The sequence below is a fragment of the Lynx canadensis genome, chromosome C1, assembly GCF_007474595.2.
Source record: "Lynx canadensis isolate LIC74 chromosome C1, mLynCan4.pri.v2, whole genome shotgun sequence".
NCBI classification, from domain to species: domain Eukaryota; kingdom Metazoa; phylum Chordata; class Mammalia; order Carnivora; family Felidae; genus Lynx; species Lynx canadensis.
The window spans coordinates 148,389,846-148,816,327 of record NC_044310.1 but is presented as its reverse complement, the minus strand read 5'-3'; the positions used below and the strand labels follow the sequence as shown (position 1 = coordinate 148,816,327).

General features: G+C 35.6%; 1 protein-coding gene, 1 non-coding gene and 2 pseudogenes across 27 annotated transcripts; 3 read left to right on the top strand and 1 right to left on the bottom strand.

Annotated features, from left to right (window-relative positions):
• Positions 1 to 25,831: 25,831 nt before the first annotated feature.
• Positions 25,832 to 25,942, top strand: LOC115522567. The gene has a single exon (XR_003971467.1). It is a non-coding gene; the product is annotated as a U6 spliceosomal RNA (small nuclear RNA).
• Positions 25,943 to 93,437: 67,495 nt separating this feature from the next.
• On the top strand, positions 93,438 to 415,699 carry BAZ2B (bromodomain adjacent to zinc finger domain 2B). Of its 26 annotated transcripts, XM_030328076.2 has the most exons (39): positions 93,460 to 93,672; positions 146,918 to 146,996; positions 180,371 to 180,413; positions 271,687 to 271,830; positions 293,210 to 293,398; positions 297,721 to 297,888; positions 299,448 to 299,641; positions 311,982 to 312,185; positions 312,718 to 313,116; positions 318,013 to 318,619; positions 320,216 to 320,509; positions 321,698 to 321,758; positions 322,545 to 322,653; positions 322,904 to 323,005; positions 334,598 to 334,808; positions 339,756 to 339,848; positions 339,964 to 340,025; positions 344,969 to 345,034; positions 346,936 to 347,001; positions 348,395 to 348,439; positions 348,683 to 348,715; positions 349,954 to 350,019; positions 360,103 to 360,243; positions 362,631 to 362,885; positions 363,625 to 363,839; positions 364,775 to 364,849; positions 365,654 to 365,897; positions 373,035 to 373,097; positions 374,100 to 374,244; positions 393,069 to 393,724; positions 394,002 to 394,275; positions 394,452 to 394,607; positions 394,984 to 395,144; positions 399,002 to 399,312; positions 399,698 to 399,833; positions 403,710 to 403,856; positions 409,158 to 409,423; positions 409,673 to 409,816; positions 413,305 to 415,699. In XM_030328076.2, exons 4-39 carry the CDS (start codon positions 271,689 to 271,691, stop codon positions 413,456 to 413,458), a joined length of 6,654 nt encoding a protein of 2,217 aa, XP_030183936.1. In that variant the 5' UTR covers positions 93,460 to 93,672; positions 146,918 to 146,996; positions 180,371 to 180,413; positions 271,687 to 271,688; the 3' UTR covers positions 413,459 to 415,699. The 26 variants fall into 26 exon arrangements, with proteins under 26 accessions (XP_032450305.1, XP_030183949.1, XP_030183943.1 ...); XM_032594414.1 differs by lacking the exon at positions 322,904 to 323,005 and having other exon boundaries at positions 93,438 to 93,672; XM_030328079.1 differs by lacking the exon at positions 146,918 to 146,996 and having other exon boundaries at positions 93,589 to 93,672; positions 297,727 to 297,888.
• LOC115522329 lies at positions 123,207 to 124,714 on the top strand (annotated as a pseudogene).
• LOC115522328 lies at positions 145,832 to 147,214 on the bottom strand (annotated as a pseudogene).
• Positions 415,700 to 426,482: the final 10,783 nt, after the last annotated feature.

Sequence of the window (426,482 nt, the reverse complement as noted above, 5' to 3'; positions counted from 1 at the left end):
ACTGGAAGTCAAAAGAAAGCTGGAGTAGCCATACTTATATCAGACAAACTAGACTTTAAATTAAAGGTTGTAACAAGAGATGAAGAACGGCATTATATAATAATTACAGGGTCTATCCATCAGGAAGAGCTAACAATTATAAATGTCTATGCGCCGAATACAGGAGCCCCCAAATATATAAAACAATTACTCATAAACATAAGGAACCTTATTGATAAGAATGTGGTAATTGCAGGGGACTTTAATACTCCACTTACAACAATGGATAGATCATCTACACACAGAATCAATATAGAAACAAGGGCCCTGAATGATACATTGGATCAGATGGACTTGACAGATTTATTTAGAACTCTGCATCCCAAAGCAACAGAATATACTTTCTTCTCGAGTGCACATGGAACATTCTCCAAGATAGATCACGTACTGGGTCACAAAACAGCCCTTCAAAAGTATACAAGAATTGAGATTATACCATGCATACTTTCAGACCACAATGCTATGAACCTTGAAATCAACCACAGGAAAAAGTCTGGAAAACCTCCAAAAGCATGGAGGTTAAAGAACACCCTACTAAAGAATGAATGGGTCAACCAGGCAATTAGAGAAGAAATTAAAAAATATATGGAAACAAATGAAAATGAAAATACAACAATCCAAACGCTTTGGGATGCAGCGAAGCCAGTCCTGAGAGGAAAATACATTGCAATCCAGGCCTATCTCAAGAAACAAGAAAAATCCCAAATACAAAATCCAACAGCACACCTAAAGGAAATAGAGGCAGAGCAGCAAAGACACCCCAAACCCAGCAGAAGAAGAGAAATAATAAATATCAGAGCAGAAATAAACATTATAGAATCTAAAAAAACTGTAGAGCAGATTAATGAAACCAAGAGTTGGTTTTTTGAAAAAATAAACAAAATTGATAAACCTCTAGCTAGGCTCTCAAAAAGAAAAGGGAGATGACCCAAACAGATAAAATCATGAATGAAAATGGAATTATTACAACCAATCCCTCAGAAATACAAGCAATTATCAGGGAATACTATGAAGAATTATATGCCAACAAACTGGACAACCTGGAAGAAATGGACAAATTCCTAAGCACCCACACACTTCCAAAACTCAAACAGGAAGAAATAGAAAGCTTGAACAGACCCATAACTAGCAAAGAAATTGAATCAGTTATCAAAAATCTCCCAACAAATAAGAGTCCAGGACCAGATGGCTTCACAGGAGAATGCTACCAGACGTTTAAAGCAGAGATAATACCTATCCTTTTCAAGCTATTCCAAAAAATAGAAAGGGAAGGAAAACTTCCACACTCATTGTATGAAGCCAGCATTACTTTGATTCCTAAACCAGACAGAGACCCAGCAAAAAAAGAGAACTACAGGCCAATATCCCTGATGAATATGGATGCAAAAATTCTCAGTAAGATACTAGCAAATTGAATTCAACAGCATATAAAAAGAATTACTCACCATGATCAAGTGGGATTCATTCCTGGGCTGCAGAGCTGTTTCAATATTCGCAGATCAATCAATGTGATGCATCACATTAATAAAAGAAAAAATAAGAACCATATGATCCTGTCAATCAAGGCAGAAAAAGCATTTGACAAAATTCAGCATCCTTAATATAAACCCTTGAGAAAGTCAGGATAGAAGGAACATACTTAAACATCATGAAAGCCATTTATGAAAAGCCCACAGCTAATATTATCCTCAATGGGGAAAAACTGAGAGCTTTCTCGCTGAGATCAGGAACACGACAGGGATGTCCACTCTCACCGCTGTTGTTTAACATAGTGTTGGAAGTTCTAGCATCAGCAATCAGACAACAAAAGGAAATCAAAGGCATCAAAATTGGCAAAGATGAAGTTAAGCTTTCACTTTTTGCAGATGACATGATATTATACATGGAAAATCTGATAGACTCCACCAGAAGTCTGCTAGAACTGATACATGAATTCAGCAAAGTTGCAGGATACAAAATCAATGTACAGAAATCAGTTACATTTTTTATTTTTATTTTTTTTAATTTTTTTTTTCAATGTTTATTTTTGGGACAGAGAGAGACAGAGCATGAACGGGGGAGGGGCAGAGAGAGAGGGAGACACAGAATCGGAAACAGGCTCCAGGCTCCGAGCCATCAGCCCAGAGCCTGACGCGGGGCTCGAACTCACGGACCGCGAGATCGTGACCTGGCTGAAGTCGGACGCTTAACCGACTGCGCCACCCAGGCGCCCCAGAAATCAGTTACATTTTTATACACTAATAATGAAGCAACAAAAAGACAAAGACAAAAAAAATCCCATTCACAATTGCACCAAGAAGCATAAAATACCTAGGAATAAACCTACCCAAAATGTAAAAGATCTGTATGCTGAAAACTATAGAAAGTTTATGAAGGAAATTGAAGAAGATATAAAGAAATGGAAAAACATTTCATGCTCATGGATTGGAAGAATAAATATTGTTAAAATGTCAGTACTACCCAAAACTATCTACACATTCAATGCAATCCCAATCAAAATTGCACCAGCATTCTTCTCGAAACTAGAACAAGCAATCCTAAAATTCATATGGAACCACAAAAAGCCCTGAATAGCCAAAGTAATTTTGAAGAAGAAGACCAAAGCAGGAGGCATCACAATCCCAGACTTTAGCCTCTACTACAAAGCTGTAATCATCAAGACAGCATGGTATTGGCACAAAAACAGACACATAGACCAATGGAATAGAATAGAAACCCCAGAACTAGACCCACAAAAGTATGGCCAACTAATCTTTGACAAAGCAGGAAAGAATATCCAATGGAAAAAAGACAGTCTCTTTAACAAATGGTGCTGGGAGAACTGGACAGCAAAAGGATGAAACTAGACCACTTTCTTAAACCATTCACAAAAACAAACTCAAAATGAATAAAGGACCTGAATGTGAGACAGGAAACCATCAAAACCCTAAAGGAGAAAGCAGGAAAAAACCTCTCTGACCTCAACCGCAGCAATTTCTTACTTGACACATCCCCAAAGGCAAGGGAATTAAAAGCAAAAATGAACTATTGGGACCTCATGAAGATAAAAAGCTTCTGCACTGCAAAGGAAACAATCAACAAAACTAAAAGGCAACCAACGGAATGGGAAAAGATGTTTGCAAATGACATATCGGACAAAGGGCTAGTATCCAAAATCTATAAAGAGCTCACCAAACTCCACACCCGAAAAACAAATAATCCAGTGAAGAAATGGGCAGAAAACATGAAGAGACACTTCTCTAAAGATGACATCCAGATGGCCAACAGGCACGTGAAAAGATGCTCAACGTCGCTTCTCATCAAGGAAATACAAATCAAAACCACACTCAGATATCACCTCACGCCAGTCAGAGTGGCCAAAATGAACAAATCAGGAGACTATAGATGCTGGAGAGGATGTGGAGAAATGGGAACCCTCTTGCACTGTTGGTGGGAATGCAAACTGGTGCAGCCACTCTGGAAAAAAGTGTGGATGTTCCTCAAAAAATTAAAAATAGACCCACCCTATGACCCAGCAATAGCACTGCTAGGAATTTACCCAAGGGATACAGGAGTGCTGATGCATAGGGGCACTTGTACCCCAATGTTTATAGCAGCACTCTCAACAATAGCCAAATTATGGAAAGAGCCTAAATGTCCATCAACTGATGAATGGATAAAGAAATTATGGTTTATATACACAATGGAATACTATGTGGCAATGAGAAAGAATGAAGTACGGCCTTTTGTAGCAACGTGGATGGAACTGGAGAGTGTGATGCTAAGTGAAATAAGTCATACAGGGAAAGTCAAATGCCATATGTTTTCACTGTTATGTGGATCCTGAGAAACTTAACAGAAGCCCATGGAGGAGGGGAAGAAAAAAAAAAGAGGTTAGAGAGGGAGAGAGCCAAAGCGTAAGAGACTCTTAAAAACTGAGAACAAACTGAGGGTTAATGGGGGGTGGGAGAGAGAGAAGGATGGGTGATGGGTATTGAGGAAGGCACCTTTTGGGATGAGCACTGGGTGTTGTATGGAAACCAATTTGACAATAAATTTCGTATTTAAAAAATAAAAATAGACACAATTTATCAAGATACATACAAAAATACATATTTGCATGGACCTATACGTGTTAAAGAAATTGAATCAATAGTTCATAACTTTCTGACAAAAATCATATGACTTCACTCATATGAGGACTTTAAGAGACAAACAGACAAACATAAGGGAAGGGAAACAAAAATAATATAAAAACAGGGAGGGGGACAAAACAGAAGAGACTCATAAATATGGAGAAGAAACTGAGGGTTACTGGAGGGGTTGTGGGAGGGGGGGTGGGCTAAATGGGTAAGGGGCACTAAGGAATCTACTCCTGAAATCATTGTTGCACTATATGCTAATTTGGATGTAAATTTTAAAAAATAAAAAATAAAATTAAAAAATAATAATTCATAACTTTCCAAAACAGCAAGCCCCAGGCTCACATGGGTTCACTAGTGAATTGTACCAAACATTTAAGGGAGAAATTACACCCAATTCTTTGCAACCTCAAAGGATAGAAGCAGAGGGAATACTTCGTAACTTCGGATCTGTGAAGCTAGCACTACCCAAAACCAAAGACATTATAAGAAAATAAAAACTTGACACCAGTATCTCTTATGAATATAAATGCCAAAGTCCTGAGTAAAATATTAACAAGTCAAATACACAAATGTGTAAAAAGAATTATACATAACAAGCAAGTGCAGTTTACCTCAGGTATGTAAGGCTGCTTCAGCATTAAAAAATCAGTTACTGTAATCTATTATATCAACAGGCTAAAAAATCACATGATCTTATCAGCAAATGTAAAAGAAACATTTGAGAAAATCCAACACCCATTCATGATAAAGACTCGGCAAACTAGGAATAGTGGGGAACATTCTCACCTTGGTAAAAAGTTTACAGTCTACAACTAATTTTTTTTTAAGTTTATTTTTAAGAGAGAGTGCACGTGCAGAGGGGAGAGGCAGAGAGGGCGGGGGGAGACACAGAATTGGAAGCAGGCACCAGTCTCTGAGCTGTCAGCACACAGCCCAATGCAGGGCTCAAACTTACTGTGAGATCATGACTTGAGCCATAGTCAGAGGCTTAACTGACTGAGCCATTCAGGCGCTCCTACAGCTAATGTTCTTAATGGTGAGAAATTTGAAGCTTTCCCACTACGTTTTGGTACACCGCAAAGATGTCTCATCTCACCACCCCTTCTCAACATTGTACTGGAACTCATGGCTAATGCAGTAAGGCATTAAAAGGTGTATAGATTGATTCACATTATATACATATATCAAATCACCGTGATGTACACTTTAAATATCTTACACTTTGGGGCACCTGGGTAGCTCAGTTGGTTAAGTGTTCAACTCTTAATATCAGCTCAGGTCTTGACCTCAGGGTCATGAATTCAAGCCTTATGTTGTGCCCTATGATGTTCATGAAGCCTACTAAAAGAAAAAAATCTTAAAATTTTATGCCAATTATACCTAAATAAGGCTGAAATTTGTTAAAAAAATTAAGAAAATGGAATATAGATTAGGAAAGAAGACATAAAACTGTCTTTATTTGCAGATGATATGGTTGTCTATGTAGAAAATATGAAAGAATAAAAAAGAACAAAAAAACTTATGGAACTGGGAGGAGTTAAGATGGCAGAAGAGTAGGAGGGCCCTAAGCTTGTCTCATCCCTTGAACACAGCCAAATATATGTCTAATCATTCTGAACACCCAAGAAATCAATCTGAGGACTGAAAGAGCAAAACTGCACATCTACAGGTAGAATCATGGATGGTAGGAGTTGTGGAGAGTTGATTTGGGGGAGATCAGAACTGCAGGTGCTGCAAGTGCTCTGGAGGGGAGGGAGCCCTGCTTCTGGAGACTACCATTAGGTATTATAAGCGGTGGAACACAAAATCTGAAGTTTTAGAAGTCCACCACCACTGGGGTTGTGCCAGTCTTAGGGGAAGGAGGGTGGAGGCCTAGGAGCAGACAGCACGGCCTAAGGGTCCCCTGGGTCACATGTGGAGACACAGTTCCCCTGCTTGGAGTACATTTGGGAGTGGCAGCGAGGGCTCTCTAGGGACAGAATAAAGTGTGGCACCAACGTGCTGCAGTGTTCCCAGACGTAGGAGTGGGGACACCAATTGAGGGCAGTGAGTCGTGCCGGTTTCTGCTCTGCTTTGCCATAACATCCAAGCTGCTGCATGGTTGTGCAACTGCTTTCCTGGCATGGGATGGCAAATGGCAAAAGTGCAGTGAGTGCACACCCCAGAGGATCAACACAGGGCTGTGCTGCACAAGTCCCTAAAATTTGGAGTGTAGAAACCCAGCCACACACCTGATCTAAAACAGGTTGGACAAAAACAGGGTGAAGGCATGAATCTGATAGAAGCCCAGGACATAAGAGGGGTTGTATGAGGGCTTTCTAAAGAGTGGTGAGTGTGAGCTTTCTGCTATAGGGATGAGAGAGTGGGGTAAAGTCGTTTTGCCCTTACCCATCAGCAATGACTGACCTGAGTGAGATAAACAGCGCTGCCACTGAGTGGAGGCCAGAGCAGCTTGCACCAAACCCCACCTCCCTGTGCCTGGCAGGTGCATCTCTAGAAGGGCAAACCAGCCCAAGAATCAGTACAACAGGCACTTCTTCACGCAGAAGACCAGCAGAAACCTCTTGCACTTACTCTTATTATCAGTAAGTCTATCTTATTCTTATTATCAGTAAGTCTACTGATAATAGAGTGCCACAAAGCTTCAGCTCTAGGGGAAATAGGATCTAGCTTCCTTTTTGTATTTACTTTTTAAATTTATGTATATATTTATTTTTTTAATTTATAAAAACGTATATATATATTTTTTTACTTTTATTTTTTGGATCTAGCTTCCTTCAACAAGCAGACCAAAGACACCCAGCATCTAGGTTTGTTTTTTTTTTTTCCCCTATATGGTAGAATGACAAGATGGAGGAATTTACCCCAAAAGAATAGGAAGTGAACTAATGGTAGCGACTTAATCAATACAGATATAAGATATTTGAACTAGAATTTTAAAAAGCAATTGCAAGAATACTAGCTGTGCTTGAAAAAAAGCATAGAAGACAGTAGAGAATCCCTTACTGCAGAGATAAAAGAATTAAAATCAGGAGTGCCTGTATGGCTCAGTCAGTTGAGTGTCTGATTCTTGATTTTGTCACAGGTTGTAATCAAGACGGTCATGGGATCGAACCCCACAATGGGCTCCATGCTGAGCATAGAGCCTGCTTAAAATTCTCTCTCTCTCTTCCCCTCTCCCCTGCTCATGCGCTCACTCTCTCTAAAATTAGAAAAAAAAATAGAACTAAAACCTAGTCAGAATGAAATTGCAAATGCTATAACCAATATGCAAACCTGAGTGGATGTCATAACAACAAGGATGAATGACATTGAGGAATGAATCAGCAATATAGAAGATAAAATTGTGGAAATTAATGAAGCTAAGAAAAGGGAAAGAAAGGTATTGGATCATGAAGGTAGATTTAGGGAATTCAGTGACTTCTTAAAGTGTAATAACATTCTTATCATAGGAGTCCCAGAAGATGAAGAGAGAGAAAAAGGGGCAGAAAGTTTACTTGAGCAAATTATAGTTGAAAACTCCCCCAATCTGGGGAAGGACACAGACACTGAAATCCATGAAGCACAGAAAATCCATTAAATTAAAAGCCTGCCATTGCCTAGACATAGTGAAATTCACAAAATAAATACACAAGGAAAGAATCTTAGAAGCAGCAAGAGAAAAGAAGTTCTTAACCTACAAGGGAAGATAGATCATGTTTGCAGGAGATCTGTCCACAAAAATTTGGCAGGTCAGAAGGAAATGGCAGGAGATATATATGTATGTATGTATATATATATATATATATATATATATATATATATATATATATATATATATATTCAATGTGCTGAATGGGAAAAATATGCAGCCAACAATACTTTATTCAGAAAAGTTGTCATTCAGAATGGAAGGAGAGATAAAGAGTTTCCCAGACAAACACAAACTAAAGGAGTTCATGACTACTAAACCAACCCTGCAAGAAATATTAAAGGGGACTCTTTGTGAAAAAAAAAAAAAAAGACCAAAAGCAACAAAGACTAGACAGGAACAGAGAACATCACCAGAAATCCAGCTTTACAGGTAATGCCATGGAACTAAATTCATATCTTTCAGTAATCACTCTGAATATAGATGGACTAAGTGCTCCAATCAAAAGACATAGGGTATCAGAATGGATTAAAAAAACAAGATCCATCTATATGGTGGCTACAAGAGACTCATTTTAGAACTAAAGACACCTGCAGATTGAAAGCTGAGGGCAGGGGCACCTGGGTGGCTCAGTCAGTTGAGCGTCTGACTTCAGCCCAGGTCATGATGTCACAGTTCGTGGATTTAAGCCCTATGTCGGGCTCTGTGCTGACAGCTCAGAGCCTGGAGTTTGCTTTGGATTCTGTGTTCCCCTTTCTCTCTCTGCCCCTTCCCTGCTTGCACTCTGTCTCTTTTGCTCTCAAAAATAAATAAACATAAAAAATTAATTAAAAAAATTTGAGGGGATCGAGAGCCATCATGCTAATAAACATCAAAAGACAGCTGGAGTAGCCATACTTTTTTAAAAATTTTTTTAATGTTTTTATTTATTTTTGAGAGAGAGAGAGGCAAAGCATGAGCAGGGGAGGGGCAGAAAGAAAGAGGGAGACACAGATTCTAAAGGAGGCTCCAGGGTCTGAGCTGTCAGCACAGAGCCCAATGCCAGACTTAAACTTGTGAACTGCGAGATCATGACCTGAGCTGAAGTCAGACACTTACCAGACTGAGCCACCCAGGCACCCCTGGAGTAGCCATACTTATATAAGACAAACTAGATTTTAAAGCAAAGACTGTAACAAGAGACGAAGAAGGATATTATATCATAATTAAGGGGTCTATCCATCAAGAAGATCTAACAATTGTAAATATTTATGTCCCCAAATTGGAAGCACCCAAATATATAAGTCAATTAATAACAAACATAAAGAAAGTCATTGACTTTAGCACCCCACTTACCACAATGGACAGATAACCTAAGAGGAAAAGCAACAAGGAAACAATGGTTTTGAATAATACCCTGGACCAGATGGACTTAACAGATATATTCAGAGCATTTCATCCTAAAGCAGCAGAATACACATTCTTTTTGAGTGCACATGGAACATTCTCCAGAATAGATTGCATACGGGATCGCAAATCAGCCCTCACAAGTTCAAAAATATTAAGACCATTCCATACATATTTTCAGAATACAATACTCTGAAACTTGAAGCAAACCACAAGAAGAAAATTTGTAAAGACCACAAATACATGGAGGCTAAAGAACATCCTATTTTAAAGAATGAATGAGCTAACCAGGAAATTAAAGAGGAAATTAAAAGTACATGGAAGCAAATGAAAATGCAAACACGGTAGTCCAAAACCTTTGGGCTACAGCAAAGGCAGTCCTAAGAGGGAAGTATATTATAATAGAGGCCTACCTCAAGAAGCAGGAAATGTCTCAAATATAAAACCTAATCTTACACCTAAAGGAGCTAGAAAAGGAACATCAAATAAAGCCTAAAACCAGCAGAAGAAGGGAAATAGTAGAGATTAGAGCAGAAATAAACAGTATAGAAACAAACAAACAAACAAAAAAGCCAGTAGAACCAAACAACAAAACTAAGAGCTGAGTCTTCAAAAGAATTAATAAAATTGATAAACCCCTAGCCAGACTCATCAAAAAGAAAAGAGGAAAGACCCAAATAAATAAAATCATGAATGAAAAAGGAGAGATCACAACCAATACCACAGAAATACAAAGAAGCACTTGTTATAAGCATTGTATGTAAGTGATGAATCACTGAATCCTACTGAAACCAGTATTGTACTCTATGTTAACTAACTAGAATTTAAATGAAAATTTGAAAAGGAAAAAAAAACCTCCTGGAACTAATAGGCAATTATAGTAAAGTTCCAGGATATAATGCTAATGTACAAAATATGTATAAGATCTGTATGAAGAAAACTTTAAAATTCTGGTAAACAAATCAAAGAAGAACTAAATAAATGGAGAGAAATTTCATGTTCACAGATAGAAATACTCAATATTATCAAGATGTCAGTACTTCCCAACTTGTTCTATACATTCAGTAAATCCCAGCAAGTCATTTCATAGATGCTGACAAACTGATTTTGAAGTTTATTCAGAAAATTAAGAATAGCCAACACAGTATTGGAGGAGAAGAAAAAAGTTGGCGAACTGATGGCTACCCAACATTTAGACTTACTATATAACTAAAGTAATCAGAGTAGTGTGATGTTGGCAAAAGAGTAGACATTGATGAATGGAATAGAATAGGGAGCCCAGAAATAGACCTTTGTATGTATATGTATATGTATGTAAATATTTACATGTGTGTATATGTTTGTATATACTTACATATATTTATACACATATACATTTATAGTCAACTTGAAAAAATTTTTAAGGTTTTTTAATGTTTGTTTATTTTCGAGAGAGAGAGAGAGAGACAGAATGCGAGTGGGTGAGGGGCAGAGAGAGAGAAGACACAGAATCTGAAGTAGGTGCCAGGCTCTGAGCTGTCAGCACAGAGCCCAATGCAAGGATCAAACTCCAGAACCTTAAAATCATGACCTGAGCCAAAGTCAAACAGACACTTAGCTGACTGAGCCACCCAGGTGCCTCTGTAGTCAACTGTTTTTTGACAAAGTAGCGAAGGCAACACGATGGACACAGTCACTGCAACAAATGGTGCTGGACCAACTGGATATCGACATGCCCCCCCCCCAAAAAAAAATGAAACTAAGTAGACTTTACACCCTTCATCAAAATTAGCTCAAAATGGATCATAGGCCTAGTATAAAATGCAAGACTATACAACTACACAAGCTAAAACAGGAGAAAACTTAGAGACCTTGGATATGGTTATGCCTTTTTTAAAAAAGATTTTAGTTTTCAGTATTCTCTACACCCATTGTGGGGCTCGAACTTAGCAACCCGGAGATCAAGTTGCATGCTCCCCCTGTTGAGCCCACCAGGAAGCCCTGGTTATGCCTTTTTATTTTTATTTTTTAATTTTTTTTTTTTTACATTTATTTATTTTTGAGAAACAGAGTGAGACAAAGCATGAGCGGGGGAGGGGCAGAGAGAGAAGGAGACACAGAATCTGAAGCAGGCTCCAGGGTCTGAGCAAGAGGTCAGCACAGAGCCTGATGTGGGGCTCGAACCCACACACTGTGAGATCATGACCTGAGCTGAAGTCGGACGCCCAACCAACTGAGCTACCCAGGCGCCCCTGGTTATACCTTTTTAAATAAAACACCAAGAACATGGTCCATGAAAGAAATCATTGTAAGCTGGACTTCATTAAAATAAAAAACCTCTGCTCTGTGAAAGACAGTCAAGATAGTGAGAAGTCAAGCCACAGAGTGAGAGAAAATATTTGCCAAAGACACATCTGATAAAAAACTGTTATCCAAGATATATAAAGAACACTTAAAACTCAGCAATAAGAAAATAACCTAATTTTAAAATGAACCAAGGGCCTTAACAGACACTTCACCACAGAAGATGTACAGATGGCAAATAAGCATATTAAAAGATGTTCCACATCATATGTCATCAGGGAACTGCAAATTAAAACAGGTACCACTGTGTACCTATTAGAATAGCCCAAATCCGGAACACTGACAATACCAAATGCTGATGAGGAAGTAGAACTCTCATATAATGCTGGTGAGGATATAAAATGGTATACCCACATTTGAAGATAGTTTCTTACAAATGAAAATGTTTTTTTACAAAATGAAACATACTCTCACCACAATATCCAGCAGTTGCATTACTTGGTATTTACCCAAAGGAGTTGAAAACTTTTGTCCCTTGAAAAACCTGAACATGAATGTTTAAAGCAGCTTTATTCTTGGAAGAAACTAAGATGTCCTTTAGTAGGTGAATGGGTAAATAAACTGTGGCACATCCAGGCGATTGAATATTATTCAGAGCTAAAAAATAAATGAGCTTCAAGTGATGAAAAGACATGGAAGAAACTTAAGTGCATATTGTTAAGTGAAAGCCACCATTCTGAAAAGGCTATGTCCAAGTATATGACATTTTGGAAAAGGCAATACTGGAGTCAACAAAAAGATTGATGGTTGCCAGGAGTAGGATTGGGAAGAGATGAATAGGCATACCACAGAGGATTTGTAGGAAGTGGAAATACTCTGTATAATGTTATAATGATAAATATAAGTTACTATGCTTTTGTCCAAACATAGAATTTACATAGCAAGAATGAAATCTAAGGTGGACTTTGAGTAATAGTGAGGGGTCAATGTAGGTTCATTCCTGGTTTAAAAAAAAAAAAAGTATATATATATGTATGTATTTGTGTGTGTGTATGTATACCCACACACACATATATATGTACATATATGTATGCCATTTTGGTATCTGAAGTTGATAATGGGGGAAGGCTATACATGTGTGGTGACAGGATACATATGAGAAATGTTTGTACTTCTCTCTCAGTTTAAATCCTGAAACCAACTTAAAACATAAGGTCTTTTTTTTTTTTAATTCAGGAATATATTAGAATAACCTTCATCAATCCTTAAAAAATTATTAGAGAAAAAATTGAAAAAAAAACATTCTATGTATCTGTAACTGAATGCATTTTCTTAGTATTTGCACTGTAAGATGTGTACATAAATTTTATTTTATAATGTGTCTTTTTCATGGTGGCTGATGACTATGACATTAATCACATTTAGATTTAATTTATAGAATATTTTTGGTTTTTCTTTTTTTTTAATACTTCATAATATTTTCTTTTGGATTACCATTGATTAGAAATGTTTTAATTCTGTAGATTTTACTAAAAACTAAGCATGGCTCTATTTAGCACATCAAAATGAAGTTTTGTAGTAATTTATTTTTATTTTTATTTTAGAGAGCTAGGGTGAACAAGTGGGGGTGAGGGGCAAAGGAAGGGAGAGAAAATCCTAAGCAGGCTTCACGATCAGCGCCGAGCCCGATGCAACCCCGATGCACTCGGCAGCGCCGAGCCCGATCCCACGACCATGGGATCATGACCTGAGCGAAAATCAAGTGTCAAACATTCAACCGACCGAGCCAGCCAGGCGCCCCTGTTGTATTTTTCTTTAATTAAACTTTGTTTGCCAGTTAAATTTGCCCAAACATTTTTCATGATTAAATCGTGTTTAACCATGAAATCTATGTAACACATAGAATATATATAGGTAATATAAATTCTACTTGAACATAGTTTTTCTAAGAAATATTAGACTGTAACACTTTATGAGATTGAGAAACTTTTCATCCTGTCCATTAGTGTTATGCATTGAAATAAACATGTTTCCCCACCCTTCGCCCCAAATTCATATGTTGAAACCCTAATCCCCAAAGTGATGATATTAGTGGTGGGAACTTTGGGAAATAAACAGGTTTAGTCTGTGTTATTATGGTGGGACCCTCATAATTGGATTAGTACCCTTGTAAGAAGAAGGAGAGAGCAATGTGAATACACAATGATAAGACAGCAGTCTATAAACCAGGAAGTGGAGCCTCACCAGTTACCTTCATCTTGGACTTCCCAGCCTCCAGAACTGAGAGAGAGATATGTTGTCTGTGATATTGTTATAGCAGCCCAGGTAACTAAATAAGATGTTATAAAATAAGTGGTAATAAGTACTAGTAATAGAAAATAAATAGTATAAAAAATTAGAAGTGGTATTTATAATTCGTAGAATTTACTCTTTTATAATTGCTTTGCAAATTGCATGCCTGATATTAGGAAAGTAGTATCTTTGAATTGCCAGACTTTATTATTTATTATTTTTTTTAAATTTTAATTCCAGTATATATAACATACAGTGTTACATTAGTTTCAGGTTACAGTAGAGTGATTTAACAATTCTATACGTTACTCAGTGCTCATAATAATAAATGTACTCTTAATCCCCTTCACCTATTTCACTCATCCCCGAACCCAGCTACCTTCTGGTAACCATCAGTTTGTTCTCTGTAGTTAAGAGCATTTTTTGCTTTGTTTTTGTTGTTGTTGTTGTTGCTCATTTGTTTTGTTCTTTCAAGTCCACATATGAGTGAAATCATATGGTATTTATCTTTCTCTAACTGACTTTATTTTGCATTATACTCTATAGCTCCGTCCATGTTGTTGCAAAATGATTAGTTGATTTAAATGATTAGTGTTTATGGTATAAATTGCCGTCTACAAATAAATTGTTGAGTTTAATAGCAAATAAGATAAAATAAAATTATTCAAATATTTATATTCTACATGTTTGAATAGCAACTCATTGAGTTAGTTATGGTATCTTTCTATAATTTAAAAGGAAGAAATTGACATTTAAAATTTTTATAGATTGAAGAAGTATTTTAAATAGACTTGAAATATTTTCTATTTAAAAAGTCTTTTAATTGTTAAAAAATTAAAAATGGGAAGTAATTAAAATGTGACCACTTTCACATTTTCTCTTGCTTCGGAAATATATAAGCTGTCAATACTATCTCTCATTGATAGTATAAATCACTAAACAAGTTATCCTAATAAAATTTTGAAAGTGTTTAAAACAGGAAATTGTTTTTTTTAAACTGTCTTTTAAAAAAGTCTTTTAAATAGAATTGAAGATACAGTTCATACTCTAAATTTCTTCTAAAAAGCCATTATTATGGATTGATTTTTTTTTTCAGGCAGACTATTGCTTCTTTTCCTTTCTTCTTGGGAGAACTGTACAGTATTTTCACTTTATTTCTTTATTTGTTTGTTTATTAAAGTAGAGTTAGGGGCACCTGGGTGGCTCAGTCGGTTGAGCGACCGACTTCAGCTCAGGTCATGATCTCACGGTTTGTGAGTTCGAGCCCCGCGTCGGGCTCTGTACTGACAGCTCGGAGCCTGGAGTCTGCTTCATTTTCTGTGTCTGCCTCTCTCTGACCCTCCTTCGTTCATGCTCTGTCTCTCTCTGTCTCAGAAATAAATAAACATTAAAAAAATTAAAAAAAAAATAGAGTTGGCATACAATGTTGCATTAGTTTCAGGTATACAACATAGTGATTTGGTAACTCTATACATTATTCAATGCTTACCACAAATGTAGCTACTGGCACTATATGATGCTATTATATAGTTAATACCATTAACTATATTCTCTTTCATCCCTGTGACTTAATTCATTCCATAACTGGAAGCATGTACCTTCCGCTCCTTGTTTTTAAATACAAAAGACAGGGGCGCCTGGGTGGCGCAGTCGGTTAAGCGTCCGACTTCAGCCAGGTCACGATCTCGCGGTCCGTGAGTTCGAGCCCCGCGTTGGGCTCTGGGCTGATGGCTCAGAGCCTGGAGCCTGTTTCCGACTCTGTGTCTCCCTCTCTCTCTGCCCCTCCCCCATTCATGCTCTGTCTCTCTCTGTCCCAAAAATAAATAAACGTTGAAAAAAAAAATTTTTTAAAAAATAAATACAAAAGACAGACTTTTCAAAAATATATGAATAAAACTTTCTATATGTCCTTCAAATTTTCATAGATGTTAAAATATGAGAAAGAAATACAGTATTAATGTCAAATTCTCAAGGCTTTTTAAAAGAACATTTATCTAAAAGGTGAATAGCCAACTCTTCTAGGATTGCTTATATTTGTGACTTATTTAAAATAAATTCATTATTTTGAGGCAGTTGGTAAGACAGAATTTGAAAACTTTATGCTCATATTCGGTGTGGTGTTGTAGTTTCATAATTTAGCATAGACGTTCAGTATGCTTTTCATTAATATTTTAAAAGTATCTTAGGGGCGCCTGGGTGGCGCAGTCGGTTAAGCGTCTGACTTCAGCCAGGCCACGATCTCACGGTCCGTGAGTTCGAGCCCCGCGTCAGGCTCTGGGCTGATGGCTCGGAGCCTGGAGCCTGTTTCCGATTCTGTGTCTCCCTCTCTCTGTCCCTCCCCCGTTCATGCTCTGTCTCTCTCTGTCCCAAAAATAAAAATACAAACGTTGAAAAAAAAAAATTAAAAAATAAAAGTATCTTAAAATAGTTTCCTGTTTTTTATTATTTTTTAGTTTCCTGTTTTAAACACTTTCAAAATTTTATTAGGATAACTTGATTCAGTTATTTATACTAGCAATGAGAAATAGTATTGACAGCTTATATATTTCAGAGTCAGAAAATGTGAAGGTGGTAACATTTTCATTACTTCCCATTTTTAATTTTTTAACAATTTCAAAGGATTCTTACATGTTTGACTTTTCTACCAGTAAGGCATTTGTATTGTAATGCCATATGAGTAAAAGTCCCAGGACTATGGACTCCTATAGTGGAGATAAGTAGCTAAGATCAATACATAGGTTGGAGGAATTCTAAATTCATACGATGCAATGCAATACAGGATGAATAAAATCCATTGGAGTATTTTTGGATGTGGTATTACAACTGGAACCCGCCATAGGGATAGGATTCAAATAGAAGTGAGGGGTGCCTGGGTGGATCAGTTGGTTAAGCATCCAACTCTTGATTCCAGCTCTGGTTATGATTCTACGGTTCCTGAGGTCAAGCACCGAGTTGCTTGAGATTCTGTCTCCCATCTCTGCCCTTCCCCAACTCACACTTTCTTCTCTCAAAATAAATAAATTTCAAAAAAATATGTAAGTGAGGGGGACCTGGGTGGCTCAGTAGGTTAAGCATCCGACTTCAGCTCAGGTCATGATCTCGCGGTTCAGGAGTTTGAGCCCCGCATTGGGCTCTGTGCTGACAGCTCAGAGCCTAGAGCCTGCTTTGGATTCTGTGTCTCCTCTCTCTGCCCCTTTCCTACTTGCTTTCTCTCTCTCTCTGTCTCTCTCAGAAATAAATAAACAAAAAATTTAAAAAATACATGTAAGTGAGAAGCTATATTTGGGGTGACTGAATAATCAAAGCACAGAGACAAAATATTAGATTTTCATCCACTGACATTTATTCTAAGTTCCATGAAGAATGAGAATTCAGGGTTTTGTTTCTAATCATGGCCTTTTAATAGTGATGTGCTTGGGCCAACTTAAATATTGATTCAATCTATAAGATCCAACAATGTCCTTTGGAATGGCATGCTCAGTTTAACAAGGGATACTTGTTCTTCAGTTGTGTGTCATTGTCCCTTCTGAGGCTACTGGGTATGTCTAACTCCATCCTGTATTCCTTGCTCTGTCACCACATGCTATTTCTAATATCTGAGATAACTAGAGACCATATTTGTAAACCATGGGCACTCAGTAAATGTTTTTGTTTTTTTTATTTTAGAGAGAGAGAGAGAGAGAGCTCAAGCAGGGGAGAAGGGAAGAGGGAGAGAGAAAGGAAGAATCTCAAGCAGGCTTCACACTCAGCACAGAGCCAGACTCATTTAAATGTTAAACAAAGGAGCAAACAAGGAAGTTTTGGGATTTTGTTTTTTGTAAGTTGCTTAAAATAGTTAAGTGGTAATTATATGATAGTAGTGTATATTCACTAAGTATGTTTTGGACAGGTAGAGTAAATATTGTTGCTGAGAAATCTTCAGTTTAAGACACTATTTAATTGTGTAAGACATGATTATACTCATTAGAAATATAAAAATTATTGTTAGTACTTTTGGATACTATTATAATATGGATAGAAAAACTTTATTGAAAAAATTTTTTAAAGTTTATTTTTGAGAACGAGAGAGACAGAGAGAGAGACAGACAGAGCATGAACAGTGGAAGGGCAGAGAGAGAGGAAGACACAATCTGAAGCAGGCTCCAGGCTCTGAGCTGTCAGCACAGAGCCCGACACAGGGTTAGAACCCAAGAACTATGTGATCATGACCTAAGCTGAAGTCGGATGCTCAACTGACTTAGCCACGCAGGCACTCCTGAATAGAATATTTTTGATTCCAAGAGCTATTAAGAAAGAAAACATTGATTCAGGGCAATATTAAAAGTCAACTCACGGGTGCCTGGTTGGCGCAGTCGGTTAAGCGTCCGACTTCAGCCAGGTCACGATCTCGCGGTCCGTGAGTTCGAGCCCCGCGTCGGGCTCTGGGCTGATGGCTCAGAGCCTGGAGCCTGTTTCCAATTCTGTGTCTCCCTCTCTCTCTGCCCCTCCCCCGTTCATGCTCTGTCTCTCTCTGTCCCAAAAATAAATAAACGTTGAAAAAAAAAAAATTAAAAAAAAAAAAAAGTCAACTCACTGTTATATGGGAATATGGTGCAAAGGACTAATTTTTTATTTATTTATTTATTTATTTATTTATTTATTTATTTATTTATTTATTTTTAAATGTTTGTTTATTTTTGAGAGAGGGAGAGACAGAGTGCAAGTAGGGGAGGAGCAGAGAGGGAGACACAGAATCTGGAGCAGGCTCCAGGCTCTGAGCTGTAAGCACAGAGCCCGATGTGGGGCTCAAACCCACAAACCGTGAGATCATGACCTGAGCTGAAGTCGGATGCTTAACTGACTGAGCCACGCAGGCGCCCAGACTAATTATTTTTATTACGTGAAGTAGCAGTAGCTCTTATTAAAATATTTATTTATTTATTTATTTATTTATTTACTTATTTATTTATTTATATTTCAGAGAGAGAATGCCCACATGAGCAGGGGAGGGGACAGAGGTGGAGAGAAAGAGAGAATCTTAAGCAGGCCTCACGCTCAGTGTGGAGCCTGACATGGGGCTTGATCCCAGCACCCTGGGATCATGACCCAAGCTGAAATCAAGAGTCAGACACTCAACTGATAGAGCCACCCAGGTCCCCATAAAATATTTTTATGTTAAAAAGAAAAAGACTTTATAATAGTATACCATGTATAGTATTTGATAAAAGGGCTAAATGTTCTTATATGTATGGTACAGCAATACCTATTAGTAAAATGATTTTACAAGAAAGAATGAAATCTTTCAATTTGTAACAACATGGATGGAGCTAGAGTGTATTATGCTAAGTGAAATAAGTCAGTCAGAGAAAGACAAATACCATATGATTTCCCTCATATGTGGAATTTAAGAAACAAAACAGATGAACATATGGGAAGGAAAAAAAGGAAAAAGAACGAGGGAAACAAACATAAAAGACTCTTAAAAATAGAGAACAAACTGAGAGTTGATGGAGGGGATGGTAGGGGATGGACTAGATGGGTGATGGCATTTAAGGAGGGCACTTGTTAGGATGAGCACTGGATGTTGTATGTAAGTGATGAATCCCTGAATTCTACTCCTGAAACCAATATTGCACTGAATGTTAACTAACTGGAATTTAACTAAAAATTTGAAAATAAAACAAGAAAGAAAAAAAAAGTAAAATCATTTTATATTGAGGGGAATAGTAGGTTTTTGGGAGATATACTTAGTTTCCTAAGATACCGCAATGAGTGTTCTGGCAATGGTGGTTAGTGGAGTAATGTGTACTAGCCAAACTGATAATTATTGGTAATTTGCATTCACTCTTTTTCATTTGAATATTTAAAAGGATTTTGGAAACACTAAACCTTTCACAACCTCTCATAATAGATATTATCAAATAATTACGTATTTCATATGAAAAAAAACAACAGTTGAGAGAAGCAAAGTTATTTACCTAAGATCACATATTGTTTAACTGATAGAACCTGAATAGTTTCAAATTCCCAGTAATCAGTTCTAACTCCTATGTAAAGTAAAATTAGTATAATAACACCTAAGTAATGCTATTGCAGCTCCAAGAATAAAAATAGTAAGTCACAGTAATTTAAAGAAACCTCTTTACTGGGGCACCTGGGTGGCTCAGTCAGTTAAGCATCTGACTTTTGGTTTCAGCTTAGGTCATGATCCATGGTTCCATGAGATCAAACCCTGCGTTGGGCCTATGCTGACAGCGTAGAGCCTGCTTGGGATTCTCTCTCTGCCTTTCTCTGCCACTCCCCCACTCATTCTTTGTCTTTCAAAATAAATAAATAAACTTAAAAAAAAATCTCTTTACTAAAATGAAATATCTTTTTACTAAAACTAATTCCAGGTTAATTTCTATTAAGTATAGGTAAACATTCTTTAAGATATAAGGAGACAGTAATTTCATTTGATATTTTTAATATCGTGTTCATTAGGTTTTTCATGTGGGCTGTATTCTGGTAAGCAAAGCTCAAGAAAAGCCAAAAGTAGTATGGACTGTGAATCAAATGCTCTCTTATGTAGACATTATGATAAACCTGTAATTTATTAAACCTGACTGTTTAAGGAAAAATAGTTTTCTAGTAGAAAAAGAACCTTAAAAGAATTTCCTTCTGTATGTAAGACTGTTGTTTTATTTTGCATTTAGTTAACAAGTTTTTCTTCTACAGTTGTCATTACTGATTAAATGCCACATAGTTTATGAATTATTTTAATGCCATGGTAGGAGTACAGTATCTATAGTAATTACCTTTATACTATATTGACCATTGAGTCAGGAAGATTAGTCAGTTGCAATATTGCTCTGGAGCAGTATTACCGTTGCAGTACTAGAGTAAACATACCTCAGACCATTAAGAGCCTGACAGTTCTTCATCCAGGAAAAACAAACAAAATATTCATAAAAATATTAAAAGATAGACTGGATAACTGAAGTAACCGCAAATGCATGAATCTCAATCTCCATACACATCCTCCAAAAACCAATAAAGAACAAATAAAACTATACATAATCCCATGTTTTAACATAACTAGAACAAAGAGAGTATTCAAACTTCAGATTATCTGTAAATAGAAAAATGAATATCAACTCATAATAAGCCATCATTCATGCCCCTGTGGAAGCCACCACAGCAAGGGTGGTCTGGGAAAAATTGCACAGAACAAGAAAGGAGCTAGTGACATGCTTACGATTGATTAAAATCACCTTCAGGAAAGGAAGTTCTTCCCTAAATGCTGAAGTTTTGAAAAAAAAAAAAAGCTTACTTATAAATCAGAGCACACTACAGGAAAGGGACTTACATGTTTGTAAAGGACACACAGAAGCAATTTTGGAAAGGCATATCTTTTGGGGAAGAAAGGTAAAAAATGATGGGAAATTGCCCTTTGGAAACTAAATAGTTAAAAGGAAAAAAAAGCAGGAGAGGAAAATTTAGGATCCTGCAAGACAGAAGAATATTTTTAAAAACAGAAGGGCAAATCCCTTCATGTTGCCCTGCCCCCCAGATCCAATCAGTAAAGAAATCATTCTTTACTAAAAGCAGAGGATATTTTATCCTATGTAAGATACAGGGATCTTATAAACTGCCCCAGTCAGTCCTGTTCACAGAAATGCAGAAGTGACAGCAACTTGAACTACATAAAACTAATTTCCAAAACGAAAGAGAAAATGAGGATAAAAAGTTCTGTTTCAGTTGATGAAAATGTCTATTACCCCTCACTCCCCCACCAAAAATAAACGGCATAAAGACAGACATAGTTCCATCGAATAGAACTGAAAGTACAAGAATAAACGTCTTTATGGGCAGCTTATTTTCACCAAGGATGCCAAGAAAACTCAATGGGGAAAGAAAACTATTTTCAACAAATGGTGCTGGGACAAATGGATATCAACATGTAAGGAGATAGAGAATAGATTTAGTGGTTGCCAGGGACTGAGGAAAGCAGAAATTGGGAGTTACAGATAATGGGTACAGGGTTATGTGATGAAAATGTTTTGGAAGTAGACAGTGGTGATGGTTGCATAAATGTCAATGGAGTATTTTATGTAATAGTTTGCTAGGATTGCCATCACAAATACCACAGACTGGGTGACTTAAACAATGCAGTTTATTTTTCACAGTTGTGGAGGCTAGAGGTCTGAGATGAAGGTGTCAGCATGGTCGATCTTATTCTGAGGCCTCTCCTTGGCTCATAGATGGCTGTGTTCTCACTGTGTCCTTACATGATCACCTTATGGTCTGTGTGTTGTCTGTGTCCAATCTCCTCTTCAGATGAGGACCATTCATAGTGAATTAGGGCCCATCCATATCTCCTCCTTCTACCTTAATTACTTCTTTAAAGGTCCTGTCTCCAAATATAGTCACATTCTGAAGTACTAGGTGAATTCAACATATGAATTTGGGATAGGAGGGTACACTTTATCGCATATTAGTGTAAAAAGGTAAATTTTATGATATGGGAATTATAGCTCAATTAAAAAAATATTATAAGAACCTCCTTTGCAAACCTCTTTTTAAATACAATTGAAAACCTAGTTGATAAAGGTAATTTCCAAGGTAAATATGGTTTTTTGAAACTGTTGGGGCACCTGGGTGGCTCAGTTGGTTAAGTGTCTGACTCTTGATTTCAGCTCAAGTCATGATCTCACACTTTGTGAGATCAAGCCCTGCACTGGGCTCTGCACTAACAGCGCAGAGCCTGCTTGGGACTGTCTCTCTCCCTCTCTCTCTGCTCCCCAACCCCATCCCAGTAAATAAATAAATATTAAAAAAAAAAACAACCTGACACATTTGAAATTTGAGATACTCTAGTTTCTGTAGAAGACATAGAGAAAGATAACAAAGACCTACTTTCTAAAAAAGCACCAGGCCCATATAGTTCCACAAGGATATTTTATGAAATATCTAAACACCAAATAGTCTTAGTGCTCTATAAATTATTCCAGACCATTGAAAGTGAATAATACCAATTCTTAAAGATAGTGCAAAAAAGAAATTAAAGACTGATATCAACTATAAATAGATAAAATATTACTTAACAAATTCCTGTGCATTAAGAAAATAATATACCATGACAGTGTGGGATTTATTCTGGGAACACAAGGTTGGCTAAATATTAGGAAACCCGTTAATAGAATATGCCATATTGTGTGTATATATTTATATTTTATTTATTTATTTATTTATTTATTTATTTATTTATTTATTTATTTATTTATTTTTGAGAGAGAGAGAACATGAGCCAGGAAGGGTAGAGAGAAAGGGGACAGACAGGCCCAAGCTGCCAGCATCAAGCCTGACGTGGGGCTCAAACTCACATGAAATCATGGCCTGAGCCAAAGTTGGATGCTCAACTCACTGAGCCACTCAGGTGCCCCTGCCATGTTGTACATAAGGAAACAAATCATATATAGACACTTAAATGACCTTCAGAAATAAACACCTAGTAAAAACACTCAACAAAGAGGAATCAATGAATATTTTCTTAACATCTTCTTAATGGGTAACACTAAGGGCATTTTCACTACTAACATTAGGAACAAGGCAAGGATATCCAGTAACACTATTAAACATTTTATTGGAGATATTAGGCAATGCAATTAAACCAGAGCAATCAGTAGAGTCGTAACAGTTAGAAAATAAGGCAACAATCTCTATTTGCAGTTAAGGTAGTATACCTAGGAAACCCTAGAGCAGGGATCAGTAAAGGAACCCAGTAACCAAATCTAGTCATATCATTTTGTTTGTGTATTGTGTGTAGCTACTTTTCCTTCCACTGGCCCGGTTGGAGAGTTGTGGTAAAAATGGTCTGGCCCAACAAAGCTGAAAACATTTTAACATCTTATAGAAAAAGATTGTGTACTACTGACCTAGAGAATCATTAAAACTAACTCAGACAAAATAATTCAGTAACCACTAAGCTATAAAATTACCATTCAGTATAATTCAATAGAACCTAAAATCCTTTACATATACAACCACTTATCAGTTAGCAGATATAATTTTAGGGAAAACCCCAATTTAACACCAACAAAGAAGATAAAATACTTAGGAATAAATATAACAAGAATTATACAAAAGCTATTTGAATAAATCTTTAATATACTTCTTAAATATACACAACTAGATTTGAACCAGTGAAAAGATAGTTCTCCTTAATTTATAATTTTAATATAATCTTAATGAAAATGCCATCATGCTTTTTTATAGAGCTAGAGGAGTTGATATGGAAGCCATCTATGTAAACATAGCTGGGAAATGTTTCAAGCAGTTAGCATCTATGGATCCTACCACTAATACATGAAGAGTTGACAAAGGAGGGTGGTTTTACCGTGTCAAAATACCTCCCCACAAGACACTTACTAATCACTGAAGGAAAAAAACTCCAACTTTACAGTGTTTTTACCGCATTTTTACCAGGTTGTCAACATTATTAGTAATGGGACAAATAGACATAATATATCCTGATAGTATGTACTGAGAAGAGCATAATATCACTTCTGTGGTATTACAAAATATGTAACACGTCCCACAATTCTATGATCAATTAATCCTTAACAATGGAGGAAAGAATATGCAACGGGAAAGAGATAGTCTCTTCAATAAATGGTGTTGGAAAAACTGGACAGCTACATGCAAAAGAATGAAAATGGACCACTTTCTCACACCATACACAAAAATAAACTCAAAATGGATTAAGGACCTAGATTTAAGACTTGAAGTCATAAAAATCTTGAAAGAGAACACAAGCAGTAATTTCTCTAACATCATCCATAGCAACATATTTCTAGATATGTCTCCTCAGGCAAGGGACACAAAAGCAAAACCAAACTGTTGGACTACATCAAAGTAAAAAGCTTCCGCACAGTGAAGGGAATAATCAACAAAACTAAGAGACAACCTACAGAATGGAAGAAGATATTTGCAAATGATATATCTGATAAAAGGTTAGTAGTAAATGAAATATCTGATAAAAGGTTGTATGCAAAATATATAAAGAATTGATACAACTCAACACCCAAAACACACAAAAAATCCAATTAGAAAATGGGCAGAAGACTTGAGACATTTCTCTTCTCTTCATGACAATCTGACAAACAGATTGTCAACAGACACATGAAAAGATGCTCAACATCACTCATCATCAGGGAAAAACAAAACTTCAATGAGATATCACTACCCATTTGTCAGAATGGCTAAAATTTACAGCATAGAAATAAGAGGTCTTGGAGAGGATGTGGAGAAAGGGGAACCCTCTTACACTGTTGGTGGGAATGCAAACTGGTGCAACCACTGTGGAAAACAGTATGAAGGTTTCTCAAAAAGTTAAAAATAGAACTACCCTATGATCCAGTAATTGTACTACTAGGTATTTACCCAGAGAATACAAAAATACTAATTCGAAGCACTCCAGTGTTTATAAAGGTGATGGGGACTGAGAAGTGCACTTGCTGTATTGGGGCACCTGGGTGGCTCAGTCAGTTGGGTGGCCACCTTCAGCTCAGGTCATGATCTCGCAGTTGGTAGGTTCAGGCTCCGCGTCGGGCTCTGTGCTGACAGCTCAGAGCCTGGAGCCTGCTTAGGATTCTGTGTCCCCTCCTCTCTCTCTGCCCCTGCCCCACTTGTGCTCTGTCTAGCTCTCTCAAAATAAAATGTTAAAAAAAAAGTGCACTTGTAAGGATGAGCACTGGGTGTTGTATGTAAGTGTTGAATCATTAAATTATACACAGGAAACTAATATTATACTGTATGTTAATTAACTGGAATTTAAATAAAAACTTTTAAAAAAGACATGAAGACACTTTTCTACAGAGAAGATGTACAGATGACCAACATGAAAAGATGTTCAACATCATTCCTCATCAGGGAAATGCAAATCAGAACTACAATGAGATATCACCTCACACCTGTTAGAATGGCTGACATCAACAAGAAATAAGTGCTGGTGAGAATATGGAGAAAAAAGCCTCTTGCACTGTTGATGGGAATGCAAACTGGTGCAGCCACTGTGGAAAACAGCATGGAGGTTTTTCAAAAAGTTAAAAATAGAGTGCTTTCTTCAGCAGTGCATGTACTATATAATTGGAATGATATAGAGCAGATTAGCATGGCACTCCTGCACAAGGATGACACTCAAATTTGTGAAGTTTTCCATGTTAAAGAAAAAAATTTAAAAATAGAACTACCCTACCTCTGTAAATCACACTACTGGGTATTTACCCAAAACATACAAAAATGCTAGTTCAGAGGGATACATGTACCCCTATGTTTATTGAAGCACTATTTACAATAGCCAAAATTTGGAAGCAGCCCAAGTGGCCATCAGTAGATGAATGGATAAAGAAGTGATATGTATATACAATGGAATATATTCAGCCATAATAAAGAATTAAATCTTGCCATTTGCAACTACATGAATGAAGGTAGAGATTCTTATGCTAAGTGGAATAAGTCAGCCAGAGAAAGACAAATGCCATATGGTTTCACTCATATGTAGAATTTAAGAAACAAAACAAAGAAGCAAAGGAAAAAGAGAAAGACAAACCAAAAAACAAACTCTTAACCATAGAGAACAAACTGATGGTTCCAAGATGTGTGGTGGGTGGGGGAATGAGGGAGCTAGGTGATACGGATTAAAGAATACATTTATGATGAGCACTATGTAATGTATAGAATCGTTGAATCACTAAATTGTACACCTGAGGCTTGTATAACACTGTATGTTAGCTATACTGCAATTAAAATAAAAAAAGAAAGAAACTCTGGGCAGCTGGAAATGCGGGAGCCTTTGCCATATTGTCATCTGATTAGACCAGCTTGGCAGCAGAAACAAACACATGTGGGCCATACAGCGACCTCCAAAGGGGGTCTTTCAGAGAGAAACCAAAACTGAATGACTCACCTGGAACACCTGATGAATGGTGAAACTGACCCAGCCAAACAAATGCAAAACCCTTCTCATCCAGACCATGGAAGTGGAAACCCTGGCCCATCCTGCTAGTAGCACTGAGTGGATATCACTCTCATTTTCAGTGGATCTGCTTTCTTCTGTGTATACGTGTGTGTGTTTTATTTTTAAAGAGAAAATAAAATGCAAATGAACTTATAAAAAAAAATGTAACCTGAATTTAAACATGAAAAAACTTCAGTTAAACGCAAACTGAGGGATAGTTCACCAAAAATGGCCTGTTGTTTTAAAAAAATGTCAAGGTCAAGAAAAACAAAGAATGAGGAACTTGCTTCAGATCAAAGTCTAAAGAGACATGACAGTTAAATACAGTGTATGACACTGGGCTGAGTCATTGGTCAAGATGGAAAAAATTACTTTTATTTTATTATTCTATTTTTGTCATAAAAGATAGTAGTGGAACAATTGGCAAAATGTGAAGGTCTGTAAATTGGATAGTGCTATATTAATGGTAAGTGCCTTATTTTGATTAATGTACTTTTTGAGGAACTACATTGAAATATTTATAAAGGGGAATGATGTCTGCAACTTGTTTTCAAATTCAGAAAAGTCTGTAGAGGGGAGAGAAAGACACTGATAAAGCACATGTTAAGTTTGGGGAATCTGAATGAAGAAGGGTTTACAGAAATTGTATTGTTTAAAAAATAAACTTCTAAGTTTTGGAATAATTTCAGAGTTACAGAAAAGTTTAAAAGATAGTACACACTTCGCCCAATTTTAGTTTTCATTTTAAATTACCATGGTACATTTTTGAAAACTAAGAAACCAATATTGGTTCATTACTATTAACTAAACCCCTAAATCTGACTTTATTCAGATTTCACTGTTTTCTATGAATTTTCCTCTAAACTTCAGACCTTAATCACATAATGTCCTTTTTTTTTTTTTAAGTGTATTTTGAGAGAGAGAGAGAGACAGAGCAAGCGTGTGCACAAGCAGAGGAAGGACAGAGAGAGGAGTTGGGGGGAGAGAGAGAGAATCCTAAGCAGGCTGCACACTGTCAGTGCAGAGCCCAATGCAGGGCTCAAACTCTCCAACCATGAGATCATGATCTGAGCCAAAATCGAGTCAGGCCCTTAACAGACTGAGCCACCCAGGTGCCCCTTAATGTCCCTTTTCTATTCAAAGATGCAGTCCAGTGTACCACATTGCATTTGTTTGTCATCTCTGTTCAATCTCCTTTGGTCTGTGACAGTTTCTCAGCCTTTTTAAAAAAAAAATTCATGACATTGACAGTTTTGAGGAAACTCAAATATCTTAGAAATATTTCTTAGAAGTAATCTTAGAAATATTTCTAAGAATATCCCCCAATTTTGTTTTCTGTATGTATTTCTCATGGTTAGACTGGGGTTATGGCTTCTTAGAATACTACAGAAGTGAAGTACCCTTTCTGTCACATCATATCAGGAGTAGATGCTATCAACATGGTATGTCTGGTGATGTAAACCTTGATATCTTAAGGTAGTATCTGCCAGGTTTCTCCTCTGTAAAGTTCCAATTTTTCCTACTCTGTTTGGGAGGGAGTCACTAAGTCCAGCCCGGTCTCAAAGGCTGGGGTGGGGTGCAGGTTAAGCCTCACCTCCTGGACAGGATTGTTTCTATGTTATATCATTTGGATTCCTTTATAATGGATATTTGACTCTTTTCTGTCTATTTATTATTTATATTTCTATGGACTCAGCTGTATTTATTTCATTCTTTGAGTTAAATCTAATACATTATTCTATCACCGAAATGGTTCCAGCTTTAACTACTGGAAATCCTGGTGATCTCCTATGGCCTTTTGATATATCCCCATCCTTTTGGTTTGTGAGCTTTGCCTTGCTTTTTGATATTTCCACATGCTTCTCTTTTATCTTGTATTTTCCTTGTCCCTGTCCTAAATGGGCTATTTCTCCAGAACCTTGTTCCCTTTATTGAAGAATAATATTTAGAAACCAAGATCTTGGTGCTGAGGGGTTTGTACTATTTTGTAACTTTATTATTATTATTATTTTAAATGTTTATTTAGTTTTAAGAGAGAGGGACAGAATGCAAGTGGGGAGGGGCAGAAGGAGAGGGAAACACAGAAACTGAAGCAGGCTCCAGGCTCTGAGCTGTCAGCACAGAGCCTGATGCAGGGCTCAAACCCATGAACCGTGAGATCATGACCTGAGCCGAAATCTGGCATTTAACTGACCAAGCCACCCAGGCACCCCTAACGTTATTATTAAATCTGAAGTCACTTCAACATAAAAAGTAAAAAAACCCAAAGAGTTAAAAGTTGTAAGAAACATACCCTATTTGTTATTCTTAAGTGCAATACCTTAGTTTATTATGTCAGTTACCAAATGTTACCATTTAAAATTGGTTGATGCTTATTCTTTCTAAATAAAAATTATAGCTTACTTGATATCTAGAAATTATTAATAAAATTATACAGCTGCAGTAGGACATTTTTGTACGTTTTATTTGCACTTCTTAAAATGTAAACACTTTCTCATATTTCTCACCTCTTATGAAAAGCATAAAGGTCTGTGATTAAATTCATGACACTATTTACATAACAAAACTAATAACTAAACAGTCTAGCTTAACATGCATACATAAAAGGGCATAGCAGGGGCATAAAGGAGGGAGATCTTGACATTACTCATAACTCTTTCAAGCAATAATACCTCCACCCTCAAATTCCACTTCAGTGAGTAAGAATGATGTAGACAGCTTGGCCTGTTTGACAGGAAATTCCATATAAAAATATAGGATTTCTTGTGGAAGTTTGAAAATATATCTCTTTGATCTGTGACATAAGAAGGTTACTACTCTACCGGATACTTCTGTTCTATATCTTGGAAAGCCGTTTTATTTTATTTATTTATTTTTAAAGTTTATTATTTCTTTCTAATAATGTCTACACCCAATGTGGGGCTTGAATTCATGACCTTGAGATCAAGAGTCTCATGCTCTTCCAACTGAGCCAATCAGGCACTCCCTTAGAAAGTCGTTTTAGAAAATATTTTATTTTGTTTTATTTTACTTTGTTTTATTTTTAAATGTTTATTTACTTTTGAGAGAAAGAGAGCGATAGAGAGAGAGGGAGAGAGAGCATCCCAAGCAGGCTCTGCACTGCCTCAAACCCACGAACCATGAGACCCTGACCTGAGCCAAAAATCAAGAGTCAGACGCTTAACTAACTGAGCCACCCAGGTGCCCCAAGAAAATAATTTATTGCTTCCAGAATGCAATTACAAGTAAAGAAAGTGCAAATGAGGATATAGGTATGCTTTAGCTCTTAGTGACACTAAGAACATATTAACAGTGTAAAAAAGACTGAATAAAGACAGCTACAATGTCTATTTACAATAGCATGGATGGAGCTAGAGAGTATTGTGTTAAGCAAAATAAGCCAGAGAAGGACGTGGAATTTAATAAACAAATGAGCAAAGCAAAAAAGAGAGAGAGAGGCAAACCAAAAAACAGACTCTTAACTATAGAGAACAAACTGATGGTTTACCAGAGGAAAGGTGTGGGGGTGGGGGGGTTAAATAGGTGATAGGGATTAAGGAGTGCACTTGTGATGAACTCTGGGTGTTATATGTGAGTGCTGAATCACTAAATTTTACACCTGAAATTAATATTACATTTATGTTATCTAACTTGAATTTAAATAAAATTTTTCTTAAAGTCAGCTACAATGTAACAAAGATATAATTTGTATGGTCTTATCACATTTTTGTATAAAATGTGTATACATGCATAGAAAATTTCTAGATCATTTTTAGCCTGCAGGTTGTTACCAATTGGTGTGTCATGAAGTTAGTTTAGTAAGTCACATTGTTTCAAGTTGAATAAAACAATAGAAAATGCCAGTACTAGTCACATAATATAATAACTATTACAGAAACTTTTATTACAGGTGTTTATGTGTGTGAGCAAGTGATTTGTGTATTGTAATGTAAAATACATTTCTTATTTTGAATCTAGGTCAAAAAAGGTATTTTTAAAAATACAGTTCTAGGATTGTAGACCAAAAACACTTCAAGAGTGGACCTCCAGGGAGTAGGAGATGGACTTTTGCAGGAGAGGGATTTCAGAAGAAAAGATCTGGAAACTAACTTACTTATTTTTTATATAAACAATACAGAAAAGGGTAAAACCATGTAAAGTGGTGATTTAATTTGCAGTTTCCAAACAAACTTAGTATTATTCTGCCCAATCTTCTCTACTGTGATGTATCTCTTCATATCTCTGTAGAAGCTTCTGGAGCCTAACATCTACCCCTTTCACCTTGCTACTTAAGCATTATTCCTTGGGGTTGGCTAAATGTGCTAATGGAAGTCCTATGTAATGTATAGGAGGATATGAACCATATTAATTTTCTAACATCCTTCTTCCCCCTAAAAATCCGAATTCTGAAATATTGTTGGTCCCAGTATTTCACATAAAAAGTTGTAGATTTTTTCATTGTTGTCTAGCTTCTGCTATTGTTGGTTAAATATTTTATCAATCTTAATTTTCATTCTTTTAGGTAATCTGTTTATTCATTATGGTAGATTTAAGATTATCTCTTTGTTCTTACTATCCTTACTGTTTTTATCATAGTGTGTCTGGGTAAGACTATTCTGTTTATGCATTATCAATCTGTGGATTTAAATATCTCCATAATTTTGGAAAATTTTCAGCTGTTATTTATTGAATATTGTGTTCTCTTATTCTCTTAAGTAATTTCTGGAATTATTCTTAGATACATGTTAGAGCCTTTAGAAGTATCTGTCCTGTCTTTTAAATGTATTTTCCTATTTTTGTATCTATGGCTTTCTCTATTGAGAATTCATTGTTAGCACTTTCGTAAACAGTGTTGTCTAATCAAAAACTATTTCCTTAACTTTTTCTTTACGAACACTTTTTCTTTGTTTATGCAGTGGTTAACTATATGTGCATCAGAAAAGATAAAGGGGGTGGTGTGTGCCTGGGTGGCTCAGTCGGTTGAACATCTAATGCTTGGTTTCAGCTCAGGTCTCACAGTTCATGAGTTTGAGCCCTGTGTTGGGCTCTGCTTTGGCAGTGTGCAACATGCTTGGGATCCTCTTTCTCCCTTCCCTGCCCCTTCTCTGTTTACTCACTCTCTCTAAAAATAAATAAATAAACTTTAAAAAAAGATACAAGGGGTAGAGGTACATTGCAGCGCAGTTTGACAGTTTCTTAGAACGTTAAACATGCTAACCATACAAACTAGCATTCTTATTCCTAGGTAATTACCCAAGAGAATGAAACTGTGCTCCCACAAAAAACTGCACATCAGTGTTTTTATCAGCTTTTTTCATACTTGGCAAAAACTGGAAACACAAATATCCTTCAACTTGTGAATGGAGAAACAAGATATGGTATGTCCATGCAATGGAATATTTCTCAGTAATGCAAAGGAATGAACTACTGATTGTTGCGATGACATGGATGAATTTCATATTTATTATGCTAAGAGAGAAAGAAGCCAGACTGCAAAGGCTACATGCTGTAGTAATTGCACTTATATGAAATTCTGGAAAAGGTAAAACTACTACGGACAGATCTATCAGCAGTGGTTGCCAGTGGCTGGGTAACAGAGGAGTTGACTACTGTGGTACTCACATTCTAATTTCAAGAACCAAAAAATGTCATCTTATATGACAAAAGGGACTTGCAGATGTAATTCAGTTAAAGATCTGGAGATGGGCAGTTATCCTGGGTTATCTGGATAAAACCTTAAATCTAATCACAAGAGTTTTTATAAGATGGAGGCAAGAGAAGGTGGCAATGGGACAACAAAGCAGAGATTGGAGTAATGTGGCCAGGAACCAAGGTATACGGGTAGTTTCCAGAAGCTGGATGAAGCAAGAAACAGATTCTTCCTTGAAGCCCTCAGAAGAAATTAGACCTGTCAACACCTTAGTTTTAGCCCAATAAAACTCATTTTAGGAGTGCCTCGCTGGCTCAGTTGGTAGAGCATTCAACTCTTGATTTCAAGGTTGGGAGTTCCAGCCCCATGTTGGGTGTAGAGATTATTTAAAAGTAAAATCTTAAAAAAACTCACGTCAAACTTCTTACATGCAGAAGTATAAACTTGTGTTTTTAAGGCACTAAATTGCCATATGTTAGCTATTGTAAATAATGCTATACTGAACATGATGGTACAGATAATCTCTTTGAGAGCCTCTTTTCATGTCCTTTAAATATATACCCAGAAATCAGATATGGTAGTTCTATCTTTAATTTTTTGAGGAACTTACATACTGATTTCTATAGTAGTTGTACCAATTTACATTCCCACCAACAGTGCACAAACATTTGCTTTTCTCCACTCAGTGATAGTCTAGCTAACGTTTATCAATTCTATTTATCTTTTCAAAAATGTAGGTTAGTTTCATTGATATTTTATATTATTTTTCTTGTCTCTCATTCATTTCTGCTCTGATATTTGTTATTTCCTTTCATCTGCTTATTTGGGACTTAGCTGATTTTTCTTTTTTAGTTCCTGAAGATGTTAAGTGAAGCTGTTTGTTTTGAGATCTTTCTTGTCTTTTTTCTTTCTTTTCCTTTCTTTTTCTTTTTTGAGATTTTTCCTGTTAATGTAGGCATTTACTCTGTAAATTTCCCTCTTATAACTGATTTTGCAGGGGCATCTGGCTGGCTCAGTCAGAAAATCGTGCAACTCTTGATCTTGTCATGAGTTTTAAGCCCGTTGTTGGGTGTAGAGAATACTAAAAATAAATTAAAACTTAAAAAAAATAAAGAACTGATTTTGCAGCATACCATAGGGTTTGATATATTGTGGTCCATTTTCATTTGTTTCAAGAGAGTTCTTGATTTCTCTCTGATTTAGTTTTTGACCCATTGGTTATTCATGAGCTTGTTGTTTAATCCCCACATATCTATGAATTTTCCAGCTTTACTCCTGTTATTGATTTCTATTCTCATAGCACTATGGTCAGAAAAGATGCTTGGTATGATTTCAGTCTTAAATTTGCTAAGAGTTGTTTTGTGGCCTATCATATGATCTATCCAGGAAAATGTTCCTTGTGCATTTGTGAAGAATGTGTATTCTACCACTGTTGGATGGAATTTTTTGTGCACATCTGTTCCATTTGGTCTAAAGTATGGTTCAAGTCCAATATTTCCTTGTTGATTTTCTATCTGAATGATCTATTCATTGTTGAACATGGGGTATTGAAGTCCACTGCTCTTACAATACAATGTCTGTTTTTCCATTCAAATCTGTTAGAGTTTACTTAATATATTTAGGTGCTCTACTGTTAATTGCATGTATATTTAAGATTGTTACAGCTTCTTGATGAATGGACTCCCTTATCATTACATAATGACCATCTTCACCTCTTGTTACCATTTTTGGCTATAAGTTTATTTTGTCTGATATAAGTACAGTTGATTCTTGAACAATGTGAGATTTAAGGGTACTGACCCCCAACAGAATTGAAAATCCACATGTAACGTTTGCCTCCCCGAAAAGTTAACTAATAGGCTACTGTTGACTAGAATACTGTTGACCAATCACATAAACACTCAATTAAGATAATTTTGTATGTTATATGTATTATATACCATATTCTTACAATAAACTAAAGAAAAGAAAATGGTAAGAAATCATAAGAGAAACATATTATATACTGTGTTTGTAAAAAAAAAAAAATCACGTATTAAGTGGACCTGCACAGTTTAAACCTGTGTTGTTCAAGGTCAGCTCTATAGTCACCCCTGCTGTCTTTTGGTTTCCACTTATGTGGATTTTTTTCCCATCCCTTCACTTTGTGCCTATAAATGTCCTTAAAGCTGGAGTGAGTAAGCAGCATATAATTGGGTGTGTGTGTGTGTTTTGTTTTTGTGTTTTTTTGTCCATCCAGCCACTCTATTCCTTTTGATTAGAGAATTCAGTCCTCTTATATTTAGAGTAATTATTGAAAGATGTGGACTTGTTAATGCCATCTTATAGTTTTCTGTTTTTTAGTTTTGTTATTCCTTTTTTCATTTCTCACTACCTATTTTTGTATTAATAATTTTCATTGGTAGTATGCTTTGATTTTCTTTTTATCATTTTGGATATCAACTATAAGTTTCTGCTTTGTGGTTACCATGAAGCTTATGTATCATTTTATAGTCTATTTTATGTTGATAACAACTTAACTTTGATCACATACAAAATCTCTTTTTACTCCCTCCCTTTTATATTTTTTATGTCATCATTTATATCTTTTTGTATTGTGTATCCCTTAACAACTTGAAGCTATGCCTGTAATCCCTTTAACAACTTGTTGAAGCTATACCTGTTTTAAATGCTTTTGTCCTTTAACCTTTATTCTAAAACTAAGAGGTTAATACATAACTATATTACAGTATTAGGGTATCTAAATTTGGCTGTATGCTTACCTTTACCAGTGTATTGTATATGTTCCTGTGGGGTTTTTTTTTTTTTAAGTTTATTTATTCTTTTTTAGAGGGAAGGAGGGAGGGAGGGAGGAGGAGGGGCAGAGAAAGAGTGAGAGGGAATCCTAAGCAGTGCAGAGCCCAACATGGGGCTTGAACTCACAAAACCATGAGATCATGACTTGAGCTGAAATCAGGAGTCAGATGATTAACCAATTGAGCCAGCTGGGCACTCTTGTTCCTGTGTTTGCTTGATACAAATTAGCATCCTTTTTTCTTCAGGTTGAAGACCCCCTTACAGCATTTCTTGTAAGGTAGGTTTACTGGTGATAAATTTGCTCAGCTTTTGTTTACTAGGGAAAGTATTTCACCTTCAATTCTAAAGGACAACTTTACTGTATAAAGTTTTTTTGGTTGGCAGTTTCTTTCCTATAGCACTTTCAATATGTCATCCTGTTTTCTTCTAGCCTACAAGGAATTTGAAAAATCCATTGATAGGTTTATGGGGATTCCTGTATAGGAGAGAAATTTTTTTCTCTTACTGCTTTAACACTTTTCTTTTTCTTCAGTTTTAGACAGCTTTATTATTATGTATCTTGGAGATGATTGTTTTGTATTCAAATTTTGAAGCCACCTATAAGCATCATGAACTTTAATATCTAGATAAAACCCCAGATTTGGGAATTCCTCATCCATTATTTCTTTAAATAAGCTGTTTGCCCCTTTATCCTTCTCTTCCTTTTCTAGCGCTCTACTGATACACACATTATTTTACTTTATAGTGTCCCATTAGTACCAGATGCTTTCTTCATTCTTTTTCATTATTTTTTTTTCTCCTTTGAATGGATAATCTCTCTAAATCTCTCTCCTGTTTGTTCAATTCTACTATTGAAGCTCTCTACTTGAATACTTTAAGTTTAGTCATTGTATTCTTCAGTTCCAAAGTTTTTGTTTCATTCTTTTTGTGTTTTCTCTTTGTTCAACTTCTCATTTTGTTCTTTTATTGTTCCTTTGATATTGTATAATTGTTTTTCTCTTGTAGCTCTCCAACCATCTGTAGAACAATTACTTTGAATTCTTTGTCAGGCAATTCCTGGAGGAATCTAACGTATTCCTTTGGGGAAGATAGATTTCCCTCATTCTTCAAGGTTCCTGTAGCCTTGCATAGGTATTTGTGCATTTGAAGAAGCCGTTTCTTTTCCCAGACTTTATGGACTGACTTTTTTAATTTTAGAAAGAGAGAGAGTGAGCTGGGGAGAGGGGCAGAGGGAAAGAGAAAGAGAGAATCTCCAGCAGATTCTATGCTCAGCCTAGATCCTGACATAGGGCTTGATTCCATGACCCTGGGATCATGACCTGAGTCAAAATCAAGAGTCAGACACTCAACTGACTGAGCCACCCAGGTGCCTTATATGGACTGACTTTGGTAAAGGAAGTCTTTCACCTTTGGGTGGGGACTTGCTGGATCATGTTGTCACCTTGCTTCTAGTGGTACAGGCTGCCAAGTGTGGGGGTATCTGCCAGTTCCAGGTCCAGCAAGGGCATGATGTCTCCTTGGTTCATTGTATTGACAACTGTGGTCCTTGGCAAGCAGTGGCAGCAAGGTCTATTGGAGTCCTGAGAAACCCTGATTTTGTTTATTTGAGTCCTCTTTTTGTTCTTCGGTGAGTTTGGCTAAAGGTTTATGAATTTTGGTGGTCCTTTCAAAGAACTAGCTCCTGGTTTCATTAATTGATTTAGTATTTAATTTATTTCTGCTGTATTCTTTATTATTTCCTTCCTTTTATTGGATTTGGGTTTTGTTTGTTCTTTTCCTGACTCCTTTAGGTATAAAGTTAGGTTTTTTTATTTGATATTTTTTTGCTCCTTGAGGTAAGGACTGTATTGCTATGAACTTCCCTCTTAGAACAGCTTTTTCTGCATCCCAAAGATTTTTGATCATTGAGTTTTCATTTTTATTTGTCTCCATGTATTTTTTGATTTCCTCTTTGATTTATTGGTTGATACATTCAAATATTTAGTAGCATGTTACTTAACCTCCACATGTTTGTATTCTTCTGGTTGATTTCCAGTTTCATAGCATTGTGGTCAGAAAAGATGCATTGTATAATTTCCTTTTGTTTTTATTTTTTTGAGACTTATTTTGTGATCTATTCTGGAGAATGTTCCATGTGCACTTGAAAAGAATGTATATTCTGCTCTATTATGATTGAATGTTCTGAGTATATCTGTTAGATCCATCTGGTTCAATGTGTTATTCAAAGCCACTCTTTCCCTCTTGATTTATTTGGATGATTTATCCATTGATAAAAGTAGGGTGTTAAAGTCCTCTACTATTATTGTATTACTATCAGTTATGTCCTTTATGTTTGTTCTTATTTGCTTTATGTATTTGGGTGCTTTCATATTGGGCGCATAAATATTTGTAACTATTATATCTTGTTAGATTATTCCTTTTATGATTATATAGTGTCCTTCATTGTCTCTTGTGACAATCTTTGTTTTAAAAATCTATTTTGTCTGATACTAGGTATTGCTACCACAGTTTTCTTCTCACTTCCATTTGCTTGATAAATGCTTTTACATCCATTCACTTTAAATCTGCATGTGTCTTTAGGTCTGAAATGAGTGTTGTGTAGGCAGTATATAGATAGGTCTTGTTTTTTTTTTTTTTTTTTTCGTTTTTTTTTTTTTCCACATTTATTTTATTTTTGGGACACAGAGAGACAGAGCATGAACGGGGGAGGGGCAGAGAGAGAGGGAGACACAGAATCGGAAACAGGCTCCAGGCTCTGAGCCATCAGCCCAGAGCCTGACGCGGGGCTCGAACTCACGGACCGCGAGATCGTGACCTGGCTGAAGTCGGACGCTTAACCGACTGCGCCACCCAGGCGCCCCTTGCTTTTTTTAATCCATTCTGTCACACTATGTATTTTGGCAAGAACATTTAGTCCATTTACATCCAAAATAATAATTTTTTAAATGTTTTTTTAATCTTTGTTTATTTTTGAGAGAGAGGGAGACAGAGTGTAAGTGGGGGAGGGGCAGGGAGAGAGGGAGACAAAATCCAAAGCAGGTTCCAGACTCTGAGCTGTCAACACAGAGTCCAATGTGAGGCTGGAACTCACAAACCATGAGATCATGACCTGAGCTGAAGTCAGACACTCAACCGGCACCCCCATCCAAAATAATTATTGATAAATATGTACTTAATGCTATTTTGTTAGTTATTTTATGGTTGTTTTCATTGTTCTTCTCTGTTCCTTTGTTCTCTTGCTGTCTCACAGTTTTCTGGCTTTCTTTAGTGATATACTTGGATTTCTTACTCTTTATTTTTTGCATATCTATTAATGGTGTTTAATTTGTGGTTACCACTAGGTTTATATGTAACATCTTATGCATATAGCAGTCTATGTTAAGGTGATGGTCACTTAAGTTTGAACCCCTTCTTTACTCCTTTCCCCGTCACATTTTAGGTACATGGTATCATACTTTACATACTTTTATTTTGTGAATCCTTTGACTGATTTTTATAAATATACTTAATTTTACTGCTTTTGTACTTCCTACTTTTTTTTATTCCTACTTATGGTCTTTCCTTTCCACTCAAGGAATCTCCTTTTTTTTTTTTTTTTTTTTTTAACGTTTATTTATTTTTGGGACAGAGAGAGACAGAGCATGAACGGGGGAGGGGCAGAGAGAGAGGGAGACACAGAATCAGAAACAGGCTCCAGGCTCTGAGCCATCAGCCCAGAGCCCGACGCGGGGCTCGAACTCCCGGACCGCGAGATCGTGACCTGGCTGAAGTCGGACGCTTAACCGACTGCGCCACCCAGGCGCCCCTCAAGGAGTCTCCTTTAACATTTCTTGTAGAGCTGATTTAGTGGTGATGTATTCCTTTAACTTTTGTCTGAGAAACTGCTTATCTCTCTTTCTATTTTGAATGATACCCTTACTGGGTAGAGTACTCTTGGTTGCGAAGTTTTTGCTTTCAGCATTTTTAATAATTGTGCCACTCCTTGTACTGCAGTTTTTGCTAAAACATCAGCCAGCATTCCCAACGGGTTTCTTTGGTATGAAATAGTTTTCTTTTCTCTTGCTGCTTTTAAAATTCTCTCTTTATCACTATCTCTTTATCATTACTTTCTGCCATTTTATTTAACTTTGTTTTTAAAGTATTTTTCTAAAGATTTTATTCTTTTTTTTTTTTAATGTTTATTTTTGAGAGAAAGAGTATAAGCAGTGGAGGGGTGGGGAGTGGGTAGAGGATCCAAAGTGGGCTCCGCCCTGGCAGCAGTAAGCCTGATGGGGAGTTTGAACTCATGAACCGTGAGATCATGACCTGAGCCAAAGCTGGATGTTCAATCGACTGAGCCACCCAGGCACCCCTTAAAGATTTTATTCTTAAGTAATCTGTGCACCCAATGTGAGGCTCAAACTCAACCCTGAGATCAAGACTTGTATGCCCCACAGACTGAGCCAGCCAGGTGTACTTACTTTCTGCCATTTTAATTACTGTGTATCTTGATGTTGTACCTCCTTGGGCTGACTTTGTTGGAGGCTGTCTGTGCCTCCTAGATCTGGAGATCTGTTTCCTTCCCCAGGTTCAGGAAGTATTCAGGTATTATTTCTTCAAATAAATTTTCTGCTCCCTTTCTCCCTCTTTTCCTTCTGAGATCCCTATAATACGAATGTTATTACACTTGATGGGGCCGCTGAATTCCTCTAGTCTATTTTCATTTTTTTTTTCCTCCTGTTAAACTTGATTGCTTTCAATTACTCTGTCCTCCAGGTTGCCAGTCTGTTCTTCTTTCTGTAGTCTACCATTTATTTCATTTAGTGTGAAATAAACTGACCTCTTCATCTCCGATTTTTAAAAATATTTTGTTTTTGAGCGTCTCATTGAGGTCCTCCACTCTTTACTCAAGTCAAGTGAGTGTCTTATTTTTAAAATTAAACTCCACATCCAACATGGGGCCTGAACTCAAGATCAAGAGTCACATACTGTACTGACTGAGCTAGCCAGGGCCCCCCAGTGGGTATCTTTATGACCATTACTTTAAATTCTCTATCAGGTGTATTAATTAATCTCCATTTCATTTTGCTCTCTTGCTGTGATTTTGTCCTGTTCTTTCATTTGGGATATATTCCTCGTCTCCTCATTTTGTCCAACTCTCTATATCTGTTTCTATGTGTTAGGAACATCAGCTACATCTCTTGCCTTTGAAAGTAGTGGATTTATGGAGAAGAGGTCCTATAGTGCCTTTCAGTGCAATGTCCCTGGTTCATGAGAACCTGCCACTTAAGGGGTGCCTCTTATGTGTGTTGTGTGTGCCTTACTGTTGTGGCTGAGTCACATTTTCCTTCAGTCCAGTCAGTCATCTGCAATGGCTCTCTTTTGCCTCTTGTGGGCAGTGTTTGGTTCCTGTGTTGTTAGTTGAGTTTCAGTTGAGTCAGACCAGATGTTTACCAGAGAACTTCAGTGCATTTTCCCTGTGTTAGAGAAGTTTTCTTTGGTGGGCGAGACCTGCAGTCAGACCAGGTGTCTGCCCCAGTGAACTGCTGGGGTTCACTGTGAACTGCTGGTGTTGTAGTTGTACTGTTATGAGTGGTTGTCTTCCCCTTTCCCTGGGGCAGGAGCGCTTTGGAGTGGTGTTGGCCCCTGTGGGCACTAGTTGCACACCACCAGGCTTGTGGCAGTGTTTTGAGTGGGCTCTGGCCAAGGGCAGTATTGCAGGGAGCAGATCTACAGGAGAACAGGTACAAGGCACTCAGTACCAGCACGTTCCACACTGGTCTACTGTGGGAGTGGACCTGCAGCCCATACCCACACTGCCCATACCCAGAAGAAGGGGTGGGGTGCAATGTTAGCAAGCTAATTGGAGAGGGTAGCACTGTGCTTTTTCCGACAGGAGTATTTAGACCAAGGGATGGGAAAGAGAATTGGCATGCCCCAGCTCTTTTTTTCTCTTAGAGAGGTCTCCCAATGATCCCTCCTCTTGTAGCACAGGTTCTGAGATTAGTAAATAAATCTTCCTCCCATATACCCCAGGCATTTTTCAAACTGCTGATTCTATGTTGTATCTCAGCAAGTCTGTTTATTGTGCTGTCTCTTAATAAGCTGCCCTCCCAGCTCTGCCAGAACTGAGTCCACTGATTTTTAAACTTTCAGATGTTAAGTCCCACTGATTGTTGGGACCCTCAGTTTTCAAAGCCAAATGTTATGGAGATTTATCTTCCCAATGCAGATTCTCTGTGCCTGGGATGCTCGGTGTGAGGGTCTGTTTCTTTTTCCTCTCTGCACCTACGGTGTTTCTCCATCAGACAATCCCACTGGTCCTTTGGCTCCTGACCACATCTTTGCCCTTCCTATGTTTTTTTATGTGGCCTCTTCTCTATATTTAGCTGTAGAGAATCTGTTCTGCCATTCTTTGGATCACTTTCTGGGTTATTTGCACTGATGTGGGTATTATCTAGTTGTATCCCTGGGTTGAGTTGAATTTAGGATCCCTCTACTCTACCATCGTCCTTGGAAGTCTCCCCTTTCTAGATTTTTTTAAGTAAATTATGACATATACTCTTATTTAAAAGAAGTTTAATTATTCATCCTTTCTATTTTACTTTTTTCATATATAAGCTGAAATAATTGTCTTCTTAATGCTAATTCCTAAATAGTGATGAAGTAATCTAGGCATTGAAAATATTTATTTAGGAGCACCTGGCTGCCTGAGTTGGTAGAGTATATGACTCTTGCTTGGGGTTGTGGGTTCAAGCCCCATGTTGGGTGTAGAAATTGCTTCAAAATAAAATCTTTAAAATATGAATGTTTATTTAAATTCTTACTTTTATGAAAGTTGTATTTTCATGTCACATTCTTTATAAATAGTTGACTTACAAAAGTCTTCTAATAGTAAATCACCTACATTTATAAATTAGAAAAGAGCCTAAACACAAATGTTTATGAACTCTATTCACGTTCACTCTGAAATAGAAACAAGCCAAAAATTCTTTAGTGGCTGAATGTGTAAACAAACTATGGTACTTCTTTTTATACCATGATATACTATACACTATCCCATATATTATATAGAACTATTCAACAATAGAAAGGAGAAGGGGGTGAGGGATGGGTTCAATAGCTGATGGGGATTAAAGAGTGTAGTTGTCATGATGAGCATTGGGTGATGTATGGAATTTTGGAATCACTTTGTTGTATACTTGAAAGTAATATAACCCTGTATGTTAACTGAAATTAAAATAAAACAATTTTAAATTAAAAAAAATAAAATAGGACTAAGAAATTCGTTAAAAAAAATCAGGGCACCTGGATGGCTCAGTCTGGAACCTCCAACTCCTCTTGGTTTTAGCTCAGATCATGATCTTACAGTTCTTAAGTTTGAGCCCCACAAACTCTCAAAATAAATAAATAAACTTTAAAAAAAAGAAAAAAAAAACAATTGAAAGGAATGAACTGAAATTTAAATGAAGGGAAAAAAATTGAGTGAATGTCAAAGGGAACCATGAAATAAAGACACCATTCTCAAGCGGTTACATTATGTATGATTACCTTTATAAACTGTTTTTGGAAAGATAAACTTATATTAATAGAAGATAGATCAGTGGTTGCCAGAGGCTAGGGATTGTGGGAATGTGTGACTACAAAGATACAGTAAAAGAGATTTTGAAGGTGGAAGGTGATAGAAGTGTTCTCTATCCTGATTGTGCTGATAGTAACATGAATGTGTACATGCATTAAAAATCATAGAAGTACCTACTTCTTCCAAAATTCAATTTAATATTAAATTTTTAAACAAATTGTAAAAAAGAATCTAGAATAGGACTTTTGAGTTGACCTTAGGTTGTACATGTGCTATGATACGAAGTGAAAGGAAAATTCTGAGGACTAGAATAAAAGAGCTAAGAAATGATATATACAACCCCCCCCCACACACACACACATATTGTATAGCAATTTGGCAGTTGGAATTAGTATTTCGTGTCTCATAAACTTGATTTCTATTTCGTAATAGAAATGGTATAAATAAACATTTTACTTCAAGATATGTGTTTGCTCTAATACACAGTGTTAAGTAAACTAGACGTTCTAAGAAAATGCTCCATTTTTTTTTTCTGATGGCTTCACATAGTTTCTGGCATAGCAATACATTCCCTAATTGTAATAGCATGGAATTAAATGATCTAATCATACCTTTCCTAGCTGTAAAGTTTTGTTCTAATTTTAGCCAGATAACTTTATTTGAGTTTTCATGTTTTAAGTATTCATTTTTTAATAGCTATGATGAACAAAACTTTAGGACCACTAGGTGGGGATGTAAACAGTACGGCATTTGTTATTTCTCTTGTTCTTAGAAGTAACTTCATAGGTACAGCCATAAGGGTGATTCCCTGAAAGAGAGAAGAAAACAAACAAATCCACAAAAGTACTTGTTTTTATATTTCTAAATGTTATGGTAATCAGGATTTGGGCAAAATTAAGCTTCTGAAATAAAAATAAAGTTTATCTGTGCTCAAATAGCATATTCTGAAACCACTTTCTTTGAATGACTCTTCATTGCCACAATATGTGATACTTGTTGTTTATGGGTTTATTTTGTCCTGATACATGTTTCATGATAGGTATGAAATCAGAAATAAAATTTAACAAGTAAGATGTATTTTAATTTGCTGTTTTTTTAAATTAAATTTATTTTACTTATTTTGAGAGAAAGACCATGCATGCATGGAAGTGGCGGAGAGAGAGAGAATCCCAAGCAGGCTCCACACTGTTAGCATCAAGCCCGATGTAGGTCTTGAACTCCTGAATCGTGAGATCATGACCTGAGCCAAAATCAAGAATCAGACCCCCCTGAGCCACCCAGGAACCTCATTTCCTCTGTCTTTTTTTTTTTAATCCTTTTTTTTGACACTATAAGAAAGAATGAATATCATTTATCTCTTTTTAAAGATATGTTTAAAATTATGTTAATTTCATGGCTTATTATTGATTTTTAGTCTTCTACATATAATTATCAAAAACATAGCTACATTAAGAATATCTTTAGAAAATTGCTCTATAACAAAATATTGTGTTGTGTTGCAAATGGTCTTTTAAAGAGTACTTATAAAAAAATAGGAAATGAAAAGGAATTTTTTTTTTTTGTCTCTGAAATGAGGAGAGCTGTATATATTCAAGAGTTAGATTGTCTTCTTATTTCTTGAGGATTTTCTTTTCTCATACTGCATGTTTTTATTACTTTTCAGGCAAATACACATGATTTCTGATAATTATGTGGGCTTTGGTATGTATACATTGTATCACTCTTAAAGATTCCCTTTCAGCACAGTACAGAACTTCTGTTCAATAAGGGCTGACACCTGTTTTCTTTCAGGAGTCCATCTTAGATTTTTGGTTGCTAGGTGCTTTTCATCAGTATTTTGACTCAACTAAAATTAAAAGACTTACCATATGTAGTATTATAATTAAAATTATTTATTCAACAAGGAAAATATGGCAATTTCTAGCATAATGGGGATGAATTATAGATTATTATATATCTGTGAAATTTTTAGGTAAAATCTAGCTCAGAAATGGAGGTGTGAGACTATGATATATTTAACATTTATATCAAATGTAGCAGTTTTTAAGGGAATAAACGTTCTTGTAAATGAATGACCATTTTTTTAAGATCGTGCTTAAAATATATATAACATACAATTTACCATTCTAGCCATTTAAAAAATTTGTAACGTACATAAGTTTTACCATTTTCTCATATACAATTCAGTGGTATTAATTACATTCATACTGTTGTGCAACCGTCTGCTAGTTTGCAAAACTTTTTTCATCACCACAAACAGAAACTCTGTAACCATTAAGCAATAACTCCCCAGCTACTGGTAACCTCTAAGCTACTTCCTGTCTTAAGAATTTGCCTTGAATAGCTTGATTTTAATATGATTTTATATTTTTAAATTTTTCCCTTAGTTGAAAAATATTTAATATGGTAAAGATCTATTATTGTCATTTGGAAGAACTAAAATATAACACTGAACAGTACTATGTACACATACACAGACACAGAAATAGCTGTAAATCATCACAAAGAAACAAGTTACTCATATGAGTAAGTTTACTAACCATCTTATTTATTCTTAGGATATCCTCAGTATTTTCAGGAAGAAGAGAGCTCACAACTCTTTATTTAATTCTTATGATGGGCTCTATATTAGAACAAAAGTCAGGGAATATACATACATACATATATAATTAAGATCCTCATTTTATTCACACCAAAGTGACAAACGAAGTAAAACAGTATGACATAGAAAATACATAGAGGTATATGAATTAGAAGGTAAAAAAAGTCTTTCGTTTTAGAGGTTCTATTTAACTGTTTCAAGTTCTATATAAGACGTATTAGTTCATAAATATCAACAGAAACAGCAAATAAGTGGTATAAAAATATTTTTACTAATCTTAAGAAACTGCTTCTCAGATAAAACTATTTTTAAAGAAAAGGTTTGCTTGCACTATAAGCCAAACATTGCCACTGGAGTTTTCTGAACAAGAGTAAATAGAGAATTTTAATGAGTGGTGTCAAATATTAACTGTCCACACCTAGAATTTTCTGAAGAGGACATTTAGTAGACATGATTCATGATTTAATAAAAGGCTTCAGATTTTGGTGTTGGTGAGTGGGAAGATACATGGTCAAAAGATAAATGGGCAGAATCCTTGTAGAAATTTCTGTACTAAAGTTAAGAGTTTAGTGGGTGATGGGCCTTGAGAAGGGCACCTGTTGGGATGAGCACTGGGTGTAGCGTGGAAACCAATTTGACAATAAATTTCATATTAAAAAATAAATAAAAATAAAATTAAGAGTTTGATTCATGTCATAAGTAGGTATATTTAACAACATTGATACATAGAGATAATTAAAGCCTTTCATTTAAGAAAGCTAAAAATTTTTTATATTCTCTAATAAGTCGATATGCTAGTAAATATAAAAATATAGTGGATAATAATTAAATACATTGAGGAAATTTGAGGAACCATTTTCTGTACATTTAGAGAAAACTGTACCTTAATTATCCCAGAAAAAATAATTACTTGATCTAATTTTTAATATCTCTTGAGATGGCCTTTCTTGGATTTCATAATTCTATAAGTGGAAGGGTTTTTCTTTTTAATGTTTTACTTAACGTTGCTAAGACATTCTTTACCTTGAACTTATTCCCTCATATCCTGAGTAAAAATAGAGAATAATTCACTAATGCACACAAAATTTTCCTATCCCTGAGTGAGGAACCAGAGGGATTTTAGAGTTATTTAGCTCATTCACCTTCCCTTCAATTACATTCTATTTTGCCATCTTTTTTTTTTTTTGAAGTTTATTTATTTAAGAAAGAGAAAGAGCATGAACGGGAGAGGGGCAGAGAGAGGGAGAGAGAGAATCCCAAGCAGGCTCGGTGCTGTCAGCATGGAGCCTGAGGCAGGGTTTGAACTCAGGAACTGTGAGATTGTGACCTGAACCAAAATCAGGAGTCCATGGTGTAACCAACTGAGCCACCCAAGTGCCCCCATTCTATCGTGCGTTCTTGCATTAAGGAGCCTTGAAACTAAAAATTGCATTTCCTGAATGTCTTGTTTCACAGGTTCTGGATGCACATCAAGTCCCTTCAGTAAAATGCATTCCTGCAAAATCTGGAAGGAAGAAGTTAAGTGAATGCTACTTTTCTCTTCCTCTTGGCTGTCACTACCAGGCAGCCAATTCAGGAAGATTTTTAGTGATTTTGTTCTGGAAGTCATTTTTAAAGAGTCTTTAGAGAACCTGTTCCTCCAGCCCTTCTTGCAGTTTTATATTCAGCTAATTCCCTGTGTTTAAGGTCTTTATTCATAGACAGTATGGGGCATCTAGCTGACTTTGTTGGTAGAACATCTGACTCCTTATCTCAAAATCATGAATTCAATCCCCATGTTGGATATAGAGCTTATTTAAAACAAAAAAGCAAGCAAAAGCAACAGTAACAAACAATAGAAGCATTGCCACTAAGTCAGGAAAAGATAAAGATGGTTAATATTGCTATGGAAGTTTTAGACAAGACAAAGAATTTTCAGTCATAAAAATTGGAAAGGAAGAGGTAAACCACTTCTCTTTGCAGATGGTATGACTCTATATCCAAAAATATCCAGAAGAAATGTGAAAACTAGTAAAAGCCATAAGAGAATTTAAATAGCAGGTTATAAGTTCAACATAAAAAAATTTACATCCTCACATAGACACAAAAGAAGATATAATGGAAGAGAAGACTTAATTTTCAATAACAAAACAAAAATAATGCAAAAAAATCTAGGCATAAATTTAATATAAAATGCCTAAAACCATATGAGTAAAAACATAAAAATTCCAAAAAGATCCCAAAGAAGACGTAAACTTAGCATTATGAAAAGGTCACTTCTTGGGGTGCTGGGTGGCTCATTTGGTTAAGTGTCCGAGTTTGGCCCAGGTCATGATCTCATGGTCTGTGGGTTTGAGCCCTGCGTCGGGCTCTGGGCTGACACCTCGGAGCTTGGAGCCTGTTTCTGAGTCTGTGACACACTCTCCTCCCTCTTTCTCTACCCCTCTCCCCTTGCCTCTGTCTCTCTGTCTCTCTCTCAAAAATAAATAAACATTAAAAACTTTTTTAAGGAATAAAAGAAAAATGATCCAGTTTAAAAATAGGCCAAAGTTTTGCACAGGCACATCACCAGAAAGATACATGAATAGGGAAATAAATAGTCACAAGAAAATTGTTCAACATCATTAGTCAACAGAGAAATGAAAATTTAAATCAAAACGAGACCCCTTTTATACTCATTAATATTGTTAAAATTTAAAAGGTGTCAGTACTAAACGTTGGTTAGGATTTGCAGCAAATTCTGGTGGACACATAAAATGGTTTAGCTTAGCCACATCTGAAAATGGTTTACGGTTTCTTTACCTTTTTTTTTTTTTTTTTTTTTTTTTTTTTTTTAGTTAACATACAGTGTAGTGTTGGCTTCAGGAGTAGAACCCAGTGATTCATCTCTTACATTTGACACCCAGTGCTTGTCCTGAAAGGTGCCCTGCTTAATGCCCATCAACTATTTAACCCACCTACCCACCCTCCCCATCAATCCACAGTTCTCTGTATTTAAGAATCTCTAATGGTTTGCTCCTGTCTGTTTTTATCTTATTTTTCATTCCCTTCCCTTAAGTTCATTTGTTCAGTTTCTCAAATTCCACATATGAGTGAAATCATATATCTTTCTCTGGTTGACTTATTTCACTTAGCATAATACCCTCCAGTTCCATTCACGTTGTTGCAAATGGCAAGATTTGATTTTTTTCATTGTTGAGTAGTACTCCATTGTGTGTGTGTGGGGTGTGTGTGTGTGTGTGTGTGTGTGTGTATACACACATACATCTTCTTAATCCATTCGTTAGTTGTTGGACATTTGGGCTCTTTCCATATTGATAGCACTGCTATAAACATTGGGATGCATGTGCCCCTTTGAATCAGCATTTTTTTTAATCCTTTGGATGAATACCTAGTAGTTCCAATTGTTGGGTCATAGGGTAATTCTATTTTTAATTTTTTGAGTAACCTTCATACTGTTTTACAAAGTGGCTGTACCAGTTTGCATTCCCACCAACAGTGCAATAGGGGTCCTGTTTCTCCACATCCTCGCCAACATCTGTTGTTTCCTGAGTTGTTAATTTTGGCCATTCTGACAGGTGTGAGGTGGTATCTCATTGTGATTTTGATTTGTATTTCCCTGATGATGAGCAATGTTGAGCACCATTTCATGTATCTGTTTGTCATCTGGATGTCTTCTTTGGAAAAATGTCTCTTCATATCTTTTGCCTATTTCTTCACTGGATTATTTGTTTTTTGGGTGTTGAGTTTGATAAGTTCTTTATAGATTTGGGATACTAACCCTTTATCCGATATGTCATTTGCGATATCTTCTCCCATTCTGTTGGCTGCCTTTTAGTTTTGTTGATTGTGTCTTTGTTGTGCGGAAGCTTTTTACTCTGATGAGCTTTTTACTCATTTTTGCTTTTATTTCCCCTTGCCTTCGGAGACATGTCAAGTAAGAAGTTATTGGAGCTGAGGTCAAAGAGGTTCTTGCCTGTTTTTTCCTCTAAGATTTTAATGGTTTCCTGTCTCACATTTAGGTCTTTCATCCATTTTGAGTTTATTTTTGTGTATGGTATAAGAAAATGGTACAGTTTCATTATTCTGCATGTTGCTGTCCAGTTTTCCCAGCACTGTTTGCTAAAGAGACTACGTTTTTTCCATTGGATACTCTTTCCTGCTTTGTCAAAGATTAGCTGGCCAAATGTTAACTAACTAGAAAATAAATTAAAAAAAAAAAGAAGAAAAGAAACAATAAACCATTTTCAGATGTAGCTAAGCTAAACCATTTTATGTGTGAGTCCATCTCTGGGTTTTTTATTCTATTCCGTTGGTCTGTGTGTCTGTTTTTGTGGCCAATACCATACTATCTTGATTATTATTGCAACTTTGTAGTACAGGCTAAAGTCTGGATTGTGATGCCTCCAACTTTGGTTGTCTTTTTCAACATTACTTTGTCTGTTCAGGGTCTTTTGTGGTTCCATACAAATTTTATTATAGTTTGTTCTAGTTGTGTGAAAAATGCTGGTTCTATTTTGATTGAAACCACATTGCATGTGTAGATTGCTATTGGTAGTACTGACATTTTACCAATATTTGTTCTTCCAATCCATGAGCATGGAATGTTTTCCCATTTCTTTGTGTCTTCTTCAATTTCTTTCATAAGCTTTCTATAATTTTCAGCATACAGATCTTTTACCTCTTTGGTTAGGTTTATTCTTAGGTATTTTATGGTTCTGGGTGCAATTGTAAATGGGATTGATTCCTTGATATCTCTTTCTGTTGCTTTGTTATTGATGTAAAGAAATGCAACCAATTTCTGTACATTGATTTTATATCCTGTGACTTTGCTGAATTCATGGATCATTTCTAGCAGTTTTTGTGGAGTCTTTCAGGTTTTCCATGTAGAGTATCATGTCATCTGCAAAGAGTGAAAGTTTGACTTCTTTGCCAGTTTGGATGCCTTTTATTTCATTTTGTTGTCTGATTGCTGAGACTAGGACTTCCAACGCTATGTTGAACAGCAGAGGTGAGAGTAGATATCCTTGTCCTGTTCCTGACATTAGGGGGAAAGCTCTCAGTTTTTCCCCATTGAGAATGATAATAGCTGTGGATCTTTCATGTATGGTTTTTATGATGTTAAGGTATGTTCCTTCTGTCCTGACTTTCTTAAGGGTTTTTGTCAAGAGAGGATGCTGTATTTTGTCAAATGCTCTTTCTGCGTCTATTGACAGGATCATATGGATCTTATCCTTTCCTCTATTAATGTGGTATATCACGTTGATTTATTTGCAAATATTGAACCACTCCTGGAGCCCAGGAATAAATCCCACTTGATCATGGTGAATAATTCCTTTAATGTTATGTTGAATTCACTTTGCTAGTATCTTATTGCAATGTTTGTATCCAGGTTCATCAGGGATATTGGCCTGAATTCTCCTTTTTAGTGGGGTTTTTGGTTTTGGAGTCAAGGTAATGCTGGTTTCATAGAATGAATGTGGAAGCTTTCCTTCTATTTCTGTTTTTTGAAGAAGTTTGAGAAGAATAGATATTATCTGTGCTTTAAATGTGTAGTGGAATTCCCCTGGGAAGCTGTCTGACTCCGGGCTCTTATTTCTTGGGAGATTTTTGATAGCCGATTCAGTTTCTTTGCTGGTTATGGTTCTGTTTACATTTTCTGTTTCTTCCTGTTTGAGCTTTGGTAGTGTGTGAGTGTATAGGAATTTGTCCATTTCTTCCAGATTTTCCAGTTTGTTGGCATATAATTTTTCATAGTATTCTTTAATAACTGAACTTCTGTGATGTTGGTTGTGATCTGTCCTCTTTCATTCGTGATTTTATCTATTTGGGTCCTCTTCTTTTTGAGAAGTCTAGCTAATAGGGGTTTATCAATTTTGTTTATTCTTTCAGCAAACCAGCTCTTAGTTTCATTGATCTGTTCTACGGGTTTTTTTGGATTCTGTGTTGTTTATTTCTGCTCTCATGTTTATTATTTCCTTTCTTCTGCTGGCTCTGAGCTCTATTTGCTGTTGCTTTTCTAGCTCCTTTAGGTATAAGTTAGATTGTGTATTTGGGGCCTTTCTTGCTTCTTGAGATAGGCCTGAATTACAGTGTATTTTCCTCTTAGGACTGCCTTTTCTGCATCCCAAAGGGTTTGGACTGTCATATATTCATTTTCATTTGCTTCTGTATATTTTATAATTTGTTCTTTAATTTCCTGGTTAACTCATTCATTCCTTAGTAGGATGTTCTTTAACCTCCATGTATATGGGAGCTTTTCAAAAGTTTTCTTGTGGTTGATTTCAAGTTTCATAGCAATGTGATCTGAAAATATGCATTGTATGATCTCAGTCTTTTTGCACCTGTTGAGGGCTGTTTTGTGACCCAGTATGTGATCTGTTTTGGAGAATTTTTCATATGCACTTGAGAAGAATGTGTATTCTGCTGCTTTAGGATGAAAAGTTCTGAATATGTCTCTGTTAAGTCCATCTGGTTCAATGTGTCATTCAGAGCCGTTGTTTCCTTACTGACTTTCTGCCTAGATGATCTGTCCATTGTTGTAAGTGAACAGTCTCCTACAATTACAGTAATATTATCAGTAAGTTTGCTTATGTTTGTGATTAATTGATTTATATTTTTGGGATCCTTCACGTTGGGAGCATAAATATTTACAATTCTTAGCTCTTCTTGATGGATAGACCCCTGAATTATGCCTTTCTTCATCTCTTATTACAGTCTTTGTTTTAAAATCTAGTTTGTCTGATACAAATATTGCTACTCCAGCTTTCTTTTGACGTCCATTATCATGATAGATGGTTCTCCATCCCCTCACTTTCAATCTGTAGGTGTCCCCAGGTCTAAAATGAGTCTCTTGTAGGCAGCATATAGATGTATCTTGTTCTTTTATCCATTCTGATACCCTGTGTTTTTTGATTGGGGCATTTAGTCCATTTACATTCAGAGTAATTATTGAAAGACACAAATTTAGTGCCATTGTATTATCTGTAGATTTCATGGTGTGGTGATGTCTATGGTCCTTTGTAGTCTTTGATGCTTTCCAGTCACAGAGTTCCCCTTACAATCTCTTGCAGGCTTGTTTAGTGGTTATAGACTCCTTTACTTTTTGTTTGTCTGGGAAAGTCTTTATCTCTCCTTCTATTTTGAATGACAGCCTTGCTGGATATAGGATTCTTGGTTGCATATTTTCCCCCATTCAGCACATTGAATCTTTCCTGCCATTCCCTTCTGGCCTGCCAAGTTTCAGTGGACAGGTCTGGTACTCACCTTATTTGTCTACCCTTGTAGATCAAGGACCATTTGTCCCTAGCTGCTTTCAGAATTCTCCCTTTATCTTTGTATTTTGCCAGTTTCACTATGATATGTCATGGTGTTGATCTGTTTTGTTGATTTTGAAGGGAGTTCTCTGTGCCTCTTGGACTTGAATGCCTGTTTCCTTCCCCAGATTAGGGAGGTTCTCAGCTATAATTTGTTCAAATAAACCTTCTGCCCTTTTCTCTTTTCTTCTTCTGGAACCCCTATGATACAGATATTTTTTTTCAATTCATGGAATCACTTAGTTCTTTAAATCTCCCCTCATGATCTAGTAATTTCCTTTCCTTCTTTATTTCAGCTTCATGATTTTCTGTAATTTTATCTTCTATTTCACCTATTCTCTCCTCTGCTTCTTCTATCCTCAGTGTCACTGTATCTAGCTTATTTTGCATCTTATAGCATTTTTAAATTTATTTTTATTAGTTCTTAGGTTTTGTTCTCTGCAGCAATATATTCTCTGCTGTCTTATATGCTTTTTCAAGCCAAGTGATAAGTCTTATGACTGTCACTATAAATTCTTTTTCACCTACATTGTTTATATGTGTTTTGAACAATTCTCTGGCTATGATTTCTTCTTGAACTTTCTTTTGGGGAGAATTCCTCTGTTTTGTCATATTGGCTAAGTTTCTGTCTTTTGCATGTTTTAAAAGCTTGTAATGTGTCCTGCACCTGAGAGTACTACTGTGTTAAAAAGGGGTCATACATTGGGGCACCTGGGTGGCTCAGTCCGTTGGGCATCTGACTTTGGCTCAGGTCATGATCTCATACTTTGTGGGTTCGAGCCCCACATCAGGCTCTGTGCTGACAGCTCAGAGCCTGGAGAATGCTTTGGATTCTGTGTCTCCCTCTCTCTCTGCCCACACTCCCTGCTTACACTCTCTCTCTCTCAAAAATAAAAATAAACATTAAAAAAAGGTGGGGGGCCATACACTGTCCAGGGCCTGGCACTTCAAGAAGTGTTTTTGGTATATGTTGTGTGCACTTTGTTGTTGCATTTTGGCTGCTCTATCCCACTGATCAGTCCCCTGCAGAGCCCCTCTTGCTTGTAGTGGTGGAGTGTTTGGACCTTCAGCCAGGTGTGCTTTGATTTGTTTGTTGAAGTAACCCTAGGGAAAAAAAGAAAGGTGGAGGAAGCCTGATACCATAAAAAGAGAAAAATGAAAGGGGAAAAAAGAAGGCCAAACAAAGACTAAAACTATGTCTTAATCCAGAGAAAGAGAAAGGAAAATAAAGAAGAATAAATAGAAAAGGTAGGAAAAGAATAGAATAAAAATTCCTAATCAGAAAAAAAGGGTGTGTGTGTGTGTGTGTGTGTGTGTGTGTGTATATATACATATATATATATATATATATATATATGTGCATGTGTATATGTATGTGTGTATATGCATATGTGTATGTATGTGTGTGTGTGTACACACACACACACACACACACGAATTGACCAAAAACAAGTCAGAAACTATGAGCCTGATTCCAAAAGAAAAAAAGAAGCGGGAAGAAAGAGCAATAAAATAAAAATAAAATAGATTAAAAAACAAAAAACAATTTTCTGTTGGTGCCTAGGACTGATGACTGTGATGCTCTGGAGGAGAGGCCAGCTGCATTGGGTCAGTCAGTCTTGTCCAGTAGATAAGCACTTGCCAGGCATGGAGGGGCAGGATTTGTATAAACATGTCCCGCCTCCACTGGTGGCTGCTGTGCTGCTCTCTAAAGTCCCTTCAAGTTGGTGTTGGAGAGAAAAATGGTGACACCCTAATCTCTTATTCCCGGACTGTGTATCTCAAACCACGCTGTTCAGGCAGCTCTCACAGAATAACGAGGTTAGTCAGCTTGCCCTGCTCCACAGTTCTCACACTCCTTCTAGGTCTTTGGCTGGTATTCAAAACCTCATGTCTTAAAGGACCCCACACTGTGTGGACCCTGTTCTGAAGTAGAACCACTCTGCCCTTCTGATAAAGGTCTTTGGCTGGCACCTACAGGGTCTTTTGTCCTTGGGAAGACAATAAACCCTCTTCCCAAATTACTCTCATAAGGGGACTATTCTTTCCCAGTGGGCCTCTAGATCGCTACACTGGGCTGTGCACTCTGGGGCCAGCTCCCTCCTCTCCAGGAGGGTGTGCCAAGGCTCAGGAGAACATTGTGCACTTCTGAACCTCTGAGTTTCAGCTCCTAAGGCTGTTTGCAAAAAAGAAACTGGCACTCTCTATTTTTCTTTCCCAGTCCATGGTGCAGAGAGGTTTTCCTCTTATGCTAACTTGATGCTGCACTTTTACAACCCCTCTTTCTCTACCTTTTGTCTCTGCACAGAAAGGTTTCTCTCCTCTCTGTGCATATGCCATTTTATCTCCCCCAATTCACATACATGCACCTCAATCCTGCCAAGCTGTCTCCCTCCAACTGTGGAGATCCTACAGCCATTTTGCAGATCGATTTCCTGGGTGTTTCAAGTGAAAACAATACAGCTGTGTTTGAGGGACAAGGAAAATCCCAGTCCCCCTACTTCTCTTCTATCTTAACTCTGTCCTCCTGGTTTATAGTTTTTTAAAAGTTAGCAACAAAATAAAAACAGATAAATTGGACTTCATCAATATTAAAACTTTTGTACTTCAAAGGCCAATATCAAGAAGGTAAAAAGACAGCCCACAGAATGGGGAAAATATTTTCAAATGAAATATCTAATAAGAAACTTGTATCTTGAATATGTGAAAGCCTCTTGCAACTCAATAATAAGACAAAAACCCAATTGAAAAATGGGCAAAGTATCTGAATAGACATTTATCTAAAGAAGGTGTACCCTTCCTACTTCAGCTCAGGTCATGATCTCATGGCTCGTGAGTCCAAGCCCCATGTCATGCTCTGTGCTGACAGCTCAGACCTTAGAGCCTGCTTCAGATTTTGTGTCTGTCTGTCTGTCTCTCTCTCTGCCCCTCCCCCACTCATGCTCTTTCTCTCCTTCAAAAATAAATAAACATTAAAAAAAATTTTTAAGAAGGTGTACTCAATGGCAAATAAGCACACAAAAAGATGATCAGTATCATTAGTCATTAAGGAAATACAAATCAAAACCATAGTGAGATACCATTCATATTTACTAGGTTGGCCTCTGAACAAAGGATTAAGAAAAAAGCATTGGTGAGTTTGTGAAGAAATTGGAACCTTTCATATATACATTGCTGGTGGGAATATAAAATGGTTCAGCAACTGTGGAAAACAGTTTGGCAGTTCCTGAAAAACTTAAACATAAAATTACCATATGACCTAGTAATTTCACTCCTAGGTACATACCCTAAAGAAGTTAAAACAGATACTCAAACAAATACTGTGCACAAATGTTTATTTTTATGTTATTTATTTTTTGAGAGAGAGGGTGCAAGTAAGCGAGGGTGGAGAGAGAGGAAAAGAGAGAGGATCCCACAAGGGGCAGACAGAGATAAGCAGGGCTCACCCAAAGCAGGGCTCATGTTCACCCAAAGTGGGGCATGAGCTCATCCGAAGTGGGGCTCGAGCTCACCACATGTGGGACTTGAACTCATGAACCATGAAATCATGACCTGAACCAAAGTCAGATGCTTAACCAACTGAGCCACCCAGGTGGCCTTGCACACAAATGTTTATAACAGCACTATTCATAGTAGCCAAAATGTAGAAATAACCTAAGTGTCCATCAGTGGATGAATGAATAAACCAGCTGGGGTATAGTCATATGATAGAATATTATTCAGTCACTTAGAAGAAATGAAGTAGTTCTCCTGCTCACACTCTGTAGCTCTCTCTTTCAAAGATAAATGAACATTAAAAAAAAAAAATGACATAGTGATACATGCTGCAATGTAGATGAGCCTCAATAACATTATGCTAAGTGAAAGAAGCCGAACACATAAGGCCATATATCTACTGTATGATTCCAATTATGTGGAATATCCAGAATGGATAAATCTAGAGACAGAAAGTACATTGGTTGGGGGGAAGAAACAGATTGGTGGTCACCAGTGGTTGGGAGAAGGAGAGAATATATAATAACTACTTGGTATGAGATTTTATTTTGGGGTGATGTAAATGTTTTCCAATTAAATAATGGGATGGTTGCATGATATTGTAAATGTACTGAGTACCACTGAATTATTCCCCTTAAAATAGATAATTTCATGTTCTGTGAATTCCCATAATAACACAAACATGTATAGAGATACCTCTATGGATACCTCGAATATACTTCGAATGGATAAAATTTACAAGCTTGACCATACCAAGTGTTGACATGGTTGTGGAGGAGTTGGAACACTCATTCTCTGCTGATGAGAATGTAAAATTGTAAAGCCACTTTTGAAAACAGTTTGACAGTTTTTTAAAGAGTTAAACATACACCTGCCAAATTATTCAACTATTCCACTTTAGGAATTTACCCAAGTGACAAGACCATATGTCCACATAAATTCTAGTACTGGAATGCTCCTATCAGCTTTATTTGTAATAGCCCCAAATTGGAAACATCTGAAATGTTAGTGGATAACCAAACTGTGATGTATTTATAAAATGGTATACTCCTCAGCAATACATAAGGATGAACTATCAACACACATATAACAATATGAATGCATCTTAAAATCATTTTGCTAAGTGTACAAATCTGGAGGTGGCGGGAAGGGAATGAATATATAAACTCTGGCCAAATCATTGGCTGACCACTAAGTTATGCCACAAAGGACGCATCATCTAGTAAGCCACATTACAAAATAATAATAATAGGAATGAAAAAAAACCTAGCAGCATTCAAGGAATATTATACAAAGGCTGTATCATCTCTGCCAGAAGACAGAAGCGGAAATAATACTGCCTAACTCATTCTGTGAGGCCAGCATTACCCAAATACCAAAACCAGACAGATAAGTTACAAGAGACGAAATTGCAGGTCAGTATCCCTGAGGAATATAGATGCAAAATACTACACAAAATATTAGCAAATTGAATCCAACAGTGTATAAAAAGAATTATTTAGCATGACTCTCGGATTTATTTCAGATATGTAAGGGTAGCATCAGTATTCAAAAATCAACTAATGTAATTGATCACATCAACAAGTGAAAGAAGAAAAATGATATGATTATATTGATAGAGGAAAAGAATTAGAGACAATCCAGCACCATTCATAATAACTTACCAACTGAAAATAGAAAGAAATCTCAACTTCAAAAAGAAAATGTATTAAAAAACAAACAACCTACAGCTAACATCATACTTCATGGTGAGAAACTACGCTTTCCCACTAACATCAGTAACAAGGCAAGTATGTCCATTCTCACTACTCCCATTCATCATCATACTGGACAGTCTAGCTAATGCAATAAGACAAGAAAAGGAAATTAAATGTATACAGATTGGGAAGGGAAAAATAAAACTGCTTTTGTTCTCAGATCTAAAGAATCAACCAAAAAACTTTTGGAACAAATAACCAATTATAGCAAGATTGTAGAGGAGCACCTGGATGGCTTAGTCAGTTAAGCATCCAACTCTGGATTTTGGCTCACGTCATGATCTCACAGTTGTGAGATCAAGCCCTGCACTCAGTGCAGAGCCAGCTTGGGACTCTCTCTCTCTCCCATTCTCTTCGCCCCTCCCCCATTTTCACTCTCTGTGTCTCAAAATAGATAAAGTATTAAAAAAAAGATTATAGAGTACAACCCTAATATACAAAAGCCAATTGCCTTCTTATACAAGCAATGGATACTTGAGCTTGAAATTGAAAACACAATACCTTTTACATTGCTACCAAAAAAACATGAAATATTTCGATACAAATATAACACAATATGTGAAAGATGTATGTGAAAAAAACCTATTAAACTCTGATGAAAAAAATTAAAGATGGAATTAAATTGAGAGCTTGTTTATGTACATGGATATGAAGACTCAATATTGTCAAGATGTCATTTCTTCCTAACTTGGTGTGTAGATTTAATGCAGTCCCAGTCAAAATACTACCCATTTTGAGGATATTGACAAACTGATTTTCAACCTTAAATGGAAATGCAAAGATTCAGAATAGTCAACACAATATTGAAGGAGAAAAAAGGCTAAAGGAATGATACTCCCTGATTTCAAGATTTTACTATAAGGCTGCAGTATTCCAGACAGTGCAGTATTGATGAAAGAAAAGATGAATTGAGGGGCACCTACCTGGCTCATTTGGTACAGCATGCAACTCTGGGTCTTGGGGTCAACTCTTGTTCTCAGGGCTGTGACTTCAAGCCCCACATGGGTATAGAGCTTACTTAAAAAAAAAAAAAAAAAGAATAGATAAATTGGCAAATGGAAGAGAATGAAGAACCTAGAAATAGTCCCACAAAAACTTATTTAACTGAGTTTTGAAAAAGGAGCAAAGAGAATTCAGTGGAGGATAATCTTTATAAAAGATACAGGACAGCTGGACATATACATGCGCAAAATTTAATCTAGACACAAACCTTATAACTTTCACAAAAATTAAGCCAAAATGAAAAAAAGAGCTCAAAATGGTTCATAAACCTACATGTAAAATTCAAAAGTGTAAAATTACAGGAAGATGACATAGGAAAAAATCTATGTAACCTTGAGTTTTCAATAAATTTTTAGGTACAACAACAAAAGCATAATCCATGAAACAAAAAATTGATAAATTAGACCATATTAAAATTTAAAAGACATTGAAATTTCATTGAAAATGAAAAATACATTGTTAAGAATATGAGAAGACAAGTCACAGACTGTGAAAAGATGTTTATAAAACACATATCTGATAAAGTACTGGTATTCAGAGTATACAAATAACTTACAAAAATTCAACAATAAGAAAACAACCCAATTAATAAATGGGAAAAATGCCTGAATAGAAACCTCATCAAAGAAGATATATATATATATATATATATATATATATATATATATGTGTGTGTGTGTGTGTGTGTGTGTGTGTGTGTGTGTGTGTGTGTAGGTGGCAAATAGGTATATGAAAAGCTGCTCAATATCATTTGATTAGGTGATTGTAAATCAAAACAATAAGATACCACTACACACCTGTTATAATGGTCAAAATCTACAACACAAAGCAAATGCTAACAGGTATGTGGAGCAAGAGGAGCTCTCATTCATTGCTGTTGGGAGTTCAAATGGTACAGCCACTTTGGAAGATAGTTTGGCAGCTTCTTACACAAAACTAAACATACTCTTAATGTATGATTCAGCAGTCATGCTCCTTTGAATTAGTTGAGATTAGTTGAAAATTTATGTCCACACAAAAATCTGCTTTCAGATGTGTATAGCATTAAAAAAAAATGTTTGAGAGAGAGAGAGCATGCAGTGGAGCAGCAGAGAAAGAGGGAGAGAAAGAATCCCAAATAGGCTCCACACTGAGAGAGGGCTCAAACTCATGAACTGTGAGATCATGACCTGAGCCGAAATCAAGAGTCAGATGCTTATCTGACTGAGCCACCCAGGTGCCTCTAGAATTTTTACTTATAATTGCCAAAACCTGGAAGTGACCAAGATGTCCTTTAATAGGTGAATGGACAAACTGTGATAAATTCATACAATGGAATGTTATTCAACACTAAAAGTAAATGAGCTGTCAAACCACTAAAAGACATGGAAGACACTTAAACACAAATTGTTAAGGGAAAAAAAAATCTGAAAAGACTACATACTATATAAGGACAATTATATATGACATTCTGGAAAAGGCAAAACTATAAAAAGATTAAACAAAAAATTAGTGGCTGCTAGGGTTTAGGGAAAGAAAGCAGGGATGAATAGGTGGAGCATATGAGATTTTTAGGGCAGTGAAATTATTTTGTTTGATACTCAAATGGTAGATATATGTCATTATACTTTGTCAAAAACCATAGAATGAATAACAGAAATTGTGAACACTAATGTACTCTATGGCATTAGATTAATGTATAAATCTGACTCATGAGTTTTAACAAATATACAATAGTAATTCAAAATATTGGGGTGCCTGGTTGGCTCAGTTGGTTTAGCATCTGACTTTACCTCAGGTCACAATCTCATGGTTTATGGGTTCAAGCCCCACATCAGGCTCTCTGCTGACAGCCCAAAGCCTGCTTAGGATTCTGTCTCTCTTTCTACCCCTCCCCTGCTGCTGGTGCTGTGTTTCTCTCTCTTAAAAATAAGTAAACACTGAAAAATTAAAAATAATAGATAAATTTATATGTATGTATATACGTATATCTAAATATAAATGTATATATACATATGTATATATAAAAATAAAAAATAGATAAATTTATGTATATATATATGTGTATATATATGTATATATGTATGTACACATATATATATATAATATGGGAAATTATAGAGGGATATGAGAGGGTATATGAGAACATGTGTACTTTATTTTTCTTTAAAACTGCTCCAAACATTAATTTTTTTCTATTTGAGCAAAGTTATCAATGATATCCACTGATGCAGAGACAGATTCTGCAGTTTAAATCCAGGCAAGTTACCAAAACAAAACGTGTCAGTAAATAGAGCAGAATCCAGAATTGACATATGCTCTCTAAAATGTTTTCAAAACTACTAGACATGCAAAGAAATAAGAAAGAATGACACATACCAGGAAATAAGTCCATAGAAATTAACTCTGATAGACCCAGATGTTAGGTTTTACAGACAATGATCTCAAAGCAACTCTTAGACATAGCTTTTTAATATTTTGAAAATTATGTTTAAAGAACTAATGGAAAACATAGTAGAAATAACTCAATAAAAAGGGAATCTAAATAGAGAAATACAATCTATAGAAAAAGAACCAAATAGAAATTCTAGCACTTAAATGTATTGTAACTGAAATTAAAAATTCTCTAGATGGGCTCGATAGCAGATAGAATCCGTGAACTTGAAAATCATTTGTAATTACCCTATGCATGGAATAGAGAAACAATGATTGAAGAAAACGAACAGAATCTCATATAACTATGGATGTGTGAAGTTCCCTATGTACATGTAATGGGCATCCTAAAAAAACAAGACAGGTGAGGGAGGCAGGAAAAATTAAAGAAATAACTAATGAAAATTTGATAAGAATATTAATCTGTAGGTTAGAGAAGCTCAACAAACTCTAACTGTGAAAAAGACATGGGGCCACACTTGGATATACTGAATGAAACTGTTTAAAGTCAAAGACAAAAAGAACTCTAGAAAGAAGCAAGAACAAAAACAACAACAAAAAACCCCAACAATATACAAGGGAGCAAGGATACTACTAATAGCTGATTTCTCTCATCAGGAACAATGGCATTGAAAAGACAATGTAATGACATATTCAAAGTCTTGGGGTTGAGTTTGGGTGGGGAACTGACAACAGTAGAATTCTATATGCAGTAAAATTATCTTTCAGAAATTAAAGTGACATAAAGACATTCCTAAGAAAACAAAATCTAAGATTTTGTTGCCAACCGACTGGCACTACAAACATTAAGAAAAGTTATTCAGGCTGAAAAGAAATAATACTTAACAGCAACTCAGATCCATATGAAGGAATGAAGAGCACTAGAAATGGTATATATGTGGGTAAACATAAAAGACTAATATTTTTCTTTGTTTTCTTAACGTATTGAAAAAACCTTCAGAAAAGTAGTTTAAAGCAGTAATTTTAGTATTTTGTTGTTGAGTGTGTAACATACATAACAGTAATGTAATTGACATTAATAGTACTGATGATGATGGAGGAAATGGAACATATAGAAGCAACTTGCTGTAATAGAATTAAGTCAGTATTTATCTGAAGTAGATTGTCATAAATTAAAGATTCATTCTGTAACCCCTAAAGCAATGACTAAAAAAACCTTAAACAAAATGTGATAATTTAATCAAAAGTGGAATTACACTATTACATTTAAAAACATACTTATTTAACATATAAGACCTCAGAGGAGTAATAGAAGACCAAGAATGACATTTAGAAAACAAATATAATGATGAAAAAAGTACAACTGTGTCAATAATTATAATAATTGTGAAGGGACTTCATTCAAAAGGCAGACATTCACATTTTTTTGTTCCTATGGAAGAGTATTTTTTCTTCCATTTACCCTTACAAATCCATTCTTCTTTTTGATCTACTTTGCTTTTTACCCTAGGATGCTGATTTTTACGCATTATATGGGTTAAAAAAACAAACCCTCTGGCACTTGATCAGTTTCCACCAATGAAGAGAGCCCTTCAAAAATATCAGAAGAAGGGTAGAGTATGTAGCCAAAGTATTTATCCCTGTGGCTCTCTCCCTATTAGACACCTTAGGCTATCTATGTCTGTATACTGAAGATGGATTTTTTCTACACTCTTCCCTTCTAATTACAGTATCTAACCTCCCTACTCAAACCTATGACTATAGGGACAGTAAAAGCTCTATTGCTATTAGCCCTGGGTTATTGTACTGTTCCTTGTGGTTTCTGTTCACTCTTACTTTTATGAGTAGTACCTTTGTACATTAAATTTCTTTGAATTATCCCAAATTGTGCCATCTATGTACTGAGAGAAGAATCTTGGCTGATATATAGAGCTATTTTAGGTACGATATTCATTCTCTTTCCTTCATATCAGCCATCTTCTCTTTTCCGGATTGTTCCATATTTATATTTTCCTTCATTCTAAAAAATATTTCAAACTATGTCTTTCACATCTTCAGATTTAGTCTGCCTGTAATGCATATTTTAATTATTTTTGTTATTTTTTATTAGGTAATTCCTTATATGGGCTAATTGCTTCTGAATCCATGTTGTCTCCCCCACCCCTACCCTTCCCTGTTGTCTCTTTATTTTGTCTTTGTTTCCTGTTGCATCTTCTTTGAGGTAACCAAGCAAATGAAACTAAATGTTTATGTTTTGTTCAGAGGAAACTATTTATAGAATGTATACATTTAACATGTCTTTTACTTTTGCTGCAGTGTTTTTTTTTCTTTTTTTTTTAAAGTGTCTTTTTCTTTTCTTTTCTTTTCTTTCTTTCTTTCTTTCTTTCTTTCTTTCTTTCTTTCTTTCTTTCTTTCTTTCTTTCTTTCTTTCTTTCTCTTTTTCTTCTTGCCTGCATACTCATATAAGGCTATCTAGCATTCTTTTCAACAGATAGCAATGAAGAAAGACCCCTAGGCATCCTCACTTAAAACAATTGCTGGAAAATAGCCCTTTAAGCATTGACTTTGAAGCCAAGATTCTACTTCATTTTGCAATACCTATTGATACTTATCTTCCATGGATGAGTTGGCCTATCTTGTGATTTTTTTCATTAATTATTTATATTTTTTATTTTATTTATATATTTTTAAGTTTTTATTTTAATTCATTAGTTAATATACAGTATATGTATTAGTTTCAGGTATATGATGTAATGATTCAACCACTCCATACATCACCCTGTGCTCGTCACAACAAATGCATTCCTTAATTGTCATCATGTAGTTAACTCATCCCCCACCCACCTCCTCTCTGGTAATCATCAATTTCTTCTCTATAGTTAAAGAGTCTCTTTCTTGGTGTGTGTCTCTCTCTTTTTCCTTTTGCTTGTTCTGTTTCTTAAATTCCACATATGATTGAAATCATACAGTATTTGTTGTTCTCTTACATTTCACTTAGCACTGTACTCTCTAGTTCCATCCATGTCATTGCAAATGGCAGGATTTCATTGTTTTTCATGGCTGTATAACATTCCATTATATAATAGAGTATTTATATATATATGGATATATATTATATATTTATATAAGCATAGACATGTTATATATATTATATATGAATATATTATATATATAAATATGGATACATATTTACATATATATGGATATATTGTATATACACATATGGATATATATAAACATCTTCTTTATCCATATGTATATTATAAACATATATCCATATATATGTTTGTATGTATATGTACACACACACACACACACATACACATCTTCTTTATCCATTAATTAATCAGCGGACATTTGGGCTACTTCCATAATTTGGCTATTGTAAATAACACTGCTATAAACTTAGGGGTGCACGTACCTCTTTTAATTAGTGTTTGTGAGGGGCCCTGATTGGCTCAGGCAGTAGAGTATATGACTCTTAATCTCAGGGTCATGAGTTTAAGCCCCACATTGTCATAGAAGTTACTTTAAAAAATTATGAATTAGTGTTTTTATATTCCTTGGGTAAATCCAGTGGTGCAATTGCTGGATCATAGGATAGTTCTATCTTTTACTTTTTGAGGAACCTCTATACTGTTTTCTAGTAGCTGCACCAGTTGGCATTCCCACCAGCAGTGCACAAGGAAAGGTTTCATTTTCTTCACATCCTCACCAACATCTGTTGTTTCTTTTATTTTTTATTTTAGACATTCTGACACATGTGAGGTGATATCTCATTGTAGTTTGGATTTGCATTTCCCTGATGATATGTAATGATGAGTATCTTTTCAATGTGTCTGTTGGCCATCTGTATGTCATCTTTGGAGAAATATCTCCTGCCCATATTTTATTTTATTTTATTTTATTTTATTTTATTTTATTTTATTTTTATTTTTTATTTTATTTTATTTTATTTTATTTTTTTCAATATATGAAGTTTATTGTCAAATTGGTTTCCATACAACACCCAGTGCTCATTCCAAAAGGTGCCCTCCTCAATACCCATCACCCACCCTCCCCTTCCTCCCACCCCCCATGAACCCTCTATTCTCAGTTTTTAAGAGTCTCTTATGCTTTCCCTGCCCATATTTTAATTGGTTTGTTTTTTGAGTGTTGAGTTGTATCAGTTCTTTGTATAATTTGGATACTAACCCTTTATCAGATATGTTATTTGCAATATTTTCTCCTATTCTATAGGTTGCCTTTTAGCTTTGTTGATTGTTCACTGTGCAGAAGCTATTTATTTATTTAGAGAGCGAGCAAATGGGAGACGGGCAGAGTGAGAGGGAGAGAGAGAGAATCCTAAGCAGACTCTGCACTGTCAACACAGGGGCTGGGCTGTGATACCATGCGGGGCTGGAATTCATGTATCATGAGATCATGACCTGAGTCAAAGTTGGCCATTATAACCAACTGAGACACCCAGGCACCCCAGAAGCTTTTTATTTTTCTGTAGTCCCAATAGTATATTTTTGCCTTTGTTTCCCTTGCTTCAGGAGACCTATCTAGAAAAATGTTGCCATGGTCAATGTGAGAAGTTACTGTCTGTGTTCTCTTCTAAGATTTTTATGGTTTCATGTCTCACATTTGGGTCTTTAATCCATTTTGAATTCATATTTGTGTATGGGATGAGAAAATAGTCTAGTTTCATTCATTTGCACATTGGCTGTCTAGTTTTCCCAGCATCGTTTATTGAAGAGATTTTTTCCCCATTAAATATTCTTTCTTGCTTTGTCTAAGATTAATTGACCATATAATTGTTGGTTTATTTCTGGGTTTTCTATTTCATTCTAGAATGTGATCTGTGTCTGTTTTTGTGCTAGTACCATACTGTTTTGATTACTACAGCTTTGTAATATAACTTGAAGTCCAGAATTGATACCTCAACTTTTTCTTTTTCATGGTTGCTTTGGCTACGTAGGCTATTTAGGCTATTTGGGTTTGGGTTTTCTGTCTAAACTGGTGTCAGACCTCACTTTACAATGCTTTGGATATATGTGCTATATTCAAGTACACGTTTCCACCCTTTTTCCACTCCCAGTATGCATAATTTCATATATTCCCACCCTGTGCCCTGCTTCTTTATATATTTTATTCTGACAGTTACAGACTCTGAAGATATTACAGAGAAAAGAAGCTAAGGTGAAACCTTTGGCATGCTTCTGATTCCGGCTGCCTCTGTGCAATTGGGAAATGTTATATATTACAACAGAGTGTGTGTTGAGTTCTTTTCCTACCTGTGGTAGTCTGTGCTATTCTTGTTCAAGGAATGTACTTCTGATTCCATTCCATTGCTATAACAGTGACAGTTCGACAAAGGTTTTGGCTTTTATTATTTAAAGTTCCTGTACTCTTTTTTGTAGGTTAACTCCCAAATTAAGTTGTTAATGCTCTTTTGTACTCTACCAACTCCCAAAGAATTTCAGATGTGGAAGAATTTGCTAGATATTATCGTTAGAATTTTCCATTTGAGGGGTGCCTGGGTGGCTCAGTCAGTTGAGTGTCTGACTTCAGCCCAGGTCATGATCTCACAGTTGTGAGTTTGAGCCCATATTGGGCTCTGCACTGGCGGTGCGAAGCCTGCTTGGGGTTCTCTCTCATTATCCTTTATCTCTGACCTTCCCCCCGCTCATGCTTTCTCTCTCAGAATAAATAAATAAACTTAAAAAAAAAAAAAGAATTTTCCATTTGGTCAAGATATGTCCCAGAGGTTAAGATAATATTCCTCCAGGGGTACCTGGGTGGCTCAGTCCACTGAGTATCTGACTTTGGCTCAGGTCATGATCTCACAGTTTGTGAGTTTGAGCCCCATGTTGGGCTCTGTGCTGACAGCTCAGAGCCTGGAGCCTGCTTCAGATTCTGTGTCTCCCTCTCTCTCTCCCCCTCTTCTGCTCATTCTCTGTCTCTCTCTCTCAAAAACAAATAAACATTAAAAACTTAAAAAAAAAAATACAATTCCCCCATGAAAAACCAAATGTAATAAAATATATGCAGGTCTTCTGATTACCAGTCAATTGCCCTTGCCATTATTTTGTGCTACATCTTTTACTGTTTGAGCTTATTTTTCAGTGAACCCCATTAGAAGGAATACTGATATAGTGGTCAATATATGTAAATTTTAATTACAGATGTAGCACTAATTAAGTGATTTTGGAAGTCACTGAATTTTATTTATAATTACAACATAGAGCATATAAGCTGGTTGATCCAGGTTTTCTTTAAGTTTTAAATTTCAATTCTAAATTGTTTTGATTTATAAGACAACAAGCAAAGACTACTTTATATTTTGGTGAGAGGTACTAGGTGACATGAAGCCTGTAAACTATGATTCTTTCCGATTTTTTATGTTTTTTAAAGGAATTACAGAATATCTATTTCAGCTGTACACAGCTGAGTTTATGTACACATTTGAACAAATTGAAAAATAGTCTAATAGAAATCTTATAGAAGTGACATTTAAAAAACTAATGTCAAATGTTTATCAGGTTTTTGTTGAAATTCTTATTGAATTTTTCATAAGGGGTTATTGTAGGAAGTTAGTTGAAAATGACATCTTGCATACTCAACATCATTAATCATGGGGAAATGCAAATCAAAACTACAATGAGATACCACTTTACACCCTTTATACCCACTAGATTTGGCTGTAATAAAAAAAAAAGACAGAGACCAGGAAGTGATGGTGAGGATACATTGCTAGTTGGAAAGTAAAATGTATAGACACTTGGGACAACAGTTTAGTAGTTGCTTAAAAAGTTAAACAGGGAGGGGCACCTGGGTGTCTCAGTTGGTTAAGTGTCCAACTTTGGCTAGGTCATGATCTCACCATTCCTAAGTTCGAACCCCGTATGGGGCTCTGTGCTGACAGCTCAGAGCCTGGAGCTTGTTTCAGATTCTGTGCCTCCCTCTCTCTCTCGACTTCCCCGCTCATGCTCTGTCTCTCTCTTTCTCAAAAATAAACATTAAAAAATTAAAAATAAAAGTTAAATATAGGTACCATATGACTTGTCAATTTTACTCTTAGTTAAATACATCCAAGAGAACTTAAAACATATGCTCATACAAAAACCTGTATGCAAATATTTATAGCAGTAATATTCAAAATAGCCAAAAGGTGGAAATACTCCAAATGTTTGTTAACAGACAAATGGAAAAATAAAATATGGTATATCCATACAATAAATATTACTCAGAAATAAAATGAAATGAAGTACTGATACATGGTACAGAACGGGTGAACCTGAAAAACATGATGCTATGTGAAAGAAACCAGTCACAAAAGACCAAATTTTTGTATGGTTCTTTTTCTATGTGATGTCCAGAATACACAAATCCATAGGGGGAGATCAGACAAGATCAGGTGTGTTCAGGGGGGTATGGCCATAGACACAAATCTATAGAGAAAGTCAGCTAGTGGTTTCCAGGAACTGGGGGAGATTTGGTAGTGACTGTTAATGGCTATGAGATGTCTTTTTAGGGTAATGAAAATCTGGAATTATATAGTAGTAGGGATTGCACAAATTAGCAAATATTCTAAAAAACACTAAATTGCACATTTTAAAGGGGTAAATTTTATGGTAAATGAATTATATCTCAATAATAAAAAACATCTTAAAAATGAAATCTTCCAAGCAACCCTGTCATACCTGATCACACAAGTATAACTGTGGAAATAGCAATAAATGAAAACCTACACTTCTGCCAAAAATTAAGATTGTCATTAGAGTAATTATGAGAATGTACAAGGTGTGTTCACTAAATCTAAAGGTAGAGCTAGAATGGGAAAAACAACTCACATACATCCTTTCATAAAATAAAAATAGTTGTAGTCATTGGGGAAAAATGTAAAACTTTTTCTCTCTACTATTAGTTCCCCTGCTTGCAGTGAGGTTTTTATTAACCAGAAGGCTATATTGGGGCGCCTGGGTGGCTCAGTCATTTGGGCTGCCGACTACAGCTCAGGTAATGATCTCGCAGCCTGTGAGTTCGAGCCCCACATTGGGCTCTGTCCTGAGTGCTCAGAGCCTGGAACCTGCCTCAGATTCTGTGTCTCCCTCTCTCTCTGCCCTTTCCCTGCTTGCTCTCTGTCTCTCTGTCTCTCTCTTTCTCAAAAATAATAAACAATAAAAAAATTTTTAAAAATCAGAAGGCTATACAACCATTCCATTACTGTTTTCTGAGATCGCCATTATAATGCACCAGCCCTTTCCCATTTTTTTTCCCATTATTTACAAAGTAGGTGACTGCTGGAATAAATGGATTGAATTTTTGGATATATGGTTCTCCACAGATATGAAGAAAGGTAGTACCCTGATAGCATTATGTGCTGGGGATTTAAATTACTATGGTTTTTAGCAGGAATGTTTTAATAATTAAAAATAAATAGGGATTTCTGTTCCTGAACAAGATGGAGTCACTGAACAAGATTTACCTCACAACCTGAAGTAAATGGAAAAAAGAAGGAATATATGAAACACGTGATTTTTGGGGGCAGCTGGCAGTTTCAGTCAGTAGAGCATGTGGCTCTTGATCTTGGGGTCATGAGTTTGAGCCCCATGTTGGGGATAGAGATTACTTAATAAAATAAATAAATAAAGTTGAAAAAGAAGAAAATTACTGGGCATGCAAAGACGCAAGAAAATATGATGAATAATAAGGAAATCAATTAATTGCAAATGATTCAGAATTAACACAGATGGTAGAAATTGATAAGGAGATCAAAGTTATTATAAGTATATTCCATTTGTAAAACAAAGGTAGAGGAAAGATAAGCATGAAAATAAATATTTTTTCCATAGAATAATGGAAGATATAGAAAAGACCCAAAATGAACGTCTAGTGCTGGTAAATAATACCTGAGATGAAAAACGCATTGGATGGAATTAACAGCAAAGTTTATGTTGCAGAAGAAAAGATTAATGAATATGATGATACAACATTAGGAACTATTAAAAATGACGGGGCGCCTGGGTGGCTCAGTCGGTTGGGGGGCCGACTTCGGCTCAGGTCATGATCTCGCGGTCCGTGAGTTTGAGCCCCGCGTGGGGCTCTGTGCTGACAGCTCAGAGCCTGGAGCCTGTTTCAGATTCTGTGTCTCCCTCTCTCTGACCCTCCCCCATTCATGCTCTGTCTCTCTCTGTCTCAAAAATAAATAAACGTTAAAAAAATTTTTTTAAAAAAAATGAATCATAAAGTAAAATTTTTAAAAAATTAATAGAACATCATTGAGCTTTAGAATAATTTCAGATAGCCTAATAGTATATTTGTAATTGGACTTCTCCAAAAAGAAAGATGCAGAAAAAAATATTTGAAGAAATAATGACTGAAAATTTTCTGAATTTGATGAAAGTTATAAACCTGGAGATTGAAAAAACTCAATAAAGCATAAAACCAGGAAATAAGAAAACTGCATCAGGGTAGGTCATCATGAAATTAATGAAAACAAGTAAAAAAGAGAAAATCTTGAAAGCAATTTGAGGGAAAGAGACACATGACCTACATAGCAACAAACAGAAGACTTTTAGGAGATTCATCATCAGAAATAATGTAAGCAAGAAGACCATAAATTGATATCTTTAAAATACTTAAACAAAAATAACTGTGAATTCTATAGTTTTTATTATAGAATAGTAGAGAATTCTATACCCAGCAAAAATCTTTCAAACATGGAAATGAAGTCTTTTCTAGAAATACAGACAGAAACTGAAAGATTAGTGATTTTTGATAAAGGTACAAAGTCAATTTAATGGATAAAGGCTATTCCTTTCAATAAATGGAATTGGAGAAATCGGATATCCATGTACCAGAAATGGGTTTTCATCTGCACTTTACATGATACCTAAAAACTAACTCAAAATAGAACATAGGCCTATATGTAAAACCTCAGCTATAAAGCTTCAAAAAAAAAAAAAAAATGAGAAGGTGAAATTCATCATGATTTTCCATGAAGTTTTCCAAAAGCTAGATCTATAAATGTAAAAATAGATAATTGTTTTTTATCAAGAAGAAAATCTTAGCTCTTCAAAATATACTCCTAAGGGAATGAAAAGACAGATCACACTCTGGGATGATACATTTGCAAATCTGATAAAAAGACTCGTATCCAGAATGCATGAAGAACTCTCAATATTCAGGAATTAGAAAATTTACAACCCAGTTTTAAAAAGGGCAAATGGGTGGCTCAGTTGATTAAGCATCCGAGTTTGGCTCAGGTCATGAACTCAGGAACTGTGAGTTCAAGTCCTGCATCAGGCTCTGTGCTGACAGCTCAGAGCCTGGAGCCTGCTCTGGATTCTGTGTCTATCTCTCTGCCCCTCCCCTGCTTGTGCTCTGTCTCTCTCTCTCTCTAAAATAAATAAACATTTAAAAAGGGGGGAGGGCAAATGATTTGAGCAGATACTTCATCAGAGAAGATACAAGAATGGTAAATAGGCATATGAAAAGATATCCAACGTTATTAGTTGGAGGGAAATTCAAATTAACACAGACACCGTATACTACCAGGCAACTATAAGAACGACCAGAATTGAAAAGACATACCATCCCTTTGTTTTGGCTTGAATGTAAAAGATCTGGAGCACTCACACACTGCTGGTGGGAATGTAAAATGATACAGTCATTTTGGAACTTCTTACAAAATTGAATATATACCTACCACATGATCCAGTCATCCCACTCCTTGGTATATATTCAAAAGAAGTGGTTAAAAAAATGGTAATGTACATCTGCATACAATTTTGTATATGAAACTTTATAGCAGCATTGTTTGTAATAGCCAAAAAGTGATTAACTGATGAACAGATAAATTGAACTTGGTATCCATAGAATGAATACAACTTAGCAGTAAAGGGAATGAATAGTTGATACATGCAACAAAATTGGTGAATATCAAAAGAATTATACTGAGTGGAAGAAGCCAGACAAAAAGTACATACCATATGATTTTATTTAGATAAAATTCTAGAAAGTGCAAACTAATCCATTGTGACTGAAAACAAAGCAGTGGTTGCCTGGGTTCCAGAGTTGGGTAAAATGAAATAATAGAAGGGAGGTATTATAAAGGAGCATAAGGACCTGGTATATACAGAAGGCAGAGTTTAAACGCAGGTGGTCTAACTCAAGGACATATGCTATTAGAATTAAAGGTAACTGAAATCTTTTTGAGGGTAATGGATATACTCACAACACTGATTATGTTGAAAGGTATAAACGTATAACAAAATGATCTAATTATAAGTATTAAATATGTACAACTTATTGTATGTACAAGAAGTCCTCACTTTGCATATCTCCAATATTTACAAATTTTTGCATATTTAATTAAATTATACCCACTCCTTAAAAATATGGTCCGAATTTAATTCATTACAGACTATTTCTTTTAAATAATTGCATGGATTACAAACTTTGCTCCTAACCCTTCAGCCCACAAATCACCATTTATTTAAATAACAGATGTGGGGTGCCTGTGTGGCTCAGTTGGTTAAGCATCTGACTTTGGCTCAGGTCATGATCTTGTGGTTCGTGAGTTTGAGCCCCACGTCAGGCTCTGTGCCGACAGCTGGGAACCTGGAGCCTAGAGCCTACTTCAGATTCTGTCTCCCACTCTCTCTTCCCCTCCCCTGCTTGCGCTCTCTGTCTCTCTCTCTCTCTCTCAAAAAAATAATAAGTGAAAATGAATAAATAACAGATGCATGTCATGATAGTGACTAGTCACACTACTTTTTTTTCAAAGTTTGTTGATGATTATTCACTGCATATATAATAGTTCATGGACAAACAGCAAAGCACATAGTTGTGTTGCCTCCCAGTGATCAACCCTCATTACAATTTATGAAAATGGATAACTAAAAGAGGGAATTAGCTGACTGATATAGTTAATTTTATGTGTCAACTTGATAGGGCCATGGAGTGCCCAGGTATTTAGTCAAACAGTATTCTGTGTGTATCTGTGAAGGTGTTTTTGGATGAAATTAACATTTGAACCAGTACACTGAGTAAAGCAGATTGAACAACGATGTGTGTGGCTCTCATCAAGTCACTTGAAAGCCTAAATAAAACTAAATGGCTGACCCTTGAGTAAGAGGATACTCCTCCTGCCTGTCTGATGCACTGTGACTTAAGTCTTTTCATGCCTTTGGCTCTTCTTGAGTCTTGATCCTGTCAGCTCTTGTAGAGAAACTTACAACAAAGATTCTCCTGGTACTTTGGACTTTGGTATCAGTGTGGAACTACACCATTGGCTCTCCTGGATCTCCAGCTTGCCTACTGTAGTTCACAGGACTACTCAACCTCTATTATTACAAGTCAATTCGTAATAATAAATCTCTTTCTATATATATAGTGTTCTGTTTCTCTGGAGATCCCTGACTAATACAGATTTTGGTACCAAGAACAGGTACCAAGTGGGCTGCTACTGTATCAAATACCTAAACATGTGGAAGTGACTTTGGAACTGGATAATGGGCAGAAGCTAGATGAGTTATGAAGTGCATGCTAGAGTATGAACATTAAAGACAATTCTGATGAGGGCTCAGAGAGAAAAAGAAGAGCTGAAGAGAAAGTTTTCATCTTCTTTGAGAATATATAAATAATCATAAATACAATGTTGGCAGAAAAATGGGCATTAAAGACCATTCTTGGTGAGGTCTCTGACAGAAATGAGGAACAGGTTATTAGGAACTGAAGGAAAGGCAGTCTCTGTTGTAAAGTGGCTGAAAGCTTAGCCAAATTATGTTCTTGTGTTTTGTGAAAGATAGAGTTTCTGAATAATGAAATTGCATATTTGGCAAAGAAGATTTCTAAACAAAGCATTATAGGTGTTGCTCTAGACTTTATTGCTTATGGTAAAATGTGAGAAGTGAGATAAATCCAAGACAGAATTGTTAAGCAAAAAGGAACCAGAATTTGAAGATTTGGTAAATTTTCAGGCCATCCATATTGCAAAAACTGAAAAGCTTGTTCTGAAGAGAATACTAAAGGTGTGGCTGAACAACCATTTGATAAAGAGATCCTGGGTGCAATTTGTGGATTCAATCAGCCATCTAAGCAGAAGCCAGGAATAGAGAGGAGATTGTACTAGGAGAGACTCTATCAATTTGAATTCAAGGGGACAGGGAAAGCAGGACAGAATTAAAGAAGGCTGTAGGACTTTTAGATTCTATAGGACAGGACCATAGACCTATTCAGCTGTAAATGTATGCTATTCTTAAAGAAAAATGAAGAATGACCCCAAAAGAGACTCAGAGTTTTTAAGGCTGCCACTCTCACTACAGGCCTAGGGAGCAAGGTTCTTTTCTACTTAATTTAAGATAGAAGGGCTCTCAAAGGGAGTCATAAGATTAGGGATTCCCTGCAGAGCTATCAGAGTGATTCTTGCCATTCCAGTGGACCTAAAGGGTAGAATATTGAGCCAAAGATGATTATTTTCAAACCTTAAGATCTAATGGAATTTGCCTTGTTAGATTTTGGACTTGCTTGTGACCTATCACCTCTCCTGTGTTTCCTGTTTATTTCTTTTGAAATGGGAGTGTTTATCATCTGCATGTCCCACCATTGTATTTTGAAACTTGTCTGGTATCACAGGTTTACAGCTGAAGAATTTTCTTTCATGATGAATTACCTTGAATCTCACCCATGTCTAATATACTTGATATTTAGATGAGACTTTGGACTTTAAAGTTGATGCTGGAATGAATAAAGACTTTTGGGGGTTGTTGGGATGAAACAAATATATTTTGTATATGGGAAGGGTATGAATATTGGAGTGCCAGAGGTGGAATATTACAGATTTGATGTTTGTATCCCACCAAATTTCTTATGTTGAAACCTTAACGTCCAATGCGACTTTTATTAGAGATGAGGCTTCTCAGTAATTAAGATTGAATGAGGTCATAAGGGTGGACCCTTACCCAATAGGATTAGTGTCCTTTTAAGAAGAGATACCAAAGGGGGTTCCTGAGTGGCTCAGTCGGTTGAGCATCTGGACTTCAGCTCAAGTCATGATCTCATGGTTTGTGGGTTCGAGCCCCACGTCAGGCTTTGTGCTGACAGCTCAAAGCCTGGAGCCTGCTTCAGATTCTATGTCTCCCTCTCTCTCTGCCCCTTCTCTGCTCATGCTCTGTCTCTCTCAAAAATAAATAAACTTAGAGAGAGAGAGAGAGAGATACCAGACATGGAGGAGAGGAGGCCTTATGAAAAAGAAAATACAAGAGATGCCTGGTTGCGTCAGTCAGTGCAGCATGTGACTCTTGATCTTGAGGTTGTGAGTTCAAGCCCCATGTTGGGTGTAGAGGCTACTAAAAAAATAAACTTAAATAAAAAAGAAACTAGAAAGCTTATTTTCTCTCTCTACGTTATATGAAGGCACAGAAGATAGCAGCTACCAATAAACCAAGAAAAGAGAATTCAGAATGAAGCCTACCTCATTAGCACCTTGACAAGGACTGAACTTTCCAACATACAAAACTGAGAAATAAATTTCTGTTGTTTAAGCCATCCAGACTGTGCTATTTTGTTATTGCTGAGCAGACTAATACTGACAAAGATGAAAGTGCAGCCAAAAACCCAAACTGTGATAGTGTTGTTAGTGAAATTCAAATCTATCTTAATTGGAGTTATAGATGAAATACCTGACCATGGGAATGTTGACACCACTGTCATTCAAAAGACTCTAGATCTTAAGTCAGAGGAATTTAGTGAAAGTGAAGTCATCAACATAAATGAGGAAAGTGGTTGTGACGAAAAGGATTAAGATGTCCCAGAAGAAGTCATCCAGTAAAATTTTTCCAAAATAACTCTTAGAGATATTTCATGACATTGAAAGCACCAGGATGAAATGTTAGAAGCTGATCCTGACTTAAAATGCAGTATGAAATACACCAAGGCATAGAAAAGCTGCTCATTCTCTACCTTAAGTTATAGAAGGAAGAGAAAGCAAATACTGTTCAAACTACTCTTAATAGTTTTTTTTTCAAAGAAGTAAGAAAATACTTTAATCTCAATGTGTTTAATGTTTAAAATTTTAATGCACTATATAATGTTGGTTTTAATATTTTTTTCATTTCCCTATAAATTTGTAGTTAGCAGTAAGAGAGTTTTCCATGTTTTGACAAAAGTTTGTAAAGGTTATGGAGCTTTCATAATTTTTTCCATTAATAAAAATCTTTACATGCTTCAGATTACACAGTCATTTTTACTCTCCTGCATTATTGTGCAAAGTGTAGATTGTATATCTCAATAAAACCACTAAAACTAGTAATAATTTAAATTTTTATTTTTAATTTAATTGTATTCAAAGGCATCAGAAGGAAATATGAATGTATAAATTCACCTAAAAGGTTTCATTGAATTAAATTCAAGAGCTTTCAAAAAAATCACAGCAATAAGATAAAAACCATATGATTATTTCAATAGATACAGAAAAAGCGTTTGACAAAATACAACAGCCATTAATGATAAAAACCATCAACAAAGTACATTTATAGGGAACTTATCAACATAATAAAGGTCATATATGAAAAACCCACAGGTAACATCATACTCAACGGTGAAAAACTGAGAGCTTTTCCCCTAAGATGGGGAATAAAACAAGCATGTCCACTCTCAATACTTTTATTCAACATAGTACTGGAAGTCGTAGCCACAGCAATTACACAAGAAAACAAAAGGCATCCAAATTGGTAAAGAAAAAGTAAGATTCTCACTATTTGCACATGGCATATTACTATATATAGAAAACCCTAAAGACTCCACCCAACAAATACTATAGCTGATTAATGAATTCAGTAAGGTCACAGGATACAAAATCAATGTACAGAAATCCATTGCATTTCTATATGCTAATAATGAAGGAGCACAAAGAGAAATTAAGAAAATCCCATTTACAACTGCACCAAAAATAATAAAATGGGAAAAACTTAACCAAGGATGTGAAAGACTTGAACTCTGAAAACTATAAAACACTGATGAAAGAAATTGAAGACAACACAAACAAATGGAAATAAATTCCATGCTCATGGACTGGAAGAACAAATATTGTTAAAATGTACGTACTCCCCAAAGCACTCTACAGATTTGATGCAGTCTCTATCAAAACACCAACAGCATTTTTCACAGAACCAGAACAAATTCCTAAAATGTGTTTAGATCCTGAATAACCAAAGATCCTGAAATAGCCAAAGTAATCTTGAAAAAGAAGAACAAAACTGAAGGTATCATAGTCCAGATTACAAGTTTTATTACAAAGCTATAGTAAACAAAACAGTATGGTACTGGCACAGAAATAGACACATAGATCAGTAGAACAGAATAGAGAGCCCATAAGTAAGCCCACAATTATGTGGTCAATTAATCTTCAACAAATGAGATGAGAAGATGCAGTGGGAAGAAGACAGTTTCTTCAACAAATAGTGTTGTGAAAACTGGGCAGTTAACATGCAAAAGAATAAAACTAGACCACTTTCTCACACCATACACAAAAATAAACTCAAAATGGATTAAGTACTTAAATGTAAGACCTGAAACTATAAAAATCCTAGAAGAGAGCACAGGCAGTAATTTCTCTGACATCAGCCATAGCAGCATATTTCTAGATATATCTCCTGAGGCAAAGGAGATAAAAGTAAAAATAAACTATTAGGACTACATCAAAATAAGAAGCTTCTGCCCAGTGAAGGAAATAATAAGACTAAAAGACAAGGTATGTAATGGAAGAAGATATTTGCAAATAACCTATTTGATAAAGGGTTAGATTCTAAAATATATAAAGAACTGACAACAATTCAGTACCCCCCAAAAAAAACCACCCAAATAATCCAATTAAAAATGGGCAGAAGACATGAAAAGACATTTCTTCAACAAAGACATACAGATGGCCAACAGACATATGAAAATATGCTCAACATCTCTAATCATCAGGAAAATGATCATCAAAACCACAATGGGATATCATGTCACACCCATCAGAATGGCTAAAATCCACAACACAAGAAACAATAGGTGTTGGTGAGGATGTGGAGAAAAAGAACCCTTGAGCACTATTGGAAGGAATGCAAATGGGTGCAGCCACTGTGGGAAAAGAGTATGGAGGTTCCTCAAAAAGTAAAAAATAGAACTACCATTCTATTTTCTACCATACCTGGGTGGCTCACTTGGTTAAGCATTTGATTCTTGATCTCACGTCTTGATCTCAGGGATGTGAGTTCAAACCCTGCACTGGGCTCTGTGCTGTGTGTGAAACCTACTTAAAAAAAAGAACTACCATGTAATCCAGTAATTCCACTACTAGATATTTATCCCCAAAATGTGAAAACACTAATTCAACAAGATATATGCAACCTTATGTTTATTGCATCATTATTTACAATAGCCAGAATATGGAAGTATCCCAAGTGTCCATCAGTAAATGAATGGGTAAAGAAGTGGTATATATATACAATGGAATATTACTCAGCGATAGAAAAGAACTACATCTTGCCATTTGCAACAATATGGATGGATCTATGGAATATAATGCTAAGCAAAATAAGTCAGAGAAAGACAAATACCATGTGGTTTCTCTCATATGTGGAATTTAAGAAACAAATGAACAAAGGAAAAAAATAAATGATAGACTCTTAACTTTAGAGAACAAACTGATGGTTATCAGAAGGGATGGGTGGATGGATGGGTGAAAGAGTTGATGGGGATTAAGAGTACACTTATCTTCATGATCCCTGAGTACTGTATAGAATTTTTGAATCACTATATTGTTCACTTGAAACTAATATAACACTGTATTTTAACTATACTAGAATTAAAATTTTTTAAAATAAAATTAAATTAAAATGTTAAGCATAAAAACAAAAGCTTTGAAAAGAAATAAAAATTAGCACAAACAATCCCAAATCAAAAATTTTTTAAAAGGAGTGCCTGGCTGGCTGGGTTGGTGGAGCATGTGACTCTTGATCTTGGGGTTGTAAGTTCAAGCCCATGTTAGAGATTACTTAAAAATAAAATCTAAAAGAGAATGTTAAAAAATTTTTTAAATATGTAAAAATATTTTTATGTGAAACACTGATCTTTTATTTTCTGAAATTTCATTATATTTTTATATGTTTTTTTAAAATATGTTAAAGCCTTTACCTTTGTTACTTGTGAATGAGTTTGATATATTTAACAAATCATTTAGTAAATTGAAGGTTAGCCTTAGTAAATTGATTTTTGGTAAGGTGGCCTGATATCTAGAAGATTCTCACCACTTGATTAAGACCTGTTTGATACTGGGAATTAAGTGATAAACTATATACACTCACAAACTAAGATATACACATATAGGTATAATATATATACGCATATCCAGCTGTAATTCTGAGAACCTGTATATCACTGAAGTGTGCACAAAGAAGGTCTATGCTATAGCCTTATGACAAGCTCTAAGTTGTTATAGGTAACGTTTCATTAAGGTGAAAGAAAACAGAAAAAAGTCATTAAGCAATGGATGAAAAACATATTACAGAAGAAGAGCAAATGTACATTATCCTCCAAATCAAGGAAAGAATATAACACTAAAACTTAAAAAGAAAATTCTATAAACATTTTCAATATCTGTTATAAGTTAGAAAGTATGATTTTGATAACAGTTGAGCAGAAAACCCAAAGTAGAATAGAAAAATGTTAAGATTGGGTAAAAAGGGAGTTAAGTAATATCAGGAAAGATTTTGAGGAAATTAAAATTTCTTTGATGGAATTTAAGTCTTTATTAGTGGCAATATGTACCCAAATGACCATGCAAACAAATCATTGATGTAATCTTGAAATTTCCCTGTAAGCAGAAGAAGAATATATGCAATGATATCCAACTTAGGTATGTTACAAAATAAGCAACTAGAAAATGAGCAAAAATCAAACATATTTATGAAGATTTTTAAATCTAAGAATTCCAGTTAAATAATTCAGCTAATCTAAGAAGAATCAACACAGAATCTTTCTTTTTAACTTTTTTTTAAATGTTTTACTTATTTTTGAGAGAGAGAGAGAGAGAGAGAGAGAGAGACTAGCAGGGGAGGGGTAGAGAGAGAGGGAGACACAGAATCCGAAGCAGGCTCTAGGCTCTGAGCTGTCAGCACAGAGCCCGACGCGGGGCTTGAACCCACAGACTGTGAGATCATGACCCAAGCTGAAGTCAGACGCTTAACTGACTGAGCTACCCAGGTACCCCTAACAGAGAACAATTCTTAAATCCACCTGACTGTATTTTTGAATTATAATAAGAATAGACACTCGGAAGAGTCATGTTACCTATAAGGAAATAAAATTTAATTTCCATTAATTGTTAAGCAATCTTAGAGCACCTGGCTGGCTCAGTCAGTAGAACATGCGACTCTTGATCTAGGGTTGTAAGTGTGAGCTCCATGTTGGGTGTAGAGATTACTTAACAGTAAAAGCATAAAAAAATTTTACATGTTTCAGGCTCAATTGAATGGACTCAATTACAGTAAAATTCTGTAAGAAATAGAAAATTTTAAGGGGAAAAGATTGATTTAAGAATTTTGTGTTCAACTGATTTGTGTCTCATTTCTAAAAGAAACATAAACATATTCCCGGATTCTTTAAGAGCTTAGAAAATACTTCCCAAACCCTGCGTTGTTGGGGGGTGGGGGGGGACTTTATAAAGACTTACTCCTTAACTGAAAGAAGTTTTTAAAAAATCTTTCTAACCACTTCAGTGAAACAGCTATGATGCTTTGTTGTAAACCCAATTGTCAATATGTAATCTTTAGTTGACTTTGAGATTTTATTTTTATTTGAGAGAGAATCCCAAGTAGGCTCACACTGTCAGCACAGAGCCTGATGCATGGCTAGATCCCATGAACTGTGATATCATGACCTGAGCTGGGATGCTCAACTGACTGAGCCACCCAGGCGCCCCTCCTATTTACTGTTCTTGAACAAACTAAGCATGCTCTCACTACAGGACCTTTGCAAATCTCGTTCCCTCTGCCTGGGAAGCTCTTCCCCTATATGTCTACATGCCTTATTCACTCACTTCTTTTTAGGTTTTTGCCCAAATATCTTATTAGTGGGGCCCTTTTTCACTATTCCTAGACCTACTTATACATCTTGCCTCTACTATTTTTTCTCCATAATACTTGTTATAGTCATATATAACAGGAATCTGCAAAGTATGGCCAGTGAGTTAAATCTTACCGTCTGTTTTTGTACGTAAGATTTTCTCAGGAGACAGCTATGCCTGCCTTTTTATACATTGTCTGTGGCTGTTTTTTTTAATTTTTATTTTTCACTGTAAGAGTTGGGAGATTGCAACAGAGATGCATGGCCCACAAAGCCTAAAACATTTACTGTTTGGCCCTTGATAGAGGAAGTTTTCTGACCCTGGTACATACTGTGTTTGCTTGTTTGTTTATTGCCTATCTCTCCTTACAAGAAAGTAAGCCCTATAAGGCAGGTTTACTTTTTTCATTGCTGCATCCCTAGCATCTATAATAATACTTGACATATAAATAGAATTTCAGTAAGAATTTCTCGAACAATTAAACAACTGAATGAAACAAAAGACCTGGTATGGTATAGTAATTAAAGGAGGTATGAAAAGATTTTAGTAGAGACAAAAATTCCTCTAGATATAAGCTTTGGTATTATGTGTCATACCATCTAAATATAACAAATATGCTTTCAATTAACTATGTTTTCAGTTAAGAGGCTTTGTGTAGGGGTCCTGGGTGGCTCAGTTGGTTAAGCATCCAACTTAGGCTCAGGTCATGATCTTCTGGTCTGTGAGTTTGAGCTCTGTGTTGGGTTCTGTGCTGCCAGTTCGGAGCCTGGAGCCTGCTTTGGATTCTGTGTCTCCCTCTGTCTCTGCCCCTCCCCTGCTCACACTCTGTCTCTCTCTCAAAAATAAATGAACATTAAAAATTGTTTTAAAAAGAGGCTTTTGTGTAAAGATGGTAGAAAGAAGCTACAGAATTTCATTCTTCTGATAGTTAATGATATGAGCTACAACAATTAAAAAAAAAGCGGAGGGCACCTGAGTGGCCCAGTCAGTTAAGTGTCCCACTCTTGATTTCGACTCAGGTCATTATCTCATGATTCATGAGGTTGGGCTCCACGCTGACAGTGCAGAGCCTGCTTGGAGTTCTCTCTCTCCCTCTCTGCTCTTGCGCCACTTGCTTTCTCACTCTCTATCAAAACAAATAAATAAACATTAAAAAAATGAAAGTAAGAACCAGAAGAAAACCCAAAACAAAACAAAATGTTCACTAGCAGTAACCAGAAATGAGAAACAGGATGGAATCTCATATCATACATTTCAAAAGATGACAGCAAGGGAAAGAAACAAAAGATTTGTTGAAGCACAGTGTGGTGCCCAACCTTACATCTACTCCCTAAAAGCTTCCCTTAATCTCAAGATTAATGATGATCTTGAAATTCATCACTGATACACTTATAATAGTAGAGAATAGATGTATAGTGTCTCAATATATTATTCTCTTTCTTAGTAAGCAGAAATATAAACAGCTGCTGGGAAGAGATGACTGAAAGGTGAAACGTGAAGGATAGGGTAATTTTGAGGCAGAAACAGAGGCTTCAAGACTCCTAAACTAAAGGAATAATCTGAATCCTAAGGGCTGTGTCCCTCAGAATAAAGATATGTTTCCTCCCCTCAGTAGTTAAGGTGAACTTCCAAGAAAATCTCAGTGAACTTGACTTAATTCCTCCAACAAAAGCTGCACATAAAAGCTGCAACAAAAGCTCTAGATGAGGAACACCTGACTGAGTCAGTCAGTAGGCCACTGACTCTATATTGGAGTTGTGAGTTTGAGCCCCACATTAGGTATAGAGATTACCTTAAAAAAAAAAAAAAGCTCCTTCTGAATTGTCTCCCTCTCCTTATAGTTTAACCATAATAAATACCTCAGTGTTCATAATTTTTTTCCCCTCTTTTAAAAGATCCAGCTTGGGGCGCCTGGGTGGCTCAGTCAGTTAAGTGTCCAATTTCCACTGAGGTCATTATCTCAGGATTCATGAGTTTGAGCCCATATTGGGGCTCTGTGCTGACAGCTCAGAGCCTGGAACCTGCTTCGGATTCTGTGTCTCCCTCTCTCTCTGCCCCTGCTCTCTCTCTCTCTCTCTCTTAAAAATAAACATTAATTTTTTTTTTAAATCCAGTTTATATTACCTTGTTTCTAGGTGATTTCTGTCATTTGTTTTGTATCTCAGGAGGATAATTTTTCTCTCTCTTTTGGATTGTCTTTCTTCAATAAAGAATGGAAGAAAGGTTATAAATATATAGGGGGAAAGAGTGAGATCATAAAAAGTAATTTGAATTCATTTGGGCTAGGGATATTTTAATATCTTTGACTCTTTTTAAAGAAAAAACAAATGACATTTTTTGTAAACTATTCTGGAAAAATAGTAAAAGCTTCCCAGAATAAACACAAAATATTACTTTCCAGTATTTTTGTCTCTAAAAGTGAAGACACTAAAGCTAAGAAAGTATTAATTCAGTGTTGCATTCCTCAGAGCAAAAAAGCAGTTATAAGCCACACATTTGCCAAGCTTATTAAACAAGCAACAAAATAATAAATATTATGTCTGGCAATAAGTCAGAATGAACTTTTGGCAATATTCCTTTAATGTGATACATTTGGACACTGTACTATCAATGATATACAGTATGAATGCACAGTTACTCTAACATGTACATGCTAATAGATACTTGGCTTTACAGTTGGATGAAACCTTTTATGTGAAGAGTATGAATGAGCTTTTTACCTATATGCAGTTCACTTATGAGAGTGAAATGCTTGACAACTTTTTTAAGGTCAGTGAAAATCCATGTTAAAGGGGAAGAAATTGAAAAAATTTGGATCACAATTAGATTTTGAGCCAAAAAAATGTCCTGGAAAAGGTGTGTTGGAATCTGTATTGATAGACTGAAAGCTGTAGGACAAGGAACAACATTACTATACTAGTTAAAGAGTTGACACTTGAATATTATTTCTCATATTGCATTATTCCCAGGGCACAATTGTCTGTAAACAATATGGACTGATCTGATTCAGTTTTTATTGTTTTTATTTTTTTTTATTTTTTCATAAAGTAAGTTCCATTCCCAGCATGGGGCTTGAAGTCACAATCAGGAGATCAAGAGTCACATGCTCTATTATAACTGAGCCAGCCAGGTGCCTGTTGATTCAGTTTTTAATAGGAGTGAAGGGGACACCTGGTTGGCTCAGTAGAGGATCCAGCTCCTCATCTCAGGGTTGTGAGTTCAAGCCCTATGCTGGGCATGGAGTCTATTTAAAGAAAAATAACAATAATAAGATAACTAACAAAATATAAGGGAAGTAGTGAAAATTATGCTTAGGATTGAATTTTGGTCCTAGAATACAACTTGGCAATGAGAAAGAATGAAATCATGCCATTTGCAGCAATGCAGATGGAAATGGATGTTATTATGCTAAGTGAAATACGTCAGTCAGAGAAAGACAGATGTCCTGTGTTTTCACTCATATGTGGATCTTGAGAAACTTAACAGAAGACCATGGGCAAAGGGAAGGTGAAAAAAAAAAAAGTTACAAACAGAGTGGGAGAGAGGCAAACCATTAGAGACTCTTACATACAGAGAACAAACTGAAGGTTGATGGGGGTGGGGGAGAGGGGAAAGTGGGTGATGGACATTGAGGAGGGCACTTGTTGGGATGAGCTCTTGGTGTTGTATGTAAGCCAATTTAACAATAAATTATATTAAAATAAATAAATAAATAAATAAATAAATAAATAAATAAATAAATAAATAAATAAAATAAGTTGTTAAGTTTCTTATTTACCAGATAAGGAGAATGGTATTATGTTTCCTCTTTGTTTTTTCTGCCTTGAAGCTCACAGGTTAATTGTGTACTTGAACAGTAACCATTAGTACAGGCCAATAACATTTTTTAACAATGTTTATTTATTTATTTTGAGAGAAAGAGTGCAGGATGAACAGGGGGAGGGGCAGAGAGAGAATCCCAAGCAGGCCCCATGCTGTCAACATGGAGCCCAACATGGGGGGGCTCCATCCGAAGAACCGTGAGATCATGACCTGAGCCAAAATCAAGAAACAGATGCTTAACTGACTGAACCACCCAGGCACCCAGACCAGTAACATTTTTAAGCTTCTTTTGTAAAAAATGAAATCTAATGTTGAAATCTTTGTATATATAGACACACACATACATTCAGATATATAGCAGTATATATTGCAACACAATTTCAAATTAGATTCCCAAAGGCACATTTGGTAGGAAATGTTGAATAAATTCTTGTTTCCTTTATTTACCAGTTTTCAAAATTATGAGTTGGTTCCTGGCATCCTTCAAAGATGAAAAATGAGATTTTTAAAAGAGTATCATTATAAATTTATATATTAAGATATTTATGTTTCATTCCATTGTAGTTGTTCAAATTGTCTCATCTTTGGCCAGTGGGAGTCACTTCTATTTGTCCTCTTTAAATTGTTTCTCTAGTCCTTTTAGCATGAAGCCAATAATCTGGATAGTTTCCATGCTTAATGGTGTAATAGGGTATTCTAGGCTTATCTGGGACATTTCCTATCCCGAACCTGGAATCAGCCTTGACATCAAGGAATTCTTTTCAGGGCAAATGGTGTTTAGAGACTATAATATGGGTACACAGGTGTGTGCTTGTTGCTTCTGCAATGGTCCCTGTTTTTAAGGCTTTTACAGTGAGCAAAACTAAGAAGTATATATTTTTAAATATAAAATATGTAATGAGTTCATTTATATATCCTAATTCAGGATCAGAGTTCAAATTCAGGATCAGAGAGTTCATGTAACTCATTCATTTTATATCTGTTTCTTTTTTGTCCCGTAGCAAAAATTAATTTTTAAAAACACTAACTTTGCTGTTTGCAAAACATCCATTTGCTTTATCTCAGACTGTGCATGCAACAATATTACAGTAACAACACCAGTTCATACCACAAAAATATGGTTAGTGATAGCAATTTAAGTTCCTGTTTTGTTGCTGCTTTAAAGTTATTTTTTAGTTTATATCCTATGAGGGATATGCTGTTAAATTACTGTTTGTGTGTGGTTTTTAAAAATTATTGTATGTAGGGGCACCTGGGTGGTTCAGTCAGTTAAGTGTGAGACTTCTCTCAGGTAATGATCTCATGGTGCGTGAGTTTGTGCCTGCACCAGGCTATCTGCTTCCAGCACAGCCCCTGCTTTGGATCCTCTGTTCCACTTTCTCTCTGCCCCTCCCCCACTTATTCTCATTCTGTCTCTGTGTCTCTCAAAAATAAATAAATAAACTTAAAAAAAGTATTGTATGTAAAGGCACTTGAAATATTCTCTGTATGGAACTCCATATGCAGTCAAGTTCGTTCATTTCATTAACTTTCATTTAATGGGAGTGTTTTTAAGTTTAATTTGTTTTTGTTTTCTAATTATGTAAATTACTTTATATGGTTCTAAAATCACATCTACAAAACAAGTCTTATGTGAAAACTTCCTACTATTCTGTATTTTCTACCTTGTTCCTTTTCTCCTTATAGGTGATCATGTTTTTAAAGTTTTGACTTTTTTCCTTTCATTTAAAAAATTAGGTAAATATATGTAAGAATGGTAGCATACCATTGATGTTTTTATCCACCTTGCTTTTTTTTTTTGTTTGTTTTACTTAATATATTCGGTAGGTGTGAAATACTTCATACTATATGCATTCCTTCCTTATTTATTTTTAAAAATTGCATAGGGGCACCTGTGTGGCTCAGTCTGTTAAGTGTCTGACTTCAGCTGAGGTCATGATCTCACAGCTTACGGGTTTGAGCCCCACCTTGGGCTCTGTGTTGACAGCTCAGAGCCTGGAGCCTGCTTCAGATTCTGTGTCTCCCTCTCTCTCTGCCCCTCCCCCGCTCATGCTCTGTCTCTCTTTCTCAAAAATAAACATTAAAAAATTTTTTTTTTAATTTAAAAAAATTGCGTAATACTCTGCATGTACCATAATTAACTCAACCATTTCCCTGTGATGAACATTTGGGTTATTTCCACACTTTAGCGGTAACAAACAGTGCTTCAGTGAATATCTTCTTATATCTATTTTTTATTTTTGTCAGTGTTGATCAGATTCTTGGAAATGGGTTTTGCTAGTCAGAAAAGAAATGCATATGTTACTTTGCTAGATACTGTCAAATTCTCTGTTGTTGGGGATTTTACATCCTTCACTCCAACAAGCATATTTTAGAGGGTCCTTTTCCCCACAAGTGCCTTTCTAACAAGTTGTGAAACTTGGATTTTTGCCAATTTGTTGGGTGCGAAATAGTATCTCGGTGATTCTTCTTCTTCTTTTTTTAATGTTTATTTTTGAGAGAGAGAGAGAGAGAGATGAGCGGGGAGGGGCAGAGTTTCTCTGCTGCTGACAGCAGAGAGCCTGATGCAGGGCTCAAACTTAGGAACCATGAGGTCATGACCTGAGCCAAGTCAGATGCTTAACTGACTGAGCTGCCCAGACGCTCCTATCTCAGTGATTCTTAATTTGTGTTTCTCTTATCAGCGAGGTTGAGGATATTTCTGTGTAAGGGGCATTTGCATTTATTTTTGTTAAAATATCTGTTCATATCTCTTGCCATTTTTCTATCAGGGTGTTGGTCTTTTATTCATTTTTAGATACTCTTTATATATAGGGTTATTCCATTATCTCATATAAGTTAAAATATTTTCTTAAGCTTCTCATTTGTCATTGTTCTTGTGGTATTTTTTCTTTTCTTTTTTTTTGCCATATAAAACCTCTTTCTTTAAGTGCCATATAAACCTTTTTAGTTTCATGTATTTTAATGTATTTTATGTATTGCCAGTATTTCACACTATTGCATTTAGTTTTAACCATTACTAGAGATGTTTTCCCTACCCTCCAATTATAGAAGGATTGACCCATAAATTCTCCTAGTACTGATGTGGTTCAAATTTTTATATTTAAGTATCTGTTCTTTTTAAAATTCATTTTTAGAACAGATCCTAATTCATCTCTTATGACTACCCAGATATCCCAATACCACTTATTAAGAAGTCCATTTCTTCCTCACTGCTTTGAGATTCAGCTTTTATCTATGTTAAATTTCCATATGCACCTGGGTCAATTTCTCAATTTTCTATTACGTTTCATTGGTCTTTTTCTCAGGTGCCAAGGCCAAATGTAAATTATAAAGGCCATATATATAGCATATTTTAGTATCCGATGTGGGACCTCCACACACACTTTCAATGCTCTTCTTTTTCAGGGCTTTTTTTTTCTTCCAACTGAATTTTATAATCAATTTTATAATACTGTTCTTAATTAGGAGTGTTTATCTGAAACACTGTCAGAGTTCTTTTAAAAAGGAAAGAAATACTTGGTTTCCACCCTCGACCTACTGAATCTCTTGATATTGTCCCTGGGTATGTACATTGAAAAAACAACAACAAAAAAACCTTTGCAATGGATTCTGATAATTCCATTAAAAATGGCCTTACAAATGACTCTACCATTTATCCGGTTTTTTAAGCCAGAAATCCCACTAGTCTTCCTTCAGTCCTTCCTCTCCCTTAACTCTGTGTGTTTTCAGTTGGTCACCAAATCCACATTTTACCTCAAAAATATCTGACTTTGAATCTCTAATGCCACTGTCTTTTAACGTCTTTCTCATGGACCGTTAAGCACTTCATACTACAGTCTATCATTTGCACTAGACAATGCACCTAGACAGTTGCTGCTCCCTAAAAACAAGGTTGATCATGTCACTCCTTTGCTCACCTTTGTTGGCACTCAGAATAAATTCAGCCGTCTTACCATGGTATGTATCAGGCCTTTCACTCTCAGATCCTACCCTCCTTTCCCTACTTCATCCCTGATACACCTCACACTGAAATTCCTGTTGCACTGGTATTCTCACTAGTGGATGGGCACCAGACTTAGTAGCTCTTTGTATTTAAACTTATGGTTTCTTTTACTTAGGATCTGCCCCTTCTCGAATAGCTGGTAAGCTGTCAGTTTTTGAGATGCAGTTCAAATGGCATCCCTTTGATAAAGCTCTTTTTGAGACTCACAGTCAGAATTAGTTGCCCCATCCTCTTTATTCTAACAAAACTTCATTATTTGTATCTTTATAATATGATTTATGTGAGTCGCTAATCTCCCAGGAATTTCACACTTTCAACATCAACCAGAATATGAGCTTTTCATGTTTTTCCAGCCTGTAGCAGAGCGCATAGCATATAGCGAGCACTCACATGTTTGTTCAATGAATGAAAACAAATAACTCTTCATTAGTTTGTACTGATTGAAACTGAAACAAGACATGACAGTGGCCAGCTTGTTCCACTATTGAGATCTCTCATTCGTTTGGCTTTTTGTAGTCAGCCTTTATAGACTTTGTTCTCTGTACATGTCAATTCCTTACTCTTTGAAGATCCACGTATTATACCCATAGTAATAAATTTGATACCTAACCATCTTTATCTCTATATCTACCTATTTAAGAAGTTTTATTTTGATCCTAAAAATAGATGCTACTTTACAGAAGAAAGTACAAAATTTACATCTAGTGGTGGCATATAGTGGTAGCATGGGTTAGGTATGTATCATAGATAGAATTTCAGAAATAGTTATCAGTAATATTAGAAAAGATGTGTTTTCAATTTATTTTAGAATTCTGAAGATGAAGTACTAATTTAGATGATGATCTTAGGCAAAGAACTAAGTGCTACTGGAGCCAAATTATTTTATAACTATAGTAATTATCTCCCCACCCCCCAACTCTGTGACTGTGTTGTAATCTCTGAAACAATCAAATGTGATAACATAAAAAAAGGAAGGAATCATTAAAAATAAGCACAACTTCATAGTAAGAGGGTATCAAATACTGGCATAATCCAGTTTTAAATTTCTAGTATGCTGTTTTTTAAAAAATCAGTTTTAAATGTATAAATTAGATAATATATTTGAACTCCCAAAAAGCACCAAATTATTTTAAATATATACTTAAATATATAAATTGAAGCTTTTTTTATTGAAATGTAGAAATTCATCTTATGAATTTTAGATGTTAATCTGAGTTTTTCGTTTATCCACTGTTTTGTTAATTATTGATTTACATTTAATTGCATTTCAACTCTGAGCATTGCAAAAATATTTTCCAAATTATATAATAAATATATATAGTTTTGATAATAAAATATAAAATACACAGTTTTAAAATATTTTGTAGGCAGTAAAACCAAGTTCTGTATTATCACTACTTTTATCCTTTTTTCTAACATTTTGACAACACTTAGTCTTATTTTGTGTAAGTTACTTCCATCATTCAACCAAGGAGAAGCTTTGTGTTGTATGTGATGGCAACTTGAGATTATATATACATAGTCTTAAAACTTTTTTTTTGGATTATGGTTTTAAAATCACCCAGAGGAATGATAGGAATTTTTAATATGAGTTTTGATTTTTATATAAGTTAATCATTTTTATTAGAGATGTATCAGTCTTTTCTGTTGATTAGATATATATTCAAAGTAATAAGTGAATTATATCAAATGTTTTTCCCACAGGTTTCTTCTCTAAAAGCAGGCAATATAAATTACATATCCGTATAAAACCTATTGTTTGGAAAACCAATGTGCCATTTTCAACCCACTATCATTTCAGAATATTACTGTAACCTAAAATTGAAACCTACTTTGCTGTATATTGTTTTTGAAGTATTTAAATATCCTTTGGTATCCAAATTACTCAAGTGTGCCATTTAACTTTAAGAGAAATGTTTAAGAGAATTCTGTATGAAAATTGAGGCAACTTAAATATAGCCCTTTTAAAAAAAATGTTTTCAAAATTGAATACTTTCTCTATAGTAAATCTAGTGATTAAACTGTCAGAAATGGATTGTTTTGAAATATCAATATTATAATTCTTTATATATAGAATTAGTGAGTTGCCTGGTTTCCTTCCACATGTTTTAAAATACTGTTTATTTGAGTAATGACCACTATTATTTAAAATTCATGAACTTTTTTGCATATTAATTTGGCTGGAATATCTAAATGCTAGCATTCATACTTGTATTTTAATCTATATTTTTCTTCTGGAACATTATTGGTAAATTTTGAGATTGTAGAACTCTTGACCCAGTCATACATGTACAGAGCTTGGCCTCTGAGTTAATTAAATATGAGTTAATAATATATTATAAGGAAATTATTGTCCTTATTACAGTTATTAGGTAGTTACTCAAATTATAGCTTCAAAGGAATGCAGAGCATGGAAAACTCAGGATTAAATTATGCATTTGAACCTTAGGCCAGCTTTTACTGTAGAGACAGTTTTCTGCTAAGAGAGAAATTGTATGTCATTGAAATTAAATGCTTTTCTGGGGATGGAAGGTTCCAGTTTTTAATGAAATTACTGAGTGTGGTGTAGTGAAATGATTAAAATCTGTATTCCGGGAATGTGGCAGGGAAAAAAAATCAATAAGTGCTAGCGCAGCTTTGCTGCTCAATGTGAATCCTGAGAACGAAATAAACTACTACAAAAATAATAATTAAAAACATATCAGCACATTAATTTATTTAGCATCAGTCTCCTGAGACATCATCTTCACTAATTTTTAGCATACATTTTACTGTGTAATGAGCAGCCTTTTTTTCAGATATCCCTATTAGACAGGCAGTATTTCTGCCCTTCCCCCAGTGCTCCTGCATTGCAATCATTGTACTTGCACTTATTATGTTACAAATGACCGAGGTAAGGCTGACATTCTCAGTGCATGCAAAAAGACCTAGTCTGCCAAGCTTTTTTTTCCCCCCTAATGAAGCAGCTTTGTGAAATCTCCCCATGTGTTAATACTAATGAAGATCCTCCAGCACAATTAAAATCACAGCCAGTGGCTGAAGAGGAAACATAAAACAATAGCATCTTTTAAGATACATTTATCCACAAATGTATGTACAAAATATACTTATATGGTCAAATTATTCTTCCGTAGCTTGCCTTTCACTTGCTCTTCATCCTGAAAATTAACTCATGAAATTTTTTATTATATGAACTTTGAGATTTTAATGTGTTGTGGGGAAAAAACACTACCTCAGTGGGAAAAAAAAAATTATATATCTTCCTGTGTAATAAAACATTAGCCAAAGTTAAGGCTTTTTAAGAATCATTTTTAGGAAGCTATGGGGTGGTGTATCCAGGAGGGAATAGGGTGTGCTTCACCTTTATTGGTTTCAGGATGTTGGAATTGGGGGGTGAGGGAGAAATGGAAGGGTAAACAGAAAGTTGGGAGGAGATTGGGGGGTAGACAAAAAGCATACCTCCTGTGTAGTTTAAAAATGGAGCAATGAGCTACCAGTCTTAACTTGATTCTTCAAAAAATGCTCAATTCCTACAATTAGTTCCCTCCCCCTCCACTTTTTTGACCTCAGAAATTGGAGGGAAAAACTACAATTGAGATTACCCTTTACAGTTTTAATTTATAACTTTAAAACGACTTACTGTTTTAACGTTTTATTTAAATTTATTTCAGTGCATCAACACTACAGCTAGTTTAATTTGCCCGTGTTTGGGCAATAGCGTTTTATCCCGGACCATCTTGCGTCCTGTTTTTTGAGTTCCAAACATCCATGAATTCTTGGCATATTAATTTAGTTGGTTTACAGACTTCTACCGAATTATGAGTTTACGAGAAAAAAAGTTTAGGTGAGAATGATTAATTTATGCTCCCTATTTTCCAGTTTACGTTTTTTAAAATTAGGTTTTCAATCCTATTTTCTGCCCTACTTTTGAAAGCAAAAAAAAAAAAATAGTTTCTTAACTTTTTTCCTGGGACAAGGAACGGTTGCAAACTCGAAGCTATAGTATTCTTGGAGAAAGAAGCAACCCCCCTCCCTCCCTTGGCTCCTTTAGGAGCTGATAGGTCATTTATTATTGGAACTGAAATGGTATAAACAATTCTCTCTCTTTTTTCCCTTGTTAACAGCAACTTTCATTGTTAGAGAGAGGAGAGAGAGAGAAGCCTTGTTGGTTGACGTCACTTGGTTCATGAAGCCTTCGCCTAGAAGTGAAGCTGCTGAACAAACCTTGAGAAGAATCATCTCCTGCTTCAATCTGCTGCTGGATAGGAACTAATCAGAGAGAGGCGGAAGGCGGAGAAGGAGGGAGTCAAGGGCTTTCCCGATCACAAATCTCACCTCCACTCCAACTCTCTTTATACTTTTCTTGCAAAAATAATAATCGAGATAAGGAGGTGGTAGGGTTTCCAAAAACAAAAATCGTAACCTTCAACCATCTGGGGAAGACAAAAATCCCACCCACCGCAACTCTCAGTTCGAAAGTAAAGGTGAGTTCAAAATGTTCGGGTGTGAGGGGTGCGGGTGAAGTCGAAAATTGCAAATGTTACCGAGCCGGCTGCAGCAGAACAGGAGAAACTACGCTCCTGCGAGCGGGGACTCCGGAGTTGCTGGTCTCGCGGCGCTCGCCCTGCCCGCCCTGCTCGCCCTCAGCGGCTGTTTACCCTCGCCGGTCTGTGTGTCTCTTTGTTGTGCTGGCTGGAAGGCTGGGGCGGTGCTCGGGGTCCCGAGCGGAGTTTGGGGGAGGAGGACGCGGTCCTGGGTGGGAGGTGGGGGGTGCGGTCTCCGGAGAATGTAAACTTTATTCCTGGCTGCCGGTGCGGGACTTCGGTGCAGCAGGGCCGCGGGCCGCCGCCGCCGCCGCGAGTCCGCTTCCTTTGTGCCGGCCGCCCAGCCTGGCCGCCGGGGCTGCGCGCCTCCTCCTCCTCTCGGCTTCCAGAGCTCGGGGGGCCGCCAACACTTTTGCTTCTCAAACGATAACCTCTGGCACTGTTGCGATCGCCGTTCCTACGAGCGAATATACGCTGCTCCCCCAATCCCTGTCGGGGTAGTTTCAAGATACCCCCCCCCCGACCCCAGTCCGCCTACTGCTGCCCCTTTTTGCCTCCGCCCCCTCTTCCCTTTAGGACTGATGAGCTGCGCCCCCCCCCACTCCCCAGTTCGGGCCTCTTTAGCTCTCTCTGGGTAGCTTTGGAGCTCCAGAGTTTTCAGAAAATGGGCTGAGGGCGCGGGGCGTGTTATGGGGGCAGGTGGGACTGGGAAAGGATCTGGATACTTGGGAAGATGTACGTCTGTACACAGAGGTTAGAGGAGCACAGCTTTTCCTACAGTAATGTCTGTCTCCTAGCAGTTCTCCCCGAGAACAGCCGCCAGCCCTCAACTCTTCCTCGCTCTTTTAATCTTCTTGTCGCTCCCCTCCCCCCTTTCTCTTTCGCGTCAACCCTCCCCTTAAAGTAGTTCCATGAACCCCAGAATTGGGACTTGGGAAAGGAAGGAAGTGTTTGCAGAGTAAGAGCTGGCCCTGCTATTTGGGAGATTTTTCTCTTCTTTTCTCTCCCTCTGTATTTATCTTTTGTGTGTTGCTTCCTTATAAAGAGAGAAGCAGCTGCAGTCCTTGGCCGAGTTGTTGAAATTTATCCCTTTGTGTATATTACAATATCCTCCATTTTTTCCCCTGCCCTCTAAACAACAAGCGTTTCGCCATCTTGGGCAATTTTTATTCCCAAGTCTCCCCTTTTTTATTTTTGAGAAAGGGAAAGAAGGCGTAGAAAGGCAAAAAAGTGTGTGTGGAAAAGACTCAAAGTTTAGGGAATGTTCAGGGGGCCCAGTGACGTCATGTAAACTTTATCGAGAGATTTTCCCAAGAGTCAATTTTTCGCTTAATTTTTTCCCTGCTTTAAAGGACCGTGTAACTTACTGGTTAGAGAAGTTGTGCTGCTTATTTTTGGGTTCTGCTCTCAAAATGAACCCTCAGCGTCTATACGTTTTGTTTTGGTAACAGGTGGAAAATGTGTAAAAAAAAAAAAAATGGTATAAACTTTTATAGTCACCTAGCTTTTGTCTACGTGTTGGTTTTTTTTTTTATTATTCTTTAAAGGTTTCAAATGTTATTTTTAATCAGCGTATTCCCTTTCTCATTTACTCCACTCTGCTGTGGATTTTTCTTTAATCAGCTTGGTTAACATTTTACGTATAATGACTTTAGATTACCTAGATCCCCTTTTGTAATTAAATTATTTTTTACATATTTCCTTGCATTTTGCAAAAACAACTATGAAAATACCTGGAGATACTGGATACTTTTAAAATTTAGTAGCAGATATTAAATCAAACGATTGGTAAAAATGTAGTTAGTATTTAAAAGACAAAATTTATTTTAAAATATATTTTATAACCTCAAGCTGTAAGCTCCTTGTCAGCCATTATGAAAAAATAAACAATAAAAATAGTGTTGTTTTAATTTGCTTGTCTAACGTAGTTTTTCACCTCACAGAAGTTCGGTGGGTCACATGACCAAACTTAATGATACACTGACTGGTATATAAATAAAAGCACTGTAAATTGAATGGGAAAGTGGAATTCTGTCTCCTGTAGTCATTTTCAGTCAGCATATTTACTTCTCTTCTAACAAGGACATGAAACTGTCTGTATTTAATTTGCATTCTCTTTGTCTTCTCGGTTGGGAAAAAACACTGACTACAATTAACTAAAAAAAAAAAAAAAAAAGGTAATAGAAACAATTCTGAAAAGGTTTGTCTAACACATAAGAACTTACATTGTATGTAGTAGTATGTTTTTATCTCTGTAGCAGTCTTCTTTGGTGGTGTTTGCTATGCTATTTATCTTGGAATTTGCTTTATGTAAAACGCTATATAGAAAGCCTAACTGAATTGAATGTCTGCCATTTATGTGAATTGTAGGTAGGTGAAAAATGTTTAAATAGTTAAAAGCACATAGAACAGATGGTTTTAAATTATACATGCAACAAAGGACTAGAAGATTTGGCAGATTATAAATGGCAAGCAACAGAGGATAAGTAGTTTAAGAAAATGGTAGTTAAGTACATTTGATGTCTCACACCTATTGTGAACACTGTACATATTGTCACTGTGCTGCATAATCAATAATTTAGACAACATTGAGGCACTTATAAGTTTCAGATAGAAAAAAGTAAAATTTTACAAGTGTTTGAAATGAATGGCTGTAATCAAAATTATTTTCAGCCTGTAATGGCAAACAAGAAGAGTCTTTTGGGAGGGGGGGAGTGATCAAATTGTATGCGTTTAAAAGAAAGTTATTTATCAGGACTTAATATTGTTTGTTGTCTTCATATAATGGTTTGGAGAAAAGTAGGAGTAGGTACATATTTTAAAATTCAGAGAATAGTATCTTTACTGGTTTTATATGTTAAGCTATTGCTGAACTGTAGTGGCATTTACTTTTTCAAACACTATTTAAAATATTTTTTAGAGTATTCAGTCTTGGAAACGCATTTGACATAATTTATTAAGTACTAATTGAATGAAGGATATATTTTGGTATCATTTTTTGAGTTTTGTACATGACATTATGATAATGATTTTTCTTGGTGAACAAGTTTACTCTCAATTTTTAAAATGAAATGATTTTTCTGTAGTTTTTGCCTTTCCAGAAGAATCTGAGTAATTACATTTAGCATTTTTCAAGATTTAAAATAAAAGTATTCAAGTTGGCAGAAATTTGTTTTTATTTTTATGTCATTTATTTTAAATGCGTTTAAGACTGTAATGGAAACCTTGGAATTTTAATTCTGTTGCCCTTTCTCTCATTTCTTTGTTTGCATGTTTATTATAGAACTGCAGTGTAAAGGAGCAGATGTTTTGCCAAACATCCTGATGTGTTGCTTTTTCTTATGGGAGTGCATAACTGTTCCTTCTGATGCATCAACTTGACAGCTGGTTGATTTCATGGAGCTGCTAAGAAGCCATTAGTGGTGTCATTGAATTGAAACAGAACAGTCACTCCCAGCTTGAACTGCAATTGTTAATGTCTTTGTTGCTACTTTTGTGTTACTATACAAGATGTAGGATATCACAGTTGCATGAAAGTTTCTGTTTTCTGTCTTACCTCCTTGAATTAGTGAAAGAATGTGTTAAACTTGAATACTTTTGGTTTAAAGATTTCTCAAAGAAAAAGATTTTAAGTTGTAGTTTCGGACCTACTCCTAGCTAGGACTACTAAAAGAAGTGATTTAGCACGAACTAAATAATGTGATTTTGATCCCTAGTTGAGATTATATCATCTTAATGATTTTTAATATACTTGATATCCTGAGGGATTAATTAAATTACCTAGTTAGGTATTTTAAGAGGTTTTTGATTATATAAAATTAAGTATTTCATACCACAAGGTTTTAAAAGATTGTACTTTATTTAATAAATACTGACTTGTTTGATTAAATATTTCTTTAAACTTTTGTTGCAGAAGGTAATCAGAAGAGAAAAGAATTGCTGAGGAAAAGGCAGTTTTATGTTTAATTTTCTGTATAAGAAGGTGAAGATAATAAATAATTGGTGATCATTTAATGATTTTAAAATGGGAATTATATTTTTATTGTACTAATAACTTTTATTGATAGTTTCAACTATCAGACTATGGTACTAAATGGTGTCAAATCATCCCATTGGTGCCTAAGTGTTTTCTACTTATTTTATTTATTTATTTATTTGTTTATTTATTTATTTAGTGGGAGAAGAGATAGAAAAGAGGAAGAATAAAGTGATTATTCTAAAAGAGAAAACATTTTTTGAAAAATTGTGTAAAAAATCTTTAGGATAATAAGTTTAAGGATATAATATACTTTATTCACTATGTCAGGAGATCTTTTGTAGTTCCAGTATTTATTCATTTTTAATTTTTAAATCTTTAAAACAGTTTTTCAAAGAGCATAAAATTCATAACATTTAAAATAGGATGCCTTTAAAAATATTAAAATGTGAAATTGATGATGCGAATATATGATTTGCTAAGTTAAATAGCATTAGAAGGATTTCCTATACAATATAAACAAATTGTAAGCACTTTTAGTACATGCTGAGTGATACCAGAATTATGATTTCCTGAAATTATAAGTTTATAGAAATGTTTTCCTTTTAAATAGATCACACATTACTAAGATTTCTTTCAGGTAATATGCTTTCTCAACTCTTTTTATGTAATAGCTTTACAATTCCTTAAAAAGAAAAGTATTCTGTTAACCTTAGCCTGTGATTCAGTTTTTAAGAAATACACTTACTCATAAGATGTTTGTGTCAAGGCAGATACTCATATAAACTGGATTAAGGTAAAGATATTAAATGTCAACTTTTTAAAAAAGGAATCTCAATGCTTAACTCATTTTTACAGGTAATGTAGTCTTAATTATAGTGTAGTGCAAATCAGCATTCCATTGTTTAAGCAGGAATTTTCCTACATTGGGTAGAGGGCAATTCTAAACAGAAGAATCATAAAAAATTTAAACTTTCATTCATGAGTTTTTCTGTTGACCATATTAGCTTTGAAGTTACGGGCAATGAGTATAATTTATAATTACATATGAAATTATAAAATATTGGCAATATCTTTGCTGAAAGAAAACCAAAACAATTTATATGACTTTTAAATCTATTTTGAATGTTATGTAAATTGTGGCAATTCATAATACAGTTTGAGGTGTAAAATATTTAATGGTCTTGATATTTGTAGATTAAACATTGAGTTTTTTAAATGAATAGGCTTTTATAAGAGTATGAGGTGAAAATAAAGTTTTTATCCCACATATCTAGAAATTTACTATATAAGATAGGGTGTTTTCTATCTTTTACATTAATGCTTTTAACATAGTTGTTTTTATAATCTATGAAATTTGACTTGTACTTTGGTTTTTGAATGTCTTTCATTCAAAAAAATGTTAGATATAACAATGAAAGTAATACAGATAAGAACCTTTACTAATTTTGTGTGTGCACATGTGTGCATATGTATGTAAGGAAAAAGGAGTATTTGTTTTGAAGATAATTATTGCATTGGTACTTCAGCTATGTGTAGACATAATTGTGTGTTTTTCCTCTGTTTTCTCCTCTTAACACTTTTCCACAAGCATGCACTCATTAATCAAAGACGGTGCACTCCTGCTGAGGGCAGAGAGGTTCATCAAATTGGCAGTCAGTTTGGTGTAAAGAACGGTGTACTGAAGCTCTTAACTCACTGGGACATAAATAAATCTAAGGTCTTTGTATGCAAACCCTGGAGGTTAATACTGTATAATTCAATGTCCTGTCTTTGTTTTTATGATTGATGTTTTTAAATGTTTCAAGCTTGATGCAAGTCTTCTAGTAGGTCAGGTCTGACATTCTGATTGGCTGAAGTAAGAAAGCATTAGGTTGTCAGAAGGACTTTGAGTATGCTGCAGAGATTTTGATTTTTTTTCCTACGAGATCATTGTCATATTGCCTGAGCTGTTATAGGAATGTACCAATGATTGACATCCCCTGCTGTGATAATGGACCCAGTGCATGAAATGCCAATAGTTTGGTCCTATTTGTTCGGAAGCTTACTGCTATTTGTATCCTTAACAGAGCTAACATGTAGAACAAGCAAAACTACTGGGATTTCTCTGTAGAAATAGTGCAGGGATTTGGCTTTAACATGAATTGGTTGCATATTCATAATTTAAGAACAGCTGGTTACAGCAAGCACATAGTCATTTGCAAGCTATTATAAACCATTCCACTCACACATGGAGCCTGTGCTTGGTGATTTTTTTTTTTTTTTTTATTGATCTACCTGCATTTAAAATCTGGTCACTGCTGCTACAGAAGCTCTTCATTTTAGCTATGTCTGCAACATAGAACAGCTTCAATTTTAAATATTTAATTTAAACTAAATGCTGAATAAAATGAAGAAGCTTTGAAAGAACCAAGTGTAAAAGGTCAATAATATATTACCCATCATATATCTCATCTTGGCCAGAAAGGAAACAAAGCTAGATTACACCACCATTGTAATTTTTGGAAAATATGTTTTATAATTTTTGTTCATAGATGAGTAACTGAATTATCTCTGATTTGAAAATGTTGTTAATTATATTTTGCTAGTTATATGTAGATTTAGGTAACAACACAAGCAATAGATTGTGCTTAATTAGCCTGTAAAACAATTTCACATAATACATAGAAAAGTGACAATACTTTTAGTTTATGAGTGGTGTAAGACAAGATAGGAAGATCAGCAAGACATTATGCTTTGATTAGAGTAATGCTAATCCTAAAACCAGGAAGTTACTTTAATCTTTTTTTAGAAGAAATCTAATGAGTCTTTTCTGCTTTTTGGCTCACTTCTGGAATATTAAGCACAGCTGCACTCCTACAGTATTTAAATGATATGTATAAACTAGTCCACCTGTAATAGTTTCCTGCAGGTTGTGCTGCCTGGTAGTGACTGAAAGGAGAGGGAAAACCTGTGAATCCCAAGTTTTCAATGAGAAGAGTGGGAGGAGAGGTGTTAAATGTGATTTCCGCTCTCCTTGTAGGAATCACAGGGAGCTCTGCCTTGATTTGTGTATGTTAAAATAAGTGGATACCTGAGTGATTTACAAGGATGGTGATTATATTGAGCCTTCTACACAACATAGTGTTATGTTCACATGTGCATGCATGTGTTTGTCCCCATGCTAGATGATGAAGTAGCTTTCAGCACTTCAAGGTTGAGTACCACTCCTAAGAGTGCATTTTACTCTTTCTTGGTTTCACAAATGGCTGGATGTGTTGGTAATATAACAGAATATATGGCCAAATTTAATCTAACAGATAGTAGGCTGTACTTTTTTCTAAATAATAAATTCAGAGGTTATTAAAGGACGATGTGTTATGTTTTAGTTTTGAGTTGCATCGGATAATAACTTTATATACGCAGTTAATTTGCCATCATTTGAGGTTACATTGATCATTTCATGAATTATTATACATCTTCTTTTTGTGTGTGTGCCTTTTGACTGCTGTCTGTTGTGTCTTTTGACTGTTGTCTGTTCAGTTATTTTCCTGTTTGGAATCTCATCACAGAATAAGCTGAGGAAATAAAAGGAAGTAAAATTCAAATAAGTTTTCTTTCCCTTCCTCTCCCACTTCTTGATAAATCAGAAGGAAAGAAGTTCTTACATTTTCACCAAAATGAATGTTTGGGATTTTATTTGTCTATGTTTTTTGGCTCTCATTGCAACAGATGATTATATTTAGATAAAAAGAAAGATGAGGAAATGGAGTGAATTTTTAAAATATTAACTCAACAAAACAGTAGAAAATGTAGCCATTCCTTGAAAAATGAGTTGACTCAGTAATGACAACCACAGGGGAGTCAGGTATTTGATACACTTTTATTGTTCTAGTACTAATAATAGGGGGAAAGAGGGGAGAACTACCTTCATTCATCAGGTTTATACTGAATGCTGTATTCAGTATTCTTAAAAAGCTATGGATGACAGTTTGTGAAAGCTTAGAATAGGGGTGACATGACTTCTGGTTGGAATCATTAGAAAAGATTCTTTGGTTAGGTAGCATTGAATTTGACCTAGAAAAATGAGTAAACTGAATATTTAGGGATTAGGAAGAAAGCATGCAATAAAAGAAGGGCATTATGAGCCCCACATAGAACAAATAAATTAAAGCTAGGTCTATTAGGTGTCTGGAGTAGTTGGGCAACCTTCTTGAGGTTATCCTGAAGAAAAGAAAATGTTTTGGAATCCTTTTCCTCCATTGCTTTCAAAAATGACTGCTCTGCTTTTTCTGGAGAAGATGGGTTAATCAGTTTCAAATCATCCCTTTCAATGATAAGCTTGTTGTTTGTGGAAACCAGTTTAAAATTGACAAAACTGTCCTTTCTGATCAGAGTTATTGAAGTATTGTGTTTCTTGTGAGACTAATCAGAACCATTCCTTTCTCCTTCATTCTTTTCCGCTGCTTTATTAAGTGGTTTTTGTTTTTGTTTTGAAACATAATGCATGATTATACTTGCTAAGAACATTGAGCAAGAGAGGGCATCTGTTTTTCTCTTTTCTCCATTTACTGGTGAAGAACTAGCTTTCCAAGGGGATTTGATGACTGACTCAAAAAACACTTTTACCTCTTGTAGTTACTGTGGATGAATAAAGAAGATGGAACTGTCTGAACTGCCAATAATAGGAATATCCATAAGGACAAAAAGAAATTTATAACCCCTACTTGTAATTACATCAGTACTGAATTACACTAATAGAAATACCATTAAAAATAGAGAGTATGATTGGGACGCCTGGGTGGCTCAGTTGGTTAAGTGTCTGGCTCTTGATTTTGGCTCAGGTCATGATCTCAAAGTCATGAGATCGAGCCCCAGGTCAGGCTGGGCATGGAGTCTGCTTAAGATTTTCTTCCTCTCCCTCTGCCCCTCCTCTGCTCGCATGCTTGTGCCTATAAGAGCTTGCTGTCTCAGAAAAAAAAAAAAAAATTAATGTATGAAAAGGAAAGATTCAAAAAACTTCACGAATGTAAAACCGCTTAATTTTCAGTGGTTAGACTTTTCCTAACTTCATTATTGCTGCACTAAGACCATGACATTTATTTCATTTTCCTTATTTACAATGTTGTGATGAATATTTACTTGCAGGAGACAGGTCAGAAGAAAACCTTAAAACTTTTACATAAGTATTTCTTGTACGATGATGTGTTTTGAGATAAATTAGAGGTGGAAATGAGTGGAAATAGAAGGCTGTCTAGTGACTGAGTTTAGAGAGAAGCCTCGCTTCACCATCTTTTTGTGGTTTCCATGATAACATGGTTATTGAAACATACTTCTGGACTTCCTTGGGAAAAGGATTACTATTGACATAAACCATTATGGCAACATATGAAGCAGCAAAGCCAATCTTGAGCATCTGAAAAAATCAGGGAGCAGCCCGTAAGTCACAGGATGATATGTTTCTCCTTTTATGGGTTAGTGTAGCATAGTGGAAGAAATAGGGTCTGCCAGGCAACAGTAACAGACAGAGGTTGTGGGTCAAAACTCTTTATTTTAAAAGAGAGGTTACTGCAGAGCTAAAGGAAGTGTTGTTAGGAGGTGGATAGTAACAATATCGAAGAGAGGAGACAGCTTTAAAGAAGCTTTTAAATGGGGTTAAGAGAAATGGAGCATTGTTATGCAATTGAGTCCTCTTGGAAAGTCTCAAGATTTTCTCCATTGTGGCCTACGTACTGTAGCATTAGATTCTTGTGCAATGTCATTAGTATTTTCAGCAGCTTATTGAGAAAATAACTCTTATCTATAATCATACCTTAGGGATTTGAAGTAGGAAGTTGAAGGGTAAGGGAAGGGCTGTGTAAACAATAAACATTCCGTCCAGGAAGAGAGCATATAATACTTTGGCCAGTTAGGTGAAAGCTTTCTTTTCCCTTTCCTTTCCAGAAAGATTGTTCATAGATGTACAGCCAAAATTCAAAAGAGAAGAATTGGCTTAAAGAATGTGTAAGTGCTTTTGTACCACGTGTGAAATGGGAGGATAGGACCAAAGCATGCTGGGGATCAGGGGAAGGAGAAAGCCAAATAGAATGTGACTAGAATTTTCCAGATTTGGGGGGTTTTTTGGGTGGTTGTTTGTTTTTTTTTTTTTTTAATTTTTTTTTCAACGTTTATTTATTTTTGGGACAGAGAGAGACAGAGCATGAACGGGCGAGGGGCAGAGAGAGAGGGAGACACAGAATCGGAAACAGGCTCCAGGCTCTGAGCCATCAGCCCAGAGCCCGACGCGGGGCTCGAACTCCCGGACCGCGAGATCGTGACCTGGCTGAAGTCGGACGCTTAACCGACTGCGCCACCCAGGCGCCCCTTGGGTGGTTGTTTTTAATGAAATGTTCTATTTTTTAATTTATTTTATTTTATTATTTTTTTGAGTGAAGAGTGAGCAAGCAGGGGAGGGGCAGAGAGAAGCGAGAGAGGATCCCAAGCAGGTTCCGTCCTCTGTGTGCAGAGCCCCATGTGGGGCTCAAACCCACGAACTGTGAGATCATGACCTGAGCCAAAATCAAGAGTTAGATGCTTTACCAGTTGAGCCACCCAGGCACTCCTGAAATGTTCTATTGACATAGTACCTTGAATTTGACCTTTTTCATCTTAATGAGGGACACTTTTTGTGAAATAGGTAATTTTTTTGCAATTTATTGCAAATATTTTATGCTTAGTAGGTAGTATTTGGTACGTTTCAGCTTCAGTCCAGAGGTACCAACTAAATTAATTACATGTACCCAGACAAAAATGCATGTTTATTTTTGTATTTGTTACCCTCAGGACTTCACAAGAGACCTAAAAGTAGTCCTGTAATTGCCCATGGAAACAAATAAAAATCACTTATTTTTTCATGTTTCACACTATTGTGATGTGCTAATAGTCTCATATTAGGCAGTAGTTATTAGCGAAATAAATTGATCATTAAATTGAAAACAAGAATTAGGCCAGCATCTATTTCTTAGTAACTAGAAACAATTCAAGGTGCTCAGAAATAAAATGCATATGCTCAAGGAGGTCATAATTAGAGTGAAAGGATGTACATAGAGTACAGTCTCATCTTTTGTGGTTTTAACCCATTGAAATTCAACTGTTTATGTTAGGAAAAATTGAGGATGGGAAAGGAAAAACAATTTCAATAACCATCATTCATTCAGTAAAGGTGTCTCCAGGCAGGATGCCAGAGTCAGGTACTCTCTGTTCCTGGGTAGCTCTCATAGTGTGGCATCTTACACTAAGTGTGGCTCTTATGTCTTAATAGAAAAAAAATTTTTTTTTTGGTGTATCATAGCTCCTAAATTCAGGCCAGCTATGTGTTTCTGGAACTCAACTAAATATCATAGCTCCTAAATTCAGGCCAGCTATGTGTTTCTGGACATCTGTTTGAATGCTGGCAAACTGGCTGTGTTGGACTTATTGAAGGATCATGTATCTGTCTCCAGTATGGTTAATGTCAAAGATAATGTTTACTATATTTTGATACAGCTTACTGACTAGGACCTACCCACACTCCCCAACCCCCAATAAGATGAGTCTTTAGTATATTGAAGGTAGCATGGTTCAAGATAGTTTATATACTTAAGTATTGCTATTGATACCCCAAAATGGAAAGAAAGAAAGGAAGAGAGAGAGAGAAAGAGAAAGAGAGAAAAGAAATAATTGGTCTAGAATTAAAAGGGTTCAAGGAGATAGTGACTCTTCAGTTGGGTTTTGAAGGAAGTGGTAGATATTTTAGAACAGCAACCTGAGTGAAGGAGAGGATGGAGGGAAACCTAACTAAAATTTGTTTGAAAATAGTGGGAGATAAAGTTACAAAGGGGAGTTTGGGTTAACTAATTGATTTTTTTTTTAAGTTTGTTTATTTTGAGAGAGAGCACGTGAACAACAAGGGGCAGAGAGAGAGAGAGAATCCTAAGCTGGCTCTACACTAACAGTGACATGTTTGTGAGATCATGATCAGAACCACAATCAAGAGCTGGACTCTCAACCGACTGAGCCACCCAGGCACCCTGTTAGCTAATAGATTTTTAAGCAGAGATATGATATGATTAAAAATTTAGAAAGATAGATTTGGAAGAAATCGGTTAAATGCACAGAAAGTAGAGACTATTAAAAGAATGACCAGTGACTTACTGCAGACATTCCAGTGTCAGGTGGTAGTGACTAAAAGAATAGAAATAGAATGGGCAGAAGGATAAATATGAGGTACATGATAATTTAAAGGAATGGAGTTGAACTAGTTTGGGGAAGTTGGAGATTGTATTACCTTCATGCAAATCTATTTCTTATTACCATAACAGTAATTTGATGTAGTTGAACTCTTATTTCCTCCATGCCAGATAGTGAAGGTAAGAACAAAAGAGATTGCCTGTAGCTGATCACTTGACAGTAGTTAGATATTGTTTCTAATATCATAACACTCTCATGATGAGTTTAGCTTAAGATAAAGTCTCATGTGTTTTTAAAAACCCTTCTACTTTCCTCCTGTTGTATCACATTATATGAAGATGAATACTCATATCCAGTTAGCCTAATATTTTTCATTTTTGTTTGTATTTATTGTTAAGTATGTGGTTTCTTTTTCTTTTTCTTTTTTTAATTTTTTTTAACGTTTATTTATTTATTTATTTATTTTTTTTTTAATTTTTTTTCAACGTTTATTATTTATTTTTGGGACAGAGAGAGACAGAGCATGAACAGGGAAGGGGCAGAGAGAGAGGGAGACACAGAATCGGAAACAGGCTCCAGGCTCTGAGCCATCAGCCCAGAGCCTGACGCGGGGCTCGAACTCCCGGACCGCGAGATCGTGACCTGGCTGAAGTCGGACGCTTAACCGACTGCGCTACCCAGGCGCCCCAACGTTTATTTATTTTTGAGACAGAGAGAGACAGAGCATGAACGGGGGGAGGGTCACAGAGAGAGGGAGACACAGAATCCGAAACAGGCTCCAGGCTCTAAGCGGTCAGCACAGAGCCCGACACGGGGCTCAAACCCACGGACCGTGAGATCATGACCTGAGCCAAAGTCGGACGCTTAACCGACGGAGCCACCCAGGCGCCCCAGTATGTGGTTTATTTTTCACATCTTTTTTTCAATGTGAAATTTATTGTCAAATTGGTTTCCATACAACACTCAGTGCTCATCCCAACAGGTCCCCTCCTCAATGCCCATCACCCACTTTCCCTTCCCTGCCACCCTCTCATAAGGGAAATACAAATCAAAACCACACTGAGATATCACCTCACGCCAGTCAGAGTGGCTAAAATGAACAAATCAAGAGAGTATAGATGTTGGAGAGGATGTGGAAAACGGGAACCATTTTGCACTATTGGTGGGAATGCAAACTGGTGCAGCCACTCTGGAAAACAGTGTGGAGGTTCCTCAAAAAATTAAAAATAGATCTACCCTATGACCCGGGAATAGCACTGCTAGGAATTTACCCAAGGGATACAGGAGTGCTGATGCTCTGTATGTGTTTAAACCACTGCTAAACATCAGTTTCTGAAAACTGGGAGGTAGGAAGCAGCAGGTTCTAAACATACTACAAACAAACCATAGTTTTTATGGATCCCTGAGGATAGACTTTCATGAATCCACGATTTTGCACATGATGTTCCCTGTATGCAATTTTTATTCCCTCTCTTTCTGCTTGGTAAAATCTGCTTCTTTTCTAAGACTCTTGTGAAGAGTTATGTTTTTGAAATCTTCTCAACCCTCTGCCTCCTCACATGGTTATCTGATTCTTCCCTTGTGCTACAGTGGAATGCTAATAATGGAGCACATGGTTGTGCATACAGATGGATTGATTCGCTACTTCCAACCTTTATAGATGATGCTTCAATGAACATTTTTATGCAGAGTACTTTTATTTGTGGCTGTGTGACATCATTTCATAAGATAAATTCCCAAAAATGCAATTACTGAATCAAAGGCTGGGAATGTTTTAAAGCTCTTAATATATGTATTGTGAACTTGGCTTTCAAAAGGATTGTATGGGTTTACAGTATCTCACTAATGGTATATGACTGTGCCTGTTTTACTAACACCTTCATTGGATTGGGTTATATTCATCATTATTAGCCATTGCCAGTCCTATTGCAAAAAAATTGTACCTTATTTAATCTGCATTTCTGTGACTGGTTACAATGAGCATTTTTTCAGTACTTTAACCTGTTTCTCTTTTGTGGTTTGTCTTTGACATTGCCTGTTACCGCCCAGAGGTCTTAATATATTTATTATAACCTATTTATAAGTTCCTAATATTAATGATATGCTTTTATTATATTTATTATAATTCTTTTGCTTTTTAATAGTTTTTACTTACAGAAATATGAAATACTGATTTATTACTTCTTCATATATTTTAAACATTCTTTCCATTTTAAACTTAAAAAATCCACTCCTCCCCAGAGGTTGTTTTTGTTTTTTGGTGTGTGTGTGTGTGTGTGTGTGTGTGTGTGTGTGTGTGTGTGTGTGTGTGTGTGTGTTTTAGTTTATAAATATATTTATGCCATCTCTACACCCAACAGGGGGCTCGAACTCACAACCTCAAGTGAAGAGCCCCATGCTCTTCCAACTGAACCAGCCAGGCACCTCTGGAGTTTTTATAGTAACTTCTCATATATTTATTTTGTTTTTTGACATATAATTCTTCTCATTCTTTTTTTTTTTTTAAGTAAATTCTGTGCCCAATGTGAGGCACGAATCCTGACCCCAAGATCAAGAGTTGTATGTTCTACTGACTGAGCCAGCCAGGCACCCTCTTCCCCATTCTTTTTGTAGTAAAACTACCCTTAATGCCCAAGGTAAGGGTCCAACTTTCCTTCAACACTTAGAGTATAAAAAAATCTCTATTATAAGGAACATTGAACTAGATAACTAAGGAGTAATAGAATTGCTTCTAAAAATATTATTAGATAATACTGAGTGTATTAAAAATTAATTTTCCTTGATAAGGTAGGGTTATAATCCTGGTACATAATTCTGTTACACTTATCAGATGTCTAAATTATGACTATTTGAGAATACAACTTGAACCTTTAAAAACCAAACAGATCTTCTATTATATTTGTGCTATATACTTATTTATGATAAAAGTGAATTGTACATGCAACTCTACAACTTGCCTGTTATTCCTTCTTACATTTTATTTTTTAAAAAAAATTTTTTTTCAACGTTTTTTATTTATTTTTGGGACAGAGAGAGACAGAGCATGAACGGGGGAGGGGCAGAGAGAGAGGGAGACACAGAATCGGAAACAGGCTCCAGGCTCTGAGCCATCAGCCCAGAGCCCGACGCGGGGCTCGAACTCACGGACCGCGAGATCGTGACCTGGCTGAAGTCGGACGCTTAACCGACTGCGCCACCCAGGCGCCCCCCTTCTTACATTTTAATTGTCCTTTGATTATTTTCTTTATACTCATTTTGTTGTTTGGTAACATTTTTTAAAAGTTGAGGGTCAATTGGCATATAATTATGTTTTAGATATATAAGGACTTTTCTTTTTCAAAATTAAAAGTGTAGTTTTCACTAATAACATTCTTAAAAGTTTTGAAAAATACAGAAAAAGTATTAAGATAAAAATTTCAAATGCCCAAAACTCTATTACTTGCATTTTTATTTTATTTTATATTGAAGTTTATTTAATGAAATGAAAGTCTTCATAAATGAAAAAACAGCAAGTGTGTTCCATGAACCTCACTTCTAAGAAAAAAATGAGGGGAGCAGACATGGAGTGAAATGTTTTTGTGGTAATGAGTAAGAACAAATCAAAAAAATCCTATTGAATTAGGCAAAAAGGACAGTGGTGACTTTGGCCATAATAGTTTTAGTCAAGCAGTTTGGACTAAAGCTAAAGAAATAGGAACATGGAGTTTAGATAGTTTTCTGTTTTTTTTTGTTTTTTGGGTTTTTTTTAAGGGAAAGGAAAAGAAATTGGGAAGTTTCTAAGAAGGAAATGTGGCTTGAAAATGACTTTTGTAATGATAAGAATGAAGGTCTAGGGGCAAGGGATATAATTCAGAAATTCTGTGAGAAGTGGGAAGACATGGGTTCCTTACCCATATGATACTGATTAACATTAACTAGAAGGAGGGGTCGCTCTGTAATTAGAGGGAATGAGAAGATGTGGGTATGTACAGCAGTGAGACTGGAGCTTTGACAGGAAGAAATTTCAGAGTTTAACTTACAAATATCAGAAATTCTTCAACTAGAAATGCCTTTTTGCTGTTTTTTTCATAAAACAAAGTTTTAATTTCTGATTTTTTAAAAAAATTTATTTGTGTGTGTATTTTTTTCTTTTCCAGAGTAGCTATTATACATGTAGTTTTTCATTCTGCTTTTTTTTTTTTTTACTTCATTAGTTCTTTTTTGGATTATATCATGAGCATTTTTTCTCATGTCATTAAATATTTTCAAACAGTATATAATAATTTATTCAACTACCCAAGTTTGGGGCATTTAGATTGTTTTTGATTAAAATATATACAATGAAATAATTTAACCTCAAACATCACTAAGCCTTTTTTCATAATCTGATATATTTCAGTAGGAAACGTTCCTGGAGATTGAATTTCTGGGTCAAAGTATAATGAATGATTTACATATATGCAATGGTATTCTGGTAAATATTAACAACCGGTTTGTGTGCCTGGTGGTGGGAGCCTTGATTTATAGTGTGTGCTCTTTTCTCTGGTGTAAGAACTCCTGACATGGCCTATTTCATTCCAACAACTTAATACCCCTGAGCAGAGTTGAGATGTGCAGGCATACAATTATTACACAGTATCTGTATCAAACTGATACAATAGGTGTAAATAACCTCAACAGCATAGAGATTAATAAAATGTGGTAAGATAATTAGGAAGTGATAAGTTTTGAGTGCTTATTACCTTATTTTTATTAAAAAAAAGTTTTTTTTCTTTTTTTTTTTTTTTTTTAAATTTTTTTTCAACGTTTTTTATTTATTTTTGGGACAGAGAGAGACAGAGCATGAACGGGGGAGGGGCAGAGAGAGAGGGAGACACAGAATCGGAAACAGGCTCCAGACTCTGAGCCATCAGCCCAGAGCCTGACGCGGGGCTCGAACTCCCGGACCGCGAGATCGTGACCTGGCTGAAGTCGGACGCTTAACCGACTGCGCCACCCAGGCGCCCCTTAAAAAAAAGTTTTTAATGTTTATTTATTTATTTTTTGAGAGAGACAGAGACAGAATGCGAGTGGGTTAGGGGCAGAGAGAGAGGGAGACACAGAGTCCGAAGCAGGCTCCAGGCTGAGCTGTCAGCACAGAGCCTGACACGGGGCTCAAACTCACGAGCTGTGAGATCATGACCTGAGCCGAAGTCGGACGCTCAAACAACTGAGCCACCCAGGCACCCCTACCTTATTTTCAAAACAATTTATTGAATGGTAAGTTTATATAATTTAATTTTTAATAATGGCTGTGTTTAACAACTGCAAAATTCCTGAAAATTTTAACAGTTGACTCTTGTGAACTTCTATGAGCAAGCCCTAGCTCATTCTGCTAGGTTAGTTTTTTCTTTCTCCTTTCTTCTCTTTTTCCTTTCCTTCTTCTTCCCTTCTTTTCTGAAATTTATTGTAGAATTTTCCCCCAAGATTGTTGTTTTCAGGACAGGAAGAAGTATAGGTATTTAGAAGAATGTTTCATTCCTTTTTATGTGTAGCTTCAAGGTTTGTTTTGCTTTACACCAGAATGTTTATTGTAGATGGAATCTATTTAAGTGAAAATAAGGTGTGAACTCCGAGCTTTATTTTTTTTTTCCCACAAGACTATTCAGTTTTCCCCAAACTATTGTGGAGTAATTCCTACTGGCTATTGATTGAATTACTCAACTTTCTCTTTTTTTTTCCTTCCTTCCTTCCATCCTTCCTCCCTTCCTTCTCTTCCTTCTGTTTCTTTCTTTCTTCCTTTTCTTTCTTTCTTTCTTTCTTTCTTTCTTTCTTTCTTTCTTTCTTTGTTTCTTTCTTTTTTGAGAGAGAGCGAGAGCATGCATGAGGGACAGGGGGAGAGGGAGAGCAAATCCATGCTGGGCATAGAGCCTGTCACAGGACTTGATCTCATAACTGTAAGTTCATAACTGGAGCCAAAATCAAGAGTCAGATGCTTAACTGACACAGCCACCTAGATGCCCCTGAATATCTCAGTTTTCCTATTGTTTCTAATAATTTTTCAGTTGATTCTCAAGGTTTTCCAGATACGTAATCATATCTTATGCAAATAGTTTTGCTGCCACACTTCTGATATTTATAACTTTATTTTTCTGTGTAAAGAATAAAATGAAGTTGACTAGTATCAGTGTTAACACTGAGCACACCCTTATTTTTTTTTTCTGAATTTTGAAATGCTTCAAATACCTCATCATTGTCTGTGATACTTTTGGTTTGTTACATATGTTCTTGAAAATCATGCTAAGCAAGTATTCATCTATTTTTATTTTATTAAGACTTTTAAAAAATTCAGGAAGGAAGTTGAAATTTATTTAAATGCATGGGCAACTTGGTAATTCTTGATGGCTTTCTCTGTTTACCTTAGCGTTTTTTAAGTTTGTTTTTCATTTTATAATTGGGGTAGATAGAGGTTTAGATGTTGATGGTTTTTAACATTTCGGATAAGCAACAAGATGAACTGGCAACAAGATATATAGTTTTCTCCTAGAGCTTTTTTGCTGAATCTCTTGAGATCTGTGTTGTGGGTATACCTGTGATCCTATGTTTGAGAGTCAACCTTTGATTTTAACAGTTCCCCTGCTTCAGGGAGAGCCTGGCATACCTGTGGATGGGGAATATCAGCACGGGGATAATGGCTACCCTGTAGTACTGTGGATTATGAGGTTTGTGTGGCGAGTTAGCACTTGTATCTGCTTAGTCAGATTTCATCATCACTTTAAAGCTGTTTCCTTTTCAAACCTAATCACAGGTTGAGGAAAATTAAAACAATGAGGCCAAAAGGTAGCCCTTGATGTCTTTCTGCAATGTGAACCTGAGTGTCAAACTCTGCGATTCCCACTTCTCTTACAGGCCTTCCATATCCCTAAACTTTGATTCTACAAGTTATGGGTTGGGACATTTCAGAATATTCTTATTTCCTAAAATCTCCACCTTTTATTCTTTGGGCATATGTGTATAGAGTCAGAGTCTTCTTATAGTGTTGGTATTTTCCCGTACTTCTTTGATGATGGCATTTTTTGTACTGGTTTTAGTCCTTTTGGGTAGATTTTTGGGAGGGATTATGTGAATGAATGCAATTTTATTCAGATTTTAAAACTTTATTTCACATATTCATGAAATGCTCCTCAGGAGAAAATGTACTATTTTATGCTCCTTGCACTGGACTTTGATAATTTTTTTTATTCTTTTTTTAAAAGTTTATTTTTTGTCAGGGGGGTTGCTGGGTGGCTCAGTCAGTTAAGTGTCTGACTTTGGCTTAGGTCATGATCTCGGGGTTCATCAGTTTGAGTTGTGTCGGGCTCTGTGCTGACAGCTCAGAGCCTGGAGCCTGCTTCGGATTCTGTGTCTCCCTCTCTCTCTGCCCCTCCCCTGCTTGTGCTCTCTCTCTGTCTCTCAAAAAATGAATAAATGTTAAAAAAAATTTAGAAGTTTATTTATTTATTTATTTTTACTAATCTCTATACTCAGTGTGGGGCTCAAACTCACAACCCTGAGAACAAGAGTTGTATGCTTTTCCCACTGAGCCAGCCAGGCGCCTTTTTTTTTCTTTTAATGCTTATTTATTTTTGAAAGAGAGAGAGAGACATTGAGATTTTGAGCAGGGGAAAACAGAGAGAGAGAGAGACATAGAATCTCAAGCAGGCTCCACGCTGGCCAGCACAGAGTCTGACACAGGTCTCCAACTCAAGAACCGCAAGATCAGTACTCGAGCTGAAACCAAGAGTTGGACGCTTAACCGACTGAGCTACCCAGGCACCTCCAGGCACCTATTTTTTATTGTATTCTTTTATCCAATATTTTTTATTTTGAGAGAGAGAGAGAATGTACATGAGCAGGGGAGAGGGGCAGAGTGAGAGAGAGAGAGAGAGAGAGAGAGAGTGTGTGTTGGAGAATCTTAAGCAGGATGCATGCTGAGAGTGGAGCCCAATGTGGGGCCTGATCCCATTACCCTGGGATCATGACCTGAGCTGAAATCAAGAGTTGGACACTCAACTGAATGAACCATCGAGGCTCCCCTTATTGTATTTTTAATGGGAATAATTTTAATTTGTGTATTCTTAATTTTTACAGATAATCATATGTTTCTGTTTACTAGGGAATCATATTTCTATTTGAATTGTTTAGAAGGAATGGTTTTGCTAAGATTTTTGAAGGATGATCATAATAATCTTAAAGATTTTTCTTGATTTCCCCAAAAGTCTGGTCCAGCCTCCTTGAGTTTATTTGGTAGCAATAGTAGTTGGACAATAAGTGTATAGACTTTACTAAGACATGCAAAAACAAACTCAAAGAGGCTGGTTAACATTCTTCCCTGCTCCTATGAAAATAATCAGCCATACCTCATAGTAAGACCAGTCTTTTGGGGGTAATCAAGAAAACTCTTTAAGATTATTATGATCATCCTTCAAAAAGGATACCTGGATACCTGAGAAACAGTATTTGGTTATCTATTTAATCAAAGTAGCAATAAAAATAAACATAGGAAGGGTGCCTGGGTGGTTCAGTCAGTTAATTATCTGGGTCTTGGTTTTGGCTCAGGTCACAATCTCACAGTTGATGGGTTTGGGCCCTGCATTGAGTTCTACACTGACAGTGCAGAGCCTGCTTGGGAGTCTACTTCTTTCCCTCTGTCTCTCCCCCCCCTCCCCCAAAAGAAATAAACTTTAAAAAAAGTTAAATAAACATAGAAGATAATACTTTTGCTGATTCATAAGTGAGGAGGAATCTTTATTTTTTTAATTTTTCTTTATATAATCAAGGACTTAATAAAGTCAAATAATGCACAGAAAATTATTCTGGTAAAACATAGCATTTCTGATGTAGAAGGTGTAAAATAGTCTTTCATATGAAGATGAAGATATTAATAATTACCCCAAGGAGGCAAGTCCATCAACATTGAATGTAATTTACTAAAATTTAAAATGTTTCATATCTGTTGTTCTGAGTTGGCTATTATCGATCAAAACCAATAAGGTTCACTTTCCAATTTAGATCCTTTATTTATTGTCTTTCATATTCTGAAATAAATGGACACTTTACTACAGGTCAGTGGTTCTCTTTAAGGGGATCTATGAGCTCAAAACTGTCTTCAAAGCATTCATCATTGCTGTCTTCAAATATATCAATAGATATTTAAAATTATTTCTCATTTTTAATTTCCAATATGGTAAATTTCAATAGCTATATTCAACATAAAATAAAAGTTCTTTGAAGTCTTCAATAAGTTCTAAGAGTAGAAAAGGACCAGGAGACCGAAAAACCCGAGAATCCCTCCTTTAGGATAAAACTTTTTTTTCTTTTTTTTGAGAAATAAATGCACATATCCATTTGTACTTCTCTGTCACTGTTACTCCTAATGTAGTCTCAACTACTCATTATTGACTGTACCTTTTAGTCAAACTAAGTGATTTCTGTTTCACAGTGAAAAGTTAGGGGTGAATAATTGAGAACTGTCTGCCGTGCGCCAGCATCTTAGCAGACTAGGCAGAGCTCATGAGCATGTGCAACACAACTTTTTACAGCCACACATTCATCCATTTTACACCTCAAAGTGGCAAAAATGAACAGTTTCATTAACATGACTCAAAACAATAGCTTATCAATATTAAAATAAGAAGCAAAAGTATGTAGGGGTGCCTGGGTGGCTCAGTCAGTTAAGCCTCCGACTTCGGCTCAGGTCGTGATCTCACGGTCTGTGAGTTCGAGCCCCGTGTTGGGCTTTGTGCTAACAGCTCAGAGCCTGGAGCCTGCTTTGGGTTCTGTGTCTACCTCTCTCTCTACCCTTCCCCTGCTCACACTCTGTGTGTCTCTCTCTCAAAAAGAAATAAACATTGAAAAAAATTGTTTTTAAAAGAAGCAAAAGTATATAAGCGTACAACTATGCTTAGTAATCGATGTTTCAGTATTTTACCTTAGAAATTATGTATCTAATAATCATCATTTAATCAACTCAAAAATTTTTTAAGTTATCTTGAAAGAGAGAGATTTTGAGCTGCGGAGGAGCAGAGAGAGGAGAGAGTGAGAATCCCTAAAAGGCTCTGCACCCATACAGAGCCCGACACGGGACTCAAATCCACTAACCATGAGATCATGACCTGAGCCAAAGTCAGACACTTAACCAACTGAGTCACCCGGGCATACATAATCAACTCAATTTAATACCACTCCAAGGTTTTTGATTACCTAAAGATCTTGAAAATTACCTTCATGGGAATGCAAACTGGTACAGCCACTCTGGAAAATAGTGTGGAGGTTCCTCAAAAATCTAAAAATAGAACTACCCTATGACCCAGCAATAACACTACTAGGAATTTACCCTAGGGATATAGGAGTGCTGATGCTTAGGGGCACATGTACCCCAATGTTTATAGCAGCACTTTCAACAATAGCCAAATTATGGAAAGAGCCTAAATGTCCATCAACTGATGAATGGATAAAGAAGTAGTGGTTTATATATACAATGGAATACTACTTGGCAATGAGAAAGAATGAAATCTGGCCATTTGTAGCAACATGGATGGAACTGGAGGGTATTATGCTAAGTGAAATAAGGCAGTCAGAGAAAGGCAGATATCATATGTTTTCACTCATATGTGGATCTTGAGAAACTTAACAGAAGACCATGAGGAGGGAAAGGAGGAAAAAAAAAGTTACAGAGAGGGAAGGAGGCAAACCATAAGAGACTCTTAAATACAGAGAACAAACTGAAGGTTGATGGGGGTTGGGGGAGAGGGGAAAGTGGGTGATGGCCGTTGAGGAGGGCACTTGTGGGATGAGCACTGGGTGTTGTATGGAAACCAATTTGACAAATTATATTAAAAAAAATTCCCTTCAAGCTGCCAAGCTACAAAGCATAGTTACTGTTGAAATAAAAATTTGCCAGAATAATGATTCAACTTAGTTGAACATAGGAGTTTATATTTTTCAAAATTATAAACATTGTATGGGATTAATGTTAGCTTGTTTGGTTAACACCATAACTTCTTTTAAAAACCAAATTTATTGGGGCGCCTGGGTGGCGCAGTCGGTTAAGCGTCCGACTTCAGCCAGGTCACGATCTCGCGGTCCATGAGTTCGAGCCCCGCGTCAGGCTCTGGGCTGATGGCTCGGAGCCTGGAGCCTGTTTCCGATTCTGTGTCTCCCTCTCTCTCTGCCCCTCCCCCGTTCATGCTCTGTCTCTCTCTGTCCCAAAAAAATAAATAAAAACGTTGGAAAAAAATTTTTTAAAAACCAAATTTATTAAATTAGTCTAATTTGCCAAATATTTGCCTTAATTATACAAACTGGGGTTCTTAAAACGTCCTGACTTTGTGGCACTTTGTGGTCCTGAGATTTGGGGTGCCTGGATGGCTCAGTTGGTTAAGTGCCGACTTTGGCTCTGGTCAAGATCTCACAGTTCGTGATTTCAAGCCCCACTGTATGCTGACAGTTTGGAGCCTGGAGCCTGTTACAGATTCTGTATATCCTTCTCTCTCTCTCTGCTCCTCACCTGCTTGTGCTCTGTTTCTCTCTCTCTCTCTCTCTGTCTTTCTCTCAAAAATACAATAAACATTAAAAAAATTTTTTTAAATAAATAAAAGATTACAAGTTTAATTTCTTTATTCTCTGGAAATTTTACAGACGGTAAAAGGCCTGAAAATGATTGGTGGTGGTAATGGTTACACAACATCGTGAATGTACCTAATTTTAAATTTGAAATGCTTAAATGTACATTTTAAAATGGTTATAATGGTAAATGTTATGTATATTTTACCACCCCCCCCCAAAAAAAAAAAAAGAAAGGCACTGATAATTTATTATGATGTCCTGGATAGGCCATCTGTAACCCTTTTTGCCTTTGCTAAAGTCTTCTACAATTTTTTCTCTTAGGAACATTCTTTTTTTTTTTTTTTTAGAATCTGATACTTTTTACAACTGCAAAAGTACACATCTGAATGATACAGAAGTTCCCAAATTTAAAGGGCATTGATGTACATGGTGAAAACAAACCTCTTGTCAACAGAATGCAATTTCTACTAACCCTAAAATTTGATGGCAGTTTTGAATCTGCCTATTTTCAAAAGTTATATATTTATGTATAGATTATACATAAAAAGCCTAGAATGACATGCAGCAAAATGTGAAAATGTGCTTATTGGTAGTGAGCTTATTTTGTGATTAACTACACCTTTTGACTTTTCCACAATGTGCACGTGTTACTTGAATAAAAATATAATTTTTATGTTTTCCATGCTTCCATATTTGACCTTCTTTGTTTCTTTTAATTTAATTTAATTTATTTTTTTAAATGTACATCCAAGTTAGTTAGCATATAGTACAACAATGATATCAGGGGTAGATTCCTTAATCCCCTGTACTCATTTAGCCCATCCCCCCTCCCAGAACCCCTCCAGTAACCCTGTTTGTTCTCCATATTTAAGAGTCTTTTATGTTTCATCCTCCTCCCAGTTTTTTTTAATTTTTTTTTTAATGTTTATTTATTTTTGAGACAGAGAGACAGAGCATGAACAGGGGAGGGGCAGAGAGAGAGGGAGACACAGAATCTGAAACAGGCTCCAGGCTCTGAGCTGTCAGCACAGAGCCTGACGCGGAGCTCGAACTCACTGACCGTGAGATCATGACCTGAGCCGAAGTCGGAGGCTTAACCGACCAAGCCACCCAGGCGCCCCTCCTCCTCCCAGTTTTTATATTATTTTTGCTTCCCTTCCCTTGTGTTCATCTATTCTGTGTCTTAAAATCCTCATATGAGTGAAGTCATATGATATTTGTCTTTCTCTGACTAATTTCACTTAGCATAGTACCCTCTAGTTCCATCCACGTAGTTGCAAATAACAAGATTTCATTCTTTTTGGTTGTCAAGTAATACTCCATTGTGCATATATATGTGTGTGTGTGTGTATGTGTGTGTGTGTGTGTGTGTGTGTGTGTGTATACCACATCTTCTTTATCCATTCATCCATTGATGGACATAAGGGTTCTTTCCATACTTTGGATATTGTTGATAATGCTGCTATAAACATTGGGGTGCATGTGTCCCTTTGAAACAGCACACCTGGAATCCCTTGGATAAATACCTAGTAGTGCAATTGCTGTGTTCATAGGGTAGTTCTATTTTTAATTTTTTGAGGAACCTCCATACTGTTTTCCAGAGTGGCTGCACCAGCTTGCATTCCCTCCAACAATGCACAAGAGATCCTCTTTCTTCGCATCTTCGCCAACATCTGTTGTTCCCTGAGTTGTTAATGTTAGCCTTTCTGACAGGTGTGAGGTGGTATCTCATTGTGGTTTTGACTTGTATTTCCCTGACGATGAGTGATGTTGACCATTTTTTCATGTGTCAGTTGGCCATCTGGTTTTCTTCTTTGGAGAAGTGCCTATTCATGTCTTTTACCCATTTCTTCACTGGATTATTTGTTTTTTGGGTGTCGAGTTTGATAATTCTTTATAGATTTTGTATACTAACCCTTTATCTGATATGTCATTTGCAAATATATTCTCCCATTCCATTGGTTGCCTTTTAGTTTTGCTGATTGTTTCCTTCACTGTGCATAAGCTTTTTATTTTGATGAGGTCCCAATAGTTCATTTTTGCTTTGTTTCCTTTGCCTCTGGAGATGTGTTGAGTAAGAAGTTGCTACGGCCAAGATCAAAGAGGTTTTGCCTGCTTTCTCCTCAAGGATTCTGATAGCTTCCTGTCTTACCTTGAAAGGGTCTTTCATCCATTTTGAGTTTATATTTGTGTATGGGGTAAGAAAGTGGTCCAGAATCATTTTTCTGCATGTCACTGTCCAGTTTTCCCAGCACCATTTGCTGAAGAGACTGTCTTTACTCCATTGGATATTCTTTCCTGCTTTGTCAAAGATTAGTTGGCCATACGTTTGTGGGTCCATTTCTGCATTCTCTATTCTGTTCCATTGATCTGAGTGTCTATTTTTGTTCAATAGGAACATTCTTAATAGAGAGGTAATATTTGGATGCATAGAACTAAACAGAGGTACATTCCAAATTGTCTGTAGATAAAGATGAAAACATTTGGCCAAAGTTTGTATGTTGACTCTGGAAAATAGTGGTGAAAATGTAGATTTTGGACATACTTTGTTTTCTGATGTTTACAGCTTAGCAGTTGATGTATATTATAAATGAACATTTACTTTTTATTATTTAGTTCTCTCATAGAGGTAGGGGCTTAAAGTTTTCTTCCCTTAGCAGTAAGAGCAAGCCCATTAGGTATGAATTTTGGCCAAACTGCATTACATCTTAATGCTTTACTTTGTCCTTTACTTATTAAAAGTATTTGCTGTAGGCAAGGAACTCACAGAGTTGGGGTGGGAGGAAATAAAAAAATGAATAATATCCTATTGATTATCAAATTTAGCAAAATACTCATGTTTAGTAGCATTATATGGCATGTTTGAAAACCTTACATATCATTATTCTGTATGTATCATTTTCCAACCTGCTTTTTCCACTAATCTTTGTATTTTAATTTCTGTGGCTCAGGAAACTGGGATTGATTTAGGTTGTTTTAACTCAGCATCTCTTTTGAGATAGCTATCAGGCTTCCAGCTGGGACAGCAGTTACCTCAAAGCTCTACTGGTGCTGGAGGACTGGATGCCAAGCTCACATTTTTATTGACAGTTCCTTGTTGGCTTTTGGCAGGCGGCCTCAGTTCTTTGCCACATGGTCATTTCCATAGTGCTCCTTCTGACATGGCTTTTTGCTTCCCCCAGAGTAATGAGAGAGAGACAGAGACAGAGACAGAAATATAGTCTCTTTGGAGTGAAAATGTTTTGAGAGAGGAAAAAGAAAAATTTGAACTTAAAGCAACTTAGAAAAGAAAAAACAGTTGAGAGGATTTAACTGATTCAGGATTTTAGATACTCACAAACTTAAGATGATCCCAGAAATATTTAGAAACTCTGCTAGAGAAATTCGTATTCCAGATAAATATGTATTTCATTATATGCATATATATGAAAGATTCATACCAGTATTAACAGGTTTGTTTTCATTCTTAAGTATAGTTGCTTTGCTTAAAAATAAAAGGTCATATTAGAATCAGCTATTTCAAAGAAAATCACAGTCTAAAATGGAGTCCTAGTTAAGATCACAAAATATGCTATCATATTTTAAAGCCTTCATGCTAGTAGTATGAGTTTTGTGCTAGAAAGTAAATCTGGACACTTGGTGAGTTTAGGGTTTTGTTTTTTTGGCCACCCATAGTGGGAGTGGGACCAGATTTTTTAGAGAAGTTAAATGAAAATGAAAATATTTTTCCGTGAAGATAATCAAGGAAAAAATACGGGACTGGCAGACTCCTCCTTTTCAGTTGCTTTTAGATTAAATGAACTGTGATTCCCTTCTTCCTTTTCATAGTTTAGATTATTTCTTAAAATTAAATTACTGTATATGCCATTCAGTACTTGACTCTCCCCATATAACTGTTAACTTAAAATATTTGCTTCTGCTTCTTTAGTCTACCTTTGTTACCATAGAAACAGAAGTGGACTAGGGAAATTGGCAAAGCAGCCATCAACTGAAATTAATGAGGAGTCTAATTCTTTACCTGTAGTTGTGTTTAATTTACAACTCCTGTTTTAAAGATATGCAGTGTAAGGTCAGTTGACTAGGAGGAAAAATAACCTGTAACTTAACTCTCATTTGCTTCAGACTTGTTCATTTGCCTAAAAAGCTATTGAGAAAGAGCCTTTCTAATAGCTTGGAAAAGAGCTTTTCATTCTTGTGAATGGTTAGACTACTATCTATTCTGTGCTGCTGTATCTTTAGATGTTTATAATGTGCTTTTCATTCATAGGTATTACAATAACACATGTTTTCTAGGGAATGAGATTTGATATTATGTGATATAAGCCTACTGTGGTCAATATATTTTCACACATACTATTTAAGTGAACCCTGAAAAATACAGATCTTAAATTCTGAGAAGGTATTGAAAATATTATTAGATGTAGTTAAGACTGTTACTTATGTCAAGAAATAAATGTTTTAAAATAAGCTTTTATTTTAATTTAATTTTTTAATGTTTACTTATTTTTGAGAGAGAGAGAGAGCATGAGAGGCAGAGGGGCAGAGAGAGGAGACACAGAATCTAAAGGAGGCTCCAGGCTCTGAGCTGTCAGCACAGAGCCCCACGTGGGGCTTAAACTCACGAGCTGTGAGATCATGACCTGAGCTGAAGTCTGATGCTTAACTGACTGAACCACATAGGTCCCCCTAAAATCAACTTTTAAAATGTAAAATGTTGGGGTGCCTGGGTGGCTCAGTTGAGCGTCTGACCCTTTTTTCTTTTAGAAGGTAAGCGATTTATTTATATTTTTTAAATGTTTATTAATTTTGAGAGAGAGAGAGAGAGCATGTGAGCGAGCAGTGGAGGGGCAGAGAGAATCCTAAGCAGGGATTAACTTAACTGATTGAGCCACCCAGGCACCCCGAGCAACTCAGCTCAGGTCATGATCTCATGGTTCGTGGGATGGAGCCCTGAGTTGGGCTCTATGCTGTGAGCTTGGGATTCTTTCTCTCTCCTTCTCTCTCTGTCCTTCCCCTGCTTGCACACTCACGCTGTTTCTCTCTCTCCCTCTCAGAAGAAATAAACATTTAAAAAAATAGTAAGACTTGAATGTCAGAATTACTCCTTGATCCATTGGCTACAGAATGGATATTATATTAGCAAGCATGACAGCAGCATGAGAGCTCTGTAGTAACCAGGTGCATGGTCAATGAGCAGTAATACTTTGAAAGGAATCTTTTTTTTGAGCAATAGTTCTCAACAGTGGGCTCAATTCAGTACACAATGTTTTAAACAGATGTGCTATCATCCAGGCTTTATTGTTTCATTTATAGAGCATAGGCAGAGTAGATGTAGCATAATTCTTAAGGGCCTAGGAGTTTGGGAATGGCAAATCAGTATTGGCTTCAACTTCAAGTCACCAGCTGTGTTAGTCCCTAACAAGAGTCAATCTGCCCTTTCAAGGTTTGAAGCCAGATATTGACTTCTCCTCTCTAGCTGTGAAAGTCCTAGATGACATCTTCCAATTGAAGGCTATTTGTCTACATTGAAAAAATATGTTGTTTAGCGTAGGCATCTTCTTTAATTCTCTTAGCTAGATCTTCTGGTAACTTGCTGCAGCTTCTGCGTCAGCACTTGCTGCTTCACCTGATGTTTTTATGTTATGAAGATGGCTTCTTTCCTTAAATCTCATGAGCCAACCTCTGCTAGCTTCCAGCATTTCTTCTGCGACCTCCTCTCCTCTCTCAGTCTTCATACAATTGAAGAGTTAGTGCCTTGCACTGGATTAGGCTCTGGCTTAAAGGGATTTTATGACTGGTTTGATCTTCTGTCCAAATCACTAAAACTTTCTCCATATCAGCAATAATGTGGTTTCACTTCTTATCATTCATATGTTCTTTAGAGTAGCAGTTTTAATTTCCTTCAAGAACTTTTCCTCTACATTTACAACTTGGCTGTTTGGCACAAGAGCCCTAATTTTCGGCCTGCCTCAGCTTTCAACATAACTTCATCATTAAGTGTAATCATTTTTGCTTTCAATTAAAGTAGGAGACATTCCTTTCCCTTTAACACTTAGACGCCATTGTAAGGTTATTAATGGTCTAATTTCTATATTGTTGTGTCTTGGGGAATAGGCCCAAGTTGAGAGAAGGAGACAGGAGATCTGTCCATCAGTGTCCATAAATGTCCAACAATTATAATCATAACATCAAAGATCACTGATCACAGATCACTATAACAAATATTATGATAATGAAAAAGTTTGAAATAGGGTATTTACAGTGGGGCGTGGGCTGGGATCTTCCATTTGGGTCATCCTTTGTGCCCACACTTGTGTATGGCCCCGATGTTGCCTCTGCTGTACTGAGTGCCTCATGATTTGGGCTCCCTAGCATTCCCAGCTTTTTTTTTTGGGGGGGGGGGGGCTCTGTGACCAGCCCAGCCCCTCTGCCTTGGCCTCTGCTGCAGCCATGCCTGGCCTTGTATGGGGCACTTTAGGCCCCCTCACCTGCAGATGGGCTGGATCAGCAGGGCCTCCTGAGCTCTCGAGGGCCCTGTGGCTGCAGCTGCCGCATGCTGCACAACCAGGAAGACAAAGCTTTTGTTGCATCCGTGGATGATGAAATTAAGGAGGAAAAAGATACAGAAGCATTAAGTCCCTCCCCAAGATGTCTGGAGGTTAGGAGCTGGAAGTGAATGGGACAGAAGTCAAATTAATGTGGAAAGTTGCTGAAGAAAAGATCACTGTCACTTTCAACATTAACAATAGCATCCTGCCAACATCTGATGGGGAGGAGGATCCTTCCCTGAGGGAGAAGGTTGAAGAACAGGAACCTGAATTGTCCACTCCTAATTTCATGGTTGAAGTTATAAAGAATGCTGGTAAGAAGGCCCTATTCCTGGACTGTCACTATCCAGAAGATGAGGTTGAGCAAGAAGAGGAGGACGACAGCGACATTTTCTCCATCAGTGAGGTGAGCTTTCAGTCCATTGGCGAATCTGCATGGAAGAACACAAATTACACACTCAACACCAATTCCTTGGGCTGGGCCTTATATAACTACCTGATGGATTTCGTGGCAGCCGGAGGGGTGGATAACACTTTTGCAGGTGAGTTGGTGGAGCTCAGCACTGCCTGGGGAGCACCAGGAATACATTGCTTTTCTCAAAGGTCTCAGAAGTTTTGCCAAGAGCCAGTAGAACAGACAAGATGTTGAACATCTTAGATTTATAGTAGGCTTTGGCCAGGAAACAAATCTACTCTGAAGTCAGACACACACGTATTCTGAGATAGTTTTCATCTCATTCATTATCGCTGAAAAAATTCGAACTTAAACAGTCTTGTAAATAATTACAGTAGAGGATGATAAATGCATCAGAAGAATTAGATTTAATGTAAAGAGGTAGCTCTGAAGAAGGTAACTGTGAGATGGGTAATATTTTAGGGAGAAAGTCACCATATTCTACTCTGAAGGCAAGGACTGCATTTTATCATCTAAAAGTTACATATTTATAACACATAGCCCTGGACCTTAAAATTGGTAATATAGTTGGGGTGCCTGGGTGGCTCAGTTGGTTGAGCATCTGACTTCGGCTCTGGTCATGTTCTCACAGTCTGTGGGTTCGAGCCCTGTGCCGGGGCTGTGCTGACAGCTCAGAGCCTGGAGCCCGCTTCGGATTCTGTGCTCTCTCTGCTCCTCTCCCACACATGTTCTGTCTGTCTGTCTGTCTGTCTCTCAAAAATGAATAAGCATTAAAAAAATACTGGTAATATAGTCATAGTCAATAAATATTAGTGATTAAACAAGGTGAAATCTTAGATTTTTGAAGAATTAATTGAAATATGTTCACGTGGGCAAAAGGAAAGCACAGTGCTAGCAAATAATATTGGAAGATCAGGCTAGCAAGTGATGAAGAATCTTGCAGGTGATGGGACATTATTAGTGAGGGTTTTTTTTTTTTCGTTAAGTTTTTAGAAAGGAGGAGAGGGACATGATTAGATTTAGTCAGGTTTAGGCTTTAGAAAAGGATCTCTACTGGCATTGTGGAAGATGTAATTGAGGGAAAAGAGAGAGGGAAGTTATCTTTTCTTAGTAATGAATTTCAACACGTAAAACCTTGTAGGATCAAAATTTAACTGAACATCTAAATTCAAGCTTTTACACATTAATTTATATTATTTAGTTTTAGAGTTTATATTATCCCAGTCTAAATATATTTTATGTTGAATAGTTTTAATTTTTCAATATATTTTTAGTTATCCTTATGATACGTTTTAATATTCAACATGACCAATTCATATATACTAGTGGTGTTTGGATACATATCAGGGAGAATAGTTAGTGAACTTGCTTAATTTTTTTTTTTTTTTTTTTAGTAGGAAATTTATAAGCCTGAAGTTGATGAACTTGTTCAACTGGAGATTAGTTAACACCTTTAAGGTAGCTTAATAATAAGCTTAGCAGCAATTTGCCAAAAAAAATTCTGAATTGTATGTAGAATTAGGTGATTTGATTACTTCCATTCAGCAGATTTGTATATAGTCCAGCACCTTCCACACACAAAAAAAACAAAACAAAATGAAGGCAGATATTTTCAAGGTTTAAGTAATACTTTTAGTCTTGATCTTTACAAATCCTTTTTTGCTGTAGCAGATGTAAACTTCTAATCATGCTATAATTACCACAAACTCTAGATCATCAATAAATTAACAATTGGCAGTGGGTTTTCAAGTTTAATATGATATTTTAATAATAAGGCTGTAATTGTGAAATAAGTATAATATCCTAAAAATAATAACCTGCATCTTTACCACACATAAAATCATTTATTAAATACATTTAAATTCTGAGTATTAAATCTGCTTTACTCATACTTAATTGAGAAGTTTGTGAGTGAACAACATAAGGGTGACTTTTGCTAAAAATACAGAATGAGTAGGCATGTAAGGGAAAAAGTCATTTATTTAGGCCAAGGTTTTGAAAAGACAATTATTTTTTTTTAAGTTTTTTTATTTTTTTAAGTAATCTCTATACCCTATGTGGGACTCAAACTCACAACTCCAAGATCAAGAGTCACATGCTCTTCAGACTGAGCCAGCCAGGTACCCTTAAAAAGATTAATCTTAAGTAAGCATTCAGGTAGCAAGCAGGTCACAAGTGGTAAGATTTCTGATAAGAGAGAGATGAGGAAAACTGAAAGAAGTCTTATTGCTTCCATTAAGCACAGGGACAAAGTCTAGTTCATTTAATGCGGACATCACTTGTACTACAGTTACAAAACTAATACATAGGAAATACCTAATTGATTTTTTTTAGATGATTCTGAGTATTAGGAAAAAAGACAGAGTCTTATTGAAGGAGGAAGGGAAAGTATGTTAACCATTTTATCTGGAATATTTCTAATATGGATACTTAAATTTTAAAAAATGATTTCTAATGATTTGCTGAATTTACAGTAACAGAAACTTCTTATCCAATGCAAGTTGGAGGTGATAGCTATTCATTTAATCAAAACAGTCAAAATGGGAAATTATTAAAAAAAAATATATATATATAATACATATATAATAAACATTTATTTTTTTGAAATTTTGTTTTAATGTTTATTAGTAAGAGACAGAGTGAGCACAAGTGGGGCAGCAGCAGAGAGAGAGGGAGACACAGAATTGAAGCCTGCTCCAGGCTCTGAGCTGTCGGCACAGAGCCCGATGTGGGGCTCGAACTCACGGACTGTGAGGCCATAACCTGAGCTGAAGTCGGATGCTTAACGGACTGAGCCACCCAGGTGCTCCGAAACATTTAGTTTTTTAATGTGAGCTGTTAATAACTCAAACTTTCACATTCATTTGTGATTTAAAAAAAATTTTTTTTTAATGTTTTTATTTATTTTTGAGACAGAGACAGAGCATGATCAGGGAAGGGGCAGAGAGAGAGAGAGAGAGACAGACAGACAGACAGACAGACAGACAGACAGAATACTAAGCAGGCTCCAGGCCCTGAGCTGTCAGCACAGAGCCTGACATGGAGCTCGAACTCATAGACCATGAGATCATGATCCTGCTGACTGAGCCACCCAGGCGCCCCATTTGTGATTTTTTTTTTTTTTTAAATCTGTCTGTTGGGTGGGAGGAGAGGGAGTAAATTTGTACTTTTTATTTAAGGATTGATTCCCTAAGTGGAAATCATTGTGTCTTTCCTGAACCCACACTTCCAAAATAAAAGTTTATTATCAGATTCTTTAAAGTAGAAAGAACCTAGATACTTTTTTTAAATTTTATTTTAGTTAACATAGAGTGCAATATTGGTTTCAGGGGTAGAATTCAGTGATTCATCACTTACATTTAACACCCAGTGCTCATCACAATACCCATTACCCATCTAGCCCATCTCCCACCCACCTACCTCACTCTATCAACCCTCAGTTTGTTCTCTTTTATTTTTTGTGGTTTGTTTCCCTCTCTCCTCTTTTTCTTCCCTCCTCCCATATGTCCATTTGTTTTGTTTCTCAAATTCCCCATAGGAGTGAAATCATATGGTCTTTGGCTTTCTCTGATTTATTTTACTTAACATAATGTTGTTATGAATGGCATGTCGTTATGAATGGCAAGATTTCATTCTTTATGATCACTGAGTAATATTCCATTGTATTTGTATACCATCTCTTTATTCATCAGTTGATGGATATTTGGGCTCTCTCCATAGTTCGGCTACTGTTGGTAATGCTGCTGTAAACATTGGGGTGCATGTACCCCTTTGTATCTGTATTTTTTGTGTTCTTTGGGTAAATACCTAAAAGTGCAATTGCTGGATTGTAGGGTAGGTCTATTTTTAGTTTTTTGAGGAAACTCCATACTGTTCCCTAGAGTGGCTGCACCAAGAACTTACATTCTTACAAAGCTTTCTGGGTGCACAGTCCCTATATACATTTATGATGTTTTCTGTCAGTATATATGCTTATCTTACCTTGTCTAATTAACAGTGACTTTAAGAAAACATATTTTTATCAAGTTTTTCAGAAGCATTCAATTTTCAGGGAAATAGCCTTTTTTTGCACTCATTTCATTGTTTTATGTTGTAATTAATGAAATAACATAAATACAGTATCAAATATTACTAGCCTAATACAATTCAGAACAAACAAGATTTCCTAGGTATGCAAATCAAATAGTGGGAGCAAAAATACGGCCAACTAGAAAGAGAAAGAAATAGTTGCCAGTAAGATTTTTGCTTTTGCAAAGCTTGTTTGTTCCATGTACCTAGTATTTATTACCCAATCCATCATCAAATCAAATAATCTTTGAGACGTATCTCAAAGAGATCTGCCCAGAGGTAGGTACACTTGCCTTTCTGCTCCCCCATAATCCCTCTTGTTTTCGTATAGTTGCTTCATATTACTCACATGTCTCCCTCTTGAATCATCATGTTTCCCCTTCTTGGATTATTACTACAACATACTAGGGAAAAAAGATACTTCTTTTCATTTCTTTCATTATTAACATAAATTCTCTGCTTGTCACTCAGCTCTCTTGAATTTGCTACCTATAATGCTCTCCTGCCATTCTTCCTTATTCTGGCCTTAGTCATGCTTTTGCTTCACATCAGCTCCACAAAACTGTTATTGCCAGTGTTCATGATGACTTCTGTGACTTCAGTCAGTTCTCAGTTCTCACTTTTTAACAAGACTTGTAGGATTTAACAAAGTTTGTCACTCTATCCTCCTTTAAATGTTCTTTTTCTTTTGCCTTCCACAATTTTCTTATTTGGTTTTTCCTCCTAGTTTTCTGTTTTCCCTTTCTTTGCTGGTTTCTCTTCATCTCTCCACCCATGCCCCAGGCCTCACTCCTTGCACAACTTCTGTTCTTTCACTGTAATCACTTTCTTGGTGAAATAATTCAATCCTTGGATTTAGATAGCATTGAAATGCTAATGACTCCCAAAGTTGCTTATTCCATTTTTTGAGGGGAGTTTTCCTATTGAAATATAATTGATGTATAATGTTATATTAGTTTAATGATACTTATGTATGATGTGAAATAATTACCCCGTTAAGTCTGGTTAACATCTATCACCGTACATAGTTACAAAATGTTTTTTCTTGTGATAAAAACTTTTAAGATATATTCCCCTAGCAACTTACAAATATGCAATATAATTTACTATCTATAGTCACCACGCTGTATTACATCTCATGACTTATTTATTTTGTAACTGCAAGTTTGCAACTTTTGACTTCCTTACCCATGTCACCTATTCCCCTCCTGCCACTGGCAACCATCAATCTGTTCTATCAGCTTGTGGGGTTATTTGTTTGTTTTTAAGATTCTACATGTAAGTGAGATGATACCATATTTGTCTTTCTCTGACTTATTTCACTTAGCATAATGCCCTTGAGGTCCATCCACTTTGTCGCAAATGGCAGTATTTCTGTTTTATGGTGGAGTAATATTTCATTGTACATACGAACATTTTCCTTGTCCATTTATCCATCGGTACATACTTTGGTTGCTTCTTGACTATTGTAAGTAATGCTGCTGTGAACATGGGGGTGCGTATATCTTTTTGAGTTAGTATTTTTTACTGTCTTCTAATGAATACCCAGAACTGGAATTGCTAGACCACATGGTAGCTCAATTTTTCATTCTTTGAGGAAGCTCCATACTGGTTTCCATAGTGGCTGCACCAATTTACTTTTTTTTTTTTTTTTGTAAAGTTTATTTATTTATTTTGAGAGAGACAGCACTCGAGCAGGGAAGGGGCAGAGAAAGAGGGAGAATGTTAAGCAGGCTCCCTGCTATCAGCACCAGTCCCACACAGGGCTCAAACTCACAAAACCCTGAGGTCATGACCTGAGCTGAAATCAAGAGCCAGACTGTAACAAGGCCACCCAGGCGCCTTGCACCAATTTAAATTGTTAACCAACAGTACACGAGGGTTCCATTTTCTGTTCATCCTTGTCAATACTTGTTATTTCTTGGATTTTTTGGATAATAGCCATTTTTTAAAATTTTGTTTTTTTTTTTTTTGAAGGAGAGAGAGACAAAGCATGAGTCGGGGAGGGGCAGGGAGAGAGGGAGACACAGAATCCGAAGCAAGCTCCAGGCTCTGAGTTGGAAGCACAGAGCCCGAGGACGCGGGGCTCTAACCCGTGAACTGTGAGATCATGACCTGAGCCGAAGTTGGAGGCTTAACAGACTGAGCCACCCAGGCGCTGCTCTTTTTTTTTTTTTTTTTAATGTTTGTTTATTTTTTAGAGAGAGAGAGACAGAGACAGAGACCCAGTGTGAGTGGGGGAGGGGCAGAGAGAGAGGGAAACACAGAATCCAAAGCAGGTGCCAGGCTCTGAGCTGTCAGCACAGAGCCTGACGTAGGTAGGGCTTGAATTCAGGGACCACGAGATCATGACCAGAGCCAAAGTCGGCCACTTAACCAACTGAGCCACCTGGATGCCCCTTGATAATGGCCATTCTAACAGATGTGTGGTGTACTTCATTTTGGTTTTGATTTGCATCATTCTGATGATCCTTGATGTTGAGACTCCTGTTGGCTATCTGCATATCTTTTTGAAAAAAATACTCAGATCCTCTGCCCATTTTTTAATTAGATTTTTTTTTTTTTTTTTTTTTTTTTTTTTTTTTTTTTGCTATTGAGTTGTAGTTCTTCCTATATTTTGGATGTTAACTTCTTACCAGATATATGATTTGTAAATATTTTCTCCCACGCAGTAGGTTGCCTTTTCATTTTTTTTAAAGTTTATTTATTTATTTTGAGAGAGAGTGTGGATGGGGGAGGGGCAGAGAGAGAGGGAGAGAGAGGGTCCCAAGCAGTCTCCGCTCTGTCAGCATGGACGAACTGCGAGATCACAGCCTGAGCTGAAACCAAGAGCCAAAGGCTCAACTGACTGAGCCACCCAGGTGCCCCCTCTTTTTTTTTTTTTAATGATGGTTTCCTTTTCTGTATAGAAGCTTATTAGTTTGATTTAGTTCTATGTGTTTACTTTTGCACCTGTTGCCTTTGATTTTGGTGTCAAATCTAAAAAATGATTGCTAAAGTCAATCTCAAGGAGCTTACCACCTTTGTTTTCTTCTAGCACTTTTGTGGTTTTAGGTCTTATGTTCAAGTCTTTAATCCATTTTGAGGTGATTTTTGTATATGTTGTAAGATAGTGATCCAATTACTTTCTTTTGCATGTAGCCATCCAGTTTTCCCCATACCATTTTTTGAAGAGATTGTCCTTTCCCCATTGTATATTCTTGCCTCCTTTGTCATAAATTAGTTGGCCATATATGCATGAATTTATTTCTGGGCTTTCTATTCTGTACCATTGATCTGTGTGTCTTGGTTTGTTTTTATGTCAATATTCTACTGTTTTGATTTCTATAGTTTTGTAATACAGTTTGAAACCAGGAAGTGTGATGCCTCCAGCTTTGTTCTTCTTTCTCAAGATTGTTTTGGCTATTTGGAGTCTTTTGTAGTTCCATATGTATTTTAGGATCTGTTTGTTCCATTTCTGTGAAAAATGCTGTGGGAATTTACATAGGGATTTCATTGAACTGCAGGTTGCTTTAAGTAGCATAGAACATTTTAACAATATTAATTCCTCCAATCCACAATTATGGAATATTTCTTCCATTTATTTGTGTCTTCTTCAGTGTCTTACAGTTTTTAGTGTACAGGTCTTTCACCTCTTTGGCTAAATTCCTTGGCTTTTTTTTTTTTCTCTTTTATGTAGTTGTAAATGGTATTCTTTTCTTAATTTCTTTTTGTGATAGTTTGTTATTTGTGAATAGAAATTCAACAGCTTTTGTATATTGACTTTGAATCCTGCAACTTTACTAAATTTATTTATTACTTCTAGTAGTTTTTTGGTGCAGTCTTTAGTGTTTTCTATTTATAATATCTTGTCATCAGCAAATAGAGACAGGTTTACTTTTCCATTTCCAATTTGGATGCCTATTATTTCTTTTTCTTGCCTAATTGCTCTGGCTAGAGTTTTCAAACTATGTTGAATAGAAGTGAGGAGAATGGGCATACTTGTCTCTCTTTTGCCTTGTTTCTGATCTTAGAGGAAAAAGTTTTAGCTTTCACCATTGAGAATGATGTTTGCTGTGGGATTGTCAGATATGGCCTTTATTATGTTGAGGTACATTCCCTTTATACCCATTTTGTTGAGATTTTTTAAATCAAAAATGGATGTTGAATTTTGTCAAATGCTTTTTCTATATCTATTAAGAGAATCATGATTTGTATCCTTCATTGTATTAATGTGGTGTATTATGTGATTGATATGTGAATATTGCAGCATCCATGTATCCCAGGGATACATCCCACTTGATCATGGTGTATGATCCTTTTAATATTTTGTTTATTTTGGTTTGTTATTTTTTTAAGTTTATTTGCTTATTTATTTTTATTAATTTTATTTATTTTTTTAAATTTACATCCAAATTAGTTAGCATATAGTGCAACAATGCTTTCAGGAGTAGATTCCTTAGTGCCCCTTACCCATTTAGCCCATCCCCCCCCTCCCACAACCCCTCCTGTAACCCTTTGTTTGTTCTCCATATTTATGAGTCTCTTCTGTTTTGTTACCCTCCCTGTTTTTATATTATTTTTGTTTCCTTTCCCTTATGTTCATCTGTTTTGTCTCTTAAAGTCCTCATATGAGTGAAGTCCTAGGATTTTTGTCTTTCTCTAACTAATTTCACTTAGCATAATACCCTTCAGTTCCATCCACGTAGTTGCAAATGGCAAGATTTCGTTCTTTTTGATTGCTAAGTAATACTCCCTTTGTGTGTGTGTGTGGGGGGGGGGTGTGTACACCACACCTTCTTATCCATTCATCCATTGATGGACATTTGGGCTCTTTCCATACTTCGGCTTTTGTTGATAGTGCTGCTATAAACATTGGGGTGCATATGCCCCTTCAAAACAACACACCTGTATCCCTTGGATAAATAGCTAGTAGTGCAATTGCTGGGTTGATTTTGGTTTGTTATTGTGTTGAGGATTTTTGCATCTCTGTTCGTCAGATATATTGGCCTATAATTTTCATTTCTTCTAGTGTCCTTGTTTGATTTTGTTATCAGGGTGATGCTGGCCTCATAAGATGAATTTGGGAGTGTTTCCTCCTCCTCTTCTATTTTTTTGGAAGAGTTTAAGAAGGTCATTTTCTTTTTTCTTAATGGAATAAATTTATAAACCTGGAGTTTTTTCCCCCCTAAACTGAAACTCTCATACCAACTGCTTTCTTGGCACTTATGCCTACATGTTTATGAGGCATCTCAAACTTAAGATTCTCAGTGTTAAAGTTGGAGGACTGACATTACCCAACTTTAATACATATAATAAACCTACAGTAATCAAGGCAGTATGGTATTGGCACAAGAATAGACAGATCAGTGGAACAGATTGGAAAACCCAGAAATAGATCTACATCAGCATAAGCAATTGATGTTTGACAAAGCAAGGCAATAATAAAATGATGCAAAGATAGTCTTTTCAGAAAATGGTGCTGTAATAACTGGACATCCACATGCAAAAATGAATCTAGACACTGACTTTACATCCTTTACAAAAATTAACCTAAAATGAATTACGTACCTAAAAAATTAGAAGGCAGAACTGGGGCACCTGAGTGGCTCAGTCAGTTAAGCATCTGACTCTTGATTTCTACTCAGGTCATGATCTCATAGGTTTGTGGGTTCATGCCCTACATCAGGTTCTGTATTGTCAGTGCAAAGCCTGCTTGGTATTCTTTCTCTCTTTCTCTCTTTCTCTCTTTCTTTCTCTCTCTCTCTCTCTCTCTCTCTCTCTCTTTTTCTCTGCCCCTCCTTGGTCTCTCTCTCAAAGAAATAAACTTATAAGAAAAAAGAAAAGAAATGAGTTTGAGTCCCATGTCGGCCTCTGCACTGATGGCACAGACCCTGCTTGGGATTTTCCTCTTCCCTCTCTCTCTCTCTCTGCCCATTCCTGGCTTGCTCTCTCTCTCTCTCAAAAATAAATAAATAAATAAATAAAAATAAAAACAAAAAACAAAACAAAATAAAAAACCTCAACAATAAGAAAACAACCTAATTTTATTTTATTTTTTTTCAAATGTTTATTTTTAATTTTTTTTTCAACGTTTATTTATTTTGGGGACAGAGAGAGACAGAGCATGAACGGGGGAGGGGCAGAGAGAGAGGGAGACACAGAATCGGAAACAGGCTCCAGGCTTTGAGCCATCAGCCCAGAGCCCGACGCGGGGCTCGAACTCCCGGACCGCGAGATCGTGACCTGGCTGAAGTCGGACGCTTAACCGACTGCGCCACCCAGGCGCCCCATCAAATGTTTATTTTTGAGAGAGAGAGTATGCTAGCAGGGCACAGAGAGAGGGAGACAGAGAATCCAAAGCAGGCTTTGTGCGATTAGCACAGAGCCTAATGCAGGGCTCAAACTCACAAATCATGATACTGTGACCTGAGCCAATGTCAGACACTTAACCAACTGAGCCACACAGGTGCCCCTAAACAACCTAATTTTAAAAGAGCCCAAAGATCTTGAAGCTCACCAAAGAAATCATGGTGGCAAATAAACACATTAAAATGCCTACATCATATGTCATCAGGGAAATGCAATCTGAATCAACAATGATATACTACTACACACCTACTAAATTGTCCAAAATCTAAACACAGACAACATCAAATTATGGAGAGAATTTGAAGCAACAGAAGCTCTCATTGATTGCTGGTGGGAATGCAAAATGGTATAGCCACTTTGGAATACAGTTTCACAGTTTCTTACAAAATTAACCATATTCTTACCATACATTTTAGCAATCACTCTCTTTGGCCTTTACCCAAATTTGTTGAAAACTTATGTCCACAAAAAAGCCTGAAGTTTTGTTCATGATTGCCAAAACCTGAAAGCAATGCAGATGTCCTTTAGCAGGTGAATGGATAAATAAACTGTGGTACATCCAGAAATGGACTGTTATTCAGTATTACAAAGAAGTGAGTTATCAAGCAATGGAAAGATATATATGGAACCTTAATTGCTTATTACTGAGTGAAAGAAGCCAATCTGAAGAGGCTGCAGACTGTATGATTCCAAATATATAACATTTTGGAAGAGGCAAAACTGGAGATAGTAAAAAGATCAGTGTTTGCTAGAGGTTAGAAGAATGGGAGGAATGAATTAGGTGCAGCACAAAAGGTTTTTAAGGCAGTGAAACTACTCTGTATGATGTTATATTGGTAGACACATGTCATTATATATTTGTCCAAACCCATACGATGTATATACCAAGAGCAATCCCTAATGTAAACTGGACTTTGCGTGTTCTTAGGTTGTAACAAATGTACCACTTTGACTGAGTATGTTGATAATAGGTATGCATGTTTGGGGCCAAGGAAATCTCTGTACCAACCCATGAGTTCTGCTGCGAACCTAAAACTGCTCTAAAAAATAAAATCTGTAAAAGCAACTAACCAATCAACGAACCCATACATATAACCAGAGTTTTTGCAGTGGCCTACAAGGCCCAACCTGATCTTCCTACAGGGCCTCATGTCACTTCTTACTACATATACTCTGTATAGTATACTCTGGGCCTAACTACATTAGCCCCCTTGGTACTTGTATAGGTAATAGGTAAAACATCTGCGTTTATGGAGCTTCTGGGTGGCTCAGTCAGTTAAGTGTCTGCCTCATGGTTTTGGCTCAGGTCACAATCTCACAGTTTTGTGAGTTCGAGCCCTGTGTCAGGCTCTGTGCTGACAGTGTAGAGCCTAGTTGGGGTTCTCTCTCTCTCCCTCTCTCTCTTCCCCTCCCCCACTTGCATTGTCTATTTCTCTCAAAATAAATAAATAAACTTAAAAAAAAAGAAAAACATTTGCATTTGCTATTCCTTCATATAACCATATGGGTTGTTCTCAGCTCTTTCAAACAATTGCTTCAAAGTATTCTTCCACATGATTCTTTTCTTTAACACCCTAACCCACATTGCAAACTCTCCACCCTGCATTCCCTATCCCTTTTTTGCTGTATTTTTTCCTTTGGCACTTAAGGCTTTCAGATATTTTTATTGTAGTTTTCTTTCCTGAAGAAACCAGAATTATTTTTGTTTTTCTTTCTACCAAAAAATAGCATCTAGACAGCATTTGGCATATGGTGTGCCCTGAATATGTTTTGTGTGTGTGTGTGGGGGGGGGGGGGAATACATGAATCTCATTGTACGATTACTATTGATTTACTCGTCTTTATTCCACTTGACTAAAGCTTCCTGAGAGGCCAGTGCTGCAATTTCTGTGTCTATTTCTTCAGTGTTTAGCACACATTGTTGTATTACATATGTTCAGTTATTAAAAGAATATACTTCTCACTTTACACAGGTATAATCATAACAGAATACACATTGGATTTTTTTCTTTATGTTATAGGTACATTTTTGGTTGTTATGTGTTCTGCATAATTATATACATTATTTTGTTAACTTTCAAAACTCGTATGAAATCATGCAGGCAAGTCATAAAATAGATAACACTGAAAAATTTTATTGGGTTGATACTCATTATTACAAGCATTTAAGTTTTCTAACTTGTATTTTTAAAGGCAAGGTCTCAGTGAATATCCTAGTAAATCTTTAATTCAGTGACCTAGAGATACATCATGTTATAAAAAAAGGCATGAAGTTTAATATTTACAAAAGAGCCAATATATCTCCATTTTGAAAAGATCCACTTTAAATAGTGTAAACTACTCTAGTGCATCTATATTTTTTTCTTGGCTACTTGTTTTATTTTAGAAAGGTATGTTTGTACTGGAAAAAGTTAAATCTGTGAAATGTATTCCCCTTCACCCTGCCAATTGCCATTTCCAGAATCACTCTTAAAAACTTTGCTGTGTGGGGTGGTGCCTGGGTGGCTCAGTTGGTTGAGCACCCAACTCTTGATTTTGACTCTGGTCATGGTCCCACAGTTGTGGGATTGAGCCCTGCAGCATGGAGCCTGTTTGGGATTCTCTCTCTCTCTCTCTCTCTCTCTCTCTCTCTCTCTCTCTCTCTCTCTCTCCCCCTCCCTCCCTCCCTCCCTCCCCCTCTGCGCTTATGTGCTTTCTTTCTCTGTCCTCCACTCCTGTGCTCTCTCTTTCTCTCTCTAAAAAAATAAAAACAAAAAAGTTTGCTGTGTATTCTTTCAGAACTTTTTGTATGCATGTGACTACATATATATATACAAGAACTAAAAAATCTAGCATATATATGTATTATTCTGTAGTTTATCTTTTTAATCTTGTGTCACAGAAATCTACTATATCAGTATATAGAATGTCTTCTTTATAAAGATCACACTATGCTGTATAATTAATTATTCCTCTATTGACAGACATTTAGTTTGTCTCTAATTATGAGAAATGGTGGTTATACAAAGTTACATACTTTCTTTTCTGCAGTACGGTGCATTATGATTCTTCAGAGAGGTAAGTGGTGTGCAGAATTTCCTGAACTTACTTCATCAATAGAACCTTTAGTTTCATGGAGCATGCAATTCTTTCAAAGAGCCTGTCATATCACTGATGCTCCATTAAATATATTTGGAGCTCTCGTCAATCTTCTCATTTTACTTATAATGAAATTGAGACTGAGTAAATGGAAAATTGGAACCATACCCTCAGTTTCTTGACTGTTGTTCCGTGTTGCTCCTGATGCTTTAAATTTAATCATCATTTAGTACTTTTTCCTGAATTCAAATAGGGAAGTTAAGCACTAGAATTTTTTGTAAGGGAAAAAATAGTTTTCATGTATTGATACTAGGAAAAGTTAACATTTGTATGTCCTTAGGTTTTTCTTTATATCAGCATGGGATATCTCAGTAGATAATTAGTGACAAGTGAAGACAGGTTAGATTTCGATCAGTTTGATACAGGTTTTCTTAAATAACTTAAAGTCCTCTGACATAAATGGACTAGTTCCTTTCTCATCTTTGAATAATTCTTTCAATTACTTGAAAAGTAAGAGTCACTTGAAAAGCAGTGTTAAGTTTGGTTGTGCCTAGCAAATTTCTTAGCTCTTTCTTTTGCCTTTCTCTTCCTCATTCAGGTTCCTAGTTTTATTTCTTGTAGTATATAAGAAGACTGTAGTCATAATGTTGGATATGTTTTATGATAGAGATACTGTTGAATCTTTTTGCCATAATTGGTCTGTCTTACTTTTCCTTTCCTTGAGTTGTCAGGTTCCTCTAATCTTAGGGTACATTCAGAGTATGTTTTCTTTTCCTTATGTAATAATGTTTGTTCGGATCAGTTCTTTCGTGCGGTGAAAACAATCATTGGAGGAGGAATTTATATTCCTCTTTCAGTAATTGTTTATAAAATTATTTGAATAATGAAAATAGATTTTTTTCTGATTATAAAGGTAATGAATACTCATATAGAAAGTTTAAGTAATACATGAAGAATTTATGTAAGGTAGTTAAGTCACTTAAAATCCTATCTGGAGGTAAGCACTTTAACACTATAATATTGAACTTTCTTCTCTATAAGAATACATAACACATTTATAAATATAAGGTCATACTCTGTTGGCTTGTAATTTTCTCTTTTACTCAAGAAAGTATGTTGTGGAGCACTTTGCTTCTTATCAATATAGAGAATATAAATCACTTCTTAATGACTACAAAGTCACTTTATGGATATACCCAAATTGCATTAATGCTCATTAATAGACATTTATTTATTTATTTATTAATATGAAATTTATTGTCAAATTGGTTTCCATACAATACCCAGTGCTCATCCCAACAGGTGCCCTCCTCAGTGCCCATCACCCATTTCCCCCTCCCTCCTATCCCCCATCAACCCTCAGTTTATTCTCACTTTTTAAGAGTCTCTTATGGTTTGCCTTCTTCCCTCTCTGTAACTTTTTTTTCCCCTCCTCCTCCCCCATGTTTCTCAGGATCCACATAAGAGTGAAAACATATGGTATCTGTCTTTCTCTGTATGACTTATTTCACTTAGCATAACACTCTCCAGTTCCATCCACATTGCTACAAAAGGCCATATGTCATTCTTTCTCATTGCCAAGTAGTATTCCATTGTATATATAAACCACATCTTCCTTATCCATTCATCAGTTGATGGACATTTAGGCTCTTTCCATAATTTGGCTATTGTTGAAAGTGCTGCTATAAACATTGGGGTACATGTGCCCCTGTGCATCAGTACTCCTGTATCCCTTGGATAAATTCCTAGCAGTGCTATTGCTGGGTCATAGGGTAGATCTATTTTTATTTTTTTGAGGAACCTCCATACTGTTTTCCAGAGTGGCTGCACCAGTTTGCATTCCCACCAACAGTGCGAGAGGGTTCCCATTTCTCCACATCCTCTCCAGCATCTATAGTCTCCTGATTTGTTTATTTTAGCCACTCTGACTGGAATGAAGTGATATCTCAGTGTGGTTTTGATTTGTATTTCCCTGATGAGGATGACGTTGAGCATCCTTTCATGTGCCTGTTGGCCATCTGGATGTCTTCTTTAGAGAAGTGTCTTCATTAATAGATATTTTGAATGGCTTCAAAATTTTCCAAATTATGAGGAGTTCCCTCTTAAACATTTTGTAGATTTGGCTTTATGCTCTTGTGGTTATTTTTATAGTGTAATTCCTAAAAGAGAAATGGCTGGATCAGAATTTTGGTTATTGTTACGAAACTACTTTCCAAACAATGGTAACAATTTATACTCTCTCTAAAATTGTATGAGAGCATACTTGCTGCTACACCTTCAAAAAAAAACAAAACAAAATACTTTTTGTGGGGGTGTCTGGGTGGCTTAGTCAGTTAAAGTGTCTGACTTTGGCTCAGGTCATGATCTCATGGGTTTGTGGGTTCAAGTTCCGCATTGGGCTCTGTGCTGACAGCTCAGAGCCTGGAGCCTGCTTCATATTCTGTGTCTCTCTCTCTTTCTGCCCCTCCCCAACTCATGCTCTGTCTCTCTCTCAAAAATAAATAAACATTAAAAAAAATTAAAAACCAAACAAAAAGCTTTTTTTTTTTTTTTTTACCCTTTGATGATCTGGTTGGTCCATAATGATGACTCAAGATTGTTCAAATTTGTATGTCTTTGATTATTAGTCAGATTTAATATATTTGCATGTAATGGACACTTTTTTTTTTATAAGTGAACTCTACACCCAATGTGGGGCTTGAACTCACGACTCAGAGATCAAGTGTCCCCTGCTGTACTGACTGAGCCAGCCAGGTGCCTCTTAAAATGGCCGCTTTTATTTTTTCTGTATATTATCTGTTAGCATCTTTTACTTATATTTGTATTATACTATTAGGACTTGGCATATATTTATTTCATCCTCACAAGAATTCTTTGAGGTAGGTTCTATATCTGTTCTGTTTCACACTTGAGGAAACTGAGATGTGGTTAAATAACTTGCCCAAGATGACAGAGCTAGTGTATGGTAAATGCAGGATTCAAATCCATATTTTCTGTACTCTCAGTAAGGTCAGCCAGATTTACTTGAGATTCTGAATATATTTCATGATTATAATTTAATTTATGAATTGGTAATAATTTGAAGCTATTTGTTTTTCAGGAATTTAGTAAGCTTCTAGATCTTAAAGGAAAAATATTTTGCTAATGTTTGTAAGTTTTGGTCCTAGCATTTTAGGCTGCCATTTGTAGATTTAGCTTAGTGTCCTCCTAACTTTATATGGTCTAAAAACAATTCCTATGAATGAAGGAAGATGTAGAGATTATTTTCCTAGATCTGGATGTATTTTTGAAGCTTTTGTATGTAAAATACATATTACATATCCATATTATAATATTTTTTTTCTTTTGAAATTTTGATACCTTAAGTATATACTGGTTCACTATAAGGGTTTCATAATCATCTTTTTATACTTTTTGTAGATTTGGATCTACTGTCCCAATTTCTATTCTGTTAACATGGTTTTGAGTCTTAGAATTTTAGAAGTGAAGGATCTTGAGTCTGCATTCCTCATTATACAGATTAGGAACCTTAGACATAGATTTGTAAATTAATTAGTGGCAAATGCTGTGGTTCAGCCCTAAACAGCAATTTTATTTATCTCATTTGGGGCTTTTGGGTCCTTGTTTCTTTTTGGCTGAAGACTTATTAAGCATTACCAAGTTAATTAATACTTCGTTCTATTTGTATTCTTTTTTAAAGTTTTTATTTATTTTGAGAGTGACAGAAACACCACAAGTTGGGGAGGAGCAGAGAGAGAGAGAGAGAGAGAGAGAGAGAGAGAGAGAGAGAGAATGAATTCCAAGCAGGCTCTGCACTGACAAGGAGCTTGATCCTACCATTTGTGAAATCATGACCTGAGCTGAAACCAAGAGTTGGACACAACCAACTGAGCCACCCAGGTGCCCCATATGTACCTTTATATTTTTTTTTTTTAATTTTAGAACATGAGTGGGGGAGAGGGGCAGAGGAAGAGAGAGAGAGAGAGAGAGAGAGAGAGAGAGAGAGAGAGAGAATTTTAGGCAGGCTCCACACTCAGCATAGAGCTGGATACGGGCTCGATCCCACAATCCTGGGATTATGACTTGAGCCAGAATCAAGAGTTGGACATTCAACCAACTGAGCCACCCAGGGACCCCTATTTACCTTTATATTCTTAACACATAACTTCGTGCCTAGAATATGAAAAGCACTTGGTAAAATGCCTATTGAATTGAGTTTTTTATTTTTGAGAGAAAGGTGAGGGGAAAAGGGAAGAGGGGCAGAGGGAGAGAGATTCTTAAACAGGTTCCATGCTCAGCGTGGAGTCTGATGCCAGGCTCAATCCCATGACTCCCGGATCATGACCTGGGCCAAAGTCAAGAGTCAGATGCTCAACCAACCTAGCCATGCAGGTGCCCCTGAATTAAATTTACTTATGTTTTTTTTGTTTGTTTCCATTTTTATTTTATTCTCTCTTCTCTTGAATAATTTAAATTTGTTTTCTACCGCATTTTCTTTAGGTTTTATTGTGATCACTCCTTTTATTTCATAGCTGATAGGTACTCATATACTGAACAAGAACATAGGTGTTCTTCCTGAGTCCAGTGTCCTTCTGGAATTCTATTCTGAATTAATAAATGCAGGTGAAAACTTAAATAGTATTGCATCAAATTATAAACATGTAGATTTTTAGAATCTGAACTAAGATGCTATTTAGTTCAAAGGTCTCATGTAACAGTATAGGATAGAAATGACAAAATGGCAGAAATGTGTAGATTTGTTAAGATTAATTTGGCAATAATTATATAGCTTTGTAGCTGAACGAAATTTCTCAGAAATTGGTTTAGGCAGGCTTCAAGAAGGAAGGCAGTTTATAATTTCTGGAAATATAATATAACCGTTCAGAACTTTCTCATGAAGATCAATGCTGGTGGTTCAGGAGCTTTATACAACGATAGTCTATGTAAAACATCATGAAGTCAGTATCAGAGGGGTTTTGGTAGTTTGCTTAGTCTCAAGTTTTAAGAATAGATAGGTAACTAACCCATATTCCAGTGATCATTCACTCATTGTTAGTTTTTTAACTTCATTGCCAAATCATGCATGCATACTATTAATTGAATTCTTAGGAATACACAAAAGACTGAAATGCTGACAGCTAATCATGGAAGTTGATTACCTGTGTGCAGATAGTCTTGAAGTAGAAACTAATAACCAATAGAAAACGTAGTCATTCTTTGCTTAGTTCTTTTGAATTCACTTTCTGAACTTGTTCTTTTTGTTTTAGAAGTGGTTCTGACTTATCAGTGATTTAGAATCACTGATTTAGTGACTCTAAATCACTTTGTCACTAAATTCAGAGTTGTAGGTAGTTAGCTGGTTCCTAGGCTCTATGAAAGATACTATGCTTATGAGTCTTGAGAAACAGGGGCACCTGGGTGGCTCCTTGGTTAAGCGTCTGACTCTTGATCTCGGCTCAGGTCATGATCTTGCAGTACATGAGTTTGAGCTTTTGTCAGTGTAAAGCCTGCTTGGGATTCTTTCCCTCTCTCTCTACCCCTCCCCTGCATGCACACATGTGTGCTCTCTCTCTCTCTCTTAAATAAACTTTGGGAAAAAAAAGACTCGTAAGAAACAGACATGAATGACTCTATGATTGATAGCAAAGACCATATAACATGATGGACGTTATAGAAATATAAACAATACACTATTTATATAGACACATAAATAATAACCATAAATATCCATAAATAGATATGCTAAGTATTGCAGGATGCCAGAGAAAGGGGTGGTTAATTTTGACTGGAGTAAATGGATGCATAGATGGATGTGTAGACTTAGACTATGTGGTCCGTGATAATAGTCCTGAGGAATCTTGAAATCCTGTTGAGTTGTAATAGTAGTTCCTAGAGTTTGGAAGGGTTGAGGGATAGAGATGCAGGAAAACTTGAAATTAATTGTTGCTAACCCACTCTATTACAGTATGTCTTTTACTCCCATCACTCCAGTGAAACTGTTCTTCTTGAGGAAGATCACTAACAATTGTTCATTGCTAAATTCTTTGTGGGAATTTTTCAATTCTCATGGATGATTTCTCTGTAGAAATTGACATATTGATATGTCATTACTTCTGTATTTTTGTTTATAAGTGAAAATGGCTTTTTTCCTTCTATATTTAAGAGTATCTTATGTTCTTTGTTTAAAAAAAAAAAATTGAGGTAATACAGAAATCTCACCATCCAGAGATAATTACTAAATGTGTTGGTGTAAATTATTACACTTATTCCTGTACCAGTATATACAAATATCCTACTGAGCATTTTATTTTGGGAACCTGTTTTTCATTCAACTATATGTCATGAATATTTCTGTATCATAATATATCAAACTATATCATTTTAATGGCAGCAGAATATTCTGTTTTGTGGATATACTCTAATTTGTTTAACCAACCTCTTATTTCAGGAAATGGAAGCTTCTAGTTTTTTACTATTACAGAAATTGTTGAGAAGTGTGTGTGTGTGTGTGTGTGTGTGTGTGAGTGAGTGTGACCATTTTCTTAGAAAATAGTTATTGGATTAAAGAGTATGTACATTAAATTTTATCAATTTTGGTAGATTATTCCTGTACAAAACTTGCACTAATTTGTATGAGAGTTCCCTTTTCCTGATACTTTTAATCCTTACCAATCTAATAAGGAAAAAGTTGTATCTTACTTAGATTTGTATATATTAGGTAAAGTATTAGAGGTAAATAATAGGGCTTTTTTTTGGTATGTATTTTCTCTGGAATTGTCCACACATATATTTTGTCTGCTTTTCTTTTTGGGTACGTGTCCTTTTTTTATTTATTCATAGGAATGAAACTTTTACCACATATGTTGAAAATATATTTTTAACAATTTGTTCTTTACTTTTTAACCTTGTGTGAATAATTTTGTATACATTTAACTATATACATTTTCCATGTGAAAAAATTTTATTTTGTAAGTGCTACGATCTCTTTCTTTTCCTGTGTGGTTTATAGCTTTGGTATTAGAATACAGGCCAACCTGCTAGAACAAAGAGACCAAAGCTGCAGTGGCTTAAATGAGATAAAACTTTATTTCTCTTCCATGTAACAGTTTAATAGGGAGTGGTCCAAGAATGGCTTTGACACTCCTACTGTGTGAATTCCATCTGTGAATCCAAGGGGATGGTATTAGTTGTCACTTTCTTCCAGCATCAGGAAGGGAGAAAGAAGTGGAAGGTAGACCTGTTTAAAGAATATAACTGGGAAGTTGCACATGTGACTTTGTTCATATGTGCTTGTTTATAACTTTGTCACAACATTGCAAGAGAGCATTGGGGAATGAAACTGCTAGCTGAGGGGGAGGTTCCCAGCTAAATCTGGGTTTTTGTATGATTCTATCCTCCAGCTAGAAATAAGAGAATGGACATTGAGGGATAATGAGCAGTGTTTGACACAGATGCCACCTCTAGAAGGAGGCCATTCTCTGTGCTAAGGTGATAAAAATATTCCTGCTGATATTTTAAAATGTATTTTTTGGTCTGATTTGGAAATCTAGAATTGTGAGTTATAGATCATTTAATTTTTCTCCCAGATTTTTAGCCCATTATCCCAATATTATTTATTGAATGCTTGTTCCTTTTTTCACTAATTTGAAATATCACTTTAAAAATACATATTAAGGGCATAGCACTGGGGTGGCTCAGTTGGTTGAATGTCTGACTCTTGATTTTGAGCCAGTTTATGATCTCATGGTTCGTGAGTTGAAGCCCCATATTGGGCTGTGTGCTGACAGTACAGAAAGTGCTTGGGATTCTCTGTCTCCCTCTCTCTCTGCTCCTTGCCCACTTGCTCGCTTTCTCATAAAGAAATGAGTATTTGTATTTTGTATTCTTTGAATTATGTCTTTCATTTTCTTCTGTTTTTAAACATCGCAAATAAGATTTCTTATTTCTCACCATTAAATGTCTAAATTTTGAATTCTTGGAGTGATGGCTCATGTTTATCAACATGGTCAACTGTAGCACCAGTCTTATAAACAGTAGCTTTTCCAGAGGTACTACCTTCACAATGAAGTGCCATGAGCTTTCCCAATTCAAACTTAGGCTTCTTTAGCATTTTTACTTCTCTAACAAGGACATCATGGAGGAGATAAACAGACTGACAAGCCTTTTCTTTCCTTTTTTTTAATGTTTATTTTGAGAGAGAGAGTGAGCCTGATTGTGAGTGGGGAGGGTCAGAGAGAGAGAGAGAATCCCAAGCAGGTTCTGTGCTGTCAGTGCAGAGCTGGACGCGGGGCTCGATCCCACAAACTGCGTGATTATGACCTGAGTCAAAACCTAGAATCAGATGCTCAACTGACTGAGCCACCATGGTGCTCCTGGCAAGCCTTTTCTATGTCTTTTCCAATTGTTAGGGTCAGGCGTAAGGCAGGGTAAAGATAGGAGTCAGAGGCTAAAAAGTTTTAGCAGTCAAAGGCTTTATTTGGGAACTAAGGTCTTGGGCGAGGTTTTGTGACTCAGGGAGAGAGAGAAGAGTCAGGGAAGTCGCCGCCAGGTGTGGTGGGGCGGGGTTTTTAAGCTGCAGCGGTTCAGGGTTTAGGTCCGGGTGGGCCTTTTTCCGCGTCAGGTCGTGCTGTCGCTCGGTGATTGGTTGACCTCCAATTCGTTCTGGCAGCTACTAGGGGCTTTTCATTGGGTTGAGCTGGCAAGATGGCCGTCCCCTCTACTGTGGTTCCAAGGACATCCTAACACCAATGCTGTCTGGAATCGAGTTATTGACCATTTTTTTCAATTCACCTGTCTGCACCTCTTAGGTCATGATTTCCATCATCTTCTTCCAAATTTGTTGGTGCTGAGCATAAAAAGTCTTGTGAATCTGACTGTTGCATTTTTTAGTAAAACCAACACAAAACAGACAAAATAACTTTTGGGAGTATTGACATCAAAACATAACCTTCAGTCATGTAATGCCATTTTTTGACCATGGAACACATTTTTTTATAGGTAAGATCCATGCCATGGAAATTAGGCAGTTTTTGCCCTGAACATCCTCAGTTCTAAATGTACCTTCATCATTCTGCAGGTAAGCAAGGCTTAATTCATAAACATGACACTCAAGGCCATCAGATGCAATTTTGGTTCCTTGAGCTTTTGTAATTAGTGTTTTTTCAATATTACTTTATTGAACATAGCTGGTGCTTTCACATCATACCAATCTTTCTTAGAAGATGGATCAACCACTTTTTTCTTGGCTCCTTTTTTGCTGCCTTTTGTAAGGTGCTTGTTCTTGCCAATTGCCATGGCACTGCTCACGGAGGCAGAAGGGTTTCTTTCATATTCTTATTTCTTCCTCAATACCTTAATTTTAATTGTTAGCTGTATAAGTTTTGGTATTTATTTTTTTTTAAGATTATTAACTTATTTTGAGAGAGAGCTAGAGAGTGCATGAGGGACAGAGAGAGAGAATTCCAAGCAGGGTCTGCACTGTCAGCACAGAGCCCAACAGGGGGCTTGAACCCACCAAATGTGAGATCGTGACCCGAGCCGAAACCAAGAGTTGGACGCTTAACCAACTGAGCCACCCAGGCACCCTAAGTTTCAATATTTCTTAGGACAGACCTCTCACCTTTGCTCACTTATTTCAGAATTCTTATGTTAGTTGCTTTTCTCAGGTATGTTTTGACCATTTTTGTCAAGTGACAGAAAATAATCCTGTGAGTTTTGACTAGAGTTGAACTAAATCCACAAATTTTGATTCATTCTATTTTTATTTCATTTTATAACTTACTTTACAGAGAGAAATTTTCCTGGGTGTAGAAAGCAGTCTTTCATTCTTGTTTCCTGGTATGTGTCTTCTTCATTAATCTTTTACCTACTGTGTTTATTTCATACCTTTTAATGACAAAATTTTTGCCTGGGGTTTTCTTCTAGATGAGTCGTCTTCATATAAGGGCAGATTTATAAAGAATTACTATTTGCTTAACAATATATAGGTAGATTCTTCTTGACTTCCTTCTCTGTTTATCTGTATACTGTTTTGTATCCTGAAGGCTTTGATACTATAGATTTATTCAGTCATTTAGTTCATCATTCAAAAACCTGAGAAGTTAGGGAGGGAACTGGTCTTTGTTTTTGTTGATTGTTATTTTGTTTTCTTTGTGACCATTGCATTCATATGTAGACTCCTACCTTTGGTAAAACTGCCTGCCCAGGTCCCAATTCTGTTTTTACTCCCATTTTATTTTCTTTTTAAAAAATATTTTATTTTAATTTTTTTAAGAAAATGTTTATTTTTTCATATATATTATTTTTATTTTAAGGAACTTTGTTGTTTTTTAAAATAAATTTATTTATTTATTTTGAGAAAGAAAGAAAGCATGAGTGGGGGGGGCAGAGAGAGATGGGGAGAGAGAGAATCCCAAGTAGGTTCCACACTGTCAGTGCAAAGCCTGATGCAGGACTCGAACCCACGAACTGTGAGATCAAGACCTGAGCCGAAGTCAGATGCTTAACCAACTGAGCCACAGGTGCCTTTTTTTTTTTTTTTTTTTTAATTCTCAAGTTAGTTAACATACAGTGTAGTCTTGGCTTCCAAAGTGGAACCTAGTGAGTCATCACTTACATATACACCTAGTGCTCATCCCCAGAAGTGCCCTCCTTAATGCCCATCACCCATTAAACACCCCCCCCATCAACTCTTAGTTTGTTCTCTGTATTTAAGAGTCTCTTCTCTTTTGCTTCCCTCTCTGTATTTATCTTGTTTTTCCTTCCCTTCCCCTATGTTCATCTGTTCAGTTTCTCAAATTCCACACGTAAGTGAAATCATGTGATCTCTGTCTTTCTCTGACTGACTTATTTCGCTAATTATTCCTCCAATTCCATTGTGCAAATGGCAAGAGTTAATTCTTTTTCCATCACTGGGTAGTATTCCATTGCATATATATGTATACACACACACACACACACACACACACACACACACCACATCTTCTCAATTGATTCATCAGTTGATGGACATTTGGGCTCTCTCCATAATTTGGCTATTGTTGATAGCACTGCTATAACTACTGGGGTGCATGTGCCCCTTGGAATCAGCATTTTTGTATCCTTAGGATAAATTCCTAGTAGTGCAATTGCTGGGTCATAGGGTAGCTCTACTTTTAATTTTTTGAGGAACCTCCATACTGTTTTCCAGGGTGCCTATGCCAGTTTGCATTCCCACCAACAGTGCCATAGGGTTTCCTTTTCTCCACATCCTCACCAGCATCTGTTGATCTGCAAGTTGTTAATTTTAGATATTCTGAGCAGTGTGAAGTGGTATCTCATTGTGATTTTAATTTGTATTTCCCTGATGGTGAGCAATATTGAGCATCTTTTCATGTATCTATTTGGCATCTGGGTGTCTATTACGGAAAAGTGTCTATTCATGTCTTCTGCCCATTTCTTCACTGAATTATTTGTTTTTTGGGTGCTGAGTTTGGTTAAGTTCCTTATAGATTGTGGATACTAACTCTTTATCTGACATGTCATTTGTAAATATGTTCTCCCATTCTGTCAGTTGCCTTTTAGTTTTGCTGATTGTTTCCTTCGCTGTGCAGAAGCTTTTTATCTGGATGCGGTCTCAATAGTTCATTTTTGCTTTTACTTCCCTTGTCTTTGGAGACATGTCAAGTAAGAAGTTGCTGTGGCCAAGGTCAAAGAGGTTGCTGCCTGTATTCTCCTGTAGGATTTTGATGGTTTCCTGTCTCACATTTAGGTCTTTCATCCATTTTTGAATTTATTTCTGTGTATGGTATAAGAGAGTGGTCCAGTTTCATTTTTCTACATGTCCAGTTCTCCCAGAACCATTTGCTAAAGAGACTCTCATTTTTCCATTGGATATTCTTTCCTGCTTTGTTGAAGATTAGTTAGCATGTATTTGCGGGTCCATTTCTGGGTTCTCTATTCTGTTTCATTGATCTATGCATCTTTTTTTTTGTGCCAGTACCATACTGTCTTGATGATTACAGCTTTTAATACAGGTTAAATTCTGGGATTGTGATGCCTCCAGCTTTGGTTTTCTTTTTCAACATTTCTTTGGCTATACAGGTCTTTTGTGGTTCCATACAAATTTTAGGATTGTTCTAGCTCTGTGAAGAATGCTGGTGTTATTTTGATAGGGATTGCATTGAATATGCAGATTGCTTTGGGTAGTATTGACATTTTAACAAAATTTTTCTTCCAATCCATGAACGTGGAATGTTTTTCCATTTCTTTGTGTCTTCTTTAATTTTTTAAATAAGCTTTCTATTGTTTTCAGCTTACAGATTTTTTTAGCTCTTCCTTTTTAAATTTTTTTTAATGTTTATTTATTTTTGAGAGAGAGAGAGACAGAGCATGAGCAGGGGAGGGGCATAGAGAGAGGGAGATACAGAATCCGAAGCAGGCTCCAGGCTCTGAGCTGTCAGCACAGAGCCCGACAGGGGTTGAACCCATGAACCATGAGATTGTGACTTGAGCGGAAGTCAGACGCTGTTTTATCTCCCCTCATTCACATACACGCACCTCAATCCCACCAAGCTGTCTCCCTCCAACTACGGAGATCCTACTGCCACTCCGCAGATTGATTTCCTGGGTGTTGCAAGTGATCTGACCTCAATACAGCTGTGCTTCAGGTATGAGGAAAATCCTAATCCCCCTACTTCTCCACCATCTTAACTCCCTGTTTGTTTAGAGCATGAGTGGGGGAGGGAGGGAGGGAGGGAGGGAGAGAGAGAGAGAGAGAGAGAGAGAGAGAATCCCAAGCAGTCTCCACACCTTCAGCCCAGAGCTTGACGCAGGATTCAATCCCATGAACCATGAGATCAATACCCAAAGTCAAGAGTCAACACTTAATTGACTGAGCCACCCAGGTTTTCCTAAAGATTTTATTTTTGAGTAATCTCTACATCCATCATGGGACTTGAACTCACAACCCTAAGATCAAGACTCTCATGCTTCTCAGACTGAGCTAGCCTGGAGCCACTTTACTCCAACTTTAGATTGCCTACATGATGAATATTTGAATATTTGAATATTTGCCTCACTGCCTAAGGCAACTTTGAATATTTGCCTCACTGCCTAAGAACATTTTATCTGATAAGACTGTGTATCCTTATATACTCCCAACTCCTTACCACCCCCCCACACCAATTGCAGCCTGCATTCCTATTATTGTATAGCTGTGAAAAAGCCCTAAGAAGATTGGTGTTTATCTTAACCTGTAGTGTTTCTCCTTATATATTACCAGTTTGAAATAGTCTCCCTCCAACCACATACCAAAATCAGAGCAAGCCTTGACCACTCTTTGGAATCTGAGTCAGAGGTGAATTTTGAGGAGTGTCTATGTTCATTCTCTTCTAGCTATGCTTTTGCAACAATGCTTTTGATCAAAGTTTTTGCAAGGGTAAGAATATCCCCGTGTAGTGAACCAGTCTTTTCCATGGCTCCCTTCAGTCTTCAGTCCTTGTTTCTAACACATTTGATCCTTTATTTTATTGGTTCTGGATTATAATTACAATGATTCAGGCTAAAAAAAACTTCTCAGTGAAGAGCTTATCTTGAAAGAATCAGAACTGATGTATATTATAACATTATATACTATTTGCTCTCCTGTTGGTTCTTTTTTATACCTGTCCCAAACAAAAAGCTTATATATATATTTTTAATTTTTTTATCTTTTTAAAATTTTAATTCCAGTATGGTTAACATACAGTGTTATATTAGTTTCAGATGTAAAATATAGTGATTCATGATTGCATATATCACCTAGTACTCATCACAACAAGTGCACTCCTTAATCCTCATCACCTATTTCACCCATTCCCCCTACTTGCCTCCTCTCTGGTGACCATCAGTTCAAAACAAAAAGCTTTTAAAATCACTGTCTGAAGGCTAAACGTACACTGACATAGGCCTGAGTAGACAGCATGCTCCTAGAAAAAATCTGGTACAACCACTGGCAATGGGTGTGGGCAAGACAAAGAAAGAATCATCACACCACTGAACAATAAGATCTACTGGGGATATTCAGCAATTTTGGTTGCTGGTTTATAAATGTAAAATATACACACTATCTTCTATAGATTAATTGCTCGGGCAAGAAAGCTGGTTTTTGCCCCATTTTATTAAAAATAAATCTGCCATGTGTGTAAAATAAATAAATAAATAAATAAATAAATAAATAAATAAATAAATAAATAAATAAATAAAATCACTGTCTGATTCAGTGGTTCTGGTATAGTAGAAATTTTGGAAGTAGGACATACTTGCTCATTGCAGAGCAGACAAAATAAAGTGCTGAGGTATCTATGGTTCTATGAAGTGTCTAGCAGATATTATAGAGATAATCTTGATGATTTAGATCAATTCACACAGTGCTGCTTTTGGTTCTGCATAGCCACTTTTGTATTTCTTTTCACTTGCTCCTGTGACATGACCAAGAGAAGTTCTTCTCATTCTTTAGGCTAGGGACATGTTAGTGTTTACATCCTCTAGTCTGCTACTTTGCTGTCTATGTAATTTTGGTAAATCATTTAATCTGTCTATAAACTTCAATTTTCCTTTCTGTGATGATACTTTCTCTGTGATTTATGGTTATGTTACAAGTATATATCTTACAGTGTAATATAGCTTAATGCATTGATCTGTTAAGAAATATGAAAAAATATATAAATTATCTTTATAAATTATAAAATTTCATAAAGATAGGCCAGATTTGAGCTAGTATACTCTAAAGCAATCATAGGACACAGTGTTGGATTTCTGTCAGAAGATTCTTTCCTACCTGCATCATTTCTGTAATAAGCAAAGGACATCAAGCCCTTCCATAAATATAAATTCTAATTTAACTTCTTGTAATATATATTGTATTGTTTATAGAATTATTAATAGTTATATAAGGCAAAAATCAATGATGGTAAATAATGTGAGAAAGCAACATTGTTTCAGCAGTCTAAATATGATATCTGCACAAGTATAGTAATATTGTAGAAGTGAGTTTTTGTCTGAATGTATAACTTCTGATATACTAAATCTCAGATTTTGTAGAGACTTAATATAGAAATGGATGGAAAAAAAGGATTCCAATTTGTATGTTCATAATCTGTGTTATCCATATATAATGCTTTCTTCTTATTGGTGTAAACTGAGGCTCATATAATAATAATAAATAAGATAAAAATGACAATTGAAAGGAAAGTTAAGATTAAAAAATATGAAAGATAAAACAAAAAGTCTACTGAAAAATTAAAACAATGAAGCCGGGGCACCTGGGTGGCTCAGTTGGTTGAGCATCCAACTCCTGATTTCAGCTCAGGTCATGATCTCACCATCATAAGATAGAGCCCTGAGTCTGGCTCTGTGCTGGGCATGCAGCCTGCTTAGAATTCTCTGTCTCCATCTCTGTCTCCCTCTCCCTTGCTTATGTGTGCACATGAGTGCTCTCTCTCTCTCTTGCAAACAAAACAAAACAAAACAAAAAACAATCCCAAAACAACAACAACAAAAACAGCAGCAAGGAAGTAAATCAGAAGTAAGAGAAAATAGTTTTAAAAGGATAGAATAAAAATAAAGCATTGGTAGAGTCTTGTAAGTATCACACACAGAAGTTGACATTTTATTCTTTCTGGTATTATTGAATTATGTTTGTCAATCACTGCACTGGCTGAGTCAACAGAAAACTCATTCTTTTTGACCCATTAAATGTTAGTCAGTGAGGACTGAATTCAGTGATGCACAAAAACCTGTTTTCAGCATTAATAATATTAATAAACATTGCTAGAGGTAATTTCCACAATTTCTGAATCTTAATTGAAATTACTGACCATATACAGAATGTCCTGATATAATTGACCCCATTATATTTATCCAGTTTCATGAAAGACACAGATCTGTCATTGTTTACAATTTGGGTGTGATAAACTGACAGTGCTTTGAAATTACATGTATTTTTGTATTTTTACATAATTACTTGCTAATAATTGCTTGTATTCTTTAGTGTTATCAATTAGAATTCCATATGTAGCTTCTATGTCTTAGGCACAATTTTTAACTGTTTATTTACATAAATTTCAAGCTGCAGTCAAGCTGCAAGAATAAGAATAGTGTAGAACATCCAGTATAGCTTTTATCCCTTTTTCAAAATTCACCGTTTGCTTTTTCATTCTGAACCATTTGAGAGTAAACTTTGTTTATTTTAACACAATTTAAAAATGGGGAGAGAAAAGAACATATGATAGACCTAGGTTTTATATTTCTTATGAACACAGTTGCCTAGAAAAAGTCCTATACATATAATATGTCCTTTAAAAAGATTTGGTAATTGTTTTATAATTATTAGCATCATCATTTTAATTAGTAAATAATGTAGTACAGGAATAATTTTTTTGTTTTTAGAGAAAGTGCACACATGTGGGTGTAAGTAGGGAAGGAGCAGAGGGAGAAAAAAGAGAGAGAGAGAGAGAGAGAGAGAGAGAGAGAGAGAGAGAGAATCTTAAGCAGGCTGAATGCTCAGCACATGGAGCCTGTCGCAGAGCTCAGTCTCACAACCCTGGGATCATGACCAGGGCAGAAATCAAGAGTTGGACGCTTAACTAACTGAGCCACCTGTGTGCGCCAGGAATAAATTTTATTCTGTGTGTGACTTGCTTTTCCTATGATGGTGTACTATTACTCTTGTTTACTTCCCACCTACCACCTTGCACCTTGCAGTTTGGAGTTTTAGTCCTCAACATTCTTAAATTGTTTTGATATTTTCTCTTGTGTCACGATAAAAATCAAAAGAAAAGTGATTTAATAAATTGCTGTACTTTAAAATAGAATTTATCCTAGGGTACTGGGCTGGCTCAGCCAGTAGAGCATGTGACTTTTGATCTTGGTGTTGTAAGTTCAAAACCCACATTGAGTGTAGAGTTACTTAAAAATAAAATCTTAAGAAACAAGCAAACAAAAAACTCATCCTGCTCTTAATGTTCCAGTCTTATCAAAATGCATATGAAATATAATAAACTCAAGGCGACTGGGTGGCTCAGTCGGTTGGGCTTCCGACTTCAGCTCAGGTCACCATCTCCTACTGCGTGAGTTCAAGCCCCCCTTTGGGAGCTCTGCTGTCAGCACAGAGCCCGCTTCAGGTCCTCTGTCCCACTCTATCTCTGCCCCTTCCCCCTCTCAAAAATAAAAAATAAGCATTTAAACAAAAAAAAAAAAGAAAGATAGTAAACTCAAAATAGTTGATAACTTACCTTTGAGCGTGGCCTATATTATATGGATACATAGGATTTTTTTGAATTATGCTCGCTCCTTTGTTGTGGTATTATCCCTTAGTAGAATCAGCCACATTGTCTCTAAATATAAGAAATCTAAACTAGATAATTATTATTATCATATTTATAAAAAGTAGTTTGTCTTCTGTTCCTACCACTGTACTGAAATAGTTCCTTTGTGCATCATGAGTTATATTCTCCTTTTTTTAAAATCCAGTAACCTTGTCTTAGTCCTCATCATCTCATTACCTGTAGTATTAGCAGTGAATCTTGGCCTCTTGAATCATAATTAGTCCATGAAGTGTGAAATTCCCATATATAAAAATATTTTTATTACATTTTAAAGAGCTGTCTGTTGGTCTTCTATCTTCAAGAGAATTTTAGATCCAAATGATTGGCTTACTGCCTGATATATTAGGGGAGAAGTATTAAAAGTAGAGCTCCTGAGGATAGTAAAGTCTCTAAATAATTTCCAGAATCTTAAGCTGAATGAGCTAGTTGGTCTGACCCACAATAGTTGCTTTGGCTGTGCAGTCTGTTGCAGAGCTTTTGAGACTGTGTCTGTGCTAGGGGCTAGATTCATTTCATTCATTTAACAAATAATTATTTATTGAACATCTCTATGGATTAGGTATTGGGAAAACAGTGATGCATAAAACATTTCCTGCTCTCAAAAAGTAGGAAGGGTTACTCAAAATACTTAAAAAACCAAGTGATAACTATAAAGCTTAGACTCCAAAAGTCAGAGAGATGAGGTACAGGTTCTAGTTGCTATTTAAGTGTAAGGCTATTACAAAAAGTGGAATTTTGTTTTTTAATAACTTCTAACCATTTTCAATAAAGCATAAAGTTACACAATAATTTTGGAGTCTAGAGTTTGAAGGACCTAAGCAGGTTTTTACAGATCTCCTTTAAACTGTGTTAGTTAATAAAGTCAAAGCATTTTCTATTCAGATATGTATATATTCAGAATCCTCTGCATTTTAATTACTATATCTTTGACAAGAGAAATGTCTTCTAGAATAGAGGTAACTGTAAAAGGTGCTAATAGAAACAAAATATTCTTTTGTGTAAGTTTATATTATGGTTTCATAGATTTTTGGGTTTTTTTTTTAAGATTTTATTTTTTAAAGAGTCTCTACACCCAACGTGGGGCTTAAACCTACAACTCTGAGATTAAGAATCACATGTTTTATCGACTCAGCCAGCCAGGCACCCCCAGAGATTTGTTTTTGATTATTTGATAACTGTCTCTTTATTTTGTAGGGCAGAGAAATTCAAGTAGAATGTTTCATAAATAGACATTATTAAATGTATTAAGGGAACATCTGTTTAAAATGGCACTGTTTCGGGGCGCCTGGGTGGCGCAGTCTGTTAAGCGTCCGACTTCAGCCAGGTCACGATCTCGCGGTCCGTGAGTTCGAGCCCCGCGTCAGGCTCTGGGCTGATGGCTCAGAGCCTGGAGCCTGTTTCTGATTCTGTGTCTCCCTCTCTCTTTGCCCCTCCCGCATTCATGCTCTGTCTCTCTCTGTCCCAAAAATAAATAAACGTTGAAAAAAAAACTTAAAAAAAAAAATAAAATAAAATAAAATGGCACTGTTTCGAATCTTTTCATAAATTGCTTCCATGTGATCCAATTACTGTATTTTTACTGGCAATTGTATCACTCATTTCTAATAAACTGAACTTAGTACATTTTCCACAATCAAGATTCCACATCTTTTCACTTTCTCAAGCCTCCAACCTCTCCATGGTCCCTTGCAATGTTTTTTTAAAACTTAAAAAACATTTTAAAACATTGCAGACATACAGACTATAAAATAATACAATGTACTATACCTATCACCTTACTTTAATAAATGTTAATCTGTTGCCACATATGTTTCAACTTATTATACATAAATAAAACCAGGTACACTTGAAACCTTATATGTAACTACCCAATCCCATTCTTTCTCTTCCTTTTCTTCATAGAAGAGAGATTTGTGTCAATCACTCCTAAGAAACTCCTAAGAAAGTGTATGGATTTGTACCATATATGTATATGATATGCAGTATTGTTTGGCATGTTTTAAAACCTTATTATATAGCATTATACTGTATGTATCATTTTCCAAACTTTTTATCACTAATCATTGTTTTTCAGATTTATCCGTGTTTATTCATGTACTGTAAGGTATTCATCTTCATTGCTGAACAGTATTTCTTTGTATGAATATAATGCAGTTAATTTATCTGTTCTCCTAATAGTTGATATATAGGGTGTTTATAGTTTTTCACTATAAGTGTTAAAAGGGATATTCTTCTGCCTGTCTTCTTAGGCATAGCTGTGGGAGTTATGAAGGGTATATATCTAGAATTGTATTTGTGCCTTGAAATGCTTATCTAATGACAAATTGCTCTCTGATAGTTGTACATTAACATTCCACAATCCCTAGGTCTGTGTTGTGATTTGGGAAAGCTCTGACCTCATGGCTGGCAGCAGACCACATCCACCTGTCCCTCAGGGTGTCCCCTTCACTGCTCCCAAGTGATCGCTGAGGAATGATGTCTGTACATCTGGAGAGTGGGTTCTGGGAGCCGCTGTCCCTGCCATACATCCTTGGCTTTTCTGGATAACATCATCATGCAGGGGACAGTTGCTATGACAAAATGCATGCCAGATTTCCATATCTTTTGATCCTTACTGAATTTGATATTATTAGACTTAAAATTTTTACCAATCTGACTGGTTATTAAGTGGTTCCTAATTGTTATTTTTATTTCTCCCATTGCCTGGTTAAATATCTTTTGTATGTTTATGAGTCATCTAAGTTTCCTCTTTTGTGGTTTGTTCCTATTCTTGGCCCATTTTTCAAACTTAGGCTGTCTGTTATTCTACAGTTATATGACTTGGCGATATCTTCTCTCAGTGCCTTGTCTTTGGTTAAAACGTTGTTGTATAGAAATTTAAAAATTGTTAGTTTTTCCTTTTATGATTATGCTTTTTTAATTTAAAAATCTTTCCCCATTGTTCCAGTGAGTAACCCAAAATTTAGTGACTTAAAACAATACTTATTTTATTATATTTTACGGTTTCTGTGTGTTAGGAATTCAGACAGAGTATAGCAGGGTTTCTTTGTGTCTGCTCCATATGCCTCGGATGGAGTCTAGGGGTGGCTTCCCAGCCGTAAGCTGGAATAATCTGGAGATACCTTTGCTCATGTCTTACGGTTGATGCTCATTTGTTGGCTGGGTTTTCAGCTTGGCTGCCAGCCAGAAATCCTATATTCTTAATTTTCTTTGTTGATTAGGAACTAAAGGACAATATTAAATAGAAGTGGTAACAACAAACATTTAGTTTTTTTCTTGACCCTATTGAGAATGCTTCTTCATTTTAATTATTATTTGTTACTACTAATAGTAAAGAAATTTTCTACTTTTTAACTAAGTTGGTGAAGAGTTTTTACTCAAAACTTATATTTGGATTTTATTGAATACTTTTTTTGCATTCTTGAGGAGATACTGTAATTTTCTCCTTATAATTCATTATATTGTGATTAACATTAATAGCTTTTCAGAAATAGAGCTATCCTTGTATTCTCTGAATAAAAACTGCTTAATCATGATTTATTAATAGTATTTTCATATTTTGCTATATTTGATTTACCAGTGTGTTTAGGATTTTGCAACTGAAATTGGTTTGGTTTTACTTTCAAAATTAAACTAGTTTCATAAAGTGAGTCTTTTCCTCTTTGTCTTTTCTCTTTTCCATAATAAATAAATAAATAAATAAATACTTAATCTAAAAGAAGACAAGTAAAGAAGGAAAAGGAAAAAAGTAGGATTGATAGAAAACAACTATCATGATGGTAGATTTAAATCCAGCCATATCAATAATTATATTTAATGTAAATGGTATAAATACTTCAATTAAGAGAGATCGGATAAAAATGTAAGAACCAACTATATGCTATTGAAGAAAAACTCATTTTAAATATAAAGACATAGGTAGATTAAAAGTGAAAGGGTATAAAAGGTATACTTGACAAATAATCAAAAGAAAGCTGGATTGATTATATTAATTTCAGGCTGAGTAGATATCAAAGCAAGATATATTATCAAGGACCACAGAAATTAATAATAAGGGATTGCTTTCATCAAGAGTTACCAAAACATAAAAAAAAATCCTAAAATCACAGGCACCTAAAAAGTAACAAAATAAAATGAACAACTTTATGTGAAATTTGAAACCTTATGTAAAACAGATAATTTTCTAAAAGAACTTAAAGTATCTATACTTCAAAATTCTTCAGGATTTTTAAAAACCCGAGTAAATGAATAATCAAGAAAGAAACAGTATCAACAATTAAAATTGTCCTCCCCTAAAATACGAAAAAATAAACAAGCTAATCTTTAAGGAATGATTGTATTTTGTATACAATTTCTCAGTTTTGAAGCTATTACTTCATTGTGTTTTGTTTTCTCTTGTTGCTGAGGAATAGTCTGTCGGTATTCCTTATGAGGTAATATATGTCTTTTTCTCTTTGACATCTTTTGTGATTTTCTGTTTATCCTACCTAATGTTCTGCAATTTCATCTTGATGTTTTGTCTAGATGTGGATATATATTTTTTTATCCTTCTTGGGACACAAACTATACTTTGAATGTGAGAAACGAATTCCTTCCTCAATTCTAAAAGATATTCAGTTGTTAACTCTTCAAATGTTGCCTCTTTATAACTCCATCCATTTTTTAGGACCTACCTATTAGTTACATGTTGGAGCTTCTCAGTATTGCCTACAGGTCTCTTAACTGTTTATTTATTTATATTTATATATATTTTTTTTATTTGAGAGAGAGACCGTGAGTGGGGGAGAGGGGCAGAGGGAGAGAGAGAGTATCCCAAGCAAGCTCCATGCTCAGGATGGAGCCCAATATGGGGCTCCATCTCACAACTCCGGGATTATGACCTGAACTGAAATCAAGAATTGATGGGGCTGATTGGGCCGCCCAGGTGCCCCTTAACTGTTTTTTTTTAAACTAAGTTTGTTGATACATAATTCACCTGTAAAATGCACCCTTTTAATAAATATACAATACAATTCAATGGTTTTTAATATATTTACAGAGTTGTGTACCATCACTACTATATAATTTTATGACATTTTTTTTTCACCTCATTAAGAAATCCCATATATAAACTAGAAGTCACTCTCTATTTCCCACTACCTGGAAACCAGCCTCTAGAGACCAGCAATTTAATGGTTTCCCACTGCCCTGGGCCCAAGAAACCAGTAATTTCCTATTCTGGAAATTTCATATAAAAATGGAAATTTACAGTATTTTGCCTTTGTGATTGACTTCTTTCACATAACAGTGTTTTTTAGGTTCATCCATGTTGTAGCATGTATCTGCACTTCCTTTTATTTTATTACTGAATGATCTTTCATTGTAGGGATTACCACATTTTGTTTGTTTATCAGTGATGGACATTTGAATAATTGTGAATATTAAACAATTATGAAAAATGCTGCTATGATCATTCATGCACAAAACCTACACAAACATGTAGATATTTGTGTGACATATATTTTCAATACTCTTGGGTACATAGGAAAGGAATTACTGTATGATATGGTAATTCTGTTTAACTTATTGAGGAACTATCACATATTTTCCAAAGTGGCTGCAACATGCAATCGCACCAGCAATATTTAGAGGCTTCAGTTTCTCTGTATCTTCACCGACACTTGTTATTTTCTGTCTTTTTCATTTTAGCCAATCTAGGGGTATGAAGTAGTATCTGATTGTGGTCTTGGTTTGCATTTCCCTGATGGCTAATGTTGTTGAGCATCTTTTTGTGTGTTTATGGTTCATTTGTATATCTTCTTTAGATACATTTCTATTAAAATTCTTTGTCCATTTTAAAATTGCATTATTTGTTTTTAACAAATTGAGTTTTAAGAGGTATATTTATATATATATATAATGCAATTTCTTTATTAGACAAATGCTTTGCAAGTATTTTCCTTCATTTCTCTGTCTCTTCACTTTCTTGACAGTGTCTTTTGAGGCACAAAAATTTCACCTTTAGATAAAGTTCAATTTATCTATTTTTCTTTAATTGCTTGTGCTTTTGACTTTGATTGCCTTCACTTTTGACATCATATGTAAGAAATCATTGCCTAATCCAAGGTCAAGAAGATTTACACCTATATTTTCTTCCAAGAGTTTTATAATTTTAGCTTTTTTTTTTTTTTTTTTGGATTTTTGATCCATTTTGAGTTAATTCTGTGCATGGTATGAGGTAAAGGTCCAACTTCACTCTTCTGCATTTGGATATCTGGTTGTCCTAGCACTTTTTTGTTTTAAAAGCACCTGTTGTATTTAGGCACTCTTGTCAGGTATCCATCAACCACACAAGTAAAGGTTTGCTTCTCGATTACCAATTTCATTTCATTGATATAGTATTCATTTCAATATCTAGTATTGGGGCACCTTGGTGGCTCAGTCAGTTAAGCATCCAACTTCGTGCTGACAGCTCAGAGCCTGGAGCCTGGTTGGGATTCTGTGTCCCTGCCTCTCTGCTCCTCCCCTGGTCGCTTTCTGTCTCTCTTTCTCTCAAAAATAAATAAACATTAAAAAAATAAATAAATATCTAGTATTAAGCCATTATCACACTGCTTTGATTGCTGTAGCTTTGTAGTAAGTCTTAAAAAAAAAATAAGTGTTAACTTTCCAGCTTTGTTCCTCTTTTTCAAGATTGTTTTGGCCATTTTGGGTCCCTTCCAAATTTCTGACAACAAGTTCTCCTTTCATGACTTACCTCTGTGAGGGCTTGTTAAAGATTTTTTATCTGAAATTATTTTCTTGAAGATTACCCAAAACATACTTTGGCCAAATTCAGTATTCCTCTCTCCTGTTATGTATTCCTCTTTTTTCCAGTTTTCTAGGAAGATCTTTTCCCTCTTCCTTTCCAATTAACAATCCTTTTCTGACCTTTTTTTCCCCTTACAATATTTCTTTTTCTTTTTTAGCTCATGAGTACACTTCATGTCCTAAGTACTCTGTTAATCTCTGGGAAAGAAAATTCTAATTAAACACAATCTTTATTCTCAAGTTGCTTATGATAAATACAATAAAAAAGAGGCACGTAAGTCCCTGCTAAATTCTCAGTCTTTCATAAAGGAGAAATCAACTTTTTGGTTTTGATTTTGATTTTGATAATATATTTTGGTTTAGTTTTGGCAAACTTGAAAGCAGTATTCAGTTTAAAAGAGAGTATTTATGTTAAAATAATTATAAGAGAAAAAAAAGCAAGCATTGTCTATGTAGAGAAATTAAATGTAAATGAATAGCAATAAAGGAAAAACAAGCTCTAAAAATTAATGTAAGAATGACTATAATGTGAATAAATTAAATATGCTTTACTTCTTTTTATTTTTTATTTTTTTATTTTTTATTTGAGAGAGCGAGAGCGAGAGAGTGAGCAAGCATGAGTGAGGAAGAGGGGCAGAGGGAGAGAGAATCCCAAGCAGACTGACACGGGGCTCAATATCACAACCCTGGGATCATGACCTGAGCCGAAATCAAGATTTGGATGCTCAACCAACTGAGCCACTCAGGTGGCCTGGTTTACTTCTTTTTTAATTAACTTTTCACTCATTTATTCATTTTCCCAAAGTAAATGTATTGAGCATTTTTTCCCAAAACAACAAATTCATCAATTCTCCAACACCCAGTGAGTCTCTGGCAATTTAATTCAATTCTGACACAGTGCAGATCCCACAGGTTAAGGGCTCACTCCCACAAGACTGCCGCCTGCTTCCAGTGCCAGCTGCAAATGGGGTCCCTAGGCTACCCACATTTCTGCCTGGCCAACTATAAATCATGGGTTCCCATGACCCCCTCCCTGAGGACTTAATCGAACTCAAGAAAGTGTTCTACTTACTGTCACAGTTTATAATAAAGGATACAGATGGACAGGCACAATAAGAAGTATATTATAGGGTGATGTCTAGAAAGGTCCTGAGCACAGGATCTTCTGTCTCCATGGAGTTAGTATATATGATGCTTTTGGCATATGGATCTGTTCACTAACTAGTAAGCTCCCTAACTCCTATCATTTAGGGGTTTTTATGAAGGTTACATAGGTATCGTTGATTGGCCCATTGTTGACGAATTCAATCTCAAGTCCCTCACCTGTCTTCGGAGGTAGTGGAGCTGGAAGTTCTAACCCTCTAATTGAATGGTTGGTTTTTCTCTGGTGACTGACCCCCATCCTGAAGTTATCTACCTACCTTCCCCATGAGTCCACTCACCAACGTATAGACGTAGTAAATTTAAATTCCAGAACTTTTTGGAGCTCTGTGTCAGGAACCAGAGATAGAGACTAAATATTTATTTATTTTTTTTTTTTTTTAACGTTTATTTATTTTTGGGACAGAGAGAGACAGAGCATGAACGGGGGAGGGGCAAAGAGAGAGGGAGACACAGAATCGGAAACAGGCTCCAGGCTCTGAGCCATCAGTCCAGAGCCCGACGCGGGGCTCGAACTCACGGACCGCGAGATCGTGACCTGGCTGAAGTCAGACGCTTAACCGACTGCGCCACCCAGGCGCCCCTAAATATTTATTTTTTATTATACTACAAGTATCTGTTATATATTAGATTATTTTTTATTGTACTACAAGTATCTGTTATATATTAGACATAACCATTACTTTTATGAAACTTGGAGTCTAGTGAAAGGAAACAGATTAATAAAAAGAAGATCCTAACAATAGGAATAAGTTAATTAGTGATAAAGATATGCACAGCATCTGATGGGGTGTTAAGATCACCACATTTATATACAGGGTGTAGGGAGTGCTGGAAGTTGGCACTGGGGTCAGAGGAGAGATGGCAGAAGTTAGGAGAAGTTGCTCTTTTCTAGACAAAAGGAGAGAAGACAGAGAAAGGGTAAAAAGTGTCTGGGGGCTAAAAATGACAGGAAAATGTCATTTAATGGGGATCACTTTTTCCTCAGGATGATATATTGGAGAGACTTTCAAATTGAGTATTACTCAGCTTTTTTATCTATTGCCCTCTTCTACAGTGAAATCATATTTAAATACTGGAATGAGGGGTGACTAGGTGGCTTAATTGGTTGAGCAACCAACTCTTGATTTCAGCTTGTGTCATGATCTCACGATCTGTGGGATTGAGCCCTGTGTCAGGCTCTGCACTGACAGCGTGGAGCCTGCTTGGGATTCTCTCTCTCCCTTTCTCTCTGCCCCTCCCTCTCTCTCTCTCTTAAAATAAAAACTTAAAAAAAACTCAAGTGTCCTTTAAAAAATTTTTTAAAAAGTAAAATACTGGAATCAAATTGTCCATATTCTAAAGTGAAATTGATTTCTAAGTAAGAACATTCTAAGTTTTTTTTTTCTTGTTTCAATGTTTATTTATTTTTGACAGAGCACAAGCTGTGGAGGTACAGAGAGAGGGGGGAACAGAGGATCCAAAGCAGGCTCTGTGCTGACAGCAGTGAGCCCGATGTGGGACTAGAACTCATGAACTGTGAGATCATGACCTGAAACAAAGTTGGATGCTCAACTGAGTCACACAGGTGACCCAGAACATTTTAAGTTTTAAAGTTTCAACTAAAGATCAGAATCTTTATTCTCTACATTCTGGTATTGTATATCAGAGGAAGTTAAAGCACAGATAAAATATACAACTTAGTTTAGTAGACGTGCATTGAAAACCTATGTATCAGACACTCCACAAGGCTTACTGTTGTATCATGGACCTTCTTTTTTTAAGATTTTATTTTATTTTATTTTTTAAAGTAATCACTACACCCAACACAAGGCTTGAACTTATTTACAACCTGGAGATCAAGAGCTGCATGCTCTCCTGACTGAGCCAGCCAGGCACCCCTGTCATGGAACATTTTTGTATCTTAATGAACTGACCTGCTTTCTTTGGATTAAGTTAAAGCACAAAAAAAGATAATCTCCCAGGTGAATTAATTGCTGAAAATGGTGAAATTTTAATTCATATACATTTTTGAAATACAGTGACTATAAAGCAATTAGAAAAGTGAAGTCATTTTTAACATATGGAGTCAAAAATATTTTTATCATGAGAAATGTAAGCATCTTTTTTATATATTTTTGTTTTAAAAAATTCTAAATCTACCAACTTAAAAAAATGCAAACATTTGCATCTTTTCATACTATTTCTGCTTAATATTAGGAAACTTGCTGATCAAGTGGGTAATTACAGAACTTCAGCATTAAACCTGTTTTCATGTAATGAAACTTCTTTACCTATTTTAAGTATATGATAAGAAAAGGAAGAACACAGTCTGCACATTTTGTAGTATGTTGGTTATTCTTTGGGTTGCTGTAAAAACAATCATTGTTTAATCTTGAATAGCTCACTTCTCAATATTTTTTAGAAACTGAAGGCAGCTGTTCCCTTTGAAATATTCCAATTTTTATGTTTGTTTAATTCATTAGCAGTTTGAGAATTAGAATCATTTTTTAAATTTAAAGCTTTATGCATTGTTTTGAGAACAAGGCTGGGTGACATTAATGCTGTGTATCATTGATAATATCACACATATAGATTGAAATTATAAGTCAGGACATAACTGGTTATGGAATAGATCACATACCTTAATTGTTGCTTGATAAATGCTGCCTGTGCATCACTGGATAGAACAGAGATCATGCCAAGTAATGTTAGGGGGTAGGTCACGAAAATCCTATAAGGAAAAAAATAGTAAATGGAATAATAAAATTCATTTACTATGGCAGTAGTGAATTAAAATTATATCTAATAGAACTTAGATATTGAAGTGGTGAAACTTATTAGGAGCGCTCATGTTCTTGCCCTCTTCCCCCAGCAAAGGCAGTATTATATTTGTTTCAAATTCCATCCATAAGAATCACATTCTTAAGAAACTCAGAAGTGTTCTTTTCACCATCCTTCTTACCATAAATTTAAGCTTGTGATTGCATTTGGTTAACTAGCTTGATGGTCAGTATCTTCCATTCCTAGAACTTTAAAGAAAAGTGTTGCCTATTCAGACCAGAGTAATCCAGACACTGGAATAAAATCTTTGGTCACTGAAAGAGTCAAACTAGCATTGCCTTTAAAGCTACAAATAAGAGCTATTAACTTTTTTTTTTTAAAGCTTTTAAGTCTGCATGGAGAACTCAGTGAGCATGCAAATATTATATGCTTTACTTTTTCAAGCTGTAATCTATTTATTTGTTAGTTTCTTTTGAAATGTTTCAAGCTGTCTTAATATCCATCTTTTTTTCTAATTATTTGACAATTGCCAGTTTTTGTTGAAATGTTAAAACAATATGCCTCTTTATGGATACCAACTGTTCATTAACTAGGCAATACATTTGGTATTGAGGAGGAAGAAAATACACAAGCAGTGCAAGGATTTGTGTTGATATTAGTAACTATTATACAGTAGTTCCATGTAATATGGAGATGTGTTTTCTGCCTCAAAGTAGGTTTTTTAAATGTTTATTTATTTGGGGCGCCTGGGTGGCGCAGTCGGTTGGGCGTCCGACTTCAGCCAGGTCACGATCTCGCGGTCCGGGAGTTCGAGCCCCGCGTCAGGCTCTGGGCTGATGGCTCAGAGCCTGGAGCCTGTTTCCGATTCTGTGTCTCCCTCTCTCTCTGCCCCTCCCCCGTTCATGCTCTGTCTCTCTCTGTCCCAAAAATAAATAAACGTTGAAAAAAAAAATTAAAAAAAAAAAAATAAATGCTTATTTATTTATTTTTGAGAAACAGAGAGCAAGTGAACAGGGGAGGGGCAGAGAGAGAGGGAGAGAGAATCCCAAGCAGGCTCCGTGCTGTCAGCACAGAGCCCGATGTGGGGCTCGAACCCTCGAGCTGTGAGATCATGACCTAGCTGAAATCAAGAGTCGGACACTTAACCAACTGAGCCATCCAGGTGCCCCTGTCCTAAAGTAGTTTTGATCTTCTGTCTTCATTTGCACACATTATAATTTATTTTATTTTTTCACTCCTAATCTGACAACTGGTAATAGATGAAAATCCTTTTTTTTTTTTTTTTCCAACGTTTTTTTATTTTTGGGACAGAGAGAGAGACAGAGCATGAATGGGGGAGGGGCAGAGAGAGAGGGAGACACAGAATCAGAAACAGGCTCCAGGCTCTGAGCCGTCAGCCCAGAGCCCGACGCGGGGCTCGAACTCACGGACCGCGAGATCGTGACCTGGCTGAAGTCGGTCGCTTAACCGACTGCGCCACCCAGGCGCCCCGAAAATCCTTAAAAATTCATTGTGAACAAAACTTTACAACAAAATGATAAGTAAGCCAATTAAGGAATAGGCAAAGGATTCGAACATTTCTCCAAGAAGATATACAAATGGCAATAAGCACGTGACAAAGTGCTCAACATCATTAGCCACCAGGAAATGCAAATTAAAGCTCTAATGAGATAATACTTCATATCTACTAAGATGACTATAAAAAATAATGGAAAATAACAAGGGTTGGCAAAGATGTGAAAAATGAAAATCTCATGTACTGCTTGTGGAAATGTAAAATGCTACAGCTGTTTTGGTAAACAGTTTGGCAGTTAATAAGTTAAATATAGTCACCATATCACCCCAAATTTCTGTTCCTAGGTATTTATCTAAGAAAACTGACACTTTTTGTACACACAAAAATTTGTATATGAATGTTCATAGCATTATTTATAAGAGCTTAAAGGTAGATACAACCTAAATTCCTATTAACCAATGAATGGATAAACAAAATGCACATACAATTGACTATTATTAATACGTATAAGAGAATGAAGTACCAATACATGCTATAGTATGGATGAGACTTGGAAACAGTATGATAAGTGAAAGAAGCCACACAGTAGAGGTCAGATATTATATGATTCCATTTATGTGAAAATGTCCAGAATAGACAAATTCATAGAGACAGAAAGTAGATTAGCGGTTGCCAGGGCCTGAGAAGGAGAGTGGGGAGGAGAATGGGCAATGACTGCTTAATTGGTATGGTGTTTCTCTGTGGGATGATGAAAATGTTCTGGAATTCAATAGTAGTTGTACAACATTGTGAATCTATTAACACCACTGAGTTATATACTTTAAAATGGTGAATTTTATGTTATGTGAATTTTATCTCAAGTTTAAAAATTAATTGTGATTTCTAACAATATATTTTGGGGAGGAATATCTGTAATAGGTAGAATACTGCTCTGGATATTCCATATCTTATCCTTGAATTACAGTTGTGTGTGACATACTTGAACCCTGTTTAGCTGCTGAAAGACTCTTAAGTACTATGCCACTGGCCAATCTGGGAGGAATGTTAAAGAAATCCTTGTTCAAAAATGATTAGTTATTGCTGGAATATTTTTGACAACTCAATAGAATGACTTTTCTTAGGTCTCAGTAACAAAAAGAGCTTTCTTCAAGAAAATGATTTAATTTTATGAGTACTGTGAATAATATAAATCAATAAAAGCTGCCTATGACAGTCATTTCTTCTTTGCATTTGGCTATCAGGAAACTGAAACCCCTATCTTTGGTTGCCCCTTCCCCCTACCATAACTAAGAGTACAGGGCTTTGTGGCATGCATTTTTGAAACTAACTTTATTTTTGGCCTAATGTTATTTTTCTCTCACTCAATTTCTTATTTTTATTTTGTTTATTATGTACGTAAGTGTATTATCTCAGATCTTATGTTTTAACAGGACAGAATATAAAAATAAGGAATAAAAAATCTTACAATTGGAGGGGAAAAAGCTTAAAATGCAAATGTGTTTGAATAACATATTAATTTACACTAATATGTCCTCGATGGTCTTTATAACTGTCGAATTCTTTTCATTTTAAGTTTTTATTTAAATTCCAGTTAACATGCAGTGTAACATTAGTTTCAGGTGTGCTAGATAGTGATTCAGCACTTCTGTACAACAGCCGGTGCTCATCACAGCCAGTGCACGCTTTCATCCCCATCACCTGTTACAACTATCTAATTCTTAACTTTTTTAAGGAGGCAAGGGAACATTGCAGAAAATAATTAATGAGCAGAGAGAGGGGAACTCTGGAAATGATGAAGATTTGTGTCAATGATTGATATGAGTATTACTTTCTGTTTTGCGTAGAGTGGTGAGTTACAGAAGAGGGTGCTGGAAGTCCAAAAGTGGAAATGGGTCAATACAGAGAAGGAAAAAGGGAAAGTACAATGGAGATGTTTTTAAAAATTGCTGGCTTTACTCTTTATCTAATGTTGATCCTATTTAAGCCCCACTGTGCATAATCAAATAAAAGCTGTGTATGGCATTATTTTTATACTGTGCAGCTGCATGTGTATAGCTTAGAAGGACATTGCTGTCACATCATAAAATGATCAACATTGCTTTGCATAATCTTTTTAGCATGACAGCCTCTATTATAAAATAATACTGTTTCTAAGGGATTTTTAATTTAATTATGTATATACTATATTCCCCTCTGATTTTCAATATAGTTTCCATATAATCCTTAGATTAGTTACATGTTGTATATTTATTATCTTTGCATTTCTAGCGGCAAAGGACAGATTTATGCATTTATTTGATGCTTAGTAATCATTGATTTTGCTTCTGTAATTTTCCCTATCATCATTCATTTTTTTTTCTCATCTTATCAGCATATATACATGCTGTACTGTTCCCTCATTTTAATACAAAAGCATTTCAAGATCCCACATCCCTCTTTAGCTATAGTACTATTTCTGTAGAGTCCTTTATAGCAAAACTCCTTCAAAGAGTTGTCCGTATATGCCACTTGCATGGCCTCGTCACACTTTCTTTGCTTTACTTGTTTTATTTATGCTTTTGTCTTCATCACTCGACTGACAGCAGTCTTGTCATGGGCACCAACGTATTTACCTCACTAAATCCCATGGTCATTTGTCAGCCCTCAGATTAAGTGTTGTCCAGCACCATTTGTCACAGTTCATTGTGTCGTCTCTCCTGAAACTTTTCACTTGCGTACTTAACTTTGCCAAAACCAAATTCTTGGTTTCTTAATACTGTCACTAACAACACCACCAAACCTATTCCTACCCTAGTGTCCTCCTCCTCAGTGTTTGGCAGCATTGTTCACCCAATTGATCTGACCAAAACCTTGGAGTCATCCTTGACTGTTATGATGCTTTTTTTCTTAGTCCATCAGCGACAAATATCCAACCACTTCTACCATTGACATGGCTACCATGACTGTCATCTCATTTCCACCTGAATTGCTACAGTTGTTCTCTAAATTGATCTCTATGTTTTGATTAATCTCTTCCTCTCCTATCTCCAAGATTATTCTGTATAGAGTAATTAGGGTGTCTTTGCTTGTTTTAATCAGATCACTCCCTTAGTGAAAGCATCCCATGTGGCTTTCAGCACACCTGGAATAATATTCAAACTATTGCTGTTGCTTTTCAGGCCCTCTGTGATCTGCGCCTCTCTTACCACTGACTTATAACTTACTGTGCACCAGCACTGTGCCTTCTTGTCATTTTTTTTAAATTTTTTTTTTAACATTTATTCATTTTTGAAAGACAGAGAGAGACAGAGTGCGAACGGGGAAGGGGCAGAGAGAGAGGGAGACACAGAATTTGAAGCAGGCTCCAGGCTCCAAGCAGTCAGCAAGGAGCCCGACGCGGGGCTTGGACTCACAGACCGCAAGATCATGACCTGAGCCGAAGTCGGCCTCCCAACCGACTGAGCCACCTAGGCGCCCCTCATTTTTTTAAAACACCTAAGCCTTTCCGCTTTAGGACCCTTGCACTTGATATTGTCTTTACCTGAAGTGTTTCTTCTTACTGCATTCTGGTGTCTGGGCAGTAATCTTCTCTGAGAGGCCCTCCTTGCCACCACTCCATCTCTTTACCCTCCATTGTAGTACTTGTCATTATGAGAAAGGATAAAATTTGTCTTTTTTGTTGTTTTGTAGGCCTTTACTATTTCTGCATAAGTTCTGTGAAGACAGAGATTTTGTATTTTTCACTGCCATATTTCCAGCACAGAGAAAACACTCAATAGTTAATGAACAAGTGAATTGCTTGATTTGATTAATGTTTTAATGTGTGTATTAGTGAAAGAAAAATTTTAAGATTGGTTTATGATTTATATAAGATTTCCACTTGTTAATTTTTTATTATTGTGGCAAAATATACATAACATTAAATTTAATGTTTTAACTACTTTTAAATATACAGTTCAATGGCCTTAAGTACATTTACATTGTTGTGCAATCATCACCACCATACATCATTCATCTTCCAAAATTAAAACTGTGTACCCATTAAACAATAACTTCCCATTTGCCCCTCCCCTAGCCCCTGGCAAATCACCATTCTACTTTCTGTTTTATGAATTTGACTATTCAGTGTACCTCTCATATATTGTCTTGTTGTGATTGGCTGTCTTAGTCCTGTTTGGATTACTATAACAAAGTACTATAGACTGGGTGGCTTAAAAACAATAGAAATTTGTTTCTCACAATTTTGGAGGCTGGGAAGTCCCAAGATCAAGGTGTGGACAGCTTCAGTATGTGGTTAGGGCCTGCTTCCTGGTTCATAGATGGCTGTCTTTTTCTATAATTTCACATGGTGGAAGGAACAAGGAAGTTCTATGGGTTCTCTTCTATAAGGGCACTAATTCCATTCAGGAGGGTTCTGCTCTCATGACCCAATCACCACCCCCCCCTCCCAAAATCCCTACCTTCAAATGCCACCACATTGGGGGTTAGATTTCAGCCAATGAATTAGGGGACAGGGGATGGACACAACCCTTAAAATAAGTCAATAAGCATTGCCTTATTTCATTTAGCATAGTATCTTTAAGATTCATTCAGACTGTGGCTGTTAAATGTTTGTAAGTTGCATTTTTTCATTAAGTACATGCAGTTAGATATATCAGTGCCTTATCCATGTCTTTCATCTGTGTATGTCTAAAAATTTTATAAGCACAATTAACTAAACTTCACAACCTTGGTGTAAAGTAGATAATTATGCTATGGCAAACTAAAGTTGTGAGATTGCCCAAGGTATATAATAAATATATGCCAAAATTCTAAATGAAGATGAAGGTTATGTAATGTATTGTTGAAAGCAGCAGACCAGATTTCTTGTTAATGATCAAATCATTCAAGGTTTCTAAGAAAAAATAGCAGTAATAATTAAACTCCCTTAACATTCATGGCAAAGTTTTAACAGAAATAGGAAAATATATGCTATCTGAAACCTAGTTTTTGTTATTAGTGATAGCATGTTTAGTTATTGGATCTAATTTTTTTTAAGTTTATTTATTTTGAGAGAGAGAGTATGGGGCGGTGGGGCGGGGGGGGTGTGCGGGCAGAGAGTGAGGGATGGAGAGAGAATCCTAAGCAGGCTTCGCATAGTCAGTGCAGAACCTGATGTGGGGCCCAAACTCACGAACCATGAAACCAGAACCTGAGCTGAAATTAAGTCAGATGCTTAACTGACTCAGCCACCTGGGCACCCCAAACTTATTTTTTTTAACTTGTTACATTGCTAACTGCCTCACCAGTCTTCATAGTCTGAATTGGATATTTGAAGGTTTGGATGGGAATAGTTTCATTTCAGTCTTTTAGCTATGGAACATGAAACCCTTAAAAAAAAAAAAGCTGTGAACTTAGGTGCTTGTCTTAATTATTGGCTTGTTTAAGTGAGATGTTTCTGTTTTGCTTTTTTTAAAGGCAATCTTGTAAGTGGCAAATTTTCGATTGGCATTTGTTGAGAGGACTAAGATGCACTCTGATTTTGATAAAAAGTAAAATCTCCCCGGGGCGCCTGGGTGGCTCAGTCGGTTGGGCCTCTGACTTCGGCTCATGTCATGATCTCACAGTCTCTGAGTTTGAGCCCCGCGTTGGGCTCTGTGCTGACAGCTCGGGGCCTGGAGCCTGCTTCAGATTCTGTGTCTCCCTCTCTCTCTGCCCCTCCCCTGCTCATGCTCTGTCACTCTCTGTCTCAAAAAATAAATAAAAAACATTAAAAAAAAGTAAAATTTCCCCATAATTATATTCAGATAACATGTTTTAATTTAGTTAATAGTAATTCCTAAAAGCTTTGTCTCTTTGTGTTGCTACAATTTGAGTTGAATTCCCTAAAGAATTTAGAGATATAAAAGTACAGCCAAAACAGCATATAATTTTTCTCAAATGAAGCTCTTCTCTATGTTACTTCCCCCAAGTGATTAGTTCATTTTTGGATATTATGTATATATTAACCTCAAGAATGTTTCAATACCGACTAGCAGTCTACCACTTTCTTCCTCTGCTGGGTGACCATTTATGGCTCTAAAGCAGAAACCTATGAACCAGTGAGTAAAGATTTTGAGAAGTGCTAATTAGTGTTGAAAGAGTGGGGTGGTAAAGTTGGGGAAACCATGCAGCTTACATACACTTACATTTTTAAAAGATTTCACCAAGTCTAACAGCCAGTTGTGCTTCATTTGCCTGGTTTTTATTATCAACAGAATTACGAAGTTACCATCTGAGCTGTAGGGAAACTTCATGTAATCGGGCTTATGTTAGTTGTTTAAAAATTTTGTGAGTTGACTGAATTAAAACTTTTCTAGAGAAGTTTCAATCATACATAACAATAAGGACAAACATTTCAAATAAAGTAATTCGTTTTGAGGGGGTGATAGGGTTTTGTGTGTGTCTGTGTGTGTGTGTGTGTGTGTGTGTTTTGCAGTAAGGAAGGTGAAATTATTGATGCATTTTAGTAACTTATGGAAATGTAAATTTGTTTTATAAGAAATGTGAAATCATTGACCATACAAGAAGTGCTTTTTAAATGACCTTTGTTTTATTTGGTTTTATCTCAAGTAGTAGTACTGACAATGAGTTGTTTATTTATTTTTTTTTTAATTTTTTTTTTCAACGTTTATTTATTTTTGGGACAGAGAGAGACAGCGCATGAACAGGGGAGGGGCAGAGAGAGAGGGAGACACAGAATTGGAAACAGGCTCCAGGCTCTGAGCCATCAGCCCAGAGCCCGACGCGGGGCTCGAACTCCCGGACTGCGAGATCGTGACCTGGCTGAAGTCGGACGCTTAACCAACTGCGCCACCCAGGCGCCCCAATGAGTTGTTTATTTGAAGAGAGTAGTGACTTGGAGAGGGTGACGAAAAGTTAGAATCCTGGTAATTCATTTTTAAGGCTTTAAAAGATTACATATGCTTTTTTGTTTTTGCTTTTGGTTTTGTTTAGCATTTAAGGAAGCTCTCTTAAGGGAAATCTCACTTCGGCTCTACGTTGTATATGACAAAGTGAGAGGTTTTAAACTGAAAAACTGTAATTTGCTTTATTCCTAGCCTTCATCACTTTCTAACTTTCTGAGTTTCTCTGGTGTAGATAGGGGCCTTCTGGTTCTTTCTAACAGCAGGGATTGAAATAATCAACAGCAGGTATTGAATTAGAGGTCTACTCAACCTACCAGAAAGCCTGATGAGATCTCCAAAGCCAAACAGTGCCAGCATATAGAACCTAAGCATTAATAATCTTGCTTTTATTGATCAAAAAATTATAAACATTCGGGGCATCTGGGTGTCTCAGTCGGTTAAGCATCTGACTTTGGATCAGGTCATGATTAATGCGGTTCATGAGTTTGAGCCCTGCATCAGGCTCTGTGTTGACAGCTCAGAACCTGGAGACTGCTTGGATTTCTGTGTCTCCCTCTCTCTCTGCTCCTCCCCCACTCATGCTCTGTCTCTCTTCCAAACTAATTAAAAAAATTACAAGTCAAAATAAAAACTGATGACTTTGAATTGGTGAACCTGTAGGACTCTTTCTTTCAGTTCTGTAAGTTGTGTGAACACTTTATTTCAGGGATTCTGTCAGTTTTAAGGATAGGAAGTTCCATCATTTTTACTAATTCCAGTGTATTTTAGCATGGATTAATGTGCAGTTGCAGAATAATTATAGCTACTGCCTTCATATTCTCTGTGAACAGCAAGGAAAGAAGCACATCAGGTATTTTACTGCATGCCCTGCTTAGACGCAGTTGAAACCGAGGACAGGAGGCATTCAGTGAGTACGATGCACCAAAAATACTGCTTGGGATTGGAATCCATATTTATTCACACTGCCTGTTTTCCTTTCTTTTTCTACCTTGGATTTAGAAATCAGGAAAACAACTTTTAGCCCGGATACCAGTGTTTGTACAAATCAGGAAATTATTTCTATCACTTTATTTGCATGTAAAGTAAAAGTAAATATCTAAATTGATCAGTGCCTGTCCAACTTGAGAAAGCTGCTTAACGAAGTTTATATTAATGTTATATAATGTCTATTTTTTTTAACTTTATTTTTTAATTTATTGTGAGAGAGACAGAGACAGGGTGGGCAGAGAGAGGGGGAGAGAGAGAATTCCAAGTAGGCTCCAAACTGTCAGCACAGAGCCTGATGAGGGGCTTGAACTCATGAACCGTGAGATCATGACCTGAGCCGAAACAAAGAGTCAAATGCTTAGTCGACTGAGCCACCCAGGTACCCCTAATGTCTTCTATTTCTATACTCACTTTAGACTAGACAGCAGGCTTTTTTTCATATATATTATATTACATGCTCAGTAAAAACTTTTTTTTTAAGTATGTTTATTTATTTTTGAGAGAGAGAGAGAGAGAGTGAGTATTTGAGTTGGGGAAGGGCAAGAGAGAGGAAGAGAGAGTATCCCAAGCAGGCTCTACATTGTCAGCTCAGAGCCCGATGCAGGGCTCGAACTCACAAACTGAGATTGTGACCTGAGCCAAAATCAAGAGTTGGACACTTAACTAACTGAGCCACTCAGGTGCCCCTACATGCTTAGTTAAAACTTTTGTCTTGCTATTAAGGCTTGCTCATTGTTTTTCTTAAAATAATAAATGAAAACAGTTGATAGCAAAAGAGGTTTGTAAGGATCAAGACTATCAAAGTTGTTAATAAAATAAATTTCTTTTTTTCCCTATCATCTGTTGAGGTTTTAGTTATAATAGTACATGTTCTACCCAGCTGAACAAAGTAAAGTAAATTGAAACTTTTAAATAGCAGGCAATATCAGTGCAATCTGAAAATGTTTAGAATACAGTTCTCCAAAACCCAAGACTGTTTCCTTGTATAAGCCCTATGATACATTAAGGATGGTAAAATAAATCTTTCTTTTTTCCCCCCACCAAACATAAACTTGAAAGTTACTCAAAGATAAAATAGTTCCCCTCCAAATTTGGAGCAATTTTTCTGAAATGAACATACCCTATACAACACAGTTGAGGGTTTTTTTTTTCCATTTCTTTTTATTTTTTTTTAATTTTTTTATGTGTATTTATTTTTGAGAGAGAGGGAGAGACAGAGCGTGAGCAGGGGAGGGGCAGAGAGAGAGGGAGACACAGAATCTGAAGCAGACTCCAGGCTCTGAGCTGTCAGCACAGAGCCCAAACTTATGAACCATGAGATCATGACCTGAGCCGAAGTCAGAAGCTCATCCGACTGAGCCACCCAGGCTCCCCTTTTTCCATTTCTAAAAACTAGAGAAAAACATTTTCAAAATTTAGAAGAATCACTTACAGTTCAGTCTTGATATGGTGCTCTAATATTGTAGCCGCTATCTACCAGTGGTTATTTAAATCTAAATTAAAAATAATTGAAATTAATTAAAATTTAAAAGTCAGTTGCTTAGTCATAGTAACAATATTACAAATGCTCAATAGTCACATTTGGCTGTGGCTAGGTATTGGACAGCACAGATACTGAACATTCCCATCATTGCAGAAAGTTCCATTGCACAGCACTGGATAAAGTATTCCATTGGTGGTGATGACATTTTTACCAGTTTCCTCAGTAGTTTCCTCGTATTTACAAGTATTTTGTCCTTACCTTCTAAAAAAAAGGTATTATTATCAAAGCCTGTGGATTTTTTTTTTTTTTTTTTTTACTTATCAAATAATTTCCCTAATTAAAAAAATAATGGTCAGGATTTGAAATAGCTAGATGGTGGTAGAAACATGTTTAGATTTTTAAAAAAGTTTTTGGTAAACCTTAAAAATACATGCCAAAAGATGTGTAGTTGTGAATCTTTAGAAAGAGAATGATAGAAGCAGGCTTTCCATGTGTGCAGTCTAAGACTGCCAAAACTGAAACGGCCTACAAGTAGCATATGACTTGTGAGATTATTTTTCTTCTCTTGTTTTTTCTTTTTCTTTCCTTTCCTTTTCTTTTCTTTTTGTTTTCTTTTCTTTTTTTCTTTTCTTTTTTTTTTTGAGAGAGAGCCCATGTGTGCACACAGGGGAGGGTCAGAGGGAGAAGGGAAGATGTGGGGCTCAGTCTCACAACCCTGAGATCATCATCTGAGCTGAAATCGAGAGTCAGATGCTGAACCAAGTGAGCCACTCAGGCTCCCCATGTTGAATTATTTTTCTTACATAAATTTTAGAAATAATTTTTTAGGGGCACCTGGGGGGCTCAGTCGGTTAAGCGTCCGACTTCAGCTCAGGTCGTGATCTCGCAGTCTGTGAGTTCGAGCCCCGCGTTGGGTCCTGTGCTGGCAATTCGGAGCCTGGAGCCTGCTTTGGATTCTGTGTCTCCCTCTCTCTCTGCCCCTCCCCCACTCATGCTCTGTCTCTCTCACTCTCAAAAATGAATAAATGTTAAAAAAAAATATTTTTTATTGTATAACCACACCTTGAAAAGAGCATAGAACACAGCAAAAACATTAAATATTTAATGACTATTGTTTAAGTGAATTTTAGAGTTAAGCAGCATATATTTCTATCTTCAGTTTGAGTGAAGGGAGAAAAAGTAGGTATTGTATCCATTTATTCCTTTGACTCTTTTCAATACGCTGGGTGGGGATAGGAATCCTTACTTTGTGTATGTTGAGACTTCTGTGGTGCTGTCAGGTGAAGGTTAAGACTTGAGTGTGTTAAAATCAATTATATAAAGAAAGACTGTGTTTTGGGGCAGAAGAAGAGGAAAAATAAAGACAGTTATATGCTAATTACTTGAAAAATGTTTATATAATTGTATATCTTGACTTATCCCACAGTTTAACACTGGCAGGTGTTTTCTGGGGGTAAATTTGGTTGAGATTTCTCTGCATATTTACTGGAATGGTGACTTGTGGAGAAAAAGCACATAACCAATATATTAGTTGACTTATGTTTTCATAAAATTTAATATTACTTTTTATATATGAATATGCATTGAATATATTTCCTAGTTTCAAGATGATTTTAAAGAACTACCTTTCCTTGTAAAAGCCACTTAGGGTTTTTATGAGAAGCTTTAAGGTTTGTCTGATTTTATCTGGTGTTATTTTAATTTCATGTATTTTTTTTTTTTTTGCATTTGCAAGTACCCAGTAAAACGTATATATTTTTTAAGACACTTTTTTTTAATGTTTATTTATTTTTGAGAGAGAGAGAGATAGAGATAGAGTACAAGTTGGGGAGGGACAGAAAGAGAGGGGAGACACAGAATTCAAAGTAGGCTCTAGCTCTGAGCTGTTAGCTCAGAGCCTGATGTGGAGCTTGAACCCACAAACCATGAGATTATGACCTGAGCTGAGGTTGGATGCTCAACAGACTGAGCCATCCAGGCGCCCTCACTAGTTCTTTATAGATAGTCTTAATTACCTTGTATTTTTTCCCCCAAGAAATAAAAAATAAAATGGAACATTTATCTTTTATTCAATCACAAATATTGTTTGAATATAACTTTAAAAAAACTTTAATACCTTTTTGAATTACAGAGTTTTATAGAAAGTATAATTGCTTCTTTCATAAGACTTTTTGTGTTGACACATTATCATCACAAGACTGGCTTGTTTTTGGTTTTGTTTGTTTGTTTAAAGTGGGGCTTGGACTCAGGACCCTGAGATTAAGAGTCAGTTGCTCTACTGACTGAGCCAGCCAGGCTCCCCATAAGACTGCTTTTTATATTGATTTAAGTTGAGAGCATAATGCTAGGAAGTAGCTCCTTGAAGGCAGGTCTTTGGATACAGAGGGTAATGTGTTTGTTGGCAGAATGGAATGGATGAAAGGTGTGAGATAAAAAAGGAACCAAGGGAAACTCAGTTCTGTGTGCTTGGACAAATCATGTATACTGTCTACCATCTATTTTCCATGAGTGTATAATAAAAAATATCTCTTTCCCACTACTTTGAAGGAATTGTTATGAGGATATGATGAAATATTATATGAAGGCCCGTTATGAATATTAGAACACCATAACATTGTGTTATTTTTTAACATGAAACATTTTAAAAGCTTGCCTGGGGAACCTGGGTGTCTCTGTCAATTAAGCGTCCAACTTTGGCTCAGGTCATGATGTCACATTTTGTGAGTTCAAGCCCCGTGTCAGGCTCTTTGCTGACAGCTCAGAGCCTGGAGCCTGGTTTGGATGCTGTGTCTCCTTCTCTCTCTGCCCCTCCCCTGCTCTTTCTCTCTCTCTGTCTCTCTCAAAAATAAATAAACATTAAAAAAAACTAAAAGCTTACCTGAAACCATGCCTTACTAACTGAGAAATTTCTAAAAGCTTTGATTTTACAGAGATAAGAACTCTAAGCTATCTACAGTTCAGGAAATAGTTTCACTTGTAACTTCCTTGGGATTTATAGTGTATAGTTCTTTCCCAATGATATTTTCAGTCTTTACTAGTTTTGTCACTCTTCATAAGGATGAGCATAAAGCTCTTTCTCCTATTAATTGATAATAAATTGATCACATTCTAGCCATAAAATGAACTGCTAATCTGATCATAGAGAAAAAGTTATCTATAAACAGTACCACTCTTTTGCTTGTAGTATATTTAACACACTGTGATTCTCTTCTTAGTAAATATTTGAAAACAAATAAAACTAACCCAAATGTCCTATAGGGTATTACTAATATGTTACATTATGGTAACCCTGGGGTGTTGCTGATTATAAACAGAACATAATTTACCATGCTATAATAAATAATGACCTATAAAAAAAACACAAGTGCTTCATGCTTTATTTGTGCCATGCCAATTGTACTTTCCCTGACAACTTTAGATTAATTTAAATATGACTTATGGCATCAAGGAAGACAAAAATACTAAACTAACATTTTAGTTTCTGAAATTACGTACTCAAATATGATTCAGCTGAATGCTATTTCTGTTTTCCTATTGCAGATTTCTCAACAGTGATGTCACAAGATTGACCACATTGATCACAGTAAGACTAAAACAATAATTAAGCTTTTAAGGATGTTTTGTTTTCTCCAGAATAACACTTGAGTTGGAAATTATTTATAATTTTAAATTATTATTCTTTCATTCAACAGCCAATTGAATGTTTACATTTTCAATGAACCACATCTCATGCTTGTAGTTATTTAAGAACTTTTAAAATATTGCTTTAAATGATTTAAAAACATTTAAAATGAAAACTACTTTTAATTTATACCTGAAATGTGCTCGCTTCGGCAGCACATATACTAATTTATACCTGAAATTATGTGCCTAATTATATTAATGTATTTCAGTGTGAATCATAATCTGAACATCATCTTTTAACATTTTTTTTACTAAAAAATAGCAGAACATTTAAGGTGACTCCACATTAGGAAAAAAATTACAAAAATAAAGTTACTTGAGACTGTAATCACAAGACTGTGAAAACAGCCTTGAAAGGATTCTTAGGCTTGCTTAAATTTTTCATTGATATTTGAATGATTTATAGAGAGTCTTCCAAATATGGAGAGTTGTTGAAAACAGATCTCATAAGTAACTGACACTTTTCCTCTTTAATTTTAAACTGTTAATTTCTACTATATATAAGGAAATATGTTTCTTAATGAAAAAACTTTATCCAAGGCCATGATCCACATTATTGTAAAATTCTAAATAGTAAAATCTGAATTACAGTAATGAGATTTTATAGTATTTTTGAAAAATTCTTTTAAATGACAGAGAAATAAATTTAGAGTAAATCATTTATACAGTCTGCTTCTTTAATCCTGTTCTAATTGTTTACTAATTATAGAAGCAATAATTATCAGAAATGTAAATTCATGTGTAATCTTTGTATTTATGTTTTAGCACTTATTTTGAAAACTGGTTTATTTTTTAAGGTTAACATTTTTCAGAGGCCAGGGAGAATTTTATTGTATTTTTAAAGACTTTATCATCATCGAGTATACAGATGTTCAGATGTTTATGGAATGTTCATTTATTTTCCTAGGGGATCAAGTTAGCTATCTCTGATTTGTAGCTCTTTCCTTGTTTGTTTTTTCTTAATCAGAACTTTATTATCCTAACTGAATAGTTTACAACAAGATATTAACATATTTCTGTAGTAACCTTCTGTTTATATCTAGTACTTTACAATCAAGGAGATTAACATTAGAATCAGATGAAAAAGGTTTTCAATTTGAAAATGCTGACTTTTACTGTACATTTTTAGGGTAATATTAAGAGAGTATGTAATTGCAGCTGTTCTAAATTCAAGAATTTCAGGAAAAGAGGTACTATCCAATATTATCAAATATTAAATAAGTTAAAGACTAAGAAGTATTCATTTGAGATGTTCATAAGTGACTAATAAGAGGAACCTTTACTTTGTAATAATATCAGGACTTTGAGGCCTTCTCCAGCCCCTTGAGTCAAGAAAAGAGGGTAGATTTCAACACTGATTCAGGCTTAGGGGACTATGGACAGAGTAGTTCAAGTATTGACCATGGGGTAGAAATAAAGTGAGGCCGGGGAAGGGCTGATATGTTCAAAGAAAATGGAGAGGATAAGGGACTAGTCAGAAGTAGATAAGCTGATGAAATCAGATGATAAAGTAATAGCTAAAAGAATAGAATATTGTGGTTAGGGAGGGGTATATTACAGATTGTTTCAGAGTTGAAGCTGTAATGAGTTTTTATATATTATATAGTATACATCTTTTATACTTTTTTCCCCAGAGAATTTCTGTTTTTCCCATGTTGTAATTCACAGAAATGTCCAAATCTAATCTCCCATCTTCCTGGCCATCATCAATTCCCTTGAAGCCTATACATCTCAGTTTAATCTTACTAAAACACTGCTCTCTTTCACTTCTCTGCTTGAAGATGTTCAGTGACTTCCCTTTTCCTACAAGATCAACTCTAGATATTCTAACTTGGTATTTAAGCTCCCTCCTCAATTTGGCTCTAGCATATTTCCCAGCCAAATATCCTATTATTCAAGAAGAAGAATCCTACACTCTACCCTGTGTGGACTCTACTCCATGTTGAATATTCATTTTGGTTCCATACTTCCTTTTCCCCAGAATATTCCTTTTGTTTTTTTTTTATTTTATTTTTAAGTAATCGCTACACCCAACGTGAGGCTTAAACTCACAACCCTGAGATCAGGAGTTGCATGCTCTACCAACTGAGCCAGCCAGGTGCCCCTCCCTAGAATATTCTTTTCCTTTCAGGCTTTTAATTTTTTCTGATGATTTCAAACTTCTCTTCTAATGCCCTGTCCACATGTAATCATGTGTTCGAGGCCTTCCCTAATCATCCTAATTGAAAGTGATTCTCTCTCCTTAGTAGTTTGGTAATGCTTAATTTTTTATTCCTATGTTACTGATGATATATATTCTCTTGTATTTTACATATTTTAATACATTTATTCCAGCTGTGCTCACTAAATGAGTATTCAGCAAATGTTTGCCAGTAATCAAAAATGCCTAAGAAAAGAGCTAAGTTAAATCGTATCTTTAGTTTTCCTATATTAAAATAGAAATAAGTATATTAATGCATGGATATCCAAAATTGAACCACAGGAAGCAGGGTAGATGGGAAAGAATGTAGATTTTAGAACTAGAAGGAGTTCAAGTACTGATGCAACTGTATACTAGGTATGTGACCTTCAGCAAATCAGCCTCCTTGTGCCTCAGTGTCTTCACCTCTAAAATGTGTTACATTTAAAAGGATTACTAAGCAAAATGTAAATATAATGTTCATTAACTTTCCTCCCTCTTAACTTTATATATGTCTTCTTGACATTTAGATAAAGGTGCATAAAATCAGCTGTAAAGATCAGGGATATACCCCAAACATCCGAATTTATCTTACATATTGTGGTCCTTTTTTTTTTTTTTTTTTTAACTTTTTAAAGCTTATTTATTTATTTTGAGAGAGACAGAGAGAGTGCGAGCAGGGGAGGGGCAGAGAGAGAGGGAAAGAGAGAGAATCCCAAACAGGCTTGGCACTGCCATCGCAGAGCCTGATACAGGGCTCGAACCCACGAAACCATGAGATCATGACCTGAGCCGAAACCCAAGAGTCAGATGCTCAACTGACTAAGCCACCCAGGTGCCCCAATATAGTGGTCCTTTTTATCTGTAAGTAAAAAAAAGCTTTTTAAATATTTATTTTAAGAGAGAGAGACATATTTAATTGACATATAAATTCCTGGGAGGAGGTTGATTAGATGTTTTGATATGATGTGGTTTTATTTTGGGAAACAGAGTCAGACCTTACAGGATACCAACATCTTAAAAGGCCAGAATGGATTTGAGAATGGTTCAGATTGTGTTACATTCCCCTTATACACAGTTGAGAAAACCAAGGTTCACAGAATTTGAAGGGAGATAATATACGAAATGGTAAAGAACATGAACTGAGGTCAGAAAAACCTTTGTTTAAGTTTGCGCTCTGATACTTATATAGCTGTTGTGATCTTGAGACAATTACACACTCTTCAGATCTAGTTTTTTCCTCTCTAAAGCAGAGATAATATTTATATCTCTAGGACTGTTGTGAATATTAAGTGACATAATGCTTAGGAAACATAGCACAGAGGCTGATACGTATTAGATTCTTTTGACCCCTCATCATAGACATCACCTGTGAAGTTACTTTACCAGAGTCACCTAGTGTGACATCTTGGCCTAAACTTGCTTTTGCTTTCTTCCACCATACTTCTTTAGTGTTCTGTTTTGTGATCACCATTACTTGATTGAAAAATATCTGTAAGCAGCATTTATAGGAAGTAAGATTAAATAACTCATATATTTTTTTCTTCTTGTATCTTTCCAAATTCTCCCTCTTCTTTGGGAGTATTTATGCAATTTCACTTACATGCAGTTTTGTTCATATGTACTTTCACTAATACAGTGGCTTTACTTTTCACTTCACATTTTACTACATATTTTAATCTGTTACAAAGCAACTTTTAAAATAATTGAAATGGCCTTTTCTGTTTTTTATTAATATTCCTGTTTTTCCCTTGGTAATTTTATTATAAATATTCCTTAAATTTTATAGAGACAAATATCTACTAATAGAAATGTTTCATTTAAAAATTAAAATTTAGAAGGAGTTATTACATAATTTTTAGTGTACACACTGTTAGAAATATTGGTGGTAGATAGCAAATTTAAAATGTCAGATACCTATGACAGATAAGATAAAATGAAATACAGCAGTGATTGTTAGTTGTTCCCTAATGTTGATTCCCCTCCCCCTTTGCACTAATGTTTTCCCCAGAATATCAATACCTGGAATAAAAATATCTCCCAATTTCCCTTGCATCTTACTCATGTGACTAAGTCTTGGCTAGAGATAAGTAAACATCAGTAATGTGTGCAACTTGCAAAAAATAGTCTTAAAGGAAGAGGTACATTCCCTCTTTCTCCCCCCTGTCCTCCTTGCTGGCTAAAATGTGGACATGATAACTGGAAGTGAGTGGAAACTACAAACTAAGAATAGGCAAAGCAAGGACACCTGGTTGGCTCAGTCAGTTAAGCGTCCTACATTTGCTTTTGGCTCAAGTCATGATCTCACAGTTCATGGGATTGAGCCCTGCGTCGGGCTCCGCACTGACAGTATGGAACCTGCTTGGGATGCTCTCTCTCTCCCTCTTCCTGCCCCTCCCCAATCTCTCTCTCTCTCTCTCAAAATAAATAACAAAAAAAGAAACAAACAAAGAATGGGCAAAGCAATAAGATAGAAAGTTTCTAATATGTTCAGTTGTCATTGTGTCTACACTAGCCTGTCTCCATCTGGGCTTCCTTGACATGACAGAGATATGCTTTTTTTTGTAAGCCACTGGTTTTGGATTTTCTGTCAGACATGGCCAAAACTAATCCTGACACACCAAAATAATTTGACAAAGTTCATGCCGTTTTTAAATGTCTTTGATTTGTTTATATTTTATTTATTTTTATTGAATTCTGCTGCCTTGTTAAAAAAATTTTTAATGTTTATTTATTTTTGAGAGAGAGAGATAGAGAAACATAAAGTGTTAGTGGGGGAGGGGCAGAGAGAGGGAGACCCAGAATCTGAAGCATGCTCCAGGCTCCAGGCTGTCAGCACAGAGTGGGTCGTGGGGCTCGAACCCACGAACCGTGTGATCATGACCTGAGCCAAAGTCAGACGTTTAACCAACTGAGCCACCCAAGCACCCCATTTTTGATAGCTTGATAGAAAATAGAATTATTCACTGTGTCTAGGAGACTAAAGAAACCTTTACAGAGAAGAGGATGACATAGGGCTAGATGTTTGAAGTATGAATTAGAAGAAAACACTAATTCCAAAAGATATATGCACCTGTGTTTAATGGAGCATTGTTTACAATAGCCAAGATACAGAAGCAACCTAAGTGTCTATCAATAGATGAACGGTAGAGAAAATTGTGGCATATGTGTGTGCATGCACGTGTACACACACACACACATACACACACACACACACACACACACCACACTCCACTGGGCTACTATGCACCCATAAAAAGGATGAGATTGTGCCATTTGTGACAACATGGATAGACCTAGAGGGTATTATGCTAAGGCTGAGAAAGACAAGTACCATATGATTGCACTTATATGTAGAAAATACTCTGGAAACAAAACAAAACAAATGAAAAAACAAAAAGTAGATCAGACCTATAAATACAGAGAACAAACTGGTGGTTGCAGGTGGGGGGTTGGGGGGGGAACGAGCAAATGAGGGAAGCATAGTGGGAGACCTAGGCTTTCAATCATGGAATGACTAAATCACAGGAATAAGAGGCACAGTTTAAGAGTATAGCCAGTGATGTTATAGTAGTGTCGTATGGTGACAGGTGGTAGCTACACTTTGGTGCATAATGTATACACTTGTTGAATCGTTATGTTGTACACCTTAAACTAATGTAATATTTTGTGTCAACTATACTCAAAATAAAAAAGTTTTTTTTAAGGAAGAGAATCCAGAAAGAGGAAATATGCATATATATTTGGAAAGGGCATATGTTCAGGGACACGCAAATATTTGGGTCCAATACTGTTGAAATGTAAAATTTGAGGAAGTAAATGAGCCTAAAGTTTAGATCTTGTAGGAATTTACTTACCAAGATGTTTGGTAAATGCTAGGTATCTAACAAAGATTTCTTTTAATATTAATCATTTTAGTATTATACATGGTTTTTCCAGGAAATATTTTAAGATGTTTTAAGTAATCTCTACACCCAACATGGGGCTCAAACTCACAACCCCAAGATCAAGAGTTTTATGCTCTACTGACTGAGTCAGCCAGGTACCCCTCCATTAAATATTTTAAAGATAAATATATTTTATGTAAGTGTTGAAGAAGGAAGACCAAAACTAATATTTCTTTATTCACTGCTTTTTAAGATGGTAAGTGCTTTCTATTTGAGCCTTTAACAATTTTAGAAGACCTGTTATTACGTTTTACAGATAACTAAACTATGACTCAGAAAGGGCAAGAGTCTTTCCCAGTGTGATTTATTAGTTAAGTCATTGTTTGCAAAGTACAGAAATCAACCATTTCTAGAGCAAGTCTGGTATGTATTAAGTGACTTTTATTTTTCTACTTTTTTAATACCAAAAGTAGATGTATGTTTGGATAAAAGACTCCTCCCCCGAGATGCATCTCCTGCAAACTTGTACCATTATACCATTAATGGAGCTAAAAGCATGCATGATGTTCCCCATGTGAGTGACTGCAGGTATAAATGACACCATGCTGCAGAGACCCAACTCAGCTTCTTTGAACAAGAGGAAGTGTGCAATGTTACACACTCACTTGGTTTAAAGATCAGTTCTCACCTGAAAATTCTAAATGAGCTACTGCTTAATTTGCCTAAAAAAAGAAAAAGGCAGTAATTTAACATAGTCTAGAAGTAATCATGGAAGCACGAGAGAATATAAAAGAGTTTTCTACTTTGGTTTGGTGGTTTTTTGCTATAATCAGTACTGAGTATAGAACCTAGACTAGGTGAATGTTTTCTGAATGGAAGTGACTTGAAATTTAATCTTGTTAGTACATCATTCTCTTCGCTCACACTTTCTAGAACACCAGTGAAAGACTTCCAAATGTTAGTCAAGGAGCAGATAAAATACAAATATAATCTTCAAAAATTTTTTAGATTTGAGAGAGGACTGTTGTTATAGACTGGATTATGGAATTATCAAATTTGATTCTTATTACTTTTCTATACATATACAAATAAAAAACTGTAGAAGAGAAAAGATTTTGATAAAAATGGAAAATTCTTATTGTATATAGCCTCAATAAGGCACCTAGTTAGCATGTCAGGGATGTTAAGAAAACAGTTTAACTCATACAAATATTCCTGATGCTGTCCTTATATGAATGCATTTTTCAAACGCATTTTAAATACATCAATAGGTGTATTTCCATCATAACATAAAGTAGTACAAGTAGTACTGCATGCAAAGCATGCCATCTATTTTGTGAATAGCACATCTAATATTTATAATTTTATTCTCTGATTTGCTTTCCTCTCAGGAAAAACTACTCAACTTTTGTTCATACCACTCATGGCTTTTGTCTCTTTATTGTCCTGATTACTGAATATTTCTGGGTGTCTTTTTTCTTCTTCACTCTAGTTGTTTCATAGTTTTAGTGTCAAACCTACAGAAAGGACATTTGAGAAAACTTACACATTTGGCACTGATCTCAAATGTCACGGTTCCCCTCAAATGTTACCTCCTCCTTAAAACCTCTGGATCCATTTGCAGTTGGAATTAATATCCCCATCATTTCTGCCTTTCTAGTATTTGTTAATTCTGTCACAGCATTGTTCTGCAGCACTACCTTGGACCTGAGTATGTAGATATATTTTCTGTGGAGAGAGAGAGAGTTTGCTACAATAATTTACAAATGTTAATATAAAAGAAATTAACACAAGCATTTTTTTTTAATCACCTGGGATGCTTACCTTATAACCAATTACTACCAGTAGTTTCAGGACTAGGACTGTCTTTAATTATGTCAGTCTAATGAGAAAAGAACAAAAATATATTTGACATGTGCAAGTGGTTTGTTTGTATCAAGTGAAGGCCAGATGACATCGGAGGGAACTAAATTAAAGCTTTGTAGCAGTTTGAGTAGAAAGAAATGGTGGGAATATTAAATCATTCAGGGAACACTAGATTATAAGATAGGCATGCCAAACTCAAATGTAACTAGAAAATAATGGGGAAGCAGCAGTCAGTACCATATTCCATCATGTTGAGTACAATGATTTTATTTTAGAAAAGACATCATATGATAACAGTTTTATAGTTCTTATGGGCACACTTTGTAAATTTGTTTTGGTACTATGTTGAATTAGATCTAGTAGCAAGAAGAGTTTATGCTTATTCATAGTTTTTGTTTTCTCTGTATTTCAGTAATATAAGATTTAGTTAATTTCAGTCTACCCGTGTGTTCAGAAAGCATTTTTTTCTCCCTTTGTAAGGGTCTATACATAACTTAAGCTTCAGAAACATTCTCATAAAGCTCTTACCTGCCTTATGAGTTGTATGTTTGGCTATTTCACCTGTTAGACTGTAAAGTCCTTACCATCTGGTAAAGGCATCGATTTTTATTCATTCTTGTAGTTCCCTTAGAGTCTGTTAGAATGCTTTGCTTCCAGTAGTGGCACAGCAAAAATGTATTCAGTAAACTGTCCTATGCTAGTGTGTCTCTTAGTGTGATCATTTCAGATTGAACTGGAATGGATAAATATATAGAAAACATACGGAGACCATGCACTTTGACAATTTGAAAGTCATACAAGTTAGTAAATTCTTCTTTTTAAATTAAATATCCCCTAGGATTTTGATCGCTTACCGTGTTGCATGAATTACTTTGATTTGACAAAGGATCTCTAGGGTAGTAGGGGGAGAATGAAAGATTACATGGCAGGTTAGAACTGAATGTGAAGATGTAACCAGCATGCTTCAGGGAATAAGATGATGCATCATTGCAAAAATGTAGTTTTATGTAGTTAGGGCAGCTTGAGAACATTGGTTTCCCAAGGAAGAGGAGACACAGGAGAATGGAATGGAAAGGGATATGGGAAAACCCTAAAGATGCCATCTTGCACTTTTGGGGTACTTCCTGAAGCCACAGTACCTAGGCAGTGTTCTCTTTAGCTTAGGTGGAATTAAAACTGGCATAAATTTTAAATCCTCTAGGGTAGTATAGTAAGTACATTTTCTACCTTTCTAATTCTCTTATAGATTTTTGCATCATGTTGCCACAACATAGAGTTTAGTCATCTTACTAACATCTTAAGCATCTTCCCATTTTCTACTTAAATTGAATTACTTATTCCTAAATTTTAGAGCCAAAGTTAGCTTTGTTCTGTCTATGGAAGTTTCCAACACACAATTGTTTTCTATTCAGAACATTCTTATGAGCAGAACATACAGTGATGATTTTTTCTGTGTGCCTTTTTCCATACATCATTTCCTTTGCTTGAAGTGTTGTTACCTCTCTTTATCCAATGCCAATTCATTCCAGGAGTGGTCTTCTAGTCTTTTATGACAACTCTGACCTTCACTGAGCTCCCTTTCCTCTCAACATTTTATCTTTATTTCCTGCCCACAGACTTCTCTTTTAAATTTTAGAACCCTGTTTCTAGTTCCTTGCTATCCCACAGGCACTAAATTTAACACTTCTAAACTTGAACACATTCTCTTCCAATTTCCCCAAAACCTTTTCCTTTTTATATACTCCCTGTATTGGTCAGTGACATCAACATCCACTCAGCCACCCAAGCCAGAAATATTAGTTATTCTTAACTACTTCTTCAAAAATTCCTTAAAAAATTTTTTTTTAATCTTTGTTTATTTTTGAGAGACAGAACATGAGCGGGGGGTGGGGGGCAGAGAGAGAGGGAGACACAGAATGTGAAGCAGGCTCCAGGTTCTGAGCTGTCAGCACAGAGCCTGACATGGGGCTCAAACTCATGAAACATGGGATCATGACCTGAGCCAAACTTGAACATTTAACCAACTGAGCCACCCAGACACCCCTTTCTTCAAAAATTCTTATCTTGTTTAATATCAAATCCTATTGATTGTCTACAGGCAGTATGATAATAAAAGCCAATGTTTATGGAATGTTTGCTGTGTTCCAGGTACTAATTTAAGAATTTAATATGTAATAACTCATTCAGTCTTCCTAACGACTTTATTTATTATTCCTATTTTATGTAAGAAAGACATCTATTAGCTAACAATAGTACATACCACCACCATGAAGCTGTCCATCCAATTTAAAACAATAGGAAAAAACATTGAATATGATTAAGAAATAGTAAGGGCCGCATGACATATTAAGTGACATCAGGGAGATAAAATTAGAATAAGTTCACACTGGCAAGCTCTAAAAGACAAAATACCTATTTTCTTCAACTAAAATATTAATGGCTTGGGGATGTGGTGGGAGCAGTTACAGATTAACAGAGTTTGAAAGACATATCAGCCAATTCTAATGTATAGATTATATTTGAGTCCAAATTCAAACAAATAATTTAAAAATATTACAAGACAAATGTGTATACTGATTCAATATTTAATATTAAGGAATTATTGTTAGATAGTAGTGTTGGGCTGTTTTTTAAGCAAAAAGCATAAGTCTATCCCTAAAGACATAAGCATCTTTGTCAGAGGCTTGAAAAAAAGTGCTTTAACCAATCACTTTTTTTTAACTTGGCCTCTGAAAAAGGGGGTAATAAAATATTTAGTTCAATACCATTTATTAGAAATAAAATATAATTTTGTGATTAAAAAATTATTTTAGAGAGAGAGAGAGAGAGTGCAAGTGGTGGAGAGGGGCAGAGGGAGAGAGAAAGAAAATCTTAAGCAGGTTCCACACTCAACACGGAACCTGACACAGAGCTCCATCTCATGACTGTGAGATCATGACCTGAGCTGAAATCAAGAGTCAGACACTTAACCAACTGAGTCACCCAGGTGCCCCAATAATTTTGTTATTTCACTAATGCACAGTTCTACAGAAATTTCACTATTTTATCATGCTTTCTCAATATTCAGTATTTGTTTTACAAAAATATAGGTGGTTGAAAAAAATAAAAATGAATATTTCTAGAACTTCTATAAAAATGATGATGATGATGATGATAGTCAACATCTGAGTGCTTAATTATGTACCATGTACCCTTTTATGAGTTTACTGTTTTAACTTCTTTTATCCTCCTAACTTCATGAGGTAGGTATTGTTATTATCCTCATTTAATAGTTGGGAAACTGAGCTGTAGAGAGGTTAAACAATTTGCCCAGAGTTACATTGTTTTTTGTTTTTTGTTTTTTTTTTTTTTTTTAATTTTTTTTTCAACGTTTATTTATTTTTGGGACAGAGAGAGACAGAGCATGAACGGGGGAGGGGCAGAGAGAGAGGGAGACACAGAATCGGAAACAGGCTCCAGGCTCTGAGCCATCAGCCCAGAGCCTGACGCGGGGCTCGAACTCACGGACCACGAGATCGTGACCTGGCTGAAGTCGGACGCTTAACCGACTGCGCCACCCAGGCGCCCCAGCCCAGAGTTACATTGTTATTAGGCAGTGAAGTTCAGAGTTAAAGCCAAGGCAGTTTGACATGGAGCCTGTGTCTTTACTGTGCTACATTGTTTCTCTTTTTGCCATGGTGCTCTTAATATTTATCTCCTTTATTTCATTTATTTGGGAATGTTTTAATTTCTCCTTCATTTTTAAAGTGTAGTTTTGCTAGATATAGAATCCTTGGTTGACAATTTTTTTTTAATTTTTAGTTTTTCTACCACTTCACATATATCATCTTACTGCCTCTGGCTTCTATACTTTCTGATGAGAAATTGGCTGTTAATTTTATTGAAGACTCCTTACAAATGACAAGGTGCTTCTGTCTTACTGCTTTCAAGATTCTATCTTGTCTTTGTCTTTCATCAGCTTGGCTGTGTGTCTCAGTGTGATTCTCTTTGTGTTTATCCTATTTGGAGTGCACTGAGCTTGTTAGATGTGTAGATTCATGTTTTCCCCCCCAAATTTGGGAAGTTTTCAAGCATATGTCTTCAAATATTTTTTCTGCCCTTTTTTCTCTTCTTCTTTTGAGACATCCATAATACATCTGTTCACTTCTCCATACTTTTTTTTTCTGTTCCTCAGACTAGATAATCTAAATTGACCTATCTTCAAGTCTGTTAGTTCCTTCTCATGTCTGCTCAGATTTGCTTTGAATCCCTCTAGTGACTTTAATTTCACTTCTTGTACTTTTTAGCTCCAGCATTTTTATTTAGTTCCTATTTATTTATTTATTTATTTATTTATTTATTTTAAAAATGTTATTTATTTTTGAGAGAGGGTGAATGGGAGAAGGCAGAAAGAGAAGGAAACGGAGAATCTCAAGCAGGCCCTGTTAGCACAGAGCCCCAAGTGGGGCTTGAACTCACAAACCGTGAGTTCATGACTTGAGCCGAAATCAAGAGTCCAGTGCTTAACCAACTGAGTCACCTGGGTTCCCCTACTTCCTCTTTATAATTTCTATGTCTTTATTGATATTTTGCTCATGTATTATTTTCCTGGTTTCTTCTTATTCTTTGTCCATGGTTTTCTTTAGCTCTTTGAGCATATTTAGGAGTATGTTGGGCTAGTTGACCTGCCCTGCAAGAAATGGTAAAAGGAATTCTTCAGGCTGAAATGAACAGACATAGACAGTAACTAAAAGCCATACAAAGCAGTATAAAACTCCAGTAAAGTTAACTACTGGGGTTCCTGGGTGGCTCAGTCGGTTAAGCATCAAACTTCAGCTCATGTCATCATCTTGTGGTTTGTGAGTTCAAGCCCTGCGTCGGGCTCTGTGCTGATAGCTCAGAGCCTGGAGTCTGCTTCAGATCCTGTGTCTCCCTCTCTATCTGCTCCTACCCCACTTGTGCTGTGTCTCTCAAAAATAAATAAATGTTAAAAAAATAAAAAGAAATAAAAGGTAACTACATAGGTAAATAGGTAGGGAACATAGTGCTTTGAAGGAAAAAAAAAAAAGGTCAGTGTAGCTAGAGTACAGAGAACAAGGATTATGGTTTGAGACTAACAACCAGAAGATAAAGGGCATTGTAGAATAAGATGAGGTGTTTTCCCCCTTTACCTTAAGAGCAAAAAGAAATAATTGAAGTGTAAATTAAAGCTGAATTGTCAACAACCCAATATTAATTGAGGCTTACAGAGGTTGAACAAGTCACCTAAGATCGTACAGTGATCAAGAGGTACAACAAGTAACATAATCTAGGATTGCCTTGATCCAATACTTTGACTACTGCATTTCTTATAAATACAAATGTAAGAAATATTTAAGAAATTTATAAGCTTGTGGGGCGCCTGGGTGGCTCAGTCGGTTGGGCGTCCGACTTTGGCCCAGGTCATGATCTCACGGTCCGTGGGTTTGAGCCCCGCGTTGGGCTCTCTGCTGACAGCTCAGAGCCTGGAGCCTGTTTCAGATTCTGTGTCTCCCTCTTTCTCTGACCCTCCCCTGTTCATGCTCTCTCTCTCTGTCTCAAAAATAAATAAATGTTTAAAAAAAATTTTTAAAAAGAAATGTATAAGCTTGAGATTTCTGTGACCTGAAATTGTTCTTGTTATTTCAATAGATGATAACAAAATGCTGACTATGTTTGGGGGATATGATTTTACTTGTTTCAAACGCAGTCATGGTTATATTATTTTTTTTTAGCTCTGCTTGTGACCTGTTGCTTTTCAGTAAATAGGTGAACCCATGATGCTCAACAGTGACCATTAGAACAAACATATATTTGATCTGTTGCTATGATTTCTTCTATTTTCATCTCCAGCCCACTAACAGAGAGTTAACAAAGGCTGATTGTGTGCCAGACAGATTCCAAGTTTCATTTTATCTTAGTCTTACTGATAATAAGTAACTGTTCCAAGTTGACATAATTAGTAATTGGTGTAACTGGGATTCAAATTCATACTTCTCTAAAGACGATGATGTTTCTACTATAATGTATTGCTTCAGAAAATATTCCCTATGAAAGAATTGTGAGCCATTTATTCAGTCAATCAATGTATCATGTGCTTCACATTCAGTCACTCATTTATTCATTTATTTAACAAACATTTATGGAATATTGACTTACATGCTTCCCCCATCTAGCTATTGTAGATACTATGTAGATACTATGTCAGACAAATTTCCTACTGTTTACTTTTATTAAGTTTACTTTTCGGTAAGAGAGCAGAAGTAAATTAATACATAAAATATTTTGGGGGCGCCTGGGTGGATCAGTGGGTTAAGCATTGGACTTTGGCTCAGGACATGATCTTGCAGTTTGGGAGTCTGAGACTCTCATTGGGCTCTCTGCTGTCAGCCCAGAGCCCACTCTGGATCCTTTGTCCCACCGCCCCCTCTGGGCCCCTCGCCCACTTGTGCTTACTCACACACATGCTCTCTCTCTCTCAAAAATGAATAAACATTAAAAAATATTTTTAATAATTGATAAGATCTCCTAAGGAGAGTGAAAGGTAAGAAAAATATGATAGCATATATGGGGGCAGGGTAGAATTGAGGGCAGTATACATATAAAAGTTGGAGAAGGCCTCTGTGAGGAGGCAACACTTGTATCGAGAAATGCATCACCAGAGGGAACCAGCTGTTCTGAGGAAATAGGAATCACAGTGCTGATGAGACTAGACCATTGCAAACTGTGGAGAAGGGGAAGGCATATGTCATCAAAACTAGTTAGAACTTCTTTCCAATGTGAAGAGAAGCCACTGGAAGTTTTTTTGGTTGGCAGTGGATTTTATTTTCCTTCATCTCATGTTTAATTTGAAAATGTTCCAAACTCAACTTTTCTCCTATTAGAGGCTTTTAAAGAGGAAGTCATGTATATATAGTACATTGGTGGCATTAAAGTAATAGTATAAATTCTTTGTGATTTTTATGAATTTATATTTTTGGAGGTATTCTGTTTTCTTATTCTTAAATTATATACTATTGCTATCATAGTTAAGAAGTTTCCATCATCTTAAAAGAAATTCATGGATATGCACTCTCAATAAACATTACATTGTGTCTTTTGAATTACTTAGTAAATTTATAAAGATGGGAAATATACTGATTGTATTCCCTTCTTTAGGAGTGTAAGATATAGTGAAGAAACAGACACACAAACCAGTCATTATGGATGTGATAGATGCCATGAGAGATGTATATATACCATGTTTTTTGAATATAGAAAGGATGGTGTAATCCCTGGGGGTGGGAAAGGCCTCATCAAAATTTTTCATTCTACAAAGTTTTCCCATCTTGCTTTTGAAGCATAATAGGGGCCAGGTATTACTATTTGAAAACAGATGCATATGCTGCAAAAAATCTTTAGGATTTCCAGCTATATAGCAAAATAAATAAGTGGTACCTGACTTCGTATATATGAGAAAGTTGAATTTCTTTTCACAGTAGAGCGTGTAAAAACATTATGATGCTCTTTGTTACTGCTGCCCTTTTCCTGTTCTATTCTCTCTCACCCTTTATCCTCCAGTTTTGTAAGTGTACTTGAGGTGGGAATGAGATGAAACGTTAAAAGTTTTGAAGGAAGGCTTCATATTCATAGCAAATTTTGGGAGTTGTTTTTGAGGGGGGAGGTGTTATTGTAAAAAGGGACCTTACTTTTTTTTGAGCTGGTGATAGCATTTGCTGATGGCCCTGTACTGGGAGCTTAGATCTTTCACCCACTCAAAATCCCAGGTAGATGTATAAGGTTTCCCACCATAATATTAAGCAGGCCCTCTTAGAAATAAACTGGCCAGAGTGCCATGGGATGAATGTCAGTACAATGGGAATGAGCAACATGTCTATAGTGAAAACTATGTGCTTTGTAAGTCTGTTGGTCAAGAATTAGAGGAAGGATTCTTAGAAAATTAAATTGTATGAAACCTAGGGAGATGCCTAAAGAGAAAGTACAAACTTAAAAACAAATGCAGAGTACCCGCATGCCAGGATATGAAGAGAAATGAAACCAGCACAGTGTGATTTAGAACATAAGTATACTGAGAGAATTGAAGGAACTGAAGGAGGCGGTGTTATTTCCTTCTTAGCAGTTAAATGTTCAATCAAAACAGACAGTGCGGTGTTGTACAGAGTGAATATAAAAAGAAAAGTTAAAAGAAAAATACAACAGAACTTCAAGAAAGGGTAGCCAGCCTTTATCTAATAAAAAATGACCTTTAAAATTAATTGCAACAGAATTAATTCCCCCTGAAACCAGTATCTTCTTATAGAAGATGATTTTTAACATAGAAAAAACTTCATAAGACTGAGGGAAGACGACAATAGGTAGCTTGAACACATATAATATACTTAGCTTGCTGAGCATGGGTGGGCTAATTGCTGAAGGCCCACTAATTTGATAGAAAAATGCATTTTAAGAAAACATAAGCAAAGAAATAGGAGAGGGATGAATAGCAACAAAATTCTGGGATCTGGAAAGTGGACAGATGAGTAGTAACCAATTTAGCAGAGTGTGAGAACTGAATAATCAGCTAACAATGAGGAGAGCTGGAAAAAGTGCAGTTTATACCTTTGGAAACCTTGAACACTCAGAAATGGTCAGTTCTAGGAATCTCTGGAAGGGGCAGCAGTAGTGGTGGGGTACAGTTATAGATACAAGTGAATCTTTAAATACAAAGACTGTATGAAAATACAAAATGTTTATTAAACATTCATTAGACATAAAAAAGTCCGTTTAACCAGTTATATTCCTCAGATCTCCTGTACTTAACACAGTTGGGTGCCTCCTTTACTCACTAGAAGATTGGAGGTTTATTGTTTATCCTCTGGGGTAGATAAAACTGAGGGTCTTTGGACTTAGGTAAATGAAACACCTTTGTGGGCAAGGGTATTGTAACAAAATTGAGTTTGAGTAAAGGCTTATTATATACTGAGTATTGTGATCTCCTAGTCACCTTTGCTAACTTGGGTCTTAAAAACCTAAAGATAAAAACATCAAAGAGATTCTCAAGTGAAATGGCTTAACCAAGTCACCCTATAGTGAAATCCGCAGTTGATAAGCCTCATACAGCTTGACAGAGTTTCCACTTAAGGTTTTAATGTTCCATTCTATGATTGGATAGGCAAGGGTCATCAGACATTTGAGGAAAGCCTGTGTTAGAAATGACAGAGACCTGGGGCGCCTGGGTGGCGCAGTCGGTTAAGCGTCCGACTTCAGCCAGGTCACCATCTCGCGGTCCGTGAGTTCGAGCCCCGCGTCAGGCTCTGGGCTGATGGCTCAGAGCCTGGAGCCTGTTTCCGATTCTGTGTCTCTCTCTCTCTCTGCCCCTCCCCCGTTCATGCTCTGTCTCTCTCTGTCCCAAAAAATAAATAAACGTTGAAAAAAAAAAATTTTTAAAAGAAATGACAGAGACCTAGGGGCGCCTGGGTGGCCCAGTCGGTTAAGCGTCCGACTTCAGCCAGGTCACGATCTCGCGGTCCGTGAGTTCGAGCCCCGCGTCAGGCTCTGGGCTGATGGCTCAGAGCCTGGAGCCTGTTTCCGATTCTGTGTCTCCCTCTCTCTCTGCCCCTCCCCAATTCATGCTCTGTCTCTCTCTGTCCCAAAAATAAATAAAAACGTTGAAAAAAAAATTAAAAAAAAAAAAAAAAAAAAAAGAAATGACAGAGACCTAAAAAAGATAAGTAGGAAAAAAATGAGATGAAACAGAAACTCTACAAGAGGAAGAAAAATTAAATAATTATTATAATGAATATTTTTAGAGAAGTAAGAGAAAACAATGTATCCATGTTGCAAGAGTTTGCTATAAAAAAATGAATGGGCAAAACCCAGAAAGCTCTCAAAAGTTAAAATATCAAATGAAAAGCTTACTTAGAAGGATTAGAGGATAACATTGAGGCCATCTCATAAAAAATAGATAAGAGGAAGTAGAAAACAGCAGAGAGATCATTGTAGGACCAAGACAGAAGGTATAAGAACTTTGGCATTTTTAAAATGTTCTTAACCCTGGTGTACTTTTCTCTTTTCTCCTTGGAAAAGAACTTGATTAAGTCCTGTTTGCCCTTAAAAAAAAAACAAAACAAAACAAAACAAAAAAAACCAAACTTTTCTTTTTATTGAAGTGAAATTCATATGACATAAAATTAACCCATTTACAAGTGGACAAATTAGGGGTGCCTGGGTGGCTCAATCGGTTAAACATCTGACATCGGCTCAGGTCATGATCTTGCAGTTCACGAGTTCGAGCCCCACATCGGTCTCTGCTGCAGTTCGGAGCCTGGAGCCTGCTTCAGATTCTGTCTCTCTCTCTTTCTCTGCCCCTTCTCTGCTTGTGCTCTCTCTCTCTTTCTCAAAAATAAAAAATAAAAAATAAAAAATAAATTAAAAAACATGAACAATTTAGTGCATTCACCATGTTGTATCCTGTCTATGAATTCACCTATTTTGAAGATGTAAGATAGAATAATACACATATGAAGCCTTTGGTTTCTGGCTCTGTTCACTTGCCTTGAAGGTTCATCTACCTTGTAGTAGATATCAGTTTTGATTGTTATTTGTATCTGAATAATATTTTATTGTATGTGTATAGCACAATTTTTCTGTCTGTTCATTGATGGAGTTTTGGGTTGTTATCACTTTTTTGAGTACTGTGAGTCATGCTGCTGTGAACACATGCATATACTTGCACTTGATTGCCTCTTTTCAGTTCTTTTGAGTATATATCTAGGAATGGAATTGCTGGGTTAGATGTTAATTCTTTGTTTAACTGTTAGAAAATCCACCAAATCGTTTCCCCCCAGCTTTCTTCCCAGCAATGTATGAGATTTCCAATTTCTTCATTTCCTTGTCAACATTTGTAATTTTTAGTATTTATTTATATAGTATTACAGCTATACTAGTAGGTGTGAAGTGGTTTTGATTTGCCTCATTGTGGTTTTGATTTGCATTTTACACATTGCTAATGATTTTGAGTGTCTTTTCAAGTGGTTATTGGCTATATATATATATATATATATATATATCTTCTTTGGACGTTTATTCAAATCCTTTGTCCATTTTTTAATTGGGTTGTTGTCTTTGTGTTGTTGTGTCTTTGTGAGTTGTAAGATTTCTTTATCTATTTTGGATATTAGACCGTTACAGTTATGTGATTTGCAAATATTTTCTCCTCTACTGTAGATTTTTTTCACCTTTTTAAAAAAATATTAATTTTTTTGGAGAGAGAGACACACAGAATCTGAAGCAGGTTCCAGGCTCTGAGCTGCCAATACAGAGTTGTCAATACAGGCTCGAACTTACAAACCATGAGATCGTGACCTGAGCTGAAGTCAGATGCCTGATCAGCTGAGCCACCCAGGTGCCCTATCTTTTCACGTTCTTTTTTTTTTTTTTTTTTAATTTTTTTTTTTTTCAACGTTTATTTATTTTTGGGACAGAGAGAGACAGAGCGTGAACGGGGGAGGGGCAGAGAGAGAGGGAGACACAGAATCGGAAACAGGCTCCAGGCTCTGAGCCATCAGCCCAGAGCCCGACGCGGGGCTCAAACTCACGGACCGCGAGATCGTGACCTGGCTGAAGTCGGACGCTTAACCGACTGCGCCACCCAGGCGCCCCTCTTTTCACGTTCTTAATAATATTTGATTTATCTCCCAGATTTTAATTCTTTAAAATCCAGTTTATCTATTTTTTTCTTTTTTGTTTGTGCTTTTGGTATCATATTTAAGAATCCACTGCCAGATCCAAGTTTGTGAAGATTTACCGCTATGTTTCTTCTAAGATTTTTTTTAATTATTTCACTTATGTTTAGGTCATTAGCCCATTTTTTATACAATTTTACTTTTAAATATCTCTACATCCAACAGCGGGGGCTCAAACTCAAAACCAAGAGTCACATGTTCTACCAACTGAGCCAGCCAGGGTCCCCAATCTATTTTGAATTAATTTTCATATATATTATGAGATAGGGGTCCAACCTAATTTTTTTGCGTATAGATATCCAGTTTTCCCAGCACCATTTGTTGAAGAGACTCTTCTTCCTCTCACTGAATGGTCTTGATGTTGTTGTCAAATATCAGTTGGCCGTAGATATTTGTATTTACTCAATATGTGTACTTTTAGTTTTATGCCATTGGGTCTATATGTTTGTCCTCACACCAGTGCCACACTGTTTGATTGCTGTAGCTTTGTAATAAGTTTGAAATTGGGAAATGTGAGTCCTTCAACTTTGTTCTTCTTTCATAATATTACTTTGGTTATTTGGGGTCACTTGCAATTCCACATAAATTTGAGGATTAGGGGCGCCTGGGTGGCACAGTCGGTTAAGCGTCCGACTTCAGCCAGGTCACGATCTCGCGGTCCGTGAGTTCGAGCCCCGCGTCGGGCTCTGGGCTGATGGCTCAGAGCCTGGAGCCTGTTTCCGATTCTGTGTCTCCCTCTCTCTCTGCCCCTCCCCCGTTCATGCTCTGTCTCTCTCTGTCCCAAAAATAAATAAACGTTGAAAAAAAAAAATTTGAGGATTAACTTTTCTATTTCTGTAAGAAAAAACAGGTTGTTGGAATACTGGTAGTAATTGCATTGAATCTGTACATCACTTTGGGTAGTGTTGCTATCCTAAAAATACTAAATCTTAAAATCAATTATCGGATGCCTTTCCATTTATTCAGGTCATCTTTCATTTTTTTTTAAGCCATGTTTTGTAGTTTTCAGTGTGGAAGTCTTTCACCTCCTTCGTTAAATTTATTCCTAGGCATTTTGTTCTTTTGGATGCTATTGTAAATGCTTTCTTAATTTCTTTTTTGGATTGTTCATTGTTGGTCTATAGAACCCAGCTGATTTTGTGTGTGTGTGTGTGTGTGTGTGTGTGTGTGTGTGTGTGCATGCACGCACGCATGTTTGTGTGTGTTCATCTTGTACTCTGTAAAATTTTGCTGAGTTTGTTTATTAGTGCGAGTAGTTTTTTTTTTCTTATCTTTGGGGTATTCTGTCTTTGGGAACATGTCATCTGCAAATAGTGACAGTTTTACCTTTCCAATTTGGGTGTCTTTTCCTTCCTCCCTTCCTCTCTTCCTCCCTTTCTTTCTTCCTTTCTTCTTCTTTTTTTTTTTTTCCTAATTATTCTGGCTAGAACTTCCAGTTGTGAAAGCAGTCACTCTTGTCTTCTTCCTGATCTTAGGGAGAAGGCTTTTGGTCTTTTATCATTTAGTTTGATATGAAAAACAGGATATGAAGTGGCCTCTGTGCTGACGCCCCCACCTAAAAGACATCTTTTTTTTTTAATATAAAATATGCCATGCTAACCATTTCTAATTGTAAATTCAGTAGTGTTAAATATATTCACATTGTTTGTGCAACCAGTTTCCAGAACTTTTTCATTTTGCAGAACTGAAACTCTGTACCCATTAAAGAAGTTTACATTTCCTCCTCCCTGCATTCCTTGGCAACCACCATTCTACTTGCTGTTTCCGTGTTTTGACTACTCAAAATACCTAATATAAGTGGGATTATACAATATTTTCGTTTTGCTGAATTATCACTTTATGCCCTTATGTATGGCATAAGAAAGTGGTCCAGTTTCATTCTTCTGCATGTTACTGTCCAGTTCACCCAGCACCATTTGCTAAAGAGACTGTCTTTTTTCCATTGGATATTCTTTCCTGCTTTGTCAAAGATTAGTTGGCACTTGTTTGTAGGTCCGCTTCTGGGTTCTCTGTTCTGTTCCATTGATCTAGGTGTCTGTTTTTGTGCCAGTACCATACTGTCTTGATGATTACAGCTTTGTAATATAGGTTAAAGCCCAAGATTGTGGTGCTTCCAGCTTTGGTTATCTTTTTCAACATTGCTTGGCTATTTGGGGTCTTTTGTGGTTCCATACAAATTTTATGACTATTTGTTCTAGCTTTGTGAAGAATGCTGATGATATTTTTGATAGGGATTGCATTGAATGTGTAGATTTCTTTGGATAGTGTAGACATTTTTACAATATTTGCTCTTCCAATCCATGAGCATGGTATGTTTCTCCATTTCTTTGTCTCTTCTTCAGTTTCTTTCATAAGCTTTCTATAGTTTTGAGCATACAGATCTTTTACCTCTTTGGTTAGGTTTATTCCTAGGTATTTTATGGTTCTTGGTGCAGTTGTAAATGAGATCAATTCCTTGATTTCTCTTTTTGCTGTTTCATTATTGATACAGAAATGCAACCAATTTCTGTACATTGATTTTATATCCTGCGACATTGCTGAATTCACATATCAGTTCTAGCAGTTATTTGGTGGAGTCTTTCAGGTTTTCCATGTAGAATATCATGTCTTCTGCAAAGAGTGAAAGTTTAACTTCTTCTTTGCCAGTTTGGATGCCTTTTATTTTGTTTTGTTGTCTGATTGCTGAGGCTAGGGCTTCCAGTACTATGTTGAATAATAGTTATGAGAGTGGCCATCCCTGTTGTGTTCCTGACCTTAGGGGGAAAGCTGTCAGTGTTTACCCCACTGAGGATGATATTAGCTGTGGGCCTTTCATGTATGACTTTTATGATGTTGAGGTATGTTCCTTCTATTCCTACTTTCCTGAGGGTTTTTTTTAAATTAAGAAATGATGCTATATTTTGTCAAGTGCTTTTTCTGCATCTATTGAAAGGATCATATGGTTCTTATCCTTTCTTTTATTAATGTGGTGTATCACATTGATTGATTTGCAAATATCAGGAGCCCAGGAATAAACCCCACTTGATCATGGTGAAGAATTCTTTTAATGTATTGTTGAATTCAGTTTGCTTGTATCTTGTTGAGAATTTTTGCATCTGTGTTCATCAAGGATATTGGCTTGTAGTTCTGCTTTTTAGTGGAGTCTATGTCTGGTTTTGGAGTCAAGGTAATGCTGGCTTTGTAGAATGAGTTTGGAAGCTTTCTTTCCATTTCTATTTTTTGCAACAGTTTGAGAATAATAGGTATTAACTCTGCTTTAAATGTCTGGTAGAATTGCCCTGGGAAGCCATCTGGCCCAGGACTCTTATTTGTTGAGAGATTTTTGATAACCAATTCAATTTCTTTCCTGGTTATGGTCCTGTTCAAATTTTCTGTTTCTTCCTGTTTGAGTTTTGGTAGTGTGTGAGTGTCTCATTGTTTTTAATCCATTTGCTTTGTCTTATTTTAAGCATTTTATTGTGGTTATTTTTGAATACTGAATATTGGACTTACTAGGCAAAATAAAGAAGGTTTATTTTTAGTCTTCATACCCTTCAAGTAAAATAAAGATGTATTTTTTAAAAAAAGATGTCATCTTGGAGATCAAAGTCTGTGAGTACATGGAAGTATTTTTCCAAAGAATAAAAATTTATCATACTCTAATATGTGCAGTACCTGCTAATTATATTATATCTTCAGTTGACTATAATGTTAAGTATTAAGAGTAATAAACTCTGGGGGCCCAACTGGCTCAGTTGGAGGAGCATGCAATTCTTGATCTTGGGGTCATGAATTGGAGCCCCACGTATGGTGAAGAGATTACTTAAATAAATGAAACTTAAAAAAAAGACTAAGAAGCTCTGATATGCTGTTTTAATTATTTTTAAAATTTATTTATTTTTTAATGTTTATTTATTTTTGAGAGAGACGGAGACAGAATGCGAGTGGGTTAGGGGCAGGGAGAGAGGGAGACGCAGAATCCAAGGTAGGCTCCAGGCTCCCAGCTGTCAGCACAGAGCCCGACACAGGGCTCAAACCCACCAGCCACGAAATCGTGACCTGAGCCAAAGTTGGATGCTCAACCAACTGAGCCACCCAGGTGCCCCTTTAATATTTATGATAAGCACACTTAATGGAAGAAATGAGGCAAGTTACTAGAAATTAAGTTCTCTCTTTTGTATGTTTGTTAAATTTAACTACTTTCTTGAAAAAATTAAAATTGTTGGTAAATTTTAAAATTTGTTTTGGAATACAAAGTATTTTAGAATTTGATATAAATTGTAATTTAATGTTTAGAGAAAAATTTGTCTCTTTTGTTTGTTTGACACCTTCTACTAGGAGTAAATTTTATAAATCCTCCATATATTTTGAGTCATGACATCATAATAAATATGAAGTTTTTATTGAAATTAAAATAATTGTTGTGCAAAAATAACTGAAAAAGGAATAAAAATTTTAAGTTGATTATGGCCTCTCTTGTTAAAGGAAACATTCTAAAAATATTTTCTCCTTTAACCAAATTTCATATCCATTACATCTTTCTGTTTATGCTTCAGGATTTATCTTCCTTTGAATTGATGTTAAGGAATGAATTTTTTGGTATGTGGGTTAGTCTGCATCAAAAGGCAGTTTTTAATTGTTCACACAAGTTCATTTTATCTCATTAAAAAAGTTATTACATGCTTAAACATGGAAACTGTATCTTCTTTTGCCTTTCCCTTAGTGCCTAGTAAAAGGTATTTAATGAATGTATTAGCTAATTATTAATTCAGGATCAAAACTGCAGGGTTCTGAATTTGCTTCTTCTGTCTTTGGTTTTGCGGTGGTTGTGTCTGGGGTTGTGGGGTTGTAACTGTTAGGTGGAAATAACCATTCTTATTATTTTTGTATGAAGTACTTTTATTTCATATGTAAAAAATGCTAAATCTTCAATCAGTTAGGATTAATACTATTACAAAAGATTGCTTGCCTCTACAACTTCAAGTTTGTTCAGAAATTAAGATGCATATTATATACAAAACTGAAAAGCATCTTAAAGTCATATTAAGTCTAGTGCTTTCATTTTGCAAAACCAAACCTTAGACTGGCTCTATGTTACACGGCTAGTTCATGGCAGAATCCAGCATCAGTGTCTAATTCCCAGCTCAATGTTCCTTTTCAATAATTAGATGACTTTATTTCTTTTTAATGTATTCTATTTTTTTCACATTATTTTAGAAAGAGGATCACATTTCAGAGTTATTTCTGTTAATAGTATCACCATTTTCCACATCATTGTATGAATCCTGGTATCATGTTGGATCGTTCTCCTTCCTCTGACTCTAAATCAAAACTTGAAAGTGACTGTGCTCTGGCTTCATTATGGCCTGTACCCTTTTGCCTTTTTTGTTTTCCTTGTGTTCCCACCACCACCCTATTCGGTCATGTTTAGATGTTTCTCTAGCTTTTCTGTCTCCAGTATCATGTCTCCTCTTCTCACTCAATGCAGGGAACATTGCCACATTAACACATGGGAAATCATGATTTCTTTGTCCCACCTTTATTTATGCTGTTCCTTTTTGGGGAAATTTCTTTTTCTAAGTCCGCATGTATAGTTAAATATTGCACATCCTTCAGTACCAAACCCAAATCTCATTTCCTTTTTGATATGAGTCACATCTACCTAAATAGAGTGCCACTTAAAATCTTGGGCCAGTTAGTGTCTGTAATCATTTGACATCTAGACTCATGGATCCTGTTATAGAGTGCTAGAGCAGCAAGAGACTTTGGGTATTACCTAGTCTAGTCACCTCACTTTAAGTTGGGTAAGTACTTTGTCTAGAGTTAAATGGTTAATAGAAGCACTTGGAGGGTTCAGAGCCAAGATATAAATAGACTTCAGTCTCCTAACCTGTAATCCAGAATTCCTTCCTGTGTATCACACTTCCTCTCACTCTAAAGTACCTTGTCTTCTTAGACGATTTTTTATGAGTTCATTTATAATTTCCCCTTCTTGAGCCCAAGAATCTTACTTGAAACTTTTTTGTACTCCCCTTAATGTTTTGCGTATAATAGGCCTTAACACAATCTTTGTTTTTGTAGAGAATTATATTCAGATAAAAGTAATATTGTAAATAAGGTTATTTCCATTTTTATACATGTTAATGACCAAGGATTATACTGCTTTTATTTAAAAGGGACGGAAGAAGAGTTTTGAATAGTTCTTGGAAGTTTGCATCTATTTCTAATACTTTACTAAACAAAAATAGTAAGAAATAGCAAGATATAACTGAAAAATTCTCTGGGTCTCTTTTAATTGTTACATAGATGGGTTTCACTTGTTACAGTGTGAAGAACACTGATTTAAGTACAAAACTAGAAATTTTATCAACATTTCTTCATTGCTTTAGTGTTTTCAGTTTCTAAGGAAATATTTTATGTGAAGCAATTTTATAGCAGATTGTATTAGGTGTAAATATGATGTAGTTTTGTTGTCTTAGTAAGCCATTACTGAACACTCCCTAGCACAGCCTTTTCAGGTTTTAAAGTTTTATGAATATATTTGATTTAGAACAGGTAAGTAAAGCAACAAAAATTAGAGCAAATATATACACTTTAAAATTCTCTTCAAGTCTGCATAAATAAAAATGGTACATTAGAGGGAAGCTTAAATACCTATCAGGTGAATAAAGCATGGGCTTCATGCTTACAGTTGGGGATATATGTATCATTTGCTTTAGATGTATTACAGAGGTGATGTCAAGGTGAAAGCAGGCTTGCAGAATAGTCGGAAATCATTGATATTCTGACTTAGAGGCTGTAAATGGCTCAGTGGCAGATGGAGTCTTTGTCAAGGAAGAAAAATGGCAGCTTTGGAGCATCATAGATGTTTTGCTAGCAGCTCAGCACACAGGCTGTGACCTTCTAGTGTTGAGGCGTCTTTCTTATGCTCTAATAAATTGTCCTCAGCTTTTATTCACCTAAAGTAGATAAACAGTACTTATCATATTTCAGTACAAATTGAGGTGTTTAATTATAGAGAGACATAAATATGTTTTATTATCTAGTTTTTAAAGAAGTAGCTTTTAAGGGAATGTGCATTTCTTGCTATCAAAAGTATTTCTCAGTTAACAAGAAGAAAAACAATAGCGATTAACAGGAAAAACAATTTTATAGGGTCATAGAATATTAAAGCTAGGAAGTATATTAAAAATCCTAGACAAACTGTCATTTTACAGATGAACAGACCAAGTCTCAGAGACTGTGATTTAACCAAGGTAACCAAATGAGTTCATTAAACACTAGGTAACCAAATGAGTTCAAAAACACTAGGTAACTGTTAGATTATTTCTTGTATACATATAAAATACCTTTAATTATGAAGGTGAAAGAAACTACTCTCTCTGAAGAAAACTTAGAATACCACAACATAGGGGCACCTGGGGGCTCAGCTGATTGACCGACTGACTGACTCTCAATTTCAGCTCAAGTCATGATCTCACAGTTTGTGACTTCAAGCCCTGCAATGGGCTCTGTGCTGACAGTGTGGAGCCTGCTTGGGTCTCTCTCCCTCTCCCTCTCTCTTTGCCCCTCCCAATGTTGTACCTTCTCTCTCAAAAATAAAATAAATAAACTGAAAAAAAAAATCACAACATATACCTATTTACTCATGACAGCTGTGTAAGAGTACATAATTTTAGAGACTTTTATTTACTATTCAATTGCACATGTTTTCATTGGAAAGAATTCAAGTTTTGTGATTTTTAAAAAAGATTTATTTTGAGGGAGATAGAGAGAGCGTGTGTGCGCAGGAGGGAGGAGAGGCAGAGGGAGAGGGAGAAGGAGAATCCCAAGCAGACTTCACCTTGACAGTGCAGAACCCAACCCTGGGCTCAGTCTCACTAACCATGAGATCATGACCTGAGCTGAAATCAAGAGTCGGACTCTTAACCGACAGAGCCACCCAGGCACCCCTATAGTTTTTTATGTTAGTCTGCATCACTAGAGAGAAGTATAGAAAAATTTTAATTGAATGGAGAGTTTATACTGGGTTATAAAGTTATATATGCATGAAATATCTTCTTAGTCCTTAATAAAAACACATTTAAACAATATTTTGTTTAAACCAGAACCTATTCAAATATATTTTTTGTGTTGACTTGAGTATTTTTAAAAGTCTGTTCTGTTAGAGATGTTGCATTTGATATTGAAAATATGAATATTATATTAAATATTAAATATTTAAGGTTTTTATAGATTTTTTATTGAGATATTTTGAAAAACTGTTGCATGTATCCATGAGAATTTCTTCTAGTTTTAGTGGAATATATATATCCATGAGAGTATCGTCATGTATAGTATGTTCAATTGGACAGCTGGCCTATATTAAAGTGTACATCATGACTAAAATTACAAGTGGAAGCATCACACACTTAAAACCTACCAAAGCATTTGACAATTGCTAATGTTATAGAAATGAATTACTGTATATTACAGCAGAAAAGGACCCTTTGCTTTAGAGGTCAAGGTTGCTACATTCAGTGCTTCCAGTTATAGTCTTTTGTAAGCCAGTATCTAAAGAAGCACAGTTAAAGAGAAATTTGACAACAATTATACAGAATGATGCCTGTGCATTTTCTAATGATAAAATTATACAACAACTTTACAGATGTGTTTGGTTAGTAGAAAATTATTAAAGGTTAGTGCTGAAAGCTGTGAGAATCTTGAATAAGTGTTTGGTTTTATTTGTAAGTTTTGTTTGGATAAAACTGCTCAGACCTTGTAGATAAAATGTGGACATGAAAAATATTAATTGTTAACATCATAAAGAAGAATACTATTCCTATTTTTTTCAATATATGAAGTTTATTGTCAAATTGGTTTCCATACAATACCCAGTGCTCATCCCAAAATGTGCCCTCCTCAATACCCATCACCCACCCTCCCCTCCCTCCCACCCCCCATCAACCCTCAGTTTGTTCTCAGTTTTGTTTTTTTCTTTTCAACGTTTATTTATTTTTGGGACAGAGAGAGACAGAGCATGAACGGGGGAGGGGCAGAGAGAGAGGGAGACACAGAATCGGAAACAGGCTCCAGGCTCTGAGCCATCAGCTCAGAGCCTGACGCGAGGCTCAAACTCACGGACCGCGAGATCGTGACCTGGCTGAAGTCGGATGCTTAACCGACTGCGCCACTCAGGCGCCCCATGTTCTCAGTTTTTAAGAGTCTCTTATGCTTTGGCTCTCTTCCACTAAAACCTCTTTTTTTTTTTTTTCCTCCCCTCCCCCATGGGTTTCTGTTAAGTTTCTCAGGATCCACATAAGAGTGAAACCATATGGTATCTGTCTTTCTCTGTATGGCTTATTTCACTTAGCATAACAGTCTCCAGTTCCATCCATGTTGCTACAAAGGGCCATATTTCATTCTTTCTCATTGCCACATAGTACTCCATTGTGTATATAAGCCACAATTTTTTAATCCATTCATCAGTTGATGGACATTTAGGCTCTTTCCATAATTTGGCTATTGTTGAGAGTGCTGCTATAAACATTGGGGTACAAGTGCCCCTATGCATCAGTACTCCTGTATCCCTTGGGTAAATTCCTAGCAGTGCTATTGCTGCGTCATAGGGTAGGTCTATTTTTAATTTTCCAGAGTGGCTGCACCAATTTGCATTCCCACCAACAGTGCAAGAGGGTTCCCGTTTCTCCACATCCTCTCCAGCATCTATAGTCTCCTGATTTGTTCATTTTGGCCACTCTGACTGGCGTGAGGTGATATATGAGTGTGGTTTTGATTTGTATTTCCCTGATGAGGAGTGACGTTGAGCATCTTTTCATGTGCCTGTTGGCCATCCGGATGTCTTCTTTAGAGAAGTGTCTATTCATGTTTTCTGCCCATTTCTTCACTGGGTTATTTGTTTTTCAGGTGTGGAGTTTGGTGACCTCTTTATAGATTTTGGATACTAGTCCTTTGTCCAATATGTCATTTGCAAACATCTTTTCCCATTCTGTTGGTTGCCTTTTAGTTTTGTTGGTTGTTTCCTTTGCTGTGCAGAAACTTTTTATCTTCATAAGGTCCCAGTAATTCATTTTTGCTTTTAATTCCTTTGCCTTTGGAGATGTGTCGAGTAAGAGATTGCTACGGCTGAGGTCAGAGAGGTCTTTTCCTGCTTTCTCCTCTAGGGTTTTGATGGTTTCCTGTCTCACATTCAGGTCCTTTATCCATTTTGAGTTTATTTTTGTGAATGGTGTGAGAAAGTGGTCTAGTTTCAATCTTCTGCATGTTGCTGTCCAGTTCTCCCAGCACCATTTGTTAAAGAGACTGTCTTTTTTCCATTGGATGTTCTTTCCTGCTTTGTCAAAGATGAGTTGGCCATACTTTTGTGGGTCTAGTTCTGGGGGTTTCTATTCTATTCCATTGGTCTATGTGTCTGTTTTTGTGCCAATACCATGCTGTCTTGATGATTATAGCTTTGTAGTAGAGGCTAAAGTCTGGGATTGTGATGCCTCCTGCTTTGATCTTCTTCTTCAAAATTACTTTGGCTATTCGGGGCCTTTTGTGGTTCCATATGAATTTTAGGATTGCTTGTTCTAGCTTTGAGAAGAATGCTGGTGCAATTTTGATTGGGATTGCATTGAATGTGTAGATAGCTTTGGGTAGTATTGACATTTTGACAATATTTATTCTTCCAATCCATGAGCACGGAATGTTTTTCCATTTCGTTATATATTCTTCAATTTCCTTCATTAGCTTTCTATAGTTTTCAGCATACAGATCTTTTACATCTTTGGTTAGATTTATTCCTAGGTATTTTATGCTTCTTGGTGCAATTGTGAATGGGACCAGTTTCTTTATTTGCCTTTCTGTTGCTTCATTATTAGTGTATAAGAATGCAGCTGATTTCTGTACATTGATTTTGTATCCTGCAACTTTGCTAAATTCATGTATCAGTTCTAGCAGACTTCTGGTGGAGTCTATTGGATTTTCCATGTATAATATCATGTCATCTGCAAAAAGCGAAAGCTTAACTTCATCTTTGTCAATTTTGATGCCTTTGATTTCCTTTTGTTGTCTGATTGCTGATGCTAGAACTCCAACACTATGTTAAACAACAGCAGTGAGAGTGGACATCCCTGTCGTGTTCCTGATCTCAGGGAAAAAGCTCTCAGTTTTTCCCCATTGAGGATGATGTTAGCTGTGGGCTTTTCATAAATGGCTTTTACAATCTTTAAGTATGTTCCGTCTATCCCGACTTTCTCGAGGGTTTTTATTAAGAAAGTTTGCTGAATTTTGTCAAAGGCCTTTTCTGCATCGATTGACAGGATCATATGGTTCTTATCTTTTCTTTTATTAATGTGATGGATCACATTGATTGATTTGCGAATGTTGAACCAGCCCTGCATCCCAGGAATGCATCCCACTTGATCATGGTGAATAATTCTTTTTATATGCTGTTGAATTTGATTTGCTAGTATCTTATTGAGAATTTTTGCATCCATATTTATCAGGGATATTGGCCTGTAGTTCTCTTTTTTTACTGGGTCTCTGTCTGGTTTAGGAATCAAAGTAATACTGGCTTCATACAATGAGTCTGGAAGTTTTCCTTCCCTTTCTATTTTTTGGAATAGCTTGAGAAGGATAGGTATTATCTCTGCTTTAAACGTCTGGTAGAACTCCCCTGGGAAGCCATCTGGTCCTGGACTCTTATTTGTTGGGAGATTTTTGATGACCGATTCAATTTCTTCACTGGTTATGGGTCTGTTCAAGCTTTCTATTTTCTCCTGATTGAGTTTTGGAAGCGTGTGGGTGTTTAGGAATTTGTCCATTTCTTCCAGGTTGTCCAGTTTGTTGGCATATAATTTTTCATAGTATTCCCTGATAATTGCTTGTATCTCTGAGGGATTGGTTGTAATAATTCCATTTTCATTCATGATTTTATCTATTTGGGTCATCTCCCTTTTCTTTTTGAGAAGCCTGGCTAGAGGTTTGTCAATTTTGTTTATTTTTTCAAAAAACCAACTCTTGGTTTCATTGATCTGCTCTACAGTTTTTTTAGATTCTATACTATTTCTGCTCTGATCTTCATTATTTCTCTTCTTCTGCTGGGTTTAGGCTGCCTTTGCTGTTCTGCTTCTATTTCCTTTAGGTGTGCTGTTGGATTTTGTATTTGGGATTTTTCTTGTTTCTTGAGATAGGCCTGGATTGCAATGTATTTTCCTCTCAGGACTGCCTTCGCTGCATCCCAAAGCATTTGGATTGTTGTATTTTCATTTTCATTTGTTTCCGTATATTTTTTAATTTCTTGTCTAATTGCCTGGTGACCCATTCATTCTTTAGTAGGGTGTTCTTTAACCTCCATGCTTTTGGAGGTTTTCCAGACTTTTTCCTGTGGTTGATTTCAAGCTTCATAGCATTGTGGTCTGAAAGTATGCATGGTATGATCTCAATTCTTGTATACTTATGAAGGGCTGTTTTGTGACCCAGTATGTGATCTATCTTGGAGAATGTTCCATGTGCACTCGAGAAGAAAGTATATTCTGTTGCGTTGGGATGCAGAGTTGTAAATAAATCTGTCAAGTCCATCTGATCCAATGTATCATTCAGGGCCTTGTTTCTATATTGACCGTGTGTCTAGATGATCTATCCATTTCTGTAAGTGGAGTGTTAAAGTCCCCTGCAATTACCACATTCTTATCAGTAAGGTTGCTTATATTTGTGAGTAATTGTTTTATATATTTGGGGGCTTCTGTATCTGATACATAGACATTTATAATTGTTAGCTCTTCCTGATGGATAGACCCTGTGATTATTATATAATGCCCTTCTTCATCTCTTGTTACAGCCTTTAATTTAAAGTCTAGTTTGTCTGATATAAGTATGGCTACTCCAACTTTCTTTTGACTTCCAGTGGCATGATAAATAGTTCTCCATCCCCTCATGCTCAATCTGAAGGTGTCCTCAGGTCTAAAATGAGTCTCTTGTAGACAACAAATAGATGGGTCTTGTTTTTTTATCCATTCTGATACCCTATGTCTTTTGGTTGGCGCATTTAGTCCATTTACATTCAGTGTTATTATAGAAAGATAGGGGTTCAGAGTCATTGTGATGTCTGTAGGTTTCATGCTTGTAGTGATGTCTCTGGTACTTTGTCTCACAGGATCCCCCTTAGGATCTCTTGTAGGGCTGGTTTAGTGGTGACGAATTCCTTCACTTTTTGTTTGTTTGGGAAGACCTTTATCTCTCCTTCTATTCTAAATGACAGATTTGCTGGATAAAGGATTCTCGGCTGCCTATTTTTTCTTTTCATCACATTGAAGATCTCCTGCCATTCCTTTCTGGCCTGCCAAGTTTCATTAGAGAGATCGGTCACGAGTCTTATCGGTCTCCCTTTATATGTTACAGCACGTTTATCTCTAGCTGGCTGCTTTCAGAATTTTCTCTTTATCCTTGTATTTTGCCAGTTTCACTATGATATGTCGTGCAGAAGATCGATTCAAGTTAAGTCTGACGGGAGTTCTCTGTGCCTCTTGGATTTCAATGCCTTTTTCCTTCCCCAGATCCAGGAAGTTCTCAGCTATTATTTCTTCAAGTACACCTTCAGCACCTTTCCCTCTCTCTTCCTCCTCTGGAATACCAATTATGCATATATTATTTCTCTTTAGTGCTTCACTTAGTTCTCTAATTTTCCCCTCATACTCTTGGATTTTTTTATCTCTTTCTCAGCTTCTTCTTTTTCCATAATTTTATCTTCTAGTTCACCTGTTCTCTCCTCTCCCTCTTCAATCCGAGCCGTAGTTGTCTCCATTTTATTTTGCAGCTCGTTGATAGCCTTTTTTAGCTCCTCCTGGCTGTTCCTCAGTCCCTTGATCTCTGTAGCAAGAGATTCTCTGCTGTCCTTTATACTGTTTTCAAGCCCAGCGATTAATTTTATGACTATTATTCTAAATTCACTTTCTGTTATATTGTTTAAATCATTTTTGATCAGTTCGTTAGCTGTTGTTATTTCCTGGACATTTTTCTGAGGGGAATTCTTCCATTTCGTCATTTTGGATAGTCCCTGGAGTGGTGCGGACTGCGGGGCACTTCCCCCGTGCCGTCTTGAATAACTTGCGTTGGTGGGCGGGGCTGCAGTCAGACCTGATGTCTGCCCCCAGCCCAATGCTGGGGCCACAGTCAGACTGGTCTGTGCCTTCTCGTCCCCTCTCCTAGGGGTGGGATTCACTGTGGTATGGTGTGTCCCGTCTGAGCTACTTGCACACTGCCAGGCTTGTGGTGCCGGGATTCTGGCGTATTAGCTGGGGTGGATCGGCAAGGTGCACAGGGGTGGGAGAGGCAGGCTCAGCTCGCTTTTCCTTCAGAGATACGCTTTGGGAGGGGCCCTGCGGCACCAGGAGGGAGTCATACCCGCCGGAGGGATGGATCCGCAGAAGCACAGCTTGGGTGTTTGCGGGGTGCAAGCAAGTTCGCTGGCAGGAACTGGTTCCCTTTGGGATTTTGACTGGGGATGGGCGAGGGAAATGGCACTGGCGAGCGCCTTTGTTCCCCGCCAAGCTGAGCTCTGTCATCCGGGGCTGAACAACTCTCCCTCCCGTTGTCCTCCAGCCCTCCCGTTCTCCGAGCAGAGCTGTTAGCTTATAACCTTCCAGATGTCGAGTCCCGCTTGCTGTCGGAACACACTCCGTCCGGCCCTTCAGCTTTTGCCAGCCAGACTTGGGGGCTCTGCTTGGCAGGCGGGCCGCCCCTCCGCCCCGGCTCCCTCCCTCCAGTCCGTGGAGCGCGCACCAACTCTGCGCCCTTCCTACCCTCTTCCGTGGGCCTCTCGTCTGTGCTTGGCTCCAGAGACTCCATTCTGCTAGTCTTCTGGCGGTTTTCTGGGTTATTTAGGCAGGTGTAGGTGGAAGCTAAGTGATCAGGAGCATGCGCGGTGAGCCCAGCGTCCTCCTAGGCCACCATCTTCCAATACTATTCCTATTAATGGATATGTTGATAGGTAGCTATTTTACCCATTATCTATTTTTAATTTAATTTAATTATTATTATTTTTAAATAATGTCTACACCCAACATAGGGCTTGAATTCACAACCCTGAGATCACAAGACATCTGTTCTACCAACTGAGGCAGCCAGATGCTCCCCCATTATTTTTTTTGTTATGAAGTAAATAACCTATGGGAGAGGTTAAATGATGATTAGTGAATTATTCAATAGTGAATTATTGAGTGCTTAGTACATGCAAGTGCTGAGGATAAGGCAGTGAGCAGAACAGACTCTGCACTCATGGGGCTTATAGTCTATGAGCAAAAGGGATAGTGGCTAATAAGTTGATATTTAATATGTGAGATGACAACCAACACTGAAGAGAGATGAAGCAAATAACGGGTAATGAGTGCAAGGGTTGTGGAATTAGTATTTCTTTCAGGGTGGTCAGTGAAGCCCTGTCTAATAAGATGACAGTTTAACAAGGATCATAAGAACATTTGGGGAGCAAGTCATGCATATATCTAAGTGAGGACTATTCCAAGGAAAGCAGTAAATGCAATGACATTAAGGGAGACTATGTCGGGCATATTTGAAGAACAATAAGGAAACCAGCATGACTGAAGTGGTGTGAGCCAATGGAGAATAATAAATGAAGTCATAGAAGTTTCACCTAAACCTACATTTGAGATTTAATTCTTTTTTTAAGGGAAGACTTAAAAAAATTATGTTCTAAGCTTAACCAAAGCCCACATTGTTGCTAAACCAGCAGTCCCCAAAGTAGTCTCAGTAGAGCATTGGTTGTATGGAGTGAGCATTGCATGAAAAACAGTTCCATGGTCAAATAAGTTTGGAAAACATAGGGTTAATGTTAAAGTTACAAAATTCATTTTAAAAGCTGTTTCTGTGCATCTTTTAATGTGCTAATAAGTTTTGTGAATCTAAGGAGTGCTTGGATGGCTCAGTCTTGAAGCTTCCAACTTTAGCTCAGGTCATGATCTCACGGCTTGTGGGTTTGAGTCCTACATCAGGCTCTATGCTGACAGATCAAAGCCTGGAGCCTGCTTCAGATTCTGTGTTTCCCTCTCTCTCTGCCTCTCCCCCAGTCATACTCTGTGTCTCTGTCTGTCTGTCTGTCTCTCTCTGTCTCAAAAATAAATAAACATAATTTTTTTAAATTATGTTTTGTGAATCTCCAACTCATTTGACCCTCCCTTCAAAGATCGTCTTATGGTACTAGTGTTTTTCATGCCACGGTAAATACTGTGTTATCTAATACTACAGGTTAACTATGAGTTAACTAAAAGTTAATAAAAGCATTTCTACAAATGCTGTTTCATAACTTCTCTGTTTACCTTAAGTCAACACCTCTCCCTGCCTGTTTTCATAACGAACACTATAGTTCTTTTTTTTTTCTTTAAATATTTCTCAAATCCATCCTTTCTTTTCTATTTACGATGCTTAAATCTTTAGGTAGGTTTGCATTATGCCTTACTTAGGATGTCACTATCGCCTCCCAACTGGTTGTTCTGCCTCTAGTCTTGCTGTGTCCAAATTCATCATCCTCTCAGTGACAATTTAATTGACATCACAAATCTAACTAGATTATTCACCTACTTAAAATAATTTACTAGCTTCCCATCAAACAGAATAAAATTCAATCTAATTTGCATGGCATATGAAATCTTCCATAATCTGTCTCCTGCTACATCCAAAATTTTGCCTAAATCTCCCATACTTAGTACTCTCTAACTTTAAGACCATGTATACTTCCTGAAGCATGCAGTGGACATACAGTTCTTTTGCCTTTGTTCAGTGCTATTATCTCTTCCTGATACAACCTTCTTTTGGTGAGTAGACTAATTTTTCCACTCTTAAAGGTTTAGAACAGCTGTAACAGGTTCCCCCAAGAACACGTACAAGTTCTTCCTAAGTCAGGTGCACTGATGTATAATTCTGACAAAGCACTTGTAAGAATAAAATAAAAATATATGTTGTATCCACTCTTTAGATCCTATACCTTGTATGTATCTTAAGTGTTTTGCTGTAATAGGATACCAAATAAATGTTGAAATTAAGTCTATTAAGTAGTTGAAAACCTTCTGATAGACAGATTTATCATTTTCTCCTTTTTCTAGTTTAAAATCTGTTTGGATTATAAAATTAAATGTAATATATAAAACTTTTAGAAGAAAACATAAGGGAAAATCTACGGGACCTAACTTGGTGAAGAGTTCTTATACATGACACAAAATCCACAAAATCCATAAAAGAAAAAAAAAATCAGTGGAGATCAGTAATTTGGACTTTATAAAACTTAAAACCTTTTGCTTTCCAAAACACAAGCTACATATTAGGAGAAAATATTTGAAAACCACAAATCTGACAAAGTACTTATATCTCAGATATATAAAAACTCTCAAACTCAACAGTAAAAATGCCAACAGTCCAGTTAGAAAATGGCTAAAAGAGACGAAGAAACATGTGACCAAAGAGAATGTACAGATATCAGGTGAGTACATGAAAAGATGTTGAACATCACAAGCCATCAGGGAAATGCACAAATGAGCTATCACTACTCACGCATCAGAACAGCCAAAATAAAACATAGTGACATACGTCAAATGCTGGCAAGGATGTGGAGAAAAATGGAACTTTTATACATTGCTGCTGGGAATGTAAAATGGTACAACCACTCTGGGAAAGAGTTTGACAGTTTATTTAAAAAAAAAAAAGAAAAAGAAACAGCTAAACATACCCTTACTACATGACCAAACCACCACCACACTCCTGAGCATATATCCCAGCAAAATGTACATATTTGTTCATTGCAGCTTTATTTGTAATAGCCAAAATTGGAAACAACCAAAATGTCTTGCAATAGGTGGATGGCTAGGGGCCCCTGGGTGGCTCAGTCGGTTAAGCGTCCGACTTCGGCTCAGGTCATGATCTCACAGCTTGTGAGTTCAAGCCCTGCGTCGAGCTCTGTGCTGACGGCTTGGAGCCTGGAGCCTCTTCAGATTCTGTGTCTTTCTGTCTCTCTGTGCCCTCCCCTGCTCACACTCTGTCTCTCTCTCTCTCAAAAAAAAATTAAAAAATTAAAAATAAATAAATAAAATAAATAAGTGAATGGCTAAAGACAGTATGGTATGTCCATTTTGTGCAGTACTACTCAGCAATAAAAAGGTTCCAATTATTGATACACATAACAATTGGATAGATCTTAAGGGCATTAGGTTGAGTGAAAAAAGCCAAACTGAAAAGGTCACTATGATTCCACCTATATAAAGACAAAATTATAGAGTTCAAGAACAAATTAGTGGTTATCAGGATTTGGGATGCTGAAGGAGAGGTTTGGGTGTGACTGTAAAAGAGTGTCATGAGAGAGATCTTTGTGATGATGGGATAGTTCCATATCTTGATTGCAGTGTTGGTTACATGAATCTACACATAGGATAAAATGACAGAACTATACATATACATTGTAGTTAGTTTACTGGTTTTGATATTGTGCTATAGTTATGTAAAGTTTTGCAACTTTCTATACATATATAGTTATTTCAAAATTAAAGGTTAGAAAACTATGTTTTTTTTCTTCTTCTACCTCTCCTCCCACCTCTGAGAAAAAAAGTTTGCCTGATACTCCCATGTTCATTGCACCATTACTTATAATATCCAAGACATGGAAATAGCCTAAGTGTCCATCAATGGATGAATGGGTAATTATATACAATGGAATATTAGCCACAAAAAGAAGGCAATCCTGCTATTTTTGACAACATGGATGGACCCTGAGAGCATTGTGCTAAGTGAAGTGAGACTGAGAAAAACCAATACCATGTGATCTCACTTACATGTGGAATCTAAAACAAAACAAACAAACAAAAAAAAAAAAACAAAGAAAACCCCAAAACACACACAAAAGGAACAAAAATTGGGACTCATAGATACAAAGCATAGATTGTTGGTTGCCAGAGGTGGGGGATGGGCAAAATGAGTGAAGGTGGTCAAAGGTACACACTTCCATTTGTAAAATAATAAGTCCTGGTAAAAACAAATAAAAACCTATTTCCCCTCCACACTAAACCTAAGAATTTATTCATGTTTTTTTTTTTTTTTAACTTTTTTCCCTTTTCATTGTCCTCCAGAGACTGGTTTCATTGATCATTCATAAAACAATTCATCTTCTCTTATTAAAGATATATATCTATGTTAAAATGTGTAGCTCTAGGTCATTTAATTCCTCTATACTATTTCATTATATAAACATTCTACAATCTTTTAATTTATTCATTTTCCAATATTTCATTATAAAAATAGTGCTGCAAATTACATTTTTGTATATGCCCCTTTATGCACATGTGTGAGTTTTCTGGGTTATATATGTAGAAGTGGAATTACTGTGATATAGACTATGTACAGCTTTGATTTTATAACATATTAATTTTTTCTAGCTGGTCATACCAGTTTACACCAGTAGTGCGTAAGAGATTTCCTGTTTTACATTCTTGCAAACTTTTGGGATTTCTTTACTTTTTCCCTTCCCACTCCCTCTATATAGAACCTGCTATGAAGTCCAACAGGTTTTACTTCTATAATATAAATTAAAAAAAAATTTTTTTTAGTGTTTATTTTTGAGAGAGAGAGAGAGAGAGAGAGAGCATGAGCAGGGGAGGAGCAGAAAGAGAGGGAGACACAGAATCCGAAGCAGGCTTCAGGCTCTGAGCTGCCAGCACAGAGCCTGACTTGGGACTCAAACTCACGAGCGGTCAAACTCACGAGCGTGAGATCATGACCTGAGCCAAAGTTGGACGCTTAACCAACAGCCACCCAGGTGACCCTATAATTTTTTTATTTCTTGCTCTACTTTGACTGCCTAATGGAAAAAAAATTGATTATTCTTGTCTTTCATACTCATCTTTGTATTTCTGATTCTACTCCCACAACCTCTTGCCTAACCTATTGCAACAGACTGAACATTTCAGTATCCCTATTGGAACTCTCTTCCTGTCCCAATCCATCCTACTTAACACTGCCAAATCAATATTTCTAATGCAGGTGGCTTACCATTGTTTGCAGCATTAAATTTAAGTACTTAATATAGTATTCAAGGTTGTCTCCAATAAGGTCATAAACTACCTTTTCAGCCATATCTCCCACTATTTTCTACATATGCCATATATACTAGCCATAGTAGATTACATTCATTCATTGATTGATTAATTCATTCAAACAGGTATTTAATGCTCTTACAGGACTATACAGGTATATTAACACTTGAGTTCTATGGGTGTTACTGTCATAAAATGAACAACTCATGATTCTTTTTTTTTAAGTTTCTTTATTTATTTTGAGAGAGAGTGTGTGTGCACCGACAAGAGAGGAACAGAAAAAGAGGGAGAGAGAGAGAGAATCCCAAGCAAGAGAGGGAGAGAGAGAGAATCCCAAGCAGGCTCTGTGCTGTCAGCACAGAACCCAACACAGAGCTTCATCTCACAAACCGTGAGATCATGACCTGAGGGGAAATCAAGAGTTGGGCATTTAACTGACCCAGCCACCCAGGCACCTTAGATTCTGGTTAGGGAGCGTACAAGCTGCCTCAAGCTGTTCTTCAAATATACCCAGACCTTTTCAGCTTCTGCTTCTCAGCATATGTCTTCTCTCCACTGAAGATGCCATTTTTTCAGGGCACCTAGGTGGCTCAGTCGGTTGAGTGACCGACTTTGGCTCAGGTCATGATCTCACAGTTCGTGAGTTCCAGCCCTGTGTCGGGCTCTGTGCTGACAGCTCAGAGCCTGGAGCCTGCTTCAGATTCTGTGTCTCCGTCTCTCTCTGCCCCTTCCCCGCTCATGCTCTCTCTCTGTCTCTCAAAAATGAATAAACGTTAAAAAAAATTTTTTTTAAATGATGCCATTTTTTTCTAGTTCCTCCAACACAGCCACCTTTGCCTTTCAAAATCCTACACACTTTTCAAAGTCTGCTTCAGATGTCACCTTTCATGAAGCCTTTTCTGAGGTCCTCAGTTAATTATGTTTCCATAGTTATATTGCTTTTATGGCACTTGTTATATCCCATATATTTGTCTTAACCCTTCCAAGGTGATCAGTAGAATACTTGGTCCATTCATCTATGTTGCCCTTGTAGCACTTCACATAATGTCTCGTATAATGGTAGGCATACTATTAACTAAAATAATTAAATTAAAGATCTCATATTAGTGGAAATCTAGCTGCGCCAATTAGAACAATTTGGGGAAAGATCAATTTGAGTAACAAAAAAATGCTTTATTATGTAATTCAATCTAGTGTTCTTAGTTTAAAACACCACAGAATAAAGTAAACAGGTTTCTCTATAGTATAGTGATCTTTAAGATTTTACTTTGATGAACAGCAAATTTTATTTGTGATCAGTATAACAGTTGTTTAGTTTGTTTTTAGGCTCTCAAGTAGTTTCTTTAAGTCAGAGTTTTTCAAACTGTACTCTGAAGAAACATATGAGGTAGTTCTGTTGAGATGCCTTGGCTACTGCTGGGTGCCTCCTTGGCCCCAAAGAGTAGGCCTTCGTTTATTTTTTACTCTGTGGGGCTTCCTCACAAGATTTTATTTAAGAAATAACTCTTCTGTTGAAAAATTTAAAATAATTGCTAAGGATATGTAAATACTGCTGTTTTACCATTTTAATATTTTCTAAGATCTTACATAAAAGATATTTTTCTTGCCCCCTTATTCTTTTATTACCACAAATGTCAAATCAGTAGTCAATAGGAGTATGAAACTTATTTTTTTATATTAAATATAATTTATTGTCTAATTAGTTTCCATATGAGTATGAAACTTCAAGTCATTAAGCAAATGCTAGGTAATGGACTTTGAGTATGACAAGTAAATTGTTCATCCTCTGAATGTTCTGCATTTTACTGTGGATTTTTGAGGAGTTGTCACTGCAATTGGTATACAAATTCTTAGGTAGGCTGAAGAATTTTCTAGACCATGGCTTCTTCACTTTTAAGGTACATAAGATTCTGATTCAGTAGGTTTGGGTGGGGGCTTGAGAATCTTCATTTCTAAGAAGCAGCTGGAATGTTGGTCGTCTGCGGACCACACTTTTAGTAGCAAGGAGCTAGATGACCTTCCAAATCCCATGACTACATTTTAGGATTGTATCCTTTGCCCCTTTGCCTGAGTGAAAGTAGGTTTTCAGCACTGCCATAAATATTTGTCTCAACTGGCTGTTTCCCTATGGTCGTCTTCATATTTTGTCATTTTAATAGAAATTTCTGGGTTTTTTAAGGAAATACTTTGTGTGTGGATTAATGATTGTTCTGTGATTATGTGTTACTTTGCTTAAAATCATCCTTCATGGTTTTTAAAATAGTCTGGAGAACTCTTCGACTATCAGTAGCAACTTTCAGACAGTTTAAATTATAAGGAATATTCAGTTTACTTTTACAACAGATATTGAAGGATATTGTTTGAGGTTAGATATTAAGGTACTACAAAAATAATAACAGAGAACTTAATTTTGTTTGACTAAGGCTGTTTTAATTGGTATAAGTATTGCTATTTTTAAAAGTTGTTATTATCATGAATTAGTAGCAATTATATGCCACAGCAGGTTAGTCTGTTCATTTTATTTGTAGCACACATGAATTGAAAAACCTAATTGTGTAAACAGTCAACCAATAGGACAGTCATTTAGTTAAATAGCTTATACTAAAAAAAAAAATAAATTAATTATGAGGGACATTAGTGCTTTTTTAAAAAAGATATATAATATCAAGTACTTTCATAGTCTTTTGGGCCTTTACAGAAATATGTAATAACTAAATCATAAATTAAAATAATAAATTTTTAAGAAAATTGTCAGAATTATTTACTTTTGATTAATGGAAATTGTTGATTAACTTTGTAGACCAGGACAGCAGAGCATTTTTGGGGAGAAAAATTATGATTTTAATCTAAAAGCATTAGAATAATTTGCATGTTGATAGTTATTCTATCAGCCCCACATTATTTCACTTAATAACTCTCTGTAGTAGAAATTGCTGGAGGATTTATATTATTACAAAAATGACTTCAAAATATATTCTTTTTTAAATTTCTTATTACATAAGCAAGCACTAATATTGCTCTAAAAATTGTTATGTGGAATTTTATGTCAAGTCTTGATAAAAGTTTTTTTCAGATCTGATCCAACTATTTTGTATAGAAATAAACCTCCTTTGTTTCTTCTGGTAGCATCCATTGATTTTTTTTTTTCGTAAGGTACATTAATAGTGCTGATAGAAGCAGAACAATTGGCATTTACATTAAAAATAAATGTGATGAATAAAAAGCATTACACTATGATATTATAGTCTTGATTTTGCTTTACCAAAGTTCCAAAATCTAAAGGACAAAAATACTGACAAGGTCAAGAAGAAAATGAAAGAAAGAACAAACGATGCAAAAAGAAAATGACACTGAGGTCTTGGTTTAATACATATGTATTCCAGGTTGATGGTTGATTTCATTAGCAAATCTCATTGTTATGCAATGTCTGTTCTTCTGCAGCAAAATGAATATTGTATTCTCACTGGCTCTGCGTGTATCTATTATGTGGCAATAAATGAAAAAATATATATTTGTAGCTTCCTTTGGTTTCTTCTTTCCAGTTTGCTTTTTAGGAAAAGAGAGAAAATTGGATTATATTCTTTCTTTTGTTGTTTAGTTGGTTTGAAAGCTTTTCGATTTATTTTAGACATATGTTTTCTACTTTTGTTCTTTGAGGTAAACAATTATAAGGCGGTTAATATTGTGACCATTTTAATTATCCTATAACTTTTTAAATGACTAGAATATAATCTTGATTGATTTAAGCTGCTAATTGACATGAGCTTCTTAAGCATATGCTTTCTAACATTTTTAAATGTTAGAAGTGCTTTTTATTATCACAAGAAAAATGTTAAGCAAGTGTACACATTATGCCAAATGTAAATACCGCTACCTTTTGCAATAGCGAAAATTGAACAATCTATTGAGATTATTTATATACTTAGATTGAATTTTCATAAAAGAGGAAATTCAGATATAACACATTTTAGTGGCTACACATTGAAAAAGTTCATTTAATAAGGGAGTAGGCTGCCTAACTCTTTGGGTTATGTATATGAGTTCAAATATGGACCAAACTATATTAGACACAGTTGTTATTTAATTTTGGTCATTTTTAGGTCTGACAATTTTATCAAATCTGTTTGATTTTTGGCAGTGTTCTCAAAAGTTGTTCTTACAACTAAAATTCCTTAGACCATCTTGAAAGTAGAAAAGCCTAAGGTTTGATTTAATATGGGTTGACTGTGTACACCATTTAGAAATTACCTATATAGTAAAAAATGGCCTCTGGCTTACCTGATGCAATCTTAATAAATATTTTGGTCATGTTGGACAAACATGAGCTGTAATAAATATGTACAGCAGTTTATTAATGCGTAAGTTAATTTGTACTTAAGGTGTTTGCATCTTATGATTCACAGTCAGTAATATAGAATAAGGAATTTCCAAATTTAGTAAGGGAGATTCCTAAAATAATTAGAGAATAATATAGAGCTAAATCAAGTAGAGAAAGAAGGTTTCATGGGACCAAATAGTCAGGCTGTGAGAGAGGAGAATGATGAAAGTGATAAGGTCTAAGCTGATAATGAGGTGGAAAAGCAATGGGAAACAGAACATAAATTTGGCATCTTGGGAAGACTGAGAAGCAACCAACTCAGTTGTAATGGAAGATGTGATTTGCCACATGTGAAAATCAGATTGTAACATTGTTAAATTTTAGTGGTATTCAGTCCAGATATGTGGTATTTTGAGATACTACCATTGCCAACTTTGTTTTTCTTGTATAATAAAATGAGAGATAGGAATTCTGTTTGTATTAATTTCACTACTGTCTTCCATTCCTCCCCCAACCAAGAATATTAAAAGCAAATGCTGTAAAAGCACTCAAAAATCATGCTCTAAAATGAATCTAAACTGGTGCAGACTGAATGACAAGTTAGGAATCTAGAAACCCTAAGTCAGATTTCTTTACCCTAGTTGGAAATACCAAACTAAGGAGCAATAAAAGTCATCATAGATTGGGCTCTCAGGCTGTTGGATTGAGCAGGACTATGGAAAGTCACTAACAAAGAAGAGAGGAACTATTCTAAGTAAAAAAAAAAAAAAGAGAAGTTCCCTTTTAAGTATCTAGATTTACCTAACTACCAGTGTCTTCCCTTGTCTGATGTGGAACCACAGTTAGAGCTTGCATGCCCTGTTTTTACTTGCTCATCCAGCAAAACAACCTGAATTTAGAAAATAAAGTATGAATTTGGAACATGAGAGTAGACTGTGAATTTAACAAGAGATCCTTGGGGATGGTTAGTGTTTGTTTAAAAAAAAAAGAAAACAGATTAGACAAATTACAGAAGCTTTCCTAGCAAGATGGCTTATTTTCTGGGTAACTTCTCATTGTGTTATGACCTCAGCTTGTGCTAAGGAAATGTTAAAAGAAACTTTCATATGAAGTTTGTTATTTAATTTCTGTAAAGATGCTGTGGGAAAAAATTTTGAATTGTCCAGTGTTACTTTATTAAAAAGTATAAAAGAAATTTCTCTGAATTCGGAGTGCTAGGAAAAGCCTTGGTGCTGGTTTGTAACACATCTTACAGAGAATTAAAATTTTGTAATTTGATCTCATTTCCCACTTTACTTCCATAGCTAGGTAGCTCAGAGCTGAACCACCCACATCTTAGAATTGTGTAAGGCAACTGTGATAGGTGTTTCTGTGTTTCAAGTTTACCTTGTGTTTCATCTTCCTTCCTCTTATTTTTCCCTTTATTCATGTTAATTTATATTTTGAAAGCATCTGTTCTACTACTCATATTTCTGTAAGTCACATTAAATTATTTTGGAATAAAATGGGATATAAATAACCAATAAAAGCTTATTTATTGCCAGCAGAAGACAAGCAAATAAAAGCAGGAACCTTTCTCCCTGGTGTCCCCTCCCCTGTCTCCTCTTTTCTTTCTGTATAAATTTCTTAAGTCATGGATGACTAATCTCCTGTGTGGTTTCTTAGACTTGCCAGGGGGGCAGGGGAATCCTTTCTGAAGCTTTTTGCCTGTACAGGGCTACCAGGTATAGCTCATTGTGCTAAGTGTGCCTACACAAGAGTGCCTGACTTGAGAGAAACAAGTAAGGCTGAAATACATCCTAGAGGAGGAAAGGGTGCCTTTTTCTCATATGTGAGCTCAGAGGGGTCTTTTTCTAGCTCACAGAGGACCACATATATTACCCTGGTTTTTGCCCCAGCCCTTTCAGCTGAATTGTAAATTCTTAATACCAAAACTTGCTGCTTGTTGGTAAAAGCCATCTTGAATGAAACAAAATTTCAAATTTATCTTCGTTACCTTTATATTTTTATTTCATTGTCCTCTAAATTTGACTTATTATAGAAAGCTAAGATAGTCGTGGATCTTTGAAATAACTGAACTGATAATTTTCTAATTTAAACTTTACTTTTGTTTTGGTATATGAATCACAGTCAAAGCTACATATTTAATTATGAATTATATATTAAATTTTCTATAAAGGGAATAAGTAAGGGCTTTGTTTTGTTTTTCAGGTAACTGTAGAATATTTGAATTATTTCATTTCACCAAGAAATTCAGCTGGACTTGTTAACTCCTTAGTCATAGTTTTCTGAAAATTTGCTGTCTATTTCATGTGTCATTGTAGTAAAGGTGGTGATTAGCGACTTGTGTTAATGTTTAATATTGAATACACACTCCTTTCCAATGACACATATTGTTTGTAAATGAGACCCATTCTGAGTTTCTGTACTCTCGGCACAATTTTCTATACTTGGGTGTTCTGTTATTAATTTATTTTGTTTTCTATTTCAGTACATAAGAATTTTATTTGCAAATAGAGTAAATATGATTTAAATAATATAATTTAATGCCGTGATATGATTATATTGTTGTAAAAGGGTCATTAAGAGCTTTTTGCCTTAAAATCAAAGCAGTCTATGTTCTAAGTAGTTAGGAAATAGATGCATGCATGGCCTTGGTATAAATAGAATTAAGATAAATGCAATTTTGTAGATTAAGAAAAAAATCGCCTAAATATTTTTAAAGTAGTGAATTAGTTTATCACGTTGACGGAGTATGTGTTTGTTTTATACCCTTAGGTAATTTAAACCAACCCTCGTTCACCTATACTAGAAATTTCAGACAGGGAAAAAAACCAGCAGTTTTGGGGGGAAAAAAACTAGGGACAAGAAAACTTAGTCTTCAAGCTAACAATATTTTTTTGAGATGCTCACAGATAAATATTTTCAGTTTTGTTTTCTTTTTGAAATATGAATTTTAAAGGATGCTGGGAATAGCTTCGAGTTGTGTAAACTTTTTGATTCAGATAATTGAGATAGTTTTTTTTCAAAGACTGCCACATAAATTATAAAGTAATATTTTTGTAGGAGCTTGTCCTGATAAAAATAGGTTTATGCTTTGACTAAAATTTAATTATAACTCAGAAACTTCTTTTATCTACTTTCTTGAAGCAGTTGAAATTTAAAGACTTTTCTTTATATTTAGCAGGTGTTTGAACAGTTATTCTTAGTTGTTGTTTTTTTTAATATACCTTGTTAGCATTGCCTTGTCTTTTACAATTTACTTGCCAGAAGTAATTTTCAAAACCTACTTAAACAGATTCATTTTCAAGCATTCCTTATTATAAACTGTGCCTGTGCATGTCAGGAATAAACCCTCCTTAGAAAAAGGAAGAAGGAACTCTTTATTGTCTGTTTTGACGTTAATAAAATTAAGAAAAGAGCGATTACTTGAGACATCCACCTTACCTGGCTTAGTTTTGTCACGTGAGCATTCACGTTTACTGGTGATCTAAGTGCTCCACCTGCCTTTCAGTTTGTTTACCAGGAAATCAAGATGTGTAAACTGCAGGAAGTACTATTTGACCCTCTCCGACAGTATCTCATTACAATAATTGCTAATCTCTGAATAAGACAGCCATGTTTTGTGAGTAACTGAGGGAGAGAGGTTGTGTTAGGTAGATTTTAGGTGTTTCAACAAATAGAGCATTGTAAATGCTTACTTGGATTATGTTTTCATGATAGCTTTTGATTAAAAGACATGTGGTGACCTTTGGGGTCAGCAAAGCTAGGACACAATAGTAGGTATTCTTTCATTCCTTTTAACTGAAAAATACCACGGCTTGTTGTTTTGGAGTGCTGTCACTGCTCTGAATCGAAAGGATAATGGCTACTTCCTGATTAAACCCACTCTCCACAGTAAGCTGTTAATGTTATACTGTATGTCTTTTTCTCTTGTAAATGCAGTAGTATTTGGTGTTTTCTTTACTTTTTAGCATTGTCTTTTCATAGATATATGTGTTATAAATATATCCTGAAGTTTAAGTTTACAATTAGAGTTGAAACTAGTGTTTTAAGTTTGGAGAATTGTTTTTTAAATGAAGAGTATTTCTGTGTGGTCTCATATACTCATTGTAGATTTTGGCTCAAGAAATTGGTTTTTTAAAAAGACATTGAAGTGATAAATTATATTCGACTGCCACTTTCTTGGCTCTCTAAGGAAAAATTTAAAAACAACTTATGTGGTAAATCAGGTTTTTTCAGGGAATATTTGGATAAATTAATTTTACTTTTGTTTACTAGATTTCATAAATCTGTTTACATTTGTCATAATTATTGTTGATAATTGTTTTAATTATTAAATTATTGTTTTTAGATTAGTTAAGAGATCCTTGTGATGTAAAAACAATATTAAGTACTCAGAATATAAGAAGGGAATAATGAGCTTCTTAGTTTTAATCCTAAAGCTGGCAGTCACTCCATCTGTGTTCTTGGGACAATCATCTAAACTGCTTACCTCAGTTTTCTTGTCTACTGCCCATATGAGTGTTTAGTAAAATGTGTATGTTTGTTTATTTCTTTGTGTCAGTACAAACTATAAAGAAAATTAGTTTTCACAAGTATTTTATAAAATGGAGAACTGACTCTGGAGATAGAGTAGGAAAACATTTAGGAGTCACAGTAGGCAGGGAAATAATAGAAAAATTATTTCTATTATAAAACTAGAAACATTTTTATTATAAAATAAGAGAAAATAAGGTTTAAAATAAACACCATAAAATTGGTCTTTTAATTTGGACTGAATTGTTAGTTTTGCTCAGTTCTTAATATAACATTACCAAAAGATTATATTTATTGTTGGATACATGACTAAAATGAGAAGTGAAAACCTTGGAGGTGATTTAGTAAAGAGTCACAAATGTACTTAAATCTTTTTCTCAAAAGTCTCATATCTGGAAATGAGATTATTCAGAGTAGAAGGAAGAATGTGCATATATATTAAAGGCCTATAAGCATAGTTTATCTAAATAGTAAGATATTTGATTAGAAAAAAAATTTTTTAATGTTAATTTATTTTCAAGAGAGAGAGAGACAGAGACAGAGCATGAGCAGGGGAGGGACAGAGAGAGAGGGAGACACGGAATTAGAAGCAGGCTCCAGGCTCCGAACTGTCAGCACAGAGCCCAATGCAGGACTCGAACCCATGAACCATGAGATCATGACCTGAGCTGACGGCAGCTGCTTAACTGACTGAGCCAACCAGGCACCCCAAGTTGTTTTATTTTTAAACTCTAGGGGCACCTGGGTGGCTCAGTTGGTTAAGCAGCCGACTTTGGCTCAGGTCATGATCTCGCGGTCTGTGAGTTCGAGCCCCGCGTCGGGCTCTGTGCTGACAGCTCAGAGCCTGGAGCCTGTTTCAGATTCTGTCTCCTTCTCTCTGACCCTCCCCCATTCATGCCCTGTCTCTCTCTGTCTCAAAAGTAAATAAACGTTAAAAAAAAATTTTTTTTTAAATAAATAAATAAACTCTAGTAGTAGGTATCCTGGCCATTTAAAAGAAAACATTATGAAATTATTAAACATTAAAGGCAATTATTGAATATAGTTTAGAACCTAACATCTAGAAATACTTAAAAATATTCTGGGATAATATAAATGTAATTCTACTTTTGTTGAGTTAATGTATTTTCTTTTCCAAAATGCTTATCAAAATTATTTTAGGCAACTCAATAATTTTTAATATATATTATTGGTGCTTTCTAGGAGATTCTAAAGATTATATTTAGTGAATATTTTAGCTTAGTCAAGTTATTGAAATAGGACTTATAATAGTTCCTCTATTTAATTTGTAATAACAAGTAATAGATTTCAATTATTGACTGCTTAATATGTACCAATCACTGAGCTAATTCTGTTGTAGGAGATAGAAACATTTACCTTTACTCTTTTAGAGTTCTTTTTGTCTGGGCCTGAAAATTAAATGGACTCAAAATAGATCAACAGGACAAAAGCATACACATGTATTTAATAAAAGTTTTGTGTGACATGGGAGACTGCATAAGAAATGATGACCCAAAGAAATGGCAAAACCTACTTGTTTTATATGAAGTTGAACAAAGAGAGGCAATTGTGGAAAAGTGACTAACCTATGTGCAGAGGCCAAAGGGAGAGAATAATTATTTTTAACAAAGTCTGTTTGTGTAGGATTAATTTAGTCTCAACTTTTTGTCCTTGATGATAAGAGTGCTACTTTCCTTCTGGTATAGGAAGGACATCTTTCATACAAGAATTTCAGTTTTTGCTTTTAAGAAAAAGAAGGAAGGTCATCTGCTTTCCTTAAATTTACTGTTTTTCAAGAGCCTTTAACTCAAAATGTCAATATGCTAGTGTTGCATGTTCTGAACTCCTTCACTATTACCTGTATTTTATATTCATGATAATCACTTGAGGTTTAGATACCATCATTACTCCTATTTGTACTGGTAAGGAAATAGTGGTAGGGAATTTAAATAATTTCAACAGTGTTCCTTAGCCAGTAAGGGCCAGATTCAGACCAAAGACAGTAACAGAATCCAGAATCCAGAACTCAGTCTTCGGTGTCATGCCTTTAAGCATTGTGTTTATATTTTGGAGATAATAAGGTGCTTACACCTTGATTTAGATAGTTTTTTTTTCCCATCAATTTATTAAATAATGCAGAGTACTTACTAAGTGTCAGGCACTATAAGGAAGTACTAGCAACAATAATGGAAAACAAAATAAAATTCTTTGTTTCAAGAAACAGTTTAGTTGAAGCGGCAGAAAATTAACAGGCTATTACATATTACAGTACAATGTGATAACATATAATACTATTCAGTGCAGGATGCAGGCAACACAAGAAGTATCTAATGTATTCTTTTTTTTTTTCTTAATATTTGTTTATTTTTGAGAGAGAGAGTGTGCGAGAGTTGGGGGAGGGGCAGAGAGCAAGGGATACAGAGGATCTTGCTGCGGGTCTCAAACTGACAAACTGTGAGATCATGACCTGAGCTGAAGTTGGATGCTTAACTGACTGAGCCATCCAGGCATCCCTCTAATGTATTCCTTTATTCACATATTTAATTTGCATTTGGTGTGCTGCTGTTCTAGGTACATGGGATATATCAGTAAATAAAACTTTCAAAGCTCTCTGTTCTTGTGGAACATATAGTGGGGTAGATAGAAACAATAAGCATGATAAATAAAGTGTATAGCATGTTTCAAGGTGACAAGTGTTATGGAAGATAGAAAAAGTAGAGCAGAATAAGGCTTTGGTGGTGATGGGTAGCAGAGGCTGAAGAGGGATTTACAGAGAAGGTGATATTTAGCCAAAAACCAAGGAATTGGTTAGCTATGTGGAAATCTTTAGGAAGAGCCTTCCAGGTAGAGGGCTTGAGGCAGAAATATATGTCAATTGTTCAGAGTAATGAACAGAAACCATTGTGATTAGAGCAGAGTGAGGGGAAGGAGAGTAGGTAATGGGTAGAAGGGTCATTTCATATAGGACTTTACAGACCACTACAACGACTTTGAGGAGCCATTGCAGGGCTATCAGTAAATCTGTTTTATATTTTTAAAGGATCACTCCAGTTGCTGTTTTGAGACTAGTGGCATTGACCACTAGTTAGAAGGCTAGTAGAATAATCTGACTGAAGTTGGTAGCAAATTCTGGATGTTTTTAAGGTACAAGCAAAAAGGTCTTTCAGTGGATTGGGTGTGGGATATGAGAAAAAGAAGACAAATGACTCTAAGGTTTTTGGCTGAGCAACTTAGAAGGATGGTGTTGCCATTGGCTGTGAGATGGGGAAGGTATTCAGATGGAACAAGTCTGGGATAGAGATGGGCATTCAGGACTTCGGTTTGGGATGTGATAGATTTTTAAGTGTCTGGAAGATATGCAAGTAGAGATTGTGGGAAGGCTTTCCAGAAGAGATACTATCTAAACTGAGGCTAAAGAATGAATTGGACTTACCTGGTCAAAGAGGTGCCTTATGATGAGATTTGAGAGCATTCTTCATACACTTAAATGAATCTTGGCATTTTCTACTTTATGTATTTACAAACTCCAGAGTAACATCTAAAAAGTTATAATGTTTGGGACGCCTGGGTGGCTCAGTCAGTTAAGTGTCTGACTTTGGTTAAGTGTCTGACTTTGGCTCAGGTCACTATCTCCCAGTTCAGGAGTTCGAGCCCCGCATCGGGCTCTGTGCTGTCAGCTCAGAGCCTGGAACCTGCTTTGGATTCTGTATCTCCCTTTCTCTCTGCCCCTCCCCCACTATCGCGCGCATGCTCTCTCTCTCTCCCAAAAATAAATAAACATTAAAAAAATTTAAAAAGTTATAATATTTTGGAAAGCAATAAAATTGTTTATTTCAAAGAACAATTTATTCTGGATAGTTAAATTTTCAAAGTATTTCAGTGGCTACTATATTAGTCAGTTGTACTGGGTGCTATTACATATGTTAATTCTCAGTATAGTGCCATAAAATAAATATTATCCCACTTTACACTTGGAGAAACTGAGTCTGAGGGAGATTGTAATTGCCTGAGGTCGTTGATATATTAAGTGATGGGTCTGGGTTCAAATCTAAATCTTTAGATTCTATTGCCTATGCTCATTTTAAAAAATTCTGATATATTAAACTTCAAACATTTGTTTAAGGTTTCATGGAGTTGTCTTTTTTTGTTACCCTGTATTGTAACATAGGGATACCCTTGGGACATAAGGCTTATAGATTCTCCATCATAGAATTAAAGCCATTTGTTGATGCTGTTTTGGGGGGTTTGTTTTGTTTTGTTTTTCTTTTTAATTTCTGCACGACTTTCATACAATTACCTACTACTGACACTCCCTCCACCCTCAGCCCTGTCCCCCTGTGTAGTGCTTAATACACGCTTAGAAAAATTACAGCTGCTATCATTATCATCTTTATCCCTCTTTCTAATATGCTGTGACCTTGAAATCACAATCCAAGTTTGTTGGAGTCATGTGTAAATTATAAAACCTCAGAGATTAAGGGCATGAGGACTTTTTAATTAATATAGAATGAGTTTAACTCATGTATTTTATCTGATGGAAACCTATTTTTGTTTCCTTCCCTTTATTGGCTGTTTTATGGGGAAGTGATTTGATAAATAGCTGTGTTTCTGACTGGAAAAGCAATATTCTCTGAGATGTCAGTGGATATTTTCACTGTAAAAGTGAATATAAGTCATTCTACTTCAGTAAAGAATAGAAACATACTTGTTCATTGGAACAGATTTACTTTTGAGGTACTGATGCTATACTTTAAAAGCTTAAACATTTGCCTTTAGATCAAAATATAATTTGTATAATTTATGATATGTTTTTAAAAGCACACTTAAGAGAAGGTCATTCAGACATTCTGTAGAAAAGAAATATTTTAACAAAAGCATTTTGCACATTTTTAAAAGTACCAATTAAAAACTCCACTGTGGATTAAAATAGTCTGTATGCCTAACAGGTTATTTTAAGCATATACTAAAGACATATGTAGGAAATTTACCTAGTCTTTATATTTCTGTTCTATAACTATATGACTTTATTCCAAGTGCACTGTTTCATATATATCTCAAATTTATATGCTATTTTTCAAAGGAACAAGAAAAAAAAAGATATTTATCCTTCCTATTTCTTTTTCTAAAGTCTACCTTCTTTTTCATTTTATACCCCAAAATACTTATGTATAATTTAAGACTGCTATAATTGTTTTTTAATTTTTTTCTCATTTATTTATTTTTTGAGAGGCAGAGAGAGAGAGAGAGAGAGAGAGAGAGAGAGAGAGAGAGACAGCACGAGTGGGGGAGGGAAAGAGAGAGGGAGACACAGAATCTGAAGCAGGCTCCAGGCTCTGTCAGTGCAGAGCCTGACATGGGGCTCAAAATCACAAACCATGAGATCATGACCTGAGCTGAAGTCGGCCACTTAACTGACTCAGCCACCCAGGTGCTCCAAGACTGCTGTAATCATTAAATGAGCTTTTTCAGTAAACAAAAATTTTGGTTGGCTGTTGCAACTTAATTATCTGTATAATCTCTTGTTTTAGTTAATTCTTTTCAGGATTAGAAGTATATATCCTAAACACATCTACTTAGGCATAAAAAATATTAGCATATATGTTAAATGTTTGTATATTCCTCACCTATTTTGTTTTATTTCTTATTTGTATAGTGTCTTTGGGGAAAAAGAAAAATGGTCAGTCAGAAAATTTTCTGGTGAAAGTATCCTATTGCCTGTTTTTAAAAATTGTACTGAACTAGGGGCGCCTGTGTGGCTCAGTCAGTTCAGCATCTGACTTCTGCCTCAGTCATAATCTCAGGTTTCATGGGTTTGAGCCCTGCATTGGGCTCTGTGTTGACAGCTCAGAGCCTGGAGCCTACTTCATATTCTGTGTCTCCCCCTCTCTCTGCCCCTCCCGCTCTTATTCTGTCTCTCTCTCTCTCTTTCTCTCTCAAAAATAAATAAAACATTAAAATAAATAATTACTACTGAACTAAATCTATTACATCCTTGATTAATTGTGGAGTGCCCAGCAAATGAGTATTCCAATCATATTTTTCTGAGACTGCTTTCTCTTAACATTTATTATTGAAATTTTTACTCTCTATATTTGTGCAAATGTAGTATTATTTTTTTGAAGATTAGAAGATGGCAGAGAACTACTGGTCCTAATTTGACAATTTGAGCTACTACTAATCTTGTTTGGTAAACAAAGTACAAACAGATATGAAATATTGGTCTTGATTTGATAATATGAGCATCTAATCTTGTTCTATAAACAAAGCATAATCAAATCTTAAATGTATAACAGTAATTTTAAAACACCAGTGATGCCAAAAAGAGGATAGGATTAATTGCTAAGTAAGTAATATAAACAAGTGAAATATGATTTGAGAACAAGAGAAAGGTCACTAAAATGACCAAGGAAGTCTGGAAAAAAGGAAAAGGGACCTGAACTTCAAGCATTGAAGAAAGACTTCAAACATTAATTTTATAACATATTTCCTGAGATATTTCACATACTGCAATTTACAATTTATCCATTTAGGGTGTATAATCCAATGATTTACGATATTCAGTAGTACTAAGTTTTTTAAGTTGTGGAAAAATATATAACATAAAAGTTGCCATTTTAAACATTTTTAAGCGTACAATTCATTGGCATTTACGTTTACAATGTTGTCTGACAGTCACTGCTTTATTTTCAAAACTTTTTCATTACCCAAATGGAAACTCTGTAACCATTAAGCACTAATTGATTCTCCATTTCCCCCTTTCCCCAACCCCTGGTAATCTTGAATCTACTTTCTGTCCCCATCAATTTGTCTATTCTAGATGTTTCCTGTAAGTCAAGTCATATGATATCTGTCCTTTTGTGTCAGGTTTCTTTCACTTAGTATAATGTGCCAAGATTCATCTGTGTTATATCATGTATCAGAACCTCATTACTCTTTAGGGCTCAGTAATATCCCATTATCTATCTATCTATCGCATATATGACATACGTATGTATGTATATATTTATGTATATATCACATTTATCCATTCATCTTTTGATGGATGTTTAAATGTACAAATATCTGTTCAGTACTCTGCTTTCAGTTATTTTCAGGGTATATATGTACCTTGGAATGAAATTGCTAGGTCATGTGGTAATTTGATGTTTAGCTTTTTGAGGAATCTGTTGTCTGCAGTGACTGCATCAAGCATTAATTTTTATTCTATCATACTATATAAAGAGGGGCATCTGGGTGGCTCAGTTGGTTGAGCCTCTGACTTCAGCCCAGGTCATGATCTCATGGTTTGTGGGTTCAAGCCCCACATCGGGCTTCCACTGACAGCATGGAGCCTACTTCAGACTCTCTGTCTCCCTCTCTCTACCCCTCCCTGCTCATGCTCTCTCTCTCTCAAAAATAAATAAACATTAAAAATAACCTTTTATTATGCTATAGAGTATGTAAAAGATTAGACTGAATACTGGCTTCAGCACATAACATATGCTTTTCTTAAAAGGAAAAGAAAAGAAATGTGTACATGTAAAAAGCCACCTCTTAAAGTGAATTTTAATAATTAAGCCTACTGGTAATGTAACTTCAGTGTAATTCTGCCCAAGGCTAAGATATTTTTTAGTTGCCTTTTCACACTATAAAGTAAAATCCCACTTAATTATATCTAACTGGAAAATACTCCCAATACATTCTTTTTAGTCATTTTATATTTATTTATTTCAGTTATATTAACATTTTATGCCTTTAAGTATTGAGAGAGACGACTGGTTTTTGAGATGACTTGTGAAAGTATAAATTCTAGAATTCAGTGTGAGTTAGTAGAACAGTGTTTACCTTTTTTAGATCAGTGAGGAGCCACTAAAGCCAAAAGACAGACTTATTTCACTGGCTTGATAAGGTCATATAACTGAGGAAATGAGAAGGGGTATTGGAATAGGGAAACTTTTTGACCTAATTGCAAACTTCCCTAGGAAGTATGTATAATAAAATAAGCACATAAACAATAATGAATTACTTGTGTATTCAATATGGTAATAGTAATAACAGATATAATTGGTCACCCTAATAAGAATATTGTTTAGGACTTTAGAGAAGTCATTTCTGGAAATAAAAGGAAGAGCAATCAGAAGGTTCCTTTAAATTTCTTATCAAAGGGTGTACATGAGACTATTTGATGAATAGGGAATTTGAAATAGCCAGCAATTTTGAGAAAATTGACACAGGAGAACTCACAGAATCTTCTTTTTTCCTTGTTCAAACCTCTGAGGAAAGTTGCCTTAGTAGTGATTTGAGCCTAGAGTCTTTCCACAATTAAATAGGAACTGAGAACGAGATTATAGAGTCTCTAAGTCATCAATAAAAGTTAAACTTAGAGATAGCTTTTGGGAAAAAAGTTTCCATTTGGTTAAAACCAAAAAGACAATACTTAAGTGAACACAGAATTGTGGTAGACTTAAATACTTTGAATAAACTAGTGAAAATTAAATAATTAGATAAAATATTTTAAGTGTTCTTATTGTGGCATTGTCAAAATGGTAAGAAAGTAAAGAATTTAAAATGATCAAAAACTAAGTGAAACAGAAAATTTAAAGAGGAGGATTAGAAGACGCTATTGTTAAACTTTCCATAGTATTCAAAGTAGTCCACAGATTCAGTACAATCGCTATCAAAATCTCAACAGCACTTTTTACAGAAATACAAAAAACAATTCTAAAATTAGTGTGGAACCGTAAAAGATCACAGATAGCTAAATCAATCTGTAGAAAGAAAAACAAAGATGGAAGCTTCGCACTTCCTGATTTTGAAATATATTATAAAGACATAGTAATCAAAACAGTATAGTACTGGATTGACAGACATATAGACCAATGAAATAAAATAGAGAGCCCAGAAATAAATCTATGCATATATAGTCAAGTAATCTTTGAAAAGAGTGCCAAGAATACACAGTAAGGAAAAACTAGTCTGTTCAATAAGTGGTAATGGAAAAACTGCATATCGACATGCAAAAGAATGAAATTGGACAACATACATGAAATATACTACACACAAAAATCAACTCAAAATAGATTAAAGACCTCAATGTAAGATGTGAAGGTGTGAAACTCCCTAAATAAAACTGAGTGGGAAAGCTTCGTGACATTGGTTTCAGCAATGATTTTCATGGATATGACATCAAAAGCATAGGCAACAAAAACAAAAATAAATGAGACTACATCAAGCTATGAATTTTCTGCACAGCAAAGGAAATAGTCAACAGAGTGGAAAAGCAATGTATGGAATGGGAGAAAATACTTGTAAACTATATATCTGAAAATAGGTTAGTCTTTGAAATATACAGTTGACCCTTGAACGACACAGGTTTGAACTGTGTGGGTCCATTTTCACATGGATTTTTTTTTCAATAAATACAGTACAACATTGTAAATGTATTTTTTCTTCCTGATGATTTTCTTCATAATATTTTCTGTAGTTTTTTTGTAAGACTACAATATATATAATACATATACCATACATATGGTATATGAATTACCATACTTCAGAATTACCAAGGTATTTTCTTCAATAATAGCTAATAGAAATGTACATCATTACTCTCTGAAAGCTGTTCTAAGTCTTTATTTAAGTAGGATCGGTTTGTTGTAATCTGTTTATTAATCATTCCTTAGACATGATATTGAAGGTGAACCTTGTGGACATCCGGTATCCAATGTGGCATATTACAACTCTGAGAATGCAGAGTTGGGATGGTGGGTCCATTTTTAGGTCCAGTTCTGCTTTCATCATGCTGCCTTCCTCTGTGCAGGGGTGAGGTGGAGCCTCAAATAGTGATAGATCATTGTAGGGGCTACCTGGTAACGGATTTCTGGCTCGGTGGAGGGCTTTACTCAGGTAGTCACATGTCCTCATAGAAACTTTTTTGGAGGTATAGCAGTCGTATTTTCCCTTCTGGCTCTCAGTATACCTACTGCATATGTAAGCCTTGGTTTCAACAATCTACTTATAGTAGCCCTTATAAGAGTTCTTTGGGAAGAGGCAGAAGACTCCTGGAAAGTACAGATCTTTGGTTCAGATTGCTCTGTCCTTGTTATGACAAGAGGATGACAGAGTTCTCACACCTGCCGTTATTACCAACCACCTTGAATGCTATGAGTTTGGAGTGATAGATGAAAGGAAATGTGTAGGCCATGCTGGCTAGCATTTTTCCACTTCAGGAATTGAAAATTGATAAGTAGCTTGTTTAGTTATTGACAAGTGTGTTTATGAAGACTTATTTTAAAGTTATTTCTATGTTAAAATTTTTATAGGAAATAGAGGGTTTTTTCTATATCTTAAGTTTCTTTTTCATTCTTTTAAACTGACAATTGGTGATAAATATTAAAGCGGAATTCCTCATCTATAAAATTAAAATAATACCAAAACTACCTACTTCAAGATTTGTTCTTAGGGTAAAATGAGAATATGTGTGCAGTGGTTTTATGTTTGGTTTGGCTTGGCTTTTCCAAATTACCAAGTTACATATAAATTTTAATGATTATCATGCACTTTGATTCAAAGCCTTTTATTAAGATCTTATATTCTAGATTATAAGGGTTTAAAGATGATAAACAATAGTCCATGCTTTCACAAGGATCTCACCATTTAGTAGGAAACATGATATCAAAACAAAATTGTTGCACAGTACAGTGTTATAAGTACTTTAATTAGTAAGTATATAAGAGCAACAAGAAAGGAGTACCTGTGACTTCTTCAGTGAATCAGACTGGCTTCCCAGACTAAGTAATTAATGAGATGAGACCTAGAATATGTATAGGAGTTTGGCAGGGATAAAGGAAGGACATGTGAGGAACAGTGAACATCATATACCAGATACATGGCATGGATGCAGGGGAGACGTGGGCATATTTGGGAATGGCAAGATGTTTGGCCACTGAGTGTATGAGAGGAGAGTGAGACCAGAGAGGAAGTCCGAAGCCTCATTAAGAAGAGCTTCTTGTGCCAAACAGAGGACCTGGGATTTTACCATACATATGATTCAGAGATACTGAAAGAGTTTTAAGTAGGGGAGTAGTAGGATCAGGTTTTTGTATTAAAATGATTACTATTTTTTTTGGTAGGATTACTGTGGCTGTGTAGAGAAGGATTGGGGAAGAGAGAAACAGATCTCTTAAAGAAGTCTGTAACAGTATTTTCAGTAAGAACTGATTTAGGATTGTACTAAAATGATAGTAGGAATAGAAAGAAGGTATTTAGGAAGCAGGATCAGCAGAAGAGAGTGAAAAGTTTATGTAGTTTAGAATCTCAGGCTTATTTTTCTTTATTAAATCCCTCTATTATAAAAATCTAGCTAGTCACATGACCATTGGAATGAAGTTGTACAACAAGTCTGGTAAGTACTTAGAAACTTAATAATGTTGGATAAACCTGTTCAGTTTCTAAACTGAGTTAATATAGACTTAGCAAGTTTATATATATGTACACACACACACACACACACACACACACACACACACAGATGAGAAATTGACTAAATGGTGAGCTCCTGAGAGAATTTGATACATGAAAGGTCATTCTAGGGACAATTCTACATTCAGTCTTAGATACAGACACTGAAATTGAAAATACTAACTTTAAAATTTCAGTAGAGAATGCATTATGTCAAATAGCATCTTATCAACATGAGACCCAAATAGTCTCTTTTTTTTTAATAACCAGCTTTATGGACATATAATTCACATACCATACAATTCATCTATCTAAAGTATACAGTTCAGCTTTTAGTGTATTCAGAGTTGTGCAACCATTATCACAATCAGCTAAAACATTTTTATCATCCCAAAAAGAAACTCAGTACTCTTTAACAGTAATTCCTCATTCTCCTCTAACCTTCCCACAGCCCAAGGCAACCACTAATCTACATTCTGTCTCTACATATTTGCCTTTTGCAGACATTTCGTATTAATGGAATCACGCATTATGTGGTCATTTGTGACTGGCTTCTTTCACTTTGCATGTTTTCAAGGTTCTTCCATGTTGTAGCATGTATCAATATTTCATTCCTTTTTATTGCTGAATAATATTTCATTGTGTGGGTCTGCTGCATTTTATTTATCTGTTTATCAGTTGATAGTCACTTGGATTATTTCCACATTCATACACAAGTTTTTATGTGGACATATGTTTTCATTTCTCTTGGGTATATACTTAGGAAAAGAGTTGCTGGGTCATATGGTAACTCTGTGTTAGCCTTTTGAGAACCCAAGTGTTCTTAACTTTTGAACATTTGAAGTGGAATATTTAGATAACCATTTAAAGCACAGTTTTGTAGTCCAAATAACTATATATGGTTCTATCATTAGATTGCATTTATTTTAGTAATCAGTGAGCTATTTCAAAAGAATACTTAATTTTATCATTTCAATGCTCACTTTTAGAGTGATTTTATTATTGAGTTGACACTTTGTTTTAACTCTGCAGAAAAAAGTCTCGTAGTTACATTCATTATATCACTATATTTAACTGTTCAGTAATATTTTCATGTATTTAGCACAGGTCATGTTGAGACATGTTTGAGATGTATACTTAAGGCCTTTTATTATGAAGGTAGGCAGTTATATTCTCTCTGAGCAGTATTTTGAAGGGTCTTGATTCTTCAAATACAAACTTGGAGTATTAATTAATATTTGGACCTGTTGGTACAGTAAGAAATGTAAGAATTATATGCAATACTGAAAATAATAAAAAAAAAATTAAGAGGAAAAGGGAAGATACCTATTTGAGAAGATATTAGTACATAATTTGACTGAATTTTGTAGTTAAGAAAATGGTGAAGGGAATTATTGTAACTACTTATGAATCTCTTGACATTATCTGTGTCATAAAAGAAAAATTTGATCCCTCAATTACTGAGAAAAGGGAGTTATAGTCTGAGCAAATTAATTTTTTTGAATAATGAAAGTTATAACATTCTTGGGAAATCCTTAGGTATTCTTAGGAAAAAGCAGTTTTACTCTTTGGTTATCTAAAAACTAGAGGCGTCTGGATGGCTCAGTTGATTAACCCTCTGACTTTTGATTTTGGCTGAGGTCATGATCTCACGGTCTGTGCTTCGAGCTCTGCATCAGGCTCTGCAGTGTCACAATTCTTGGCGTTCTCTCGCTCTCCCTCTGCCCCTCCCATGCTTTCTCCCTCTCTCTCTCAAAATAAATAAACAACAATAACAAAAAACTAAACTGAAAATGTTATTGTCACCAAAACCCGAAACTTTAAATTATACTATTATCCATAGGTAAAGTAATAATAACACTGTTTGAGGGCCATGTAGACAGGGGATACCCAATATATTTCAACATCTATTCAGGTTTACCTGTGAAAGAAATGTGCTTAGAAGTGAAAATGCTCTTGACGGTTTTCACATAGTTTTGTTCACATTTAATTTATGAAAGAAATAGTATTAAGTTTTAATCAACTTTTCCCCCACTCTTGTATATTTAGTTTGAAGAAAATAAAGATATTTTCTTCTGAATTTTGGCCAAACACAGAAGAACAAAAGACCTAGCAGGAAGTGTGCTAGGCACTCTCTTTACAATAAGTCTTTGAAGTAGGTGTAATTAATCCCATTTTACTGATTCAGAAACTAAGACTCAACAGACATAATGGCTATGTTTTGAATAATACAGTGAATTTATAACATAAATACAGAGCAGTAACAAGTCAATATAATTAGCAGCTTCCTGGGTAGAAGCTAAAGTGCTCTGTACTTCAAAGATGGGAAGTTGTGACCTAGGGTTAGTCAGAGACAGCTTTATGGATAAAGTGACTCTTGGGCCTATATTTGAAAGAGCACAGCATTTGGATTGTTGGAAAGGAAAAACAGATTATGTCTCAGTGGTATAAGTAGGATGAACAAGGATGAGAAAAGACAAGACTAAACGTGACATTTGTTAGGAGGTTTTCTGCCAGTGTCTTTTGGTTGCAAGTAACAATAACCCACTAAAACTCATTAGAAGAATGGGTATTTAGAAGGCAAGAGAGGAGCATCTGGGTGGCTCAGTTGGTTAAGCATCTGACTTTAGCTCAGGTCATGATCTCACGTTCATGAGTTCAAGCCCCGTGTTGGGCTCTGTGCTGACAGCTCAGAACCTGGAGCCTGCTTCAGATTCTGTGCCTCCTTCTCTGTCTGCCCCTCCCCCGCTCACAGTCTGTCTGTCTGTCTGTCTCTCTCTCTCAAAAATAAATAAACATTAAAAAAAAATTTAGAAGGCGAGAGAGAAGTCATAGGGAATACAAGAAAAACAAAAAGGCAGGTCTAAAGAAAAGAACCTGAGATTGGCAATATTTTCATTTTCTCTCTCACAGTACCACTTCGCTTCTCTGTATATCTGCTCTCCCAACATTTTTTCCAACCAACTTTTCTTTAGTTTGTATGTTCTTAGGGCTTCATGATTTCCCACTCAGCAACAACTTCTGTTTTTATTAGTTAAAATGTCCATATCAAAGATAATCTGATTAAATCGTAGAATCTTTTAGAGGCAGCTAACACATGTCATAGATTTCTGGCTAGCCATTGTCTCCTCCAGGTCATTTCTGGTTCAGACAGCTTTGACCATGGGAGTGGGGTCTCGAGGCCCACTGTTGAGGGTTAAGGATTATATCAGTAGCAAGAAGTCTTATTTGGTGAATTAAATGTTTTTATATGGGAGAAGCATGAGAAAAGCACAATGCGACATGGACCTTCCTACTTCCTGGATGGGAGTGAAGGCTAGAATTTTACTTTCATGAAAACTGTCATCATTTAAAAATTACTTCAAGGCAAAGATCTTTTTTTTTCTTCCTGGTAGGCTAGTCTACCAATGATGTCGCATCTCTTCAAATTCCTAGTCTCCTTTCAACCTCCTTACCCCTCCTAGCCCCTAGCTCTTCTTTCTGACTCTTCCTCGTTTCTGGTCCTAAAGATGAGGAAAGATTGGATAGAAATCTTCAGTTATTTCAGGGTTAAGAGAGAACAACAATAAGACGCACCTTAGTGCCCAACACAGGTTTAAGACTTAGACGTTATATGTGAGGAGGTGGATTTTAAAAAAAAATTTTCTCCTGTATTTTTAAAATACTTTCTGAATTTAGTAAAGTGAACATATACATTTCTGTTTACTACAAAAAATTCTTTAAACTTTGTAGTAATTTACAGGGGTGCCTGGGTGGCTTAGTCATTTAAGTATCTCAACTCTTGATTTGGGCTCAGGTCATGGTCTCACAGTGGTAGGATCCAGCTCTGAGTTGTTGGGCTCTGCACTGGGAATGGAGCCTGCTTAAGATTCTCTCTCTTTCTCCCTCTGCCCTGTCCTTGCTTGCACATGTGTATGCACACGCTCTCTTAAAAAAATAAAAAAATAAAAAAATTTGTAGCAATTTAGATTTGTGTTAAGTTGTGGCAAGAACAGGATGAAATGAAAAAAATTGAGAGAAAATTAAAAAATGAAAATTATTAGATGATGAACTTCTGTAAGGCAAAGACTGTAACTTATCTATATCACAAATGTAATCATTAAAGAATAATTAAAATTATGTAATGTCTTATGTATTATAAAACAATATAAATCTGTCCTTACATTCTAAGATGGGAATTTGTTTTCAGATGCATTTTAGTTTTTCATACTAGATGTTTTTATATATTTGACTAGGAGAAAATGTGTAACTTTTAATATAGACATCCCTAATCATTAACAAAGTAAAGAATGAATGTAATATCTTTCCAATGTATATAAAACTTATTTTCTACTTTGTTTTTGCTCATTTACATATATGTCTCCCCAAAAGGCCACTCAATTTCCTAAATGAATACTATTTTCCAATACCTGGTATCACCATGACTGTCACTTAGCTCAACTTCCTTAGCAAGGAAAAATCTGTTTAACTCAGTTTTGATCAAGTTTTCACCATTGCTCCAGTCTACTAAACTATGAACCCTTGAGATAGACTACTTAACCTACTTGACTTATTCATTATATCCCAAACACCTAGCATGCTTCATGGTTTAATAAATGTCTTCTGAAAGGTTGAACATATTATGTTTTCATACATGGTTAAACTTTGTATAATTGGTGTCCTTATAGCGTCTGAGTGAAAGAACTTTGATCTATCTTTAATTAGCTGAATATTCAAAATTAAGAATCTAACATTTACGTGCCATCCCAGGTGCCCAACTAATATAATGTCCCATATTTCTTTGTCATAGATTGGAAAGTTAGGAGTACAGGTCCCTGAGTTCTAGAGGAATTCTAAGAATTTTGTACAACTGCTCTTACTTTAGTGGACTGTGTGCAAAAAGCATGAATTCTGCTAGTGTAGCAGTATACACAATCATGTGTTTGTGTGTGTGTGCACACGTGTGTGTGTAAGAGTAGTAGTCCTAGTAGTAGTAGTAGTAATCATTCCAGTATAGCAGGTAGTATGGTTAGGTTTTTTTTTGTTTTTGTTTTTAATAATAGTGCCTACCTCAGAGGGTTGTTCGTATTTTTTTTTTTTTTTTTTTTTTAGTTTTTATTTAATTATGTTTGAGAATGAGAGAGAAAGGGAACAGGGGAGGGGCAGAGAGAAAGGGACAGAAAGAGAATACCAAGAAGGCTCCATACTGTCAGTGCACAGACCAATGCAGGGCTCGAACCCACAAACCATGAGCCAAAACCAAGAGTCATATGCTTAACGGACTGAGCCACCCAGGCATCCCGGGTTAGGAATTATAAAATCCTTCTGTGCTTCCCCATAAAAAATATACATTACTGGGAAACCAAGGAGATCAAAAAAGGATATCTTGTTTTTTATGACATTGACATGTTGATTTCATGACCTTCCAATAAATGAGTCACAGTTTTGAAATTTTTCTGTAACTGGGACTGAATATGATACTGAATTCTTTAGAATTCAGTATCATAGAAGTGACTTAAAATTTTAGGGTTCAAGGGTGCCTGAGTGGCTCAGTTGGTTAAGTGTCCAACCCGATTTCGGCTCAAGGTCATGATCTTGTGGGTCGTGGGTTCAAGTCCCACACTGGGCGCTGCTCTGACAGTTCTTTGTCACTTCTATGTCCTTTGTAAAAGGACAAAGCCTTGGGATACCAAGACTTTAGCTTTTTTTTCACCCTTGAAATACCTATAGAGAGAGTGTTGTCAGCATTAGTAGAGGGTCAAAGGGAAACCTATGCAAAGAAATTCTGTATCTACTCCTGTTTTCTGAAGCCACCCTTTTTTTCCTCCTATTAAATTCTAACTAAATGCATTGAGAACGTATAGTAAGTTTATGTATATGGTCTCTTCTGATAACAGTACCTGAACCTATAATATTGCAAATAGAGCAAAATTTGTGATTTGTGCTAGGGATATTTTGATGGAAATGTTAAGAAGAAACACAAGTTATAACAATAGAGTTATTTGAGATTACCTCCTAAATGAATAGTGCAAGCTTTTAAGTGAATAGTTTACAAATAGGTAACCTCCACCTTAAACAATCTACAAATGATTTTAATGATATTCCCATTATTTTGGTAATGGTAAATATACTCTGTGAAGCAGTCATGATAGCATGATAATAGTTTCAATTTCTTCATGAAGGTAACTGCTGTCCTAGATAACTTCTTACACATCAGCCTTCCTTAAAAAAAACTTTAATAGGGTAGTATCTGCCCTAAAGCTGCCAACTCATGCTTTAACAGTTTTAACAGCTCAAATTACTCAATATGAAGCAGGCTACCTCACTAAGCAAGAAAATTTCAATGTCTGAGAGAAGAGTATTATTTAGACCCGTGCTATACAATAGAACTTTTGTAATGATAATGTGATAGCTGTTGAACACTTGAATTTTGGCTAGTGTGACTTTTAAATTTTATTTAATTTTAATTAATTTAAATTTAATTATCTGCATGTTGTTGGTTAATAGCCACCCTATAGGACTGTGCAGATTTAGACATTGCTTTTGATACATTGGTCTTTGGTTCATCAAAATTGCTTGCTGTCTAGTTGAATGCTATCCTTAAACATTGGAATGAAATGTAATGAAAAGACTTGACTTTTTAAAAATGTAGTTGAAGATGTAACCACACAGAGAAGAACTATTTTTTAAATATTGTAATTTGGCTGTATATCCTTAGCGGACTACATGCTAAAGACCAAATTAATTGTGTTTTCAGTAACCATATTCTTGTGTTAGTGTTCATTTTGTTATTGAGGTTACTGTTTGTATATTGTGTCATAAATTACATGAATAATTCTCTGCTGCATACTGAAAGTGTCAAGAACTGATATTTGGTACAAGGACTGAGAATTTTTGGCAAGTGAAAAGAACTACAGAAGTAAAAATGGATATGGTATGATAAAAATCCTGTACTCTTAAGTTTAACTTTAAAGGTCATGTTGACATGACCTTTGTCTTTATTTATTTATTGTGTTTTTTTTAATGTTTATTTATTTTTGAGAGAGAGACAGAGTGCGAGCAGGGGAGGGGCAGAGAGAGAGGGAGACACGGAATCCAAAGCAGGCTCCAGGCTCTGAGCAGTCAGCACAGAGCCTGATGTGGGGCTTGAACCCATGGACCAGACTGCAAGATCATGACCTGAGCCGGAGTTAGATGCTTAACCAACTGAGCCACCCAGGTGCTCTTACATGACCTTTGTCTTTGAAGAATGAAATACAATTATTTTTAAATTTTATTTTTTTCTATATTCCAGGGGGCCTGTTACCTAACTTCTTATACTCACAAGTGCAGCACTCTCTGCTAAGCCTTGCACTTCCCTCATGAGGCTACATTCTACCTTCTCACTCCCCACAGTTATGAGTATATTCTTGACCCCTTATTATGTCTGGCTCCCTCCCCCTTTTTTAAAACCTTTTGACCTCCTTCACGGAGTTTTCCCACCCTCTACCTCCTGCCTCTGGCAATCACCAACTGTTCTCTGTGAGCTTGGTTTTCTTTTTTTTTTTCTTCCTAATTTTTTTAGATTCCACGTATAATAGAGATCAAACAGTATTTGTCTTTCTCTTTATGACTTACTGAACTTAGCATAATGCCCTTAAGATCAATTCATGTTGTTGCAAATGGCAAGATTTTACTTTTTAATGGTATGCACTATTTCTTTATCCATTCATCACCAATGAACAGTTAGATCATTTCCATATCTTTGCTATTGTAAATAATGCTGCATTGAACATAGTGGTGCACATCTTTTTGAGTTACTGGTTTTGTTTCCTTTGGATAAATACAAACATTTTTAGTGTTTTTGAGGAGCCCTTCATACTGTTTCACACCAATTTATATCCCCATCAACAGTGCACAAAGCATTCCCTTTCCTCCATATCCTCACCAACACTTGTTGTTTCTTGTCTTTTTGATAATAGCTGTTCTAACAGGTATGAGGTGATATGTCATTATGGTTTTGATTTACATTAACCTAATTATTAATAATGTTGAATGTCTTTTCATGTACTTGTTAGCCATCTGTATGTTTTTGGGGGGAAAATCCCTACTTAGATCTTTAGCCCAGTTTTTAATTGGATTGTTTTGGGTTTGTTTTGCTGTTGAATCATATGAATTCTTTATATATTTTGGATATTAGCCCCTTATCAGATATATGATTTACAGATATTTTCTCCCGTTCAGTACGTTGCCTTTTTACTTTATTGATGGTTTCCTTTGCTGTTAGAAAATATTTTAGTTTGATATAGTCCCACTTGTTTATTTTTTGTTGTTGTTGCTATTACTTTTGATGTTGGATTCAAAAAATCATTGCCAAGGCCTATGTCAAAGAGCTTACCTACGTTTTCTTCTCGGGCTTTTATGGATTCGGGTCTTAAGTTCAAGTTTTTAATCCATTCTGAATTATTTTTTTGTATGTAATTTTGTGTATGGTAAGATGTGGCCAGTTTCATTATTTTTGCATGTGGCTGTTATTTTCTTGACACCATTTATTGAAGAGACTGGCCTTTCCTATTGTATATTCTTGCCTCCTTTTTCATAAACTGATTAACCATGTATGTATGCGTGGGTGTGTTTCTGGGCTTTCTGTTCTGTTCGACTGATCTATATATCTGTTTTTATGCCAATCCCATACTGTTTTAATTGTTTTGGCTTTGTAATAGAGTTTGAAATAGGAGAGCATGATTCCTCTAGCATTGTTTTTCTTTTTCAAGATTGCTGTGGCTATTCAGGGTCTATTGTGGTTCCATGTAAATTTTAGGATTGTTTGTTCTATTTCTGTGAAAAGTACCATTGGAATTTTGATAGAAATTATGTTGAATCTATAGATTCTTTGGGTAGTATAGTTATTTTAACGATATGAATTCTTCCAATCCATGAGCACAGAATATTTTGCCATTTACTTGTGTCTTCAATTTTTTTTCATTAATGTCTTATGGTTTCCAGTATACTGTTTTTTCACCTTCTTGGTTAAATTTATTCCTAGGTATTTTTTCTTTTTGATGCAATTGTAAATGGGATTGTTTTCTTAATTTCTCTTTCTAATAATAATTATTATTGGAAACATAACAGATGGGGCACCTGGCTGGCTTAGCTGGTTGAGCATCTGACTCTTGATTTTGGCTTGGGTTATGGTCCCAGGGTTGTAGGTTGAGCCCCACATTGGCTCCGTGCAGAGCCTGCTTGGGATCCTCTCTCTCTCTCTCTCTCTCTCTCTCTCTCTCTCTCTCCCTCTCCCTCCCTCCCTCCCTCCCTCCCTTCCTCCCTCCCACCTCCTCCCTCCCTCTGTCCCTCTCCCCAACTCACAAGCTCATTCTCTCTCTCTCTCTCTCTGAAAAACAAAGAAAAGGAAAGGAAAGGAAAGGAAAGGAAAGAAAAAAGAAAAGAAAAGAAAAGAAAAGAAAAGAAAAGAAAAGAAAAGAAACAACAGATTTTTGTGTATTAATTTTTATATGCTGCAAGTTTACTGATAATAGTTTTTGATGGAGTCTTTAGAGTTTTCTATATGTAAAATCATGTCATCTGCAAAGACAAGTTTTACTTCTTCCTTCCAATTGTGTGCCTTGTATTTCTTTTTTCTTGCCTAATTGATCTGGTTAGGATTTTCAATATTATGCTAAATAAAAGTGGGGCAATTAGGCATTCTTGTCTTAATCTTAGAGGAAAAAGCTTTTAGTTTTTATCATTGAGTATGATGTTAGCTGTGGGCTTGTTATGTATGGCCTTTATTATATTGAGGTACATTCCCTCTATACCTGCTTTGTTGAGAGTTTTTATCATAAATGAATGTTGAGTTTTGTCAAATGCTTTTCCTGCATCTTTTGAGATGATCATATGATTATTTTCCTTCAGTTTTGTTAGTGTGGTATATTGCATTTACTGATTTGTAGATGTTGAACCAACCTTGTATCTCTAGAGTAAATCCCATTTGATCATGGTGTATGATCCTTTTAACATATTGTTGAATTTGGCTTGTTAATATTTGGTTGAGGATTTTACATCTCTGAACATCAGGGATATTGGCCTGCATTTTTTTTTCTTGTGGAATCAAAGTAATGGCCTCCTAAAATGAGTTTAGAAGAGTTTCCTCCTTTTGTACTTTGTGGAAGAGTTTGAGAAGGGTTGATATTAATTCTTCTTTGGATGTTTGGTAGAAATCACCAGTGAAGCTATCTGCTGCTGGACTTCTGTGTTAAAAAGTTTTTCAATACAGGTTAAATTTCCTTACTAGTAATTGGTCTTCTCAGGCTTTTTGTTTCATCATGATTCAGTTCTGGTAGCTTGTATGTTTCTAGGACTGTATCTGTTTCTTCTAGGCTGTCCAATTTATTGGCATATAATTGTTCATAGTAGTTTCTTATTATCCTCCATGTTTCTGTGGCGTAATTGTAACATCTGTTTCATTTCTGATTTTATTTGATGCTCTCCCTTTTTATCTTGGTGAGTCTAGCTAAAAGTTTGTCAATCTTGTTGATTTTGTCAAAGAACCAGCTCTGTTCATTGATCTTTTCTATTTTTAGTCTCTTTTTCTGCTTTAATCTTCTACTTCTACTAACATTGGGCTTTGTTTATTCTTGTTTTTCTGGTTACTTCAGGTTTAAATTTAGGTTGTTTATTTGAGACTTCTTGTTTCTTGAGTGTAGGCATTTATTGCTATGAAATACCCTCTTAGAATTGCTTTTGCTGCATTGCATAAATTTTGATATATTTTCCATTTTCATTTGTCTCAAGGGATTGTTTTTGTTTTCTCTTTCAGTTTTGACCCATTGGTTGTTCAGTAGCATGTTGTTTAGTCTCCATATACTTGTGAATTTTCCAGTTTTCTTCACATAAATCATTTCTAGTTTTATTTCATTGTGGTTAGAAAAGATGCTTGATATGATTTCAGTCCTTCTAAATGTATTAAGACTTGCTTTGTGGCCTAGAGTATGAATTCTGGAGGATGTTCCATGTGCGCTTAAAAACAACGTATATTCTGTTGCCTTTGGATGGAATGTTCTGTGTAAATCTATTAAGTCCGTCTGATCTAACATGTTGTTTAAAGCTGATGGTTTCCTTATTGATTTCTGTCTGGATGTTCTATCCATTGATATATTGGGTATTAAAGTCCTCTACAATTATTGTATTGCCATCTATTTATCCCTTTAGGTCTGTTAATATTTGCTTATTTACTGAGATGCTCCTATCTTGAGTGCATAATACAAATGTTATATCCTATTGTGGATTGAATTCTTTATTATTATGTAATGCCCTTCTTTGTCTCTTATTATAGTCCTTGCTTTAAAGTCAATTTTGATTGATAAAAGTCAATTTTGATTGATATAAGTATAGCTGTTTTAGCTTTCTTTAGGTTTATATTTGCATGCAATGTCTTTTTCCATCCCTTCACTTTTAGTTTATGTATTTTCTTACATCTAAAGTGAGGGTCTTGTAGGCAGCTACAAATTGGGTCTTGTTTTATTTATTCATTTAGTCATTATAATGAAATACAGTAACTTTAATGAATTATTTTCTTTGAATTGTAAAATCTAAAATGTGGCCACCTACTGTTTTTCTTTTGGGGTAACATTACAATAAGATAGAATTAATACTTTTTAGCTGTACTATCTTCACCCTCTAAGCAAGTTACTCTTAGGTTAATAAAGAAACATTTTTATAAATATGAAAGATCTTTTTTCTTTGTTTATAATGTTGGGAATATTACGTTATTTTAGTACCAATTAAACTCAAATCTGTCCCAGTGTTTCCAGGAGTACCTATGATTTCTATGCTAGAATTTTAAAATATTATTTTAATATTCCTTGTGATCATTTTGAGACAAATTTGATAGAGTGCTGGCTCTAATATCCAGGTAATACAATTTGATAGTTATAGCATTACTGTTTTTCTTGCCATATCTTTGTGGGTTTTATTTATTTACTTATTTTGAGAGAGAGACAGAGAGAGCAAGGGGAGAGGGGCAGAGAGAGGAGGAGACTGAATCCCAAGCAGGCTCCAACCTGTCAGTTCAGAGCCTGATGTGGGGCTTGAACCCACAAACTGTGAGATTATGACTTGAGCATAATGATGAAGAGTCAGAGGCTTAACCTAAGAAGCCATCCAGGCACTCCTCTTTATTTTCTTTTTGAATAGGACCCATCAATTTAGGTACATAAATAATGAATTTTCATTTATTCGACAAATATTTAATAAGCAAATATTTTGGGCAAAGTACCCCACTAAGGCTCTGTAGGAACTGTAAGATACTAGAAACCTGATTTCTGCTACCATAATCTTTTTTTTTTAAGTTCATTTATTTTGAGAGAGAGAGAGAAACAGGAGTGGAGGAAAGGCAGAGACAAAGGGAGAGAGAGAATCCCAAGCAAGCTTCACACTTTCAGTGTGAGATTATAACTGCATAAAAGTAACTGTAGTACATAATGTACTACTGTAATGAATTTGTAGCCACCTCCTACTGCTATCACAGCGAGCTAAAGTTTTGCGAGTATCTGGTTAAAACGCTGAGTGATGCTAATCATCTGTGTGAGCAGTTTGTCTCTCTAGTGAATTGCATATCGCAGTAAAAAGTGATCGCTCTTGGTTCTTGCATACTTTTCATATTGTTTAATGCAATACCATAAATCTTAAATCACATCTTGGGACCCATATGAAGTGGATGATGGAAGTGCTCCCAAGAAGCAAGAGAAAAGCCATGACATTACAAGAAAAAGTTGAATTGTGTGCTGTGTACTGCAGCTATAGTTGACTGCAATTTCAAAATAAATGAATCCAGCATAAGGACCATTGTAAAAAAAGAAAAGGAAATTCCTGAAGTGGTTACTGCAGCTACACCCACAGGCATGAAAACTTTGCACTTTTTGTGAAATACCTTTTTAATTTGTACCAAAAATGTAGCTTTTATGTAGGTGCAGGATTGCTATAAGAAAGGCTTACTATATACCTATAAACTCCAATACGATTTGAGAAAAAGCAAAATCATTTTGTATGGCAAAGTAAAAGGAGGGTGAAGGATATAAAGGTGGAAATTTTCATGCCAGCAAAGGATAGCGATAATTTTAGAAAGAGGTTTGACTTAAAACATGTCAAGATAACAGAAGTAGCTTCTGCCAACCAAGAAGCCTTAGACAGGTTCCCAGGTACCATTAAGAAAGATATTGAGGAGGAAAGATACCTGCCTGAACCAGGTTTTTTCTTTTTAAGTTTGTTTTTTGTTTGTCTGTTTGTTTGTTTGTTTATTTTGAGAGAGAGGGAGACTATACAAGTGCATGGGGGGGCAGAGAGAGAGGGAGAGAGGGAGTCCCAGGTAGGTTCTGCGCTGTCAGCACAGAGCCCAACTCAGGGCTCAGTCTCACCACAAACTGAGAGATCATGATCTGAGCTAAAGTCAAAAGTTGGTTGTGTAACCAACTGACCCACCCAGGCACCCCTGAACAAGTTTTTTAATGCAGATAAAAGTGCCCTATTCTGGGGGGAAAATGTCACAAAGGACATTTATTAGTAAGGAAGGCAAGCAAGCACCAGGATCCAAGGTAGGAAGGGATAGGCTAACTCTACTATTTTGTACAAATGCAGTTAGGTTTTAACATTGGGACTGCCTTTATTTGTAAAGCTGCTAACCTTTGGTTAAAGGAGAAAGGTAAATTCTAGCTGCCAGTCTTTTGGTTGTACAAGAAGGCCTGGAAAACAAGAACCGTTTTGCTGGATTGGTTCCAGTGATGCTTTTGTCCCTGAAGTCAGGAGGTGCCCTGCCTTTTAAAGTTCTTTTGATATTGGACGATTCTCCCTGGCTACCCAGAGCGCCATGAGTTCAACACTGACGGGTGTTGAAGTGACCTACTTGCCCACAAACACAATGTCTTTAATTCAGTTTCTAAATCAGAGGGATCATAAGAACCTGTAGGGCTCATTACACATGGTGCTCTATGGAAAGTTTTGCCAATGCTATGGAAGAGAACCTTGATAGAGAAAAACACCATGAAAGACTGGAAGGATTATACCATTGAAGATGCCATCATTATAGAAAATGCCTTGAAAGCCATCAAGCCTGAAACAAATTCCTGCTGGAGAAAATGTGTTGTGCTTGACTTCACAGGATTTACAACATAGCCAATCAAGGAAATCATGTAAAGATTGGTACAAGGGAGGGGCGCCTGGGTGGCGCAGTCGGTTAAGCGTCCGACTTCAGCCAGGTCACGATCTCATGGTCCGTGAGTTCGAGCCCCGCGTCGGGCTCTGAGCTGATGGCTCAGAGCCTGGAGCCTGTTTCCGACTCTGTGTCTCCCTCTCTCTCTGCCCCTCCCCCGTTCATGCTCTGTCTCTCTCTGTCCCAAAAATAAATAAACGTTGAAAAAAAAAAATTAAAAAAAAAAAAAAGATTGGTACAAGGGAGGTAAAGGGGTTTCAAGGTATGGATCTTGGAGAAATTCAAGAGCTAATAGACACCATACCAGACGCATTAATAGAAGATGACTTGGTAGAAATGAATGCTTCCAAACCGGTGCCACGTGATGAGGAAGAAGACATAGAAGAAGCAGTGCCAAAATGACATTAGATGATCTGACAGAAGTGTTCTAATTACTTAAGACTTGTTTTTTTTTTACTTCTTTTATAATATAGACTCTTCTGGGGAGACTGGGTGGCTCAGTCGGTTGGACATCTAACTCTTAATTTTGGCTCAGGTCACGATCTTACCATCTGTGGGGTCCAAGCCCTGTGTCAGGCTCTGAGCTGACAGCATGGAGTCTGCTTGGGTTTCTCTCTGTCTCCCTCTCTCTGTCCCACCTGTGTTCTTTCTGTCTTTTTTTCCTCTCTCAAAATAAATAAGTAAACTAAAAAAATGGACCCTTCAGAGATTATGGGCACTGAAACTAAAACAAATGGTAGAAAGATTGGTATTGTACGGAAGTGTTTCTAGAGAAATTGAAAGCAAAAGGGTCAGAAATTACAATGTACAGTATTTCTATAAAGTTACACCAGGTGGGCTTGCCTCTCCTGCCTCCCCTTCCACCTCCTCCACCTCTTCTACGTTTATCACCCATGAGACAACAAGAGCAAGTCCTCCCCTTCCTCCTCCTTCTCAGCCTACTCAATGTGAAGATGGTGAGGACGAAGACCTTGTGGAAGTGGTGATTTACTTCCACTTAATGAATAGTAAATAATCATCATGCTGTACAGTTAATAAGCTTATCTGTTGTGTATGTCTTGATGTGAAAATCTAATAACTGTATAGCAAGAACTGAATGTTTTTGTGTTATTACCATCATTACCCCCTAAGTTTTCATCATGTAGAACATTATGTGAAAGATTTGTATGGAAGTGGATAGCCTATACTTAACATAGGCATAAGGTGAATGATATTTACTATATAATCAGTGTATGGGGCACCTGGGTGGCTCAGTCGGTTAAGCATTCGACTTCAGCTCAGGTCATGAACTCACTGTTTGTGAGTTTGAGCCCCATGTCGGGCTCTGTGCTGACAGCTAAGACCCCGTAGCCTGCTTCAGATTCTGTGTCTCCCTCTTTCTCTGCCCCTCCCTGACTTGCGCTGTCTGTCTGTCTCTCAAATAAACATTAAAAAAATTTTTTTAAATATATAGAATCAGTGTATTCATTTTCTTACCATTTTGTAACCTTGCTTTCAAAGAATTTCATTACTATATAATATGCCTGTCTCTTATAATTGGAGAAACTGTGTATCAGCCTATCTTCACAGGTGTTTTTTTAAATGTAACAGTGTTTCTAAAATTGTATTACAAATGGAATTGCAATACTATGGAACCATTAAATTTTATAACAATTTACTCATTAGTGTATGGGCTTGGTTACTTGAAGCGATTGTATCCATTATACTAGGCTATCATAAAGCATTCATATTGCTACTTTTTCATTACCAATGCATGAATCATTATACTTATAAATAAACATGAATTTTTTTACATTGTCTTTACATTTTTGATATCTAGTGTTAATAAAACATGTAACATCTACATAGGGTTTTTTTTAAATAATATATGATTTTTTTATAACATTTTCTTTTCTCTAGTTTACTTTATTGCAAGAAGACAGTATATAATACATATATAAAATGTGTGTTAAACCACTGTATGTTATCAATAAGGCTTCTGCTTAACAGTAGGCTATTAATAGTTAAAATTTTCATGAATCAAAAATTATGCAGATTTTTGACTGCACTGGGGTGGGGGGTCAGTGCTCCAACTCCTGCATCATTCAAGGGCCGACTAATATACTTGCTTTCTAGCACATAGGGACATATTCAAGTTTTAGAAAGCATTAAACATCAGAAATGCACGTAATTGCTTACATTTGGAATGTTTGAAATCACCTTTTAAACCTGTCTATAAATATATTCTGTAAGCAATTTGGTTAGATTTATATATTTTAAGCTTGCTTATTGTTATCAATACCCAACTAAAGCAGAGGAAGACATGGTATTAATGTTGGTAGGACAAAGCTTATTTTTTGTGAGGGTGTTTTTAAAATTATTTTAAGGTTAATGTGGCCCTAAGACATATTACACAGATATAAATTGTATAAACTTAATAGTGGCCATGAATAGATTCCTACAAACTTGTGGGTTTTTATAGATCATTATAACAAGCTATGGAAAAGCTGTTTTTTGAAACCTTTTCACGCATACTGAGGAAGGACAATATTATAGGTGCAGTTTTTTTCCTGATCTTGTCTTCATTTATCATAAACCTCAGAAAGTGAAATCTGATCAAGCATACATATTAGAGCTCTAGAGGTTAGCATTGGGCTAGCCAAAGGACTGTTTAGTGTGAAAAATGTGAATTGCTTCATTTGTCTCTTACAGACTCTGTGACAAGGATTGTCAATATTAACTTAAAATTCCTCAAGGTATAGGGGCACCTGAGTAGCTCAGTTGGCTGAGCATCTGACTCTTGATTTCAGCTCAGGTTATAATCTCAAGGTCCTAAAATTGAACCCCACATCAGGCTCCATGCTAAGCGTGGAGCCTGTTTGGGATTCTCTCTCTCTTTCTCCCTCTGCCCTTTTCCCCCACTTGTACTCTCTCAAAAAACAAAAATTCCTCAAGCTGTATTTTTGAACTTCTCAGTCTTGCAGGAATTAATATGAAATAAGACTATAATCCTAACATTAGGTTTAGGTTAGATGAGTCACACCCATGCTAGTAAACTCCCAGGATGTTGGACAGATTCTATTGCTGTTTTGGACTTGTGTAGTATAAAATGTTGTATAAATTAGTTGACCATTCTCTAAGTCTTGTATTAAAAAGTATAACAAGATTACACATGATTAGTTTACATGTTTTATGTATATATTTTATGTATGAGTTGATCCAGGTTTTTTAAAATTTGTTTTTTACTGTTTATTTATTTTTGAGAGAGAGGCAGACAATGAGTGGGGTAAGGGCAGAAAGAGAGGGAGACACAGAATCTGAAGCAGGCTCCAGGCTCTGAGCTGTCAGCACAGAGCTCAATGTGGGGATCAAACTCAAGAACCACTAGATCACGACCTGAGCCAAAGTCAGAAACTTAACTGACTGAGCCACCCAGGTGCCCCAATCCAGATTTTTTTCATTAAAGATTCATAACCATAATTCAGTATTCACATGAAGAATCAAAGAAAGCATGGGTTTTGCTATATTCTGTTGGACCTTAGCATTAATAAAATTTTGTGATAAATTTAGGAAAAAATAACTAGCAATATAGTAAAATAGTAATCAGAAGCAAAATATATCTTTCCAAGAAGTCAAAGCTTTTGACACAGACTAAAATGAAGGAATAGGAAAGAAACAATACAATATAATTAGAAATTTCAGCTTTCAGGAAAACAGTGTTTTTCTGGTACTTTCCTAAGAGGGAATTCTTAAAACTTGAATTTGTTTGGCAAAAGTGGTATACTTAGTTGAAATATGGTCCATTTCTATCTAAATCCTGATTTTTCTTTGAATTTATCCAGTTTCGAGTTTGCTCAACCTCTTGAATCTAAAGTGTTATGTCTTTTATCAATAGTGGAAAGTTTTCAGGTATGATTTCTTCCAAGTAATTTTTCAACACCACATTTTCTTACCTCTCTTTCCATGACTCTGGTGACACAACTATTTAGACCTTTTGTTGCTATCCCACATGTCCCTGAAGTTTCATTATTTGTTTTTAATGGTTATTCTCTCTGTTGTTCAGATTGGATAATTTCTGTTGATCTGTCTTGAAGTTCATTAATTCTTTTCTCTATCAGCTGCATTCTAGTGCTGAGTCCATCCAGTGAGTTTTTAAATTTTGTTATTGCATTTTATAATTTTAAATTTTCCATTGGTTCTTTATATCTTCTACTTCATCATTTAGTCTGTTTTTCCATTTGTTTCAAGCATGTTCATTATAACTTGTTCAATGATCAGCAGCTCATTTATGCTATGTAATAGGCATCTAGAAATAAGAATTTGTCTATGGTTAAGTAAACTATTATAATAGTGAATACTATAGCTGACAGGAAATTGGTTTTATGACTTGATCTAGAATCTTGCATTTGGGTTAGTGAACAGTTAAGTAGTCTAAACCAATAACAGTAATATAGCGCTTTTCAGAATACATGTGGTTCTTTATGGAATAATTTTTTTTAGTATCCTTTGTAATTTTGGACTCTTGGTTAATGGTAACTGGAAATGTGGAGTTTGTGACTAATTTATCTCTTGAACCATGGTAGGGAAAATGGTTGTAGGTCCTCTTCCTAAAGTACCCTCAAGGACAAATTTTGCATCTATAAAATTACTTATTATATTCTTGATCAAGAATTTTTTCTATACCAGACTTAAATTTTAAGATTATACTTGACCCTTGAACAATAGAGGAGTTAGGACTTCCCACCCCCCCTATGCAGTTGAAAATCTGTGTATTAGTTTTTATTCCCCAGAAACTTAACTGCTTATAGCCTACTCTTGGCCAGAAGCCTTACCAATAACATGAATACTCATTTAACACATATTTTGTATATATATTATATACTCTATCCTTATAGTAAAGTAAGCTAGAGAAAGGAAAATGTTATCAAGAAAATCATAAGAAAGAGAAGATACATTTAAAGTACTGTTCTGTGGATCATCTGGGTGGCTCAGTTGGTTGGGTGTCCAACTTCAGCTCAGGTCATGATCTCAGGGTTCATGAATTCAAGCCCCGTATCAGGCTGTCTGCTGTCAGCTCACAGCCTGCTTCAGATTCTTTGTCCCTGCTTCTCACAGCCCCTCCCCCACTCATCTTCGTCTCTTCTCTCTCATTAAAAAAAATAATAATACTGTACAGTATCCAAAAAATCAAATATAAGGGAATGATTGTGTTTAATTTTTATGTAATAACTTTTAATGTACAGATTGGAAGAGATTAAAAAGATTAAAAGAAGTAGAAGTCACTCAAAATTCCACCATTCCAAGATAACTATTAACATTTTGGTGTATGCCCTTTCATTCTTTTAAATTTTATTTATACTTATATATCTGTACTTTTTAAAAGTTTATTTATTTTTGAGAGAGAGAACATGTGAGCAGGGGAGGGGCATAGAGAGAGGGAGAGAGACAATCTTAAGCAGGCTCTGTGCTGTCAGCATGAAGCCCAACATAGGACTCAATCACACAAACTGTGAGAGCATGACCTGAGCTGAAATCAAGAGTCATGCACTTCACCGACTAAACCACCAAGTACCCCTGTACTTTTTTTAAACAAAATTAGATCATACTTTATGTTATATATATTGCTCTTTTCACTTAGCATTATACCATGAATGTTTTCTTGTGTTAAATAGTATTAGAAAATAAGATTTTTAATGATTGTGTGGTATATACTTTACTAAATATTTCAGTTTACTTATCTCTTCATTTTATTTTGTTGCAGTATAGAAATTCTTTCCAGATTTTGATAGGTCATCAACCCTCTTAATTTTTTTTATGCTATTACATTTTCTTTTTCTGGGTTTTACAGATATTTAGGAGGGAAAAGAAAAAGGCTGAATCAGAGACTTTTTTAGATTCTCTCTTTTTTTTTTACTTTTTATTTCATTCTTTCCTTACTTTTAAGTGGTTTTTCTAATGTATTTTTTTAGCAATCTCTATGCCCAACATGATGTTTGAAATCACAACCCCACGATCAAAACTTACAGGCTGTTCTGACTGAGCCAGCCAGGTGCCTTTACATGCTTTCTCTAAACCAGTAGTTTTTAAGACTACAGTTTTCATTCTTTAGTCTTCTTATTTTGGACCTAAAACTTTTTTTTCATTTTTAAAATAAAATTTATTTTCTGTTACATTTATTTCTTAAAGTGTTAAAAAATATAGTGTCCACAACTTAACCTGTTCCTTATTAGTTCAGATCATAATGAAATGTCTTAAATACCAAGAGTGAGGTCAGACTTTTGTCTCTGACACTTAACACCTTTGTCAATGGCATGTTACTTAATTTTTCTATGCCTGTGTTTCCTCATCTGAAAATTATTGTTAATGATGACAATAATACATTTGGAGAGTACTCCAAAGAGAAAATACTTGTTAACATAGTGCCTAATGTAAATACTGGGCTCTCAAGAACTAATACGATGATGGTGGAGTTATAATAGGATTATAAGTGGTGATGATACTGTCAGTAATAGTAGAAATGTATTTAATACATTGTCTCAAGTTTTCCCACCCTGATGTTCAGTTTTAAGGTAACTTACTTGTTATGTAATATGACCACTTCATTACTATTATTATATTTTTTTGCTCTGTTTCTTTTTAGTGGTTTTTTTCAATCTTTTATTTGTGGTACTTTTGGTTGTTTATACAACTTTGAACCTATTCCTTTTGAACGGTGTGTTTTACAATATATCTGTTTCAATTTTATTTTGCCTACAATAAAATTAAGTGATTTCACTAAAATTGTTTTACTGAAAATTTGGTGAATGTATTTTTAATTCCTTTCCAGATTACTAAATATATAAACAAAAATTTAAAAGGGTAATAACAGGGTCAGCATTTAAATATCTTCCTCATCCTATTTTTTTTCACTTCAAACTAGTTTTTCACTTAACTAAGTTTTATTAGAGTTTAATGATAAGAACATCAAAGAAAACAGTGGTGACTATGAAAAACGTCTCTATAATTTCTCCTCATGTTTTATATTTAGCTCATTCAGCCAAAAAATACTGAGCATATACTATGTATGAGGCTAAAGGGATAGACGGAGGAACTTCGTGGAGCCTGTCAATGATTTTATACTTTATCTTAAATATAACTGCAATGTTATTGAATACTTTAAGCAAGGAAGTGCCACACTCTGTGAAGAATGGATTTTAGCAGGAATGATTAGGGTATTGGGACAAGTTTGTTTCTAGAGGAAAATTATTAGTGACATGGATCAGGGTGATACTGTGGAGATGGAAAAGCGTAAATTGATTTCAGATTATGGTGGAAGTAAACTTGAGAAGACAAGGCGATGGACTCCATTCGGGTGTCAGGAGGATAGATACATACATGCTCATCCCCCCGTATGGTACATAAATTCCATGCTTTGCATACAGGGTTTCTCTCATGACTTGGCCTCCAACCTTAATGATACTGTTGTCCAAATTTTTCCATCGATTTCTTTGCATTACCCCAGTCAGATTGCTGTCAACTTTTACTATAAAATTCTCTTTATCTCCTGGTTGATTTCTGTATTCTTTTTATAGTCTTTCTTTCTGCAGGGCCACAGACTCCCCTAATTAGATTTTGCTTAGCTTACATGTGTTGTTTTGGCAGCGGGATCCCAGCACTCAAGTCATACTAATGATGGGCCAGACTAGTGTGAGTGAAGTTATGAAGGGCAGGTAAAAAAAAAAAAAAAAAAAATGGAAGCCATAAATATAGACAATTTCATTGTAAATAGTCTTGGTTGAAAGTGAGAGTATAGGGGTGCCTGGGTGGCTCAGTTGGTTGGGCAACTGACTTCAGCTCAGGTCATGATCTCACAGTTCGTGGGTTCGAGCCCCACGTCGGGCTCTGTGCTGATAGCTCAGAGCCTGGAGCCTACTTCAGATTCTGTGTCTCCCCCTCTCTCTGACCCTTTCCTGCTCAAACTCTGTGTCCGTCTCTCAATGATAAATAATTGTTAAAAGAATTAAAAAAAAAAAGAAAGTAAGAGTATAAAATATGAGATGGCAAAATAGGGATGAGTGGTCAAAGGAGAGTTTTTGTTGTTTTTAAAGATGGAAGATAATGGAGAAGAATCTAGTAGAGGGGAGATATAGAAAAGAGAGGGAAAGATCAATTGAGCAAAGTTTTTGAAAACTGCAAAAAGGTGATGATAAGTTTAAGGGAATGAAGGAAGTCCACCTCCATTTTAACAGGAAGGAAGGAAAGGATTAGTCATTAAGTTTTAAAATTTCTAAGAGGAAGAAATTGTTTTATTACAGTGTTGTAAATCCATCACTTAGTTCCCCCTAACCTCCAATGGACAGGTTACTAAATATTAATGTCAGTTGAGCCAAGCATTCTATTCTACAATTACCTTATTTTGTTCTTATTCTTTTTGATTTCCTCTTTTAAGCAAATGAAGATAGAAAAGAGAGGACTGAGTATCCAGAGGGATATTGACAAGGAGATAGTAGGTAGATAATAAGCTATGTCACTTACAACTTCCCCAAATGGGTGAATGGAGTCAACCTGCCAGAATCAGGGTATTTGGGATGCTAAATTAGGCGGGTATTCTTCATAGGGGAATGAGATCTAATTTGAGGACAAATTGTGCAGTGGCTTGAAATTAGGATTTAAAGACCAAACAAGAATGACAGTGCCTCCTACCTCCGGTTGAGGACTCAGATTTTAAAGTCACAACAAATAGGATTGGACAGATGGCCATGTTGTGAAGAAGTGATATGAGACATATCCTTTAGACCAGTGATTTGCAAACATTTTTTAAGGCAATAGGATCCTTTTTTTCAAACAAAATCTCATGTGGAATCTCAGTATACAAAATAAATGAGAGGACTTTTGACAGAAGCCAGTAGCATATGGGCGAGAGCCATAACCTCTCCTTCCTCTTTGTGCCATATTCCAAGACACTTAAAAGATACCTAAGACTCTGCAGAACATTTTTAAATTCAAGTTATTTAAATCAAAAGAAGACAGAAACAGTTCACCTTTTTCTCTCACTGCCGCCCCCCCACCCACAGTCTCTGGTAATCACCAATCTGTTCTCTGTATCTATGAGCTTGATTTTCTTTTATTTTTAGTTCTAAACTTTTATTTTAGATTTATACACATGAGAAAGATCTTACAGCATTTGTTTTTCTCTTTGGGACTTACTTCATGTAGCATAATGCCCTCGAAGTGCATTCATATGATCACAAATAGCAAAATTTCATTCTATTCTATGGCTGAATAATATTCGATTATATGCATATACCACAGTTTCTTTATCCATACATCAATTGGAAGTTGTTTCTCCATCTTGGCTATTGCAAATAATGTTGCTATGAACATGGAGTTGCATATTATCTTTTTGAGTTAGTGTTTTTGTTTTCTTTTGATAAATACCCAGAAATATAATTACTGGATCATATGGACATTGTATTTTTAATTTTTTGAGGAACCTCCACACTGTTTTCCATAGTAACTGCACCAATTTATACTCCCACCAACTGTGCACAAGGGTTCCTTTTTCTCCATACTCTTGCCAATACTTGTTATTTCTTATCTTTCTGATAATAGCCATTTTTACATGTATGAGGTGTTATCTCATTGTGGTTTTAATTTGCATTACCCTGATGATAAATGATACTGAACATCTTTTCAGGTACTACCAGAGCCAGGTAATCAAGGGGTGTTCCCTGGGTGACAGCTAGAAAAACCAGGCACCAGACATAAAAACCAGGATACCAGATGCGTGTAAAGTCCCTCTGTAAGAGACACTAGCACCCTGGATTGTGACACATGGTGAACTCCAAGATAGCACCCACCCTCCAAGGTATCTGGAAGAGACTACAGCCCCTCAATGTATGTTTAATTAGCTGCTTGCCGCTCAAGTCAAATTCATGATGATTAGCTAATAGACCCCCTCACAGAAAGATCAGTCTGTGGGTCTGTTGCCTCTTGCTGTGACCTGGAGATGGTAGCTGGTTAAGAACCTTTCTCTGCTTGTAACAGTCCTGTGGACCCATGAGTGTAAGCCCCACTAGCCAGCAGAGCCGAGTGATGTACAGGTGCCCCTTGAAAGCAGTCATAAAAATTGGTGTTCTAGAGGGGGATATGATGATTACAGTCTGTGGGACCAGGAAGACAGTCTCCCCTGGCCTCCATAGCTAGGCAATCAAGAGGTGTTCCCTAGGCAGTGGCCCTCAAAATTGGGGCACTAATTGTATGTAAAAGCTTCCTTCTGAAAGGCACTGATGGTCTGGAGCACAGCAAAAAGGAAAGCGTGAAGATGACATCTTCTAGTCTCCATCCCAGGGGAGCGTTCCAGCAGGCTCCTGGATGTGTGTGTGAAATTAGATGCTGCTTCCTCTTGCCGATGCTTTAACTTAAGTAGGTGAGCCTTCTTCACATTAGGTCTGGGCACAATTGGCTGCCTCTGAGTTGGGTCCTGGGGTGGGTGAATCTGAGCATGAGTCCCTTAAAAACAGTTTCTCGGATCACTATAGTCTTGTAGGTCTTGGGGTGCAAACCTTGTTGTTTTTCAGAGTTCAGATGTTTACTATCTGAATATTCAGTCTATTCTATCCCTATGCTTTCAGTACTAAAGAATCGCATAGTTGGAATAAGAGGCAGCTGATCACGTTTGCATTTCTTAGCCAACATGTCTTGCCCTTCCCTATTAGCACCTGTTCAGGTTTATGCCTAGCAGCTGTCAGTGTTCATAAACTCAGATTACACAAAAGGGAAGTTTGATATGCCTGAATTTGAACAGTATTATCAGTAACAAGCGATCATTGGATCTTTCTGAAGTATAGAAAATCATCATTCAGGGAGGAAGTTGTTTGTAGTAATTCTGATTTTTGTCTATTCTCAGAATTGTTACTGGTAAATGTCACATTTTTTTTTAAGTTTATTTATTTTGAGAGAGAAAGAGAAGTGGGGAGGGGCAGAGAGAGGGGAAGAGAATCCCAAGCAGGCTCTGCACTATCACCATGGAGTCTGACTCGGGGCTTGATCTCACAACCATGAGATTGTGACTTGAGCTGAAATCAAGAGTCAGATATTTAACTGCCTCAGCCACCACCCTGGCACCCTAGTAAATATCATCTTAATAAAATATAGTAAATTCATGTTATCTAGGATGAGCAAATATTCTGATATCTGTTAATTACATATCCTACATTATCAGTTTTAAACAATTAGGACAAAATGTAAAATACAGACCAGAGTTTGGCACAAAACCTAGTTGAATATAATGTTTAAATCAGCTTGAATCATCTTATAACAATTACGTATAATTACTACTTCACAGAAAGTTTTAGTTAATTGAATTCCAAGTTATACAAATTTTGATACTGTAGATCAGGATTTCTCAGCCTGAGCACTGCTAACATTTTGGGCCAGCTAATTCTCTGCGGAGGGCTTGTCCTTTGCATTGTAGGAGTTGAGCAACATCCCTAGACTCGATCTCTGCGCTGTCAGTAGCATGCTCTCAGATGTGGCCATCAAAAGTGTCTCCAGACTTTGCCAAGTGTTTCCTAGTGGCCAAAGAGGGCATTATAAAGTCACTCCTGGTTGAGAGCTAGTGCTTTAGACTATGGGAAAGATATATAATGAATCAAATCTTTTATAATCTCTTCATCACCTTCTGCACGTTTTTCTTCCATTGTTCACATCAACAAATTTATTGTTTACTGTAGTATTTTATGTTAATTTTCAGTTGTAGTAATCTTTACCTTACCTTGGTTATTAACTTTGCAAATAAAGAATTCTGAAGTTGTACATTAAAAAGTATATTCATAAATGGCCTCGGGGCGCCTGGGTGGCGCAGTCGGTTAAGCGTCCGACTTCAGCCAGGTCACGATCTCGCGGTCCGGGAGTTCGAGCCCCGCGTCAGGCTCTGGGCTGATGGCTCAGAGCCTGGAGCCTGTTTCCGATTCTGTGCCTCCCTCTCTCTCTGCCCCTCCCCCGTTCATGCTCTGTCTCTGTCCCAAAAATAAATAAACGTTGAAAAAAAAAAATTAAAAAAAAAAAATAAATGGCCTTAAGCTAGAAGATGCACCTACTAATTGATATTCTTCCATAGCTGAGTGTGTGCGATGGCAGAGTCATATTATATAGCCCCTTCATTTTGATCTTACGGTGTTTGGGCTGTTTTTGGTCACAGAGAAGTTTGTTGGTAGTGGTTTGAACCTGAGATGAAGGTGGTATCCTTAACACATAGAGTCAGAATGAGAGGCTGTTATAGGATTGCCAGATCTGGATGCTCTGGCCCTAACAGAAATCTGAAAATATGTGCTTCTGGGACACCTTAACCATTTTTATTTTAATGAATATATTTTTCTTTTATTTAAATTATTATTTTTTTATTTAGAGAGAGAGCATGGGGAGGGGAGCAGAGGTTGAGAGAGAGAGAGAGAGAGAGAGAGAGAGAGAATCTTAAACAGGCTCCATGCTAAGCATGGAGCCCGAGGCAGGGCTCAATCCCAGGACCCTGGGATCATGACCCAAGCCGAAATCAAGAGTTGGACACTCAACCCACTGAGCCCCCAGGAGCCTCTGAATATATTTTTCTTAAATGATTTGAAGAGATGGGTTTCTGCCATTTTTGTGTAATATGCTTAAATAATGAATAACAATTTAGTGTAATCATAATTATATTTTTTCAACTGAAAATGAATGTATTCATTTTCACATATATTTGTGTTCCACTTTATTTTGAAAGTTTTAAGGCAAAACATTTCACCATTCATACTTATACAATTGCAAGACATTTATTTTAAATTCTTTTTTTTTTCTTTTTTTTTTTTTAATTTTTTTTTTTCAACGTTTATTTATTTTTGGGACAGAGAGAGACAGAGCATGAATGGGGGAGGGGCAGAGAGAGAGGGAGACACAGAACCGGAAACAGGCTCCAGGCTCTGAGCCGTCAGCACAGAGCCCGACGCGGGGCTCAAACTCACGGACCGCGAGATCATGATCCGGCTGAAGTCGGACGCTTAACCGACTGCGCCACCCAGGCGCCCCTTTTTTTAATTCTTAACACAAAATTTATCTGGCTAAAAAAATGTAATAACATGCTAAACATACATATAACCTTAAAATAGATATGACTCTGAAATATTTACTTGAAATGAATAATCTAAAATACCTTAAGGTTTCTTTTACTGCCGCATATACACATGGGTAATTATATACACAGATATTCACTTATTAAAAACAATAGCTAATAATTATTAAATGGTAGGTATTCAGCACTTTACATGCATTATCTCAGTTAATCCTAATTATATCGTCATCATATTACTCATGAGGGAATTGAAAGTTCACTGAAGTTACATAATTGGTACAAGGTCACAGCTGATAAGCTCCAGATACTGTTTTTGAACTCAAATAGTGTCTGTTATCAAATGTCTTGTTGACATAATGCTGTAATCCCAATGTAATCTGTGTCTTCATTTCTTCAGTGTTTAGATTTATATTCCTCAACCCCAACCCATATGTATTTTTTTGAGTGCCTACTATGTGCCAGACTGTTTTTTGTTTTTCTTTACTTTTCATTTAGAAATAATCTTAGACTTAAAAACAGTTAAAAAACAAATACAGAGCATTCATATATATTTTGTTACCCACATGTATATATTTTATCCACATATATATTTTCCCCCTAATTTTCATAATTTATATAACCATAGTACAGTTATCAAAATTATAAAAATCAGAAAATTAACACTGGTACAACACTATTAACTGAACTATAGACTTTGTAAGGATTTCACTAGCTTTTCCATTAATGTTCTTTTTCTGTTCCAAATTTCAGCCTAGGATCCAACATCACATTTAACTGTATCTGCTTTAAGTCTTTAACCTTTGGCTGTTCTTTAGTCTTTCCTTTACTTTCATGAGCTGGACACTTGGTGAACACTAGTCAGTTTTGGTTTGTCTGATGTTTTCTCATGATTCGACTGAGGTTATGTGTTGTCAGGAAGAATGCCACAGAGGTGGTATGTGCCTCCAAGGGCATCAGAGGGCACATGATATTTTATTACAAGTTGTATAGTTTCTCCACTGTGAAGTTAATTTTTTGCCATCTGTAATTAGTAAAAACTTTGGAGCAGATACTTGGAGACTATGCCAATATCTTGTTTCTCCTCAGACTTTCTCCTGCTTTCCCTGCTCTATCCTGCTTTTTCCAGATTTTCTACTGCTTTTAGTATCTCTCCGTACACATGTATTTTAAGGCTTCTTCTCTGAGTAGTTCTAAAGACCTGTAACTACCAGCTGTAGTTCCACTCTTTCTTATTGCCAGGTTTAAATTTTATTTTTAAACTATGTTATAATAAAGAACCTACTAGTATTTTATTACTACAGAATAAATTCTCAAAAATAGATTGTAAGATCCAAGTATATGTATATTTTTAATTTTAATAAATATTTCCAGGAAAAATGATCTCCAATAAGCAATATGTAGAGACTGCTTGTTTGACTTTCTGGATTTTACTTGCTTTAGTCCCAAATCAAGTTACAGCAACAGAAAGAAATACACCTAGAGCTTATAATTTATTATCCTAAAAAATTAACAACTATTATTTATTGAATTCTTTTATGCCAGATACTCAGCTAAAGTGCTTATCTATGTTATATCACCAAATTATATAGTACAAAAGCAAATTAAAAAAAAAACAACTTTCCATTTTTTTAAATGCATTTAGGCACAGTGAAGTTACCAGCTATAATTTTTTTAAATAGCCTTTTTCTATAAACTCTAGGTAAAGGATTCATATTTTTTGCATTTAGTAAAATGAGACTTGTTGGTGAAAATAATTTGTAGTGAAAGATGTCAGTAGGGGCCTCGGCTCAGACCAGACTCAAGTTTCAAAGTTTGTTGGTGACTGCTTGATGACCTAAAACCTACCCTGTAAGCATTAGTTTCATGTAACCATTGGTACCAGCTACGACTTTCCATGATGAATGCTGAAAAAAAGAAAGAGAAGTTATTTAAGAATATGAACATACTCATTATGGCATTATCATCTATAAGGTGATTAACAGCAATACCAGAATATGAACAGAAGGTTTTGAATTGTGTATGATTGGAAAACTTATTGAACTGGTTACTAATGATGCTATGTGTCAACCAGAGATGATAATCTTTACTATATGTATCCATCTTAAGAGAAAAATCATCTAGATACCATATGGATTAAATCAACATTTAAACATTAACTCTGCGTTATTTTAATTGGACAGTATTTATAAAACAAACTCTTTTTATTTGAATTGCCTGTAGAATTCCATACAGAAATCTTTTTTATGGTTAGATTATTTCCATAGTGAAAGTTTGTGGTGGATTGTAAATTCAGTTTTAAGTGAGCAGTGTCTTTATTTTGTTTCTTCCTGTAAATTGTGTACTTATTAAAGCAGTTGGGAAAATCATGATTTTCTTGCTTCCTTGTAGGATCACTGTATGCAGAGAGTATTAAAATAACCATTTTAATATTCTATATTTTTAAAAAAATATTGGGATACAATTGACATACAACATTTTATATTCGTTTCACATATACAACATAATGATTTGATAGTTTGTATGTATTGCAAATATTTGTATGTATTGCATAATATTTGTATGTATTACAAAAGTATCATCATGATAAGCATACTTAACATTCATCACCACACAGTTACAAATTTCTTTTGTGATGAGAACTTTTAAGATCTACTTTCTTAGCAACTTTCAAACAAAACAGTGTTACTAACAACAGTCATTATATCCTATGACTTATTTTAACTCCACCCATTTCTACTCTAAATTTTTAATATCAGCATTAACTGTTACAGTAAGACCAATGTAAGATTACACCTGAAATAGCTAAGCAAATAAATATAAATACATATAAGTGGCTCAGTTATTATGAATGGGTCATATTAAGGCCATTTTAATTGTAGTTCATACTTGACATGATTAAAAACTGTAAAATGGATTTATCTTTTTGGTGAGGGAGGAGTGCTTGCTCTGTTGGGGATTACCAAGTCAGATTCTTGGATGTTTAAGACTTTCAAGACTTGGGTTTGGAAGACAGGGTTACAACGCATTCAAATGTGGTGTTATTTTGGGGGCACTTGGGTGGCTCGGTTGGTTGAGCATCCGACTCTTGGTTTCATCTCAGGTCATGATCCCAGGGTTTCCGGATCAAGTCCCACATCAGGCTCCATGCTGAGTATGGAGCCTGCTTGGGATTCATTCTCTCTCTCTCTCTCTCTCTCTCTCTCTCTCTCTCTCTCTCTCTGCCCTTCTCACCCACTAGTGCATGCTCTTCCTCTCCCTCTAAAATAAAATTTAAAAAAACACACAAAAAGTAAATCTGGTGTTATTTTTCTTGATTCGTTAAGATAATATGGGTGTTGGGGCGCCTGGGTAGCTCAGTCGGTTAGGCGGCCGACTTCGGCTCATGTCGTGATTTCGGGGTCCGTGAGTTCGAGCCCCGCATCGGGCTCTGTGCTGACAGCTCAGAGCCTGGAGCCTGTTTCAGATTCTGTGTCTCCCTCTCTCTGACCCTCCCCCGTTCATGCTCTGTCTCTCCCTGTCTCAAAAATAAATAAAACGTTAAAAAAATTAAAAAAAAAAGATAATATGGGTGTTATGTTGTAAGTGAATAGACGATGAGGTGATTTAGGAAGAATAAGAAGTTAACATGTTAATTTTTCTAAGATTGTGGCAACACATTTGTATGAAGATATATGCAAACCACTGTTAATGTTTTTTTGCTATAAAGAAATTCTGCAAGTCTATTAAAAGAGGATTTGGTATATTAAACATTAAACTTACTTCATAAATTGGTGTTTTAAATTATACTTATTTTGTTTTTATTTATTCCATATTTTATCTTTCTGAAGAACATATATTTTGAAACTTTCATATTTTAAAAAATATGCCTAAATGTTTGAATTATTTAAATATGTTTAGTTCTTTGAATAATGCCACCATCAGATACTGAGAATTGATGTTTTTCTCCCTCTCATAGACATGGAGTCTGGAGAACGGTTACCATCCTCAACAGCCTCCTCTACTACACCTTCATCTTCAGTACCTTCTGTGGCTTCATCAGTTTCAAAAAGCGGCCTTTCCACGGGAGCTGCTTCCCTGAGCTCTACAATCAACCCATGTGGTGAATACCCTTTATTGACTCAGTTTTAGAATACCTTCCATTTATTAATTTGCATTCATAGTGTTTTACTGAACTCTGAGTAAAATGTTTTCATCATCTCTCTTGACCTGTTGAACAATAAGTAGGTTTCTGCTTTTCCTGGATTTTGCCAGCACACTTGAGGTGTCACACTGGATCTTTCATGCTTTACATGCTTATGAGAAGCTCTCTTCATCTTGTCTTAATTTGACCATTTCAATTAATAAATGAGTACATGCAAAATATTTTTAAGCAATAAACCCATGAAGAGGTGAAAGAAATACAAAGGAGTCCTTGGTGGTAAGATTAGGTACCAATGCCATGGACCTTTTGTTCTAAATTTGCTTCTGCTATTTGAAATATCTTTCACCAAACTCCCAACTACCCCAGTTCATGATGTGTACTAAAGGAGATCATCTACTCGATGGAAAATATTCTAAAAATTAACAGCATGACAAGTTTCTCTTAAACATGAACAAAGTTCAGACTGCTAAAAAGACAATAATAAAAATTTGATTTCAGAAGTGAAAATATCATAAATTTCGATTAATTTTATAGAAGGTGTTTTTAATTACTGCCCAAAATCATTCTTTGCCCAAACGCAGATTTGGTAGAATACCTTCTTTTTTTTTTTTTTTTTTTTTTTTTTTTAAAAAAAAAAAGGAAAATGCTAAAGGGTTTATTCATTCCTTTATCACTAGGAAGGTTTTAAAGTTAAATATTTTTTTTATCATATAGGTTATTTCATATGTTTATAAGCCAAAGAACTAAATGATATCTTTTTCAAAATTAGATTTATAATTTTGGATAAATATGGAATGTTTGCTAACAAAATACCTTAGTAAATTGTCAAATATATATTTATTCAATTATTTTGATTTATTTTAATCAATGGAATGATAAGAAGGATGTCATTTTGTCATTGATTTATCAGAACAATTTTCTAGAATTTTTGTAGGGATTACAAAATAAGTAAGATAAAATAGCCTTTTATTTAAAACTAATAAATGAGGGGCGCCTGGGTGGCTCAGTTGGTTGAGCGACCGACTTAGGCTTGGGTCATGATCTCGCAGTTTGTGAGTTCGAGCCCCGCGTCGCGCTCTGTGCTAACAGCTTGGAGCCTGGAGCCTACTTTGGATTGTGTGTTTCCCCCTCTCTCTACCCCTCCCCTGCTCATGCTCTGTGTCTCTCTATCTCTCAATAATAAATAAATGTTAAATTTTTTTAAATAAAAAAATAATAATAAATGAAATCCCTATCCTGCATCCTGTACAGTCTTGGTTGAGTCAGTTCACAACTTCATGCACACTACCCTTATATATAAAATGATGAATGCCTTTGACGATATGCTGTGTTCAAAAATAGTGATGCTGTGATTGGCATTTTATCTTAGTTTGTCTAAATGATTGTACACAGTTGTACTTTTGTAATTATTCTTTCCTGCACTTTATAATTCTTCTTATTTCCTTTGTTGTCGGCTCATTTCAGTGTATCTTCCAATCTGCTTGTCTTACTTTGTATTAGTCTTTATATAGTGTTTCTAGAGGTTTTTTTTTTTAATGTTTATTTTTGAGACAAGGATTGACAGAGTATGAACGGGGGAGGGTCAGAGAGAGAGGGAGACACAGAATCCGAAACAGGCTCCAGGCTCTGAGCTGCCAGCACAGAGCCCGACGCGGGGCTCGAACTCACAGACTGCGAGATCATGACCTGAGCCGAAGTCGGATGCTTAACCAACTGAGCCACCCAGGCGCCCCAGAGATTTTTTTTTTTTTTTTTAATGTTGAAGGTTTCAATTCTTGAGTACAGAGCTATGAGTTTTCTGGACACTTTGCTGTTACCAATTTCTTACTTAGTTTTCTGAATTAGTGACACTTAAATTGCTTATAACTTTGGACACTTACAACATGTTGGGCACTATTTTTTGTTAGTGGTGGTTGAGAGTTGCAAAAGGGGTGGGGTATGCTGAGTTGCAGAGTTACATCAGAAATTCCCTTATCTAGGAAAGAATTCACTTTTTACATTTATTTGCCAACTTGAAAGTGTCATAGACTTTTTATGTTGTGTTGCTTATGTTGAATGAAGGCATATTTTATTTCTATATTTATTCAGAAACATATTCATTATTAACACATTATACTTTCCGTATATACAGCATGAATTTGTTTCATTTTCTACGTCAGAAATTTTGTTGTCTAGAAAAAAAAATCATTTTTTATCATTTATTTACCAACTTGAAAGTTGTAGAATTTTTATGGTGAGTTGCTTATATTGAATGAAAGCATATTTTACTTCTATGTTTATTCAGACATATATTAGTTGTTAACATATCATACTTTCAGTATGTGCAGCATGAGTTTTTTCAGTTTCTAAGAAAATGCTTTTTTGTTTTTAGCTTTCACAGTGTTGTGGTTTATGTTTAAAGTAAAGCCTTATATTAACTTACAACCGATGGGTTGCATAAGAGAATGCTCAGTTGTCCTGCATAGCTCTATTTATCATATTTTCCTATCTTCCCTTATTTGATTCATTGTTTTTGGCCCATTCATTCTGATAATTCTCTTCATTTATAACAAGATCATAGAATATTAATGAATCTAGACTCTTTGTCTTAAACAACTTGAATCTCCTCAATTTATTTGATGTATAGCGACAACAAAACCATTTTCATTTTTAAAATGTCAAAACCTCACCAGTTCTTTAATGGATCCTTTGAGGACATTCTGTTGATTTAAACAGTTATTTTAATTGGCCTTTCTCCATCATCTTCATTAATGGTATGCCTGTAGGAATTCCTCTGAGTTACAAAGGATGTAATTCAAACCTGCTTTCAAACTTTGAATGATCAACTAATTTTTTTGAGTGAATACCTTGTTGGGGTTTGGGACTAAACCCACCTCCAAATTAGCCTGTCCCTATTGTGCATGCTGGCAGAAGACATGAGACTCCTGAGTCAGGCATTTTATTTCTTTCGCAGCAAATAGCATGAGTATTGTGTTGGCCTTGGCTCCCCATGCCTCCCAAGTCCTAAAGAGGCAACACAATGGCCCAGTTGAATCTTATAAATCTTATAAGTGTGTTTGTGTTGCAGCTGAGGAATACCAAACTTGGGGAATCCAATGCTTTCATATTAAATGAAGCAAACCTGCTCTGTCTTTTTTTTTTTTTTATTTTTTTTAACGTTTATTTATTTTTTTGAGACAGAGAGAGACAGAGCATGAACGGGGGAGGGTCAGAGAGAGGGAGACACAGAATCTGAAACAGGCTCCAGGCCCTGAGCTGTCAGCACAGAGCCCAACGCAGGGCTCGAACTCATGAACCTCAAGATCATGACCTGAGCCGAAGTCGGCTGCTTAACCGACTAAGCCACCCAGGCGCCCCAAACCTGCTCTGTCTTGAAGAAGATGCTGCTTCATCCTTCAGGGTTGCTCCCTGCAAATGCAATCCTGAGAAATGGTCTGCTTAAAGAGTGGTCAAGGCTTTGCATTCTTGGCATACCCAGCAATAATATGCAGAGACCTGGGAGGATTGCCTCTCACAACACACCTTCAATTTTATTACAGTAACTATAGAAAACAACATCGCAATAATGATTGATTAATCTAAGGGTATCTGCATATGGGTTTTTGTTGGTCATATCAGAAGAGTAATATTTCTTTTTCCTTTAAGTTATAATTTTTAATAAAAGAACTTACCTATTTCTAAAAAATAATTTGAGACAGCTTTCAATAAATGTATTGGCACAATAAGCAAACACAAAATACCTAAAATATCAAAGAATAGGCTCTAAAAGGTAAAAAGGTGTTAGCCAAACAAAGCCACTGATATTGGACCAAAAAACTTACCAAACTAGTCGCTAAGAATAAAAGGAATACATAATGTGTTACATGACTCATAACCACTGTTAGTAAGTATATCAGTTCTTCAGAAGAAAAATAAACCTTTTTTTCTAGCCCTGAGTGGTATGTGGAATATGTCACCAGAACTTTTGTATAAAAAGAACAAATAGTACCTACATACCAATTTCACAAATATTCAGATTATTCCACATATTGACTCTGAGTAAAAGCTAAGAGAATAGTTCCACAATTAAACTTTATCAAATTTGTTTGAGATTTGTGGTCATTGACCTAACACAAAGATAAAACTTTGAGAAATTTCAGTAATAGTTGCTGAATTTCAACCCATTTTTAAGGGTAGAACCTTTAAACAAAAGCTTATCAAAACGCTGAATACACAAAACAAATAAATGGTTTAAAAATTCTCTGGCTTAAGCCAGAGTATTACTTTTCCTTTAGAAATTAAAGACTGGTTTATATATGTGTCTTACTTGCAGGCCACCTCCCTCTACAGAAGTGTACCAAATCATAATATATCAAGGAAATTGCAAGTTGACCAATAAATACCTGAACTTAGTGTATATGTCAGTTATGACAGTGCTTAACTGTGAGTAGGAAAACATGGCAATTAAACATGCAAGCCCATAGAAAGGCAGTCCTGGAGTGGGTAATGCCATCACAGACTTGGGCTTCTAATTTTATATTCTGTCTTTCAGAGTATGGGGCTTTCATGCTCACATGTATATCCCATGGCTGTAAGAGAGCTGATTTCTGTACAGCATAATTTTCTAGGAAGGAAGAAGATGGGGTGAGGGTGCAGCAAAAGTTGCATACTAGCTTGCTTTGACCCCTGTTAGAGCTTTCCCAGAAACCCCATCCAGAGATTTCCACTTGTATCTCTTTCCTCTGAATCATAACCTCAGCTTCTGGAAGGTCAGGAAAACAAGTTTTTAGCTGAGGATACTGCTTTCCTGAAGAAAATAGAGGTTACTAGTAAGGGATAGGCAATATCTACCATGGTGAAATGGAAGCAAGAGGAACAGGAAGTCAAGCTAGGGAATAGGCTACTGTCAGATCATTTAGAACTTCATGTGCGATGCTTAGGAATTTAGGCAGAGTCATGATTAAAAGCAAAGATTTTGCAATTGAAATAACTTGAAATTGAATCTTGGCTTGTTCACTTATTAACTGTGTGAATTTGGGTAATTAACTTATGTTTTTATTTTTTTTAAGGAGAGAGAACATATGTGAGGGAGGAGAGAGGCAGAGAGAGGGAGAATGAGAATATCAAGCAGGCTCCATGCTCATCAGGGAGCCTGATGTGGGGCTTGATCCCATGATCCCGGAATCATAACCCAAGTTGAAAGCAAGAGGTAGACATTCATCTGACTGAGCCACCCAGGGGACCCATTTTACCCCTTTCAAGCTTTAGTTGCCTCATCTATAGAATCGATATAACATCACCCATTTTGCAGCCTTATAGGGATAAATGAGATAATGCCTGACATACAGTGGGTGCCTAGTAAATTATAACCATTATTTTTATTCATACTTCATCCGAGTAGAAGGGTTTTATCATCACATGGCTTTGAAAATGAAAGCTTTAGCAACATTTGAACATCAGTTTGCAGTGGGAATGAGACTAGAGGCAAAGAAGACCTTTAGCAGTTAGTTATATTTATCTGGGTGAGAAATTATATGGGCTCAAATTAAGGAGTTAGAGAAGAAGGGACATATAGGACATAATGACTATTCAAATTTGGCAAGGCAATGTTTAGAGAGAGAGAGAAGCCCGGACATGACTTGAGTAACTGGGTCAGGAGTGAGGTAATGAGAAATGTGGAGGAGGAATAAGTTTTAAAAGAGAAAAGGCTCAGTTATCTTTTTGCATGTTGCACTTAATAGAATATACATCCATATTCCTGTTGGTGGACATTTGAGTTGTTTCCAACTTTTGCTAATTACAATGCTAGGACCAATAAACAAGGATCCCAGTGCATATAAGCATACATTTCTGAAAATGTCTTCCAACTTTACCAGTAGTACTAATTTCTTTTCCCACCAACTGTGTATTAGAATCCTGAGGCTTGTCATCCATGCTAACACTTCCCATTGTCAGCCTTTTTGATTTTTGTCAGTGATGAATATGAAATGTCTCACTGAGATGCCTTTTTATGTTTTTAGCCTTTTGGATCTTCTTTCTTGAAGTGATTATTTAGGACTTTGGTACATTTTTCCATCAGATTGTGTATCTTTTTCCTATAGATTTAGGAGTATTTTATATTTTGGATGCTGGTCCTTTTGTTAGTTATATTTGTGGGACCTATCTTTACCCAGTCTGTGGTGTGTCTTTTTTTATTCCAAATTGTCTTTTGATTAATAGAACTTCCAATTTTAATGTAGTCAGATTTCTCAATATTTTTATTTATGGTTATCCTAGTTTAAGAACTCCTCTTTAACCTTCAAGGTTATACATACATTTTTAAGGATTTCATTTTCCTTTCCTTCAGTATTACTTTGAAGAGTCCTTGGTAATCAGATAGCAGACCAGTTGTGATAGACTGAATTGGCTTTTTGGTTTTGAAACGGTCACCGGTTGGGGTTGTTGGTTGATATTTCAGCCAGTTCAGCTCATGATAACACTAAAGCTGTTTTCAGCAGAAAGAGATTTAATATAGGGAATTGGGTACTTATGAAATTATTGAGGAGCTGGTTCCCTCGTCGTCATGCATGATTTCAGGACATTACTACTGAATTGGCCTGCTTAAGGGTCAATCAGGACACCACTGTTCCAGCTAATGTCTCCATGGATCATACCACCTCAGCTGCAATCCAGTGTTTGGGAACCACTGACATAACTGCCTCCAAGGTTGTTCTGTGTTGCCTCCTAGGTGTACACCCACATCAAGGATACACATTATGTGCTGCTAATGTGCCAGATTAACTCAGGTTTTAATTCTTTTCAAACATATCTGATTGGCAGAATCTAAACTATATCCATCCTGGCTGCAAGAGAGACTGGTAAATGTAGTTTTAAGCTGCCCAGCTTCTGCATCACAGGAAGGTACACTGAAAGGAGGTTAGAACTAATGTTAAATGAGCCAATTATCTATGCATGTCAGCTCATCTGGTGATAGGCCCTCTGCCATATCTCTCAACCTGTGAAGTGTAATAAACTCCTGATGTATATATAGATGAACTTGATACCAATTTCAGCAGTTTTTTTCTTCAGAACATCTAATGGCTCATGTGTACTTATTACAAATTTCTTTTGATATATTATTCCATATAACAATGTAAATTAAACCAAATAGAAAAAATGCTTCACTCAAAAGATATGGCTCTTAAGCATCACAGACAATAGCAAATACCTATTGCTTTTTAAAAAGATGTTTAAAAGACTTTTAAGGACTTCATTCCTTCTATACAGTATCATTAATTTTTCTGTATTTACTGGATCATGTCACTCAATATAAAAGCATGCTGTTAGTATCTCCCATCCTAAAAAAAAAAAAAAAAAACACATACCAAAAACCTTCCTTTCATCTCAACTATTCTTCTGGCCATTGCCCTATTTTCTGCCTTGCTTCACAGGCAAATTCCTCAAAAGACAAAGTTGCATATGCTTTCTCCTTTTTCTCATCTCTTATGTACACATCAACCCATACCTGTTACTTTTCTATTCTCATCTCAGCCTCTTGGCAGAGTTTACATAGTTGACCTCTTCCTCCTTCTTGAAAACCTGTTTTTGGGAAAAGTTTGTATCGAATTGGTATTATTTCTTGCTTAAATTTTTGGTAGAATCCACCAGTGGAAGTCATCTGGGCTTGGAAAATTTGTTGTTGTTTTAATTGTTGTTGGAAGATATTAAGCCATGAGTTCAACTTTTTACATATTGATAGAGAATATATTCAGCTTATCGTTTTTCGTTAGTGAGCCTTGGTTGTTGATGTCTTTCAAGGAATTTGTCCATTTCATCTAAATCATTGACTTTATGAGCACAAAGTTGTTCCAAATAGTAACTTATGCTTTGAATGTCCTCTTTCATTATCGATATTAATAATTTGTGCCTTTTTTTTCTTTGTGACTAGAGGTTTATCAATTTTATTAATCTTTTTGACAAACTAGCTTTTGGTTTCATTGGTTTTTCTCACTTTTGTGTTTTATTTATTTCTGTCCTTTATTATTTCCTGATTTTTTTTTCTTTTGTGTGTGTAATTTCTTTCTTTCTTTCTTTCTTTCTTTCTTTCTTTCTTTCTTTCTTTCTTTCTTGTAACTTCTTAAAAGGAAAGCTTAGGTCATTTATTCAAGACCTTTTTCTTTTTCTTATGTATGCATTTAATGTTATAAACTTCTTGGTTAACTACTGTTGTAACTATATCCCACATATTTTGATGTTTTCAGTATCATTCTAGTGAAAATATTTTGTTGCCTTTTGAATTTTTCTTTCACCAATGGGTTATTTGGAAGTCAGTAATTTGACATCTCAAGTTTTTTTAATTTTATTTTTTATTTTTTAAAATTTACACCCAAATTAGTTAGCATATAGTGCAACAATGATTTCAGGAGTAGATTCCTTAGTGCCCCTTACCCATTTAGCCCATTCCCCCCCCCCCCTCACAACCCCTCCTGTAACCCTGTTTGTTCTCCATATTTATGATTCTGTTCTGTTTTGTCCCCCTCCCTGTTTTTATATTATTTTTTGTTTCCCTTCCCTTATGTTCATCTATTTTGTCTCTTAAAGTCCTCATATGAGTGAAGTCATATGATTTTTGTCTTTCTCTGACTAATTTCACTTAGCATAATCCCCTCCAGTTCCATCCACGTAGTTGGAAATGGCAAGATTTCATTCTTTTTGATTGCTGACTCATACTCCATTGTATATATATATACCACATCTTTATCCATTCATCCATCGATGGATATTTGGGCTCTTTCCATACTTTGGCTATTGTTGATAGTGCTGCTGTAAACATGGGGGTGCATGTGTCCCTTTGAAACAGCACACCTGTATCCCGTGGATAAATGCCTAGTAGTGCGATTGCTGGGTCGTAGGGTAGTTCTGTTTTTAGTTTTTTAAGGAACCTCCATACTGTTTTCCAGAGTGGCTGCACCAGCTTGCATTCCCACCAACAATGCAAAAGAGATCCTCTTTCTCCGCATCCTCGCCAACATCTGTTGTTGCCTGAGTTGTTAATGTTAGCCATTCTGACAGGTGTGAGGTGGTATCTCATTGTGGTTTTGATTTGTATTTCCCTGATGATGAGTGATGTTGAGCATTTTTTCATGTGTCGGTTGGCCATCTGGATGTCTTCTTTGGAGAAGTGTCTATTCATTTCTTTTGCCCATTTCTTCACTGGATTATTTGTTTTGTGGGTGTTGAGTTTGAGAAGTTCTTTATAGATTTTGGATACTAACCCTTTATCTGACAGGTTGTTTGCAAATATCTTCTCCCATTTTGTCGGTTGCCTTTTAGTTTTGCTGATTGTTTCCTACGCTGTGCAGAAGCTTTTTATTTTGATGAGGTCCCAGTAGTTCATTTTTGCTTTTGTTTCCCTTGCCTCTGGAGACGTGTTGAGTAAGAAGTTGCTGCGGCCAAGATCAAAGAGGGTTTTGCCTGCTTTCTCCTCGAGGATTTTGATGGCTTCCTGTCTTACATTAAGGTCTTTTATCCATTTTGAGTTTATTTTTGTGTATGGTATAAGAAAGTGGTCCAGGTTCATTCTTCTGCATGTCACTGTCCAGTTTTCCCAGCACCACTTGCTGAAGAGACTGTCTTTATTCCATTGGATATTCTTTCCTGCTTTGTCAAAGATTAGTTGGCTATACGTTTGTGGGCCCATTTCTGGATTCTCTATTCTGTTCCATTGATCTGAGTGTCTGTACTTGTGCCAGTACCATACTGTCTTGATGATTACAATTTTGTAGTATAGCTTGAAGTCTGGGATTGTGATGCCTCCTGCTTTGGTTTTCTTTTTCAAGATTGCTTTGTCTATTCGGGGTCTTTTCTGGTTCCATACAAATTTAGGATTATTTGTTCTAGCTCTGTGAAGAATGCTGGTGTTATTTTGATAGGGATTGCATTGAATATGTAGATTGCTTTGAGTAGTATTGACATTTTAACAATATTTGTTTTTCCTATCCAGGAGCATGGAATCTTTTTCCATTTTTTTGTGTCTTCTTCAATTTCTTTCATAAGCTTTCTATAGTTTTCAGTGTATAGATTTTTCACGTCTTTGGTTAGATTTATTCCTAGGTATTTTATGGTTTTTTGTGCAACTGTAAATGGGATCGATTCCTTGATTTCTCTTTCTGTCACTTCATTTTTGGTGTATAGGAATGCAACTGATTTCTGTGCGTTGATTTTATATCCTGCAACTTTGCTGAATTCATGAATCAATTCTAGCAGTTTTTTGGTGGAATCTTTTGGGTTTTCCAACATCTCAATTCTTTATTGATGTCCATTTTAATGTCATTGTGGTCAAAAACATACTGATGATCTATCCTCTGTTTTTTGACTTTCCACTTTTTTTTTTTTTTTTTTTTTTTTTTTTTGGAGACTAACCCCTGCTGGTTTCTTCTGTGCCTGTGAAAACTGTTGGGTCAGCCAAGTACTTAGGCAGAGATGAGTCTCTTTCTCTCTGTGGTTTCCTTGCTTCTAAGATTACCCTCTACTTTCCAGCTGCTGTGCTAGCTTTGGACTCTGTACTCTGACACTTCAGGCTTTCTGCTGTCTAAGCTTATCATGGTGAGGGATTGTACTCAATAAAGAAATACATCAAACTCAGCTGATCTGCCGTGTGTAGCTCTGTCTTTCAGGAGTAGATTTCTCTGCATTCTCTGCTAGCTATTTTGCAGTGCCCTGGAATCCTTCCCTATTCATGTACAGTGTACTTGTAGCTAGGCATTTGGATAATTTAAGCTCTGAATTTGGGTCTCATTCTTTCTGTGGTTTGCTCATTGCCAGAATTTCCCCTTTAAATTTCCTGATGTTTTCTCAGCCCTGGATTCTGACCTCTGGCACCTTTAGTTGATAAGCCTGATGTGTTTTCTTCCGCTCTTTTCTGTAGTTATACCTGTGAGGTTTAGGCAGCATATCGGACCAGAAAGCCACAAAGTCATACTTCTTACCCCCTTCTCATTACGACTTTTCTAGATTAAACTCTCCCTTGGCTTTTCTTAGCTTTTGGTTGCTTTTCAGTACCTTTAATTTTGTTGTTGTTGTTTTAAATCCGATTTTTATAATTATTTTCTATGGATGGTTCATGTGGCCTCTTCACTACTACTACAGTATTGCCTGAAGTTGCCCCCCCCAGAACAAATCACTTAAAAAAAATTCGCCTAAGACTCCAGGAGTGGTGTGTTACCCAGTCTAGCCAATCCAAATATATTTCTCAGGCAGTAGTGATTGGCTAAGGAATAAGGGCCACATGATGTAAGTCAGAGTAATCAAAGACAAAGGGATTCCATTCTGGGATTGTTATTAGTGAGAAAGGATACCCTTTTGTCCCACAAACCTAGGAGGAAGGGCCCATTTGAGGAAGTAGAACCAAACGAAGAAAGAGAAATTAGGTACTGGTAAACTTTCAATCAATCTTCCTTATTTAAAGTGAACATTTTCCAAAGCTTTTACATTATGTGAGTTAATACATACACTTTTTTACTTTAGCCATTTTTGAGCTGGGTGTTTGGTACCTTTTGACCTAACACCTAACACCCTATACCCTCCATGATCAAATCTCTGACTACATCAAATTGATCCGGTACTGTTCTCACTCTGGTCCCATTATCTTTCAGCCTCCTAAGCCTTTCACTTCTTCAGATATAAAACATTCTTTCCCAAATCAGGATCTCAAACATGCTTCCCCTGTGTCTGGAAGATCTTCATGTGGCTGATTCTTTCTTATGGTTTGTCTCAGGTTAAATGTCCTAAGACACTAATTGAAGAATTCTCCTCTGTTCATAGTGTCTATGTAATTGTCCCACTATTATATATTTTTGCCCCTAATAATTTCCTCCATCATACTCTTCACAATCTAATTATACAGTTGGTGTTATTTTACTTACTTGTCCTTTTTCTGTGTTTAAAGGACAGGAACTATATCTGCTTTTTTTTAATCCACATTTATCCATTCAGGGATTGGCACAAAATATATGCTAAAGAAACAATTTTTGAAGAAAGGAAGGAGATGAACTTGCAGGACTTGGACATGAAAATTAGATGATAAATTAACTTTAATTAATACATTTTCTAGATGATGCTATATTTTGTTCGGTAATACCAAACGGCTATGCAGATTTTAGCTGGGGATGGGCATTATAAGCCACATGGTAAAGAATCTTAAAGTATCAGCTGACCTTGCTGAAAACAGAAGGAATAAATAAAACCCTGCAAGTTCAAACTTGTTATTTTGTTCGAACTTCTTATTTAGAAGATACCCAGGGCTTAAGTTTACATCACTAGTGAATCATCGAGGGAATGAGATAGACGTATTCTTGTGGGTTTAGGGATACAGCCAAAGTTTCATCCCAGTTTCTTTGAATATTTACATTATAGTATAAACTATCATTATTTTCCTTTTTAGATGATTTGTATATGTTGTAGGTATCTACAAATTTCATAAATAAAGGCCCTCAAACTTTCAAGTATCTAAACTTCCTCCAACTTAGTGGGTTTATTTAATGATGGATTTGATCACAAAGCACCCAATATTTTTGAAATATTATTTTACCTAACTTTTATGAGTAGAACTTTGTAGTTTTAACTTAGAATGTTAACAATAAATTACTAAAGTAAGGTAATATCTTAAAATCAATTAAGTACTCATAAAAATAAACCCAGTGCTATGGATTCAATTTTGTCTCTTCCCAGAAAACATACTGGAGTCCTAACTCCCAGTATCTCAGAATGTGACCTATTTGGAGATAGAGTCCTTACAGAAGATCAAGTTAAAATGAGGTTATTAGAGTTGGTTTTAAACCAGTATGACTGGTATCCTTATGAATGAGGGAAATTTGGACACAGAGACTTGCACAGAGAAGCCCATGTAAAGACCTACAAAGAACACCTAGGTTACCAAAAGCTAAGAGAGAACCATGGAACAGATCCTTCCTTAGAGCCTCTTTGATTTCTGACTGCTAGCCTCTGAAACTGTGTGATGATAAATTATAATCAGAGGCACTCAGTTTGTAGTACTTTGTTATGGCAACCCCAGCAAATTAATACACTTAGTATGTTTTTCAAAGCTGATTTAATAATTTTTGCTCATTGTAAGTATTTTTTATTTATTAAAACATAGGTAAAATAAGATTTTGGAATTCAATTATTTTTAGTTTTCTACTTCATTACTAAAATAAGTACAGTTGGATTTGAAGATAAAAGTATATATAAAATATTGTATAATTTTAGCATTTTAATCCGTGAACTCTAAATCCTTTCGTCGGATCTAACAAAAATGCTTATTACGAAAGAAGAACTGCTCCTATCTTTTAACAACAGTCATTTGCTAAACTGAATCAAAAGCTGTTTACCATGTTCAGTGTTAGAGAGTGGCAGCTTTTGTTCCCAAGGTTACCTAGGCTGTTAATGACTTGTTTTCTAATTTTCTAACACCACAACTATTTGAAAGGAAAAATAGTAATTTTACATAAAATCCAGGCAGATCACAACTTAAATCAAGTGATGGAATTAGTCTCTCTGGTACACATAGCAACATCTTGGGCCCCAGATATGTTGCACCAAGAAGGGCACATTGGTTACCCTACCCAATGATGCATAATCTCTTCAAATTGAGAGAAAGCATTAAAGAAACCACATTGAGAGATGTTCTACAAAATACTGAACCAGTACTTTTGAATGTATCAAGGTCCTGAAAGACAAGTCTGAGGAACTGTCACAAATCAGGGAAAATTAAGGAGGTACAGCAACTAAACCTTAAAAGATCTGAATAAATTTTTAATTTTAATTAATTAATCAAGGTTAATTTCCTGGTTTTGAAAATTATTTTTTGTCACGTAAGATGTTAACATAGGGGAGGTTGAGACTCTGCTGTTTTTGCAACTCTTGTGAGTCCTAAAATAATCTCAAAATAAATACTTAAAAATTAATACTTTATTTCCATGCCATGCATCATTTTAAATGTTAAAATATAAGGGTTAACTGGCTAAAAATGTTTTGAGACTGCAGGAATGAAATGAAGTTTATTTGGGGAAATGTTTTATCACCATTAACTATAGAATTCTTTCTGTTTGTTCTCTAATCAGAGATCAAGTTTATACAGTTTACACACTTTGAGTTCTAGAATATTTGAAGATTAATATATTTAAGGATTTTAATATGCGAGCCAATCATTTGAGCATTTCTTGAATTTACAGTGATTTTGATGATGTTCAAGTTGTTTTTACACTTAGTCATTACTAGTGTTAAAATACGCACATAACCTTTATTTCAATGTGCTGCCAGTTTTGATGATTATGCAGAAGTAAGCCTACCTGCATAGCAGAGGCTGATTTCGCAATGTTGTAAAATTATGCTTATAATTTTAAGTAAGTGGAGACAAGAGTTTGAAGACATGTTGCAACAAGTTTGGGAAGCATTGAAAGATTAAAGACATTTTTATTTCTAGTGCACAAAAGGCAACATTTGTGGATTTCTCTCACAGTAAGCAGTCTCCTTGATTTTTAAAAAGATTAAATGCTTTAGCATACTTTTTATAATTATTTTTAAACTATTTTTTTAATATTTATTTATTTTGGAGAGAGAGACAGACAGACAGACAGACCGAGTGTGAGCGGGGGAAGGGCAGAGAGAGGGAGACACAGAATCTGAAGCAGGTTCCAGACTCTGAGCTGTCAGCACAGAGCCCCACGTGGGACTCGAACTCATGAACCATGAGATCATAACCTGAGCCAAAGTTGAATGCTCAACCAACTGAACCGCCATGCAGGCACCCCTAATTATTTTGCTTCAATTGGCTATCTGGACTTTTCTAGTAGATAGGAGATTTTATTCAGTGGTAGTTTAGGTTCAAGGCATTAGTACAGTATTTATACTATTTTGTTCTCATGGGGGGAAAACCCTTATTGTGTTCTGGCATGAAATTCACCAACATTAATAAAGACACTTGCAGTTACCATGCCTTGTTAGTTACCATGGCTTGTTAGCAAGACACTGGCATTTGTGTAACTTCTTTAAGTTACTTATACATAGATTGGCTAGCAGAATTTAAAAAGCTCTGCTAAAAAATATTGAGCTTATTATAATGGAAGTCAGAACTTAGGTATTACAGATGTATATTAATTTTTATTATTCAAGATGTGTGCATTATTATCTACCACTTAAAATACAAACTAAAAGTTGCATTCATAATATTGAAACTATGTTTGAATATTAGTATCTGTTAAAAAGAATAATTGTAGTCTTCTAAAAGTATGTTCATCTTATGACATGATTTATCAGATTGCCAGTGTTTTCTCAGAGCAAAATTTAAGAATTTTAATCATAACAAGTGTTTATTTTGGAGGATCTTCTGACATCAGGTATATTAATGTAGAAAAAAAATACTTCTCCAAAAATGGAACATTCTAATATCCAAATAACTTTATTTTGTAGTCATGAGGTTAACAGAACCTGTTTGACTCATGTTGTATTTTGCTTCATGTAAGAAAATTATTGTGTTGTTTTTATTAATACAGAATATGCTTTGTTTTAAATGTAGTTATGACATTCATTGAGCCACCACCAGTCCCTGATAAAAAGTCACTTTATGAACAGGAGCTTGAAATTTCAATATAGCTAAAGGCTAAGGATATTGTTCTGGTGATGGAATCAAGGGTGTAATATAAACAGCACCCCCTGCTGTATAAGAAGATTAAAGCCATAACATAGAGTCATTAAATCAGCATATAATTTCCCAAAGAGCTTTGAGTAACTTTGTGAATGCTTTTTATAATTGGAGGATAGAAAAAGTGAGATATACAGTTGTTCCTTGAACAACACGGTTTGAACTGTGTGGGTTCCCTTATACAGACGTTTTTCCCCCAATAAATACCGTTTAGTATTATAAATGTACTTCTCTTCATTATGATTTTAACATTTGTAATATTAAAAGTTTTTTTTAATATTTATTTATTTTTGAGAGAGACAGAGACAGAATGCGAGTGGGTTAGGGGCAGAGAGGGAGGGAGACACAGAATCCAAAGCAGGCTTCAGGCTCCAAGCTGTCAGCACAGAGCCGGATGCAGGGCTCAAACCCACAGGCCGTGAGATCATGACCTGAGCTGAAGTCGGACACTCAACCGACTGAGCCACCCAGGTGCCCCTTAACATTTGTAATGTTTTAATTGTAAGAATATTGTATAGAATATAGATAACATACAAAATATGTGTTAATTTTGACTGTTATGTTGTCAGTAAGGCTTCCAGAAGGAGTCAAAAGGTATAGGTGGATTTTCACCTGCAGGGGGTGGGAGGAGGGGTGGCACCCCTTACTTCTATGTTGTGCAAGGATCAACTGTATTTTCAGTCATTCAAATAATTCCTGGTTGTTCTAGCCTTTTAAAAGAAGAAGGAAACAAAGAAAACGACCATTTTAGCTGTCTGTATGCAGGTATTAGGAAGCATTGCCCTTGCAACTGATAACAGTTTGTTTTATGCAATGTTTTAAAGACAGTAAAAATGATTAAGAGATGGCTTTTTTCTTTATAACTTTACATTCTAGAAATGTAGTATGGTAAAAGATTGCAAATAATCATGAAAGTACAAAAAAAACCCAAAACATGTCTGGGAAATTCAGGAATACTTCTTGGGCAATATGTTTTTGAAATAGTTAAGATAGATAAGATTATAAAAGGCAAAAAAAAAAAAAAAAAAAAAAAAAAAAAAAGTTACTTAGGTGGGGGATGTGAAATAAAAGAAATAACGTGACCAAAAATACAACATGGGAAACATTTGTTACTTAAGTACCAATTATGTTTCACACATGCCAGGTATTGGGGATACTGAGATAAATGAGATTCAGTTTTTGTACTCAAGGAGCTAAAATCCTAGTTTACCAATTATTTTCATAGAAGTGATAGTTAAAAACAGTGAAAACACATGAATAACTGAGAAAGAAAGAATACAGGGGAAAAAAAAGATAGCTGGACAAAATCTTTAAGAATGCTTACAATTAGAAAAGAGAATCCAGGGGCGCCTGGGTGGCGCAGTCGGTTAAGCGTCCGACTTCAGCCAGGTCACGATCTCACGGTCCGGGAGTTCGAGCCCCGCGTCGGGCTCTGGGCTGATGGCTCGGAGCCTGGAGCCTGTTTCCGATTCTGTGTCTCCCTCTCTCTCTGCCCCTCTCCCGTTCATGCTCTGTCTCTCTCTGTCCCAAAAATAAATAAACGTTGAAAAAAAAAATTAAAAAAAGAGAAGAGAATCCAATAAAGCAAACCAGAAATATTATTAAAAGATACAGTTAAGAAGATGATCAAGACCGTTCCATGACCTGGAGCTTAAGGGTGAACATGGATTTTGTGTGTGTGTGTGTGTGTGTGTGTGTGTGTGTGTGTGTGTTTTAAGTCCCCCTCCCCTCCCTCACTCCCCTAAATGTGGGTTTTAATAAGGAAGAGGCGCTCAGAAAGGCCAGATTTATACAGAGAGGTTAAAAATGAGACATGTCAAGATTAGACATCATCATCATCCTGATGATTAGGAAAATTTTAGTAACTTTATAGACAAAATGGAAGAGAGGCTTGAGGTTTGGCACAAATAGTAAAGATCCCAAGAAGTGGGGAGGGAACAGACATACAGGTAAGACTTTTATTTCAAGGTTAACTCAGGAGATATGGCGATGAGATTGAGAAGGAAGAATAGATAGGGTCGGTATGGTAGGAGATTGGGGGAGTCATGCTAAGAAGTAAGGAAATGGAAATGTGGAAACTGTGGGTAGAGTGCAACTTAAGAGTTTAAGATGTTTTGAGGTGGTAGAATTTTGAATGATCAAAACCAATATGTGACCTAAATGGAATCAAGGAGGAAGTGGTAATTTAAGAAAAAAAAAAGTCAGTGTTAAGTGTCCGACTTTGGCTCAGGTCATAATCTCACGGTTTGTGGGTTTGAGCCCCGCATTGGGCTCTATGCTGACAGATCAGAGTCTGGAGCCTGCTTTGGATTCTGTGTCTCCCTCTCTGTCTGCCCCTAATCCCTGTCTCTCTCTCAAAAATAAATAAACATTCAAAAAAAAAAAAAAAAAGTCAGGACCAGGGGTTGGTGAAGTAAGGCAAAAGAAAGCTAGGAAGTATACTTGTAAGTTTAAATGATTCATCAGAACTTCCTGTTCTGATTGAAGGTCTTTGAAATAAGTTCCATAGATGTACTTTTCATGAGTAGTGAATTAATTTGTTTAACAGATATTTACTGTATACTTTGTATGAAACACCATTTTTGGGTGTTTGGAATCTATTACTAGCTCCTATATATGAAAGTACCAGTTTAAATAATATTGAAATATTAATTAGCTTGTTTTAGACAACGTGGTGTAAAAAATAGTTCAATAGTATTTAAGTTATGTTCAACTATGAGTTTCTTGAGGTCAGGGATTATGTCTCATTCTTCTTTGTATGCCAAATACTAAACATAGCACCTGACACTTCATAGGTATGTTTATGAAATGCCTGAATTACAGAAACTTTTGAATAAAGAACAGAATAATTCTGGAAGATTTTTACATGGAATTAGTATCTATGTATTTTAAAAGGTGGTACAAAAACAATACTGAAATTATATATAATGTTAAGAGATTTTAATGAGAAAGCTATTTTTTATATCATTGACTTCTAGATTCTTGCTATAAAGGCAAAATACAGTAAAAAATATGAAATGCATTATGAAATCATTTCCCTTCTGTGTACAACTGTATCCATATATGGCAGAGGAAAGCTCTAATGTGTATTTTTGATAACGCATGGCATCACTATAATCATTATAATGTGGTCCTAGTGTTTTTTACTAAATACAAAAGTGATAGGCCAATAGGGAATAAACCCTAAAGATTCCATTGTCACCTGGGTGTTTTCTATGCTTTAATTATCTTCACCAAGAGTTTTACAAGAAAGAGTAAAAAAATAGAATAAGTTAGCTTCTTTGTAATGTTGCCGGGCATAAATGTAACTCTGTGTACAGGACTATGCTTTCTTTTTTCCATTTGAATCTATGGTGAGTGAAGCTCATATTTTGTTAAAATTCTAGATTCACTTCCTTCTAGATATCCACTCTTTTTAGAGTTAAAAAAAAGAACATTTTTGTTATCAAATTGTGTATGATTGGTTCTTAATTACTGCTGCAAGAGTGACAACTTCATTTAAGTATTGTTCATGTTTTCTGTTCACGAGACTCCAAGATTTAGCTCATTTACTTCTTCACAAAAATAAAATTGATCTTTTAGCTATGCATCTAGGAATGTTTACTACTAATTCATTAGCTGTTATGAAAGTATTTCGAGCAGTTTCTGACCCTTTATAATTTCAATCTGTTCTGAATTTTTATAATATTTGTGTAGTTTTGAGTTTACCCCACAGATTTTTTTTTCATATTAAATCATTGTTACATAAATAGAGTTGACAAATATAATTTAAGAATTATTATTTTATAAAATATAAATGAAAAGTGATTCTAAAATCCTCAAACTGGAATGGTTAGTTTAACTTGCTTATCAAGAAAACTGATGTAGAAGGAAAGGTAACTGATCATAGTATGTTTATAAATGAAACATTTGATTAAGGGCATCTGATTGATGAAGTTGAAATGATTGTTAAGAACCAGGGATTTTACCTGTGAAAATAAATAAATACTAGTTCTTGATGTTACAGTTCATTTTTTAGAGAAACTAGCTGGGTTTTTGAGAATTTGCAAAAAAAAAAAAAAAAAAAAATTTACACAATCTTTCTGGTGACCTGTTGCTACTCTTAGTGATTTTGAATGACCTTTTCTTATAGTATGCCCTATTTTTGTTTTGACTCAACTTTAGTGCTATTGTGGTCTAGAATTCTGATAACACAAAAGTACCAAGTTCACAAAATTTCTGTTTAGGCTGTGATGAACAGAAACAGAGATTGGCTGACTTAGAAAGGATACCCAAGTCTGTCCTTCCCTTTCCTCTCTCTTACAGTTTGTTTGTGGGCCTTCTTGCAAAGGCACTTTGAGGATCTTCCCGTGAGATCCAGTTACTGCGTTGTTATAATGGGAAATTCACCCTCAATTGGAACTTTTTACCTGATAAGCTGATATAAGATATAGTTGATGCAATTTATTTAAATCTTACTACTTCAGTTAAAAAGTGTTGTGTTATTTCAGTAAATAACACAGAGTTTATATTAATCTCTGAAGGTGGACTCTGACCTTTTTGATGACTTCCTCTTGGTTTTCAGGAATAAAAACAGCAGAGGAGATATTTCCTTGATAACTAAATGACAACAAAAGTTTATTTATTTTTTTAACTTACATAATTACATTTCTCAAATGTATTATGTTAAACCTAAATTGCAGTACACAGTTAGGTATGGTATAAGCAGGAGATAATAAGGAAGACTTATCCTTATTTTGACACAGAGCGTAATAATACCTTTTACACAATAAATTCTTAAAATAGCCTAGAGTGTGGGATTTGATATTCTGTTTTCATAGTATCAGGCCAAGGAAACTTAATTATTTCCTGGAAGTTAAAGGAAGGTTTCCAAGTATTAACAAATTTCCTGCTATGTCTCTTACAAAATATGAAAAATAAGTTATGGTTTTGATTGTGTAACATTTCAAACTGGAATCATGACACTCAGAACTAGATTCTCTTTAGAGTGGAAATTGAACAGTCACGCATTTGAATTGAACATGATCTTTCCATCACAAAGTTCAAAATGACTTTTGTATTGATAACCACCCTTAGATGCATTTAGAAATATCTTAGTAGGTTTATTTATTAAATCTTTACGTTGTCTTTTACATTGCTTTATTAGGCCAAAATATAATCTGTTTTTGGTATGCACACTCCTCACCTCAGAGGTATTGGACAGAGGCCATAGCTTCACTTCTAGTACATGGAACTGGGAATGCTTTGCCCACAGTGTATGAGAATCTGAGTAATGGTTGGTGACAAATCCTGGACTGACTTCATTGGTTTTCAACCTTACATTAATAGAACGTTTTTATTTTCATTCTTATGAGTGTAAAATTTTGCTAAGAATGTAATGCATTAACAGAAAGTTCACTTCAGCAGGTCAAACTATATAATTAGTGAAAATTATGTACCTGAAACATTATTTTTCAAATCTCAAATTCAAAGTAAATAAGGTTATACCACTCATTTTGATATTTAGAGTACTTCAGTATTTCTAGAAATATTCTATAGAGTGTGAAGAGCAAAAATACAAAAGAAAAAAGTGTAAAATAGAAATTTAATGGATAAGAAATTTTAATTATGAACGCTGAAATCAGATAAATCTCATCTGTTTTTATAGTACAACTTTAAGTGTGTTTTTTTCCCTCCCAGGACATTTATTCAGAGCAGCTGGGGATCAACCGTTTAACCTGTCCACAGTGTCGAGTGCCTTCCCAATGGTCAGCCACCCAGTCTTTGGTCTACATTCAGCCAGCTCAGGGCATTCAGAATTTGGTGGTTTGGGGACACTTGGTACACCCACAGCCTTAGCCGCACATCCCCAACTAGCATCTTTTCCAGGTAAACATCTGTTACAAACAGTGTTCAAGGAGAGGAGGAAAGCTTGAAAATGTTCAAGCGATAATTTGTTTATTAAATTGAACAAAAAGAGTAGTCTAATGCCTGGTATATTAAAACTCTTGTACAAGAATTGGCGCTGTCCTATTTACCATGTGCAAAAAACCCCACACGATTTGTGCTAGGTGGCAGTGCAATTATAGATATTCAAGAGTTTAGAGAAGGGGGCATCTGCCACAAAAGTGAATAATTAGGCCATGTTTTTCTCATGCCTTTTATTGAAATATAACATGCAGGGAGGTGTAAATATCTTAAGTGTAGAGCTTGATGAACTTTTCTCAGCTTTATTTGATGTTTAAAAAATTATTTAACTCAGAGTGGAAAGTACATTCCAGTTCTTACAATCAATATATCTATACTTTTGAGTTCTCACTTCCTAAGGAAGATGAACTTGGCTCTTAAATTTCTATATTTTTCCATATTTGATAAGAACAACTATAGATTTGCACCACTTGCATAGCAGCAAGACCAGAATTATTCCAATTCTATAGATGAGAATTCAGGAGCTCCGTAGGACATCAGTTAAAGCTTAAATTGGACAGACATGCTATGATTTGTCTCATTATGTTATTTTGAAAGTCTAAACTTTAATGTGTTTCTGGTGATTGATTTTACTTTAATAAATTTTAGTAAGGGACGCATGGTTTAGTGTTACATAAAATAGCTTAAAAATTAGAGCATAATTCTAGAGACAAATAGACCTGAATTTAAATGTGACTGCTACCTTGAACAAGTAATATGACCACTCTGCCTCAGTTTTCTCATCTCAAAAATGAGGATAAATAATAGTACCTGCCCCTTAGTGTTCTTGTAAAGATTAAGGATAAGCCATATCAGTACTGATTGCAAAGTTTAGCATATATAGTTAGTACATAATTGTAGTTATCATTATTATTTCCTCTTGCCCACTTTAATGGGTAATAAATTGTCAAGTGCTCCTTTAAAAGGAAACAAGTATCTCATTTTAACTATATACAGAATGGAAAGATGTTTAGATGTATATTTCAAGTACTGTTTTTTGAGTCATATTATTCCTTTAATTCAGTTGTTTGGGAGAGAGGAGCTGAAGGGGAGGGATAATGTGACTGCAAAGTTAAAATGAAGTCTTAAACTAAGTTTTAGCATTTGCTTTAAAAATACTGATAGGAATTTATTTTGGCCAGTTTCTAGCATGGTTGCTTAGCAAGATGATCAATTCAATAGATATTTGCTGAAATCTAGGATTTCTGAACAAAAATCAAAATAGATAGTAGGAATATAGTTACTAATTATCTTAAATTTTTTTAAATCATTTTATCATAGTTATCAGACCCAGATTTATCTGGTATGTAATTTGAGGAAATTCTTAGATGGTAACTTAAATTATCATACCATACATAGCTTTTGAGTATTACTAAGCCACGATATAATTATTATATTATTAAAATCAGATACTATCTGCACTGATAGTTACCAGTGATAATGAATAGTTTATCACAGTGATAAATGATAGTTATCGGTTGTAAAGAGTTACTCATCTGGATTTAAATACTGTTGATAACTTCCACTGTACAGAAAAAAAGTTAATAACTTCTCTAGCCTACCTGGACGATTCACTCATTCATTTATTGTACAAAGTTCTTTGAGCATCTGTCATGTTCTGTGTGTTGAGGAATACACTCACATTGTATGTGTTGTTTACAGTTTTTAGGAGGTAGGTAAACAATTACAAGCAGTCTTTAATGGTGAAAGTATTGTCTATATAAGCATACTGTTTTTGCCAAATGAACAGAGACTATGCCCAGACCCAGAGGACTCATTTTTCAAGTTGTAGATTTGGTATAATTTAAATTTAAATTCTCTATAATTGCCTTTATTTAAAAGAGTAATCATTTAAATGCCAAATTTTTGAAATCACCTTAAAATAATAAGACACACAAGGAAGAAATTACTAGAAATTTTAAATAAGGAATAATTTATTTCAGATGATTGAATCAATGATGCAAAATAATTTCATGGATATTAGTGTGATATTATTTCTTTTTTATATTGAAATAGCATTTCACAGTAATCTCTTTTAAAATATTTATAATTTTTGATAATTATATTTTTGTATCATCATGAATTCTGTGAAGCATCTGGCTGTATCAAGTACAAAAGATTTTACAAGTCTGCTATATTTTCTAGGTTCAATATCTAAAATATTAAACTCTTGCAGTTGAATATGATTAATATTGCCAATATGCTGTTACCTCATTTAAATACATTTGGAAACTCATCATGTGCTGGGTTATGTACTCCCTATTTTGTATATTTTATCTTATCAACAAGCTAGTTTGTGAGTGACTAAATTTGCTTTCTATTTTCTTAAATTTGGAAGATAAATAAGCTTGTCGCTTAACAAAAATTATATTATTTCTTATGAAATATTAGACATTTGCAAAGTTTAGTCAGAAGCTTTACCATCTTCATATTTTTGATTTATTGTATTTACTTGTTTGTTTGTTTGTTTGTTTTACCTGTAGTGTCAGTTTAAATATACCATATTCATTTTCCAATTTTTTTTTCTATTCCCCATTGTGTACATATTTTATAGTAATGCTCTAAAGTACAGTGTTATGGTTATGTTTTTTTCTGGGGTTATATCTAAAGTATTTGAATCTTATACTTTGATTACCTTACTGATTTGTTGGTTATTTATAAAGTCTATACATTCAGCTGGAATGCTTTAATTATAGACTCTATATTAAATAATATAAATACCTTTAGGAAACCTCAGTCCCTTTTTATTATCTATCTGGTACCTAGGTTTCAAACCTATAAATAATAATAGATTGCAACTGTGCTGATACAAGCTCCAAATACACAGTTTTTCTTCCCACCTACATACACTTCTTTCATCTAAACAATGGATAAATGATTAATGCCTTTGTATAGTTATTCTTGGTTCAGTTTCCGTCATTCAGGCACTGCTAAATATGCATTGGTGTCATTTCACTAGCAGCGCCTTCCTGCAGTGCGGAAGAATAGTTTTTGCAGTTTTCTGCTTATGCTGTCTCTTAGACCTTTTAGAATAGCAGCTACCATGAACATTTCACTTGGCAAAATCTGATGATGACGGTGAACATTGCATTACATTCTATTTTTAATGAAGAGATATTCCTGCAAAAGATTTAAAGATCACACACAATACCCTGACGAATATTGAATGTTTCTTATACTATATTATTGGGGTTTTTTTTCTATAATTTCCTTCTGGTAGTTACAATCAAAGAAAAATATAGCATATCTCTTTGATGATTAGCCTCAAAGGTAATAAATGATTTGTTACTCTGGCAGGTTAGCCAAGTGGAAAGATTATTTCTGAGATTTTAAATGGGGTAATACAAGACTTTCTTTTGGATTATTTTCAAATCTCTTCTTAATCTTCACCCTTTTTGGAAAATATATTCTATAAAATTTGGCTTCTCTCCTTTTCTAAAAGTTTAAACTAAGAGCCACTGTTTGAACATTTAAATTGCATTTGATGATTTTCTACCATTGAGTCATTTTACATTATTAAAACAATCATCGTTATCTGTAATTATGAGAGAAAATATAAACAAAATCCAAGTTTTCTTCATTAAATTTATGGAGAGGAATTTTATAAACCTTTCATATTTTAATATGACTTGTTTTAGAAATCTTTGAATGCTTTTCATTTCTTAGAAAAAAACCCACGCTGATTTTGATATCTTTATGTTTTTGTTTGAGTATAGAATATTTTCTTTCATAAATGCATTTGAGGTATACCGGTTTACAGTAGCAGTCTTTGTATTATTATTTATGATTTATCAGACCCAGATTTATTAGAATGTAACTTGAAGAAATTCTTAACATAGGTTGTAGATGGTAACTTAAATTCTAAGGTTTTAAAATAGATTAGTGTATTCTTAAATATTGTTTCTTTGCTAATTTTGAAAATTATGGTTTAAGTTATCAGAGTCAAATAGTTCTTTAATATTCCAAGTTTTCCATTTTATTTTTAAAACGATAGACTACCTTTATTCTTCATAAACTTGAACTCAAGGAGCTGCTAAGTAAAGATCCTTGGATATTTATTATCTTAATGAGAGGAATGATGAGTGTACAATATCTAATCAACTATCTTATAGTTAGATGATCAGAACTATGTGTGATTCAGCAATTTTGTTCCAAGATGAAACTTGAAAATTACAAGAATTGTTACATCAACTAGAAAGTTAATTCACGTACTTTTGTTTGTTTGTTTGGTGTTTGGTTTTGAGGTGCAGAATGGTGGCGAACAACAGATGTTCATACTCGTACAGGGGCGACCTTCTTTCCACCATTGCTGGGAATTCCACCGCTGTTTGCTCCTCCAGCCCAGAACCATGATTCTTCTTCCTTCCATTCAAGGACTTCAGGAAAAAGTAATAGAAATGGTCCTGAAAAAGGTATTTATATTAACTTAAGTGAGGTCCTACAAGTGCTCCATTTCAATACCTATTTTCAGTAGAGTTTAGATTTAATGACATTTATATAACATTGTACTAGACACCTTTTTCATACTGTCTTGCTTAATCTTACAATGATGACTCTTAGAGATTGGAAGTATTCTCATTTCTCATCCAAGTTTAAATAAATGATTCAAGGACCACTTACATGTAAATGTGGCATGGGCAGGACTTGAACCCAGGCCTTCTAACTCCCAGCTCCACTGCTTTTTCCTCTGTATCTCATTACCTCTTTTGTGTAACCCAAAATAAGATATTACTTCTTCTGTAATTCAGCATTAAATTCATCAAAATTAATATCCAAGTCCTCCTTTTTTCTTTTAACTGATTTTTAATATTGCTGTAGTTGATAACTGTTGCTAGAAGAGCATCTGCAAATTATAATAGCATTTTAGATGGTTTATTATTATCTTTTTTTACTTGAGTAAGAGTTGTCAGTGGGTTTGCTCTGAAAGGGGAAATATTTGCATTTAATTATATTTATTTTTTCTTTGTTTTTAATTTTTTTTAATTTACATCCAAATTAGCATATAGTGCAACAATGATTTCAGGAGTAGATTCCTTAGTGCCCCTTACCCATTTAGCCCATCTCCCCCTCCCACAACCCCTCCTGTAACCCTCAGTTTGTTCTCCATATTTATGAGTCTCTTCTGTTTTGTCCCCCTCCCTGTTTTTACATTATTTTTGTTTCCCTTCCCTTATGTTCATCTGTTTTGTCTCTTAACGTCCTCATATAAGTGAAGTCATAGGATTTTTGTCTTTCTCTGGCTGACTAATTTCACTTAGCATAATCCCCTCTAGTTCCATCCACGTAGTTGCAAATGGCAAGACTTCATTCTTAATTATATTTCTTTTTTTTTTTTTTTTTCAACGTTTATTTATTTTTGGGACACAGAGAGACAGAGCATGAACGGGGGAGGGGCAGAGAGAGAGAGGGAGACACAGAATCGGAAACGGGCTCCCGGCTCGGAGCCATCAGCCCAGAGCCCGACGCGGGGCTCGAACTCACGGACCGCGAGATCGTGACCTGGCTGAAGTCGGACGCTTAACCGACTGCGCCACCCAGGCGCCCCCTTATATTTCTAAACGTTATTTTAATTGAAGTGAAATTCAGATAAATATAAAGTTACCATTTTAAAGTGAATAATTCAGTGAAATTTAATGTATTCACAGTACTGAACAACCACTACCTCTATCTAGTTTCAAAACATTTTCATCACTCCAAAAGGAAACTCCATACCCCTTAAGCAGTTTCTCCTCATTCTTCCCTCCCCCAGACCCTGGCAACCACTAACTTGTGCTCTGTTTCTATGGATTTACCCATTGTGAATATTTCATACAGATGGAATCATCCAATATGTGACTTTTTGTGTCTGATTTCTTTCACTTAGCATAATGTTTTAGAGAGTCCTTCATATTGTAGCATACATCATTACTTCATTCCTTCTTATGACTGATTAATATTCTTTTGTATAAACATGTTTATTTTTATTTTCAAGGTGTAAATGGGTCAATAAATGGAAACACTACATCATCTGTATCTGGTATCAACACACCTGTACTATCCACTACTGCTTCAAGTTCTGTGGGACAAAGTAAAAGTATAAGCTCAGGTGGAGGAAATCGAAAATGTAATCAGGAACAAAACAAAAACCAGCCTTTGGATGCTAGAGCTGACAAAATAAAAGATAAGGTAAGTTACTCTTCCTTCTAGGACAAATATACAACAGATCATTCTAAAGGTCAAACCACCTGACTCCGTGGAATCATTTCTTATGAATTACCAACTCTTATTTTTACACATTTATTTTTATGGTGTGATGCTAATATTATGTCTCTTAAAAATTAAAACTCTCAGCACCAGTATAAATAATACAAATAGCAATAATAGCTAAGATTTATGGAGAACTTACTACATACCAGCTCTACTCTAATCATTTTGCATATCACACCTATTTTAATCCTGTCTATACCTCTAATGAGCTAGGTATTGCAATTACACTTGGGGAAACAGAGCCTCAAAATAGTTGGCTGGTAAGTGGCCAGGATTTGAAGTCAAGCAGGTTGACCCCAGAGCCTATGTTTTTAGGAAAACAAAAATAAGAAAACATTATGGGAAGTTTCAAATATATAGAATAGACAGAATAGCATAATAATCTTGTGCACCTATTATTCAGTTTCAGCAGTCATCCCCTCATGGCCAATTTTATTTCATTTTATCCCCAACTATGCAGGTTATCAATTTATGCCTTTCAGCTCTATAAATTCACCCTCTTCTCCTTTGCCAATTGGCACAGTGTTAGACTTTGTCAGCAGAGGATCTTGGAGAATCCCTGGAAGAGGAAAGGGCTTCTGTTTCTGTTTCTGGTGTTTTCTTCTTGCTCTTATGCCGTGGTTGCCAGTGGGTAGCTTTGTCACCAGCTGGCTGCTTCTCCATGGGCTCTGTTCAGGAGAGCTAGTAGTACACCCATTCTAGTGGGTTTCATGGGCATCCCAGCAGGGACCTTATTAGTAAGTTTTACCCAAACAGCAGTGGGTGGCTTTCTAGCTAATTTTACTGGCACCCTAGCTCGGAGGTTTCCAGCAACTTTTCCTGGCACTCCAGCTGGCATGTTTTCTATTTGCCAGCCTGACCTGTGATACCTCAGTTAGCTTTTCTGCCAGACAGTGGGCAACAGCCACCTCCTCTCCAACAAAGTCTGAAGTTCAGCCTTGGGTGAATGAGGTTGGAAGAGAGAGACTGTCTTCCAAGTTTACCTTTATTTTAGTACTGTACCTGTGCCCTACAGTAAGTGGCTACTCCATACATCTGCTATTTCAATATTCTTTTTTTTCCCCTGTTAGGGCTGCATTATTTAATGTTCGGATAAGTCAAATAAGCCAGTGCAATAGGGCATGAATATTAAAAAGGGGATATAGTGATGGAGAGGAAGACAGGTTTATCGTTATTTGCAGATGACAGTATCTATTATTATTGCTTTGCTATTTGATAGTTGCAATGCCTCTTTAATATAGTTTTGTGATTTAGGTCAATTTTTAAGGAGGTCTTCAGGCATTTGTTAAGAGGCACAGACATAGGGAGGTGAATATAGGCAACATTTAAACTTGGGCAGCTCTGAAAGTTATTTTTATGGGCTCACTGCAATAATCCTAACTGGGGGGAATTTTAGCCAGTGACTTACAGAGGCCATATTTATTTAAAGGGTGGGCTCCTAGGATACCAGGCAGTGATGTGGGTGGAAGAGGCCTTTCTCTACCTGCCTGTCCATGAGTTTCTTCCACCTCTAGAGCCTTTCAACAAGCTGGGACCCTAGTATTATATGCAAGGCAGTCAGCTGTAATTAACTGCACAACATTGGGCCCTCACAAGGCTGCCTTGCCAAATAACAGCAAACCACATTGTGGTAAACTCTCTCCTCTCGCCAACTCTGGTTATGTGGGACTAGAGCCCTTCCAGCAGTGGCCTGCCCACAGCCAGAAATGCATCAGCAGGCTGCACAACGAAGTGCCCTCACCAGGGGAGCCCTGGCCTGGGAAGAGAGTGATGTGCCGGCTCCCTGTGGTTTCTGTATCCTTGCTCTCCCTACACCCAGCCATGTAAGTCCCATTTTCTTCCTCCTTTCTTTCTTTTTCTTTCTTTCTTTCTTTCTTTCTTTCTTTCTTTCTTTCTTTCTTTCTTTTCTTTTCTTTTCTTTTCTTTTCCTTTCCTTTTCTTTTCTTTTCTTTTCTTTTCTTTTCTTGTAAATATTTATTTAATTTATTTTTTAAATTTATATCCAAGTTAGTTAGCATATAGTGCAACAATGATTTCAGGAATAGATTCCTTAATTCCCCTTAACCATTTAGCCCATCCCCCCCTCCCACAACCCCTCTAGTAACCCTCTGTTCTCCATATTTAAGAGTCTCATGTTTTTGTCCCCCTCCCTGTTTTTATATTATTTTTGCTTCCCTTCCCTTATGTTCATCTGTTTTGTCTCTTAAAGTCCTCATATGAGTGAAGTCATATGATTTTTGTCTTTCTCTGACTAATTTCACTTAGCATAATCCCCTCCAGTTCCATCCACGTAGTTGCAAATGGCAAGATTTCATTCTTTTTGATTGCTGAGTCATACTCCATTGTGTGTGTATGTGTGTATATATATATATATATATATATATATATATATATATATACACACACCACATCTTTATCCATTCATCCATCGATGGACATTTGGGCTCTTTCCATACTTTGGCGCTTGTTGATAGTGCTGCTGTAAACATGGGGGTGCATGTGTCCCTTTGAAACAGCACACCTGTATCCCGTGGATAAATGCCTAGTAGTGCGATTGCTGGGTTGTAAGGTAGTTCTATTTTTAGTTTTTTAAGGAACCTCCATACTGTTTTCCAGAGTGGCTGCACCAGCTTGCATTCCCACCAACAATGCAAAAGAGATCCTCTTTTCTCCACATCCTCGCCAACATCTGTTGTTGCCTGAGTTGTTAATGTTACCTATTCTGATGGGTGTGAGGTGGTATCTCATTGTGGTTTTGATTTGTATTTCCCTGATGATGAGTGATGTTGAGCATTTTTTCATGTGTCGGTTGGCCATCTGGATGTCTTCTTTGGAGAAGTGTCTATTCATTTCTTTTGCCCATTTCTTCACTGGATTATTTGTTTTGTGGGTGTTGAGTTTGAGAAGTTCTTTATAGATTTTGGATACTAACCCTTTATCTGACAGGTTGTTTGCAAATATCTTCTCCCATTTTGTCGGTTGCCTTTTAGTTTTGCTGATTGTTTCCTTTTGTTTTGTTTTGTTTTTAAATATAATTTATTGTCAAGTTAGCTAACATACAGTGTATACAGTGTGCTCTTGGCTTCAGGAGTAGATTCCCATGATTCATCGCTTACATACAACACCCAGTGCTCATCCCAACAAGTGTCATCCTCAATGCCCATCACCCATTTCCCCTCTCTTCCATCGCCCCCTCCCCATCAACCCCCAGTTTGTTCTCTGTATTTAAGAGTCTCTTATGGTTTGCCTTTGTCTCTATTTGAAACTGTTTTTCCCCTTCTCTTCTCCATGGGCTTCTGTTAAGTTTCTCAAATTCCGCATGAGTGAAAACACTGCTATTTTGTATTCTTTAGAGGTCTGTCTCTCTTAGCAGTTCATATTCTGTTACTAGTTAATAATTCTTTTTTTTTAAGTTTATTTATTTTGAGAGAGAGAGTGAGAGCACATATGTGAGCATGAGTGGGGAAGAGGCAGAGAGAGTGGGTAAGAGAGAATTTCCAAGCAGACTCCTCACTGTTAGTGCAAAGTGTGCTGAGGGGCTCAATCCCACAAACAGTGAGACCATGATCAGAGCTGAAATCAAGAGTTGGATGCTCAGTCCTGTAACTGAGCCACCTAGGCATCCCACTAGTTAATAATTCTATATAATAAAATTCCCCTGTTCAAATTGCTGATGTGTTTTCTGCCTTCTGACTAGACTTTATCTGCCATAGAAGTGATGTTATTAGGAGTAGGGTGGATATGCAGATTGCATATGGTAAATTTACTCCAATATTCTGGTTACTCAAAGCCTTTAGATTTCTTCTTCCATATCATACCAGGGAAGCTGTGACATTTCCACATTATTAAAGGTAGGCAACCACTGAGTCCAGGTTTCATGCATCCAAGCAAGTAAGCTGAGATAACTCGAGCTATACAAACTAACACATTATATCTGGAAGTTCTAGTAAGTGCACCCATATTAGTGAATTTGGTCTACTCTCATTTGTATTTCCTCTTCAGTGAGGCGTCTTGGTTTATTTTGAATTAAAGTCTTAGCATCAACTGCAAACATTTTGGAAACAAAGATAATAACTAGAGTGGTGTCATCTCTAAATTTTATAAAAACCACGTTCAAGGCCTGGTTTCTGGGGGAACAGAATCAACAGTTTGTGATTGTGCACACATCACTTTCTTCACCCATTCAGCTGTAATATCAAGGGGACTAGGAAGTTCTGACACCACAGCAAAATATAGGTGATATTGGTCCAACCTTAAATCTTCAGATTTCAACATGCCTCCCAGGTTCCAACTTTAATCTTAAAGAACTATTTTATAAAATTTTCTTTTGTCCTTTTTCAATACAGCGTCAAGCCCCGTATGTTTTCCAGGATCAATTGAACAAATAAAGATTTCTTTCCTTTTGCCCAGAATATTTCACAGAAATATTTCCTTTAGATCTTTTAGTTCTCTTTTCAACAGAAGATAAATGTTTTCCAGAATACAGTAAAACATATGAAGGTCTGGAGAAGGTCGTATGGTAAAGCCAAAAGTCTAATGGTACTCACCACAAAACTCAACAGAACTGTACTTAGGCCTCAAACAAACATTTTCTTTCCTCTTTAAGCCACCCCACTGAGCAATTGTGATAAAAGACTCTTGGTTGTTTCCTTCCAGGGACATAGGTTTCAGGGTCATATTCTCTACCTGTTGCTCTTTAACTGCTCTTCAATCTTCATCTTATGATTTGTTTCATGGGCATTCTCATTAGTATGAGCTCCAAGGAGCTATGTCCACACTGTTGCCCCTTCTCTGCATGCACTCCTTACTCCCATAGTGTTTTTTTTTAACATATAAAACTAGTATTTTTAATTGAAAAATATGTAATAAAGCTGTTTTCACCTTTTTGGAGAAATGTTCTTTTTTAAATTCAAGTATCATTAACATACAGTGTTATATTAGTTTCAGATGTACAATGTAATGATTTAACAGTTCTATACATTACTTAGTGCTCATCAGGATAAAGATACCCTTAATCGCCTTTATCTATTTCACCCAGCCCCCACCCACCTGCTTTCTGGCAACCACCAATTTGTTCTCTGTATTTAGGAGTCGATTTTTAAATTTCTCTCTTCTTTTCTTTGTTCATTTGTTTTGTTTCTTAAATTCCATATATGACTGAAATCATATGATATTTGTCTTTTTCTGACTGATTTCACTTAGCATGATACTCTCTAGCTCTACCCATGTTGTGGCAAGTAGCAAAATCTCATTCTTTTTTATGGCTGAATAATATCTACTGTAATATATACATCACATCTTCTTATCCATTCATATATTGATGAACACTTGAGTTGCTTCCGTATCTTGGCTATTGTAAATAATGCTGAATAAACATAGGGGTGCATATACCTTGTTGAATTAGCACTTTCATTTTCTTTGGATAATACCCAGTAGTGCACTTACTGAATCATATAGTAATTGTATTTTAACTTTTTGATGAATCTCCATGCTGTTTTCCAGAGTGGCTGTACCAATTTATATTCCCACCCATAATGCATGAGGTTTTTTTCTATATGGCCTTGCCAGCACATCTTATTTCTTTTATTTTTGATTTTAGCCATTTTGACTAGTGTAAAGTGATAATTTGTTGTGGATTTGATTTGCATTTCTCTGATGAGTGATGGGTGATGTTGAGTACCTTTTCATCTGTCTGTTGGCCGTCTGTATGTCTTCATTGGAGAAATGTCTATTCAGGTCCCCTACCCATTTTTAAATCAAATTATTTGGTTTTTTTTTTTTTTTTTTAGCATTGAGTTGTATTAAGTTTTTTATATATTTTGGCTATGAACCCCTTATCAGATGTACCATGAGTAACTATCTTCTCCCATTCAGCAGGTTGCCTTTTTTGTTTTGTTGATGGTTTCTTTCACTGTTGCAAAATCTTTTTACTTGATAAAGTCCTAGTAGTTTAATTTTGCTTTTGTTTCCCTTACCTGAGGAGACACAGATAGAAAAATGTTTCTATGGCTGATGTCTAAGAAACTACTGCCTGTGTTTTCTTCTAGAAGTTTTATGGTTTCATGTCTCATATTTAGATCTTTATCTTGAGTTTATTTTTGTGCATAGTACAAGAAAGTGGTCTTGTTTTATTCTTTTGCTTGTAAGTGTCCTATTTTCCCAGCACCATTTGTTGAAGAGATTATCTCTTACCCATTGTATTTTCTTGCCTCCTTTGTTGTAGATCAATTGACCATAAAAGTATGTTTATTTCAGGCTTTTTATTCTATTATGTTGTGCTATGTGTCTATTTTTTGCCTGTAGCACTCCGGTTCTGTTTAGTTTTTGTTGTTGTGTTGTTGTTTTGTTTTGTTTCATTTTGTTTTTTAGAGAGAGCGAGAGCATTAGCAAGGAGGGGCAGAGGAAGAGGGAGAGAGAGAATGTTAAGCAGGCTTCATGCCCAGCAGGAAGCCCAATATAAGGCCTCACAGCCATGAGATCATGACCTGAGCCAAAATCAAGTCAGATACTTAATTGATGGAGTCATCTGGGTGCCCCAGTACCACACTGTTTTGTTTACTACAGCTTTGTAGTATATCTTGAAATCTGGGATTGTGATACTCCAGCTTTGTTCTTCTTTTTCAAGATTAGTTTGGCTATTCAGAATCTCCTGTGGTTCCATACAAATTTAGTAGTATTTCTTCTAATTCTGTGAAAAATGTTGTTGATATTTCGATAGAGATTGCATTAAATCTGTAGACAGCTTTAGGTAATATGGACATTTTAATAATATCGGTTCTTCCAGTCCATGAGCATGGAATATATTTGTATTTGTTTGTGTCCTTTTCAGTTTCTTTCATCAATGTTTTGTAGTTTCCATATACAGGTCTTTCACCTCCTTGGTTTATTTTTAGGTATTTTATTATTTGGGTGCAATTGTAAGTGGAATTGTTTTCTTAATTTTTCTTCCTGCTACTTCATTATTAGTGTATAGAAACGCAACAGATTTCTGTAGATTAATTTTGTATCTTGCAACTTTACTGAGTTCATTAATCTGTTCTAGTAGTTTGTTGGTAGAGTCTTTAGGATTTTCTATATATAGTATCATGTCAACTGCAAATAAGGAAGAAGTTTTAACAATTTGGATGCCTTTTATGTATTTTTCCCCCCTTCGGTAATTGCTGTGGCCAGGACTTCTAGTACTATGTACCAGGACTTCCATTATAAAAGTGGTAAGGATGGACATCCTTGTCTTGGTCCTAATCTTAGAGGAAAAGCTCTCCATTTTTCATGATTAAATATGATGTTAGCTGTGGGGTTTTCATATATGGCCTTTATTATGTTGGGATATGTTCCCTGTAAACTTACTTTGTTGATAGTTTATCATGAATGAATGTTGTACTTTGTCAAATACTATTATGGATCTACTGAGATGATCAAATGTTTGCTATCTTTTCTCTTACTAATATGATGTATCACATTGATTTGTGAATATTGAACCACCCTTGCATTTCTGGAGTAAATCCCACTTGATTGTGGTGAGTGACTTTTTTTGGATTCAGTTTGCTAGTATTTTGTTGAGGATTTTTGTAATGTTCATCGGAGATATTGGCCTGTAGCTTTCTTTTTTTTTTTTTTTTTTTCCTTTTTGTAATGGCTTTATCTGGTTTTGGTATCAGGATAATGTTGGTCTCATAGAATGAACTTGGAAGCTTTCCTTCCTCTTCTATTTATTGGAAGAGTTTGCAAAAAGTAAGTATCTCTTCTTTAAGAGTTTGGTAGAATTCACCTGTGAAGCCATCTGGCGTTTGTTGGGAGCTTTTGATTATTGATTCAGTTTCATGACTAGTAATTGATCTCTTCAAATTTTCTATTTATTCTTGATTTAGTTTTGTAAGATTATATGTTTCTGGGAATTTATCCATTTCTTCTGGGTTGTCCAGTTTGTCGGCGTGTAATTTTTCAGAGTATTCTTTTATAATCCATTGTATTTCTGTGATACCAGTTATTATTTCTCATCTTTCATTTCTGATTTTATTTATTTGAGTCCTGTCTTAATTTCTTGATGAGTCTGGCTTAAAGGTTTATCAATTTTTTTTATCTTTTCAAAGAACCAGCTCCTGGTTCCTTTAGTCTCTTTTATTTATTTCTGCTCCAATCTCTCTCATTTATTTCTGCTCCAATCTTTATTATTTTTGTTCTTTTACTGGCTTTGACTTTGTTCTTTTTCTGTTTACTTTTGGTTGCAAGTTTAGATTGTTTATTTGAGATTTTCTTGTTCCTTTAGGTATACCTGTATTGCTATAAACTTCCTTCTTGAACAGCTTTTGCTGCATCCCAAAGATTTGGGACTGTTGTATTTTCATTTGCCTCCATATATTTTTTGATTTCCCCTCTGATTTCTTAGTTGATCTATTCATTGTTTTGTAGTGTGTTATCTAGACTTCATGTAGTTGTGTGCTTTCCAATTTTTTCTTTTGTTTGGTTTCTAGTTTCATACGTTGTGGTTGGAAAAGATGCATGATATGATTTTAGTCTTTTGGAATTTATAGAGGCTTCTTTTGTGGGCTAACATGATCTATCCTGGAGAATGTTCCACATATACTTAAAAGAATGTGTTCTCTGCTGTTTGGGGATGGAATGTACCTCTTAGAAATAGTGCTAAAATCTAGTAACATCTGTACTCTCCAGTGCTTCCACAGTATACAAGGCATTGAGCAAGACTTTAGCAGCATACGTATGAAATAGATTCTGTCCTTAGCTTTAGTAAGGAATCTACATCGACATTTCTAAGCAAAATCAGTGCTATTAAAGTATAAAAATATTTCCTGTAGCAAGTAGTAGAAACTTACAGGGGCACTTTTTTAATGATATAAAGTGTTGGATTCTGAGGTACCGTGGTGGTGTCTGTAGGCATCTATGTTGAAATGACACTAGAGAGAGGTTGGTTATCAAAGTGAGGGATACTAGAACTTAAAATTTCAGAAAAAGAGCGCTTCTGCCTCTGGGTAAGTCATTGTCTGGCATGAATTTGTGGTAGTAGGTTGTCAAGTAAAATGGGAATGAAGGACATTGGAACTAAGGAAGAAAATCTTATATATATTTTTTGCCCAGAGTTTTTCCTTTTTAAAAGCTTTTTAAACATTGCTTCGGTAACCTTTTTCATGCGTAGTTTGAAAAAATGTTCTTCAGCTAATTTCGATAATTCCTTCTGGGGGTTGCTATGTCAGTAGTGTTCATTGACAATCATTAAGTCCAATTCCCTCATATAGAATGTGTGATTATTTAGAATAAATGTAGATATTTCAAATTAAACAATATAAGTCACAGACTAAAATACATATACAGCCTGTTGGGGGAAAAAAATAAAACAATTCAAGTTTAAATAAGTTCCACTCCTGCTATTACAAGTCAGTAACAAGCTACTTTTTACATGCAGACAGTCTTCTTAAAAACATAAGTGAGTTTTTGTGGTTTTAAAATAATTTTATGTTATCACTCCTTCCAGTGTTTCCTATCCCCCTCAGACTAAAATCCTTGTCAAGTCTTTTAAGACCCCATATAATCTGACCCCTGCCAGTCCATTCAACCTTGTTTCCTGTGGCTCTTTCTCTCTCTGGCTCCCTGTGCTATAACTGATAGCTGACCTTTCCAAGTCTTTGAACATATCAAACTTATTTCATGGCTGTTGCCTTTGGTCTTTCCCCTGTGTTGAAAGGCTCTACTTTTATCTTCATGTGAGTGTCTCTCACTCTCCATTTAGGTCTCAGCTCAAAACGGTCTTACCTGATAACTGCATCTAAATCTTTATGCCCATCCTCACCCCCAGCACACACAATCAATCCAAGAATCCTATTTTAGTTGTGGTATACATCACTAAAAACACCTAATTATATTGTTTGTTGATTCTGTTCTCCCTGTTACCACTAGGGCAGAGTTGCCATCATACCCTTGTATCCCCAGAGACTAGAGCAACTATGTCTGGTACATAATAGCCTTGAATTTGTTTTGTTATTGAAAGAAAGAAGTATACAATGAAATGAAAGTTCAAGGAGAGGATTCCTAAAAGCTTTCCTAGCTTGGAATAGGGTGCGAATGGTGGTTAATAAGCTCTTTTTTGATCTCTTTTTGATAACCTAAGAAGATTCATTTTTAAAATGTTAAGTGACAGGAAAGAGACTTACTAAATTGTGTACTTAATTGTGTGTGACTACAAAAGACACACACACACACACACACACACGTAATAGAGATTAAGGAGATGAAATTGATAGTACTAAAACTTATTTTCTCTTTTCCTCTAATACCTCGACTTGTCTATTAACTTCTATATATGTTTTTAATATGGGGACTAAATTTGTTACATTATAGAGGCACAAACTCTTTGTATACTGTCAGTGTATGGTCTGCAACGACCACCTGCACCAGAATCACATTAAAGTGCTTGTTAATGTAGATCCCTGTGTCCTGTTTGGAATTGGGACTCCGGAATCTGCTGGTTGTTGCAAGTTCAGCAAGTAAATATTTTGCACATTAAAACTTTAGAACCCACACCTCTAGACCCACTCTTGAGGCATGTAGACTCCCTTTCTCGTGCCACCTTTAAATTAAAAACTATACAGATTACTTGGGTATTGGAGTAGGAGTTTATTTTTCTCTGGTAAATTACTGTATCTCACTTTTTCCTTTCCTTTCTTAGCCTCTAGTAAAACCCAAAGTGATAACTTCTGTTTAGACTCCATGATTTTCATAATCTTGCTATACATGCTTAGAAACCCCTAATAGATTTTGGTTACAATGAAGAAGATGTTTCTCTGCCAAATAAATGGTAGACTTAATTTTTCTATATTACTATTGTTTCCCTTTAGTCTCTACTTTGGTCTTTTTCATTCCGTGTTACCCACATTATTTCTCATCACTCTTGCTGTACTCTGAGGGAAAGAGAGAGTTCAAGGAATGATGGTAACCGGTATTTGGCTTATTGTAGTTCCAGAGGAAGCATTATGGTTGCTAATTTGGAGCAGTTAATACAGAGTATCATTGCATGCAGAATATCTCAACAGGAGTGACTCTCTTCACTCATATGCATTTTATTTTATTTAACTTAAATTTCAGAAAGCAAAAAGGAAAGAGTCCTAATTTGCAGTCTATAACTATCACTTCAACCTGGCTTCTTTTTGTGGAAGTGTATTATTGTCTTTCATTCCCCAAACTCATTAGTCATGACAGAGTATATTTCCGTTAAGACCATAACTTTTGTAATTCATTACTTTTGTAATTTATTGCTGATTTTTCTATATTTTTTCTTTATTTTATCAGCAAATCCTACTGAAATGTTCCTATGTAACTTTGAATTATACTCAATCTATTCCTGTACCTTGTTAATATTTCTTCTTTTCAGTCTTCCTGTTGGCAGACTTTTAACTTTTCCATTGTTATATAGTTGTTTAGTTATCATTCATGTCATGATTTTCCCTCCTTTTTATGCACTACCATTGTCTGTCCTTTAAACACAAAACTTTTTTAATGTGACCTAATGTCACTTTGTATCAATTTTGGATTTTCTTCTTCCTGTAGAGCCTTAAAGGTTCCAGAAATTAATGTCTTTATCATATTTTCTATCTTTTGTGAAGTGAAATACAAAAATTAAATTCCTTGCTAGAGCAGCCCCCTAAGTCTTTTGCTACCTATTTTATTTTCTCTACAGTACTTACTACTATATGGATTTTTTTTTGCTTTTATATTAGCCATTTATTTATTCTACCACCGCCAGCACTAGAATGTAAGTTTCTTGAAGGCAAGGGCTCTGTCTTAAACATCATTGTTGTCCAGCACCTGGAAGGGTATGTTTGGCATGTTATATGTAAATATTTGGCTACTGACTCACCATCTGCATAAAAAAGAAGACTAAAGCTAAATAGAGAACTTCAGTTTCTGTAACCCTTACAATAATTGGAATTACTATTTTGTAAATTTCTCTTTTTTAATCTGTCATACATTTTGAAGCATGGCCGTCATATGAATAGATCTATATATATGCTAGATGTTTCTAATATTCCGTACATGCAGAGCCTGTATTTTTTATTGGAGAATTCCTATCAGATAAGTTAATTGGATTCATTTATTGAATAATTGCCCTTACAACATGTGACTTTTTTCCTTTTTTCTAAAGTGATATTTTGAAATTGAAATACCACTTGAAAATTAAAAATCATACCTCTTAGTGAACTTTGAATTTTTTCCAAAAATGAAGTCTTGCTAAAAATTTGTCTTTATCCAGAAACCAAGGAAGAAAGCTATGGAAAGTTCTAGCAACAGTGATAGTGATTCGGGTACATCATCAGACACCTCAAGTGAAGGCATTAGTAGTAGTGATTCAGATGATCTAGAGGAAGATGAAGAAGAAGAAGATCAAAGTATTGAAGAAAGTGAAGATGATGATTCTGATTCAGAGAGCGAAGCACAGCATAAAAGTAACAACCAGGTATAAACAGTTTCATTGGCAGTATCCACACATTATGCATATTTAGGAATTAACTGCTTTATCTTGACTGTCAGAGTCCCTAAAGTTTAATCATTGCTGTTAGTTCTTATATTTGCACAAGAAAGAATAGGAGATGGAGAAACATTTTTAAAGGGACATTTGGTGTATTTTTTTAGTGAGCTTTATATATCTATCTAAAGTCACTAGAAAAACTTTTTAATTTTTTTTTTTAATGTTTATTTATTTTTGAGAGACAGAGAGAGACCGAGTGTGAGCGGGGGAGGGGCAGAGACAGAGAGAGAAAGACACAGAATCTGAAGAGGCTCCAGGCTCTGAGCTGTCAGCACAGAGCCCGAGGCGGGGCCCGAACTCACAAGCCGAGAGATCATGACCTGAGCCGAAGTTGGACGCTCAACCGACTGAGCCACCCAGGCACCCCAAAAAACTTTTTAAAGTACCCTTTTTCTCCAGCTGCTTGATGTTCTTTGTTTTAATAGATATTGAGAAGTTGCTTTTTTATTTTTATTTACAGGTGCTATTACATGGTATTTCAGACCCAAAAGCAGATGGACAGAAAGCAACTGAAAAAGCCCAGGAAAAAAGAATACAGCAGCCATTACCTCTTGTGTCTGAGTCCCAGACTCACCCATCATTCCAATCCCAGCAGAAGCAGCCTCAGGTTTTGTCACAGCAGCTTCCATATATTTTCCAAAGCTCTCAGGCAAAGGAGGAATCTGTGAACAAACACACAAGTGTAATACAGTCTACGGGATTGGTGTCCAATGTGAAACCTTTATCTTTGGTAAATCAAGCCAAAAAGGAAACTTACATGAAACTCATAGTTCCTTCTTCTCCTGATGTACTTAAAGCAGGGAATAAAAATACCTCTGAAGAATCTAGTCCTTTGACCAGTGAAATGCGATCCAAACGGGTGAGTTAAAAATTATTTATAAAATAATTTTATTATTAGAAAAAGAGTTTTTATATAGTCTTACAATATGCTAGTTTAAATGAAATTCTACTCTTATTTTCATACTTTATTAGTTACCAGGAATAGCATATGCACATCAGATTTCTCTGATTTTATATTTACATATACATCTGCTTAATGTATTTTTGGCACACAATCGTGTCATTTTTCCTGAGGTTTAATGACTTAGCAGAAAGGGGAGAAATACATTTGAATAAGATATACTCCAAATTACTTTTCTTTAAGATCAATGTCCTTTTTTTCTAATATCAATATATTCTTCTTTAAAGAAATGAACTTGAGTCATTTACCTCTGTAGTCTTATACTTTATCAACCACAAGCATAAAAATCCTTTATGAAGAATCATTTATTTTAATGTTATTTATTTTTAAGAGAGAGAGAGAATGATTTTATGAAGAATCATTTATTTTAATGTTTATTTATTTTTGAGAGAGAGAGAACGGTTGAATGCCCAAGTGGGGAGAGGCAAAGAGAGAGGAGGACAGAAGATCTCAAGCAGGCTCTGCACTGACTGCAGAGAGCATGATGCAGGGCTCAAACTCAGGAACTGTGAGATCATGACCTGAGCAAAGTCGGACACTCACCTGACTGAGTCTTTACTTGTTCTAAATAACAAGTAAAGAGCAGAAGGATTTTAAACCAAGATCATTCTTGTATCAAATCCCATTATTAAGATGAAATAATTTGGTGTTTCTGAAATGATAATGGTAGTTCATGGGAAATATTTCATGTGAATGGACATTCACATTAGACTCAACTATATGAAATATAAAATATTTTGAGTAATTTTTATTTATACAAATACCAGAACCAATAATCGGAGAATTTTTTCATCTTTATTTTCTTGCTATTGATTTTATATTTCTACATAGTCTACATTCATATGTCTAGTAGAATTCTAGTAATTAAATGACCAGTGCCTTTTATTCTAGAACCAATCCAGAGTAGAGAAAAAATATTATGTTTGAACAAAGTATCCTGTCTTTTGATTACAAAAATTATCATTAGACCTCTTAATCCCATTAGATAACTTGTAAAGCTCTTGCTGTTTACCAGCTGTTGTTTTAAGTGCTGAATATGCATTTACTCATTGGACACTAACATCTGTAAATGCTACTAATATTATAATGCCCATTTACAGATAATCAAATTGAGATTCATAAAAAATAACTCTCCCAAGATCACACTGCTAGTTAGTGACAGAGTTAAAATTCAAATCTAAGCAGTAGTACTAGAATCCTTGTTCTTAACCTCTGTGATAGCTGCCTTTCTCAAAAAAGTTACAGTGTCCCTGTCCATTAACTCTTACTGCACTGAGAAGAATTTAAGAACAGGGTCAAAGTAAAATTACGTGAACAAATCAGGCTTTGATGAGAATCTAAATGCATAGTTCTCAAGCCTAAGGATACATTAGAATTACTTGGAAAACCTTAAAAAAAGGAATAATACCTTAGAACAATTAAATCAGAATCTCTTAGTCTGTTGAGACCAAGGTATTGCACATATCAAAAGCTTTCAAATGTATAGCCAGATTTGAAAACCGCTGATCTAAACAGAATGACCAATGGTATAATATCATGCATATGATAATTTGTGATGCTCAATCAGAAGGAGGTATTATTTCTGGCATCACATTATTGCCTATGAGTAAATTAAGCAAACTAAAATTTATACTGTTTGGGTTATTTTAATTTTTAATTAATGTGTATCCTACTTTAAGATAAATTATAGAGCATATTAGGAGTTATTTGTATTTTGAAAGGTTTCTTAATTTTCAAAGAGTTTCTTAAATGTTTCTTATTTAAAGAATTTTATATGACTGCCTGTTAGAAAGTCACTTATTAAACATTTGCTTAATAAATGTGGCCAAGCCACACTTCCTACACATATGATCTTATGTGATGCTTACAAAATTGTGTGAGGTAAAGAAACTAAAGCTTAGAGAGATTAAATCCCTCGCTAACATTACATAACAATTAAAGAACAGAAGGATTTTAAACCAAGGTCATTCTTAAGGTCATTCTTAAACCAAGCCCCTGATTAAGATGAAACAATGTGGTGTTTCTGAACTGATAATTGTAGTTCATGGGAAATATTTTATGTGAATGGACATTCACATTAGACTCAACTCTAAATGACTTTGTGTACTTTTTCTTGGTACCTAGCATTGAGTTAAAGGGTATTTTATAAATATTTTTCTTACATCAGCTCTCTTTCTTTATATGACAGTCTAACATACAGAATTTTGGTTTATTCCTATGATAGTCTCAATTATTTCATGTTACCTGCCATGTATCTGCCTCCCCTACTAGTCTATGATTTTTTTTTTAGTATTATTTAATCATTGGCTCTTTCTATGCCCTTATAATATAGACATTTAATTCAAATCAATATACATTAATTGGATATAGATACCAGTAGTGAATATTCTTTATCAAGTTTTGCTTAGATTTTTTTTTTTTTTTTTTTTTTTTTTTTTTTTTTTTTTTTTTTTTTTGTGGACTGCAGACTCAGGTGAGGGCTGGAGGAGCAAAAACTTGGAGGAAGCACAGAGCTTCAAACCTGTCTTCCCATACTCTCGTCATCTAAGTGGCTGTCTTAAAGCAGCAAGACATTTGCTGTTGTGCAGTTCTCCATTTCCCCCCCGCCTCCCTTTTTATGTACCACCTCTAGTATCAAAAAGGACAACATGTTTGCTTTAAAAGAGTAGCTGATACTAGTCTTAGGGTGAAATACAGTGATCTTTGGGGTTTTTTTTGAAAACCTTCAGGTGTCAATACATGGAAAGTGATTCTTTAGAATTAAGTCAAAATGAATTTCAGAAAATTAAAATATAAAACTAAAGGACAAGGTGTTGTTTTCATGACTGTTTTGATCCTATGTATTTAGAAGGAAAATTTACTACCTATAAAAAAGAGTACAAAATGATTATGTGACATAATTTTGTTCTAAGAAATGAAAACATACTAAATTTTTCTGCTGAAATCTCAGTACATATTAAATACTTATATATAATATACAATATTTTTATATTGAAACTATTAAGTAAAATTAAGTATATTAATGCATTTTTACATAATGTATTTTATATAAGAATCTTGCCATGAAGTTATTTTTAAAAGGTAAATGCAATTATTTAGTATAACTTCCCATATTTAATCACTGAATAAATGCTAATTAAGCACGTTCTTTTTGTGAAGCATTGCCTTAGGTATGAATATTATGTGACAGTCTTTGTTTACAAAGAATTAACTTAATTTTCTAAACTAATACAGTGAGGGTATTAAATAAGATAAAGAAGTTTATGTAGGAATTGCATACTGCTTACTAGCACTGCTGCTGTAAAAGATTTAATACATTATTCTATATTGCATTCCATCTGCATTTATACTCTGAAATGCCCACCACAAATTTTTGCTGGCTAGAATGTTCAGTGCCCAGGTTCAATGCTGACAGTGCTACCGATTTTAATTCTAAGGCAACCATTTTCGTTACAGACTTTGACCTTCTGAAATTCAACACTACTTAAAATACTTTAATCATTCTACTTAAGTTTTTAATTTTTTTTAAATGTTTATTTAATTTTTGAGAGAGAGACAGATCAGGAGTGGGGGAGGAGCAGAGAGAGAGGGAGACACAGAATCTGAGGCAGGCTCCAGGTTCTGAGCTGTCAGCACAGAGTCTGACACGGGGCTCGAACCCACAAACCGTGAGATCATGACCTGAGCCGAAGTCGGACGTTTAACCGACTGAGCCACCCAGGTGCCCCTCTACTTAAGTACTATTTTAATTATACAAATTTAATGAAGTTCATGTGGTTTTATTCTTATCAAGATTCTGAGAGCCAAATAAGTTTTTATTTCTTATTTACAGATGTAAATTTTATAGCTTAATGGTTTACAAATCGTTTTTTTCCAAGTAAAGTGTACTTTTTCTAAACTGTTTTATTATACTCTTTCTAATGCTAATGTGCTAAAGGGACTCCAAGGTAGACTCCATACAATGTTGAGCCAGCAATCCCAGCAGCTTCATATCATGCATACTGCAGGTAGTATCCGGTAACAAATAAGAGGTAATGGGGTTCAAAGGATAGAAGTCATGAGTGCTTCTGGCTGGAACAAACATGGAAAGCTTTTTGGGCTGGATTTTGAAGGATGAGCAAGATTTTGTCAGCTTGCTATTTAGAAGAGGAGGACGTTTCACACACAGAAAAGGATTATAGCAAAATGCGGAGGTGGTGGAAGTATGACATGAACAGGGCATGGCAAATAGTACAGTTTGACTAGAAAGTTATAATTTGAAAAGTAACTTGAGGCTCAAAATTAAGTATTTAGGCCTTATAAAGTTGTCAGTGACAGAGGAGACACTAAAGCTTTTGACCAAGGCGCTAAAATAGTTTAAATTAAGATAAAAATGGCATGAGGATATATATGTTGGGAATTGTGTGGGAAGAAATGATGGTATGGCTTATGTATGAGCAATATTCTGATGAAAGAGTCCAAAAGACATAGGAATATGGCTGACTTGGAAGAAAGAAAAGTAAAAGATGTTTTCAGCATTTCAAATTTAGATTATTGAGACACAGGGGACCATAGTAATGAGAGAGGGGAAACCTATATTTTGAAGGGACAAAGACTAACTGAATTTTAAATATATATTATGTCTAGCCAAGTTTCAGCAACCAACTAGTCATCACTGCCACTAATTTTAAGCACTTGTATATCATGATTTAAATTTGTATATGAGTAGCCATTGTCAGATATGGAAGGCAAATACAAGTAATCTTTGTTTTTATGGTACATTGTTGTTTTGTTTTTTAACTTTTGTTTTCACAGGAACAATATAAACAGACATTCCCAGCACAGTTAAAGAAACAAGAGTCATCCAAGAGCTTGAAGAAGGTTATTGCAGCTTTGTCAAATCCGAAACCAACCTCTAGTTCACCAGCACATCCAAAACAGACGTCAGAAAACAACCACCCTAATCCATTCTTGACAAATGCACTTTTAGGTAATCACCAACCAAATGGAGTTATTCAAAGTGTCATTCAAGAAGCTCCTCTAGCACTTACTACCAAAACTAAAATGCAGAGTAAGATTAATGAAAACATCGCTACTCCAAGCAGCACCCCTTTTTCCTCACCTGTAAATTTGAGTACAGGTGGGAGAAGAACCCCTGGCAGTCAGACAACTGTAACCCCCTCCGCCTCTCCCATACTGCATAGTCAAGGGAAGGAAAGAGCAGTTAGCAATAATGTAAACCCAGTGAAAACACAGCATCACCCCCACCCTGCAAAATCTTTAGTGGAACAGTTCAGGGGAACAGATTCAGACATTCCCAGTAGTAAAGATTCTGAAGATTCAAATGAGGATGAAGACGAAGATGATGAGGAAGAAGATGAGGAAGATGATGAAGATGATGAATCTGATGACAGCCAATCAGGTTATTTTTTATTTTTAAATTTGAAGTATTTCTGTAAATGCTATCTGAACCAAAACATTTTAAGGAGGATTTTAGTTCACAGACTTATAATCATTGTCATTCACTGTGTTTCCCACAGCTATGTGCCTTTCTGTAATGAGCTGGTAAAACATAGGAGGAACTGAAATTGGAAATCCTAGTTAAATTCTCAGCTTTGTTATTCATTTAACATTAAACAAATAACTTTAAATGAATATAAATGATGCAGGAATTAAGAAATCACAAACTTGGCTTAATTTTTATTTAATTCATGACCACTCATTTGTCTTTTCTTTTTCATCTCTTCTGCTACCTGTTTAAGTGTTTCAGCAGGTATTTTCACTGAGGTACAATTGTAGTCACAGTCATTTAGAAAGTGCTAAAAACCTAAATCCCTGTGATTGTCCATTAGCAGCACAGAATTTGTATAATAACAAGTAGAGTACTCCTTGATTTTATTTTTTAATTCACTTTCTAGTATTTTTTAAAACATCTTTCTGTTTTTCTTCCCCTTAACTCTCCTCCTTGTTCCACAGAAGATTGGAAGCATAAAATATAAGATAGTTTAAATCTTAAATATAAAGATGAAATACATATTATAAAAAATATTTGGACTTATTACTGACCCTCCACAAGTCCAATGGTAAATTTTCTAGCTACCAATATAAATAGGAAAATATAGTCAGTTATACAACTTAAAGTATCTAAAGTCGCTCAGTGTAAGAACAGCTTTTCCTGACAATATTTTTTCCTGGGATTCCCATAAACACAACTTTACATGATAGAATATGACTACCATTATTAATAACTTTCAAAGACAGTTTTTGTAACAAATTTCAACATAGGCAGATTCCACAAAAGCTGTTATTCTGGGAACCTTTAAGATACATTCCAAGCATCAGGCCTGTGTTTAATCAAGTTTAATCCAGGAGTAGATTATACATATCTATAGGAAGAGATACTTTTATAGAACTACATTGCTAGAACAAACTTAAATTATTAAACCATTAAGTGATCACACATAATTATATCTGTAACCTGGTCTTTGGTGAAGCCTGATGAAATCGTGCACCTAAATAGAATAACTGCAGCCTGAAAAGTCAAAAATCTCTCAGAAAATGGTTTTCTTTTACCTCAAAGTCCAGATGAAAGAATGATGGTATTTCCAGACTTCTCTTCCTCATACTGAACCTAGTATACTTCTAAAGCTATTGGAATCTATTAATTTAAGTAATCAATTCTATTCCCTCTATACCTTAGTTTCTATATTAAATTAAAAGTGATTTTGAAGCCACTAAACAGAACTCATCATGTGAATAGTGCCATGTGAGAAGAACTGTTTTATGATTAAAGAGTTGAGTAAAGCTGATACTTTTAATGAATTTTGAGGATTTGTAGTCTGCATACATTGTACTCAAATAGATTGTTAGATAGTAATTTTTACATTAAGTCTTTAGGAAAGTTGCTCAGTTGAGTTCAATCACAGATTCTGATTCCTAAACTATCCCATTTAGATACAAACTGCAAATGTTGGTGATTATCTAGTTATAATATACAAATGCTTCTTTTACTTCCCAGAATCAGATAGTAATTCAGAATCAGATACAGAAGGATCAGAAGAAGATGATGATGATGATAAAGACCAAGATGAATCAGATAGTGATACTGAAGGAGAGAAAACGTCAATGAAACTGAATAAAACAACTTCCTCTGTCAAAAGCCCTTCCATCAGTCTCACTGCTCACCCAACACCTCGTAACCTCCACATAGCAAAAGCCCCAGGCTCTGCTCCTGCTGCCTTATGTTCTGAATCCCAGTCACCTGCTTTTCTTGGCACACCTTCTTCCACACTTACTTCAAGTCCACACTCTGGTACCTATACTTTATTTTTATTATTATAAAGTAGAAGTCAAACCATAGCAAGAACTCTTATTTATACAGTTTTCTGGGGATGATCTCATTGGAATCAAGCGTGACAGCTAGATTTGAGGTTGGCTAAGAAAGGTCCATGTGTATTTTCAAAGGATATGACCCATTACCATTTTTTTTTCTGTGTTTCCAATTTAAGAACACGATTGATGACAGTTCTTGATTTTGAATACTTTCCTGCTTTGGTATTCAGTTTATGCTTCTAGAATTTAGAATTTGATGGATAGTTGGACTTTTTTTGTACTTTATAAAAATGAGCTCACTTGGTTACTTAAGATACAATTGCATATCTGTCCAACATATAGCCAAATATCATTTGTATTAGTGAGTAGCATTATTATTTCATTAACATGCCACATCTTTTTTTTTTCTATTTGACCTTTTATAAACTTCCAGAGGTCTTCATTAAAAGTTTTTACATGAATTCCAAAAGGACTTTTTATTTCTATTTTGGTAGCTAAGGAAATATAGAGATACATAGTAAAATATCATGTTGTTTTATTTATTTCACTCTTTTCTTACAAATGTCTGGTTTTGCTTTCATTTGCCACAATCCAGTATGATAGTCTGCTAATTTAAGAGGCACGTATTTGCATTTGTGAAACTTAGTCATTGTCTATAAAGAATTTTACATGTAATCATAATCCTATTTGTCCCTTAGGTTTAAAGACCTGGTAGTAGTTTTGACTATGGATTTATACGAACATAGATGTATAGTATTTTTAAGTGTATGAGCCAGCTGTTGGAATTTTTCAGCATCTTAAAAAGTCATATTCTCAAAGAAAACAACTGTATCTGGTTTTCTGAAACCTCTGTCTTCTATTTTCCTCCTTCCTCTTTAGCTATTTCTTTAAATACAAAATGAGAGGAAAGCTACGTATTTTTGTCTTCCATTGTATTTTCTTTAGAAAGACCAGTTATTCTGTCATGCAGACCAAAGAAGGAAAAAAGGCCTCTACTTGATACAGTGTTTTATTGAAAATCATCTAAAAATAACCTACAAGTTGCAGAAAGACATTAAATGATTCAAGTCATTAAGATATATTATTTAAAGAAAATTTTCAAAACTATCAAAAAATTATCATCTGTACAAGCTAATCTGTTATGTTAACTGGCTGAATTTTCTTGAAGGCACTTCCAAAAGGCGAAGAGTAACAGATGAGCGCGAGCTGCGTATTCCTTTGGAATATGGGTATGCAAAGTAGGATTTCTCTCGTTGCCTTTCCTCCACATATGTGTGCATGTTTGATTTCTCACTCTCTGCTGTTAGTAAAAGAACTGAATAGACTGCATGGTATTCATTAGAGCAGAAGAGCCAGAGCAAAGGGCAAAGAAGTTAATATACTAGAAAACTGAAATTCATCCGAACTGCAGTGTTTAGGTATGGCGCATCTGGAATGGAATCACACAGTCAGGTGGGAATAGGACTGAAAAAGAAGCAAGCAAGAGAGAGTCATTGGCAAAGGGCTGGGACGCAGTTAAGAGTATGAGTGGTTTTTGTGAAGATGGGGGTTAAAGGACAGTAAAAGCCACTATGGCAAAACTGGGGGGACTTGCCCAGAGTTTGGCTAAAATGGTTTAGGTGGAACTGAGACTGTTTACGTTAGAAGTACATGATCCCCGAGGAGCAGAGAGCCAAGTTCACTTTACTCTTTCCACTTAAAGCTTTTCAGGTGTAAAACATCAGTACACATTGACACATTACTGAATTGGTCCGAAAATGCAAAGTAATACCAGTTAACGATTTCTAAGAAATTTAATGGAGTTTAATATTTGTAAATTGGGTCTGATTAATTTTTCATTGAAATACTTAGTTAATCAAAATAATGATAAATGTATCTGAGTCGTATGATTGGGGACTTATATTTGTTTTATTTGTATTTTTCCTGCTGTCTAAAAAGCATGTGTTCTTAATTTTTTTTAAAAAAAGCTTTCTTAAAATTAAATATGTTATAACCCTCATTTCTGTTATGTGTAGCTGGCAAAGAGAGACAAGAATAAGAAACTTTGGAGGGCGCCTTCAAGGAGAAGTAGCGTATTATGCTCCATGTGGAAAGAAACTTAGGCAATACCCTGAAGTAATAAAGGTACATACTTTTCACCAAATAACATACATTTGGTGCCTATTACGCATGTTTATGGGAAAGAAAAAGTGCTCTCCTTTCTCAGAAAATATTCTCTTGTATGAGACTAATGTACTTAACCTAAAGTGATCTTCTCTAAACCCATAGCCCCTTGCTAGAATATGCAAAACATTAGTGTCCTGAAGAAAGCTATACATCAAAGCTGGGTTGTAATTATTAAAACCTGAAGTGGAAAAATATGTGATTTTTTCAGTATCTCAGCAGAAATGGAATAATGGATATCTCAAGGGACAATTTCAGCTTCAGTGCAAAAATAAGAGTGGGTGACTTCTATGAAGCCAGAGATGGACCGCAGGTATCCACTTTTTAAAAAGTACAGTCTTTAAAACAAAACGTAGTACCATAACCTAAATGAAGTAAATTTCACTACACTCTGGAGCATTGACTTTTGTTAGTTAATTCATGCAGCTATACATATAACTTTGTGGTTAACACACACCAAGGCTTCAATCCACTATATTCCAGTAACAAGGAGCTTTGACATAACAGATTTCTTTTTCAAATTTTTTAAGTAAACTTTCTCCTGTTTATTAATTTTGTCAACAGTTTTATAATTTATACAGGTATAAAAGTATCTGCATGTTCACATGAAATATAGGAAAACATTAGTTCCCTGAAAGGTAAACTGACTGAAAGGTAAATTAATTTGAATAGGAAAAACATGCTGTTGGAAGTCAGTCCAGAAGGGAATAAAAATATGCCTTAGTTTTTTTGGAAGATCTTGTCCATCTGATTATGCCATGCTACATGATCCATTTTCACGGTGGGGGGGGGCAGAGGGAGGGAGGGAGGTTCCTTAATATTAGGGATGTAAAATTTCTGCTTTTTACAGAAATTTAATTTTTTAGTTAATTATATACATTTCTGAAAATATCACCATAACTCCCTTTTTGCTTATGAGTTAAGTATACAACCTTACCAATCAGCACAAAGAACCCACTGTAGAGACTTCATTTCCTATATGTTTCCTTTATTGTTTTGCTTTTGTTTCTTACTTGGATTCAGCTGCATATGGTTAACTGTTTGCTTTAACTTTATTGGCTCCATTGAAAGAGGTCCTAGTTAAGGAGTGAGGAGACCATTCTTGTTCACCCATGAAATAGTTCTGTGATTTCAAACAACATCAGAATAATGCCCCCTTTTCCTCAATTTCTTTGTCCGCAAAATAAAGGCAATAATAATTTTACTTCTGCCTCCTAGGATTATGGTGAGGTTAAATGAGATCATATGCATGAAAATGTTTCAAAAGGTTAAATTGCTCAGCCAACTGCAGTTGATATTTTCTTTCTTGATTGAATCTTTCTCCCTTTTGGCCCATTATAATGCACAGAAAGACATTTTTTTCTGGCAATAAATATTTTCTAGTGTGAGTGGGCAGTTTTTCCATCATATCTTACCCTCTAATTTTATAGTTAGAGAAATAAGAAAGGCCTTCCTAATTCTGCAGGAGATTTATTTTGAGAGCTCAAAGATTAAGGGAATTTTCCAGGATCATACAGTCTCAACCAGGCAGAGACATAACTAGAACTCAGGGTTTCTAAGTGTTCTTTTGCATTCAACCTATTACCTATTTTTTATTATTGTCCATGACTTTTTAAGGGATAAGTTATGTCCAAGTCCACTTGTTTCTTTGCTGGTAATTCTAAAATGCCAAAATAGATTTATTTGAGGTTTAGCTTCTTTACTGAAATATATTCTAGAATTTTTCTCTTTTTATTTTTTAAACTTAAAAAAATGTTTAACTTAAACTAAATCTGTCACCAAACAGATTTTCAGAATTTTGGAGTTATTTTACCCACTTCCATATATGCTGGATCAGTTTCTTGTCACAAAAAAATGTTAGAAGACAATAATTTATTTAAAAATTCGAATCATTCTTTAATCTTTTGGCTCATGTTATCAAATCTTTACTTGTCTTATTTCTGCCAAAGGTATCCTTATGTTTTTAAGTTAAATAGATTTTTGTTCTGAGAGAAAAGCTAATTACTGTTCAATACATAAAGGATTTTTAGTTTTGTATCAGTGATAATTAGACTTAATCTATAAAGCCTCATTAAGCAGAGTAAAATGTTCTTTGACATCCATTCACTTTTTATTAAGCATAATCAGTGTTTTCCAAATGCATATTGCTTTGTTGAGAGATCAATTCATGAAGGAAATATGATGAATTACTAAATCTAGAATATGTTAAGCTGCCAACATTTCAGCAGATTGCTCAGGGAAAATATTAGCAATTTTGAGAGCACTTCTGTCAGTTTAAAAAAAATTAGTAAGTTGGATTCGTTTTAAGATACTTTCAGAGAACAAAAATTAAAGGTAAGTAACCCAAAAAAGTTTAGTTAATTAATTAGTGATACATATAGTACATACAGTTGTAGAACCGTATACATTTCCATATATGATCAAAATGTATAAGATATAGGTAATTAGAAATGTGTATAATTATGTAAAATTTTCTATGAAAATGAACAAAGATTATATATTTTTGTTAGAGAAACTATGATCTGTAATAATTTGATATGCCTAAACTTTGTAGAAGATGTAAAATATAGTTTGTCCAAGCCACTGTTGCTATGCAGAGATGATCTGTATGTGTACAATATGTCTGCCTTTATACAAATTGTAGAAAGGGAATGATGACTGTATATATACTGAAAAACAAAACTGCATATTGGAAGGACTGAGAAGAAATGTGTCAAAATTTTAATGATAGATGTAATGATTGGTGATACAATGGATCATTTTTTTTCTTTTTACTTCTTACAAGTTTCACATTTTCTAAATTTGCTTGTATTACATACAACGTGAAAAGCAACTTTCTATTAAATAAATACATATGGTGCGCCTGGGTGACTCAGTCAGTTAAGTGTCCGACTTTTGGTTTTGGCTCAAGTCATGATCCCGTGGTTTGTGAGTTAGAACCCCACGTCAGGCTCTGTGCTGTTAGTGTGGACCCTGTTTGGGATTCTCTCTCTCTCTCTCTCTCTCTCTCTCTCTCTCTTTTTTCTTTCTCTTTCCTTTTTCTTTCTCTGCTCTTCCCATGCTCATGCTCTCTCTCAAAATAAATAAATAAACTTAAAAAAATAATAAATAAATACTTCAATCCCTTCTAATAAAGCTAAGCATTCAGTTTTCCAAAGGCATAGAAGTTGTACATAATGATTTCAGATATTACTGCTACAGTTTTCCAAGCCCCATTTATCTATTTTGGGTGTTTAATATTTGCAGATTCATTGCTATTCTTAGTCCCTTTCCTAAACATTTGCATTGGAAAAATAAACTTTCTCCATCATATTTTTCCTTTTCCTCTTAAACTTATCAAAAGTATCCAATATTAGTTCTGTAAGTTGTTACTTTGCTCAAGGCATTTCAAAAATTTCAACAGTGGTAATGCAAAGCTCTATATCTTTTTTACAAATGAAATTAATGGAGTTTCTACTAGATAATTCGAGTCTGCAGTAGAGAACCATGGTTTTTTTGTAGCAGTTATTTTTCAACTCAAGATTATTTCTGAACTTAAGAGAGAGTATGCATATATTTATTAACAGCAAGCATCTGAAAATATTGACTAACTTTGGATATAATACAGTGGGATGAGAGGTATGAGAACTTACATTTATTGAAATTTAAGTAAATTCATCATTAAAGGACAATCTAATGATTACTTTCAAAAATAAGAAAGCAGGGTGCCTGGGTGGCTCAGTCAGTTAAGCGTCCGACTTCAGCTCAGGTCATGATCTCACTGTTTGTGAGTTTGAGCCCCATGTTGGGCTCTATGCTGACATCTCAGAGCCTGGAGCCTACTTCGGATTCTGTGTCTCCCTTTCTCTCTCTGCTCCTCCCCCACTTGCACTCTGTCTCTCTCTCTTAAAAGTAAATAAATGTTAAAAAAATATTTTTTTAAAGTAAGAAAGAAAAGCCTTTAATTCAGAGTTGACACAAGAGATGGTGAGAAAAGACTCTATTCATTATCAGTGTTATTTATTTCAGTCTATAAATGTGGTAAATATTTATAGAATCAGCTACTTGTCAGTATCTATTGATACTTACATGTCAAACACTTCCTACAGGCTTCTATAAAAACTGTGATTTTAGGGGTAATAGGCTTCATGGAACAAAATGAACAATATTATAAGGCCATGGTTTACTAGCTGGCTGCCTTCTATGTTAGTCAGTGAAACCCTTTTGAAAAGAGTATAAGGTAAATAAATTTTTTATAGATTTCTGCTTCATCACATTATAAAGAACTTATTGAACCTAACATTTGTCATTGTTTTCATTTTATTTTGGTTTTGGGTGTCAGGATAATAAAAAGTAAGGATGAGCTAGGTATACGTTGGTAAATATAAAATAAGATTATTTTTATTTACCTAAATATTATATTTAGGTAAAAGAGTATTCATATTTTATTAGGAATATATGAAGGCTTCACAATAAATTATTAATGACATAGATTATTTGAAATATATGATAATCTACTTTGAAAAGTATTGTTGTGAACTGCAGAGAAGAAAACATTTAAGCATAAATATAATTATAAAATTTATTTTTCAACCAGTATGTTCACATGCATAGACTAATGAATGTTTACTGTATTCAGGCTGTAAAAAAAAGAAAAAGAAAAAGAACGATGCACAGAAGGAACAAGTTAAAAGTGACTTAGAAAATATTGCTTTTTCTATTTGAGATGTATATATTTTTAAAAGATATGTATATATTTTTTAATGGCATAAGACCATGAGAAAAGAAAGATATTTATTGTTCTTACTGAAAAGAACCATTTTTCTTAGTCATTTAATCAATAAATATTTGTGGCAAATACTTAACGTGCCAGGCATTTTTCCCCGAGGTAAATTTTCCTTAAAGGCATTTACCATAAAGAAAACGGTGAACACATTTCACTACAGAAGTGAACTTGAAGGCCTGGCTTTGAAAAAACAAAACAAAGCAAGTGTTTGTAGAGAAACTAAAAAGTACAAAAGAAATAAAAGTTATGATTACTGGCTTAAAGAGGTAAAACACTAAGTACAATGCTATCAAGTTAAAATCAGGGTTTTATTAGTAAGGAATTTAGGGACACTTCACAATAAAGCAGACAACATACAGTCTCTGGCAAAGATTATAATGCTGGTAATTATTTCATATAAGTAAAGAACAAAAGATTGGGAGTCAGCAACCAGGGTTCTAATTCAACTCTGCTGTTAACTGTCACACCTAATGCAACATAGCTGTGGGGCTATATGGACACTGAGAACATGAAAGATCAGTACCAGAAATCTAAAATACTGAAAATTTATGTCACTAATCTACCAGGTAGGATTTCTGATGGCTAGGCAAGGGCCTATACTAGGAGGCCAACCGTATGAATCCAAGTGTGGAGTTAAGGAAGTATTTGAAGGTCGTGACTCTTAGAGGGTAACCTACTGTGAGTAACTGGAAAGCAGGGCCAGCCTTGTGGAACAATTGTATCAAACCATATCTTTCTCACTGGTTTTTAATAGGTGATACCCATCTCCCAGGAGATAATCTTACTCTTTCACATCTTTGAAATGCTATTTAGTATATGATATTAATAAACCATATGATTACAGTGGATTAAGAATCCCTAATGCTGTAAAGTTCATGGTACATAAAGTTCTCACTACCTGCTTCTGGCACCATAAAGTAGCCAAATATAGACATAATGCTAAATTATGAAATAAGCATAAGGAAATTCAACAGAACTTTGATTTTTCTCATGATACTAGCTTTAGTGTTTTCTTAAAATAGGAAGTCCTGTCAAAAATATTTGATGCCTCACTTTGCCTGTGCTCTTAAGATTTTTTCTTAGACTCCAGTCAGGATAATTCAGCATCCTATGTTGCTTTGAAAAACTGAAACCTACTTTTCTAGGCCTTAGTATCCTCACCTGTGATGTGCAGTATATATACCATAGGTCTTTAAGATCAATTCCCTTTTAGGTATCACATTCTAAAAGCTTTTTTATAAACTAATTATTGGGAAGTAAAGTGTTCTGAAAGTACACTTACAAAGAAGAAGTAGTGAAAACATCAGTTTTGTTTACTTGAACTGTGGTTAAATTTACTGAAAACTAGCCTGAAATCAATTTGGTAAATGATCAATTCACTGAATGACTAACAAACCTAAAATTGACAGATCAAATATCTTACTCCAGCTTTAAAATCTTCACCTCAGCTGTTTTACTACCAGAGTCAAAGACTGGAATAGAGAAATAGGTCCCAATCCAGTAAAATAAGAGTAAAATTTATCCATTCACTTATATAACATCGAGCATTGGAGAAGTATTAGGCATCTCCAATATTAACATGGGAAATAGACTTTTAGTGGCCCAGCACTGCAAATCCATGCTGAAATTGCTGCAGCAAAGTCTTGGTGATATAAAAACTTAAAAAAACAAAAACAAAAACAAAAAATCAGTGACTTGGCAAATAGATTACTCGGTGAATTGACTTTTGGTGGACTGGTTTTCTTCTTTTACTTACATACTCTTTATCCCCTAAATAAGTCAGCCTACAAGTATGTAAAATCAAACAACATGGGAGCAACAAAACAAAAATAAAGATAAACTCTGATATAAAATTGAAGCAGGAATGAGACTTGAGAATACATTTCATTAAAACTTGAACATATTGCTGGTAAACCACAAATTGACATTAGCTGCCAGTAAAATGTAGGATCCTAGTTAATTACACAATTCAGTGTAAAGGAAAAAATGAGTAAATTGCTCATGAGATGTTCAATAATACTTTGGAGTATCATTTATGAAGAATAATGGAAATGTTGAAATACAAAATCATATGTAGATTCAATTTCATATAATTTTTGAATTTCTGAATATAGAAAACATTTTTAAATTATTCATTTAAAATAAATGTTTTTTTTAAAGCTCTATTTAGTTTTTAAGATGTAAAATACCTGAGAGTAATGATTTTATTTGCAGGTTTTCTCAAGTATTTTTTCATCCTGTATCTTCAGTTCAGGATGAAAACCTCACTATCATTTCCCTTTTCCATGTTACCTAGAGACCCCTCCCAACTTTAATCACCTCTCTGGTCTCCATTCAGACTTTTCTCTTTCATATACAGGTAGTCCTCCCTCCTGAAAGACCAATGTAATCACCTTTCTTTCCAACTCTAATTCTCAAGCCCTAATTCAGACCATCATTATTTTTTTTAAGTGGACAATTCCAACAACTTCTTGTCCCAACCTCTAAACTCTTTTTCAAATTTATTACAACTCAGCACAGTACATTAGAAGATTCTCATTTACCTTTAGAGACTGCTATGTCTTGTACAAAATAGGTGCCTCAACACAAGTTTATAAAACCTTACAGTCTTTTTAAAAAAATTTTTTTAATGTTTATTTATTTTTGAGAGAAAGAGTGAGACAGAGCATGAGCAGGGGAGGGCCAGAGAGACAGGGAGACACAGAATCGGAAGCAGGCTTCAGGCTCCGAGCTGTCAGCACAGAGCCCGACCACGAACTGTGAGATAATGACCTGAACCGAAGTCAGATGCTTAACCAACTGAGCCACCCAGGCACCCCAAAACCTTACAGTCTTATATTTTACTTTCATAGTGCATTGCAGACAATATGGTGTAGTATGCTTATTAATTATTTTGTTTAGTCTTCTGAAATAAAACATAAATCTTTTTTCTTCTTTGTAGTATTTATAGAAATGAAGGTGTTGCTGCTAAAGTTTGAAATTAGTAACTCTTGAAAGCAGAATGATAATGGTAAAATAAGCAATCTGTCACCATCCCCATCATGTTGATCATCTGTTTTCTTTGTATCCATTTTCTTTGTATCCATGTCTTAGTCAAGAAAGATTATTTTCAGGAGCCATTTACTATGTTAGTCTTAGAAATGAAGAAAAAATAATATGCTAACTCTCTTGATGCATAATTTTTTATTGACAAAAAAGCTTATAGCATATGAATCAAGTGATATAAATTCTGTTTCCTTTTTCTAAAGAAAGATTCATCGAGAAAAATACTTATTCTTTTTCCTTCTCACTTATTTTGACGACTCCATGAATTAAGGATGTATTTTAAGCTTCAGGTTTTCCTTACAGTCTATTTCTCATTTTCTGAAACCCAGGAGTCAGAAGACTGTATATGTAGCACAATATATGCAGTTCCCTTAACAAGTATTTACTTTATAAATGCCAAGGGCAAAAATGTAAATGAAAATGTCACTATATTTGGTAAATTCTGAACACCAACATAATCTATTCCTTTCTTGACGTAGGTATGTTTTCCTAGCTGAATAAAACATAACTGTAAAAATTGTAACTGAATAAAAAAATAAATTGATAAAACCCTTTAAATTTTGGCTTAAGTTGACTTTATGATTAATAAGATAGTTTAAAAACTGAATGTAGATTCCTTTACAGACTCTTTTATTAGTCTCTCTCTTCTCCAAGTGTCACAAATGTCACTTCTCTATTTTTCAATTTATGTGATGCATACTGCCTTGGTGCCTAAAAGCATAACAGAAAAATAAAAATCTAAACGAATCAAAAGCTTCCCATACTGGTAAACATAAAACTGTTTTGATGACTTTCTTCTCACTGGTTTGTGGCATTAAAATGCAGTTCGTAGAACTGTTGTTCCTATTGACTTCATTTGAAATCTGAGGAAAAATTTTTTACTTCCTTCAGAATTACTTTGTAAAATTAGGGGTGCCTGGGTGGCTCAGTTGGTTAAGCATCCAACTTCGGCTCATGTCATGACCTTGAGGTCCGTGAGTTCAAGCCCCACATCGGGCTCTGTGCTGACAGCTCAGAGCCTGGAGCCTGTTTTAGATTCTATGTGTCCCTCTCTCTCTGCCCCTCCCCCACTCACTTGCTGTCTCTCTCTCTCTCTCTCTCTCTCTCTCTCAAAAAACATTAAAAAAGATTTTTTAAAATTATTTTTCACATGAGAATTACTGCAAATAATTAGTATAGATATTATTTTTAACATACAAATATGGATTATATTCATTTGGGTTTTTTGACACAATTCTTCTGTGACATAATCTTGGTCATGCATGCTTTCGTGGCTGAATATTGTTGTCAGTCACTTATCAAATATAAAAACATCTTTGTAACATCAATCAATTACATGTAGAGGTTAAGAGCCCAGGTTTTAGAGTGAGATAGTCCTAGGTTCAAAATACAGTTCTATTCCTTGTTGCCTCTGTACCTCAGGAAATTATTTAACCTTACTGGGTGTGAATTCCCTCAGTTGTAATGTTGGAACAATAAAACCCACCATATTAGAAGTGTTGTGAACATTAATGTATTGAAAATGCCTGGAACAAAGCACAGTGCTTGCAATGTGGGATGTAACTCTCATCCAGGATGGTAGCAGGAGTAGTATTTGTATTTTTAATACCCATTGAATGAGATAATCAAGATTTCTTGCCCCAGATTAGGAATCATGGAATAAAAAGTAACTCAACCACTTTTTATTGTTTTTGGTTGCAGAACTGACTACAGTGGTTCAAGCTAAATTCCTAGTTTAACATTCTTTTAAGAAGAAAGCACATTTTGAAAATTTCCTTAACCTTCATATTAAAGGAATTATCTCTCTCTCTTTAAGTTTATTTATTTATTTTGAGAGAAAGAGAGAGAGAGCATGTGCAAGTGGGGGCAGAGCAGAGAGGGGGGAGAGAGAATCCTAAGCAGGGTCCACACTGTCAGTGCAGAGCCTGATGCAGAACTCTGAACCCACAAACTGTGAGATCATGACCTGAGCCAAAGTCAGAGCTTAACTGACTGAGCCACCCAAGCACCCCTAGAGAAATTATCTCTTAAAAAATTAAGTAACAGGGGCACCTGAATGGCTCAGTTGGTTAAGCGTTCAACTCTTGATTTTAGCTCAGGTCATGATCTTCAGCTGTGCTGACAGCATGGAGCCTGCTTGAGATTCTCTCATACTCTCCCTCTGCCCCTTCCACACACACACCCACACTCTCTCTCTCTCTGTCTCTCTCTCTCTCTCTTTCTCAAAATAAATATTTTTAAAGAAGAAGTAAGAAATAAAACTATTTTAAAAGGGTGCCATTCTTCTATCTGAACATATTACTTTAGACAATAAGAAGGTAATATAACAGTGTATTTGTTTTGATTGACATATTGAGGATAATAAAAACCAGATTCAGATTGTATCTATGCACTGAGCAGTACTATTCCTATAATGCATTAGCATTATGGTAGTTTATGTGTTTCTCTTGGTGACTTATAATGGGAAATCTCAAATATGTAATATATACGATGTACCCATCATCAGCTTTAGAAATCATATAGCCAGTATTGTTTTACATATGTCCCCATCTGCTTCTACTTTTCCATTTGCTGAAGCAAATCTTACACGTCTTGTTTTATCTGTAAAATATTCAATATGTATCTCTAGAAGATAAGGACTCTTGTGTTTTACAAGAGTACCATTATCACACTTTAAAATTATAATTTCTGCGGGGCGCCTGGGTGGCGCAGTCGGTTAAGCGTCCGACTTCAGCCAGGTCACGATCTCGCGGTCTGTGAGTTCGAGCCCCGCGTCGGGCTCTGGGCTGATGGCTCAGAGCCTGGAGCCTGTTTCCGATTCTGTGTCTCCCTCTCTCTCTGCCCCTCGCCCGTTCATGCTCTGTCTCTCTCTGTCCCAAAAATAAATAAACGTTGAAAAAAAAAAAATTAAAAAAAAAAAAAAAATAAATAAATAAATAAAATTATAATTTCTGGATACCATCAAATGTTAGGCATTGTTCACAGTTTCAGTTCTTTAATTATTCTAATTTTCTGAAGGTTTTATATTTGAATCAATATTTAGATAAAATGTATTTGATACATCTTTTAAGTCTCCTTTAATCTTAAAGTTTTTTTTCCTTCAAATTTATTTCTCAAAAAAACTGAGTAATTTGTAGAATTTCCTACAGACTGAATTTTGCTATGTAGTTTAACATACACTTCTTATCCTATTTTTCCTGTAAAGTTATAGTAATTAGGTCCAGAAACCTCATCACATTTAGGTTTGATTCATTTGGTAGAGGGCAGGATTAATTTATAGGTGATGGAGTGAACCCCCATTAGAAGGCTGATGTTTACCTAGTGGTCTCTCTTTCTGGTGATTGACAACCATTCAGGTTCAATGCTTAGATCCCTGAATTCATCAGGTATTACATTCCTTCTTGATTTATTATCTGTAATATTTCTTTTTTTTTATTTAATGTTTATTCATTTTTGAGAGACAGAGCATGACGGAGGTGGGGGGGGTGGGGCAGAAAGAGAGGGAGACACAGAATCTGAAGCAGGCTCCAGGCTCCTAACTGTCACACAGAGCCCAACTGGGGCTCGAGCCCATGGACCATGAGATCATGACCTGAGCTGAAGTCAGACACTTAAGGACGCTTAATCGACTGAGCCACCCAGGCACCCTGTAATATTTCTATAAAGAGAAACTTCCTTCAGTTATTTGGATAGCTTCATGCTTGGTTGAACTGATAATACAAGAAAACAATCCATAGGGGTGTCATCACACAACTAATATTTTCAAATATCTGTCAACTTTATGGTCATTATAGTTTGGAAATGTGATTGATATATCTCTATTTATGGGTTTATGGATACATATGTTTATAAATATATTTTTATAGATCTAGATCTCTATTTAAAGTTGAAGTCATTAAAGTAAGAAAACCAAAGATATGCCAAAGGCCATGAACAATTATAGATATAAATTTAATTAAAAATTAAAATTTCTAAGCTTTATACTAGCTTTATAAATTTCAGAATATCTGAATTTACATAGAATTTTCTGACATGTTGATCACTTGTGTTTATTTTTCTTTTAATATATTATTTCTGTAAAATGTTAATTAAAAGGGAATGCAGTGGTGTCTTTTGAAAGAAGAGGATGTCATTCCCCGTATCAGGGCAATGGAAGGCCGTAGAGGAAGACCACCAAATCCAGATAGACAGCGAGCAAGAGAGGAATCCAGGATGAGACGTCGGAAGGGTCGGCCTCCAAACGTGGGAAGTGCTGAGTTTCTAGACAACACAGATGCCAAATTGCTAAGAAAACTGCAAGCTCAAGGTAAGAGATAGAATGACACTGTAATGATCATACTAATATGTCTACGCATTTCTTATGTTTTTGAATATGAATGATACTGCTCTCACTTTCTGAAAAGTAGATATTTGTGTTAGAATAAAAATGAGAAAATAAGGAATCTCACTGGTAACTGGAGTTCTTTGATTAGGTAAGCTCCTTTCAAGAGCCATACTCATAAACACATCAGATCTTGTGTGTTTAGAATTACAAAGGTGGGGGATAAGCTTTCAAGGCTTGCACAGAAAGGGAATCACCCAGCACTTGGCACATGCCTTAAGGTGGTGCCAACCTTCTGGAAATTCTCATTTTAACAGCTCCCGATTCCTTGAGGTGGTACAAGGGAATAACTCCAAAATATGTGGATCTGTGGAGTAAATTTTCAGTCAGAGAACTCCAATTACTGGTAAGTAACCCCAGTCTTTTTAGTTTGGGTTCTTTGTAGTCTGGATATATCACATATATTTTCAAAATGGCCAACTAATAGATTTAAATCATAATTTATTTTAAGATCACCAGAAAGTATTACTTTTCAAGCACAAAGTGCTCATAATAACCTCAAATGTATTGTAACTGAAAGCTACACATAAATTATCAACATGAAGTTACCATGCTATGTCTGACACAGAAAGCTGACTAAAATAAAAGAGTTCTGTATGAGTTTGAGTAACTAGGTACAAATGTGAAGCCTCTTAAGGCTATCTGAATATACATCAAAAGAGATGTATTGGTGTCTTATATTCACAAGCATATATAAAAACATATAAATCAATATAAAATAAAGGCTTGATAATAAAAATTGACTTGAAAGACTAACAGGATTTTACTTCTTTGCATGGTTTTTCTTTTTCCGGAAGAAAATCTTGACTTATTTCTCTTTATTGTAAACACTATCATAATATTGACTTCTTTGGAGCTGTTTTGTTTTTATTATAAAATAAACACCCACAACAAAACTCAAAGAATAGAATGCTTTACAAATAAGACACTTGTTCTCACTCACTTTAAAATAAAAGACACTCATGAGCGGCATCATTATTAACAGTTTTTTATAAATCCATCCAGAAATGTGTACACACACTCCTACATACACACACACAGTCATGTGACACAATATATGTGTACATATACATATGTAATATATTGTATCATATATATCTTTTCATTTGTAAAATAGATGGGCTTATGTACATCCTATTCAACTTGCTTAATTTATCCACTTAATTTATTCCACCTAATTTATCTCGAGCATATTTCTATATCTGCACTTAAAAATCAACCTTAGGCTTTTACTAGCTGAATAGTAAAGTGATGCCACATATGGCTCTACCTTCAGTTAATCAGTCTCTTTTGATGACTATTTGAGCTGCTTCCCAATCATTGCTACCACAAATGGTCCTGCAATAAACACATATTACACATTTATTCATATCCTTCTATAGGTATTTCATAGTATAAAATTGTAGAGAGAGAATCTTTGAATCAAAGGGTATGTGCATTTTCAGTTTTGGAAGCTAGCAGGCAAATATTGTCTCCAAAAAGGTTGCGCTGATTCATAGTTCCACTGATGGCATGTAAATTAACTATCTGGCATGTAACTTAATGTCATATAAGTCTTTCTCTCTTGTATGTTAATGAATTTTTTTAGTTTGCTTGTTTATGTGTATATGTATGTATGTATGTATGTAATCTCTATACCCAATGTTGGCCTCAAACTCATGACACCAAGGTCAGGACTCACATGCTATTCTGACTGAGCCAGTCAGGAGCCCCAAGAGTGAAAATTTGTTATGTTATTTTATTTGGTTTCTGTTATGATTTTTATCTCCCCTAAATAGTTATTAGTGAAGGTTGATAAAAAGTTAATATATTAAGAGATACAGCTATAAATGATGGGTTTTTAAAATTAACATTGTCAATAAACCACTGACTCTTCTGATGAATGTATAATAGTGATGAGTGTGCATTATTTGCATAAAATAAGAAAGCTTGAAATTAGCGGATACCCAAAGCATGGGCTCTTCATGCATGTCTTGAATACCTACTACAAATACTATTAATACTTAGTATCTAAAATGGCAGCTTTATATATGGAAAATTAACTAAATTTTATTTTAACAAAATAAAAGGCAATTATTTAACTTTTACCCAAATGTTTTTTTCTCCCTTGAGATTTCAAATTGGTTTGTATTCTGTTACATAAGTCTCCCTTGTTGTATTATGTTGCATTTTGCAAATTCTGTTACCGTTCACAAGATTATGTATATGTTTTTTCCTCAACATGTATATAAATGTTAAATATTTAAAAGTAAATTATTAATATTTACCAGCATATATGGTAAAATATGCATATTTTTTTCTTGGGAAGAAAGGAATGAATCACTTTATCACTCCTTTTATTTCTGAAAGGCTTCTACATTAACAGGTTGAGGGGGTTATTTGAAGGTATTCTAGAAGTTTCTGTCATATTATCCTACTAGGCCTCACCTAGACTGAAATACTGGACTTAATTTGAAGTAAAGTTCAGAACAGCAAAATAAATGCAAATTTTGAATGTACACCCAAGCATTATGACATGAGAGTTCTCTAATTTCTCTAGAAAATAAAGATAAGAATCTGGCAGTTTTGATATGAAAAGGACTATTGACCTAATATATAAACCTGCCAAAACTATTAATACTTTAAATTTTCTAAGATATGAAATAGTACCTCTCCCTTTCATATGTCATAGAATCTGAGATGCCATAGTCATTGCAATGTACCATTATTTCAAGATGTACCACTACAAAAGAAAAGTACTGCCAATTGTCACACATATTCTGATTTTAGACTGTGTTTAAAAATTGCATCTTAGAACCAAAGAAAATGTGGTGTATCTAAAATATCCCTAATTCTGTGTGAAAATAAACTATTTCAAAAGTAAACTTTTATCTTTAAATTAAATGGATAGGTAATTTCTTAATCCATAAAAGATCTTTTTCAAATTAATATTTCAAAAGTTATTTATGAGTTATTGGAGGATTGGAGATATATTTTAGCATCATCTTCTATTAACCCTTCCAGTTTACTAGATAAAGTTAGACCCTTTACATCCCCTCCCCTTTTTTAAAGTCTTATTAATAGAAAATCAGCCATAGTAACCAATGTCACTTCTGCTGTTACAGGACAGAGGGTTAAGTTCTTATCTAAAATCTCAAGGCACTCAACTTTTCTTAAAGGTTTTTAGAACTAGGATCATATAGACTGTGAAGTCAGAAAGACTTGGGTTTATATCTTGGCTTTGTTATTTAACCTTTGTGAGCCTTAGTTATTTCTCTTGTAAACTGGGCATAATGTTGCCTATCTCATAAGATTGTTATGAAGATTAAATAAGTTTATGTAAATTTAATACAGCAGTTCAATAAATGGTGGAAAAAATTAGTAGAACTCAAGTAATTAATATTCATTATTCAATATAATATATAGATTTCTTAAAATTCATCTGCTACAAAGTTTAAAATAATGTCTAATGTAAGGTGGTATTTTATGAGTGATACTATGATACAGCACTATTTATTTATTTATTATTTATTTATTTAATTTTTTTTTTAACGTTTATTTATTTTTGAGACAGACAGAGACAGAGCATGAACGGGGGAGGGTCAGAGAGAGAGAGGGAGACACAGAATCTGAAACAGGCTCCAGGCTCTGAGCTGTCAGCACAGAGACCGACGCGGGCCCGAACTCACGAACCGCGAGATCATGACCTGAGCCGAAGTCGGATGCTCAACCGACTGAGCCACCCGGGCGCCCCATACAGCGCTCTTATAGTTAAAAATATGCTGACAAGGTTTGCCAGCAGAAGAAAGCATGACATGCTTTCCATGTCAGTTACCTATTGCCATAGTAATGTTGGAAAACAACCAACCACACAATTTCAGTGATTTATAACACTAAGCATTAATTGTTGCGCAGATCAAAGCAGCTGGAGGTAAGTTAGGCAGCTCTGCTGATCTTGGCTGGGTGTTTTCACACATGTGAAGTCATCTGACTCCATGTGTCCCAACCTTCAGCAGCCTCGCCCAATCATGTCTTTATAGTAAAGGGCAAGCAAGGCACAAGCGAAGAAATAGAAAGAGTACAAGTATATTTTCAACCTTCTTTGTGTATCACAACTGCTAACATCCTATTAGCTAGTGAAGATCACATGTCTGAACTCAGAATCAAGGGACAAGAAGATAAATATGTCACCTCTTGATGAGAGGAACTGCAAAGTCACATTGCAGATGACATGGAAGAGGGAAGAATGAATAGTTGGGGCCACTCATCATGTCAGTCTATCCCAGTTTCATGCATTTGTCCTTAAAAATTATGAGAACTAAGTTGTCTTTAAAACCCCTTGACATTCTGTACTCTTTATTTAGAAGATTTAGACCCTCTCCTTCATAAATGAAAATGTCACTGGATTCAGAAACTACCATTTATATAGCTGATTGTGATACTGAGTTTTGGAGGCTTTGCATTTGTTCTATTTTGAGTCCTTTTTCCTTTTCATGTATTTTGTTATTTTTAAGACCAAAGCTAAAGCACTATTTTTGCATACTAGCTACTACTTTCCTACGAAGTGGGGATTACACAAAATGTGAGAAAAAAAAAAAAAAAAACAAAAACCGATGTGCTCAGATTACCCTTTGTGAAGAGAATTAAAAGAAGTATCATTTTTGTGTAGTTCTGTGTGTGGGATCTTCTTTGGTGAAATAATTTAGCAGTTTCTAGGGGAAATAAACATGAAATTTGCTGCCACACCATTCTCTCAGTTGGTATCTAACCTTAGGCGATTTTCTTAAAAATTATGTCCTTTCATGATGATACCAGTTTCACACAGTCATTGTTTCAAGGTTAACAGTTATGTCAAATTGTTAATAATATTTCTTGAAATGTTGTGTTTTTCAGAAATAGCCAGACAAGCAGCGCAAATAAAGCTTTTGAGAAAACTTCAAAAGCAGGAACAGGCTCGGGTTGCCAAAGAAGCTAAAAAACAACAAGGTAGGTGATTTAAATGAAAACATAAACATCAAGAGTGAGTGTTGGGGAATTCTATAAGAAGTTTCTCCTCTTTGTTTCCTTGCTAATGATATCTGTGCTTCGGTTTTCACCACAGCAATAATGGCTGCTGAGGAGAAGAGAAAGCAAAAAGAACAAATAAAGATTATGAAACAACAGGTACGTTTATGCATTAGAACTGATTTTTAAAGCACAAGTGTTATATTGAGGCTTTATTGGCATATGTAGATATGTACATTATTTTCATCTTGATTTCTGAAATAACCACATTTCACATTATTATTATAGATCTTACTTACAAAGTTGTCATCTTGCATTAATTAAAATTCACCTCATTTTTGAACCAAGTCTCATACTTCCAAGTTTTTAAAGCTTACCAAATAGTAGATTTGTGTAAGTATTTTTAATATCCTGATAGACTTTGAATATAGGTTGACATCTGAACAGGTTTCAAACTTTTAAAATTAATTATCAATAAATGAAGGCTATTGCTTAAATGTTTAGATTTTAGTAAGAGAAGCTTCTTCTTCTGAAATACATAAAATATACATAGAAAGTTAAATTCAAGTTTATAGAATAAGGTTTGTCTCCACTGCTTCTGAATGCTTAAGTATTCTTACTGCAAAAAAAAAAACAAAAACAAAAACAAAACAAAACAAAAAAAACAGAACCAAGAATGCACTATTTCAACATATCCAACATTCTATCTTCTATCTATAATCTCTCTCCCCTATGTAGTTTTCAAAATTAAGTACAGGTAGGTGAAATGATTTTTAAATTTTTATAAGTGAATTAAGAATTCATGCAATGGCATGACAAGATATTGAGCATTTAAGATGTGAGGATGTGAGCTACTCTCCCATCTCCATGTATTCGTATAATCATTAAAGCAGAAAGGAAATGAGGGAACTACTATTCATTTAATATTTTGAACAGCAAGTAGTTTTTTCTGAGTATGAAATGAAGTAAATTGTGTTATTATATAAATGGCTGCTAAATAAATGGCTTGGGTTGGATGTGATGTGGGATTAGAGACAGTTGATGTGGAATGGGGAGTCAGAACTTAGTCTGTAGTCAGGCAGCCAAGAGTTGAATATGGGCTCTGCTGCATAATATTTTTGTCATCTTAGATGAATTATCCTCTTTGTCTCTATTTCCTCCATGGTAAAAGGAAATAACCTCATTATCTAATGATTAAACGAGATCTTGGAATGTAGTGTATATACCACAATGCCTGGCACAAACAGATGTTCACTTTTTAAGAGACAGATATTAAACACCAAACTATATGGTATACTCCTCACTGTAATTTAATGTGGTCAATTGTAAACTCAGATTCATTCCTTAGTTTGTTGATTGTGACTGCTAAAGGCACTGTATATATATTTATCAAAATAACGTAAATATTTATTATATATTCCATGTATATGTAAAAATAGTCTATATTTTATTTTAAGTGAAATACTAATTTTTTACAGCTTATCCTATTTCCTAATGCCTAGAGACGCACCAGATTTCATCAGCCTCTGAAGTTCAGTTTTGTGTTCCTAAGCTCTTAAAGTGGCTACACCTTAAGCCTACATAGTTTTTGCTGCTCATCAAAAAAGCATTGGGGTCCCAAGGTTCCAGCAACATGAATACAAATGAACTAACCTTAGATATTCATCAAGATATTTGTCTGAGGCTAGTCTTTTAATACCACTTGACTTATTCGTTGTTGCCAACAAAGTGAATCAAAGTCTAGCATGGGTTTACTCACATAGTCACAATGCCTATTTTAAAGTCAGCATAAGATCTAGGATTAAATGGTATCACATGCTTCTTATCGTCTGGATTCTTTATTCCACCTAGTAGGCCCCAATATATCAGCATATAGTCCTCAAGGCAATTTTCAAGAGACTTGCAGAAGCATTATTATGAAGCAGAAGGAGCAAAAGCATTGGAATCTAACCAGGTCTCTATATTTAGTATTTGATGTTAGGCAAAATATTTACCCTCCAACAATTTCAATTTTCTCTTAGGTTAAAAAAAAAAAAAAAGATAACCGCAACTCCTGTGTTTTTGTTTTTGTTTTTTTAAAATATTTTTACATTTATTTATTTTTGAAAGGCAGAGAGAGAGAGGGTGACAAATAATTCGAATCAGGATCCAGACTCTGAGTTGTCAGCCCAGAGCCCAATGTGGGGCTCGAACCCATGAACCGTGAGATCATGACCTGAGCGGAAGTCAGATGCTTAACTGACCAAGTCACCCAGGGGCCCCTGTTGTTTTTTGTTTGTTTTTGTGTTTTAAAAAAAATTTTTTTTTAACGTTTATTCATTTTTGAGACAGAGAGACAGAGCATGAATGGGGGAGGGTCAGAGAGAGGGAGACACAGAATCCGAAACAGGCTCCAGGCTCTGAGCTGTCAGCACAGAGCCTGATGCGGGGCTCAAACTCACGGATCGCGAGATCATGACCTGAGCCAAAGTCGGACGCCCAACCGACTGAGCCACCCAGGCGCCCCATGTGTTTTTTTTTTTAATGATCATTAAGATATTTTAAGTAAAGTGCCCAGTTCAGTGATTGGGTACTCAATATTATAAGGTGAACTTATATTATAATAATTTATAAACAAGGTTTATCTCTGCTAATGCTAATGACAGCACTACCAAATATATGTACATATATATGAATCACTTGGACAGCTAAGATAAAGCTCTGAGTTGAACTTAAGCCCAAGATTCCATACCTATCTCTGTGCCTAAGAAAATAATAAATCACTTTTGCTGACTTGAGAATATACCATTTTATAACCTTATGATTAACAAGAGCAGGAAAATTAAATCAAAAATGTGCTTTACTTAGGTCTCAAGTTCTAAACTAAATAAATATATCAAGTGTGGATCAAGTACAGCCTTCTCTAAGACTTGAATGAAATAAAAGATACTCTTGGGTTTTTATGTTTGGCAAGCTATAATTAATATTCAATACCAAGTAGGATCACCAAAAACAAAATTATGGAATGTGATCAGTCTTCTAAAATCAGAACAGTAATTTCAGAAATCTCCTTTTCCTGCAGTAGAGAGCCCTGCAGGGAATCAATAACATTAGTATGAGGAAAAAAAGGAGTAAGTTTAAAAACATGTTAAAGCAGCCATTCACAACTATGTGGATGGAACTAGAGGGTATTATGCTAAGCGAAATTAGTCAGAGAAAGACAAAAATCATATGACTTCACTCATTTGAGGGGTTTAAGAGACAAAACAGGTGAACATAAGGGAAGGGTGACAAAAATAATATAAAAACAGGGAAGGGGACAAAACAGAAGAGACTCATAAATATGGAGAACAAACTGAGGGTTACTGGAGGGGTTGTGGGAGGGGGGATGGGCTAAATGGGTAAGGTGCATTAAGGAATCTATTCCTGAAATCATTGTTGCACTATATGCTAACTAACTTGGACGTAAGTTAAATAAATAAATTAAATAAAAATTTAAAAAAAAAAGAAATTTAATAAAAAAACAACATGTTAGGGGCGCCTGGGTGGCGCAGTCGCTTAAGCGTCCGACTTCAGCCAGGTCACGATCTCGCGGTCCGTGAGTTCGAGCCCCACGTCAGGCTCTGGGCTGATGGCTCAGAGCCTGGAGCCTGTTTCCAATTCTGTGTCTCCCTCTCTCTCTGCCCCTCCCCCGTTCATGCTCTGTCTCTCTCTGTCCCAAAAATAAATAAACGTTGAAAAAAAAAAAATTAAAAAAAAAAATAAAAAAAAAAAACAACATGTTAAAGCATAGCTTCAAAAGGTACACTAGCATCCAGAGATTGGAGTAGGTATTGTAATAGAAAGCAGTGTAAAATGGGTTGGTTCTAGAAATCCTGGGAACGGTGCAATTTGCAAGCAGGACAATTGGGGTTGGTGGGTTTTTTTTTTGTTGTTGTTTTTTTGGGTTTTTTTAAACTACGTATTCTTATCAGGGCCAATTTGGGAATTTCAAAGGGATTTATGAACATGAAATTGTTAACAATGTGCTTATAGCTTATGGCATCATTTTAAATCAGCTGTAAAATTCTTATCAAAATTTACATGATCACTGAATTCTAAAACAATAACTAGAACATTAAATTTATACAATGTGAATACCTAGTATGTTGTGTGAATTATTCCTTACAATGTTAAATTGTAGTTGACCCATTTTATTTTTTTTTTTTTAATTTTTTTTTTCAACGTTTATTTATTTTTGGGACAGAGAGAGAGAGACAGAGCATGAACAGGGGAGGGCCAGAGAGAGAGGGAGACACAGAATCGGAAACAGGCTCCAGGCTCTGAGCCATCAGCCCAGAGCCTGACGCGGGACTCGAACTCACGGACCGCGAGATCGTGACCTGGCTGAAGTCGGACGCTTAACCGACTGCGCCACCCAGGCGCCCCTAGTTGACCCATTTTAAAATAATGTTAGATTACTTCTGAATTTAGCTTATTGTAATGTGATGTTATCATGTTATTCACTATGTGAAATAAGAAATTATGGTATGGAAAAAATTGTTAATCTATTACAATTGTATAGCACTATACACTTTTTTAAGAATTGTAATTGTGTCATGACATAGTGAGTAAAGGGTAAGCACTTCTCCCTGTTTTATACAAGAGTAGTTATATGTTCAAGATCATGTAATGAATGACAGTAACTCAGAACTAGCTTTAAGTTTTCTGATTCCTGATGTATTATTTTTTCTGATCATTCTGACCTATATTTATTTCAAAGTAGGTATTACTTATGCTTGCAAACAGGCTAAATGAGTTTAATTACCTTGGTTTACCTGGCTTCTATATACTTAGTTAGAATTTGTATTTTATAAATTGTTTTGAGAAATTTTGTAAAATCCTATTAAGACATGAACATATATATATATATATATATAATATATTTGTGATGCTAATATATATATATATATATATATATATATATATATATATATATATTTGTGATGCTAAGCTAAATCATTAAGTTTTAGATCCAGCATGGGCAACCTTTGGTAAATGTGTACTTACCTTAAATTAATTTCATTCCGCTTAAATGTGTTCATCTACATATTTATTGTCTTAAATTATAACTTTTTCTACAGGAAAAAATTAAAAGAATACAACAAATCAGAATGGAAAAAGAACTTCGAGCCCAGCAAATTCTAGAGGTAGAGCTCTTAAATTTGATATAATATATCTTAAAGTTTGCAAAAATAAAAATTTTACCCACATATTCTCTCACTCATACAAATTAATACATTCAGCAGAAATTCTCTTTAAAAGTAACGCAGAGTAAGATCTTATCTGAACCTTATTTAAGTAGCAAGCTAATCTAATCCTAATTAGTCTAATAAAAACCCAGAAAATAAGACAAAATAAAGAGGAAACCTCTGAGCAGACAATATAGTCGTCATAAAGTTCATGTGCTAAAACTCATATTCTTTACTTTTAGAAAACTCATTAGAACATATAGATATTTATTTTTAATTTAGAAATAAAACATTACAAAAGTAAAAGTAAATTTTTTTTTTTAATTTTTTTTTTTCAACGTTTATTTATTTTTGGGACAGAGAGAGACAGAGCATGAACGGGGGAGGGGCAGAAAGAGAGGGAGACACAGAATCGGAAACAGGCTCCAGGCTCTGAGCCATCAGCCCAGAGCCTGACGCGGGGCTCGAACTCCCGGACTGCGAGATCGTGACCTGGCTGAAGTCGGACGCTTAACCGACTGCGCCACCCAGGCGCCCCAGTAAAAGTAAATTTTAAATGTAGAAACAGTTTAACTAGCTTGATTTTCTGGTTTCTAATATATCCTTCCCCTGAAGCTACTGGAATAGGGCTAAAGACATATGTTGGCAACAGCAGAAGTAATAGCCAAAAGACAGCAAGGGAAAAATGCAGAAAAACTCCAACCCGCATATATAGGAATTAAAAAACCTAGCAACAGCATGTAATTTTTAGTTGAATAGCAAGCAATTTTCAACACCTTAATGGCCAAAATACATTACTCTATTGAACTGTGTAGTATAATAACTGATGTTCAGAACAATTGTCCTGAGTCATCAAGAAAAAGCTAAATTATGTTTAGTGGTACTATGTCTAAACAGGCATAGGTCTCAAAATTATTTTCATCCATAAGTGTAAAAATAAACTTTTAATGTTTAAAATTATTATAACCTCTCAGCTATTCAGAAAACTATTGCTATGTAAAACAATTCTGAGGACCCCAGATAATTGAGGTTTTCTGTTTGTTTTTTTCCATCCAGAAATATACAGATATTTCCTTACCGCCTTCAAATTAATTTTAAAACCTCCCAAACAGTAAATATGCTTATCTTAAAGTAAACTGATAATAACTACTGGATAGTTATAAAACTACAAGATAGTTAAAGACTTTAAGATTGTGAAGCTCAAATTTGATGGCACAATCTTAATAATCAAAATATGTTTCATGAAATATGTTTCCATCCTATTTAAAAAAAAAAAACCTTTAATTAACCACATTGCACAGCTAGGGAAAATGAGATTTAATGTGTCATTTAAATCATCTGAGGAACAGATTTATCTCAAATTTCAAGTGTTGAAGAAATTTCAAATAAAGTGGACAGACATGTGCATTTTTATGTTACTGATTTATTCATTAAGTAATTTTTTTATCAGTTAAAATCCACCCCATTTTCTAAACTTTCTACAGCAATCATGTTTTACTTTTAAAAACTATAAAAAAGACAATACATGCTACAAAATGGTTTTTTCTGTGTTTAAGTGTTAAGTTAAAATAACATCAATGCTTAGTTATTTCAGACTTTTAACAGAGTTTGAAGAGGAAAAGCTGACATACTTTTATACATTTTAAAACTTTTTGTATATCTTAATGCGAATTATACATTAAAAATGAGATTAGTATGTTAAATGTAATGTTAACTGGTGGGGGGTATGTAATTGTCTACATATATGTTACATATTGTTTTGTACCTGTGAGGCATGTAGCTCCATTTTTAAGTCTGAGATTATTTTCAAGTTGTAGTGGTGCTGTTGCATGACTTTGAGACCTGTTTTGCATGCACAGGCTAAAAAGAAAAAGAAGGAAGAAGCAGCAAATGCCAAATTATTGGAGGCCGAAAAACGAATAAAGGTTAGTTTAGATGAGAACCAGAGTTTTTATTTTTCAAAAATAAAAACTATACGCTATTACACCAGTATTAATTATACAAAAATAATAGCTCTCCTCAAAATAATTACCTTAAAATGTTTAGCACAGATACAATATGTGTATAATGTGTGCTTTTATTGTATGTATATTGTATGTATATGTTTTTTTATTTCCTTATACAGGTTTTATGTGATGCTTTGAGCTCTTAAGTAGCAAACATCAAATCAGAAATGCAAACTATTACATAATACCTGTATATAGTTTTGCTGAATCAGAATGATCTTCCCAAAGCTATTTTGTGTTGTTGATGTTTATGTTTTAAATTGTGTTCCAAATCTGATTCTCTACTTAGATTACAAGTTTATCTTGGTTAATATCCAGCAACTATTTTAACTATTAAAAAGTGAGAAGCCTACAGAAATAAAAATCTAATTTTAGCAACTGTTACTTACCAATAATAAAATTAGCCATTGTTAATTACTATAATGTTTTGGTTTTGATTTTCTGTTGTGAGGCATTAGAGAGTTGAACGCTGTCCCCCCCCCCCACAACCCTCCCCAAGACACACATACAAACATACACATTCCACCCCTCACCTTCCACTTTTTCTCATAATTGATTACTGAAAGGACTGCTGAGTGAAATGAGGCCCTACTGGTTCCAGGAGCAGACACAATTATATCTTATAAAGCCAGGGAACTATTTGTTACCTTTTCTACATGGACTCTGTTACTTTTTTCTTTAGAAAAAAGATATTAATATCATGTGGATTTTTACCTTTATAAGAATATTTAAATTGATGATATTCATAGAATTGTTTGCATTAAGCCTGACCCCCTTGGGGTAGTACCCTGCATTATAGCTGAGCATGAAAATCTGAAACTGATCTCTTAGTCTCTTGTTACTTTCATTCATAGATAGTGTATAGAAATGATATAGATGCTTTTAATTATAGAGTTTATTTGGGAATTTATGTTCCGAATGGACAGAGTTCTAATCAGCTGGATTTGAAAGTTGCACTACATAATGTATTAAAGTAATTTTAAAAGTCCACGTGCCAGTTGTATCTTATATGATCTGACCATCTAGCTAATCAGTTCAGTGAATGTGCTATTGAAATGTGCTATTAGGTTATTGTATTTTAAGTTTAAATGGCTACTGAATAATATCCTTGCTACTGTCATATAATCTTTCTGTATTATGTAGAACCATATGAAATTGCCACCATATAAGTAAAAAACGATTAAATATTTGCAATTTCATATGGTTTGACCTAAGGGAGGACTATAGAACCTCAGAAGAGAAACTTTTAATATTTGTACTGTGTTCTAAATCTTCCCTAAAAATTGCATATTAAAAGTTTCTTATTTTTAAGGAAAAAGAAATGAGAAGACAACAAGCCGTTCTTCTGAAGCATCAGGTCTGTATACATACAGTTATGCAATTGTCAAAATGTACATTTTATGATTTTTCTTAAATCTGATTTGGGGACAATCTTCAAAATAGTTTCTTAAAAATTTCCAATTTAATTCCTGCTTAAGTTTTTCCTTCATCTTACAGTTTATTGCCTTGCTTTGGTATTGGTGTCTTTTGGGGGGTTAAAAATTGGTTTCATGACTCTGTGATTTCTGTTTCATAATGTTGTGCCAACTCTTTCTACCAGGAGTTGGAGAGGCATAGACTAGATATGGTATGGGTATGTTTATTTTTGTACATCTAACACCGCATTGTGATTTGGTTGTGATATGGTTGTCATAGCAATGCATAAAGTGTAGCACTGGCTGCTGTCATATTACATACTGCTGCATGGCTTTACAGCACAGTGCATTGCATACATCTGCTTGTCTGTCTATAAAGAAGTATGATACATCTCCAGGATTTTTAATTGATTTGTGCAAGCCTTATATAAGGCTGCTGTCTAAAAATTTACATTACTGATGTCACAATGAAAGTTGGATTACTATACAATTAGATGTGATAATGACCCATATTCTCCCATCAATTCTAGATGCAAAACTGCCATTGAGTACAATGGGAATTTTGAGTTAGGTTGATGAGAGAATATGAAATATATTCTGGTTTGATAGACAAATTTTAGAAATAATTTTAGAAACATCCCTTTGGGGGGACCAAATACTTTTAAACAAAAAGAAATGATTAGATATATAACTATCTGATTTTTTATTTTAAAATAAAATGAGATTATCAAACAAAACTAGTGCTTACCTTGTTTTCATACTGTGCCTTTTAGATTCCATTTATTAGCCCATGGTGCAGCTTTTATGGTCTTACCTAGCGCATCAGGTGGCAGACATCAGTAACCAGGAATACCCCATTTCATTGGTGCTTGTATATGAACCACGACTAGTTTAACTAAATTGGTATAAAAGCTTTAAAAAACTCTCTCTAATTTGTCGGTGGCTTATTGAATTTGCAAAATGATAGCATACTTGAAATAAAAATAACTAATTCTAAAACCATGAAGCGAAAGTGATTATAAATTTCTGCCTGATCTAAAAATCTAAGAACAATACAACCTTTAGTTTAATTGGCCTCTAGTACATATTTGTGGCTTTTCTAATAGCAGATGTAAGGTAACTGACCTGTTCCAGCCAACCATTATGCTTTTTGTTCTGCCAGCTTTTGAAGGAGCATCACAACTGACCATAAGTAAATCTTGTATGCTTCTGTTTACACTGTCTCCATGTTCATTGCTTTACCTTTTTGCTTTTGATTGTTCTTGTATTTGCTTTCTAAACCTGAACTAAAACATGCACAGACTGGCCATTCTTGTCTTATATTTAGTATTTACTGTGACTTGTCTATAAATGCTAAACATGCTATACTGAGTTTTGTTTTGTTTTGTTTAGTTTTTTCATTTCAAAATCAAACCATTAACTAGAGTTATTTTCCTAATTTTATCTGGCCTAATAGGAACGGGAGAGAAGACGACAACATATGATGCTTATGAAAGCTATGGAAGCTCGTAAAAAAGCAGAAGTAAGTTCATGTTTCTAGAAAAATATTATCTAAGAAAAAAACCTATTTTTTCCTAAAGTAATGGTCTTTCTAAATGTGAGTTTTTCAGGACATAGGTTTGTCGCGATTTAATGGCTTTCATAAGCAAACCAAATGTTAAATAATAACTGTTAGAACATGAAAGAACGTAGGCAGGATTCCGATGTATGTGTTCATTTCCTCGGCTGAGATTTTAATTATCTTTTTTTAATGTAGTGACCGGCATTCGTTTGGATAAAAGTAGTTATTTAATACTGTAACTAGAGTTTCACAAAATTAATATTACAGCATGCCTAAACAAGTCCTAACGCAAACCCTAGTCAGATCAACCGTGGACTTCTGCTTTCAGAATTATTCTTTACTCTTCTATGTGTAAAATTGGACCTAAGTACTTTCCTTATTTTTTTATTTTTTTTTTAATTTTTTTTAACGTTTATTTATTTTTGAGACAGAGAGAGACAGAGCATGAATGGGGGAGGGTCAGAGAGAGAGGGAGACACAGAATCTGAAACAGGCTCCAGGCTCTGAGCAGTCAGGGGCTCGAACTCACATACCGCGAGATCGTGACCTGAGCCGAAGTCGGACGCTTAACAAACTGAGCCACCCAGGCGCCCCACTTTCCTTATTTTTTTAAAGTTTTATTTATTTAAGTAATCTCTACAACCATGGTGGGGCTCGAACTCATGACCCCAGGATCAAGAGTCACATGCTCCTCTGAACCAGCCAGGTGCCCCCAAGTACTTTCCTTAAAATAGACTTTTAACAGACAATTCAGAATAAGAAAAGTATTGAAATAAGTCAAGATGAGCTTATTTAGAACATAATAGAAATCAGTTAAAGGTTAAAATATATATTACAAAGGAATGCATTGTATATTAAAGTAGTTAAATAGAGGTATGGCCACTATATCCAGGGCTTTGGAGTATGAGAGACTCAGATTTCCCATGCCAACTCTGAACCAACTTGCTTTACCTCTTGAGGCTGTTCTTTAAAATTGAGATAATGACACCTACCTCCTAGGATTATAAGATTATCGAGTGAGATAAGCATTTAATAAATGACAATTAATGAAAATGACACTGTTTGATCTAGAAGTTGAGAGGCCTGTATTTCAGTATTTTGTCCTCAGCTCTGGCTTAAACTATCATTATAGATTTCTAATATAGAGAGGCAACATGCCAAGAATAATATACCAAGAATAATATATATTACTTTATAAATATAAAGTACTGATATAAAGCACAATAATGCAAGAAACCTGCCTTCCCTTGTTTTCATTCTTGGTTTCCTCAGTACTCTCTAATGTATTCTCTACAGAGCAGCCAGAGTGATCTTTTCAGAAAGGAAACCAGGTTACATCTTAACACTCTCCAGTGGCTTCTCATTGCCATTGCAATAAAGTCCAAATTCCTCACCATGACAAAGCAGTCCCACATGTTCTGACCTCTCATTCCAACTTTACCTCAGACAGTTTGTCTCTTAAGTACTGTATTTCAATCAGTTTTGTTTTTTATTATTTTAGACAAAGGGTTTTTACCATTGCTGTTCTTGCACCAAATATTCGAGTGGTTCTTATTTGCTGTTTATTTATTTATTTATTTTTAATTTACATTTATTTATTTTTGAGAAACAGAGTGAGACAAAGCATGAGTGGGGGAGGGGCAGAGAGAGAAGGAGGCACAGAATCTGAAGCAGGCTCCAGGCTCTGAGCAAGCGGTCGGCAAAGAGCCTGATGTGGGGCTCGAACCCACGAACTGTGAGATCATGACCTGAGCCTAAGTTCTCACGACCTGAGCCGAAGTCGGACGCTCAACTGACTGAGCCACCCAGGCCCTCCTCATTTGCTGTTTAGTTATAGATCAAATGTTAACATGTCAAAGAGGCCTTCCTAGAACACCTTATGTTGCCTTTTTTATACCCCATTTCTGGACCTCCGTTCCATCATCTTACGTATTTTGCACTTGTTTATGGTCTGTTTCATCCCAGGAGGGTAAGATCTGTGAGGACAGGAATCTTGTCTGTCTTGTCTGCCACTGTATATCTTTGTATGTGTTTGGAGCTTAGAAAATTATAGTTGAATGAATGAATGAATGAAATAAAAATGAAAGTAGCAGTTAAAGAAAACAAATTGATGATAAAAAAATCATTAAAGAATGAATACATTATTATGTTTTCTGTCAATATAATTCTCTTTATGTAATAACAGTAAAATCTTTTATTTTACTCTAGGTGATTTTCCTTCTTAAAGCTAAACATCCAAAGAACCATTATTTAAAATAGCAATAGAATAACATATATCACAAATAGTCCTTTATTGGAATATATGAGAGAATCCCATAGGTAAAACTGAGCTCCTAAAATGTTGTTATCCTGGGGCACGTGGGTGGCTCACTCAGTTAAGCCTCTGACTTTGGCTCAGGTCATGATCTTGCACTCTGAGTTTGAGCCCCACATCAGGCTCTGTGCTGACAGCTCAGAGCCTGGAGCCTGCTTCAGATTCTGTGTCTCCTCTCTCTGCCCCTCCACCTCTCATGCTCTGTCTCTGTCTCTCTCTCTCTCAAAAATAAATAAACATTAGAAAAATTTTTTAAAAATGTTGTTAGCCTCTGATAACTAGATAATTTTACCAGTTATTCTGATTTGTTCCTCTACTGAATGGTACCTATAGATCTGTGATCAACTAAATATTTTTTTTAATTTCTTTAACTATTATTTTGTGGACAGCATTAGATTAGATACTGCAGGAAAAACAAAATAAATATTAATGATTTTTTTTAGCATATCAGAAAGATAAAACTTTACAGTGTTAACAGTTAAGCATTAACTAGGCATATGTTTTTACTGGCAATCCAAATCTTCATCAAATCTTTATAAGAACTTGCCACCTCAGTGAATATTAACAAAATATTCCTATAGGCACTTGTCTATTTCCTTATTATTACTTAACATGCAAAAGATGTAACTTTAATGCCAATAATGGTCATATCTTGGCTTCATATTCTGTCTCCTATTACCTATATATTTTTTTCCATTTTTAACTATTAAAAGAACAAACTTTTTACAAAGTTAAAGTCATATGATACCTAGGCAGGGCCAACTAAAAATTCTCAACTGGAGGGCATCTTGATGGCTCTATCAGGTGAGCGTCCAACTCTTGATTTTAGCTCAGGTCACAATCTCACGGTCATGGGATCGAGCCTGCCTTGGGCTTTGTGCGAGCAAGGAGCCTGCTTAAGACTGTGTCTCTCTCTCTCTCTCTCTGCCCCTCTCCCCTGCTTATAATCTGTCTCTCTAAAATAAAAATATAAATAAGTAAGTAAATAAATATATAAATAAATAAATAAAATTTAAGGAAATATTAAAAAAAAATTCTGAACTGGCCAATATGTAACCCTTGATTCTAACATTTAATTATTACATTTAACATTTAATTATTGTGAAGAAATAAAAATACAGAGGATAAACAAAATTGCAAATGCTATGATTAATGTTTAAAGACTTGAGGTTAAAAAAATGAATTACTTTCACCTTGTTAGTTAAAAATCTATAACATCTGAAATTATTCCAAGAAATTCCCTATATCCATCAAAGTAAGAAGGTAACGCAAACATCACTTTTATGTTTCTCTGTGTACACTACAATGATCTTACTTTTAGATTTAGTATTAACTCAATAAATTTTTACTAAAGTAATCCCAATTTCTATAGATTTTCCTTAATATACATCTGCAATTAGTAAGAATATTCAGACTTCTGTAAATTATCTTACTTGTTATTACTCTCTTATTAATTTTAAAGGGTCATGAGCATATCATCATAGTTTATAAATATTTTTATAAGAAAATGTAAGAAAGAATAGTCTCATGAATGAAAAAGGTTTATTTCTTAGAATAATTCGAGTATCATATGAGACCCATCTGCTTTCATTATTACTAAGCACCAGAAAGAGGTTGATTTAAGCAATGTGACAAAGTAGCTCAAAATCTCCTGTTTCATTTATTAAAACTTCAAATTATACCAGTCACAAATTTATAAATATTTTACTCATATTAACTGAATAATCAACCATAGTAATTATTAGTGTCTTTTGTATGTCTCCCTCCAAGGATCAATAAACTACAAAAGGTTGTTAAACATACAGCTATCACAGAATGACTGTGTCAGCACTTTAAGAAACAAAACCATAAAATAGAAGAGAATAGTTCAGGTTTCAGAAGTTACCTAATAAACAATTTAAAAGCAGAAAACAATGTATAACCCCTCCCTACCCCCTTCCCACCCATGATTCAAGTCATGAGACTATTTTATAATCCTATATTTATATTAATCATGAGTTAGTGAAAAATGAAAATAAAAAGTAGAATTGTATATGCAGGTGGGTTTGTTTAAGCAAACCCATTTTTCAGTTGAAGACATTGTAAATATATGGTGTAAGTGTATATTGTACTTATACAATGTACTTATAATGCACTTTAATTTTAAAGTTAATTAGTCTAAAAACAAATGTGAAATGATTTTATGTTAACTGCACAATAAAATACTAAATGTCATATAACAAATTTAATTTTTGAGAAATTATTATCAACTTAATTTAGATATATTAAAATCTGATTATCTGACTCAAGAATTATTAACAATTTTGACTTTAACTTAGGAGACATTTGTATAACAGAAACTATTCTATACAGTAGATACATAATCTAAAGTAAGTACAGACTTTTATGTAATACTGTGGTGGATTTTGAGAAAATACAATAACTGGAAGGTTTTATTCTTTTTAAATATCATTATATTACACATATAAAGTAAAATTATTATTAAAGTATAAAATGTAAGAGTCTCTTCAGTCATATGATTCATAAGTTTTTCATTTGCTTAAACATAATTTTCATAATATTTTAAATGTAAAAATAGTCCCATTTAAAAAAAAATTACCCTGATTGTTCTACTCACATTCCATGTTACCATAAAACAATATTCTTTTTAATCTTTATACCTGTCTTCTATAAATGGCTTATATTATTAATCTTATTTATACTTGTATTCTTCCTGCACCCTGAGGTAAACCTGTGTCTCTTAAATTATATTTATATCTTTGAAACTTAAGTGCAAGTTGCTGTCAAAAGAAATGTATTCTCCCAATTATGCCCAGAACAAACACCTAAGAGACCCAGTAGCATCGTAAAATGCAAAAAACATAGGCATCTTTGCAACATGGTCTCTTAAAAATGTCCTATTTTGCAATCTGATAAGTTGTAAAAGTTTACAATAGCAGGTCATTCTACCACATTCTTGTTTGGTTTTTAAACTTCTATAATACTAAAATAGAATAAATTTATTTCATACATTTATTGTTGTGCTACAGATTTCTGTAAATACTGTCATTTATGCCTTGAGAGTCCATAAAGTAATCTTTTTATGTGAGTAAAAAACTGATTTTGAAATTTTCACCCTATGTATTTTGGGCTATTTAGGATAATCAAAATTTAATGTGTTTGCTATGAAAAGGTGTTTCAACTTTGAAATGAAATTTAAAGGACTTCTTAACTAAGATATCAGTAATATTTTGATACAGAAAATTCCATTACTATAAGATGAACAAATTAATATTTTATTATACATTATTTATATTCCAAGAATTCATTTACTTCAAGAATGTCTACGTCTAGGGGCACCTGGCTAGTCAGTTAAGCATCTGACTTCGGCTCAGGTCAAGATCTCACAGCTTGTGAGTTCAAGCCCCTCATCGAGTTCTGTGCCTGAGGCCTGCTTCAGATTCTGTGTCTCCCTCTCTCTCTGGCCCTCCCCTGCTCACACTCTGTCTCTCTCTCAAAAATAAATAGACATTAAAAAAAAAAAAAAGAATTTCTACATCTAGAAAACTAGAGGGGGTAGGAGGATGAAGGCCAAAAAAAATTAAGAGAAACCATACTAATGTTTATCGTCATTGACAGTCAATCTAAAATATAGTCAGGAGCTATATTTTTTAGTCATTTGTAGGCAATCTCAGTTATTTCCCTAAAGTCTAACCAATGTTAATGTAAAATACGTTTTACCATTCCTTTCATATTGTGATAGGTGTATTAAGTCTTCTCTGCTAGGTCAAATGGTTTGTTGTGAAATGTCCTTGCAAAATCAGAAAGTTCCATTGTGAAATCCTAGTATTTGACATAGCAACAAAACATAATATTATATCATGAAAAGGCTTAGGTGAAAAATTGGTAAATATTTCTCTTTCAAACAGTATATCAGTTCTAGAAGAGAGAATACTACACAAGTTTAAACATCTTTAAATTTGGCCTAAAATAGCACACCCCCTTTAAACTTTAGTTTCTGGAAAAAAGTATCAGATAATAAGAAATCTATTTAATTTTGATATGGGGAAGGTGTATTTGCAAGCACATCCAATCATAATGTATGCAATTAAAATGATTAAGAAATTAATAATTTTGTAGTAGATGTGGGAAATATGTCTTAGATATTTTGAAATTTGCAAATATAAGTAGAATATTATTAATTTGTATTAAAATCTGCTTTTGTGTATAATTGAAAATAGAAGACATCAATTATGTTTGTCCACAGAATGAAATATAAAAAGTAGAGGAAAAAATTGACTATCGAATATGTTTAATGACTAGTACAAATGTTAACATCATTATTTATATGGCATTTGTGGAATTAATCATTCAGCAAATTAATCAATGTTTAAATAATTTTTATTTGCTAAGGCACACTGAATATTTCTGTTAAAGACATATGACAACTATTGTAGATGGAAATAAGAACAATATTGAGACCAGTGGGAGAGGAAAGTTGAACTCATACAGGCTTGATCGGGAGAAAGATAAAATCATTAAAAACTTCATTGAAGTGTCTGGCAGATTGTACTCCTGGGAACTGAATAGGTCCATAAAGAAATAGGTGAATAAGTTTGTTCCTCTGACCTCTAGAAGCTTACACTAAAGCGGAAAAGATCAACTTTAGACAAGTAATTGTCACACAGTGCAATAAATGCTAAGTTATATGGGAGCCCCCCAAAAGAGAAATATTAAAATGCCTGAAGTAGTTATGAGGAGAATAAAAACCAGGATTTATTTCTGTGTTAAGGAAGAGAAGTTCTATATTACAGGCAGAGGAGATGGCGTATACAAAGGTACAGTGTTGTAACTCAAAATGACCTGTGGGGCAGAGAGGAGGAAGGTGCAAAGAGGGAGTTAGTTTTCACCATATGTATGCACCTACCTTGGCTTTGTTGCTTTTCTCCTTCTTCTCCTTCTCCTCCTCTTCTCTTTACTTCTCCCCCTCCTCCCTGTCCTCCTCCTTGTCCTTTTTCTTCATCATCATCATCCTCCCCCTCCTCCTCCTCCAAACAATGCCTCAATCTGGTTACATTATCTTCTCAACACAGGTGTATCACACAATGTAACCAGAGCATGGGAAATGAACGGGGAATCATGACATAGGAGACCAAAACTTGTGTGGGACTAGATCGTGACTGTCTTTATAAACCATTTTAAATATTAGTTGATTGTTGAGGGGACCCAGAAGCTCTAGTTCTTTGAAAGTTATCTTGTATCTGAACCACAGGATTTATATTAGTCTTATACAGTTCATTAAATAAATTAATGAGTAAATTCACCAAATTCATTGCATTTAGAAACTTCATCTTTCCTGAGAAGTATCCCTAATACTTCAAGATAAGAATGGATACCTGTCTTTAAGTAATAAAGGTCCTACAAATTTCTAAGATTTCTTGGAAAGCTCTGTTTTATCTTAAAAATTGATGTCATTTTACTCTCTATTCCATATTATAGCCATGCTTTTAACTGGAAAAAAATACTGCCTATCACTAGCTAAAACTGGTATTCAAGAATGTCAAGCATATTTACCTCATGACAGGAAATGTGCTTTAACTCATTGTTGATGTATCATTGAAGTGTTACATACCCCCAGATTGCCACCAATGTGAAGTTGGCACAACAAAGAGAGCATTAGTGTCACACATGCCCTTTCTCTCTTTTTGAAAAGAAATGGTGACCATTTTCAACAGTTTTTAGTGAATTTTAGTCTCAATTTTTAGTTTTGTAATTACTGTTATGAACATCATTAAGATTCTTAATGATTAGAATTCTGGGTTAGTCCTATATAGTAGAAAATTTTACACCAGCCACTTTGAAATCTATGAGACATTTGTTTTTTCTGTTGGTGATTATAATTCATTATTCTGTTGAGTGACCAAAAAGTTTTCCCTTCCCTGGAAAAATTCTTAGAGCAACATTTCATGCGTTTATAAATTGAAAATCCAACTCTGGGAAAAAATTGTTCTACCAATGATAATTTGATTTGAAAAATCTATACTGCATTGTGGGAATGTTGCATGTTAATTGTGTATATTTTATGTCATTAGAGCCTCAGAAACTTTTAGTTATAATCAATAAGATTAGTTGTAGTGCTTTTTTGGTGTCAATAATCTCACAGAGTAGCTTCCTTAACATTTTCCTTCCAAATGCCTGCTTGAACCAGTAACCCAGAAATTTAGAGGCAGTATAAAAATGAGCAGTGACGTGAGCATATCATATAAAAAGGCTCTCATGACCCAGCCTCTGGCTCTGTATCATGATACTCAGCACCTGTTCAACCTGCAACCTACACTCCACCCTGGAAACTACTAGCAATTTCTCAGACACACTGTGCTTTCTCTACTCTGCCTGGAATATATCCTCTCCAGTCCTCTCTGTCCCCCACCTACCCCTATTCCTTGTGGCATAGCACTCAATGTGCTGTCTTAGCCATGATAATGGAAACAGAGATAGCTAGAATATGGGCAAAAATGCTACTATAGAATAAGAAGCAATAAGTGCAATGTTAAAATTATAGGTTGGGCTATGAGAATTAAGATAAATTGATAATAGAGAAGAGGTGGTAGTGTTTAACTAGGATTCAGATCCACTAGGTGGGAGTAATGACCTTCCTGATTGGAGCGCACCAATATAAGAAGGTAAGGAAACAAGATGTTCATCAGGAATAGCAAATAGTTGGACTAAATCCACATAAACTACAAAAATGGGAGATAAGATTGAAAAAGAAGAGTTTTAATTCAAAAGTAAAGAGGGGCGCCAAAAGTAAAGAGTTGGACTTTATTTTGTTAAAAATTAAAAACAAAATTGAAAGATTTTTAATCAAGAAAGAGACAGGACCTGCTTTACAAAAGTAAACCCATCATTAATGTGTCAAATGTGTGAGGTAGTAGGTTAGAACCGCCTGATGATTCTACTGTTATTTCTCCTCTAAATAAGAATTGTATTTGAGGCATGGCAATAAAATAATGACACTAATACTATTAAAGAAAATATCGTGACTTCTTCTTCCAGCAGAGTGTCATCTCCTACAACAGGGAGACAGGACAGTTATTTCCATATTATTGTCATTACTGAAAATATTTTTTGAATGCTTTTGGCATTGCCTTCAGAATCCATTTTACATTCCCTTAAGTGTTGTTTATAGTGGCAAATAATATTTTGATTTTGTTACAGGTGCTATCTTAAGACTAGCTAATGCACTTTGAAAGAACTGCTTTTGCAATTCAAGCATGTTGCTTCTGCTTTCATGCTGTAAATCCTCCCTTGCTTCCTAGAGCTACACAAAAACTTGTATTAATACTAACTAACCATATTTTTTATTTATTTAGCCATGTGCATTTTATATATCTGCTCTTATTAATAAGTATTTCATTCTCTTATTGTAACCTGGGGAAGGATTGAATAAATTCTGAATAATGGAATAATCTGAGTTAAACTAGTATCGATAATATAAACACACACACACACACACACACACACACACACACACACATAGTCATAAGACTATTTGAAATTCAAAGGGTGAAAACACTAAAAAGCAAAATAAGTCATTGTTTCTATGTAGTTCAAAGTCTATTCCTAAATCTCTTAGGGGAATTCTGTTTGTGGAAATAATAACACTTTGTTAACTTTTTAAATGTTAACTGGAGATTTTTCAGACACATCCAGTGATTAAAGAGACTTTTGGACATGGTTTTATTTTTAAGGAAAAAGAACGGCTGAAGCAAGAAAAACGTGATGAGAAAAGATTAAATAAAGAGCGTAAACTGGAGCAACGAAGATTAGAATTAGAAATGGCAAAGGAACTAAAGAAGCCTAATGAAGACATGTGCTTAGCAGACCAAAAGGTAATTTATTATGTAACCATTTCATTAATAAATTTAATTTTTCTGTATCTCACCTGATTCCTTTGCCAGAGTTGCCATTATGAAAGCCTTTTGTTTTTAACCAGAGCCGTACATTTCCATGTCTAGGTCAATCTGTGTTTCCTGGATGGCCACCAATAAACCTCTCTAGAGCTCCTATGCTAATAATGGTACTTCTTAGTACGTAAATGGAACACTGTAAATCTTTTTATTTCTATTTTTGTAGGTTTATGTATTTTGAGAGAGAGAGAGAGAGAGCATGCACCAGGGAGGGGCAGAGAAAGGGAGAGAGAGAATCCCTGAGGTGGGCTTGAACTCACAAACCATGAGATCATGACCTGATCCCAAACCAAGAATTGGACACTTAACCCACCGAGTCACCCAGGCTCCCCTAAACCTTTTTAAATTTAAGTAGAAATACTGAAGAAATCCGTAAAGATGAATTATAGAAGTAGATAGGATTTCTATGTGTCATTTGATTCTTTCCAGGCATTTAGGTACAGAAATCTCTAACTCCTCACCACGCCCCTATAGATATTTACATAAACTAAGGTTTATAATCTATAATCTCCTTCAATGCTTTAGTAATTATAGCTAACTTTTGAGTATGTTTGCTACATGCCAGGCAGTGTGCTAAGTGCTTTATAAATTCTCTCATTTAATCCTCACCATAGTCCTGTGGAACTGGTATTTATTATGGCCATTTACAGATGGGAAAACTGAGACACAAAGAGGTTAAGGAACTTGCCCAAGATCAAACTTGCTAATAAATGGCAACTTGGATTCAGTCTCTAGTTTGTTCAATTCCAGAGTTCATACTGTTTATTACACTGAAAGCCAGGAAGTATATCCAGCCAAAATACCTCATATGTGTTTTCTCCTCTATCATGCTTCACAGACATGTAATGTGGCTAAAATATATTCATATATATATAATAAAGTAAACATATATAAGTAAACATGTGGAAAGAGCAAAATAATCTTGGTATCGGGCATGATTTCACATGTTTATGAATAGAGATCCATTTTGTTTGACTATAGCTAAGAAGATGGTATTTCTAGAGAATTATATCGATACTGCATATCATCTCTACAATATTATCTTAATACTATTATACTTGATCAATAGCATCTATATTTACTTATATGCCATAGTCATCTGATATACAAATAATGATTGTCTCTTGATTTGTGCAGGCTCTCTTCTCAAGTGCTTAAAGTGGGGCGCCTGGGTGCCTCAGTCAGTTAAGTGACTGACTTTGGCTCAGGTCATGATCTCACGGTTCATGAGTTTGGCCCCTGTGCTGACAGCTCAGAGCCTGGAGCCTGCTTTGGATTCTGTGCCTCCCTCTCTCTCTGCCTGTCCTCCACTAGCACTGTGTCTCTCTCTCAAAGATAAATAAATATAAAAAAAAAAACTAAAAACAAAAACAAAATAAAGTGCTTAAAGCAAACTTTTAACACTCTAGTGAGGATTTAATTGTATTAATATTCTATTTATTTACTTAGCATAAATGCTTGTAAATAAAAGTGAAAGTATACATACTAGGTTTACTCAGTTGGCTGTTGAAAATTTCCTAAGCCCAGAATGGGAATATACAGTAGTTAACAGATTTAATAAGCTTCATAGTGAGTAAATATTTTTTAACATCAAATGAGCTTTATCTTTCTGCATCTTTCTTTTTATTTAAATCCATATGCACTGTATCAAATATATGTTCATTTTAAGCCTTACTTTTGTTAGCTTTGTCATATACATTTTTAGAATCATATGGAAATGTATGTGTATGATAAGGTTCAAGAAAAAAGTCTCTGAATTAAATGTTTCTTTTTTTTTAAGTTTATTTTTATTTGTTCTGAGAGAGAAAGAGAGCAAGTGGGGGGAGGGGGTGCAGAGAGAGAGAGAGAATCCCAGGTAGGCTCAATGCTTTCAGCACAGAGCCTGATGCAGGGCTCAAACCCATGAATCATGAGATCATGACCTAAGCCATGATCAAGAGTAAGTTGCTTAACCGACTGAGCCACCCAGGCACCCCCAAATTGTTCCTTATGTTATCTAATTTTTGCTCCAGCTATATAAACTATGTTTTATAAATATGTAAGTTAATTAAAGTTAGTGTTCTCTTTTGCAGAAATCTAAGTTCATGTTGAGTTCAACCAAAATTTATTGTTGGTTACTTGCAGTCAAGAACCTATCTATACTTAATACCATGGGGTTGTAGAAATGCCCCCAGGGGATTTAAAATCCAGAGGGAAAATCACTGGTATAATACAGGAAAAAGAAAGATAGCAACCTGTTTTACCTCAGAAGATATAAAACCATGGCTTTTAAATTATTTATTATTTATTTTATTTTATTTTATTTTCAGCCTTTGCCAGATTTGCCTCGTATTCCAGGACTTGTTCTCTCTGGAAGTACATTTTCAGACTGTCTCATGGTGGTGCAGTTCTTACGAAACTTTGGTAAAGTTTTGGGCTTTGATGTGAATATTGATGTTCCAAACCTGAGTGTTCTTCAAGAGGGATTGCTAAATATAGGGGACAGCATGGGTGAAGTACAAGACTTGCTTGTGAGGCTCCTCTCAGCTGCTGTATGTGATCCAGGTCTAATTACAGGATACAAGGTAAAAAAAAACAAAATATAAATTTTTTTAAAATTTGTACTATCCGTGAATTGTTAGCTGGTGTTAGCATATTAGCAGAAGGTTGTATAGACTGATCCAGTTTTTTTCCACATGTCTCACCGAGTTAAATGTAGATTTGCTTCAGGTTAAATTGGTACAAACCTAGAAAAATCTGATTCACAGAACCTAAGGAATATAGATCATTCCCAAATTCCTCTTTTTCTCTAGCTGACAGCAAAAACCAAGTTGACTTAAGGAAATACCCATGTGATATTAAACAAAACAGGATTCATAATTCATAAAGCAATTAGAACTTATGCGTGCTTTCCAAAACTATACTGTATTCTCTCTGAATCACTGTGAATAACTCAGGCTAATCAAAGCATCTACAGACCAGCACATGAAAACTCTGTAGTGCTCAGTGGATACCCAATACATTAAAATTTATCTTAATTTCAACTAAGATACACATTTGATATGTTGTACAGTGAGAAGCTCCCAGATGTGCCTGTTAATTACTCCTCCATTTCCCTATCCATTCAGTATAGCAGGCAGTAGAACCCGTGACACCACAGTACTAGTGCTCTGGAACCTACTCCCCACAGAGCTACTGATCGAATGTGAATAAAGTCCTTGTCAGTAATATCTATATCATGTGATATCGATATTTTAAAATCTTACTGTTTTTATGTTACGAATGGCTACGATCAATACTGATAAAAATGCCAAACTTTTATAGGCCAAAACAGCTCTTGGAGAACATTTGCTGAATGTTGGTGTGAACCGAGACAATGTTTCCGAGATCTTGCAGATTTTTATGGAAGCCCATTGTGGACAAACTGAGCTTACGGAAAGCCTGAAAACCAAAGCTTTTCAGGCTCATACTCCAGCACAGAAAGCCTCAGTCTTGGCTTTCCTGATCAATGAACTGGCATGCAGTAAGAGTGTGGTGAGGTAAGCATATACCCAGACTTTTCTGTTGGTGATTCTTTTCTGTTTTGAGTTTGTCTAATCACAAAGTAATACAAATTTTTTTACAGAAAGTTTGAAATTACAGAGTAACACAAAGAAAACAATTACAGTTAATCTTACCATTCAGAGATAATTACTGCTAATAATATCTTAATGTATTTCTTTGAAGTCTATTAAAAAATTGGGATCATACTGAATATAGTCTTTGTTTATATAATAAACTATATTTATTTTAAACTATATTTAAAAGACTATAAATATAGTCTTTTGTTTATATAATAATTTTGTTAATTATATATGGAAATGTAAAAATGTTTTGTTTTGCTTTTTTATTTTTGCTGTGGTGCCAGAATCCAGCACCAATGAAAGAATCCAGAATTTTTCTTTTTTTGACATCTTTCAATCATAGATGACTACCTGATTTTCCTTAGTAAGGCATTCCTAGAATTACCTGGCTACTTTTTATTTTATTATGTGCTAATTCAATATTAATAATTTTAGTTTATCAATTTATTTGTGCTTTTTTTTAAAGTACTTAACCTCATTCAACAGTCAAAGTAAGTTCTCCACTCTAGTATTTCAAGATTTGGTGAATGAATCCATGTTCATCTTGTTCTTGCTATTTGTTATTTACAGATTTAAATATGTTAGTTTTAGTCTTTTACCTTTGTATGAAAAGGATCAATCAAAATATTTTGGAGCCATGCATTTCTACTATTATTGGACATCTTAAGTTTTCTCTATGTCTCTAAGCTATGATAATATATTAATATAATTTTCAATTATTTTTGCTATTCATAGGCAATCATTATTTTTACTAACTGAAAAACTATCAATTTGCTTATTACCAAATCCAATTATCAAAGTGTCACATAATTGATTAATTTATGTCTTCTAATGGATTTTTGCATTGACAGTGAAATTGACAAGAACATTGATTATATGTCAAACCTGAGGAGAGATAAATGGGTAGTAGAAGGTAAACTTCGCAAGTAAGTCCTGTTTTATTAAAATTAGTTTACTGGTTTTCATTTGTACAAATTCCCCTGTAAAACATAGAAATTGCAAAGATAGAATTTTAACTTCATCTAAGAATTAGAAAAGTTACAGCTTAATTAAGATGAGATGTGAAATTAATGAAACTCAGGGTCAGAATTTACAATGGACAAGAGATATAATGAGATTCATTAAGCTCATATTCTTCAAACTTAGAAGACAGTCCATTTATCTTTATTTCAAAGAAGTCAAACAATCACATTTTCTAAGATTGTTGTTGCCATCCGGTTGCTTTTGTCATAAATAGAATCTGTTTGGAACTACTTCTTTTTAAAAATTGCTTTCTAATTAAAGTTTGCTTTTACAGAGCGTCTAACATATCCAAATGTATTCAGCATTAAAACCTAATTAGCCTCCTGCCAGGAAATTATGCAACTTCTATGTTAAAAGGGTAGTTTCTTTGCAGTAATTTGAATTGAAATTTATTCAGTCTGATAGTATGAGATCAGGAATTATCACTTGGCCATTGCTAGAGTTAATCTTTTCAGCCTTCTAAGTTTTATTTTTTTAAATGTGTTCTAATTCCAAAGGGATATCCTGAATAATTCTTGAAAGTTAATATATTCTATAATTTCAGGAAACATATTTGTTAAATTTCCTTAATTCCAATTTTCACTGTCATTGATTTATTCCTTACTGGCAAAAATACCTTATGGTATTTTTATTTAAAACTCATGTTTTTTAAAAAATACAGAGAGAAGGCTTTTCTTCCATATCATCATTTTTTTTCATATTTAAAGGCTCAGAATCATTCATGCTAAGAAAACAGGCAAAAGAGACACGTCAGGTGGCATTGATCTTGGAGAAGAACAGCATCCATTGGGCACCCCCACACCAGGACGCAAACGAAGAAGGAAGGGAGGAGACAGTGATTTTGATGATGATGATGACGATGATAGTGATGAACAAGCTGATGAAGATGATGAGGATGAAGAAGATAAAGAAGACAAAAAAGGAAAGAAGACTGATATCTGTGAAGATGAGGTAATCACATTAGGTTGATTTTAAACTCAACTAATATTGCACAACATATTGGGACAATAACACAGAATTTGGAGTCCAATGGATTTGTGTTCAAACTCCATTTTGACAATTACCGGCCTCAGTTTCTTCCTCTGAAAACTGTATGTTACAATATTCACCTCACACAGTTTTTTGTGATAATCAGGTCGCTATTGAATACAGTGCCTACACGTAGAAGGCACTTATACTGAATAAAAGAAGTGAGATTTTTCTTTTTATATAATGATATGAGCATTCTCCAGAGAACTAGGCAGATTCTTAATTTCAGGTATTCTCTTTTATCTATTAGCATCATATCTTACATTTGTAAAATTCTTCATGCCTTAAAAGTGTTGTCAGGTTTAGTGAGATTGATATATTTCTTAAATACCAGTTTATTATGTGCCTAGCTCTGGCCACTTTTGACCAAAGATGATTAAGACACTGAAAATCCCCTCTCATTTTATGTTCTCATTGAGGAAGATTTGCAGTAACCAAATGTAATGTGTTAAGTGTTCACTGATTTGATAGCAGTATTTACAATGTACTATACAGTACAAAGGAAGGGCATTTAACCTTTGGAGGACTAAATTCTCACAAAGGCTTTGTGGACTCATTAGCTGAGGCTACAAAGTGGGCTCCATGTTGCCTGGGGGAGAATCTGTAGAAATGTGCCAGGCAGAGAGAACAGCATGAGGCACAGAAGCCTGAAACCACAACATGCTTTTTTGCTTTAAGGGAATTACAAGTGCTTCAATGGTACTAGACAGGCTCCTATCCAATAGCTGTGAACTAGGCTTTTATACTTTTTTTGGTGATAGGAACCATTGAAAGGTTATAAGTGAAGCAGTTGCATAGTCAGACTTGAGTTTTAAGTGACTATATATAGTGGAATATAGATATAGATTTGGGTAGGGCAAGATCAGAGGTGGGAAGATCAGTCAGGAGATATTGCCATAGTTTAGATGAATTGTGAGGGGGTCTGAAACTAGACCAATGGAAGTTGGGATGAAGAAGGAGGAAAGGACTCAATAAATACTCAATGGGAAGAATGAGTAGTATTTGAAGATGGGCTGTGTAGATTGACAGAGGGGAAGGATTGATTCCCAACTATCTGGCTTGGGAGACTGCATGATATTGTTGCCATTAACTGAGAGAAATCAGGAGAAGCAGAGTAAATAGATGATAGAGGAGGAGGGGAGGAAGTACAGATAGTTGAAGATAGGAAATGATAGTAGGCTTATTTTAGATATGTTGAATTGGAGGTGCCTATGCAGAACTTGAGAAGTCAGTTGGATTTAAGAATCTGAAGCCCAGGGGTACCTGAATGGCTCAGTCAGTTGAGCATCGGACTCTTCATTTCAGCTCAGGTCATGATCTCACAGTTTGTGGGTTTGAGTCCCATGTCATGAGAAGCCTGCTTGGGATTCTCTCTCTCTCCGTCTCCTCTCTCTGCCTCTTCCTCCTCCTCTCTCTCTCTCTCTCTCTCTCTCTCTCTCTCTCTTTCTGTCAAATACATCAACTTAAAAAACCTGAAGCCTGAAGAAGTTAGTCTTTAAAATATAGATCTGGGAGTTATTAGCATTTAAACAATAATTTAAAGTCATAAGGTAGATAAGTTTTCACAGGAGGATTGATTTAGTGAAAAGAGTAGTGGACTGAGGTTGGAACCCCAGGGAACGTCAATATTTAAGATCTCACAAGGCTTTTTGCTGAAGAAGGAATAGTCAGTGAGGTAGAAGACTTCTGTAGGGGGTCAAGGATCCCCAAGCCCACCTCCAGAATCTGTGATTCAGTAGGAGAGCTCACAGAGCTCAGAATCTAGTCATGCTATGCCTATGAATTCTTATAACAAAAGGAACAAAGCACAACCAGCAACGAAAAAAGGCCATATGCGCCAAAATCCAGAGAAAACCAGGCTCAAGTTTCTAAAAGTCTTTTCCTAGGGGAATGACACAGAATGGGCTTAATTCTTCCAGCAATAAGTTGGGACATATGAGAAACATGTTATATACTAGGGCAGCCCATTAGAGACTTGATGCCCAGTGTTTTTACCAAGGCCTGTAACATGGGCACCCCCTGCATAGCATGTGCCAAAATTCCAGACTCACAGAAGAAAAGTATGCCCCACATTGTTATATCAGTTTAGTGAGCCAGTCTTATCAGAATGAAGGAAACCCTTCAAAATCCAAGTTCCCAGACACCAAGGGCCAAACTTGTGAGCATCCTTTCAAAGGATAGCAGGCAGACCCATAATGTTAACTCTTTTCTAGTCATGTAGTAATAAAAGCCCAGAAAATTAAGCATTTCAAAAAGGAGGGAGTGATAAACAGTGTTAAGGCAGCAGGAATCTAGTGCTGTTAGGACTGAGAGTGTTCTCTGGATTTGGTAACATAGGTGCCATTGGTAACCAAAGCCAGCACAGTTTCATTAGAGGAATGGGAGCAGAAGCCAGGCTGTGACTGAGAAAAATTAGAAAGTGAGAAAGTGAATATGACTGCTTTAAGCATTGTGACTTAGCAGAAAGGGTAGTTCCTAAGACCAAGGATTTTTCAGATGTGAAAGACGTGAGATAATTTTTGGTTGAAGGGAAGGAGTCAATAAAATGGGATGGGGGGTTGAAGAATAAAGAGAAGAAAATATTTAATGGTGTAAGGTCCCTAAAGATTTTGGAGGGGATTCAGTCAAGGTGGTTGGGCTAGCTTTGAAGAGTTGCCTACAGAAAAGAAGGCAAGGCCATAGAGGTGTGTGTGTGTGTGTGTGTGTGTGTGTGTGTGTGTGTGTGTGTGTGTGTGTGTGTTTAAGGGAAACTACCATAAGCCACAGAAATGGACATGTATAAGAGGAAGATACAGGTTGAGGTTTACCTTTTACCAGTAAGGAATGCTAGAAATATTGATAAGGCTGTAGAATGGCACTCAAAAAAGAATTTACCATCAACCATTCCTTCTGCCCTCAATGTCAGGAGTATTTAGCTAAGAAAGTCTAGAAAGAACTATTTTCCTTTCCTGCATCAACTAAGTACTGCTGGAGAATTAAAGAAAAAAGAGTTAGAGGGATGAATTTATTAATGGAATGTGTGAAAATAATGTCTAATCAAGACCAATGATAAATTACTGAATCAAAATTTTGACTGCATCTGGATAATGTGGAGGAATTAACAAGATGATGTGCTATACAGTTCCCTTAAGTAAAAACAGCATACATGCAAAATGTTTTCATAAATTCTTCTCCATCTTATATTTAAACCAAAATGATAAAAATCACTAGAATAAGCTTTACTTCTTTGAGTACCAATCCGGAAAAGAGACTGCATTGAGATTCCTTGCATAAATCAATTATTTCATAATGTTGTAGTTTTGAAACCACTTGATCGTATGTTTCATGCTGTGACAAATAATGTGAAGGGTATATAATTTGGATATCAGAATTGTAATTACTCAAACAAAAGATACCATTTATAACCAATCTGCTTCATTTGCCAGGTGGAGCTGTCTCCATAGCAGGAATTAAACCTTTCTGACCAATATTAATCACCTTTTCATAGAATTAGTATCACTCTTCAGCACTTAATGGTATAAATTGCTTTACAGGGGCGCCTGGGTGGCGCAGTCGGTTAAGCGTCCGACTTCAGCCAGGTCACGATCTCGCGGTCCGGGAGTTCGAGCCCCACGTCAGGCTCTGGGCTGATGGCTCGGAGCCTGGAGCCTGTTTCTGATTCTGTGTCTCCCTCTCTCTCTGCCCCTCCCCTGTTCATGCTCTGTCTCTCTCTGTCCCAAAAATAAATAAAAAAACGTTGAGAAAAAAAAAAAATTTTTAAATTGCTTTACAATGTTAACTCTCATAAATTTTAAAATTCTCTAGTGGGATTTCAGTGTATTCTACTGGGTAGTTATCCCACTACATTAGAGTTTATTTACAGAAATTATTTGTTTTGTCTAGCTTTCTTTTCTCACATGGAAAATTAACAAACTATCCATTTCTTTTTTCTTTAAAGGGGGATTTAAAAATCATTATTAATTATTTAAAAATCATCATTAATGTTTTTTAGACCAGATGTATTATTTAAAGTAGTACTTTATTTTTTTATGAGTGTTGAATTATAGAGTTAATTAGATAGTAAGTTTTCATTGATCAAAACCCTGGAAAATGTGTATCTTGTTATTCATGTGAGAAAACAGTTTAAAAGCTTTTAAAAATAATAAATATTTTAGGACCTAAGAAGCCAAATTAGCATTTCCTTTAAATGATTTGAGAGCTATTCTTTATATTGAAGAACTGGCAGCCACTTATCAATTTCCTATTTAATAAAAGTTTAACTATTTAAGTGAATCTGACTGATAGGCACATTATTCCTCCAAAAACGTATGTGGCCTCTTATTTAAAGTATAGTTCATGTCAGTAGTTATACTCCTTAGAGGATTAATTGCAGAGGCCCACATGACCTCTTTCAGTTAGAAAATCCTGCCCTTGACTAAGTCATAGAAAATCCTGCCTTTTGTCTCAGCTATGATTCCCTTTTCTCACTCTTGATTCCTTCAACACATGGAATATCCCTAATACTTAGATTTGTGTTGAAACCTTTGTGAACTTTAACCTCACATTTTAGGATGTAAGGTTATGTGGACAATTAACCTTCAACATATAGGGACAAATAATGGCCCTCTCTTTGGATAAAAAACCATGGAGAACCATGGCAGGGATAGATTCTGTGTTCTTAATTTTGTCATTGCCTTTCTCTCTGGTCTTTCAGGTTCCTTCGTGTCTCTTAAAATTATAAGGACTATTAGCCAAAAGCTCCTTTAAGTAAAACTTCAGTAGACAGTTTACTCCCTTTTCATCATAGGAAGAGTCTTAGAAATAGCAGTTAGTTAATTTGGCTGACAGATAGCTACTTCGATGTCTTATTTCAAATACCTATTGATTGAATTGTATTTTTACATAAGCACATTATCAAACATTTATCCTCTGGTCAAAAGATTGATTTAGAATTATATAGATATGTAAATATGACTCTGAGAGTCAAGATTTAAGGATTTTAGGTTTCTTTTAATCCCAAATAGAAATCCTGTTACTATTAGCACAATTAATATGCCTAAATGCTTCTATAATTTGGTTCACTTGATTTGGATAAGGGGTGGATAAATGATGGGTAATGGTAAAACTAACGTGATTTTCCTTTCACTTCCTTGTATTGGGGAGATAACCATACTGGTCTAGAAATATCTGTTCATGAGTGGTTGGTGACGGTGTACCTTTGTAAAAATGCTTACAGAAAGTGAATATCAAAGTGATTTTTTTTTTGTCCTAAGATGTATCTGCATCTTCTCATTAAAGTACAATTTTCAGAAAGAAGGAAAGTAACTGTATTTATTTATTAGATGCCAGGAACTATGCCAGTTGTTTCAGATCTGTTTCTTGTTTAGTTCTCACAAAAATCCCATATCACGGATAATGTTATCATCAATTTACAGATTACAGAATAGTCTTTGAAGAGTTGGCCTACATGAAGTAGTGCAGCTGAGATTCAAAGAAGCACATATACCTTCTATTATTTCATGCTTTTCCTCTCAAACATATAATTTGGGGCAAGGTTTCCTATATTTATTTTCTAGAATGGAAGAAATTCATAGTCACATATATACTTCCCATTTATGAAATTATAGTAGAGATTATTTTTCTTCTAAAAGCTCAATGTGTTCAAAATGTAACATGCCTTCTTTGCTCTAAAAATGACTTCATTAATGGTACTAAGATTTTTGCAGTCCCCAGATGTAAAGCCTGAACATCATAGTTTACTCCTTCCTTCATCTCCCTCACCCTTCTCTGCCTCCTATCCATGACTTGTCAGGACTTAGCAGTGTTAATTATGTAATGTCTCTCATATCCATTTGCTTTTCTCCTTTTCTATTTCCTTGACCCTAGCAAGGCCCACATTCTCCTTCCCTCTTGAATCATTGCAGGAATCTACTAATGAGATTTAACAGTTCTAGTCCTTTCCCTGCTCTAGGCCATCTCGTAACTGTTATCAGATTAATCTTTATAAAACATAGTTCTGATATTTAATGGCCCTTGAGGGATATCATTGTCCATTGACAAGCATTTACAGCTCTGACAGGTTAGCCCTAAACTCATCCTTTCCTCATCTCCCACCTTATCTCTTGATGGACCTTTGAGGTCATGATATGCCAGACTTTTTCTGGAATGCCCTGCTCTTTTTTCTCTGATCAGTCAATCCCTAAGTATTCTTCAGTAGCTGATTAAAACACAACTTCTTCATTCTTTCTCATTGCCAAGTAGTATTCCATTGTGTATATAAACCACAATTTCTTTATCCATTCATCAGTTGATGAACATTTAGGCTCTTTCCATAATCTGGCTATTGTTGAAAGTGCTGCTGTAAACATTGGGGTACAAGTGCCCTATGCATCAGCACTCCTGTATTCCTTTTGTAGCAACGTGGATGGAACTAGAGAGTGTTATCCTAAGTGAAATAAGTCATACAGAGAAAGACAGATACCATATGTTTTCACTCTTATGTGGACCCTGAGAAACTTAACAGAAGACCATGGGGGAGGGGAAGGAAACAAACAAACAAAAAAGTTAGAGAGGGAGAGAGCCAAAGCATAAGAAACTCTTAAAAACTGAGAATAAACTGAGGGGTGATGGGGGTTGGGAGGGAGGGGAGGGTGGGTGATGGGCATTGAGGAGGGCACCTATTGGGATGAGCACTGAATGTTGTATGGAAACCAATTTGACAATAAATTTCATATTAAAAAAAACACAACTTCTTAGTATAGATTCTAAGTATAGATTCTTAGTATAGATTCCCACTAGAATAAATCTCTCCCTCCCCTGAACTCCATGACTCTTAATCTCTACCTGTCTTGAGAGCCTTATAGCTCCCTACTATTTGGTGGTTTTCATTTTTTAGTGTTAATGTTTTATTTGTCTCCCTACCAGATTATTAATTTATAAAGAACAACAACTGAATCTTACTCATTTCCATGTACATATTATAGTACCTTGCACATAGAAGACTTTCATTATATATTTGCTGACTGATTGATTAAATAAATCTTAAAAACAGGTAAATGATATGTATTTTGTTATGTATAGGATGAAGGTGACCAAGCAGCAAGTGTTGAAGAGCTAGAAAAACAGATTGAAAAACTGAGTAAAGTAAGCACTTTTCAGATTACAGTTAACATCTTTTTTGCAGTGTTTTAAGGATCCACCTTGTATGGGATTAGTTTTTCTGGCTGCTAACATAAAAATAAGTTTTTTATAAATAAGTAAAATGAGGAGCTCTAGAAACATTCTCACAATTAAACCTTAAAAGTTTAATAACAAGGTTAAAAGCCTAAACTTAACCAGGGCCTATATTCTTCAGCTCTTCATCTAAATACAAAATAGCATAAATGCATTGTTTTATTTCTTGAAAGTAATTGTTTTTAAAATTCAATCAAATGTCATGGTAATAGTTTCAGCATCTTACATTTTATTCTACATTACTATATTTGTGGATTATATTTGCACTGGATTTATAAATTACATATTTACATACTTATGATTTTAAAAATTCAATTGAAAATTGAATTTCAGTAGTATTAGTGAAGTTTCAAATGGACTTCTGTAAAAAAGATGTATTTTTAAAAGTATTAGTATTATGAGATTAATGTTATGAGATACCTGTATATTATATCAATGTTAGATTCATCCCAAATTTATCCCAAAATTTAGCAATTTGTTGCTTAGGTTTACAGTATGAGTATAAAAATAAGCAAATACAGATACGGTCAATTACATATGTTGTGAGAGTTATTTGTTATACACTATATACTCAATAGAACTGAGCCAGTTTGTTCTGGCCAGTAAAATAGTTGATCACATTGTTTACTACCAAGCTTAAGATTTGCTTTACTATAAGATAACTGGTAAAATAAAACATCTTTTTAAGCCATGGTAACAAGACTATTCCAATTACTTTCAAAATAATTACTAACTATATTAAGTGTTACTGAAATTGAAGTCAGGCATAGAATATTTAGCTCTTTTGCTGTCTGTTCCCAGTAGTGAAATTTATCTGCTTAGTAAAGGCATAATAAGTGTAAAGTCACTTTTATATTAATTTTTAAAGCACTTGACACCCATAGCTTAATTATATGCATCATTTTTTAACAGCAACAGAGTCAGTACAGAAGGAAGCTCTTTGACGCTTCTCACTCTTTGCGTTCGATGATGTTTGGCCAGGATCGTTACAGACGCCGGTACTGGATTCTTCCCCAATGTGGGGGGATTTTTGTAGAAGGCATGGAGAGTGGTGAAGGTAGGAACTATTAATCTGTTACAAAATAATATCAAAAACCATACTTTGAAAAACCGTGTTACTTCTTCACTATAGTTTGTGCTTCCACAATCAAATTTGCTTTATGGATAAACAGTGTAAAACCTTGATTCCCCTTCCTTTTGAACTCATGCCTCTTTCACTGATAAATATTTCCTCTGTGTTCATGATTTCTCTTCTGTCACTCTTTCTGACATCACACATAAACTGTTCTTTTCTTACTTAGTGGACAAAGATCTTTCCCTGTATTTTCCTTTATAGCTGCTTCTCTATTTTTTCTCCCTTCCCATTGTCAAATTTTTTAACATGTGGTTTATTCTTTAACCTTTGCAAAAAGTGTCCATCCTGCCAGTATCCCTGGAAATAACTCCCTTAAAGTAAGACCCTTATCATAATCTCATTCATCTTGAAATCTTGTTCATGTCTGAAATTTATGATCACTTCCTTCTCCATTAAACCTTTTTCTTTCTTTTTTTTTTTTTTTTTAATTTTTTTTTTCAACGTTTATTTATTTTTGGGACAGAGAGAGACAGAGCATGAACGGGGGAGGGGCAGAGAGAGAGGGAGACACAGAATCGGAAACAGGCTCCAGGCTCTGAGCCATCAGCCCAGAGCCCGACGCGGGGCTCGAACTCCCGGACCGCGAGATCATGACCTGGCTGAAGTCGGACGCTTAACCGACTGCGCCACCCAGGCGCCCCTAAACCTTTTTCTTTCTTGAGTTTTGTGTTAAACTACACAATCCTTGATTTTTATTTTTTATTTTTTATTTTTTATTTTTATTTATTTATTTGTTTGTTTGTTTGTTTATTTATTTATTTATTTATTTATTTTTACCTTTAGGCTATTTTCTTGCTGTCTCCACTTGTGTTATATTAACTAACTCAGTACCCAGTGCATTTATGTGCTGGATAAATGGTCTTGAAGTGAACTTTTCAGAACTATATGTTTGAGTGTTTCCAAATGTTTAAATTCTGATGGCACTGAGAGTATTATGCCAGTGCTTACAAATTTCAGGATATAGCTATGGTTCCATGGTGATGCATGCAGGCCAAAACTTCTTTTAACACATTTTTTTTAATACCCATTTAATGCCAGGCATTTATAGGCACTGCAGGAGGTTGAAAGATAGATAAAACAAAATCCATGCATTGTAATACTTTAACAGTCCAGTGGAAAGAGGAGTTTGATTAATCACAGCGATGTCCAGACCCAAAATTTTATAAAGTAGTTGTTTTTAGCAACAACTTTTTAAAATAAAAATCTTTTGCAGGAGGGCAGTTAATAATGCGTGTAAAGTACTTAAAGTTGTGGCTGGCATTTAAGCATTGTTGGCATATAGTAAGCAGTGTTTTACACAGTAATATATTTCCTATGGCTTCAAATTACATGAAATAAGAGTATAAAATCATGTATTGTAATTATATGTGAAAGTTACCCCTTGCCTTTCCAGGGCAGGAGTTGCTAATGGTATCACGGAGGGTACATGGAAGCTTCAATTGCATTGTACTTGTTTTTAAAAATTGATGTAGATGGGTCAGCCTGTTGATTCAACAGAATAGTGTGATGGGTTCCTTTTTTAACTGTTCGCATAAAATATTTTAAAATAAAAATATTTTAAGCATGGAAAAAATAGTAATAAATAAGTAAGTGGGACTACATTGGTCTAAAAAGTTATTGCACTGCAAAGGAAACCATCAGCAAAATGAACAGGTAATCTGCTGAGTGGGAGAAGATATTTATAAATCATGTATCTGATAAGGTACCAATAACCAAAATATGTAAAGAACTCATGTGACTCAAAGCAGAAAAATGACCTGATTTAAAAATGGGCAGAAGATCTGAAGAGACATTTTTCCAGAGAAAACATACAGATGGCCAAAAGGCATATGAAAAGTGCTCAACATCACTAATCATCAGAGAAATGCAAATCAAAACCACAATGAGATCTCACCTCACACCTGTTAGAACGGCTAGTATCAAGAAGACAAGAAATAACAGATGTTGGTGACAATGTGAAAAAAAGGGAACCTTATGCACTATTGGTAGAGACGTAAATTGGTGCAGCCACAATGGAAGAGAATATGAGGGGTCTTCAAAAAATTAAAAATGGAACTACCATATGATGTAGCAATTCCACTTCTGGGTATTTATCCAAAGAAAATGAAAACACTAACTCAAAAAGATATATCCACCCCCATTTCACTGCAGCATTATTCACAGTAGCCAAGATATAGAAACAACCTAAGTGTCCATCAGCGAATGAATGGATAAAGGTGGTAGGGTCTACACACATACATACACACACACACACACACACACACACACGCACACACACCTCATGTAGAATATTACCCAGCCATAAAAAAGAATAAAATCTTGCTATTTGCCACAAGATAGATAAAACCTTGAGGACATTATGCTAAGTGGATAAGTCAGAGAAAGACAAATAACATATGATCTGTCTTATATGTGTAATCTAAAAAATAATAAAAGGAAAAGAAAACCAAGGTTATAGATACAAAGAACATATTGGTGGTTGCCAGAGGTTAGGGGGAGGGGTGGAAGAAATGAGGTAACTGGGATTTTATTTTTGTTTTTGTTTTTGTTTAAATAAATTCTTTAAAATTTTACAAATCTTATGCAGAACCCCAATATCTCACAAAACCAGAATTGTTCTGGTTGATGTATTTGGGGAACTCCTAGCCTTTACAGTTAGACCTATATCCTATACACTTGTTTTTCATTCCAGCGGTGGCCCCAAAGGCAACTCTAAGAAAAGTTAGGACTTTGCAAACCAGAGAGTGAATGAAGTTGGAGGTAGTCAAAGGAATAAACACAAAGTGCTTAATACTCAAACCAGGAAAATGTTATATAGCCTACTTTAATAATTTACAATTTTTGGCATACATGGCCATTTCTGGCACTAGACTGTGAGGTCTTGAAGGCAGAGAGTAATATAGGCAGGGGAACTATGCTAAAATAAATAATCTGGAGCAAAGTGCACATTGGATTGAGGAGAAAGGGGGCAGAGAAATCAGTCGTGGGATCACTCTAGTAGCCTAGAAAAAAAGTAGGGAGGCCCTAAGCTCAAGTACAAACAAGAAACATGGGAAGACCATGATATCTTTTTTTTTAATGTTTATTTCTTTTTGAGAGAGAGAGTGATAGGGAGGGGCAGAAAGAGAGGAGGACAGAGGATCCCAAGACAGCTCTGTGCTGACAGCAGGGAGCCCAATGTGGGGCTTGAACTCACAAACCGTGAAATCATGACCTGAACTGAAGTCCAATGCTTAACCACCCGGGTGCCCCTAGAGTGTGATATCTTGAAGGTAGAATCACTATAAGAAAGATTGAATGTGATGTAAGAAAAATGAAATCAGAGAAAAATTGGATGAATTAATCCTTAATAGAAAAATTGTGATATTGGGGTGCCTCGGTGGCTCAGTCCATTTGAGTGTCCGACTTCGGTTCAGGTCATGATCTCGCAGTTCTTGGGCTCGGGCCCCGCGTTGGGCTCTGTGCCGACAGCTTGGAGCCTGGAGCTGCTTTGGATTCTGTGTGTCCCTCTCTCTCTCTGCCACTTCCCCACTCTCACTCTGACTCTCTCTCTCAAAAATAAATAATAAACATTTAAAAATTTTTAAAAAAAAGAAAAATTGTGATTTTTTTTTTTCAACGTTTATTTATTTTTGGGACAAAGAGAGACAGAGCATGAACGGGGGAGGGGCAGAGAGAGAGGGAGACACAGAATCAGAAACAGGCTCCAGGCTCTGAGCCATCAGCCCAGAGCCTGACGCGGGGCTCGAACTCACAGACCGCGAGATCGTGACCTGGCTGAAGTCGGACGCTTAACCGACTGCGCCACCCAGGCGCCCCAATTGTGATATTTTAAACTGAATCAGAAAAGTCAAGAGGAGGATCTTGTTAAGTATGAAATTAAGTAAAAGTTTTAGTATAGAAATCTGTTTTTTTTATTTAAGTATAATTAACATACTGTTTTTAGTTTCAGGTGTACAATATAATGATTCAACAATTCTATAAATTACTCAGTGCCCATTAAAATAAGTGTACCCTTAATCCCCTTTATTTCATCCATCCCCCAACCCACCTCCACTCTGGCAACCACCAGTTTGTTCTTTGTATTTAAGAGTCTAGGTTTGTTTGTTTGTCTGTTTTTTTCTTTGTTCTTTTTTTTTTTTTTTTTTGATTCTTAAATTCCACATATGAGTGAAACCCTATGGAATTTGTCTTTCCCTGACTTATTTCACCTAGCATTGTACCTTCTAGGCCCACCCATGTTGTTACAAATGGCAAATTTTCATTCTTTTTTAATTTTAATTGTAATGTTTTTTTTTGAGAGAGAGACAGAACACAAGCAGGGGAGGAGCAGAGAGAGAGAGAGAGAGACACACACAGAATCTGAAGCAGGCTCCAGGCTTTGAGCTGTCAGCACAGAGCCTGATGTGGGGCTCAAACTCATGAACCGTGAGATCATGACCGAGCCAAAGTCAGACACTTAACTCTACTGAGCCAACCAGGTGCCCTAGATTTCATTCTTTTTTATGGCTGAGTAATATTCCTGTGTGTATGTGTGTGCATGCGCACATGCATGTGCACATGCGTATGTATGCATAGCACATCTTCTTGTCCATCCACATCTTCTTGTCCATTCATCTATTGAAGGACACTTGGATTGCTTCCATATCTAGGCTATTAAAAATAATGCTTCATGCAAAGAATGAAACCGGACCACTTTCTTAGACCATACATGAAAATAAATTCAAAATGGATTAAAGACCTAAATGTGGGACTGGAAACCATTAAAATCCTAAAGGAGAACACAGGCAGTAACCTCTTTGACATCAGCTTTGACATCAGCTTTGGCAACTTCTTACTAGATATGTCTCCTGAGGCAAGGGAAACAAAAGCAAAAGTAAACTATTGGGACTTCTTCAAAATAAAAAGCTGCATGGTGAAGGAAACAATCAACAAAACTAAAAGGCAACCTACAGAATGGAGAAGATGTTTGCAAATGACAGATCTGATAAAGGATTATTATCCAAAATATATAAAGAACTTATAAAGCTCAACACTCAAAAAACAAATAATCCAATTTAAAAATAGGCAGAAGACATAAATAGACATTTTTCCAAAGAAGACATACAGATGGCAGATAATGAAAAGATGCTCAGCATCACTCATCATTAGAGAAATGCAAATCAAAACTACAATGAGCTATCACCTCACACCTGTCAGAATGGCTAAAATTAACAAGAAACAACAAGTGTTGGCAAGGATGTGGACAAAGGGGAACCCTCTTACACTGTTGCTGGGAATGCAAACTGGTACAGCCACTGTTAAAAACAGTATGGAGGTTCCTCAGAAAGTTAAAAATAAAACCACTGTGCAATCCAACAACTGCACTACTAGATATTTACCCAAAGAATACAAAAATACTAATTCGAAGGGATACATGTACCCTGATGTTTATAGCTGCATTATCTACAATAACTAATTTATGGAAAGAGTCCAGGTGCCCATCAACTGATATATAGATCACTTCTTTATACATACACACACACACAAAATGGAATATTAGTCATAAGAAAGAATGAAATCTTGCCATTTGCAATGATATGGATGGAGCTAGAGAGTATTATGCTGAGCAAAATATGTCAGAGAAAGACAAATACCATATGATTTCACTCTTATGTGGAATTTAAGAAACAAAACAAACGACCATGGGGGGGGGGGGGAGAGAAGCGAACTAAGAAACAAACTCTTAACTATAGAGAACAAACTGATGGTTACCAGAGGGAGGCGGTTAGGGGGGTTGGGTTAACTAGGTGATGGGGATTTAGGTGTGCACTTGTGATGAGCACCAGCTGTTGTATGTAAGTGTTGAATCACTAAATTATACACATGAAACTAATATTACACTGTATGTTAACTAACTGGAATTTTTTTAAAAAAACCTTAAAAAATGCTGCAATAAACATAAAGGTGCATATATCTTTAGAGATTTAATTTAAAATTATAAAATTACAGGGGCGCCTGGGTGGCACAGTCGGTTAAGCGTCCGACTTCAGCCAGGTCACGATCTCGCGGTCCGTGAGTTCGAGCCCCGCGTCGGGCTCTGGGCTGATGGCTCAGAGCCTGGAGCCTGTTTCCGATTCTGTGTCTCCCTCTCTCTCTGCCCCTTCCCCGTTCATGCTCTGTCTCTCTCTGTCCCAAAAATAAATAAACGTTGAAAAAAAAATTTTAAATTATAAAATTACAGAAAAAAATATTATAAATTGTGAGTCACTGAGGTGCACAGCCTTGGTGAAGCTTAAGAGCAATAAAGTGCCCGATGACTAACTTGACCTTAGCTACAAGAATCAAATGAGAACCTTAAAAAATCACAAAACCTGAGCCCTACCCCAGACCAATTACATATTGTTCGATTTGACTAAGGTCCACATTAATCTCAGTCACCTGAGCTTGTAAAGTTGAAGTTATCTAGGATGTCCGCTTTCCCTTCAAAATGTCTAAAGTCAATCTCTGCAACACTGCTGAAATCAGTTCTTTCTTAATATATATGTGGATTATTACAGCTGCCCCCAACTTCTCTCTATACAATCTCTTCCTTCCATTACATTCTGTCATCATATCATGTCTCTGTTTCAAAACCTCGAAGGACTTCCTACTGCCTATAAGATGATGTAATAAGTCTTTATATAACCTGGCATACAAGCATTCATGGCCTTCTATAAATCTGACTTCAAAATGTCTTCATACTGTTCCCCAATATGAATTTACATAGACCAATCTACTCACCACTGCTTAACACATGTGCATTCTTCCTACTTTGCATACTTTGTTTTGCTGAGTTCTGTTCAATATAATGCTAATTTGCCTTTTCTTTAATCATTTTAAATTTCACCTTTCTTGATCCAGCTCAAGTTCTAGCCTTTTTATAAATTCTTCTCCAGCTTATCTGTGAACTCCTAGAAAACCAAATAATTGTATCATTATCTTGGCAATTGATATACATTCAGTTTATTTCTATTATTTAAGTTTTATAGCCCTTGTATGTACAACTTTTGATTCTACGGAGTGTAAAACATTGTACTTTATATATCACAGGCACATTAAAAATACTTTAAGAAAGTAATTAAATGTCTTTATCAGGTTTGTAAGAATAGCTTACAGGAAACTCTTTAATTTGAGACCTCTCAAATTAAATAACATTTATTGAATTTATAGTTACTGGACCTCAGTTTCTGTTCAGGTCCCACAATTTAACCTCTCTGGACTCTGATTTTTCTTTCTACAAGAGAATTGTAATAGGCTCTGTATAAATTCTTTGGTTATTATCATGTCAAATAATGAATTTAAAAGAGCTACAAAGTGATATATAAATATTAATCATACTTTATACTATTATTTGTGGTCATTGCATAGTACAGCGGAAAAGGAGGAATAAATTTTCACTTAAAGGTTTTCTCATAAAGGTTTTATTAATTCGCTGATAAATGTGCATCTGCTATATTATTCTAAGTGCTATGAAACTTATAAAATAAATAACAGATGTAGATTCCTTCTCTTTATCTTACAGCTAATTAAAGTAGAAAAAAACCTTTATGATTTTAATCAAGTGTTTAATCTGCACTTGTATTGTGCCTTGTACTAAGTACTATGGAGATACAAAAGAATCAATTAACCTGTCTCCAGAAAGAGCTCACAACCTAATTGGAAAGATATACCATATATGAGGACAAAGAACAAAAGCATATTAATATGTAATATAGACAAGTACTATATCTGGGAGGCAAGGCTGATAAAGATGAATAAGTACCAACTAGTAGAAACGACCATAAAATATTGGATATTAAAAGTTAATACAGGGGACACCTGGCTGGCTCAGTCAGTAGAGTACATGACTTTTTATCTCAGGGTTGTGAGTTCAAGCCCCATGTTGGGCATGGAGCCCACTTTAAAACAAAAGTTAATACAATATTAACAATATGCAATATTCTATTCCTCTCATTTGTCACTTTTTAAAAGTTACCTAAAAACACCATCTATTCTTAATAAAGTTAGATTTAACAACATTCATCTATTTAAAAGTATAAATGCACAAGCTTTAAAAAATAAATGTCCAAGTTTTTTTTTAAATCCCTAAAATTATCTTTATCCTCAATATTATAACAAAAAAGAAATCAGATCTGGGATTACCTCCAAAGAAAATTATTAATTAAATTCAGGGTGTTCGTGCAAGATAACCCACACCATGAGTGAAACACATGGTGCTAATAACAAAGTTTATCAGTATGGTAACTCAAGAGTAGAGCACATAACAAAGCACACAGGATCTTCTAAGCCCCCATGTTTGTTCCACAAGAGTGTCGTCCAGTTGCAGCCTAGACAGGCAACAAGAACACCCAAAGAGAGAGATGCCTTCTTTCACACTCTATTTTTTTAGCTTAGTCCAAGAGGAGGTAGAAAACCCTTTGTTTCTCTAAGGAACAACATATTACGTGTGTGAGTGTGTGTGTGTGTGTGTGTGTGTGTGTGTGTGTGTGTGTGTGTGTGTGTGTATGTATATATAAAACATTTATATAGGTCCTATATATATAGGAATTCTGTACCTGGGAACAGCAATAGGGAATATGACTACAAAGGGCAGGTTCCACATACTGAGGGCCTTGGGAACAGTGCCAACATCAGCCAAAGGCCCTACTGTCCATCTGCAAACCAGCTCAGTGACTAATCTGGCTTTCTGTTGGGCCTCTGGGAAGAGAGAAGGAAGAGAGCCCCTGTAGCCATTTAGCTAAAACTGAGGGTTTATTCCCCTTCAGTCTACCCTCTGACCCTTGTGACTCAGTAGGTATATGCCTTCACTAGGTGGAACAGTTATCAGTTGGATTTTAAATGGTGCCTTCTGAAGGAGAAATCAGATAAGCCAGAGAAATTCCAAAACAAACAATATTGCACAACATCAATTACCCTGAGCAATCTGCCTATAGTATATTCAACAAATGGTCCAAAGCTATGCATTTATAATATTACTCGGGTCAAGGAATCAATGCTATTTTTGTTCAGTGATAACAGCCCAAGCCTTCTCAGTGGTAGTGTCCCTCAGTGTAGATGATTTGGGGTCATACCCTCAGCTTCATGGGTGCCTATTCAAGGAAGGAGCCCTTGTGCAAAGTAATGAAAGCTTGTATCCCTACATACCTGCCATCTTGCAGGTAGGTTTGATGCTGACCCTAGAGATCACAGCTGGGAAAGTTGCCAGTGCCTTTTAGATTTTGAGTCATATAACACCACACTCTAACCAAATGAGCTAACCAGCCAATTAGTGCCATTATAAAAGGTCTCATAGTTATTCCCAAAGTATGTAGAGAGTGTTATGTCCAGATAGGAAGCAGGAAGGCCTTGCTTTTCACATAAGAAAACAAGTTCCCCTGGATCACAGAGAGTGCCAGTCAGTCTGGTTCAATGCTACATTTTGTATCTATGTGGCATTTATGTTTCCCTGGGGTTAGCACACTGCCAGTGTGCTGTTAGCCAGACTCAACTGTAGGTCTGAAGTGGGGAAAAGTGCTACCAGGTGGCCCTGATGGATCACTGGGAGCTGAGATGTCAGGATATGAGTGTCCTTCTGCCTCTAAGAAGATAAAGGGAGTTTTACACAGCATAATTAGTAAGGACAGAATTATGGATAGCCCGAACAAATGAGGACTCTGGAGTAATGAGTAATTCCTATGACACTGTCTGGGAGTGGAATGCACAGAATGTCCTCCATAATTAAGATGGTTGAGGATGACAAATACAACATCCTGATAGCTTTGAAATAAGTGTCATTGTGTGGGATAGCTGTAGAGGATTATTCAGTATAGTTTGTTAATATCTATAGGCAACAGGAGAATTATTCATGCTATATTCACCCTCTTACCTTCTGTGGTCAGTTATGTTTATGCCCATGCCAAGTCCATCATTATCTTCAGTGGTGATCTATATGGACTGTCCTTTTTTTCTGGAACATTAAGTTCCACACAAAACCAGGAGGTGCCATTTTCCCACCAAAGATGTCCTCCAGGCAGAATATATTGTATGGGTAAAAGGACTACAGCAAAATCTCCTGCCTGTAGGGTGAGTGCACAACAAAAATTTAAAACTGTTGTAACAAAGAGAGAATAAAAATTACCATTCCTCTGGGTGTAACTTGCAAATGTCATCTGAAAAGTAGGAGAATATTGACATTTGTGTCCATCCATTCATCTGTAATATGAACAACAGTAACTTCCCAGCCACCTGTTGAAAGGTGCCAAAAAAGGAGAGAAATTTTGAGGTATAAAAACTCAGGGTCCTGGCATACCAAGCATATTCTCCATTTCTGCTCTTCAAATCCAATATGCCAAGGAACTTCACCACAGTGTAAGGACCTTTATGAGGTATGAGAAGTGCTCAAAGTATAAACGGAAGAGGACAGCCAGACTGGACAATGTACAGAGGTCACTATGGAGGGGTGTTGGTGCACCCATCTTTTAGAATATCATTCCAGCATTCTGTACTGCCTGTAGAGAAGAGGGAACACGGACAAGCCAGCCACTCAACACTATGTTGGCAGGCTTTGGCAACAACTGTGAAAGGCATTCCAATTGTTTGTATTATTTCTGGAAATCTTACTATGTGATAAATATGCTTCAGTCTTAATAGTATTATATGGTCCACACATGGAGAGACACAGTATCTCTATATCCAGAAAAGGTGTATATACCATTCAGTAGCTAGAGGAAATGAGATACTCAAAAGTTAACAAATGTCATCAGAGTGTCTTGACTTCAGTCATAGACACTTACAATGCTAGTGTCAAACAGCGTCGTTAAATAGTGTAATGGTGTTGTTCAGTACCCCTATCTGAATCTATTCTTGCATGAGAAATGCAATCTTTCTCCTCCAGGTATGTAGCACTCTTGTACAGCCATGGCAGGCCTGGTCAGTGCATCTGGGTATTGACAACATGCCTGGCCAACAGTTACCAAAACTGCCAGTAGAAGTCACAACAAATATGTCCCACTGATATGTGGACATGCTTGTGCAGGACTTAAATACCACAGTATTTTCATGCCAGTTATGCAGTCTGATAAAGGAACAATTGGAGTTCACACAAAAAGGTCCAAAAGCCTTTACATTGATTGCGATTCTGGGCTTTGAGTCATAGGTAACACCAACTCGCAGCCGCAATATGGGAACTTGTTTGCCCAGGCTGTTTTGCATTCTAGAACAGTAGACACTTGGGCCCTCATTTCTAGCAAGCCCATAAATATTTGAGGCTCTTCTTTCTAGCATAGTGAACTGAGAAGTGTGGTTAGCAGTCCTTTAGAGGGGGACCCAGGGATAGAGCCCAGCCCTGGTCCTTCTTAAGTTTGAAAGAGCCCAGATCAGGGAACAAAGAAAGCCTGGCTTCTGGAGTTGAATCAATTTCATAAAGTAGAGCTGATGACTGTGAATGTTCCAACCCATAATCCCATTTCAAGAGTTGAGATGAAACAGGGTATTTCCCTTGGTTCTGTTCTCCAAATCCTTTCCTGAAGAGTCTAGAGACTGTGAGATCTTACCAGATGGTGAATGTGGTGAGGCTCAACCACTGTAATGTCTGAGGGATAGTCCTCTGCAGGGACTCTCTTCACCTAATCTTCTGGCAACTCCCCCTCTCCTAACAACTCCTCAAGCCAGTGGCCATTGGATCTTCTGTGTCTCATCCCATGGGTCTCTTTTCCACCTTCTCAGATTTTTGAAGTGGATAACACTTCCATACTCTAAAATTATACAACACATCACCTCTGTCTTATCATTGCTTCTCTCTATGAGCAATACCAGAAGTCTAGCCTATCTTCTTCCTTTGTACCTTTTTTCTTTTTATTTTGTATAGAAACCTGTGCCACATTTTAGGCTCTCGCTTTCCATTTCCTTCCCTGAAATGAGGCTTGTATGACCCAAAAGAACTATTTCATTTCTAACATTGCCTCCTAGGTGAAGGAGTAAAATCAAAGCCGTTATCCACATACATGGACCTGTTCTGATTCAGTCATTTAACATTCTTTATACCAAGGGCATGTTGTCAGGCCCATCCCCTCCCAAGCCCTGGGTTTTCTTAGAATTATGGTAACGTAGCTAGTGTCTACATCTGCTGTGGATCAAGTCCAGTTCACATAAAGAGCCTCGGGAAAATCACCCCAACAGGGATCTATTTTACCAAAGCTACCAAGCATCCAGTTTGAAAATGGTGACAATGCCTGTCCCAGCACTATGAGTTAACCCAGACTGCTTATTGTGTAGCAAGGGCATTCCCCCTACTCCACTTGTTTTAACACCACTATTGTCCCTTCATCATGCAAACAAGCAAGCCAAGCCTCTAAGGATCCTTCCAAGTGTTTATGGTAGTTTGAGAACCCAGCTCTTACTTTGTTTATTGATGGATTTCCTTCTGCTGGGATTCCCATTCAGGTTCCTATGGAGCATGCCTCACAATAACTGGCTTCATATCATAGGGGATAGTTCACATCATAACAGGGGAGTTAACATAATAGTGGGAGTTTGCCCCACTTTCTCTTCTAAAGGGGCTCCTATCACTCTTTCTAGTTCACTCTCCCACTTAGGGCTCATGAAAATCTCTAAGCTGGTAAGGAAGGAAGGACAGAACTGAATTTCAAACCACCTTATCACCACTAGTCCCCCACTTTAGTATACACTGTAGTGCTTGGGCATAGCTACTGAGACCTTCCTAAGTCCACCAAGTGAATTACCACTGACCCCAAGGAGAAATTCTTACACCCCTGCCTGCTTCCCTTCCAAATATCCATGACATTAAACTTTGTTGGACACCAACTGTTGTACAAGATGCACAGTTACAAAACCACTAATGACACACATAGTGCTAATAGCAGCAAAGTTTATTAGTAAAGGCAACTTACAAGCAGAGAAGGAACAGTACAAAAGATCTCCCAGCTCCCATAGTGGTTCCATAGGACTTGGATTTGTGACAAAAGCACTCCAAGAGATAAAATACTATATCCTATGGCTTGCTCTGTATTTATGGGTTAGTGTGAGAAAGGGTAGAAAGCACTTTGTTTCTCTAACAATAAATGTATCAAGGGAACTTCGGGTCTAGGAACAGTGCTTGGGGGTATACACACCAAAAAGCAAAGTCTACACATGTAGGACCCTGAGAACAGTGTTGATATTAGCTGCTAAAAGGCTGTAGTGTCCTGCTGTCCCTCAGCAAAGTGGGAAGGAAAAAAGCCCCCATGGCCACCCAGCTAAACCCAAAGATGTGTGTGTGTGTGTGTGTGTGTGTGTGTGTGTGTGTGTAGGGGTATGTTAGATTATAGATTATTTAGTATTGCAACAAAAATGAAACAAGTTTGTTGTTAATTATATGTATATACTATGATGTGAATGTTACTCTTCTATTTTGTATTAGGATATGATTACAGCATTTGATCTAGAAGTGTAAATAAAACATAATTCCTGTTATGGATATGTGGGGGACTCTTATATGAAGGGAAAGGGTATTATGGTATCAATCATCTTTTTTTTTAATTCCTGAATCAGACGGGGAAGGAACAATCCTAGAGAGACAAATGATGAGAATCTGCTTCCTTTAGTCTTCTCCACAGTAATAATAGCAAGAAATCTCCTGGATACTGGGTCATGGGAGCTCAACATGAAGACAACTAAAAATCAGTGAGAGCACTTCCGGGGAAAAGTGCCTTTGAGCCCTGGGAGGAAGCCACTGCACAGGGACCTGTATTCTAAATGCCAGTGTTTTTACTTTTCTTATGTTCTCTATCTGTGTTTTACTTACAGTGTAGTAAAATTTATTTGAAAATTATAGTTTGCTTCAGCCTAACTAAAGAGAGCAAAGGAAAATTTTTTTCACTTGACCTCAGAGTGGTGGACACCTAGTGTCCAATGACAACTGTTAGGTGAACTGAGAAGGTTCAGCGTGATTCTGATAAAATTCAAGAAGACATCGTCTCTTTCCAGTAGAAAGCATGTTATTTGTTTAGGATTTGTTTTAATGCGAAATGGTATTTTCTTGGTTATAATGCACTAGCGTTTACTACCAGGGAAATGAATCAAGTGAACAGCATTCCCTGTTTCATCTCTTGCCTTCAGTCTGTTTTGAAGATATTTATTAATACTTATTGACACATGTCAGAAAAGTAAGAACTGGAAGGAACCAGGGGGGGTTGTATGAGATAGGAGATAGAAAATTATTTAAAATTTAAAAATCTCTTTATGCTAAACATCCTGTGTAAATTAAATAATTTACATTAAAATAATATTACATTTTAATAAGAGGTTTAACTGTTCATAATTAAGTAATTTGAATACCAAAGTTGAAGACAACGATGAATGGGCTATTAAAATGTATCATCAGCTCCATCTACTTTATTAGATATAAATGGGACATCATCTACTAGTCTCAAGCCAGTAAAAATTGGTTGGTTGGTTGGTTTTTTGGTTTGGCTAATCTGTTTGTTTTGGAACATATGACAGCAGTCGTTTAAGATACTAGTTCTCAGAATAAATCAAGAACAAGTAGTAGTACTTACTAAACAATAACTTGAATAAAGCACAGTGACACTTTCCACATGTGCCTAATTAGGGTGATAAAGTAGGGTTTTCTTAGAATAAATGTGTACAAAGTGCATAGAGATTATATGAGGCATAAGATTTTTTGTTACCTGCCTTTTAGATTTTCTGTATCCGTTGGTGTTAAACAATTTGATTGTATGTCTTGGTGTAGTTGTCTTCATGTTTCTTTTCCTGGGAGTTTGCTGAGTTTCGTGGGTCTGTGTTTTATAGTTTTCACCAAATTTGGAATTTTTTCAGCCATTATTGTTTCTTTTTTTTAATATAATTTATTGTCAAATTGGCTAACATACAGTGTGTAAAATGTGCTCTTGGTTTTGGGGGTAGATTCTCGTGATTCATCACTTACATACAACACCCAGTGCTCATCCCAACAAGTGCCCTCCTCAATACCCATCACCCATTTTCCCCTCCTCCCACCCCCGCCATCAACCCTCAGTTTGTTCTCTGTATTTAAGAGTCTCTTATGGTTTGCCTCCCTCCCTTTCTGTTTGTAACTATTTTTTTCCCCTTCCCTTCCCCCATCGTCTTCTGTTAAGTTTCTCAAGATCCACGTATGAGTGAAAACATATGATATCTGTCTTTCTCTGACTGACTTATTTCACTCAGCATAATACCTTCCAGTTCCATCCACGTTGCTGCAAATGGCATGATTTCATTCTTTCTCATTGCCAAGTAGTATTCCATTCTATATATAAACCACATCTTCTTTATCCATTCATCAGCTGATGGACATTTAGGCTCTTACCATAATTTGGCTATTGTTGAAAGCGCTGCTATAAACATTGGGGTACATGTGCCCCTATGAATCAGCACTCCTGTATCCTTTGGATAAACCTAGTAGTGCTATTGCTGGGTCATAGGGTAGTTCTATTTTTAATTTTTTTGAGTAACCTCCACACTGTTTTCCAGAGCGTCAGCCATTAGTTTTTCAAATTTAATGTCCTTGTCTGCTAATTCTATTGTCTTGTTAGTTTGGGGTCAGTTTTTATGATTGATTTTTTTCTAATTATGCATCGTGTTTTCCTGTTTTTTTGCATGCCTTCTAATTTTGATTGGATGCCTGACATTGTGAATTTTATCTCATTTGGTACTGGATATTTTTTAATTCCCACAAACATTTTTGAGCTTTGTTTAACTGAAATATTGTTAAGGTACTTGAGAAAAGTTTGATCCTTTCAGGTCTTGCTTTTAAAATTTGTTAGGCAGGACTAGAACAGTGTTTATTCTAGGGCTAATTATCCCCTAACTACTGAAGCAAGATCCTTGAGTATTCTACCTGATGCCTGTGAGTTTTGAGGTTTCCAAGCCTGGCTGGTAGGAATAGGTCCATTCCCAGCATGTGTGAGTATCTAGCACTTTCACCTCTAATCTTTTTCAGGTGGTTCTTTCCTTGGTCTCAGGTGCATTCCTGACACATAGGCACTTATCATTATTTAGCTGAACACTCAAGGGGTCTGTCCACTCATCTGTGGAGTTCTCTCTCCAGGCAGCTCTCTCCTCTCCAGTTCTCCTTCCTGAGCACTCTAGCCATTTGGGTCTCCCCTGGACTCTCAGTTCCATCTCCTCATCTCAGGAGTCTTCCAGCTGTGTCTGGATTTCTCTCTCTGTGATGTAGCCTGGAAACTATCCCAAGGCAGTAAACTAGGGCAATCATAGGTCTTGCTGCTTTTGGTTTCTCTCATTGTCACCTGATGTCCAGTTTCTTACAAACTGTTGTTTCATATATTTTGTCTGTTTTTTGGTTGTTTCATGCAAGGAGGTAAATCTAGTCCCTATGACTCTTGATTGGCCAGAAGCCTAAGTCTGAGTTATAGACTTTTAATTTGGGGTAGAAATGAATTTCAAGAGAAGCATAGAAGAGCTATTTCAGACATTAATAGAATTGGGTAAATAAGTCATGATATACCTAGATAATAGAATATTATGCAGCTGATCAAGTATAATTATGTGTTCTGCCATTGAAAGCTGTTGAAGGTATATATATAGTGAAAACATTAAATTCATTATTTCATCATTCAAAAAATATTTATTGAGTTTCCATTTGATAGCAGCCATCATGTTAGGCATTTGGGATCCAATAATAAGCAAGATAGACATTGCTCTACCTTTAAGCAAACTTGTTGATTTAAATTCTAGTTTGTGGGTGAGGGGGTGTAGAATAGAAAATAAACACATTATTGTGTCTAATGGTAAATTCTGCAAAGTAAATATACAGAATGATATTCTAAGGTGAATGGGATGGGGCCCCTACTTTAGATAAGGTGATCAGAGGGTGGCTCAGTTGGTTAAGCGCCGGACTTCATCTCAGATCATGATCTCACGGTTCATGGGTTCGAGCCCTGCGTCAGGCTCTGCTGACAGCTCAGAGCCTGGAGCCTGCTTCGGATTCTGTGTCTCCCCCTCTCTCTCTGCCCCTCCCCCACTCCCGCTCTGTCTCTCTCTCTCTCTCTCTCAATAAATAAACATTTTTAAAAAATTAGAGAAAACGTCACTGAGAAAATGACACTTAGCTTGAAATATGAGGATAAAGTTACAACAGTATTCTACGCAGAGGAAATAGCAAGTGTAAAGGCCTCAAGAAAGGTCAGAACTTAGCATGTTTGAGAAGCAAAAAAAGGGAGAAAGGAAGAACAAGGACAATAGTGGTCAGAGGTTGTGGAGTTTTTCAGGAACTAGATCATACACTGTTGTAGGCCTTGTGTAGGAGTTTGGGTTTTATTCTAAGTTGCAGAAAAGTGAAGAGTAGTATCTCATTTATGTAATAGTGTAAAATGATGGTCACGTGTATGCATATAAGATCTCCAGAAGGATCTACAGGCATAATTGGTTAACCATGGTTACCTATGAAGAGTAGAAATAGGGATTGAGGGAGTAGGACAGAAACGGTTTTACCTTACACCTCTCATTACTAAATATTTTACCTTGAGCACATATTACTTCTCAAATAAACTAGTATATTTATATTTTTAATGTTTTTTTAAATTATTTTTGAGAGAGAGAGAGAGAGACAGAGTGTGAGTGGGAGATGGTGACTGGGGAGAGGCAGAGAGAGAGGCAGACACAGTATCTGAAGCAGGCTCCAGGATCTGAGCTGTCAGCGCAGAGCCTAATGTGGGGCTCAGACTCATGAACTGCAAGATATGACCAGAGCCAAAGTTGGACACTTAACCAACTAAGCCACCCAGGTGCCCCTGTATTTATATTTTTAAAAGGGTGTTTATGAATTATTTTTTTAAAACATTGGTCAAACATATGAACCAGAAGTCCACAAAGGAGAAATACCAATGAACCTATGAGAAGATAATCTTATGTAGTGATCATTAAAAAAGTACAATTTGGACTTTCACCCCCCAGATATTGGAAAAGACAAAAAATATGAATAGTATTCAGTTTATTTGAGGACTAAGGGAAATACATGCTTTTGTGTACTTCTGGTGTTAATGTGTATCAATTTAGACTTTCTGGAGGGGAGTAAGACAATTATACTTCAAAAATTCTGAAAAGTACCTATCTCAACATTCAGTAAGGTTTTTTTCTAGAAATTTATGCTAAGGAAGTAAATCAGAAAAAAAATTTTAAAGTACAGTGATACAGATACTAGATCATTCACCATTTACAGCATTGTTTATAATAGAATAATTAGACCCTAATAATAGCTATCAGTAGAAGATTGATTATTTAAATTAATTGCATTCCATTGAAGATAGCCATTAAAATTTATGGTGCAGTTATATATTTATTGATATATCAAGATGTTTACGGAGTATTATTCAGTAAAACATGTAGGTTAGAATATTATAATAGGATTTCCTTTTTTTCTTTTCACTTTATAGGCTTAGGTATATATGTGTTTGCATATAGAACTCCTAGAAGGATTTACAAAAAAATGTTAATAGTAATTTTTGTCATGTATTAGGGCTTTTAATATGTTAATACTTTAATTTTTTGTAATGATTAGTTACAAAATTACATTAATTTTCCAATGAGCAAACAAATCTAGCCTATAAAGAAAGGGAAAAAATGGAGAATATTAGTAATCTAGAAGTTTGTTTAGATATTTATGCATATAACTTGATAAATAGTAATAAAATTCAATTAAAATACTGGTTTGATAGAATAACTGACCTTCATACTTTTCAATTTTATAGGACTAGAAGAAATTGCAAAAGAAAGAGAAAAACTAAAAAAGGCAGAAAGTATCCAGATCAAAGAAGAAATATTTGAGACTTCTGAAGATACTTTAAATTGCTCAAATCCAGATCTTTGTGAGCAAAAGGAAGATCCTAAAGAAAAAGATAACACAAACTTGTTTCTTCAGAAACCTGGCTCTTTTTCAAAATTAAGCAAGCTTTTAGAAGTAGCTAAAATGTCTCCTGAGTCAGACATAATAACCCCCAAACCAAATAGCAGTGCAAACGGGTGTACATTGTCTTATCAAAACAGTGGAAAACATTCATTGGCCAGCATTCAATCAACAGCAACACAAAGCAACATGGAGAAGACAGACTCTAATAATCCATTCAGTCCTGGTTCAAGTGGTCCAGGGAAGTTCTACAGCCCTCTACCCAATGACCAGCTGTTAAAAACACTGACTGAAAAGAATAGACAGTGGTTCAGCCTTTTGCCAAGAAACCCTTGTGATGACAGTTCACTCACCCATGCTGATGCATCAGCTGCTTCTGTGGTGACTCCTCAGTCTCAGCCACCATCCCAGTCCCCCTCCCCTGCTCCGGCTCCCCTCTTGGGGTCATCTTCTGCTCAGAATCCTGTTGGCCTAAATCCATTTGCTGTATCACCTCTTCAGGTTTGTACTGGTCATTTTTATGTTGCTTTCTTTAATCTTTGACCCCATGAAGATGGGGAATCCATTGAATATTTGTATGATCCCTGCCACTGTTTGAAAACTGGGAAAAGTCAGAATTGCTATTACCAAGCTTCATTACAAACCTATGCACTTCTAGTCTAATGCAGAGGCGTATTTAATAACTTTGTTTTCAGAATTTAAAAAATAATTTAAGATGCTAAACATTTTTCCTAACTTTTTAGATTATTCTACTTATGAAATGTTTTGTTTTTTGTAGATGAAAAGTGGAGTATCTATGATGGGACTCCAGTTTTGTGGATGGCCCACTGGCGTGCTTACCTCCAATATTCCATTTACGTCACCTTTACCTAGTCTGGGATCGGGGTTGGGATTATCTGAAGGAAATGGTAATTCGTTCTTGACTCCCAATGTTGCTTCAAGTAAAAGTGAATCTCCAGTCCCACAGAATGAAAAAGTCTCTTCAACTCAACCTGCAGCTGTTGAAGTAGCAAAACCAGTAGATTTTCCTAGTCCAAAACCTATTCCAGAAGGTGGGTACATTGAGATGGTGTTTAGTCACTTACATTATTTCACTGTTAATAGAATCCTGTATCATAACTGAATCTTTGATGGTTATATATGTAGTTATAAATCTTTTGATTTGCATTGTGCCATTAATTTGTATTCAAGATATTTGTAAAAGTTCTACATATTCATCTTGACTTAGAAATGCAGTTTGGTTGGTGGAGAATTATTGACCCAGAGGACCTAAAAGCTTTGCTCAAAGTGCTGCATCTCAGAGGAATAAGAGAAAAGGCATTACAGAAACAAATTCAGAAACACTTGGATTATATTACCCAAGCTTGCATCAAGAATAAGGATGGTATGTATCTAAAAGAAATTTCTGCTCTTTTGCTTACTTATGAAGATTTTACTAATTCTTTTACCTTAGGATATATTTTAGTATGTCTTAATTTATTACTAAAAGGCATCTTTTTTTCCTATTTTACTCAACAAACAGTAACTATTTACATTCCTTGAAGTGGTATTACTTACAATTTTTTACAACCTGCAGACATATTGTATTGTTTCTTAAAAAAGAATATTCCTGCTTTTAAAAATAAGCTGCCTGCATATGCACAGGTGCATTTGTGTGTGTTTGATTACATGCATGAGTTCCCATGGAATTTTGTTTACTTTCCGAGAGAAATCACTGAGGAGTAAAGTAGATTTTAAAATTAATTTCTTTTCAAATGTAGTTGCTATTATTGAATTAAATGAAAATGAAGAAAACCAGGTAACTCGAGATATTGTGGAGAACTGGTCAGTAGAAGAACAAGCAATGGAAATGGATTTGAGTATTCTTCAACAGGTAGAAGATCTAGAAAGGAGAGTTGCATCAGCAAGTTTGCAAGTAAAGGTAAAATTGGCTTGGAATAAAATCTGTTTTTAGGATAATGGAAGGTAACTAACATTGATTGTATGCCTGATATATGCCAGTTCCTGTGTTGAATGTTTTCATTTTATCTCATTTAAGTCTCCATACAATCCTGAATTAATTTCTCCCATCGCACAGGTAAGAAAACAGGCTCAGAGTAAGTAACCTGCCAGTAGTCTTAGAGTAAGTGGCTACATGTGCGTTCAAACCAAGTCACTCTGTCAGTCTAACTCCAGATCATATGCCCTTTTTATTAAACCTCACTGCGTCCTTAATGACAATCAAAAATCTCATTTCTGGTATGCAGTTCTTTACTGCAAGCAGACTTTCACAGTTTTACCCGTGATAATATAATGCTCTATTAAACTCCTACTGTAGTGTTTCATATAGGACCAGGAAGAACCTCTATACAAGCCATGTTCTGTGTCAGACTTTCACTCTATATAATGTAAAATTGGAGAATGTAGCTATATCTGAATGTATGTTATATTATGGTACTCAGGCACGCATAACCTACATATTATGTAAGCTCTTAATATATGTATTTATCTACTGGGCATTACCGTGTCACAAACAACGATCAGAACTGGTTTCCAGTGGAAAGGCAAAAGAAAAGCTTTATCTCTGTGCAAGACTTTTTTGGTTTTGTAAAGAGTATAAAGGTCCTCTCAATTGATAATAAGGTGAGGTCTCTGAGGATATAAATGGATTGATGATGAATAAGTGTGAGACATACACCTGAAAAGGTTTGGAAAATGTAGTTTCCACGTAATTCGATTTGATATTTCATGTTTTATCCGGAATGAGAAGCTTATGCCATAATACTATCCTATCCGGTAATTAAAATATTTCTTCAAAATTACTTTAATGCTGGCATTCAGAAACTTTCAGGGATCTCCAAAAAATACCATTTTCCAGAGCCAATAAAATATCCTTTTCTTGCCACAAACATAACTACCATAACTACTTTGGGAAGCAAAAATTTATCATTTACTGTAACCATTGTCCTAGCCAACTATATGAATCTTCTTCCTGGTACTGTAATACAATATAAAACTGACTCATTTATCTGGCATCTTCAACAAATGAACTCTTCTACACAAATTAATTTTCTGCAGAAATTATAATTATTCCTTTTAGTGGCATAATTTTTTTAACGTGTTTGTTGGGTCACTTATGTTATGCATTACACTACCTTCTTAAATTGAGAATAATGAGTTTGATTTAAATTATATTGGTGACATAGTATCTTCAGTATGAAGACCAATATTAGATAGTGATTCCCTCAGGAAATGTGAAGAGGTTTTACCCCTACATTAAATATTCTTAGTGTGCTTTGCTTTTTAAATGGCAATATCTGCTTTCTATAGTCTGTTTTCTCTCATGGTCAGTTGTTACTACTTGCTGGTTTAAATTTGATTGGCTCTAAAATCACGAAAACAAAAACAAAATAAATAGATAAATTTGGTTCTAATAGCCCTATTTTCCTCCAACTTCCCTCCCTCTATCTAATTTGCCAGTTCTGATTGGCTATTGGTTGGAAAAGCATATCATCATGCTTTTCTAACTTATGTATAAAGTCAGAACATGGACCTGAAACATTTTCCTGGAGACACACTCAGGTTTTAGTGCACTGACCCTTTCACATTATTGGCTGCTTAGATGTGTTTGGCTGTGTTTTCAGTAGCTAAGTGGAAATTTTTTCTTAAGTTTACTTATTTATTTGGAGAGAGAGAGAGAGAGAGAGAGAGAGAAAGCGCAAGTGGGGGAGTGGTGGACAGAGAGAATCCCAAACAGACTCCCACTGCCAGCAGGAGCCCAAGGGCTGGAACTCCTCAATCGTGAGATCATGACCTGAGCCCAAGTCAGACACTTAACCAACTGAGCCACCCAGGCGCCCTGGAATTTTTTTTTTTTAAGTGGGATGTAGGGTCCCTTTCAAACTATAAGAATGAGGCCATTTGAGGAGCACCTGGGTGGCTCAGTCTGTTGAACGTCCAGCCTCGGCTCAGGTCATCATCTCGCAGTCTGTGAGTTTGAGCCCTGTGTCGGGCTCTGTGCTGACAGCTCAGAGCCTGGAGCCTGCTTTGGATTCTGTGTCCCCATCTCTCTCTGCTCCTCCCCCACCCTTGCTCTGTCTCTCTCTGTCTCAGAAATAAACATTAAAAAAAATTTAAAAAAGAATGAGGACATTTGACACGAGTTGTACCTAGTGCACTTATGTGTACTATTCATAATTTCACCCTTTCTAAATATAAATGTCCTTTCTAAATATAATGAGGAAGGGGCGCCTGGGTGGCTCAGTCGGTTAAGCGTCCGACTTCAGCTCAGGTCACGATCTCGCGGTCCGTGAGTTCAAGCCCCGTGTCGGGCTCTGGGCTGATGGCTCAGAGCCTGGAGCCTGCTTCTGATTCTGTGTCTCCCTCTCTCTCTACCCCTCCCCCCGTTCATGCTCTGTCTCTCTCTGTCTCGAAAATAAATAAAACGTTAAAAAAAAAATTAAATATAATGAGGAAGAATTCATCCCAATATATAAGACAAGGTAATTATCTCTAAAGAGATTTAATAAAATGGATAGTGTTCATTTTGTTTTTTATTTACTGTGTGCCCATTCCACATTAGTCAGTGGACATCACAAAATGGGATAAAAGGTGGTTTCTGCCCTCAGAAAGCTTGTCATATAATAAGGAGACAAGAGACGTATACATCTCTGCAGAATCTAGTAACTGATTGCAGGGAAGTATACAGTCATACATGAATTTAGTAAAAGAATATATGACTTCTGGTGGTGATATGGGAGCGATCAGGGAAGATTTCATGTAGAAGTTGAATTGGAACTTGAGATGAGGAAGCTTTTGACAGTCCCGGAATAGGGAATGCCATACCAGGAAAAATGAACAGCATGAATGGAGCACAAGGATCAGGAAGCTCAGAACATATTTGTGGAGTGACAGGTCATGGATTTTGACTGCAGTGGGGGATGTATAAATGGGAACATGAAAGAAAGGGTAGCTCGAGGTACTTGAATGTCGTGGTAAAAATATAGGGAATAGTTAAATAGTAGGGAATCTTTGAAGGACTTAGAGCTAGAAGGTTGATATAAGCAAGCTGAATTGTAAGATCATTTATTCAATCGACATCTCTATCTTAAGTGCCGTCTGTTTGCCTTCACTATGCTGGAGATAAAGTGACTAAAAGCAGACATGGCCCCTGCCCTCATAGTGTAAAATTGGGATTATCACAAAGCTATGGAGTATTTTGTGGTTCTGTGAGAGCCTGTAATGGGGAGACTTCACTTCCTAAAGGACATCAGGGAAGAATTCCCTGAGGAACTAAATTTTAACATGAGAGCTACAGGATGAGTAGAGTTAGGTAGGTAAAGAGAAGAGGGAGAAGCCATACAGACAAATGTAACAGCTTCGGCAAAGCTTGTGTGGCTGAAGCAAAAATGGTAAGTACAAGGATCTGTATGGAAGAGTGGTGGAAGGAATGAAAATGGAAAGGAAGAGCAAAGTTTAGAGACTACTGAGAGCTTTTCATTTAAGTGGTCCCACGAAATCAATAAGCATGTATTCTCAAGTCCTTTGGAATATTTGCTGATTTTCATTATACCTTTCATATCAAAAGTTACTAAATTTTCTTCTTCAATCCTTCCTTACACCTGTTTCTTTTAATTTTCTGTTTTTGTCTCTACCTAGCATTAGGAAACACAAGGTAAAAATTTTCAGTAAAGATCCTTGAGATCAGCTGGTGTCTGCTGCTGTATTTTAAGTACAGGTAATTCACCCATCAGGCATTTTAAGAGGAAACCATAATAACATTATTCTCTTGATATATAGGGTTGGATGTGTCCAGAGCCTGCATCAGAAAGGGAGGACTTGGTATATTTTGAACATAAGTCATTTTCTAAGTTGTGCAAGGAGCATGATGGAGAATTTACTGGCGAAGAAGAAAGCAGTGCACATGCACTAGAACGGAAGAGTGACAACCCCCTAGATATAGCTGTAACCAGGCTGGCTGATTTGGAGCGGAACATTGAGAGAAGGTATCTGAAGAGCCCCTTAAGTACCACCATTCAGATCAAAGTGGATAATGTGGGCACAGTTACTGTCCCTGCTCCTGCACCATCCATTAGTGGTGATGGTGACGGGTAGGTTATTGAGATTAACTTGAAAAATTATTGTGCTTCTTTGCTAATTGGAGCCTATTTTCTATTGCCTGTTATCTATGTATCTTCTTGTATGTCTGTGATCCATATGGATCATGCTATTTGCATGGTGCTTTGTAAAAACATTTTTTTTTGTTATGTGCGTTGATAATCCTGCAAAGTGATCTTACATTTACCTGGTTGTGACTAAGCTTTGAGGCACGTAGCCACAGTCTGTGCACTACATCAAATTTAGTTGCTTAAACCTTATTCTTATTGGCTGTTACATGTTTTTGTCATTGCTTGGCTTTCAGTGTGATGATTGTTTCACATTCAGTGACCATAAATATGGATATGACCTACTTAATTTTTCTATATTTCAATGCAGAATTGAAGAGGATATTGCTCCAGGGCTCAGGGTATGGAGAAGGGCATTGTCAGAAGCTCGCAGTGCTGCACAGGTAGCTCTGTGCATTCAGCAGTTACAGAAATCAATAGCATGGGAAAAATCAATTATGAAAGTTGTAAGTGTTTTCATTTAAGAAATACTATAACTAATTTACTTTGTCCTGTTTTTCCCAACCTCTAAATCTTTCTTAACTGTACATTACTTATTGTCAAAATAATGTATGCTTTACTTGACACTTTGCTTAATTCTTAAATACTGTATTAGTGTGATACTTTTTTCCTTATTTTGAGCTCTCTGAAGGAACCTACCAAATGTGTTCTCTTTTTTTTAAATCTTGATTCGCATTCCATTGAATATCGTTTATAACTCTGACTGAAGTTGTTTTCTGTATTCTGTCAACATAATAGCTGTTAATCTAAATATTTTGAAGACCCTTTCACACGTGTAAACATTCCAGTTGCTAACATTATCTGCTACAGACATTCACGGCATTCTTTTTTTAATATTTTTTTAAAAAATTTTTAATGTTTGTTTTTGAGAGAGACAGACAGACAAAGCATGAGTGGGGGAGGGGCAGAGAGAGAGGGAGACACAAAATGTGAAGCAGGCTCCAGGCTCTGAGCTGTCGGCACAAAGCCCGACGCAGAGCTCAAACTCACAAACCGTGAGATCATGACCTGAGCTAAAGTCGGACGCTTAACTGAGCCACCCAGGCACAGCCATTCATTGCATTCTTAAAATGTCTTTATATTTCTATCAATTTTCTTTTTCTTCTTTTGTAATGCTGAGAAATGCTTAGATTAGTAAATACAGGATAAGCAAGAGCTCTTAGTTTGTGCACTTGATGTTGTATATTTGACATGGGATATAGCTGATGAGAAGAATAGATGTTTTATTTTTTCCACTCACAGTTAAAAACTAGTTTTTCACCTCTTTGCTCAAGCCCAAGTAGTTATTATCCTGTAGTGGCCTCTACTTTTTACCAGGCACCAAATACAGTATACTCAAAATAAAAGCTATATTCCATATATCTTCCAGGGAGGTACTTATTTTAAGTCATGTTCATGTCCCTCTTGCTTCTTATATATCGTATATAGAAATATTTATAATATGTGAAATTTTATGGCTTAATTTATCATTTGCTTTTGAATTACAGATTAGCTTTAAAATCCAAACATTTGAGATATGTTTTTATTAATGACTTTGAAAGAAAAGAAGTGATCCTGAAATAATTTAGCATTCCTGCCCTCATTTTCATCTCTAAGTTTAGACTACTTAATTCATTCCTACAAATAAATATGATTTTTCTTTACTTCTGTGAAGAAAAAAATGTGTTTTTTTTCTTCTGTGGTTTTTCCCTTCTTCATAAAATATCCATGGAATAATGAATCTGCAGTTTTCACAATCTTCTCAAATTTAGGTCTTTTCCAATCCATATTATGATTTACCATAAATTTTAAGGCATTGTTTTGTTCATCTGGTAGCATTTTTACCAGGTAAAAAGAATTTTTCTTCTAGAATTTAATATTAAAACCAGTTTTAAAATCACCTTGGGGGGCGCCTGGGTGGCGCAGTCGGTTAAGCGTCCGACTTCAGCCAGGTCACGATCTCGCGGTCCGTGAGTTCGAGCCCCGCGTCAGGCTCGGGGCTGATGGCTCGGAGCCTGGAGCCTGTTTCCGATTCTGTGTCTCCCTCTCTCTCTGCACCTCCCCCGTTCATGCTCTGTCTCTCTCTGTCCCCAAAAAAATAAAAATAAAAAAAATAAAAAAAACATTGAAAATCACCTTGGAGAAATCTATTCAGTGAAATCTAGGCTGTAATGATTAAAAACAATTGAATTCCTACATCAAACCATTATTTTTCTCATATGCACCATAATAGTCATTGCAGTGTGGTCAGTTTTGTTGTAATTTATATATAGAAGCCCAGAGCTTGTTACCAAAATCTGCCTTTACATTAGTATACTTACTGCAATTAAAAGCTTTATGTCATTTTTAGCAAATTCATAAACTGTTTTGCATGTTATTAATATACATTTATTATTTAATTTCATGTTATAATCTTTGTTTTTTAATATTTAATAATACATTATTTTCTATGAAACTATCTTTGAAAGAAGGCATAGTTTCATTTTCAAAGATTAATGAGCACTTTTTAACTGTTAACTAGTAATGTAATAGTGCCTATACTAATCCTCATAACAAGTCCTAACAAAATTAAAGTATTGTTACCCTTAGATATTCCTCATTTGTCAGAGATCAGGCTTACCAAGGAAAGAAGAAGCTATCATAATCTGCCTCTAGATAATTCTCTGTCCACAGTTTGCTTTATATTGTTGGTAATGTTAAGCATACGCAATATCTACTGTTTATGCTCTACATTTGCTCTAGCATATTATGAGCCACTGCTGTGATTTTTCAAGTGTTATAAGCTTGATACCTGCCATCCTTTCTTAATAAGTATCAGAAAATAATTTTATTTTTCAATCATAAATGTGAGATGTAAGACACACTTTATAGTATTTTTAGTTATCTGTTATAGAAACAGAATTTACTTAATGTTCGTGAATCTGATGTTTTAATTTTACTGTTATAGGGATTTAAATATAACCTTCCAAATGTTATTTCGCAATGAATGTTTTTACAGTGGAAGTTTTAAAGCTGTAGTTTAAATTTGGAGAAATAATACCATGCTGAGGTATTTAGTGATACGGTGTTAGGAAAGGTCATAAAATAAATACTTACTGCTGGAATGTTAACCTCTGCTGTTTTTGCTCCTAGCACACATGCCAATTTTAGTGTTATGTATTTTACATATATTTGATAGATTTTTAAGCTGAATAGTGTGTATCTGCAATTTGATAAAATTTTTAAGCTATCATTATTGTACATATTGAGTTACATAACACTATTTTAGACTTTCCCAGTTTAAGGTTTACTGTTATATTGAAAATTTTAAAAATAAGTTTGAGCAGTTAAGCTATTTTGTTTTTAAGAGTATAAATATATAACTTTAAATTGGTATGCTTTAAAGTTTAAATGTTTCCATTTTTTAAAATATTGATTACAAGACATTTACTACAAGACATTTACTACTGTGACTGAGAATATAAACTAAAGGTCAAAATACAGTTTATAAAGCCATCTTGAAAGTTTTTCTTATCTGACTTTGTTTCTTTCCCTTTGTGAAACTTGTTGTACAGAATATGCATGCATGGGGGGAAAACTCTCCTTATATATTTTAAAGTTCTTAATGACATTAGAAACTTTTTCACAGAGAAGTAATTTTATTTTGTTCTACAAAATAAATCATAACTAATTAAATTATTTGATTTAATTTATTGTATCACTTTTCTCCTCTTTACATTTTGTGGGATCCATTTTCTGCACTTGTGACACATTTGTTTGATTTGGGTTGAATTCCAAAGTTTCCTGGTTTGGACACATTTTTTAATCAATCACAAAAAATAGATGGATAACTTAGTCAATATATAGGGTCATCTTTTTATTACCATATGTAATTTTGATACTAATACAAGTTTCCTAATTTTTATCTTAAAAATTACTCTAACTCTTACTTATTTCTTTCTCAGGATATCATGAGGATACTAAGATAAGCAAAAGATGAAATACATTAAAAATTAAAACACCATGTATTAAAGCTACTCATTGCTTTATGTGCTCTAATGTCATGTTAATTATTTCATATGTTAATGTGTACATGCTTCTGAAGTGTGTGCAGGCATTCAGCCTCTAGCTTTGTTCTTTGCAGTGTACCCGAAATGTGCATTTACCCCAATTGAACTGCTCACCCGTCATGTGGTCCATATCTGTGTAATGAGAGATACATAGATGTGTATGGCTACTGTATATTTGTTAGCAAGCGGAATGTTTGTTACTAATACAAATTAGGAATTATGGTGTGTTTAATATCCCAGTAACTCTTCTTCATAGCAGAGAGTTAATTTTAAATGATTTCTCATGTATTATAGTACTGCCAGATCTGTCGAAAGGGAGATAATGAAGAACTGCTCCTCCTTTGTGATGGTTGTGACAAAGGCTGTCACACATACTGCCATAGACCCAAGATTACAACCATACCAGATGGGGACTGGTTTTGTCCAGCTTGCATTGCTAAGGTAAGACTGATCTAACACTAAATTTTTTAATTGCCAAATCAAAATGCAGAGTCGTATGGAGATTTTTTAAAGATATAATTCATAAGTCATAAAAATCACCTTTTTAAAGTATACAGTTTGGTGGTTTTTATAATATTCACAAAGTTGTACAACCATTGGCACTATTTAATTCCACAGCATTTTCACAACCCTAAAAAAGTATATCTTTGTACCCATGAGCAGTCACTCCCCATTCCTCGTCTCCCCTTAGCCTTTGGCAACCACTAGTCTACTTTCTGTCTCAGTGGATTTACCTATTCTGGTCATTACAATATACTGCCTTTTGTGCCTGACTTCTTGCATTAGCACAATATTTTCGGGGTTCATTCATGTTCTAGCATGTATTAGTACTTCCTTTTTATAGTCAAATGATAATCCATTATATGGATAAACCACGTTTTGTTTATCCATTCTTCAGTTAGTGAACATTTGGGTTGTTGCCATGGTTTGGCTACCATGAATAATGCTGCTGTGAAACATTCATACACAAGTTTTTGTATGAATAAATGTTTTCACTTGGGTATATATCTAAGGAGTTAAATTGCTAGGTCATTGTAACAAGCATATATATTTTAAGTCACTTTCTGGTCACATTTAAATTAGAAACCTGTGGACACTCATACCGATTGATTAAAGAGAAGCAACATGATAATAGAATTAGAAAGTAAGAAGTAAGAAGTGTGAAAGGGTCAGTGTGTACCGAGGGCCAGAGTCTTTGTTAGGTGTTTCCTAACTCAGGCACTCCCTTCCCGTGTTTAACCTCTTGACCACTAGCTATCATTAATCATTACCAGTAACTGCTGCCTCTCCATAAAGTAAATTCCAAACACGCATCTGTTCACCACCTCCTTTCTCTTCTGTCTACCCCCTTTCTCACTCTAACTCCAACAGTCCTTTGGCCTCCAGTCCGTTTATCTGAAGACCTTTTCACCATTTATCTGAAGACCCTCTCCCCCTTCAGGTCCTTTCTTTTCTCCTAACCTAGCTTGTAATGTGTCAACATTTCATTATCATAATCACTGTATCCACCTTTATCCCCTTTGCCGCTCTCTCACTTAGGAAAACCATGATTCTGGCTAATCCAACTTTGACTTCTCCAGCACCTATACTTTTATATCTGAATGTGGTTGGAATAAACACCCAGCCCTTTAAATTCAAGTCATTAAGAGGGCCTTTAATGGTGCCTGATGATTTACCTCCAGCTCTGTCTCCTCCATCTGTATTTTCAACTGATGACCTTACTTCCATTTCCCTGTGAAAATAGAAGCCGCCAGAAGAAAAGATCATAAGAATTTGCCACTACATCCACCATCCTTCCTGTATGTGTGCTTACATACCCTCCCTTCTCTCCTGTTGCCATGAACTACTAGTGGCTCTAAGTTGGTTTGAGGAACCCGTCCCCTCTCTCTTCCTCCTCCTCCTCCTCCCCCTCCTCCTCCTCCTCCTCCTCCTTCTTCTTCTTCTTCTTCTTCTTCTTCTTCTGAGAGCGAGAGAGAAAGATAATGTAAGCAGGGGAGGGGCAAAGAGAGGTAGAGGGAGAGAATCTGAATCAGGCTCCATGCTCAGCTTTGAGCCAGTGTGGGGCTCAATCTCATGACCAACTGTGAGATCATGACCGGAGCCAAAATCAAAAGTTGGGTGCTTAACCAACTGAGCCACCCAAGGCACCCCCCCTCACTTTCTTAGGAGTATGACCAACAGTTCTCTCTTCTCCTGCACCATCATCCGTTTTTCTTTCTCCCCTGGGTTCTTCTCATCAGCCTACTAAAATTCCATCCAGCCTCCTTCCTTCCATCTTGAGAAAACTAAACAAAAACCCTCTTCTGGCCTCACTTCTTCCTTGTTCCACTGCCTCCATTTTTCCCCTTTTCTTTATAGAAGAACTTGTGGAAAGTTTTCTGTTCTAGTTCTCTCTGATTTTTCTCCTCCAAATCACTCTTGAACTTACTCCAGTAAGATTTGTACTTCCACAGCTTCTCCATAAGTGCTCTTATTATGACCACAAATGACTTCCACATTGCTCAACTCAGCGATCAGTGCTTTGACCTCATCTAACCTATTAGTTACATTTAATAGAGTGGAGCACTTCCTCTCCTTAAAACCCCGTTTCCACGTGGCTTCTAAGATACCATACTTAACTGGTTGTCTACCTGCCTTTGCTCTTTTTCGGTCCCTTGGTGGTTTTTCTCACCTCCCTGATTTATAAACATTGGACCACATTCTTAGCTTCAGGGTTATCTGTAAAATGGGATAGTATCTAATTTATAGAGGTTTTGAAGATCAAAGATAGTCATGTGTGTGAGAGTTTTTATGACTTTAAAGTTTGGTGACATGTATATAATACTTTATTACGTTTTATTTGTATTATTTATATTTTATTTTTATTATATTTTACTTTTATAATATATCTTTTATTATATGTTTATATTTTATAAAACAGCAGATGGTTCTGCCTGGCATTATATTTGCTAGTAATCACTTTTTAATTTTTCATTACTTGATTATTTTATCCTATCTAGTTAAGTGTAGTTCAATAATAATTTTCATTGGTTGTACATAAATTATGTTTTAGCTTCTTAACTGTCAATTTATAGAAATTTTCTTTAAAGCTTCACGAATTACTAACAAATTGGTGTGTTAATTCTTGTTAATCATCTGGTAGACTATAGGAGGTTTTATTTTCAGTAAATTTGCTTAAATTATATCACTCCATTCAAGCAGTGGTCTAAGAATCCTAAACCCTATGATCTAATCCAAGTGCTTTTATGTAATGCAGATTTCTAAGCCTCTGCTCTCTTTGTTTATTTAATGTAGTGAATTAGATGTTACGTTTCTTATAGCAATAAAAATATTAAACATTTGATTTTGATGTAAAAAGACTTTTTTAATGTTTATTTATTTTTGGGACAGAAAGGGGTACAGAGGATCTGAAGTGGGCTCCATGCTGACAGGAGAGAGCCCAATGAGGGGCTCAAGCTCACAAACCATGAGATCATGATCTGAGCTGAAGTCAGTTGCTTAACTGACTGAGCCATCCAGGCACCCCGTAAAAAGATTTTTTAAGTTAATGTTATTAATATACATTTATCATTATTTAATTAATTTAATTAATTAAAGATTCTCTCTCTCCCTCTCCTCTGCTCACTTGCATGCGGTCTCTCTCTCTTTCTAAAATGAAAATGTAATATATAGATATATATGTGTGTGTGTGTATGTGTACAGTGTAATGAGGCAAGCTGATAAACATTATTTATTAAAGAAATGTATAAACTTCATTGTCTTTTTGAAACATCACAAAAACCTTTTGATTCTGTGATTTAAGTTTCATGTTTTCCTACCGTAGTTATGAGTAATTAGAAAATTATCCCAAGTAATAATTTAGTTCACATAAAGAACTAGAAGTTTTGGCCCGTATTCATGAAATATTGTCCTTGTTAAGTGGCATAATTATTCAATCTAACTTAATTTAATCTTCATTAAATGGACTTTTTCATCATTATATTAAGCATCCTCTTTCTGTTTTCTTATGATTTAAGAGTGCTAGAAGCTCAGGCTATATGAAAACTCAGAATATCAGATATTAGTGAATAAAAATTAATAAACTAAATGGAAAGGAGACTTAGTAAAACATTTTAATTATTTTAGTGACAAGGGGGTAGTGATTCTTTGATATGATATGGGGAAGGTATCAGATTGATAGTTTGCTTTCTTATTTTAGGCAATTAAAATATCTCCTTAACTATATTTCTAACTTCCCAATAGAGAACCAAATAATTTTAATTGCTTAAGAGCAATTATTTTAAAATGTTAATAGCAGAGTTCATGAAATTGTCAAAGAAATTAATATGAAATACTCCAAAGTAATGTTTTCAGCCAACTGTATTTCAAGAATAGAGCCAACTTTAGATTAAGGCTAGACCAAATATCTGATTCTGCGGTCTAAGAATTTTTAACAGTCTGGGTAGGAGAAAAAATCATTTTTAAAAAGAAGGTTAGCACTATTCTGGAAAACCAAAACAAAATCGTGCATTACCAGTGACTGCCTATCTCTCTCCTAAGATCCATTATATTTATTATAACATTTAACTGTCAAAATACAGACTTGTTTCCCTATTTCTAGATGAAGGACGGGGGCTCATTGTTACATCAATGTGCTGTCTACAGTTGTAGTTACATTGCAGAAGGCCACACTGAGATTTTTGTTCATGTAATTTTAGAGCTAGAATGACCTTACCAATTGTGTGGCTTACTTTTCTAATTTTACAGATGACGAAATAGGGCCTCACAGACATTTTTGTGCAAATTCCATAGCTAGTCACTGACAGAGCTATAGCTAGAATTCGTAACCTTAAATTTCAAATGTGATCTCTTTTATACTATGTCTATTGTTTTCTGCAAAAACAGACATCTCTCTCTCTCTCTCTCTCTCTCTCTCTCTCTCTCATTTTTCACCATTGCTTTATTCACACCTGAGAACCACAATTTTATGGAGCTCTCTTTTCATAGCAAATGTTTTTTTTTTCTTTATCTTAAAAAAAACAGAGATATATCAATTTCCAGTATATTTAATCACATATAAAGGACTTTTCCTTTATTTGACACTTTCTGAGCTATTTTTCATGTTTTAGCCTAGCTTTTCAACTACCTCTTCAAGTATCTTATTAATAAGGTCTATACTTTTGTTCATTTTCACCTTTGTTCCTAACTGTGTTCTCAAAGATAGTCCTTTTGTACCTTTAAACTCGTTTGGTTAGTGACTACACTAAAGGAATACTGCTAAGTTCTTTAGTACCAAAGATAGATTACCACAAGATCAACATCTTCGAATTTTAAGAATTCTTAAGATAGATTTTTCATGCTTTATTAGATTTTAACCTTATGGGAAAACAAATTCATAAATCTCTATTAAAAATAAAATTATCAGCCTTCTAGATCAGAGATAATATTCTTTTTGTCCTGTTAGACTTACATAATTAAAAAAAATTTAATGTTTATTTATATTTGAGAGAGAGAGGGAGAGAGAGTGTGAGAGGGGGAGAGGCAGAGAGAGAAGGAAGACACAAAATCCAAAGCAGGCTCCAGGCTCTAGGCTCCACGCTGTCAGCACAGAGCCCGACATGGGGCCTGAACCCACAAACAGTGAGATCATGACCTGAGCCAAAGTCGGATGCTCAACCAATGGGGTCACCCAGGCACCGCTAAAGTAATAAAAGGTCTGTAGATGGTTATTTTCTTATTTATTTATTTTTTTTTTAATTAAAGGCAAGTGGTCAAACTCTAAAAATCAAAAAACTTCATGTCAAAGGAAAAAAGACTAATGAGTCAAAGAAAGGCAAGAAAGGAACTTTAACAGGTGATACTGAAGATGAAGACTCTGCATCTACAAATAGTTCACTGAAGAGAGGAAACAAAGACCTGAAAAAAAGAAAAATAGAGGAAAACACTTCTATTAACTTGTCAAAACAGGAAAGTTCTACTTCTGTTAAGAAACCTAAAAGAGATGACTCCAAAGACCTCGCTCTTTGCAGGTATTAATTATTTCAGACACACGTACTCATTTTTTTTGTTTAGAAACTTTCTACTGTATTAAAGGTGACTTTTGGACAACTTTTGACAGGAAAATGTACAGTCTACAATATCAGTAAATGTATTTCATCTCTTTTAATTAATGAATTTGCGTTGTTTTTACTTGAAGGATTATAAAAGCTAAGTTTTTAATAAAAATGGATAATTCTAAAGCATAGATACTGACTTCAAACATTATTATTTTTTTTTAGTATGATCCTTACTGAAATGGAAACTCATGAGGATGCGTGGCCTTTTCTACTTCCTGTAAACTTGAAACTCGTTCCTGGTTATAAGAAAGTTATTAAGAAGCCTATGGATTTTTCCACAATTAGAGAGAAATTAAGTAGTGGGCAGTAAGTAAATCATTTCAATTCAATATTTATTGAATGCTTAATATGTGTTGGGTAGTCCTCTAGTGAGCCAAAGACACATTAAATAAAAGCCCTACCTTTGGAGGGGTTTGTGTGTATATGTCTGTCTGTATGTGTGTTTGCTTAGACAAGTCAATTAAAATTTTTTGAACAATGGAAAACCAGTGTGATAAAGCTGCTTTTGACATTGAAGGCCACCTGACCCAGCCTAAGAGGTAAAGAAAAGTAACAGGGAAGTCTCCCAAAGTAAGTAAATAACATAATTGAGAGCTTTTATCATACATCAGCGGAATATTGATAACATCTCGTGTGGATTTAATAAAAATTGACTGTAATATTTTCAGATTGTTATAATGTAGAGATAGAAGGTCATTGGAAATTTTAAATATTAAAAGTTTTCTTGTGAGATCTTGGAGAATACTAAAAATTTACTTACTAAAATGTGAAAGAAAACTACTATTTGCTGCTCTTCTCTACCACATTCTCTGTGATCCTACCCAAAGAATAAAGTGACTTCCTGGCCACAGTTAATGATATTGGTTAGACTACCTCAAATTCCTACCAGCAAGTAGCAGCTGTTAGTGGAATTGAGTTGGTTCTGAACAGTGGCCCATTTTGCAGCCACAAAAATGAGGCTGTTCACTTACCAAATAAGCCCACACAAAAGCATCCCCCATGTAAGTGGCCAGGAGCTGGGAGCTTGTGTGTTCTCTTCTCCATTCTTCTCTGCTTCTCTTACTCCTTCGTACTGGTTTAGCTTAATCTACCCTGTGACCGTAATTTCAGGCAAGGTCACAAAAAATATGGAGAAAGAAGGAATTTTACATTGAAAGAATAACTGTAAGATAGATTTTAATCACATTATTATTGTTGGTGGTGGTGGTGTTGTTATCCTTACAATGCAATATGTTGTTTAGTTCCTCCTAAATGTTCTTTTGGTGAAAATCACTGTGCTCCATAATTTACATTCAGTGTAGAAGAGTTAAGTAGAATTTAACTCCTAATAATCAGTGTCCTTCTCACATGTATGAAAGGATTTAAGAGACTGATCAAATGAGTAGCTTATTTCTTTGGAGACTGAAATGTCAGCCTTTCAAAAGATTATGTCTGTTTTGTTTTATTTTTTAAAAAATTATAGAAGGGATCTGCCCCAAATCAGAAAACATTTAAAATTATTAAAACTATTGGTTCTAATGTGAACCAAAAAGCAATGGCTGCTGTCTGGATATAAACTAGTTTTTTTGCTTTTTCTTTCAAAACATGAGATGTTTAGGTGGGCAGCATCATGGGCTCTATGGTCAACATGGCCACGACAAGACTTACACAGAAAGACTTGACATGTGTCTCCAATTCCTGGATGGAGGATCAACCTAAGCCTCCAGATCCCCAAAATAAACACCAAGGCAGAGCGTTGACATTACCAAACATTAGCACACCCTTTTGGAATGAGGCCTGGTGAATGGAGGAAGTCACAGCAGAAGCAGGCAGAAAGAGGGAAGCAGTTCTCTATAATCCTGTTCGTGATGCCAGCTGTGTGGGAGGCAAAATTTAGTGGATTCAAACCCTTCTAAATCCAAGTTGTTTGATTAAACCCAAACTAATAAGTTGCAACCAAAACTCATAAACATTATTTCAAATGTTTAAACTAGAAATGTATAAAGTAGAGTGGAGGAAGTACCTACTTTAGCAACTCTTTCTGGGTTCCATATGCTGCTCCATCCTTCTGTAAAGGAAGAGGGACGAGACATAAGAATAGTATTTGTTTCACCTGGATTCTAGTCTCCCCAGCAAAAATCATTAACCTTCTCTTACAGTAAGGAACAGTCTAAAGAGGTAAATATTTCTCAAAGTAACCTTAAAATATTTTATAAAAATTATTCCCACACATGTTGTATGATTCCGTTTATATTAAACTTCCAGAGTAGATAAATCCACAGAGAAAGACAGATTAGTGGTTGCCAGAGACAAGATAGGGAGGGATGGGGATTAACTGCTTAATGGATACAGGGTTTCCTTTGGGGATAATGGCAGTGTTTTGGAACTAGATAGAAATGGTAATAGTAAATGTCGTGAATGTACTAAATGCCACCTTAAAATGGGTAACTTTATTTTATGTGAATTTGCCTTCATTAAAAAATAATCCCCAGAAGAACAGGAAAATGGGTGAGGTGACATAAATTCTGAATTAATTTGGTGAGCCCATTGCAGATAGAGAAAAGTTACTCCTTTTATTACGGCACATAGTAGAATGGAAGTGGGAAGGAGGGGAAGACTATACAAGACAGTCCATCAAAGAAATAATTCTACTTTCCCAGGTCTCAGAGCTTCAGTGTGTACTTCATGGGTATTTCTAATAGGTAAATTATTTTAGTATCTAGCTTACCGTAAGCTAGAATTAATTTAAATTTCCAGAAGCCGTCTTGTGAGCTGTATTGGTTTGGCTTCAGTTGGCTTGAAACAAACCACTCTTTTTTTTTTTTTTAACTAATGAGTTTAGGCAGATTCATTCACCTTTCTGTTCTTTTCTCCATGTTCTTACAGAGAAAGAGGATTGGACTTATTCTGCCAAAAAAGAACTTGAAGCCACAGTGCTTCTTATGGAAAGGCAGGTCCTCATAATGTTACCTCTGATGAAGGGATAACACATACTTTTTTTTTTTTTTTTTTTTTTTGGCTTGTTTTGATTATCACACTCCAGTGCTTTAGCAAAAGAGCACATTTGAAGAGAAAAGAACAGAAATGGGAAATGGGGCAGATTTAACACAGAGCAATATATCCTGAGATGTGTGTAAAGGCTACAGGGCAAGTATAACGTTTACAGTGCATAGGAAGTATTTACATTATTGCGACTAAATATTTTTTTTATGTTTATTTATTTTTGAGAGAGAGAGGGACAGAGCGTGAGCAGGGGAGGAACAGAGAGAGAGGGAGACACAGAATCTGAAGCAGGCTCCAGGCTCAGAGCTGTCAGCACAGAGCCCGATGTGGGGCTCGAACTCACGAGCTGTGAGATCACGACCTGAGCCAAAGTCAAATGCTTAACCAACTGAGCCACCCAGGTGCCCCACAACTAAATATTTTTGAATATGAATGATAGGGTACCACAGTTGGTCAGAGGAACTAATAAATCATTCAAGTGGGATGAGTCTTGGGACAGAGAACTGTGTACAGGTCAGACAGGAAATTGGATGTGGGAAAATGCTAGTTAGTTGAAATATATCTTGATCTTCAGAGAAATGTTTTTTTTTTTCCATTTAATCTTTTTAAATCCTACATGGTTCAGAACACATGCAATTTTTTAAATATTTATCTATAAAAAAGTATATGTTTTCTGTCAGTTTAAATGTAGTTATCCTAATCTTTTTTTCTTTCAGTTTTATTTTTCCTTTTACCTTTTATTATATCTTCATTTGTTGATAAAAGAAAGCCACCCTGTAAACACAATCTCTAAATCATGTGTTTTCTTTCAGATATCCAAACCTTGAAACCTTTGCTGTAGATGTCAGGCTTGTTTTTGACAACTGTGAAACATTTAATGAAGATGATTCTGATATAGGCAGAGCTGGCCACAGTATGAGGAAGTATTTTGAAAAAAAGTGGACAGATATTTTCAAAGTGAGCTGAAGTTATAATAACCTCTCTTTTTTTTTCCTTTTAAACAAGGACAAATGAGACCAGCAATGTGAACTGTATTTACATAAATGTGCAAGGCACATACATAATGACTTTTTTTTTCCTTAAAATAAGCATCACAAAAAAACAAAAAAAAAAAAGTATCAGAAGAATGATACCATTTTTAAAGGCTTCACTCCTACAACAACCAAGGCCCTTGGTTATTGGTTTGTGTGATTTATCAGCTAACTTAGGTAGAACAGGGAAGCACACCCAAAGAATTTTCAAAGGAAAGGGTGTTATAGTGCAATAGCAATTAAAATATATCAAATCGCACTGAATATTCAACACCAGAGCTCTAATGTGGGAAATGGTTCTCCTTTCCCTCTCAATAAATATCTATTTTTCATTTTTTTACTTTGTAGTTTATTTTTTAGTGAATGTATTTAATTTTATGAATTATTTATGATTAAACCACATCCAGAATCTTCGTTTTCTGTGAAAAGGAAGAACTAGAAAATTGCTTTAAATCTTGAAAATACAACAAGGAATGTTTTAAAATATAAAACAAAGCCAAGTTAAACTGTTTACACTGATGTGCTATAAAGCACCAAAAATAAACTTTACTGTAGAGTTACAAGTACATTTATATATATATATATATATATATATATATATATATATATATATATGTTGCTGCATCACTTGTGTAGTTAAATTGTATTTCAAGACAGTGAAGAAAAATTGACATGTATATACTGTTCATTATTGTTTATATTAAGTCTTGTTTTAAATATGTATTATGTGTATATATTGTTTGGAGACATTATTGTTTATGCCTTAGAAGGATTGTAGCATTTTATTTTAGTCTGAAGGTAATTATAGCTATACAGCTTGTACAGTAATTATCCTCTACCAACACTGTGGCGTCTCCTTGATCTTGGTAGTGCCTGCCTTTGAAACAGGGTGTAGGGGATATTAGTTTTCCATTTTTCTATTTTGTTATATAATTTTAAGCCACCAGGGCCTAAATTAAAGTATAATCATTTGTATCCATGTGGAATAAAATTGTGACAATTTCCTACACACACAGTATTTTTTCATGGAAACATTTCCTTCCCATTTGCCTTGCCTCAGAAATAAATTTAAAAGACATTTGTAACCACTGTGTTTTATCTACTGTGTGTTGTGGTGGCCTGTTGGAGGCAAATAGATCAGAATTTTTTTTGTACCTATGTAAGAGTACTTGAAGTTTTATTTAAAATAAAATGTTGTGAAAAAGGTAGCATTCTTTTTTTTAGGAGTGTTATTTTTCACTACTATGTGTGGCACGGATACAATAAAAGACTTTTACAAACTAGTTTTTTAGTTTTTCTTAATGAGCCTGAAAATGTTCATTTAAATTTGATTTTTTCAAAACCATAAAGGAGGAACAACAGACTGTAGCTCAAAGGACAGTGGGCTGGATGGAGGAGGGTGGTTTTAAGTCAAATGTTGTGACTTTCATCTCTGAACAGCATTTTATTGTTTGTTTTTTTCATATTTTCAATATGAAAATTTTAGAATACATTTTAAAAGTCTTGTTCTGAATGAGAAATGTCTCTACTGGTAGACATATAACCCAGTTGTCAATAAGCAAAGTTGATCCTATGAATTAGTCTAATAAGTCATGAGCTACCAATTCAAGCATTCTTGAAATATGATTTGATGCCTTGCTGGGCTCTGAGGAATCAGTGGTGAACGAGACAGGCACAGACCCGTCGTGGAGCGTACAACCTAGTGAAGATGTGGTCCTGAGATGATGTCCTTAGAGAATGGTTTTAATAGTGAAGGAAGAGTAGAAAAGTTTTGAAGAAAATATTACTAACTTTAAAATGCTTCGAAGCCACTGAGTATTTTCCAAAATTTCTAGATTGTTTGTGGAGACTTCTATGAAAATCAGCTGTTGTTCTGTAAATATGTCAGTTTTTGTTAACCATATACTGCACTGATGCCTTAAGGGGCTGGTGCTTCATCAAAAAGACTATGTGAAGAAAAGAACAAGGTGGTGCTGTAAATAAAGTGTCTGGTTTCTGTGTTTATTGAACTGCCAGATGCTCCATGGGGAGTCTTCTTCATGGGGGTGTTGTGCCTTAGGGATGATACATGCTTACATTAATTTATATTAGATGGTATATAAGCAGCTTGATAATAATATGTCTGGTGTCTGAGGAGCTCATAAATGAGAAATAAAATACTTAAACACACAAAGTACAATTTTTCAAGAGTGATAATTTTCTTTTAAAAATAAATGTCCCTGAAAAAAAAAAGGAAATCTTGGTAAATACTGGCTCCTTTACTTATTTTTTTAATGTTTATTTACTTTTGAGAGAGAGAGAGAGAGAGAGAGAGAGAGAGAGACAGTGTACCAGCAGAGGAGGGGCAGAGAGGAGACACAGCATCCAAAGCAGGATCCAAGCTCTGAACTGTCAGCACAGAGCCTGACATAGGGCTCAAACCTGCAGACTGTGAGATCATAACCTGAGCTGACATCAACCACTTAACCAACTGAGCCACCCAGGTGTCCAATAGTGGCTCCTTTAGATTAGTGTCTTCCTTATTGTTACTCACCAAGGGTAGGCGTTCAAGAAGTGGACATGATTGAAAAAGGGCAATTGGTCTGGGTAACTATTGTTACTATAAATTTGTGGATCCTTTGTTTTGTGAATGAATCTTACACTGACAGTACCCTGGGTTGGGTATATCTACAATAAACCAGTATCATTTTTTCACTTTAAATATAATAACATTTTCCTTACCCTCTGCTGTCACACAACAAGTATACGCAACATACTTTAAAGTAGGCTTTAAACCTGAACACTCTCCACTTTAGTTTTGATGGCTCTGTAAATTATATGTGGCTTCCCCACATATTTAGATTTAGATTATCACTCAAGGAATAACCAACCAAAAATAACTGAGTAATAGAAACACAGAAAACACAGAAAATAGTCATCAGTTTGAAATCTGTAAAGAATAACTCAGTATTTATTTAGTTGTTAACCGTCATGAAAATTGAACAGTGAAAATTTATCTATGGGTACACGATGAACTCATAATAACTAACTTACTGTAAATAAATGCAAGGTGATTGTTTTTTCTTGTTTCAACCCCCAAACGAAATGTGTTAAAATCACCAATTTAATCAAAATTATGAGGATCTAATCTGTCCTTGGTACCTTATGCACCCCCTCTGTGTTCCTTCTCTTTTCCATCACCTCCAACCTCATCCCCTTTCAAGAAATTTAAAATCCTATTCATTTAGCCACCCGTAAACACATTCTCAACCAGGAAATTTGGTATCAATCATTTACTTCTCCTGTGAATTTTATTTGTGGGCTCCCTCTCTTCAAGGTCATTTGTATCTTAAATATGTCCATTTGAGAAATGAAAGAAGTTTGTGTTCTGTTAAAAGAATTTCATGCCAACAAGGAGACAGAGTAGGTATTTTTAAGAGAATCAAAATTTCCCTTCCATAGGATTATGACTCATAAAAAAAAAAAAATACAACACTGGGAAACTAATAGAGCCTTATCTACTAGGAACTTGGCTCTAGTGAGAGATCTCCCAAACCTGAGTGGGCTACACTACTATACCTTAAAGAAAAAAAAAAGTTAAGCCTCAACTGTATACAATGAAGGTAATTTCTCTCCTCGATTCTTGTCACATCCTTCACATTGTTCTTGCAAAGACTTTCTTTTATTTTTCTAGTTCTTCATTCAGCAACTCTTCAATTTCCTTCCCCCCACGTACAAATACTTTGTTGTGTCTTTCCAATTAGCCTTTTACATATTTATTTAGCTACATGTGTATTTTTACAAATATACGGTGTGCAAAGCATAGTGTTTTTTTAACTTTATCAGTTGCATTATGCTATAAATTTGTTTTTCTTTTGAGTTACAAAAAGTAATGTGTACATCTAGTTCACTACTTTTGATTGTTGCAAGGTATTCCGTCACAGGCTTATACCATACTTGGTTTCAATTTTTCTACGAATGAAAATCTAATATTGCAGTGAATATTGTCATACATATCTTCTATGGGCCTATGTGTGGAAGCCGGTTTCCAAGATGTTTCCAAATGATCTCCACTTTCTGGTATTCATGCTCTTGTATAATCCTTTCCCACATTGTATCAGGGTTAGCCTGGGTGACCAACATCATATGGCAGAGTGATGGCCTGTGCATTCCCAGACTAGGTCAAAATACATTGCTGCTTCCACCTTGTTTTCTTGGATCACTTGCTCTGGGTAAGCCCAACTATTGTGTTATGAGGATACCCATCTGGAACAGCCGATAGCTAGCACCAGCTTGCAAGCCAAATGACTGCAGCATCTTAGAAGTGGCTCCTACAGCCCGAGTTAAACTTTCAAATGACTGGAGCCCCAGCCAACATCTGGACTACGGTTTCATTAAAGACCCTGAGCCAAAACTACCCAACCAAGCTACTTCTAAGTTGTTGCTTTTTTTTAATTAAAGGATAGTTTACATATTAGCGTCAATTGTACATCATAGTGATTTATTTTGTATATACTATGAATTGATCTCCATGAGAAATGTAGTTACTGTCTACCACCATATGAAGTTATTACAATATTATTGACTCTGTTCCTATGCTGTACATTATATCCCCATGACTTTATTTTATAACTGGAAGTTTGTACCTCTTGATTCCCCTGCCTATTGCAGCCCCCCTCAAACCCTTCCTCTTCTGGTAACGGTGTGTTTCCTGTATCTATGAGTCTGTTTTGCTTGTTTTGTTTCTCCACATATAAGTGAAATCATATGGTATTTGTCTTTGTCTGACTTATTTCACTTACCATAATACCTTCTAGGTTCATCTATATTGTCACAAATGGCAAGATTTCATTCCTTTTTTGTGGCTAATACTTCGTTGTGTGTGTGTGTGTGTGTGTGTGTGTGTGTGCGCGCGCACAACGTATCGTCTTTGTCCATTCATCTGTTGACAGACATTTAGGTTGCTTCTATATCTTGGCTGTTGTTACAACAAACATAAGGGTGCATACATCTCTTCAAGTTGGTGTTTTTGTTTTCTTCAGATAAGTACCCAGAAATGGAATTGCTGGATCCTGTGGTATTGTTTTAATTTTTTGAGGAAACTCCATACTGTTTTCCATAGTGGCTGCACCAATTTATATTCCCAACAGTGTATAAGGGCTCCCTTTTCTCCACATCCTAGCCAATACTTGTTACTTTATGTCTTTTTGATAATAACCAATCTAATCAGTATGAAGTAATATCTCATTTTTGTTTTGATTTGCATTTCCCTGATTAATATATTGAGCACTTTTTCACATGACTATTGGCCATCTGTATGCCTCATTTGGAAAAATTTCTATTCAAATCCTCTGCTCATTTTTTATTTGGGTTGTTTTTTGATATTACATTGTGTGAATTCTTTATATATTTTGGATGTTAATCCCTTATTGGATGTATGTCTTGCAAATATCTCCTCCCATGCAGTAGGTTGCCTTTTCGTTTGTTAGTGGTTTCCTTCACTGTGCAAAAGCTTTTTAATTTGATGTAATCCCATTTGTTTATTTTTGCTTTTGTTGCCTGGAGAATGCTCCAAAAAATATTGCTAAGATTGATGTCAAACAGCTTACTGGCTATGTTTCCTTCTAAGAGTTTTATGGTTTTAGGTCTCACATTTAAGTTGTTAATCCATTTTGTAAATTTTTTTGTATATGGCATAAGATAATGGTCCAATTTCATGATTTTTCATGTAATTGTCTAGTTTTTCCAACACCATGTATCAAAGAGACTGTCTTCTCCCCATTGCATATTCTTGCCTGCCTAGTCATAGATTAATTGATCATATATGCATAGGTTTTATTTCTGGGCTCTCTATTCTATTCCATTGATGTGTTTGTTTTCATGCCAGTAGTATACTGTTTTGATTACTATAGCTTTGTATTATAGTTTGAAATCAGTAAGTGTAATGCCCTCAGCTTTGTTATTCCTTCTCAAGATTGCTTTGGCTATTCCGGGTCTTTGTGGTTCCATACAAATTTTAGGATTGTTTGTTCCTTTTTTGTGAAAAACGCCATTGGTATTTTGATGAGGATTGTACTGAATCTGTAGATTGCTTTGGATACTAAGGTCATTTTAACAATATTCTTCCAATCTATGAGCACAGAATATCTTTGCATTTATTTGTGTCTTTAATCAGTGTTTATAGTTTTTGGTGTACAAGTCTTTCACCTTGGTTAAATTTATTCCTAGGTATTTTATTCTTTTTTATGTCATTATAAATGGGATTATTTTCTTAATTTTTGTTCAATAGCTTGTTATTAGTGTATAGAAATGGAACTGATTTCTACATGTTACTGAATTATTACAGAAACTATGAGATAATAAATACTGTTTTAAGTCACTCAGTTTTGAGTAATTTGTTACATAACAGTAGAAAACTAACTGCGATAAGAATTTCTCTAGGATCTATACAAGTTAGGTATGTGCACACTTTCCACGTTTTTGCCATATTACTCTCCAGATGATTGCACCAGTTTACACACCTACCAGCAGTGAAAGAGGACTCTTCTTCCCCATCTTCCAACAAATGTTCAATTTTTGTGTGTATTATTTTTCACTAACAATTTATTATAGATATTGAATTTGAATACCATGTTTTGAAAAATATCAAGCAATTTATCTAAATCATATTAGTAGCTTCAACTTTGTGTATGTTTGAATTTTTTTTTTTTGTTTTTTTTTGTTTTTTTTTTTGTTTTTTTTTTCTTTTAATGTAACTGTCATATCTAACCCTGTCTGCTTTCTAGGGATGGTAAAAACTGCACCAAATTTTATTTCAACCAAATTTTATTTTCAAATTGATATTCAGGAGATGAAACATTTGCATTTGCTCTAGTTAGTTGGGACAGCTGATATTGCTAAAGAAAAAGCTCAGGTATATTGAACAGAAAATATTGAAAGTTCTTAGGTATCCCTGGGGCCTGTATATATTTATGAGTTAACTACAGCAAAAGTAGTGCTTGGAGGTGTGGTGGGTAAGGAGTTGGCTACATGCAGGGTTACAGGAAAAGCTAATTTGGATCCTCTGGATCTTCAGTCGAAGAGAATTTTGCACCTTAGTGTTTAAATCAAGAGAGAGGCAGTAGCAAAAGTAATATGAGATCTGTTTGTAGTTTCTTTACCTTGATCATACACGTGAAAATCATTTGGGTTGTTCTCATTGGATGACTAAATAAAAGTGTTGTGGGGTATAAATTGTAGATAGTTCATTCTTGAACTTAAAAAAAATTCTAACTTTTTAGCTAAATTTTTCTAAATGTTTATTTTTGAGACAGAGTGAGCAGGGGAGGGGCAGAGAGAGAGAGGGAGACAGAGGATCCAAAGTGGGCTCTGTGCTGACAGCAGAGAGCCAGATGCAGGGCTCAAACTCAGGAACCGTGAGGTCATGGCCTGAGTTGAAGTCTGAGGCTTAACTAACTGAGACACCTAGGTGCCCCCAAATTAAAAACATTTTTTTTTAAAATAAGTATCAAGCTCGATTTCTAAGGGTATTCTTTTTTTTAATTTTTTTTTAACGTTTATTTATTTTTGAGACAGAGAGAGACAGAGCATGAATGGGGAAGGGTCAGGGAGAGGGAGACACAGAATCTGAAACAGGCTCCAGGCTCTGAGCTGTCAGCACAGAGCCTGACTCAGGACTCGAACTCACGGACCGCGAGATCATGACCTGAGCCGAAGTCGGCCGCCCAACCAACTGAGCCACCCAGGCGCCCCTATTTCTAAGGGTATTCTTATGCTCCCAGAACAGATTCCTTACCATCCCCTTTAATTAAAAAAAAAAAAAAAAAATAGCCCAGGGGCGCCTGGGTGGCGCAGTCGGTTAAGCGTCCGACTTCAGCCAGGTCACGATCTCGCGGTCCGCGAGTTCGAGCCCCGCGTCGGGCTCTGGGCTGATGGCTCGGAGCCTGGAGCTTGTTTCCGATTCTGTGTCTCCCTCTCTCTCTGCCCCTCCCCCGTTCATGCTCTGTCTCTCTCTGTCCCAAAAATAAATAAACGTTGAAAAAAAAAATTTAAAAAAAAAATAGCCCTAATAATCATGGTAGTGGATATCAAAGAATATGGTGAATATTGAGGGGGAATTCAGTAGTGAATGATAGAGGACTAAGGCTTAGAGCCCTTTGGGAATAAATCTTGGGCTCTGAAGTGAAAGGAAAGCTCAATAAGTTCATTAGATTACCAAAGGTTAGTGAGACACATGATGTAGGTTTGTATGGGAGACAGTGTGATGCCTTGAGAAGCTATCTATATACGTATTCTAGTGACTCCTCCAATTGTCAAAACATGTTTACAATTTCTTTTTTAATATTGCTTTCAGCATTTGTGATACGCTTTTCTGAATATTTTCATTGTCGCAAAGCTAAAATTCTTTTGAATATAGAAGTGACTTTTTAAAAATAGATTCTATTCAGCCATTAAAAACTATCATGTAGATCTATATCAATATTGGTAAATGTAAAAGGTGATTATACTATAGAATGTATAGTAATTCTGTTAAAATATATTTAATGCACTTAGTGTGGGGAAAATTCTGAAGGGATGTATAAAAATGTTCACAGTGGTTTCTTCTCTGGTTGGTAGAATCTAAGAAGACTAACATCTCTGTCATCTTCCTTATCCATATATCATAATTATCTTTGCAACAAATGTGCATTATTTTCATTTTCACATTTAAAAAGACACAACCAAGTATGGTAGATTTAGGTGGTAAATACAATGTGAATATACTGAGTAATACCATTTCAGGAATAAAGATTGAGGCATAACATAATTGAGATGTGACTTTCACATCTATTCTCTTAAGTTAAATACATTTCTAGTGTATAGATATTTTCCATGTGGAAGACACTTTAACTGTATTCATTTGCTGTTTCCTTATTTCCTTCCAGCATCCACTCTTGTAGATATTGGCTGGCCATGTGCTTCAGGGGAAAGTGGGCCCTTTATCAGCCCCAGGAATGTAAATCTTAATTAGTACACCAAAGTGGCAAGTACACACCTCTTGAAAGTGCTTCACAAATGGGCAAGTGATACAATTCTGGGCAGTGACAGATGAGAGAAAGTCTACTAGGGGACTTGTGGAGAATTTTCCAGAGGAGTACTGTCCATAAGGGACATTGTGTCCATCACATTTTCTTCTTATGTAATAAAAAAACATGAATCTGAAACCAAAAATGCGGTGTTTTTTTCAAAAATGCATTTTTAGGGGCGCCTGGGTGGCTCGGTCGGTTAAGCGTCAGACTTCGGCTCAGGTCATGATCTCACGGTCCATGAGTTCGAGCCCCGCGTCGGGCTCTGTGCTGACAGCTCAGAGCCTGGAGCCTGTTTCAGATTCTGTGTCTCCCTCTCTCTCTGCCCCTCCCCTGTTCATGCTCTGTCTCTCTCTGTCTCAAAAATAAATAAATGTTTAAAAAAAAATGCATTTTTAACATCTTGAATTCTCTTAAAGAGCGTTAATAAAAAGACATTAGAAAATAAAGAACTGAGAAAATGACACAGGAGAAATAAGAAAAGTTTTTAATTAAATTATGGTACTTAGAATTTAAAAATCCATAAACAAGAAAAATACTTCTTGTACTAAAGAAGAGGAAAGGGCAAAGTGAAACAACCCTAATACATTCCTGAGTAGTTACTGTGGAACTGGGTAATTTCCCAAGCTCATTTCTCAGCTGGTCCAAACTTCAAGCTAATTTAGGACCCATTCCTATGCCCACCTGTTCTAATCACTCCAGCTCCTATCATGTCTCCCTCCTTTGAGCTCTTGGCTACCCTCAACCATATATTTTTGTACTCACTGACTGATTCTCACCCATTCCATTGCCATTGCAATTTTATTTCGAGAGCATGTATTGCTAACTATTTAATTGCAAAGTTAGTTTTTCTTTAAATATATCATTTTAAAAGTTCTTCTATGTTCCTTAAGTATCATTATTACAAGGAACAACTAGAAAATAAAGATAAAATAGGATTATTGCTCACAGTTACATAATTAAAAAAAAAATGCATAAAATTTGAATCTTTAAGATTCTAAGTTGAAGTTCCAACTATTTTGAGACTCTGTCCTGTGAGAGAAAATAACCAGTCACTTATGTGATCAATGATCTCTACGAATTGTTACAATGTTTCTCTAGACTATTGGCAAGATACTTTAATATCTCACAAAAGTGCAAACTCATAGACTAGAGAACAGCTACAGCAAGGCATCCGTCTCTGAACTTGCCTTTCCCTGCAGCTAACCATATTGGCCTCAAGGTCTCTGTGCTGTACTATGTCATGTGTAGACAGGGGGTTGTTTTACATATTTTACTTACAGAATATTATAACCAATTTGCTCATCAAATTAGTGAAGATTAAATATTACTCAAGTCTGTCAAGAGTGTGGAGAAACAGACACAACCACATGTTGCCTAAAGTGCAAACCATACAGCCCCCCTGAAAAGCAATATGGCAGTATCTATTAGGAATTTTTACACCCTTATGCCCAGGAATTCTATTTCTATTTAACAATTTCCTTAGTAAATGTTCATGAATGTGGATAAAGATTTATGCTCAAAGCCATCTAATCCAGTACTGTTTATAATCACAAAAATACTGAAACAGGGAAAATGTTAAATAAATTGTTGCTGGAAATGTGAACTATTATACAGAATAATAAGCTACTGGAGAAATTTTAGGCATGGAAAATACTCAGGATATAAGTTTAAGTTTAAAAAGGAAGTTTGCAGGACTCTGTAAAATTATTGATATTTATATGAATGAAAGACTGAAAGGAAATATTATCTCTGGGCTTTTTTTTTTTTTTTTTTTTTTGAAGTGTAGTTGACACACAACGTATTAGTTTCAGGGGTACAACACAGTGATTCAACGTTTATATACATCATGAAGTGATCACCATAAATCTAGCTACCATCTATCACCATCCAAAGCTGTCACATTTTTACCTATATTCCCGATGCTGTACATTGTATCCCTGTGTCTTATTTTATAACTAGGAGTTGTATCTTTTAATCCCCTTCCTCTGTTTTGCCCATCTCCCACCTTCCCCCACTCTCTGGCAACCACCAGCTTGTTTTCTGTACCTGTGAGTTGGTTTCTCTTTTGTTTTTTGGACTGCACATATAAGTGAAATCATGTGGTATATGTCTTTCCCTCTCTGACTTCTTTCACTTAGCAGAATACGCTTTGAGTGGGTAATCTTTGAGTGATGCAATTATTAGCTATTTTTCTTATTTATATTTCCTTTATTTCCTACAAAGAGCTCTATTATTCATACAGTCACAAAGTTGTTTTTAGAAACATACTATTTTGGCAATACTTTGGCATGTAATTAGGTGTCCAAAATCTCAGTCATGATGCACCCCTTAATTAAAAAATCACAGGAGCATCTCAAAATCATGAATTTTGATTGTCCCTTTTCTGTTTGGGACAGACACTGTTTGGGACAGTGATCTCAATTTCATCTTTAAAATGAGCATTTTAGGGGGGACTGGGTGGCTCAGTCGGTTAAGCGTCCGACTTCGTTCAGGTCATGATCTCACGGTCCGCGAGTTCGAGCCCTGCATCGGGCTCTGTGCTGGCAGCTCAGAGCCTGGAGCCTGTTTCAGATTCTGTGTCTCCCTCTCTTTCTGACGCTCCCCTGTTCATACTCTCGCTCTCTCTGTCTCAAAAATAGGTAAACGTTAAAAAAATTTAAAGAAAAATAAAATGAGCATCTTAGGTGCTAGGTCAAATATATGACTTTGGTTTCCTCATTTTCTTTTTATAATGTTCCCTCATTAAACTCTAAAGTTGCATGGATTAAAAATAAAAGCTATCTCCTGATGGCTGATTTTATAAAACAATTCTTAAAGTAGACTGTATTATAGAATACCTCCCTCACATAACTGCAAACTGGGTATGCTTTTATTTTTATTTTTTAATTTTATTTTTTAAAATTTACATCCAAAGTATTAGCATATAGTGCAACAATGATTTCAGGAGTAGATTCCTTAGTGCCCCTTACCCATTTAGCCCATTCCCCACCCCACAACCCCTCCAGTAACCCTCAATTTGTTCTCCATATTTAAGAATCTCTTTTGTTTTGTCCTTCTCCCTGTTTTTATATTATTTTTGTTTCCCTTCCCTTATGTTTATCTGTTTTGTCTCTTAAAGTCCTCATATGAGTGAAGTCATATGATTTGTCTTTCTCTGACTAATTTCACTTAGCATAATACCCTCCAGTTCCATCCACGTAGTTGCAAATGGCAAGATTTCATTCTTTTTGATTGCCGAGTAATACTCCATTGTATATATATAGCACATCTTTATCCATTTATCCATCGATGGACATTTGGGCTCTTTTCATACTTTGGCTATTGTTGATAGTGCTGCTATAAACATGGGTGGATAAATGCCTAGTAGTGCAACTGCTGGGTCATAGGGTAGTTCTATTTTTAGTTTTTTGAGGAACCTCCATACTGTTCTCCAGAGTGGAGAACAGCTTGCATTCCCATGGATATGCTTTTAATTTAAAAACAAAACAAAAAAGTCTGATCAACAGAAAACAAAAGACTTCTCTTAAAAGCTATGTTTTGTAGCATTACTTCAATGATTTACCAGAAGAGAAGCTTTAGTTAGGTTCTAACAGCCTCATAACTCTATTCAATATGTAACTAATCTTCCTTTTAAGGAGGATAGTCTCTGTATTATAGCAATAGCAATAGCCAGTGTAAGCTGATATAGGACTGGATAAGTACCATTGCAAAAGGCAGCATGTATTCTGAAACAAGAAGGTGTCCTGTATATGCTGCTTAGTTTGAAACTGATCTAAGTTCTAGGATTGTAGTAGTTTATTTACAATGTGCCCACAGTGTCACTGGCATGAAATTATGTGTTTTGATTGATGTTACTACAATTAAGTTATATAGCAAAATTATATTTATGTGACTAAACTATATTGGCTTTTT

Excerpts from the sequence above, each read along its gene's own strand:
- BAZ2B (XM_030328076.2), top strand. The coding sequence starts at position 271,689 with ATGGAGTCTGGAGAACGGTTACCATCCTCAACAGCCTCCTCTACTACA. Across the intron at positions 321,759-322,544 it reads CGTATTCCTTTGGAATATGG|CTGGCAAAGAGAGACAAGAA; the intron begins GTATGCAAAGTA and ends TGTTATGTGTAG. Across the intron at positions 322,654-322,903 it reads AATACCCTGAAGTAATAAAG|TATCTCAGCAGAAATGGAAT; the intron begins GTACATACTTTT and ends TGATTTTTTCAG.